Below are 501,255 nucleotides of genomic sequence, written 5' to 3' on the forward strand. Positions count from 1 at the left end.
TTGGTTATCCCCATGTTAGAAATGGGGAACAGAGGGACAAAAATTGCAACTATACTGTTAAAAGAGCATTGTAAGTGTGGCAAAGACTTCTGAAATTTGTAGAGAGATTTAGGGAGTAGAAGCATGTATTTATGAACAATTTCAATATGTATATCCTTCTTCCTGCCTGTGTTGTGAAGAAAATATTTAGAGATGTGAAAGCTGTGGCCAAATCATCATCATCATCATCATCATCATCATCATAATAATAACTGAAATAATGTTTTCATATATTAAAAATACTTTATTCTCAATAAGAAACAATCCAAAAGTGAAATGAATCTTACCTAATGGATCAATTTCTGACAACAACAGTAGCAAAACTGAATGAAGACTCAAACCCAACCAAGTCTTTTGCCTTCATGGAACATTAGATTGAGACAAATGAACAGTACTTCACAATTAACAAGTTCCTATCAAGTATTTAGTCATGACTAAAAATCCATTAGTAAATTTCACAGAATCACAGAATCATGGAATGCTTTGGACTGGAAGGGACCTTAAAGATCATCTCGTTCCAATCCCCCTGCCATGGCCAGGGACACCCTCCACTAGACCACATTGCCCAAAGCCCCATCCAACCTGGTCTTAAACACTTCCAGGGAGGGGGCATCCACAGCTTCTGTCGGCAGCCTGTTCCAGTGCCTCACCACCCTCACAGTAAAGAATTTCTTCCTTATATCTATTCTAAATTGACCCTCTTTTAGTTTAAATCCATTACCCCTTGTCCTATCACTACAGGCCCTTGTAAACAGTCCTTCTCCAGCTCTCTTGTGGGCCCCTTCAGGTACTGGAAGGCCACAATTAGATCTCCCTGGAGCCACCTTTTCTCCAGGCTGAACAACCCCAACTCTCTCTGCCTGTCCTCATAGGAGAGGTGCTCCAGCCCTCTGATCAGCTTCGTGGCCCTCCTCTGGACTCGCTCCAGATCTGTGAAAGATGTGAAGGCTATTTCAGTTAGAATTACAGAAGATACATTCATGTAGTTTAATTTGAATTCATTACTCGGTACATCTATCTGTGTTTCAGCATAGCAGTACCATTATGTACAAACCGCCAGCAAAAGCAATAAACTTTCTGCAGATAAACATACCGCAAAGGCCATTAGTGATCACGGGCTATTTACCCCTGAAAATCTGAGAACGGTTACATTTTGTTTCTTATCTTTCAAAATTAAACACTGAAGTATTTATTACCTCATTTCAAGAAAGAAATTCAGTGGAAATAGACTATTTAGGGCAATCACTAAAGGACTCGGGAGCGCAGGTAATATTCTCCTCCCTCCTTCCAGTTGAGGGCAGCAATGGTGGGTGGAACAGGCAGACGCAGTCCATAAATGCATGGCTCTGTGGCTGGTGTCAGCGCCACAACTTTGGGTTCTTCGACAGTGGGGCGGCCTACATGGCTCTGGGCCTGATGAACCCTGATAGGATTCATCTCTGTCAAAGAGGGAAGAGGATCTTTGCCCAGGAACTAGCGGGGCTCATCGACAGAGCTTTAAACTAGGCTTGAATGGGGAAGGGGATAACATCGGGCTTGCCAGCAACATGTTGTGGGATGATGTACCTAGGTTGGAGGGATGGGGTGCTGGTGAGGGCCCTCGGCCTACTGCTCAGAGATGTGCTGGATGCACTACAGCACACTCGAAGCCTAGAGGAGATGAGCCGGGGGCTCCGGGTGCAACAGGAACCAATGGGGTAACACTGGGAAGATACATCAAAAGAATTCCAGCCACCCCAGCCAATAAGTCAGCCTCATCGGGGGCACAACTGAAATGTCTCTACGTGAACGCACAGAGCATGGGGAATAAACAAGAGGAGCTGGAGACGTGTGTGTGCCTGCAAGGCTATGACCTTATTGGCATTACGTGGTGGGATAGCTCCTGTCACTGGAGTGTTGGGATGGAGGGGTACAGGCTCATTAGGAAGGACAGGCAGGGCAGGCGAGGAGGGGGCGTCGCTCTCTACGTCAATGACCAGCCAGGGTGCATGGAGCTCCACCTGGGGATGGATGAGGAGCCCACTGAGAGCCTATGGGTCAGGATTAAAGGGAGCACAGGGACAGGGGACATCATAGTGGGGGTCTGCTACAGGCCACCTGACCAGGGAGACTGAGCAGATGAAGCCCTCTATAGGCAGATAGGAGCAACCTCATGCTCACAAGCCCTGGTCCTTATGGGGGACTTCAAGCACCCCAACATCTGCTGGAGGGACGACACAGCTGAGCGTGAGCAATCCAGGAAGATCCTGGAATGTGTCGATGATAACTTTCTCCTCCAAGTGATGGAGGAGCCCACGAGGAGAGGTGCCATGCTGGACCTTATTCTCACCGATAAGGAGGGCCTGGTAGGGGACATGAAGCTCAAGGGTAGCCTCAGCTGCAGTGACCACAAAATGGTAGAATTCAATATCCTCAGGGCAGCAAGGACAGCACACAGCAAGCTCACTACCCTGGACTTCAGCAGAGCAGACTTTGGCCTCTTCAGGGACCTGCTTTGTACAATACCATGGGACAAAGCCCTGGAAGGAAGAGGGGCCCAAGACAGCTGGCTAATATTCAAGGGTCACCTCCTCCAAGCTCAGGAGCGATGCATGCCAACAAAGAGGAAGTCAAGCAAATCAACCAAGAGGCCCCCATGGATGAACAAGGAGCTCCTGGGCAAAGTCAAACACAAAAAGGAAGCCTACAGAGGGTGGAAGCAAGGGCAGGTAGCCTGGGAAGAATACAGAGAAACCGTCCGAGCAGTCAGGGATCAGATTAGGAAAGCCAAAGCCCTGATAGAAATCAGGGCCAGGGATATCAAGGACAACAAGAAAAGCTTCTATAGGTATGTTAGTGATAAAAGGAGGATGAAGGAAAATGTGGGTCCCCTCTGGAATGAAATGGGTGACCTGGTTACCCAGGATATGGAGAAGGCTGAGGTACTCAAGGACTTCTTTGCCTCAGTCTTCACTGGCAAATGCTTGAGCCACATTGCCCAGGTTGCAGAAGGCAGGGACTGGGAGAATGCAGAACCACCCACTGTAGGAGAAGATCAGGTTCGGGAACATCTAAGGAACCTGAAGGTGCACAAGTCCATGGGACCTGAGGAGTTGCATCCACGGGTCTTGAGGGAACTGGTGGATGAAGTGGCCAGGCCACTCGCCATCATATTTGAGAAGTCCTGGCAATCTGGCGAAGTTCCCGCTGACTGGAAGAGGGGGAACATAACCCCCATTTTTAAGAAGGGTAAAAAGGAAGACCCAGGGAACTACAGGATGGTCAGTCTCACCTCTGTGCCTGGCAGGATCATGGAGCAGACCCTCCTGGAGACTCTGCTCAGGCACATGGAAAATAAGGAGGTGATTGGTGACAGCCAACATGGCTTCACTAAGGGCAAATCGTGCCTGACAAACTTGGTCGCCTTCTATGATGGGGTTACAGCATTGGTGGATAAGGGAAAGGCAGCTGACATCATCTGCCTGGACTTGTGCAAAGCATTTGACACTGTCCTGCACGACATCCTTGTGTCTAAATTGGAGAGACATGGATTCGATGGATGGACCACTCGGTGGATAAGGAATTGGCTGGAGTCGCACTCAAAGAGTTGTGGTCAACGGTTCAATGTCCAAGTGGAGAACAGTGACAAGTGGTGTTCCTCTGGGGTCAGTACTGGGACGGGCACTGTTTAACATCTTTGTCAGCGACATGGACAGTGGGATCGAGTGCACCCTCAGCAAGTTTGCCGATGACACCAAGCTGTGTGGTGCGGTCGACATGCTGGAAGGAAGGGATGCCATCCAGAGGGACCTTGACAGGCTGGAGAGGTGGGCCTGTGCGAACCGCATGAAGTTCAACAAGGCCAAGTGCAAGGTCCTGCACGTGGGTCGGCACAATCCCAAGCATGACTATAGGCTGGGAGGAGAATGGATTGAGAGCAGCCCCAAGGAGAAGGACTTGGGGGTATTGATTGATGAGAAGCTCAACATGAGCCGACAGTGTGCGGTTGCAGCCCAGAAAGCCAACTGTGTCCTGGGCTGCATCAAAAGAAGCGTGACCAGCAGGTCGAGGGAGGTGATCCTGCCCCTCTGCTCTGCTCTGGTGAGACCCCACCTGGAGTAGTGCGTCCAGCTCTGGGGGCTCCAGTACAGGAGAGAGACATGGAGCTGTTGGAGTGAGTCCAGAGGAGGGCCACGAAGCTGATCAGAGGACTGGAGCACCTCTCCTATGAGGACAGGCTGAGAGGGTTGGGATTGTTGAGCCTGGAGAAGAGAAGGCTTTGGGGAGATCTAATTGCGGCCTTCCAGTACCTGAAGGGGCCTACAGGAAAGGTGGTGAGGGACTGTTTATCAGGGAGTGTAGTGGCAGGACAAGGGGTAATGGGTTTAAGTTGAAGGAGGGTCGATTTAGATTAGATGTTAGGAAGAAATTCTTTACTGTGAGGGTGGTGAGGCACTGGAACAGGTTGTCCAGAGAGGTTGTGGATGCCCCATCCCTGGAAGTGTTTAAGACTAGCTTGGATGGGGCTTTGGGCAACATGGTTTAGTGGAGGGTGTCCCTGGCCGTGGCAGGGGATTTGGAACTAGATGATCTTTGAGGTCCTTTCCAACCCTAACCGTTGTATGATTCTGTGATTCTATTTCATGTTTGTCAAGTGAATCTGATCATGACTTGCTTTTGTTAATGCTGTGTCACACCACTTTTAGTGTATTATTTGAGCAGATGCATTGAGTATAGGATTTACCCTACAGTTACAGCTAGAGAAAAGAATCAGCATTCTGCTAATCATTAATCTAATGTAATTATGTGCACATTGATACTCACTATGTACGCTTTTTTTGTTTGCACTTTTATCTGACAAAATGAGCTGAACATAAGAGACACTACAATCTCCCCAAACAAGTAAGTTCTATGATGCAACCCAAACAATCTAGGGAGGCAAAAATACTTTAATCAGTAAATGATAAAAATATTTTAATAAGTAGGTGATGCCATGCATTTAATATATACTTGATTCACTAAAAAAATCACTCAAGACAAAATTCTTTTTTTTTCAATATAAACTACATGTGAAAATTACACCCTATTAATGGGTTTGTGCTGTTTTTAAAGATTAAATTTATTTTTTATTATACATTAACAGCTAATTGGTGCTGAAAGATCTTTTAATATTTTGGCAAAAACAGACAAAATTTGATCTAATTTATATCTAAGAACAATATATATTGAAGAATATTAAATAATATTTAATAATAGTTTTTGAAGGCAAACACAATGCACAACACAGAGGTTCTTTCAACTGTTATATTTCATGAGCCCCATCGTCATTTCCCCAATTAATCAATGAAAATTTACCCATTAAAAACCATCCCCAGATGAACACTCTTTCAAAAAAAGTTAACACCACAAAAGCTTTTGCATCATTGGTTAGGATCAATGGGATTCCTCAAGAAGCTCCTCTTTTCCGATGGTGAAGTTTCTATCTATCTGAAGCAGAAAGAGGGAAAAGGGGTATCCCAAAATCTGAAATACTTAAAGGAACTTCTTCCTAGAGAAATGCTATGAATACTTGCTATAAAACAAGGTTTACATTTGTCCAGCTATCCTTGAATTGCAGAATATACTGAGTTTATGGTACTTGCTCTAAAAATCTCGAGGCTCAGGCTAAGGCAGGCAGTGAGGAGACAATTCAGAAGGCAGAGCTCGCTACGTATCTTTTAGAAGTTTAAAAAACAGTTGGGCAAGTATCCAAAGAAGGAATAGCTGCCAGCAGTTAAAAGTGTTACTTCCCTTTACATCCTGTTTGCTGAGGTTGTTACTCGCAATACTGACATGTCAGCAGAAAGGAATTTGTGTTGGTGCACAAGCTGCTTTAGTGCAAAATTTAGGGGTTTAAACCATGATAAACTGATATTCCTTAGAGCTAATAATTTTAATTTTTTAGAAGTAATCATTTAACTTTCATTAAAAATCTTTCATTAACTGGGTCTTTAAAATAGTGACATAGGAATTCTTTTAAACTTATTTTTCCATTTCAAAGGTGGCTGAAAAACAACTAGAATAGCATAGAGCTCTGGACAGGGAGAGGTGATGAGCCAGCTGAGAAGTCAGGGTTAGTGGGCAGACCCACATCAGCGATGTGATAGGGGACTGCTGCAGATGTCCTGATCAGGAAGAGGTAGTAGACGAGTAGATAAACTGGAGGAAGCCTCACATTCACAGGTCCTAGTCCTCGGGGTGGGGGTGGGGGTTAACCACCCTGATATCTGCTGGAAGAACACCACAGCCAGGCACATGCAACCTAGGAGGTTTCTGAAGCGCTTTGATGACAACTTCCTGACACAGGTGATCAAGGCACTAATGAGGAGAGGCTCTCCGCTGGACCTGATACTTAACACACTGAATGTTGGTGACAGCCTTGGTTGCAAAGACTATGAGATGGATGGAGTTCAGGATCATGAGAGGAGGGAAAAGACAAATAGCAGGATCATGGCCCTGAACTTCCAGAGAGCGCCTGTACTGATGGGATACTAATGATGGGACTAGATTCTTCTCAGGGCTGCCCAGTGACATGACAAGAAGCAATGGATACATATTAAACCACATGAAATTTCATTTGCATGCAACAAAACACTTTTTTTTTTTTTTATTGAGAAGGTCGTCAAACACTGAACCAAGTTGCCCCGAGAGGCTGCGCAGTCTACTTCTGTTGATATATCCAAAACCTGACTGGACACTCTCCTGGGCAACCTACCTGAGCTTGCTTGAACAGAGGGTCTGAACTAGATGATCTCCAGAGATCCCTTCCAAGCTCAGCGATGGGGTGATTCTATGATGTGAACCTGAGAGAGCTTGGTTCATTTGCTTTCCAGGATGTGCTGTGTCCTGGACTACTTGACTATTAGGAGAAGGGTGGGAGAAAACGTGTATCTCAAACTCTGCTTTTATGAAAATATTGAAAGAAATTTATTTCCATATGACATGAAACAGGAACATTTCTGAACCTGAACAGGTTGGCAGGGTAGAAAACCAATTTCATACTCAACTCTGATGACATGTTTTTCTTGGAAGAAAGTGCAGTTGTGCAATCTAATGTAAAGTGTCAATATGATGTCCTTGTTATGGAACTGGTTTTTACTGAGTTTTTAGCTCGAGTTATAAATGAATTAACTCAAGCAATAATATTCATCACATGGTGAAGCATGAACACAGAGATGTAGCAGCCCTATCTGTCTCCTCTGTAAGATTATAATCTTGAATGTTATGACTTGAATTTCTGTCCACACCCTGGCAGTTCAACTGACGTGAGTTTAAATCATTATTCAGCTTAGGCTGGACATTTTTATGTGTAGATGGGAGTGCCAGAATTAAACTGTATTTAAACTGTGCTATGATTGCAATGAAGACAAGCATTTATGGAGAGAAGATGGTTATAGAAATAAATTTATAGTCTGGGGGTTATCCCGCAATCCCAAGCATGACTATAGGCTGGGCGAGGAATGGATTGAAAGCAGCCCTGAGGAGAAGGACTTGGGGGTATTGATTGATGAGAAGCTCAACATGAGCCGGCAGTGTGCGCTTGCAGCCCAGAAAGCCAACTGTGTCCTGGGCTGCATCAAAAGAGGTGTGACCAGCAGGTCGAGGGAGGTGATCCTGCCCCTCTGCTCTGCTCTGGTGAGACCCCACCTGGAGTACTGTGTCCAGCTCTGGGGGCCCCAGTACAGGAGAGAGACATGGAGCTGTTGGAGCGAGTCCAGAGGAGGGCCATGAAGCTGATCAGAGGGCTGGAGCACCTCTCCTATGAGGACAGGCTGAGAGAGTTGGGGTTGTTGAGCCTGGAGAAGAGAAGGCTTTGGGGAGATCTAATTGCAGCCTTCCAGTACCTGAAGGGGCCTACAGGAAAGATGGTGAGGGACTGTTTATCAGGGAGTGTAGTGGCAGGACAAGGGGTAATGGGTTTAAGCTGAAGGAGGGTCGATTTAGATGAGATGTTAGAAAGAAATTCTGTCCCTGCCTGCAGCATAGATGATCTTTTGAGGTCCCTTCCAACCCTAACCATTCTATGATTCTATGATTCTGTGATTCATAGAGGCATGTATTTGTGTGGATGTTTGGATTTCTACTCCACAATGAGGTTGCCTTTAGACTTTCATTCCTTCTCCTTTTTTCATTTTTCATTTTCCTGTCTTCTCTTTTTTGAGAATTTAGATACGACAGTGCCTTTTGGTTATCAAATATGTCTTTAGCAGAACTCTCTACTGACACAGTAGGTTCTGTAAGACTTTTTGATGAGCTGCTAGGATTTGGTTAAGAATCCCTGGGTTCTCAATTATTTTTTTCTTTTTTTTTTAAATTAAATCGTGGCTTACTAACACTTACAGAAGGAACACCCTGAAATTCTGATTTCATTGTGTTCTGTGCACTGTTTATTTTACTTACCTTTGTGAAGCTGTTTTTACAATTCTATGCAATAAAATGTTTTTCCTCTTAATCACTTAATAGAATATAAACATGTAACTTGATCTATATGGTGTTACTAGCTAGTGTTTCAGCAAATTCCCAGCCTGTTGCTTCCTGTCAGATTGCTGATAGTTCTGTAGGAAATAAATTGCAAATTATTTCCCAGTCTGTCTTCCTACACCAACATTATTCAAAGTCTTCCCTAAATACAATTGTAGACATTTTATTTCCCTTTTGACTTGGGGATAAGAAATAGAAGAACTTCCTGACTTTGCAGTGTCTCTCCTTTAAGAAATTAGTCTGAATCCATAGTGCAAACAAAGATTTTTTGTCGAGGACTGTTCTCAAATATCTTTAACTGGCAACTTTATAGATACCTGTTTGCGAAGTAGTGTGCTAGAAAGAAAAGCTACTTCTTCATTTGCTAAAAAAAAATTACAAAAAAAATAAAATTAACTGCTTAAAGCAAATAATTCCACTGAATTGGTCTTAAGATATTTCAAAATTTTCTATGCTTTACCTAGCAGTATTGAGAAATACCAACAAATGCACATGGGAAATATAAAATAATTATACAGTCATAGTAAGGACATTTTAGTGATCTCTTTCAACTAAAAATAGAGATCTTTAACATTATTATGGATATTTCTCTGCAAAAGTCAACTCCATAATCAGCAGTGGTCAAAAAGTCAAATAGAATATTCAGGATTATCCAGAAAGGTGTGGAGAACAATGTAATTACCAGGAATCTGTTTAAAAGGAAAAGGGAGTATTTTTTCACAGAAAGTATAATTAAATTGTAGAACTGAAATTTACAAACTGTAAAAGGAAATTATATAGATAGTTTCAAAAATATGCATAAATTAATGGAATTAACAATGAATTTCTATTGATGCCTATTAAATGCAACAGTCCAATTGAAACTCCTACACAAGGAAATTTTAAAGTTGTTGATCAAAAGAAAATAAAAGCTATCAAGGTGGGAGGTGGATTGGTGTTACGCTTGACCTTTTTCTAACACAGTTTCCCTAATCATCTCCTTCAAACTGTCATCAGAGCGAATACTGGGCTAGATGTATTATTAATATGAACCTGTATGACCATCTCTCCCTGGGTCAAAGAAGATAAAGAAATTGTTGTAATATCAAATTTATTTGTTTTACTGTAGAACTTAATCTGGATATATAACACCACTCTCAAATATTTATTTATTTTGAATAGTGACTTTCTGGTGTGGATTGCTTACTATTGGTGGGTAAACAGAACACCTCAATAAAATGGATACCATTGCTAGTAAAGAAGTAATATCTCAAAGCTTTGTTCATGCAGTAGTTCAGTCTTAGTGAACTAAACAGATATGACTTCTGTAACTTGGGATGTAAAAAGGACATTATGAAGAATTCAGATGCTTCCTTAATGTACTTCTTGTTAGTGTGAAGTGCAGAAACAGCTTTGTCATGTAACTTTTCTTGATAAACTACATAATAACATGCACTTAAAGGTATAGTCATGCCTCCAAAATTGCCTACGGTAAAGTTTAGTATTGTCCTGCTTATGAAATTGCTTAGAAACAACTTGAAATGCAAGAGGTATGTCCCAGCAAGTAGGATGAACAGTTTTTCCCTTTTAGACAATAGATGGATTGCTTCAAGGCAGCTCTGGTCCCTGATCATAAAAAGATTATAATAAAATAATACCTTGGAAAACAGCACTTAAAAATTCAGTTTTGATATATAGAAGCTCGTTCAAGTTTATTTATAGTTTAGCATCTTTCAGAAAGTTAAAGTACAGCATGGAATAATGTCTAGTTGCATTATTATAGAAAATTATTTTCTTTTGTGTTATTTAGTTCAGCTACCTCTGATGATAGTTTTTTTCTCTAAGAAAATTATAAATTTCAAGAAAGCTAACACTAGATATCATCTGCTTACCTAAACTTTGTTGTTTCTTGGTTTTTTACAGTCTGCTAAAATTTATAAAATTCTAAAATTTTATAAAAAATTCTAATTTGAAAGTTCCTAGAGCAGCATAATGGCAAGGGTAGATGTAGCCAAGCTGGATTATGTCTGGATCAGAATCTCTTGTTTCTTCCTTTTACAGCAACTGGATGTCTCTCTTCAAAGTGGAAATTCATTCTGTTGCACAATTTTTCAGTATTATTCTTTTCTATAACATTTCTTTTAAATGATAGGATATTTTATTTCATTTCACTCCTATCCCTTTAAAATTTATTTTCCTTACAAGGTAGGAGGCTAATAATGTTATTCAGTTGCATTCACAGAGAGAGGATAAAAAACCAGGTTAATCCAGAAACCAGCCTATGAACAACCTGTAGTGTCACAACACTAAAAAAGAGTACTTGGGAAGTATGATACTACTTTCTACAGACTTTTGACAGTAGTGGGTTATATGCCATCTGTGTACAAAGAGAAATAACAGAATTATTTTCTTCAATGCCACAAAATTTTGCTCAGGTAAGTCCCAAAATATATTCCAGTAAAACTCACTTCCAGAAAAGAATCTGTAGCTTTTCTCTGTGAAGTGTTCCTTTTGTCCAGGGAGCTAAATTTCTAAGTTTGTGTTGTATGTAATAGATAACCGTGGAACTATCCTTTCTGGCTGGAGTGAAGATATTTTTATACATTTTTTCTTCAGCCAGACTTCCACAAAACATGCTGATTTCTTGTCCTGGTGGAAGTCTTTGCAAAGATTATTAGTTGTGGCAACAGAAAAGTTGGGTCAACAGAAAAAGCATCTTTGAGCAAATTTTGAGAAGAGATTCTTTCAGATGTGTGAACATCCTGAAAAACTCAGTCATGCAATTTTCACATGGTAGCAAGGGTGGAAGAAATCAACAAAGGTAGTGCCTGTAGTCAAAATAGACATTAACATGTTTTACTTTGCCTTTGTGAGATCCTAAGAGTACATATATAATCATTTGCTCTGTTTGATGAACAGTAATTTGTTGAATCATAGTAATGATGTTACAGTGTGCCTACCTTCCCTTCTTCCTAACTGCCACCTTATCTGCCTTTTTTATGTTTATGTCTTTATCATAAAAACAAAAAACCAAAAATGTAATATTGATATAAAATCACTAATGGAAAGAGTGTGTTGGTAATTTTTCCCTCTCTGTCCCCTGGTCCTGGTTTCAGCAGGGATAGAGTTAATTTTCTTTCTGGCAGCTGATATAGTGCTGTGGTTTGGATTTAGGATGAGAACAATGTCCATAACACACTGATGTTTTTAGTTGTTGCCAAGCAGTCAAGGACTTTTCAGCTTCTCACACTGCCCTGCCAACGAGAAGGCAGGGAGTGCACAAGAAGCTGGGAGGGGACACAGGCAGTACAGCTGGCCCAAACTGGCCAAAGGGATATTCCATACCATATGATGTCATGTTCTGTTCATAACAGGATGGCCTGAGAGCTGCGTCAGCTGGGGGTCTTGCACAGCAGCTGGGGGCTTGGCGCAGCATCAACTTCGGTGTGATAGCATTTATCTTCCCAAGTAACTGTTACATGTGACGGAGCCCTGCTTTCCTGGAGATGGCTGAATACCTGCCTGCCAAGTGGAAGTGGTGAATGATTCCTTGTCTTGTTTTGCTTGCACATGCGGGCTGGGAGAGAGGCTGGGCAGCTGAGGGTCTTGTGTAGCTTGACTTCAGGTGATAAGAAATTGTGCTGTTCATAATTTGGTTTGTATGTATTATTATTGTTATTATTGTTGTTGTCATCATTCTTATCATTCTTATTATATTCCTTTTTGCGCTTGTCCTATTAAACTGTTTTTATTGCAACCCACAAGTTCTCTCACTTTCAAGCTTCCAATTCTCTCCTCCCCATCCTCCTGGGGAGGAGGGATCGAGTGGCTGCATGGTATTTGGCAGCTGGGGCTAAACCACAACACCCGTTTGTGTCTATCATCTTCATTATCTACAGAAAGGTAAAAAAGTAGAAACTTTTCACCAGCTTGATGTAAAGTACTTCTTCAGCAGAGTCTGCGATGATCTGCAGAATGCACAGATAAGGAATTAATTGGTTGAACATGCTCATGCTTTTCCATTGCTAATTAGGTTTCTGTAGAAGTCTGTTTAGTATTCTATTCTATACTACTTCTACTTTGTACAAAAGTTCAGTATTTCTGTCTGTTATGCACAGGAGCATTGGAGATAAAATATTAGGTATGTGTGACATACACATGGAGGAATTTATTGAGTGTAGTGTTAACTTTTAGTAATAATTGCTTGACTGTTTTGTATTTATTAGCCTTGAACTGGAAATACCATCTTCTGTATTTTTTGTTTAGGTAGTAGGTCTGTAAAACATACTGTTGGTCAATGGATCTACCAGTTCTTCAATTTTATAAGAAATCTTTTTTTTGTTTGTTTTGTTCAAAACCAAAGATACGTGGAGTTAAAGGAAAATGAACCATATCAGCTATTTGAAACAAATCAACTCGGCATAGTTTTTCTATATTATAGCAATGTGATAGCTGGATAGTTGGAAGACTGTAATAAAAAATATTTATATTAAAAGTTATTTAAGTGTCAAAAACTTTTTTCTAAGATTGTCTAAGAAAGGCAAAAATCTTCATCTTCTCCAAGGTGGAAAGGAAGTCTCAGTCCTATAACTTAATAGACTTAGTAGACTAACTACCTGGAAGTGTACTAAAGATGTCTTTAAATGCTAGGATAACTGTGTAAGCACACTGTAAATGCATATTTACATTTACATATCTGTGATGTAAAGAATCTGGAGTGGAAGATTGTCTTGAGTCCTGGAGCCTGAAGTTCACTAGAGACTTAGCAGATTTTTCTCTGATATTAATCTTGCTCAGTGACTAATATCTGATACCTGCTCAGTGTTCAACTGAAATGGATTTTATTTTGCAAACTTGGTAATATTTAAGCCTGAAAAATGTCAAAACATATACTGGAAATACAGAGGCCAAATCTGTATTTTAGTGTGTGTGCCTAAGTGATCATATGAGCTGCTAAATAACTATGATTTTTGGAGTTGAAGAGTAGCAGGTAAAGACTTCTGGGAAAAGCTCTATGCTCAGAGTGGCATCTAGACTAGCATTAAAAAAGATTAATTTCCCTTTTGGGAAACAAATGTCATAGAAGGACCTCTGTCCACTATTTTGCTATGGCCTTGTCATGCAATCAAGCTCCACTATCACGAGTTCCCTCACATTTTGTAATGTGTTTGGAATGTCACAGCCTTTCTCAGGACATTTATTGGAAAAAACCTCACTAATGAATAACCTTATTTCCAGAAGTTGGACAAGATCAATAAAAGGACTTCATTTCAAGACTTACGGTAGTTAAATTACTTGTTGAAATGCCCAAACAGGGATTCAAGAGCTGAAAGAAAAATGTTGACATGAATTTTTGGTCCGCTTCCTCTTACATGTCCCAGTCAGAAAGGTGCATTTACAGCAGTAAGTAAAGTATGTGTTTCACAACTTTCATTTATCCTGAAAGATTTGTTGTGTGCGATGCCATGTAACTCTTGCTTATGAAAAGGAACAGAAAAAGCATTTGTCCATTTTAGGAGCTCTGCTTTTTGGATGTGTCCATCTCAGCTTTCTTCCCATGCAGAGGGCAGTCTGCTTGAGTACACTTACCAGGAGAACTCCAGGTAACAGGAAACAAGCTCATTTTTCTGTAACAACAGATACCAAACATTAGGGCTGGTACGGGTGAGCCTTTGTTTCTTGATTTTTTATCTGCCATTAAGAGGCTAAATCTTGCACTAGCATTTTTGAAACATTTGGACAAGTATGTCAGCAGCTGACTGACACACGTTCTTAGCTTAGTTACTGAATTCCATAGGATTTGAGGTTATTACTGAGTGAGGTCCTCCTACGCAACTGACAGTGCATCATGGAGCTGAAGTCAGTGGAGTTCTGCCTTACTGAAGCCCACAAAACCAAAGTCTGTATACCTACAGTTTTTCATTATATGTGCAGCAGAGAATGCAGTACTCTGCATAATCTCTTATTCGAACTGATCTGAAATGCAAAACTGTTTATATCAATACCATGACTTTGAATAACTTGCTTTGGTTATTTTTTTTCTTGCTCTTGGCATGTTTTTTTTTTCACATTGCTGAACATCTGCCTAACTGCAGATACCCTTTCAAAAAACTTACACTGTCAGACAAATAGTGTTTAGAGATAAAAAAGAAGAGCTTGTAGGAAAATTTCTGATTGAAGATGTGCAGGACCAGGAAAGCTGTCTAATAAATTGATACTTGGGCTGGGGATGTTGGAAATGCACAGGTAGTCCTGAGGCTGGAGCCTCATGATTTTGTACTCTGGGATAGACCCACCCTACTTTTTCCAGGTAAAAAGTGAAAGGACAATAGGAAATGTCCTCAAGCTGCACCAGGGGAAGTTTAGACTGGATATTAGGGAAAATTTCTGCACCAAAAGGGCTATCAAGCACTGCAAAAGGCTGCCCAGGGAAGTGGTTGAAGTCACGATCCCTGGAGGTATTTAAAAGATGTGAAGATGGGGTGCTGAGAGACGTGGTTCAGTGGTGGACTTGGCAGTGTTAGGTTAATGGTTGGACTCCATGATCATTAGGGTCTTTTCCAACCTAAATGAGTCTATGATTCTATGATTCTAATAATAAAGCTCAGGACGAGAGAGTGCTTACTGAGCTAGAGCTTAGTTCTCTCCTAAATTAAGAAGCCTAAAACTTCATGGAAACAGGGCTGGGAACCTGAAAGTCCTGTAGCAAGTTCCCAGGGTGTCAGCCTCAGGGACAGTCATATTCGTGTAGTGTTATTTTTGTCATCAGTTTCATGTCAGTGCCTTACAAAACTCGGTTATATGTATGACCAAAATGCTAATGATTTGTTTGAGAAGATGTTTCCTATAGAGTCAGATTCACTGGATTAATCTTACCTCTTTATAGTAATTTTTTTTTTTTTTTTTTTTGGTCATGTTGGTAGGCTCACTCTTCTCTTGGAATTTGGGTCATCTAATTTGTTCTCTTAGAACAGGTGTTCTTCACGTCCTTTAGGACCTCCCTTGCTTTCAAGGATTTGTTGTTGTTAGAAGAGCTAAAGTACTCTACCAACCATTTTAGGGTTTTTCTGTGGAAATAATTTGCTCTGCGGACTTAAAACTTTTTTTCATTGAAAACTCCCCATACTAATGGGCTGGAAAGTACTTCCTCTTCATTTGCTTTGAATAAATCATTTTCATCCTTCTAAAAACAGAAGAAAAAAACCCATGGATATTTGTTGCACCATTAACAATTCCACCATCTCCATCTAATTAACTATAGTATCACTATGAATTGTTCATTTTCTTATGTGCATTGATACTTATTAACTTGTGCTGAGCTACATAATCACATTTTAAATGGTGTAATTATTTTAAACCACTTGAAGAAAGAGATAACAAATTTATTCTGAACATGTTTAGTGGTGTTTTTCCCCTAAAAATATTTGCATCATAGACAAAAGAGGGAAAGAATTGCTTGACTGTATAGAAGCTCATTTTATTTCACTATGAGACTAAGAGTATGAATCATCATTGTTTTCTCTTTTTTCCATAGCGCAAATAATGAGCAGCAATGAATCTAGTCACACTGAAACGCAGCACTGAAATGGTCTGTGAATAATACAGGCTCATTTACTTTTTAATAAAAATTAAGGAGTCCAAGAGCAAGAACATTTGACTGGTTTGATAGTTTCCTTGGGTTATATTTTCAAAGTATTAAAATGGTTATTGGTGAGGAAGAAGTGGAGAATATGTAGAAATGGAAAGTAGAGAATTGCCTGAAAGAAGGGTATTGTGTTTAGTCTAGATCTAAAATAGCTATGCTAATAAACAGTGCTAGTGGATTGCAAACATGCTTATAGCTAGACAGGAATAATTGTATCAGTTCTTCAGGTATAGAAGTTAAGGCATGGTGATGGTGAAGGAATTGCCAGTATAACAATGAACATCCATAGTAAAACTGAGAAGAAAGTCCAGATATTAATACTTTCAAGCCAGCACCTATTTTTTGTGTCCTGTAAATGTATTACTGGCATTTAAAGCAGTCAGTACCCACCCACTGTCTGTTTAGATGAACTGTTTGAACACCTTAAGTTGTCATAAATACTACTATGTCAGCTTCCAGTAAAGCATAAAATAATAATTACTTATTCTAAGGAGAAGTATAAGACAAATATTTGGGCAGATTACTCAAAAAATTTTTGGTGCAAATGAAATAATTATTTTGTACAGAAGTAGGCAGAATTATTAGAGATTATTGTTTTCTGACTCAAACCAACCACAGAGCTGAGTCAAGAAGTTGTTCTGTAGGTGGGCTAGAAACAATGCCATCATTCATTAGGAGAAATTATTTGCCTCGTGTCAACCTCCAAAGTTAATTTTCATTGTGGCCTCTGGCTCTTTGGCCAGAGTATGCCTCTGGGCTGCAAATAAACAAACTGAGGTGAATATTTTTACTTATTTTTCAGCTACCTTCTAGTTTAATTCTACTGTTGTGTAGACATGATATATATTGTGACATGGTAATGCAAGAACACACACAGAGGTTAAGAAGCTGTGCCTTTTTTTCCCCAATTAGTATTCTTTTAAAGAGCACTATGCAAGCATGTCAAAGTTGTTAGAAGAATGACTGCAGTGTAGAGTTTTTTAAAGCACTTGGAAGTCTCCTTATTTGTTCTTGGAAGAGAATGGATAAACTTTAGGATGACAGTAATCATTTGATCCACGTCACAAGATTGAGCAGCAGATGGAAAGGATGGGAGGGTGTGTCAGGGTGGGTTGGTTATGGATGACTCAAGGACTGGCACTACATGACTACTTTGTTAGAGATGCCTACTGCTATACTTCTAAAAAATGTTCAAAGAAAATCTAAGAAGGTGAGAAATAGATAACCTTGTTAAGTCTGTCAAGAGACCTGCAGAGAAATGGCACAAAATACAGTCCATATTTCTGTCAGGACTCTTAGCTTTTTGACTTCTCTCAGGCTGCTTTTATTTTCTAGCAAGCTTGTGATATGTGGCTGACTTTTGTTCCTTAGATATTACAATAATTTATTGTTCCACAAAAATCTATACCTACTAGTGAGCAGTTTCTGATAAGAACTAAGAAACATACCTGCTAATTAGAAGGCTAGCAAATGATCTCATGAGCATTAAGTTAGCCAGCAGATGATTCATCAAATTAGCAGAGGGAATTAAGGAAGGAGTGGTATAAGGAGGCAGACACTTCAAATGACCCAGCCTGGAGTCTGCTGTATACAAAAAGAGCTGAAGTAGGTTAATTGGTATCTAAAAGGATGTCATGTTCTAGAATTCAATTAATTGGTTACAGGCAGGGATTAACAGAGAGTGTTGCAGACCTCTAACATAAAAAAGAAAGCCTAACAAGTCTTATTTGACTGATTTCATTAACAGACACCTTACAGGAACTTCCTTTCTCTTGTGTACATTCTCAGAGATCAGAAATGTCAGGAGCAGGACTATTACTTGGAGTTGCTTAGTTTTTATTAGCAATTATGATCTTGGATCACTTTATGCAGCAAGTCAGATAGCTGCTGTTTCAAAGCTTAGTTGTCATTCTTGGTGTTTTTGTGGTAATGACAGCACTGGCTGTTGCTACGCTTCCCCAGCAATTTCATGGTTGAATACTGGTATATATTGCTTACAATTGAGCCTTAATTGCAACCTTGGATAACATTATCTATATCAGTTGTCTGTCTTAGGATAATTATTTTGACAACTCTAACTCAAGATACTTCAACTGCTAACAAGAATGAGACTTTTTCATTGGTTAAAATATGATGGTAAACTTTCTGTCAAATAACTTAGCACTGTCACACTTTAGACTGCAGATGCATCTGTTGCCATCATTGTGAAAATTTGCACAGGTACAGTCAGAATTTAAACATCTGGAAAAGAAGCGGGGGGGGGGGGGGGGCGGGGGGAAGGTATTTTATTCAATCCTGTTTTGTCCTGGAAAGCAGGGCCACAGAATGTGTCGTGGTTACTTGGGAGGACAAGTGCCATAACCCTGAATGCCCTCAATCTTCCTCCTCCTTTCCCAGAGCTTTTATTGCTGGGTACAATGTCATAAAGCAATGAATACCCCTCTGTTCAATTGGGCTCAGCTCTTCTGATTGTGTCCCCTCACAACTTCTTGTGCATCCCCAGCCTACTACATGGGGGTGCAGCATGAGAAACAGATGGCTGGACACTACGTAAGCACTCTTCAGCAATAGTTAAAACATTAATGTGTTATCAAAAATGTTTTGGTCACAAATCCAAAACATAGCACTGTATGGGCTGTCATGAAGGAGGTTAACTCCATCACAGCGAGACCCAGTATAGATGCCAAAGCAAATTACGGAAATAAGTTGTGCAGTTTTCTGCCTTCTTCCTCTGCCCTCCCTGGGCTCTTGAAGGCCTTTTGGTGACCTTAAGAAAATAAAAAGAAAATAATTGTCCAATTCAAGAAATGGACAGGAGCAAAAGGCAGAGCAAGAGAAGAAAAATTAATAGGGAAGAGAATTTTGATAGATTTTGAGGAAGAAGAGGAAAAACTGAGTTTAGGTTTGAAATGTAACGTGTTTGTGTGGAAAACACATGATTCAGGAACATGTACCTTCTTTACTACTGCAGATGTGATCATCAACACTACTCCAGCAAGATGCTTCTGATCCTCTCTGACTGCTTCTCTGTGGGGAGTGGGGCAAACAGGACGTGGCATGTATACTTTCTCACCAAGAAGAAACTGCATTCTGTTTATTCCCTGCAACCTTTAGAACAGGCGTTTCTGCTATGAAAAGCTGTGATAGTCCCTTGCAAAATAGAACATTGACCGTGTACAGGAATGTGTTGCAGGGTCTGGGGGAAAAGGCGCAGTCTTGGAGTGGGGGAGAAAGAATAACCTGTATTCCATAAAATATTTAGCTTGAAGCAGAATCCAGGACTCTGACAGAAAATAAAACCAGTAATTCCTAAACTTTATGTTTTTCAGCATACTGAATATCTGGAGAATTCACTGGAAAAGTGCTTGCGTTGACTACAGGTCTAAATAGATGACTAGCTAACAACCACTTACTGCTTCTATTTAAGTATTTGTTTGTGTGTCATTGCTTTTTGTAGTCAATCTAAAGTTTCGGCTTAGCTGAGGAATGAAACGCGTGTCAATGTCACTCTCCATGATGGAAATGTGACATCTATCTTCTGAAAGAAAATTAAATGTTACATGCCCAATTTGTCATAAAAATCACTAAAGTAGAAAGTCAAGTACTCGAAAATCAGGCAGTGCCAGAATTACCTTTTTTTTGGTGTCCTTGTGCTTATACTACAATATATTATATACATAGTAGGATAAACTTTAATGGCATGTTCACATATTCTCTTATACATGACCTTGTAGGCTAAAGCTGCTTGTAGGATCAGTAAGGACAGTGTAGCAATGGTTACTGTAGTCTTCTTCCCATTTCTTGCAGAACTTGAAAGATGTTTAGCAAATGCTTTGGAAGATTTGGAGTGAAACAATCATCTAAAAGTTGAGATAATAGACTCTTACCTTAGAGTCTATTACCCTTTGGATTACAGGGGCTTCACTCTGCTCCCCATCCCTGTCTTCCAGCTCAGGGGGCTGGGTACCCGAAGAACAACTGGTCTTACTACTGAAGACTGAGGCAGAGAAGGCACCAAGTACCTCAGCCTTTTCCTCATCCTTTGTCACTATGTTTTCCTCCCTGCATCCTATAAAGGATGGAGATTCTCCTTAGCCGTCCCGTTATTCTTAATGTATTTAGAAACATTTTTTATTGCTTTTTACTCCAGTAGCCAAATTAAGTTATAGTTGGGCTCTGGCCCTTCTAATTTTCTCCCTGCATAACCTCGCAGCATCTTTGTAGTCCCCCCGAGTTGCCTGCCCCTTCTTCCAACGGTCATAAACTCTCTTTTTTTTCTGGAGTTCCAGCCAAAGCTCTCTGTTCAGCCAGGGTGGTCTTCTTCCCTACCAGCTTGTCTTTTGGTACATAGGCACAGTCTGCTCTTGTGCATTTAAGATTTCCTTCTTGAAGAGTGTCCAGCCTTCCTGGACCCCTTTGCCCTTCAGGACTGCCTCCCAAGGGACTGTGTCAACCAGGCCCCTAAATAGGCCAAAGTCTGCCCTCTAGAAGTCCAAGGTAGCAGTTCTGCTGGTAAAATTCCTTAATTCTCCCAGAACTGAAAACTCATTTCATGATCACTATGCCCACGATGGCTTCTGACCATCACATCACCGACAAGTCCTTCTCTGTTCACAAACAACAGGTCTGGAGGGTCATCTTCCATAGTTGTCTTATTCACAAACTGTATCAGGAAGTTATCTTCAGGATATCTCCAGGAACCTCCTAGACTGTTTCCTCTCCACTGTATTGTATTTCCAGCTATGTCTGGTGAGTTGAAGTCTGCCACGAAAACAAGGGTTAGCAGTTGTGAGGCTTCTCCCAGCTGCTTGTAGAATATTTCATCTGCCTCTTCATCTTGGTTGGATTGTTTATAACAGACTCCCACCATGATATCTGCCTTGTTGGCCTTCCCCCTGATTCTTACCCATAAACACTTGACCCTTTCATCACCATCATCAAGCTCTAGACAGTCAAAACACTCCCTAGCATACAGGACTATGCTAGGGTCTCTCCTTCTATGCCTGTCCCTTCTGAAGAGCTTGTAGCCGTCCACTTCAGCACTCCAGTTGTGTGAGCCACGATTTTCATGATTGCAATTACATTATAGTTTTTCCAACTGCACAATGACTTCAACGTCCTCCTGAGATCTGTTGTCTGATTCAGTTCTTTCAGTGGTGGTCTGTTGCCATAAAACTTGCTTTTCAAGGCCCAAGGTAGTATTCGAGGCATTGGCATAGGTCACAGGCTATGTTTCCAGCCATCCAGCACTCGCTTCGACCATTGTAAGTGCATGGTGCTTGCCATGGCAGGTTCATGGTAGTGTGATATAATCATTCTGGCAGGCTTCCCCATGTTGACATTTCAGCCATTGTCCTCTATACAAAAAAGGCTTTAGCTGCTTGGCTTGTTTGATTATGGTGCGCATTTTACGTTCATGGATAATCTGTGCAATGGCACCAATCGTCAAGTCACCCCTCAATCTGGCCCCCTAGCCAGTCCATGATCACTCCCAGAATTCCTGGGCAATGAGTTTCCCATTCGAGCCCACTGTGTGGTCAGTGCGACCCACTTACTGCATGTAGCATCAGTTGCATAGTGTGTGGAGGGGACCCTCCCTTTGAACATCCAGCCCAGCACCGGCAGTCGGGGTGCCAGGAGGAGCTGTGTTTCAGTACCAACCACCTCTGAAGCGGCTCAAACTCTCAAACTGCTAACATCTCTTTTTCAGCTGGAGTATAGTAGACTTCAGATCCCCTATATCCCCAGCTCCAGTACAACCTCGAGTATCTCCAGGGCCTTTCTGCTAGAGGCTCCAGGTGGGGCCATGGTCCCTCGCTGTGGTATAGACCACGTTTTTCACATCTTGTGCTGTTCAGACTGGTCCAAGTGCTACTTGAACTCCTGTTTAATTTGTTCAAAGGCTCGTCATTGGTCAGGGCCCCATTCAAAATCATTCTTCTTCCAGGTCATTCGATAGAGAGGGCTTATGATCAGACTGTAACCTGGACTGTGCATTTTCCAAAAACCTACACATCTAAGAAAGCTTATGTTTCTTTTCTTTAGTTGGTGGAGACATAGCTGTTATTTTATTGATCACATAGATTGGGATATGAAGACGCTGATGTTGCCGTTTTATTCCTAAAAATTGGACCACCTATGCAGGTTCTTTGACCTTACTTTGTTTTACAGCAAAACCAGCTTTCAAAAGAATCTGTATTGTTCTTCTCCCCTTCTCAAACACTTCCTCCACTGTGTTGCCTCACAATGAACAATGATGTGTCAATATTGTGCAGGTATTCGGGAGGTTCACCCTATTCCAGTGAAGTCTGTATCAAAAATGGTGGGGCTGTGTTTCCACCCGTGGGGCAGTCAGTTCCAGGTGTACTGGACACCCCTCCACGTGAAAGGAAACTGTGGCCTGCACTCTGCCACCAAAGGGACTGCAAAAAACACATTGGCAATATGAATTGTTGCATAGAATCATAGAATCATAGAATGGTTTGGGGTTGGAAGGGACCTTAAAGATCATCTAGTTCCAAGCCCCCCTGCTGCGGGCAGGGACACCCTCCACTAGATCACATTGCCCAAAGCCCCATCCAACCTGGTCTTAAACACTTCCAGGGATGGGGCATCCACAGCTTCTCTGGGCAACCTATTTGACGTGGTTTAGCCCCAGCCGGTAGCTAAGTGCCACGAGCCGCTCGCTCGCTCCTCCCCTGGCGGGATGTGGAGGAGAACGAAAAAACAACGGCAAAGCCTCGAGGGTTGGGATAAGGGCAGTTTACTGGGACAGCAAGGGAGAGGGAAAACAATCAACAACAGCGCTGATAACAGATAGTAACAATGGGTGATAACAGAGAGCGATTTTACCGATCCGACCGACCGACCGGACACTCGACCCGTCCCGGAGCCACGCCGACACGCCGAACCCACCCCTGCCCGACTAGCCCCCTTTTATGGCAAGCATGATGTCACATGGTATGGAATAGCCCCCGGCCAGCTTGGCTCACCTGTCCTGGCTCCTTGGGAAACTAACTCTATCCTTGCCAGAACCAGGACACTATTCCAGTGCCTCACCATTCCAACAGTAAAGAATTTCTTTCTAACATCTAATCTAAATCGATCCTCCTTCAGCTTAAACTCATTACCCCTTCTCCTGTCACTACACTCCCTGATAAACAGTCCCTCACCATCTTTCCTGTAGGCCCCTTCAGGTACTGGTAAGCTGCAATTAGATCTCCTTGGAGCCGCCTTTTCTGCAGGCAAAACAATCCCAACTCTCTCAGCCTGTCCTCATAGGAGAGGTGCTCCAGCCCTCTGATCAGCTTCATGGCCCTCCTCTGGACTCTCTCCAACAGCTCCCCAAGTCCTTCTTCTCGGGGCTGCTTTCAATCCATTCCTTGCCCAGCCTATAGTCATGCTTGGGATTGCGCCGACCCACGTGCAGGACCTTGCACTTGGCCTTGTTGAACTTCATGCGGTTCACACAGGCCCACCTCTCCAGCCTGTCAAGGTCCCTCTGGATGGCATCCCTTCCCTCCAGCATGTCGACCGCACCACACAGCTTGGTGTCATCGGCAAACTTGCTGAGGGTGCACTCGATCCCACTGTCCATGTCGCTGACAAAGATGTTAAACAGTGCCCGTCCCAGTACTGACCCCAGAGGAACACCACTTGTCACTGTTCTCCACTTGGACATTGAGCTGTTGACCACAACTCTTTGAGTGCGACTCCAGCCAATTCCTTATCCACCGAGTGGTCCATCCATCGAATCCATGTCTCTCCAATTTAGACACAAGGATGTCGTGCAGGACAGTGTCAAATGCTTTGCACAAGTCCAGGCAGATGATGTCAGCTGCCTTTCCCTTATCCACCAATGCTGTAACCCCATCATAGAAGGCGACCAAGTTTGTCAGGCACGATTTGCCCTTAGTGAAGCCATGTTGGCTGTCACCAATCACCTCCTTATTTTCCATGTGCCTGAGCAGAGTCTCCAGGAGGGTCTGCTCCATGATCCTGCCAGGCACAGAGGTGAGACTGACCATCCTGTAGTTCCCTGGGTCTTCCTTTTTACCCTTCTTAAAAATGGGGGTTATGTTCCCCCTCTTCCAGTCAGCGGGAACTTCGCCAGATTGCCAGGACTTCTCAAATATGATGGCGAGTGGCCTGGCCACTTCATCCACCAGTTCCCTCAAGACCCGTGGATGCAACTCCTCAGGTCCCATGGACTTGTGCACCTTCAGGTTCCTTAGATGTTCCCGAACCTGATCTTCTCCTACAGTGGGTGGTTCTGCATTCTCCCAGTCCCTGCCTTCTGCAACCTGGGCAATGTGGCTCAAGCATTTGCCAGTGAAGACTGAGGCAAAGAAGTCCTTGAGTACCTCAGCCTTCTCCATATCCTGGGTAACCAGGTCACCCATTTCATTCCAGAGGGGACCCACATTTTCCTTCATCCTCCTTTTATCACTAACATACCTATAGAAGCTTTTCTTGTTGTCCTTGATATCCCTGGCCCTGATTTCTATCAGGGCTTTGGCTTTCCTAATCTGATCCCTGACTGCTCGGACGGTTTCTCTGTATTCTTCCCAGGCTACCTGCCCTTGCTTCCACCCTCTGTAGGCTTCCTTTTTGTGTTTGACTTTGCCCAGGAGCTCCTTGTTCATCCATCGGGATTCATATTATTTGGCTGCCTTTGACTCCAGTTTGTATTGGAGTTCTAGCGCGTCTGGCACGGCAGCACTCAGTGGCAGTGTGACTTCATTCAGGCCATCTTTCCTCATTCAGGCCATGATATTCCAATGTTAGCCTCCAGTCTCTGTTGAGGTTTTTGCACTGGTCATAAGGGACAGTTAGAGGGTGAATCAATCTTACTGGTCACTGCTTGACTCTCGAGTTGCTGGATCAGCTTATGGGTGGAAACCAGGGAGTCTTGGCTGGTGTGATATTGTTGCCAGTGCACTGTCATGGTAGCAATTGGCACCTGCTGTTCTTTAACCTGCAGCAACCCCACAACAGAAGGATCCTCTGAGACCTGGCAAGCTAGACAGCTGTTTAATCTTCTCAGTACTCAAGGCATCTACACCAAAAGTCCACCAGTTTTGGGTCCTTGAAGTACCGTGTCCTGAGGTAGTGTATATCAAGGATACATGGAGCCTCCAGACCAGTCACAACAGGGTGCTTTTGCTGCTCATTCCCATTTAGGCTTACCTCAGCCTCCAGCAAAGACAGTTGTTGGTATCCTCCTGTCACCCCAGAAATAGACGGATTCTGCCCCTTTGTAATCTGATAGCATTAGAGTACATTGTGCACAGGTGTCTACCAGAGCTTTATACTCCTGTGGGGCTGACGTGCCACGACATCAAACTCACACACTCCAGTAAACTTGGTTGTCCATTTCCTCTACCTGGCCGAAGGCAGGGCCCCTCTAATCCTGGTCAAAGTCTTTATTACTTCATTTTTGTAACTGCAAACCAGAAGTCTCTTCATCAGGGTCAAAAGTATGATCGGCGCTTCTTCTCTGCCCAATAGACACTAGAGCAGTAATTTTCCTGGGTGGATACTTTTTGGCTGTTGTGTTTTCTTGCGGTTCCAGCACCCGAGCTTCTAGTCTCCAGGTAGGTTCAGCCATCCCACTTCCTCATGTCCTTCCCTCTGGTCAGATGGATAGAACCACAGGGTAGCACATGGTGTGTGCCACCACCTCTCCCTTGAACAGAAAAAGGCTGGCTCTTAATAGTTGAGCCATTAGTCAGTGTGGGTAAGGAAGACCTGTGCTTCCTGGGTTGCTCACGCAATGTTGGGTCAGTTTCTCCTCAGCCGAGATGCAGGCTCATAGGGAGGAAGTGAGATTCTCTTCAAATTCTTGGAGTTTGCTGGCCAATATGTCCACAGTTGGTAACTGTGTGTCTGTTCAGTTCATTATCTCCAGGATGTTGGCATGTGATGTTGTAATTCCTGACTAGTGGCCCCCATTTCCCAGCATGAGAGTAACCAGATAAGAATTTCCTCGCCTGGCTGATGGCTGAAACCTGTTCACGTACACTGCAGTTCACTTAGGCATAGGAATTGAGTGTTTTCTGTCTCATTTGTGGTGAGCCCATTCCTCCTCCTGTTCCTGGGACTGCTCTGCTGGAGAACATGCTGCCTCCTCTGATTCTTTCTCCTGCTCTCTTTTAGGAGAAGCTTCTTCATCCCTTACTAAATGAGTTGACTTCCACTTCCATTGTTTCTTTTTAATTATAATAAATGTGTGTGCAAGCCAGGACTTGTGTAGTAAATAAAGCATGTCATCACAGTCAGCAATGAGGGTAAACAAAATATTAAATAGCAACTCATTAGTTAAGAAGTGTCCATTTTGTGTGATAAATAATGCAAAGACTTTCCTGAAATATGGCCATATTGATCATGTGATTAACCACTATTTTGTAAGGTGTAAACATAATTACATTGAATTGACATAGCATGCGTGGCTGTTAACCTGCCATTTTCTAATATTTAGGTGTGACTCTGAAGCCTTCTTAGTGTTGTTTTTTTAGGTTTTGGTTTATGTTATATAAGCATGCCATATGACAGCAATTAATTTTTTCCTTTGAGTTTTTGGTCTAAACCAATGTTCAGAAGGGCTGATTTGTGCCCTTATTTAGTTTTTTACAGTTTTAAAATGAAATTTTTGACTGTAGTTTAAAGTATTTTTACAAAATAATGTAATTGTGTATTCTATTCTGAAAGGAGGAAATAGTTATTATTAGTACAGAATTTTAATTATGGTGCAGACAGATTTTTCTCTCTGTTGCTGTATGACATTCAGTTCTGTCCAAAGCTAAGTCATTCTTGTGCTCTGTTTTAATTACTTGGAAAAGCCTTACTTATGAAAAAGGCTACAGTGGTGGCAGTTGCCAACAGTTGTACCTTTGATCTGTTGATCAGTAAGTGCAGAGCTTACTGGATATTGTAGCTATCTTTACTCAGTGAAAGAAGCAATTAAAAGTGCTTTATAGACCATCTACCAACTAATAACACAAGAGACTAATTGAGGTAGTGACATTGTGGGAGAACCTATGAAAGTACTAACATGGTGAAAGTAAGATTTTTTTTTTTTTTTTGGGTAAAATCTAGGTTGCAAGATAATGGACAGTCACAAAAAGAGCCAATCAGAGGTAGCCAGGGAAGCACATTCAGTTTAAGTCTGTGAGACAGCCAAGGAAAAGGTCTTTATTATATAGAAAAGTAGGTGAAAAGAAAGATTCATAAATTAAAAGGAAGAAAAAAAAAATGGAGTTCAGAGGAAACGGATTATGCCAGTATTTGGGGTTTTTTTTTTGGGGGGTGAACTATAAGGTTACCTTATGCTCCTTTATAAAAGATATCCAGAATTTGGGCTTTGAGGACACTAGTGTTGAAGGGCAGTGGGACTTTACTTGTAAGAAAGCATAAAGCCTATCACCTCACAGAGTGAAAAAGCAGAGTCTAACCTGGTTAGTATGGACAATTTGATTTAATTCTCTAATTAGCCTATTTCAGTTCTTGTAAGTAAACATAAAAGCTGCTTTCCTGGTGTTGAAAGAGATTTATTTTCTATTCAATATACATTAAAAAACCAGTTCAATTTAAACATTTTCAAGGATATAATCTTAAACTGAGATCAACATTACAGCAGATAGATAATATGAAAAAAAAAGTGTGCAGTGCAAGTTCATGCAAACAAGTATGAGTTACCACCTGTTGGTTCTGTGAACTGGTATGCAGATAGCATCATGTATGCCATTTGAGTGAACTAAGACATTTTGCCTACAATTTAAAAAAGTTGAAACATGAAAGGTGAAGTAATTCCTTGGCAGCATCTCAAGTGGTGGATGAACTTCTGCAACTAAATAGATTTTGCCATGTTTTGTTGGAAAATTGTCATGGTTTTGTCTATCTTTTTCAATCATTGACTTGCCAAGGCCATCTTGTAGTGATTGTGAGGTGTAGATTAGAAACTGACTTTTAAATTGGGTTCTCTGAGTGACCAGCAGTCAAGGACCGTATAAAAATGTGACCTGGTTGTTTTAATTAATCTTTTATCATAACATTTTTATTTCCTGAAGTTGATGATTGGTTAGTGTCACTGTTTGACTTCATCTCTTTCATTTTTCAAAGGCAGGCTTCTTATGGGTTATTGACATCAAGAATATTTAGATCTTGCTCATTGTTATGAGTCTGTATTTTTCTTGACTAGTCATAAGATCACATACGAATAAAACAGCTTTACAAGAAAATCTTCACTGGCCTGTCCTGCATCTGTACACCCACCATCGATTTTTATATTTCTTTCTGACTTTAGATCGGAAACAACAATTTTTCAGTAGATCACAAATATATAAAATATGTAAATTTAGTGATTCCTAAGAATTTTGAAATTATTGTATTATTTCCATATCCATGTTAAAGAAAGAAGAAAACCTATAAATAAACCAAATAAAACAAGAATCTTCATTCCTACTTAACTATCCTTATGTTGACAGTTCAAAGTATATACAAAGGATATAATTTTATCAGGCATTCCATACCTTTTCTTTACCACAAAGGCGGTATTAGGACATATTACGATACACTACCTTAATATATATTTTATATATGTGTACAACCTGTCTATCTCACATTCATGTGTTAATGGTGCGAATGTTGGACTTGAAAGGTCTTTTATGTGCTGATGCTGTGTGGCTTGATTTCTATACTTCAGTAAGTGCTTTAGAGGCAGCAGGAAGATGGCCAACACCAACTCTTTTGCTTTTAGTATGCTCTTGCATTTCTGAAAATTCAGGTCTTTTATAACTGATTTTGATGTTCCATTGTTTGCTGTTAACCTTTACCCATCTGGTAATTAGGTGCTCATAAAAGTATCATTCTACCCTCATGTAACTTCATGCCGTGCATTTTTAAGTTTTCTATTTTTGTTTCTATCGAACCGGTTAGTAGTTTTCTTGTCTTTCATATATACATTAAGATATATGACCTGTTCCATCTTCTCCACAGAGCTACACAGATATGAGCTTCTTGGCCTTTATTTGACTTTCTAATAGTTCTCATAAAAAGACAGAGTTTGGGTCCAAAGAAAAACATCCTTTGTCCTCAGCATGCTGTTCCTTATCCTTGTATATATATATATGTTTATGTAGTCTCTTTTGAATGCCTCTTTGAAGCCCTTTGCATCATCAAATCTCTCTTACTCTCTGTCACTTTTCCCCCTAAAGTCTTACTTATTTGCTTGTATTCTGGATTTCTCAGTCATTCTGTCTGAGATTGCAGTTCATTTGATCCTTCTCCCTTCCTGCCCCATTTATTGTGGCAAATCTCTCTTGACAAACCACATTCTGAAAAACACTGGTTTGAATTCCAGTCAGGAAACCTGGACTGGATGACAAGTGTGCTAGGTGGACAGAAAACTACTTCTACTACTGGGATCAAAGTATAGAGAGTGATGTCTCAGCATCTGGCTGGCAGCTGGAAATGAGCACATCACCTTGCGGGGTTGGTACTAAAGCTCGTGTTGAAGTGCAGACCTTGGCACCCAGGCGGGATAACATGAAGCACTGGCATAGGCCAGCAAGTGACTGACTGGGTCACAACCCTGCTGGGGGCTTCAATGGACTGCAGGGTGGATAGCAGCCAAACAGTGCACTCTTCATCATAAATAAAGTGCGTGCCAAAGTGACTGTAGCTAGTGGATCAAGGGAAAAGCTGGGAGCCCAGGAGAGGGCCACCAGGATAGTCGAGGCCTGGAGATGATCAGTGACGAGCACTTGAAGGGACTGAGTTACTTAGTCTGCTGTGGAGGAGGCTAAAGGCAGCCTGCAGCTACTTGAAGGGTGCTTGAAAAGACAACAGATTTAAGCTCTTCTCAGCAGTGGCATGCTGTTTAAAGAGGGGCAAGGGCCCCTCATTGGGACATTCAGATTGAACGTCAGGAAAATGTTCTTCATTAGGAATGTGGTGCAGCACCGGAGTGGGTTATCCACAGAGGCTGAGGAATTTCTGTTGTTGGAGGTTTTTGAGATTCATTCAAAGCTGTGGCTGATGTGATCTAGTGTTGATGATAGTCCCATTTTGAGTGTGAGGTTGGACTGGACAACCTCACAAGGGCCCTTCCAAACAGCATTCCTGTGGTCCTGTCAGTAAACATAATACTCTTTACAACTATGTTCACAAATAAGGCAAAATTAGCAATGCATGTTTTTCTTCCATTTTGCCAAGGTCAGTAAAATCAATATGAACAACATTTCCTGATTTAGTTGCCTGAGCGTATGTACCTGAATCTGTTGCCTGTTTTTCCACAAATTGTTTTCATTTTCCATTGTCATTGAAATATACATTAGGTGCCTGTTGTTTGATTTCTCCAAAGCTTGGCTTTAATATTTAGGTTGGAATTCTTCCCTTTCCCTTGTGGTTTTCTTTATGCCACCATCTTCTACCTCTCTAATTTTTGCATATGAGTTGAGGAAGAAGTTGCCCAGTGAGTTCAGCTATTTCATTCTGATTGTCTGTGGCTGCAATTCAAGTCTTTTTAAACTTTTCAGAGCTGCCCAAAAAATGAACCGATGAAGTGGATCGAATAACCTCATGCGATAGGTTATTTTTAGCTCTGATATCAGCATTTTTCATTTCTTGCAGAGACATAATTAATCCCATTATTATTTTTTAATTTATTCAGCTGCCTTGAATATCCACTATGCACACACTGAAAATACAAGCCTGAAGTTAAACTTCTCCCTGGATAACTATAACACATTAATTCTCACAGTATTTTCACAGTGATTGATTTTGCTGTTGATTTGCTTCAGAGTACATGCATTAATGCATACCGTTTTATAATCTTTGTTTTCTTAAACTACATTACAGATAGATTAAGAAAAATAGCTAAATTATGAATTTAGATTTTGTGATTAAAAATTTAATTAGAAATAGTTTGCTCACAGCAACTGCTCAAGCTCCAAGTATAAATGGAGCTTATTAATATAACTCATCATGAAAGGTGTTTCATTAATGGCTCTCCCTGTGTGCATAGAATAAAGACATTGGTGTGCAAGTTTTTCTTGCAGGTGTGCATCAGTCCTAACGAGACACGTCAAACTGAAGGCCATGTCTGTGCTGTAACTGGAGCTGTCATCATAAATTGTGGGCATAGTCCAGCTTGCATTATTTTGTATACCATGTATACCACAATATACATGTGAACTCTAAGGTTTGGCAGAGGTGAATACTGAGTACACCAGTCTCAGGTATCAGTAACTATGAAGTTACTGATACCTGACCTAAGTGGAATAATATATAGCTATATATCCTGTATTCCTAATTTTTAGTTTAGATGCAGAAAATCTTTAGACTTGCGCAGAACTTGGGTTTCTTCAGAGAAAAGTAATCAAGGCAATAGGTGCAGGCAGTGGTATCTGTGCTAGGGAATTTATCAAGTAATGGTAAAAGACTTTGTGTAAGACATGGAGAACAAAATTCTTGTCATTATCACAACAGGCTTCTCAGAATATCAGTGCTGTCAGAAAAGTAATTCTTTGAGAATTTTCTCTCACAATAGTGCGGTTTGTTAACAGTTCTGAAAACTTCCTAAGAAATTTTCTCCCCTGTAAATTAATATCTGTGGAAGACTTCTTTCCTGGACTATCTGCCATTCTTCCATGACCCAGAGAATATTACCAGCAGTTTAGAGGATTAAATTTAAAATAATGTTTACTAATGCTTAGACTTAAGATTTCATTAGGGCCTGACCTTCAGAGGTTCTAATTATTCCCTGTTTCTAAGCACTACAGTGGTTGTTTAAAGTACTCATCACTTACTGTTAGCATGAAATTACTGTGAGCAAGAGAGAAAAATGGGAGTGGGGACAGCTGAGAGAATTTCAGGTGATTTTTTTCCTGTTTTCTGTCAGGAAGTATATAATTGCAAATCTCTGACTACTAATTTTATTATTAGTATTTGTACTCTCCCTTCTTGCAAAAGGAGGATAACTTGTAGGAAAGCAAGCATATTGTGGGAAAAAAATTTGTCTAATGCAGAGCAGTTTTGTCCCCTATACAAGAATGAATACACATTTTAGATAGCAATGTGTTAGTCTCTTCATAAAATAGCTTTCTGTTCGCTTTTAAAACCCCAAATTATCTAAACCCTAGAAACTTTTTACCACATTTTTTCATTCTTTTTCATTTTCTCAACCATGATAGTAAAGTATAAATAATATTTACAATAAACTAGCTTATGGAAAGGATAAATTAACATTATAGGTATTTTCTTACACAATGGGTATTCTTTGCCTTGATCACAGGTTTCGGAAGAAGCTCTGCATCACAGCACTGAGGATGAAGAGTCTTTGCAGGGAATGGAGCCCTATCTTGTACGAAGATTATCATCCCGTAACATCCAGCTTCCTCCCCTGGCTTTCAGGCAGTTAGAACAGGCAGACTGGGATAAAAAGAATGATACTGAGACTAACCCAAGGCCCACCACTCTTCCACTGAGGATTCCTCCTCTGATTGCCATTACATCTGCCGATTCCAGCAGGTAAGCTCCAGCAATTTCTTCTTGACTAGAAATTTTCAGTGGGAGGAGAAGTTTCTTTCTTTTCTAAATCCCCTAGATAAGTGAAAAAGAATAAAATATTAATATGTTTATGTGTTTATGACCCTTGATAATACTTCTTGTAAACCTTTTGGTCATGTCCAGATACAAACACTAGAAAACATTATCTCTGAACATTAGCAATACTTTATATTCAGAAAGAATTGAATAACCGTTTTTTTTTCTTCTTCTTATTTCTTATTATAATAAACATAGGAGCCTTCTTATTCACACAAAAATTTTTACATGATACAGTTTCAAAACAAGTTTCAAGAAATCATGAAAGGATTTTGCTTGCTCCTGTATATCTACATTATTTGTAATGTAAATAGTTGAACATATTTGGTTATAGTGATTTGTATTATATTTTATTCATACTACATCTGTGACTTCTTACATCGTGCACATTTTGTAGAGTAACCTTTCCTGTTCTTAAATGTTTCTGATGCTATCCTATCGAAAATGTGAATTGCTTAGTATGAAATTGTTGCTTACAATGGTGAAGGCAGTGCAGCCATTTTGTTATCTAAGAATATATAAGGAAAATGAAAGATGAACACACTGAGAGCTGAAATGAAGGACTTAAGAAATTTTGGACATCTCTTCAGAGAGAATACTGTATTCTGAATTATGTAGCTGTGGAAAGAATGTAGCTGTTGTAGTACATGAGAAAAAAATGTAAGTATTTGTTAGGGTGCTATGGCAAAAAATATTTAATACTAACTTTAAATTTAGTATCACCTCCCAAACCTTATTTCCATGTGGGTATCTTTATTTTTGGAATAGGTGAGACCAGTTCTTGAAACATGCTCATAGAAACACCGACTACATCCATGAAAGCTTGTAAACATTTAGATTCTTTACAAATGTAAATATTATTTGGAGAGATAAATATAATGTCTTTTAGTAAAGATTTGAAGATAGATTGATGTCTTGATTTTTTTGTTTTCTGTCCATAGAGGCTGGAGAGAAGATTGTTCTGAGATACAAAATGAAAATAAGTATAGGTGGAATGATTACAATTCACATTCCTGGCCTTTCTAAATTTCAGAGTATTTGGCTTTGAAACTAAAATTGTATTTGGAATGTCCTGTGTAAACTGTGTAATACACAGGAGGTACTCTGTGTTTCGTTAGCTTTAGTAACACTGACTGAAAAAAGTATGTGTGCTCCTGACGTGGTAGAAGGTCAGAAATCAGAATGAAAAAAAAATAATTCTGTCCTATGGAAAAGTCTAAGTGATTATAGATTTCTGGAGACTGCATCATTTTCGGGGCTGGATTCCAATATACAATAGCAAGACAGTTTGAAGAGTATTCAAATAAATAACAAACCTAAAACATACTGTTTGTTATGGATAGCTATCTGCTGTACTCAGGAAATGATCGCTTCTGTGAGAGACTTCTCTGTGGCTAAGAATCTGTCCTGTGCATTAGGAGATAACTTTGTATCCTGCTTATGCCATTCATTCCTGTGGCGGCTAGAATGTTTTTGAAACGTGACAAAACAAGATTTATCTACAAGTAGGTTTATTTCTGAGAGTGACAGGGAAACAGCAGATCTACAGATTGTTGAATGGAGCTGCCAGGCCGTTTAAACAAGCAAACCAAAACTAAACACAGCAGCAGAAGCGATTATAATTTTGATGTTTCTTTGTAATATAAAATCTTTAGCTTTTATGATTCTTTCTTAGCTAAAGAGCAATTACACTGCTACAGGAAGAATATTGTTCAGGAAATTAAATTTCTCTAGATGTTTGGGGCCATTTTTCAGTTGTTAGCTCTCTCAAGCAGCTATGCATTTCCCGTTTACGTGCTTGTAACACCAGCCAAACAGCTGGAGAAAGCTATCCTTTTATCCAGCTTCTCGTCTGCATGCAAGTACACAAACTTAGGGGACCTATTATGCGTGTGGAAATACAACTCACCTCCAATGCCTTCAATTGTATGGAAATGTGCAGCTGAGAAAAGGAAGCCAAAGTGTGGGTGGGAGACAGGAGGATTCTCTGTCTTCAGTGGGTAGTTGAAGGTAGAAGAGCATTTCAGTCATAGAAACTCATTCTGAGGGGGAAGAATTTCACTGCTGAAAACATCTTAAATATTACAAATTTATGTTTCTGGAGGAATATGCTAAAAGATACCAAAGATAACATTGTAAAGCATCTTATACTGCGATTTAAATATCTGGAAGATACAAAAATAAAAACAATGACAGTGGATATAGTTTTTAAAATAAAATATGCATTCTGTTCCTAAACACGCACATACACACGTGCACACACACACTCCCTTTTTCTCTCTCTTTTATCTTTATGAAGTCTCATGATTCTTTCTGGGTTTATGGTATCCTTGTAGAGGAATGAGCTACACTAATTTAAACAAAGCTTCTCTTTTTTAAAAAAACAGAGTAGGTGCAAAACTAGAAAGTAAATGTTCAGTAATGTTTTTCTAAATCTTTCACATTTTGTAAACTCTTGCTTTTCTAACTAGGGAGACATCACAGTGTCTTGTCATTCCTTTCACTCTTCTAATTTCTTTCTATGCATACAGGGAGCCTGATTCTAATTTTTTTCACCCCGGTTAAACTGAGGTCATAATAAAGATCATCGTTAAGATGAAGGATTTATGTTTTATATTGAAGTTTCACATGCAACATTGCTAACGTGAGCTATAAAAACAAGTGCTGGCAAATTGATAGACTGAGCTTGCAGCTGGTAGCAACAGTTAGATTTATGAAATGTAACACTTGCCAGATCTTCTACCAGAAGGATTAGAAACAGGGAGGTAATTGCTTTTGATATTTCAGTTCTTCCTTTTTTTTTTTTTTTTAAATAAACAATATGTTTAGCCTATATATATAGAATATTAAGTGTGGTATTTTACTGTAAGCTAGGATAGCTAGGATATTTGGAGTGTGCACGTGACTGCATGCTTTAAATTTTGCCAGTTTTCCTCAAATAATTATAACTAAGCTTACCAACAGTTTTGATATAGGTAACAGTTATGGTGCCATTTAAGATGGGATGCACAGATAGGAAGGCATCAACAGCAGAATATTTTTGCTTTCACCAAAGCAGCTGGTATTAAAAGGGTGGGGGACTGTTACACATGGGAACTTGTTTGTTTAAGGAGATTTAAGGTATTTGTTCTTACCTCCTTTACAATAATTATTTCAAAGAACGTTTACTTTCCTCTATATTTGTTTTGCCCAATAGCCACAGCTCCTAACCCAATTCAATACTCCAGCAAATATTTGTTGTGATAGTAAGTGTGATACTGTAAATTTGATTTCTTCCTTCTAACACTGGGATGTGATTTAGGACAGTTGGTCAAATATATATGTAATGATAGTACTGATTTGTCCAAAGCTTAATGAAATATGTTGAAAGTCTCTTCAGTCACATTTGTTATGGAAACTCTCTTTGCATTCATTAACTCAGAAGAAGAGATGGGATAGGAGAAGATAGACCAGGATATAGATATTCTTGAACTTGCTGGACCAGCATTTGTTGGACGCTATGAAGTGCAATGGCACGTATACATACTCCACTCTCAATGGTACAGATACAAGGTGACAGAGACTGATGTAGTCTTTTGAAAATTTTCCCTTTAAAGGATAGCTTTTTCCATGACAAAGGAGCGAGTTCCCCTAGTTGTTGCTGTGATTCTTCTGTCCTCTTGATACGTGTGACTGACATAATATGATGGGAAATGCCATGTTCATTGGATATGAACTCCAGAAATGTAAGAGTATATCATGTACTTTAAGACTTCATTACTAGGATTATTTGAAAGCAAAAAGTTATTTTAGAGTTGAGTTATGGTTAGAAAGGCTTTCAGTACAAAAATACATAAAATAATTTTTTTGTGTTTCATTTGGTTATCTGTAATTTGGTATATATAGTGTCTCTTCTTACTATTTACCCTATTCTTTGCTCAAACATCATTTGGGAGATATAATTGTATAACATAAGATCTATTTTAAATTGCTTTCGTATTGCTTATGTACAACTGAAAGTGTGTATATTAGTGTGTTTATGAAACTCTAGGGAGCTATAAGAATGACTTACATGATAGTTATCTTCTGAAGTATCTTTTTTGCAATGTCTCTTCTGTCCTAATTTATCGGTTTTTCCTTAAGTTATAATCTGTGTACTGCTTAAAAACTTCTGTGTTTTATTATCCATTAAAGAAGCAATCAAAACTCTCTATATTGGAGATCAGATAAAATCTTAATTTAAAATTATCCCCAGTTTTTCTTTCTGCCCTTTAAAGATGCACTTAAACTTTTTAATATCTGTTTCTGAAAGGAAATAATAGAAAATTGTTATTATCATCATCAGTGTAAGTTTGGTACTATGGCAATACAGACTGAGAGTCCTAATTTCAAACAAAATGTGTCTTAATGTCTACCACTTGCTCTCTCATTATCTTCCCCATCAGAGCAATATCTCAAAGACTAGATTTTGTCTTCTGTAGGCAGGGCAAGAAAAGCTTTTTCAAACATTAAGTGACTGAAATGTGTGAATCCTGAATCATAATTTTCCAGTTATTCACTTACTATACTAGCAAAGTATTTTTAAAACAATAGCTAGAATTCTAAACTTTCATTGTTGCTTTAAAGAACTGAGTGTTAGAGAGAGATCATGAAAGCAAGGAGACTGGACCTTAGAAGAGTGACATGTAAAAAAATAAAAATGGGAAACTTTTATTTGCAACTCAGTAGGGTAGTGTATGTAGTGAAAATATGTGGGAACTATGGTTTACCTAGTGCTGAAAGAGAAAAAAAAAATTGCTATTATTTCCTTTATTTTTTAACTCTGAATTATGGCCTTGTGCCTACCAAGCTGTAACTCTTCTCAGGAAGAGTCTCACGGGTTTAGGCTGTTTTCAGCAGGAGCCATGTTCTCTGACTTACCTCCCAGGTAAGAATAATGAAGACCAGCACAATAATTCTTAGTGCTTCTGTTGCACATTTCTTTATTTTAAAAGCATTATAAACATGAGCAAATCCTCATATTACCTTTGGGAGATCAGTGAGCAAGTAGTGTTATTTTTGATTTATGCATAGGAAAACTTGCACGCAAAGGGGTAGAGCAGCTGGCCAAGGCTACAGAACAAACCAGTAATGAAACTATGAATTTAGGAGTTTTTGGTTCCTGATTTTGTGTCTGGCCTATACTGCCTGTTAGAAAGCTGAGGGTGGAGCCTCAGAAAAAGAAAAAGTGCCTCAAGTTTATCTCAATCTTTAAAAATAAGCTCAGTATGTCAAGCTTAACTTGATCAGGTCTGAGAAGGTTTTTAGTTGTTATTAGCAGGAGTTAAACATTTAACCGTTGTTATACATCTGGGCTCTTGCTGAACCTATGTTTCTATCATACTGACTCAGTCTCATTGAACTCTCACTGCAGTATCTATTACATAGAAAAGCGTACTTAGTAAGTGTGGAAACCAAAATTGAGGCAGAATTTAAGCTCAGATCTATCAGTGGGAAAAATCGGTGGGAATTTGTGAGGTTGAGTGGACGTTAGAAGCCTTAATGTTTTGTGGCATCCAGGCCTTGGCTTTTAAGAGTCTTCTAGTGACCAGCACCAACAATTTCTATGTTGCTATGTGTGTTCTGGAATCATTTTGGAGACCAACTTAAAAATAGCTCTGTTGGTTAAGACTTGCATTGACTAGGTGCTGAAGAGAGGTAAGGAAGCCGTGAAGGTGTCAAGTCCCATACCAGAATATTTGCGTAATAGTAATTAATACCTTTGGAAAACTTCAGATCTCACACTTATCTCCAGCCCCTCATCTCCCAAAGAAAAGGGTTATTTTAAGTTATGCCTAGCATTAAATAGATTATTTAGATCTGATCCACAGGTGGACTATGCAGGACAGCGGGTACTGTGTCCGGTCCAGCATTAGCCATTTTGAAATCCTTTTTAAAAATCAGAATTTTGATCAGATGCTACAGTTTTATTCAGCAGTGGTAAAAGTTCTAATTTTTCAATAATAAAAATGACCTCTTTGCCCTTTGAAATCATTATTTATATAGCATAGACTGGAAACAGACAGATGAATAGTGCATGTGTACATATATTCTCTAGTTTAAGAAAAAATATACAACTACTATTTAAAGTAGGCATTTTGAAATAGTTATTTTTAATCAATAGATACACCTGAAAAAAATCTAAAACATGGCATAGCACTCTTTGCAGGGTTATATAATTAGCAGATAAAGCTTGAGATAAATTTTTTAAGTCAGGTAACATAAGAAGGACATGGAGCTGTTGGAGTCCAGAGGAGGGCCACGAAGCTGATCAGAGCGCTGGAGCACCTCTCCTATGAGGACAGGCGGAGAGAGTTGGGGTTGTTCAGCCGGGAGAAGAGAAGGCTCCAGGGAGACCTTACGATTCTATGAACAGCAGATAGTAGGCTGAGCTAAGGTTATTTTTTGCCTTAGCTGAACTTTGTATGATTCCTGCCATGCCATTCCTCCAGCTTGCCAAGGCCTTGTGAGAGGCAGCCCTCTAGGGTATCAGGTGCTCCCACCATTCTGGTGTCATCTGCAAACTTGCTGAGGGTACATTACATCTTGTTATGCAGATAGTTGTTGAAGGTGTTACTCAGTCTTGGCTCCAGTATTAACTCCTGGGCAACTCCATTATTACCTAGCTGCTGCTTCTAATTTGGAACCACTTGCCAGTGGTTCTGGGCCTTTTGAGCCTGATGGTCCAACCAGTTTATTGTCTGCCTTGTAGTCCATTCATCTAGTGCATATCTTTCCTGCCTGGCTACAAAGTTTCAATGAAAGTCTGTCAAAAATTGTGCTCGTGCTGCTCTTGTCTTTCACAGAGCCAGGAATTTCTTCATGAAAAGGAATCAGGTTTGTCACACATGATTTGTCCTTGGTAGATTTATGTTGAGTGTTCCCAATCTCTTCTTGTCCTTCATATGCTTAGAAATTACTTCCAAGAGAACTTGCTCAATAACTTCCCAGGATCTAAGATGAGGCTGGAGCAGCCTGTAGATACCCAGGCCCTCTTCCTCTCCCTTTAAAAGATGTTCTTATCATCAGACCTTTTCAGGCCACTGGGGACCTGTGCTGATCACCACAAGTTTTCAAAGATGATAAATAGAACATGGCCTCACAATGACATTGACCAGCTTTGTCAGCACTGTTGGATGCATCCCACGTGGTCCCAGGAACCTAAATGTGACCAAATTACTTAAGGAGAACCTAACTTGATCTTTCGCTACAGTGGTGGTACCTTCTACTACTACAAACTTTCCTTCTAGACAAGGTGACCTGGGAGATCTGAGAGCAGACCTTGCCAGTAAATAAGGAAAAGAAGTGTATGAGTACTTAATCCTTTTCCATGTCCTTCATCACTTGGTTGCCTGCTCCATTGAGCAGCAGGCCCACATTTTCCTTTTTCTTGTTTTTGCCTTTGATGTACCTCTTTGTTGCCCTTAGTCTCCATTGCCAGGTTCATCTCCAGCTGAGCTTTGTCTTTACTGATACCACTCCTGCCAGGTGATACTTCCCTGTTGCTCCTTGGAAATGTGTTTTTCTTCCACCTCCTGTACTTCTACTTTTTGCATTTCATCTCTATCCCTGTTCAGCCAATTTGGTGTCCTATATTGTTTCTAAGCCCTTAATCACAGTTTATCCAGTGTGCTACAGGAAAGTGAATCACTGGCTGATTATGTAGGATTTTTATGACAAAATATTTTAATTTTCAATTATTATTACAGTCCTGTATACATTCCATAAAAAGGAGGGATTTCTTAAGGTGACTACACTACAATTGTTCTCTGTTTTTTGCATTCACATTATTTGGTGCTGTTGTGTTAAACAAACTAGAGACTGTTTTCTTGTTTCATAGCTGATTTGATTGTAGGTATGAGACTGGTCATTTGCTAAGTGATCTCTTTAAATAATTTCTCCTGGTGATTCCTTCTAGTCTATTGCTCACTTACCTACTTAGATGATTATTGGTGGCAAGGTCTACAGCTGCAATGCCTCACCTTGCAAGGGAAAGCTCAAAAAGTAAAACACTGTTTCTAAGTATAATTGGTTAAAGTTGCAGTGAGGCAGGGGAATATTTTGTTAAAATATTTCTTTGGGCAATGAGCCAAAGCCAAACTCACACACTATTGAAAATTGTGTGAAATTGAAAATAGTGATTCACTATTGAAAATGCAGTGTGAAAAGCAATGCATAACAAATAAGCTCTTAATATATACTTTTTCACTATGTCATATTAATGTCTATTTAAAGATGACAAAAGAAATCAGAAAGCTTATCCAATTAGAGGAATACATAATGTTTTCCTTATGAGGACTTTTTCATGTTGGAAATTGGCAGTTTAGATTAGCTTCAGTCTTGGGGATGCCTTTGGCTCTTTCTTATCTGCATTTCAGTCATCCCTACAGCAGCATCTTGTAAATGCTAAGAAACCTACTGACTGTCACAGGCACATAAGGCTGAGGGAAAGATAGGAATCTCTTCAAAAGCGTGATCCGGCCAGCAGCTACGGGTGAATCCAGCCTTTCGGACAATTCCATCCAAGCTGTCTTGGCCTGGAAGGACATGGAAAGTGATTGAAGAAAAGCATAGAGCAGCTCAAAGGCACCTCATGGTTGTGTGCAGAATGGTGCCTAGCATCTGAGCAGTCAATGCATACCTGGGAGAGAGGATCAAAGTAGAAGCATATTAGTTCTGAGCATTTATGTGACCCAGTCTTTCTACAGGACTATGTGCACAATCACTGTGGTATTATCTCTATTAAGGCTGATTACAGGCTATATTTTTTTTCATGTGTTCCTTTCTCTACCTCAGTAGAAGTGACAAGGTAGTGCACAGGCAAAGGATCTGGGCTATGTAGCGAATCAAGCTGTTGTCAGCATTCGCTACCTCTCTTGCTTCAGTACAATCCTGTGTGGAGAAAAGCAGTATGTAACCTAACCTAACAATTAGTACACACAATTCACAATAACATTGGATGTTACTTTATAGCCTTATTCTATGCAGTTACAGTTTCCCCTTTCACTTCAGACGAAGGCTTGACATCAGTTCTCTGAAAAGTAAATGAGTAAGATCCTCTTGGGACTTAAATATACCATAATTTTTGCTTGCCTTAAAATGGTCTTTTTTAAAAGAGATGATGCCTATAAAATTGAGATGAAAAGAAAGGACTTCAAAATTATCTTGCAAAAATATATGGGCAGATAATTTGTAGTACTTCTTATAGCAAAGAAAATAGAAGAGCCATGCCATGAAAGGCTGTAACTCCGGTTTTACCTCTTTCCCAGCAGTGAACCAATTTTATAAGATGCTTTTCAGACGTCTGTTGCTTTAACTTCTGAGTACAGGGTAAAAATGTGGGCCTTATCAGAGGATCTACTCCATGTGATAGAATAAGATCTGGTTGACTGTTATTGCTTTCAACAAAATAAGTTTCTGTGCAATCTCAAGTAATGGCTGTGTCTCATTCTGTTCTCAGAATGGTCTCATTCTGTTCTCTCTTGCCACACGCCTTCTCAGCTATAATTTTCTTTCACTCAAAAGTAACTCCGGTCTTTTTTTCTGGTGTAGGTGACAGGGTGATTAAGTGCAACAGCTTGATGGTGAGAAACGTGTGAATAGGTGACTGCAGAATCTCACAGACTCTGCAATAAAAGGTTTCATTATGACAGTCCATGGCCTTATCAGATCTAACATGTTAGACATGTCTGCATGTCCCTAACAGAAAATAAATGTATGGTGATAAGATAATTTTTGTTAGCTATGTGTGATCTGAAATTCAGTGAACATGCAGAAATTGAGACTTTTCAAGGGAGTCAAATCAGTAGTGCTTTTATCTGCTTTTATACTCAAGCAATTGGTTTTTTATGACAACTTATAACAGTTTGAGGGAGTTGTGTTTTTCTCTGGCTGCAATCTTGCTGCAACATTTCCTTCCTTAGTTCCCTTCCGTTACTCTGTTGCTCATATCTCCTTTAGTCTCCAGATGTTTACATCTTTCTGATGCTTACAGGTGTTTGCTATAATCTCTATCAGTGTCTAAAACATCCATTAATCATACATATTCTGCTTTTCTGGGTCTGCCACGGTGTAAGATAGTTCTCTTTCATGTCCTGTATCATTTTTGTAACTATTCCTCATCTTTGGCACAAGACCTGAGTTCAATGTGTTTTGAAATTATCACCACTGGACACGTGGGTGATTGAAGGAGAACACTGAGTAGACTGTATCGAGTAACTTATACAGTGCATCAAGTAACTTACACTATCCAGCACCATGATTTCCAAGCCATTTTATGACAGTGAAATTGCAGAAACTTTTATGTAATTCTGAAAAGATAAAAGAATTGTCAGCTTTTTCTTGGGTAATGTAAATGCAGGTGTGAATAGCACAACTTTGTTGTTGTTGTTGTATATACAGAGGGAACAACACCAAGATACTCAATAATCACTAGTAAAACTTGATGTCATCCTAGAAGTTTGCCTCAGTCAGAGGTCTAATCTGATTTTATAATTGCAAAAATAAAATGTATGAAATAATCCTTAGCCCTAGATGTTTCTTTTGAGATGCTTGATTTATTATGTATGCATGAATCAGTAGTACTTGCTCCTCTTCATGATATGTGAATATGTAATTGTGCTTTTTGATTCACAGATTAATTGGTATAAATTTGGACAATAACTATGCTTTTGTCATCGTTATGTTTGACGCTAAAATTTCTTGATGTAGAATATACTTGCAGAGCCTGATTGTTCTGCACATAGAGATGGTGGCAAAATCCTGTTTAATTAAATGGCAACAGGATGCAGCCTACACAGAGGTACTAAAAGCTGTGTGGGAGATTAATGTAAAGTCATCACTAGTCTGGGGTTTCCTCTGGAGACTTCTGTAAATTTAGGCTTAATTGAAAACAGAGGGGGAAAAAAAAAGATCTTAAGATTTTATCTGTTAAGTATAAATGCCATGCTAGCTTAATAACAATTATTTTAAAACTTAGAGAATTATGATATTTTTATTGTAGTAGAGGAGGATATCACCAAAAATGGAGTTATAGAAAAAACCTTTAAAATCCCAGCATTAAGATAATAACATAAAATAAGCAGTGGTGATTTCTCTGCTAGTTTAAAAATCTTTAAGCTCTTCATTAACATGCTTGTATTTCAGATGATTGTCATTGATTTCCTGGATAAAGCAGAGGCTAGATGTACTCTGTCACAGTCTTTTAGAGAAGAGTTACACAAAATAAAGTAGAAGTTGCTCACCTGAAAAGCAGCTGCATCATTGCACATGAATATACTCTAGAGTTAGATTTCTTTCAACACTGGTTAGTACTGAATTTGTATTAGAAGCTTTTCTGTGGTTCTGATGACCTCAGCTCTCAGGATTTTTCTTCTTGCCAAATGCCTTACTGAGTAATGGAATCATGGCTGTTGCACTTTTTGGGATCTCTGTTAGAGCCATGAATAGAACCTGAGCATCCTCAGTCCCAGTTCGAATGTAAGTGGCATTTCAATTACAGGCTGAATTTAAGATCCATTATTCCTTTGATGCTCTTGGAAATCGTGCTTGCCCTTACACAATACTTGCTGACAGAAGTGAAATCTGCAGTTTCTGAGAAAGGTGAGGAATTGCTAGGAGTTGCTAGATGTAAGAGTTTTCCCTTGTTTTGAGGACAACCACTTCAATATTGGGTTATTTTGCCTATTTTTGAGACACCTTGAATTTGGAAAAAGACCCAAAAAACTGTTACAAATCTACCAAACACCAAGTAAAGGTAAACAATAGACCTTCTTCACCTGTGATAAAAAAAAATCCAGAAAAGTAAACATCAACCTTCTGAAGATGTTTGAAGATGGTTAAGTGGGAGTAGCCCAAGCTAATCAGGTTAGTAAAGTCAGAGAACATATATCTCAAAGATACTTGAAATACAATAGTAGATGTTTCAATTTTCTAAGAACATTTGAAGTTTCTGCTTGCTTGCTTGAATATGTTCCACTGGCAGCTAGGTAGCTAAGAATGATTAAAGTTAGATCCAATCCTAAAACTTTTAAATTTAATTTAAACCTTTGAAAAGCTGCAGTGCAATTGACAATACAACATTTCTTTCAGTCTCAGAGTGCCAGCATGGTCGGTAAAAAAAAATTTGTAAAGCCTCTCTAGAATGCTTTCTAATGAGCCCTGATGATAGCATGGGATAACAGAAGTTATATTCATGGTAGTCCTGTAACACAGCAGTAGCAATTGCTGCTGTCTTTTGCATCAGTTCATGAGATGCTATTAGCATTACAAAGAGAGGAGTTGTTTTAGGTGCTCTATTTTGGCTTTGAATCCTATTTAGAAATCCAGTAATAAAAAATTTTTTTGCTGAGGTAATTATCAGGGTAATTCCAGGAGGTAGAACTGGCAGCTTTAACACAGGGAACCCAGTAAGTGTTATCTAGTTTGTTTAATTATAAATTAAAATAATTTTAGAAAATGCAGATAGCTTAGGAACGTTATTAGAAAAATCTCCTACACTCCATAAAAAATGTTGAAGATATTTGAGGAAATCTTCTCACTCTGCAAAACACAGAATGTTACAAATTTATAAGCCGAGATTAATTGTGGTAAGGGTTTTGCCAAGAAGCAGTGAAGACAAACAAAGAAATCTCATGGAAAAGCTATGCTACCAGTTTTCCACTTTGTGTCAAGGCTAATAAAATGTACATAGAGTATTACTGAAGTAACACAGAAGACCAAGGAACTGTAATGAGAATAACTAAATGATATTATTGAAATTGTTTAAATTACCGTCATTCCTCTCCTGTATAGCATTTTCTATAGGAAAGATCAAGACCTGTATGATGATTAATAGCTGCATCGTTACTTAAACGTAAACATATCTAATATATGATGTGCTTAACTAAGAATTAAGAGGGCATGTCACAACCTACTGAAGAATGCGAAAAGATGTGGCAAAGGTAGCATGGGTAAAAGAAAACAAAGCAGGAATATTATTGCTACTGGCAGAGTGGTGTAAGAGTATGAACCAAGAATATGAACGTCACTTAGAGGATATAGTTGGATTTTTTTTCTCTCAGTGATTTTTAACTGAAACCACCCAACACTTTCTATTTATGGCAGCATTTACTGTCAGCAATTATTTCAGTAATTAAAGCAGTAAGTGGATTATGATATCTTACCCAGTACTGTATCTCAGTCAGAGAAATTGTAAGTATTGAGCTACTAGTGGTGGTTTTTCCTTCAGCATTAAATGAATAATAGCTATCCATCATGAATAAGATCCAAACCAGATGATTTCATTGTCTGAGTGATCAGTGGCACTCAAAGTCGTGATTCCAGAAGTATGAGCTGTTTGCTCGTTTGCAGAACCTGATGACAGAACTTAGTGCTTATTTTATGATACCTAGCAGATTGTAAGAAAATAAACCTGCGCTTAGTTTATTCTGTAGGTAGATATTACAATATTCATTGCTTCCTACAAGAATGTAGATTACAGAAATTTTTGGGAAAGTATTCACAACCAGCTTTTTATGTGTATGGAAAATGCTGTATTGTTCATGAACACCCTCATGATACTGAATATATGAACATTTTGAAGGTTCATATATGAACATTTTGAAGGTTCATATATGAACCATCTTTGAAGGTTCACTATTAAAAAACACATCAAGACTCACAACCTCCAAACTACCAGTAACAAAAACGCAAAGATAAAATCTTATAAGTATTCCCCATTAATCCCAAGATGTCAATCACATTCTAACAATAGCGGCTAGCCACTGATAGTATCTCTGACCCCACCTTAATCCCCTTTTGAGTACAAATTTAACATGTTCTGACTGCAGTGGGCTGTGTTCGTACAAGCAGCATGTAGTCACGCTGCTCTAAAAGAGGTAATAATTTCTACTGTTCTTGCCTCTGTAAGGCTCTGTTGATGAGTTAGAGGGGAAGCAGGGCAACAGTGCTGACCCGAGAGAGACACAGCTGGGAATTTTTGGAGTTTCTTTTCTTTGTGATTGCTACCTTGGATAGTCACAATCTAACATCCATATAGGGTTTATAAACCCTGCAAATATCAAGCAGAAGCTCATCTTCTGTTTTTTTTAAAGGAGTGAAAATTAGTTTTTAATCATTTAATCTTTCTCTGTTTCTCTCTGCTTGAAAATACTGGTGAGAGGAAAGAGAGAGTTGGAGAGAACTATGTGTGTGCTGGCTGAAGTGATAAGATAGGATCAAAGCATTCCACCATTTTTGTAAAATAAGTAACTTGAAAATCATGGCATTTTACTGTGCAAACAGTTGTCTATGATATCTTTCACATTTGTCTCTGGAGGGCAGTACTCTTATGCAAGTGATTCATTTGACAAATGTGAAAGAGTTTTCAGCCAATGAATTTCGTATTTTGAGAACATAACTAAAACTGATATATTATACAGGCTACAGGCAAATACTGCAATTCAAATAACGTTCACTTGTAGCTAGAATATGAGCCGAACAATCCAAGTTTCAATGATGACAGCAGAAAAACCTCCTAGTGGTTCTAGCTGGAGGCCTGTGAAACCCAAATGAGCTAAGCTTAGTAAATAAAGCCATTAATATCACCAGGATATTTTCAGCAAGTATGAGATGCACAAGTAACAAATGACAATTTTGATATATAGCTCTTTAAAACTTTTTTTAGATCTCAAGTTAATACCTTTTAATAAAGGACTTTACTTTGGAGAGTTACAGATGGGAATTAAATTGGCAATATTCACACTCACTTACTCACATTAAAGAATGCTACTTTCCCCTCTATCCTTCATTTAAATAACAGGTAATTCACTGACATGCAAAATTACATTTTACTATTCAAACTGTTAATATTTTTGATCTACCAAAAGCAAGTAATTAAGAAACTTTTTACTGGAAATACAATTTGTTAAGATAATTTACATCTATATGATTTATTTCTTTAAAAATGATTTGTTGAAAATATGAGTGATACTGATTCCTAACTTTCTAATTAAAAGTTATGTAGATTCTGCTGTGTTAGAGATTTTGACACTTTAATTAATTTCAATGCATTATATTTTTAAATTTTGATCTGTGTCTGACAAAGTTAAGATTAGGTACATGTTAATTAAGCTGTCCAGTAATTGAAATATTTATAATACATGAGAATGTAATTTTCTTTTGAATGCTGTTTCCAAGAAGGAAATAAACTATTATTCATTCTAATGATGACAGATCTACTGCTTTACTTAAAAAAAAAAAAAAAAAATTCAAAAATATTTTTAGGAAGCTTTGAGAGTAATTAACTGAAATCTATTGGCATGACCCATTCCATTCATTTGTCTTCTTACTGCCTGGGAACAATCAACTGAAATATCTGTATTGCTCTTCCTGCACAGTGACTATTGTAAAGCTTATTTTAAAAGCATTTTTACTTTTACTCTCTATCTTGCTTGATAAAGTTGGAGAAGACTGTTAAAGCTTATACGAGAGCTTGAAGGAATTAAAGGGATGTATAGAGAAAAGTACCTACTTAAAAAACTTATTTCAAGGTTAGCCCTACCAAAAATGTTGGTTCAGTTTAATTAGTGGAATACCTAGTAGCCTTTTTTGTCTCTTTAAGAGAACTTAAATAGCAGAAATATTTCAGATGTGAGAGGGGGCTCCAGTAATCCAAACCCTCATTAGAAATTATGAAACTACTTAAAGAGAATGAGTAGCAAGCTTCAAATATGTAATATAAAGGAGCCAAAGAATTATACTGCCTAGTTCTGTCTAAACATCTTATCCAGCTTTATCCAAAAGCACAATCTTTAGCTGTTAGTATTTGAATGGTCTCTAATTTTCTAGCACCTTTTTCAAGAGATTGGTTAAAACTTGAAATCATGCAAAACCTGCCCTACAGTTTGATTAAGAACTCCAGTTCTTTCTTTCTTTGTTTGTTTTGGAATTTTTTCCTGGTGTTTGTTACTCCAGCATGGTTTTATGCTTCTTCACTGAGAACTGAGTGAAACTAGGTTTGAATGAGGTTTGCTTTTAACTTGTAGACTTTCTTGTTTGTAGAATTCAGAGTAGAATTAAGAGGGTTGAATGCTGTGCAAGTCTTATGGGAGTAAAATGCTCCTAACCCACTGTAAACTGAAGTCATTATGTTTCATACAAGTGTACCCTTAATAAAATATCTTGGATGCCACCTGTGTTCCTCTGTTTGAAGTGAGCAGACCAATAATTCAACTGATAATAAACTGGAGAAGAACCTTTATCCTTCAGACCTTGATCAAAGTGGGCTAGATTCTCACTTTGTGATTTTTCCAGATCAATGGATGACGTATAGTTGTATTGTTCAGGAACTACTTTGGAAACAAAGTTTGAATCAAGGTAGCACTGTCCCCTATTGCTACAAAAGGAAGAAACTCCACAGAGCCTCTGTCAGGGCTTATGCTTCATTTAATTTGCTGCTGTGGTACAGTGGAGAAGAGGAGGTAGTGGGAAGAGCACTACTGTGCTAAATCCCTCCTCTCTTGCTCCTGTGCTGTCCAACTGGGAAAGTAATAACTGTTGCTGTTGTTTCCTCCTCCAGCTGCAAATCAAGGCAGTCAAGGGAATGTTTTTAAGGTCTGCCCCCTTTTACATTCAGTAATTACATAGCACTAGCGAAAATCTAGCTTGTGATTTTTAGTGCGCTTCTGAAATAGACTGAGCCTCTGCTCATTGCTCCAAGTGGGAGGTTACATGAAATTGTGATCTTAGTGGGTGCAAAATGCCTTTCATCTCAGTCACCGCAGCTTTTCATCAGTAGAGCTCTGCATCAGCCTGGGGGTGTCAAAGCCCAGACTTTAGCTGTGTCTGTCCATGTACCTGCAGTATCAAACACATGGTTCTTACATACTTTGACAGATTTTAAATTACCTGGGTAAGAGGAGAGGGTTGACTTTGTGTGTCAGGATATTTCTCTTCTGTGTGGCTGTGTCGTGATGAATGTATTCCACAGGACTGAATTTGGTGCTTTAATGTACAGAACAAGAATACAACCTATATAGAAAGACTATGCAATTGAAATTTTGATAAGTTCAGAGAAACAACCTTCTAGCATACATATTCTCTGTAAGAAACAGAAACTGTGCTTACAAGGAACTGTTAGCTTTGGGTTTGTTTTCAGATTTTGAAAGTCATGTAGTAATCTGTATTGTAGTAGTCTGTCTTGTAGTAAATACTTAAATGAATATGATTTCTATTTTACTTTATACTATTCTAAGAAAAGTAGATCTTTGAATCAATTGTGACTGAACACAGGGGAAGTTAACCCTCAAAAATATCATCTGTAGGATAATAAATTAAGCATTTCAATTATGCTTATGTATAGAAGGCACTAGATTAGATAGCTAATAAGATTAGTGTTGGTTGGGTGGGGTTTTTTTCAAAACTGTAAAGTGTTATTCCTCACTAAAAACTGTATGAAAAATAAGTCCCCGTGGAGCTACGTGCAGGAATATCTTTCTGCAAACTGGAAAAGCAGCCTAAAATATCGTAAGTGTCAAACCTGCATAATTGTACAGTTCTAGATTAATCCCCCTTTTATCATGTTAATAGTAATTTTAGTAGAATTAAATTATGGAGTCATTCCATAATTTACAAAAGGCATTCAACAAAAAAGACTATTGATTGTCAATTTCTCTCTGCAATAGGATTTCAGAATATATATTGAAACGGATACAGTGCTCTTACTGTAACTGTCATTTTGTTTACAATGGTAAAGAAGTTAATGATTAATATGAATACATTCTACAAGTAGATTATATGAGACTTATATGAGACAAATATTTTTGTAATATTTTCTTTTTCTGTGATTTGTAGTTCTACATCTAACAACATATTCTACATTTAATCAGACCTCTACTTTTTAAAGCACTCAATTTTTTCCTTTTTAATAATTCATGCTTTCAATTGATTTATAGGATGATAATCTGCTGAATTCCTTTTCCATTGCTAGCAGCAGGAATGTGTTTCTGCTTCATGTGTCAGACATGATAAAAAAATTCATATGAACAGCTAGTGACTGTCCACTATATCTGAAACTCAGCCTTATTGGACTTAACAGAACTCAGTGAAACTTTACGGTTATATGTAAAATACAGTAAAGTTCCTTAAATAGCATTGTGATGAACTATTACAGGATTACGATCAGTGCTGTAGTCAGTGGTGAATACTACTGAACAAAATTTATCATCATCTAATGTGCATGTTTTAGCATTGGTTCATTTCTGGTACAGACAATGCAAGTGATTTTCTCTCACTACCACTGTTTACCAAAGTATGACAACTGTTACAGTGGTATCTTCTCTGATGTGAAGTGGGTGGACATTATTAGTTTCGTAATTAAATTGCTGTGTATTTTCTTTTCTAAGCCAGTTATACTTGTTTTCTCTTTAATATATTGAGCTTCATGTTATTTTTTATTTCAATTTTGAATGGTTTCTACTGCATTCAGACAATACTTCCCTTATATTCAGGCCAAAAATAAAATACAGTGGTTTGTAAGGACTACATGTCATTATTAGTCCAGGAAATGAAGGGACAAAATAAGGTGCTCCCAGTTATTTTCTGTATGTCAGAATTACTTATCTTCACTGCAGTATTATCACAGGTATCTCTTAAGAACCGCAGTACCATTCTGAAGGGGTAAGAGATACAACAGTTTATCTAGTACACTGTTAATGCTACCACCATCAGCTGAACAGAGCCTTGAAAATACTGTCAAAACCTTGCAAAGATACGAAAGCAAACAAAATTGGATTTTTTTGAACAGTATTATTTCTATTTTTCTAAGAAAGCAAGGACATATTTTTAAAAGAGATGTGAAAGGTTAAGACTACTAGCTGACTTAAAATGGTATTTTCTGATGAGGTAAAATGTTACATTTTATTTTATGGATCTCTGTGCATTTTGGTGCGAGGTATAGAAAGAGCTCTGAGATGCTAATACAAGGCTAATAGGTGGATATGGCTGGAGGAGTGGTTCTCATATTCAAGCCTTAATTCTCTAGGGGAGTTCTTGTCTGCTGTGAGGAGGCTCAGGCAAGTTCCAGGAAATTTAAAAGAAATTTATTTTTCTAAATCATTTTCAGTTACAACTCTCAAACGTAGCATGTTCCGTTCCTATTGAGTCTTCAGCAGACTTAGTACTTCTGAGGATTCTGTGGTGAAATAAGCTGGGTGATTAAGAAAAATAAGTTTGCCTTGACTTCATATAGGAAATATTGACAAAAAGGTATCATATACTATTTATTTATTTATTTATTTGTTTGTTTGTTTGTTTATTTATTATTTTAGATGAAGCTGCCAGGTCCCATTTATAGCATATTTTACAAGGAAGGTAAATATTCTATGCTTTAGGAACAAAATGTACTGGCAGTATCTTATCATACTAGTGCAATAAGCAACTGGTCATACACATGTTGTTTTTTAAAATTTAAATACAAAGATTAGTAGGTGACTGGAATGAAAGTCAGATATTCAGCTGTAATTGAACATCTGCCTTAACAATGTGCCATGTCTTGTGCCCTGTGGTTCAGTTTCCACTTGTGTAAAATACAGGTAATAACATCCTATTTGTGTTTTTTGGATGAAGTAGATGAAAAACACTATGTAAATGCAAAATCCCATCATTCTTAATAACATAACTGTTACTAATTATAAAATAGGTACAGAAATGGAGTACACCAATGCTATAATTAACATGTAGCTATTACAAAATACGTGCATTACTCTTCCTTATTATAAAGCATTTTAAAAATGAAAACTGGATAAGCCTGTGTACTGGGTTTGCATGGCAAGGTTCGGGGGGTGGGGGTGGGGGGGCGGGGTACAGGGATGGCTTCTGTGAGAAGCTGCTGGAAGCTTCTCCCAGGTCCAACAGAGCCAATGCCAGCCGGCTCCAAGATGGACCCGCCACTGGCCAAAGCTGAGCTCATCAGCCACAGTCGTAGTGCCTCTGGGGTAACGTGTTTACAAAAGGGTAAAAACTGCTGCACAACAACAGCCGAAGGGAGGAGTGAGCAGATGTGAGAGGAAAAACCCTGCAGACACCCAGGTCAGTGCAGAAGGAGGGGCAGGAGGTGCTCCAGGCACCAGAGCACAGATTCACCTGCAGCCCATGGAGAAGACCATGGTGAAGCAGGCTGTCCCCCTGAGCCCATGGAGGTCCATGGCAGAGCAGAGATTCCATCTCCAACCTGTTGAGGACCCACATTGGAGCAGGTGGAGGCAGCCACAGGAGGCTGTGACCCCGTGGGAAGCCCACGCTGGAGCAGGCTCCTGGCAGGACCTGTGGCCCCATGGAGAGAGGAGCCCAGGCTGGAGCAGGTTTGCTGGCAGGACTTGTGACCCCATGGGGGACCCACGCTGGAGCAGTCTGTTCCTGAAAGGCTGCACCCCGTGGGAGAGACCCACGCTGGAGCAGTTGGTGAAGAACTGCAGCCCGTGGGAAGGACTCACGTTGGAGAAGTTGGTGGAGGACTGTCTCCCGTGGGAGGGACCCCAGGCTGGAGCAGGGGCAGAGTGTGAGGAGTCCTCCCCCTGAGGAGGAAGGAGCGGCAGAGACACCATGTGATGAACTGACCACAACCCCCAGTGCCCGTCCCCCTGTGGTGCTGGGGGGGAGGAGGGAGAGAAATGGGGAGTGAAGTTGAGCCTGGGAAGAAGGGAGGGGTGGGGGGAGGTGGTTTAGGATTTGGTTTTATTTCTCATTGCTCTACTCTGATTTGATTGGTAATACATTAGATGAATTTTCTCTAAGTTCAGTCTGTTTTGCCCATGACGGTATCTGGTGAGTGATCTCTCCCTGCCCTTACCTCGACCCAGGAGCCTTTCGTTCTGTTTTCTCTCCCCTGCCCAGCTGAGGAGGGCAGTGACAGAGCGGCTTTGGGGGGCACCTGGCCTCCAGCCTGGGTCAACCCACCACAGCCTGGACTGAGTAGGAATGTGGTCACAGAGACTGATCTGGCTTTGTGAGATCCAAGTCTTCTCACCTCTTTTCCACTGGAGGTTACCATCTCCGTGGGCTGTTAAACTATTGGCTTCACTGGTCTCTGACGTGGTGTGATTGTTTTGTTAGGCTGTATCATTTCACAATACTGAGTGACAGAGTGGTTGGAACTGTTTAAGCAGCAGAACAAAGGAAGAGATGATCTGCAGTTTGTGAGGAGAGAAAGAAGGTTGGGCCAGTTAATGTGGATGTACTGCGTCCAGAATAATTAATCTGATTTCTCTGTAGGAACCCTGGTTTTGTAGGTGGAGGCTCAGAGAAGTTTTTGAAGAAGAAGTAAGTGGAGATGCAGATAATACTTCTAAAAAGGTAACCTCATTCCACCAGAGGTTTTGAGCTTAGCTTAGAGAGGCACATTTTAAACAGATCTAACCTGCTTTCTCCATACTGCATGCCTTTCAGCCTCTGAGAGTAAACATGAATCTCCCAAATGTAGTTATGCAGAAATCAGGTTCTTTTTAACAGCTGACTAGAAAGTAAAACATTTGGTTGTAAGCATCTTTTTGCTATAGGCTTTTATTTGAGAGGTTTTCCAAAAGGATGGTTATTTCAGCCACTGTTCTTTCACCTTTTCTTTCTGTAACTGCGAAAATTTCAATTTTATACTGATCTTCTAAAATGGAAATTTTAGAGAGGATTAACACTTTTTTTTTAAGTTTGCTTGTATTAATGTTTTCTCTATGCTAGCTTTAAAAAAATCCGACAACAAAACGCTGAAGATTTTGCCCTAAAGAGCTTATGATGCAGGAAAAAATATGTTCATATATTGTTAGTTTCATTCTTGAACGTTGACATTCCAGTAGAATTTTAGAAAACAATTAAGGCCCATGTTCTCCAGGGAAAGCAGGTGTCAAGCTGTGAGCTTATTTCCTGCATAGATCTCAGGCTCCAGAATCAGACATGTGTCTGTCTGTGTTTCATTTTAAATCCGCTAGAAATTATTCCCCATCCTCCGAAAGCCACTGCAGTAATCAATACTCCTTGCTCAAAATATTTAATGATTTTTAACTTGCAAAAAATGGAAACACACCCCCCCCAACCTAGTTGCCTTCTATATGAAGTCATGAGTTTTCTCACTCCAATACAAATTTAAAATAACTTATGTATCCTAGATTTTAGTAGGATTGTTAAGAGTTCATGTAAAAGAAAAGGTTTGGAGCCATAGGATGCATGTGTGCAGTTTTATTCTTGTTTTTAGTGTGGTGCCATAAATGCAATGAGTTCAGTTATGTCAGTCAATAAAAAATCCTATACTAAAGAAGATAGAAACAATATATATTTTAAAAAAATGAAGCCTTCCATCATAGCTTGGTAGCAAACTGAGAACTGTTGGCTTCTTTATGTCTGGACAATTTTGAAAGTCATAGAATTGCTAGGTTAAACAAATTCTACAAAATTAATAAACGTAAAATTAAGATGATCTGCTTTTACACCTCTGTTATTTTACATGAGTATTGATGAGCTAGTGCATTTATTTAACTTACAGAAACTTGATTATTTTCTGTATTGGCAATTATAATCACTACAAATATGTATTAGCTTAGTCAGCAACTGAACCTGATCACAAATGCTACATGACAAAGTAAAACTAAGGCTTTAGTCTGACTCTTGTTTAATTGGTCAAGCAAAACTTTCTGGGTGTTTGAACACCATCACCCCACGCTAAGATCGATAACTTGGGCTAGATCAGTTCAGCTCCCTGTGAAACAACCCCCTTAGTGATCTGGTATACAGCAAGCTTCTGCATGCTGTTCTGCAACACCTGAAGAGGAATGGAATTGCTGCATGGTAAGAGGTACAGGTGGCAGAGGAAGGATCTGAGACTGTCTTGTCCACTGGTGCCAGTCGTCTCTCTCCATCAACCTTGCCTTTCTGTCTTATCTTTATTTCAAGTATATGACAGTTGTCATTCTTTCACTCAGATGTCTTTCTCTAGCATTAGTACAGAAAAAAATGTAAAATGCGTTTCAAAGTACACAAAAAGCTTATTCATTCTTAAAATAATCCACTAAATTAGTCACTGTCATCGTAAGATTTATCAGATTAAAGCTAGACTTTCTACTACTCTGTTAATTACAGTTTAAATTGCATTTTACAAGTATTATCTGTGGTTATGGATTAAGATTACAGTTTGAAACAGTGATATAGTTATGACATTGCAAAATTATTTTCTTCTTCATATCAAAATATCCTTTGATTGACAGCATACCTATTTCTTAAACTGAGGATAGATGAAAAAGTAAAAGAAATATGAGGTAGACTGAAATGAAATAAGTCAGGAAACTGATGATGAACTAGAAAGTTACTAGTATAGCTATATTTAATCAGTCTCTGTTCATCACGACTGAAAGTTGTCCCATGTGGCCTATGTGAAAGACTGGAAAACTCCATTAATTCTGATTTAAAAGGTGCTCATTTATAATTTGCCATCCCTATGTGTTTAATTGGTTCCCTTCCCAATCTCAGAGGAAAAGCCAAAAAACTAGCAAGGATGGACTATTACCATAAATGCCTGTCAGCAAATCTAGCTTCACTTACATCAGTATATAGTCTAATGCAGTTTACACTACTGACCTGAATTCAAAGGAGATAACCTAGTGAAAGTTTATCTACTTTTATGCAAGTCTGATTGGCATGAAGCTACAGTAGGGTTTCTGTACAAGAAAAAAAAGAATCACACACAATCCCCCCCCCCCCCCAAAAAAAAAAAAAAATTCTTTTGTCTGGAAAGAATTCTTGTAGTTGTCTAGATTAATTCTGATGCAGTACTTTCCATTCTACTTGCAAAAGTATTGGCAGTGGGCAAGTAGTAGCATCTAAGATGGCTGGTTTGAAATAGTCTTGTGTATCTGGATAAATAGCTGTAGAATCAGAACTTGATAAATGTATGAGTTCAAGCTCCAGTTTCCTTCAATGGAAGTACTACTTTGACTCTTTTCCAGTACTTATATTTATCACAACTTATTATCTTGTCTGAAATTGGTTGGTGAAATGAAAAGTTATTAGGACAGGAAAGAAGAAATGAAGGGATGACAGATGATTATCAGGATTATCTAGGAAAGTACTGTTGGCCTGGAAAAACACAGACTAGGAGTTTTGCCCAACAGAAGCTTGGATGCACACGGTTAGAGGGTGAATCTTGATTTTAGCAGTGCTGTGTGTCTGGGAAGGAAGGCTGACTTTTACGAAGGAGAATGGAAGAAAAATGCATCAGCATATTAAAAATTGACATAGGTGTACATTGCCATTAATAAGAAATTAAGTTTAGAAAGAAATTTATGAGGTTTAAAATGATTGCAGATCTGCGATGGAAAGGGAAAAAGGATGGATGGCAAGAGCAATTTCATGATTGAGGAAGTAGAAGCTGTGCATGAAGCTAATCAGAACAGTATAATGAATAGGTGAACACTGATTGGAAGAAAATATATGTTTTTGTAAAGATGCCGTAGGAGAGGGATTTTTGCAATGCATTCTTGATTAGTTCTGGTATGCTGGCAAACAGAAGAGACGGACCAGACAAATACATATTAATAGTTTTCAAATGAACACCTGCATGTGTCTTTTTCATATTTTGTCAGGAGAGTAGCGATTATAATTTCGTCATGAGTAAGTGTTACATTTTAAAGTACTACCACACAGGACAAATATGAATTCTACTTTAAAAAGACAAAGCAGCTTAAAAAAAATGCAACTTCAGTTCTGGATTAGGAGTTGTACATAAAAGAATTTGAAGTGTAAAACTAATTTTAAAAATGCTTATTTAGGATGAAGTTCTGTTCTGTAAATTTTCACTTTAAATTATTTTTTTTCTGTGGCAGTTACGAAGTCCTGAAAGTAGTGGTTTATAATGTAAAAGCTTCTCTATACCAGTAGGCTCAGCATCGCTATAATTAAACCTTCCTCGCATTGATTTACAGCCAGTCTTACTCGCAGGGGAGAGAGAGCTTACTCATCGGTGAAGATGGCAGACCAGGGGAAGGTTTCAAGTTGTGAAGCAGACGATTTCTGAACCTGATGTGGCAAAGTTTGAGCGCATGATATAGGGAAAGGGGAGTTTAGGGAGTAAGAACCCATTCCGACCCATTGCAAAGTTCTCGGTGAACTGGAGCGTGAGCAACTTTGCCACCTGCCGTCGCTTTGCAGTGCGGGTCGCTCTGGGAGGGGCTCACGTCCGGCCGGCAGCCACACGCCGGTGTGGTGCCGCCGGCTCCCTGGGAGCCAGGGAGAGGCCCGCCCGGGGAACCCGGGGAGGAGGCGGGCTGGCGCCGGGCCGGGAGAGCCCCTTCCCGCTCCCTCCTGGTCCCGGTCCTCCCCTGGGCCGGGCCGGGCTCCCCACCGTGCCTTCCCCGGCCTCCCGCACACCCCAGCACGCTCTCCACGCTCCGTACGGCCCGCTGCCGGCTCCGCTCTCCCGTGCGGTAGCGCCAGTCCGGCTTTAAATACTTGCGAGCGGGAAGCCAGCCCCTCTCCTCCTCCTTCTCCCCCTCTCTCCGCCTCCCCTCCCGAGTGGCCAGGAGGAGTCGGCGTCGCGGCGGCCCCGGCCGCTCCCACACCCGTGCGAGGGGCGGTGTGGCAGGAGCTGTCCAACTTTTCAGCACAGTTTCCCGGCCGCTGCCCGCAGGAAGGCGGCCACCGCCGTCCCGGCCCGTCCCGGCCGCCCGCCCTCCCGGCAGCATGGAGGCAGAGCGCGGCGGCGGCAGCGGCTTGTCCGCGTTGCCCGGCGGCAGCGACGGTGCTGGCGGCAGCGACGGCGCCGGGGGCAGCGGGAGTCTCAAAGCCCCCAAGCATCTGTGGCGGCACGAGCAGCACTACCCGCCGCAGCTGCGGCAGCACCAGTTCCTCCAGCACCAGCAGCCCCCCGGCCCACCGCCGCCGCCCGCCTCGCGGGGCCGCTGCATGGCCGGGGCTCGCGTCAGGCACCGCGGCTACTCCGACACGGAGCGATACCTCTACTGCCGAGCCATGGACCGCGCTTCCTACGCCGTGGAGACCGGCCACCGGCCCGGCTTGAAGAAATCGCGGATGTCCTGGCCCTCCTCTTTCCAGGGACTCAGACGGTAGGAGAGGGCTTGGCCCACCGCTCCGGCCGGCGGGGGGGGGGGGGGGGGGGGGGTCGCGGCGGCTGGATGCCGCTCTCCCGCCCGCCATGGCTGGCTCGCGGCCGCGGGGAGGGGAGCCGGCGGGGGTCGCTGAGGTGTGGGTACAGCGGGACCCCCGTCCGACCGACCCCGCTCCCCGCGGCGGGAAGGAGGAGAAAGGGACGCCGTGCGGCTGCGGAGGCTCTGAAAAGGAGGTGGGGCCGGGCTGGGCTGCCGTGCCGGGGAGCCTGGGGTGAGAGGCGGCGGGGAGCGGGGTAGCTCGCCTCCCTGGGGCCCCCCCGGCAGGGCTAACCTGGAGCGGGCGTGACCGGGGCACGGGCGGCGGCAGGTCGTCCCACAGACGCCTGTCCGTGGATGAAAAGCAATCGCGAAACACGTGGGTGGGAGCGGGACCGCGTCTGTACCGGCACGGAGCCGTGAGCGGGGCGGCCGGCAGCAAGGGGCCCTGCGCTCCGCCCGGGCCCCGCTTCTCGCCGCCTCCCCGCTCCGCTCCGCTGCCTCCCCGGCTGCCCCTCCTCGCTGGAGCTGCCCTTGCTGCCCGCGCTCCCCGGGAACCTACAGCGCTGGTGCCGAGTGGGAGAGACGAAATTGGTGCGCTGTTCGCACAAAGTTAAAATAATGAGAGCTCAGGGAGGTGGGCGGCAGTCTGGCAAATCCGGGGTTAGGGTCCTGGTAGTTTGAATGGGTTTAGATGGGAAAATAGGCTAATGGTTTCTTAGCCAGAGGGAGGAGTCCGTCATCTACTAGTCTATTGTTCCCTGTTAAATGAGCTGTAGATTTATTTTGCAGTGTGTAGCTCACCAGTGCCTATTTTGCCCTTGATGGCTATCACAGGGATCTGCTTTAAAATCAAATTCTCTGTCAAAATCAGTAGAATATTGTATTTAATTTATCAATTTATTATTCAGTCTTCATTTTCAGTATCTGAACCACTTCCTTTTAGTGGAAAGCCACACACTTGGGTTTGAATATTAAGCGGACATTGTGAATAAAGGATTTATGAAGAGAATGGTGCACAGAGGGACAATCCTTAATACTCAGTTACTCCGTAGATTTTTGATTTCCTGGATAATCAGATTTTTATAGTGTGGTATGCTCGATGAATAAATAATAGAATCCTTTCTGAACCAAGATTGCTTTGTGTATTTCTGTGGTACACACTGTATTCTCTATTATAGAACCTTGACCATAAATCTGAGCAAGACACACTTGAATATTCTCTGGCAGTGTTTGCTCTATTTCTACCTAATGTTGGCTTCATTTCCACTTTGTATATAACTGAGAAATTAAAAGAGGTTTAGCAATTCTAAATAAGAACTACACTTTCACATCAGTAATCTTTAAAAACTGTCATTTAATATCTTTGGTTTTTACACAGCCATTCTTTTGCTACACCTTTGTATCACTTGTGTGAACTCATGCCTGTCCAAAGTTAATGATGTTAAATTTTTCAATATATAAGATATGAAAGAACAAATCATACGCTTCAAAAATGAACAAATGTTCTATTTAATGCTCTTTTCAATACATTCCTGTTTCTTTTATAGGAAAAACACTAGGCATCTATGGTTTTTGTTAAGACTGAATGTATTTCTGTTTTCTGAATGCAAAGAAGTTTAATTTTTGTAAATTGTAGTGGTTGGTTTGAATATATTCGGTATTATTCCATAAGTGATTAGTTATTGAGGGGATGACAAGTCAAGGTGGGAAGACAAAGTACACATACACTTTTTTTATTAGGGTTTTGGGGCCATTTTAAAATTTTAAATTACAATTCCTATGGTGCCTATTTAAATAGGAATTTTAAATTCTCCATAAAGAGTATTTTGTTGTTTTAAACTTCCATTCTTTTTGTAAGCGCAATAATGTTGTTTTCACAAGAGATGCTGCTTTAAAATTAAGGGGGGGGGGGGGTGTCAGTGGATTTTGCGGGATTGGCAAAAATGCTTCAGATGATCCTCCTTTTTAGAAGTACTAAAGCAAAGTGGAGTAAAGAAGCTCAATAAAATTGACCATTCTATGACTTTTTTTAGCAAAAATAAATTCTCACAGTTCAACATTTTGAGTGAAGCAAACAGCTATAATATGGAAACACAAAATGAACTGTAACAAATTGCTCTACAAATATGTTGAAGAAATAGCAGAAAAGGCTGGTCTTTCCAGGATGGTCATTTCAAGTTCTAGTCAACTACTTTTTTCATGGAAAGCAAAACAAAATATCTTCTTATTATTCCAGTAAGTATTCCAGTAAAACCAGTAACTTGCAAAAAACATCAGTACTTTTGAAAAAGATACCAGTCCTTTTTCAAGTATTTCAGTTCCATTTTAATTTTAAGACTTTTTAATATTTTTCCCTTATTTAACTTGTTCATGAGAAGAACATTTCTTAATAGATTCCCTTGGATTTATTATGGCAAGCTAGTCATTCAGAAACCCCCAAATTACTCTGAATATGAGAGGGTGGGAAAAATTGTGTATAGGAGTGTACAGAAAACACATAACGTATTAGGGATAGTATTAAACATTAATGATCCAAATGTGCAAAAATTAATACCTATTAAAACTTATACAATTTGTTTTGGTTTGCTCTGAAGATACCCTAACTCTTAAAACCTCAATGAAAACCATAAAGGAATACTTAAGAAGCGAAATATACAACTTTGAAGTTTCTTCTACTTTAAGTTTTGTAGAAAACTTAAAAATATGTAACAGTTACATTTTTGAAAAGAAATGAGGAGAAGGAATTACATGTTAAAATCAGAGTTAGAACAGACTAGTACATCTTTATTATGCAGACTGAAGAGACTTAACATTTAAAAGGCAAAATCAACCACCAAAAATTCTAAACTGAATTAGTTGAAAAACACAATGCACTTGTAGTTCAGAAAATGAAATATTGTTTATAACCATTTAAATGCTTACACTGGCTCTGTATAATCATCAGTAACTTTGTACACAACTTATTTAATACGGCACTATATTTTCTTCAAGGAATACAATAGCTTTTCATTACACAGAAAAATGTATCAGAATCATTGACTGATGTCTTTTTCTTAAAAGCCAAGATTATTCCTGTATTTTCAAATAAGAAAATAAGTGCACTTATACACAAGAGCTATGCAAAAGCCAGAGGAGCCAAGAAGATAGCTGAGACTACCTGTGATTTTTTTTTTTTTCTCTTGGCCATTTTGCCATTGTTTACTTGTTGGGCAAGTCAATCTCTCTCTGGCACTGTTTTCTCATGCATAAAATAAAAACAGAAATAGAGTTGTTACAGGTTTATGTTAAAGTAATTTTTTAGATCATAGAATAAAGATACTATGTAATAATAAATATTACTAGTGGAATTGGGAAATAAATACTTAAACTCAAATAATTTTCCAGTCAATAGTGCAAAAACATTCAGTGTAATAAATGAAAGTGATGTTCCAGTTATCTTCAAAAATTTCGGGTACCTTTATTTGCTTCTCACATAACTATCATTATTGCATGGTCTATATTCAGTTTAGTTGTTTTAGGAAAAATCTTAGCATTTCTAAAGGCCATTAGTCATATGTCAATTAAATCATCTTGCCATATCATCTTTCTACATTCTATTTTTCACGACTGAAATTTCGTACTGGAAAAAATAGAGAAGAAATACCATCGGTCCTAATTCCGCTAGTCATGGAATTTCCCAAGATGTTGTATGATACATTTTAATCTCTTAGACTTCTTTTTATCAGGTTTCCCAGACCATAATTTTTTTACAACAGACTTTTTGTAAATGTTACCTGATTTACAGGTCTAGGCTTCTTCACAAAACCAACTTTTCATATGTATTTATACATAAACAACTGCACAACATTAGCCTTTTGCAATCAAATAATCCTGGTGCTTGTTCCCTAATACTGTCTATTTTAAAACTGTACTTTGATAAGTGGCCTTTAAAATTTGTTGCTCTCAAAAAAATCCACTACCTCTGCCTTTCCATTCCTTGTACGTGGCACCCACCACTGCATTGCTTACACGATTGCTTCAAAGTGTCAAAGTGTTTTCTTGAAGTGTCAATCTTGTCTTTATACCACTCAATAAAGGGTTAAATAACCAAAATAACATCCAAGGTTGAATGCAGTGTAATGTTTCAATGACCCAGAGGCTTTATTTTCTTATTAGGAGAAACAAGGAGTTTTATGTGTTAGTTTCTTGACTTTCTGAAGTCTGGAATACTATATGACAGTGTAATCAGTTAGCTAGAAAAGTCCTTGGTTTCTGTAGCTACAAATAGAGCTCCTGGAAAAGTCATGGCACCTTTGCAAATCTTGGCAAAAGTCTCTTGTGGGCTCCAATTAAACACACCTGTCTTTCCATCCTCAAACCCATTCTGTTCTCCTGCGTGATTTGAAAAGCTGCTCTTGATCTATTATATGCTAACTACTTCCACACAACCTAAGGAAAAGGAAGATGAGTGTTTTCCAACTTACAGGCCAATTGAAAATGCTCTCAGAATTTAGTAGCAGTCTCTAATTAAAAATTTTGTTGTTTACTTGCCTGGCAGTGTTTCACTTGTTTACTTTTACAGTGTTTTAGTTGTTTACTACCAAGTGGTACTGGCACCCAAGATGTTACAATAATTGGCATATGCTAGCCCTCCCTCAAAGATATAAATAATACTTACAACTTAGTAAACATTGTTGAATTAATGTTCTTTATGAATTGTCCATAAAGATAAATTCAGTAAGAAACCCATATTGTCAAATGTTTTAAATAAGTGACTATAAGGGCTTTATTTTCATGTTTGTTTTAAAAGGCTTACGTCTGGATGTTAGATTTGTGTGACCTGAACAATACAAATAGCATTAATTTTCATGCCGTTGGATTTTGTAAAAATACTAGCTTTTAAAATTCACATATTCAGATATGTTTATTAATGTTGATACAAATGAATGGTACCAATTTCCTAATTTAGAAACCTGGTAATTTAGCAGGACAAGCCCATCATAATCAAGTAGATATTATTCAGGACTTAAACACTTTTTGTTAAAGACATAGCCATGTAAAGTTCTACCTTAAAATTATTAATATAACTGTTTAATGTATTTCTCAATGGGAACTATGTGATGCATTTTTTTCTTTTAGTATTTTTAAAATAGGTTTAATATAACAGCATTTTTATAGCAATATTTTAATATAATGGCATTATTTAAGTATTAGTAGAGATGTCTGTCCAAGAAGTGGTTATGTAAAGGTTATGTCCTGAAAGGACCACAGTATGGAGAAAGCAGGTTAGATCTGTTTAAAATGTGCCTCTCTAAGCTAAGCTCAAAACCTCTGGTGGAATGAGGTTACCTTTTTAGAAGTATTATCTGCATCTCCACTTACTTCTTCTTCAAAAACTTCTCTGAGCCTCCACCTACAAAACCAGGGTTCCTACAGAGAAATCGGATTAATTATTCTGGACGCAGTACATCCACATTAACTGGCCCGACCTTCTTTCTCTCCTCACAAACTGCAGATCATCTCTTCCTTTGTTCTGCTGCTTAAACAGTTCCAACCACTCTGTCACTCAGTATTGTGAAATGATACAGCCTAACAAAACAATCACACCACGTCAGAGACCAGTGAAGCCAATAGTTTAACAGCCCACGGAGATGGTAACCTCCAGTGGAAAAGAGGTGAGAAGACTTGGATCTCACAAAGCCAGATCAGTCTCTGTGACCACATTCCTACTCAGTCCAGGCTGTGGTGGGTTGACCCAGGCTGGAGGCCAGGTGCCCCCCAAAGCCGCTCTGTCACTGCCCTCCTCAGCTGGGCAGGGGAGAGAAAACAGAACGAAAGGCTCCTGGGTCGAGGTAAGGGCAGGGAGAGATCACTCACCAGATACCGTCATGGGCAAAAGAGGCTCAACTTGGGAAAATTCATCTAATGTATTACCAATCAAATCAGAGTAGAGCAATGAGAAATAAAACCAAATCCTAAACCACCTCCCCCCACCCCTCCCTTCTTCCCGGGCTCAACTTCACTCCCCATTTCTCTCCCTCCTCCCCCCCCAGCACCACAGGGGGACGGGGAATGGGGGTTGTGGTCAGTTCATCACACGGTGTCTCTGCCGCTCCTTCCTCCTCAGGGGGAGGACTCCTCACACTCTGCCCCTGCTCCAGCCTGGGGTCCCTCCCACAGGAGACAGTCCTCCACCAGCTTCTCCAACGTGAGTCCTTCCCACGGGCTGCAGTTCTTCACCAACTGCTCCAGCGTGGGTCCCTTCCAATGGGGTGCAGCCCTTCAGGAACAGACTGCTCCAGCATGGGTCCCCCATGGGGTCACAAGTCCTGCCAGCAAACCTGCTCTAGCCTGGGCTCCTCTCTCCATGGGGCCACAGGTCCTGCCAGGAGCCTGCTCCAGCGTGGGCTTCCCACGGGGTCACAGCCTCCTTTGGGTGCCTCCACCTGCTCCAATGTGGGTCCTCAACAGGTTGGAGATGGAATCTCTGCTCCGCCATGGACCTCCATGGGCTGCAGGGGGACAGCCTGCCTCACCATTGTCTTCTCCATGGGCTGCAGGTGAATCTGATGCCTGGAGCACCTCCTGCCCCTCCTTCTGCACTGACCTGGGTGTCTGCAGAGTTGTTCCTCTCACATCTACTCACTCCTCTCTCTGGCTGCTGTTCCACAGGTTTTTTTCTCCTTACCTACATTACCCCAGAGGCACTACGACTGTGGCTGATGAGCTTGGCCTTGGCCAGCAGCAGGTCTATCTTGGAGCCGGCTGGCATTGGCTCTTCTTGGGACACAGCTGAGAGGTAATTTAAATGGGTATTTTGCATAAAAGACTGAAAGACCCTTAGTGAATATCTTATAAAATTTATCTTAAATGGAGTTAAATCTTTTTAACTACACAGTGCTCCTGCATTAGAGAAGACTTTGGAGCTAGCAGATGACTAGAAAACCTGTGAGATTATGTTGACTTATTAAAACTGTAAATGTGCAAGGAAGCTGGGAAAGTATAGGTCCAAAAGCAAGGCAGAACCGTTTCACTGCTAAATAGATTGTCTTGATGGAGAAGTTCCAAGACTGAATTTTTTGCTAGTAGAAGCCAAGAGTTTCTTCAAGATAGTTTGACAAACCCCACTCCATGTCACTTGATAGAATAATTTTAATGAAGGTTGGTACGTGCTGACATGAGGAATGTCAACTTTTCTTTACCAATTTAACCAGTATGATGTATATTGCAGCAGAAGAGCACTGCTAGAAGCATTTATTCTTGCAAACAAGAATGTAGTTTATTTCTGAAAACTAAAAAAAAATAAAAAAATAAAAAAAAAATTCTTTTTTGGTAATATAGTGGATCACCACCATGTCTGTGTCAAATCCAAAGCTCTTCTGGTAATCTAGAGAAACTACATGTAGTGATGCTTGTTTTTACTGCATAAAGTTGATAATAACATTTGCTAATAGGAATGAAAATGTATAGGTAAGATATTAAATTCTATTGTTTATTCTGAATGCAACAATCTTGTTACGTACATCTCTTCCTTGATGTAACATGTAGCAAGGGTTAAAGGAGGGAAGCAGTATCCATCAGTTATTAATAGCCAGGAGATTGTTCACTATTGTTCATTCCCCAAATTCTTTTCAGTTGTATCTGTCCCCTCTCCTGTGTCTTCCCAATGACTTAGCATGTCTTGCTTGAAGATTTCAAACTCACCGTTTAGCTTAATAATGTGGCTACTATTACACGTAAGTGCCTGCCTAGTTGAAGTTATTTTAAATAGGCCTGGTTTACCATATTACGCTACAGTATTTGCACCATAGTTTCTGAGTATCTTCTAGTACATTAAAGGCAAATAACTACAGACTGATGATAAGTAGGACAAGTTAACATGCTCAGTTAACTTAGTGTATGCATATAAATGTGGAAGGGCCAAAAAGAAAATGAAGACATATAACATTATAGAATCATGGAATCATAGAATGATCTAGGTTGGAAGTGGCCTCTGGAGGTCATCTGGTTCAGCCACTCCTTGAAGGAGGCCTGTTCAGAACAAGTTGCTCAGGGCTGTGTCCAGTTCAGTCCTGAACAGTCCCAAGGGTGGAGGTTCCACAGTCTTTCTGGACAAACTGTTCCAGTATTTGACCACTTCACGGTAAAACATTTTTCCAGTATCTGTTCAGAATTTCCTGTTTTGACTTGGGTCCTATGTTTCACATAATATCACTGTGCACCTCCAAGAGTCTATCCTCTCTCTGATCAGGGAGGTAGCATAGAACCAAGCATAGTTCTTCAGGTGCAGTCTCACAAGTGCTGAATTGCAATTCCACAATTGGAATGGAAAGTCTAGTGCTGGAAGTGTTTTTTCCACTGCTATTTATTAGGTACATGATTCCAGGAATGACCGGATGCTTAGGTAGATTAGTTTGCATAGACTATTCCTTCAGTCTTTCTCCTTGTGAGGGACCTGTAGTCTCTTTTCTCTCAGATTTCAGGGAGACAGTTCAACTGCAAGCATAGTCAGGGGGGAAAAAGAGGGGAAAAAAGAACTGTGCATTCATATCAATTTGTTGGGGAATTTAGTATCTCTCAGAGACAATGTGAACATTACCACTGTTGCCCTTTGTACCTTGGCCTAAGCTGATCTAAGGACATGCAGCTCCAGATAGGAAAAATAGGCATGATGGGAATGATTTACTCCAGGGACAGCCAGTCCCCACCTCCAATTCCAGAAACTAAAACACTTCAGAACAAAATTCATACATAAGTCACTAAGTGCAATACTTGAACCTATGCCTCTGACTGTTGAGCTTAACTTTCTGTTACTTCTACTATTCTAAGGTGTCGGATGGAGGACATTACATGATGCGATGCCCTGAGGACTGGAGATTGTAAAATGAGCCTTGAAAACAAATTCTTTTCTTCCTTTTTGCCCATGTCATTATAACCTCTTCCAAAAGATGTTCCCAAATTTGACTGCCTTGGAAAATTTCTTCTGGACCGTACAATGTGGAAGAGCTGCTGGGAAGCTCATCTCAAACAACAGCAGAAGGGAAAGAAAAGCAAAGATCTTTGAGGTCTTAAAAATCACTAGAAACTTCAATATATTTGGAACAATAGCTTAGCTTAGTTTTGTTATTCCTTCTGAACCAAACTCTTAGACCTTCATTCCCACAGGGAAGTAAATGTGTAAAATGAGCACTTGGTTGTACATGAAAGGGGGCTAGTGAAAACCACCACATTAAAAATCTATTTGTAAACAGAAACACACCCATGCAAAGACAACCAAAACACATTCAGTCACAGGCAAGTAAGTCCAGCTGTTGAATTTAGAGTTAGGGGAGTCAATATAAGTTTATATTAAATATAGAGAGTGGAGTTTCAGGAGAATATAAAGTGCTGCAAAGCTATGCTCAAGGGATCTGCAAGTTCATAAGGCAAAGTGCATTTTCCACCCCCATAGGATATGTTATAATAGAGGGATGAAAATTTCCTGACAAATTTTGAAACTGAGAAATCACTGGAGGGACATCACTCAGTTATCACCACAGGTTATCACACCTATGTTTTAAGATGTGGTCATGTTCACTTGGTTACAGCAGCTGACCATAAAAAGTGATGAAAGTGAGAGCAGCTGCTATTAAAATTACCTTTCAAATTTTGGACATCATTGTTTTAAATTATTAACTCATAATTTTAGGTTAAACTCATCAACTTCTTGCATTTATTTATTTATCTCTCCACTTAGAAAATCAAACCACACCAAGTATTTCAAGGCAACAGTTGGGTTCTCAAGAAACAGGGAAGGGAATTTTTATAGAAGTGAATAGAGGTGCTACTAGTAAGAAAGTATAGTAGAAAATGGAAGGAGGATAAATATTCTGGTGAACTGTTCTACCCTTTTTTATAATATCAAATAAAAAATTTCACAGGTTTGAGACTGAGACGATTTTTTGCAGATGCACTTGTGTGTGCTGTCTCTGACACTTGAGATATCATTAAATAAAACAGTAGTAACATCCCATCTAATGACAGGATTATCATATAAAGGACTACTACACTTATACATGTGCTTCAGCAACTGATGTTCATTTCGTTTCCCTCTGTCCACTTGTAAACCTTGGATTATCAGCAACTCACATTTTTCTATGCACCAATGTTCTAGGAATTTTTAGGCATAATCTGTGCTTGGCTGTGAGAATAAAAACATTTTACACTTAAGACAGGTGCTGTGATATATCTACATTGTTTATAGGCTTTCCCGTACATGAGAAGAATGCCTCCATGATATTTAACATTACAGAAATTTCATTAAAGAGTCATCTTATTTTCATCAGTTAACAAGGAGTAAATACTGAATACCATAAAAAAATCACTAAGGTGGTCACCTAAATTTCTGTTTTCCATTAGTGTGTCTTAAAAAAATACAAAAGAAGCTGGTAATTTTAACAAATAATAACACTCTGAGGGCACTAAGAAGCAAAGATATTGGATGAGAGAGATAGAAATTGGTTTGAGCCAACAAAGCCCACCACTAAAACTTCACTAAAGTTGTCTGGCAAATCTCACCATCTTTTGACCACTTTTCTGACTAGCTTCCATCAGTCTATCTCTACAGTGATTTGTTGACTTTTCTTAGGAACTGGACAAATTTACACTCAGGCTGACTGGCTGTACACCAGTAACGAGAAAGGTAGTCACCTGGGAAATGTGGCTTTTGATAGGGTTGCAAACAGAGTAGTTTAGGTGTATGGCAGGAGATTGTTCTGGGCAAAGTAGTTTTCCTCCCACCTCAGTTTTCCTCCCACCTCATCCTGCCAGCAACTCTACATGTCATCATGAAAATACAAATAAACTAGTTTCCCATATTAATCTTTTGGAGACTAGCAGGGTTCCTTGGATTAAGGACGATTTCATATTTGCAGTCTGTGTTTCTTCTGGAAAAGTTCTGCAATATTTCAAAACCTGTAAATTACTTTCTATGAAAAGGCATAGCAGATCTTTTACATATACATTTTAAAACTGTATGGCAAAAATGTCTTGTTTTCTATTTATTGGCTTAGAATCATAAAGCTGGAATTGATCTCATAGCAGAATCAGCTACACTTGTGTCAGATATTTCCTTCTTTTCTTTCTTTTTTTTGTTTTTATTTCATATTTTTAGAATTTGAATCCAGTTGCTCCTTTTGTCTACACTCTTTCCAGTTTTGATCCATACCTTTCAGTATATAACATGTCCAAAACTGATCAAAGCCTTCAGCTAAGCACATGCTAAGAGTGGATAGTGCAGAAGCATAGCTTGAGTACTCTGAAAGTTTTGCTGCTGTTTGTTTATCCTAGTTTGATGTTTAACTTCTTTACAACAGCATTGCAATTTTGTATCATAATCAGCTTCTAGTGCACAGTAACCCCAAATGCTTTTCAATAGAACTGCTAATTGTTATCTCGCAGTTGTGCAATTTCCTCCAGTTGTATGTTCCTGCTAATCCTATAATAATAAATAGAGATCAAGTACTTCCTTGAGCTCATGAAGCATGAGAAATTACTATAATCAAAACATCTTTATTTTTATAATGTAACTTGTAGTATAGGGTCAGTAGGAAGCCCTGTTAGATTGCTAAAACTTTTTATGCAACATTTAGTGTTCTATAAACAGGTAGAGGAAAACCTTGTGACTTGATAGTCCCATTGAAATAACAAGAAAACATTGATGCTGTAGTAACAGAAGTGTTAGTGTAGTATAAAGTGTAGTGTAGTATAAAAATAAAATACAGGGTGGGGGTTTTTTTAAGTGACAGATGCATACTCAAAGAAAACATGGTAAGGAAGTAACTTAAAGTGCCTCTTTTCTTGAGATGAAGTATGCAGCAAATAATGTAAATTATTCATTGTGAAATTCTTATGTCTGTTAAATAATGCAGCAGTATACCACAATCCACATGAATGGAAACAACTGACTAATCCTTACCTGGATCACACTCAGAAGCAAAACTATATCAGCAAAGTTTCTGTTGTAAACTTTTTACATATGCTTGTCCAGAATGTACTTTAAATCTTTTCTGATCTATTTAACTTTTAATGACTATAAATATAGTTGAAAAATTAATTATTAGATCCAGGAAGAATAGAAGGAGAAAATTGTCAGATCTGGCAAATATTTTTCATTGTTTTAGAAAATGTTGATGCCCAAAATATGAATTCTAATATTCAAGTCTAACTCTTATTAAAGCACCCCTCTTTTATCAAAGTATATCTGCAATTAGCAAGGGTAAGGAATCTTCAAGTGTAATTTGAAGCACAGGTCACAAAAAAAAATGGTTTGAGTTGGCAGCAAGAAAACTGGAAGAACAAAGAAATTAAACTGGCATAGAAACCTAGAGAAATAAGCAGACTGAAACCCACAGTTACATTTTCTGCCCTTCCAACCATATAATATTTTTCACTGGTGCATAAGTAGGAAATTAACTGAGAAATTACACATAAGTAGATGGCAATTAATTTCAATTCAGTTAATTTCAATTCACAGAAGCTAATCACCTTGAATCTTGCTTTAGATACATCACCTTTAGTTTAAGATTATGCATTATTACCATGCACCAAATACTGAAAGAGGAATGCTTCTGTTTCCGCCTCTGCCTCCCCTTTGAGCTATGTGTAATAATCTAACTGAAGTCTGAATTTCATTGAACTTTGCCTTCTTAAACTTTGCAATGGGAAGGTGATAAAGCAGAGAGATCCCAGAGCTTTGCTATCTTTACAAGCTTATTTATTAGGAGAAAAACTCTTCTGTTAGTACTAAAAAGATCTTTGGCTTAATACAAACCTCAACATTGCCAAATTCAACTTTATGACTAGTTTGCCCTTATCACCAAAAGAAAGGAACAAAAGAGTGGTGTGCAATATACAATTCAAATGGTCCTAGCATTTTTCAACTCTATTGTTTTTTTCTGCTAAACTGAATGCTTTTTCAAGATGCTGCTTTGTGACAGCAGTGATCAGAGTCATTAGCCATGTGATATGATGTGCTGAACATGTTTGATATGTAGGATATCAAATTCTAATACTAATTTACCCCCATTCTTGCTATATCTCAAATGTACTGAAGTCTGAATTTTTTTTTAAGTCTTCCAGATTTTTATGCTCCAGTTTTACCCTAACACGCATCTTAAAAAACCCCCCAGAGATTATTATTATTTTAGATGGAAAAACACCTACAACTTTAAATTAAAATCAGTAGTGAAAATCGGTAATGAATATCTCCAGATGAACTTCCTCATATTCCCAAAAGTTGGAAATATTCCAGACTTAGCAAGTGCTTATTTTAAAATCCCTGGATTAAATTCTCTTATTTGCCAAAACAAGCTTAAAGTGCACAGCGTCTTCAAGGGTATACCACCCTTCTGCAGTCCCATTTCCAGCCAAGGCATCTTGTGCCTTGTGTTGATATCCTAAGTGCAAATGGTTCCGTAGAATGCACCTAAGTTCCTCGGTGTCTCATCCCTACTTTCATAGTCTCTTGGCTATAGGGGAGGATATGCCCATCTATATCAAATCTTACCCCATATGTGAAAACCCAGCAGGAATATCAAATATACATGTGAATGTGTATTCCTCAGCATGAAAAAAGATGTTTAAAGCCAGACTAAGGTAGTGTTACTGTTATACTTTCAAAGTTCTTACCACGATATACATGTAAAATACAATTGGAGCAGACTTGGTAAAACAAACAAAACACAGCTGATGGATTTTGAATAGTTTGGAAGTGTTCAATTCTGCTTTTCAATCTATTATTCTAGGTAATAACGATGATTAACTTACTGTGTATTACACATACACCATTATCCTTCCTTCTAAGATATTACTTTGTTCTGAGACTTATATAGCTATTTCAGTTTGTGACATGGATCATATTAACATTAAGGATGTTAGCAGAGAGAAAAGAATGTGTTACTTTCACAGTACTTAATTTCCCAGCTGGATCTTTGAGCTTTAATTTCACTTGCGATTATATCATCCTCAACATACTTAGTATCTCTTTTTGTGATTAAATTACAATTTAATTTTTTTTGTGATTAATATTTTTTGTGATTAATATATTTTGTGATAAAATTATTATTAAATTTGATTCTTTGACATTAAACTTCCTAAATTTAACAAGGCCAAGTGCAAGGTCCTGCACATGGGTCGGTGCAATCCCAAGCATGACTATAGGCTGGGTGACGAATGTATTGAAAGCAGCCCCGAGGAGAAGGACTTGGGGGTATTGATTGATGAGAAGCTCAACATGTGCCGGCAGTGTGCGCTTGCAGCCCGGAAAGCCAACCGTGTCCTGGGCTGCATCAAAAGAGGCGTGACCAGCAGGTCGAGGGAGGTGATCCTGCCCCCCTACTCTGCTCTGGTGAGACCCCACCTGGAGTAGTGCGTCCAGCTCTGGGGGCCCCAGTACAGGAGAGACATGAACCTGTTGCAGGGAGTCCAGAGGAGGGTCATGAAGCTGATCAGAGGGCTGGAGCACCTCTGCTATGAGGACAGGCTGAGAGAGTTGGGGTTGTTCAGCCTGGAGAAAAGGTGGCTCCAGGGAGATCTAATTGTGGCCTTCCAGTACCTGAAGGGGCCTACAGGAAAGCTGGAGAGGGACTGTTTATCAGGGAGTGTAGTGACAGGACAAGGGGTAATGGGTTCAAGCTGAAGGAGGGTCGATTTAGAGTAGATGTTAGAAAGAAATTCTTTACTGTGAGGGTGGTGAGGCACTGGAACAGGTTGCCCAGAGAAGCTGTGGATGCCCCATCCCTGGCAGTGCCCAAGGCCAGGCTGGATGGGGCTTTGGGCCACGTGGTCTAGTGGAGGGTGTCCCTGCCCATGGCAGGGGGATTGGAACTAGATGATCTTTGAGGTCCCTTCCAACCCTAACCGTTGTATGATTCTATGATGAATATTATTTTATGTTATTTATTTTAAGGAAGTTAATTTATTTATAATTATATTTATAATTTTATAATGCTGTTCTAAACTTAGAAAAATTCTGAAAACTGTAGATAAAATAACTGCTTTCTGAGTAATTGCTGAAATGTACATTAATAAAATCCAATACAGTTATAAAAGTGATTTTGGTGGATTTGGAAGGAACTGGATCAAATTCAGAGAATTTATAGTGTTGTTTTTATCCTACATAAATCAAGATTTAATTATATCTATGTATTCTAATTATATAACTTATTTACTATATAGAACAACTAGTACAATAAATGCATGGCTGATGAGACCCATTTAATGTTGGTTTTGATTAATAAAAATTCTGCATAGCTGGAAATTAAAAAATATGTAACAAATTTATTTTTATCTTTTACAATATTAGATGTTAAGTTTTGAAACTAGCACAAGCTCTTCTCCTTTTTTCTGGGAAAAATTCCCAATTTCTGATATGCGTGGCAGCTTGTGGATATAAAATAGATTTCATTTTACATGAATAGTATGTAGCTGATTATTCAAAGTGATATAAAGCATTCTTTTATTGAGATACAATATTAAGTTACAAAAGCCAGAAAATATGTATTACTTTCTGACTCAGACACAAAGTGCTTATTTATATCCATTTTATATATCTGTTATTGTTATCGTGTTATCATTACCTTCATTTTGATAGTGTTGAAGCCTCAAACAGAATGATGACTCATTCCAAAGATCACACCGTGCAGTAATAATTCAAAAGATTCTAAAATTTAGGTATATGATAGGAGATTGGAGATGCAGAAATGCAAAGAAAAGACAGTAGTTATGGGCAGCCTAACCTAGATCGAAATTCCTAAGTGCCCTAAAAAGATTTCCTTCCAGATATGAAGCTTCTTGCTCACTTAAAACTGTGGAGACGAGCATCTCAACTGGAGTATCTTGGAATATTGGATCAGCACAAGAAACCAGTGTTTTAGCATTTACATAAGTCAGAGTAGTTGTAAAATACCAACAAGTGTTGATACTGAAAAAGCAGTACCTTCTGATTGTGTTCATTCTCAGAAGGGAAGCATATTTCCAAGTCATTTCATAAGCACTGTACTTGCACTGTGCTGCTTTTAAATATATGAAATTACATTTCTGCTTCCACAGATTTTGTAAATGCTTCTGAGTTTTATTTATTTCTGTATGATCTGTCAGCATTTGTCTCTCTTGGGACAAGCAGAAGGGCATCTAAGTGGGAGGAAGGTGGTGGAGTCAGATAAAATCGCTTTTTTTCCATTACTTAGAAGGAACTTAATGGGCCTTTGGGAAAATACTAAAATTTATCACCAGTGAAATTCGTGTGTGCTACAAGTGGTGCAGATGCTAATTTTATGTGGTTTTTTTGTTTTAAAAAACTTTAATATTTTTTCTGCTTCTATTATTTTCATCAGGAGATGTCAGCCCTTCCTTTTGATATTGAAGGATTATTTTATGTGAGATGCTAACTGGATATTACCTGTCATCTGAATAGGCTTCATGTATGGCAGGATGTATGGTTTGCAATTAAATCTACAGTACTTGATCACATGCTGACTGCTTGACTGGTCAGGTTTAACAACTTTAAGTCATGTTCATGTAGAATATTACCAGTATTTTTGCAAATATCATGGGAAAGCAGGTACTCCAATGGAATTTTAGAGAGAGTAGTGGGTTAGTTTTGCAAATTACTTTCTGGTGGATTTCTCCCTAGCAATAAGAAAAGATCATTTTCAGCTTGTTTGAAAATTTGACAAGTGTTAATTGAGGGTTGGCACTGTGAGATGATTTGGAAGTGGGAGTTGTCATACAGGAAATAAGACATAAATAAGATGGGGATAACTAATGAACAGCCTTGAAGGTGAAAGGAGCAGCTTGTATTTAATGCTCTAGAAAGGAGAAAAAGCAGGGGAATGCATCAAGGAAGGCAGAGATGTTGAAGAAATTGATTAGGTAATTTTCTTTGTAGCAGCGTTCTAGGTGAATAAAGGAGATATAAAATAATGAGACTGTGGATGTTAGTGCCATCTTTGCAGATGGATAGGAAAAGTTGCATCTAAAATCTGGAAAATTGGTTTTGCTTTTCAGTGCGCACTTTACCTTGCATAGAACACCCCTGAACAAGTATCAGTTACAAAATGTATTTGTACTGTTAGGCAGCTGTATTCACCGTTGTTTAGTTCCTTGCACGGTCAAACCTCAACATGTATAGAGGAGTTGGACATCATCTGACTTTGTTTTGGAAATTCCATAGTCACAAGATCATATGTATGTTACTCTAGTACTTGATGCCTTTCATTTCCTATATAGTTTTCTAAATACTTGTATTTTCAAAGATATTTCAGTAGGAATGTTATAACAAGATCTTAGATAAATATGAAATGATACTTAACCTTTTATCTATTTGTAAGTGAAATATGAAAAAAAGCCCTGAGGGATGTCTCCCAGCATGTCTGGATTGTGCCTATTAGTAACAGAAAAAGTTACCTCCAGATTTTTTCATAGCATATGCGGTATTCCAGTGAAACTCTATGTTCATTTTCTGGGAAGATCTGTTCTTTCAGCAACATGTAGGTGATTGTGCTCAACTATCTCACTCAACTCTTTGAGAATGATACTCCTACATTAATATATTATATTGCATTATGGCCAATCCTCTTATTATTTCATCAAAACAATCTCTTTTAGGCCATGGCTTCTTCTGTGCTAATGTTACTGTCCTAATAATCAGAGGAAGTTAATGAACTCAATTTATCCAAGGGATACCTTGACAGGCATTTCTGGAATTGTAATAAAAAACCTTTTTCCTTTTAAATTTTTTTGCTTTGCACTGCTGTCTGCTCTCAGTGATATTTTCCATTATTTCTTAACAGAACATAATTATAAAAATGACTGAAAAGCATAGATCACAATACTTGAAATAAGATAATTCAGTAACAGTTCACATGGATGTAACTTTATCCCACAGTATACCTAAATGTATTTTGAATTAAGAATTATTTGAATTAATGTAACAAATTGAATGTAAATTGCAATATACCTGGTTTCAAATATTTTCTGACCAGATTCCAGTGATGAATTTAGCTCTCTACATATGATTTTGGGTCAATTTTCTATTTTGTGGAAAAAAGGTATTTGCATACTTTTTTCAAAGTTACTCAATCCCATTAATTTTCTAGGCTCATGTCTGCTATATTTTTTTAAGAAGATAATAAGAAATATGATATCTCTGTTAAGAGAGAATAGATTTTGCCTGAAACTGTAGGTACCTGTAATTCAAAATCCACTTCAGGCAGTCAGAGATGAATATATATGTATTTAAATCAAAGGAGGAAAAATATAATTGACAAGTAGATATACTTTACATATAGGCTAATAAAGTTTCATCCCACTCGATAGAAGTCTACTGTAACAAGAAGATGGCAATATGATAAAATTATATGGTAGGAAGTTGATTGAAAAGATATCAGTTAGTCATGGGTGTGTTAAAAGAAGTGTGTTATTTGTGTGTCTGTATGTCTGTTTACTTACTGTTAGGACTGTGATTTTCCTATGAAAACTAAACAACAGCCAGCTTTTGAAATTACGGGCCAAATAGTTTACATGGGAATTTGTATTATTGTAGCACAGAGAGTTTAGTTAAAGAACAACAAAAATCAAGGTAAAGGTTAAGAATGAAACTCTCAGTTTCTTCGGAGGGTTGTGCCCTACCAAAGTATATGTTGCTTGCAAAATTGCTGTTGCCATGTAAATATAGGACTATGTAGTATTTTCAGAGGTACTGACCCCATCTGCTACTGAATTCTGCTACAGTTGCTTGCTCTATTTAGAGAAGAGTATAAACCCTAAAGCAGGTTATGTGGAAGTAATGGGTGTAAGCAGGCTGAATTTCAGCTATTTTGTGATAATTGCATACTCGTGTGCTGTGCCATCACAGGAAATTTTATTGAGGATGAAGCTACTTCACATTTAACTCAGTACACTTGGATAGCTGTGCAGAATAAAGGACATGCTGTAAGCACTCTAGCTTGCATCCCATAGCTTTTTTATGTGTCTGCATACCCATATGCCACTTTCCTATAGAGACAAGAATTAAGAAGGCATTCATAAACTAGTTCACAATGAACAGCAGCCATTTCTGCCCAGCACAGGTGTCAGACAAACAAACAAACAGAAAACTCCCTACCCTAGTTGACAGACATTGTCCCAAAGCCAAATTTATAGGTCTTGCCTGTAGGCATTCTTGTGTAATTGCTTGAATTCTTGATGTTTCAGTATAAATTAAGTGAATTGCAGAACTGGGATCTTTTTTCCTTAGGAAAACCTTCATAGCTCTGTTCTATAAATGTAGGAATGTTTGATAGTGTCAGCTAGGAATTGAGTATAGACCTGTGTTTAAAGGGATATGAGACAGCACCCTATCTGTCAAAGCAGGGCATTTACATCACTATTCATACAAACATTGTGGTTAGACAAAGACTGCACTAATCTAACAGCAGGAATTAAATAAATTTTACATATCAATGGACTGAATCAATGTATTTATTTTTATCCTGTGTATGGATAATGAAGGTTTTTAAGCTACTGTCAGTGCAGAAGGCCATCCTTGCCCAATGGGTTCAGGCTTAGACCTACAGGTTTCAGTTTAGAGTTTTAGTGTCGTTGTTAACGTCGTGGCATTGTTGGTATGTGTCATATATTACATTGAGAAGAGAAATCATCTCTACAATCAGTACGTTCAAGTAATTATAGATATAAGCAGTGGGGTTTTTGATCCAGTCTAATGTTGCCACCCTTTCTCTTCTAATTTCACAAAATACATCACCATAAAATTAATAATGTTTATGCAAAAAGGAAAAAGAGGTGAAAACTTGAACGTAATTCTGAATTACTTGCCATCTCTGGGTTTCAGGGAGGTACTTAAATCAAGCTGAATATATTATATGTATTAGGTCTTATTAGCTATTTAACTGATTTTGATAGAAAAATATGAAAACTTAGACTTTAGAAAGACATAAAAATAGTACAAAGCAACTACTTGCTTTAGAGCCAGGACAGTGAAGCCTGGAATTTATGCAGAGGGATGCACTCCAAAAATCTGAACATGTATGTTAAGTTGTAATGTGAAGTGAAAGGTTGGAGTGTGTTCTAGTGCTTAGCAGACTCCTTCAGTTTTCTAAAAAGAGGCAATAAATCCATCTTTTACAAGGATCGTGAATGAAAATAAGAAAACTTCTGGGAGAAAATACAAAAACATTAGGGGAAAATGAATTTTCATAATATTGATACAGTAAAAAAATGTACTCCCCACACTTGGCTGGGGAGAACTCATTTGCAGTGTTGTAGCCTGAAGTGGGATTAAAATCATGGACTTTTCTAGCATGTACTGTAGAGGCTATAGCATGCAAAGTACTTCAATTATTCATAAAGCCCTCACAAAACTCCCATTTTGAAGATATAAAAATATACTTGTGCAAGGCCAGCTAAAATGTAAGGTCACACAAAATAAGATTTTAGTCTTGTGGAGAAATTTAAAGTTCTAGAATTAAGACAGAATAATATCTTACTGAGGGGATTATAATTTTGAACTCTAATTGAGGAATAATTGCAACTGAAGAATAAGTTACTCCACATTTTCCATGAAGTTAGGGTTGAAAACAAGGAGCTACTTTGGGTTAGTTAATCCAGTATAAACCCTATATGATAGTTTAATTCCCAGCAGTTAGTTAATACGGCTTTATGCAATGACTAAATGACAGATCTTTAAGCTTTGGATAAGTAGTGGTAATTCTATATGGTACTATTCATACAGGCTTTGTTCAACACATAAATACCACTTCAGAATACTGCTTCAGAAGCACTGCATTCATTCAAATGAAAAAAACCCAAACCACAAAAATAAACCATCAGAAATTTGGGCTGTTTGGCAGTTATCTGTCTATCTTTTGAGATAATTTTCAATATAGTGAATCTTGAAATATACAATATTTTGGTAGATAAGCTTGGCAGGAAATTTTGGAATGTATTTCATCCATCTGTTATTATTATTTGATGTTTCTGTGAATATGTAATATTGATATATGTATACATATTATCTGAACATTCATGTCCATGTGTGATTCTGGTGATTTATTGAAAATAGATAAAAAGACCAGCAACAGAGAGGTTTTAAAAATAAGTTAAATCTATGTACAAACAGTTATTCTGTGTTAATATTAAGGCTCATGCACAACTTTCATTGTCTCTGTCTGTATGAAGTAGGGACATTCTACATGTAGTGACAGGACAAGGGGCAATGGTTTTAAGCTGAAAGAGGTTAGAGTTAGATTAGATGTTAGAAAGAAATTCTTTACTGTGAGGGTGGTGAGGCACTGGAACAGGTTGCCCAGAGAGGTTGTGGATGCCCCATCCCTGGAAGTGTTTAAGACCAGGTTGGATGGGGCTTTGGGCAACGTGGTCTAGTGGAGGGTGTCCCTGCCCGCAGCAGGGGGGTTGGAACTAGATGATCTTTAAGGTCCCTTCCAACCCAACCCATTCCGTGATTCTATGATTCTATGACTTTTTGATTCTATGATTCTAGTCTCTATGACAGAACTTTACGTATAAACTTTAAGTATAAACTTAAGGAGAAGTTTATACTCTGTAATAATAGATTAAATATGAAATATCTTGAGACTAAGCAAGGTACTTTAATTATAACTGTGACACCTTGATTAAAATGGGGATTAAGTAAGATAACTGAAATAAAAAGTAAATAATAAGACACTTCATAGAGCACTAGGCTTGAGAGACATAAAAGTTTTATACTTTCACAGATGGGAAGTCTAGCGAAAACAATTTTTTTCTGTAGAGCTCAAGTTTAAAACCATATATAGAATTTATTCTTGCAGTCACTTTATAAATAACGAGTTTGATAAATACTGTTGTGAAATGATTTTACGATAAATTGGAGAAATATTGGGATTTTCTCTATTCCCTGCTTTGATCATTTGGCATACAAAATGATGATCAAGAAGGAGGGAAGTCTTACTTTTTAAACCTACAGCATGAATTCCTACAAGTAATGAGAAAACTACAACATGCGTCAGTTATGTGCTTTCAGTTTCTCCTTAGAGAATATAAAAGAGATCTACTTACAGAATGGTTATCAAACACAGGTCCTGTCAAGCTAGCTGTTATTCAATTTATATATGGCTCTGTGCATATATGAAATGAAACTTTAAATCCCAGTCCTATTTGAATATACCGTTGATAATTTATTCTTAACTCCTTTAAAAATGCAGGTGAATGGCTAGTTTCACAGTCTATGAATGTGTTTTGTTTTCTGAGTCATACCTTGTTTTTTGATAGTAAGCCCTGAACTTGATCACTCTTCACTTCCTTGTTGCTTAATGTGGAATTGTCCAAAAATTTAACTGTATCTGGGTAATCTGAAGTCACCTTGATTAGTGGATAAAGTTTCTGAGATGATGAACAGTTTTAAGAGAGAGTGATGTTGCTTCTTTCCAAAATCTGAAGTATATTTTAATATTCAAATGTGTATTCTGTTTTATGGTTTTTTAATCACAGGACAGGTCTTCTATAAAATTCTGCAGAATTAGTTATGTGTTTGGACTGAAATCCACTACTTACCCTGTTTTACTGGTAGTTTTGGCAAATGATACAGTAATGCATACTGTGAGGTATTCTAAATAGTACAGGGAGAGGGTGTGCTATGCTAGTTGAAGACTAGAGAGGAAGGACCTTACTTAGAAGAACACCTTTCATTGCTTTGCTTTTTGTAAAATCAAATTACCTACCACATTATTCAAGTGAAACAAATTCTGCAAATCTCCTGTGAAAACCTTTCTAGGTTTCCAACTACAAATGAAGACAGCTATGGCAGAGGTTACTTTTGTAACTAGGTGGTTAGTTTAAGTACTGCTCTACCACCTTAGGTAATTTGAAAAGCTAATGAAAGCTCTGTATCTTACATCTTGATCTAGATATCCTATAAGCAGAGTGTAAAATTAAAATGTAAAATACTGAACTATGAAATGAGATACAGCTTTTTTGCCCAGGCCTTTTTATGGTTTTCATCAAAATGTTACTTTGTCTGGAACATGAGGCATTTGTAAAATTTAATATTAAATGTCTATGGAAGAGTGATGATATAATATACTTGTAATTACAGAAGTCTATAGAATACTGGATTCTAATATTTTTTACTATAAACTCATATGTGCAGCTCTGTAGAAGGCAACCTATTGTGTGACTCATATTTCCTTAAGCACTCAAGGCCGTATGTTTCCCTTGAGAATGGAGGGGTATTCTAAATGCAGAAATATCTCTGTTGGGAATGAGAACACAGAATTGTAATTTGTACTTCAGGTTAATTTAAAATAATGCTTTTATTGTAGTGCAATTTAGAAATCTTAGAGGTTGAGATACTTTAGAATGGATAGCTAAAGTGATGTTACACTATCTAAATGAAATATAATTTCAGTTGCAGGTAATTATTTGTCTTCATTTGAAGATTTCTATCTTGCAACCTTTTGTCTATGATTTTCCTCATTGAGGAAATTCTCATATGTGAGTTATTGGTTTATTAACTTGCTTCTATGGGATATTCAGTATATCTTGATTGGCACTTGCATATACATATTCACCATTTTTTTTCTATATTTATATATTTAATATTATTTTAAAATTATATTACAAATGTGGCCACCAAAGTGTGTTATTTTATTCTTTAAATTCCTTGAGCTGTTTGACTTTGAACTGTATGATACTCTAATTTAGTAAATTTATACTATGCAAAATCAGCGTAGCACTGAGTAAGAACCAACTGGTAATGTCAAAAAGTAATTTCCACTAGAGAATCTTCAATGCAGGTGTTTCTAGAAGGATGTCACATATGTTTATTATTGACTTAGTGTGCACAGGGTTTGGAGATAAAAAGATAAAAAAGAAAAAAACTTGGGCAGATTGTTTGTAAATGAGATTAGGAAAGCAAGGCAGTCATCAATAAAGATGAAATATCAGCAGGGGCCTACAGAGTGATCTAGAACACAGTAGAATTAAAACCAGGTCTTAAAATGGTAAAATCCAAGGTCAGACATCTAGAAATCAAGACTACAGGTAACACAGAGGGGTATGAAAATCTTTAAGCAAGATAAAAAGGCAGAATTGAGGTGAATAATATTTATTGTGAGTCTACAACTTTTTCTGTACTGGCTATAGAACATTTTAATATTTTCTTCACTTACAGCTGTAGTATTTTAACACTGTGCTAAAGGTAATCCAGGTAGCACTATGCTGTAATTATCCATTATTAAAGACACATTATGAAGAAACTTAACCAAGGACAAACCTTTTTTAGTTTAAAGTGTATGCTTGGATTCTTTGTGGTGGAATTGAGGTAAAGATGTTGAACTGATAAAACAGTGCAATTTGCTGATTTTTGCTATATTTATGTTGAAACTTTTGTGATTTTGGGACAATGCAGTTGTCCTGAAAAAAGTTGGGGGTCATTATTATTTTTCTGTGTAGGATCAAGTTCACTAAAGCTTTGATTTTAACCCCTGGTGTTCAACCTGCCATTTGTTTGACAGGAACCTTATGGAACAAATTGAAATAAGAATTTATCATTGCTATACACAAATAGAACCTTCACAGATGCGTGGTAACAAAAACACCATCAGATTCCCCCAGACTGTGTTTATTGCCATTTAAAACACTTTTATCTTACGAGATCATGTTGTGCACTACAACATTTCATTTTTCATTAACAGTAATTATTCTTTCAGCTTACTTAAAAGCAAGTTTGGAACACTTTATATGGAAATGATTACTTGCAGATACTGCCAAATTTAAAATATATTTTCTCATTATTAAAAAGTATTTGAGCTTCAGCTGCCCAGTTAAGTCATGGGAAGAGGGACAGAAGAATATTCTATTATTTTAATTTTGTTTATTCCAGTTTCTGTTTTTTATTGCCTTTATGACATTTTAGTGATCATTTTGCCACAGCAGTGCTTTACAATCTGTGGACAAACATATATGGGCAATGGGAATGCCTGCCCTCAGTATTGACACTTCAGTACTTTAAAGATTGCTGATCTATAATTTCTATGAGCAAAGTATCTCATCCCTGACCTAAAGCTCACTTTATAATAGAAATACATTTTTTTTAAATTTGTGTATGTCTGTATGTGAAGAAAATATGAACATGATCTGCTGATGTACAAACTTTTCTTGCCAGTCATTAACATAGAAAATCATGGTATTCAGACCAGTGCCTCTGCCTGATCAGTATATAACAGTCGTCTTGCCTCGCGTCATGTTTTCTTTGGGTGTAAAAATGCACGTAGCTTAGAAACAGAATCTGAAGGTAAGCATATGTAATACAGAAAAAATGTGGTTGACTCAGTTACTAGAGCTATTATATATGATCACTGTGTCTGCTGCAAGAGAGATTGGATCTGGACTGTACTTTTAAAAATCTTCTGATAAACCCCTTATTTTGGTTTACACTCAGTAGGTATCTTGGAACACCTTAGTTTAAATACTCTCGTATTCTAAAAGTAAACCAGAAGATGTCAGAGCACACTCTCTGGCAGTACCACCACTAACGAGCAGTTTGTCTATGGGACCAGAACAGAGGCAGACTGAAGTAAAGCTCCTGAAACAAATAATATAGGTGTTGGGTTTCCTGCACCAGCTATTTCACTCTTCAGGTATGCTCCTACTGTACCTAACTACTTGCTAATGTAGGCACAGCCTTAGATAACTTCATTCATTTTTGTCTGCCTCCATAAAGGCTGTTTATGATAACTATGGTTTTGGCTTTGGGTTTTTAAACAGATCTGAATTTAATTATTTACTTTAAGGAACTTACTTAGAGAGATCACCTTTTCAAAAGTTTTCAGTATTTAGAGATTCTCTAAAATAGCTAAATACTTTCTAAAATATCCTAAACTTAAAAAATATTACTTTTGCATTCATGTATACTCTTATTTTGAAGTTTGCCAGCAGACAGCTGGTGAAGATTATGGCCACAGTAGTGTGAGGCAGATGGCAGATTTCTCAAGAGAAAACTTGTCTGCTTTAGACACCCAACTGAATTATCTGTTTTCACATCTATTCAGCATTGAAGGACTCCTTTGAGAACAATGGGAACATTGGGCATAGAATTATTTTGAGTACGCAGGCTGAATACCTGTTATACTGAATACTCTGAAAATATTTTTTAAAGTTATTATTTGCCATAAAAAGCCATACTTGTGTAATCATGTCTGTAAACACCAGTTTCCTTAAGGAAACTGTTGTTTAATGTCATATACAAAACAAAGAAAATGAAAGAATAGCAGGAATTTTTAAAACTCCAGAGTTAAAAAAAAAAAAAAGACAGTGTTTTATTATGAAAAATTGAAATATCCCTATAGGTCAAATACTGTTCGATGATACAAATGTCATTTGCAGTCAAATAAATAGAAGCAGGTCCAAGCTTTGTATCAAACTGTAGCAAATTGAGCAACAACCTTCTCCTGCCAGTAAACTGTTTTTACAATATTCTGCCTTGAGTTTCTGTATTTAAAGATGTCTTAAGCTCAAGGTACATGGAGTTGTTTTCTCATTCATACAGGCTACCCAAAGAAGCACTCTGTGTGATTCCCTTTGAGGCCAGCAAGGAGTGTTATGTTTAGCAATTCTCCTCAAAAAGCAATAGTAGAGAACAGAGAACATATTTTTAAATTGCATCAGGACATATAACAGCAATGCCAGCAAAATACTATTACTTTAGAAAGTAGATAATTTGCCCCCAATGTAACTCTTTAGAAGGAATATTCAACCAATAAACTATTGCATTTAATGTAACTTCTGACGCGTCACTAAAATTACAACTAGAGAAAACACCTGGTAAAGACAAAAGAATACAGAGCATCACCTTCCTAGAATATTGGCAGCATAAATAATTTTATACTCCTCTATAAAGAGATCTGATAACATTTAAGTATTTCTTCAACATTTTGTAATACAACTGCTGTACTACACAATTTTTACACTGTGGGAATATTTCTGTTAGGAAAAGTATCTGAGTTCAAGATAACTATTCAAACTGATATAAACCTGACTTCCAAAAATCTGATCTGTGATCTCACATCTGAACTGTCTACTCCAGATACTCATGTCGGTTTAGAGTATATGCAAATTTATCAAGCAGTGTATCATTATTAAAACTTTCTTTCTAAGAAATAGAGATAAATGCTAATATAATATTAATGTGAGCCAACGGTACAAGTAGACTCTCCATAGTCCTGACTGCATACCTTATTAACACCACGGACTGCCCTTTTCTAGCCTTGAAAAGTAAGTTTAACAAACAGCAGAACTAAGAAAGCCTGCCTAACTACAAACTGGTGTCTTGTGGTTGATTGACTTCAGTGTCATAAGCAGTACATTCTCAAAATGAATCTTTTAAGTGAGTTTGGGACATTTATAAATATTCTATTCTATGTATGTTCTTTGGATAGAAGGTTCACAATAAGCTTGCTTAGTGGAGCCGCAAACATTAATTTTCTCCCTTAAATAGATATCTTGCAGAATTTATAATCAATAAATAAAAGTTGCTTTGATTTTCTTTACCTTTACAGTTTCTCCATTTTAAGTGCTCATTTTCTTCCAAAGTCATTATGAAAATAACACAGTGTAATAAAGCTTAATTTCCTTAGGAAATTAACATAACCAGACTTAACATAATCAGGAATTTTTGGTGGAGTAATATTTAATTGTTTATCCTGAGACTTTTTTTTTTTCTAGCCAAAGGTCTACATCTGATAATGTTGATTCAAAAAGTCTTTTCTAAAGGATTTGTTTGAATTTTATTAATAAGACCATTCTTCACCTCAAAATGCAAAGTTTAATTTATAGAAAATATTCCAAGAATAAAACCTAATTATACAAGTTTTTGTAATTGTCAAAAGAAGGTACAGAGCTATTTAAAAATACCTAGTTGTAGAAGTTTAAGACTACATTCCTGTTAAGAAATGTATTTTCTTTTAGACTTATGTCTGCAGACAGGGAAACCTGTTTAAATACAGCCATTGATCCTCTTGAACTTTTCTTGTTGTTTCAGAGCAGCTGTAATGAATCTACCTTCCAGCTGCCTTCTTTACTCCAGATGCTTTAGAATAAACTAACTTATGTTTTTAATGCACCTGTAAACTAATTACAATTCTGTGGAGGTTTTGGTGGGAATAATTTCAGCTGACTCAGCTTTCTCACCTTGTTTGCCATACAAGTAATAGGGCTGATTCAAAGGAAAAGATAAAAATACACGGCTTGAGGAGCAAGGACACCCAATTTCAGAGTATAATCAGATTAATCTGTAGTGGAGTAGCATTCTGAGCATCTGAGTTTTGTGTAATTGTCTTCTGTTTTACCAGTGCTTGGTTCTAGGGAAGAATTTTGTCTGGAGCTAATTACGGCACAGAAGAATCCAGGTTCCTGCAATGCGGAGACTTTGAAATATTCTGTTCTGAGTATCTATAACAGATAATATTGTGCTTAACAGTTGACTTCTCTAGCTTATTAAAAAAATTCAGTTCCCTGGTTGTTTTTTTTGTTCTGTTGTTGGGTTTTTTTTATTATTATTATTTTAATGCAGCTTTTTTGGCATTTGGCTGTTGAATATGTCCTCCTACTTCTTTTTTTTCCCAATTCATTTCTTTTAGCCCTTATGGCAAAGCCGCACCAAACAACTGTATTTTACCCTTCCAAAGCAATTAGGTTGCTTGGGTTTTTAATGTGTTGGGGTTTTTTTCTTTTTTTTCCCCCCCATTTCTGTAAAAATGTTTATTACATTCTGTAAGAAATGGCTAATAGATGCCTATATAAAAAATTAATTGCTTTCATAAGATCTTGTTGTTCTGAGAGCTTAAGGTGGTGTGAACAAATCTCTTCCAAGCCTCCTTTCAACTCCCTAACCACCTGGTGCATGCACATATATATATTTACCTATGGAGCTTTGTTTGTAAAACTAATTTTGTAGTTTGTATAGTTTTTAACTGTGTGGATAACTGATTAATTAATCTCTAGTAATGTGCCTAAATCACAAATATCTGTGTAATTTATTTGGTTTCAGTTTTGAAAATTAACTGCTGGGGCTGGTTTGGAAATGCAGCATTGTAACTGCTGTAGTGCTGTAGTGTATTCCAGTGTGAGGACTGAAGAGAAAATCATGTGTAAACTTTGTAGATTGAGCAGTTATAAATTTGAGCAGCATCCCAGAAAGAGGTTGCTGGGTATTATAAAACCAAAAAAACTAAACAGATATTCAAGAATATTTTTTGAATGCATTGTGAGGCAAAATAGTTTTTTATATGTCTTTTACATTTTAATTGTGCTCTTTCAGAAATGATAGTACTCATTAGTGTGTTATCCTTATTGATTTCCTAAGATAAAAAGTTGCTTAATATTATATTGAAGCCCTTTTTTGGTGTTTTTTTAGTATACCTCAAAACTGTTATAACCTGGTTTTGATGCTTCACTGGAGCTTTTGAGGCACTTTTCTGAAATAACTTGAACTCTGCTAAATATTATTTGCAAGAATCTTCCCCTCCCCCCCCCCCCCCCCCCAAAGCTCCAAAGATTCCATTATTATAAAATGCATGCCATTGTAATCCTTTTTAAATTTTTTGATAATAAAGGAACTTGACTAACTTAGCAAAAATAGGCAAACATTATTAAGGTGACTATATGCAATTCAAAAGATGATACAGGTTTTTTGGTTGGTTGTTTATTTTTTAATAGTAAGGTTAAAGTTTGGAAATATTAAGCCCTGAACAGAGAAACTATCAAATCATACCTTGGCCAATTTTTTTTTTTTAAATGGTAGTAGTTTGCAGGCATCTGTAGGCTTATTTTCTTGTGTTTATTTGTATAGGATTAGCCTAAATATACGGTGAATGAAACAGGTCAGCTAACAGAAAGTTATAAACTACATATTATGATAAAGAAATAAAAAGACTTATTACACATACTTAGGTAACCAAAAAAAAAAAAGTGAGAACCTACAATTTTTTATTTGTGAAATGGTAATTACTTTTTTGGTGGGAAAAAATGGAAATAAAGATTTCTGTGAATCCTTGGTGCTATTGGATGGTCAGTACAGTGCCACTGAGCTCAATTAAAGAATATGGGGTTGTGGATTTATTTACTTTCAGTGTTCATGATGCAACTCATTAAAAGCATGAATGAATTAATTAAAAGAGTTCCTATGATTTTGCTAAGTTTTGGCTGTGGTCTGTAATACAATCATCAAAACAGACTATATAAGGCAGTATTGCATATTTTTTAAATTTCGTTTGATTCCTTAAGAAACAAATAAATATTGTAATTCCCTGTTGTTCTTATCTTCAGAAAAGTTAGTGGTGAGAAGGAATTTGCGTCTGTTGCAAAGTACATTCCAAGATATATCCCAAAGCTGCAGTTGGTGCTGTGCCCTTTTGCTGTTTTAAAGTTAGCTTTAGAACGTGGAAATAAACATCATCCATCAAAACAATTTTAAAAAGTATTTCCCACCGTGCTAGCATATCCCATTGTCTCCTGAATCATGCGTTACTCTTTGTACCGCCATCCAGCACAAACACCTGTCCCGATGAAGCTCCTGTCTCCTCAGAGCACAGGTTCCACATGCAGCTTTATCAGGCTGCACCAGTAACCCCCACACAATGTCTATTTCTGCGCTCTTCACTGAGTGGGAAACTCACACTTATCTCTTGGCCTGGTAGACAGTGGTATCTGTGTGCTGTAATAGCCTTTCCTCTGACTGTCTTTCTGTACCTGTTTTTATAAAATGTAAACAATTGAGGTAAAATTAGGATGGGTTTTCACACTAAATCAGAAATCTCTCATTTTTCAAGTTAGGACTTAAAATAACTCTGTTTATTTTCAATGCACAGAAACGTTCTTCCATAATACCCCTGTGATTATTTTTTTGCCTTTTCTATTTAATTAGTAATATGAGAGGCATGACAGTCAACTTTGTCAACACATAAAACTGATCTTTTTTAAGGAAGCGGGCCCCCTCTACTGTTAAACAGGAGTAAATGCTGTTGCATGGTTTGTTTTTGTTTTGTTTTGTTTTGTTTTCCTTAAGCCAAAGCAAATACGAAGAGGATGACTTAGGAGAGTTGAGGAAAATGCAATAGCCAAGATCTCTAATTTTTTTCTTTCTTCATTAATACAGCATGGGATTTTATGTGAAGATGAGGCATGCTATTTTCATTTTATACTTGTGGTCACAATCTGTAGAGTTTCAGGAAAAATTAAAGACAGCTTAGAGGACTCTGTGACATAACTAAAAAATGCTCTCAAATTTGTTTCCATGTTCAGCACTGCTCTTCAGTTCCAAAGTTTGCAAGTTTTGGCTGCAGAACTTCAGACTACTATTGTTTTTCATCTTTACTTGCATCTGTGGGACATCACTGAGGCTTCAGAATTTTATTTATTTGTGTGAAAATATGTATTTGAATAATAGATTATTATTTATTCAAAATAAAAGTGAAACTTTTAAAAAGAAATGTAATCGTAGCACAGAATGTCAGAGAGCCTTGTTTTTACACTGATGTTAGAAAAAAGTCTCATTGTATTTCCTGGTGCTGGTAAAGAAAAGAGATGCATCAGATACAGATTACTTACCTAATTACTGATGAAGAACCTACAGAAATCACACTGTCAAAGATACAGAGAGGAGCTTCTCTGGATCAGTTTTGTAGATGTTTTAATGATAGCAAATTGTTGTTGTGTTTTTTTTTTTTTAATTAGTGAGAAGGTTAAAGGTTCTTTCATTGGTACTAATAAAAGGATTTCTTAAGATATGTTCTGACATTATAAAGGCAATTTCCTTATCTCTGAACAAATGTTCAGACCCGGTAAAGAGAACCTTGCCAGATGTATTTAGAAGTCCTTTGAATGATCTAGATTTTATTTTCAAAAAAAAAAAAGGTATTTGTGAAAGGCAGTCTTTGTGGTGTGCAAAGAAAAGGTTTATCTTACTGATCCGTTGTCTCTTTTGAGCATGAAAACCTTGGAACTTCTTGATAAAGGGTAGGGAAGAATTTTTACTGTATTATGTGCCCCATTAATAGAAGCAGGAAATGGGATTTTCTTAATTTTAGCCTCAGCCAAAACTGGCTGAATATCCTGTCCCTTTACAACAGGATAATGGGATTTGAGTTACCATACACTTAAAACAGTTGAAGATAGGAAGTACATAAGAATCTGAGGCATTGTTGTAGGAAGTGCATTCAAAAGACTTTTAAATTGTATTTCTGTATTTTTAATGCAGCCCTTTATAAATGTTTTCAAAGGTCAGACTTCTTTCCTGCTGCGCAGTGCTCTCTAGGATGGCAATTATGGGAGTGGAAAGCGGATTTTTAAAACGCTTTAACTTCCAGTGGTGTTTTGAAAACAATATAGCATTGTCATTAGAAGTCTCTAAAAGCCTCTGTGTTTCCTCAAGAATGATTATATTATTGTTATTTTCTATCCCAACAAGCATGTTTTATGCAAGCAGAGACAGTAGTGTTTTCTTCCTTGAAATAACTTAATTTCATATATATTCAGGTCCAGATTCACTTTTAAATCTACTCTCAGTCCATTCAGAATTGAAGATGACTGAAAACCAGCGTCATTGTAGGAAATGGGATTTTTAGTAACTGGTGTTGAGGGGGTCATCGCTATAAACTTCCATCAATTCATTGTAGTTTTCCAAAAATCTGCATATACTTATCTTCCTTTTATTCTCTCTTTCTCCTCTGGTACTTCGGTATATCTAGTCCGCCAGACTTGCAATATTGTGGTCAATTTTTTTGTCAAAACTTCACTCTTAAAAATCTCCACTTTCTTTAAAGCATGTTTCTAATTTTCTTACTCTTGCTTCCTGATCCCACGAGCAAAAATTATACTTATTCTGATGTCTTCAGTTATCTATTGTGATCTATTTTCTTTTGGTCTGCCCATTTTTCCCTCTGTTGTAATATGCAGAACACTATTGTTAAACAAGTCCATTCCTATTGTTCAATCAAGTTTTTTCCTTTTATTCCTAAACTTATTATTGAATGCAGTTGCTCACTCTCTTTTTTTCCACTTCACATGAAGTTAAAACTCAAATTGCTTATCTTTGAATCCATGCACAGTTTCCATTTCAGAAATTCTTTTCCACTAGCTTTCCCCTCTTGCATGTTATCATCTCCGTTAACTGTTAATTGGCTGAGCGCTGTTTTCTCTCTCTCCCTCCCTCAGAACAGTTTGGGGAGAGGCGAATGGTTCATCAAGGACAGTATTTTGGTTTTGGCTGTGGTTTTCTCCATAAACAAGTCTTTTAAGAAAAACTATAACAGCAGCACAAGCATCTATGATAAGTCTGCTTAAGACTTTTTCATCTCACAGCCATTTTCAGCTGTGGGCCTTTTTGAGCAGGATGTGGGTGCTATTGAGTTAACAACATGAAATGGATTTATTTTCCACAAATGTGCCGGTTGTCCCTTTCAGCTCTTAGGAACTTTTGTTATCTACAGCAAGTCTTCACAAGGAGTTTTACAGTTCAATTATTTATTACATGAAGATCTCAGTTGTTTATCTGTGAACTTTCATCCCCAATAGCTTCGTATTATGCCCAGTTCTCAAATCAGAAAGCAGAACAAAGTATTTAGCATAACCCCTTTCCCTATACATAATCTTGTAGATGGGTTTGCCTCTCTCTCCTGCATTTATTTGTTTGTATTCTTGTTTTCTTAGAAATCTGAATTTAGAAAAAGCATTCCCTGTTCCATAATAGTGAGTGATAGGACAGCATGAAGACTCAGAGAGTTGCCTAGGTTGGAGATCTCTGGTCGAGCTTCCTGCTAGAGCAGGTTGCTCAGGGAATGTCCAATTTGGTTTTGAATGTCTCCAGTGGTGGAGTTTATACAACCTCTCTGGGCAACCTGGTCCAATGTTTGACCATCCTTATGGGAATTCGTATTTGTGTACATCCAGCAAGAATTTAACACGTTCTAATTTGTATCTGCTGCCAGTTGCCCTATCCCCATGCGACTCTGTTAAGAGTCTCACTCCATCTTCTCTACACCTTCCTATTAGATAGCTGCAGACAGCAGCAAGATCTTGGCTTAGCATTCTTTTCTTAAGGATCAACAAAGCCACTTTTCTTAGCCTTATCTTTGTTGCCATTCTCTGGACTCACTCCAGTCTGTCAGTGTCCTTCTTGCAGTGAGAAGCTCAAAACTGAACATGATATTATCCATGTGGTCTTAAGACAAGGAAAATCACTTCCCTCAGGCTGCTGAGAACATTTTTGTTAATACAGCCCAGTATGTGGTTGGCCTTCATTGCCGCAAGGGCATACTGCTGAAACATTAATTAGCTTGTTGTCCACCTGGTCTTTTTCTGGGAAGCTGTTTTCTGGCTAGACAGAAAAATGCCTGTACCATTGCATGGCGTTATTCCATCCCAGCTCCGATACTTTGCATTTTCCTTCGTTGAATTCCCTGACATTCCTGTCCACCCACCTTCCCAGCCTGTTTATGTCCTGAATAGCAGCCTTGCCCTCCAGTGCAGCAACTGCCCCCAGTCTGCTCTTGTCACAACTGCAGTTCTCTATTGCAGATGGAGGAAACTCAGATTTAGGAGCAGCCTGGAGATACAGAACGAAAATAGACAGTTTTGTGAGTGCTGAAGACTAAATGTGTCTGAACAAATAAAGAAACTTTTTATTATTGGGAAAAAACTAAAAGTAATGTCACAAAAACCCCCCAAAAGTTCAAACTTTCTTTGGTGACAAAGTACCAAGAGAGTACCTGCTTGATAAGGTCCTTGCAAAGCAAGATGAGAAAAAGGCCAAAAAGATGTTGCTAAGGAGTGTTAGGGAGTTTTCAGGTACCATAGTTTTTCTCCAACTCTGGGATCCTATGAGCCACACATACCTGATTGTATTGCCTCTGCAGCTACCACATTTGCCATGTAGTCTTTACAGTGCACTCAGAGGAGCTCAGCTAGAAGCACATTTCTCAGTTTCAGCCTAGTACCTGCCACGTTACCCATCCCGTAGCGGATATGTCATTCCTCCCATCCTCCAACCACTTTGTCACCTGGTGTACAAGAAATTATACCCTTGATGCTTTCAGTTTCATCAACTGAAAAAAAAAAGAAGCTTTATGAACTGATTAGCCTCCTATGAGGAAAACAACTGAGGGTTAAACATATTCCATGCTTCCAGTATACCTGCTGTGACAGGGCACAACGTGTTTAACTCTGTTTTGAAATGTACAAATTTTGCCCCTTCAGATGGTAAGTACTGACCAACCATCACTGGTCATGTTCGAGATATACTTGAATTAACTATGTTTGATAAAGGCTCTGCACCTGCCTTTCATCTGGGATTATCTTGCAACTCTGTGTGCAATTTTACTCTCTTTTAGGATTTAATTTTATTCAGTAAACAGGGTTTTCTTGCCTGCTACTCTTCTTTGAGATATATTGAGCTAAACCTGCCACTTACTTACAATTTCTGCTTTGCTTCCTCCACTCCAAACCCTGGATCACATTTTTAATCAAGTCCAGCCTCTCTCTTGTTCCAGGCTGTAGGACTTGCAGCTGTGCCTTCGTTCATCTGGACTGCAGGTTATAATTTCTAGCTACGCTCAGAAGGCAAGAATTAACAGGGGAAATGGCAGCTGCAGCGTGGAAAATTGGAGTAGGGAAGGGGCTGAAATTAACCCAAAATTGTGAACAGAAGGTTGAAGAGAGAGAAAGAGAATGGGCTTTGTAATCATGTGTGTGAGTGGACAAGGGAGGAGAGAAAGAGTCTGGGACTGACCAGAAAGCACAACCATCTGGAGCTGTCAGTAACCAAAATCCAGCACTACCTTAACTGTTTGCTTTCCAGAAAATTAAATATAAAATCCTTCAAGCTGAACAAAACCTCAAAGATACAAGTTTTCCTATAATGGTGATGAAATTTTTAACTCAATCTTATCATGCTGTGTTACCCTTTGTAATTCTGGACTTGGAAATTGTAAAACCATTTTGTTTACAGACATTCAGGCAAAGCATGAGAACAAAGGAAACGCTTTATGTCCACTTGTTCTTTGCACCAGTCCTCTAACTCTCACTTCATTTATTACATAAAAGAACAGCTGCTTGACTTCCCCTCCAAAACGCACCATTTCTTCTGTCCAGCACACCAATGATGTCCATTGCAAGAAACAAACACCTGGCTTTCACCAGTGTATAGATGAGCCTATAATGCCTTCCTCTTAGATTTCTAACAAGTATTTATATTTTCTTATGTCTCTACCCCTTACTTTTGGCAGAAGCTATCTTTAGAGCATCTATAGATATATTTAATTGTTCTTGAAATCCTCCTTAAAACTTTGAACTTGAGTTCAAAATCTTGAGAAATTACTGCTACGTACAAATCACTACCTTATATATGTGAAACATTCTGTTTCCTTATACTCTTCCTTTCCCTTTGTCTTACTCCTCTCTTCATTATGATTTCTGTTAAATTTTAAGTTGTTTATGGAAGCTTTTTATTCTGTCATTGTACAGAACTGCCCCAATGGGGCTATAGTTATTGGCTATGGCTCAGAGCTACTACAGTAGGGTAAATGTTAAGTAACTAGAAAAAATAATTCATTAGTAACGAATTGTAAAAAAAAAAACAAAAAACAAAAAAACTTTTTGTTACTCTCTGTGCTTGGGCTTACTGTAACTCTGTACTTCTCCTTCGCGTCCACTAGAGGGAGAATTTCTACTTGTATTTCCCCAAATGTTTACAGGCATCCCATTCGGTACATTTTGAGCATTTTCTTACTGCAAGCTTTGTAGCTAGCCTTGACTTGACTTACAGCAGACGGTAATTGATACTAATATATCTCTTCAGCACTTATAGATCATTGCCTGTTGCTGGATATTAAGAGAACTGTAGACTTGGGTTTTCAAGCACTCTTTGTTACTGTCATTTTTTGTTTATGTTGTCCCACGTTCTAAGCAACACAAAATTAAAAAAAAGCCACAAGAATATCCCAAACCCAAAATTCCTTGCCAAAGAGATATTTAAAGCAACATATAGCAGCAGATCGATACAGAGATTCGAAAGCGAGTATATGGCTACAGTAAGTATTGTTTTCAGTAGTCTAGTTTGTCACTTTTCTAAAGTCACTGCAACGAAGAATTTGAAGGTAGATAATGAGATAAAGTTTCCAGATGTTGATAGATGGCTTGTCCTAAGTGAAATACTATGCTGAAGACAGCTTGAAGGCATTTAGTAATGACAGGGGACTGAAGGAAATGGGTATCTTAAGTGGAAGTTGACATTTCAGCAAGATGAAAGAAGAGAGGTAGAGTGGAATAGTCAGAGAAGACTTCTAGAAAAGAAAGCAGGTGCTCTATGTCAGCAAAAAAGGAAAATAAACAGATAAAATAGAGTAGACTGTCATATCAGAATGACTAGCTGGGGAAATTATTCTTGCCAGCAGTGTTCTGAATTGCTGACAAGACTATATTTGTCAATGCCAGTAGAAAGGATGGAAGATAATGATTTTCTGGATGAGAGTTCTGGCTGTGTGTATGGATGGGATCACTACATCATCATATGACTCTAAAAATTGGATGCTAGGCACAAATTCACACCGTTTTCTGTCCTGGACATATGGTTCCCCAGGTTCTCAATTTACAGTGTTGAAGTTATAAAGCTCTCTGTCAGCATAATGACATTCACAATCTATAGACAATAACACAAACATCCCACCAGAGTTTTGGTTTCCTCAGATAAAAAGTTTCCAGAGAACTGACTGTTCATTTAGCAAAATTGGCAGAACTAACTTTTCAGTACTGTTCTTTGTCTTGCACCATCACTGCTATTTCTTAGACCTCCTGGTTTTCCTTCTAGTTCCTCTGTGTACCATTCTTCATGTGCTCTTTTCTATGTACTCTTTCTCTTTTGTACCTTTATTTTTTCATTTGAGTGTTGATCTGGAAGCCCATTTATGCTATGGAGCATATTTATTGTGCTGTTAGATCATATTTCATCGTAGCATTATTTTTTAGGTGTTCATCTTCTTGTAAGAGCAGTTTATGTGATAATGGAAGGATCTTGGACACATTTGCAGGGCACGGAGGTTTTTCTCCTGTTTCTGCTCTTTCCATGTAGATTATAAGACTGTCTGACCTTTAGGTTTTCAGGAGAGCTTGTTTTGAACATAAGATATGCATTTTGGCAGTTGATCAGGGATAAAAGAAAACACTTAAAGCATTACTTAGTAAGAAGGTACACAGAGTGTACTTTCTAGTTCATTTCTTGAATTGCTTCATCTTCCTTTGGTGCCATGTGCCTTCTCAGAGCACCACACACCACCTCCAGGTCCTTTTCTAAAGATGGGAGATGTAGAGGTGTTCCTGGACCATTTTTCATGAGTCTCATATAGTTTCTGCAAAATGAGATTCATGAAGAACATTGACAACTGAGTAGGTTTAAGAGTTGCAATATTCACCTGTGCAGAGGTTCCTAGGGACTGGAGAGAGACAGCACTTCATCCCCTTGCTTTTCTTAGCCTGTATCTTCTCCATAATGCCTTCCAATCTTTCTCTGTACCCATCAAGATGTGATCAAAAGGCAGCTACCAAGAGAAAGCTCCTCAGGGAAACAAACATTTCTTCTGCAACATCTTACCCACCATGGTACATTATTCAGAGCTCTTTAGTAGGCCGCTTTTGGGACCACTTACTTGGATATTATTTTGCAATAGAATGCTGCCATTTTGGTATGATCAACATCCCAACACTGAAACCGTACCATTCCAACTCTAGGGTGGGGGCAGGGAGAGTATTTCACTTTATCTTTCCCTCAAGCAATTTATAGTTGCTCTTCTAAAAAAGCCTTCCACTGATGCCAGCAGATCCCACAGACGTGAATCCAATATGATTATGCGTTGCTTCTCCTATCAGTATCTCCCAGGTTCAAAATGAACTGAAATACATTGCTCTCTACCAAACTTTTAATCAAGTTGTGGAAATCCTTGTATTAAGAATTGTAGATGCTAAATGTTTAGATGGTTCAAGAAAACACTGGATAAACACATGGAAGAAAAATCCATTGATTTTTTCTGTCAAGTAAAAAGTCAACAGGTCTCAAATACTCCATATTATTGGAAACTGGCTATTATTATGAAGTGTGATTGCACGCTTCTTGTCTTCTACTCCTCAATTATTATTTACTCTTGGCAGCTGTCAGAGAAAGTGTAGTCAGGTAGATGAACCTTTGGTCTGACCCAGTATGGTTCTTATTTTCTTGGTATCTAGCACTCTCCTTAGGTTCATCACACTTGTTTCTGGGCATCTTTTATCACTGGTTGAAGTGACACTATTTATCAGGTCTGCCATCTTAGATTCTGCCAATCTCATTTGGCAAAAGATTACTTCTCATATGACCATATTAAAACAAAAATAATTAAAAGATCTACATTTCTCCTTCAGTAATGCAAACTGCTAGAATTAAAGGAACAGACAGTCCAGAGCCTCAGTGTTCACAAAGGAATGTAAGTGCCTTGATGCTTAGGCTGAACACTTATATTTTTTTCTGATACTCTTTATTTCTATGTCAGCATTTTTAATCAGATATAACAAAAATCTATTGACTCTGTTAATCCTCTTTTCATTCCACCAAACATCTACAGGAGTCTTGACTGCCAGAGAGGGAGCTCATTTCTATGACAATCATTCATTATGCAACCAATATCCTCAATGCAGCTCTGTGGTTACACACTTGTGTTGAGAGGCAGTCTTGATCTCTTACTTCCCTAAGGAGGTACCCACTCCCAGTCTCCTTCGGTAGGAAAGGACTTTTAAGGTTATATGTGGACAAGGTTATGCATTCCACAAATGATTCTAGAGGCACATTAAAAATCTCAGCCTTCCTAAAGAGAAAATGAGCTGTCCTCAGGCACCTTCTGCAGTATTCCACTGCTTTGATTCTGTATCCAGGCAGGCAGCAAGAATCCCTAAATGCAACTAATACACTGTCTGTAGGCACACTTCTAACCTGGATATGTCAGGCCTTCAAGAAAGACTTTTGGAAAGTGCTTTTGGCTAGTAGAAATTTTCTTTTCATAGTCCTACAGCATTGTCTGATTCTTCCTGGAATAATTTTTATAATGGAAAGATAGACTGCATAACTATGTTAAGGTAAATTAAGCATGGATTTTTTAAATTTTTTTTTTTTTTCTTTTTTACATCTCTGCATTCTGTGAACAGCACAATTTCAATTTTGTGACCTTATAAGTCACAGAAGGCATGAACTTGTAGTATTTTCATGCCTTGCTTTTTGACTGACTGGTCTGTAAAGACAGCATTTGAATATTCCCTTTTGACGATACATTACAATAATACATTTCACTGAGTTAGATACAGTTAGTGGTGTGACTGCTTCAGGAAGCAGTGTGAGCAGGGCTGCTCAGATGTGCTGGGAGCAGCGGATTCCTCCCCCAGCACAGGCAGGGTGCAGTCCCACAGCACCCGAGCAGAGCTGGTGATGGGGACACCAGCCAGCAGACCCAGACGAGGGCAGGGAACGAGTCAGGGAGTCCAGACAGGAAGAGCAGGAGACAGGGCTGGAGATGATTGTCATCACTACATCAGTAGTGATGACATGCAATATTATGTAGCAATCAACATCATACAGTTTAAATCAATGGCTATTCTCACCCAAAATCAAATTCCCTTGAGGTACACATTAGAATTTGAAATCTTTCCACATTACCCACCAAGTGCAGCCAGCTCCTTGCGCAAAAGCAATCCCATGGATGGATTTGCCTTTGCCTGAGGCAAGAGTACCCAGACTGTCTTCCCTAACATACCTCTTTTGTGCACTACAGGGACTTGATCCCCTTCTACAGTACATGGAAGTTTTGACTGGGCAGGGCCAGCTCGATTGGTTGATCCCGTAGTGTTAACTAACCAGGTGGCCTTTGCTAAATGTGTGTCCCAGTGTTTGAGGGTCCCACCACCCATTGCTCTCAGTGTAGTCCTTAACAGCCCATTGTATTGTTTGATTTTCCCAGAGGCTTGTGCATGGTGGGGGATGTGATACACCCACTCGATGCCCAGGTGGCTCTTTGCCCCAGGTGTCTATGAGGTTGTTTTGGAAATGAGTCCTGTTGTCTGACTCAGTTCTTTCTGGGGTGCCGTGTCACCATAGGACTTGTTTTTCAAGGCCCAGGACAGTGTTCTGGGTGGTGGCATGGGACACTCTATCTCAGCCAAAACCAGGACATGACCTTAGGACATTATCTAATTATCTCAAATCTAATAATAAAAACAAACATTGTGAAAATTAGCAACAAACAACAGAATTATAAAACTAAAAAAATACTAAGCTGCTTCATGGTCTGGCCTTTGGATTATCTCTTTCAGTTAATAGATTTCATGTTTTGCATTCAAATGCATAAAAATCCCTCTGAATCCTTAGTTCTTTTTCCGCTTGCTGGTAAACATTTTTAGTGAGGTCTTATATGTGTTTTTTTGTTAACATTAAAACTAGAATATCCTATCTAAGCATAGAAAGAATAGTTAAAAATTCAGCTTAGAATTTTGGATTCTGCAACTCAAATGTTTCACATAATTTTTGTCATGTTAGTGTAATTTGGTTTGGTTTCAGTCAGTAATCCTGGGCTGTTAATGTAATACAGATGCTTAACATATTCTGTAAAACTCTGACAATCTTTCTTGCCCTCAGCTTTATAAATGAAAAAAAGGGGACATTTTCATTACACTTATATCTAACAGGAATGTTTGAAATATTAACTTCTCTGAAAACAGAAGTGTCCCTTAAACCAGTGATGAAGTGTCCATAATTTTGTATTAGGTAAGAACTGCTTCTGGTTTAGGATTTTTCCTGTAGAGGGTGACAGAGGACTAATTATTTCTTCTTTCATTGTCTTACTTGTAGAGATTGTTCCTGTCCCCATTTGAAGTCAGTGGACATAAGCACAGAAACAAAACCTCTCTATAGTATTAGTTTCGGGCAGTATATAAGGTGATCTTAAAGGTCTGCTAATTATCTTTACTTTCTATCATAACTACATTATTTTTTCTTTATCTGATAGGCTATATAGAACCCTCATGTTTAAATGCTGTTGCAGTTTGGAGTATCTGAAAGCAGCCATACTTCACTTTCATAATTAGTCATATTTTTATTCCTCTGTAATTATATATACCATATGATGTACTTCAGTAAATTATTTGGGATGTCTCTAGGTAGATGCACTAAAAAAATTAGCTTTTTTACCATTTTCTTTTAAGGCATTAGTTGTATATTACCTTTTTCTAATGTGCATTGTGCTCTACTTTCTGGTTCCTAGTTTCTGCCTTGCAAAAGTTAAAGGAAAACTTCTCCAAAGCTGTGGGCAAATATTAGGATGAAGAAAATTGCTTATACAAAACCAGGTCTCTTATTATGCAAAAAGTTTATAAGCCATATGCAACCAAAAGGAATTTTGAAGTGGGTTTTTTTTTCTTTTTTTCTGTATATTCAGAAGAAAATAACAGTATTCAAGACTGCAGGGTAGAATTCTACAGGGTAGAATAAAATTTCCATTTATATCCAGAAAAGGTTGCTTAAAACCATTTAAGTTCTACTTCTTAAGATGGAGAGAGACACAATATAGAATTGGCAAATACACAAATACCTACTGTTGATTCCAGAAAGATTTCTGAAAATCATACTTTCTGGGGAAGTCTATAAAGGAAAAAGTGTGGTATGTTCATAGTACCGCAATCCTAATCTTTTCCATGCAGGGAAGGAACTTTTTTCCCCAAAATTTTTTCAGAGAGCCTTATCACCTGGCTGGGAATACACTCTGTCAATCCCTAGTAACATTGTAGAAGCAAGTCCTTTGTATTGTTTAAATTCCAGTTCTTACAAATATGTAAAGTCACCACTTTATTAACACCTAGAGAAAAGATACGGAAGTGACTAAGTGAATTGTGTGAATGGGTTTCTTAAAAGGTATATTTTCATTATGTAGTCAAAATTTTAGTAACTTGAAAGTATTAAAAAACAATTTACAACAACAAGCTTGAATTGAAGTGTTCATAAGCGCAAGAGACTAAGAAGAAATCTCCAAACTCTGAAACATCCTGTGGTTTTAAAGCTTTTTCAGTAGCTATGATTTCTCTTTTTATGCATTTATTTTTTGCCATCAAGTAGTAGCTCATCTCCCGACAATGAATTAGATATGTAACCTTATTGTAGACTTTTAGACTTTTTTTATTATTTTCTAACCTCTCTCAGATTTATAAATATTTCTTTGAATTCTTCCCAGCTTTTAATGCATGGTCAAACCAACAGATTACTTGAAATATAACAGATGGTCTAGATTCCTTATTAAGTAAACTTTCTGTGCATATGGCTGACCTCTCAGAAATGTACTTGTTTATTTGTACATTATACTCTGGCTTAATCACCATGCTTGGAGGCCCTGGGCTAAGTCTAGTCTGGTAAGAGCTATTGCTCCTGCTAGCTTCAGAAATAAACTCTGAAGTTTGGGAATCTGGAATGTCGATATGATTTTTGCCAAGTACTTGTGATACTTTATAATCCATAGATTTTTACAAAGCTATTATGCATTCACTGACATCAACAGGCACAATTATGCTCTCATCATTAAACTAACTGATTTTCCAAAAGCTCTAACAGTATTTGTCACAGGTCTAGCCCTAAGAAATCTAAGATTACAACCACAACTTGCTTAGCTGCTAAACTTTTAAATCAAGCCTATATCCATACTAAATACAGACTGGGGAGGTAGAGCTTGGCTTTGTTCATTCTGTGCCCTGTCCTCTCCACTGCCCTCTCCTTTCCCCTCTCCTCAGGATTGCTCAGCAAAGCAATTTATGCTTATAATTGTTTTCTGCCTATGTGGGCCATGTGCTTCAATTGCAATTAACTAATAGTTAACAGATATCTTTATGCGTTGCAGCGGCAGGAATGCTGCCTAATGCTCCTGTCTGTTCTTTGATGTAATTGTGTAGAAGTACATTCATTTCCCTTAATCTTACCCCAGGAAATGTTTTCTTACACAATTGCTTAGAAACTACAGTTATTGCTACTCTGTTTATTCTTATTTGTCATATGAGGTCATTCACTTCTATTTTCATGCATATGTGTGGGGAATGATACATCTGCCTATCTTTTCTAGGCAAGCCAAGCTTCTTGCCACACTAAATATAATCTAAAAGAAACGCTTTTGTATTTATGAAGTATCTGGTAGATATTCTAACATGTGTCACACTGCCTGAGGCCTTTTTTCCAAGGGTTGGTATAGTAAAGGCATTTTATTTTCAAATGTTTGTAGCTGTCTTTGTGTAGCCAAATGGGATTGTGGCAGTCCTTTCTAATGGAAGCTCTTGATTATAGAAGCAGTTTTTCTTAATCCTTTTTTTTTAAGTTAAGGAACATGTAATCTTGTTAGAAGGAAGTCTCCAGGCTATCCTATGCAGTGTTGACATAATGATTTCATTTATAACCAAATGCTAAGTAGACTGCTCTTGAGACGACCACTTCCCCTACTTCATTTGTTTTGTTTTGTTGTGTGCATGTATGGCCATGTGTGTTTTTAAGCTGGAAGTCTTTGACAGATCATTTACTCTATTATTTACGGGACAACAGTGGATGGCCCCCAACAGCGCTCAGTTTATATCGTTTTATTCCAGAAACAAACTATTCTGAAAACATCCTTATTTTATTCTTTGTAACAGCACGATTTATAGAAGGAACTGTAGAACCTTTCAAAGATTTCAGAAAATCTCTATTTTTGATTCATTCTTCAGAACACATTGTAACTGTTCTGTTTAAAGTTTGAAGCTTTTTGAGAAGTTCTGTTACGGTTCTGTATTCCATTTAGCAAATTATTTTGAAAGTATAAGACTAAGTGTTTTCTCTGAGATTTGCGTAAAATACTGCTGGAGTCCGTGTGCATGGATTGCAAAATCTTCCTCTTTTTTCTTAGAATGGACCCTGGCCATATTGTAATATGTAGCTGTTTTATCTACTTGTTTTCTTTTATTATCATATACCTAGTGTTCTCTTATCTCTGTTGTTTCTGCCATATACAGAAAAGAGAACAAAAATCTAATAGCTGATTCGGGGAAACTGGCAACTGAACAGTATTTTCATAAAATTGTGACAATATTTCCAAACACTCCAAAAATATAAGAAAAGAAATGACTGACTAAATACAACACACTTTATTGAATTGCAAGGTGAATCTGAGCTGATATTGTGCTCTAAAATTTTAAGTAACAGCAAATGTTTTGTTGATGGTGGTAAACATACCATACTTTGGGTGTACCACAAGCTGTTCTTACTTTATTCTGTTCTCCTTCTGAAAATACTTCTAAATGTATGTCTATGTGACTATTATTTGGAAAGGTGACCTGATTTGGTCTTTGAATGCTATTTTGGGTACCGTTGTTCCATTAGGATATTATTGCAAATTTACTAGGATCAAATACTCAGAGTAAACACAGCAGGGTGCAATTTCCTTGGAATATTTAGAATTGCATGTTTTCCCCATACCTTTGTCTATTAGAGAGTTTTATCTATCAGAGGATGCCTACCATTTCTATTTTAAGTGCAGCCAATCCCCTTTTGAGTCACCTGTTGCAGGTCCACGGTGCCTATGGTCTCCCCAGCAGGCCATGCATGTAACCGCTAGGAAAATGGTCTGATAAGCACTACCCTGCGCTTGGCAAATCCATAAATATCATATCAGCTCTTTGAGAATGTGGCAACTGGCAGGTATTAAAATGATACTGTGAACTTTGCTGGTACATAACATTTTATTAAGACTTCCTATCACTTAAAAATTTCTTCTTTTATTCTTGTTTTTTTCCTTGACTGCTATGCTGCTCAATTCATGCACTAAGCTCTCTTTGCAAATAAGAATCATAGTATCATCCAAGATTCTGATTTTCTACCTTATCTACAGTTAGAATTCTCCTCAGTCACACCATACCCTCAGTGTTGTGCTATTTGCTTCAGGAAATTAAACGATGGTAAAGCATCCATTCTTCACAACCACCTCTGACTTTGTCTTCTTTTCTCTCCACTTCTTCTGCACCATTCTCAGGTGCTCTAGTACCTCAGCATGGTCTGACCTTACAGCTGGTCCTGCTTTGAGCAGAAGAGTGGACTTGATCACCTGAGGTCATTACCAACCTGAATTCTTCTATGATCCTGTGATGTGCTTGCTTTCAAAGCAGCAATGTGTCAGAGGGTTGTTCTTTTGCTTGCATTCCTATGTATCTGGAGTTCTCTACTTGGTCCCAAGTAAGATATTTTAATAACTTTTCCTCTTCATATTTTATGTGAAAGAGTTCTTTTGCTCCTTGTGAGTGACTGCATTTATGCTCTAATAAGAAAAATTCTGTTAAAGGTAATTTAAAACAGCCACAGTTGCATAATATATTTTATTTGTTGATTAGTAGTTATAATATTAAAGTAACTTTATTGTACTCTGTGTTCAAAATAGTTGTAACACAGAAATGACTTTTTAATCCTTGTTTTCTCTCTTCTATGTGAGATCAAATACCTGTTTAATCTTGCACAATATTACCTATTAGCTTATTCTCTTCTGTATGCTGTAGCTCTTTTTAGTCTTCATGACTGGCAGAAATGTAAACACCTTAAGCCTGTAATATTTAAGTACATTTATCATAAACCTTCTTATGAAATATGTTACTTATGAAAAATACAAGAAATGAATGCTTGAATTTCATTTTTTAATATCTTTCAGTGATCACTGGAAGAGAATAGAAGCTACAGGCCCTTCTATATTTTTGTAATACTGAATTTCTGTTATGAGGAGATTCTATTTCTCCGCTTTTGTCCTGAGCCTTATGATGCTTTAGTTAAATGTATAGCAGGCAGAATTAAATCTAATGCTATAACTTTTACCTATGCAGCTGTGACTATGCAAAACCTGCAAATTTAGATTTAACTCTGAGTGCCTTAAATTAGAACATTTAATCGGAAAGTGAATCAAATGCCATTAGGACATACAACATGGACATGCTTAAAGCACTATCTTTTGGAAATGTGATATGTATCAGCTCTCAAATGTTCTTATTTCAAAAGAAGCAGTAAATAATTTTTTTTGGTGGAATTTCACAGACCAGTTTCAGTGATCTCATTTCACTAGTGGACTGGGGAAAAGCCCAGGAAAATAACTCATTAGAAAAAAAGAACATTTTAAACCAGGTTTTTTTGTAATCTTGATTAAAAACCCTACAGCATTTTTTTGAATTGTACTCTATGCTTTCTTAATATGTGTTGAAAACACATACTGGTTTTTTTTACCTAAAGAAGTTTTTCAAAGGAGTAGCTAACAAGGTTTTCCAGTTTTAATAGTAATCGTGGGGATCTTTGCAGGTAAATCAGATATGTCTTTATTAAAACACAGTCAAGTAGGGCTGTTCCTTAATTAATCAAAATCTTTATAGAAAAAAAAAAATGTACTTTGCTGTCTTTTTTATTTAAAGTGTAGCTAGACATATTAAACTGGAAATGATAATTTTTCCTTATGTAATAATTTTGTTTCAAGGCTTTATTCTAGTACCTGGATAGGCTACCTAATGCTACTGCCCTTTATCTGCCTTGTCTTCTCCCCAGTCCTGACTGTAAGATAAGCATTTTGTCTAACTTACATAGTGGTTATTTGATATTGCTGGAAGTTAAACTTCTACATTTTTTTATTGAAGTGAAGACTGTTCCTGTTTCTAGTCTGTAATAAAATCCATTCAAAGGTTTTCATTTAACTTCATGAGCATGCTTGAGAGTTTTGACAGTACATATACGTATTAGCCACTACGTAGATGAGCTCAACAGATTCTTAAGTCATTTATATTGTGAGACTGTTTATAGTAATTAAAATTATCGTTCAGTGGTTCTGGGCATGTGAAGATCTTATTTAGTACCCCTAGACTTTGTTTTTTTTCCCCCCACTCAATATCTGTAATGCAGGGTGTCAAGCTAATGGTCCTTGTTGACTTAGCTCTAATATTTTTAAGAACATGAGTAATAAAACTGCTCATTTGTGGACTAATACTTTCCTCTTCTGTAATTATCTTTGTAGTGTAGTGCAACTTAAAGCATGATCCTGGGCCCACTGTAATAAATGTTAATAGTCTTATTGACGTCATTGATCTCCAACGGGTCAGTTTGTCTAGTTTCATAAAGCCACTGCAGCTATCTGAAGACCATGCTTTGTAATAGACGTTAGATGGCAGTATTTCACAGCATACAAGAACGTAGCTCTCATTATACAGACTGTATTGTTTGAAAAAAATTATTGGCCTCATATGGAATTGCTAGTGGCTTTTAATAAATAAGAAAGAATAATAGAGAGATCACATGTTTGTTCTTCATAGATATAAAACAAACATTTTCATATGTTATGGTTGTATTTTCTCTGCTTGTTGAGGACCAGTGCTGTGTGTACTACTTTTCCAGTCAAAAAGGAGTGGAAGCAGTTATTGTGTTAGTTAGGATTTAATCCAATTCTTTTTCTGCTTGTGGATTAACACTTCATTTCCAGTTTAAATTTTGTTCTCAATAAAACACAGTTTTAAATTTTGTTTTGTAGTTTTAATAATATCTCAGCTGTATTCTGTATTTGGTCAATGTTAGTTTTTATATAGTGATTAAATCTATAAAATTTTAGAAAAATACAAAACCCCCCATGATGCACAGTGATTTCTGCATTCTGTGCAGTTCAATATTGAGTTAAATTTGTAAATACATTGTTATCAAATTTCACGTATGACACAGTACAGTTAAACTTGTCTACATAATGGGGCTGACACCTGATAGCAAAGTCATTCTTAATGTAAGTTGACCTTTCCGCTGCTGTTCTGCTCTACTTCTGTCAGCATCATGATGTTCTCTCTATAATCCCCATCAGAAATTGTGGCTTTGGTGCTAAGAAGAAAGGTGGTTCCTCTCCATTGTGACAGGAGGCTGCTTTTGCAGAATTTCTGATTTTGCCATAAGACAGAAAACAGTATTTGCCTTTCACACCTGGTCATGCAATTGTGGTCAAACACCCTTCACCCCATTGAAAGCCTGGACGCTGTGTGTGCTTCAAAAGGAAATTCTTATTCAAAAAGGCAAGCTGGATCGTAAAACAATATAAAAGAGGAAACATATTGCACCAACAAAAATTATATGTAACCAATGTTCTGACATTAAAAATAAATCTTTCACAAAATGGTGGTGGTTTGTTCTTGCACAACGAACAGGAAGTAGGGTCATAACTGAAAAGATTGTTGTTGTTGTTGCTGTAAAAATGAATGTACCAAGCTTAAGCAAATATTGACCTACCACCAGTTATTACAGGTCTTTGTCCGCTATCAATGAGTTATGAAGAAAATCGAATGTGTTTATAAAAATTTTGTCTTTCAGAATAGATGGAGTTATTTTAATTAAAAATAAGAAAAAAAAATCTTGGGATTGATTGACAAAGTTAGATCAGAAAACTGTACGGATATCTTCTTTGCATAATGCCATGAAAAAAGATATTCTAAAAATGAAAATTATCAGCAGTTTGTATTGACCAAATAAATGCAAATACTTTTGCCTTTTTATATTTTGGAAGTTCTCTTTTAATATCTTTCGACAGTTTATTTCCCCACCAGCTGTGAATAGAAAAAAGAGTTTGAGTAGTGGTCATGATATCATGATAGAGTAAATTAAGATGATCTCATTAAACAAGTACTAGTAGTTTTCATAGTCTGATTTCAGTTTGTGCACAAATCTTAAATGATGTTTGTTTTGTTTTTGTGGAAAATGTAAGATAGCAAGTATTAGGCTTTGCTAAATGCACTTGAAAACTGGTTGTGATCAACTGACTTGGGTGGTGACAGCTGGGGGGGGGAAGGCAGAACCTAGACCCTTTTACATTAATTAATTGTAGCATTTGATAGTTAGCTGCAGAGGTAAAAGTTTGTAATCTTGATTTGTAAATGGGGCTACAAAGATAAATACTGTAGATCCAGGAAAAAACAGAAGAGGTTATTCAGCAGTCCCCTTTACTTTAAGCCTCCCTGAAGGTTCAGGAATAAGAAAACAGAAAGAATAACCAAACAAAATGAGCACACATCTGATATTTAAGCCCTCCTCCAGCACTTTTTATGTACATAACCAGAAGTCACTCAAGCAGCTGCAGCACATTAGTTCCAATAGTTTAACAGGCAGCTTTACAGCTTTCACAAAGGCTGTGCTAAAGCAGTTTCTTCCTCTGTGCTCACTTGCTAGTAAGTGATCTTTGGCAGCAGGGCTGTGAGAGGAGTGGTAATGTTTAATAGGTTTCTGTGGAGGAGTTAGCTTGCTTTTTTCTTTGTAGATCATTATCTTTAGAGAGACGCTGAGGGCAGGCGACACCATGTTGAAAGCAGAATAGGCTGAACTGGAGTTGGAGCTCTGCACAGTTCTTGAACTGATTTAGAAAGGAAGTATTTTAAGCAGTTAAGCCAATATTCGATTGTGTTAGACCTTGGGAAACATGGCTCAGCAGACAAGTCCAGACTCTTTGGCTATTTCTGAAGTGGATAATACACATTGTCAAAATCCATGGTTAAATGAAGATCTTGTGAAGACCCTGAGGGAAAACCTGTTGCAACATGATAAGTCCAGGACATCTAGGAAATCTTCATCTGTTTCTCCCTGGCTGTCTCCAGTTATTTCTCCTCGAAACTCTCCAAGGCTTTTGCGCAGGATGCTTTTAAACAGCAACATACCAAAACAGCGGCGTTTCACTGTGGCACATACCTGGTAAGCACTGAGCGGGTTGTCATGAAATGTCAGATTAACTTTTGTTCATAAAGCATTTATCTCCTCGATGTCAGTGCTTATATTTGTCAGTTTGATCTCTGCATGATTCCCTCTGGTTGAAAGAGACAGTTCTAATTTGTGACTCAAGTTAATTTCAGACCTGAAGTTTAAAATAGTAATTTATGTAAAGTAAGAAAACATGTATTTGCTTGCACAAAAACTACTTTATTTACATGGATTCTTGGGTAATAATCCCTTTCTTCCCCTTCCCCAGAAATAAAAACTGCAGCACAAACTGTGCTGTTCAGGTCAGAGTGAGTAGGCAATTTTTTTCTTTAATATATCTTTTAAATATATTTTATTTATTTATTTATTGGCAATTTATGATCCCCCCCGCCCCTAAACCGAATAGCATGTTTGTTTATCTTTTTGACAGTGCCCACATTAAGAGCATGATAGAGAAGAATGATGGGAATAGATATTGTATATGAGACAGTGATTTTTATTAAAACAGTTGCTCGAATAAACAGAGGAAAGATGGAAAGGGAACCTCTTGTTAAATGATTCACTAGTACTACTTTTTTTGTAACTAACTCGATCATTTCTTAGACATGTGTTTGTGATCAAATCTATAAAAGACATTCATTTTGTTGCATCTAAAACAGCAGCATAATTTCATTACTTAATGTATTCTTTTTAAAAATGTTTCATATGAGATTATTGTAACTCAGTAATACATTTCTGTTTGCTTTGATGGTCCTGAGATCTTGATGTGTTCTGTTTTTTCTTGTGAGATTTTCCCCCCATTATTTTTCAAATAAAATGGTAATATAAAGAAAGGAGGGCAGTGAAATATGTTCAAAGAAAGTAACTCATGCATTCTAAGGAGCAAAATTAATATGCTATTCAAATTTGTCTTCATTTGTCTGAAATTAGATTTACACCATAGCTACGTGACTGGTATGTGCATTGCATATTGTATACAGGTGTGTAAATCTTTACTATGTATGTGCTTGTGTAGCTGAAATGCTTCTTTGATAAAATAATATTTTTACCCTTGAAAAGGATGAGGAAAAACTAGTGTGCCTTTATACTTAAAGAATAGCTGTTCTGAAACCAGTGTACCTGGTCAGAATTTGCATGTGTAACAGAGAAAACTGAATGAAATTAGAGCATTTCATGTTCCTTTAACAGTTATGCATAAATACCAACAACATTAAGGATCTCTATCTGCTGGTCTGCATTACATAATTTATAGAACATTCTATACCTAAGAACATGCAGGATGAAAAAAAAAGTAATTCCAGTAGAGCTGTTTTACATTACAAGATGAAAATAAATAAGAATTTGTGAAAGTTTATGGAGGGAAATTGTCATGTGTGATTATGTATGTATTATGACAGTTGTAGACAGTTTAAGATGACAGAGAAAGGAAAGATATTAAAAGGGACAGATATGAAGTGAACAAACAGGTTTGGGCAACATGAAAGGGCAAAGGCTTGCATAGTATTAAAAAGTGGAATTTTGTTTAAATGCATTTCCTCTAGTGAGCTTCAGAAAGTTTTGAGTTTGGGTAAAATGACTTTTTCAGCATGTCATGGAGTGTAGGAAATGCTTGGGTTTTCCCCAAATATGTAAAATACTAGGCCTGCAAAATACTGTTGTCGAACAGCTCTCAGTTATTTCTAAACTATTTGTAAGATTGGCTCATCTTAGCAGCACTTTTTTTTCAGCAAGTAGAGAAGCAGCGAGTCAAGCAGAGATACAATAAATTACCCAAGAACCTGCAAAGAAGAATAGTATTTAGTAGGAGTGAAAATGGAGGAGAAAACCCACTAATCTTAAGTAATAATACATGTGATAGACTTACAGGCATATGAAGGAGAGCAGAAGCCCTACTATGTGCTTACAAAATTTATTTGTTGCCAAATCCCATCAAGTCTGTAGTTACTGATACATCTTCACTTGGTTATCTATTTACAAAACTGAGATGCTGTGTGATAGACATGTGCTTTCTAGATGCTTTGGCTACATAGGCAGTATAGTGGTTTTAAGTCCATATCCATATAATCCATTTTAGGCAGCTCATAGAAAAAAAGTGCCTTTGAAATTGAAGTAGTTGTAAGCTTACTCAAAAATGTTGAACTATGGAGGATCCATTATGGTTTTAGTGGTCCGCTATTGTGACCTTCTCTGTAAATGCTCTAATTTTCTTGGATTTCTAATTTAATCTGGTTTATACTTTAAGAATAAACTTTGAATTCATGTATATGAACATCTTTCTTGTTTAGTCCATTATTCACACATGAAGGCAATAAGAATTTTTAATAACTTGATCTTATTCAAGCCACCAGTAAGTTGGAAAGCCATTCTGACTTTGCAAAATATGGCTAATTTTATAAATTTAGTATTGTCTTATGTTTTTCTTATGATTAGAAGTTTATATTTAGCATAATAACTAAACATATAACACTAAAGATGTTGCTGTGTGTTACAGTGATGCCAAATACAGTCACCCAGCAAAACTGATTTAGATTGTACCCAACTCCCTGATTTCCAGGCTCTGTAATGGCATTCAAAAATTGCCAAGAGGTGGGTGCCAAATTGATGAATTGTTTTGGCAACCTGGTTCTTCCCCCTTTCTATCACAAGGCCCATAGCTTTCTCCCTGTAATGGCCTGGGATGTAGAACTGTTGACACCAAAATGCATTTTCTTTATCATGTGACTATATCATTTCACACGAATAATTGAGTTGTTATTTTCAGTCATATGGCAGGAATATTCACTCTTGTAAGGACTGCATAAATGGTTTGGTTGTGAACTGTCAAAATGCCTTCATTTTTTTTGTTATGTGATGAGCTATACAATCATAGGATGCAATGTTCACAGACGTTCTTTTACACAGTGGGGTGATGGTATATTATGTAAAAGGCATGTAACTAGTTGTGGTTAAAAAAGGTGATTAAGACCTCTTTAAGAATTTCTATGGTTCTTCTTTCTAGAAAAGTTGGACCATTGTGTCTTCTGAAAACCATGTCTTGTACAAAAATCGTCATGAAAATTGTACGCAAACTGGGCTATTTACTATGGAGTACTTAAGAAACTGATGGAACCATTTATTTAAATCTGTTCTCTCTATATTGTGTTCAGGAAGGCATAACTTAATAGATTTTTTTTTAATTTGTTTTTAATAGGAGGTTTCCATGCACTGTGTTCAGAAATATGGTTATATAACTTGATTTTGCTTACAGGAGTGTAATGGAAAATTTGCCAATATGTCTTTCAACTCAGAGTTCATCACTAGCCATTAACCTCACACATTTTATGAGATCTTCTCTCCTTCCTTTTCTTCTTTATCCTTCCCCAGCTGTAACTGAATTCATTCGAACACTTGAAAGATAAACTACTAATTTCAGGATTTTAGAGAGGAAAAAATACAGCATTAAGAGTTGAAAGAGAAAGCTTTAAGTGGTAGAGATGCATGAGGTCTTCATTTTTGTTGGAGAAATTTCTGAATAATAGCTTCAGAGAGAATTACAGCTAGTCTTGCCTAAACTGTGACATTAAAACTAGTTATCTTGAACTTTTAGCCTGGATCACTCTGAGTCTATGGACGATATCAATCTACAGTCTATGGGAAACAACCATAGCAACTGAAAAGAAACAAGTGTTTCAAAGATCTGTGGCCAAGAATTCAAATATACTCTAGCCAAAACCAATTCAAGGTCCTCAGAAATCTGCGTTGTATTGTATTACTGCAAAAGTAGTCACAATGCTGTAAGACCTGGTCAATACAGTGACGTGGCAGCATGTGTTACAACCGGACACAGACAAGAAGAATTAAGTCCTCTGGTACGTGCTTGGCAAATTCAGTTTCTGAATTGTCTTGGTTAGCTCTTCATATGCCTTTTCTAAGCTGCCTATTACCCCAGTGGAGTCTGGCAGGAGAGAGCATTGGGGTGGGATCGTACGTGCTGGGATTTGTGAGACAAGAGGACCTTCAGTGACAGGGAAGGAGGCTGTTGGTTCTCCAGCTGTGTGAACAGCCAGTGTGTGTGAGATGTGTCCAAAGGTCTGTGGAAGGATGTTTAGATACTTTATATCATACAGCTTTAGTTAACTCATGTGGGAAGTCAGCTTTCCTTTATTTTCCATGAAAAATTCCTTTTGGTAGGAAAGGGAGGAGAAGCAACAAGCATAAATATTTGGAGCAGGGTAGTAAGGTCAGTGCAACATAGCAACTAAATTGTGTCTATTTAATTGGAAGTATGAAGTCATGGTATGCATGTGCTTGATTTTTTTTGGCCTTTATTATTTGCTGTCTTAGTACTTCTCAGTGAACACAAAAAGTTCAAACAGTCGTTTGTTGTATATAACTTTGGACAGAATATTTGCTGCCTTTGTGATTTATTTGTGTGTGATCAGCTACAGCAAGTAGTGATATATGATGTTTTCTTTATTATATAAAGTGGGTCTGTAATTCATAAGTCTGTTGTCAGTTTTCCCCTTTGATCTCTCTCTCTCCTCTCCAGCTCTTCTGGGGTTCATTTAATACTTTCTGATGTTAAAGATTCTTATGGTTTTGCTCTTCAGATTTTTATTTTTTTTACATGAACCCCCAAACCTAAACATGTAATGTGATTACTGACTTTAAGAATACAAGTATGTGCTCAGTTATATAGAGTACTTTCATCTGAATTCAGCCAGCCTTTGTCCCCACCCATAGTAAATAGTTTTACATTGACTTTGGCATTCAGATATGAAAACAGTAGATGCCTTGGAAATAGTTTAGATAGAGGTGTGCCATTTTAAGTTTCAGGAATGTAACTGACATAAGAGTACTGATAAACTCAGGTCTTTGTTTAATTTTATTGCACAATAAATTTGCATGCACTTTTAACACTAATTGCAAAAAAACCAATAAAACCTCAAGTGTTAGTTATAGGTAGATTGCAGAAGATATATAATATAATAATTATATATAATATAATATATTATATTTAACTTGAATGTGGTTTTACACTGGCTGATTCCATGTATTTATGCTGAAATTACTAAACTATACTAAAGCTATACCAAACTGAAACTACAGGCTCTTTCTTACTACAATTTTCTTCCCATTTTCAAGATATATTTTCTTCAAAGATTTTTAATGCCTGTCTATGTCTTCCTCTCCTTCCCTACTCAGTGCTTTTCAGGGAACTAAAGAAATTACAATTTGGTCTGTGAAAAACATTTCAAAAGGAAGATCCATCAAAACAGAGTAGGATGATAACTATGTGAACAACACTAGGGAAGGATAGGATTCATAGTCTCTATACTCTAGGTATGTATAGTCTGCACTAACAGCTGAAATGTTCTAGAGAGTTGTGCAGAGTAGTTAAAAAAAATTTGAGTATTACGGAAGAATATTTCAAAGAGAAGCCAGACTGCAGCATATTTTCCCGATTTAATTAGATGCATGTTCTCATGAGATTAAAGGCAGTGTTTAATCAGGTTACAGATGCAATAAAATTTAATTAAGAATAACATCCTTTTGGAACTATTAAAGTAAAATGTAAAGTGTAAAAAGAGAAAATTATTTGAGTGAGATGATAAGTTGCACATTTGCGTATGTGACCTTATTTGTTTCTGTTCAGTTAAGAAAATATCTGGGTTTCTTCTACTACTACCTTGCTTTTTTTCACGTAAGTTTTAGTCACACTTACCAAATATTACGTAGGGTTTTAGTCAAGGTAACAACTGGCATATTACAGAGGACTGTCTTCCATTGGTTTTCAGACTTTTTAGAATGGGTTACCTTACTCCTTTTCTGGAATAGTGTGTTGATCCTCTCCACATATAATGTAAAGATATTCATAATAGATGCATAAATCATTCCCAGGAAATAATTTAATTCGCAATATTGTCACAGAGACATACTACAAATGTCTAAGATAACCCAATCCACCTACCGACTCTTTTCTTGTAATTCTGTTACATAAAGAGAGGCATGCTTGTGTGGATGCTTGTATACAAACAGGCAACGGGCTTGCAAAGTCAGTGTGTGTATTTGGTGGGATCTGTGCACACATATGCATGGGTTAGTGGAGCAGAGGCAAGGAATGAGCTAGGGGAACATGATGCTGTCTAGTATCTACGGAGTGGCTTGCAGTAAGCTCAGGATGCTGCACAATGGTGTTAACTACTGACAAGTTATTTTAGTGTAGAGAAATAATCCTGTTTCTCCACAGCTCAAACCTGAGGAGAGACAGATGAGGACAAAATTCACCTCCCCATAAAGAAGGAGGAGGCAAAGATGCATTTTCCCAAACAAGAGTCATGTTAGAACAGAGCTCCTGGTATCAGAAAGGGCATCCAAAACCACTTCAGGAAGATCAATGAACAATCACAGAGTAAATTCTAGGTCTTTTTTGTACAGTGACAAATAACTGAGTAAGGAAGAACAATGTGAAGGAGAAAACCCAATAAATTTGGCTGGCTAGATTTGCTAGTACAAGAGTTGTCTTCTATAGCAGTACCTGTTGCATCGCTCCTTTTCTTCCAAAAGAAAATGTGTCTCAACCATTTTCATTGAGCATTTCTCTCTTGTGGATGACCTCCTTGCTTTGTAGATTTGGTATTTCTTCCAAAGTTTTAGTAGCTGAAGTGCTTTGCCTAGGCCATGCTATTGTCTGGTCTATTGTCTTTAATGGCATGTTCTGTGTTGGACAGAATTTAGGAGAAATTCTAAGTAATTTAGCAGAAGCAGAACTGAGTTCCTATAGTTATGCTTTTGTTTAGTATTTACCTCAGAAGCAACTGCTTTTGCATATTTTATTATATCTGACTATAATTGTATTACAAGTTATTATGTGTGACTGCAAAGGTTTTAACTATTACTCTTCCAACATGATAAATTCTCTGCTTTCTTTAAGATTTGGGTTGGTTTTTTTAGAATTTAAAAAAAGTCTGAGTAGTTTTTGTATACTATTTTTATTAGGTTACTGTGTAACATCTTGGGAAGCGTATTAGACTCAAGCAGTCTTCCACATTGCTTCTTGTTGGATCACTCTGATTGTATTTTGCAAATTTGCTATCTTTACTTTCATTTTGCATGTATATATTACTATTTTATTTGAGGTTTGCTAAAACAGTTTATTTGTTCTTGCTCCAGCCTGTGCAATCCTGTCTGTTTCTTCTGCATTTTGACACATTTTCAATGTTTTATGCAAGCTGAAATTGGCATGGCATGGTAGCCTTTTCCTCCATTTTGAATCTCGAGACTTCTCTGTACATTGGCCTTAAATTAAGGGTTTCATAGGTATTGTATAGTTGCATATACATAACCTCAAAGTTTCAAATGTGTTATAAAAGTTTCAGAAGTTTATTTTCCTTTTTGATTTCTCATAGTAATTCATATCTCTTATATTTATCCTATGAGAATAGATATTCTTAGAATTTCTTTAGCACCATCTAGCAACTGGCTGGCTTTTCCTTTCATGCATTCTTGAAGAGCTTCATCTTTGGGATTTGTAGGTATTACTCCTCTTTTTTTTTTTTCTTTTTTCTTCCCTTCCTCCTGTTGTGACATTTCTTCTGTATCTCATGAACTTTTTGGGGTTTTATACTTCTGTTTCATCTAGTACCAAGGATGATTTTTCCACTGGTGGTCCAGGAGAACACTGAGCTTAAAATTTGCAAGAGTTCATTCCAATAATAGGTAAGTTAACATTTAAGTGAGAAGAGTGGGAGAGAGGTCTCAGCGTCTCTGTCAAGCTACCAGTCCCATAAGGAGCAGCTGTTGACTGGAATCAACAAGTTTTACTTGTCAAAGGGCAGAGTACAGGCAGACTTCTGATTTATACAGAAGTGCAGTGAAAGGTTTGCTAGCAGAAGGTTTATTTCTGTCCTGATCTAGGAAAAATGGCCAGTCTTAGAACTAGTGTCTAGCTGGTGCAAGTTACTGGTGCTTAGACTGTGTCTGTAGTGAAGCGTGGTCGCTCTTTAAGGTGTAGTAATGAGAATGAATGATGGACAACTAAATACATCAGCTTTATTGGCCAGACTAACTTTAGCTGGAATATCCAGAAACTTTCATACTGTTCTTTAATGCATCAATTTGTCTTTGGGATTATCTTTTGATAACATTAACTTGATAATTTTTAAAAAAATATCATTCTGAATGAATTAATCGAACATGTAAGCTGTGTATATGTGTGGGTTTTTGTGGTGTGTGTTTCACTGGGCTTCTGTGATAAATCTGCATCTGCTGACATTACTGACAAGTAATCTCTAGAACAAGTAGCAGAAGTGTGCTAGAGAAGGAATCTCCACAAGGTGTTTTAAGAATATCTGTCTGTGTGTTCATTTCCCCCACAAAATAAAATAAGACAGCAAGTAAATTTTATCCAGAATAGATTTTATAAATTGTATGACTTTTCTAGCTTTATCTGAACAATATGTATTTCTATATTAAATAAGTTAAAGGAAAAGTAGGCACTTCTGATGTGCATTTTAACATTGTAACAATTTTCCAGTTATATTTGAATAAATAATTGATTTATTTGACCATTACCATAAATATAATTTTGTGTTATAGGAGACATATGCAATCACAGATAACATATGTCGGGGGTTTTTTGGGATGGGAAGGTTCACTGAATGATGAATCAGACAAGCTAGGTGTTGTATTTCCAGTTTTGCTGTGCAGCTGTAAGAACCTTTAAAATCTGCGGTAATTTCATAAGCACAGTCATAAGCAATAAAATCTTAAGTTATTTTAAAATATCATCTTGGACCTATTCATTATTATGCACATTCACATGGCAGAGATTGAATTCTTCAAAGGTGTTAATTACAATCATAGCATGTAGCACATTACATAATCAAAAAGAAAAATAATGACTTGTGTAAATGCATGCTGTCATGGGAAATAGATTAGACCACATAATTAAATGTGAAAATCCAGCAAGATCACAAAAGATATTAATTAAAAGGCCTAAGAACTAACACAATGAGCTCTATTCCCCACATTAAAAATAATTTACTGCAGAAGAAATATCTGCAACTTACAAATGACAATGCTTCACCATTATGTATCACTCATTTCCAAGGAGTGCAGCTTACGTGAGAGGGCTAAGTTAGATACTCCAGCTACAAAATGATTAATTAAGAAACAACTGTGTCCTTAAATATTTCTGTATTATCGTAATAATTGCAGTCTGGTTATATAAATATATTATTCATATATAATACATGTATTAAAATTATATTATTATGTATTATATATGATATATAACTTGATATGATATGTTGGTTGATGAAAAACTCAACATGAGCCAGCAGCATGCACTTGCAGTCCAGAAAGCCAGCTGTGTCCTGGGCTGCATCAAAAGAGCCCTGACCAGCAGGGCAGCAATTCTGCCCTTCTACGTCACTCTCATGAGACCCCACCTGGAGAACTGCGTCCAGCTCTGGAGGCTGCAACATAAGAAGGAGCCAGTTGTTGGAGCGAGTCCAGAGGAGGGCCATGAAGCTGATCAGAGGGCTGGAGCACCTCTCCCATGAGGACAGGCTGAGAGAGTTGGGGTTGTTCAGCCTGGAGAAGAGAAGGCTCCAGGGAGATCTAATTGCGGCCTTCCAGTACCTGAAGGGGCCTACAGGAAAGATGGTGAGGGACTGTTTACAAGGGCCTGGAGTGACAGAACAAGGGGAAATGGGTTTAAGGTGAAGGAGGGTTGATTTAGATTAGGTGTTAGAAAGAAATTCTTTACTGTGAGGGTGGTGAGGCACTGGAACAGGTTGCCCAGAGAGGTTGTGGATGCTCCACCCCTGGAAGTGTTTAAGGCCAGGTTGGATGGGGCTTTGGGCAACCTGGTCTAGTGGAGGGTGTCCCTGGCCATGACAGGGAGGTTGGAACTAGATGATCTTTAAGATCAAGATCTTTATGATCAAGATGATCTTCCAATCTAAACCATTCTATGATACATATCTCGTGACCAAACAAGCAGGTTCTGCCATTGCAACTGTTCTAAATAGATACTTCTTTTCCTTTAAGCCACCTCTCTTCTTTTAGCAAATTCACAGTATACTCAGTGGCCATATCTGCAAATTATTCTCCATTTTCTCCTTTTACATTGTCAACATTTCTTTCTGATCTGTTTTGTGGGGTTTTGCTCCAATCTGGAAGCCTTCCATTTTTAAAGATCTCGGTGTCATCTTGATAGACTTTGGAAACACTTCTTGAAACACTATCGTACATACTACTGTCACTTCACAATGGTGGTCTGATACCTGTTATTCCACCTAGGAGGGTCAGTGGCTTATCAACCATTCTTCTAGAACCTCCATATCCTATATTGTATTACATGGAAGTTTTTCTGTAAGAAAAAAAAGTAAAAATTACTGGTAATAATCCTGTATGTTCACCAGATTTTGTTGGGACAATGGTCTAACCTTTTCCATGACCTATGCAGGAACCTCTTAATATGGTTTGTAAACTGACAGCCACTAAAAGAATGTGCTTCCCAAGAATACAATTTGTCAGTGTTCCTATCAAGTAGATATATACCACAAAAAATTGAAAACTCACAATTATAAATATTTTCTTCAGAATCTTTGTCAAGATTGTTTTTGGATGAGTTGTTCCAACTCCCTTTTTCTCCTTAGGACAAGTGATCTGACTTCTCATTGTCCTGCTCTTCATGTAACAGTTGTGGGGGTTTCTAATTATAAGGCTTCTCAGAGGATGATTTAATCTCTGCTCCCTTCAGAGGGTATATTATGATGTAGAACTTGATCTCATTGCTGATGAATTCAAAGGACATGCCTTATGAACATTTGGGAATGTATCACTAAAAGTAAATTATTTTTTTTATCCGTTCTTTTTCAAACTGTCAAACAAAAATAGTTTAAGCTTAGTGTCTAATTAATTAAGAAATGGGATTCAATACTAAGAATTTTTAATTTGTGAATTAAACTAGATTCAGTATAGACAGCATTGAAAAGGGCTTTCATAACCCCTTTCTTCAGTCCCTTGAGCATCTGCTGCAAATGTCATTGATATGCTGAGCAGTAGTAGCTCCTTTTCTGATGTGAAGCTTATTTTAGGGGTGGGGGTGGGGGCCTGGAATAAAAATAACATCTCAGCTAAGTCAAGGAGGAAAGCCTCTATCTTTCATTCTCTGTATATTCTCAGAGCTATCTAGTTCTCCAGACTACATTCTGCACTTAAGTACAAAGTCACTCTAGACATACCTTACACAATAAAAAATGCTTTGTGTGTTGTGGCTTTGTTACAAGCTGCAACTTGCATGTCCAAAGTGCAAAGATCATCACTAATCAAAAATATATAAAATAAATTTATACATGCTTAAAAGCCTTCTAAAAAGTCATCAATTATTTGAATGCACACAGCGAAACATCACTGTTAAAATACATAGAGAAGCTAAGGGCAGGTAAAAACATGATGTGACCTTGGTCTGCAAAAGCTGTTTTGTAATTTTTTTTGGATATAGGCTTGTGCTGTGAGATGGAACTATTCAACAGTTGCTGTTTCCATCCACACCCTTTCAGTCATAGATAGGTATGTTTTAGTTGTCATAGAGAGAGTTATGCACAAGACAAAAAAGAGTGACTTTGCAATGGAAACCCGCTAATACTATCAAGGCAGTCCTCTCTTTACCAACAAATAGAGTGGCATATGGTAGCTTATGTAAGAACTTATGTTTAAAAAACTTGATGGGAAAGTTCATGAAGCCTATGTCAGAAAACACTAGGGCTCTTCTAAACTTTAGTGTATAAAAAGTGAAAGAAATAAAATATTTCAGTAGAAGCATGATGCAGTTACCAATGGATAATTTACTTTTTCTTTGATACAGTCTTCATTCGTAAAACAAAGTAGTTATATAGAACACAATTTAATTCTTTTAAGGATGTTAAGATCTTGGACTAGACTAAGCTCATTATATAGATTCTGCAAAGGTAACTAATTTTGAATCACTTTTGCATAATTAATTCCATCCATATAATAATTTTATAGTGGAAGCAGCCAATTTTACTGTGAAGGTTAGAGTATTTTTGCAAAGAAGTAGTCTGCTTACTACATTTTCCAGACAATAAGGTAAAGGCTTCATGAACAACAGTAGTCTTAGATAACTAATGTGAGATGAATGCCTGGAAGTAGCAGGTTAGCTGATTTTGGAGCATGTGCATGTAGATGAAGTTACATGGGTGAGAGTAAGGGGCAAAACTTGACAAGCTAGTAGTAATGCCTTGTCAGCAACATTAAGATTTGAGGCTTAGAAGGGCTGGAGAGAAGCAGGTATTGTACTGCTGGGGCTTATATGAAAGTCGCCTGATTTAAAGCCACTAAAACTATCTAACTCACTTTTTGTCTTCTTGAAGACGGATGATGCTGCAGTATGTTGACCAATAGGTTATAATGCAGGCCATGTACGGTATTAGAAATGACCGTCTAATTTCAGGCTACTTTAATAGGAACACCATTGGTGTTTGCCTATTATCACCCAGTCTAAAGAGTGCAAAATGACGACTGTTTCTCTAATAAAGCCCTCTTCTGTGAGCTATTTGCCAACAGTGGCAAATGAATTTCTCAGTAGTTGTCTAGCAGAATTTTTAATTGCTTTCATACTCATCCGAACATGAATAGTTAGTTACATGAGGGATTTTGATACTGAGTTGAAGTTGTTTTACCTTTTTGGGAGCTTTGTTGCCCCTAAAATAACGGTACATGAGTCTTATTGCTCTTTCATGCAATGAATAATAAAAATAATCGGTATCGTATTTAGAACAGAATGTGATGTGGTTCAAAAATACTTTTAATAGTACGAAAAATAAAATTACTACCACAAAAATAAAACTTTCTGGATGATTAATTTCCTTGTTTGTAACTGCAAAAAGAAAAGTCCAGCTTTTCTATAAAAAGACTACTTGCTTAAGCTACTAGCTTGTGACTCACTCCTCTGAGTAAAAATCTTTGCGTGAGGATCAGGAAGCACTTCTACAAAACCTGTTTTGGCTCCATTCATTTATTTGACTAGCGTACTAAATTATAACATTAATTGTAACATCTAACCATTAATTAAATGGTTTTGAGGAGGAAACAAATTCAAGTGACTTGACCAACATAACAGGACATGAACTTTGGGTACTTCTAAATTTTTCAAGGTGAATTGTAAAGTACAGTTTTAACAGTTGAAAAATATTTTCTGGATCAAATAAATAATTATTAAGAAGCACTTAGTGGAAAAAAAGATAGTATCCCTTTTAAATCAAAGTCTATGACATCACAGAGATGTCACCATGAGGTCACAATGTAAAACAAAAAGTTAAACTGCAGTTAGGCATCTATTTTGCTCTATTAAAGGCATGCCTGCTCTGTGATTGTTGTGTGAGCTTCTCTGTTCAAATTAACTCTCTGTGAATTAACAAAATATAAAAATGTAACTCCTACTTACAATAATAACAGACAAATAAGTGCTACGGTTACTGAGTCTTGTAAGCAAATTGAAGTAGAGGGATACATGGCCACGTGGACATGGTGTGAGACTGAGTCAAAATATCCTGGGATTTTAAACCTAGCTCTGCCATCAGTTTCCATTCTTTGGATTCAACAGAGTTGTTTATACTGTATTGTCCTAATTTCTAAATACTTGACATGAAACATTACAATATTAATCTCAGGAATCTTTTGTTAATATTTTCCCAATGCTTTCCAAATGTGAAGTGCTATCATTGCTTACAGATCAAGAGAATGTTCACTTTTCATCTTTTGAATATTAAATATCCATTTATAGTTTCTTGTAGTGTCAACTTTCTATGTATTGTAAGAGTTAAGAAAACATTGTCCTTGTTTTAAACTTTTTAACTGTAGCAGAAACCAAACCAACGCAAGCTTTGGAGACCTTTTCCTCATAATTTTAAGACTACCCACTGATTTGTAGCAAAAATCTGGAACATTAGTACTGAGTATGACAAGTTGTGGTGGGTTGACCCTGGCTGGAGGCCAGGTGCCCACCAAGGCCGCTGTATCACTCCTTTCTTTAAGTAGACAGGGGAGAAAAGGCATAACGAAACACCTGTGGGTCGAGATAAGGGCAGGGAGAGATCACTCACTAATTCTTGCCATGAGCAAAACAGACTGAGCTTAGAGAGGAAATTCATCTAATTTATTACCAAGCAAAACAGAGTAGAGTAATGAGAAATAAAACCAAATCTTATTTCCCCCCACCCCTCCCATCTTCCCAGGCTCAACTTCACTCCCCATTTCTCTCCCTCCTCCCCCCCCAGCACCACAGGGGGATGGGGAATGGGGGTTGTGGTCAGTTCATCACACGGTGTCTCTGCCGCTCCTTCCTCCTCAGGGGGAGGACTCCTCACACTCTGCCCCTGCTCCAGCCTGGGGTCCCTCCCACAGGAGACAGTCCTCCACCAGCTTCTCCAACGTGAGTCCTTCCCACGGGCTGCAGTTCTTCACCAGCTGCTCCAGCGTGGGTCCCTCCCACAGGTTGCAGACCTTCAGGAGCAAACTGCTCCAGCGTGGGTCCCCCACAGGGTCACAAGTCCTGCCAGCAAACCTGCTCCAGCGTGGGCTCCTCTCTCCATGGGGCCACAGGTCCTGCCAGGAGCCTGCTCCAGCGTGGGCTTCCCATGGGGTCACAGCCTCCTTTGGGTGCCTCTACCTGCTCTGGCGTGGGGTCCTCCATGGGCTGCAGGGGGAATCTCTACACCCCCTCATCCTTCCTCCATGGGCTGCAGGGGGACAGCCTGCTTCACCATGGTCTTCACCACGGGCTGCAGGGGGATCTTTGCTCTGGTGCCTGGAGCACCTCCTGCCCCTCCTTCTGCACTGACCTGGGTGTCTGCAGAGTTTCTTACATCTTCTCACTCCTCTCTCGAGCTGCAAAAGCTCTCTCTAACTGGTTTTTTTTTCCTTCTTAAATATGTTATCACAGAGGTACTGATGGGCTCAGCCTTGGCCAGTGGTGGGTCCATCTTGGAGCCGGCTGGCATTGGCTCTGTCGGACCTGGGGCAAGCTTCTGGCAGGTTCTCACAGAAGCCACCCCTGTAGCCCCCTCTGTACCAAAACCTTGCCATGCAAACCCAACACACAAGTACATCTGAATTAATTCTTCTCACTTGTCATCAGACTTACCAGTTCAGAGATATGCCCCACTAAACTTAACTATAGAGTTCAAAGCTCCATTGTGTCTGATTCACAGAAAGAACAGGCAATGCAAAAGTGTATTCACTTTTTTTTTTTTTTGCATTTGGGGGATTGTGTTTTCAAAGTGTTCAGCTTGTTATTGAGCAAACCAATTTAAATAATCCATTAAATATAATTTATCTTACTTAAAAGTAATCTAAGCACTTTGGGATAAAAAAAAAAAGGCATATCTTTTCCAGCAAAGAAGTCTTGGCTGACATCATATTTCTACAATGATTACCTATTAGTGACTTAATTGGAAGGGCTATGGTGACTAGTAGGAGTCCAAAACTGTTTTTTTTGAAGTATTGCACTTGTAAGGGACAGTGTTCTGTTTTCTCTGCTAAACTGAATATCTGAACCCAAAATTCACCTTCAGAAAATAGACATAGTAATTATATCTTAAAGAATTTAAATTTGGAAATTTAAAGTCTAAATATCTTTATATATTCTCTGGGGGTTTTAATTTTAATTTTGCATTCTGCTTCTTGTTTGTGTATTTTTCTGTACTCACAACTTGCCATTGATAGCATAGCTTTCAATGAAATGTCTATCATACGATTGGTGGGTCATTCTGTAGATAAGGGGTTTAAAACCAATGAGGCAAAGTAAACAATTTCTTTGCAGTCTGATACCTCTTGGATATTGTAAGGCTTATAACTTTCCTGAGACTTTCATGTGCGCTACTTCTGCACTTCTAGGCCTGTTAGACGCCTGATTTTTGTGCAGAGCACTCACTTGAATTGTATAAAGAAATGATTCTGTTTCTATAGCTCTAAGAACAACAGCAAGTGGGTGAAGAAGTAAAAGGTTCTTATTCTAATAGTTCTTATACTGACATTAGAAGCACAAAATACTTGTCTTCCAGTGCAAAGTAGAGGTATTTGTATGGTGGCAAAGCAATATTTCTTAATGAAAAGTTCAAGCTCGGGCGATGCAAATATTACAGTACTGTGAACTACAGAGATTCTTCAGGCGGTGAAATTAGGTATTGGAACTTGAACATGGTTCAAATTTTCTTTGCTCTTACATTCTGGGGAAAAAAAATAATATAAAATTAATGTGATGACGACCATTTCCTTAATGTGAAAAAGGTGGAAGGAGGGGTGGCTAAAATGTTATGAAAGCTTTGCTAAAAAAAAATAATAATGGATTAATTTTGCCAAGAGTATTATTTTGTAAATAAGCTTTTTTCATACCGTAAGTTCAACAGAAATGTAAATATTTTTTCCTTAAATGTAGAATACATTTCTTTACGTCTGAAACAAAAAATCCCAAATGCATGAACAGTTATTGCTGCCAGTGCAGGAAGACATGCGTGCAATGGTGAAATGAACCCATGTTGACAAAAATAATAAAAAAGTCAAATCAGGAATGAAAGACAAGGGCAAGATTTAATAAATAAATGAGAGAGAGAAAGCACAAATATACCATTTACATCTTGAAGTGTATTTAAAGGAAGTTGGCTTATTGCTGTTGTTGAAGTGAATCTTAACCTGAGACTATTTTTGTATGTATTTAAATTACATGAGAATATTGGTGTACAGCTTTGAATTTATTTTTTTCATTTATCATAATAATGCATCCATTTAGAAACTCAACAACCAGTTATAAAAATAACTTGGTTAAGAAAACAGTATCTAGATTGCTTCTGACCAAATTAGACAACCAATGGAGTAGTTCTATTTGGAGTGAGAGCAAATGTATAGAATTAACAGCAACACGGCAAACCAAACAATTTCCTTGCAAACTGATTCTTCTGAGCCATTGAACAGAGCATAAATACTGGAGCAGTGAGACTTTATTATTCTTTGAGCTGCACTGCTTTTGGTAGTTGGAGGCCACGGATGCCAAAAACACAGACCAGGTCTGAACATGTAGGATAAGGGTGTGGGTGGTATGTTGTCACAAGTCTGTTGGCTTTTGAATTTGGTCAGGTTGGAGATCACTTTGCAGTGAAGTGTTGCTGCCCGGAGGGTGTGATACCGTGTCCGTGGCTCTGAGCAGGCCTCCTCCCACAGGCTGAGCCAGAATTGCACGTGCTTGAGGAATAAATTGTCTTGATGCAATCACTGTTATCGTATAACTCTATATTCGGTTAGGGAGAGGAAGTAGGAGCTTTGCTTGTTCTCTTTTAACAGCATTTTATACATTCTTATATGCATGTAGTGTTGTGCAAAATGGATATAAATGTATGTCACTACATAAATACACATTTCACATAGGTACTGACTCAAAAACTGTTGCAATTGGGTAGAAGCAAATATTCTACTATTTTTAATAGTGACACAGTTGAATTTGCAGGAGATCTGCAACAGTAAAGATTTGTTAAAGATTTTAAAAATTCTGATTGCCAGCGATGGAGATTGTATATGATGCCTACAAGAGTGAATAGAAACACTCCAGAAAGTAACTAAAAGTTAGTAAGATTAATTTTAACTTCTCACTAACAAAATCATTAATTTTGTTTAAATTCTTATTTTGTAACTTGAATAGTTTTAATTTTTTAAAAAAATTATATATTTATTTTGGAGGTAAGTTTCACCAAATGAAGTAAGATTACTTTAACTCAGGATGAGTATCCCTGTTACTGTTCAACATAATTTAAGTAAGCCCCTTTAAATTAAATCTTCTGTGAAACAGTTGGTGCTGAAGCTGCTGGATGCCCTCTGTCAGAATCCTACGTCCTCTGCATTCTGTGATCCATCTGGATCAAAGGAGGAGCAAGTTCCAGAGCTGGAAAAGTTACATGGTTATCATTCGACTTTTATATGATTTTAGTAATAGACATTTACCAAGGGATTTTCTCCAATGAGTGGCTGCACTGATTATACAGACAGTATTTTAGAACAAAGATGTCCTCCACACATGATGACTACAAAGGAAAGAGGGGAAGGTAAGGAAAGAGAAAAAAAAAGGAAAGAGAAGAGAAGAGAAGAGAAGAGAAAAGAAAAGAAAAGAAAAGAAAAGAAAAGAAAAGAAAAGAAAAGAAAAGAAAAGAAAAGAAAAGAAAAGAAAAGAAAAGAAAAGAAAAGAAAAGAAAAGAGGAAAATAAAAAAGAAAAGAAAAGAAAAAAGAGAAAATAAAAGGAAAAGAAAAAAGAAAAGAAAAGGAAAAGAAAAGAGAAAAGGAAAGAAAGAAAAGAGAAAAGGAAAGAAAGAAAAGAAGAAAAGAGATGAATTGGAATACCTGAGATGGAAGAAACAGAAATACTTAAAATTAAAACCCACAATAATTATGAGTTGTAGCACCTTTTGGAACAATGACCAGCATGCTGTGCAGTCATTACACTTTTCTGTGTTGCCTGGAAACTAAAGTGAAATGGCCTCATTCATTTGCAGCTTGCCCCAGCTCTCCCCTGGTACATCTGAGCAGACCACAACTTAGGAGACTAACACTGGCAAACCCATTAACAGTGTATTTGTTCTGAAATGTGATTACTGCTACTACATTTCAGTACAATACAATACTGCAGAGAAAATAAGAGAGGAATTTTCAGTAATATAGGACTATTTCAGTTCTATTAATCAGCAGTGTATTTTCAATGAAAAATAGAGCTAACTCCAACATTCAAAATGGCAATTTTTAATAACCTGCCTAACTGATATGTTTCATGCCTGGCAAACTTTGGCATATTATGCCATTTGCTAAAGCAGGAAGTATTGTGTGTCAGACTGTTAAATATTTACAATATTTATAATTTAAAATATGTTTTAAAAATAATAGAATGAATAGTCTTAATGAAAGACAAGTAGTTTCTATACAATTTAATGGAAATTAGACATTTTCTGTGTCAATTATCCTAAAAAAAAGAAAGAAAAAATTAATACATTGGTAATACAAAGGATAAAACCAAAGTTTGTGTTATTGATCAGGTTATTTGTCAAAGACAAGCTCTTTCTGTTTAAACAGCTGTAGAATAGAGGCTATTGTTGTTTGATAATGCATGGTTTCCAAGTAAAATTTTATTTTTTTAATCAAAGCTTCTTTGGAATATTTTCATGTCTGGACAGAAAGAATATTTTTTCTGCAAGTGTTACTTTTCAGTCCAGCGAAGGCAGTGGAAAAGAATACACTGCTGATGTAAGGCATTCTAGATCCGTGCATGCCTCTCTAGACTGCCAAAATTTAACTGTATCATGCTTTGTACTTGATCGAGCTTAATTCCCAATGTGAAAGGCCAGTATTAGCATTTCTGTAGTTGTGTAAGTTCTATTGTACATTACTTCTTGGAATAAAGTGTACTGTGTAACACGTAAAAGCTGGTAACATATCTCCATTTCGTCAGAGCTTGTGTCAGGTTTTATGGTTTCACATAGGTAGATAATGGGCTTTTGCTAGCCCACTTTATAATTTATTTTGGAAAGACCTCTGTGTTTGTATGTGTAACATTTCGTACATAAGCTGATAAATGATTGAGAGGTGACAGGAGTATTCAAAGAAGTCAAAGCAACAGCAGAAAAACAAAATGATTGTTTCTTCTATAACAGTTCACTAAATAATAACTTAGGCTATGTCTTGCACTAGAGCTTTTGTTTACACGTTTTGAGTTCAAGGCTTGCTTCAGTTAGAGACCAATGTCTACTCTAAAAAAACCCTGAAAAATAAAAAAATAAGGTAAAAGTAGTAAGTTTCCAGGTCCAGATGTTATTCACTCAAGATTTCTAAAATAACTCAAATACAAAATTGTAAAACTATTACTTACATCTGTCTGTACGATCAACATTATTACCAAAATATCAGATGGTGGCAAACATGATGCTGGATTTTAAAAAGAACTGTTTGTGGAGAGAGAAGGAGGAGTGTCCAGAGAATTGTAAGCAAGCATGTCTGATTTCTGCACTGGACGAACTCCAGAAACTTTTAGAATGAAAGCAAACATTTTAGCACATATGATAAAATAGAGACGTGTGAAATGGGCTTTTATAGAAGAAAAGCATGCTTTAGAACTGGTTAGTGGTTGGGGAGGGATTGTTGTGATTTTTTTGGTTTTATGGTTTTGAGTTTTGTTTGTTTGTGTGTGGTTTTGGTTTTTGGGTGTGGTTTTATTTTTTTTTAAACAGTCACCAAACATGGTAAAGATAATCTAGTTCTTTTGGTATATATGGAGTCCAAAATAGCTTTTTATAATGTACTTGGTTAAGAGTTCCTAAAGAGACAAAGCTGTCATGCAATACTGATTTGATGGGAAGTAACGTGTTGAAGAAAATTGATTGTCAATAAATAAATATGAATACATAAGGAAAAAAATAACTTTAGCTATGCATAGCTATTGCTATGCATATTGAATAATGCCCCCAAGGACAAGGTTCTAGCAATTGTGGTTAGTCCTTTGAAAATATCAACTTGGTGCTAAAGAGGAGCCAAAAAGATACTCAGATTGTTAAGAACTCTTAGAGCAGAAATAGTAAGAACAGCAAGGAGTGGTCGAATAGGCTAGGATGCTGCAGTTTGGAAAAGAGCTTGGATTTATGAGAAAGTATACACAAGTGCGAACAGCAGAGGATATGTGAATAAATAAGGAAAAGTCACTTGCCGTTTCTCATGTAAGAACAAGGTTACTCAGTGAAGTGACCAGGCAGGAGGTTTCAAACAAAGTATTTTTTCACTGAATGCACAGTAAAGTTGTATATGTGGATGACAAAGTATACAAGAGTTCAAAATATGATTAGGCAAAATCCTAGGATAAAAGCCTGTTGAGAGCTGTTCAACAGAATGATGATGTGAATTCAACCATGAATTCAGCTTGCCACATTTTGACAGGAAATATTGAGATAAAGGCCACTCTATTCTTGAAGTATTACTTTCATTTTTTCTGTGAGCATCTTTTAGTGGCCTCTGTCAGAGAGTGAAAAATCTAGCTAGGTGAACTCATGGTCCAAACTAGTGAGATTGTATCCATATGTGGTTGGGGAGTTGTTTGTATGTATGCATCCATACAACCTGGCACATTCCCAACCACAAAAGAAGTCTTTTGAGACCTGTTAGTATTAATTCAGCTGTCAGTGTGAATTCTTTGACTGAAATTGTTCACCAATACTGAAGTGTGGAAATTGACTGTGTCAGAGGCAAGAAATCCTTCCCTTCCTTTAAATCTTTTTCAGTAATTAATAACAGTCCTTGTGAAGACTTCACTTGCTCATCTGAATTGGCTAAGTCATTTGTATAAATTCAGAGTATTGTTTGTCTGCCTGCTAGACAGTATTGCATCAGCCTAAATTCTGTTGAATTAACATCATTGCTCATCTCAAGAGAACACTGGCTAATTCTTCTTCTTTTGAAGGATTTTGCACTTGCTTTCAATGGAAACAACATCATGTCTTGCGATCTTTGTTACTTATAACAATACTGACTAAACTGAGATGAGGAAAAGGAAAAGAAACGATGCACATACTAACTTACACACTATCTAAGAAACCTTTACCAAGAAACTCAAACAACTTGGTAAGGTTTGCTGTAAATATTTTGCTCTTTAGTAATTTGATTGATTTGATTTATCACTTCTGTTTGGATTGACTTGTATCCTGAATGTGCATGTATAAGTTTCTTTGTGTTTAAGCTGAAGAACTTAACAGAGTTTTGGGGTGGGGATAGCGGAACTATACAATACTGCTAAGGCAACTTGTAGAAGCTTCATAATATCTTATTCTTGTTTAATTGCTAAAACTAGCCTTTTTTTTTTTTTTTTTCATAGTCCAGAAAATAAATGAAAATACCATGCTATCCCTTTAGCCTAGGTTGATTAATTTTTTTTTGTCATTAAATAATTACAGAGCAGAAAACTTTCAAGAAAATTTATAATTCCATCACTATGATTTTTAGGCTATGGAGTATTTTATTGCCTTTGTTCAATGTCTGTTTGTTATTCAATAGGGTCAGATTAAGAATGTTCAAGAAAGAATTATGTAGGGTCTGGACTGCTGCTGTCTTTTTCTTCTTAAAAATAGTTTTCTTGTAGAATAATGCAAAATCCACTGTTGTTTTCCACAGTGCTTTAGCTCAGTATGTGTGTGACATGCATCAGAAATATGTAAAGCAAAGAGGAGGCTTTTTTATTCTAAAGACCAGCAAGCAGGGAGGCAGTGGCATGCTGTCAGGTAAAAATACCATTCCCACGAATTTCAGAGAGCATTTAAGCTGATTAGAGACCAGTAGAGACTTTCTCTGATCACTTAAAAAAAAAAAAAATTCTTTTATTGAAAAGGTATTTGTCATGTTTTTTCTCTTTAAAGGACATTTTGGAGTAGTGTTAGAACACAAGGTTTAGTCTGCTCCAGAAGGCATAAAAATGAAATTAAATTATTACTTCACGACTCTTCCATGTTCTGCATAGTTTTTTAAGGATGGAAAATGAAAATTAATTCATTGACTTTCTATCTGCATTCACCTGTAAAGATTTCAGGTGGTTTTGTGCGTACATATATTTATACCTTTGTTAAAATATATCATTTTTATCAATTATGTTGCACCTTCTGTTAATGTTTTATGCATATTTGATGTTTTATCTAGCAAATTAATACTCTTCACCTGACTGTCTATAGCTGTATTAGAGTATGGGCTAAATATGTCAAGTAGAAGAAATTAGACCAGAGGTTGAAATGTATCCAGCTGAGTTATGAACTCATAGAACTGTAGCTTTGTACATATATAAAAAGCACATGTTCACTGCAAGTCAGTTTTAATGAATGGAAAGATAAAATGGCAGTAGCTGCTGCATACCCTCTTTAATTCATATTGATTATGTCAAGTAGGATATTCTGGATTGAGAGATCCTGAAAAAAGGGCTAAACATGAAAAGTTTATTAGCAGATCAGAATGTCTCAATTAACAATTGATTAAAAATTAACAACTGATGAGCTGTTATGACTTCAGCTCATGTTATAGTGAAGTAAATTACTGTGTGAATTTGCAGCATGTTCCCTGCTTTCCGTTATGTTTGTCACTGATGCCCCATGTTCCAGTATTGTAATATCCCTTTTAAGCATATTTACACAATATAAAGATATGCAGCAGTATTCGGCCACAAAACAATCATCTGTGATATCAGTGTTGTGCTGTGCTTGTGCAGCTCTTTGGAAGTTGGTCTGTGTTCAGTGTTGCTTGGTTCTACTCTGCCGATGCTTCCCTGGCTGCCTCTGAGAGTAGCTGCTTGCACGGACCCTCTACTCCAGTTTTAGGGAGAAGAATGTGATAGGGGTTAGCCTGACTCTCTCCTTCTTACTCTGCTGAGAAATACATTTGAACAGAGCAGATTTGCAGCCTTCTTGTAAGTTTACTGAGTCCTAAGTAAGACAGAAGCAAGAATGGCAAATCTGGTGAGGGCTGAAGGAAGACGAGGGTTGCAGTGATTCTTGTTCCGCTTTGCATGGCAGACCTGAAGCCTTCCTCACTGTTCTGTCTGTCACTGAGAGTGTGTTGGCATTGGAGCAGGTCAGTGGAGCTGAAGGACAGAAAGAGCTTCCTGGGGAAAAAGAGCGGTTTTTTTGTGGAGGTTTCTTTTTCTTTCCTTTTTTGTTTGTTTGTTTGTGGTTTTAAAAAAATCAAAAGTATCATAGAAATATGATCCTTGGTAAAACTGTGATTTTGTTGGGCAAGCCCAGGTATCATGGTGTGTTCAAAAAATCATCACCCACCCCAGTGCAGTGCCTTGATTGATGTGAGAACTTACTCCTCTTTCACTAAGGAAAAAAGCTACATTACATTGTTTCACATCTATTGCATGGTAAAAATGAGCATGTGAGCAAAAAACACAGAGTAATAAACTTGTAAAAACTTATTACCCCAGGGAGACTTGTCTGTGTTCCAGGAGGTTTTTAGTAACCACACTTCCTCTGCTTTGCTGGCCTGAGCCCCAGCAAAACTAGAACTTTAATTTATACATTCTGGCATGCAAATACTTTGAATTATAGCATCCTAGAACTTAGCCTAGGTTTCTGTGGTTGTGGATAGAAGCTTAGAGCAAAGCTCAATTTGTTATTTGGGCTACCAGTGCAATAAAAATGAGACCACAGTATGAAGGTTCACAAATTTATCTTGAAAGAAGTTACAACAGACAACTGAGACAGGCATTTCAAGGGGATCAAACACTGTTATGCATATAAATAAATTCTCTACAAATGACTTTGGGGATGTAAAAGACAGGATTAGTGACTTTAGATGTTTTAAAAGAGTTAATCCATAAAGGAGGACAGGTTGCGCGGTGTTTGGGTTTTCATGGTGGTAGAAGTAATATAATGCCTTAATAATAGCAATAGAATGTATTGCTACAAACAACACATGACAATGACTCAGTAAAATTGATAAAACAGAAAGTCATCAGTTGCTTTTTCATAATTACCTGAAAGAAGTAGGTAGATAAGCATGAGAAACTCCTCAGCTTTTGGGTTGACCCCAGTTGTCTGAGCTTGCCAGTGAGGTCCTACCTCCCCAAAGCTGGTTTACCTATGAAGCAGTCTCATGTGGCTTTCTATGACTGCTTGTGAAAAAGGAAAGAAAATACTATATAGAGGTAATTCCAGTTTTGCTGAGCAACAGTACTCCAAGACTGTGTTATAAAAAATGAGTCATGAAACAATGCAGATTATAATTACAGCTTTTAAAGGAAGTTTAACTGTGCCTTGGCTTTCTTTGCATAAGGTAATTAGTGCCTATTATTAGCAGAACAAAGACTTGAAAGAAATCCATTATTGTATATATATTTTAGTCCATTATTGTGATTAAAGTAATCATTCTACTATAATATTGGATGAAAGATAATATGCCTTGCTAATTTATGATATTCATTTAATTGCATATTGTCTTGAGTGCACTTAAAAGTAGTCTCATACAGAAATGCTAAAACTGAAATAAGGCAACTTCTGTTGATCTATATGATAATTTAGGGCAGAATCTGAGGCAAAACATCTATATGTAGCAAACATACCGTAAGGTGTGGAACCATACTGTAAGCTTTCTTCGTCCTACTATACCTTGTTCTTTTGATGTTACAAGAGGCATGTTTTGAGAAACATATGTATAAGTGTATGTATAAGATATGTAAGTAAAGTGCTTTTTAAAAAACTTGCAAACTTTTACCTGTGGATTCTTTTTTGATGAAAATCTCCTTGGTGGTTTTGTATTTCATAGTTGTAAAAGAAAGAGAGTGAGAAAAATAACACTTTCTGTATGTAACTGACAGATTGTATTGCTTGTTCCTGAGGACAGAAATAATACTATTACAAAGAAAGAAAAGACTTGTGAAAGTGATTGATCATGTTATCTACCCTTGTCAAATTTGAGACTGTTTTTCATCTGTTATACAAATGCCTGAAAGGTCATAGCACTATTCTAGAAATGCCAAGAGGGCCACAGCGTAATTATGTTCCAGAAAAAATGAATTTGTTGAAGAAGGAGATGTATAAAATAGACAGTTCATGTGTAGAGTAGACTGCAGGACATAAATGAGGGGAAAAAAAAGTTTCTTAAAAAAAATAATTTGAAGAACAAATATATGGTTTATAATCCTTTCATGTGCTTCCTTTTAAAATAAGCAAAGAGAGTTTATTTGAGTCACTTACTTAAAATGAATATTAAGAATGCATTCCAAAAATGAGAAGCTCTTTGAGCATAAGAAGTCTTGTGAAAAAAGCATGTAAAAGGACATAATTTATCTAGTCTATTCCCACAAGGAGGATGAATTATTCGCTATTAAATGGAAATTAGTCTTGTTCAGTCCGTTTTTATACAGAATCACAGAATTGTGGACTGGAAAGGATCTCTGGAGGTCATCTTGTCCAACCCTCCTGCTCAAGCAGGGCCTCCTAGAGCAGATTGCCCAGAACCACATCCAGAGTGCTTTTGAGTATGTCCAAACATGGAGACTCCACAACCTCTCTGGGCAACCTATGCCTGTGCTCACCCTCACAGTAAAAAAAGTGTTTCTGATGTTCAGAGGGAACATCTTGTGTTTCAGTTTATGCTCATTGCCTCTGCTCCTGTTGCTGGGCACCACTGAGAGGAGCCTGGTTCCATCTTCTTTATAACCTCCCTCCAGATAGTTGTACCAATTGATAAGATACCCTAGAGCCTTCTCTTGTCTTCTCTAGGCTAAACAGTCCCAGCTCTACCAGTCTTTTCTCGTACGAGAGGTGGTCCAGACTCTCAATCATGTTAGCGGTCCTTTGCTGGACTGTCTCCAGTAGCCCCATATCTCTCTTGTACTGAACACAGTACTCTGGATGTGGTCTCATCAGTGCTGAGCAGAGAGGAAGGATCACCTCTGTCAACCTGCTGGCAACTGTCATCCTAATGCAGCCCAGAGACCATGACCCTTCTTTGCCACAAGGGCACAGTGCTGGCGCACATTCAACTTTGTGTCCACCAGGCCTCCCAGGGCCTTCTCTGGAAATCTGTTTTCCAGTTGGGTGGCACCCAGCATGTACTGGTGCCTGGGGTTATTCCTCCCCAGGTGCAGGACTTTGCTCTTTTCCTTGTTGAACTGCATGAGGTTCCTGTTGGCCCATTTCTCCAGCCTGTTGAACTTCCTTTGGATGGCAGCATGACCTTCTGGTCCTATCAGACACTCCTTCCAGTTTTGTGTCATCAGCAAATTTGCTGAGTGTACACTCTGCCCAATCATCCAGATCATTAATGAAGCTGTTGAATAGGATTGGATCCAGTGTTGCTCCCTTGGGTACACTGTTAGTTACTGGCCTCCAACTGGACTTTGCACCACTGATCACCACCCTCTGGACCCAGCTGTTCAGCCAGTTTTCAGTCCACCTCACAGTCTATTCATCCAGCCCATGCCTCATCTGATTCTCTGTGAGGATCTTACAGGAGACAGTGTCAAAAGGCTTCCTGACGTGGAGGTAGACAATATCCCCTGCTACCTGCTCATCTACCAAGACAGTCTTTTCATTGGTAGAGAGCTATAAGGTTGGTTTACATGTTTTGAAAAGTTGAATTTCTGTGGCTGAGAAACCTTTTTTGACAATCTAATAGATAACAGACATAACGAATATATCTGCAGTTATGGAATAGCATTGAGATTAAGGAAATTTAAATTCTGTATTGTTGTTAGATTTGTTAGAAGAGAAACCTCTCCTGCTTAGGTGACTTCACAGTGCAAAGTAATTGTTGGTGGGGATGATGTTCATTTTTCATTTCATGGTGAATGTATGTCATACTTAAATAATAAGAAAAAAGTTTTAGTTCAGTTGGTGTATTTTTTCCCCCTCTTTAAGGCACAATATTTGGGCATGAAAATATCACCACCATCAGTGGCAGAGGACTTCCTGTGCACTTTCAGAAATGCCTATCAGTTCTCTCTTCTGTTCCAATTAATGTACCTTCTATGATAGTATACGATGTAGTTAATTTGTGTTGCTTTTAAGAATACACAATGATGGATACTATTGCCTGTAGTTCCAGTAGAAGAATAAAACAGCAACAGAAAGGTTTCTGTTAGAATGGTAACAACTTTGAATGCATGTCATCAGACCAAACATACAAGATTTATACTTACACAGAAAAAAACCCCAAGCATGTTTTTATATCAACAATATTCAGCAACAATTCCCTTGTAATTTGCTTCAGGTAGTTGCATACACTGAGAACTAAAGGGACAGTGAGAGACAACAGCCTCCCTGCACATGAGATTCTAATGAGGATGCATAATGCAGGTGTGACAGCAGGGTCGTGTCTGTGGACAGGTACTAGTTTCTCAGCTCCTACTTACTTTACTGCAAATTCAGTACATAGGCAGTCAGCCTCAGGCTAGTTGGAAGCCTTTTTTTTTTTAGAAATAGGGGAAAAATGAATAAATAGTATCTATAAAGTCCTTGATAAAGTAATCTGAGAGGAAATAACTCCTTGGATGTGTAATTTTCCAGCTGAGTATTTGCATTATTTTTATAGCATATTTTCCAGTTTTAATAATTCATAAGAAAGCAAACAGAATAAGTTTAATGAACGAGAATTAGTCCTTTATATAGACTAAACTACTAATTCTTTTTTTGTTGCATAATGTCTGATACATTACACAGTGAGGTTGTCATATTGTTGGCACTTTCAGGTTCATGTCTCCTGATGCTGTAAACCTCACTATGCTTTGTAAAGATATGATTTTCTTATGTTTAAGCATGAACTATAATATTTTCAAAGCTAAAATTTAAAAAATCCCAAAACTTTGCACAAGTCAATACAGTAAATGTATGCTTGAAATGAATGTGTGCGTGCCATGAAATGAACATGAATCACTTGGAGAAACATGGACCTTTTGTAGTGAGTCCAAAAGAGGACTACAAAGATGATGAGAGGGCTGGAGCACCTCTCCTATGAGGACAGGTGGAGAGAGTTGGGGTTGTTCAGCCTGGAGAAGGCTCCAGGGAGACCTAATTGCAGCCTTCCAGTACCTGAAGGGGCCTACAGGAAAGCTGGAGAGAGACTGTTTACGAGGGCATGGAGTGACAGAACAAGGGGTAATGGGTTTAAGCTGAAGGAGGGTTGATTTAGATTAGATGTTAGAAAGAAATTCTTTACTGTGAGGGTGGTGAGGCACTGGAACAGGTTGCCCAGAGAGGTTGTGGAGGCCCCCTCCCTGGAAGTGTTTAAGGCCAGGTTGGATGGGGCTTTGGGCAATGTGGTCTAGTGGAGGGTGTCCCTGGCCGTGGCAGGGAGGTTGGAACTAGATGATCTTTGAGGTCCCTTCCAACCCAAACTATTCTTTGATTCATTTGGCTAAACTAGTTTCATTTGTGATAATCCTTGTAGAGTTCTAATGTTTGAAATTAATCTTTGGTTTATTGTTAATGTTGTTTCCTAACAGGAAAAATGCAAATGTCTTTGAGTTATTGAGAAATTAGAAAAGTTAATATTCATGTTTAAGGGAAAAAAATAGGGCAGCCACAAAGAAAACCACATTCAGTTGGGTAACAACCAAGAACACAACACTTGGGCTGGTATGAAAGAATGATAATATTGTAATATTTCCTATCCTATCAGCCACAAGGAAAGTTTGCTTGCAGCTTTGAATTATAAATAATTTTAAATGCTTAGCTAACTCAATGATATATAACATACAGTGGAAAAAGCATGCTTAGGCTCAAAAATTTGTATCTAAAAATCTTTGAAAGGATTAATACTGTCTTACAAACCCATAGAATGCTTAAATGTACTGGCTGCTCTAATCTCTAGAATGATACAAAAGTGGAATGACAGAAGACCTGCAGCTTGGAAGTAAATTATCTTGGTACAGTTGTGGAGGTAGAAAGGCCATTGCTTACTGAGACACAGTCTTAAGCTATTTCAGTTGCAATAAACTGAACTCACAAATCGACTAAACCCAACAAAAAATCCTGGAACTATATAGTATTAAAAATTGCAATTGTTTTATACTTAAATTAGCAATGATAAGGTTTCAGTGCTACTAAGCATATGAGTACTGTCAGGTAGGTACATGATATTGTATTCATGTAGACTTCTATGCAGGTTAGGATATTTCAAGACTGACAAGCACCTGACTGGAGTCTCAAATTTTATTTTCATTTTTTTGAGAACTGGGATGGAGAAGAAAGTATTTTCTTTGGGTTTTTTTGAGGGGGGGTTGATTGTTTCTTGTGGTTTTTTGTTGGTTTTTTTTCTTTGGTAGAAAAAATTAGAAAAATAAGGGCATTTGTGACAATTTATAGTATGATTTATTTTTAAATTTTTTTCCCCCCAATGTTTAATACCTGGAGCAAGGATGTTTTGAAGGCAACTGCAATTCTTGCAGCTTCCATTTGTTATCTTTAAAGATTTTGTTTGGAAGGATTTTTCAATGGCTAATAGATTTTCAGTGGCTGAAGTGGAAAATTCTGAATTACAATCCCTTTTCCAAGCCTTCCTAAACTTGAATGTCTGTCACCCTTGAGGAGATATCTCCAATACCTTTCCAATTCAAGTGTATGCTATCACAGTCATTACAATAAAAAGAGACTGTGTGGACCAGGACCATGTACCATTTTGGATGGTTTAAGATACATATGTCTGCTGTTCTGAGTTTGAGTTTGGATTATATCTTTGCTTCGTCAAAAGACACCTTTGTCTGATGGTTTTCTGGCTGTTGTTCTGGCTCTATATCATGACTGTGAGAAGGACAGTCAGTAAGGCAAAGAGGTTTTTCTAAAAATATACACACATCTTTCCAGCTTTGTCATGCACATCATGCACAGACGGGCATGTTTGCTTGAACTACAAAATTCCTAGGTTGGCAAAAGTGTAGCATTTGTGTTATAGAGCCTAGATAAGGAAAAGGAAAAAGCAAAGTCAATTACTACTGTAACCAGGTTACAGCATTGCAACACCCAGTGCAGCAGCTTCACAGCTAATTCATAAGTATATAATATAGCCAGCTTGCTGTAGGCCCTGACACTGTGTTTTGCAGAAGTAGCTCACAACCAATAAAACATGATGTGAAACAAATTAAACAGTCTTACATTTGCCAGTGTCATAACAGACCTTTCGTATCAAATTTCATTCTTATCTCTGGTTTGAACAGAAACTGAAACCTTTCTCTAGCTAACAAATGCTCAGGCGTCTGTTGCTGTGGAGCACTGGAAATAACTGATTTTATTATAGCCTGCAGTCACATAGGCATGGAAACATTTGCATGCAGCAGCATAAAATAATTTAGAACTGCTATACCAGACCCTATGGACCAACCCTATGCAATAATGCCAGTCCTTGGGCATAAAGCTCGATTTTCAGTTTTGCTTGTTGGGGTTTTTTCATTATATGCACATGCACACTGTGGTTTAGAGCATATTTTACACAACTGCAGAATACAATTGCATTCTGGTGACCCCTGTGTAAGCACCGGCAAGATAATTCACAGCTTAGAAATTCCTACCAGTTAAGAAATTTGTCCTGCGGTTTTTTGTTGGTTTTGGGTTTTTTTTCCTTAACTCCCCTTTGAAAGAACTGAAAACAAGAGAATGCCTCATAATTTAATGGTATGAAATTACTCTAAAGGGCAAGATTCATCATGTTTATTCAGTCTCCATTAAATGTCACATAACTGGCTATTTCAATCTGATTATTGACTGATTTTTGTGAAGTTGGCCAAGTCAGTTATGTGGCATGTTGGGTTTTTTACTCTATCAAAGGTAGGCAACACATGTGATTGAAGAATCAGACCTATGAATAAACAATGTTATTTAGTGCTAAATTTTTATAATATTGGAACAATTTTTGGAGCTGTGATGGTAGAAATAGTTAGAATTGCAGAGTAGCGCTATATGAAACTAAAGCATAAAACCATATAAAAAAGATAAACTTTTAATCTTTTTAATTACCTGCTTAGGAATGTCCTAATTCTTCTTCTTGCACCTGTTATTATTGTATTATTTAATTTTATAGTTAAAAGCTTGCACTTTTAAAAAATACTTTTGCATTGTAACTGATTCTTAAAATTCTAATGTAGGGTAGGCAGCAAAACTTGCAAGTCTTTTTAGACCTTAAAAGTGGTGATTTTCCAAAATTAAGAAGGATAAATGCAAAATAAAGCCAATATGAGAATCCTTTTAAAGTATCAGTGACTATACATGGCCAATGGTGTGTAAGTTGTAAATTTAGGAATATGTTTTGACTGGAACCCTTTGAACCTTTTGTGATCCACTGACTTCTTGTAGGATGCTAAAATGTACTTATATGTCTGTATAGATATTTAAAGGGTTTTTTTTCTGTTTGTTTGCTTTGTAGGTAAGTACCATTTATGAAGAAGTATGTAGTTTGGTGAGTATTTGCATTGTGTGCTCCTGTGAAGTCATATGCCCAGTGAGTACACACAAAATCTTTTAATGTCATGACATTTTTAACTCATCAGGAATTGCAGTTATATGTAATGAAATCTTTCTTCTGTGTTCTCTGGATTTGGGATGAAATCCGTAGGAATACATTAAAAAGTGTACTCTTGTCCTGTGCTCTGACACGTGCTGCTTTAGATCAGTGCAAACCTAGGCAATATTCACGGTACTTCTGTGGAACATTTGGGTGTTTGGAACTCGAGTTAGAAAACCTATAGATGATTTACTTGCAGTGTTTTCAACCAGTGATGATATACATTACTGTTGCTTTACTGCAAATCTAAAGTCAGATGAATTACCTTGAATGCTGCTATTTTAAAAAATAAATTGCATACCTGCATCAAGATTTATAGCAACAAATCAATAAATATACTATGAGGTTCTGTGGTTATTCCTCCAGAGATCTTGAAGCTTTTATACAAAGAAGATTTTTAAGGAACGTACTTGTGACAGAATAGGAGCTCTTTTCCCGGTGGTCATATGGTGGTCAGTGGAAAAATATGGCATTCAGGATTGGCTGGAATTTGCAGAAATCAATATTCTGACTTCTAGTGATCTGTTCTAACAAACTATATCAAGGGCTTTCTAAAAAGAAAATAGAGTATCACCTTGTAACATTCAAGGTTACTGATGTCTGTTTTGCAAGGTTAAATTATACATTTGAATTAACAGATGCTATAAACCACTTTAATATTCTTGGATGGTTGGAAATTGTTAAATATATGTAATTTTATAATTTAGATGAGTGTTTGTGATCTAAAGCATAGATCAAATGATATCTTTAAATACATTGTGACCTAAATGATACACAGGAATCTTGTAAAATGATGAATTATCTGTGGTCTTTACTAACTGCAATACCTGCAGACCTGAGTGAAAGCTGAAACACTCAGCATACCACAAAGCAGGAGCCTTTATATTTCAGTAATTGTGATGAATTATTCTCTGGACTATATGTAGGTATATGAGCTGCTTAAACATTCATACAAAACAATACTGTATTTAAGATGTTACATTTCTGCTTCATACTAGGAAACAGAGAGAAAATTCAGAAAATTTGCTAGATGTGAGACTGAAAATCACAATTTTCATCTCTATTTACAACTGATACATGTCTGACCATGCACATCCTGCCTTAGGAAGCAGCAACACATTCAGAGACTGAGACACGTGCATTAACTGTACAGATGTGTTTGTATATGTTGAATCACTGAGGTAGGCACTACTACTCTTCTGTAGGGCAAGCTCACTTTGTTTTGTTTTGTTTTGTTTTGTTTTGTTTTGTTTTGTTTTGTTTTGTTTTGTTTTGTTTTGATACCCCCCACATTCACTCTGGGCAAGATTCCTGGACTTTTACTGCAGAGCAGGTTCCATATTAGAAATTCATATACACAGTCATCACTCAGGAACTTGTTTCTATGCCTGTGTCTTCAAAGCATGACCTGCTCTCCCTGGAAAGTGGGAGAAGGAGACTGCAGCTAGATACCTTTGGGTATTCTAGGTTCAGTATACGGGAATATTGGAAAATTCACTTCAGCCAGCATAGGTATTAGGGACTTTTCTACTAAGAAGTTGTCAAACTCCAGAATTCTGATATATGATAAAACAGACGGTAACCAGTGATTTCTACAGTGCAACTGTAGACATCCTCAGTGTTTGTTAAGGACTTTGCACAGAGGGATTGTTATCTTGAAAGACCTTTTTGGCTGTATCTTAACTGACAAATAAGGTATCACAACAGAGAGGGGTGAGGTTTGCTGCAGCATGAAGCAGTCAGTACTGAGAAACCAGTGTCCACATTGCCTGTATGTCAGGGATTTTACTTCAGATTAACTCTGGTTAGGTCCTGATGACAACAGTGCACTGTGTACGTAGTCTGGGTACATACCTTCTGCTTTCACTTCATTTGCATTTTGTTTGTGTGCCAGGACTTCTCCGCTATGCAAACCAAACTGGTAAAGGTAGACTAGCTTCAAAATGCTCTCCTGAGCCAAACTACAATACAAATGTAGGTGCATCCTACGTGGGCATATTATTAGCTTTTGTGGTTGCTGATTTTGCTAACCTGTTTTACAGAAAGAGAATATGTTTATATTATTTACAGACTGGTACCATAACATAGGTCTTAGAATCACAGAATCATACAACGGTTAGGGTTGGAAGGGACCTCAAAGATCATCTAGTTCCAACCTCCCTGCCACGGCCAGGGACACCCTCCACTAGACCACATTGCCCAAAGCCCCATCCAACCTGGTCTTAAACACTTTCAGGGAGGGGGCATCCACAGCTTCTCTGGGCAACCTGTTCCAGTGCCTCACCACCCTCACAGTAAAGAATTTCTTTCTAACATCTAATCTAAATCAACCCTCCTTCAGCTTAAACCCATTCCCCCTTGTCCTGTCACTACACTCCCTGATAAACAGTCCCTCTCCAGCTTTCCTGTAGGCCCCTTCAGATACTGTTAAGCCACAATTAGATCTCCCCGGAGCCTTCTCTTCTCCAGGCTGAACAATCCCAACTCTCTCAGCCTGTCTTTATAGGAGAGGTGCTCCAGCCCTCTGATCAGCTTCGTGGCCCTCCTCTGGACTCGCTCCAACAGCTCCATGTCTCTCTCCTGTACTGGAGCCCCCAGAGCTGGACGCAGTACTCCAGGTGGGGTCTCACCAGAGCAGAGTAGAGGGGCAGGATCACCTCCCTCGACCTGCTGGTCACGTTTCTTTTGATGCAGCCCAGGACACAGTTGGCTTTCTGGGCTGCAAGTGCACACTGCTGGCTCATGTTGAGTGTCTCATCAATCAATACCCCCAAGTCCTTCTCCTCAGGGCTGCAAGAAGAACACTGAAATGAATGAAAAATTGTGCTTATTTCAGAAATGTAAGATTTGGTCAGCTATATATAAAAATGGGTTGTGTTTCTTTTTAAGGTAGCTGTTGTCACCTTGAACAACCATATGGACTAGTTAACTAAATAAGCCATTTAATCTTTTGCAGTTCCAATTGCATGTTTCTTCATAATTCATATTTTGTTTCTTATGTAGAAAACCAGATGGGCTTTATAGTATAATTGCTTGTGAATTCTCCTACTTTAATAATTTTTTCTCTTATTAGGCAAACTGTAGTTGTTTTTACTACTGTATCATTTTATCATTATCATAAACTTCAACTAAGTTGGTGTTCAGATTTGCAATTATCAGTAGAAACAATACATTTGGTATCTAAATTATGCAATCTATTTTATTTATAATTTATTAATAATTTCATTAATAATTAAATGGTTGTTTAGGCAGGAAAAACCAAAACAGCTGGAGAAGTCTTTAAACTTGTAGCTATATTTTGACATGCATCATCTATAATAAGAGTTTACTACTGTGGTTGTTTTGTTGCTTTTTCTGAAGTTCTCTGGTGCAGCTCTTGGAGTCAGGCTGGGATTAAAAGGAAAGGAGATGTGTTTACCAATTCATTCAGTCCCTGCAGAGCTGCTCTGTTTAAAACTTGGCAAAACATCTTTTCCCACTTTGCATATAAATAAATCTCTTATTTCAAAATGCCTGTTTTTAGGAATTTTCAACATTGTTCTTTGCATATGTAACAGGACAGAGGTAACCTAATGTCAGCACAAAATTTGAGTATATTTTTCTTTGTGTTACTATTCAGAAGAGCACTTGCAAATATGTCTAAATTTCATAATTATCCAATGGAATTCAGATATATACTTGAGCCGTTGGGAGGCTCAAATATTTATCTGAAGGCTATATTGCAAAAATATGCTCCAGGATTTTTCTGAACTAAAATGGGCCAGTATATGATGTGCAATCTATCTTTAACAAGGAAATATAGGATTAAATTACTGTATCATTACTGAAACAGTCTTCTAGATGAATTTTAAAGTTTATCAGGATTTAAGGAAAGTACCATAAGATGATATATGGGACATATTAGATAATGTAGCTACTGTGAAATTAAGAATTGTGGTTTTCTGTAACAATTTTCCAGTCAAGGACAGTCCAGAATGGTACAGTAGAGCCAATTACATTACAATAATGTGTTGTAGTTCAGTGCCTTGTTTTGCATCACATAATTAATAGAACATAAAATGAACTTCTTAATAGTACAAATGTTGCTTTACACAATGTTATATTGTCAAGTTAACAAAGTAAAAGCTGGGAAAGATATATAATATAGGAAGGCATTTGTAGGCCAAGATCAATATTAAGAAGAACTATCATGTAGAAACATGAATAAAAATTTTATATCCCAGAAATTAATTCACTATGTAGGACACTCTGTGTGTGTGTGTGTGTGTGTGTGTGTGTGTGTAAATAATGCCCTCTGGGGGGAAAAAAGCAAAGACAAATAACTGTTTGGGAAAGATTACAGACTAGTATTGCCTGAACTCATATATTTTAATCTATAAGTACAGTGTTACCATGAAGCTTTTGTGTTATTCTTTATCTTGTGAGCAGCATAATACAAAACCCTGAACTTTCTTGGTGTAGCATTGATATTGGGGCAGGGGGAGTATATAAATAGTACACTCATTTTTTCCTAGTTTTTACAAAAAAGTCTATGAAGTGCATGTTATAGTTTGCTGCTTTCTGAACATGTCAGTGTATAAGATCTTAAGGTAAAGTATGAGGGACATTTCATTTGTGAAATTAAAATGCTGTGCATTTAAAATGCAGGTGGATACAGATCCAAGCAAGCCAGAAAATTTAATTCTTGTTTGGTTTATCATTTCTGCTGATTTTTTAGCACAAGAAGAAGTTAATTTTTAATCAGCTGTGAGCATATAGCTGCCACAAGTGTAGAGGTGAATGTGTGTTCTGTCTTGTGTAGGCAAGACAGAACTGTGATTTTCTGTCTTGTCACTAGATGTCATTATTCTTCTCAAGAATATAGCTGGTAGACATTTGAAAAGATGTCCAAGATTTCAGTGAGTATTTGAAACCTAGTTAGGTAACAGCAGTTGCAAAGAACAGAGAGGTCTTTTCTTTAAAGAAAATGAGGTGTCTTGGATGATTTGGTTTATTGGTTGTGATTTACTGCCTATTTGTGTTAAGATCTGCGCCCAAACAGCAGGAATGAAGGCTGCCCATTCACCTAGCTCTAGCCACTTCACACTGAGTAGGCAAAGCTCTCTGGAGAAGGGGAGGTTTCTGCCGTCACAGAGAGCAGCTGAGGATGAGTGGGACAGGGGAGAGGCCATGAAATGAAAAGCCAGGGAGCCCACAGCATCAGGAGAGTGAGACAAACAAGAAGTGGGACACATGGCCAGACCAGAGCAATAGGAGAAAGAGAGGCTTTTCCTAGGGACATGGCTGGGGATGTATTGCTGGCAGAAGCTCAGGGAATTTGTTGTTGGATTGAGGGTGAACTCTAAGGGAAGAACCCACCCTATATGGTGGGTCAGCAATATTGAGGAAAAGCCATCTTTAATGATTAAAAGTCATTCTGTGCCTATCTCAAAGATAAAGTGCAGGCAGAGCTCTCAAAACTGTGCTTAAGTTGGTCTCATCACCAAGCTATGCTATCTGACTCCATCCTCTTAAGGATGTGCAGAGGGCACCAACTTCAAGTATTCTCAAGGCACTCATTGTTAGAGCTAAGCTTTTCTGTTTTCTAATTGACTTAGTCTTTTTGTCTTGCAGTGTGTAGATAAAACTTATAAATAATTGCAGGTTAATGTTACACATTGTCTTCTTGCTTGCTGTGTGGTAAATTCATTAGGAAAGAACTTGGTTTTGAAGGATGAATATTGTTTGCCGAACATTACTATAAAAAAAGGAACTATTTCTATTTTCAAAGCCATTGTTCATGTAAACAATTTGGTATATATTTATTTTCTATTGTTTCCTGAAAAAGGACAATTCAATCATATATTAGAAAAGTAAATTCTTACACTGTTTAAAACTCTATTTTCCCTTTTGTTATGTGAGATCCAGTATTTTCATTCCTATTCCCTCATGGAGCTTTTCTGAAAATCAGATAGCTAGTGCATATGTTCATAAATTAAAGACACACAAGGGCTAATTGATATGTTAAGATCTCATATTTAAAATAACTAATGTAGAGATTTTATATGCTATAACATTAGTTTTATCTTCTAAATTCTATGGGAAATACCCATGTCTTTTAAAATGATTTTATAGTAGGCAGATGCAAATGGGATCTCAGAAAGCAATTTTGATATGAACATTAACTAAAAACAGCATAAGTGGTTCCAATGCAAAATCGGTTACTTTAAAGTTTCAGTAAGGCATCCTGTCTGAATGGACTTCAGGACAAAATGTGTGTAATAGGATGTTGTACTGATTACATAAAATTAGTTGTACAACAGCATTTCTAGCATTTTGCAGCCACATTCTCCACTTCTTTGGAGATATCCATCTTTGCAGGATGTACTGCATGTTTAAAAATCTTAATATTTTCTGTGTATTATTGCGTTTTATGTATATAAAATATAACAATAGTCTTGTACTTCTAAAACGTTTCTTGTCATGAATGTATATGTTCTCTCTCTCTTTAAATGTGTGCACAGTTATGTTAGCTAATATAGAAATACACTTTTATTTTAAAAGTTTCTGTTCTTGTTATTGGTGGCAATGTAGGCTATGAATTTTAAGGGTTTTGATGAAAGCGAAACCAAATACAGATAGAATTTTCCTTCCAAAACCAAATTTGCACAGCGAAACTGATTGACATTGTTGCAAATTAAAGATTCAGATTCATAACTCATCCTCGAGCTCTGGCAAAATTCATTAGTGTGATTATTTTAGATAACAGGTTGAACAGAAAAAAGGGTTGGGTGGAGAATGTGAGTTCTTAACGCTGGACTACATGGCCCAGGTCACGGCTTTGGTCTGACCAACAGCCTGCAGTTAATTCTGGTCTGAAGGACTCTCAGAGGTGCCCAAGAGAACTGTTTCCATCTCTATAATCAATTATTCACTGGACCAGAGAGACAGATAAGATATTCACAGTTTCTTACCTCTGTTATTTGCCTTCTGTTAATTGCTCTTTTTACTGAGCCCAAGAGTGCTTGAAACACTCCTTGGGTTTAGCGAAGCTTTTTATAGTTGTGGGATACAGGCCACCAGCACTATTATGCTCTGGTGGTTGCCATCAGCATCTTTCAAACCTATCAATAATAACAAAGTGGGTTTGGAATATAGCCATGGCTTTTATTTTCTTTTCTTAAATTGCTGCCTTGGTTTTTGAGACTTTTTTTTTTTTAGTGTCCTTGGTGAAATCTTCACCTACTGATGTCTTGAACTGAATTTTATTCCAGCACACATCATACCTCCTTATAGTGCTTGCTATAAATAAGAAATTTGGAGCTCTGCAGACTGAAGAAGTCAAAACTACCACTTTGTTGTCATATTAATGAGGAACATACCAGCATAGTTCTTATTATGTTCAGGCTGGCCTTGGAGGTTTGTCGTGTATCTGACATAGCTTAGCTAATTACAAGCTGTAGTGCTTTAAGCTATGAAAGCCTGTGGCACTGAATGAACAAAAGGGGATTTAGATTCTTAGGGATTATAAGCATGAAAATGCGTTATCGGTAGGAACCTTTTTAACTCAGCATTGTTCTTTCTGGTTAGAATCAGCAGTTAGAAACAATGTATTTTTCAAAACAATTGGATAGGAATAGTTGGAGTTGAAACAGCCATGTTTGTTCTTAATAACTATATTTATTAAACTTAAAATTAGGCACTGTGACTATATTTTTGTAAGATAGACATTTAGTTACATTTCACAGAAGAAAATTGTGAAAATTGTGAATTATGAACCCTGCATGTACATTAAAGGACAATTCCAAACCTCATGTATTTTTGTTAGCAAATCCTTCCCACAACAGTGCTATGATCTTGAGTGTCCAGTTTGCATAATAACAATCAAACATGCAAGCCTTTGAAGACAGTGAGAGGAAACTTCTGTGTTTTGGAGATGGATGGAGTACAGAGAGATGATCTTGACTTTTGCATGTCTCTGTGTATATCATTCTCAGTAATCCAATACTGGATTCAATCAGTCAGCTCACTCAAGCGAGTTACCCAGCAGTGATGTACACTTCACTGGTGAGATGAAGAAATATCAAGAATCTCTTGTATTTATTAGTTTGGGGACCATGCTGAAGCAGGTGATACTGAGAGCAAGCCCTACAGAAATAAGGTAGCAGCAGACATTATCGGGGAGATGAGATGCAGCAAAGGAGCTTCTACAGGATCTGCGCTGAACCCAGCCCACCTCTTTCAAGAACACTAAAATGTTTACAAAACAAGAAGGTGAAAAATTTGTGGAGGCACCACAGCAATGCTGATTCAGGCATTGAGTGGAGGTCTTCAAATAAATGTGATGGTGCTAAGGGATGGTGTGGGTGGGGGAAGAGGAAAGGTGCAAGTAGCCTCTTAATCTTCTGGTGATGGGAAGTAAGGAATAGGAGGAGGTGAGAGAGGCAACTTAAAATTATGTAGAAATGCAAGAAAACTCTTTATATTTTTATTACAATATTTATGTTGTTTCCAGGTGCTACCAACAGATGGTGTGCATTTATTGCTACTCAAACTAAAAAAAATTCAAATCCTCATGTCAGATGGGGACCATAGAGTGAGATCAAAGAAAGATCTAACGTTTCCTAACTTCTGAAAAAGCTTAAGCAGATGTTTCCATTTTGATATCAAAAAGAAAGGAAATACTAGCAGGAAACAGTGCATTTAAGATGTTAACAGAGTGGCAATTCACTGAACTAGGACTGAGATGGGAATTCTGTCAATACTCTGCTTTCAAAGCACCTTATTATTTTCTTCTGAATACCTTCTTATCCTAGTGATTCTGAACATTTAATAACTTGCATACTGCCTGTTTGAGAGACCCGGCACACAGATGATGTTGGCATGTGACTATGAAAATATGCCATCATATTTTCCACTAGATTTTGTGGCAAATTAACCTGGGTTTATGTTTCCATTTTAGTGTTATATGATATAAAACATTTTGGAAACAAAGCCTGAAGCTAAGCTGAAGGCTTTTCCTGGAGGACAAAATAAATCAGTCATTTTGTTCTCTCAGGAAACCTCCTTTTTGTCATTTAATTACTTAGGAGCTTACCGGAAAGGCTAAGAATGAGGGAAGTTTAAGCAAAAAAAAAAAAAAGAGAGGAAGCGTATGGCCACTCAGTAGATTGTAACCAATATTGTAGATTCCTACACTGGAGGCCTATATACTCACTTCTTTTAGAAATGAGTGTTTAATAGGGTTTTAACATTGAAGCTTGCTACTCTAGGTTATGATTATCAGGTAGATACCACAATTTTACTAGGGATGAAATAATGACAGTGCATTCATGAATAGTATACAACTGAAAAGGTCATGTAAAAGTCATATAGACCAGTCTTTTTATAGTAAAATATTAGTTTCTTTGTTCGTCTAGGTGGAACTTCATAAATATAAACCCTTCTTCTGTCAAAGTGCTACCGTAATAACCTCTATTATTTCATAAGCATTGCTGTTAGTTTCTTTGCATATAATACTGTATATGCAATGTCAAAGAGGATGGTTATCATAAATTTAACAAAATGTTATCCCTAGGGTAAGCTTTTACTCTAATTCTTCGTATTATTTTAAGTGAATGTCGATACTGAAATGTATTTTTCCAATTTTTCTGTACAGTTTTAGTCATAGATTGACCAAGAGAGGATGACAGTATTCTCTGTCTATAGATTTCTTCCTAAAGAAACAGTCATTACATCAGTGGATATTTTCCAAAAATCTTTGTATGGAAATGTAGTGTTGTACACAGAGAACTGTTGCTGGGTCTAGTTAGTATTGGACTGTTGTGCATACAGTATGCTGCAGTATTATAAGTACTGTGCATGCCTAATGATGATGTCCGATATCCTCTGCAATGAGGAGAGAACAACAAGTCTGCCTGGAAGAGGGAAATGTGAAATGTATGCATCTCTGTGGGGGTCTAAGGAGGAAGCAAAAGAAAATAATTTGTGTTTCTAATACCTCCAATATTTGTAAAAAAATCCTGAGATTTGTTAAAATTCAGCAGTATGACTGTCTGGATAGAAAAATTCCTCTTTCAGATAAATTCTGCTCAACTTTAGCTTAATTATACCATTTAAAATACCATTTTCTTTCTGCTGATTGTATTTCTCAGAAGGGTTTTGCAGCCTACCAAAACAACTGCACACACAAACTTTCTAAAAGCCAAGGTTTGCCCCATCAACAAGGCAACAGCAGCAGACTTTAGTGGGCACATCTGGAAGCTGATGAGGCAGTTGTCACAACACGTGTAGCCCAGGCAGCCTACAATCTAAGTTTTAGAAGACAGTTTTCACTAGGGGTATTAGGATTTAATGCTCACACCTAGCCCCCGGCTCCAGAGCATGGCCACAGTAGAGACTACAGCCGTTTCCCGCAGAAGGCCATCACCTCTGTATGGCGCAGGATCCGCACACTCCATATGGGCCTGCCCCCAGTGGCACCTCACACGTCTGATGGGAGATGTGACAAAGAGCCATTGGAGCTCTTTGTCAGCTCCCCCGGGGACCCAGACTCCAGAGCATCGCAGTGCTCCTGCTTCAGGCTAAAGAAATTGTTTATCAGTTTCAGGTGCTCTGTAAAAGTTAGGACCACCCAGCTCCTATTTAGTTGCTACACTGCTTATCTTGGGAAAGAGAAGTCCAGTATGCTGTACCACTCTGCAAGGTTTGTGGAGTCTTAGTCATCTGTTTCCAACTTGTGCAGCAAGTGGTTTACCTCCATTGGTGGAAATTTGTACAGTATAGTGTCTGCCTCTGTTCTGGGTTGGGGTGGGGGGTAAGGAGACAGAGAGAAGGTGCAGGCATCTTTTTGAATTTCAGGAAGAAAAGGCCTGACAATAAATGTCTTAATATGATAACTGCTCTGACAAGACAGAAAAAGAAGAGGAATATAGATAACAGGTAAATCTTGCATTCCTTCAGACACTGGGCACCCAATGTTTATGCAGCAGTGGATGGAGCACAAATGGATTTCCCCACAGCACAGTGCATAGAGCGGAACGGATACTGCCCATGGAGAGAAGCTCTCCCTCTTGGTCCTTTGAGCTATTGTATAATTTCCTTACAAGAAAACAACTCTATTCCCAAAGGATGTTCTCATGAGAAGTCCTTGCTATGCTGTTACATAGAGGCAACGCCATGTGGGTGGTGTAATTGTGGTACCAAGTGGGAGCTGCCCGCACGCTCCCCCATTGCAACCGAGCTGGCTGAGGTTATCCTGCAGCCATGGGATTCGTGTAGCACAGCACTGGCTGGCGCCTGCTCAGGGTGACTGTCACGTGGGATTGCTGCCTACGAAACCTGCAGCAGTCTTCGGTCAACATCAATACCTTCCAGTCCTTGCTTCACATACAGTTTATGTTTCCCAAAGATATATTGTAAGTTACAGGTGACATGAATGATGTATGGGTTTGTCAAGTCCTAAGTATGATGCTAGATAGAGTGGGCATGGTCTGTTAAAGATCCCAAACTCCTCAAATACAATGTCTTCTGCAAGGCTCCCATGTGCACAGTAATCACATCTGGGTATATTGCATAAATTTAAAAAAGATTTCTACCATTTCACTATTCCATGAAAGGCTATGACACTAAACATAACATAAAACTATTAATTAGCAAAGTAGGAACATTGGAAAATTAAAAATGTCAGCTTTATGCCCGGGCTTTCATTCTTGCTTCCTGTATACATGTGTTGCAGTATTTAATTAGTTCATCTTATTTAGTTTTTCTTTGGAACCTCTTTTGTTGGCATGCAGGCTAGCACAGTCAAGGTTCACTGAAGAATGGCAGAAGCTAAAACAATTTTATAGCAAAAAGCAGCAGAAAGATAAAGACAGAAGATTAGAGATATTAACGGGAGGGAGACCATTTACTCTACAAACACTGAACTGAAATTTATGTAATGTACTCGGGAACTGAAATTTATGTAATGTAATGTAACATTACATAAGTTACATTACACTGTATGTAATGTAACTTATGTAATGTTACTCAATGTAACTTGAGTTTATTTTTGCAAGTTATCATTGTAAGCTAGTACTTTAAAAGACCGTGTTGAAAATTCTTTTTGTTTATATTCCATTTCCTTAATATTTTTAAATTTTTCTCATTTTGAATAGTCTCCCTTTTATTGTCTTAACAATACAATTTTATCTCCCACTTAATTTTAGTCTATTTTCCTCTCTACTTACATTCTTAAAGATTTTGGGTATAATATTTTTTTATGTTGAAGAACAGCAAGAAATGTTCTTAGTTCTCTGCAAACAGGAAAGAAAACGTACTCCCTTCTTTGTGAATCCAGTATTAAATTTATTTACTGACAGTATCAATGATGACATTACAGAAATTAATATATTTTGACTGTTACTTCTATTATGATAGCAAATAAAAGATGAACAATTGCGTATAGACATAAGAAACATAGTATCCCTGAACCAAAAGGATTAAAATAAAGTATTTTAAATAGTATCATTTAATATCAGTCTTTCCTCTGTCACCTGATTATCAAAAAAGTACTTTGCAAAAATATGAAATTTTCTGTCTTGGGTATTAGTTGATCAAAAAAATGAAGCAGTGTCATCAAAATGAATAAAATGTGGTGAAACCTGTAACTAGAAATACATTTTCAGCCCCCAGCAACTGAAGTATCTATTAAATATATTTAGTACTACATGGCCTTCTAAATCTAAGTACTATTGGAAGCTGCATACCTTAGGAAACAAATGAGACTCTTTTAAATAGTCCAAGAACTCAACTATTTAATGCAATGAAATCTTAGCTCATTAAACAAATCTATTTCCCCCTCCTTTGTTCAATCTTAAACAATGTCTGAGAAACAGATTTACTCACAGAACTTTTATAACACATTTGCTAGGTGTAGTTTTGGATTAAAAAACGATGTCTTGGGGCTATTTGGTTCAGAAAACAGTATTACTAATGTAGCCAGATACTTCAAGTACGTTTGTCTCCTCCCCAAGTTTAGACCCCAGAACAGGCTTATGTAGGAAATAATGTTCAAAGAAATAATTTTTAAAAGAATTCCACTTTTGATGAATCTTTCATCCAATCTGATGAAACCCTAACAGTCTTGTTCAGGCTTTAATAATGTGATATTAACATCCTGGCAGACTGATACTATGCCAAGAAATACTGAAGCTGCAAGAAACACTTTATTGCAGATTACAATATTTTTTCCATGTCACAGGAAATAAAAAAGAAAATAATGACCCCCTCACCACACCTTTAAAAACAGTAGTTACATTACTATTCCATCCCCTTCTGAACTTGAAAAAGTTGAAGAAACAACTTTATTAGAAACATTTTCTTTCCACTTTTGTTCTTATTTGTCTCTTCAGGTTATCTTTCCTTTTGAAGCTATTGCAATTCCAGCTAAACAGCAAAAAAAGATGAAAAGCTTAGGAGGCCAAAACATAAATATTTTAAACAATTACATTTATTCAGGAAGAGCCTGCTCACAGTTTCTTGGAATCAGATGTGTTGTTATATATCCATTGCTAAATTATATCTTTGATTTATTTTATTTTTTTTTAAGTTTACACAATGCATAGCCTGACATGCTAAATCTCTGGAACAAATGAGCTATTTAGGATTGTATATATTAGTATTGTATGTATTACTGTTGTCAGTATGTTTAAGGATACCTTTAAGGACTATTTGTAAAATGTTGTGTAAAGTCTTACCTAAGCAGACTTGCTTGGCAGGTTTTTAATGATACAGGATTTTTCTGAATCCGTACTTGAAAGCTTGAGACAGTGATGCTGAAAATTAGAATCTAATGACTGTACAGTAAATCTCAATTCAGTGGGAACTGGGCACTTTAACTTTGCCTGAATATGGTAGAAGTATGAAACTAATAGTTACAAAAGGGCCAATAATTAATTAAAGTTTGTATCTTGACTATGAAGAGAAAAGTTTTCCTGAAACAAGGACTGGGTAAAATGTTTGTCCAAAGAATATGAATTTGTGAAGTGAGTTATTGAGCCTTGTCATTAATACTAACTTTTCCCCAAAGGAGGTTTTTATATCACTTCCTAAAATGTTGGTAAATTGAGAATGAAATCTCTCAGACTATTATTTTGAAAAATTAGTGTTAAAATCAGTTGTATCATAACTGGTTGAAGGAAGAATTCCCACACGCATTCAGCTGAGAAAGACGTTGTTGGGTCCATAAACTATCATGTAATATGTGTTATCTCATTGAATTGATCCCCTTTGGTAAAGAAATGTTTATGAAAGTAGTAAACATTATTGATGCTGATTAGGGTTTATCACTACTCTTCAGAAGTATTATGTTAACGAAGACGTTAATAAATGACCAGAAATTATATTGTAACTAAGAACTCTGAAATACAGTCATCACAGTTCTAGAATAGACACACATGCCTTATACATAATTGCACATAATATATAATTATAAATTATTATAGATATGTATTTTTATATAATAGAGAAATATATTATTTGATTTGCACGTCATTGCACAGCTTCCTTGAATCTACTAGTATAATTTTACATAGTAAAAATTTACACAGTATACTTAAGTAAATAAATACTTAAACTATTAGTTTATTTAAGTGGAGTACTGTCATATTCTGCTTTTAAGATCCACTGTGAAATCGGTGCTAAATATTGGGAATTATGCTTGTTAGTTTCTTCCTACAATAATATGGCCAGCTGAGATTCCTTAAGTTACATATATATTGCTTATATAATTATACTGCAGTTCATAGCTTCAAGACTAAAACATCATCTTGATTCTGGATAAGTATAAAGAGAGTTCATGTTAAAAGTCAGTGACATCCCTCCAAATTATAAATTTTAAAAAAGGAAACCTTTCAGACACATTAAATTATTGAATGAATGTTTTAAATTTTAACAAGTAGTGTTCTATGTATCTTTATTTGAAGATAACACTAGATTTTTTTAATTTGCTTCCAGGATCTGTCGTGCTGTGATCTAATCTCATGTAGTCTAATCTAGACTGCTAGATAAGGTTTCAAACAGTTTTTAGTTTATTTTATACCTTTTGTATTTGTGTCTAGTAGTTATTTCTGTGAATTAGACTTCTGTTTGTAAAGAGTATAATAGATGAATGGGTTTCTGCCATTCTATTTCATGAGTAGAGAATGAGTAATTACTGATTTTGATTTTTTGGAGGTTTTTTGTTGGCTTTTTTTGTTGATGTTGTTTTCTGGTTTGGTTTTCGTTTGGGGTTTTTTGTGGGGGTTTTTTGTTTTTGTTTTTGTTTTTTTTTAAATTGTGTATATACACTGTCAAAGCTTTGCAGAAGGTTAAACTGCTATCCTAATTCCTGACCAAGCACTTAAAATCAGTATGCTGAAAAGTTAAACTGGCCATAAGAAATAGTAGCTTATTCATCACAGCCCAAAGCAAAAAAACCCCAGTTGTTTGCTTCTGTAAGTAATGAAAAAAAAAAAAATCTGATTAATTTTCCTGCTTTGCCATCTACTACTTTTCTTTTCCTAATAATTTTAAGAAACAGAAAAAAAGCCCACAACAAAATCTGCCAGCCCCCCCCATGGCTGAATCTCTGAAGTCTGAAGTCTGAAAGTCTGGAAGGATACAAAGAAGTCTCTTGCTGTAGTTTCAATTATTTGCATGCCAGCTGAAATCCATGACCACCATTATTTTTCTTGTAATATCTATAACATAGTAATTCTTTTCTATAATAAGCACTCTAATAACAACAAATGCTCTAAAGTGCTGACTTTTGTATTGCAATTGAATTTTAGTTTCCAGTGAAATATAGCTTTCCAGAAGCCTTGAATAAAAGATGTCATTATCAAATTTAAAAGAGGTGACATTTAATATTTTAACATCATAAAATAGTATAAAAAGTTAAGAAACTTATTATATGTCTACTGAACTATGTGATTACTTAAAATATATGTAAGTACAGTATATCTTGATTAGTAAAAATAAGTATGAACTTTAAGGGAGAAGTAAAAACCTGAAAAATGGAAATGCAAACCAAGATTTAAATCAATAATTTAAATCATTACTTCCACTTACTAATTTAAATCATAACTAATTTTGGAAATTTAAATAATTTATTTAAATCTGTCCAACAAAATTAGAGGAGCTAGTCTTCTGTGTCTGTTTGAAGAACCTTTATCCTAAGTTATCAAGATCTTCTGCCTAGTTTCCTGAGTGTGTTTTGGATCCAGACCTTAGTCCATTTCAGAGCTTTCTTCTCATTTCCTCATGGCATGACTTTTTGTCATCCATCTATCCTGGAAAATCCATCAGTTCCTGGGTGTGATGCTTAACCCATAAATGAAATGATGCAGAGTGGCCCAGGTTGCTCAGGAGTCTAGACCAGATGGCATGTGTGGTCTTTGCACAGCACTTGGCTCTGAATTCCCTCTGGGCCCAATATGACGCTCCTGTGACAGCAAGATAATTATTATTTTTTTATATGTTTGTTCAGTTGAAAATGTTTGAAAGAATATCACAGGCTGCAACAGAGCCCACTGCACTGCATGTCTTGAGATGTGCTCTTGCATGAGGGCATTTAGTGATGTTTGGGGGTCAAAAACTCTAGGGTAGTGTTGGAGGGATGTTTAGGTCAAAGGAACTTGATGCAGTCTGGTCCATATCACCTGCTGGGAGTCATCTTTAGGCTGAACTACTTACTTCAGGACCCTATCCTGGCCTTATCTTGGAGAGAGCTAGTTGGAGCGATCTGAAGAAGGGCCAGGGAGAGATCATGGCTCCAGCGCCTGGCAGCTCCTGGGCCACCCTTTGTTTTGCAGTGTGGACACAGCCCATGCTCAAGCTGGCAGTGGCACAGGTACTTAAGGAAGTTCAGTCTTCCTCCTATATGTGTTTTGGGGCTGCATAGTCTGTGGAGCTAGACGACCTCGTGATTTGAATCTTTTCATCTGAAGTTATTTGGTTCTTTCTTGGAATTAGTGGCATTTTCAGAAACTGAATTTCAGAAATAGAAGTAATGACAGTTGCTGAAAAGGAATAGTGCTCCTTACATAACCAAGGACAAATGAAAACCATTCAGCCTCTTCCCTATATATTAGTTAAATGTCCCATATTTAAAATACTTGGATGTATATTTTTGCCATCCAAATTAAAAAAGAAAAGTTTAAAGATTGTTTTAATCAATGTTTCTTAAATGTTTCAGTCTGGACTATCTTGAACTAAGCAGATTTTGCTGGAATAAGCAGATAGATATGTTTAATTTATATTGTTCTTATCTGATAGCATAGTAAATGTTAAAAAAAAAATAATTCATCATAGATGTGATGAGTTGTTGGTTTCAATACATTGCACTCAACTTGATGTGCTCACTTTTAGAGTATATTTTAAAGCTTGAAGCAGCTATTATTTACTTTTCTTAAAGCATTTAATTATTTTTAATACAAAGGGTATAGTTCTGTAATGTGCTTTAAAATAATAAATTCATCGCTTTTGATTTGAAAGTATTTTCAGATACACTCAGTTCTTGAAAGCAAGAAACTAGTAACCATTGATGTTCCCAAACTATTTTTCTTTCGGTTTTAATTTGCAATACATTGTTATAATACCAGTAATTATAAATGCTATATTACTAGCATTTTTTTCTGAAATAAAATTGAAGAAATACTTTTGGAAATATTGGATATTTGATGTCAGTGAAGTCACAAGTGTTTCGACATATGTCTGATGGCAAGTGAAGAATTAAATTTAGATTTCATCCATTAGTAAGTATGGAAAGATATATAATAAAAGCAATCTGCTTTGTCTTATCGGACTAAAAAGTCCTGTATGCATGTTAGTGTTGATACGTGCTTAAAAATAGAATCACTGCAACTGAGTAAGTCCTACCTCAGACTTAGCTGTGCTTTGTAGCAAAATTTCATTTCATTAAATATGGAGAACTATTCCTAATACTTTGATATTATCTGCTTATTTAGGGCTAAATGAAAAGTATTTGGAGAATAATTACTGCAGATAGTTAATTACATGATGAATCTCTCATATTGTTTTTCCCACCTTTGTTAATTGACCATGTAACAAGATTTCATGGCAATGGCTTTAGTTAGATGATCCTTACAAGTATGCTATGTTTTATTGCAACTTTAGTTTCAAATAAGTACTGTTGATACTCAATTTTTATTCACAAATGTAGAAGGTTGGACTTGTCAATCTTAGTGGGCAACATAATTTACTGCACAATGTCAGCTTGATTGTGATGGAAGGAAAATTAGGAATTTCTCTGAAGGGTAAAGATTGTTCTTGTCTTAAAGTTTACTGAAGTTTGGAAAATAAAACCAAAACAACCCTATTTTATGTCTTCAGGTGAGAACTATACTGAATTAGAAAGATTATTTCATTGCTCATTTGAAATTAGCATTACTAATTTATATATACATACTCATGCCAAAATCTGATTTTTTGCTTCTTTGAATATCAGGATGCATGAATGCACAGTTAATGCATTATAAAAGGAAGAAAGTAATTATGAATGAAGATGGATTGTGAAAAAATGCGTAACAGAAATTTCTTTCTCAATACTGTAAAACCCAGAAAATGGGTGATGAAGAAATAGTATTAAAGATGAGTCACTGCTACTGGCCTTGTTTGCTTGGGATGTGAGAACTAAATCAGTGTTTAATATGGTCAAATGTAAGACCAAAACAAGCGTGTGTGTCATCTGACGTGAGAATTCATTCTGGAAAGTGGAATGGAAAGAATTGGTGGATCACAGCAGAAATACAAACGTACATTTTCTAGAGCAATGATGCAATAAGGAGAGCGAATGTTAGTCATTAGCAATGCAAAAATAGGATTATGTGTAGGGATATATTTTTGTTCAAGATGCTGGTGCAACCACAAGAAGATTGTCCAGTTCTTGATACCATTTATTTGAAAAAAAGTAAAATACCACAGATGGGTCAAAGAAGAATGACTAGGAAGTCTGGACAGTATTTGCATGGCGTCTGTAGGACAAGTCACTGACTTATGAAAGGAATAAATAGGAAGGGAAATAAATAGGAAATTAGTAAGGTATTTCTACCTGAATATTTTTATTGGTAAGCTTTTGTAACAGAGATGCATCTTGTTCTTCAGAAGTTTTGTTGTTGTTGCTGCTCAGGCTTGAATTTATTACCCAAACAGAACAGCACATACTACAAATGGCCTGCACCAAAGCTTTGAGCAGTGTTGGGCAAAATCACACCCCGCCCATAAAAGATACCATTATTATATTATTGAAGCAATTATTGGATATTAACTGTGGAAAGACTACAAGAGACTACACAGAGCTAAAATACTTAATATGTATACGCTTTCTAACCTGTCAGGGAAAACTGTGACAATGTTCCATCACTGTATAAAGTTAGCGAGATATTTAAATGCTATATTTTAAAACAAATCACTTAAATATGAAGTGTGTCCATCATTTGAAGTCGTTAGCTCTCTTAAAACAACAAACGAAACCAGGCCCCCAAGACCAAAACAAAAAATGAACAACTCAAGTGTTTAAACTACATTTTATTGGGTTAGGCGAAGGAATTCCTGAGCTAGACTTTGTTGACATCTGTTTTTTTTTTTAAAAAAAAATCTGCTGCCTACCTGGCAAAAGAAGTGTGACCAGCAGGTTGAGGGAGGGGATTCTGCCCCTCTACTCTGCTCTTGTGAGACCCCACCTGGAGAACTGCGTCCAGCTCTGGGGGCCCCAGGACAAGACAGACATGGAGCTGTTGGAGCAAGTCCAGAGGAGGGCCATGAAGCTGATCAGAGGGCTGGAGCACCTCTCCTATGAGGACAGGCTGAGAGAGTTGGGGTTTTTCAGCCTGGAGAAAACAAGGCTCCAGGGAGATCTAATTACGGCCTTCCAGTACCTAAAGGAGCCTACAGGAAAGATGGTGAGGGACTGTTTATCAGGGAGTGTAGTCATAAGACAAGGGGTAATGGGTTCAAGCTGAAGGAGGGTCGATTTAAGTTAGATGTTACAAAGAAATTCTTTACTGTTAGAGTGGTGAGGTACTGGAACAGGTTGCCCAGAGAGGTTGTGGAGGCCCCCTCCCTGGAAGTGTTCAAGGCCAGGTTGGACAGGGCTTTGGGCAACGTGGTCTAGTGGAGGGTGTCCCTGCCCATGGCAGGGAGGTTGGAACTAGATGATCTTTGAGGTCCCTTCCAACCCACACCATTCTATGATTCTATGATCTCTCCCAGTTTTAAAATCTATGAACTATACTACTTTACATATATCCTACAGAGAATTCTAGGGGACAGTCTGGGGAAAACTCAAAAATAGTAACAGTAATAAAAAATTGCTTTGCATTTGCAACCCTTCCATTCTTTTTTTAGCAATGCAAATTTTTTTTTTTTTTAATTTTTTTTTAATCATATCTAGGCTTCCTTTCCCATGAAAAGTTGTACTAGATGATCTTTCAAGGTCCCTTCCAACCGGGGGTATTCTATGCTTCTATGATTCTAAAAGACATGATTTTTTAGTTCACCAGTACCTGAGAGGCAATTATTAATTCAGATGTACGGGCTTGCAGAAATGCTGGCAGTATGACCTTCAGCTCAGTACAAATGTTGACCAGTGAAGCATTGCTTGTCTTTGTACATTAAAAACCAAACAAAGCACACACGCAAAATAAACCCTACTCAAACAACCAAAAAACCAATAAATCCCAAGAAACCAGAACTGGCTGATCTTCCCAAGAATGTATGTATTTTTCTTTCAAAAGAGATAGCCAATTTATATTTTCCATTTTTCCAAATATGCCACAAGCTGCAGCATACCCTTACAGTGCATTCTTGCATGCTTTGTCCAGTTGTCTCAGAGCCTTTTCCATATCATGGATGAGGGCTTCTACATTTGGTAGTCCAGGTGTTTATATGTTCTTATAAACATTAGCTGTTTCAGATCATTGCTTTTCTGGAAAAATGCTGTCTTTATTTAACAGCTTTCTTTTCAGTGCTTATGAGCTGATTATCAGACACTCCAGGTGTAGTATTGAACGTGATTGTGCTGTAGTATCTTCAGTTATTTCTGTGTATCTGTGTGCCTAGAAATTGCCTACAGACCCTGAAAGTTACAGAAATTGTAATGAATGTGTACAGTTGGGCTATGTATTTTGAAATAAGTAGAAAATGCTTAATTTGTGTTCTCCAGGTCTTGCCTTGAGATTTCTATAGGATTGCTATTAATGTGAAAAATAGTTATCATATGAACACACCTAAAACTCAAAAAGAGAGAGTCTGTTTTCTGGAATAGCACCTTTTGAGAGTTTATCAGTGAAAACATAGAGATTTAGTGCTGGGGAGGGGGTGTTCTTATAGGAGAAGCAAATAATTTTGTCCCCAAAATCTGTAATTATATTTTTTGCATTCAGACATGAATTAATTTGAATTCTCTGAAAATAAAAGCTTTTCATGAACAATGAAAGAATTACAGAATCCTATCTTTCCTAGAAAAATCAATGTAAATTGAGTCTTCAGCACCTGACTGAGCTCTATGTTCACCTAAACTGTATATAACCAAGTAAGGGCATATCCTTAAGCCTTGCTTAAGAACAGGCCTCAAATTTTATGAGAATTTATTGCATCTTTAGACTTTTTAAAAAATCCTATGTTTTGATATATTTTATAAAGAATATTTGCATGATGATCATAGAATCATGGAATCATGGGTTGGAAGGGACCTCAAGGATCATCTAGTTCCAGCCCCCTGCCATGGGCAGGGACACCCTCCACTAGACCACGTTGCCCAAAGCCCTGTCCAACCTGGCCTTGAACACTTCCAGGGAGGGGGCATCAACAGCCTCATTGGGCAACCTGTTCCAGTGCCTCATTGTTTCCTTATATCGAATCTAACTCTACCTTCTTTCAGTTTAAAGCCATTACCCCTTGTCTTATGACTACACTCCCTGATAAACAGTCCCTCACCATCTTTCCTGTAGGCTCCTTTAGGTACTGGAAGGCCGTAATTAGATCTCCCTGGAGCCTTGTTTTCTCCAGGCTGAAAAACCCCAACTCTCTCAGCCTGTCCTCATAGGAGAGGTGCTCCAGCCCTCTGATCAGCTTCATGGCCCTCCTCTGGACTTGCTCCAACAGCTCCGTGTCTGTCTTGTCCTGGGGCCCCCAGAGCTGGACGCAGTTCTCCAGGTGGGGTCTCACAAGAGCAGAGTAGAGGGGCAGAATCACCTCCCTCAACCTGCTGGTCACACTTCTGGACACGGTTGGCTTTCTGGGCTGCCAGCACACCTTGCCAGCTCATGTTGAGCTTCTGATCAATCAATACCCCCAAGTCCTTCTCCTCAGGGCTGCTCTCCATCCATTCTCCGCCCAGCCTGTAGTTGTGCTTGAGATTGCCCCGACCCACGTGCAGGACCTTGCACTTGGCCTTGTTGAACTTCATGTGGTTTGCACGGGCCCACCTCTCCAGCCTGTCAAGGTCCCTCTGGATGGCATCCCTTCCCTCCAGCGTATCGACCACACCACACCACACAGCTTGGTGTTGTCGGCAAACTTGCTGAGGGTGCACTCGATCCCACTGTCCATGTCGCTGACAAAGATGTTGAACAGTGCTGGTCCCAGTACTGACCCCAGAGGAACACCACTCGTCACTGTTCTCCACTTCAACATTGTGCCATTGACCACAACTCTTTGAGTGTGACCATCCAGCCAATTCCTTATCCACTGAGTGGTCCATCCATCAAATCCATGTCTCTCCAATTTAGAGACAAGGATGTTGTGCGGGACAGTGTCAAATGCTTTGCACAAGTCCAGGTAGATGATGTCATTTGCCCTTCCCTTGTCTACCAACGCTGTAACCCCATCATAGAAGGCCACCAAATTTGTTTTGGTGAATTTGTCGATTTGCCCTTAATGAAACCGTGTCACCAATCACCTCCTTATCTTCCATATGCCTGAGTATAGTTTCCACGAGGATCTGCTCCATGATCTTGCCAGGCACAGAGGTGAGACTGACCGGTCTGTAGTTCCCTGAGTCTTCCTTTTTTCCCTTCTTAAAAATGGGCGTTTGATGATGATTGTTTTTTAGATGTGTTTGGATATGATCTGATTTCAATACTGCCACCAACTTCATAGCTAAAACACCTATGTTTAAGGTACACTGTATCTTATGGCAGCTTAAAACTTTTATGTAGTATGCCCAAATGCAGTGTTTGATTGAAAACTATTTGTGATAACAGTAATTTCCTTCGCCTTTGGGATGCATAAAATTAGAATGAATCTCAGGCCTCACATTCTGATCTGAAGGCACCAAAGCCTTGTCATATTGTGCCTGTAGTTTTGATGAGACAGCTAATGGGAATTATGATTAATTCCACCCATCATGTGACTCTGAGATTATTGTCTACAGCCAGACTTTTTAGGTGCTCCCTAACATTTGTCAAAGTTTTCCGCCATTATACAACTCCTCAGTTAAAACCTTGGCAACCTGTAAAACTTGAAATCTTAACAATTAAACTGATTTAAACGAAGAAGGTGCCTAGTAACACATTGTTTAAGAAATGTGTATAGTTTTGTGCTTAAAAAACAAATCTTGAATGTAGTTGCAAAAAAAGGTTTGAACCCAAATATATGAGTTTGCAGTGCAAACTCCATTATCTCTTCTTTCAAGAAAGACTGCTGTCTAAGTACTTCATCTAGGTCAGTGTAACAGTATTCCATAAATAACATTTAAAAGATCATAATAAATTTAGAGCAGATGAAGATGCTTGCTCCCATAAAACTGTCCTCTCCAAACTTATTAAAGAAATTTTATCAAATGAGTCTTCAATCTTAAATTAATTTGAGGTGTGTAGTATTAACTGCATGAGTAATATAAAACACCACCTTTCATAGGTACTCCCTTGTATATCCAAGATCCCAGTTCCATGACTACTTTTTAAAAATAAAGAATTGCCATTCTGTTCAGTCTTCAGCTCTGTTAAGAAATACATTGATATTTTAAAACTCTTTTCTAGAATTATTTCCATTTTTTTTACATGAAAATATTTTTTGTAAAAGCCTTTATTAGTGTTTGTTATGGAATATAATATTTCTTTATGTGTAGAAGACATTTGTATACTGTTGAACCATCGTAACAGAGAAATAGATAAAGACTGAATAAAAAACACTGTAACTAAAAGATTCAGAAGATATTCATAATCCTATGAACCATCCCAGAATGCGTAAGAACAGTTCAACCTGTGGAAGCATTATGAAATGGTGCTTCAATGCACTTCAGTTTCTTCCTGTTAACTTTTAATAAATTTACATAAAATTATCTGAAACATGCTTTGGTTGTGTCAAGATGAGCTGCACTAGCGGCTGCACGTTAAAATTTGAAACATCCTAAATTCATTGCAGAAAACCTACATGCCAAGATTTTGTGTTACCTAATTTAACATCAAAAATTCCCTTTGGGTCTGCTGATGTTGAAGGAAAAATACGTTTGCATGTAATAATTTTATGTATGTCTATTACAGTGCATCTCCCCTCAGTTTAGAACTTTTCTTCTTCAACTAATGAAGATAACTTTACTTCTTGCCAGCTGTGAAGAATGTGAATTTTATGCTATATGTTTATGCTATAAATGCATGAATAGTTATTGTAAATAGTTATTGCTACAATAGTTATTGCAAAGTATGTTTGAAAATTGCCTGTGAACTTTATTGCTCATATATCTACAGATGTTTTCAGGGTTTCTTTTTCAAATTTTGTTGCATATGAAAAATAAAATAAAACTAGATTTAGTTACCAGCTCTCTATAGGATGAGCAAAAAGAGGTACTTAGTGCTCAAATAATAGAACTAGGAGTTTCATATCCATTTCTGAATATTATTTTCTAAAGCACTAGACTGAGAGGAGCAACTGGTCTTGGATTTAGACAGCATTCCCTTCCATACATATGTCATGGTTTCTGCCCGAATGGGCCATTACTCATACTTGTAACCTGCAACAGTGTTGTAATATTGAAGCCAGATATGACGGAAAAAGCAAAGTACAGAAAGAAACTTCATGTGATAGGAAAGAAAAGTCCGAAACTGCTTGATTTTTCAAGTGTTGAGCTTTCCAAATCCTATTCATTCAGTGGACCTGCTGTATGTCCAGCTCTCTAGAGGACAAATTCAGATGTTCAGATCTTAATTTAGGCAATTCTGTTATTCTCCTAATGGTTTTGAAAAATATTGGTTTGCCCTTGATTTTTTCCCTTGGAAAATCAGAGCTTACATTTTTTTAAAAAGAGACTATTGCACTATACCCTTTCAAGTGATCAAACAACCAAATAAAATCTAAAGATGTCAGTTAGTTAAAGTTTTACTTTTTAGAGCTTACACATCAATTTAAATGAGTGTTTAGAACTGTTCTTCCCAATCTTTTTGCAACCCAACATCTCTTGAGAAAATTGGAAATTTTCTGAGCCTTCTTGTAAGTAGTAAATTTGTGTTCTTCATAACAGAGATCCATAAAATAATATAGAAGATTTTGGTTGACCTGTGTCAAATGCAAGATGAATTATTTTACTACCAAGAAATTCATGCATTCTTTCCTCAACAGAATATTTTTTAGAGAGTACGAATCTTCTGGATGAAGTGGCAGTAAAGTATTACAATAAATCGTAGAAAATGGTCCAGCAGCAATTTTCTTTTTAGTCCAGTAATGGAACAAGTTTAAAGTTAATACCTGAAAAAATACCCTAATATGAGTCATTGTGAGAAGATATAAGGTAGTCAGATGCTGGCATCAGGCTTTATTTGTAATGATATATTGCATTTTGATAAAAGGTTTATTTAGTTGGCAACCTAAACCACTATTTTGTGAAGAAGTTATTCAGTAGCTTTTCAGTTTTAGCTTAGTATTGTAATAGGAAGCTATAAGTCACATTTATTATACTTCTGTCTTATACTTAAGGTGCTAAAGATAATTTCCACAATGAGTTACCTACCTAATCCACACAAAAAATACCTTGGGCACAGAGCAGCATTTCATTATTTTAAAATGCAAATCATGAGGGCAATAAGAAATAATGTGTATAGCTTTACTATCGTTCTGTAGGGAGTAATGAGATGGTTCTATACCCAGTTATCTACCTTAACTGAAGGAGAATATTTGAGAATGTAAGCATATCAAGGCTGCTATCCTCCTTTAAGGATAATCTCATTTACTAAAAAAATCAGTGTGTGGTCTATGATAACTAACATCTGTTCTGTTTCTTCACACACACAAGCTTTTAAGCTATAGAGTGAAAAAATCAGAATCTTCTCAGAAGGCTTCAGGAAATACATATTATAGGGATCACTTTCTAAGGAAAAAATATTTGGTATTTTATGCAGACTGATATTTTTGTTTCATTTACTTATAAAAAATTTTCAACACAATTTTTAAAACAGGGAACATCAGCAAAACAGACTTTGAAAGCATTGTCTCTTTCTCCTTTTTTTTAGCTAATTTATCCCACATGCAACTTTGTTGGAGAATTTCATATGAATGCAGACACAAGAACTTCCAAAAGTTATTTTTAGAGGAGCTATGGATACTTATCAGACTATAAAGAAATAATAGTACTCTAGTAACTTTAGTTAAAAGAAGAAATCTGAAAAATGAACTTGTAGAAAAATAACTTTCAAATATATCCATTTTCTTGATTAATCTTTCTAATAAGCTCTCTTAGATTTTGGTTACGTTGCTCTCAATAATTATTACTGAGGCATTGCAAATAGTCTATTTTAATATACGTAGTTTGGATAAATAGCAAGAGCAGCGCAGTCACTATGGCCCAGGCATAGCATGCCAAATAAATGTTTTCTACTTCAAATGGTGCTGCCTTGGCTTTCTGTAGCGCTAAAAAGTTTCCGTGTTTCTCATGGGTTATGTTGGCAAAACAAAGTGAGACCAAATTATGTCATGACAGCTTCCCAAATTTCCCAAGTGTTAGTAGCTGGTGATCAGAGGGCTTGACTTCAGCGACCTAATCTAACTAGACCTGTAGCTGATTGTCTTTGTACCAGTTATATGGTCCCGTTTTCAATAATCAAATAATAGCAAAAGATCTAAATTGTTTGTTTTTAATGTCACAGAAGTGACTTATTTTACAAGAATATTTTAACAGAGCTGGAAAGTAAACAATTTCTCACTTTCCTTGACTAGATGTAATATTTAGCATGTAAGTATACAATATAGTTCAATACCTTGCTATCAGTCTCCAGGGGTAATGGGGAACTAGGATAGATTCAACTGATCCTGCAGAGACATCAAATATATGTCTAACTTAAAGTGTATGAGTCCTATTGTGTCTCACCATCTTATCTTGCTTGAATAATTTGCCAAATGGAGGGCATTCTCTGACGAATATTTCAGTAGGTCGACAGGAGACCAGTCTGTAGTAGACCTCTTTAAAGCAGCTAAAGTTGTTGTCTGTGTCAGAGAGACCCAATTTAGGAGTCTTTTCTTCAAAAACACTGGGAGCATATAGGAAAAAAGGCATGTTTTTATGTTGGCATGCTTCATAAAAGCTGATTCTCCAGTTTCTAAGCATTATACTTTTCACCATCTGAGATACGTTGTGGGGGAAAACTTACATTTCTTGCATTATATATATTTGAGGAAATAATCAGTGAGGCTTTGCAGGACTTCTCACTTTGTTCACAGTCACCCTGGCAGTGATTAATATCATGGATAGCATGGGGTTGCTTGGCATTTCCAGTGATGTAAGTGCACTAGGATTTGGACTTCAGTCTTTAGAAAAAGCTGCTATGAACTCATGCAATTTTGTACTTCAATCTGCAAACCAGAGAGGTTTGCTACTTAGATTGTCACATGTTTGCTCTTTATTCTACTCCTCTAAATAATAAATTAAAAAGAAACCAAGAATGGCTTTGTATACAGGGAATATTGGCCCATATTCACTTAATAAATCTTGTTAAGTACTTTACAATCAGCTTATTATTCTGCTTCTGTTAAGAACATTTTAGTCTCCTTCTCTATGTAATGAATAATAGTTTCCCACTGTTTTCTACTTAATTTAGGACTGTAAACCATTTGTGATAAAGATCTTGTCTCTTTTATGTTTCTTAGTTACCCTAAGCGTCTGTGGTTCTATGTTGCTATAAAATACTATGTACTTATCGCTGAGTACTTGTCCATACACATTCCAACTACATATGTACAAACAACAACATTTTCATCCAACAATATATACTAAAGCAACATCTGTATACTATTCCTGAGACAGTAGGAATCTCCTAATGCTATAAAAGGTCTGGTTTTTTCCTACCATCTGCAGCTGGGAAACAGAACTGCTATCTGAATTAGCTTTCATTTGGGCACTACAATTTAAATTACGTGGTTTCCTTAAATTCTGAGAAAACAGAGAAGTTTAAGGGTTGATTCTTAACCACTTTTTACCTAAGAAGCAGACACTAGCTGCAATGTCATTTTAATGATGACTTTTAGTTCTTGCACTCTAATCCAAGTTACAAATATATGTATTTTTGCTAGAATACAAGTTTAATGCTAGAAATTGCCAGACAGGAATATACAATTATACATCCATATTTCGTGCACAACTGACAAAAAAAAAAAAAAGGTATTTGTGTACAAAAAGGTAATTACTATGATAATTCCTGTCCTACCAAATAATAAAATATTATTCATAAGAACATGTATGTAAATGTAGGAGGACAGCATTGTGCAGTTTGTGCATGTGCATCATGCACGTGCTCTGCAGACCCCTGGGGGTTGGTGGACTGGTTCTAAAGGCATCTGTGAAAGGCAATTAAAAAATAACTTCAATGTCAGTTGGCACAAATTAGCTCCATGGGATCTGCATATCCACTGCTAGGAGGGAGGGGAATTACAGTTCTATGAATTGAAAAAAAACCCAACAAACAACCTGGAAATTAAAAGGAAGGTGTTGCATAGAGGCAAAAGAATTGTTTTGGGTGAATGTTATCTGGTAGAAGAGGCTGTTCTGTGACAGTGCTTGGAATTAGATAGAAACATCCCAACTTTATTAAAGAAAATAGTACCAGGAATTATAATATTATGAGAAATTTAAACTTACCATTTTTCTGGTGAAAAATATCCCAAATCTATAAACTTTGGTAAGAATTGGATAATAAGAAAAGATAAGTCTGAGCAGTTTCTTTATCAAATACTCAATGAACCAGCAGAAAACAAAAGGTGCATAAACTGTAAAAGCAATGAAAATAAAGAGAAGAAGCAGTATAGACTAGTGCTCTAGGGTTGGTTTTGGCATTACAGGAAATGGAAGAATATCTTCCTTTGTCTTAGTTTTTACTAGGAATATTATTTTAAGTATTTGGACAAGCATGATAGATAATAGAAACAAAGGTATGTAAATTTAAATTGCTAGAATTGATACGGAAGCAAACTTCAGGTATTAATGCTCTTAAGCTATGGGGACTTGACTATCCTTGTTCAAGAACTTTGAAAGAACTGGTACAGGAAATCTCGGTCTTGGAGTAGGGATTGTTAATAAAATTATAAAATCAGGAATAGTATAATAGTAAATGTGTTATTTGTATTTATAGAGACTGGAAGTGATCTAGACAGGTACCACTGCTTTTTTCTTTATTAAAAAACAACCAACGAACCAACCAAAAAAACCCCAAAACAACAAAAACTTTGAAAAGCAGAATTGCTAGACATCAAAACAATGAGAAAATCAGATTAAAATCGTATGTGCTTACTAAATTGAGTTGCTCTCAGGAATGTTAATATTATTTTCCAAATTAGTAGGTGGACTCATGTAGATGATCTTTGTTACAATGTCACTTGGGAAATTACATGGAAAGCATGGGTATCAGTAAAAGAATTTTAAGGCAGATGAGGAGCTAGTAAAAGAAGACAACAATAGACTGTCACAAGATAAGTATTATTTCACAAGTAAAATGCTATTAGAGTTCTAGAATTTCACTTAATATTTTTATTTATGGTTTTCTTAAAAACAGTAGGCCTTAGGAGTGGACTAGTGACACTTTGATAGGTCTCAGCATTAGGAAACTCACTATAGAGAAGAATCAGATAACAGGATCTTGGAGTAGTTCCAGTAGGAGGGAATGTAATGCTTAGAAGTTTTAAGTCCCGGAATTTTTTGAAACTATGAAAGAAAATAGAAAGTCTGTTGATGCCAATGAGGATAGGCTGACCACAAGGGAAAGATAAGTTCAGTGATTCAATGCTACTTATATTACTTTCATAATTGCTAACCCTTTTTATGACATAATCTCAATATTGAAATGATTTGATTTTGCAGGCCTTGAAGGTTTTGACATAATACATTTATTGATGACAAAGTTACACACAGAAATTCTTTACTCATAAATAATATTAAAACCAACAAAATCAAGGCAAATCAGAGCAAATAAAAAAGATGTTCATTCATTAGTGTACATTACCTCTCAAATATCTGACTTCATATTCTGATTTCAGTAAGAAATTATGCTAATGTGGTTCATTATTTTTCTCAGAAAAGCTATAGCAAAGGTTCTAGTTTGACAGAAAGCTGGAAGATCTAGATTGTTTAATATGAAAACATGTTATTGCAAAAGTCTTTAATGTTTCAGGACTCCTCATATAGAAAATAGTCTAAGTTTGCTCTTATTTCAATTTCTTAAAAGCAAAAGACTTGCAGTATGTCTATTCCCATCTTAAAAGTAACAACAAATATTTACCATGAATAAGCAGTTCCAGACAAAACAGCAGTCTGTCTGTTAATGATTCTGATAGGATGATCTACAGCTCAAAGCTTTATGAAGTTTTTGAGAGATTATTAAAAAGATAATTTAAATGTTCTAAACCATATTATAAATCATAAATTGAAATTTAGTTGACTGAACTGTGTATTTGAGGACATCAGAAAAGTGTACTTGATAGAAAAATAAGGTATGTTAAGGGAAATGACATTTCAGGAAAAAATATCTCAAAGTATTGCCCCTTATTTTTCATGTGTCCCATTCTACCACTTCCCCTTCCCTATCCAAGAAAAGATGCCATCTAGACTGGAAAGTGTCAAAAAACCCAGTATATCTAAGTAAGATTCTGTAAGAATTGTCAATGAAAAGTCCTTTTTCTCCATTTTCTTTTGTAAATCATTTCCGTATTGTTCAATTCAGGTAGTTATTATCCCTTTTACAAAATACAGTTGTGTTCAGAATACATATAATGCTTGGCAGTATAGAAAGAAACCATCTTCACTTGGCTAATATGCAAATTAGTAGCAAGTGAAATGCAAACATTACTAGATGGGGCGGGGGGGGGGGGGGAAGGAAGATTTTTTTTGATGCCAGGCAAACCCCAGAACGTCTTACAGGCTATCTTTTCTCCACAACCCCGCAGAGAAGGTAAAGCTGATATGAATGGAGTATAGTTGAGTTTCCAGTGTGCATATTAAAGGCATACTTTGTGATTAAAATTTTTTTTAAAAAAGTTTACTCCTAGTGAATACGTATGCCCTTTCATTCTTCAGTTTCTGAAAAGGTTTGTGTTTTCTCATGTAAGATTCTCAGCTACTTTTCAATACTCATGTCAACATCATCTTATAAAGGAAGAGTAAAAGTCTTTGCAGAATCATCAATATATATTTTTTTTTCTTCAGTTAACCTAAGTATGGACTGCTAGCATGCACCGTTCTGTTAACTCCATCTTGCAGGCTCACATGCCATCTTCACAACATTCTTGGTGTACCCAGGTTTGGGAAAAAAAAGAATTGAAAATAAAACCAAGTTTTATCAGATAAGTTTGTAAGCAAAATAAATAATCCCTATTTTAGCATCACTTGTTAAATTGAAGACAAAGCACTTACCTAAATAGAATTATCTTAAATCATATGCTTTGTTTCACTTTAAGCTTCTTTCTCTAGAATGAATATAATACTTTATCATACTACAGTAACTAATATTTACTGGAATAAATTGAATTGCTCTGTTTTTTCAAAGTATGAACAAGTAGAATTTCATTCCCCCTTGTCATTTAAGATTCAAGTACTCTGAACTATATTCTAGTTGAAATAGAGTATGACTAAAACCAATACACAATAATCTCCATATTATAGTACACGTCATGACTGTTCACTGGAAGTGTATTTAATCTGACTTCAGTATAAATAAAAAACTGTCATCATTTTCTTAATGCTTCAGTTTTACAGTTGTGAAAAGAGGCAATTGGTTTTCTTAAACAACTTCTGCCAAAGTGTTTCTGGGAATTTCAGTCGTACCTAGTATTTTCACAGAGATAAAATTCTAGAATTTATGGTTACCGGAAGTCACTTCCTGTTTCACAACAGGTGTACAGACAAACCGCTAACATGGTGCCAGCCACATACTCTGTACCAATGACTTGAATAATGTGACTCCTTACAGAGAGCTCAAGCTCTGCTTCTGACCGTAAATAAGAGAGCAGGACACAGGAGGCAAAATGACTTGATAAATATGAGCTTAAACTAATCTCCATTTTAATATGGTAAATCTCTGTTCTGTCAGCTAACTAGACTGACAGAACTAGACTGGTTGCTTTTCTTCTTCCTGCTTTTCTTAAGAAAAAGGAGATATGTTGGTCAGTTGATGGGCAGGGAAAGGGGTCAAATGAGAAAAGAGAAAACAATGATCTGCAATTCATATTTCCATTTCTTTTGCATGCATGTAAAGTTTCTGTTTGTAAAATGATCTTTAAGGCATCTGAACTCTAATGCAATAGGGAAGAGATGAGGCTGTGAGCATAACCAGTGCTGCCTAACCTATGGAGACAGGTTGCTATGCAGGACATTCATTCTTCAGGCATCACCGATTGGTACTATCAAGGACAGCAGGACTATTTCTCTTCAAATTAAACAAAAAGGTAGTTTAATCTCCCTGAGATGTACTGGCATTCCTTTCCACACCACTCCATCTATTCCAGTTTAAAGCTATGCAACTTTAAGGATCTTTTTACATCAAATATAAATGGCACAGCAAAAATATAGTGACCACTGACACCAAGTGAGATGAGGGACAATAATTGTTTTTGATACAACTGAGCAGAACTTACATTTTAGAATGAGATTACCTGAAACCACCTCTTGCTCTAATTGAAGGGGAAAAAAAGAGAGAGAGAGACAGAACAAGCTAAAAAGTTAATAGAAGACACATAAAATAATAATTTTTCAAAGATCTTGACCTGATGATTCTTTGGACACTGAAAAGGGCTGGGGCTTGGGTGAAGAATGTTCTGCTCAAATTACATTTAGAGTTGAGCACATCATTTTCAGAATGAAAATATACTTGATAACTAAGCTTTTTTTCGTCTTAAGGGATAGCCACAAGCTCTTAGCAACATTACCTAATTCATGATTGTTGTTCAAAAGTGAACTATATCTTTTTTGAAGTTTTATCTTTTAGTATTAATTTCAGTGAGATAATTATGGCTTTAAGCTCTCAAGCCCTGAAGGCAAGTTTTGTGCAGTGGGTTATATCCACGCTATACAGCAATCACTTAGACCTTATCTGGGTACAGAGAAACATTTTTTCTCTGTCATTTTTCAGTTCAAAGTGTCTGAAATCACGTGACATTTTGCCAGACCCCACTGGAATGGTGTTTCTATAGCATGACATCAAAATGCATGTTGCTTGCCTTACAATTTGTCATGGTATCTGAGGATGGAAGGGCTGTAGAGATGCAACAAGACTGAAGGAAGAGTAGAGACAAATAAAACTGCTTTTATGTGGACTGCTTGTAGCAAAGTGTTTCTAAAGTTGCACAGGTTCTTCTGTCTGAAGGACTAGTTTACATACTCCAGAAGGGGGCCCGAATGTGAGCTAATTTCCATGCAGGGTGGATGGTAGAGGAAGCAGACAGGAGAAAAACCCGAGTTACTTGGCTTGACATACACATATGTAACACCTCTGTGAGTAAAGCAGTCTAAAATGTGGTAAGGAGCTTATCGTGCTTATCTGCTCATTCTGTTGAGGATTCTGATGAGAAGCATTTGTGCCCTTACTTTCTATGCTGTTGTTATTATTATTATTATTGTTATTGCTATTACTACTATTATTACTATTATTATTATCTCAGATAACTTCTGTGGCCCTAAAAAGTTGCACGACTAAAGATCTATCACTTGGGTGATTTTGCAGTGGGATGCATTTCTTGCCACTTCATTAATCAAGTTGATTTTTTAATCCACATGTTTTTTATGGAGAATTTATAAATAATAAAGGGATCCTAACACTCAAAATATAGAAATGAATCCCAAATATGGGGAATTGTCACATCCATACATTATATTTCCATAATATTGCAGAGGAATCTATACTGACATTTAAGTGACTGCTAATTTTTATTCAGTTCTTTCCTTCTGGTTTTGGGTAATCACTTTACTGGTTTTTAAAAAACGCATACAAAAATGCCATATTTTGCCTTTTTTATTTCTTTAAAATAATTTTTATTTCAACCTTCTTCTTGAAGGTTGAAATTACCTGTCTGCACACTATTTATGTTAGCAATATGTTTCTTGCATTAGCCTGTATCACATACCTCAGACTTGATCTCGATGAACCCTCCATGTCCACTGATAGCATATTTCAGGCTCCACAACCATTTGTTTCTTGGAGGGCATTCTGAGACTTTATACAATTATCAAGTCTGATAAGGTTTTTTTGTTGATACTTGCCCAGAATCTACAGGTTGAATCTACCAGCTCATCTTGCATTCTGTCTCACAAAAGCTACTATCGGTCATTATCACTATTTAGCAGTGACACTGATGAAATTCTGTGTACACTTCTTAAGAGCTGGCTTGACAGCATTTCTTTAAGCATTAGCTTTACCTTTCTAGATAAATGTTTTGCCCTGCATGTTATTGTATTGCCATCAATATATTTGATTCAATGGCGCTTTTTTGCCCATTTTTTTAAAAATCAAAAGATTTAGTAACTTAAAATGATCTCTTCAGAAAATTTGTACTCATTCTTAGCATACAAATGGTAGTTTTATATGCCTCTGGTGCAGTTTGTTTCTCATAACCTGTATGGTTTGTATTATATATTTTCATTGGGTTTGTTGATTTTTATGTTAAAAATCTGACACTGGTAGAACAGCAGTTCTTGCCTCTCTTAGGTCGTCATATAGCAGGGCCTGTAGCGACAGGACAAGGGGTAATGGCTTTAAACTAAAAGAAGGCAGATTCAGACTAGATATAAGGAAGAATTTTTTTCTGATGAGGGTGGAGAGACACTGGAAGAGGTTGTCCAGAGAGGCTGTAGATGTCCCATCCCTGGAAACATTCAAGTCAGGTTGGCCAGGACTCTGAGCAACCTGATCTAGTTGGAGACGTGCCTGCTCATTGCAGGGCGGACGGTTGGACTAGATGGCCTTTAAAGGTCCCTTCCAACCCAAACCATTCTATGATTCTATGATCATGACCAGAAATGTCACAAGGTAATCTTTTCCTCTGGTGTCTACTAGTGCATTTGCAGCTATACAAAGAGGCAAAGAATATACTTTATAGGTCTTCTGCTTAACAGACACAGATCATAGTCAATTCTTAAGTGAATTTTCTGACATCACTAGTAATTGAAGAGCTGAATACTGTGGGAGGAAGACTATGTAGAAATTAAGAAATGGAGTTGGAAATAATCCTGTCTTTGGTTCTCCTACCCCAAATGGAAAATGGAAAGGTGTTCACCATTTTCACTGTTTAATATGCTGATTAACAACAAGGTTTATAGGACATACTCTTCACTCCTCCCTATTTAGATATTTCATTGGGCAGTCCGAAATGCAAAATTCCCTAGATCGATGAGAGAGAGAAAGAGCATAGATCCTTACTCTACAGTCCAATGTGACTATTTATTTGGAAGTGAGAAGTGCTTCCAGATAATTTGGTTCCTTCCACAAATGTACTTTGTCCATTATCTAATTAATATTAGCAGAAAATTCTCAAGGAGACTTTGTAGAAGGAACTGGAACCTAGGATTCCTCCATCTCAGAGAAGAGCCGTCATCACTTGCAGACTCCTGTTTGTGTCTCTGTTTTATTCCCTCCAGCTTCTTAAAGCCTAGCCTAGATCCTGCACCAATGGGGACAATGCACTAGACTTTCTTATAGCCTACATTGTAATAGTCAGAGCACTGTCCTGGTGGCAGAACCAAGGAATCAAAGCAAAATCTGCTTTGCATTGCTTTTATCTGTTTTATTTTTATTTTTTTTTCTTGATCTGAAATTGTGCTTGAACTAGCTTTTCAAAGAGCTTGCTGAACTTGAATTGGAACTGACGTATTAAAATTCTTATTTGGTCAAAGAGATGATGCCACAATGTTAATGTCATTAAATGTTTTTAGGTGTTGCTTTTTTTTTTTTTTCAAGGTGAACTGATTAACAAACTATTATGGGCTTGAACTGGAATAATTTTACAAGTCAACCTAATCTGGAAATGTAACAAAAATTATTTACTGGTTAAAATCTCTGGCTTTAATTTATCCCTGCTCTGCAAAGCCCATATATTGTGTATTCCACTTTGTTGGTGAGTTCTGTAACTGGTTTGTAATATTATGCAGTAACTTTATATACGCCCACTCTCCTTTTGCAACTCTGCTTCTGAATGAAATTAGTTGAGTCAGTGGATGCTATGCTTTGTGCTGAACATAGTACTAGAGAAAACCAGATAAATTGGTATATAGATGCAGAACAGACTCATTCGTGCATTTCAAATGTGTTAGGTGCCAGGTCAGTATTGAGAAGCTCTCTCTCAAGATAGTACAAGGCATTAAGTAAGTGTAGTGTTGAAAATGTCAGTGCCCATGGATGATCAGGCAAATATGCAGTTAGGTAAGTGCAATATGAAATAATAATGATGGTGCAGAATTATGTAGCATTTGATGTAGTTAATATTTCATACTAAATGGATCTAGCCTAGAGAAGGCAACAGACAACTGGATTAGTTAGATGTAATGTTTTTTCATATTCAGATTAATCACACAACCTTGCAGTTTTCACAGTTTTGTTTGTATTCTTTTAAAATGTCTCTTGTACAAATTCCTGAAGTAATTGGTGTGTGTGGGTGTGTGCTTTTTACATAAACCATGACCATATCATAACAGTTATAACAGCTTACCAGGTCCTTTTAAAAGTTATACTGAATATTTATCTTTATTCAACATGATTATATACTTTGTTTTGTAACTTCTTAGGGAGAAAAGGCTAATTTTCATTCTTGCTATTTGTAAGTCTCATTGCCTACTTTCTATAATGGTTGTGTTTAAATGAAAAAAGAAAACCCAACCTCCTGCAGAGTAGTAGGACATAAATGATGCTAGAGCCCCTTTAAAGTTTGGAATCTGTTGTACTTTGCTACTCCAAGCCTTCAGAGTACAGTAATATACAAATGTGTGCAGCACTGCAGGCTGCCTTTTTATTACTGAATTGAAATAAATACTATTTCACTGTCAACACATTGTGACATACAAGTAGTTTAAAATTTTATTCATCCTCCAGAATGGCATCAACTGTACTAGGGCTAATTTGGGGTATTGTAGAATAGAGCTGTGACAGCAACAGAACTGAGTTTAAGGAAATAGGATCTATAAAAATGTGCAGTGCAATATCTTATCGTGTTACTCCCAAGTCCACCCACACCCTAATCAAACACACAGTCTTATCACATGTTTTAATGTCATTGAAGTTGCAGCTGGCTTCCATACTGCAGGATTTCCTGTCCAAAAGGGCAAGGGGTCGTTTGAAGTTTAAAAAGTCTTAGTGCAGCATAAACCATTTAAAAAGGAATGGCAAGAAAACAATATATGGCCTGGGCAGGCTGGAGTATAAAAACCCCATCTAGAAATCCTTCACGTCTCAGTAGAGATCAACACAGTGAACTCTGTTTCCTACATGTATCTTTTCCTAGAGATTTTTGCACTTCCATGCAAAATTTTCTTTGCTCTCAGTCACCCAAGAGAAAGAGGTTGTTTTAAAGGAAGGCTCTCCGGCTTTGATCTTCCCCAGTGCCCCCGTCCTTCCCCTCCATCCGTCGGTGGGAGAGGCAGGGCAGGATGTGCTGTGTCAGGAGAACCCACCTAGAGGGCCCCCTTGACGCCAGCACAGCCTCTGCCAGGCAGAGCCCTCACCGCAGCCGAGCCCAGTCTGCTGCAGAGTAAGTGCCACCGAGTCCGCAAGTGTCCGGGGCTGCTGCCGGGCGAGGATAACAAGGAGCCCGAGGGGTAGGCTGGAAATTCTGGTCAGGAAAAAGGATGCCAGACACTGTTGCCTGCATTGCTTCAAAATATATGCCGTCTCTTTAGCTTGGGCTTAAGAATCTTCCCGAGGATATTTACCAGAGCGTCAGGAGTGATAACTACTATCTGGGAACTGAATTGGGAAAGAAGGACAGCAGAGAAAGAATGCTTAGGTAACACGGGACTTAAAGCTTTGCTTTCATTTTGCAACGTACAAATTGATGCACGTGGTTTTATATACCGTATAACATCGAAATAGAACTAGGTTCTGCAGTGAGAGAGTCGAGAGCTTAGTCATTTTACTTAAAGGGAGCAGGCAGCCTTATTATGGGGTTAGACAGCAAAAATGAATTTGATCATGTTATGATCATATCTCATGATGGTATCTAACTGTAGTCCTGACCTATGGAGCGGAAAAAACATACTTCCTGCCTTCTTTCTTAGTTGAAGAAATAAACCCACAGTATCAAATTCAGAAAGAAGTTTGGGATTATTGTACACGGCTATTAAACATAGTCCTGTTCCCTGGGTTTGTAAGAAAGGAAAACTGCATTAAAGTGATCACTGATGAATATGTGTCTAAGAAAGAAGAAAAAGCAATATTTCTTTCTGAACATGGCAAAGCTATCTGAAGTTACACATCTCCCCCTAACCACTGATTTGGCATGGATGACAAGAAACTATCTTTTGACTAACCTTTTCCAACTGTCCAAAATGCTGCATGTGAAGATGCTTTAATTCACAGTCAAAGCACTTGGATTTTTATCAAGGCAAACTGTTGGCATTGTCATACCAATTTCTGTATACTGATTAGTTTAATGTTTTTTTAAGTAGCAAGTGATGCATAAATGGATGGACATGTACCTAGAAAACCCTATGAGAAGTCTTTCTTTGGACCCTGGGAATTTTTATTTTTGTGGATTACAGCAATTCTTGCAATAATCCCTGCTGTTAACTGCTCATGCAGTTGTTCTGGAATGCATCTATGAATACCATAACAGATAAATCTGTCTGACAAGGAAAACACTAATGTTGGAAGATCTGTGAACATGATGCATGTGAATAATTTCCCCTTTAGGAGGCATTCATGGATATGGTGAGTAATCAATACACATTACAGATTGTTAAACTCAAAATGCTTGTTTGCAAAATACTGTGGCAACTACCAGATGCTATGTTTTTCCCTACATTAATGTCAAATGAGGACTAACAGGGCTATGAGAAAAAAGAAAATCTTACAGAGATAGTAGTGATGAAGTAATATGAGTTTGGCACCCCTTTGCCTTTACAAAATAGGCAAACCATAAAAATTGTATTGTTATGGTCATGTTTTCTTACAAGATAAAAGCCTTTTCAGCAGGGAGATGTATTTTCTTCCTGTATCAAAGGAACACTTCTTCTCATTTCTCTTTTAGCCTGACCTGAAGGAAATAACGAAGACGTATTTTCCCCCTATGATACTGTGTTTTTTGTCCTGGAACTTATTTATTTATATGCATGCAAGTGACCTGAAAACAGGAAAATATGCTTATTCATATGATAATTCAGTAATCTTTAATAAATGCATTTGTATGGTAGGTTCTTAAATGTGGCTGTTTGGAAAACAATGATTATAACATTTAAATCCCTTTATCGTGATTAAAAAAATCTGTTTTCTCTTTGAACCACAGGCATCTATAGTTTTTGCTCACTAAAAATTCTTTCTCTGTAACTTTCTTTGCAACACAGTGCAGTTAACTTGCTTATAAATTCTACCAGTGGTTGTTGCGTCATGTCTTGCTCCTGATGTTGGAATTAATGTTGTGATTAGTGCTTAATGAGTATTATTAGCTAATGCAAAAATACTTCCACAGAAAACTTTTGCTCTTTTTGGTAAATATTTGGTCTTTCAAAATATTAGAAGCAAACATATAAATATATTATAGAAGCTCATTTAAAAAAAAAATCAATTTGAGGGATTGGCTTCAGGGTGCATGTTTGACAGATTTGCCCTTAATATATGTTAGCCTCTGCATGTAACTGATTTGCAGGAAAACCTAAGAAAGGATTTTCTCTGGGAAATGTATTAACAAAGTTCTAAAAGCCAGGCTCTCTGTATGGCGTTTCCAAGTTCTATTTCAGAAGGCTGGTTCAGAGCCGAGACCCCAGAGCCTGGCAGCACCCGCGCTGGCGTCAGCCGGGTGTCATTTGTCGGAGGAGCCGGCTGCTCTGCGCAGAGCCAATGGCAGGAGCGGAGAGCAGCCCGTCAGAGCGGGGGGGCAGGGGGACGAGGCGCTGTCTGCTCCTGTGCTCCTCACACTTAAATTTTAATACACAATTAGTAGGCAGGCTCTCCTTTGAACGCATCTGTTGGGTTTTTTAAATTTTTATTCCACCTTTCCATAAGACCATTTCAGTCTACAGAAAATTCTTTTAGAGACAACTTCAAACCACATCACCTAAAAAATGAATAAGGTGATCTTGAATCTATTTCATTTTTTGTTTTGGCAGTTTATTTAGCAAAGTGTGTTGGAAAGTGTGTCGTGCAGTGCACACCTAGCAGGAAGACCGTTTCCATTGTCATCTAAGAATTTGGCCCACTTCTGTTTTTAATAACTTGGATAAATTATTTTAAGCACGTTTTAACCCCCAGGGTTCATTTGCTAAGTCAGTCATTTTCAAGCATGAACCCTGAAGTCTGCTGAAAGGGTTTTGGAACAAACCAACTGTTTTTTATTTATCTTCTCTGAAAGGTAATTACCTGGTTTCTCTGTTACTCCTTGCCAGCCCCTTGCTGGCTGCCACAGTACGTGAACCCATTGCCTAGGGAGGACTGGCAGCAGTGTTTGCTGGGAAGATGTATGAAGATAATGATATGTTCTATGTTTACTATTTTAACTGAATGCAAACTATGCCATGCCTACTATCATGCTTACCGAATCATAGACCTTAATTTAGAATGGAAATGTTTTTAGCACAATGTTGTTCATCTCAACTCTCAGAGAATTGGCAAATTTGCTTATTCATGCTACAATAGGTCTGTAAGGAGCATTTATGAGTGACAGGGTTTTAAGTTGCCAGTCATAACTTTTTTTCTAATTCTGAACCTTCACAAATCCATGCATTGCCTATAAAGTATGCCAATCGTTTCTACTGTGAATAGAAATTGGCACAAAGAAAAGTTTTCTATATGTATATTACCTCCCCTCGTGCTACTTTTAGACGTCCGTTAAAGGACGATAATGAAGATAAAGGAAAGGATATCTTTCCTGGGACCCAATTAGTTTTGTGTTTGTTTAATACAAATATTAGTTGATCATCTTTAAGAATGTTTCCCCAGTGCTGATGCAACACATCAAAGGTGTTTTGTGGCCAGCATCATATACATCATAATATATGTAACTTTTATATGCATACAGAACCAAGTATTTCAGAAGTAGGACTAATAATTTTCTGCACCTTAGAGATGTTGCTTTTTTAAGGTATTTTCTGTACCTTAGAGACATGCACTATGCCTTCACGTGCTAGTTCCTGCTCATCTCACATGGAATATGGGGAGGAGCAGTCAGGGGGGATAAAAAACAAACCCTTCTGAAATAGAATTTATTGTTTGAAACGCCCAGGGTTTTAATGTTGTGTAACCAGACAGAGGGGTGGATGTTTTTTTTGTGCTTTGTCCTTTATATGGGATTAGGGAAAGAATAGCCAAAGTGACGGCTGTGAGAGTAGCGTTTGAATATGAACCCATAAGCTTTTGGAAATGTAGTGAGAATTCCAGTATCTGAACTCTCCTGGTAATTTTAGTAACAGGTAGGAACTGACTACTGGCAAAAAGCAGCTATAAAATGTATATGTTCCCAGGAAGTATGAATAGGAGTACAACTATACCAGACAGGTAACTACTGGAGAGAGTCCAGCAAAGGGCTACAGAGATGATGAGGGGACTGGAACATCTCTCGTATGAGGAAAGGCCGAGAGAGCTGGGTCTGTTTAGCCTGGAGAAGAGAAGACTGAGAGGGGATCTCATCAATGCTTATAAATATCTAAAGGGTGGATGTCTAGAGGAAGGGGCCAGACTCTCTAGAGTGGTTCCCAGTGGCAGGATGAGGGTCAACGGGCACAGACTGGAACCCAGGAAGTTCCATCTGAACATGAGGAAAAACTTCTTTACCCTGAGGGTGACCGAGCACTGGAACAGGCTGCCCAGAGAGGCTGTGGAGTCTCCTTCTCTGGAGATATTCAAAACCCACCTGGACACCATCCTGTGTGACCTGCTCTAGGTGATCCTGCTGTAGCAGGGGGTTGGACTAGATGACCTCCAGAGGTCCCTTCCAACCCCCACCATTCTGTGATTCCGTGATTCTGTGTAACTATAATCTGTATGGACTCTAAAGGGCACATAAAACTGAGACTGGAGTAGACAAAAAAAGGGTATTTTGTCTGAAGCTGTTTCAAACAGTTCGGTTTGTAGAGAAGCAAATACATATGATTAAAGGGGTGCACTGGTTGCGGCAAGTGATGTCCCAGGTGAGGATAAAGTTAGTCCTAGCAATAGTGAGAAACATTTGTGATGAGAGTAGGAGTATAATTTTATAACTACTTACCACATTACACTATATACAACTTAAATTATACATTAACAATATGCAGCTTACTGCCATTCACACTGAAAACAATTTTAGAAACATTTACTGCTGAATTATATAACCTTGCTTTCCTTTCCATTACATTTTATCTGTGTTTTTGATGCCAAACCAAATAAACATGGTATTCAATTTTGGCTTGTGAAATTGTGTAAATAAATATTGCACATGCCTTTTATCTTTACCATAGGAATAACAGGAGTGAAAAACCTGTGTTCAAGAATATCTGTCTCTAAACTGGTAAAGATTTTAAATTAATCCACAGGTGAATACACTAACTTTTCAGAATCAGATATGTAACCTATGACTGTCCATCTTTTTCTGCCAAATTTTGTCCTACTAAGATTGAATGAAATTTAATTTGCTTACCAAACCAGCGAATAAAGAAAAAAAAAAAAATCCTTTCTTGGTTCCAGTTTAATCCCACTATATTTACTTGATTTGATCATTATTGTTCTATGTACTTCATCTAATCAAAATGATGCAGATGCATGGTTATACATGTTATACTTTGCTTCAGATTAATTTGATGACTAGCTTTTTGAAAAGCACCTTAGTAAATCCCTGAATGAATGCAATTGTTAATAAGCGTCTGTCTTCTGTTTTTGCCAGTATTCTAGAATAATGATACTAAATTGTTTATTTGTACATTTTTTAGAACCCCACATGGTTTTTAGCCAGCCAAAAATGGTTTGGCTTTCCATTGTTATGCAGGTTCTTCCATTTTGTGAGAATAGAACAATATGTAACTGCAAAGAAAACTGATAGAAAATGAAGATCTGAATGCTAATGCACAAAATAAACTGTTCCTTATGTTCTTAGGAGGTGATGAGTCATCTCAATTCACTAAGGTATCATGGGGAACTGAGTCTGACCAGTGCTATGCTCTTCTCTTGGCATAACTCTTCTAACCCAAACCAGGATGAAATGTTTCATGCAGATGTTTATTCATTTGCTTGTTCTAGAATATTTTGTGTATTTCATAGTGAGGGAAGGAAAAAAGTTTCTTTCTGAGCTGCTTTTCAGCACTGTATTTAACTAGTTTTTAGATATTTTATACTTAAGACATTAAGATAAAAACTGTAGAGGAATATCTCAGTTACTCTTTTTGAAATCTGGATTTGAACTTGAATTTGGGGAAAAAAAAGTGATGATTTCTTAAACTAAGAAATCTTTTTAAGACCAAATAATTTTGTTTGATCCTCTGTGGCCAGTATATTTTCACAGTACTGCTAAGTATGAAAGGTCACCTTATTCCCTGTTTTTTTATGCTCAGTAACAGGTGTTACTTTCCATCAGGCATTGTTGAAGTTTATTGCTCAAAATAGGATGAGTGTAGTAAGATGTAGTAAGATATGGAATGAAAGAGTGAGTTTCATTTTAAGGTATCTGTTGCCTTTTCCTTTGTATTTTTAACACCTTATCTGCCTGGTAGCACCTAACCAGCATTCAGCATGCTGAATATCAGTGAAGAGATGAAAATATTTCTACTATTTGCAAATAGAGCAAGGGTCTATTTATTTATAATTTGTTTTAGCAGTGCTTTGACTTTCTGTAATGTTTCCATGTGAAAAGCCGAAAGTTATCCAGATGCTAAGCCTGACAACACCCCTGACAGGTTGGTTAGATATATATCTGTATATGTAAATTACATCCCTCACCACTGAAGTGTTCTGTAGTTTTCCACGCAATTTATGGCACTTTTGCATGCAAAATTTCTGTGCAGGCAAGATAAGTTAACCGTATGAGCTAATGAAAACTGTCATTGCTCACTTTGGGTGTTCTAGACAGATGAGTATCCTGTTGGGACTTTAATCTATTGTTCCAGAATAATGAGATCATTTAACCTGCATTTTCAGATCACTAATATACTCGTCTTTATATTACTGCAACTGATTGAAACTAAACTTTTGTATCTTTGAAATGTGAACACTTGCCAAGGCCTGCCTTTTGCTCTTCTGTCTTCAGCATATGATCCCTAAATGAAGTTGTTATTTCATACCTCTGGCCTTTGGATGCACTACCTGTTTCATTCATTCAGACTGAAAACACTTTGAAACACTGTATCTCACTAGAAGTAGAGTACATCTTTTAACCAGTCATTTTCAGGCTAAGTAAGAGTCGATATTTCTTGAAGGATCCTATAAACTTCCAGAAAGTCTTGCTTATTCTGGATATAATCCTGATTTATATCTTCTTGGAAACTCAAGTCATAATAGTAGAAACTACAGTGAAGCTTCTTTTACTCATAAAACATCTGTTGAGTGTTCATGCAGTTCCTCTACATTCTCCTCACTGTTACCTGCTTACAAAGAGCCACCTTCTCTTCTTTGGGAAGAGTTAATCCGTACCTGCACTTCGACTCAGCAAAAATTACCCTACACCTCTACCTCATAAACAATAGTTTAATAATGAAGAAAAAAACATTTAAATTATTATTACAGTAAACATGTTGATTAACTGTTACTTATTATTTATTCTGTTTAATTTATAAAGTATTTGTAAGTAGATTTGTGGGTACTCATATTGTTTCTAGACATTCTGACCTCTGTTAAGTGGGTATGGTCTTTCATTCACAGATCGGTTAACTTGAGGATGGGAATTTGTTTTCTACTGGGAAAAGAAATGACAGTGTTTAGAATATTCTAGTAAATTAGCAGTTTTATTTGAAATCCATATATTTGACATTCGGAGATAGTCAAAGAACTTCCCAGGTCTATACATGAAGGTTTACTTTATTTGATATTTTCAGCATAGTATTTGTGGGCAGGGAGAAGAGAAGCGTAGAGGGAGAGGAGAGAAGAACTGATAAAAATCTTGAAAGCTGACAATTACAAAACTGAAGAAGGTTGGTCAACAAATATAATTTATAGCTGATTGTATTTCCATCTCATTAAAATAGGAATAGTTTGGTTTCACTTGTATGCGAGCTAAATGGCAATTTTTATGCTAATATTAATTCAATATTGTCTGCTGAAACCCTAACTGAATACATGATGCTTGATATTTTTTTATGACTGGATTAACTCTTTGATAATAACAGAATGATTTAAAATAACTTTCATTTTAACCATTTAAAAATACAAGAACATTTCCAGTAAAAGCTACTGGTCAGTAGCTGTTAATAGATGGAACAATTTTCCCTATGTGACTCACTGCATGGAATTAGCAAAACAGAACACACAAAATACAAAGTTTCAAAGGAGTGGAAAGAACCAAGCACAGATTCTGAAAAAGGATTGAACAATTTTGCTTAGGAAACTTGTAACTATTTTCAAGTGTCTGATCTATTTATATTATAAAGCATGTAAAAATATTAACAGAAGTAAGGGATGTTTATTTCTCTACTTTTAAAACTGGCTAAATTGATATTCCTAGATTACCTTGAGAATTTATTACTGTTTTTAAAGATGAGTATGGGAAATTGGTATGAAAATTAGTATTTTGCCTTATTTAGGCAGTAACCCACTTTCTGTTGAGAATTGACTAAAACATTTGCCTGAATATTAAAGATACTCAACCACTGGAAACCTATAGTGAAACTGAGTATGCCTGAGTCTCAAATTCAGTTATCTGTTCCTTTTAGTTTTAGTTAGCTTAGTTAATATCTTTTTTTTTTTTAATTTTACAGAATTACTTTATTAATTTTTCACTTTATTATATATTTTACAAAAAACATGTGGAAGGTTTAATTATTTTTCTAAAGTAGCATGGTTTCATATTTTCAATTGTCTGAAGCAATTGGTTTAGATTTTATTATTTCATATTGGCTCATTTTAATTGGGTTACTTTGATATGACAGATGACAGCTTGTCCCCTTCAGGAAAACAGATAATTCTTAGTGACATGAAAAGAAATTACTTTAACTCTTTCCATCTGCAAACGTCACTCCTGATTTCATGATTTTTTGGATAGCACTTATCAAACCCGTAATTTCAGCCATAACCAAATGGGCTTTGATATTTGATCTCAAATAGAGACATATTTTTAACGCTGTTAGTAGCTACAAATTAAATAATTTACCTATGTCTATCATATGGATGTAACTCCAACAGAAAGTTTGTGTGTCCTTCACAAGTTGTTGGGCTTAACACAACAGTTATTTAGTGAAATTCTAAGGTCAGTTCTATGCCTAGTTGAACAATCGCATTATCTTTAGAACATTTTAAGAAAAAAGGTATTCCATGTTGTGTCATAACATTTTAAATTCCATTCCTTTTATGTGTCTTACTCCATGTTATTACTGGATTTATTTTTCTTTACAAATTTATTGGAATAGATTTTAAATAATGAGTTCTTCAACAATCAGTTTTTTAAGAGTGATTTATTTTCTGGTGATGTTAATATACCCTCTGTTATTCACCAGCAGAGTTTAACTTCCTTTAAACTGGCAAAAAATACAGCTCCTTTGTAACATTCCTTGCAGATTCAGAACTGGACAAGACTTTCAAGGTGAAATAGCCTTTCTGGTTACAGTAGAAGCATCAAGGACAGAGGCTCAGTGATACGTGTGTCTGGATACTAGGGAAGAAATATTTCAAGAGTTGGTTTTGTTTGCTTTTGTATCCAACCGTATTATCCGTAGGCAAGTCATGTCTTTAGGGAAGTGAATAGACTTTAGTTATCAAATTATTAATTACAGTGTTAGTTTAATTTATTGTATAACTAAATATGTGAGACATATTAAAAATAGTGGGTTAACTGTGGTTTTGACTGCTATGTTAAGGGGAAAGTTCTGTTCGGTGAATCTGGCCTTTAGTTGTTAATTATGATATTGACCAAATATTGACCAATTAAAATTAATCTTACCACATCAAAGTCTAAAATTTCTATGCATCTTAGACCATTTGTGAAATTTTGTTTTCATGGTCTGTGAATTTAAGAACGTCATCTTCCAGTATTATTTTTTTGGATAATTCATCTTTAATTGAATAAGTGTCATAACTGAAAAAGGAATGAGGCACATCATCCATGCCTACTCTCAGAACTTCAAACAGAGGAACAAGTATCCTGTCACATTCAGAATCAAGATACATTCAGCAATGTATGGAAATCAATGCTCAACTAAAATAAAATTTACATAGTAAGGACGAAAAAAGCAATTTTAATAGATTGGGTTTGGTATACTGTGAAATAACAATGTACATATCATGCCATCCTCTGACAGCAGAATTATTTACTAAAAAAATACTGGTGTGAGGACATAATATATGCAGCTTTGCATTTGATGGCATCCATTCATCAACTGACTTATATTTAGGCATCCAAATAATAACTTAGACTTCCAACTTCAGATACTTTACTTAATTCTTAAACTCAGACAGAGAGATTTTATCCAATGTTTTTCAACTCACGAAGGATCCAAAAGTTTCCAGCAACCTTCTTCAAATCTGTCACTCCAATGTTTCCAGCCCATTACAAAATATCATTTCATGCAACAGATCTCATGACATAACTGCCCTAACATGGGCTATAACTGCTATTGAGCTCTCATGTTTTGCCTTTCCTCGATATTTTAATTTGTAAATAAAGGGTCTGAACCTTTACAGACATTCCAAATTAGCCACACTATTTCATTTTCTTGCACTATATTTGGCTCCTGTGTATGTCCAACTAGATGACACTTTTTTTAATCTGGCATCCTATCATGTCATTTTTGTAGTGCCTTACCTTCTACCCGTCTCCAAATAAAACAAAGAAGCTGTGGGAATAGGCAACAAAAATGATGATAGAATAGCTAGTTTCCAAACAGGTCATGAAACAAATAGACATGTTGAAATAAAAATAAACTTTTTCCCCATCTTCTACTTAGAGGGTTGAGGTATGTAGAAATTTACACCTGGGAGAAAAGTGGGAGATAAATTCCTTGAATACTAAGGTACTGACATACAGAAAAGCATATTTTCATGTACAGGCCAAGAGATACCCAGCTCTACATCCATTTATTTTTTTATGTACTTTCAGTGCTTCCACATTACTTACTGGTTGTCTCTGATGTTGTGAGAGGGTAGTTTCCTTGACTGTACTTTTAACACAGAGATCTTGAAATGGAGATTTGGTGATGGTTACCAATCAACAAACACTTTTTCTTTCCCTGTCGCTCTTAGGGATTTTGATCTTAAGTGTCATTGGAATGCTTTTCAGGGTAAAAGTGCGATGGTAACTGTGTGGTTCCACCAGAGAATTTCCAAGCCCATTGAATAACTGCCATAGAAAGTGGACTCCTACCTGGAATATCTCTACCAGACTGACCTGTCCCATGAAAGTATAATAATCCTAGGAATTGCCCAGAGGAGGAGAGTAGTTAAAGACTGCTGGTTTTTTTTCCCTTTCTAATCCAACAGTATTTGGAATGTCCAGCCCACCAATACTGAAATCACCCCTTCCAACATTATGCAGATTTTAATCAGGGGATTAGTCTGGGATATTAGACCATCTTTATTTGCTAGGAAGTTACAGCTGGATAAAAACACAGTGAAGGTACTATGTTGGTGATCTGTATAATAAACATTTTCAAGTTTTAAATGCTGTAGTGCCTAAGTTATTGCAGCATATGTTGGTGAGCTATATGCTATACAGTGTCTTTAGCAAGAGTGGAATCTCTATATGCTGTATAATCCTGACAGCCTAATCATATTTCTTTCCATAGGATTGCATTTTGCAAGTAGATGTGGCTTGTGGTGAGGTAACTGCCACCGGGAATACCACAGTCATGAAAAGGTATGCATGCTGAGCTGCAGCTGAGCTAATATATGGCTATTTATGGCAACCAAGCAGGAATCAGAGATTAAGTCATAATAAGGTAGGGATTGTACCAGCTAGAGGCTCACTCGCTTGTTCCATGAAGTAGAAGAAGGATTTTAGAGATGATGATTTAGAGCACTGCTTATCCCCTGCAAAGTGAATATGAATAAAAGTTTTAAGACTTTTTTACATAATGAACATTTTTGAACCATCAGTTTGTGCAATTCTACAAAAGATTAGATACTCAGACCATTGTTTCATTCATTATACAATATACCAAAACCAAAAAAAATAGTCTGAGAGGCAAAATGAATCTACGTCCTGAAACAGAATACATGACAATGTGTCAGGATCTACCTTTAGAACCTGCATTTAGAAAAGATCTGATCAGATAGGTAGTGGCATCTGTATTAAAAAAAAATAAAAATCACTGAAGAAAACAAACATATGGAGTAATAACTGCAAGATTTTCAGTTTTTCTCTTTGCATCCTTTGCTGAAATGTTTCATTTCTGCCATCTCCCACCCACTCCCCAAAAGGACTGCTGATCTCCTTATGCAATACTTTTAATAAAGTTTTTGATACTCAGAAAATATAAAATACATAAGCATACTTAAGACTGTGAGTTTAAAGTTCACTGCTTTCCTGAAATGCCATTTGCTTTCCATGCATTCACAGGTATTTTACTTAATCAAGGCAACACATGCAGAATGCTGGGCAGGAAGAAGTGCACATTTGAATATTTAACTATTTATATATGTGGGGGGGTGGGTGTTCCTGTTTTCTTAAAGAAGTGAGGCCTACATGATCATACGTAAGTGGGAAGTGGCTAAACCTCGTGCTCTTCTTGCAGCAACTTACTATTGCAATTCAGGTGTATTGTGAAAACGAAGCCAGTGAAGTCTTTTACATACACGTGGATGTAGAAACAGTAGAGTCAAAGCATAAGCCATGCAGACATGATCAGGACAGAAACACGGACAGAATGCGTCTGCAGTAATGATGAACACATATCTCTGTTAGCCAGAGATTTTCATCTGTTAACAGCATGTTCTGAATATTTTCGAAAGCCCCTCCTTTTGATCTTCAGTACTTAAGCTGCCTCTGAATTCTTGAAGAAGAATTCACTTACAAAGTGACATGCTAGTCCAGTTGTGTTATTCTTTCCCATTATCAATAGCATAGGTAACAGCAAGGATTTGGAAAGCACCAGAAAACCTTTAAAACCTCATCAGAACAACCATGATATCATAATATTTTCCTTATTGAAAAATGTATTGTACTAATTATTTTAACTGTCAGTTACCGAAAAGACAGAATGAGATAATTAGAAGTGTATCTTAATTTCTGAGAAACGTACTTTTCTTTCCTAGCTATTCACCAGTGCTTGAAGTGCTCTAAAAGTGCTGAGTATTGAAGAGACAACAGTTTTTGCTTTCAGGAACCTAAGTTGAGGAGATCAATGCAGTTGGAATGGGATTTATCATAGTAACGGTGACCACTACAGGCTTTAAGAGGTATCATATTTCTGATATCAAAAGAGACTTTGGTGTCCTGTACTCTTGTCCGTGTAAGTTTTGCAATATCATTAATGTCCGTTAGGGAATACCATGAAGAAAGAGCAAATGTGCTTGCATGTATAGAAAAATAAAGAAGATATTTTGTCTAGTGTTCTGAGTCTCTTGTGGGATCCTACTTGAAAAGCACATAGAATCATAGAATGGTTTGGGTTGGAAGGGACCTTTAAAGGTCATCTAGTTTAAACATCCCTGCAATGAGCAGGGATATCTTCCGCTAGATCAGATTGCTCAGAGCCCTGTCCAACCCATCTACAGCCTCTCTGGGCAACCTCTTCTAGTGTTTCACCACTCTCATAATAAAAAATGTCTTTCTTATATCTGGTCTGAATCTACCCTCTTTTAGTTTAAAGCCATTACCCCTTGTCCTGTTGCTACAGGCCCTACTAAAAAGTCTGCCTCCACCTTTCTTGTGAGCCCCCTTTAAGTATTGAAAGGCCACAATAAGGTCTCCCCAGAGCGTTCTTTTCTCCAGGCTGAAAAACCCCAACTCTCTCAGCCTGTCCTCATAGCAGAGGTGCTCCAGCCTTCTGATCAGCTTCATGGCCCTCCTCTTGACTCGCTCCAACAGCTCCATGTCTCTCCTGTACTGAGGCCCCCAGAGCTGGACGCAGTACTCCAGGTGGGGTCTCACCAGAGCAGAGTAGAGGGGCAGGATCACCTCCCTCGACCTGCTGGTCACGCCTCTTTTGATGCAGCCCAGGACATGGTTGGCTTTCTAGGCTGCAAGCACACATTGCTGGGTCACGTTGAGCTTCTCATCAGTCAATACCCCCAAGTCCTTCTCCTCGGGGCTGGTGTCAATCCATTCAACACTCAGTCTGTATTTGTGCTTGGGATTGCCCTGACTCGTGTGCGGGACCTTGCACTTGGCCTTGTTGAACCTCATGAGGTTCACATGAGCCCACTTCTTGAGCTTCACAGGCAGGTCCCTGTGAATGCCGTCCTGTCCCTCAGGCATATTAACATCACCACACAGCTCTGTATCATCTGCAAACTTGCTGAGAGGGCACTTGATCCTGCTGTCTATGTTATTGATGAAGATTTTAAACAGTACTGGTCCCAGTATGGACCTGTGAGGGACACCACTCATCACAGATCTCCGTCTGGAGACTGAGCCATTGATCACTACTCTCTGGATGTGACCATCCAGCCAATTCCTTATCCACCATGTGGTGTGTCTATAAATCCATATCTCTCCAATTTAGAGAGAAGGATGTTGTGGGGTACCGGGTCAAAGACCTTACAGAAGTCCAGATAAATGACATTGTAGCTCTTCCTTTGTCCACTGATGTAGTCGCTCCATCATAGAAGGCCACTAAGTTGGTCAGGCAGGACTCGCCCATGGTGAAGCCATGCTGTCTGTGTCATATCATGTCCGTGTCCTCCATGTGCCATAACATAGCTTCTAGGAGGATCTGTTCCATGATCTTCCCAGGCACAGAGGTGAGGCTGGCAGTTCGGTAGTTCCCAGGGTCCTCCTTTCTATCCTTGGTATTAATTAGTGCAATTTTCCCCTTTTTCCAATCACTGGGGACTTGACCTGACTGCCATGACTTTTAGGAAGCTAGAATCAAGGATTTTTTGAGAGACTTATGAATCCATGCAGTTTCATTTTCAGGAGAAAAACATCTGATTTTGTTGAATTCTTTTTGTTTACATTAGAAGTCAGGACAGGGAAATAAATTAAACAAGTCATGTCGGGAATACAATGTGTTCGGCAATATATATTTTGTTAGTGCACAGAGGTTTTCAACTACTGAACATCCGAATTCCTTATGTACTGTGAAATTAAATGGCAAATGTCAGAGAATTTTTGTATTCTAGATACGTACTTGCAGTGACAGGAGATGGTTGGTTGCAGAGTCTAAGAGAATTCTTGTTAAAAAACCCTCAAATTTTAGAAAAGTTACTTTTTATAAAGATTTGCTTCAGATGGTAAGAGAAATGTCGTGCTTGTGGATCCTTCATAATTGCAGTGTTTTAAGGGCAAGTTAAAGCAACATCTGCTAGGCAGATTTAGCTACAGTTGTATTGGATTTTCTAATATTCTCTGTTAGAGCTGTGCTGGCAAAATAGAACAAATCAATGGGGTTTAATTGGCCACTTGGACCTTCAGGCTGGAAATTAGAGTACTCCTAAACTCTATCAGGCAAGGGAGGCTCTGGAACAGCCTTCCAATAGCATATTGCAGAAAAGCATGAAAGGAATTGACTGTTGCATGTTAAAAATAGCTGTGAAAAGGGTTGTATGATGTGGAGCCTGTGACAGCAGGGCAACTAGACTGTGTCACCCAGAATGTCCCTTCTACTTTTAAGTTTCTTTCTGGTGAATGAATTCATTTAACTACATTTTTTTTCATCACTCTAGAAGTTTAAATCATCTTTGGAGGTATTTCTGAAAGATAACACCCAATTATATTCTGTGGAGTCTGCTATATTTGTCTGTAATGACTAAGTAGTACCACCTCTCATTTCTGAGGACTAAACTTTGAGAGTAGTGGGGATTTGGTAGACTTGTTTTAGCAATGCAACTGGTATATTTCAAATAGTTCCTGTGTTGTAGCTGTAATATAATACATACAATGTGTAAATGTAATGTTTAAGTATATTTTGAATTATCTTTGATACCCATTTGGGTTCTCTTCCTATTTTCACTATTAATGTTGTCCTTTTAAAATAATGTATTCATTACTTACCTGTCTGAAAATAAATTGCTAGTGATCAGCTACTTAAAGTTACTAAAATAAGGAAGGAGAGATTGATGCAACCATCAACAAAATAGATTACTCATCTAATAATTGAGGAAGATGGTTCAAAAAAGTAATTTAAACCTTGGAAAATGGGGTTGATACCAGTGGAAAACTTTTGTACTGAGTTATCTAATCTTATTTTAGTAAAGAGTGCATTCTTTGAAAATGTGTTTTCAGTCAATACCAGTAGCAATTTTTGCTTAAATTGCATGAATAGTTTCAACGTGTGAAAAGGTGGTGCATAGGAGGAAGTATTTCTGTGCTGGAGCAGACTGCAAAGCTCAAATGAGAGTTTATGGTACTTTATGGTTTTGATGGCAACCTCATCTACCAAAAATATACCAAGGATGAGACTTATCTTTAAGTTTTCTCCCATTCTATAATCCTGTAGAATGTCCTAAATAGTAGGCCACATAGTAATCTTATGTGTCTTTATTTCTGTCCTTTTCTCTGAGCTGTTATATTTTATATAGAATACTCCCACAGTAGTTGTTCTATATCAAGGTGAATAGGGCAATCTGCAAACAGCAGAAGCAATTAAATATAGATCCTATTGTCTCATGGCAGAGCAGTTTAATAAATTATGATGCCCTTAGCAGCAGCTTCTTATCTCAATAGGTTTTTCCCCTCAGTGAGAAAAACAGATTAAAAATAATTTATGAATAATCCAAATTGATTTTTAATTTTTTTAATTAGGTAGCTGAATCAAAAATCTAGTTACTTCAGCAGTGTTATTTGCAAACTTCTTTTCTTTTTTCCTTGTTGGATTATATTATCATCTTTTGATACACAGGACTCATATCTCATTTGGATCAAAACATTAGCACACAATTGAGTACGACTGCTTTCTACAATTGAATATAACTTTGATGATAGCTTTCAAATTCACTATGTAATTCAAGTAATTCAAGTATTTTCAACCCGATCTGTTATGAAATATCTCTATAAAATAGTCTTAATAAGCTATTTAATATAAAGTATACAATGTGCTTAATATCTATGTGTCACAGATCTAATAATTATATTATTTCTGCTGAAGACTTTCTATATTGTACTGTACGTCCAGACAAAACACATCTTTTTCTGAAATTTCTGATTTCTAATGTTTTCTAATAAACTAAGTAACTGAAAGAAATACAGTAGGCTTTTTTTTGCTAATGTGCTAAACAGATACAACCAACTTGGATATCTTTCACTGACAGCCTAATTTTCTTTTACATTATTCATGGCTTATTTGGGTGAAATTTTATATCACTTTAGTTCTTTTGTGCGTAGTCTGTCAGGAGAGTAGTGTAATATCTGAAATACAGTGTCAGGCATAGTAGGTTTTTTTTCTATCATCTCATTCAATTATATAAATCGTTTCTATTTTGATTTAGCTTGTGTATTTGGAAATACCTTACAATGTTTTTGCTCAGTGCAGACAAAGGGTAAATTGATGTTTTAAAAGATGTTTGTTCAACAACTTTCAGATAACTTTCCAAGCATGTAATCTGTGTCATATTTAAGCATGCTTTCACTTTTTAAATTTCTTCAGTAATGTTTGGTAAATTTGCTCCTCGTTTGTGTTTTATTTCACTTTTCACAATTATTTTCAATACTTTTATGGTTATATTGTCAGTTATCTATATTTCCTATGAAATACTTATATCTTTTCTTCATAAGACAAAATTGGTACCTCTGCTACATTTTTTCTATATTTTTCTTGTTGCTAATACATACAAGATTGAAAACATGATGACTGTTGCTGGAATGTAATAAAGAGTTTTCTGTTTTTAATTTTTTAAGGGTAGTGGATTCTTGAGAAAAATGTTTTCCAGAAATGATAAGCCAGCAAACCTATTATCTTCTTTTCTTCTTCTTCTTTTTTTTTTCTCCTGAATCAAGATGTAATTTCTTTAGCAGAAGTTTCAGAATACTTATTTCATTATTTTTCTCTCGCATACCCTACTTCTACCTCAGACTGTGACTATAAATATCAGAAAGTTTCTATTGAATTACATTCTCATTGGTGAGGAGAAGCAGGCTTTTAGTACCCAGTAGGGTGTTTCAGCTCTACATATGATTAATAGGTCAGTTCTGAGTTCCCTTAGTACTATTTCAGTGCCTCATAATCCAGCTCTGCTGTAGCTAATTTCATTGAGACGTCAGCAGCATTATTCTCACTAACATTTCTGGTATCACTCTTAAAGAGCCACATGACTGCTCTTCTCCTCTTTAGTCCTAATGATATCTTTAACTTTGCAATACATCAGACACCTGTTTCAATGTTATCAGACTTCATTTCTACTGTGTCATGATTTTGCCCCTTGACCTTGACATTCACATCTTATGAAAAAGAGAATCAGATTTTCTGAACTAACTTTTTCATAAAGAAGGGCCTATATATTCTTATCAGTTAGGCAGAAACAAACAAAAAGTCCAGCCAAAAAGTAATTTAACATCATTGATCACATCATTAACTACAGAATAATTTTATGGATCTGCAAACAAGATGAAAGGATACATTGCTAGAAGGAATATAAGGATAATTAAAATCTTCTATTACAAATAGTCTTTTGCTTTCTAGTAGCCATGAATCTGTTTTGACAGAATATTAAATAGAATTCTTGTTTGAAGGGGTTGAAAGATAGTGGCTACATTTCAAGGTAGTTTTATGGGAAAGCTTGATTAGGTTATGAAAAGAATTAAATGGGATGATGGTGCTCCATAAGTTCTATGATTCTGTGATTCTAAGTTCTCTAAAATCTTGTTAGACTCTAACAAGTAGAAAATGTGGGTAATTGGAAAATTGTGCCAGTTTTAAAAAATCACTTTGCAGAAGCACCACAAAAATAGTTGCTGTCTCTGATAGACTTCTGTTGAGAGAAATTATTTCAAAAAGTGTATGACAGATTGCTATAATCCTAGGAGGAAAACACACCGCATACTTGATTTTTTTTTTCTTCTATATCAGAAGTATTTTTTGACAACTTAAATAGGTCTTTTATTTCAGCAATGAAAACCTATGTCAGAGTTCTTGAACAGCCTCCTTAAACATCTTTGAAAATTGTGATGTAATCAGTTCAGTGATTTTTTGACTCAGTTCACTGATTTCAAATTTTTTGAAGAGTTTTGTTTTATAATTACAAATTAAACACCATGTAGTGTTAGTGTTTTGCTTTGCCTTCCCCCTTCTTTTTCTTTAACAATTGCTTACACAGTTGATGTCAATGTTAAGGTCTCTGACGTTTAATTCTTTCTCTTTAAGGTGATATAAATACGTGTTGCCACTGAAAGGGCCAGTCATTCGTTATCTACGGCCTTGGAGACATGTGGTCATACCTTGGTCATGCCAAACATGGCACTTTGAACACAGAGGAACATACTGAGACAGATTGGGGAAAATCAGAAAGAATGACTTTGGTTTTCCTGTGTTTGCCTACAGTCTATATTTTACGGTCATTAATATCCCTTTAAGAAAACTTATTATGGAATTATTAACCTCTTCTTCCCCAGATGTATGAGGTGGGATTCTCTCACTTTTTCCTTTCATTGCAATTTCTTTCTTATCTGAAACCTAATCTAATGAAATCAACATTTTTTAATTAAAAATCTTGGTTAAAAAGTGGGAATTTAATATAATCCAGATCCTCCATCTTCTCCTACCCCACAAAATGCAACCCTACCCTTGTTTAATCAAAAATTCAGGGCTTTTGCTTCTTTGTTTTTTGTTAATAAAATACAATAAATCATCAGTTGCTGGCACAAGAAATTGATTTTTGGAACCAGTGAAACAATCAATTTCTAATTTTAGAAAATATGGACAGAAGTCAAAGAGAGCTGAGCTTGCTAAATATCTATCGAAGTCAAGCCATTTGTTAATGTGTCTGTGCCCAGCTTCAGGTTGCAAACTTGAAAATTGTGTCTGGATAGCTTTTTATTTAATGTAATATTCCAGAGTTGTTATATTTTAGCTATCCCCCAAAATTAGTAAGTTGATTGTTTGCAGACTTTTCAATGTCAAAACAAATTCCTGAGGATTCAACATTTTGCCTTTTAGGAATAAGAAACAAAAGATGCTATGCTAAACAGCTTATTTATTGTGTTAAACTGCACATTGAGTATCATTAGCATTTCTGCCTGGAAGTGACCCCCCTCCTGTATAGGAGGAATAGCAGCACATGGACACTGAGCTGCTATGTTCCTGGGGATTCTCTAAAGCCTTTAGCTGCTATGCTGCAGCAAGGAAAAGTCCCCAAACACCCCACAGCCCAACATTCAACACAGTCAGCTGTGTGTGATGCAAGACCTGAGGGTCACACTCATCAGAGCCACAGTGTGCTTATTACCGGTGATAATGTCCTCTGGTTATTGTTAGGATGGTTATTACTGGAGATCAAAACCTTGTCTGTTTAATAGCATTCTGAATAATTTTGCAACTGTGTTTTTACAAGATATTAAACATCCTAAAATTACATGTTGTTAATAATACCCATTAAAAGTGTAGGGCTGATCTCAGTAACAAAGTCTCTGATAACACTCTGAAACTATTGGATTAATTGTTCCCCTGTGAATAAGTTTCAGCAGTGTTCTTAAGGTACATTGTTTACTTGTATTCTTTTCAGAGCTGATTATTAATCTTATAGATTAAATCTTTAAAATTCTATTAGAGGTGCTTTTTGTTGAGCCTGCCTTGTGCATGAGTCATGAAAATTAAATACTTTTTTTAAAAAAATGTGTAAATTAGACACTGGCCTTTGTTTTCATACACTAATTATTCTTGACAAAGCAGTATATCCAGTGTCACTCTGTGGCTTAAATGCTTCGAGAAGATCTGTTTTACAAATCCAAGAATTTTATGCCAGTCCAAATATTTGAATTTTCACTAAATCTCATCTAAGAAGATTACTTTAAAAGTTGTCACTTTGCATTTGACCTGGACTTCTTTTTAAATGCAGGTTTTTTTAAGATGGGAGACCCCTCCAGGGTTATCTTTTAATTTAGGACACGTTTCAGGTAGTAGACAAAAGTGACTTATGGATCAGAATATAGATTGAGGCAGTAATCAAATATAAATCTATAGGTTATCAAGCATTATGCTGATAATTCTAATTGGTTAACTGTGCATATAGCTAGCATTTTTTGAGAGACCAAGACCTTTTGCTTAATTTTGAGGCACCACCTATTGCTCTCAGAAATAAGAAACAGTTAAAAGAAAAATTGAATGCAGGTATACCTGGATTGGAATATCTCACTCTTTTGCAGAACTTATAGGAAGCTGGAATTGTTCTGGAAGTGTAGGTAAAAAGATCTGGCTGGATTTTTTTTTTTCCTGATAAAGTATAGACCTTTTTCTCAAAAAAATACATGACAGGAAGACTCATGTATCCAACTCAACCAGAAAAGGTAATACATGATATTGCTAAAACTAGGAAAGAAGAAGTAATGCAGTTTTGATTTTTAATGTGATTTGTTGTATGATTTATTATTCTTGCATGACATTCCTTAAGAAAATATTTATTTCTGAATTTTTTCATAAATTGTATTTGTCAGCTTTGGTCAGACATGGGTTTCTTGCAATTTTCAGAAAAGCAGAAAAACTTCTAGAGCAAAAAAGTGCTTTGCCTTTCTGTCATTGCGGGGGCTTCAGACCTGTCACTTTGTACAGGTATGTAATGGAAACTGAGTCTTTGTTCAACCAAATTTTGATAACTACCATTAAGAGATGAGACTCATGTTTCTTCAAGCTGGTTCTTTCCACTGTGAAGTACCTTCCTGCATCATGGTTTCCTTCAACAGATACAAGCTAAGGTTATTAGCAATAAAATTGCATTCATGTAAAATTTGAGGGGGAATCAGATGGCCTATAAATCTCTGAGAGACCTTGACAGGCTGGAGAGGTGTGCCCCTGCAAATCGCATGAAGTTCAACAAGGCCAAGTGCAAGGTCCTGCACGTGGGTCAACGCAGTCCCAAGCATGAGTATAGGCTGGGCGAGGAATGGATTGAAAGCAGCCCCGAGGAGAAGGACTTGGGGGTATTGATTGATGAGAAGCTCAACATGAGCTGGCAATGTGCACTTGCAGCCCAGAAAGCCAACTGTGTCCTGCGCTGCATCAAAAGAGGCGTGACCAGCAGGTCGAGGGAGGTGATCCTGCCCCTCTACTCTGCTCTTGTGAGACCCCACCTGGAGTAGTGCGTCCAGCTCTGGGGGCCCCAGTACAGGAGAGAGACATGGAGCTGTTGGAGCGAGTCAAGAGGAGGGCCATGAAGCTGATTGGAGGGCTGGAGCACCTCTCCTATGAGGACAGGCTGAGAGAGTTGGGGTTTTTCAGCCTGGAGAAAAGGCGGCTCCAGGGAGATCTAATTGCGGCTTACAGGAAAGATGGTGAGGGACTGTTTATCAGGGAGTGTAGTGACAGGACAAGGGGGAATGGGTTTAAGCTGAAGGAGAGTCGATTTAGATGAGATATTAGGAAGAAATTCTTTACTGTGAACTGGGAACAGGTTGCCCAGAGGGGTTGTGGATGCCCCCTCCCTGGCAGTGTTCAAGGCCAGGTTGGATGAGGCTTTGGGCAACGTGGTCTAGTGGAGGGTGTCCCTGCCCACAGCAGGTGGATTGGAACTAGATGATCTTTAAGGTCCCTTCCAACCCAAACCACTCTATGATTCTATGATTCTATGAATTTATTCCCAACATGCTAAAGGGCACGATTCCATCTGCTGTGGTTTTCTCTCGCTGCTTGTTTATTGTAGCACTAACTTGGAACATGAGATAAGATACAAAGTGTGATTGTTGGAAGGATTAAAAAAATAATGTGACACAATACTTGAAAAAGAACTTTTCACTTTTCCATGCTCCATTAAGCACCTTGTTTGTTTGTCAGTCATCAGAACACTAAAGCTGTGTCTGTTTTTAAGTTTATTTTACATCTAGCTGTATCTTTATTTCATTATTGGGGAAAAAAATTCTAAAAAAAAAAAGATCTGCCAACATTTTAGAACAATATAACGTTAAAATAGAAACAACAAATTTACAAGTGTATTTTGGAAAAAACCCCAAACCACCCAAACCCAAAACCCCTTGTGGTGTTGTAACAGGTAAAACAATAAGAAAGCTGTTTCTCTGCTATAGACCCTTTGGAGGAAATAGTGAAATGTCTGTAATGTCAACCTAGTATCTTAATTTTGGTGCTTTTTTCTAGCAGAGAATACTACCACTATATGCAATATGACATTAGCAGATATGAAGCACTGAGACTTATTGGATGGCTTGCAGGAAGGAGTATGTGTCAGAGGTTAATGAATAAATAATTTTCAAATACGGAAAGACACAGCTTTGTTCAGTTCTGCCGCCTTCTTGGCATCCTGCTTGATATGTTTGACACCAGTTCTCCTTGGTTATGGTTCTGTTGCACAAGTCACGTTAGATCTAGATTTGGGAAGGACCACAAAAAGTTGTAGGCCACCAAATTGTCCTCTGTGACAGTTCATGTGGGAAGATTATAGGTAAATCTGAAGTTTGAATATCCCCCAGATCTCCCCTGAGGACACAGTGATTTTCTGACTGTCTGTCAGCGATGGAGCTAGGAAGATACAAGACAGCTTCTAACTTAAATTGAAAAAGAATTGAAAAAGTGTATTTTAGTTCTTATTTAAACTACAGGAATTTTACTTTTTTTTTTTTTTTTTTTCCCTCTCAGTCTTGAAAATGATAGAATGTATATTTATAGGAATTGGAAGTTGCTTTTGGGGGGGAAAAATAATTGTGTAACATGCAACATCCATTTCCCAGAAGCTGGAAAATTATTTTCTCTTGTCTTAAGAAATCGAGAATTTCAGTCTGCAGTTCTAAGGTTCTTGCTGTCATTTTGTTTAATAATGACTCAGTTGTATAATGGACACTATTCTAGAGAGAAATCAGGAACTGTCTTATTTTAAATACATTTTTATATTTACATGAATAGCTTAATATTCAAAATACTTCTTGAAAAAGCTGAAGGGTTTTTTTTTTTCATTTCCTTATTTATTCCTTTTATTTCTGTATTTTCCAAGATATTTTATTTTAACAGTAAATGATTGATTTAATGTTGGTTTTCCTGTGAGAATATCAAAGTACATTTTGGTAAGGTAATTAGTAACATTCCTTTCTGTTTACCCAATTTACAGAGGGATAAATGAAAGCACCAAAAGCACTTTCTCCTGTACTGTTTGTTTTTTAAGAATGTCTTACCTGTTCTTTACTACTACAGTTGAGTGTTAAGATTATAATCAAGATTAAGATTTTTGTTTTCATGGTAGACCTGGTTAAAATTCATAGTAAAAAGTAATCTCTGATTCAAATAGTTTAATCTAAATGCAGGGGCAGGAGTGGGGTGGAAATTCAAAGACAGAAGTGTATGCCAAGGGCAAAATGGTGGTGGCACTTGGAGCTTAACAACTTCTTTCTAATTCTTTAGGTTATGCTAGCTGTCATCTTTTCCAGATAAAATGGTTTTAGTTCAAGCTTATTGTGTATGCTTAAGCTATATTGTGTATAGGAGTCCATGTAATGGTTGAAACCAAGGGTACCTCTAGACTGGTATTCTGGCTGTAAGCAGATGTCCACAGGAGAAAGCACAATATGATACTTCCCACAAGTACTCTCCCAGCCTCTAATTATTTTCAGCTCAAATATTTCCTGAGTTTTTGTCCAATCTCCTCTGGAAGCTATGTAGACTTTTTCATCTACAATATCCTTTGACAGGGAATCCCAAAGTAACAACAGCCCACTGTATGGGGAACAACCTCCATTTTCACTTGGAATGCGGATCTTACCAGGTTACATCATGTCAAATCATATTTTTGTCTCAACTGGTTACTCACTGAAATGTAGATTTGTAAAACTTAGTGAGGGAATAGTGGGTGCTGTTGTTAGATATTATCAGTTTCTCACTGAAGAAGAGCTTGCTTATGATGTTGTTTTTTAACAAAGTGATTATATCATAGGTAAAAAAGACATCATCTTTGAGGCTGGTAGTAGTTTTCTGTCAGTCTGTAGCCTTGATTTACCCTCTTTTGGATAAAATCATTGAGAAAGTCTGAGATAAATAACCCTTAACAATTTCTGGATGTCATACAATTCTTTGTCTTTTATTTACCTGTGTTCAGATGTGGGTAGAATGATAGTACCTCATAACAAAGATGAATATTAGTGGTTTGGATTTTTGTTCTTACTGGTGGTTTGGATTTTTGTTTTCTGTTTCTATTTTTTGTTGTCTGTTTTAAATATTCTTGCAGTAGAAATTTTATTGTCCCAGTTAATTTTTTTCTGTCTTGTCATTTACACTATTGGGAAAACATTTTTGGTTGGTCTTATTTCCCTTCATTCTCAGGTATGGATGGTAATAGAGATATAAAGCCAAAAAACTTTTACTCCCACTTTTGAAGGCAATGTCAGGACAACCAATTGTTTGTCCTTACTTTGTGTACCTCCATATAGTGGGATGTAATGTTATTAATCCGATTCAGAGTTAAAATATTTACATATCTAATTAAAAGTGTTTAAATACTTCCCTGGCTGTACCAGGCCAACTTCTTGCCTTTTAAATCTCAGGTGTTCAAAAAGTATAACGATGTGGGATGTGGAAATAACCAGTTACATTCTCATGAGCTTGTTATGCACATGCAAATTGAGTAGTTGCAAAGAGGCTTTCTAATAGAATTCCCGTTTCCTCCCACTAAAGATTACAGAATGTACTAAGGCATAATTTGGCATGCAGCTGGTTGAATAAATTTAGCACCATATAAAATTCACTTTAGTAGCAAAAAGCGAAACTGTTGTTTATGAGCTTATGTGAAAACAAATGTAATCGTGTTAAAAACAAGAAGGTTTGAAGGATCCAAAAGTTAGGAAATGTTACAATTCTGGTGACTTGTACCGTATGGTGACTTTAGAGTTGGCATTCCTCTGTGTGTATGTGTGTTACTTGTTCCATATGCACAAAGGCATAGTATAGTTTCCACAGAACACCTTATTCCTTTGTTGCCTTGGCAGTTGCCCAGTATTTCTTGTTCAGTAGACAGCCTTGCACTTCTTTCTCAAAATAAATAATTTAAAACCTGCACCAGATTCGAAGTGGCCTATTTCTTCATGATATTTCATTAGCTCTTCCCATTGCAGAATCTAGGTGCTTTACAAAGATTAAAGGACATGCTGTAACAGCATTAACAAAATATCGTTAGATCCATTCTACAGATGGGGATTTGAGGTATGAAGAAGCGTCTGCTAATGTGGAGTAAGTAATTTGAAGTATCCAGAGACTAATTATCCAGCATTTCTAGTACTTTAATAGTACAAAATGTAATCCAAATACTGTTCAAATCAACTTATTTTGCAGTTGGGAATACTCTGCATTCCTACTAATCTATCTTCAAAATTCAGAGCTAAGTGTCCCCAAAATTGAGGGAGGTATCTATGGAGACCATCTGCAAAGGATGTGAATGGGTTTAGGTACCCCATTATTGCATGGGAGCTCAGAATCTTACTCTACAAAAGTACTATGTCAGTAATGAACTACCTTGGGATATATACCCAGCATGAAAAATTTCTGACTGGATAATTTTAGGCAAAGATATAAATAGCTGAAAAATAACATCTTAAAAGAAATATCAAGGAATGTTAACTATCAACAGTGCTGATATTTTTGTCAAAAGAACTTCCTTTGAAGTGTAAATGTAGATTAGTAATAGATTTTATCCCTCCCATATATGAGTAATTTGCACAAGACAGTAGCATTTTATGAGGGTTGTTTTTTTTTTTAATGGAATTAAATAATGACCATAAAGTTACTCCTTAAATACACCTTTGTCTCTTAAGAAAACTATTTTGCTTTTCCAAGGATTTATTTTCCTGGACCATTACCTGATAAATAGTAACTTGTTTCAGTAATGCTTAATGACGCAGGACCCATCTGGCATTATATCAGGATGTGCAGCTGGCTATTAATTACTGAAAACTCCTCTACAGCTCAGACGAAAGCATCCGCCAAAGATCTGATTCAGCAGATTCCTTTTTCTTCTTTCTTCTATAGTACCAACCAACCAAAAAAAAAAAAAAAAAAGAGTAAATAATTCATAGTTAGTAAGTTAGTCATGGATACTAAAATTGCCAACAACATGAATGCTGATTGCAGTAATGGTTTCTATTCTTCTCCTGTATTGATTTTTAGCCTTGAAACAATATAGTAGTTTCTCTTTTGAGTTTTCCTTCAAACTTTATGGGAGGAAGTAGCATTTTTTTCCCCTTAAGTGTTTACGTACACTGTAACAATGCATACAGTTTTGCACATAATCTTGGATCTTGTATTTTCATACATGCCCGATAGAAGTGAGGCTGCCACAAGCTCCAACGTTGTCAGGTCCCCTGTGTGCAGCGTGAGCGTGCCTCCCCCATCAGCACACACACGTGTACAGTACTGATAAACACATGGGCATGGTCATGGCCACACAGATCAGCACGGACAGAAGCACTCAGCATTCGGGCAGACACAAACAGCACCACTGACCGCATCCTGTTCTGCCTCTGGCCAATCAGGGTGAAGATCCATTAGTGGGACATACATACGTTGTCCGTCCCTCCAGGAGCTGGAGTAAGACACCCCAGTAGCTGGTCCCTGGTTTCTTATGTGTGTGACTGCACACACGCGCATGCACGTGCACACACACACTTTGGATCCCTTAATGAGTAGGTATAGAGATCCAGTCCACCCCATAGCTGGCTCTGCTGACTCCCACTCAGACACACACATGTGTAAACAGGCCTCTTGGTCAACGTCCAACCCCACAGCCTGGACCTGCAGTCCCTTTGGTAGCTGCCTCCTCCAGATACCTCACTGTCAGCGCGTGGCTCCCAGGGCAAGCAACCTACTCACTGGCTAGTCTGGCTTGACACTCATTAGCAACCACACATGGTCTGGCCCAGTTGCTGGCACACACACACACAGAATGGAGAGCCCCTTGAGCAGGAAGAGAGAAGTGCAGTTTAGTAAGAGAACAGGGCAGACTGTGGGGATCTGGAGCAGCACACGGCCAGACAATGGAACCAGCCAGCTCCCCTTATCCCTCTATTTTCCCATCCTTGTTCTTCTCCAACCACCTTGATCTGTCCCTTTCCCCACTTTTGCTTCCTCCCCTGTACAGCCCATGATAAGTCCCATGCAGTCCCAAGGTGCTCTTCCCCAGTGTTTCATAACGTGTCCCATGCCCCCTGGCACTACCCCCTCAGTCTGTAAGGTGCTGTGGGGAGCCTCTCCCATTGATTTCACCATGGTGGGTGTCACCCCTGGCCCGTGGGGCTGAGGGTCCCCAGGGAGGGGCCAGGCTGGGGCTCCCCTTCTCTGACTGGGCTGGTGGAGTTCCCCCTTCTGCCATGGCGGGGTTCCCCCTCCTGCCATCATGCCTCTGTGCTCGTGTGTGTGTGTGTAGAGATGAGCTTTTAAATTACATGTATAGTTTGGCTGTTACTCTGAAAATGTTGGCACTTTAAGCAAAGCTGTTGGTGGTTTTCCAAATTGTTTCATATACGCTAAGTCAGAAATATGCAACCCCACTGTGATAAATCTACTTTAAAAGCATATATTAAGAAGAAAATTACATGACAGTGTGACATTATTTAAAAAAAAAAAAAAAAGAAAAAAGCATATTCTGAAAAAATAAAAATCTTTTATGGAAAAACACAGTAATAGTTAACTGAAGAATAGCCTCATAACTGTAATGGGAGATTATTACTAAGGAAATGGCCCTATGAGCTAGGAAGTGAGAAGAGAACTGGAAAATAGTTCTTTGGGTTGAGATTTCACTGAATGGTTTTAGTAAGAGTTTTATTGAAATGTTTTGGGTGTTTTACAAGATGTTGTTGCTGTATTATTGTTAACCTCATAAAAAAGAGGTAAATGTCTTTCCAGCTTTGACAGGACCCTTGAACTGGCATTGACAGAGAGCTTGTCAAAGCAGCTAGGCTCTGCAGTCCCACTCCGGACTTGTACGTTTTGTAATATATTTTTATGCACTTCTACAGGTCAGACATCCAAGGAATGCTAGCGGCTAAATGTAGTCTGACTTTACCAATCATTTAGTTGTTGAAATGAGCTGTCCTGAATAAATAACTGAGCCTGGGAATTTGAAAAATGAGGGCATTGTGGCTGGAGTTGAAGTCTTGGCAGAAGTATTTGTGAAGGGGGTTAGCATCACAGGCAAGTAATGGGTTCACATAGCAATATTTTTTCTGACCTCAAAGAAGGGGGGAAGTCTTAGTCTATAATTTCTCCTTCAGAAGACTTTGCAATTTGCAATGCCCTGATATTCTCATTTTTAGAGGAAAATGTACACTGTGAAAAGTGTCTTGCTGATTCTAACTAGATACTGGTTTTAATGTATTTATTTAGCCACAGTAAAATTCTTATCAATCTGTTTATCAGAGCAAAATTTGTTGCAAAACTTACATGAAATTTGGTGTCCCATTTCCAAGAGAAGTTGAGAAAGTTTGTGTTAAGCCATTGATAGGTCTTCCTAGTCTGAAATACATTGAGAGGGCAAAATGGTTGTATGCTTAGTTTATACATACTGTGCAGCTATTTTGTTTTCTGTGTTCCTTTTTGAGCTCTTTTTTTTTCTTCCTTTTTGCAAGTGGTGAAAACATGAACAGTAAAGGAGATGAGGAAAGAGGAACTTCTCTAATTACACCTGTAGTTTATAGCAATACCTTCATTTTCTGTAAAAAGACTACAGGTAGAGGGATAACCTCGTGTTTTAATCGACAGTATTTCATCCTTGAGGGATCAAAAACTAAAAAAATAAAGTTTTTCTATAAAACTGCTAGATTAAAAAAAATTATATCCTTGCGTTTGCTTGATGCTTGAGGCTTCTCAGTAGGGCAGATGAGATTTGAAATTCCAGGAAAAAAAACTGTAATACGTTCCAGCTGGTGACTTGAGCTGAGTGCCTTAGAAAGACGAACTTGCTTCCCTGGCTATTGCCACCAAGGAGTTGGGAGTAGCAAAGTCGCTGTTTAAAAGGGTCACCCTCCACAGCAATAGTCACCACTCAGCCTACGCAGAGCCATCCTCCAACACACCGCTGTTGTATGCGTGGATGCAGCCTCACCAGCTCTGTGCGTGGCTGTGTGAGAAAGAGGAGAGCTGCTGTTCCAGCAGCCTCTGCTTCCCAGGCAGCTGGTCTTCTTCCTCCCCACCCTGAGCCCTGTTACCCGTGGTGGCCTGCTACAACAGGCAACTGCAGACATGAAACTGGCTCAGCATTGCCTTTTCAAGTTTTCCCTAGAAAAGCTGCAAATAGGCTGCAAAAATAAAAGTTGAGGTTCTTGCACAATTATTTTCTTAGCTGAAGATTTAGAAAGAAATCAAATTTAGAAAGAAATGAAATTCCTACAGAACTTTGTAGAAATACTGCAGCCTTGTAGAAAAATGTGCTGATTAATGTTGCACTTCATGTTGTATGAAGCTTCAAGACAGCAATAAAGATGCGTATTTGCACATTTGCATCTGTTCGTTAGAAAACTGGAAGTATTGTTGACAAGATATTTTCTGTTGAAATCTTTATAATTGTCTATCCACCATGCTTAAATTTTATTCTTAAAATTCAAGAGTGAATTTTGAAAATAAATTACATACTGTAACTCAGCACAAAGGCCGGCTTAGGTATCCAACAGATAAATGAAACAGCTGCAGGGTAACTTAAGGTAGGAGACAAGAGCTTGTTGAATAGAAATAAAAAGATTGAATGGAAACACACAAATCTCTATTGAGGTAATTACCTTTAACTGTGCCTGCAGAACTTCAATATATCCATACAAATTTTTTGGACAAATTGGCTTCCCCCCCCAAAAAAAATAATTCAGAAACAGCATTAAAGGTCATAAACTTGTAAATTATAGAGAGTGCATTGCATTAATTTTGAAAAGGCTGTCTCTAAGACAAGAAAAAGATGGAAATACAAATGCCCACATTGTGAAGTAACTTTGGTAACAGCAAAAGTAAGTTTATGAAATAAATCCTAAAATTCAGGTATCTGGAGAGAAACAAGAAGTCACGTCCATTTATAACAACAGTTAATGATAAAGTTGCCGTTATAAAAGGTTTTCAAAATAAGTTAAATAAGAGTCTGTTTTCATTCATTAAATAATAAAATCTCTGAAAGCCATCACTTCTGTTTTTAAAATAATCTGAGTAGATAACTTGTTTTGCATGGAAGTCACCTTTACACTGGAACAGAGAAGAACTGACGTGGAGGTAGTTACCTAATCACGCAAGAATGTGAGGTTTTGAAATGACAGCTGTAACCAGCCATGTAGGAAAAAGCATCTACAGTGCTGTTGCCTGAAAAGGCCCAGTTTAGTTTCTCATAGAGTTTGTGTAGAAATATTTTTCCTTACTTGGGAACAGCTGACATTTCAAGGCAGCCCTGGAAAAAAAATGAAGTTACAGTAATGGAAGAGAGGGGTTTTCTAACAGAATTGGTGAATTGTAAACCCCTGAAGTTCAGCTCTGCTGGTGTCTGCTTTCTGCTTTCGCTCAGAAGCTTCAAGATCCCTATGTTTTCAATTATAAATATGGTAGAATAGTACAAGATTAGTGAAATTTTAATGCAAAATGCCTTAGCAATTTCAAATTATGATTTTATAATAATAACTAGTATCTTCAATTGCCCTTCAGAGATCTCAGGTAAAACCTGACCGTGTTGAGGCCAATGGCAACTTTCTTATTGACATCCTAAAGGTGAGGATTTTAAGAAAGGTTTGAGAGAAAATCTTTAGGGATATGAAGATGTGTTAAAAATGTTCTGTACTGTTTACCCCTTAGTAACATGTTCAAATTGGTTGGGTCAGTGATTTTCTACACAGCCCAAGCATGCATAACATGGACATTACAATGGTTCCACAGAGAAAGTGCCATATTTTGTGATAAGTCTACTTAGCAGGACTAGATACTCCTGCTCTTTTGTCTGGCTGAAGAACAATGTGCAGGCTGCAAAGCAAGTGTCCCTTTCTTGTGCTTTTTGTGCCTTGTGTTTTGGGTTTGTGTGGCAAGGTTTTGGTAGCGGGGGGGGCTACAGGGGTGGCTTCTGTGAGAAGCTGCTAGAAGCTTCCCCTGTGTCTGATAGAGCCAATGCCAGCCAGGTGCAAGATGGACCCGCTGCTGGCCAAGGCCAAGCCAATCAGAGCCTCTGTGATAACATATTTAAGAAGGAAAAAAAAATAGAGAGCTTTTGCAGCCAGAGAGAGGAGTGAGAAGATGTAAGAAACTCTGCAGACACCAAGGTCAGTGCAGAAGGAGGGGCAGGAGGTGCTTCAGGCGCCGGAGCAGATTCCCCTGCAGCCCGTGGTGAAGACCATGGTGAAGCAGGCTGTCCCCCTGCAGCCCATGGAGGAAGGATGAGGGGGTGTAGAGATTCCCCCTGCAGCCCATGGAGGACCCCATGCCAGAGCAGGTGGAGGCACCCAAAGGAGGCTGTGACCCCGTGGGAAGCCCACGCTGGAGCAGGCTCCTGGCAGGACCTGTGGCCCCGTGGAGAGAGGAGCCCAGGCTGGAGCAGGTTTGCTGGCAGGACTTGTGACCCCATGGGGGACCCACGCTGGAGCAGTTTGTTCCTGAAGGGCTGCACCCCATGGAAGAGACCACGCTGGAGCAGTTCATGAAGGACTGTAGCCTGTGGGAGAGACTCACGTTGGAGAAGGTTGTGAAGGACTGTCTCCCATGAGAGGGACTCCATGCTGGAGCAGGGGAACGATGAGAGGAGTCCTTCCCCTGAGGATGAAGACGCGGCAGAAACAACGTGTGATGAACTGACCATAACCCCCATTCCCCGTCCCCCTGTGCCGCTGAGGGGGGAGGAGGTTGAAGCCGGGAGTGAAGTTGAGCCCGGGAAGATGGGAGGGGTGGGGGGAGGTCTTTTAAGCGTTGATTTTGTTTCTCATTCCTCTACTCTGTTTTGCTGAGTAATAAATTAGATGAATTCCCACTCTAAGTTTAGTCTGTTTTGCTCGTGATGATAACTAGTGAGTGATCTCTCCCTGTCCTTATCTCGACCCATAAGCTTTTTGTTCTACTTTTTCTCCCCTGTCTGGTGAACGAGGGCAGTGACAGAGCGGCTCTGGTGGGCACCTGGCCCCCAGCCAGGGTCAACCCACCACATGCCTTTTATAATTTTAAGAATTCCATCATAATCCTGCATCCTAAGTACCAACCGTGGTGACTGCGAGGCTTAGTGCTCTGCACAAAAACTGGCCAAGCTTTATACAGCAGGCAGGAACATACCCTGCAGTAAATGATGCTGAGGAAAACCACATGCAGGATGTATGCTTGGGTTCTCTAGTTCTTTTGTAGTTCTAGAATGAGTAAGCTGGTGCCAGGAAGGTTTCCTCATATTCTTCTATTATGTCTCTCAGACTTCTCCATTTTTAAATGAGTTTGTATTTCAGAAAAGTATTTGGAATGGAACTATTCGCTTTCTTTGAATTTGTATTTTACTAGTATAATTGTGACTTTAAAACTCCTTGTTATTGTTTTCTTCAGATTCTGCTATCTTAGGAAAAATAATGAATTTTAAATAAATATAGCCTATTCATCTAATTCATCTATACATAGTCTAGGAGTCCACTGCAATCATGAGGAATTATATGTTATTTAATCTAGGTTTGAAACCATATATTTGGGGAGAAAAAATAAGAAAAAACCCTATTTACTTCTAGGATTGGGATTTAGGAAGTCATGTAAGTACATTCCAAATTAAGCACAGTAATTCACCTGTTTTTTATGATACTTTCTACCCCAATTACTTTTTATGCCATGCCATCATCATATAGCTTCGCCAGACTGATCTTTTCTTGAACCACAGTTGCAAATGTCAGATGAATATTTTAAATCATTCTTCAGTTCTCTATTTTTACATAAAAAGAGGAAATGAAAATATGTTTTTCTCATATGTTTACTTTCTATGTCTAGTTGAATATACTACATTTTTACATACCTTCTACTAGAAGTGTACTACTTATTTTCCAGCTTTAATATATAATCATGCATTTTGAAGTGGTATACACGTAATATCAATAATAGTTCAGGTAATTCTTTGGTAAATTTAGGCCAAATCTAAAAATATTGCCTGGTCAGTTATTAAACAGTGCCAAAACACAAAAGTCAATTTATGTGTCACAAAAATATGAAATAAAGGAGTAAATGAGAGGAGGACAAGTCTTTTCTTATATAGACTGTTAACACATCTAAAAAAATTTTGGGCTTAACATCTCTAACCTTTTTCTCAGAGTAATTTATTCTGGCCAGAATGCTGTGCAGATCTGTTTAAGTGTCTAATGCCTATTGATTTTGATACAGGAAGTTATGTACCTAAACTGGAGGGGAGAATCAAAATCTCCAGTGTCTTGCTTGGCAGTCAGTATTTTAATTTTCCATGAGAACAGTCTGAAGAGAGTCCAAAAAAAGGTATTAGTTTTCAGAAGCAGTCAAATGGAAATGAAAAATTAATTTACCTATCTGCTTCTCATTTTTTTCCCCTTCTATCTTATGACTGCTGAATGTAAATGAAGCCAATTCATACTCAGTAAGTTAGCTAATCTGCTCTATTGATAAATGTTGCACAGGTTCTTAGGTAAGTCAGTATGCCACTCTCTGTGCCACAACATACTGAAAATCTAAACATGCTTGAGTATGATATGCTATGCCTACTCCCTGCCATGCTGACCAATACTATGTCATTATTTTAATGTGTTTTTCTGGCTGTGTTAATTCATCAGGGTCTGCCTATGTCAGTCTCTTAGAAGTCTAAGGTCTCTGAGATAGGGAATGAGCTTGTTGCTGTTCTGTTCAGCAGCTAGCAGAGTAGACTTATGGTCCCTAAAGTATACAGTAGTATAGAAAAATAACGGTGCTGATAACAGTGAGAGGCCCTTGGGGATGCTGTCTAAGTGTTGACAGTTGTCATTCTTAAATCTGAAAAAGCCTATATATTTCCCCTTCCATAACTTACGATTATCCACATCATTTGCTCTGCTTATCATCCAATTTACAGAAGTTCCTTTAAGATCTTAATATATCCAGGTATGAGTAATAAATTAACTTTTATATTGCTTGCCTCCAAATAATTTTGAAAGTTTAATGGAATGGGCATTATTGTTTTTACCTGAATGACAGAGATGAAGGTATATGAAGAGGTCATTATATTATGGTTTGATGCAGAATCACATACACACAGACAACTTTGTGAAGATTTTTATGTAACCTAACTGACCTGTCGTGTATAATATCCAGTGAACAGGATAATCTATTCCAGTTTTTGGCCATTATTATCTCTAAAACAGTATCTAGGCCAAATTCCCCTGGCTGAAAATTAAGCAAGCTTCTTGTCTAAGCTCAGAGGGCATGGAGAATAATCAATCAACGTATCTTTTTTACAGTATTGGAGAAGCCACCAAAATCTGTTGTAAGTTTTTTCCTGGTCTTCCCTTGTTGAGATTAGATGTGGCCTGTCTTTACGGATGTTGGCAACATCTTTGCTTATTGGGACACTTTTCATTAATGCCCAAACAAGGTTATGCTAAGTGGACCTCACAGAACACAGGTTTTGTATAGATTTTCCAGTGTAAAGTGTGGTGACAGAAGTATATTCTGATAGAGAGTTTTTGAGTGCTGGTGATGGTCCATTGGCTCAAAGTGTTTAAGGGCTACTCTTCTGCACCTTTCTTAAAATATTGTGCCCCAAATTGGTATGTTGTTTAATCTGGAGGCTTTGCCAGTTCAGATTAAAGAAAAAAATTGCTGCCCATTTCTTGCAGATAATAATTTCTGTTAATATCTCCAAAAGTGAAATTTTCCTATTCTGCAACAGCAGTGAGACTGCTGTTGGGTGAAACTGAGTTGTGATCCAATGAATCATTAGATTTATTTCTTATTTGACATTAGTAGTTCTGATTATTTTCCAAAAGTATTTTACTCAGTGCTTTTTTCTTAAATGTCGTTGCTCTCAGTGTCTGGGTTATCAAAATCACTTGCATGATAATCCATCTTTCTTAAATGTTTTCATCCATTTTCTACTTATAAAATCAACTTTTTTTCACTTCATGCTTTACTTCAAGTCACTAATGGCTTCTGCCAAGTATTAATTGAATCTAGCCCAGGTATCCCTATGTAATTTCTATGTATATCACATAAAGCAGTATATAAAGTTTTGCTAAACGCAAGGTAGATGAAACCTATAACTTCCAATTTCAACCTACATCTGACCAGTTACTTAAAGAAAGTTATAATGGTCTGGCAAGATTTTAAGCTATTTTGGCTGGTTATTATCAGCTTATCCTCTAGATTCTTACAAACTGATTAGCGATTTGGTTTTAGTATTGAAGTTAAGCTGGCTCCTTCTGCTTTTTCCATATTGGCATTGTGAGCCCTTTCCAGTAACCTGTGCTCTTACCGTCATTCTGCAGTTCATGAAAAAAAATCACTTATGATTTAAATACTATGTCAGATAGTTTCCCAGACACACTGGGGTAAATTTCATTTAGTCCTGCTGATTCTCTACCAAATATTTCCAGTATCATCATTTGGCCACTATTTTTTTTAGTGGCTGGATACCTAATAGTATGACAATGCTTCTATTGTATTTATATAAAGTGTGAAAATAGAATATTTTATCATTTTGATGAATGTCAAACCATGCTTTAAAGTTTTTAAACGGGCTTTGAAGTTGTTACAACTGGGAAGGTTATTAACAAACTTTTACAATAACTCTGAATTATATTTTTTATGTTGAGTAAAGAAATATTTTTTGTCTGCTTGTCTTTTGTGTCACAATATCTTAAAAGTACGCAGTTGTTTCTAGCTGTAAAACTTTCAGTGCCAGTAACAGAGAGATTTCATTAGATATTTTATGTAATATGTGTACCTGTGGTGCTGCAAGTGTTATGAGCAAATTTTAGCCTACATAACTTGGCTGATAGAATATTCCCAAAACTAGGCTCTTCTGTTCTTGATATTGTTCCCTAGGGAAACAAGGAGATAGGTTCACTAATTACTAGTTTCATATGCTTGTGTGAATATGCTCTTTGGCTTGGAGATAACCATGTGAGCAGTGCATTGTATATTTTCCTCAGTGCTAACTCGGTAGGTCTTTGCATACTCCCTTTGTGAGAAAAAGCAGCCAGAAAACTATTACTTAATTTGGCTAGAAAATATGTTTAGATTTTTAAAACTATGAAGACTTTTTAATTATTCAGATAGGAATTTATACTTTTTACTGTTACTGAAGCAGAATTTTAAAATATTGCTAATAATCTCTTAAACTTCTTGTGATATTAATACCTGTAAGACCGATCTGTTTATTAATCATTCATGTCTTCGACATAGACACTCCATATTCTTAAGGTATAGAGAAAATTTGGTTTACACTTTGTGATGTAGATTTACTGTGAACTGTGATCAACTTAATCCATTTCTCACACTAATTTGTAAAGATCCAACTGTCAGGTTGAATAGATTTTATGTTTTATTCTGAACAGTTCTCTGAGGTAGCTTCACCTCTGCATCAAAGATGAATAACATAGAGAAATAATAAAACAGTGTGGACTAGCTTTGGCCTTTATCTCAAAGTCATGCTGCTCTTGAAGAAGATAGCAGTAGTGTATATCTCAGGCATTTTTTTATATGCTGCATAGTGCCAGTTTCCCACTGGAAACCTGTCACCCCTGCAGCATTTTGCAGCATGTGGATCCTTTCCCTTCCCAGCAATCCTCTCTGCCTGGGGTAGCAGGTTCCAGCGTACGGTAGCATCTGACAGGCTCAAGTGTACAGTAGTGGTGATCTGGAAAGGGCAACTAGCTTCAGAATATGTGCAGTTACCTTTCTGCCGCATTTAATCACTTTTATTAGAGATACTGTTTGATTCTGGGCTAAGCGGATGAAAGTATATTCTAGGTTTCTTCATCGGAACTGAAAAAGGCTTCTCAAAATAGATAAATATTTGCATGGGCAAACAAGAAAAAAATTATTATCACTCTTGACTTCAGTAAATCTTAGAAGATTGAGACAAACCGTCATAAGAAAATCTAGGGAAATCTGAAACCAGCTCATATTGATCAGGTTCATGGTATCATATTCTAAAGTGATGTTTAAACTTACCTTAGATCACAAAGTAAACGGTATGCCTAAACATGCTCTTAACTGCTGTATCATCATTCACCAAAGCGTAAGATATACGTTGAAGTCACTGCACTCATTAGATGTTTAGAACACAGGTAAGCCAAGGACTCTGGATGTGACAAAATGAAAAAAATAGGTTTGTGTAACCTAATTATAATCACTCTGCACTATCTGTTATGACAGAACTGAACAGGTCCAAAGAATATACAATTATTTAATTTCTCACCCTCAACTTAGACTTCTAGCAACTTACCAGTCCATTTTATTTCCTTTTGATGGATTACCTAGTTCCCACTTACTGCTATTTAAGATCCCAAACACACTGGTACAATTCAACTAAATGGGATACTGCTGATGAAAAATAGCCTGAAACTTGAAAGCAAAGATAATTAGGTCAAGAAGTTATCTCAGGTGCACTCTTAAGCCTATTTAGCAGACATAACTTTCTTGAGCAACCGAGAATGTACATTGCATTAGTTGTTTATTTTCCTTTTTACCTTTACCTTTGATGTTCTGAAAAGGTGTAAATGCAATCTTTAATGTGGTAGTTTCTCTCTTGCATGTGCATACACTCTCACACACATGTGTATCATAGGCTTCTTTTCATGCTGATTTTTTTATCCTGCTTTTCCAGGATATTTTTCATCCCTATGTAAGGGAGGGAATAGAATTCACTCAGTCATCTGATATCTTTAAGTCCATGGCTCTGCAAGCACTAACATGTTTCTTTACCGGCTTTCAATTTCAGAATATCCTGATCTTCAGTACAGGAGGAAAGCATTTGAGTTTTAATGGTTCTTTGGGTTTGTTCATTCCTGTTCATATTCTAATATGAAAAACTTAAAATGAGAAGTGATTTTAGTAGCTGTAATTGTATTTTATTATTTAAATAGCAAAAAAAAAAATAAATCTTAGAACAACTGAGCTAATCAAATTTCCATTACTGATTCCCTTGTCTAGCTGGCCAGTTTTCTCTGTGTTTTCCCCCTTTACATTGTAGGGGGTTTGATACAGCAGCTGTATCCTATATTTGTACACAGTATGAAGTACAGTAACTGACTGGAGTCTGTAGGAGTTACTGGAATACAAATCTTAATTTAGAAAATTAATTCAGTTGATTCATCATGTTGGCCTTTTCAGTCTTTTTACCATATGTAATAGATCCATTAGTTTTGGGGTGTTTTTTTCTACTGTTCAAAGCCAAATTGACTTGTCTGTTCCTAATAGTGAATTTGTTCTCTTGATGCTGGGATAGGGTGGTGGGAAGGAAGACAGGAGGAAGGAAATCCAGTCTCTAATCACACTTCTGTGCCAGACTTAAGCAGGGAACTGTGTCCTTTGCTCCCGCTCACAAAGTGCTGTGCAGGTCAGCTGAAGCACAGGCAGTATCTACTTTTTGTTCATGTTATTAACAACTTTTTAATATGCTTTCTCCAAGAGGAAATACATGTGTTTTGTAAATTAGGCCCATAGTTCATGTCACGTCTCTTTTTGGCTCTGTAGACTCTATTTTAAAAGTGGTAGCTTATCTCTCAGTGGCAGAACAACTCTCTGCAGTTCAATAGAGCTATAATTTCCTGAAGTGTATAAATTATAATCTGTATATGTATGACCTAGTGTGATACCTGCCATCCTGGCTGAGTCACTGGAGGTTTAGGCAGGAGAAACCTCCAGTGATGAAGCTAAAGCTTTACAGCCTCAACTATAAAGTCATAATTTTATAGCTGGGATTTGTGCAGAAATTCTCTACAATCTCTGAAGTTGGAAAACCCATCATCACTATCATTATGGGTCCTTTCACTGCCTCTAGTTACTAGTTAAATGTAATTTTCAGACTTATTAAAGAACTATGGAGGATAAAAATCTGCCTTTTAATTACCTTGTCCTGGAGAAACAACAAAAAGGGCCACTGTATACATTCAAATGCAAGAAAATTGTAAAAGAAATTCAGGAAACAGTGTTTCACAGTTTTAATTAGTCTGTACGATTCACTGCTGTGGGAGATTTTTATAGAGTCAAATGCAGTAGTGGATTTCAAATGATGCCAGATATTTTTAGAAACCAGCGATAACATTTTACTGCTGAGCATACCAGGAGAGGCATAGCCAGATAAGCTTCCAAATGCCACCTGATTTGCTGCAGAGTCTATGCGAGGACTTCCCTCACTCACATACAAAGGGTTCACAGGGTGGTCTTTTCAGAAATATCTGGGACTTCCCAGCCTGTCCCAAAGGAAAAAAGATTAGTGGCCATGCTCCTGGTTTAACTGCTATTCAGGCCAGGAAATGGCACTTTCAGGATGGGAAAGATCAGTAAATAGATTTCTGCATGGCATTGCCCTCTTACATGCATGTTCACAATGTCTCCTATTCATAATTGTTGTTGCTGTTCATAGAGATATCTTAAGATGTTTGTCAATTTTGTACATTTTACTTATTTCCTTGAAATGTGTAAATGATTCTTTTCCTAGTTAAAGTGGGAAACAACTGTTAATTGAATTTCATTGTGTGAGACTTTATTTTGCTTTGACTCGTGAATCAGAAAGTCCTAAAGCCTTTTGTTACTACTGTTTTTAGCATTTCTTTTATCTTCATGTCTCTATTTTGGATATTTTTCTCTCTGTAGTAGAATCATGTGCTATATACATTATTTAAAAAAACTAAACCAACCAACCAATACTGATGCAGCTGAATTGTCACCAGTGAGTACTCGCTAATTTCAGAAGTTGCATTGATAACATTCTGGGCACATTATTTTTTTTTTATTTAGTTGTCTTGGCTTTGTGTATTGTTGTCTACATGGAATTTAACATTTCAAGTTTTTCTTAGAACACTATGATACATACAGTTTCTTAATAGCTCTGTGTTGCTTTTAGCTCTACAAGCAAGGATGATGGTATTGCAATGAGCCAGAGAGCTGTGACCATCTTCTGAAGATGGATTTTCCACTCTCACTTATGATTTGCATAAAATATTTGCTTTCACTAGACAGATTCTAAGAATTTGATCCCATTTCACATTTATATAACTAATTGTTCAAATTACTAGACATTTTGCTGGTCTTTTTTCTTTTTTTTTTTTTTTTTTTACTATCTGACCTCAAGGCTAAGATTAATGAGTAAGACAGTAATCATGACAAAAAAAAAAAAAAAATTGGGAAAAAAGCTACCGGAGTCCTGAAAAGAAATGTTCAATTTATCAATTTAAAAAGTGCAAAATCAGTGAGAAGACACCAACAAAATCTAGTGTAGCTTACTGAGTTATAAACGATGTGTTAAGCATGTTGGGAAAGTGAAGATACTTGTTCTTCAAATATTTTTGTAATAAGAAAGAATTTGCTGATACATTCAGAACTTGTTTATCTGAAACTCTTCTTTTAGAAGGTCTGTCAAACTGCTTTTCTTGTTTGTCATTGACTTTCCTTTCTCCTCTTCACCACATCAGGCAATAGTTGTAAGCAGAAACTCTCTGATAGTTTTTGTGCTATACTCTAGTAAGTTCTAATCCACAAAATAATATTCTGTATTTAGCATCATATTTTGAGTTACTGTCTGTGATTTCTTTTCTGTCTGTCTCTCAAATATATTTAGAAAATCTTTTTTGACTTTTGTTTCATGTTGTCATCAAGTCCCTTTCCTCCCTGCATTCCTTTCTCCTAGTACTTTGTAATTTATTTCTAACTTTGGCACTATGTTAGATCTTACCGCTTGTCTTAGAGCTCCCCCTGCTGTAGGATGCCCCTATGGCTTGTTCTGCTTGGTTATTTACAAGTAATACAGCCTTGCCATAAAGCTTTTTCTATGAAATTTTACACTTGCTGGACAGATGTGCAAGCTGAGTCAGATCAAGGAATGTGGTCCTATCCACCCAGAAAATAATTGGTAGGAATGGTTGTTTAAAGGATGTAGGTGGAACTCTTGCACTTGTAGTCAATGCAAATTTGAAGTGAAAAGTTTTCAGGAAATTTTATTAGTTTGAATTAATTAAGATTTATATTTCTTTATTTTTTAAATAACATCTTGACATTATATGCTTATAATTTAAAACCCAGTATGGTTAAAAGATAAGATACCAATACAGTTTCTACTTGACTGACTGCAGGCTTGAGTCATTTCATAATAACATGGATTCCTATTTAATCTTTTAATGATACCTACACTGGTCTGTACTTTAAACCAGTGGAAGGAAAGCTTCCCTTTGAGAAATAATTTTTGAGACATTCAACTACCCTTGGTACCTAACCTAAGGATCTGGTAACAGACATGATCTGTGAGAAAAAATATTTTAGTTCTGAAAATTTATGTGAAAGAAAATTTAAATTATTGTCTGCTTCAAAATCATGCTGATGTATATTCTAAATATTTACCTTCTTCTCTTTCCGTGATTTTCTGTAAATATTGGTATTTGAATTGATGCTATGTACACCTACATAATGCATTTGTAAGAGGCAATCAAGATGCAAAGAAATGTAATTCTTGCTCCTCTTTCAGCAGTCTTATGCTAATAATGTTGCTTGAACATATTGCAGGAAGAATGTTGATTGCAAAATCAATTCTTTGTTAGGGGGGTGGACGTTTTCTAGTATTGTTATAATAATAGTTACTTCTAAATTCCCTGATGATCTGTCTTTGCTTCAGGGTTTGCCAGAATTGCTAGACTTGCTGTTTTGTAAAAACATCTTTACCATCTTTTCAACCCACCAGACTGAGAAATCTGGAACTTTACCAAGGAAAAAAGCTAAGCAGAAAAGGTTTATTTCTGCAGGGAAGGGGGGAAAAAAAAAGAAAAAAAGAAAAGAAAAAGTGTTGTATTTGTTTAGTTTATATCCTTGGTAATGCACTGAGAGTTGAAAGACTAAGACTGTGATCCTGATGGTGTTTCAGAAAGAACTTTTGCTGCCCTAAGTCCTGCAGAGTTTCTTAAGTTTAACTGATGCAGCAGAGCAAAGACTTACAAGAATCTGCTCTAACAAAAGAGGAAAGAGGATTAAACTTTGAAATAAAACACACCCAATTTAATTTATCAAATAATAATTTGTCCTTTATCAATTGTCTATCATATTTTCCTATATTTTCAGGACTATGTAACATCAGGAACAGGGAGACACCAGTGCTTTGAAATGTCTCAAGACATTCTGGAATGTCTTGAGATAAGGGGAAAATGCAGGCTACCTCTGATCCTAAAATGTATTAACACAGGGACAGCCTATGCAAAAATATTTTACCTTTGAGATGCACTGAGAACACTTAGCAACCTTTATTACAGAGCTTATATTCAGAGCTTCCTTGTGCGTCATTGATTTTCAACATGGACAACTGTCTGCAATATTGTTTTTGCTTTCAGAAACATGAGATTCAGTTAAGGGAAACAAAAATATCTTGATCAGAAAAGACAAATATTTATTTGAAACAACTGCACATGAATTGTGACAAAAACAGAGGATGTGAGTAGCAAAGTACATAAATTAGAAACTAATCAGTGTAGAAAACTGATGAAGTGAAAGGATGCAAGGAGGAATCTAAAACCAAAAAAAGTAAGTGTTTTTCAAGACTGTTAGACATATCATCTTAGCAATCCATTTTATACAGTATGAGTTGAAAGCTCTCAGCCTACCAATCTTAAGAAGGCAAAAAGATTTAATTAATATTTTTGTTCTTTACTTGGAGAAGCAAGCAGAACACAAGTGCATTTGTGAAAAAGTAAAAAGTTAAAACATTGTAAAAAGTAATCTGTCCTGATAAAATGAGTGCATTCAATCCATTTTACTTCTCCCACAATGAATTGAAAGGTAATCCAATGACAGCACAGACATACTGACAAATAAACAACAGTTCAATAAGGGAAAACCAGTTTACCTAGGAGATAAGTATTTAAAAAAAGTAAATTTAATGACTGGAAGATGAAGCCAGGAAATTGACAGTAGAAACAATATTTACATTTTAAATAGAATAGGTAATTACTAAGTGAATTTACCAAGGTTTGCTGTGGATTCTTCAATAGTATGTTTTAGAGATATGTTATGTTTCAAACAGGATGTAATTAGGGCAGTTTAATGATCTGCATTATACAAGTTGGTTTAGGTGATCACAGTAGTCCCTTCCAGCTTCATGATTTCTAATGCAATTTCTGTTAATGTACAGATAATATATCTTTCTATATGCCATGATATATATGGCTGCTGCCAAGGTGACTGCGAGATCTCATGTAATAGTTATCTAAAATTAAAAAAAAAAAAAAAAAAAAAAAAAGTGATGCTCTGATTATGCCTTCAGTATGAGGAATGAAAACTATTATCAAGGCAATAGACTGTATAGGGAAACACAACTCAGCATATCTTATATTAAATATATATGACATTATTTAAATGCTGATTTTTTTGTGTGTTGATAGTCCTCAATAAATGAACAGACTTCAAAGATTCTACTTTGGAAAACAACAAGAACAAAAAAGGTATACTAGTAGCACACTTCTGTTGATATATCTAAGAAAATATTACCTCAACACATTCATAAAGTTGCTAATACACTGGTAAGGTAGACTTGCTCCAGTAACTACATGTATTCAGTTTTTGTGCTAAGGAAATGCCTACTTTGTGCACTACTTCCCAAAAAATAAAAAGGAAGAAAATGTTAGAATGCCCTTGAATCATCCCCATGGCCCTTTGAGTCATACTAAGTGTTAGGACCCTATCTACAGATGCCTCTGTGCTGTAGCAATCCATCAGCTCAAGTGTTGTAAAATATGTTATAAAATATGTTTCAATGTTAATGGACACTAATGGTATGAACGTAGAGTACAGAAGAACAGGACTTCCTTAATGCAGCAAGAGTTGGAGCGCTGAATATTTTTGAAGTACTGCATACAAAATGAAGAATTGTTTTAAATTGTAAGAACAAACTCTGTTGTCCTAAAAGACTGAATCATCTATTGAGATATTTTCAGTGGGAGTTCTTTTCACCTAGAAGCAGATAATTTGGCTCGGTATCACAGTCCACATTATACTCAGATTTATGCCTATTCTTCTCAGCTTCTCAGCACCACCTCCTGTTAAGATTGGAATATATAAAACAAAAAAATTCTTGGTTACTTGGATATGATTGTAATATTTCCTGCTGTGACATTCTATGGTTTATGATGAAAGGCTGTTAACATTGTTAATTTTAAGGAGAAAAAAATAAATCTTCTTTTAATTAGAGGGAAAAACTGCTTGGGCAGTTTTTTCATGAGCATGTTATTGTCATCATCTATGACTGTGAAAAATATTGCGAGAAAAGAGCAAAATGGCTTTTACAGAAGTGTAAAAGCTGTATGAAAATGTTACTTTAGTCATATCTGTCAAAACTTGATAGAAAAGGTAGAAATATTTAATAGGAATACTCTGGTATTGTACTTATTCTTTTCTAATTCAGCTGACTGTTAATTGTACTCACATATGTTGATCTCACATTATTTTAGACAAGCTAAAATATGAGCACAACAACAATTCATGAATATAGTGTTCTTTAAAACATTAGTGTGTGCTTATTTTTTATATGGAAATATTACTTACTGAAATACTAGTTTCTTTGGCCTTATGTTAAGGATTTAAAGAATTGTTTTAAGCTGGATAATGGCTTGCTTATTCTGGCTATAACTTGATTTGGTTAAAAAGTAAGAGGGATTGAAATGCCTTTTTAATTGTATATATATAGGGCTTTGAATGATGGAAGGGTATACAAAACTTTAGATAAGTATAGTTAAGTTACCTAGGGCATTTTAGAATTGAATGTGATAAACTCAAAATATAATAAACATACAGAATATTCAGTTTGTATAATCAGATTTCAAAACATATTCAGGGAGTGTCCAAAGTGATTCATTATCAGGTTTATTAGTCTGTTAAAATAAATATACCCCTCATGTGAAAAGGGATTTGTTTTGTAAAGCACTGTTGCACACCAATGGTGTATTACCACTTTCGTTTGAGAAGATCACAGATGCCAGGAGACCCAGTAGAGAAAATGTGGTTAAGAAGCTCATGTCCATTAAATTCTGCTTGAGAAGTTAATTTTATTCCAAACTTCTAGAACAAAATCTGGCATAATTCTTCCAAACTTGCAATTATCTGAATAGATAATATTCTTGTTAGAGCATAAAGTATAGGTAAGGTGACTCTCTTGCAACAGAAAATACTTAAAAATATGACAAAAATTGGACTCATTATAAAGACTACTGAGTTGATGAGATTGAACAGATTATTTCAATCTTTATGAAATGAAGGACACTCCTTTTATTAATTCAGACTCAGGCCACTCTACTGTGTGTTAAGATTTCTGTCCACTTTAGTTATATGACCTCAGAGGTCATATAAGAAAAAAGAAAGCCAGCTTCCACAGGTTGCTGTGCTGCCTAAGCACTAAATCTCTCCACCACCTTTCTTCCACATCTCACAGTCTGAACTGGGGTTCCCTCATTAAGCATGTTTTACAGCCATACCATGATGCGTTTAGTGTCTCTGCCTGGTGCTGAAAAGGGAAAAAAGAGGAAGAAAATTAGTTTCTTGCTCTAGTGTACTGCTAACACTATAATAAGGCATTTGTGATCTCTTGGGACTTCTTATGTATTATTATTAAAATGTCAGTCACCTTTTAAGAGAGTCTTTTTAGAAGCACTTATATTTAAATTGTGAGTTGGTGAGATCAGTGTGAAATTTTTTGCTGAAAAGCATGTGGCTATTGGAGATTTCATTCTATAAATGTATTTGTGCACTACCCCATTAGAATTTGAGGATAAAAAGTATTCGTTTTAATTTGAACTGTTGAAATCACATTTTGCAGAGCTGGTACCAGAAGAGGTTTCAATTTCATGCTCTTCCTGATAGTCAAAATTCATTTCAGTACTAATTACAATAAAAATAATCATTCTATCATTTTTTATGACTAGCAGAGCACATTGAAAGTACATTTTTGGATCAAAATGATAGTTTTGTCCTCCCTATTATTTCAATAAATACAAGTACCTGGTATGTTTTAACATCATTCTGAACCTCAGAATCTTTCTTTTTGAAAATACAGTTAATGTGAAATGTGTTGACTTCAAAACAACGTGTTTTAACTCAAATGCATTCTCTTGAAAACAGCAAGCCCTGTAGCTTACTTTTGGCTTTAGTATGTTTCCTGCAAATACAGTGACAAATGTAGCTGTTACGTGGTGCAGGATGATAGGATTATTTCCATTAAAATTTTAGGAAAGTCAGTAGAACAGTCTTTTTTCAAACATAGAGTTGTTTATATTTTACAATATTAAGTGCTTCACTTACAGTTGAAAATTTGACAACGGGCTTAGAGGTGTCTGTCAATATAAATGTCACTTCTTTCAGTGACACAGGATCATGATCAAAGATACAAGCTGAAATTATGTACTGTGAGATCTTTCAATATATGAAATACATACTTAGCTAGCTATTGTGAATGTTCCACTGATAACTGCGAATATAATTGTAATATTATATGCAAGAGTAATATTTTTTAAATTTTCAGTGAAATTATGGGCACAGAGAATATCACTCACAAGGCATCACTAATCTTGTGTGAGACAAAGCAGCAAAGCCCAGGTTTCCTGAACCTGCCTGGTCTTTACTCATTCATATAGTACATGTGCCTTTGCTTAGCAGCCCAGTTTGATTATTATGTATTTAAGAAGTCCCTTAAAAATGAAAGCTATTTGCATTAAATGTTTGTTTTAAAGGACTTATGTTCTTACAGTGTGATCTAGGACCCTCTATAACTGCAGCATTTCGTTATTTGGGATGTTGTATTTTGTTAGTGAAAGTATCCTCACCTGCAGGTACAAAATACCTGACCATAATATCACAGAATCACAGAATGGTTTGGGTTGGAAGGGACCTCAAAGATCATCTAGTTCCAACCCCCCTGCCACAGGCAGGGACACCCTCCACTAGAGCACGTTGCCCAAAGCCCCATCCAACCTGGCCTTGAACACTTCCAGGGATGGGGCATCCACAGCTTCTCTGGGCAACTTTGGCCACTCCATGCCCTTACAAACAGTCTTTCTCCAGATTCCTTGTAGGCCTCCTTCAGGTATTGGAAGGCTGAATATGCAGCACAGCAATAAGTTATGCCTGTTTTCTACAAAATGATTAATAGTAACTGCACAGTTGTTTGGGGTTTTTTGATGTTGTGGTTTGGGTTTTTGTGGGGTTTGTGTGGGTTTTTTGGTTTGGTTTTGTTGTTGTTGTTTTGTTTGTTTGTTTGATTCTTGTTAAAAGAAAACTAAAAGCATTTGCAGCAGAATTTTGTGAAAGCTTCACCTTTCCTCATAGTAAAAGACTGTTCTCTTCTGTCTCTTCTTTCTGTCTGATCAGTGGTGGGGAGCAACAGATTGTTGTCCTGGGTTGCACGTTTAGCCATTAAGGCAAGCTGGTAGTGAGGTTTCACATATGGGAAGCACCATGGGGGACAGCGGGGACCGGGGCTGAGGGTGCCCTGGGAGCAGGTGAGCTGGGGCACGGCAGGCATGGCTGCTTGGTGCACCTGGGGCCCTGGCAGCACCTCTCTCTCCTTCTGTTTCTTAATGGCATTGAAAGGTTTGAAAACATAACATTTACTGCCTGGTTGTAATTCCTGCTCTGTCTGCTGAAGCCAGAAATGGATGTGGTTATTTTTGCAATGAGGAATAGTTAAGTCATGATTTCTCTAGAGGCTGAGTAATGCTATCCATTTCTGAGTCCATTTCTGTGTTTAGTTTTTATTCTGTGGCTTTATGTTAATGACTAAATGGAACCTGGCTCCTCTTTTCTTCTGTTTTTATATTTTACAATATTTGGGAACCGGTTTTGTTTCCCAAGAAAAGGCTGTGAAATAATGGTGTGCAGGTGTGCTCCTCTAGCTCCAGGAAATGGAACATCATCTCCAGATCAGGTTGCTTCACCTCTAGTTTAGGTATTCAGAAAACTGTAAGTGAGCTGTTGGGAAGCAAGGGCTTATGATAAGAATGCTAGTTTTCTCTGATCCACCTTTACTGTTTAGATTGGGGGTTGTTTTTTGTTGCAAGTAATTGGCTACTAAATCTTGGCTGTTTTGTTGAGGAAAATCTTTGTACCTGTGCTTACATCTAATGAGTTGTTCCACTGGGCTGCAGGGAATTCTGATAGACATTTTTTCATCAAAGTGAACAAGGTGGTTCTGTGTATATGGCTGAGCAGGATCAATAGTGTGCGTACTACAGCTCTTAGTAGGAGTGTAATGCTTATAAATACTCTGTTATCTATTATTATTCTTTTGATTTGCCATATTAATCTCAAAATAAAGTTTTAATGAAAAGACACAATTTATGATTTGCAGTCTTGCTAACAAGTCTTCCAAATTGTGATATTACTGGAATATAATGCTAGTATTTGAAGGCATTATTTTTTCATATATGTCAGCAATCATGGGAACCTTTTTGTATTTGCCCTTGATGCAAAGGATGCTGAGACACTGGAATAAGGAGAGGGGGAGGGAAGAAAAAAGGATGCAAGAGAAGAATGTTGTTTCCTTGGCAACAGGCACTGTGCTGCTCAGGACACAGGTGGCATCTGTCTTAAAGACTGTTAAACAAAATGTATGCAGGAAAATAAGAAACAAGGCTTAGCATTTCTGTGGGAAGAGAAGACTTCCCTCAACCAGTCCCCAATAAATCCAAACACTTCAAAAAAAATTTCAAGCTTTTTGGTTGAGAATTTAAATTAAAATTAATAGGAAATAAACATTTATTACCTAACAAAAAAAAAAAAAAAAAAAAAGGCCAGGGAAAATATATTAGAAATGAGTGAATTTCAGGAATCACTGCGGCCAATATAGCAAAGTTATGATGGTCAGCTTTAAGTTGGGAATAATTTTGGAGAGAATGGACTCTCGCAGAGGTCAAGAGCTGCCTATGCAGGTTACAGCTTTTGATGAAACCTGACATCACTGACACTGGGAATGCTGAAAGTAGTTTGGAAGGTGGCTTCTGTGGGCACACATCTGGCAAGGAGGATGTCTGTGCTTTTAATTTTCTGCAATGTAAAGGCAACCTGAGACTCACTATAAAATGAAGAATGTATAATATATGTACAATTTTGAATTTATTCTGTTCTGAATTTTCTCAATTATTGATTCACAAAGCTCTGTTAAGGCTTTGTTCTGGCTTTGCTATTCTTCCATTAGACATTTATTCACAGGAATGAAATTTGTGTTCAACTTGGTGTGAATTAAGGGCATTTTTTACCCTTGTCTCTGAGACTATACATTTAGACAAAATTCTCTTCAATTAGTTGTCTGGATACAACACTTTTGCAATGAAACTTGAATTTTGCATATGTGTTCTCAGTTATGGCTGGAATAGCAGCAGTTATGTCAGAAAGATACACAGCAAAGATGGTAGTGCCTGTGCACTGCAATAATAGCCAATGAAAAGAAAATAATCAATGGCCTTGTAGACTTTATATCTACATGAGTGTACCATACTGTTTGTAGTAAGTCTGCCCCTCTTTTATGCAAACTGTTGTCTTTTTTGGTTGTGGCTTTCTGGGATTTCATTTGCATCCTTCTTAGATCAGGATTATCCCCCATTTTGACAGGTACAAACAAGTACTGGAATTATGTGTATGGATTAAGTGAAGCAAATTTATAATGTTATTTATTGCAAAGTAGAAAAAGAATATATTAAGAATTGCAGTGATCTGTTAAGAATCTAGTGAAACTCCATTTCTCACTTCTGATGTTTAACAATATATCAGGTGAGGTGAGTATAAAAGAGCAGCAAACCAGAACCATAGCAGTTTAAACCTGACTGCCATTTCTTGAAGGATGAGTTAATGTTTACACAAAGTTAATGGCAGTGGACAAAGAGAACCTAGGAATCCCCCTCATTCTTCTGGAATCATGCTGGCCTTTTATGTTTAAAAACTACTGAAGCAAGAAATAACTTAGAGTTACTCCCAATAGAGTCTTTTTTTTTTTTTTCCTGCTCAAAGAAAATTGTTGTTAGCACTTATAGATGAGATTGCTCCAAATCATAAGCAACATTTAATGTCAGTGTTCACAGAAAAAAGTAGCATCTCTCCAAGGGTAGAAAAGGATCAATGAGATTAGTTTAATATTTCTTAAAGGTTGGGGAATTATTTAATAAAAATAATATTATATGTGAGAATACTACAAATAAGGTTATGTTCTTCTATTTTAGATACTAATCTATCTAAGATGGGATCAGGAAGTAATTCTTCCCTCCATTGAAAGGAAAAAAAATACTGCCTAGCTCAGTGCTCGAAGGAAATACTTTTTTACGTTTCTTTGAAGTATCCTGTCATTAGTGCCCTTTCTTACATCATCATGATGCAATTTGGAAATGCAGTTTGGAAATTCATTTGTCTTTATAACTTTGAATTGCAAATATTCCCAAATGCTGTGTTCTAAAAGAAAAAGTAGCTTTTGTTTGTATAAATCAGTGTTTATATCTGTAAATGTATATATAAGTATATATTTATAAAATTTTCTCTCTATATTTATATATGCTTATAAATATCTAAAGGGTGGCTGTCTAGAGGATGGGGCCAGACTCTTTTCAGTGGTGCCCAGTGACAGGACGAGGGGCAACAGGCACAAACTGGAACCCAGGAAGTTCCATCTGAACATGAGGAAAAAATTCTTTACCCTGAGGGTGACCAAGCACTGGAACAGGCGGCCCAGAGAGGCTGTGGAGTCTCCTTCTCTGGAGATATTCAAAACCTACCTGGACGCAATCCTGTGCAACCTGCTCTAGGTGATCCTGCTTTAGCCAGGGGTGTTGGACTAGATGATCTCCAGAGGTCCCTTCCAAGCTCTACCATTCTGTGAATCTGTGAATTTAGATAATTTATATTTATAGATATTTATTTATAAACTTTAAAGTTATATAACTGTATATGTATAAGTGTACTTGTTAAACTTATAAGTATAAACTTACAGGTATATAATTTATAATGCAAAGAATAGAAATTACTTAATAAATAAAAATTAATTTTATTTGGTTTTCATAAAATTATCTTATGCTGGGACTTTCAGCGGAGTCTAAATCCCTTACACTTCTCAATGAAAATCAGCCTTAACTGTTCCAGTAAGCTTTAGCAGTTTACATTATATCTTATTCTGCTAACATTGCAGAGACGAGTCCTGTAGATTGTTAAACATGCATAGCTCTACTCACGTATGCCAGTCTCTTGTTTGCTTATGAGGGTAAAATAAGTACTGTGTTTGTCACACTGAAAAAAAGGCTACCAAAATCAGGAGACTTCTTGTTTGATTTGCACTACCTCAGGCAAATATGCAAAAGAATGGTTAGAAAAAAAAAGGATCCAATCACAAGGTGTTTCAAGGGTCTAGATTTGTTTTTCATTTATTTGTAAAAGCTTCACCTTTTAAAATTTTTAAGAAAAAAGATAATTAAGCCTTTTCAAGGACAGCCATTTAAAACAAAGACATACAGAGCTTTCAAACAGTTTTCTTTGGAGTGGCAAGGTTTTCTAACCACTGGGATGCTTGTAGATAACACTGCCCTAGGGAGATCTTGACTCCTTTCCTGTGTGAAAGGACTGGAAATTCAATTTTGGACCTCTGGAATCTTTCTTGATCAAACTTTCAATATTCAAAATGAACACATTTCTATGAAAAAGTGTTTCCGTTGATTTTTGTCATTTTTTAGAAATGCAGAAAATTTGGTAATGCAGATCTTTGGGTGGTAGTCTTAAACAGTTGTTTAACCCTAAACAAGACCTGAATCACCTTCAGGAGACCTAGCAATAGAAGTGTGCTGGTCTGAACATCCCAAGGACATTCATCATTCTGAAGAGCTATTGTAATTAGCCTGGAGAATAAGGGGAAGGTGAAGAAAGGTGTTTCTCCCACATATTGGATCTCCAAGGAGAAAAAGTAAAAAGTGTAATTATTAATAGCTTCTGACAGATGGCTCCCGAAATATGGATATGAAGCCATTGCTGTTGCTTCGCTGCCGCTGAATACAGATTCAGCTGCTGCTCAATACAACAACAAAACTGGTTAGACTATCAATGATTTTATCATACCATAAGCCAGTAGTACACCCTGCAGCAGAGCGATAACCTTAATCCAATGCCCAGAGGTGGCAAACCACACGTAAACACTGATAACCAGCATATACAGCAAGTTAGGTGTTAGATGACACATCTCTGAGAACAAATAAAACAACATTGTGATCAGTGGACCAGTGATGATTAAACTAATATAATAAATGCCTATAACAAATTTGTTTTAAAACGCCCAGGTCAGATCTGTCTTGATCTCAACCCTTCATGCCCCATGTTGGGCACCAAAAAGGACTATTGTGGTTTAGCCCCAGCTGGTAACTGAGAACCACACAGCCACTAGATCAAATCTCCCCCACAAGGGGTTGGGGAGGAGAATGGAAAAAACCCTCATAGGTTGTGATAAAGACAGTTTAATAGTAATAACAATAATAACAATAATACAAGTAATTCAGAAATGCAAATGCTGACCACATGCAGAAGGAACAAGGAAATCAGCCCCATGCCCAGCCTGTTTCCGAGCCATGATCCCACCTCCCAGCTAGCTTACCCAGTTCTATCTGGAGCATGACGCTATAGTCATCTACCTGGACTTGTGCAAGGCATTTGACACTGTCCCGCATGACACCCTTGTCTCTAAATTGGAGAGACATGGATTCAATGGATGGACCACTCGATGGATAAGGAATTGGCTGGATGGTCGCACTCAAAGACTTGTGGTCAATGGCTCAATGTCCAAGTGGAGAACAGTGACGAGTGGTGTTCCTCAGGTGTCGGTACTGGGACCGGCACTGTTCAACCTCTTTGTCAGTGACATGGACAGTGGGATCGAGTGCACCCTCAGCAAGTTTGCCGACGTCACTAAGCTGTGTGGTGTGGTGTGGTCGACATGCTGGAGGGAAGGGATGCCATCCAGAGGGACCTTGACAGGCTGGAGAGGTGGGCCCGTGCAAACCACGTGAAGTTTAACAAGGCCAAGTGCAAGGTCCTGCATGTGGGTCAGCGCAATCCCAAGCATAAGTATAGGCTGGGCGAGGAATGAATTGAGAGCAGCCCCAAGGAGAAGGACTTGGGGGTATTGATTGATGAGAAGCTCAACATGAGCCGGCAGTGTGCGCTTGCAGCCCAGAAAGCGGACCGTGTCCTGGGCTGCATCAAAAGAGGCGTGACCAGCAGGTCGAGGGAGGTGATCCTGCCCCTCTGCTCTGGTGAGACCCCACCTGGAGTAGTGCGTCCAGCTCTGGGGGCCCCAGTACAGGAGAGAGTTGGGGTTGTTCAGCCTGGAGAAAAGGCGGCTCCAGGGAGAGCTAATTGCAGCTTACCAGTACCTGAAGGGGGCCTACAGGAAAGCTGGTGAGGGACTGTTTATCAGGGAGTGTAGTGACAGGACAAGGGGGAATGGGTTTAAGCTGAAGGAGGGTGGATTTAGATTAGATGTTAGAAAGAAATTCTTTACTGTGAGGGTGGTGAGGCAGTGGAACAAGTTGCCCAGAGATGTTGTGGAGGCCCCATCCCTGGAAGTGTTTAAGATCAGTTGGATGAGGCTTTGGGCAACATGGTCTAGTGGAGGGTGTCCCTGTTCCTAGGTTGGAACTAGATGATCTTTAAGGTCCGTTCCAACCCAACCCATTCTATGATTCTATGACAGGGAATATCCCTTTGGCCAGTCTGGGCCAGCTGTCTTGGCTGTGCTCTCCCAGCTTCTTGTGCACCTGGCAGGGCTTGAGAAGCTGAAATGTCCTTGACTTAGTGTAGGCACTAAAATTAACTAGCAACAACTAAAAACTTCAGTGTGTTATCAACATTATTCTCATTTTAAAGCTAAAACACAGCACTATACTGGCTACTAGAAAGAAAATTAACTTTGTCTCAGCCAAAACCAGGACACATGGTCACCCACAAAATCCTTCTCTTTGTATTGGAGAGATGGATTTGAGGATGGACCATTTGGTGGATAAAGAATTGGCTGGATGGTCGCATCCAGAGAGTAGTAATCAACAGCTTAATGTCCAGATGGAGATCCATGATGAGTGGTGTCCCTCCGGGGTCCGTCTTGGGACGAGTACTGTTTAATATCTTATCAATGATATAGACAATGGAATTGAGTGCATCCTCAGCAAGTTTGCAGATGACACCAAGCTGAATGGTGAGGTTGAAATGCCTGATGTCATCCAGAGGGAGGTGGCCAAGCTCAAGAAGTGGGCCCATGTGAACCTCATGAGGTTCAACAAGGCCAAGTTCAAGGTTCTGCACATAGGTCAGGGCAATTCCCGGTATCAATACAGGCTGGGGTATGAATGGATTGAGAGCAGCCCTGCAGAGAAGGACTTGGGGGTACTAGTGGATGATAAACTGGACACTGGCAATGTGTGCTTGCATCCCAGAAAGCCAAATGTATCCTGGGCTGCATCAAAAGAAGCATGACCAGCAGGTCGAGGGAGGTGATTCTGCCCCTCTACTCTGATCTCATGAGACCCCACCTGGAGTACTGCATCCAGCTCTGGGGTCACCAGCACAGGAAAGACATGGAACTATTGGACTGGGTCCAGAGGAGCGCCACAAAAACAATCAGAGGGCTGGAGCACCTCTCCTATGAGTACAGGCTGAGAGAGTTGGGGTTGTTCAGCATGCAGAAGAGAAGGCTCCAGGGAGACCTTATTGCGGCCTTTCAGTACCTTATAAGAAAGATGGGGACAGACTTTTTAGTAGGGCCTGTAGCGATAGGACAAAGGCTAATGGTTTTAAACTAAAAGAGGGTAGATTCAGACTAGATATAAAGAAGAAATTCTTTACTGTGAGGGTGGTGAAACGCTGGAACCTGTTGCCCAGAGAGGTTGTGGATGCCCCATCCCTGGAAACATTTAAGGTCAGGTTGGACAAGTTTCTGAGGAATGAGAACTAGTTCATAGAATCATTGAATATCCTGAGTTGGAAGGGATCCATAAGGATCATTGAGTCCAACTCCTGGCTCCACACAGGACCAGCCGAATCAGAGCATATGACTGAGAGTGTGATCTAGACGCTTCTTGAGCTCAGTCAAGTTCACTGCTGTGACCACTTCCCTGGGGAGCCTATTCCAGTGACCACCCTCTCAGTGAAGAACCTTTTCCTGATACCCAACCTAAACCTCCCCTGTCGCGGCTTCATTCCATTCCCTCGGGTTCTATCACTGGTCACCAGAGGGAGGAGATCAGCGCCTGCCCCTTAGCTCCCCTTCGTGAGGAAGCTGTAGGCCACCATGAGGTCTCCCCTCAGCCTCCTCTTCTCTAGGCTGAACAAACCAAGGGACTTCAGACTCTCTTCATATGTCTTCCGCTCTAGACCCTCCACCACCTTTGTTGCCTTCCTTTGGACACTCTCCAATAGTTTTATGTCCTTTTTGTACTGTGGCATCCAAAACTGCACATAGTACTCAAGGTGAGACCACACCAGCACAGTGTAGAGTGGGACAATCACTTCCCTAGACAGGCTAGCAATGCTGTGCTTGATGCACCCCAGGATGCAGTTGGCCTTCCCGGCAGCCTGGGCACACTGTTGTTCAACTTGCTGTTGACCAAGACCCCCAGGTCCCTTTCAGCATGGCTGGTCTCCAGCGTCTCATCACCCAGTATGTATGTATAGCCAGGGTTGCCCCTTCCCAGGTGCAGAATCTGGCACTTGCCCTTGTTGATGATGTCCTTGCTCATTGCAGAAAGTTTGGACTAGATGAACTTTAAAGGTCCCTTCCTACCCAAACCACTCTATGATTCTATGATGCTATGATACGAGTATGTATCCAGATACATGTATTCCAGTCTAAACATGTAGGTCCAGTTGCAGGATCATGGCTTTTCCAAGAACTAACTACAGTTTTCAGACTAAAACTGGAGTTTTGCTTCTTTGCACTTGCTCTGGTGGGTGCAGGCAAAAGCTAATGACAGTTGGTATGTGTACAGAAGACAAAGGCAGCAGCAGCACAGCAGCATTGTGTTTCAGTGGGCTTTTGAAAGTTTCTTTTTAAGCAGTGAGGAAGAAAAAGATTAATTTGCTATTTGTGATAAGCAATCCATAGAAATTTAATGTGAATGACAACAGAGTGAAAAAATTACTACGAATTTTGCTTACTTTTTCTTCTGATGACTTGCCACGTTTCTTTCTTAAAAGAATCACAACATTTGCCCTACTTTGAGCAGGGAGGTTGGACTAGGCGATCTCCAGAGTTCCCTTTCAACCCAACTGAGTTCTGTGTACATGTACTAAAAGAAGCAATACAGTACTTGAAGTATTAAATAAAATTTCTGTTAATGACAGATGATTCCTACTTCCTGAGGTTTTTCTTGAGAAAATTAGAACAGAGAAAATGAGTGATCATCTGTTACATTTTTTACACACATTATAGATTATAATTCATATATATGTCATTTGAGACTGAATTTGCACAAAGATTAAAGCATTTATCAAAATGTAGTGAATAATGTTTCAGATTGTAAATCTTAAATGTAAATGCAATTGTCTTCTAGATGCTTTAGTGTCAAGAGACATGAGAAATTGCAGATGGATTCTTTTTGTTACCCTAGGTATTGACACTTGATAGAAAAAAGCTCTGTATGACTTTCTATACTGCATTTTATTTTAATGGGCAGTATTCCTGTTTTTGTATAATGAAGTGCCAGCTACTAGAAATGTACTTTTCTCAGGCTCCTGTGGACAAATTAAACCACAAGAAAGTGAAGCAATTTGCCCCAAGTTATGGAATCCTGCTGGGTGGAAACAAGAATTGAGCCTGGATTTCCTGGCTTATAGATACAGACTTTCATAGGAAAGTCATATGTTAGAGGAGAAAATAGGTATCTAATTACTTTCAAAACAATGTTTCAAGTGAAGTGTTGAGGAATCAGAAAATCACAGAATCATTTAGATTGGAAAAGACCTTTCAGATCATTGAGTCCAATGGTAAACCTAACACTACCAAGTCCACCACTAAACCATGTCCCTAAGCGCCATGTATACACATATTTTAAATATCACCAGGGGTGGTGACTCAACCACTTCCCTGGGCAGCCTGTACCAATGCTTGACAAACATTTTGGTGAAGGAATTTTTCCTAATATCCAATCTAAACCTCCCCTGGCACAAACCTGAGGTCATTTCCTCTTGTCCTATCACTTGTTACTTGGGAGAAGAGACCAACACCCATCTGGCTACAACCTCCTGTCAGGTAGTTGTAGAGAGCGATAAGGTCTCCCCTCAGCCTCCTTTTCTCCAGGCTAAACAACCCCAGTTCCCTCAGCCGCTCCCCGTAAGACTTGTGCTCTAGACCCTTCACCAGCTTCGTTGCTCTTCTCTGGACACTCTCCAGCACCCCAATGTCTTTCTTGTAGTGAGGGGCCCAACACTGAACACAGGACTCGAGGTGCAGCCTCACCAGTGCTGAGTACAGGGGGACGATCACTTCCCTGGTCCTGCTGGCCACGCTAGTTCTGTTACGAGCCAGGATGCTGATGGCCTTCTTGGCCACCTGGGCACACTGCTGGCTCATACTCAGCCAGTTGTCGACCAACACTCCCAGGTCCTTTTCCACCAGGCAGCTTTCCAGCCACTCTTGCCCAAGCCTGTAGCGTTGCCTGGGGTTGTTGTGACCCAAGTGCAGCCTTGTCAATATAAAGGCACTCAGCCTTGTCAATATAAAAGTAGTTTCTGCTAATTCAATTCTTCCTGTCTGGGTGTTATTTTGAAGTATTTAACTACATGAACACTATGTTTTACATGATTCCCTCTATGATCAAATATAGAGAAGACATTTTATTTATGTTTATTTAAAAAGTATGGAGTCCAACTGTGGCCTAAGGCAAGCTTTATTCATCATGATAATATAATACAATGTAATATTCTGTTACTACTAGGTAAGATGCGTTATTATATTCTGTTATTAGCTTGTCAGATTTCTGCATAAAAAATATCTAAGTATACCTGTCAAGAGGCACAATAACAGTTATTAGTAACTTTAATCATATTGATAATAGACATTTTCTTGTCCAAAGACATTTCTTGCTTCTTATCTTACCCCATTCTAAGAAAATTTAGTACTTCATATTAAAGTGTGCATATTGAAGAATCAAGAAGAAAGTAGAATGAAAATGAGTTTACTGTAGACCAGATAATCTCAAGAGTTTAATTTTTTTATGTTTTGCTACTCAGAAGTCAGTTTACAGATTTTTTTTTATAACACTATCTGCATCTTGTTGATGCAGAATACAGGTTGCTCATTGAATTCAGTGTATCTAGATATAAATGTGCATCTGTTTATATTTAATATGTATACATTAATTGCAGTATGCAGATGCAACATTCACCAATGATTATGTCAACATATAGATCAGAAATTGTAATAGAACTCTTATCTTAGAAATCTAAGCAATGAGTTTACAAGATATTTATTATGAAAAATCTAATATTCATAGAAAATATGCTGTTAAATTATTTATAACTGTATGTTGCTAGTAATTAACACTACTCCGGGTACCCAAAGAGATAGTGATGAATGTCACTGTTGAATTAATTAGGCAGAGGTACATCTGTAAATGTTTTCTTGCCAATCAGTATTGTTATGTTACTCACTTCTGCTCTGAGAAACACTACATCATGTAAAGCTGTATGAGTTTTGAATTTTATGCGAAAGTTAATGCATCTTAGCAGAACATTTTGTTATTTTGCTATTGAGAATAAATTTGATGCATTAATAAGTCCTGAAAATATAACAATTTAAAGTCTGTACTTAAGGTGTAAAAATTCATAGCAAATTAAACAAAAAAAAGTATGTGGTAAGCCCCAGGAATTGAGGATCTTTTCTGCTTATGTTTTTGCATAGTTACCCACAAAATAATTACCGCAAGTGGTGCTATAAAGATATTAAGAATAATTTGTTGTGTTTAATTTTATATTCACAATTATCCTAAAGAATGCTTATCAGTTCTTATATGAATGAGGCTCGATAGTACAGTGCCCTTCAAAGTGCAAATGTTTCTGGAGTTGCTAACAGCTTGAAATCAGGTTGGGCATAAAGAAAAATTGACTGGCCACAGATGGGAATATTGATTGCAGAACTAGTCTCTTAGCTGTATATCATGACCTAAATTTTGAACTGTCTGTCTACATAACTTGTTAAACAGTGAGCTGTTTTGTCTCTTGTAAGGAAATTTTAGGTTATCAGTTGCTATGGTTGGTCTGTTGTGCTAGGTAGCATGGTTCATAGACTTGTTGGTTCAACTAGAAATTATGGGAAGCAGTTCTTCTGTACATGTCTCTCATTTCTTGCTGAGTGTTTCCAGAGTTGCATGCAGCTGCTCCCTCCTCCTTAGACATGTTCCTGAGAAGTGCCATCTCACCCATTACAAGCAACATAGTGGCAGTTTCTCATATAAAAGTTCTTGATCTTGGCAGTGTAAATATTATTGAGTGAAAGGATACATACATTAGCAATAAATAAGTAATAATAAGAAAAGATGGTGTCTGTGGAAGGGGACGATACCTAACGTTACGTGATTAGCCATACCTTTCTATGTGTGTTCTTTGCCTTTAACAAATGTAAGGCCATTTGTGTTATCTTGATCATCTTTCCCTGATGTCATTAACCTTTTTTTCATAACTTCTGTGAATAATAAGCATTTTCAATGCCATGGTAACTTTTGAAATCCTTAAAATAGAACTAATCACATGTTGTTTTGCTTTGAAATGCAATCCTGTTCAACTGCAAAGTATATCAGAAATGTCATATTGGTCTCGTCTTGTTGCTAGAATAGTCAGACAGTTATGCACAAAGTATTACATAATCTTAAAAGAAGAGCTATCAGATCAGCCTATCAGCTACTTGTATTTATTTTCCAGAGGTATGTTTTTCATTGAAGTGTTTAAAGACTATTGGAATTATAACTACCAGACTTTCTCTTTAAACATCAGGGAGATTGTTAGGAGAGGAATTGCAGTGGTGAAGAGGACAGAGCAGCAGTAGGTAGAAGGCAATTCAATACTACAGCTTCTCAAGATCCTTTAAATAATCTCTTTGAAACACATTTTCTACTCTAGCCATCTTGGTCCCAGATTGTGTGATTTAGAAGCCTTCATAAATTTCAAGTGGGAGCACATTAAGGTATGCTCATAGTTGAGGCTCAGAGACACAGGTATGGACATGATATGTTCAGGAGTTGAAAACTCATTGCTGGTTTATCTTTCTTGGTAGTCATGGGCTTTCTGAAAGGGCCTGATCTCCCTGGCATAAGAGCTGTTGCAGCAAGCAGGATAAGCAGATGCAGCCAGGACTGAAACTCTCAGTCCCTCCACCTGGTAACACAAGGTCCCTGCAGGACCTGCTGCAGGTGCAGTACTGACAAAGCAACCTGCTGCTGAAGCCTTCTTACCTAGCTGTCTAGGGGGTTGTTACCGAGGGTGCTGTTCTGATGAGAGGGCTAGTAACTGCCCTGCTGCTCTTGCTTCTGGTGATGGAAAATCTCTTCTGAGCCCTCACCTTTCTTGGTGATGCAGCTTCAGGATCTTCACTGGTTTCTTTCTCAGGACGGGGTGAAGATCATTTTGCAAATAGTTACAGGCATCTCTCTCCCCCCCCATGCCTTTATTACCGTCCTCTCACAGTGTTTGCATTCCCCAGAGCTTAGCCAGAAGAGGCAGCATGAGAGCATTCCTTGGCCACATCAGCCCAAAGTCTAGTAACTTAGTGCAGTTCACTTCCAACAGCCACTGGAGTGAGTCTTTGTGCTGAGGTGGCTCAGCAGCACTCGTGTATTCCATTTCACCAGCTTCTCCCTGGAAACTGCAACCACTCCTGGGAGGACAGGGATACCTTGCTGACTAAGGGTATCAAAATGGGCTGCTGAACAAAAGCAAAAGTCACAGTCATTTGCTAAGCAGTGTCTGAGTCCTAAATGTTTAAGTAGCATTCCCAAATGGACAAATATGAAAGCAGTGAATTTATGCAAAAGCAAGGAAAGAAAAGTGTATGGAAGAGAGAAAGTGTGGGGGAGGAAGAAAGAGGAAAGCAAACAGTTTTGGGTGGTAGAAATATTATGGTAGACAGCAGCTGACATTTTTTTCTCATTATGACAACACATATGACATTATACTATAAATGTCTCTCATGTTGACAGTTCCTCTAGCTGTCAGTATTGCACTGTTCCAAACTGGGAGCAGAAGCATGCAGAGATGACTTAATTTGCCCGATGTGTATCATCAACATTTGAGAGTCATTATTTTCAGAGTGGGCATCTTTGATCTCTTTCCCTAAGAACAAACAAAAGAAAGAGTAGAAGGAGAGCTAATGCTCTGTGTGTGGTGTCAATGCCATATAGCAATCAGTTTTCAAATATTCATTATGCGAGTATTTTTATTCTGCAGTCTAGTGAGAAGCAAATTATGCTTCTTCATCTGGTATTGAGTATTTCTACAAAAAGGCTGAGAGGATTTGAGTGTATTTCAGGGGGAGGAAACTAAAATTGCTCCAGATTTCTCCTTGTCCTTATAATTTTTCCCCCAGCTGTGGTTTTAATTAGTTCTGCAACAGCACCACCAAGAGTCTATTCATCAATGCCAAGATTCAAACATTATAAATGTACACTCATCTTGCATGTAAAGAAAATAGGTTTATAAAGGTGGAACTTGGTTTTAAAGTTGTGTATAATTTTGGACTTCGTGAAGATGTCCTTTGTAGTATTTAAACTATCAGAGAAGCTTTTCCTTTCCATCCTCCCTCTGTGGACTGGAAAACATACAAATACAGCCTTACCTAATGCTTCCAGGATATCTCTCCCTCTCCTATGGCATTAGGAAGCATGGGTGGCTGACAAAATAGGTAACAGTAGAGAGACATTAGGAAATAACATATTAATCTCTTATAATACTAATTCAATGTAGCAGAAAATGTTAAAGTTGTTAATATATTTAATATTATACCCTGGGTTTGTTTCTGTGCTTAATTTCCATAACATTCCTTTTCACCAGGCCTTATAACGAAAGAACATAGTCCAGCCCATATTCTACGTATACAAGCTACTGTCCAGGTTCTCGGTTGGGATACAGTTAATTTTCACAAGAAGTTTGGGGGGACACAGCCAGGACAGCTGACCCAAACTAGTCAAAGGGATGTTCCATACCATATGATGTCATGTTCAGTGTATTGGGGGAGGAGGGGAGAGGGTTGGCTGGGGAGGAGGAGTCACCGCTGGAGAAAGGCTGGGCATCGGGTTCTGGGTGGTGAGCAATTGCATTGTGTATCACCAACTTTGTATATTCTTTTATTAGTGGTGGTGTTATTTCCCTCTTCCTTTACTGTCCCAGTAAACTGTCCTTATCCCCACCGATGAGTTTTACCTTTTTTTTTCCACTTCTCCTCCCCATCCCACTGTGGGGGAAGAAGAGAAGAAGCGGCTGTGTGATGCTTAGCTGCTGACTGGGGCTAAACCATGACAGCCACAATAAAAAAAGTTTACAGACCTTTCAAAATTTTGGAATTAAAAAAGTAAATCTCAAATTAATTAGATTAGAAAAGATCAACAGCAAGTATCAATTTACACATCTAAGGGGTACAACTAATACACTGATAACACTGCCTGCTCCTTAGGAAGTGTTTATTCCCTTTCCTGAATTGCAAAACTGTTTTATAACATAGTACATAATGAAACAGGAAATGTTTAACAATACTTATGTGTTTAGAGCATGCATTTGTAAATTAATTTCTTAGTTTGGAGACAACTGTTCACAGACTATCTGGGCTGCACAAAAAATGATGGCAATAAGGAAGCTGTTAGTTTTAAGCACAGAAAAAAATTCAGTCCTGTTGTGGGGAGGGAACAGAGTGATGGCTACAGCTGATGAATGCATGGTGGCACATCAAGGAAAGGGAAAGATATAAAGAATGCTCTGGCCTTCTCATTTTTGTTCTCTTTCTATACAACTATATTATTATTAGTTGTAACTACAGACTTAGAATCACTGAAACATAAAATAATTTTGCTTGGAAGCGTTCTCTGGAAGCTATCTTATCCAATCCTCTGCTGAAAGCAGAGTTAACAACATTTGATCAAGTTTCCCAGGGCCTTCACCAGTGAAGCCTTGAGTACCTCCAAGAGTGGAGATTCCACAACAGTTTTGTGGAAGCTAGTTTCTGTTCTTAACCATCATCATTGTGAAGATTATTTGTTTCCTTCTGTCCATGCAAAATATTCCTGTGTGCAAACTGTGACTGTTGTTTCTTGTCCTTTGTCCATGAATCACTGAGCAGATTCTGGCTCTACCTCCCTATATCATCCCTATATGTAGTTGAATACAATAATTATATTTCCCTCTCCTTATCCATGCTATCCAGACTCAGTTCCCTCAACATTTCTCACCATGTGTCTCAGTAAGACAGTCCTCCATTCGACTTTCACCAGTTTCCTACTGTCAATGAAAAGTCCTGTGCCTGCTCCATTAATGCTCTCAAGTGCCTGAGATACAAACTAATCTGGCAGACAAGCTAATAAGCCCCACTGAGAAAGAGAATACATTAACCTGGGCTTGACTCTGACCAATACAATTACACAGCACAATTTCCCAGCTTCTTCCTGGTCCTGTGGCAGCTTGCAGAAGCTGTGACGCTGCACGATGCTCAGGAGTATATGAATTGTTGCTGTTACGGTGGGAGAGGTGGAGGTCCATGAGCTGCAGTTCAACAAGCAAACCTACATCTGTCTGTTTGGCGCTGGTATCCTTTGAAGGTCTGGCTATTTGAAAATCACAAATGTTGTGGCTTTATACATAATAGCTGTAGCCTCTTTAGCTAAAGAGGGAAGGAAGACATAAATAAAGTTAAACCAGTTACCCTAATCCCCTTTCTTGTTATATGACATATGGAATCTTCTTCCTTTTCTAAGAACTGTTTTGCAGCTCTTTTATCACTGAAGCAAGTTTGAGGGGAGAGGGAGATAGATGATGCTATTTTGAGGTAGCATACAGGGATGTGTGTCTTGTTTTGATCCTCCGGGTCTGAAGAAGCATCTAAAGCCATTTACGCGCTGCTTGGCAGAGTTAGCTATACTACACCAGTAAAACATGCGTTCCTATGCTGTCTTAATGTGTTGAGACAGAAAAAACTTTAAAATGAACATTTTTTTTGGCTAACTGCTGAATTTTCTTTTTCCTTAATATGAAAATATTTCTCATGGCATTTGTCACAGGTATTTTCTTATAATCTTCTTATTTCTGCTATCCCCTGAAGGCCACAGAATAGCTATCATAAAAGCAAAGCAGTGTCTTAGAAACCTGTTTTGAAAGAGTGAAAAGGTAACTCAATGTACAGATGTAAAACATGAAAGTGTCAGTAGTCAGCATCTCCTGGTTATAAATATTATTAGCCTTCATGTACTGAGGTCTATTAGTAATGTTAATTTCTTCAGCCAGTTAAGATCTTCTTCAGCCTGTTTCTGCTGAACACTGTACCTACCTCCAGAAAATATTTCCACTCTTTTTTTTCCCTAAGAGTTATGTCCAATATAGAATTCAGTTTTGTAACTGCTCTAATTTAAGTCTAATAAAAGGCTTTTTATTATACTTTTCTGTTAGACTTGTATTATTAATTTCCATTTCTAAATCATTAGGCAAAAATATTAAGAATAAAAAAGATATGGCATTTTTAATACAAGATAGTTACAGCATTTGTAGGAATGCATCATACGCACACAATTGCTATCATGAAGATTTATAGGACCTCTAAAAAACAAATATGGTGATTTAACAGTAATACAAAATAATGATTCATCTACAGTGAGGCTATGATGAAAAAACCCAACCAGTGGATGCACATAATGAATTGTTTTCTTGTCCTCTCACCTTTTCATAAATCTTGTGATTGGGTGTTTATTTATTTAGAGTAGCAAATGCCACAGTTCTTGACAGGCATCTGATAGCCAGGATTCTGAACAATTTGTTACAGGTTTAGAATTATTTTTCCCTTGAGTAGAACTGGCTTTAGGAAACAAAGTTTAGATCCTATCACAGCAGTCCGATCAGTTCAAAGGCAAGCAAGTAATTTTTCCACTTTGGTATTCTCCAATTTTGCACCTGTCATTGATTAACAACCTGATTGGATTCTCATTGTGTGTAGTTGACAGTTCCAAGAGGAAGCAGGTAGCGAAGCCCAGAAAGTCCAGATGTTAGGCTAGTCAACACCACCAGAGGGGGATTTCGGTTTTTGCTGAGGAATAGATCATCAAAAGCAAGCCAGAAAAATGATTAATGGAAAAGCATGGAAAGAAGTGGTTTACAGTAGCAATGACTTCTAACGTTTGTCAGATACATTCGTATAGCCTTGTATTCCTCTTTGGGCTCTTCACTCTGGCTTCTGGACTGAGCATTCAGCCATTCATTAATCATGGTTTTATCGTGTTTCTGCTGAAAGAATAATAGACTGGAAATGAAGTAACCCTGAAAAAGAGGGCTTTATTCTTTGGGTTTACTTTTAGGTTGTGGGGGATTTTTTTGGCCAGGAACCTACCTGCGTATGTAACTAAGGTGACAGAAGATATGTTTTTAGACTACTGAGGATGACATTTTTTAAAACACTAATTCTTGACTGTTTATGTTAGCATGATTTGGATAAATTATTGGAGAGAAACACTGTCCTGACCACTGGTAAAAGTCTGGTCTAGCTGCATTTTAAATTCAGGTCATTCTTTTTTCCTCTTACAGAGTTCTTGACATTATTCAAGTAATTTTCATAATGTTTTTCTGTTGTCACAATTTATGTCACAGATTTTTTTTATGGAACTAAATAGCAAAAGAATTTTAGAGATCATAAAATGCCTGCAATACTTCATTTTTAATCTATATAAAATTTGATCTATCCATATATATAATGGCTACAAAACATCATTTTCTATGAAGATCTGAGAATTCACACTTTACTTATATGTTTTGATATTAGTAAACATAGTGATATTCAATAATACTGAATGAAAACCTGATTTTAAACTCAAGTGCACAAAAATATATGTTGGCAGCTAATTTTGTAGTTGATAATTGAAACAAAAATTTCTAAGAGATTGTCCACAGAAGAAGATATATATATGTTGTACAGAAGCTGTCAAATATAAGTGCTGTATCAAATATTAAATATTCTAAGACTTGTCAATGAACAGTGCCTGTAAGAAAGAAGATTCATAACAAAATTTGGAAATAATTTTTAATATAAAAGAAATAAGGTGTCCTTTTATATATATATATATATATATATATATTTATGTGCTAAGTTCACATTCCTGATGCAGTGACATTAAAAAATTAGCATTGATACCTAAATAGAAACAATCCGTTTTCCTAGTCCTTCTGTAAATACTTGTTTGTGCTAATGATGTAAGTAAAAATTGTAAGCTTCCGTGTTCTAATAATTCCTTTCTTAATGTTCTGTTTTCTAGGTAAGTACTCTCCTAGCATTCCTCACTGCCTTCTCAAAGTACCACAAAAGAGGTAAAAATCACAACAAAAATGAAGGCTCATCTGGTAAGAATTCATTTTGAGTTACATGCTCGTCTACTTTATTTTTGGAGGAATGTGGCCATTACAGAGGATTAGTTTGTGTGGAACTGATGAGAGGAGAGAAGCTGATTACAGCAGCTGTCCACGAAATGCTCATTGCACATGCAGGCTGCCCAGATGAACTTCAGGCAGCACTCCCTCCTCTCCATGGTCCAGGTTCATGTTATAAATGTAAAGGCTTTTTATTTCCTAAAAGGTTGAAATAGAGCATAGCCAGAGAGTTTTGATGGCAGAACAGTTGCTTCCTTGAAGGGGAACAAGGCAAGAACAAACAAAAGTAAAAAGTGAAAAAGATGGAAAAATGCGGAATGTTCACATTGGTGAAGCAATCTCAGGTAAAACAGCTGTCCTTCTGAGCTTCTCCAAAGTCTGGCTGCCCTGTGCAGAATTGAAGGTATTTATGACATTACTGATAGCTTCCATTGTAGTTATAGTCACAGAAATGCAGGATGCACCCTTAGTCAGCTAGGACTGATTGCTTTTAGTTAGAAGGTCAAGGAGAGGAAAAAGAGGAAGAGAGGAGGAGGAGACTGCAAAGAAGATAATTACAAAGAAAATTACACAACTGAAGGTTTTTGCAGCCGAAACATGAATCTCGCACTCTGGTGCTTTTCAGGACCTAACCAAAGATGTTGGAAGCGGTGGTGTCACATGGTGAGGTCCTCTGGACTCTCCAAACATGAGCTTTGAAAGCTTTGTAGTGCTGTAAGGGATTCCGGGGATCCTGGACATGACATTGAAGGCTGCCATACTGGCAGAGATTAATCTAATCTGTCTACCTGGCCTTTCTAGTACCAGTGGCAAACTGTGGATCCCTCAAGACTGGTACTGGCTTAGGAATCTATATGTGTTTTATTGCAAAACTCAAGATCTTGGGCATGGTAGCCATTAAAGCTTTTCTGGCATATGACTGAAAAAAATTATTAACTTTGATCTTGCATGAACTTTAGTTTGCCTAATTGCACTCTGCGTACATTAAATTTTCCTATGCTTGTATTCATGCACATACAGAAACACAGGCACACACACACATACCTAAACCAATGACAAAAACAAATCAAGTATTTTGAGCTAGACAGAGTTTGGAAAATGGAAATGAAAATAGCTCCATAGCAAAGATTTCACCTGAGGAAAGATTCAAAGACTAAAAGGGAGAAGACTAGACAGTATTTACTGCAATTATAGGAATGATGCATAAGGAACTCTGTCTTGCCTAAAAATAAAAAGAACACGGGCAACATTTACAGTATTTCCTTAATTTGAAAGAATGGCTTATTCAACTTTTCAATAACTAAAGATATTCAGACATAGAGGAATATTCCCTTAACCTGAAAATAGGAGATCGTCATGTCTATTTTTAATGCAAACTTCTTTTTGCCTATGATAACATAGTTAAATTATTCAATCCAGCTATTAAAGTATTCTTCCAAATAAAAAAACCCCAAACATTTAAAAGAACAACAGTAACAACAAATCAAAAGCCATATGTGCTGTTTCTTTTCCTATTGAATGTGTTCTTTTTGTGGCACAATGTAATTTTCTTTCATGATGAATCTACATAAGTTACTCTATATTGAGATCTTTAAAACCTGGATTGGTTCTGAGAATATTAAGGAGACTAATACTGGGTAATATTATAGTAATGGCGTAATTTTAAAGCTTTTAATAATAGATATCATGGTACGGGTATATAGGAGGTAACATGCTTCAGGCAAACAGAATGGTTTGGTACAGAGTACATTACTAAATCAACCTGTAGAGGGCGATATGGTGGTTTTGGCATAGCAAGATTTATGTGGCTGTAATAACGAAATGAGAAAGCTCATTAAGACTTCATTATAACTAGTTTAAAAGTTCATACAAAACACCTACTGTTACTATATTTTGCTGTTCATAATACTAAAATAATATATCTTGTTCTGAGTTGGAAACTGTCTTGTTCAGTGATTGAAAAAACCCCCATCTTTTTGCTCTGTAGTTCTAGAGAGGGGGAAAAAAAAATCAATACAGTCCTGTAAAGCTTTTGATAAATCAATAAATATACTGTCCCATGATATTTTCCTTTAAAATAATGCATTGCATGTAAAGGAAGAGGATTAATGTGTGTTCAAATATATATATTAAAAACCTCTGTGATTATGTGTCCATTCCCTACCACTTTAAACTTCTTTCTTCTCATTTAAAATTCCTTTTGGAGGAGAGGAGTGAATCCCACGATATGATCAAAATCAACTGTGAGACTTAGGTCTGGCAAACCTTGCACTTTTTGTACAAGCACATTTCATAGTGCTGAATGCTTTCTGGCAGAAAATAAAGTTGAATCTGACTTGTGTGGGTCCTTTGACAAGAAGCCTGTTGAGAACTGGCTGCTTCAATCCCTGTATTACCATCCTCAGAGCACAAATAATAAGAACCATTCAGAAGGGTGTCTCTAAGAGAAAAAGAATTGGGGCTTGGAAGGTAAAATGAATTGCTTTTGTACCATGCAAAATAAAGAAACAGATGTATTTCAGGTAAGGTCTTCTATTTATTTGTGCAGGGACCATTCAACTATGCAAATTATATTATTCAGGTAATAACTTGTGTAAGCGCACAATATCTTACAGTATCTCATGCATGCACAAGTGACAGTGCTGAGAAATGGTACAAACCTAATTGTGTGTTCACAAGCACAGACGAAGCTGAACTAAAATGCAGCCTGGTTTTGGAGTTTGTTTATTGTTTGGGTTTTTTTTAACCTACTCTTTTTTGGTTTTAAAGATTGACATTGTACCTGGAGTACTTCCAGCCATTTCTACTAATGTTTTTCTAACATGTTTTGTCAAACTAATTTAATATACAGGTGTTCTTTGTGTTAGAGGAAGACTGGATGCAAACCATGTAGTTAGTAGCAGAGTCTTACTGACTTAATAGCTTGAATATTATATGGGGTTTTTTTAAGGAATCTTTTGTTGTCTAGCATACAGTGGGCTTTTATTGGGTTTTGAATACATTTTCCTTGTCATTTCCGTACTTGCTGCATTATGATGCAGACACAGAACCAAGCACTGAAAATGTGTTCTTCAAAAGAGCGAATAATTCCCACAGGCTCTTACAAGAACTAAAGCTGTGTACTCATAGGGACAGGACTGTAGTAGATTGTAATACTGGAACAAATCGGCTAATAAAAGAGAAACAGTCATGGATACTGTGTGCTGCAGCTGATCACAGCAGAAATGGAAATATACCTGGTTTGTCTTGTTGCAGCTGAGATAAGCTCAAGATCTTTGTTCATATTGTTTGAGACAAATACTCTCACGTGTTTAAGGTAACATCAGGTAATTATAAGGTAACATACTACATACTTTCCATATTTGGAATGTATGTAAAATGCCTAATAACATGTATTTTGTTCAGAGAAACTGCTGAAAAAAAAAAAAAACCAGTAAAAATAAGTCTGGACTACAGGGCTAGCTGGCTTTGGTAGAGTGTCTCTCTTGCAGATAGAAAATACAAGGCATCTAGAGCAAATTATGGGAGCTGGGTTTTTCTATTTGATTTTGGGTTTGTGACTGATCTGAAGGTAGCAATCCTTTAATAGATCTTTCTAAATCACCCCACTAAGTAATTACTAAGAAGACAGGGTTTTCTTTCCCTACAACACAAACAAGATTGTGGCAGTTCATATCTTCTATGCTCTCTGTAGCAAATGTCCATGTTGGATGCCAGTCACAAAAACGTTTCAATATCGCCCTGTTGAGTCCAGAAGAGCAGTTTCCTGCCTCTTTCCCAAGTTGGCTGGTTTTCCCCTCTTCCAATTTGGACCTGGAACTAACATGCACAGTCTGCACCCTGTCAACAGAGATCCACAGGAAACTTTCAGCATTGGTGGGTAACCATGGACTTCCTTCCTCATGCTCTCTATCCTGTCTCTCATCCCTTCCTGCCCTGTTTTCTCAGCATGACTCTATTCCCCATCTTCTCCCCTGTTCCAGCCATCCTTCAGGCATATGCTCTATCTGTCCTCCCCAACCTTGTGAACTACAAGACTAGCAAAGGACAAGAATACAATTCTTAGTACAGCTTTATTTGTTTGTTTGTTTGTTTATTTATTTATTTATTTTAAGGGAGAAAGAAATACAAAGCTAGTTTGCGAAATCTGTTTATTATTGTTGAGTAGCTGGACGTTTTATTGGACTTTAGTATGGTTAATATGTTTGGGTGGATAATTTTACGACGTTTTTGTTGTTAGGCCACAAAGTGGCAGAGTGACAACAGTGATATCTATTGGATCTTTTTTTTATTCCTGTTATAGAGATTTATTCTAGAATAGTTTGTATATTTTTAAGCTGAAGGGTAATATTCAAGACAGTACTTGCTTTTCAGTGGAGGTTTCCAGAAAACAAAAACTTGTCCTGTGTCTTCAAATATTTTAGTCTTTTAAAAGATGAAAAATCATATTTTGAGGTCTTGCTTATGTAGTGGTATCATGATACTATCCTACAAAATTTAACTCTTGCTAATTCTCCATCTTAGCATTTTTTGCCTCGAGAGTTTGACGCTAAAATGGAACTGACTTTCCAGATGAAAGCCATAGTGGCTCTGATGATTTTTAGTTGCTAGGCTTCTCAACAGATAATTTGCCCATATTCTGAAACTGTATTTGGATGAGGCCTATCTTCTGTACTCAGTTTTTTTATGTAGATGGATGTACTTGGTGTGGAAAGGAACTATGATGTACAGTAACTAAGTCCAGGATAGAAATTTGATGTGCCTATCTAGCTCCAAGGCCTGATTTCCTGTTATAACAGTCAGATACTTCATCCAAATGCAAAGTCACTGCAACTGAATCTGTTATGTACTTTGTACCAAATGATGCATTCCTGCCTCAGACTTATGATCACCTCCCTGTAACTCATGAACAGTCTCATTTTGGCCTTTTTCAAGCTGTTCTGCTTACACCACTGCTTTCTGCAGATTTTTTTTTCTCATGGCTACCTCCTCAACTGGAAGAGTACACAGGCTTTGAGCACAATAATGGCCAAATGTCCCTAAAGGACTCTTCACAGCACAACTTAAATCAGTTACTAAAGTGGTTTCAAAATTCCACTGAAATCAAGATATTCATTCATGGGTATCATTTTCAAAATTTTACTTTGAGCCTTGCTTTATTATATCAAAAGAACAACACTATGCAGAGTTTTCTCTGTGATTTCTGAAAAAGAGCTGGATTTTTCAAAGGTGACAATGTCTGTCTGAATAGATAAAAAGACTGTAAATTCCACATGATCTTTTTAAGTTCTATCCTGCTATGATAACAGAGAGTATCTTTGAGTATCTCTCCCATCAAAGATGAAGGCTTGCTCCATCCACATTCAAGCAAGACTGACAACTTGGAGATAAAGCAGTTCTCAAAATCTTCAAACAAGCAACATGATGTTTAGCTGTGTGAACCATGTAAGGTTAACAGGATGACATGACAAGTCTAAGAGTGCCATTGCAGTCTTTTCTGACCAATTATACTGGCACTTCTCATTTCCACCATCCCAAGGGGGTAAAATGTGTCAGTTGTCCACCAACACTTACAGAAAACAAAAGGGATGATGACCTTTATAATTCACCCAAATTCAGCTTCAGAAATAACTTCCTTACCTGTGTCTCAGGGCTTGCAGTGCAATTTTCCTGAAATTTCCCTTTGGCTTTTTACCTGCTTCAGTTACACCTAAGATGGCATCATGTGTGATCTGACGACTGTTCACAGTTTTAACCTCAAGTAATAGAAGTTCAAATGTTGGCAAGGGTCACTTCTAGAATTTTTAATTTTAAGATCCTGATTAGTGTCAACACTACAGAGCAGAATTAATTTTCTTCACTAGTTTAAGGCTCTGATAACAAGGAGTAGGTAGCCTTTACTGGTAGTCTTTAGCAAAGCCATATGTTTAACAAGTTTGAATGGACTTCAAATTTAAGGTGATGAAGGGAAATCCAACCTTTGCTACAAAGCTTCAAAAGCTTTGTGATAATGTTTACTTATATATTAATGTAAATGATAATGTGTGAATGATTGTTTACAATAAAAAATAAGCTAATGGCTTGATTTTTATTTTTCTCCTCACTTTTATAGTTATCTTCAGCACATGCTCATCAAATTTGAGGGGTGTGAAGTAAGTACTTTTGCAAGTACTTAGTAAATTGTTTTCCCTAACTCTTGCTCTGCAGCTTACCCTGGGAAGCAGTGACTCATTTCATACAATGAAGCCATTTTGTAGAGAATGATTTCCTATGAGATGGTGGTGTGTTGTGTTTTATCTTGATAGAAATCAAAACTTATCCATAATAGACATAGAACAGAAACAGGTATATCCATTACATAGGAAGACAGGACGACTAACTACTAATTATTTTCAACGGTTTGAAAAGGGAAAGGAAACCCTACCCAACACTTCCTGCAAGAGAAATAAACCCATTCTTTTCTTTCAAAAGAAAATCATAATAGCATACCTGTCACAATGCCATATGGAGTAATGCAGAAGCTGTGCCCCTGTGTGTGAAAGCAGATTCTCTACTGATTTCAGTTGCAAATCAACATGCAATTTTCTCTGCAATGACTGAAGTTCATTTCCAGCAGACATCAGGAATTGGGGTGATGATAGGAAGGAAAAGAATTCAATTCTCTGATTCAATTTGATGCAATATGGCTAGTGCAGCACAAAGATAAGTGTTACAGCTGTCACAGTGGAAATGTTCAAGTGCAGTAAGTGCAAGATCTCTGTGGAAAGAAGGGATTTTGTTTCTTGCATACAGACAATAATTTCTGCACTATTTTCATAGCTGTGAATATTTTCACCATTTTTCAATTTGCTTTATCTGCTGCAACATACTTAAAACTCCATAGCAAAAAAAAATGCATTAAGAAAAATCTATGTTGCAAACTTTGACATTCCAGCTTTTGAAAGAATTAAATTATCCTTGCTTTATACACTTAATCTTGACCTTGCATACATGGACTGATACTCTTCGGTTGTATAACTGTCAGCTTTTATAAAGGACCTTAGCCTCATGTATGCAATGAGATAGACAGGACTGACTGTTCTTTATTTTATCTTCACTGTTCTTTGTGGAGAGTCCCTATCTTTAAAAAAACCCCAAACAACTCATTTCCAAAGTCTATACAACATTCGTGAGTCCTTCCCAGGAAAACACATTGTTACTTCCTTCGTTCGCTTTTCTGAAATGTTCAGCAGTATAATATCTAAGGCCTTGACAAATGGTTTATATATTGTTGTGATTTAACCTGGCAGGCAGCTAAAACAACCACACAGCCTTTTGCTCACCCCCCCTCCCACCCTGTGGGATGGGGGCAGAGAATTGAAAATGAAAAAAAAAAGTGAAACTCGTGAGTTAAGATAAAGACAGTTTAATAGGACAGAAAAGGAAGATAATAATAATAACAACAATGATGATAATGAAAATAATAATAATAATGATATAATAATAATAACAGCAACAACAACACCACATAACAAATGATGAACAGCACAATTTCTCACCACCTGAAGCTGATGCTCAGCAAGTTCCCGAGCTCCCCTGCCTCCTGGCCAACTCCCCAGTTACATACAGAGCATGACATCATATGGTATGGAATACCCCTTTGGCCAGTTTGGGTCAGCTGTCCTGCCTGTGTCCCCTCTGAGCTTCTTGGGTGCCCCACACCTTCTCATTGGCAGGGCAGTGTGAGAAGCTGAAAAGTCCCTGACTGCTTGGCAACAACCAAAACATCAGTGTGTTATCGATGTTATTCTCATCCTAAATCAAAACCACAGCACTATACCAGCTGCTAAGAAGAAAATTAACTTTATCCCTGCTGAAACCAGGATTAGCCAGTTAATCTTTACAGTAACTTCAACAGATAAAATGGTAGCAGTGCTTCTATTATCAGACACTGGAAGATCAATAGCAGAAATATAGATTGATGATTTTTGGTGCTGAATTTAAATACCAAGGTCCTAAGTTTTCTTTTTTTTTTAATAGCACCTTTTTTTTTCAAATGTTTCATCAACATCACTTACAAATGGAAATGTTCAACATTTTTACAAATTAGGCAATAATGATCAACCTGGCTAAAGGCAGACACCTCTGTTGTAGACAGTATGTTCCAGGATGTCACACTAGGCACTCTTAAGGGAAACGTATTGGTATTCTTAGGGAATAACGCATCTCATTGTAGAAGTCTGAATGCTTAGCTTAGATTCTTGTTCTTGCTTTTTCAGTTAACAAGTTGAATCAGTTCATCAAGGGCTCAGATGCGCACCCTAGCCAACACAAAAAAGCAGTAGGAGTGTATGACCAAGAGCAAAAGGGAGGCCAGCATGCAGCTCAGTCGCATGTATGCATACGTACCCTCGCCTTTATCCACACTCTGAGAGGCTGCTGTAACTTCAAGACTACTGTGAGACACTCAGGAGCTTAAGAGTGATTCTAACTGAACCATAAGGAAAAGATACTTACGGTTTGATTCCTAAGAAAACTCTTAAGTCTTTAGAGTGGTAGATCAGCATTGTAAACAAAGTGCTGTGAAAATTCCTCAGAACAAGAAGAACTTTGCTTGGTAGGACCAGCATCAAGCTATATATCATAATTATGCTACATCAGCTTTTTTTACAACAAAAGTTCCTCCTTTTTCCTATACAGTGTACAACTTAAGACTCCTTTGCCTTCAGGAAAGGATATCACCTTACCTTTTTTTTTTAATCAGTTATACTAAGCTGGAGACATGTCCTTCTCTTTCTCTCATGAGTGATTTGTGTGGAGCATGAGAGCCATGTGGACACTGTTTTTTGGGGTTTGTTTTGTGTTGGTTTTAAAGGAAGGTTTTAAGACCTCCTAATTACATGTTGTTGTGAAGACATCATGAATACTACTAGATCAATACTATACATTTTCAAAGGTCATAGAATGTGGAGGTCAACTTATTCAGAAGAGAACTTTCTACTCTTTGCAGTGTTTCTATGGGAATCATAAAGTCTTGATAAGAGCAGTCTTAAAGAGGAGAGCGTAGTTCTTTTACTTTGATTTATTTGTGGAGTTATTAATTAAACAACCAATAAAAGTTGAAAATTAACCAGAAATTATAACCTTCATAAACTGACAATTTCTAATGGAAAATATCTTTCTTGAAAATTAGTTGTCAGTGGAAACTGTAATGGGACATATAGTCTTTCAACTGTACATTGTAAATTTTAATTTAGCCCTGATGAATAGTGTGCAAACACATGATACACATTTGGTTTTGGGAAAAAAAGAAATAACTCCATGGAAGGTGATATCATGTTAAAAGAACATAGGCATATATACCTAAGAAATTGATTCAGAAATTAGTTGATTATTAACCTGTACAGAATATACAAATTTAATCCAAAATGGTCAAATTGCTAGTCAGAATGTTACAGAAGTAATGCATAGTAACAGCACCTAACATTTCTAGAATGTCTTTATTTTGCTTATTCAATAAACAACATTGATATTTCTACCTTGCTATTCTAAATATAGTAGTAGCAGCTGATGTTCAAGGAAGATGTTCGTATGGAGAGATGAATAAACAGAATTGTACTGCTGTGTAGCTACAGCAGTATGCCATTAATGTTTTTTAATGAGTAACATCATATACAGTGATACTGACTATCTATGGTTGGTGACAGTATTTAATAAGAAGTCTTGATTTTTTGATTCCATTTATCAGCTACTCTATGCCCTTAAAAATTTTTTCTGTCAGAACAATATGATTTTTTTTTCAATGTGATTATTGAGATTCAATCTATAGAACCTTTCTGACTTTGTCATTAGTTTGTATGCCAAATAAATGGCAGGTTTCTTGGCCAGTGTTGCAAATGGGGTGCTGAGCTGAATCGACTCAGTGTGGCTGTTCTAATAATTTTATGATACATAAGGGAGAGAATCGAAGGTTCTTTGGGATATTTAATGAAATAAAGGGAATGAAAATCTGTAGGAGTCAATTAAAAAAAAGAGTCTTCAAGGATAGCAGTATGAAATCTCATGTTTCAATAGCAAAAGTGTATATTGGCAGAGTTAAAAGAGCGTATGATAAAAACACATTCATCTTTATATGGCAAATTTAAGGATGGAGTATGATAAAACATTACAAAGTGGAGCCAAGCATATGCCCTTAGTGAATATTTGTCTCACTCCTTTGAACTTCGGGTCTTTTCCAGCATGTGTTTGATGTGCACTAGATAAAACCATTTTTGTAACATATGTAACAGATGAATTCATAATATGTCTATGCAAACTGTGCAATGGTACAAGTAAGAGCTTGCTCTTATTCACAACTTCACTATATGACCCTTACATTAGGGATTTTTGTCTGTGTGTTTGTTTTGGCTGACACTTCTTGAGACACATGGCACATTTTCTCAGATCACTGTCAGTCAGAGTACATTCAGCTCTGCATAAAAATATACGAGCAAATTTTTGGACGATTCCTGCAATAATCTTCTTTATAAGTAAATCAGCAGTACATTTTTGTGAGCGATTCATTCTCTAAAAGATAGGAAGGACAATCAAATTTTCATCAGTCAAGGAGAGAAGAATTGAAATAACACTTATATTCCTAGATTTCTTTTGCTCATCTCCTGAGAGGTAAATAGTTGCCAGTATTCAGCAGTCAGGGAATGTTCAACAGCAAGATTTAGAAGAGTTAGTTAAACAAATAAATAAATACAAAGGGAAAATATTCAGAACAATTAAGGGGGGGGGAGTAGGAGGGAGATTTGTCCAATGTATGAATATAAAAAAGAAGATGCTTAACTACTTCTGTATTCTGGACAGACCATATCTTCATCAGAAAAAATTGCCACATGTCGCAAAACAATTTTCATATCATGTGTCTATTTTCTGTCATTCAGGATATTTCTAGGTAGAAACTCTAGTCACAAGAAAAAAGGCCTAGTTAGTAGATGAACCAACAGTATATAGATCAAGAAAAATCTTTTCATATGCTTGGGATGTGAATGTGAGGAACAACTACCTTTTCCTTAAAAGGTTCTGTAGTCTAATGAAGCCCATGACATTGGCTGAGGCCGTCCAGACTAAATAGCAATGCATTGTAATAGTAGTAATAAAATCTTACATAAAATATCTCATACAACAAGAGGAGATTTTCATAATTATTCTTTAATATCTGGTTATTTCCTGGTGACAAACACAAATTAAACTAACTTTTGAAAGCATTGCAGACATTGTCAAAATTTGATACAGATGACGTTCATACATATATACCAAGTGGCACAATGAATGAAATTCCTTAAAAGACACAATGGTAGTATTCTTCTTTCACTGGGGTTTGGGTAAATGAATAAAGGATAATAAAGATATAGCTGTTTGTAAAGTTCAAAATTTAAAAAAGTTATGTTGAAAAGCTATTTATAAGACAAATAAATGGGAAGATGTTTAACTAACACTTGAATCTTAAAATATGTCATGGACATAAACTATGATTAGTTTCATTTTTACCAAGAGTTTTGATATACGTAAATTAAGCTGTGTGGCAATCCAAAATATCAAAATCCCTTCACAAAGGGAAATCTCAGATGGATTAATTTTATACCAACTTAAATATTTCATCTTGAGAAATGCAAGATATTTATTTCACTTACATTTTGACTTTAGAGTGTTTTTGTTTATTGTAAATACTTTAAAGTAAACCACATCTTAGTGAAAAATTCAGATTGCACTTAAAATATCAAAATTAAGCATTTTTAATTTTTCTGCCAAAATTCAAAAAAATTCAATCCAATCTCAAAATGCTTTTGATATATCCTGATGCTATACTGTTCCATTGAAATTTTTCTTGTTGACAGTGATTTGGATATGGTCTAATTACCTGCACACACATTATTTCTGGAAACATTATGACAAAATAAGTTCACTGCATACTTTACAAAGGTATTAAAGCTGAAGATGTGTTTAGTGTATAGTTTTCAAAGATTCATACGTTACTGAGGAGAAAAGAGCTCTCACATAAAAGCTGAGTTCCACTGAACATAACTGATATTGGTGAGACTTCAAAATCAGAATAGCTCCACACCTAAAATCTGCCCCAAAAAGATAAAAATAGTCACGCCGCCCAATGGGCTCTTCAGACCTGCAGGAAGTGCTTTGCAGTTGGTATGATACTGTATCTGGTGTGGGACCACAGACCATGAGATGGGAAGACATTGTTTGCCATACATTTCCCAGTACATTAGCGTTGCCTCTAAAGAGGGGAAGGTTGCTGGGAAGGAGACTGGAGCTCCCAGCTCTTCCAGCCCAACACCTCTGAGGGCCGCCCAGTGAATGCACTGGTTGGGGCACAGGCACCAGCAGTGCAACGGCATGGCTCCTGAAGTGCTGCTGTGCACACTTTAATTCCTTCCTCAGAGAAGAATCTTCAATGTATCAATCAAGTCAATTTTTTTTATCTAGAACAGTTGTGTGTATGTACCCATTATGAAATTGAAAGAACCCATTCCATGTCATTAGCAAGGAAGAATCTGTTCCATATATAGAAAAACTGGTTTACAGCTGTCTTTAGTTGCACTTTAAAGAAAGCCCAAAAAAAGCCCCCCAAAACCTAACCTACAAACCACAACCAAGAAAAAAACCTTCTTAGTTTGAATTTAATCTGATTATTCTTAAATGATTGTTAAATTTCCCTGCTTTTCTTACCTGGTTTTCTTTCTTTTTCTTTCTTAACTAAAGTAAAAAAGCTAGGAGGTTGAGGGTTATTTGCTTTTTAGTTTTTGTTCTTCATAATCACTGTATTTACAAGCTGGAGATTTGCTACTAGAGACTTAGATTAGACTAATTTACTCATTTTAGCTTTCTGTTGTTCAAAGTGGAATTAATTTCTGAAGGATTTTTAGCTGCTGATATACACTAAATAGAATCAGATGTAGCCATATACATATAAATATATTTTTCAAGAGTATGCACTCCTCTTTCCTTAGAGTGGCTGTTAACACAGTATAAAATTTACCTAACTTGAACTCAATCTTACAATAGTTATGCATGCAAAATTATACTTCAGTTATACAGATGGAAAGGTTTTAGGACACAAATAGAATTAAGAACAACCTAAAAAGGGCTTATCTGTTACACTGGCAGTTTGTATTAGATGCAAGGAAAGGGTACAGGATAGATGACTGTCCACCTTTTGCCTGGCTTTTTTGTCACTTAACAAAGTCCTGTGAGGACTTTAGCACCTGCCAAAAGTACAGGACAAATTGCTTCTGTTTCCAGCAAGACACTAGGGGTGACAGCCCACAGAGCAGCTGCCTTCTGGTTGCAGCCTGGAGCACCCGTCCACTGCAAAGTCAGTTACTTTGGTTACTTCAGACCTGAAAATTAGTTAAATTAATTCCCCAGATCAGTCTTTTCAAAGAAAGAACTATTTTTTTTTAATTTATTTTTTTTAATGTATGAAGCACATAGAGCAAAAAGTAAACAAACATATGCGCCCAGAGTTTAGCTTCTGAACTATTTTTGGCACATCGTGCAAGAATGCCTCCTTCCACTTCGTTTTAGCACTGGCAAGGGGAGGCAAGCCTGCTTCCCGTTCTGTTGGGTATCCCTGCTACTTGTCTGCTTTTGCTGAGACATCATGGGCAACATGTTGCCACTCGCTTCTTTTTCCTTCTGTAGTGCTCTGCAGCCTGGGAAAGGTAAATGGTGCCACTCACACTGGAGCCAGGCAGAGGGTATTCCCTTTTTGTGAACACTCCCCCGTCCATTGTTTTTACAAGGAGCCTTATCTTTCTTTTGTCTTGTTTCCTGTTGGGGTTCCACCTTTGCAGCCTCCTTTGATTTAATTCCAGCAATTCAAGAAGATTAGTGTTAGCCAGACAGATTTAGGTGCATATAATATTTATGTATGATATACACAAAATTTCCCCAGTTTTCCAGTTCTCCATGATAGAATTTTTTCTGTACTGAACGTAAATCTCCTTTGTATCCTTCAAATTCTCATGCTAGAGTGTAAAATCCACTTCATAATTTGATTGTGCGTGAAAGTACCACTGAAGTGGTAGTACCACTACTTTTCTGCCTTTTCGTAGTTGGGACCTCTAAGAGCATTGCACAGAAGCTGCAAATAGTGGACACCAAGTAGATGCACTTTCATAAATAAAGGCGATCTCATGGATAATTTTGAGTAGTTGAATGTATAAAAATGCCACAGTGTCTTTTATAATATGGGAAAACAATTTAATATATTCCTGTTGATCAAAGACAGAATAAGTTCTTATATAAGATTATGCATGTTTTATTACTTTGCATTAGTGGAGAATGCACTGCTATGCAATAAGAAACGTACCACAGAATATAAAACTTCATAAAATATATCATAAATTACATGACCATCTTTTTGTCTGTACACATATCAAATCCTGAAATAATTTGTACAACAAATCTAATCTAATCAGTCTGCGTTCATACTGTGAACCTGAAAAGTTATTTGACCTTTTCAAACGTACCACTGGGCAGATCCTCCTCCCACAGTGATCTTTTGATATATGCAAAAGTATCTCTCCTGGGCCACCTGCTGCTTCAAAGTAAATTCAGTCTGTGGCTTTTTTAGACCTTGGTCTTAACTGATTAAGCTGTGCTTATAGTCTGTCTCTGCCAGAAAAAGATTAGAGAAAAGATTAGTGCCCAGGGGTGGGGGAAACTGTTCCTGAGAGGCTTTCTGCTTTATCTGCTTAATCAGTAATTGGTTGGAGTATGACTGGGTGGAAAAAAGCAGCCAACTTCCTGCATCCATGAGGGTGGCAGCTGCAGTTGAGACAAGGAGTGTTTGCTTTCCAGGCACACAGTGTTGGGCTCCTTTGGAGCAGCGTACATCACTGAAGTTGATTGTGTAGCATTTTGTTCTCAGTTTTCCCAGGGATGCATCTTTTTGGCTGTTAGTCTTATGCTGCTTCTGTTGGGATAAAATGAGTTTACCATCGAGGTGTGAGCACTTGACTCTGGAGAAAGTGGCTAGATTCCGGTGTGCTTACGTTCACGGCTCGCCTTATGCTATTAACAAGCCAATTGATATTAAACAGCAAAGGAGACGGTATGAGACTTTATTATTCTTCAGCAAAGTGTGTGCATCATCTACAGCTTGCTGCCTTTAAACCTTCTGTGCTTGTGTGTAGGGAAAGGGGGAGAAGGGGCATGCTATGAAAAAAAATCTCACTGTGTTTGTATTCAGTATTGAATTGTGGAAGAGGAGTGTAGTGAAAAAAGGAAAAAAGACAATACCAGGTAACAGCAATAAATATAGCAGCACAAAGCCGTATTTGTATTACGCAGATTTGAACAATGTATTCAGCATATTTAGCATTTGGACAGGACAGTATTGTATGTATGTGCAGTTACAAATAATTAAGACACTTTTTCAGGGAAGAAATGTTACTTAATTTTTTTAATACAAGTAAACTGAGGGTGTTGTCTAAATTTCAAGCAAAAAATATATTAGGAGTTTGATTAGTCACAAATTATTTCTTAATCCTATTTGTCAGATACATGTATCTGAAAGATACATGTATCTGCATTACATGTAATATTTTCTGTCTTTTTATCTGGAATATATTTGTTTCATATTTTAGCAAAATAGCTGAAACAGCCTTTTTAATATTGTTCATCAAACTGTACCATGAAGAAAAGCTTCCTTTATGAATGGAATTGAGAGACTTACGGAAACTTTTTGTATTAAAAAATCCCTTGATTTTGTCCTAGTAGAAAAAACAGATGTAATTTCCACGTGGGATCAGAGAACTGCTGATATCTGGTTAGTGTTTTAGCAGAGGTTCTTTTGAGTAAAAGGTAAACTAGTGAGATTCTAAAAAAAAAAGTTACCTTAAGAAAAATTATCTTTTATTCCAGCTGCCTTCCCAAAAGTAGTTTCAGGTTAAATAAATATTTTTAATCTGAAGTCCTTCATGTTCATATATGGTACATAATACCTTTATTGAAATGTCAAGGTTATATGTAGATTTTAAATAGAATAAGCCAAACTTTAACATGGAGAATGAAAAATCTAATTTGAAAACTTCCATGAAAACCTTTCTCCAGTTTCCAAAAAAAATTATGCCTTTCCACAATATTTCTGATAATGTAAATTAACAATAATACTCTGTTAAAAAAAGTAATCAAAGTAGTAAGAAAATTTTGAGTACTATTTCAAGAAAACTTTGTATTTTTAAAATGCTAGGGGTTGGTTTAATGTAAGATACTGAAGAGCTCCATGATTTTTCTACAAATTCTACTTTCCTCTTGCATATGCTGTTAATTGTTAATAGTTTGAAAAATCAGTATAATACATAACTTTCCCCAAGGTATTTCCCTGGCCTAAGATAGTATAAGGCTATATGAAAAACTGAATTTTTTTTTTTTTTTTGTATTAGAAAGGCATATTACTCTGTCCTGTAAATGATTTGCCACCAAGTGGACTCCAGTTTTTGATGAGTACACATCAATATAACTTCAACAGACCTGGTGGATATATTGGGGAGAAGAAATAAATAAAAAGTGAAATTCAAATGCTGCTGTACAAATTCATAACTTGATTTTACCACCAGTGATTCATTTGTGTGTGTAAGCCAGAGAAATTTCCTCCTTTATACTGCCTTAACAATGGGGAATGTTTTCCATTCTGTGTTACCTTTGAAGACCATGGATGCTGGTGCTCGCATCTACTGAATATGATGCTATACATGTGTCAGTCTCCATCTCCAAGGCCTTTCTAAGGCATCACACTGATCTGAGGCTGCAAAATATAATTAGTTTTGTTATGACAAGTATTATTTAGGAGCTTTTAAGAGAGTAGAACTCATAATTAAAATATTTTAAAGGAGTAAGGCTAATGGGAGTATTCATATAGTGGAAATGAAAGAAATTATTGAAACTTCAGAGCCAGAACCTCAATTAGACTATGCAATCTTTAAGATGACTGAGTCTCTAAGAAAACTCCTACCTCCTAATACATCAAGTTAGTCTTTCTGAGTATTTGCAACAAGACTTTTTGTGGCTAATAGAAAAAAACACAGATTTAACTGTCTGGGAGGAGTGTGGATGGAAGGAATTTTAGGGGAATTGTTTGCCATTGGGTAGCTTTTGTTTATTTTTGGGTTTGGTGGGTGTATGAGATGCAAGAGTTTCTCTCAAAGATCACACTATTTGTTACTTAATGTGCAAGAAGTGTCTTAATGGAGTTGGTTTCTGTCATCAACGCAAAATGATATCAAAATTTGGGGAAGTAATTGCATTTTTCATAACCAGATACTAACAAGAGGTGCCAGGTAGATATATGTAGGTTGTGGAGTTAGGACAATGAATTGTTTTGATAACTGCTGATCTCTTTTTAGAGAAAAAAACAATAATTCCTGTGTGTGCATGTAAACGTACTACACACACACACACATATATATATACATTTTAAAATGTTGTCTTGCTTGTTTTCATGGCTGTTACCAAAACAGAGACAAGTAGTCTTGTGCCAGTTGAGTATTTCCTAGTGTTTCTTGAAAGTGACCGAATTACATGACACCTAATTGTTTGCAGATTTTGAAACTGATAATTCCATTTTTGTCTTTAGGAAGAAATGTTTCAAAGGAGATTTTGGGTTTAGATTTTTATATCATGAAGTTTCCAAAGGCTAATAGAAGAAACTTAAAAAAAGAAACATTTCAGGTATTTAATACATTTCAAATAACCTGAAGTGTAAGCCTTTTAAAATTTTGAGTGACTTGAAATTTCCATTCTGCATTAGGATTCTATTTTGGAATAGGATGGAATTTCAGAATTGCAATACTACCGGTCAAAGCAAGACGACTGTTTCTCATGTAGGCCTGTGTCTGAGTACAAATCGCCAAGCTAGTCATCATTTTGTTTATCATCATTTTATAATGGTATCCATGGAAATGTTTTGATTGCAATGACACAGTGGTGGGAGTTAGGACTTGGACTAATATTCATGTATTAGTTGTATCTTCATGTGCATAATAACAGAATGAAACAATCAGTGTGCCCCAATACATGGTGAAACATGCCACAGAGCACATCGTGTTCCAAGAAGGAATTGATTTGATTGGAAACTATTGGTGGGGAAATAAGTTATTTGTTCTAATAGAGATATAGAGGAAGTCTTGCTTTTTCTTCTATTGAAAAAAGAATACTGAGGGAAATTATATCTAATACACATGAGAAAGTTGTTGGTTTTTTTTAAATACAGTATCTAGAATGCACTGCTTATGCAGTGCTTAGGTGAACTGGTAGAGCTGTAAGTGACAACATAATGAGCACTTTGCTAGCCTGTTATTGATATAAAACTTGCTTATTAAAACTCATCATTAATGTTTCTTCATCCATGGCACAAGAAGACCTGTAACAGGGAGCTGACTAGCTATTTAATTTATTTCTCTTCTTTTCTCTGGTTGATGTGAACAACTTCATTTCACAAGCAGGTCCTGCATTGTAACATTTTAGTACTTATGCTCTATTTTGTCTGAAATGCTCTCTAAAACCTGCTTTTTGTTTTGGTGTAATTTTAAGTTATGTTGTTTCATTATACAAAAAACATATCATATACCTTCAGTTTGCCTTTTTGTAAATCTCCATCAGGTAGATTATTTTGGAAGTGATAACGTTCAACACTTCCAGGGTACTTGAAATAAATGTTGTTTTAGTAGGTGATGGTGTTTTCATATCAGCTTGTATCATACTGTAGTGGCACACTGGGAAAGATCCTCAACTGATTTACAAAACTGTTCCTTGGCATAAAGTTCCCATGCCCTTTCCTACCTCATCCTCCATCATTATGGACGGTGCTTAGCTGGTTCGAAAGCTTGCTTCTTATCTCCTGACCTTCCAATATGGGGAAGACGCCTAACCACATTATACTTACAGCACTGGCACAATCCTCACTCGCACTGCCTTGCAATTTCTGTCCCTTTTGTCCTTTCCCTAATATGTGATCTTCTTGTGGGCAAAGTACCTGAAATAATTTGCTTATTGCCCATGCTCTTCTTTATCATTTCTATGAAACACACATTCTTTCCCACTGTGAATGTCAGGTGATATCAACTGTCCTCCCCCAATCCCCCTGCCCCAGCCCCACGCGTCCCTGCAATATAAATTACTGTGTGGAGGCCAATAAATTGCTTTGTGCGTATGTCCTTTATTTGCTTCTTGTTTGTGAGCAGTACTGGCATAGATTTAGAATAATAATTTATTAAGGACATTTATTTTATAGCCAATTTCTGATAGTAGAATTATTTTTATCTTTTTTAACATTAAGCCATCCATTTTATTCCTTCTGGCTTTCCTCATAGGCATGAATAAAATGTTACGACATATCTGCTATGTAACTTGTTTCACTTAAAAATGCTCTTATATTAATTTATTTAAAAATACAAAACCATGGATGATTGCTGCTGCATAGAGCTCACTGAGACTCTTAATTACTGTTTTTCTGTTTGTTTCTTCTTTAGAAACATTTGTGCATCTGAACTGAGGTTTAAGATAACTGTGACTAAAAGAATATTTACAGCATAGTCTTTTTTTATTAGCTGTCATGCTTTTTGTGCATGACTTTCAACTCTAATTCCCTGAGACAAATTGTAAGGTGAGAATCTTAGGTTTATTTTTAAGTCTTTAAGCCTGTTGACCTGGAAAAAAAATGCATGAAAATATTATGAAAGTATATATATATATTGAAAAAAAAAAAAGTAAAAAGCAAAAAAAAATTCCTTTACTTTTGTTTTTCCCTTAAATTGTAGGCATTTCAGTTCCATTTTAATCATTACATCTATGTTTTGCTTCTTTCTTTCATTGCATTCACTTTGTAATTGAGAGAAATTCTTCCAAAGAACGTGTAGCTGGAGGACTCTTGCAACAGTAAATTTCAGGGAAACACACCAATGAATGATGGTAGATTTATGCACTAGGGGATGTCCCAACAAAAGTACTGAAACTTGAAGTCTGTCATTTCTACCAGTGAGAATGTAAAATACTGTTTTATTTGAGGCAATTCTGTCATAAATGAAAAGCAGCTCCTATCATTAATGTACAGTTTCGTACTGTTGTCAATCATGCTTCTTAATGTCTTTAAATGAAAATATCTAAGAAATTAGCTAAATAATTAATGAGTATCTTCTCAAGATCAAGAGAAATAGTGAGTTCAAACAAGGCTCCATCCTTAAAGAGTTGGTGAAAAACCTGGCAAAAGAAATTGTACATCAGTCATTTTGATGGCTGAGGCACAGAGCTGAGTTACCACATTTCAGCTGATCGTTGGTAACAACCCTTTAGCCTTTTGCAGTGTGAAGAAAAAATACCTTAGCTTCGGTCTCCACTAGAGAGATTTGAGAGCTTGGACAGATGTGTGGTCACAAAATAAAACCAGACAACTCAAGCTCTCAGTGCTCTTAGTGAGCTCCTCTGTTCCTAATATATTCTCAGCATCTCCTTCAGAGCAATGACAAAGCACCAGTCAGGACAGGGGAGCAGTTCTGTAACAGGCCAAGGGAGGCACCTCTTCATGAAATGCATAGTTAAGCTATAGAAATCCTCATCAAAGGATGTTGTAAATGTTGACAGTTTCCATGGGTCAAAAAAGCAATTGCACATATAAATGTAATAAATACCCAAACTTTAACTCAAGAAGTCTTCAGTCATTAAAACAGTTATTCAAATTATATGGAATATATATGTGTATATTTGCAATTAAAGGATATTAGCATAAATTATTTGGAAATTGTAATGGTCATAATTCATTTAATATTTCAGTCAATTCTATTTCTTTAGTATGAAAAAAATATTTTAGAATATTAAAACTTGGTTAAAAACCAGTGACACTCTAGAAGTTCAACTTTTTTATTTACAATCTATAAAAAATAATGCAAAACAATAATGCAACAGGCAGCAGTGGAAGGATACCTGTTGATGAACACACCTGTAGCTAGGTCTCCTAACAGCAATGTGGTAAATAGCCAGCTTGCATTATTGTTGCAATTATTGTGGTAAATTGTCCAGCTTGCACTTCCACTCTTAACAGCCACAGCATGCGATTAACACCCCAAACCCCTCATCCCTCTTTTTATTTTTAAATGTCTGGGGCAGAGCATGGCTGATTGTGACCTCCCTACCCCTTGGGCTGATAAGGTGTTCAAGTTGGACTGAGTTGCTGACTGAGCTCTGCTTATTGTGATAATTCCAATGGGCTATAGGAATGTGCAAAGGGAAGTTGAAATATGGGTTCAATGGGCAACACTTGGCATATTGAGTGACAGCAGTTATCACTCAATATGAAGCTGCACGTCATGTTTACTATCAGCCTTTGTGCAAGCCGTGTGGGTTCTGGAAGTGCTCTGTAAAGATTACTGTGAAACAAAGCAAAATATGAAGAAACAAAATGCATTCTGTTGGTTTGTACATTTGGAAAAGCCAATGGCTATCTTTTTCTACAGCTGGCATTTGCTTTTCTATTTTTGTTGGTGTTACAAATCAACCCACTTGAGTCACATAGCTGGACATTATTGTATAGTTAAAAAATTCCTGATGCTCTAATTAACATGTCTCTTCTAGCACAAAAGAAAAACATTTTTAAAATTAACTAATGTTAACATATAGTTCAAGTAGATGAGTTAATGTGATAAAAAATTTTCAGAGCTTCCTGTACTGAAGGCTATTTTAGACAATTAGAATGAGATAATCTGATTCTCCTTTCTAGCATATGTCAATGAATTTCACCTCAGTCTTGTCAAAATGATAGCTAACTTTTTTTTTCCCAGCTGCTAACATTCCTGTTGGCTTATGAGTCCTTTAAAGGAGTAGTGTAGAGGCATTAAGTTACTTAAATCTAGCTGCAAAATTTTCGAAGAAATTCCAAAGGAAGTTCATTTATACATCTTTCTATTAATGAAATGAGATTGCAGAAGTTTGCACAGTATATAATATATTTAAATTTTCAGACTAGAGACTTGGCCAAAGCTAATGCAAGCTTTCAAAAACTGGTTAAGAGCTTAGTAGTGGGTTTGAATTTGTCTCTTTATATCCCCTTGTATTATACAAAAGTCAGCTAAGGTTTTCTACATGATACAGTAATAAATTGTATAGCTTTGCAGCTTCCTTCACATGGGAAAGGTCTTTGTATGATATGCCCCTACTTTTTTTTCTTTCTGCGTTTAGCAATCCTAGTCTGTTCTGTAACTCATCTGGCAAATATCCATCGTAACATTGTTCTGAAATCATGCACTTAGGATTTTAATGAAATCACTAGTAGAAGTAAAAATGTTAGGAAGCTCTTCACTGAGATCTTTAATTGACGAGAGTCCTGATAAATTAGAAGATGTATGGTTTGTGTAAACATGTAGCACAATTGTATATTGTGCTCATTACTTTTCAATAAAAGCAAAGTCAAATAGCTATTAGAAAAGCTTATTGGATGTCTATTAACAAATGTCATCCAAAAAGTAAATAATAAGAACCAGCCACAAAGCAACAGATGTTGGCAAACAGATAAGCACAGCAACTGCATCGTTATTTTTTTTATTATTATTTAGTAAAGGAAATGTACATTTAAATAGCTTTATGACTGAGACAAATCAACAAAAGCCAGGAAATTTGAAGCAGATGCTCACATTTTGGGGCATGTTCATGACTTGATAAGGGTGAATATCACCCATTAACATTGCAGGAGTTACATGCATGCAAAACGGAAGATGGGACGGTATACCCATTTGTTATTCACATATGCTCCTCTGAGTTTGCAACTGCCTGAATCCAGAACTGTATGTGCTTGGTGTCTTAAGTAGAAACATTAAGACAACGTGAAGACTCTTTCAGTTTTTTACTTGCACTTCTATGCTTTAGGAAAAAAGTTAGTTTTGCTGAGATGACTGCGTGTAGAGGCTTCATTTTACAAACTAATAGCTACTAAGGACTAGTAGTACTGGGCCACAAATCTAACTTCAGTAGTTGCTATTTTACTCCTATATTTTCAGGGAGTGATACTGATGTGCATCTTATGCCATACAACTACTTTCAGTCTTGCTCATTCTGTCATGGCTTTCTCTGTTGGTAGAGTATGACGTAAAGTTACTTTCTCCAGTGTGGTTTTTTTAGATCTTTTTTTTCACTTTTCTGAACTTTGTGCCTCTATTTCTTGCTTGCATTCTTCATTGCAATCTGCCTTGTATTGCTTTGACCATCTAAAGTTGCACTAAAATGGAAATGAATTAATGATTAATGCCTTTCAAAGTAAAAAAAAAAAAAAGGACAACAATGTTGTGGGTTTTTTGAAAGCTGATTGTTATTTTCAAGTGGATTTTCAATATTATCCTTTTCAATTTTGAAGTCATATGATTTGTTGTAATTACAATCGCTTCTATATTAGGCTGTTCTTCCTTTTACTGTTATATTTTTTTCTCTCTCTTTCATTGGTAAACTACCACAGTTGGTTTTTTGGTGATACAATAATTTGAAGAAAGAGTTCTGTGTGTTTTGCTGGTTCACTAAACAACTCAGATTTTGTCCAGGATTTAGAACCTCACATAACAAATATAGTCCTCTGTATTATAGCATTTGCATCTGCTGAAGTGCTGTAGTTATTAAACCCTACAATGATCTCTAAGTGGAATATAGGATGATGATTCAATCCTCTCTTCAAACTTTGTTTTTTAATGAAATACTTACCTTTTCCTTATCACTCAGATATATTGTTCTGATACTTGTTAGCAGTGGTTCCTAAAATGTTGCTGATATTAGAGTGGATCATTAATGTATCTTTATGGGCTGGTAAACTAATCGTATCAGTGTATTTTATGCCTATGTGATATTGCAGAAATTGATAATTCTGAACTATGTTAAGGTAAATCTTGAAAGTTCAGAAACCCAAAGATTTTCTGTTTAATTTCAAGGTGTACATAAAAGTACTTCATAAAAGGCCATATTCTCCTGAAAAAAAAAAAGGAAGAGTGAAGACAAAAATATGAACCTTATTAAATTTAGATAATTTTTTGCTCTCAGTATTGATTGACTTGCTCAAAGGAATTATTTGAATTAATATTAAAGACTGTCTGTGATTTTGATATGTTTGTTTCATAGCTAAAATCCTGGAGCCCTAGTTCACTTTGAAGACTCCTAGGTACTATAGCAATTTAGATAATAAGCAGCAATAATAGCAAATACAATTGTTAAACTTTGAAATAAGTTATTGTCTTACTGATGAGAAAGTAAATGCACAGGAGGAGATATGCCTAGTACTGATGACTGCTGAAACGTGGTCTCTGAAATAAAACATCTATTGAAGAAATGTTACTTGTCAAAGGCAAGCTAGATGCGAATTGCTGTAAAGTGCATTTTGAAGGTTTTATGGAAATAACATTCAGCTTTTCAAAATAAAATTATTTGAACTGTGGATTCTATATCACAAAATAGCATCTCCCAAATGAAATACCATAAAACACAAGGAAATACCAGGATTGTCACTAAACATGCCATCCTCAAGCTGCCAACTGTAATGCGATCTATTCTGCTGATTTATCACAGCAACCAGAATATGCTGTCTCAATGAGAAAGAGCAAACTTTGTGATAATTAGCCTGGGATAGGTCCATCGTAGGTCTCTAGTGTTGTATTAGCCCCTCGCATCGTGCTGTGGCATTTCGGAGATAGAACAGCCAGGGAGTTCCTAGGCCAATTTCCCTCTCCTCCCCACTGCAAAAAAAAAAACAAACCCAAACCAAAAAAAACCCCCATCCCCAATCCCTCATTTACAAGGCATTACTGAGAGCCAGATGTACTGAGAATTTGAAAAAGGGTGATAAACTGGCCAACAAGATTATTATTTGAAAAATGGGAAATGTAGTCCTCCAACCATTGCATAACAAGTTGCATAAAAAAAACGCTTATAGGAAGAGAAGTAACAGTGTGCATTGGGTTTTCTAATTATGTAGTAAGAGATGTGTAGAATAAATATTCTGCAATCCAATATTCCACAACCAAGAAAAAAAATTGAAAATATTGGTTAAAATTGAAAAAAATACATTGATATTCATAATTCTGAATTAACTATCCTTTTTGTGTGTCTCTTGTTTTCTTTGACAAAAAAATGGGGTTTTAAGCTCAGAAAGTTGAAGAAAAGAGGCTGAGCTATCAGAAGAAATTGAATTAATATACCTACATACGAGTAATTAAGAAGCTGGGTTGAGATTCAACTCCGTAGTCATTTAAAAACCAAGTACCTTTGTTGATAGTCATACAAGTTGCTTTTGTGAGTATTGAAAAGAAAGGCATGTTCAGAGTTTTGTCCAAAATTAAGGCAGGTGGAATGAATCACCTTTTCAAGGTGCCTGTCTTTGACCACTACCGTACATAAACTTGTAAAACTATATTGAACTAAACCCCTAACTTTTAAATGACTGAAAGTGAAGTAAATTCTATTCCTAATGAAACAATAGATTTCTTTCATCCTCCAACCTTTGCAATAGGAACAAGTAAAGCTATTATAGAACAGTTGCTCAAGTTACTAGAAACAATGTAGACCATTGGAAGAGAAGTCAAAATTAATTTTCATATTATGTTAAAAATTATTAAGTGAAGAAAAATTATCATAAAAGCAGTTGTAACAGATTAGACTAGGAGTCCATCAAAAATGGTATCTTGCCTCCAGGGGTGGCTACTAGGAGATGTCTATGTTCAAGTATAGAATCATAGAATGATTGGAAGGGACCTCAAAGATCATCTAGTTCCAACCCCCCGCTACTGGCAGGGACACCCTCCACTAGACCACGTTGCCCAAAGCCCCATCCAACCTGGCCTTGAACACTGCCAGGGATGGGGCCTCCACAACGTCTCTGGGCAACCTGTTCAAGTGCCTCACCACCCTCATAGTGAAGAATTTCTTCCTTCAGAATCTGAATCTGCTCTCTTTTAGTTTACAGCCATTATCCCTTGTTCTATCACTACAGGCCCTACTAAAAATTCTGTTCTTATCTTTCTTATTTGAAGTATTGAAAGGCCACAATAAGGTCTCCCTGAAGCCTTCTCTTCTCCAGGCTGAACAACTCCAGCTCTCTCAGCCTGTCTTCATAGGAGAGGTCCTCCAGCCCTCTCATCATCTTTGTGGCCCTCCTCTGGGTCTTCTCCAACAGGACCATATCTTTCCTGTGCAGGGGATCCCAGAGCTGGACACAGTACTCCAGAATCACCTGCCTGAACCTGCTGGCCACCAAATCCTTCTCCTCGGGTCTGCTCTCAATCCATTCTCCTCCCAGCCTGTGGTTGTGCTTGGGATTGTGCCCACCCACGTGCAGTACCTTGCACTTGGCCTTGTTGAACTTCATGCGGTTCACACGGGCCCACCTCTCCAGCCTGTCAAGGTCCCTCTGGATGGCATCCCTTCCCTTCAGCGTGTCAACCACACCACACCACACAGCTTCATGTCGTCGGCAAACTTGCTGAGGGTGCACTCAATCCCACTGTCCATGTCGCCAACAAAGATGTTAAATAGTGCCAGTCCCAGTACTGACCCCAGAGGAACGCCACTCATCACTGTTCTCCACTTGGACATTGAGCCGTTGACCACAACTCTTTGAGTGCGACCATCCAGCCAATTCCTTATCCACTGAGTGGTCCATCCATTGAATCCATGTCTCTCCGATTTAGAGACAAGGATGTTGTGTAGGACAGTGTCAAATGCTTTGCACAAGTCCAGGTAGATGGCGTCTGACACTCTTCCCTTGTCCACCAATGCTGCAACCCCATTGTAGAAAGCCACCAAATTTGTCAGGTTCTTGATTATGTTGCTAACAACAATGCCAGAGAGTGTGTTGAAAAAGCCTTATACATAGGAGCAATAGATTTTTTTATTAAATGGGTGTGTAGCACCTGCTGCAAAAAAGGTCTGTTTTGAGAATGAAACTCTGCTGTGAGGATATTCCAGTCTCTGTGATCCTCTTTTCTAAAAGAGGAAAAATGGGAGATCTCAGAATTAAGTTTTATTTTTAAGAATTAATAAACTTTAATTATTACTGACACAAAATGGCACATCGATAGTAAAAGTTTTAAATGCACATGTGAACTATAGGTTGTTGCCAATGCATGTGTAAGTTTTTGAAGAATTAAACAGCTTTTTATCTGAATTTAACATTGCAGGAAAACTGATTCACTAGTTGGTTATTAGTGTGAAGTTCACTTGACCTTTTTCATTCAGTCTTTTAAATTCAAAATAGTCTCAAAATAGCATAAAATACAGTACTTTTAAAATTAATTCACTGATTCATAACTTTTAAATATTCAACATTTCAATTCAGACTGAATTTGCTTGATAAATAAATACCCTTTGAGAATTAAAAACTGAGGTAAAATTAAGACTCTATGCGTTCCAAAAGAAGCCAAGCACATGCCGGACACCTTTTTGGGGGGGTGGTAAAAGGGAAGTGGCTAACATAACAAATTGCGTTAACATCATGAACTTCGGTAAAGATAAATTCAGAGTGCTAGGTCAGAATGACCCAAGCAGGAAGTGACTGGCTAGGTAGCAATTCTACTGAAAAGCACCTGGAAATTTTGATGGACACCTGGTTGAATATGAGCTAATAGCACACGTTCATCATGAACAAAGCAAGCTACAGACTGAGCTACATTAGGAGGACTGGGGCCAGCAGTCATTATCTCACTCAGAACTAGTGAGTTACTGAAATACATCCTGTAGTTTGGAGTTCTGGTTAAAGAAGGATTTGGAGAAGCCATCAGAGATCCAGTGGAGGGCTACCAAGGTGGACTGAGGAGAGGTTGAAGGAGTTGGGCTTGTTTGCTCAAGTAAACAGAAGACTAAGAACAGATCTAATAATCTGCAGCTAGTAACAGTCTAATAACAGCTACTGAAGGATAATTGCAAACAGTGACATAGCAAGCTCTTCCTCATAGGGGACAATGATCTAAAAAGGGGCAGTGGTCACAAATTGTGGCATTGGGACCGGTGGGTGTCTGTTTTTGAGATATTTTTTCTTTTTTTCTACTAGGAGGGTACTACAGTGCTTTAATATGTTGTCTGGAGATGCTGTTAGATCTTTACCCTTGGAGGTTTATCAGAGTCAACTAGACAAAGTCTAGTTCTGTGTTGGTGATAGCCCATTTTCCAGCAGCAGGTTGGGTGACTTCTGGAGACCCTTTCTAACCACTCTGATTCTGTGGCTCATTGCTGCAATACTTGAGTACTTCACAGCAGAAGATATTTTTCTTCACAATAAGAACTGATTAATGAGGAACTAATATTCCTCTCTCTTTGTAAAAGAGTACTGAATATAGCAAAATTAAGGTCAAAGTTTCACTCTTAATTTTATGTACTTAGTTGAATGCCTCAAGGACCTGTGATAAAATTCTTTGCGTGTTCAGAAAAAACTTCCTTTAACTTCATCTGTGTTTATAAACTCAGCACTTAAGCAAAGCAAGCTCAGATAGCCAGAATATGAGGAAAATATGCTATCCATTACTTTCTTCAGTTCTGCATTGTTTCTTTAATAATATCATCCTTTCTTTTTCTTTAATTTCCCATCTTATTTACTATATACCTTCTGATTTGGGCCAAAAGGATGGCTATGAGGCATATCTCTCTTCTCCTCTTATCTATCCATACTTCCTCTCCCCTCTGCAGCTCCATCTTAGTGGATGAGGTAGACTCCAGTGGATAAAAAGTGTATATGGTCCTTTCATTAAAGATTGTAGTGAAATGAGACAACTGGGCCTCTTCAGGACCCACAGAAATTGCTTTCAGAAGAAATACCATTTACTGAGACATTTACAGTCAGAAGAGAAAGGGAAAAGGTACAGCGAGATCTGGAAATCTAGTTCCCTGAGGAAGTTACAAATACTTTTTTTCATGTTTTGAGTTCTTTTAACTGGGAAGAGAAATGGGTTAGCCAGGGAAAAGTCATAGAATCATAGAATCATAGAGTGGTTTGGGTTGGAAGGGACCTTAAAGATCATCTAGTTCCAATCCCACTGCTGCAGGCAGGGACACCCTCCACTAGACCACGTTGCCCAAAGCCCCATCCAACCTGGTCTTAAACACTTCCAGGGAGGGGGCCTCCACAAGCTCTCTGGGCAACCTGTTCCACTACCTCACCACCCTCACAGTAAACAATTTCTTTCTGACATCTAATCTAAATCTACCCTGGTTTAGTTTAAACCCTTTCCTCCTTGTTCTATCACTACATACCCTTGTAAACAGTCCCTCTCCAGCTTTCCTGTAGGCCCCTTCAGGTACTGGTAAGCCTCAATTAGAACTCCCCAGAGCCTTCTCTTCTCCAGGCTGAACAACCCCAACTCTCTCAGCCTGTCCTCACAGGAGAGGTGCTCCATCCCTCCAATCAGCTTTTTGGCCCTCCTCTGGAGTCACTCCAACAGCTCCATGTCTCTCCTGTACTGGGACCCCCAGAGCTAGACGCAGTACTCCAGGTGGGGTCTCACCAGAGTAGAGGGGCAGGATCACCTCCCTCGACCTGCTGGTCACGCCTCTTTTGATGCAGCCCAGGACACGGTTGGCTTTCTGGGCTGCAACCGCACACTGTCGGCTCATGTTGAGCTCCTCATCAATCAATACCCCCAAGTCCTTCTCCTCGGGGCTGCTTTCAATCCATTCTCCTCCCAGCCTATAGTCATGCTTGGGATTGCACCGACCCACATGCAGGACCTTGCACTTGGCCTTGTTGAACTTCATGCGGTTCACACAGGCCCACCTCTCCAGCCTGTCAAGGTCCCTCTGGATGGCATGCCTTCCCTCCAGCATATCTGCCGCACCACACAGCTTGGTGTCGTCGGCAAACTTGCTGCGGGTGCACTCGATCCCACTGTCCATGTCACCGACAAAGATGTTAAATAGTGCCGGTCCCAGTACTGACCCCAGAGGAAAGCCACTCATCACTGTTCTCCACTTGGACATTGAGCCGTTGACCACAACTCTTTGAGTGCGACCATCCAGCCAATTCCTTATCCACTGAGTGGTCCATCCATCGAATCCATGTCTCTCCAATTTAGAGACAAGGATGTTGTGCGGGACAGTGTCAAATGCCTTGCACATGTCCAGGTAGATGATGTCAGCTGCCTTTCCCTTATCCACCAATGCTGTAACCCCATCACAGAAGGCAACCAAGTTTGTCAGGCACGATTTGCCCCTAGTGAAGCCGTGTTGGCTGTCACCAATCACCTCCTTATCCTCCATGTGCCTGAGCATGGTCTCCAGGGGGGTCTGCTCCATGGTCTTGCCAGGAACGGAGATGAGACTGACTGGCCTGTAGTTCCCTGGGTCTTCATTTTTTCCCTTCTTAAAAGAGGGAGTTATGTTTCCCTTCTTCCAGTTGGTCGCAACTTTGCCAGATTGCCAGGACTTCTCAAATATGATGGCGAGTGGCCTGGCCACTTCATCTGCTAGTTCCCTCGAGACCTGCGGATGCATCTCCTCAGGTCCCATGGACTTGTACACCTTCAGGTTCCTTAGATATTCTCAAACCTGATCTTCTCCTACAGTGGGTGGTTCTGCATTCTCCCAGTCCCTGCCTTCTGCGACCTGGGCAGTGTGGCTCAAGCATTTGCCAGTGAAGACTGAGGCAAAGAAGTTGTTGAGTACCTTCAGCCTTCTCCATATCCTGGGTAACCAGGTCACCCGTTTCATTCCGGAGGGGACCCACATTTTCCTTCATCTTCCTTTTATCACTAACATGCCTATAGAAGCTTTTCTTGTTGTCCTTGACATCCCTGGCCCTGATTTCTGTCAGGGCTTTGGCTTTCCTAACCTGCTCCCTGGCTGCTCAGACAGTTTCTCTGTATTCCTCCCAGGCTATCTATCCTTGCTTCCACCCTCTGTAGGCTTCCTTTTTGTGTTTGACTTTGCCCAGGAGCTCCTTGTTCATCCATGGGGGCCTCTTGGTGTTTTTGCTTGGTTTTCCTACTGAACTAACTTACTTTTGCTTTTCCCCTCTGATGTTGATTCTTGTATTTTCTTTGTAAGTGGTGGTACAAGGCCAGACTTCATGGATCCTGTGAGTTTTTGGATGTCTTCCTGCACAGACACCTTCTGTACAGGTTCGCTGTGAGCCAGAGGGACTCTGTACCTGTCCTCTTCTAAGTCTCTGGGGGAGGCAGGAACATAAGGGTGACACCTCTGGAAATCTGGAAAAGGATTTTCCAGCACAGTCACCAGAACAGTACAGACTTCCCATTTTCTTCAGTCTTTTATGTGCTAGGCAGTTTCACAAAGTAACTACACAAAACTAAGTGGCTGACACTATTATTTGTTTTGCCCGAATACTTTGAGTGTTACGTAGTTGTTCTTATTGGGCAAAAAGTGGTTTATTACAAAGCAAACTACATAATGCCAAGGCTCTAAAATAAAGCCGTGCAAGACATAGTGAATTAAAAAGGGCAGATATGAGACTTTAAGCATAAAATGGTTGTAATGTGCTGTTCCCCGCCCAGAAGTGAATTGCCTGATACTGCTAATGCTTCTGAGATGCTGTATTAATCTTGACTCTTAAGTATTCATCTAAGTATAATCTTGGAAAACAAAGTAATTATTTTTTCTTGTCCTGGTTTGATGATTTTTAATTAAATGTTTTGCAGTGTGGGTCTTCAGGAACATTTAATTAAATTGTTCAAAGTAAATTATTCATCAGTGGAGGCAATTATGTTAAAAATAATGTGTATTACTGGATCTAAATAAGAAGCCTTTGAAGACAGGGACTGTAATATCATTGTTAAAATAGAAGGCTTAATATCAGTCATATAGCTACCAGACTATAGCACATACAAAAGTGCAGGTATGCTTTGAGTTTCAAATGCCAGGACACTGTTACTACTCTTCTAATGGCTGCTCTTGAAAGCAATTTCAGTAAATTACAAATTAACTTTTAAATAAGATTATCTATTTCTGTATACAATACTGTAAGTGTTATCTACTTCAAAACTCAGCGTAGCCCTCAAATCAAGATGAACCTCCCTGTACAGAACATGTTGCTTTTTGCAGGATGCTGTAAGAGAAACTAGTAAGATTTTGCAGCATTACTACTCCATTGTAATTTCTTATTTAGCTTTGAAGTTCGTTGAAAAGCGTTATTCTTGTTAAACAATGGCTGTACCAATATTGCTGTGCAATAATTTTGAGACCAGTCTTGAAGTGAGATTTTCTGTTTTTTTCAAATATTTATCTGCATAGATTCCACCTATCAGAGGTGTGGTATAAGAGGACCTGTACTGAATCAAAATCTGATCAGAAAGGGTAAAATGTCTTGAAACTTTCTTAACAGTGTAATAAACATGAAATCAATACACTCTAGAGCTGCACTTTCTGATTTCAGCCATGATTGACTGATAACTCAGCTTCATCTGTTACAGTCAACTGTCAATTTACAGAAATATCATTGAAGCAGTTTCCAAAATATCTTTATTCACTCAACTTAAGATTGCCTATTCTCCAGAATTGTGAAGGTAATAAAAATGATTTAGTGTACAGGCAACTAATGTTGCAAATTGGCATAGTACTCAACATTTTATTCAAATGGAACCTTGCACTACAATATGTAATCAGAACTTAACTCCTACATAATTTAAGAATATTGAGGAAGTGGTGACTTACACCTTGCAGATAGGGCAAAAAGAAATCCTATTATGAAACCAAGTTCAAGATCACTGCTGGGAACTTTCAGATCTCTATTTTCCTTTTACTTGTATTTTTAAAAGTGCTATTAGTTTTGTCCAAAATTATATTTTTAGTATGTAAAAGTACTTCTGTATGAAGCTCAGGATTTTTTACTAGTTAATGCAGCTGTAAAAGCCTAGCACAAATTCCCAAGGTAATACAGCCAAAGTCACATAAAACATTCCCGGTAAATCTAGGGGAAGAGCTCAGACTTTTGTTTGGGTTTTCAAGGCTGTGCTTCTTATGAGGGAAAAGGAATTTTTGGCCCAAAATGTGTGACATACAGGACACATTGTCTCTCTCTGAACAAAATATGTACATGGTAATAAAGCAGTTTCTTCTATGAATTGGAAAGGAAAAAAGGGGAGAAATTTTAGACTAGAAATCACCCCTCTCCCTTCCCCAGAAATCTTTTTCTGTATTAAAACTGGAGTTCTCTTCAATCATATTTCCTTTTTCATCTCTGTGTGTCTTTTAACATCTCTTACTCCCTCCTTATCCCCTAACTCCTACCTGATTTTACAGTTCTTCTGGTAGATTTACTCCTTTCCTTATTTTCTGAGATATTCTGTGTGAAGCCCTTTTCTTGGCCTTTCCCATGGCTTTAGTTAAAACTTCTGCATGCTTCAAAAGTTCACCTAGCTGCACCTGGCTCCAGGGCTGATACGCTGCTTTTCTCTAAGGCCTTGACTTCTCATGAAAGAGCATTGCTATATCACTTCTGAACAAAGGGACTTAATTTATCTGCTTCAACAAACAAATGTGCTATAGTCTATATAATTTCCGTGAAACTGAGGAACAAATATGTTTATTATAAAGTCACATTGTGCTGTACCAATAAATAAAAGACAGAATAATGCAAGACAATATAATCTGGTTTTATAATGTGAAATATAACATGAAAAAGGCACTAAGTTAACAGCTTCTTTACAAAGGTTACCCTGTACATCAACTATATTTGTCTGCTCAGGAAAGGTGCACTACTCATCTGTTTCCCCATGTGTTCTCATTCATGATTTCTCATATTTTCTTTCTGAAAAAAAGAAAAAAGTCTGGTTGGATCCTTCTCCTACTTGTACTCCAACTTTTTGGGGTAGAAAAGTTGTTCATAGGAACCTGTTGTTCATATGTTCACGTGAAAGCAAACCTCCATCATGAATGCATAGTTGTATCTGACTTCTCTACAGGCAGTCTCTGTCTTGCAGTCTTATGACATGGTGAATGGTGGTAGTTCTTGTTCCTATTTTCGTTATTAAAAGAACTTTGCTGAAAATTTGTTGGATATACAAAAAGCAGCATGATGGCATTTTCCTTATTTTCTATGAGGACATGAAGTTTTCACTGACTCCATTTCAGGACTTCTTTCTAAAACTGATTTTTGTTTCAAAATAATCTTCATTTTCCACTCATTTTTTAGAAACAGACTGGCTGAAAGGTTATTGCCTTCCATGAACCACCATTTCTATATTATTTTTGTTTGGGTTTTTTAAGAATTTAGTAGTGAGCAGGTTTGAGGTTTTTGCATTTTAATTTGTTTTCATGGTAAATGAAATTTTCAGTCATTTATTTGAAGTGTATATAAAGACTCAGTGCTGGCTGGTGGAATAATGGACTGCCTCAGTGTAGCTGGAAGGTGGCAGCGTGCCCCTTGCTGATGGAACGGGGATACTGTATGCATGGGGGCATCAAGCAGCCAGCAACAAAGGGCTACCCTTGTGCAAGACACCGCCAAACTGTGTGCTATGAGGTAACTTGGAAATGTACATTTTTGCTTTTAATGCACCCAGGATTTGATTCTTAATGGGCACAAGCTGTTACCTGTGGACTGATTCCCAAGCTGCTGAGTTAATTTCTAAATTATGACTCATGCTGAAGATACATGTCAGTGGTTGGTATGGCAGTTGTGCATTGGAGATGGTCCCAAAATCTTTCTTTGCAATTTGGAGTATTAAAGAGGTGTGCATATGTAAAGTTCAGATGGTTCCCGTTTTTTTAAAAAAAAAAGTAATAAAGGCATAAGTCAGCTTTGCTGCTGGAATCACTTTTACTTTGAATTGGCATATTTGTACTGCTTCTACCTTACAATCACGTGTTTTTGAGATTGAATATTATATTAAGCACTTTGAGCTGTACACAGCTCATGTTTTTAAAAGCTCTCTAGGCATTTTGCTCCCTTCAAAAATCTTGTCTAAGCTCCGTTTTCTGAGGGATTTAAGCCCTTAAGAATCCAGGGATGGGACTTGCTTCAGGTTAGAACAGCCATCTATATAAGAGGCAATCTATGCACGTATGGCAAGTGTCAGAGTCAACAGACAGCTAGTCAATACTGTCAGAGTACCTTACAGATCAGTTGAGTTCACCATACAGACACCTGGTGACAGCTACCCGAACAAACCATTATCAAAGGAAGAATAAAGGAATGTATTACTGTCATCTAATCTGCATTGCTGGTCTGTGTGCTTTTAGTGCACAGTTTATAATTGTTTTCTTTACATTTAGCAAATTAAGTATTTGTTGTAGTTCATCACTGAACTATAGCTTCAATTCGTTGCGCATTGCGAATCACCTGAACAATAGGCAACTGCATTTTGCTCACTGCCACTGTACTAGAATCATTGAACCAGTGATCGTTGAACTTACTACATTATTTTTCCTTACTAAGAGATCAGCTAGCCTAACAAGAAATTCCCATTGTCCCTGTTTTGATCATAATCTGAACTATTTCTCTTGGTCAGAGGAACAAAGTAGTTGAGGCTGTGTTGCTATCATTTTAGATGTAATTGATCTCAGTGAGAGAAACAGTTTTTATTGTTTTGAACACTAGAGGGCATGAAAGCGTGTTTCTAGAGAGAGAAATGCTTTGCGAGTAAGTCAGAGCACTTCTGAAATCCATAGCTTTCGTGATCTCAAACCCTATGGGAAGCTGGGTTGGTTTACAGCATCACAGAATCTCTCAGGCAGGAAGGCACCTCTGGAAATCCTCTAGTCCAACCCCCGCTGCTCAAGCAGGGTCACCTGGAGCGTGTGGTGCAAGACCATGTCGCTTGATAGCTTTACGGCTTATTTGTAGTTGTCATGTGCTCTGAGCATGAAGTGACCAAAACTATTACATTATAGTATAGTGTCATTTTTTTTTATTTCAGTCGAGAAATCTTCAGTAAATTCATTACAATGAATTTTCTTCAATCACCCGCAAAAAGACAAAGTCTAATACTACTTTTGGATCTGTTCAGCTTTTAGGGTAACTTGCAATGCCAAGCATTGGCTCTTTATTTCATCCTCTTCAATAAGTTAATTCTCATTATTTATGTTAGCCACTTTATGATAGTACTTTCTATATGAAATCTCTATAAAACTGTTCTCATCATCTTATATAGCAATTCTTGTGTTAGGATTGTGCAATTAAATAAGTCATTAAAGCTAAAGGAATTAATTACAAATATAATTCTTTTAATTTTCAAAGACTTAAGGACAAAATTAATGGGGATAAATATACTGAAAAAATAATAAAACCATAATATTTTTTCCTACTTGCAATATAATTTCTCGTTTAAAGATGCAGTTTATATTATTGCAGGTTTTGATTACATTAGAGTCATGTGTTAAGCAAGATTCCAGTCCTAGTTCAGTTACTGATTTCATTTTTGGTTTAGGTTAAATCGGCTAAGTTCCCTACTTCAGCTTCCATTTTTGTTAAATGAGAAAATATGTTTTACTTCCAGATGGATAATTTGTTTTTTAATAAGCTGGTAAAAAAAAAAAAAAGATATTTAAGGTGATACTTAATAAGTAGTTTCACAAATGAGGTTCTCTTTGATTACAAAGTAAGTGTTGGTTCAGACAATTTATTCAGGAAAACCTTAGCACTTCCTGGGAAGCTTGCATTTTAAATCAACATTTATGTATTTTAGACAAGAGAGTTGATCTCCGCTCTTTTCTTGGAGGCAGTTCTGAGTTTTTCCAGTGTTTTTGTCTGCCATGATGGCTACCATTCCACTCTACTCATTTGCACAGGGTATAGTTTTCATGGAGGCTGAAATGAAACTGTAGTTTGCTAATTCTCTTGCAAATGGGTCCTGGGCAGCCCTAATGCCTTTCCTCAAATTGTTCCTTTCTTTTGAGTAAGACTTTGATACATAATACTTATGTCCCCATTTAAGAACATACCTATAAATATTATCTGTCATCTTTGAAAGATTAACTTGCCTATCTGAGCATCAAGAGCATCAGGAACGTTGCTTTTTAACAGTCACACAGACAAGCAAGGCTGAGTTGCAAAGACTTTAAGACTCAGATTTCCCAAGTCTTGCTGGCAATGTTAATTCTATCTTGTACTCAGGTATTAAAGTAGGATCTTTATTTCCATCTTTACAAAAGATCATTTAATGCCATACATGATGCAAATGGGATTTCTTATATATGTTAACAGTAAATTCAGTAAATTAAAATGCAGACTATAAACTTAGCTTGTTTCTTTTACATTTCATCACTGTCCAAAGCTGTCTCATTTTTTCCCTTGTCCTAAGGCAGGACTTCTCAAATTAGCTCTGATCTAAGTGGCTGTGATGCCACTTCTGTTGCAGTCAGCTAGACGTAGAATGGGTTCCTGCCAAATAGTTCTTGAAATCCCACTAAAAACACAGGATTGGAAGTGTTCAGGGCAAGGAATGACTCTAATTCATGATTCTCTGGCAGGTCTTTGTGGAATCAGGGGATTGTTTAATGTCCCTAGGAACAACTGAAAGCTTTCCTAGGTAATCTGCTGACTACAGATTTTGCTTATTTGTGAAATACCCTTTCAATGAGCCAGCTCCAAACATGAGTCAAAGGTGCCTGGTAGTCGTTTGCACTAGCTCTTCAATTTCATTTGTACTAAAATTAGGTTCCTCAGTAATTCTTGAGACACCATTTGTCCTTGAAGTATATCAGCATCCTTTGAAAGAATAGATAAATAGAAGAGCTCTGATTTAAGCAATGATTTAAAAATTAATGACCACAACATATATTGGGATAGTATCTCTTTGTTTTGTAATTTTTTTATTTTTTTTTTAAATACAGGTCATACAATTTATTGGAAAATTATCAGGAATAAGAGCAGTTCTATACCATGTTGTTTAATCTGGCTACCTTTTTAAAAATAATACATTTAATTGTGTCTTTTACAGAATTTTGTAGTTTATAACTCTAAGCTGCAGATCAGTGTGCAGTGCTTGTGTAATGGCCACAGATGAGCATATAGTTCTGTACCAAAGATAATATCTGCCCTGCACAGGCTGCATGAGTTGCCAGTGAATTCAGAAAAAAACCTTGCGCAGGAGTTCTTTGTGCAAACTCCATAGAAAACTTGAGTAGACATATTTCAATAGACTTAACATTCCTGCCTGGTCTAGCAGCTTCCTTTCCTTCATGATTAAACCAACCTTCTCCTGAGCTCATGTGTCTCCTGGCTTTCACTCTGATATTCTTTTCTTGCTGTTCTCTGTCACTTATGGTAGGTAGTTTCTGTGTGCGTGTTTGATGAAAAAGCTATCTGTTTAGGCCGGTACTCTTTGGACATCTCTCTTCTCGCTCTCTGGTATTAATACTTTAATCTCTAGGAAAGAATTTCACACTTTTTTTATCTTACATACATTTAGCTCTCCATGTGATTTGCTTCCAGCACAGATACATTTGTTTTACTTTCTGGGCAAGACCTTGCTGCTTCATTGCATGGCTTTAGTAGCAATGATCAGAGCACCAAACTTTCTCTCATTTTAAATTAGTTACCACTATTTGACAATAATTTCCACACAACAGATATAGGAGAGGCCACAAATAGTTCGTGACTGATGAGACAAAACCCTTCATACGTGCATTTCAAGTTAGGTTATATTATAATCTGTAAAACTAATACTAGCAAAAAATTACATTACTATAAAGTTACAGAAAGAGCAAAGCTCGGATATTTTGTGATGTTTTCAGGAGTTTTTATATTTCCTATTTACACAATCAGTTTGTGAGTGTGCTTGTGCGTGCATGTTTGTATGTCTTCTTCTAGATAATTTTAATTAATTAATTTTAATTTAAGCTTGTACGATTTCCACAAAATTTAATGGTTTGATGAGAATCTGGGAGATAGTTAAACTGTTGGAAGTTCACAATTATAGTAGAATAGATATGTAAAACACCCTAGAGCTGCTCTTTTGACAGAAGTGCTGCAGGCTCTGCTGGCTCTTTATTAATCACCAAAAAATTCTTCCAGGAGAGCATTCGTGTGAATGCGCCAACCTCAGGAATAGTATAAAACCACTACAAACCACTTCAGAAGCTGTTGTTCAAGTGAAAAGGTCTTACAGAAATATTCCCATTTAGCCACCTATAAGGCAGCCAGATCTTTTTACAGAAACAAGGGCTGCAAAATTAAGCATTAAAGCCAACTAGGGACGATAAGTCATAATAATCAGAAAGAATTTGCAGTGGAAAGAGATAATAGACCTGGGTAGAATCTCATTTAAGCTTAACAAAATATAGTCAGCACATGCATTTTTCTTGATACTTAGTCCTAAACGAAATAATTTGTGATTTTTTTTCATTGAACATATTAATAGGCCCAAGCTGTTATCATAAATAATATATTCAGACTTTCTAGCCTGTTAAAATAGATCAGAGTGATGGAAAAATGAAAGACTGAAGAAGGGATTTGAAAGGGATTTTGAGGGTTTGAAAGTTCAGACTTTCAGTTTATTACTCCAAATCAGAATTAGGCAGGGTGTTTTCTGCTGGGGTGATTCTTTTTTCAGGTGGAAAGGGAATACTTCAAAGTCAGGATGCTTCTTTCAGGAGAAAATACCTTTGTCATGGTAGTATAATGTTCTGAACGGCGATAATATAAAAAATGCAAATTAGAAGAAATTAAAAGAAAAACAACTTCAAGTTATCTAACAACTAAATAAAATGTGGAAAATAATTCTTTTTAATTCAAGGTCTTATGTATTCTTAGCCTTCCAGCGTAAACTTTTACTGAGGCAGCTCTATATGAAACTCTAGATACTATCACATTACTGGGGAAAATTAATATGCAAGTTTATTCTATATTCAAATGGTTTGCTCCTAATTCTTGTTTTTTTCAGTTGTCTTTCATTCCTGTCTCAATAATGGCAAGAAGGGGAAAAAATCTGGGAAAATATTTCGTATGTAATAAAATCAGCATAAATATTATTAAACTGTTTAGAATTCAGATTGTGCAAACCATCTCTTCAAAATAGTGAGTAAATATTTTATTTCAGCTACCTAATATTTAGTGGCATTTTGTTTGGAGATGTTCAATTAAACCATCAGACAGTGTATGAAAACAGAAGGAATAACTCTGAGAGAAGCATTTCTAAAATACTGTATACTAATGTAAACTGTTCTGTCCACTGCAACGACCCCAGTTTCAACTCTTTCAGAGTTTCCAGCTGTTGATAAATAAGCATTTTTTTAAAAACAATGTTTATATATTGGTGTTATTGCAGAAGTGACATCCTTTTTCTCAAAGTACAACACTGCAGGGCAGAGGCTTTGGGACGGCTGCCCGGGGAAGGAGTGCGACTGCACTAGCAGAAGCCGTGAAGGGAGCATGCAGGAAAGCCCCATCTCTTTCCACAACTTACAAAGTAATAACCTGAGTTGTTTTTTCTGTACTACTTTCTGTAGTAGTACATCTACTGCTACTTCATCTGTCAAAACAGGAAGCAGTGGTCCAGTCCACTTTCCCATGTCGGCTGAGGCGCAGCCCCTGTGCCCCCAGTGTGAAGCGCTGCCTGTGTAACATCCTTCCCGCCGCCCGCTTGGGATGGCACATGTCAAATGCAGCTGATGAAGCTGACTTAGGCGTTTGTCACAGGTTGCACCTGACCAATGACATCAAGGAGTGGGGGATGAGCTACTTAAAGAAACTATGTTAGGAGTCATAGTGTCTGGGTCCAGGCTATACTCTGTCATGTGCTCTGTTGAACAGCATGATCTGTCACACGTCTCAGTGCAGTAGTGGGTTCCCATCATGTAACCCAAAGTGTGGAGCTGGGTTAGAGTAAAGATCTCTGTGAAACACCATCGCCACCACTGGCGAGCCTCCTGGTCGCAGTCTCCTTAAAGCTGTAATTGTTTGAGCTTTGTATACACTGAGAGGAATTTAGCGATAAAATTTGGTCCTTTGAGTTCTAAAATGTGTCAGGACACAGTTGGGAAAGTGAACTGAGTCTGTAAAGATATTTATGCTTATCACCAGACCAGCTTACTACCAAGAGTAAGTCACTTACATGACTTCAATTGAACAAAAAAAAGAGTCTAATTTCACATGGATTTGTGTGTTTATTGTGTCACATTTTTAATTATGAAAAATATTATTTTGCTATTCATTTGTATTAACCATTAAAAAAATAGGAGTAGTTTACATATTTGGGAGAACAGTAAAAGAAATATTTCCTTAATAATTCATTCTTTGTAGATCTTGTAAACCTGAAGTCATCAACAATGACATACTATGGTGGTGCCATTGACAGCTAGGAGTATGAAGCTGATACCCCAGTATCTGTCAAAAATGTAGAGGAAAGGTTGCAATCACAAAACTGCATAGAATGTCAAAGATATTGCACCATATATTACAGTATGCGTGTCTGGAAGAGGTCCAGATTATCACTGAGTGCAATGATTGAGTTTACCTCTTTTATGTAAAACTAGGCATTTATTTACTCACAATATTGAGCTATTGTTCCCACAAAACACTGTCTACTAGTAACAACATAATGTCAAATCATTTTATGTTCTCTGAGTGCTTCTAGATGCGTTGTTTTCGTCTAAAAGAAAAGAAAAAAGGCAGGAAGAGCCTAGTGACTTCTCTGTAAAAGTCAAGGTATATTACAGAGTTATTTGCTCCTTAATTTCCTTTAATTTCCATAAACGCTGTGATTTGGTTTGATACAGTGAACTAATGAATGCCACTCAATAGTGACAATAAGTGTTTTTGATATTAATGTATAAATTTAGTCTTTAGTAATCTTATAAGAAGCTTATTTCTATGACCTTATTGTGGTTGACTGTATTAGCAGGTTTAGTGCAATAGTGAAGGAAGGGCACTAAGAAGGAGGAAAGAGAGCTCATCATAAGCATGTTTGGTTCCATTTTCTTTATCAAAAAAAGAAAAAACAAATGTTGCTGCTGTATGAATGTGTTGTAAAAATCCTTTTTAGAAACAGAATGTGAAAAGGAAACATACGTGGAAATATTAAGTTATTTAGGATGTAATTATAGAAATGAAACCTATCCTGGTTTTATTTGCCAGAAGAGGAATATTGATTTTTGGCAATGCTCACATCCAGTATTATCATCCAGGTATGTTTACGGGGATCTATTAATCACTGAATTTTTTAGGTTATCATGATTATGAAGAAGACTGTGGCTTATGAGACCCAGAGGGCACCTTACTAACCATTGTTGGAATGATCACCGTTCTATTCCTATGGAAATTAGATGCTATATTATGATAATTTAGTTACATAGTATATTCTTTAAACTGCTCAAAAATAATGTGACTTTTGGCCTAGGAGACGCCTATGAATCCCATATATCCAAAACTTTTTTCACGGTGTGAAAAGATTTATTGTCAGTTGGCCCTGTAGTGCATTTGTCAGTGTAACAGAAGAAAAATTGTTCCTCCAAAGAGCAAAATATACTCACTTAAGGTATATTTATAATTTTTCTGAAGACTGTAGTTTCTCATAGTACCCTTTACCATGATAATAGTCTTTCATCAGATAATTGATGGATAGACATAATTTATCCCTGGGAATTTATTTTTCTAATTCTCTGACCTTTTCCAGTAGAGCCATGACTAATCCTAAACCTTGCTCTGGGTGAATACTCAATTTCTCCTCAATCACCTTTCTTAGCAATAAAAATACCTAAGTTAGCTTTTTTGCAAAGATCACCCAAAATCCTCTACTTAGCAGTGCTGGGAGATCATAGCCACATTTAGAGCTGGTAGAGGAAATACTGATGGCATTGCTGGCATGACCTCAGTTGGTGTCAGAATTTAATTGTAGGCTGTTGTTTGCCGTCAACACTACTAGCACTAGGTTGAAACAATTGCCTGCAAGAGTTGGGGCTTGAATTAAAAATTGAATTAAAAATAAAAACCAAACCAAAACAAAAACAACAGAAACCCAAACCAGCAAAACAAACCAGAATGACACCCAGGTAGCAGGGATCTGAGTTCAGTTCTCAAAGTCACTGGCGGTAATTCAGTGCGGGGAGTGATGTCTTTGAGAAAAGCTGCCAAGAGGCCTGAAAATTATCCACCAGTCTGAGACGTACTTTCTTAGAGTGGCTGATCTCTCGTAGATGATTAAGCCCTTTCAGAAAAGCTACTTAATGTTATAAATTGGTTCTCTTTAGAAACAGTGAGGAAGGAAGACACACTTGAAGAGAGCTAAGAATTAAACAAAGAGGCAATTGAGGGGTTTGTGGGCATGTTTTCAATAGCAGTTTTACTCCCGGGATACTATCTCCTTACACTGGGGGACGGAGTAGATTTTGGTTTGGGGTTCTTTTCAGGGGTTTGGGTTTTTCTTCTGCATACTCCGTAGCTGCCTGATGCCAGCTGAAACACATTGTTCAAATATAATCCATATTAAAAATACTTTAAACAGACTGTTCAGATTTTTAAGGCCTTTATCTGAGCACCAGTGAATAATCAGACCATTGGCTATTTCTGGTCTGCCGTATTTCTACAGTTCTGTGCTCTTCAGTGACTGCTATAACTATCCAAGGGTTTACCATAAGAGTTCTCATTTGAATAATGAGATAAGAGCCCTGAATATAGGAAACGTTCGTGCAAAGGGCAAGTCTCATGCAGCAGGAAATCCCAGTTATCCCTTCTAGCCTGTGCTCTCAGCCAGCCCCATCTCTGCCAAAGCATACCATAGGAAAAGGACGTTCCCTTACGCAGTTACAAGTGCTTCATGATTAGTGCAGGGCACCTCCAGCACAACTGTCCTGCTTCTTCTCAGGGATATATTTTTTAGACAATTTTAGAATTAACTGTGTCAATGGCCTTTCTGTGGGATCCTTTTGGAGCCTATATCCCTCGTCCATCTCCAAGAAATAAGATGAGATTTCGCTTTTTGAAGTCCTACAGGTATCTCTTCTAATGGCTTATGGTGATAATAGTTGCAACTGTGGCTTTCTTTTATTCTTCTATAGTATTACAGTATATAAAAATTTGGAAATGTCTTGTATTAATTGTGACTCTTGTGCTCATAAAGGCTTTGCTGAACATGTGTATCAGCAAAATAATAAGTGTTTCTGTGTGATTGGAAAGTATAATGAAAAAGTGACCATGGAAGTTTATGAAACTGCACTTTTCAAACAAATAATAATTTTGAATCTTTTTTGCACTTGGGGAAAAAGTAGATTAACATTTATGTCAGTGTTCTTATAAAAATATTAATTCTAAATGTTATCAGTACTTAATTATAAGTAAACATATTATTTAATTATAATTATGATACACTGATGCAGCATACCAAATCTGAATTAATAGTCATAGTTGAGGGGCTTTTGCATAACCAGAAAACCATGTTTGTTAAATATTTTTGTGTTCAACATTTTAAAAGTAAGTATAAGCAATTAGGAAAACACGCAAATTCTATTTTTTCCTTAGCTGCTATTTAAAAATAACAATAGCAAAGTACGCTTTCCATCATTTATTGTACTGCTTTTTGCAATTGTACCAATACTTGCTTTCCAGCTACCTTACTTTTATCTATAATTAATGCAATATAATTTTTCAAGTATAAAATTAAGATCTTCCCATTTGTATATAATGCATTGAAGAACATACTACCTATCATCTTGATGATAATTTTTAATACTAATTGATGCAACAGTCATCAACATTTATTTGCACATGTGTACCGTATCAAATGCCCAAGAAGCTAAATGCTTTATGTAGGATTATCGATAGCAAACACTGTCTATGTGAATACTGTAAAAAAAAATGGCTAGGTGTAGTCCGACTTCTCTCAGTGTTTTCTTTTGCAAAAGCTAGGTTGTTCATACAGAGGGAGCTGCTTTTATGATAAAAAATAATAATAATAACAGATAAAGGGATTTGAATAGAGAATAAAAAGATGATATCTATAATAGTTTCTAAAAGTTCAAAACTAGATCATAAAATGTACTTGAGATTCTCTTAAAGCAATCTTATAATGAATTTTTTTGCTTAAAGAAATCTCCTCATGTTTCTTTTGCAAACTTACATCAACATTTCAGGAGCAAAAAGAAAAATATTTCAAATAGCATGTTAATATAAGATCTGATTATTTTGATGATTAACTTATGTAAATATTACACATTGTCTAATTTTTCAGTCTAACAAAGTGAAAATAGTCTTAAAAGTTGTTAATAAAAATAAGTGAGGAACTTTTTTTTTGTCTTACCATACAGAAAGTGTTTTATGGTTTTTTTTCAGGAGCTTTAAAGAATTAGCATGAGGTTGAAGGTAATTTTATAAATACTGAGTCATTGTTGTATTATTGAATGTGAGACATTTTTATTGTTATTATTTAATTTAACTATATGTTTTGACTGAGAAGAGGATTAAAAATCCTTAATATACATATTGCCATGTCACTGCCATGGCTCCATTCACACTGTAGGTTATATTTAGAAATCTACTACAAAATTTTACAGTACCCAGTCCCTATGTAATTTAATAACCTTGTTTATGTCAACTGACAGTTCTGCTCACGTCACTCAACTATCTGATGTCAAGGGTCTTTGGTTTCTAAAACTAAATACCAGATAGTACCATCTAGGCTTTCCATGATGAATATTGTTTAACAAACCATGCTGTTCTACTTCACAGTCTTAATTTAAATTATGAAGTTGACCATGATTTTAAAATTTCTTTTGCTACATTTTGGACAAAAAACATAGTGTTACTTCTGTGGGATACTCAGAATCTATTGATTAAATGGACTATTATGTTTTAATTTACATATTTCATTTTTGGTAGATTCTGTGATACATTGATGCACCCTTATAGCCAAATAGTGATTTGAGTTTCTTTGCTGATCAGCAAGTGCTGGGGTTCCCAGAGTGGGGAAAAAATATGCCTTCAGACAATGCAATTTTTCTAGGAAGAGCTGGGATGCAGTGCAGTCACTTAGAGCTCCTCCTCCTCTGCCCTTCCCATCAAATATACCATAGCTTAAAGCCTCAGTAAATTGTACTGAGCAAAAACAGGAAAGCAGACCAAAAAACTGGTAGAGATTCACTTACGATACACCAGACGTGCAAGTATTCACAGCACTAGATGTAGAGCCAAGGCCAGGAGTGGGTGCTTCACAGATAAGGAAACTCATGAGACCGCCAAATCATTTCACAATTTCAGTATATTTTTGCAGGCTGGAAAAAGAGAAGGGTCGTTTCGTTTTGTAAGGAGGTCTGCCCGTCCTGCTTTCTGGCAGATGAACATTCTTCTAGAATGATACAAACAAAATATTTGTAAATATTTATTATGTATCAGAATTCACATACAAGCTTACCTCTTCCCTTCCCTTCCCTTCCCTTCCCTTCCCTTCCCTTCCCTTCCCTTCCCTTCCCTTCCCTTCCCTTCCCTTCCCTTCCCTTCCCTTCCCTTCCCTTCCCTTCCCTTCCCTTCCCTTCCCTTCCCTTCCCTTCCCTCTTTTCTTTTCCTTTCTTTTTAAAGCCCTGAGTCTCTCTAAACTGAAGCACACCTCATTTCCTGAAATGCAGGCAGGAATTGTGTTTCCTGCTGCATTTAGCTTTGTGTAGGAAAATACCACTAGATGTGACTATAAAAACTGAGTCCCAATAGTAGCACAGTTGCTCTTTAGAGCCTCCCAAGACCTCTGAAGAATGGATAGAGACAGAAGCTTTCTTCATGACCTCTGAATCCTCTCACGCATGGATGACAAAGAACTAAAGGACCTATCAAAATTTCCTGCACATAACTGAGATCTATGAATAAGATCATGTTATATGACACTCAGTCCAGCTAGAAGCTAAGCACTGACATCTCCCACTGACTTAATGACAGGTCCTCAGACCACTTAGAAGATTCTCTAGAGGCAACAGGATTGTCTGTCTGGTCATTAAAGCCTTTTTTCACAATGAAGGATTTGTGAATAACTTAGAGTGAAAATCTGCTAGGACCTGTTTATGGAGACAATTTTGTACAGATTGTAAAGTAAAATAGGTGTTACGGAGAAATGACACTGGCAATTAATTAATTAATAAGTTCATTAAATTATTGCAGTGTTAGAACTACATCTTCGTTTGATGAGCTATGAAGATACACTTCTTCAAACAGTAATCATGAAACATATCTTCATATGGAAAAGTAAGAAAGGTTCTTTGTTGGTTTATGTGAGCTTCTTTTGTTCCTTCCTCTGCTTCCTTTCTTTTTTTCTGCTTTGGCTGCCATCTGGCATATTTCCCTGGACTAGAGGAATAGTCATGTGGCTGAAGCTACTGCCAACACCACTTCTGCAGCCAGCTGCTTGTGGCATTTGTACATAAGGAGGCAGATTCCCTCCTGCCAGATAATTGTACTCCATGCCACTAAACTCTTGGGAGCTGGGCTGTAAAGTGGAATCTCTCTCTCAAACAGCAATTTTCAGGAATCCCTTCTCTAAGGGGATTTCTTAATGAGGTCAAACCTTTCTCAGTGAGCAGAGTGTAATATTCTAATTTTTTTATTATAAGCCTTGTAATGAAATGGGAGTAGAACCCAGATTAAAGTTGATTATTTTATTTATTAGGAATTAGAAGTCCCAGCACACTGGAATTAGTTTGGTTCTTTTTGACTAATCATTCAGCATTGTTTGGGAAATAAAATATTCAGATGCGTAAGTGTGGACTTTTCTAGTGAACATGAGTCACACAGCCATGTCACCATTAAAGTGATGTTTTGACTCTCACTCAGACTTACTTTAGACAAATCTGCATGCCAAAATGTCATCATACCCAATTCAGACATTTGGTTATGTTAATTTGAAATCTTAGGAAAAGTGGCAAAATAGGAAGGCATATTGCTAGTCAGGTTAAGTAGCAGTAGGAAAGCAGGTGCAAGTGAATGATACTTGACTGTTGGTGTTGCTGCAGACTTACATCCTTGACAAAACTGCCTAGAGAGTCCTTGACAGTGACTAAATATAAAGAGTCTCTAGACCATTTCCTAAAACCTCAGAAAGTCAAGTCCCAGTCCAGAGTTCCCCAACTGCAGGAAAAAAAGTAGAAGACAAGTAATGTGTTCAGAAGTTTGAGCTTTTGCTTAAATTTCTCAGACATAGTAGATCCTCAGACAGATAGGTTGAGTGAGTCTACCACAGCGGGACAGGTTGAGTCTGTCAATGTTTCTTATTGCTGCTTTGGACTAGCGTTACCTGAATGCTTATTCTGTGGGATTTTGTTGTTCTTGCTACTGCCTTGGAAGTGATTTAGTTTGTGTGAAATAAACAGAAAACTGAAGTATATCTATAGGTATTTTATCAACAAGTTTTTTCCAGTTTATGCTTAAGTAAGTTCTAACAGCCTAGACTGATGCCAAGCCAGAACCTGTATGAATAACCGTCAAGAAATGTTCTTTTATACACAGTGAAGTAAATTATGATCACTAGTGTTCCTATGGTTTACAATAAATAAATGAGTGGGCTTTGCTCTTTGTGGCCAAAACAATCCCCATACAAAGCTGGACTTCTAGATTAGGCTGGGAGCATTAGAATCCCTTGAGATGCAGAAAAAGATTACACCAACCATAAACACCAGGAAATGCTCAGTTTGATTTACAAATTTTAGATTTCCGTGAATATTTATGTTAATGCCAGGACTATCTGACTTGCAATTCCCTGATGTATAACAAATTCTAGGAGCACTATAAATAGATCTATCATTCAATCTGATACCGAATACATCAGGAACAAGCTGACGCTAGTTCAGCATGTACTGTGTCAAAAGGTAGTAATTAATTTGTAGATACTGCATTAAACAAGAAGTGGTATGGGGGTAACCTAAAAATGTTTATTTTATGCCACTGTAGACTATGTTTATGTCCATTGAGGATCTGAAGAGGTTTGGTTTGGTTTTTTTTTTGACTGCAAAGGAAATTGAAAAACTGGAATTTCTTATTGGAACTAGTAAATACAATTTATTTCTGAGCCCCAGAAACCACTAAGATTTACAGGTCATTTCATGTTTCATTTGCCTCTATGAAAGCCATATGTGAGTGTTAATTGAGAACTTCTGCAATATGCTAAAAGGTAATTTAAAACTCTAATGTGCCTTTCTTCATGATGCAAAAAGAAAAAAGGGTCTGGCACACACACCAGTCTGGTGTCCTTAGCTGTAGGAGTGTTGTTATATTTCATCACAAGGGTGGTCCATGCCAATTAATCTGGCTCCTGGTCTGTGACAGCAGCCAGCAGCAAATGTGTGAGAGAGAACAGTAAGAAACTTCGTGGTTACAGTATAATTTTCCTTGCATGAGAGTCTCCTCAACATCTTCAGTAGTTCCCTGTGTATGAGTACTCCAGAACTCTCCTTACTGTGTGTATTGCTTACTATTACAAGTCTGGGTATTTCATTTATTCACACCAAATTTTGATCATTTTTTAATTAAAAAGTTGCTTGCCTCGAAACACTTTAAGTAGTATTGCGACCTTAGATTGCTAAAGCGTTAGTTGTTGTTTTATGTATTTGTATACCACTCTTGCTCATCAGCTTTCTAAGTAGTCTGTATTTTCGCTACCTCTTTTCACATGGAAGAATTTTGTATCCATGTCATTCATGCTGCAGATCTCTTAACTCCTCCTATTGCAATGTTCCTTCTAATGCAGAGTGACTAGAAGTAAACCCAGAGCTTCTGATGAGGACACATGGTCTAGATAAATTATAATATTCCTATTCTCATGGAAATATGATTTTTAATAACATTTCTATTATAACATTTCCATTATTACCCTCTATCTCATTTCTGATGTAGTTTAACAGATTAACAGATTAACTAATTTTGAGTGATGAGCATTGTTCCATGTATGCCCATTCTCTTTCCTCTGAGAGACGTTTACAAGGACGCAGTATTGAGTGACAGCAACAGGGATCATTGCAGGAGGCAGAATTTCAATCTTACTGGAAATTTTGCATTTCTAAAAGAAAAAAAATCCCTCATGGTGAATAGCCAGTTTTACACAATTTTCCATGGGAAGAACATTTATTTTTGTTAAGATAATGAAACATAAAATGTGATTTAGATTTGTTTATAGCCTCTCTTCTTCAGGATTCCTGAGTTGTTAGGAGGTTAGAAAGTCCTTCAGGCAAGCTGCCAGAATCCAGGCAACTGCAGAAATGAGGGGTCTCAGCAGTAGAAGACAGATGCTTCCCATCAACATAGTCATACAGTTGGTCATTATATAAATGTATATTATATATACAGTATGTACACAAACATGCATATGTGTTTGTATATATATCCTACATTAAAATGAGCAAACTATCAGAAGTTTGCCAGGAAGAAGCTGAATACACAGTACTTTATTGTTTGTCCACATGAACTTGGCTTTCCTTTATTTATTTTACCTTTGCAACATTTCCAGTCAATACTTGCTCTTTAGTGGCTTAGCTTTCACAGGCTTTGGTACAAATTTCTGTTGAAGTTGTAAAAGCAAAATGCCACAGCAGAACAAACAACAGCAAAGCCTAAGAATATCTATTGTCTCTCTCAAGTAGGATCAGATAAACTCCTATTAACACTAGCTGAAGACATTTAGCTAGTGAAGAAACCTAAAATGCACGAAAGAAAAACTACTTAAATAGGATATAATTACCTCCAGAGGGAGAATGAGAGGCCTCATATTTTCTTGGTTATAACAGATGTAGGTGAAGGAAAAAGCCAAATATAGAAAATTAAAATGCAAAATGACTCCAGCTAGAGCTACATATGTATTGCTCTAATATACCCTATGAGTTACCCTGTCAATCCAATTTAATCTGCAGTTGCTGTGAAGTTATTTCAGTGTACTCATGACATTTCATCTAGAGGCACGTTTTCCTTCCCCAAGCTCTTTCCAGACACGATTACACACCTGAAGCCCTTGTTACAAGCCGCTACAGAAGTACTAGCACCAAACAAAAGCACTTGGGAAGGCTGACACTCCTCAATGACTTTCTTTCCACGTGCTTTGTCAGGAATTATATTTGAGTCTCATTAGGTCTGCTGTGAGAAGCTTCTCACTTGCAGAGAATACGTAAGGAGTTCAGGCTCCAAGGGAAAGTTTACCGATTTCTTAAATGGTGAATTCTTTGCTTCTGAATATGGCCATTTTAGGTGTACAGAGCACAAGGAGGATGGATGGATGGATGGATGGATGGATGGATGGATGGATGGATGGATGGATAGATGGATGGATGTCTAAAGGTTTCATCCCTTCATGCCTTCCAAAGGGGAATGCATGTCTAGGGTACAGTACGTCAGGGTTGGTTGTTTTGTTTTGTGTTTGTTTTTTGGTTTTGTTGTTGTTGTTGGTTTTTTTTGGGGGGGTGGTGGTGGTGTTTGTTTGTTGTTTTTTTCCCCAATTAGAAACACTCTAATCACTTCAATTCAAAGTTCTCTTTTCCTTCTGATAAACTGAATTGTGGCAATACATGGAACTCATAATTGCCAATTAAAATATTGCAGATGGAGCAGGATCTGCTGTTCAGACAGCTCTGATGTAAGGCAGAAGCCTCATGTAGCACTACGCAAATGATGCAGGTTTTTACCTTAATTCATATGACACTAATAAGTGCGGATATTTTCTTATGTTTACTTGGTTTTCCTAAGTGTGAAATCTGCTTCAACTTCTAGGTAACCATGCAATTACATAATTTTTCCTTGCTTTTTGCTCCTCTTACTTGTAAAATAAAAAGAAAATGGAAAAGAATGAGGTCATGCCAACATTAAATGGGAAAAGCAGAGAAGTCAGCTGTTTTAAGCAACAAAGTTCATCTGTTTTATATCATGCTTTAAAAGCCAAGCCAAATGTTTCAACATCATTTGCAATCCATTGAACCAGGGTCTGAACAGTCAGAAAATTGATAATTTGAAACCTGGGGTATATCTGTAAACCAATAGAAATAAAATCCACTGAGTTAGGCTTTTACTGGTGGCAGAGGAGAAAATTTTCTTCTAAACATTTTATGAGGAAAACACTTCCATGAACTTCCTGTGAGATGTCTAGAAGTGATGGGTTCCTGACCAAAAGTGTCATTCGCACCTGAGAATCAGGAAGAAGTTTACATTGTACTAGCATGTGTGGTTAATCATGTCAGCCTTCTGAAACAAAATACTAAGTTTTGCACATATTTTTCTATTTCAAATAGAAAGAAAAAAACCCCAGATATTAATGCAATTTCTTAACACTAATCCCAGCATTTAGATTCTTCCCTTAATGAGGGAATCATGCAATCTTAATGAGCATGTGAGTTGCAAACCGTATTTGTTCCATGTTTCGTCTTGGACACAGTCTCTGCTAAGGTCTTTCCCGCATGACACAGTACAGTGTATATTGGAACATAGCATATTTTGAGTCCTATCCAAATTTGGCATAAAAATACATGTAGTTCTGTTTTCTGATAAACTGCTCGGGATCATAGAAAACAGAAGGAATTTTAGCCAGAGTGGTTTTGAAGTGCAAACATGAGCACATTTTAATGCCAAAACAATACTTATTGTGTATAGGTAAGAATATTAATGATATAACACAGATGGTATCCTTGGGGCCAATTTATACTTAGGACCAATAGCAAAATGTAGTGTGATCTCATTAAAAATCTGTTTCAATATACAGACATAATTTCATCCTCATATGCAGAGAAACAGATACCAAGGGCTTAAGTTTTGGTGTCACAGTTCTTCCTGCTTGGCTGACCCTGTGAGGATATCATAAAAAAATAAAACATTTTAGTTATGCTGTGCATACTTTTCAGTCTGGACTCCTAAATACACCAAATATTAGCCTGTAAATCCATCTAAAATTTAAATAGAAATAGGTAGTAATCCAGGTAGTGTCTGTTAAACACATAATCATACCATGATATGATTGTCTTATCCCCACTGAATGTCAAGTCCTGTATGTTTCTGTAAGATTTTGATGTGAAAGCTCTTTTTGAGATAGCTTGATGCTATCAGAAAGTACTAGCTGGACTGGTTTTAGTGAGTGCCATGTGAGAACCTTGTTTTTCCCATGTTTGTATCTACACAGTGAATAAAACAGCCCAGGAATCCTTCTAGCTGGTGAACTGGGACTAACTGGCATGACAAGGCTAATGTCCATAAAGCTATTCCCCAGAACAGAATGTGAGGGGACAAAATACTCATCTGGAGATGTCCTTGGTTCAGGGCTTAGGTGGTCCATGGTTGCCTCCAAACCAAGAAGGGTCTACTGCCTTTCTGCTCCATTAAAATAAACTGATTACAGTTTTGTACTGGACTATGTTATATTCTGCTTGATTATATTACCATCAACTCCAACTGTTTTTAATTATGCCTTGGAGAACCACAAGAGTTTGTTTAAAAAGCCTTTTTTTTGGGGGGGAGGTTTTTTCCTCAAGTGGTTATATCTAAAAGGGTTTCCCAAAACTGGAAAATCCAGGAGCTTTCTTAGATGCAGTTCGAGATTTTCATCTAATAGCTGGACTGCAGGAGCTTTGAGGAAAATATCTTAATTTGTGAGACTGGAAATAACATTTCAGAGGTTGGCAGGGCAGGATAATGTGACTTCAACAGTCACACCCTGAAAACTTTATTTATTTAAAATTCTACTTTTCACAACACAGAGGGTGGAAGTGTGGCCCAGACTGCTCCTCACAATGCCCTATTCGTTCTTCTGGAGTTTGAAGTAGAAAGTTGTTATGCAGAAAGTTATTATATGTTAGTAGTATAAGAGATTCACCCAGGCTGCTATTAGCACACAAAACTCACCAGCCTCTTGTTCCCTGATATTCTTTCAAGATGTAGATTTCCCAGCAGTATAATGGGACTGTTTTAAGATGGAAAGAAAGGAGCAGACAATCCTGGAAAAACTATGCTCTCTCCGAGAGAGAGATTTGCTAAATCTGCACTCTCTTCATGCTTTCAAAGGAACAGTTAGTCTTCGACCAAGAAGATATTTCATAATTTGGACCATTGATTTTGTCATTTTGATTATAGTTTATAATAGCTAATATAAGTTTAAATGAAGGAGGGTAAAAAGCAGTCAGAGAATGTCAGTGAAAATTATTTATTACAGTGCAAAACTGTCTAACGGAGCTGCGGTTTGCCAGCTTCTTAACTTTGATAAAGAGAAATAAATGGATGTTATTAACAATTTCTTGTAAATATTATCTCATATGATACTTCTAAATGGTTTAGATAACATTTCTTTTTGGTACAACTTATTTTTTTGATCCTGGAACATTTAATTCACAATTAAATGTCATACACTCTGTTACTATAAAAGGATAAGAGTAAAACTGCTTCCAAGTACACACTGTTTCAGTAAGACATGAGTTTGTTCATGCCAGCTCTTCAGGTTTACCGACAAAGTCACTTCCCTCAAAATAGCTGCTTTAGGAGTTATGATAATAATGTAAAAGCAATGTAAAGCAGTTTGTGGTAACAATTTAAAGAATTCCTCTGCGTTTGAAGTCCTACAGCTCTTATCCCAACTTTGATGCAGCAGCATCATTTTTGCATTTATGCTGGATAGGTTAGGGAAGTCAAATATGAGTATACTGTTAGAAAGACATTATGGCTCTATATACTCAAGAAAATTGATTTTTTTCTTCAATAAATTTTACGTCTATAGTTTAGGAACATTTTAATATTCAGTATTTATGTATAACCTAAATAATTGTTTTTCATTATAGTTGTATTCTATTCCTATTCCTTAATTAAGTCATTGTAGAATTTGTGCCATGTTTTTGGAATTTATTTCAGGATAACACATTGCCTGCTTTAGTTACCTTCTTTCTGTTTGTTGTGTCACTAAGTATACGTTATAGCACTACAATTTGATTTACCATTACTGGAACTGAGTAACGCTTAGTTCATAGCACATTTATGGAAAAACCTTTTATTTTCATACTTGGCAGTATGATAAAGAAAATGTTGTCTTTTTTAAAAAAATAACAATCTAGTGATGTGCTTAGGCTTTGTCAATATCTTTTTAAGTTAAAATTCAAAATAGTCTGATATTATTTTTCATCTACAAATGTTGGGTTGCATGGTAACATCTTAATACCTGCAAATTAAGAGCTGCAGGAGCTGCAAATTAAGAAATGGATAATTGCAGAAAATTCAGAGGAGTGACAGAATTAACTTTTACAGCTTTAATACCCAACTTTGATTTGGCTACATGATAGAAAAATATAGGGAAAAGAGTGGAAAGGAGAGAAGAAAGCATTGTTATGGGGAGAAAAGCATGCAGATGAAAGAGCTGGTGTACTACAGTGACGTATGAACGGTGTCTAAGCAATCATTAGCAAAAGCTGCGTCATACTGCTGCAGCTCAATTCTTTTGTTTCTTCCTTTTGCAGGGCTGAAATTGTTTTCCAGCTGCCTAGAGCCTTTTGATCTGTAATACCTGCCTGTAGCAAAACAAGATTTGCAGCTCCTTAGGAACAGGAGTTCCTGGAGGTGACAGTCTGCTCCACTGAGCTACCTTCATGGATACACCTTACTGAGTTCAAGAGATCAAGATATACATTCCCCTTCCCTGAATATAAATTAACCTGTTAGAATTATTTACATAACAAATAACCGATAATTTATGTAATGGCCAGGCATAGGTCAGAACCATCCCAAGCTGCCAGTAACAACAGCACCTCGATTAGAATCATTTAACAGCTTCATTACAATTTTCAATGCAAACTTTTATGGAAAATCCCTACCTGTTTCATAGACAAATGTAGCAGGCCAGTGGTTCAGAAAGTTCCTCTTCAGGCCTCAGACTGTATTAATAAAACTTTTACATTGTTGTTTAACAGCTCTACATCTCTCACAGCCACTGTAATTGCGGAAGTATTTGTTTCATTTCTTTTTCAAAGCAACACTACCATGGTGTGTTTAGTATTTAGTATCAAGACAAAAGATTTTGTTTGTGGTTCTTCTTGACAGATTTTCAGAATGTATAAACTACCTGTTAATGCCTCTGTCAATTAATTTTAATTAAAAATATGGCAAAAACTTAAAGGCTTTCTAAAGAAGACCTTTTTAATGAAAGAAATAGCATTTAAGTAATGCTACTGGAAACTTAATTTGCAAATATAGCTGCATTACTGTCCAGGTCATCAAAGTGGCCTGCAAGTGCTGACATTTCCTGGAATTCCTGCTCCACATGTGCCCTTAGGTCTATACACTTTAAAGCAGTAGGCACTTTAAAAAGTACTGTTTGAGCTCCTCCCTCTTTGAACTGCTGCAAAGTGATCTAGTGAACACTGTAAAATTTAGGTCGTGTAAAATATCACCTTGAAACCTTACATTTAATCTTCAATCCTTCTGAGATGCCATGCTAAGTTAGTTTTTGCTGGTGAGGAAGTGAAGAGTTTTTGTTGTTACTGCTTTATATTTTTAGTTCACATAGAAAATGTGTACTTAATTTTCCTCTCCAAAGAAGAAAAATTCTGGAGGCCTAGTTAAACTTGACAATGCAGTGCAACTGTAGGACACTGTTTGATGTTAATATTCCTGATCCTACTATGCAAAAGCCAAGTATGGTATAAAACCCCACATATTTTACTTGTAATTTGGTATGCATTGAACAGTCTTCTGTAGCACACAGCTGTTACTGTCCAGTGGGTTAGAGAGATCAAAGTACAGGGAAACTTTTTCAGGAATTGGGTCTTTGACATCTATTTAGAGTAACTTTCAAATTGTAATAAAAATGAAAGATGTAATTTCAAGTTAAACTTTAATGCCATTTTTGTTATGTATGAGCAATTGGCTCTGTACAATTACTGATATCTGGTCTGTTACAACAGAATCAATTTACCACAGGTTTTTGCACATTTCAGAGGTAAAGCTCTCAAGAAAAATGTACTCTAAAATAGCATGTGCTCTGCTGAGGCCAGCTAATATAGGTAAGAGCATTGCAGAAGTGGGAGGATGCCTTTCTGAGCCTCCTGAGTGCTTTGAGGTGCCAGCTCTTTCCCTTTGTCCCTCTCCCCTCTTCCAGCAATGTGGCTTACAAGGTGTCTCTGAGGTTGCTCGTTTCCCCAAAATCCTCTTTGTTGTCAACAAACGACTTTGTTGTTTCGTTTAGTTCAGCGTGGACATTTGCATGTTTTGTGAGAAAGTAGTAAAAAATTATAAAATAGTGCTCAGAAAAAGCTGACATAGTTCAGCTTCTTCTTAATTATACCAGCAAATTTACAGGGAAGAATGTTTTCCAAGATGCATGTGAAACCATGTTAACTGAACTGAACCTATCTTGCTGAGATGACTGTCAGGAAAGTGGCATACCGTAGTAAATAATTCAGATAGATTGATTAAAACAAAGGAAAATACCTGTATTGTGAGAATCATTTAGCATGAAATTCAAATGGATAACATGGGAGTATGGATGTCTTCATATTTCTAACTTTTATATATTGGGAGAGAAAAGTCAAAGCAGCGCACATATGAACAAACAGATGTGAGGAGGGTTTCCAGTTGTTCATCTAAATAGAAACTTGGTTAATTAAGCTGCAAATGCTTTGCCTCATTCTTCATTATTTATTTTAATTTTTGTTAGTGATAGTTATCATATGTTTAAATAAAAACATAGGGCCATATTTGTTAGGTAATATCTTACTCTTCCTGCAAACTGACTTTTAAGAAAGTGTCATAATATATTATTAGTGGTGCTTTTTTCTCTAACAATGCAGATAACCACTCAGTTTACTGGGTTTTTTTCTGTGCTTTATTTTTTCCTATAACATAGAGATGGTGTCTGCTGAAGTTGTAATGCAAAATGAGGCAGGAAAGAGATATTAGCGATCATCAACTTCAGTTTACAAATCAATTGCAACAGAGTGAAAATGAGTGTGTGTGTCTAAAATCTGTCATTTAAACTAAATGTATTGAGCAGTTAAACCATCACTTTGTGTACTTAATAGTCACATCTGCTGTAGTGTGGCTTAGTCCTTCAGCAATAATGGCCCATCGGCTGAGCCTGAAAGAGATCCCAGATTGTTTTCAGATATGGATAAGAAAATAAACAATAGGGGCAGAACTGAGTTCTGAAGTCTATATTGAAGAAAAGCAAGTAAAGTATTATTGAAGCATGTTCTGTAAGGTCTTATTTTAAAATGCCTTTTTTTTTTTTAAATTGTAGTAGCAGTATTTGTTTATAATATGTGTCATGTTTTCCACTTCAGGGAAAACAGGTTACTTTTTTAAGTGTTATGCCTACCAAGGGAAGAGCAACGTCATCTGTTGCTCCAGTGTAGCTGCTCCAGTTTATCAAGAGAGTTTATGTTAAAAAAGCTGAAGTGGGATAACTGAATGTGGTGTTCTCATACATACTTAGATTTAAACCACAAATTCATGTCTACACCACAGATTAGAATTACTGAAGTTCTATCAGTTCCATGTATCTGTGGAAAAATCTCTGCAGGAGAGAGACTCAAGTTATTAATTTTGTTTTATTTACTATGTATTGCAGGAGATAAAAGATCAAATAAGTTTCATATTCAAACTAAAATTAGAGCAAAACCAGGATATGTAAAGGATAAAAGGATGACTATATAGTAGGAGAGGCCTTAAGGTTGTTTAGAAAATTGATTTAACTATTGTGATGTTCAATGGCTTTTTTGCATTAAGATTTTGGTTGCTGATAAGAGTTGAAGAGAACTTTGTGTCAGGGAAAAGACTCATGCTTTTCCAAAGCTTCAATGCACTTTTTTTCTTATTCTTTTGACTAATGCTCTACTAACCCATTTTCCATCTTAACGTACTAAGCTGAAGGAGGCCTATTTTAAATGGCACTCTCACAAAACCAAACTAAACCAAACCAAACCAGAAGGAATTTGACTGAGCTATAAAGGCAAAAATCTTAGGCCCACAAGTAGAGTTTTAATGTTTTCATACATTAAGAAGGCCAACACATATCCAAGGCCTCCACAATCAATATCTTTCACAACAAAGATATCAAAATCCATAGATTCTACATCTGCTTCTCATCAATGTAATATACTTTATCCATGCACAGGATGTTGTTGTAGAAACTGTATGAGTCAAAATGCACAGGTTCTGCAATCTAGCATCATCTTTCTGAAGCAATGGAGGAAGGTGAGAAACAACAGCAGCCGTGTTATACCTCATACTTCAGTGTGACACTTAGCAATATCTTCACAAGGCAAGCCTGGTCATTAAAAGTTGTCACTTTACCAAACCCTAAAATTAATAGAATTCACAGAGACATTGTTTTCTTCAATCTTATCTTTTCCCCATCTTCCCACTGTCCACCTTCTTCTGTTCTATAGATACTGTTTCTCTCTTTTTGCTCTCTACTGATCAGCTATTTGTTCCCTTTCTTCTTCACAGGAACTGGTTTTGTTCATTTGTTTGTTTTTCTTTGTCTTTTCTCTAATCGATGCACAGAAATAGATTAAACTACAAACACATTTGTTTCTTTAATATGAGTCTTCTGTTTACTGCTCCACAGATCTACATGAAAGGATTGTGTACACAAACTTTGTTCCCTTTTTCTAGTACTATCAACTCACTTTTTGAAAGACATCTTCTGCAAATCTGACTTCTGTAGAAATGTCTTGCATTAATTATGAACTTACAAAATTAACATGTTTAAACTCTGGGTTTTTTGGTACTGCAAATTTCATTATCCCCATCCAAATTTTTGAAAATTTGGATCTAGATCCTAGAAGAATAGTCGCAGAACTTGCCCTGTTTTATTTCAAAACCCATTATTCTCTGACATTCTTGTTCTTTTAGAAGTTAAGAGCAGGCATTATTTTGATATAAATAGCTGCTGGCCCACATTTTGGAAATACATAGTCATCCCTAACAAGGTTGTGAATGAGCAGACCTGAAGGTACTCTGTAGGTTCCTAAGAGCACAGCCTCCTTCCTGAGACCTCTGAGCCTCCAGTGGTGTGCAGCCTGGCACACGTCTGTGTCAGGAAAGGCAGCCACAGATGTTACTGCTTCATTCACTGGGATTGTGCATGCAGGGGGTCCTGGATTAAAAAAATATGCATATCCTCGGACAAGAGGACATGAGTCCTTTATGAACTTCAAAGATGAGAACTGCAATCATAATTTGAGTACCTGTGGCTTTTAAATGGTTTTCTAATTTGCTTGAGTTAAAATGGTGTTTTTCTGTTTCTAGGTTATTCACTTTCTCTAGATAGTTGAAAATTTATTAAAGATTAGAAAGATTCTTGAGTCTTTGTTTTCCTTAGGTGCCTTTCTGAGAAAGAATATTTGCAGAATTATGGTCGTTATAATCTCATTCTGTGTAAGCGTTTTCAGAAGAAAGTTTTCTTCCTAGACCTTTCTCTAAAATGATGACTTTTTGAACCATCTGGCCAAGGGCCGTAAAGCAAGTACCCAGCAGAGGGCTTCAGTGGGGAAACTTATGCTAGAAGGGAAAACGGTACAGATACAAACCATGTGTTAGGAGAACTTCCAATGCACTGTGTGGAGGACTTTCTTTGGACAAGATTGGGATAACTGAGCTTTAAGTATCCATAACATTATTAAATTCATTAACACTGTTAAATACAATTTAAAATAAACATTGAAGAAGTTAGAGTTTTTCAACTGCAATCAGCACAATATGTATTAGATGATTGAGAACTTTTTAGGCAAAAAGTCCTATATGCCAACACCTTTTTTTTCAGTTCTAAAAGGCAAAAGTGAATCATTTATTTGTGTTCTTGTCCAAAATAACAGAATGTGATGAAGAGAAATAAAAAGGCAAAAAAATCTCAGGCAGTTTTTCTTAAATGTCACCTTATCTGGGTGTTGATCAGCTGGACTGAGTTTATTTACATATATAGAAGTTGCTTAAACACCAAAAATAAATTTCAACATTTTATAACTTCATATTCCAGAGACAGAAATGTGCCTCTTGCTGTGATTTGTAAAACTGCCAGAGAATTTTGAACACTAGCTCACGTTAGATAATAGTTATGAAATATGTGCCTATGAGCATGGAACATTTTAAAAGGCATTATTATAGCCAACATTTAATGTCAGTAGTAGTCTTTAACAATGTTTGCAGTATCAAATACAACACAGTTTCCTGAATTGTTAAAATTGTGTATGAATATCAAATAAAAAACTTTACTATTGAAATATTTGTAGATCTAAATCTTTCTGAAATTTTCTATAAATAAATCAACTATTTTCATGTAAACTTTCACATATTCTTAGAGAAGTTTCTTTTCTGTAGTATTTTCATAGGTAATTAAAGATGAGAAAAGATAAAAGGAATTCAGAATAGTATTTGCAAGGCAGTATGTTTTATTTTTTAACCTTCCCTTGGACATGTAACAGAAACCAAACAAACCACCTTTCAAAGTTACATGTAAAATGCTGACAGTGGAATGAAAAGGCTGACTCTAGTTTTTCTAGGTTTCATGCAAACACACTGAAATACAGCCCAGATAGTCTCTAAAGCAACCATTATATATAATGCATTGTTATACATGCTGTTTAAATTCAGTATTTAAATTCAAATTTAAATTTAAATTCAGTGTTTAAATTCAGTATTTAAATTCAGTATTTAAATTCAAATAATAACTGCTGCAGTTTAGATTTATTTTTACTGTAAATTTCTAAAAAATCATTAAATTTACTTTTCCAGTACAGCATACTATAAATCTCTATTGGCATAAGGACATTATTTATTTAAAAACCCTGCCAAACGCAACTTAATAATATGCCTACTCTGATCTTACACTGTATCTGTGACCAGCTTCAACACAGACTTAAAATAATTTAAAATTAATTTAGTCCTTGCATAACTGTTTCTTAATGTCATGAATATTCTCAAGATTCAGGCATGTGCAAAACAGATTCAAGGTGTGGCATAGGCATACTCTTCCAAGGGGGTAATGATTTTTGTGAGAAATATGTAAAAGTAAAATAGTAAATATTTTTATATTTAATAATATAAATAGTAAAAAGACAACTTGAACAAACGTATTTGGAGAAGAGGTACTCACCATAAAATGTAGACAATATGACTCTGGATTTATCAAAGTAGCAAAATTTCTGTGACCACAGCACGCCTAGGATTTTACTCAAGGTTATAAAAAAACGGAAGTCCAAGTTGTTGTTCTCTAACCATTGTCAGATATGGCCATTCTCTAGCCATTCTAGAAAGAGCATGTTTTGAGGAGTAATTTAAAAGAGAAGATTTAGGGGATATGAAATTTGATGATGTCTTTTCCCTGCACACAGGGTCTGCATGAAAAGCACAAAATGCTTGAGAAAGTAGCAAAAAATTGGTGACTGAAGCGGTCTTTATTATCAAACTAAAGTCAACTTTTTGACAAACTACTAGATACAGTAGAGATGAAAATGTCTCACAGGAAAGAGAATGGAATTTATGTAGAATATATAATTTTCATACAAGAAAGGGACATACATAGGGACATACAAATGGAATTATACTGTTGAAGTAGTGAGTCAGAAAGATGTGGCAGTCTTTTTGCCTAGAAGTGGTAATACCAGCCAAGTCCAGTGGGGAATGGGTAGTAAAGGTCTGATCATGTTTTAGGACTCTGGATAGAATCATTCTTAGAAATATTTTCCAAGTGGAAGCAATGATACTCAGTTTTAGCAAGGATGGCTTGGCCAAAATGAAGGATCAAGATTGAAAACATTTTAGAATAACATGAATAAGTGAGAGTGCTGTCCATGTGACAGAATAACCTATGAGATAATGCTCATTTAAAGCTCAGTTTTAACATTTACCTTGTACAGGAGTATCAGAAAATCATATGAGAAGCATGGCTAGTTAAAATGAGGTAAGAATTTAATACAGAAGGATAAATAATTGCTTTTCAACATAAATCTGCTGTTTAAAACTATTCAAGAATAGATTTAAGTTAGTGTATAAGAAAGATGTCAAAAATAGAGGGCTATAGAATTAGCTTCAGAGAAGATGTGGGGTAAAACCGAGAGGAAAACAAGATTTCAGTTGGGCAGCAGAGTTGAAATCTGAGAAGAGAGTATGCTGAGTGTGAAAGAATTTTTAGAGTCAGGGAGTAGTTTCTGGCTTCAAAATCTGTTAGAGCTCAAGGAGAATGAAAATAGCATTTAGCCAGGAGGAGGTCATTGGAAGCATTGGCTGATAGAGGAGAGAAATAAATACTGAAAATCTGTGAGGTCTAGACCAACCTAATTATACCTATTAAGAGGACAAAACCCATAATTGAAATAACATTTTTTACCTTTTGTACTTTACAGCAGATATAATTTATGTTATAGCAGGTAACAATCATGACCATATAGCTCTTCTTATGAAGAATGTGTGAATCTAACCTTTCTAAAAAACTGCAATCATAAAGGTTATGTTATTTGAAAAAGCATATTCCTCTCAAGGAACAGTTATTTTCATGAAAGGTTACTTTCAAGGTGTTGTTTGATTTATAAAAGACTGGAGAGAAAAGTTTCATATTTCCTCAAAGAAGTGACAATTTAATATTTAGTTTTATTGTGTTTGAGAAAGTGAAACTTTAAAAAGATATCAGATTGAGAGGTACCTGGTTATCTGTATTCTTTTAGAGGTACTCTTTTGTAAGAAAAGGAATGAGTTAAGTCCAGACCCCTTAATCAATTTGAACTGCTCTTCGTCATCACTGAAAATTACCTGTAATAATACATCAGTAATGGACTTACAAACATGTCGGTCACAGAAGGGAAATGAACAGGTAGGACTTCACATTACAATTGTACATTGATGATGGTTTTTTAGGAAATGTGGTGTTGTAAGGTTGATGAACACCCTTTAAAAAAAAAATCTACAAAACCTGAAGTCAAGAAAGAGAAAGACTTGGAGCCTTTCCTCTTTTTTTTTTTTTTTTTTTTTTTTAAATTAAAGATTCTTTCTTCTGCATTTAACACAGCAGCAAATGTCTAGAAGGAATTTAGCTGGATTAGATTCAATGGTTAAAAATAAAGATAGCTTTGCTAATCAACTGCTGAAGGAGAGCATCAAGAAAAGAGAAAAGACTGATTTGCTGTATTAGAAGGCAGTCATTACAGTATGTGAAAGGAAAACACTATCAAGAAAAACTTTGCTAGTTTCAGAATTGCTGTCCTACTTAGAAATATGCCTCTATGGAAACCTATACAACATGCTGAGCTATGACATATTTTCAGAAATTTGATGACACACAAAATATCTGTTTTATTCATAGAATGGCAAAGAGGAAACACATTGTCCATGTCCAGTGTGGCACTACATTGGCAATACTGAAATACTTGCATCCAATTTATGCAATTTATACATCCACAACAACATGAAGTTTCTGGCTGTTGTAATCTCTGGTGGTATTTAACAGTCAGTGTAGCTGTCAGTTTCTTTGGGATTTATTCTATGACATGCTTTTCTTATGCCTGTTACATTGTCCAATAAGGGAAAATTCAAACAGACAAAAATTAAATTAGCCCTAAATTGGGGAGAAATTTAGAATCAGTGAACATGAGAACACACTCTATCTCCCCTTCCAGATATCTGGGTATTCAGAAGTCAGGCTTACATAAATTTTAAGTAGGTAGGCATAGCTGATCACACAATCACAAATTGGTAGGGGTTGGAAGGGACCTCTGGAGATCATCTTGTCCAACCCCCCTGCCAAAGCAGGATCACCTTGAGCAGGTTGCACAGGATTGCATCCAGGCAGGTTTTGAATATCTCCAGAGAAGGAGACTCCACAGCCTCTCTGGGCAGCCTGTTCCAGTGCTCGGTCACCCTCAGAGTAAAGAATTTTTTCCTCATGTTCAGATGGAACTTCCTGGGTTCCAGTTTGTGCCCATTGCCCCTCGTCCTGTCACTGGGCACCATTGAGAAGAGTCTGGCCCCTTCCTCTAGACATCCACCCTTTAGATATTTATAAGCGTTGATGAGATCCCCTCTCAGTCTTCTCTTCTCCAGACTAAACAGACCCAGCTCTCTCAGCCTTTCCTCATATGAGAGATGCTCCAGTCCCCTCATCATCTCCGTAGCCCTTCACTGGACTCTCTCCAGTAGTTTCCTGTCTTTCTTGAACTGGAGAGTGCAGAGCTGGACACACTACTCCATATATGGGGTTTTTTTATATATATATATATATTTATTCCTTTTCATCTTTTTATTTTTTCCCTGCTCTGATGAGGACAGAATGAGAGTTCAGAGGTGTAGCTTTTTTGAACCATGATAGTTACTACATTAATTATGGACTGGGGAGATGATGTCTTGACATTTTTAATCTCTCATGCAATCCAAATATGATAAGATGTGAGGCCAAATATGAAAATATTTTGAAATTTACATTTCTATAAAAGCAAAATTTTTAATCTCATCTACTTTCAGTTCAATTGCTACAAGTATGAGAGTGAAGAGGAAAAAAAAATCGTATTATAGAAGCTTATAGTTTTTAGGCTGGTACCATTGGATTTATCAAGTATATCTTGAATTGCCCAAAATCTAGATTTCTAATGTAAAATAGGCAGGCAACCATAGTCCACAGAGAGACAGATAGACAGCTGTGAGAGGCAGTTCTCTCTATCTTAAAATAGATGTTTGAATCACAGAAATAGACTACCCCAGCGAGTACCTATCAGAGTTGTCTATAGTGGGAGTCTATCTGACCAGTTTAAATCAGAAACCAAACCTTCTGACAGCTCAAGGCTACTGAGAAAACTCCTTTCTTAGTGTGCCTTGTTTAGCTCTCAATGAATAATTCATGGCAAGTAATGTACTCTCAATTTAACCTTCATTTGTGCTCATAGAATGCTCTCCAGTAAGTTGCCACATTTTTAAACACATAGCTTTTTTCTTTTAATTACAGTTTTGCATTTGACAATTTTGTGTTAAAAATCAAGCAAACATCTGGGTGTTCATATAAAAGGCTTGTTATTTTCTTTCTTCTCCCTGTACCAGCTAGATTAGGTCTTTGGAGTTTTCCATACCTCAAAATCAAACCTAGGAGACAAACAAGATTAGAGAATTTTATACAAATTCAAGTGGACTTTTTTAAAACGCATATGCCCTGGAGGTGTAGTTCCTCTTCAAGAAAGGTTCAGTAGCATAATGGATAACTTAGATTTAATTTTACTTCCTCACATTTTTCTGAAGGACTTAGAAGTATGTATGATGTCATTCTACCAAACAAGAGTCTTATCCGTGTCTGACTCATTCAGGTCATGGTCCCATACCTGTGGATGCCAAGTTTCTAGTGAAGAACATGGGGAATCCACTCTCCTGTTTTGTAGAGAACTGTACTGTTACACTGATGTAAATACCCCACCTCAGGTTTGTTTTCAGGGAGACTTTCTGATAGTAAAAGTTGATTGCTTCACTCCTTCCAAAAAGGCAAAAGCATTACTGAAACATACTCATTTTAGAATATGTGTGGTTGGAGAATACAACTTCGCTGTTAATGGTAGATTTTTGTTCTACACAAGATAAAGCTGAAAAAAAGTGCTTTAAGATATAAGATTAGCTATCATAATTAAAATTTAAGTGTATGTGTAAGTTTTCAGGTTGTATATATAAGTTTTGTCTTCTTGATATATATACGTAGTCTCCTTGAAATGATGGTATTCCTAAGTGTCTCCCAGACCTCTCTCCTTAATCTCCCACTTTTGCATTTGAGTGATATTCAGCAGAACTATCCCATTCTTCTGAGCAGGATTATCATGAAGGAGGATATATATATTCAATAAAATATCATTGTTCTCAGAGTAGTAAGCCTGACACTTACTGTATGTTTGCCCAGGATCAGTCCTAATACAGTTCTCTCTTGCTTCTCCTAGCAGGCACTGCTTGATTAACAAAAGAGAAAAAAATATTAGCCTTTACCTTTTTTTAGCAAAAAATTATGAGCCACCAATGTTTATTTTTTTAAGCAAATGTTTAGCTAAGAAATTGTAGTCCAAATTTGTGTGGAACAAATAGTTGCTAATGAACTGTGAACCCCTGAAAAACAGAAGGCCTGATGGAAACATCGATAGATTTTCCTTTCAACAGTGTAATCACTGCTGTAATTTTTGCAGTATGTCCATTTAGACCTGACAAAAAGAATGTTTGTATAATACAAACCATATTTTTATAGTTTATATAAACTTTATATTCAAATATATATATATACACACACACATGTTTGAATATCTGGGGGGATTTTTTATGTCTTATTTTTTAAAAAAGAAAAACAGCTTGACACACTAGGCAGCCTTAGCTTAGCTCAAGTCCAAAGTGTTCCAGAGGGCTAGTGTTTAATTTTAGGCTATTCGCTGTTATCCAGTATTAGTTCAACATTAGCAGGTATCTTTTATTCCAACCTTAATGCTAGACGTAACCACATAGACCACAGCCATAGCTGATACCATGAGCTTACACTGTTTTCCTTGAATATAATGTTTGTCAGAAAAAAAAATATTGTCCTGCTCCAAAAATGTATTTTTTTTTTCTTTTTGAATCTCTATCAATGAAGCTTTACACAGGTACTAGATCTACTGTGATAAAGCTTTATTTTTGCAACTAAGTCTATGTGGAGCAGCAATGGTCAGTTAGTACTGAGTTTGCTAATCTCTAATTGCATAACTTACCGAATCAAATGAAAATTTGGCCAGAATAGAGGGACACAGTTTAACATCACCCTATATCAAGAATATGGTTTCTGCTATGTGAGAGAGTGAGGCACTGTGATGCCTTTCTCGGAGACATGCCTTGTTTGCTGCTCAGGCAGCAGCACCTGGCAGTTTAAGAAGAGTACCAAGACTGAATATCCTCAGGCAAGGCACCATAGCAGAACAGGGTATCCTCACATAAGGCCCACTTTGCCATCCTACCTACGAGGAGTTTTGCGTGCTTAAGTCTGAGTAAAGCCTTTGTAGACCACATAACTTTATTTACACTGTAATCACTGAGCAAATAAACTATATTTATTCATAAGTCAGGTAGTCTGATCCAGGCAGCTAAATGTAAATGAATATAGAAACAAAACACTAATGGCATATGTTGTATTTCTTCTGTGCCCTTCGGTTTGCCTTTTTCCATTCTTAAGAATTCTAAGCAGTGATTATTCTTACATTTTTCAGTTATTTTACTTATGCAGTTATATATACCTTTCTTCTCTTTGATAAAGTAGCTGCAGTCAAAAGGGAATATGCTGCTACCTGGAAATGAATGGCAGAGTTTAATTCCCCAGCATTCTGTCAATAGTCTATAAAAGAGCATTTTTTAAATCATTTGCTTTTTTCTCTTTGATAAAGTAGCTGCAGTCAAAAGGGAATATGCTGCTACCTGGAAATGAATGGCAGAGTTTAATTCCCCAGCATTCTGTCAATAGTCTATAAAAGAGCATTTTTTAAATCATTTGCTATGGTGAGCAGTGGCAAAATCTTCTGGTGGGTCAAAAATTTCCTTCTCTAATTCTCTGCTTTAATGCTTGTTATTGGATGATGTCTCTTCCGAATGTACACCTGTGTTACTAGTTCTCAAACCCACCCATGCAGGTAATATAAGAACATCTTATTAATCTTTTCTGTCCTTCAGTCTTGTTCTGCAGCACAGGACGTAAAAGGATAAACTAGTGCACTGGATGAACTAGGATGAACTGTGTAGCAAAACTAACTGGTATGGTGCGTAGCTTGTGAGAAAATGTTTCCTTTTGTGGAGTACATGCTCTTAGAGATTAGAAAGGGTCCGGATCTCAGTACATATTCTTTGTGTATTGAAAACTATATTTCATACAATCGGGTAAGCTGGCAAGCACACATGAAGAAAGATACAAAGCGAGCACTAGACCAGATGCAATAGTAGCCTAACAATGCCAGGGATAGTTCTAGTTCTGAGTGAATGAGCCCAGCTCCAGGTTTTTAGAGATACTTTAATAAACCTATCTGAAATAAATTTATGATGAAACTAAGATTGCACATCAAGAAGACATTTGACACTGTCCTGCACAATATCCTTGTCTCTAAATTGGAGAGACATGGATTCGATGGATAGACCACTCAGTGGATAAGGAATTGGCTGGATGGTCGCACTCAAAGAGTTGTGGTCAACGGCTCAATGTCCAAGTGGAGAACAGTGATGAGTGGCGTTCCTCAGGTGTCGGTACTGGGACCGGCACTGTTCAACATCTTTGTCAGCGACATGGACAGTGGGATCAAGTGCACCCTCAGCAAGTTTGCCGACGACACTAAGCTGTGTGGTGTGGTGTGGTCAATACGCTGGAGGGAAGGGATGTCGCCCAGAGGGACCTTGACAGGCTGGAGAGGTGGGCCTGTGTGAACCACATGAAGTTCAACAAAGCCAAGTGCAAGGTCCTGCATGTGGGTCGGCGCAATCCCAAGCATGACTATAGACTGGGTGAGGAATGGATTGAGAGCAGCCCTGAGGAGAAGGACTTGGGGGTATTGATTGATGAGGAGCTCAACATGAGCCGGCAGTGTGCGCTTGCAGCCCAGAAAGCCAACCATGTCCTGGGCTGCATCAAAAGAAGCGTGACCAGCAGGTGGAGGGAGGTGATCCTGCCCCTCTACTCTGCTCTGGTGAGACCCCACCTGGAGTAGTGCGTCCAGCTCTGGGGGCCCCAGTACAGGAGAGACATGGAGCTGTTGGAGCAAGTCCAGAGGAGGGCCATGAAGCTGATCAGAGGGCTGGAGCACCTGTCCTATGAGGACAGGCTGAGAGAGTTGGGATTGTTCAGCCTGGAGAAGACAAGGCTCTGGGGAGTTCTAATTGCGGTCTTCCAGTACCTGAAGGGGCCTACAGGAAAGGTGGTGAGGGACTGTTTATCAGGGAGTGTAGTGACAGGACAAGGGGGAATGGGTTTAAGCTGAAGGAGGGTCGATTTAGATTAGATGTTAGAAAGAAATTCTTTACTGTGAGAGTGGTGAGGCAGTGGAACAAGTTGCCCAGAGAGGTTGTGGAGGCCCCATCCCTGGAAGTGTTCAAGGCCAGTTTGGATGGGTCTTTGGGCCACGTGGTGTAGTGGAGGGTGTCCCTGCCCACAGCAGGGGGATTGGATCTAAATGATCTTTAAGGTCCCTTCCAACCCAAACCACTCTATGATTCTATGATTCTATGAAGCAGCAGCTTGTTGTATACCTTTCATTTGCTAATGTGCATTCCAAACAACATACTCAAAGGCCCAGTCATTCTTGACGTGTTAAGGCTTGATGTTAGGCTTCCAGGATTCTGTTTCTCTTGATACATTGCCAGTGTCCCTACATGTCCTAAAGCAATGCATGTTTGCTAGAAATTCCTGAATTTTTCACCCTGTAAACCAGAGAAGTGGTATCAGCTGTTGCAGGTTTAACTTACAATGTTAAACTTGAGTCTTATCAGACTACAGGGGCTTATCACTTAGTCTTAAAAAGGAAGATTGTGAATCTATTTCTTCAGCTTAATGACCTGGCACCTATTGCATGTTTTCAAGCCTTTGATGTCCAAGTGCTTTTCAAGCAGCATGATATGCATTAGCCCTGGTTTACAAATGAGAAAGCCAAAAATCAGAATGTTTAAGCAAAATTTCCATACTCTCAAAACAAAGATGTTCCCAAGCATGGAACAGAACAGTCAGTCCTGCGCCTCGTTCCCTAAGCCATGCTTTTTCAAATCCATTTTAATTTTCAATTTTGTGCAATGTAACACTGGTTTAATTCAATTAGTTACTAATTTGAAGATGAGTAACTAAGATGCAAGCACCCTCAAAGTGGGTTGAATCTGCACTCATTTTATTATTGGTGTTTTAATTACGTCTGTATCTTTATTTTCTTAGACAGCTTGACTATACAGCCAAAACCTCAGTCGACAGATACATGCAGTTAAAAAATATTGTTGCTTTTCTTGCTGCTTTTATTATTAGTGTGTTTGGCAGTACTGAACAGCTACATCTTTTAGCATTTTTGTTAATTTAAAATCTTTTCTTCCCTATTTTCATTATGCAATCAACACCTGCCTTAACTGTGAAGGCATACAAACAAAAGCTCAGAGAGTCTTTATTCCTGTCACCCTAAAAAAGGATTCCAAAAAGGAAAAGAAATATGGTATTTTTGAAGTTACAGAATTACATGTACAAATCAGATGCTACAAATGCCTGTTGCATTTGTCTCAAATAAATGCTTATATCTATGCACTGTGTTATACATACATCTATTAAGGCATGCACATCTTTTTATAAACAACAATGAATATACTTATATTTATCTTCTTTATAGTACTTTGAATATATATCTGTACATAATTTGCATCCTGGCATTTTGGATTTAATAACATAAAAATGCAGTAGCTCTTACTCAAAAAATATTGTTCTGGGAAAAAAGAACCATTTCCATCTTCCAATATGTTCTATACTGAAGTTGGATCCGATAATGTGATTTCTTATGTCTTCGAGAAGTTCCATTTACTTCTCTGGCTGCTGGCTTCTTACTGGCTATTTTAACAATTAATTAATTGATATCACAATTTTCCATTGGTATCAGAGTGGAATGGCCATTTCTCTCTTTATTCTCTTATTTTCTCTTGATTTCCCTCTCAATTCCTCAAATTATGAGAAACTGAGAGTTTATATTATATGACCCCATACCAAGACCTGGGGTCTAAAATAAATGCTGTGTCATCTTCTATGAGCACAGTGGACTGGTATGCTCTTATCTTTATTTAAATCTTAGATAAAACTACCATTGATATTAAAAAATGGTAGCACAACAGGTTTTATGTACAAATTAGAAGTTATTGCTAACTGCCAAAGTTGGTCTAATAGTTTCACTAGAAACTTCTTTAGAAAAGATTTGTCTTTCTCATACTGACTATCAAATCCCTGGGTTCTCTGCAGAAATCTTCTCCCACTAATGGAGCTGAGACATAACAGACAATTGGGTGTTGCTTTACACGTGGCTTGCAAGACACCAATTCAGATGAAAAATTGAGGGGTTTTTTTGATTGCTTATTGTTGCTGGTTTTTATTCCTCATTATCTCAATCTCTCCTTTTTTTTTTTTTTTGCTTCACCAAAGTAAATTTTTGAATTTCACATAAAACTAATATTCCTTGGAGAACTGTGAGCTCGCCTTCCTACTTCATGCATTCCTTTTGGCAGGAAGCCTATGCTTCTAAGGTTACTGCCTGAGGACAGGCTCTGAGTTGACTGCTTGGAATATGGCTGCAATACCATAGTCTTGTTGCTAATTAGTATATGTTTCATAATAGCACCTGGTCTGAAGTTGGCAGGCACTTGAAGGGCAGGGTTTTATTTCTAAGGTGCCGATGGAGACCAAAACAGAAAGCATGTTAGCAATGGGTGTTAGTATTTATCTCCATTGGTGACCTGCATCTCCGTCAGACCTTTTTTTCCCTGAATCTGCATTGAAAAACACTACCACAGCTATATAAGTACGTGTAACCGCAGTGTATTTATATTGTATAGTAATAGTTAGTACGTAAATATACTACGGGATATTTGTAGTTATATTTCTATTAACTACAAGTAAGAGGCAACACCTTGCCTGATATGCTTTTGAGAACAAACCATCCTGAGATATCAGGTGTGGCACAGTAGAAGTAGTCCTTGAATATTCCATTCCAGTGTAGTATAGTGAAACCACTTAGTCAAAAGCTTTATTTTCTTTCATTTTGTGTTCCTTCATTGCTATGGGAATAATGTTGATATTTATCAATAATAAATAATCAGGCACACTTAAAAAAAACCAACCCTTTTAAAATGGCCAGCTTTTGTAATAGCACCTCTGTTTCAGAAGATTTTGGTTTTCTTCATGACCTATCCCATCTTTTTAAGGTATAAAAAAGTTTCACAACCTAGTGCCTGATTTATGTCCACTTCTGTAGAGGTATGACCTGCACAGTGACAGACCCAAGTGTTACTGAAAGTCCCATGACTGTATGACCCTTTGAGTTAAATTTACCACAGATGCTTTTTCCGCTCTGAGGTTAACTTTTGTGATTCCACAGGACTCTTACAAAAGGTCCTGCATTAACCACTAGGTGATATTTTAAAGGTAGGTGCCACAAAACATGAAGAACAGAATGCTTAGTAAGAAACCTTATTAACATTCCTTCTGTTTTATATGCAGATGACTGGCACAAGCCTCCAGGGCAGTTAGGATCTTTCCTGTTGATGCACAATGTAGTTGGTAATGCATTTTATTATGCTGTTATAAAATAAAGTGCAAAAGTTCTAGAGAGCTTTACACACTTTATGGACATTCCTATGTGATGAATGTTTTTGTATTTTAATGCATAGCCTGTTTATCATGTTTTCCTTCTATTTGCCAAGTCTATATAAATTTTATAATTACAATTTTTAGTGCTCACTTTCATTATTAATCTAGCTGCACTACCAGCAAAAGTAATATACTGTAACACTTGCAAAGACTGTACGAAGGAATGGCTATTATGCATGTAACCACTTGTTGAGCAATAACTTTGCTCTTTCAGTTTAAAAAAAAATTCTAACACAGTTCAGAGCAAATTCAAAATGTATAATTTAAATGTTATATTCACTATCCAGTTCTCTGCATTTTTTTCCTCTTCTAACTTTGAAATTGACAAATGTGCTTACACTAATATTTCATAAAAGGAATTAACTCTCAAAGCTTTGATGATAAGTTTTTTGCTAGAAATAACAAATGCAACTTTGTTTGTAATGCATTAACTATTAATGTACTTATTGTAACAGGAAAAGATCTCTTTCTGCAGTACAGTAGAGAGGACGTCATGTTAGAGTTCTTTAACTGAGGTATTTTGTCCTTCAGTGATTTATAACAATAGCTGTCTGTATGTCTGTTTGACTTTAACAGTCAGCAAGGAATTTTATTTTTACTTAACTTCCCCACAGTGTTTTTGAATGTCTTTCAGATAGGGAATACTTTATGTTTTGTGAAGTTAGACAGTGTTTATTCACAGTATCTAGAAAGGGTTAGGAGAAAAAGAAAGGCAAGAATTATGTTTCTAGGTAAGACTTCCAGTTAACTTGGACTGAACGATCTTTGTTCCTTTCTTTACTCCACAGGGACTAATTTATACAGCACGTCTCAAAGTGGAAATTCCCTGCAAACTCACTAATGTTACTGTAACTTACATTCATCTTTTCCTTTCATTTATTATCCATCAGTATTGTTCTTTTCTTTTTTTTCTTTTATGTGATTGACCTTTAAACCTGTTGTTATCAAACTGCAAGAAAGAGATAGACACTCTTTTCAGCTGCCTTCGTTCCCATGTGACCTGCAGGGAGAATAGATTCAAAATAGACTAGTTCCTCCCAGGGCAATACAAGACAGAAGAGAAAAGCACTGTCATTTCCGAACGGCACAGTGCTAGAGTAAATTCAGCATGAAAAAGGAAGGAGTTGCAGTGTGTTAGAATTCTTCCTCTGCAGTCTGGATTATTACAGGAGATGGATTTCAAGGGGTTTAAAAAGCAGAGGATTTAAAAAAAAATACTTTGAAATGGAGTACTTTGAGAATGAGCTTTGTGAGGACAACTGATGTTTGACTGCTAGAAATACTGAAAGAATTTTTCGAAATGAGCATTGTTATGAAGCCAAGATCCCGATCTACCAGCTCCTTAAGGACTGCCGACGCAATGTGGTAATGTGTTTGGTTTGTTTCTTTCAAGCTCCGCTTCCTATTGTGGCACACAAACATGTCCCAAGAAAGTCACAGGGTTTAATTTTGACTTGATAGATTTTGCATGGTTATTGAAGATGTTCAGCTGCTGAGTTTCACAATTTATAGGAAGAAACAAAATTATTTAGCTTTTTCTTGTACAATACTTTGTGTGGCATTTTTTAAATGAGAACTCATTACATACTTTTTTTAACCCATTAAATACATTTTACCCATTCAGTAGTCAGGTTCAGTCCTTGCGCTTACAGGTACTTTCTAAAAATCTTTAGTAGATATATTTCAGGAACAAAGTTTAATATAAAGCTTGCAGTTCTGGAGGCTGGAGGGTAAAATGAAGCTATAGTTTGTGTGAGCTATTTTGGGATACTTACATGTAGTTTTGCTGCACAGACTGGCTGGTAGAGATAAGTGTCCTGGGAGGAGACAGACTTTATAGTATCATGTGCGAGACTGTGCTGTGTTATGCCCCCTCTTCTCTTTTAATGTCTTCCACATTTTTTTCCTCTCTCTGTGTTTTTAATAAAAGCACCATCATTTTAATAAACTCATAGTAGGCTAATTGTTCAGGGCTATATCTAACTGGTATAAAATTATTTATTTTAAAATATAGCCTTTGTTTAGAAATAAATGGCTGATATGTTACTGCGGGGTAGACCAGTAACTAGATACATTTCTTTGTGTGGAAATATATCAAGTTAATTGAACGTTAGGCTATTGAAAACCTTATGTTTCAAATAGTCTGGGTTCTGAGTTAAAGCCATGTCAGTACTACCATTAAAGCAGTAAGTAATTTTTTCCAGTTATCCTTTTCTAAAACTGTTTTGTATTAAACGAAAGTTAAATAACTACACTACTCAAGCTAAAGAGTAGTCCCAATCAGAAAGTGCTAAGAAAGAGTTTTGCTGAAATACTTGCAGTAAGTTGTGGCTCTATATCTTTATTAAAATGTTATAAAGTAATAAAATGTCCGTGAACTACATATTTATTGTGTTACACTGTGTGTGGTGTCTCCAAGGTAGCGAGCTAAAACATACATACCTTAATTATTACGTACAACTGTGCAAATAAGTCAGTATCTTTCTGATTAATCCTTCTGTCTTTCAGTTATTTCTTTTTTGACTAGTTCCATTGATTCTTGCATGAAAGAAAGAAATAATTTCAAAGAAAAAAATCCTTGTAGCTGATACGTGCAGGCTAATTTGACCACCAAGTATTCTGTCTAAAATACCTGCTCACCTCCCTTTTGTTGCCGATGCCTTTAGTTATAATGTTGATCTGGTAGGTGAGAATAGCTGTTCTGCTAATTGTGACTTGAGAGTCCTCTGCTGCCCTGCCACTTGGAAACACTACCTGAGCTCGGAGGTGGCTCTCGGGGAGAACTTGGAGGCTGACTAGACAAGGTACATGCCGTTCTCCAGCAGCGTGGAGTGAAGCCAGGCAAGCCTTTGCCCCAGCCAGAGACCGGAGGGAAGCTGGAGTGCCAAGCAAGGAGAGAAGGGGAGGGAGCTGCTGGCCGCTCCACACTGAGCTCAGCTCCTGGGCTATCCCACCCTACCCACACCACCTGACCAAGCAACCTTCATGGTGGGCCTGAGGAGGACTGGTTTCCAAATCACCCACATGCCTTTGGTTGGTCTTCTTAATCACCAGACTCAGGAGTGTGTGGGTTTGTCCCTGTGGGTCAGCACCACTCCCTGCAGTTCTGTGGGGTAGAATAGCAACGCTACAGTCTCACCACAGTATTAAATAGCACCAAAATGCTTAGGGACAAGTAATGTGATGAAGTCAGGAGCAGTGATGGATATTCAGGCCAGGAGTCAGGGAGACCTATGGCATGTAATTCTCTTTTCTTTATCTGTTAATTTAGCAATCCTGCTGTGTGTTGGAGGAGCAGAGGTAATGGGGGGGGGGGGAAGGGGGGGGGGAGGTGGGGAGAGGAGAAGATGGGAGAATGTAAGAAGAAAAGCCACAGAAGGGTTTATGGGTCCTGGGAGCACAGGGACTGAGTGATAGGGTTGTACTGAGGTATGGATATCCCTCTTGCAAGGGTTTCAGATAAATAGTCCCAGTATGTCCTTGCCCCATAGTTTCCCATGTGAACAAAGTTCCCATGAAGAACAGAAACCAGGCTCCCAACACGTGGAGACCAGGGACAGGATGGAAGAGAGAGACAAGGCAGAGAAACCTCTGCTCTCAGTTCCCTGAAATCACACTCACCCTCTGTCCAAAACGTGCAATAACTTCAGGAGATGTGGTATCACTATTATGAAGCATCCAAAGGGTATCACCTGCTGGTAGCATGCAGAGGTGCACCAGCTGGCTTTGAGGAGGTTTAGGTGAGCCCAGGTGGTGCTGACACTTCTTGCAAATTTGCCCAGTCAGTGCTGCCTGCTCCTTAGCACAGGGTCTGTAGGCAAACCTTCTTTTTCTGAGGCACCTTGGAAAATTTCTTCTGACCTTATAGTGACTGAAGTAAAAGCAGACAGTTAGTATTTATGCCAAATAAGAAGGTGATTTAGTTAAAGATTATTACCTGTTACATTAGTGCTGCTCAATTCTGCCACTCATTCCTACTCATTCCTAATTCAGCATGTGATTGTGAAGTGTGGTTGTGAATCAGAACATTTCTGGGGAATAGTCTAGAAGGGATAAATGATGGTACAGACTTCTTGGCGAAGATGAATGATTTGTCTTGTTATGCCTGAGCAGAAATAACAAGGTAGTAAGGAAACTCACTGTAAGGTAAAACCTTGGCTGAGACAGGATGACATGCATTTAAAGGAGAATATGACTCCATTTTCTTGACTATTTGCCACTGAACAGTAGTGTAGCAGTGTTCCACAGAAAATGTCATATTTCTCTTGTTTGTTTTTTTTTTTTTCTTTTGTAATGAACAAAAAGTTTGAACTTACAAAAAAAATACTAGTTGGGAGGAACTGAATTAAAATTTCGGAATTTTAAGAGAGGCACTGATGGCAAGTCAAGCAGACAGCCAGGGTTGTTGGACAACAGCTAACTGGCAGGAAAAGGTACAGCTGGTCAGATTGTAGAACTTCTTTATTTTGTCATGATACAGATAATTAGCCCAAAGGGCTGATAAGCCTCAGGAATAGCATCAGCTTTTTGCCACAATCCTTTCTGCATGGTGTGTCTAGAGCTGATAGTTATCTGTTTATTTTGTGGGTCGGTCTTCCTCTGTCTTTATTTATTTTTTGTAACATATGCCAATTCAGGCTTTCCTGTTTTTTGGAACTTGGAGTTGGCTGATCTGCAAAGTGCACATCCCGGCCTCCACAGTCCCCCCCGAGAGTAGAGGCCTTCGATGATTCAGTCTGTTGTATTCTGTAGAACAATGCATCTGTTCTTATTTAACTCCAGAAGTGGACCATATTGCTTGTCTGTGATATCATGAAGTTCAGTAGATCAGAAATTGCTGAAGGATTTTGTCAAGTATGACTTTCTCAGTCTATAACATGATGATAGATAAGGGGAACAAAACTGATGTATTGGATGAGCTTTTCCTGACCGTACCCTTAATATGCAGATCACAATAGGCATGCTAATTAAAAGTTTTATTGAATGGAGACAAGAAAAAGCTTCTGGTCTGACAACTGTGACTAGTGTTGTTTCTGGGGCAGAAGAGCTAGGACAGAAGAATAGGAAGAGATCCAGCTGTGCTGACCTGAGGTAGCTGCTGTGGCTTCCTGACTTGAAGGCACCACAAAGTAGAACTCTGCCATGAGCACGGCCCAGTCTTTTGGTACCCACGCCTGGCAGGAAGAAGCTGTGGCTACATCATGCTGCCTAGAGACTGGCCATCCCAAACCAGTTCAGTTCCTTGGTTAATCTCTGGGTGCTAGCAAGCCTATTGCCAGTATAAAAATGAAGAATATATATAATAAATGCTACTGAATGAGTCATATACCTGTAGGTTATTGGCATCAGGCCTGTATTTGAAGTAACTGCTGACTTTCAGACTGGGAATACCAATGCTGGGGAGATCAAGAGCAAAACCAGAATATTCCTTGAAGGAGTCTTTGTCTACAGAGCAGAGAGCAGTATGTAAATGTGACTGTGAATAACATCAACAGCATGCACACCACTTGGCTGTTGAAGAGTTAAGGGTTTTTATTCCTGTATGGGATTAATCTTTTTTCCGCTCTGGTATTATGATTGATTGAGGGAGGCAAGTGCCTGTTGTCACTGTTGGCAATATTACCTGTCCCAGGGTGCCATAGCTTGTGAAATTACTCTTGAACAAAAGATGATTGGGACCTCACAGAATTTTCAATTACATTTTTAGTGGTTGAAGATGTTGAATACAGTCCACTGGGAAAGTTCAATGCAAGCTGCAGTGTCCAAACTCATGGGGACACTGAAGTACCAAATACCATGCACAGAATTGGGGGATTTCTGAATGCTGAACAAAGCCTGCAAGCTAGAGATGACTTTTCCTGCATGAAGTCTGACTTTGATGGAATTCATAGGTGACTTCATTTAGCAAAATAAGCTTTCATAAGCAGTATGGGCCTCAAATCATAGAAATTTGAGGTGGTATATGTGCTTTTATTTATTCTGCCAGTGTCAGTGCTAATGAGGAAGCCTGCATAGTATTTTACAGAGTGTGATATGTTAAACAGTGTTATTTTTACAAAATGAAACAGGAACAAATGTTATTTTCTCTAGTGAATTAAGAGTGGAGTTTGAGGTGATCAAGTATTCTATTTTCTAACTATATAAGACATCTCCTATTGGGCCAGACCAGTGTTCTACCTAACGCACTATTCTGTCTTCACCTGCAACAGCAGGAGAACATAGAAGCCTGTCCGATTTCTGCAGTGCATGTACATCATATTGCCCAGCATATACTAGTGTTGTATTAGGGATGTCATAGGGTTCATCCTTGCATATTCCCTTTAAAGTCCATCTAAGGACCTGTTGCCTGTGGATTAGTCTAATCTCTTTTTTGAATTTGCTGATACTGTCTTTCTCCACAGCCTTCTGACAACCTTACTGACTATGTAGGAGAGCGCTTTCTTTACTGTGCTTTAAAGTGGTGTCCTACTCCCCTAGTTCTGTCATTGTGGCATTTGGTGAAAGATTCTTCATTCACTTTATCTACCAACTTTATGATTTTTTAAAGCTCAGTCATAATCTCCTCAGCCTTTTTCTGCAGAAGCTGAGGAGTTGTAGTCGTCTTAGATATTCCCCAAAAGGCTGCTGCTCCATCCCTTGATTGTTTTAGCTGCCATTCTTTGTATTTCCTCAAACACCACCGTGTCCTTGAAATACAGAAACCAGACTGCACGCATTATTCAAGAGATGAGCACACTGAGGTTTTTATACAGTGGTAAAAATATGCCTGCTTTTTTTCTCAGTACCTTTGCTGATGATGCCCAGTATGCTGTTAGCTTTTTTGACTGCCATTTCAAGTTGATTCCATGATTTTAGAGATTTTTTTACTGTTTTTTCTTGCCAATGCAGTCTTTTGGCATGGTCACATCTTTGCATTTTTTTAGACCAGAAATATTAGACTTGCCAACATAAAATCCAATTACTTTAACATGAATGTGATAAAAACTGCTGTCTTGAAATAATATTTTTTTAAAAAAATAAACAAAAATATTGCAAGCCATGCCAAACAGAGCAAAGGGCAAAGTTTGACTCCAGCAAAGAAAGGACACTTCCACAGAGACATTCTCTTTCAAGCTACATCCAGAAAAAAACATACATAATATTCTTTCCCCACCACATGCCAGCACATGTTGTAGTAGTTCTCTGCCACTCACTTTAGTGTACAAATAATCCACTCTCAATTTTCCTGGATACATATTCTTGTCTTTACAGCACAGTTCCTTCTCATACCTTGTCCCTGTACACATCTATAGATTTTCAGATCATAGACAAAGCTCCATTCAAGTGTAACTGAACCATGAGGCCATACGTTCACAATTTCCTGAGAAGCACAATTATGGTGTAAGGCATAACACACAGGATTCAGCAAACCTAAAGATAGATGTCTGCTATACCTGAACTAGTAACCTCACTCTCAGTGGAGAGAAGCACTTACTTTCAGGTTATGACTTGCATCACCTATTTTAGATGTCTGCTTCAGGAGATGTGCTCTTGATGTCACTGATTTTATCAACAAAAGCTCCACTGAATATAAATAATACTTCTAAATGGAATCTAGCTTGTATATGGGCATGTGCAGTGTGCAGATTTAACTAGATTAATTCTTTCTAGTGCTGAATACGTACTTAAACATTTAGTAATTGTAGCATTATTTTATAATATAAGGAGTGTATTCATATAAAACAAGGGAAGTCCAGTACAGAATATAATGTTTTGGAACACAGCAGCAAAATTAAACCAAGTATTTAGGCTGAGTGTAGTATTGAAATAACCTTGTACTCTAAGTGTGTGCAATTCACATACATGAAGTCACTAAGCAGTGATGTTATTATTCTAATGGTGGCACAAATGAGTCAACCTCATTACTGTGATTCCCATCAGATTTCAGCTAGGGTGGGTTTTAATTCAGACTAATCTGCACTAGAGAATGTGTCTTAAGTCACATTACAAAACACATAAGTAGATTTCTGCACTCCTTTAGTTGTTGACATTGGTGATACTATGAAGGTATGTGCATGTATGACTTAAATAGGTGCATGACATGACTATAGTATGATACGATATCATCTTTTAAATATTTTTTCTTTCAAAAAATTTATGAAACATTTTCAAGCCTGTTATGTATAGAAAGACAGAACAGTACACAGCTTTAGAAGCTAAATGACAGAAACTGATTTTGTTCATCTGACCTCTGTTTCAAGGATTCAAGAAACACATAGAGGAACTCATTACTTAAATTTGTTTCTTCTCCATTTCATTTGCTGGTTTTGTAACAATACCTGAAGGTGCTATTTAACACTAATACACTCAAAACCTCAAGCACTAAGTCAAAAATACTTTATAGATGTTTAAGAAAGACTTTCCCCCTTTCTGGAAATGTTAAGCATTAAAAAAGGAAGAAGATTGCTTCAGATGTGTGAATAACTGTCTTTTTTTTGTCAGAGACTTCAAAATAAATTCAGCACAGATCAGCTGAAAAATTTTGTTTCAGTAGTTTCATTATGCTTTATTTCAATTTAATAATTTAGAATTATTATTCAAATCAATTATTTGAATAAAAATCATGTCAGACTAGAAAAAAATGGTTTTATTTGATGGAAAAAAGTTTTCATAATTCTGAAATTTACCCTTAACATTCTTTTATTGCTACTACTAATTTTATTTTTTTTCTGAAAAGTTTCAGTGTTGGTGAAATTATATTGTTTAGTTATCAACATTTTGAAGAAATTCCTATGTCTAATTATATAAGACCCTACAAACAAATAGCTCTGTAACGTGTACCCATAACATGTTTCAAAGACAGAAGGACATAGATGCTACATACATACAGTGCAAGACAACACGTGGTAAAGACCTGGACGTTGGTGCCAGCTGTGCTGCCCTGGGAGCTAGTGGGATGATGCTGGATTGAACCCTCTGCCATGGTGACATGGCTACGCTGCTTTCTGAACCCCAATAACTAACTCCACGGTGTGTCATACTACATCTCATAGTTGCTGCCAGCATCCACCCGCACAAACATCAGGGCAGATTCCAGCAAGGACTTTTAGGAAATTCCTTCCAAGAGATATATATAGAGAAAAACCAGCCAATTGCTACAAAAGCTTCTTGGTTGCTGCTGCCCTGAGGCGTCTCTTCCACGAGATCAGTTACATAACATTATCTTCCTTCTTAGAGCTTTATATTCATAATAATCTTTATTGTCTCAGAAATTTCCATGTGTAGTGATTTGAAGCTTGTGAGCAGTGCTGTCATTTGACATGTGATGTTTCCTTGACTCAGCCAACATCTATTTTGCTCTTGTCATACCCTCATACATTTGCTTTATTATCTGGTGTGTAACTCCATAGCTAGTTTACTTTTGCTCCCCCCCCCCCCTTTTTTCTTTTGTGCTTTTTGCTGTCCTCCTTAGTTGCATTTAAACCTTCTTTTCCAACTGAGTTTGAAATAGCCTTCCTCATTTGAATGTCATTAAAATTTACCTTTGTGAGACTGCAACAAAACAGTTATTTTCATAATGTTAACTTCACTTCATGAAAAAAGCCCCACTTCTTTTCAGTTTTTGCCTTCAAAACTTCCAGACATAAAATAGGTATTTATATGCTTACAACTGAGCAATTGTATAACTGTATTTCTGCTGCTTTCATCCTTCTTTGTTCAACCTCTCCGACACTGTTTGACACCCTTATTGCTGTATCACAAATCCAGTTACGTTGTAAACAGCTGAATCCTTTTAGTTTATTTGCCCTTTAGATGCATGATTCCTGTAAACTTGGACAGGTGTGCTTATGTGGACATGCATATTTATCTACATATAACATATTGTATATGTTATATACTGTAACTTGCAGTTCCTTCCTGCCTATCTCTCTATTTTCCAAGTGCTCTCAGTGTGCTAAAAATGTGATTTAGCCCTCACAAGTTATGTTTCTTCATATTTAGTGTGAGAAGCCACAGTGTGATAAAGCCTGTACTCCTTACGGTGTGTATGACCAAATTAAATGCATCACACTCCCATAAGTGACCTCTTTTTTCTTAACAGTTTGTAGTCTTACTGCTATCATCTCATGCCATCCTAAAGTGTGTCTGAATTAAATTGCATGTGTAAATAGTATTTTCTTTTCCCCATCCAAACTATTGTTCCAGTTGAGTTTTTTTCATTCATAAAAATGTATCTGCTTCTATTATTTTCCACTGGGCATAATTCCAGTAATTTTTATATAAACCCAAGTCTTATATTCCTGTGAAATTCTCAGCTCTCACATTTAAAAATAAAAAATTTAATGGTGACAGAAAAGGTCATAAATTTGAATTCAAAGTTTCAAAAATTAAAAGATGAGAAAAAGCTCTGTGATTTGTTTTTAAAATCTCACCATTTTAAAGACAATCCCATCACCAATGCTTGTGTAGTCGATAGAATGAAATGGCGTAGGTCTAGAGGACTGTTCAGAAAATCAGGAATGACATCCTAACACAGGCAGGTGCTCCCAGCTTTTCTCTGTGCTCTCTCCCCAGGGACTGCCGGGGAGCCTGGCCCCCAACGTTCAGACATCTGTGCAAATCTGTGCTGTAAATCCTCCCTGCATGATCTATAAACAAAAGTTTTTTCAAGTTTTGCCAAGTGATGTTTGCAACTTTTTAGAAAACAAAAAACATCTTTTTTGTTTTGTGTATTTCCTTCTTATCCTTGATGCATGTGTATATTTACTTTTCATGCTTTGCATAAAGATGGTATGATAACGCCTTTATCTGCTGGCCTTGTAACATACATAGGAAAAAGGAAATACGGAGGAAGGACATCTGATGATAGACTGAAATGCCACTTCACAAATGCTAGATAGATCTCGTCCAATTCCTGTGTACAGTTTTTTATCAGTTTTAGTCTGTTAAGTCTGAAACTGCATAAAAAAATTGTTGGCAGGTATAGCCCCATTTTGTAGACAGAAATATGGAGTAAAGATGAACATTTAAAAGTTAGCGGACCTGCACTTGCAATAAGAACTTGAGACCGCTGTTTAAGCTAACTCTGACAGACTCAATGGTAAAATGGAGCATGTTCACTCATGACAAATGACGATTTGCGAGGAATGAAAATGTCAAGTCGCAAAAGAACAACAGTAACATTGGTACATCTGCTGGTAGATGTTCTGGTTATACTCATCTGCAGACATTTTTCAGTAGTAGAGGCCGTATTAGTCCTGTGTTGCTGTTCTTGCATACTTTTTTGGCTACCGAAAAGAAACACACACAGACTTACCCTAAGAAGGGCAGTAATGGAAAAGGAAAAAAAAGCACCATACATTCTTGCAGAGTGGAAATGGAACTAAGGCCCCAAAGGGATCCCTTGCTGATGCTGGAGAACCAAATCCCCTTTTCCAGCCACTTCCATTGTACCACAAGTTTCTTCCTAAGCATGTTCAGTGATATGAAAACAATTAAAAATGTACAAAGGACTGTTCCACTTCAGCATGCTTCTGTAAAGTACAGCTTGAATGCAGTTTGTAGCTAGGCAGCTAGGCTGACATTTAGGGAGATGTTGCTACTGCTTTCACATAAGTTTCTGGTTTTCTTCATGTCTCCTTCAATTTTACATTACTTTAGTCTTAAAACAGTATCTGCAGTTGAAATATCCTATAATTCTATAATAATTTAATTTCCTACTGTTCTTATTATCTCTTGTCAATCATTGAACCACCTGGATGTTTCAAATAGATTCTGCTCAGGCCATTCCTGGCATTTTGTTTACTTGGGAACAAACCTTCTTTTGTTTAAATGGAAGAAACTTTATACCATAAATTAAGCAAATGCTTCTTTATAGCAGCAGACAATTGGGTTTGGACAGCTTTTCCTTGCTGGCTCATACTTTGACTCTTGTTCTTTTCTTCTCTAAGTAACTTTGGATTTATTTATCCTTTAATACACATTTTTTCAGAGATTTTGTAAAAGTCAAACAGGCCTGATGATTGTGTTCTTTCTACGAAATAGGGCTGAAAAGAGGAATTCGCGTATGTTAGGAACTATTGTGATTTGTTTCTCACCAGACTGGAAAACAATGATGTTTCCCTGACTTCTTTTCTGACCTTATTCTATAGTGTAAACCTCTGTAGGGATCAGATAATGAGATAATAGATGTGTGCCTTTTCTGTGACAAGAAAAACAGCATTCTGTTTAAGTCACTCTGCCTGATCTTTGGTTTACATTTGCATAGTAAGCATTTTAGCTGTTTTGTTCACAAAGTGTTCAGTACTGTAGACCACTTTTACATCACCTTTCATAATTTTCAGTTCTTTTCTTGTGCTTTAGAAATAGACTTTTAAAATTTGAAATTTAAAAATTTCCCTTCTCAGCAGCTCATGATATACCAAAGCCTGCACTGTAAGTATCCCAGAAAGCAAAGTTTCAGTATAACTGCTCATTGTGCAGTGCCCACTTCAATAGCTACTCTGCTAGCTCTGGAAGATGTTCACAGTCCAAAGAGCTGACTAGATTCTTACCTTCTTCCCCCTCTTTATTATGTTTAAGTCCTGATTTGATACTTTTGTCTGCCTTAAGTTCCTAGCAGTTCAAAGGTACCAATAAGCTTCACAAGAGAAAGAAATCAGTGATTTAGAACCCAAGGACAGTAAAGCTGTTTGCCAGGCCATTGTTACTGTTATCACAGGTAATCCCTCTGATATTAATCTTTCATTTATACCCACATATAGAGGAAATTTGACAAGAATCAGGGAGTAATAGACACAGGAAAAAAAATATTGCGACTTTGAAGTGGAAATATACACAGTATAAGGGATCTTTTAAAAGTTAGAATATTTTTGGAAGGAATGGTAAGAGAACACATGGATCAAAGCCATGATTCAAACCTTGCTGATTATCAGTGGTAGATGCTACAATTGCGTAATTAATTACTTTTGAAAAGTTCAACTTATTCTGTGTCAGTTCTCTAAGTGAACTGTTCAGATGCCCTTCTTTTAATGAGCCTGAAAATGGTGCTGGCTGGCTTAGTAATATTGAAGCTATGCCCTTTACAGCCTAGTCTGCAGAAGTTTATTTTTTGATTTATCCTCTTGGAAACACTGGGCAAGCCAATGTCTGATTTGATCTTTATTTTAATGTCCCTCTCGTCCCATGACAGTCACCTCAGTGCCATCTGTTCTGAATTCCATACTATTGAGGAAAGGCCCATGCTTGCCTGGGTTTCAGTATAACCGAAATGACCATTTAGGTTCAATGCCATGTAGGGTCCAGGACATTTGAGACTCAGTCGATATTAGCACAGACACCGCTTTTATGCTTGGTAACACTATGATTAGTGACATATGTTTTCCACTCTTTAAGGGCCAGAGATTCGAGCTGGAAAAATGTTAGGAAGCATTCTTTGAACCTCTGGTGCTAGTGGTGGTGGCAGCTTTCATAAAGTCTTAGCATTTGTGGCAACGCAAATGCCACAATTGCCTATTAAAAGGATTTTATCTCTTATGACTATGTTCGTCTTGGTACCAGCCGGTTTATAACTGATGTTCTTGCTGTCACGCACATGCACAGATAGCCCTTCCAAATGAATCTGACTTTCAGCTCTAGAGGTCTACGTTTCCATGAAGTCCTTACTCATATTCATCAGCAGTGCCACCATTTGTCTTTGATTCAGACACAGTGATTACATTTACATTTCTGGCAAGCAAGGCATTCACAGCTGTGAAGCAATGTATTTTTCTTCTTGGAATTTCCATTTTTGGAAAAGGCTGGAAATGAATAACTAGGAAATGACATTTTGTAAAGCCATCACTGCTTTTAATCTTGTCCAAACAGCTTTTCCACCTCAGGAATGCATTCCCCTCTATGTAAGATGACCTTATGACTTTGTTACTGATACTGTGCATTTGCAACTTTCTCACAATTATTTATTACGGCAGTAAAATATAACTTTCTATTTATGCTATCAGTATCATTACATGGGTTTAGAAGGGTAGGAAGCATGTATTTTTCAGTTTCTAGTAGCTCTTTAGAACATTTTTTTTTTTAATTACCAAAACCTGATTGATTTCCTAACCAGTAGTTACCTGCTTTCTCTGCCTTCTCCAATTTTTCTGTTGTTTCAGATACTGATCATGGTAATATTTTTGCTTTTGCTTCACAATAAGAACTTATTTTAATTTAAATAGTCATTGGCAATTAGAAATCCAGAATGACAAAACAAAGAAAAAGTTACTTTCCAGTTACTTTCAAAACTCCTTGGAAGACACTATTGAAATACAGTAATAACAAAGTGATAATATTAATTAAAAATACACTGCAGTTGTTTTAACCAGAGAAGGAAATCTAAGGGCTAGCAGCTCTTGGAATGTACTTTTGCTCATGAGCACATCCCTTTTCTTCAATATTTCATGCAAAGAATTGATAAATAGAATTTTGTTTACTAAAGGTATTTATGTGCTAAAAAGGATGAGTTTACAGGGTAAGGATCCTTTGTTGTGTTTCTTCCCCCTTTTCCGCACACATGTCCAGTCCATTCCATCTTTGCCTGCTGCTCTTCTTCGCTAAGTATGTGAATATTCTCTATCATGTTGTGGATTTTTTTGTAACAAGCCTGGTGAACAATCTGGTGAGCAGTTTTCTGAACCTTGTTGACATTGCTGTACTATTTCTGTGCAACTCAGGACCAGCATCTGGTTTCAGAGTTACCTCCTAGTTCTTTTAATGTTAAATTAGCCTCAGACTTTGTATTCACTGAAGCAAAAGAAAAGGCCCCATTTCCTGATATTTAGCTTTGCAGAGTCAGCTCTTGTGCAATATTCTTTATTGCGGCTGCTTAGAAAATGAATTAAATCCAGGTTTCCATAAAGGATGGAACAGAGAGAGAATCACAAACATTACTGTGTAACATAATAGTTCATTAAAATTAAAAATACACAGATCCCCCCCCAGTATTGGCTATTTCACTTTCTCCAGTATCAGGGAATTGTATGAGCTTTAATATTTGAAGAATAAGCTGAGATTGCCCCTCCTGTTTTCTCTACTTCAAATACTCCTTGAGGATTTTGTTTTGTTTAATCAAACGCTTCATGTCTCAAGCATTCTTGTACAAATTTCTGAAATTGTACAAATCCATGAATATTCTATAAATTTATGCTTACTGTTTCTAAGTTGCACTCATATGCCAACACAAGTTACTTAGCAAAAACTGTATTGATATTTCATTCATGCTATCCTTTTTAATAGCATGTCTTTCTCATGGATGGGCAGGTTCTTGTCTGTTGGCAAAGAGCCAAGGCTGGAGGGGGTAAAAAAAAGAATAGTACAAGCAAATATGTACTGTCAAAGCTTCCTTAAGTCATAACTACCAGATTCCCACGAAGAGATGCTTGCCCATGTGCTTTCCTGAGAGGGCTGTATAGTAGGGTATACCAAGCACTGTCAGATTTTTGGTTTTTTTTTTAGACCTCAGTAGTGTTTCATCTGCTGTAATAATTACTCTTGTTTAACTTTTTTTTTTTTTTAATATTCTATAGTCCTTTTTTTTGTTGTTCTGGAAAAAAAAAAATCTCATTTTTCCTGAAAGGGGAATTCATAATGATTTTCTGTGTCTTGTAGAAGTACAGCATAGAGTGAACAGAAAAAAAAAAGTCACACTTTAAAAAAAAATTGACTTCTTGCCTGAAGTGAAAAATAGTTTCTTTTTTCTTTTCTAAACCTTTTTCATAAAATTTCTTATAATAAATTTTAGTGAATTTTTTTTCTTGGGTTTGGGGTTTTGGGGGGATTTTTTCATTATTGTTGTTTTGTTTTGTTTTGTTTTTTTACCATTAGTCCCTCCATTTCTTTCCAAATGTTACAGAAATGCCTAATGTTTTCTTCCACTCCATTTTTAATGATAAGAAGATCTTGAAAAGTAAATGTTCCAAAACAAGTAAACAAGCAAGTTTTTCTTTCCTTCTATTCTTCCTATTCCTTCACGTTTCCTATGAAGAAAAGCAGTAAATTTGCAGGTAGGGAAATGGAAGCACGGAAGGGGATAAAATGATTCACTCAGGATGACTCATCCAGCGAAAGAACAGGTTTTTTGTATCCTCTTATCCTACTTCATTGCTGCAAAAGAAAAGAGTGAAACAAAGGATTTCCTGATAGCTTATACAGTAAAATAGCAGTGTCCCTCCCTCGACGGCCTGGAGGAGGGCACGTCTGCTTAAGGTTTCTCCTTGCTAACCAAAGGCTTTGATCATGAGTTCTGCTCCAGGATGGTAGGCTAGACAGGATGATGGATGGTGCATCTGCAGTGGTGCCAGCTGAGGAGGGCACATCACCACACGCCCATGTGTGTGATCAGCCTAGCAGAACTTCAGACATGTAGGTTGAGTTTTGCTGAAAAGAACTGCTTAAAAAGTACTTTTTATTTGGCAAAATTGTTGATTCTCCTGGGGACACTTCACAGGATGAAACAACCAGATACCAGGGGAAAATAGTTGGAGACAAAGCTTATTCTAAAAGCAGCGATATTACAGTGACATTTTTTTCAGCTGTAGGGACTGGTGCTGGATGCTGGCATTTCTCCTTCTCATTCTCTTGGATTGCACATTTTGTAATGTTTCCAGAGTGATATAATCACCTCCTTGGCGCCAGCAATTATGGCATGTCCTGTCCCAATTTTAGTAATGGCATTGGTATCAAGAAAATAGACTTTTGGAATCAAGTTGCCAAACAGCTTTTTTGCAGAAAGTAAAATAAATCGTACACAATTTTTCCTAAAAATGGGAAATGACTTAATTCAAAAGATGCCCTTATGTGTTTGATATTTTTTTCTCTCTCTTTGTAAACAGATAGCATTTTGATCATTCTATCCTAAGAAACTCTGTAGTTCAGTTGTTATGATTTGACCAAACTTTGCAATGCTTTTGGTAGTTTAAACATGTAATCCTTTGGTGTTAGAGGGAGTGCTTGCAGAAAGGATGAGGAAAGGCAGCACATTTTGCCTGTTGGAGAATGGCAGCAGAGAAGTGGTTCTAGCAGGGAGGGTGGTTGACTGACAAGCACAGCAGTTATTGGTCTGCTCCCCTCCCAAATTCTTAATGCAAACTGGAGCACAAGGTTTATTGTCTGGAATTGGCTTGTGCTTACAGATAACTCAGTAATTGATGAGAAAAACCTGAGCTGTCCTTGAATGTACTGATAGTTCTGTAGATACATATTTCTGTATGGGGCAGGCTGAGTTGTAAATTTTAGTAAAACACTTTGGTATTGCTTTGTGAGGAGAATGTTTGATTTTGTTTTGCAATACACAGTGATTTTTAACAGCTTTGGCTTGTCAGATCACTCACATTTATAAAAAAGTGTAATTTTTTTTTCAGTTCACATTTCAACCCACTACATCAAATCTGCTTCCAAGGTTGTTTAATACTGGAAAAAATGCCATGTAAAGAGTGTAAACTGATATTTCTGTTACCGCATTCCTCCACAGAGAAAGACTCATTTCTTTGGTGAGACGTGCTTAGCTTAGCTGTGTGTGTGGCATTTGAAGACTGCAGCAGATAGCGTTTTGTTTTTTCTTCTTTCTATTTAATTTGTGAATAGTTCTTGAGAACTCGTAGACATCTGCTCATTTAGGTATTTTACCAAATAAGAGTTGCATAATATGTATAGTAATTCCCCACCTTATAATATGATCTTTTTTTTTTTAATAGTTAAAGCACTGTATTTATAGCTTTATAGCTTTTGTTTTATAATTTTTTCTTTCAGACTCCAACAGTCATGTGCACAATAGGGATTTTACAGTGACTAACAGAAACTTCATAGACAATATAGGACCACAAGAGACTGTAGTGAAAACTTGCTCATGTTACGATGGTAGTTAACCATAATGAGACTATGAATGAGATATTCCAATGATCTTGAAGTCTGCAGATGATGATGTTAATAAAACATGCATTATAACCAAAATGGCATGCACTTGTTGATCTGTATACTAACCATTAGAATGTAAATCTGCAAGATTGCATTTGAAGCCTGAAATCTCTGATGGTCTATCAGTAATGATTGTTGGTAGTGCCACAGTAGGCTGAAAAAATTTGTGAAAAAAACCAGCAAATGCAAGAGTTTAGCGAAGCTAGGCCATCTCTCCAATATGTGCACAAACATATACATGATAACCTCATAACCACATTACTGTTATTCAGAAGTCAAGCACAGAAGAAGGAAATGTCAACATTACGATTGACTTAGGAACCTTGGTTTCATCCTGTGCGTAATAATTTGGTAAAGACCTTACCTATATGATTCCATACTGCTTTCACTGAGTGCACAGAGTGAATGCAACTCAATTCATGAGATATTTGATATTCTATTGTTTTCTTCCTGTGCGTTATATAGTTGTTCTTTATTGACAACCTGCTGTTCAGACCTATTGGAAAAGCAGTTACAGTGCTTTCATTGGCTTTTCTATGGTGTTTGTCACTATGATACCTTAGTACTTCTCAGAGATGATTAAATTAATTTTCATATGACCCATGTGATATGAGGAAGTATTCTCATTTTTACTTAACATAAGGAGAATTAAAACACAGAGATTAAAGTGAAAGTATTCCTTAAATTGAATATCCAAAATGAGTCTAGGACTTTGTGGTGTTTTATCTGCTTGTCATAGAATGACTCATATTCAGAGCATAGTTTTCATGAAAGGATGACAGAATGCTGACGGGGTGGGATAGACGGAGGTTGTATCACTTCTACTTGCTTGTTTTCACCCTCCTCCATTGGCATTCACTTTTGGTCATTACTAGAGACTGAATAGTGGATCTGATGGACCTTTGATCCATCCAGTAGCTGCTCAGATGTTCTGCATTAATCTGTATTTGTAAGTGCTGATGCCTACATTGCTCAAGCAACAGCCTTTCTGAGTGAATACCTCAAGAATGAGAAACATGTAATTAGTGACCTATGATAAAGTTATTGTAAGTGACGAGTTCAGTATCAAGGGTTTTGCAGCTTGGGCAAATATTATTTCCAGTTCCTGATCATAAAAGCACTTTCACCTTTCTATAGTCCTTGCCTGATTCAGTTCCTACCTTCTCCAGTGAATGTGACAAATATTCCACTGACAGGGGCTTGTTCCTCAGAGACCTCTTGAACCCTGAGCAAGGCAGGAGATTTTTAAAAATTAATATAGTATCACTTAATATTTTTTCAATAATGCAGATACATGAGGTGACTGACTTAAGATTGGCCTAAGCCTGTAACTATTTGAAATTTATGAACATATTCACAGAATCAGCAAAAAACCCCATTTTGCAGACACTTGGCTAAATTCCACTTCTCTGCTGCAAAATACAAGTCACTAAAATATCTCACAAAACAGATTCCAGTTTTGTTTTTTTTTTAAATATGAAATAATATACATGTCTCTGCCACTTTCTCATCAAAAGTTGACCCATTTTCCATTAAAAAAAAAAAAAAAAATTGGAAGGAAAATTTCAGCACCACTGGACAGAATTTAGTAATGGTGAAAAGAAAACACAGTCTTATAATGTGGAACATCAGGCAGCCCTCTTGGGTAACATTATTAAGCATTCTAATAATATAATATAACCTTAAAATACTGTAAAAAAAATTAAGAAAAATAAGCCCCAAATGATCCATTAATGTATATTATAATTTGTTTTGGACTAGTGACGAGAATTATCTTTCTTGACATACCAGGTACTCAGTGAGTGTATTCAGGGTCTACAATTGATACAAAATAAAATACAGTATGAGCATGTACACTCAAGGTATTCCGGCACCCTTCCAAGGCAAGGTCCTGACCTATTTGTTTCCCTTTAAAGGTTGTTGCTTGTACGTGACAAAGCTGTAGCAAGGATTTCCAGAACCCAAATCATGAAGTGGACTTTGATACATTTAATAGAAGCCTAGGGAAATGGAAGCAACTAAAAATGTAGCAAATTTGATAAACTAAATACAAAAATACAATACAAAATAATGCCACACAAAAAAATACCAAAAAAAAAAAAAAAATCCAAACAGCCAGTATTTTAAAAAATTGAAATGGATAGAACTGAAGTGGAAAGGATTTCAATGAAACAATTTCAAAAAAGCAAAGTACAAAGATTTTAGAGCTCTCAAGCTCTTAATATCTTGAGTTTTTAAGCTTTACACAATACATGCCATCATTTAAGTTATAATTGCGGCTAACATATCCCAACACAAATTGTTGTGGAAGTAGAATTCATATGTGATTTATTGCCAGCAATTGCTTACTGCAATTAGAAGAATTTTGCAACAGTGTGAGAAAAAAATGTTGCTTGTCAAATATAATTATGTCTCCTTTTCACGGAGCTTTCATTGGCATAGGGAGTCTAGAGCAATACTGGAAGACACTTTCTTTGCCTAAAGAGACAACTGCAATTTCTTATCCAGCTGGCCTCCTGTTCACTCCCCTCTGAAGCTGGCCTTGATTTCTTGTGGATACGTATTCATCAGTGCATCGTACTGGTGAAACAAACCATCTCGTCTTCTGTGTGTAGTGTTCTTGTAGTTTGGGCTATAGACCTTCTCCTCTTTGGACTTTTCTGTCCACAGCCCTTATCCATTTTCTGAAAGACTTGCTTTTTGAAGACAGGTTGGCTTAAGTTCAGTTGCGCAAAAGGCTTAATATTTATGAGCTGTGTGATGCTGAGGGATGCGACCTCCTCTTGTCATGACAATCGTACCTCCTCTGGCTCTTTGGACCTCCTTCTGTGCCACGTTCTCTGGGATGGGAGAGCAGCCAGGAGTAACCACGATTGCTTTTTCCTGTCAGCTTCTGGCTGGGAGCACTCTTTGCCAAGATCTCTGCCACTAAGCACAGGGTACATGTAACCATATCTTCTGTGACCATGCCAAGTGTTTATCGTCATTGTGGCTACATATGATGATTCTTCAGAAGGATGTGTTTGCTGGAAAGCTTCCCAGTGCATACTAGAGTTAGCCCTGGGGACATTTATACATGTTTTCTGGATTTTGTATGCTCTCATCAGTACTGCAACATATTGATTTAAACATTACAGGTCTGAGGAACTACCTCTTTTCCTACATACTTGCTTTATCACGCCACTAATCCGTTTTCTTGAGAAAGAATATATAAGCAATTTGACCACTTCAGATAATGGCACCTGACTAAATTCACAGAAAGAAGAGGCTGAGCTTTTTCAGTGTAATGGATTTTCCTTCTCTGGCAGCAGTCTGCTTCTCAACCATGACCTAACATTCATTTTTATATTTTAGTTTTTCCTGAAAGAAAGGTGTTCTGCTAATATCTTAGGGGAGCTGCATTTTAATAAAGATTAGTCAGTATGCTTGATGGATGGTTTGCATATTTTTATAAATTGCTAGATAAACATTTTGAAATGCTTTGAGGTTTGATTCCAATGCATTTTAAATAAGACAAAATTAATAGTAATGTGCATTACAGTAAATACATGCTATATAGTCACACAGTGCAGGTTGGTTTTGTATCCTAGTGTCCACATACTGCTCAGAAAGTAGTGCTGCAGAAAAAGAAGTGGGGATAATTGGATCAAAACTCACTCTGGAAAGGAGAACAGTGTTTTTCTAGAATTTCTTGAAGAAATTAGGTAAAGTGATTTTTTAAATAGAGTTTGAAAGTACTTTAGAGCCTAGAGAAAAGGTACCTTTTGGAGAGTAAGTGCAGACATCATTATGGAAAGATTTAAATGAATGGTGACAGACAGACTGTAATTAAATAATGACAATAATAAAGTGGAGGACCATCAGTCCTGCTGAGACTGCACTCCTAGAAATGCCGTGGTGCTGACAGGCGCCCGCAGCAGTGGGAGCAGGCGGGTGGCTGGGCCCAGCAGGCAGGCAGGCTGCTTGAGAGCACCCCCGGATTTGCTGCGTACTCTTCCTCATGGCTGGATTAAGTGGTTCTATTTTTCAGCCTTCTTTACATAAGGATACCAAAAATAGTTCTGATTTTTCAATATTTTCTGCATATTTCCTCATTCAGGTCTCAACCTGCCACAGATTTTATCAGAAGCCTTGGGGGAAACAGTTCATTCTCCATGGCCTTTTTTATTATCTAAAAATGGGGATACTAGTCCCAGGAGGATTATTAGATCAGAAGAACCATACCAAGTGACTTAAACCTAGTAGAAACCTGAACAGTTATCACATTTCTTGGAAATTATTTTGCATTTTGTTTCTCTTGCATTTTTTGTTTGCATTTTTATTATACTGCAATAAGACAACTATTTAAGCTTCAAAGAAACATCAAAACATCAAATCCATGTAACAGCTCTGGAGTCTGACATTCTTATCTGAGCATCACATTAGTAGGAAGATGTTCACTTGCAGGAGTCAAGTTCAGAGAATAAAAATTGCCAGATGAGGGACAATCCTCTCTCCAAGGAAAGAATAAAAGGAATCACAAAAAAAATCCCAATATGGCTGAACACAACAAGCAAATTGATTTAATAGGTGCAGCAAAGGCTTGTGTGCCAAATGCATAGACCACAGAGGTATAATTAAGAACGAGGTGACGTTATAAAAAGTACACCTTAAATTGAGTATAAGGAGACTGTTCAAAGCAAAACACCCAAAGATAGGGAATAGCCATCACAGGAAACTCCGTGCTTGGAAACTTCATAAGAAAATGCAGAAAAGTTTGTTTACAGGGATCAGCTACATTTCCTAACATTCTTGATAGAAAATCATGACACAGAAGTTCAAATAGGTGAAATTTCTTTGCTAACATGTTTGAGTAGACTAATTCCTGCAAACCTTTTTGCTTTGGTGTATTTTTTGTCCTACACATGTTCTATTCGCCTGTTATCTGGGCTTCTAATATTAGTATTAAGCCTTGTTACACTCTAAATGTTTCCAAAAACAATAGTGCCAAGAGCAAAAGCCAAGTTCTGCTGCTAAAAGCAAATTTCATGAAATGTCACATTTTCTTCTTTTATTTGTAGTTTTGATACTGGAAAATCTATCCACACCATTTCTAAAAATGGAGTTAATCATAGGGCTTGCTTGCTGAATCACTTAACTGGAAACCCAAAGCCACAAGTAGATACTTGGCTTGAATTCTCCAATGGCACAAGAAAATTCAGATTTAGATCATATGTTCCTTTTAATATCATTTGCTTACAATTCTCTGGACATATTTTTAAGCAATGGAAGGCAAAAGTTTTTGTTAATTTTGCTACAGAGAAAATAAAAATATCAGGTCACATATAAATGATTTTTTTCTTCAAATGTAGAGAGTTGATATGATATTACTTCTAAAATGTCGGTATAAATATTTCTCTTTTTTCCCCCTCATTTTCCTGAGGTCTTTAGTTTTTACTAGGCATGGGGGGGGGAGAGACAGTAAGAAAAGTAGAAGGAGAAAATCAGATGTGGTCTCTCCTACATCACTGGGTAGACATTGTCACAAAGGAACCATTCTGAAAGGTCTTGAGCAGAGAATTAATGTAAGAGATAAATTTTAGGTCTGCTATTCAGTTATATAAATCCACTGATTTATTTTTACAGGGCTTTGTTGTTGGTTTTTTGGGGTTTTGTTTGTTTGTTTTCTGATGCTGTATCTCTTTAACATCTGAAGTCCAGTGGGAGCCTATGGCAGGGGCTAATTACTGACAACTTGTTTCTTTCTGATAAAGAAAATTCTACAGTTTCGTCTTTATTAAACTCTGGACATAACTATGTCTGGCAAAAAAGGGTACACCCCAGTCAGCTGTTGGCTCAATTTAATGCTTAGTTTATTAATAAGCAATAAAAAGGCCCAAGAGAAGTCATAAAGACATAACTAAGGTGCTTGTCTAGTTTAGTTAATGAATGTAAAGTGTGTCTAAAATCAGTACTTCACAAAGAAATGATGATAATTATTTGGTGTATTAGCAAATCTTTGGGCAGATTTACAGCTTAATTTAGTGAATTTATGCATTTAGTGTATAAAGTAAAACAGAATTTAACTACCTAAAATGCATCAATGAAAATTGAGTTCTTATTAGCAGCTAATGCCTGTTCCAGAGGAATAACGTCGTGCTTGGGATTGCGCTGACCCACACGCAGGACCTTGCACTTGGCTTTGTTGAACTTCATGTGGTTCACACAGGCCCACCTCTCCAGCCTGTCAAGGTCCCTCTGCATGGCATCCCTTCCCTCCAGCGTATCGACCACACCACACCACACAGCTTGCTGTTGTTGGCAAACTTGCTGAGGGTGCACTCGATCCCACTGTCCAGGTCGCTGACAAAGATGTTGAACAGTGCCGGTCCCAGTACTGACCCCTGAGGAACACCACTTGTCACTGTTCTCCACTTGGACATTGAGCCGTTGACCACAAGTCTTTGAGTGCGACCATCCATCCAATTCCTTATCCATCGAGTGGTCCATCCATCGAATCCATGTCTCTCCAATTTAGAGACAAGGATGTTGTGCGGGACAGTGTCAAATGCTTTGCACAAGTCCAGGTAGATGATGTCAGTTGCCCTTCCCTCATCCACCAATGCTTAACCCCATCAATGAAGGCCACCAAGTTTGTCAGGCACGATTTGCCCTTAGTGAAGCCATGTTGGCTGTCAACAATCATGTCCTTATTTTCTGTGTGCCTGAGCATAGTCTCCAGGGGGGTCTGCTCCATGATCGTGCCAGGCACAGAGGTGAGACTGACCAGCCTGTAGTTCCCTGGGTCTTCCTTTTTTCCCTTTCTAAAAATGGGGGTTATGTTTCCCCTCTTCCAGTTGGCAAGAACTTCGCCAGACTGCTAGTACTTCCAAATATGATGGAAAGTGGCCTGGCCACTTCATCTGCCAGTTCCCTCAAGACCCGTGGATGCATCTCCTCAGGTCCCATGGACTTCTGCACCTTCAGGTTCCTTAGATATTCTTGAACCTGATCTTCTCCTACAGTGGGTGGTTCTGCATTCTCCCAGTCCCTGCCTTCTGCGACCTGGGCAGTGTGGCTCAAGCATTTGCCAGTGAAGACTGAGGCAAAGAAGTTGTTGAGTACCTTCAGCCTTCTCCATATCCTGGGTAGCCAGGTCACCCGTTTCATTCCGGAGGGGACCCACATTTTCCCTCGTCCTCCTTTTATCACTAACATACCTGTAGAAGCTTTTCTTGTTGTCCTTGATATCCCTGGCCCTGATTTCTATTAGGGCTTTGGCTTTCCTAACCTGCTCCCTGGCTGCTCAGACAGTTTCTCTGTATTCCTCCAAGGCTACCTATCCTTGCTTCCACCCTTTGTAGGCTTTCTTTTTGTGTTTGACTTTGCCCAGGAGCTCCTTGTTCATCCATGAGGGCCTCTTGGTGTTTTTGCTTGACTTCTTCTTTGTTGGGATGCATCACTCCTGAGCTTGGAGGAGGTGACCCTTGAATATTAGCCAGCTGTCTTGGGCCCCTCTTCCTTCCAGGGCTTTGTCCCATGATATTGTACAAAGCAGATCCATGAAGAGGCCAAAGTCTGCTCTGCTGAAGTCCAGGGTAGTGAGCTTGCTGTGTGCCCTCCTCGCTGCCCTGAGGATCTTGAATTCCACCATTTCATGGTTGCTGCAGCCAAGGCTGCCCTTGAGCTTGACATCACCTACCAGGCCCTCCTTGTTGGTGAGAATAAGGTCCAGCATGGCACCTCTCCTCATGGGCTCCTCCATCACTTGGAGGAGAAAGTTGCCATCAACACATTCCAGGAACTTCCTGGATTGCTTACGCTCAGCTGCGTTATCCCTCCAGCAGATGTTGGGGTGGTTGAAGTCCCACATAAGGACCAGGGCTTGTGAGCATGAGGCTGCTCCTGTCTGTCTATAGAGGGCTTCATCTGCACAGTCCCCCTGGTCAGGTGGCCTGTAGCAGACCCCCACTATGATGTCCCCTGTCCCTGTGCTCCTTTTAATCCTGACCCATAGGCTCTCAGTCAGCTCCTCATCCATCCCCAGGTGGAGCTCCATGCACTCCAGCTGGTCACTGACATAGAGGGCAACACCCCGTCCTCATCTGCCCTGCCTGTTCTTCCTAAATAAAGTTTTATACCTTGCTTTTGCTCCAGATAAGACCCCGCCCAAAGGCAGTTGCTACAGCACAGCTCTTCTCTGTTAATTTCAGTGAATTACAGCTGCTATGCCAAATGCACCCATTCGGTGTGATGATGGGAGTATGCTTCCAGGTGAAAATGCAGGATGAGAATTCTGGGAAGTAAGGACATCGAGATGCATAGGTAGGTCATAGCAGTCAGATGGCTGGAGAGATTGCTTGACACTAGGACAATGGACTCCTTTGATGGGTGACATACTTTGCTCCTCTAGAACTTACTTGTCCCTCTGTAATGTTCAAAGATGGCCTTAAAAGATAAAGAGTCCATAGAGGATCAGTTAATTTGGTTTACCAAGATAGGATAGGCTAAAGGGGGAGAGAGACTTAAAGGGGAATTTGTATTCTTAAAAAGTCTAGTTAATTCTTATTTCAGGGTGGAATTTATTTCCTTCCCTCTTCTACTATTGCTTACTTCTCCAAACAAAACAAAACAACCCCAAACCAAAACAAAACAAAAATCCCGAACAAAAAGCTATAGAATTAAATTGCTAAACTCTCAGTAATAAGGAACACCAACATCAAGATTTTCTATGCAGCCATAATTACAAGCTCTTGTGCATATTCATTATGATGCCATTACTCCTTATGTAAAAGCTATATTTTGTACACAGATCTTCCCCATTTTTCTTTTAGCAGCCTTGCAGAAAGTAGGAGAGTGTTATTTAAGGACTCAAAAGGAAGTCCACAGAGGGTTTCTTTCACTGAGTAAAGAAGCTGTGCAGTCATTAACAATGCAGAGCTGCGGAGATCCAGGATCCAGAACCTCTCCTGTCCTTGCCACAGAGTCTTAGTATTGCCTGAAGCAAGTAATTAGTAATCCTCTCAGAGGCTGCTTGTGATGTTATTACTTCTTGTCCTATTAGGAGCACAGGGAAGATCAGCCATGACTGTTTACAAGTTGCTCAAGAGAGTTCACTACCTTTATCCCCATCTGAGTACAGAGTCTGGATGATACACGGTGGGCAAGACATGCAAACATGATGAACAACCAAAAAAGGAGAAAAAGCTGAACTTTCATCTCATGTCATGTTTGTCATCCCTGAACACTGAAGAAGCCAGGCGCTGAGGATAAACAGTATCCGCTAATGTCATAAAACATTTTGTCAAGATGCAGACACAAAGCTTGCTGAATTAGCACTGTTTTTTTCATTGCTTTGGCATCTCTGGAGTTGCAGCAAAGCTCTTTGAAGACAGAAAATTCTGTGATGTGTGCTGTGCCAAACGGTCCAGTCACTAAAAGCAGCTTCAGTTTGTGTGCATTGTGCAAAGTGCCCGAAGCTGGCTACAGAACAACAGTGGAAAATTCTGTCTTTAAATGGCCCCTTTCTGTGAAACCGTAGCAAAACAGTTCCCATGCCCTCAGTAACAGCTTCCACGCTCCTTCCTTTCCAAAGACCACCCTCCACCAAAAATGCAAGGAGGCTGAGCAACATGCTAGGGAGATAATAACTTTTGGGTTGTCACTGAACATGAACTGTTTAATTCACAGCATATTCTTGCTGTGGCTTAAAACTTAACAGGAGTGGAAAGATAAATAGGAAGCAACCACAGCTGACTTGCCACAATTTCTGTCCAGGCAAAATAAAGAGTCTATCCTATTTTGTAACTTAAACTTTTAAATTTTTTCAGTGTAGGTAGCAAGAAAGAGCAAACAACTTGTGTGAAAGTCTTCAATTCCCCATTCTGATTCTGAGTTCATTTGATACAGTGTGATCAGCAGTGCCATTTCTTGCTAATAAGACTTGTGATTCAGCCAAAGAAACAAATAATTTGATTTTCAGTGTAATATACACATTTTTCATTTACATTTCTACAAGCTTTTCTATCTGAAAGTGTTAGCAAATAGTAAGTAAGAGCTAAACAAGACACAACTGCTGTAGCATTTTAGAAACTTTTTAATATAAACCTATGTTGCTGGCAAACCAGTGCTGTATTCACACTCCCCATTTGACTGTAGAACTGAACATTTTTTTTTTTATGCATATTTACATAAAAGACATTTTCGTTCAGCAGTACAAGCCAAATCCTAGCTGATATATTTGGATCCTTTAATTACTTATGACACCCACCTAGTGGAAACAACGCGGTATCACAGGATAAAATTCCCGTCGCAACAGCTGTGTGCAAGTCTTGTACATACTTGTAGTTATCAGGTGGTGCAAACCACGGGGCCTCTCCCAGGCGATGAAACTGCAATTTTATCTAATAGACTTCTAAATTTTAAAAAACACACTATTTTATAATCTGACAGTGAAATCATTCATAGAAGCCTGCCTTAGTTTCTGACTGGGAGAAATAAGACTGGAAATAAAGTATTCATATCATGTCCACAAAAGGTGGGTGAAGAAAATAAAACATATCTGCAAACAAAACCATACATTCCTTTAATCCAATAATATGCCTTTTAATCAGTTGGATAATTAAGTCCACTGTTAAAGAAATCAATTTAATGGCCACTCCTTGTCAAAAATTTTCCTGCCGTGAGACAGACTTGCATTTACCGTCTGTGCATACCCCACATTTAACTTTTGCTTTAGAGCTTTCAGAAAAAAGTATATATATTTGAAATGATACTACCATTGCAGAAGTTAGTCTTATTAAGCTATTTTACCTAAAATTGCATGAAAGATCTTCCCTCCTGCCCTCAATAGAAAAACAAAACGTACAGACTGTTTATTGTTTAGGAGTCTGTGTGTTCTTGCAGCTGTTTAAAAAAATAAAAATATTTTATTTAGGCAACGAAATAGAAGGTTAGGAAATTTGGATACAATGAGCTCACAGATGTTCCAAGCCCTTCATTGACATTGTGAGTATTTTGTGCTTCTGGAATACTCAGGAATTCAAACTCAAATGGTATTGATTGCTACTGAGTAGTAGTAGTCGTGCTGGTAGTAATGGCAATATGGTTATTTAACTTATGGCACTACAAGCTGCAAAGGATGTTTTACTGTAGTATTCATCCTATCTTGCCCTTTTCAATATTTTTTAAAATATTTTTTGTGAATAGATCTCACAATGATCACAAAGATGCAATGAATAGGGAAAATGAAATGCAAAGAGGAGCTTTGCATTGTCGAAGATCACCCAGCAGGCTGGTGGCAGAACTCTCATTTGATGTCTTACGGATTAAGCTTTGTTATCTTGGGATCGATAATGTCATGTAGTAGTAGTAGCACATTTGAGGACACAGAAACAGTATTCAGGCATAATCAAAAGAAATCAAACTTGGAAAGAAGTGTATGTGTTACAATTTACTGACTGTGAATTGTTCTCAAAACTACAGTGAAAAGAGGATTAAATTTCTAAGCTCTCTTAAAGTTTGTTTAATACCAAAAATTTTTGCTTTTCTACATCAAAACTGTGAAAGGTGAATGCAAAATAAATAATATAGTCTGAGAGCAGCGGAAAGCTTGCAGTTCCAGGAATATGTGCAAAGGAACAATGAAACAATGAAACAAAACATGAAACCAAGGTCCATTCTTTGCCAGGCAATGTGCATCTCTGTCAAAACAGGCAATATATGTTTCTTTGATTAATTCATTTAACAAAGAAAAAAAAAGCCATGGGAATGCTGCCACTTCAGTAAAACATTAAAGTGGCAACCTCACTGCAACCTCAGGTCCATGGTAGATAACAGCAAGAAACAAGCTAGTGCAGAGAGAAGCATCTACCTGCTGTGACACCTGTGCCAGGCTGAAGTCTAATCAACAGCTGACATGTACTGAATATTTTCTCTTCTGCTGTCATTAGATGTAATTGAAAACCTGTGGGTGTCCTTCACATCAACACTTTTTTCAAAATGAGTACTTTAGATGGGTTCGTTACAAATACATATTATGATGCTAACACTTATCCATGTTTAAAAAATCATGTGAAATATCTTCTATTCATCCCTCATTCCTAAATGCTTTAGCAGTATAATTTAAGTTCCCATTAGTATGGCAAATGAGCTCAAGTAGTTATAAGCCAAGGTCTCATTTCCTTTCCTACCATGCTCTAAAACTGAAATTGATCTTTGTTTTTAGAGATACAACCAACCAGGGAAACAAAAGTCATCTTCCACTTCTGGCTGAATAGAATAATAGAATCATAGAACAGTTTGGGTTGGAAGGGACCTCAAAGATCATCTAGTTCCAACCCCCCCTGCCATGGGCAGGGACACCCTCCACCAGACCACGTTGCACAAAGCCCCATCCAACCTGGCCTTGAACACTGCCAGGGATGGGGCATCCACAGCTTCTCTGGGCAACCTGTTCCAGTGCCTCACCACCCTCACAGTAAAGAATTTCTTCCTACTATCTAATCTAAATTTACCCTTCTTCAGCTTAAGGCCACTACCCCTTGTCCTATCGCTACATGCCCTTGTAAGAAGTCCTCTCTCCAGCTTTCAAAATGTGCTCCATCCCATCAGAGGGAGACATAATTTTGCTAATCCACACATTTGTAACCTCTGAGATTGCATACGACGACACATTAAGTCTAAAAACAGAGCCACATGCTCCGAAAAGATTCCGTATGGTACCAAACACAGCTGTTGGGCTGCTAAGCAGCATGGGTTGCCATGAGCATGTCCTTCCAGCCCTGCCCACCCTGTGCTGGTTTGTAATTGATAGCAGACTCCCATTCAAGGTCTTTGCACTGATTTTCTCCTTCTCTTTCTTTCTCTCCCCTCACCCTTCGGCCTTTCATGAAGGCAATGTTCCATAGGAATGATAAGCCTGTTTATCAGTTTCAATAACAAATACAAAATACAATAGCTAGAAGTTCTGGATCTGAACTGTGTAGTTCAAAGACACGGATGGCCACAGAAGTCATGCTGCTTGGCAGTGAGCAAAGAACTCAATTGTTCTATCTGGTTGTAAAATAGCAGCTCTAATGCATGCAAATGTGCTCAAGCACACACATAGACTTTAATCCCACCTCAGCGCTTGGTTTGTTGAGATAAGACAAAACATGTTCTTGAAGTAATTGTGTAGTAATGAAATATTAGAGTTGGGTACTTGATAACAAAAGAACTCACTACTGCCTTAACAGTGGGAGACAGGGTAATGAGGGTCCAGCTCAGGAGAGATGGGGCCTGAGGAAGAAAACAATGAAACATATTTCCTCAGGTATAGAGCTCATGGATACTCTACATGCAGAGAAGCATGAGGCTTCCTGTATTCCTAGTAGTGTGGGGTTTTTTTCTCTACCAAATTTATTAAAGAACAGACTTGTTCTTTCTGGTTATCAGCAATTTTAAAGTATATTTCTTGTGTGCCTTGGTTTTTGGCTTAGCAGTGGACTTGGCCAGGTCTTTATTTCCCCATTATTGTCAAGAAGCGATTACCTAGTGATAAATTTGTCAGAAGAGTATTTATTATTTTCAAAATTCTTATGTCAATGGCGTAAATCTTTTTCTCCTTTCTTTTTGCAGTTTCGATGTAGACAATGGTACATCATCGGGACGAAGTCCCTTGGATCCCATGACGAGCCCTGGATCAGGGCTAATTCTTCAGGCGAATTTTGTCCACAGTCAACGTAGGGAGTCTTTCCTTTACCGGTCAGACAGTGACTATGACCTTTCTCCAAAGTCTATGTCCAGGAACTCCTCCATTGCCAGTGATATGTAAGTACATTATAAAATACTTTTAGCCTATGTTTTGTCCTCTGTCTTAAGATTTTTCCAGCCACAAGAAATTTCTTTTGGATCTCAAAGACAGTAATCACTTATGCTACTGAAGTAACGGATAATTGTTTGTTTATTTCTTTAATGAAGCTTGTACTTGTTTCTGCATTTTTCTGAAAGTAAGGATATCATGAGGGTGTACTTGATGTGTTTATGCGCTTTATTAGCTTTGACGGAATAATGAAGACAGTCAGTACTGGTGTATCAAAACACTAAGGAGAACTCTGATTTCCTGGCTATTAAGTTCTTTTCAAGAGAAGTGATACAAAACTCAATTTCTGCTTCTTAATGTTCTTAAGAAGATTCCATTTATTTGCACCAGGTGTTTTTAGGTTTTTAGAGAAAAGATTTACCAGCTGGCAGAAATTAATAAATTCAAGAGAGGCAAAAATTATTTCAAATACCCTTTTAACTAAAAGGCAAAATTTTAACAAAATGCCTTTGGAAAGTTATTCTGTCCTCTCTCACTATTCTTCTGTGATGTGTGTATTTTCTGCTAGGGGATGATACTTTTCAAGTATCTGCAGACCCTAGGTTGCATGGGTGGTGGAAGTCAGATGCAAATCTCTGTTTATTTGTAAGACAGTAAAAACATGTTAAATATCGTAGCTTCTAGTCACTTGAAAGCAGTAGAAATCAAGAATAACTTTTGTTTGTTTGTTTGTTTGCCTTATCTGCTCCAAATTTCACTGTCAAATAGGTGTTTATGCTTCAAGTATAAACCACTAAAATAAAGGATTAGGCTTGTAGGAGTCCCCTAGTGAATGAGGAAGTCCAACGCATTAAAAATCCAACATTAATATAAACGCTGTTTTTTAATAAGGCAAAATCCAATCAATATTCTCTTTAAAAAATAACAGAGTATGCACAAAAAAGGAAAAAGGTTTTCATATAATAAGTGAAATTTCACCTAATATTTAACTTGTAGTCATTATAATTGAACACTGCTATTTTTAGCTTACATATCACTTTTAGAAATGTTGATTAGTCCATCTAATTATAGCTCTCTGTGTAAGTGTCAAGATGAGAAAAATTCATGCCTTTACAGAGGATTTGTGTAAGGTCCATACCTCCATTAAGCCCTGTAGATTTGAAATACTTAGTAAGCTTTGTGCCTAGTGTGACCAATTTTTGTTGAGACAAAATGGATAAGGAAAAAAACCCAATCCATCTTGCCTTTTCATAAGGAAAAATGCATTTCATTTGCAAATAGTGACCCCCTTCCAGCAAATCTTCCCCTGACAGATAACCTTTTAGATGGACAAGAGTCAAGATTTTCATGTAGCACCTGTGCGAGCATACCATTTGGAAAGACTTTTACATTCAGGGGGGCCATCCAGGTCACTGTGTTGCTTAGATGAGTCATTGCAATTAAGAATTCAATTACTGCTTCACCCTTGAACTCATAATCCACTTCTGCATTTCCTAGAATTCTGGGTAATATTTCAGCACACGGCAGTAAATTGGATAAACAGTGGAATTACTGAAACACTTGGGACATGTTTTCCTTTGAATATTTGTATCTATTCTTCCTTTCAAAATTTTCTTAAAACATATCTGCGTATAAAATTTATTTGACCTCACATCTGGATAGATTTTCACAGTCTCTTGTCACAGAGGAGCTGTTGTACAAAGGAGGTAAATATTCCTGCCACTGTTTAAGATGGGAGCACATTAGGAAATGTAAAAGGCAAGTTGTTTTAACCATGGAATATTAATCATATATCAGTTAGCCTAATTATAATAAGCTTAATTATATTGCAGAAATGAAGTAAAAGAAAACCAAGGAATGAACAAGGGGAAAGTTTAAAAAGATAAAATATCAAGGAAAAAAATAAAGAAAACATACCACAAAGCATTTTCAGCTGAGATGGAGTTTTATTTTCTTCATAGTAGCTGGTATGGGGCTGTTTTGGATTTGTGCTGAAAACAGTGTTGATAATATAGAGATGTTTTTGTTATATAGAGGTGTTTTAGTTACTGCTGAGCAGTGCTTACACAGAGCCAAGGCCTTTTCTGCTCCTCACACCACCCCACCAGCAAGTGGGCTGGGGGTGCACAAGGAGTTGGGAGGGGACACAGCCGGGACAGCTGACCCCAACGAACCAAAGGGATATTCTATACCATATGATGTCATGCTCAGCATTTAAGGGGCTGGGGGAAAAGGAAAGAACAGGGGGCAGCAGCATTTGGAGTGGTGGTGTTTGCCTTCCCAAGTAACTGCTACGCTTGACGGAGCCCTGCATTCGTGGAGATGGCTGAACACCTGCCTGCCGACGGGAAGTAGTGTTAATTCCTTGTTTTGCTTTGCTTATGTGCATGGCTTTTGCTTTACCTATTAAACTTTCTTTATCTCAACTCACAAGTTTTTTCACTTTCACTCTTCCGATTCTCTCCTCCATCCTGCCGGGGGTGGGGGGGAGCGAGCAAGCAGCTGTGCGGGGCTGAGCTGCTGGCCAGGGTTAAACCATGACAATATGGGTTCAAGAAAAAACTAATGTGCTCATGGAATGGAAACCCACCGAAGATTATTAAAATAGAGGAATCACTCTGGTTCACAACATTCCTAAATGAGGTGGATGCTGGAATAGTTTTCAGGGGAAGTATCACACAAAATTTAGACTACTCCCAATTTATCCTATTTCCCTTTTGCATCTATCTATGTGCTTAATTTTAGGTATTGCATGTTTCTAAAGCATAGCCACAATGCATTACAAAATATACACATCATTCAGGTAATGCAGATGAATTAATTGTACATAACAGTTTAACCTAGAATCCCCTGATTCTTCAGTACTTGGGTTACCAACCTCAAAACTTCACTTTGTAAAGCCAAATAGAAACAAAAGGTATGCATCTTTTATTTGGAAGGAATGTAACATAAAGACTTCTGCCATTTCCATTACTCTCAAATAGTGTGCTTACAGTAATATATTCAACTTCAGTAGCAGCTGATGAGACAGAAACAAAACTTGAAGATCAAATATAAAGTGTCGTGATCAAAGACAGCCAGTGGATGGCAGTGATAAAGCACTGAATGCATCATTCTGTCATTATTTATTAGTTGCGCTGCTGCAGCAGCTCTGAGCTCTAGCCAGGGAAGGGAACACAGTCATGCTCAGTTCTTTGCAAACCCAGGATGAAAAGATGGGGTCTGCCCCAAACAATTTAAAGTCAAAGCATAAGATGATAACCAAGAGACTAATACAGTCAGATACTATACCCAAGAGAAGGTACAACGTGAGTCCCTCTGCCCAAAGCATTAAACCTCACAAAGCAAGCAAAGGGAGTTTCGTTGAGTGAGTTGAGATGAAAAATAACAGAAACAAGGGCAGAGAAGAGGGAGGTGGAAAGTTTGTTTGTTTGTTTTTTAAATCAGAGAGACTAAAGTATATTTTAAAGTGAGGAGCCAGATTAAGTAAGGAAAAGAATAAAAGGCAGGGTGAGACAGGATGAGTGCAAGGCTGCTCAGGGGAGAGAAGGTTAGTGGGACAAATGTGGGTGCAGTTACGGCACTGAAAGAGGTGGGAAAAGCAGTTGTATGGTAAGAAAGGAAAAACAAATGAATAGGAGTGGGAGTGAGTAACATTTTTTCAATTATCTCTTGGAAGAAATAGCATGGTCCTAGGGAGGAAAAAAAGCAGAACACGGAGATGATATGAGGAGATGAGAAAAAGCCATTCAAGGCTGTGAACTGGAGAGGCAGGTGGTTTAGACAGGAAGATGCAAGGTCTAAGGCAGAAGAGCACAGATGCGTTGTGCAGCCTGGCTATGGGATTTCCAGCAGAGAGATGAGGATGTGCAAGAGAAAAAGAAGTGAATAAGCAAGCCAGTGAGGATCAGTGAACCAATATGAGGAACTGCAGGGCACGATCTGCAATGACAGACAGGAAAACAATTTTAAAGAGAAGGAGAATAAAGAATAGAAAGTCAGGGGGAAAAAGTCCCCAACAGCATAGTTGCAACACTGAAGCCAGCTGAAAGATGAGAGAAATCATCAGTGTTGTACTGGAAGAGTTGTCAGGTTTACATTTGAAGGCATCAGTGAAGCAGGGAGCTTTGAATGTAGGTCTCTTGCAGAGGTGGCCTGATTACTTAATACTCACCTGTTTGAACTGCTGCTGCTGCTCAGAGCTTGCAAATGCAGACAGGGAGGTGGCAGTGCTGACACGTTTATGTCTTTCTTGCTAAGGGATTAAGGGATTGCTGCTCTGATTAACTGAGCATGAAATCTAATTTGTAGAGAATCTCTGTTTTAGCAAAAAACAGGTCTCTATCTAAGTTGAAAAATGGAGTCTTCAGTGAAATCATTAGCACTCTCATGAAGACTAGAAAGAAGCCAATAAGCAGTCCATTAGCTAGGGCAGAGCCCATGTTTTAACTGCAACTGTAAAGGGAGAAAAGCATGTGTAGTCCCCCTGGGATCCTGAAGAAGCACAGCAGACTGTGGTAGACCAGGCTAGAGGACCAAGACACTCTCGGTACAGAAGTCTGTCTGAGCTCCAGTATGTCTTCTTAATGTATCTAGGGCAAAAAAGTATGTAAGAGTAAGTCCTTAAGTCTACCATTTTCTCATGTCCACAAGGTCACGGAACACAGCTCAGAGCCAGCATCCTGGTCTTTCCAGGACTTGGCCAACTGAACCTCACTCAGTAAAAAACATAACTGGTGTGGAGAGTTTTATGGGCTCCTTTAGAAAGGCTCAGCACTGTTTCCTCAATCAGGTGAAATATCAATATAAGCTCTAATCAGTATGGTTACTCAAAATTTGTTAATTTCTGTTAAATCTTGCTTCCATCCTTTAAGCACCAGAACCCAGCCAGGGAACACTGACTGTAGGAAACTGCAGGGTCATTGGCCTGGTGATCTGCTAAATGGCCAAATGGTCACCACCAGTACACCCGTTCCCCAAACTGGCCAACCTACTGCATTCTGCCAATACCTTCTGTAGGCAATAACATCTGTCTGCTGCTGTCCCTGGTAAAACAAATGTCAAAAGGATGCAATTTCCTCCAGGATTTTTTTCCCTAACACTACAGTATTATCCTGCCTCCTTCTAGAGGACGTGCTGTTTTGTACAGTGTACTTGAACATATCTGTAAACCTTGGCTCCATGTTTACAAAAAAAAATAATTAAAAAAAATCCTCTCATTGAATAATAAAACCCAGATGTAGAATATTTTGGAACAAAGAGAGCCTCTGTAATCTGATAAACATAGATACTGACATACAGAGATTTGGGTTGTTTTGTCAGGATGAATTATCCCCTTCTTCAATAGCTATAAAAATAGTTGTGGGATTTTTAACTTGTACGGGTACTTTTTTTCCAAAATAATCTGTAATTTTGAAAAGAATAAAGAATAACAGATTTATTCTGGCTGCAAAAATTACCTTAAATAAAGGGAAATTCCAAGGTAGGGAGTTCCCTTATTTGTCAGTGACTGGCAGGTTTGGTCCTGACCTGAAGCTGCAAAGGGGCTGAAATACCCCTTTAACTGCTGTGTGGAACAACTGCCAGAGAAGAGAATTTTTGAGGTAAGCTCTCACACATGTTTCCCAGTTCATGACAGCCTGTTCAGCTTTTAAAAAAATAACACTGTATTTAATCTATATCAGATTAATAAAGGGAATGTACTTTAAAATAATGGCAGACAAAGAGGGCAAACCTGGACAGTTAATAAGGTTCACCCGAGCCTTTAGTATGCCAATAAAATCATGAAATGAGGATATATTTTCTCATCCAGAACAGGAAGCCAAATTACTAGTGATATAGCTTATTCTTCTGTTTCTGAGCCAGGAAGGCCTGAATTTATTAATAAAGTTCTGTGAGTAGACATCTGAAGTTAGGGAGAAAAAAAAAACCCTCTTCTCTGAAAGGTTCTGGCCAAGACTCTAAGAGAGCAGAAAAGACACACAGTTACTGACCAGAGTAATTGCACTTCAGTTTAACACATTGGAAATATTGTCTTTCCAAATAAACTGCTGTTGAACTTCCTTATGATTTATCAGGTTCTTTTCTCAGAATCTCTGATATTACTATATGGAAAAGCTGAAAAGAGCCAGTCCAGCCTGCTTTAAAATGATCCATTTTCTATGTGTGTTTCAGCTTACAAACAATGCAAAATGTATTAATGAAAAAATGTATTAAATTGCTTGAGACACTTATTTGTCCATGGAAAGAAATGTACTTCTGTGGGTTTAGAAAAAATAGGCCAATATTTTGCTACATTAGGTTTTGCTTTTTTGTTCTTAAGATCTTTTGAATTGAATAAATCTCCTGGTTGCAGCTTAAACTAAACTAAGTAATTAGAAAGTCACAATCTTTTCTTGCATTATAAACAAAAACATTTTGAAAAAAGACCACTGTGTCCTTTCCAGTTGCTTGGGACATTTTACAAATGGAATCCAAAACAAAGAACTCAGTAATACCTAGTTTGCTGAAATCTAAATCACAAGTTATGTTGTAAACAAAAAGAGAATATTTTGCATTGAAAAGGCTTCTTTTGATCTGATTTTTAATTCAGGAGATTCTAAGGTGTTCTAGCATGTCTTTATATGGTTGTTGAATCAGGATTTTTTTTTTTATGAAATGCAAATAGATTTTATCTTACGTTCAGACAATACAGAACCATTATTGGTTTTATGTCCAAATGCTAAAGCCTAATCATTTTCCAAATATAACTCTCAGTTGTTAAACAGGTAACTTCCCCTTCAAGCACATTTAACGTTAGGCTCTTATTTTTCCCCTCTTGTGGAAATAATGGGTATTTGAAACAAAATGGCAAGTTACTGCTCCTGTGCTAAACAAAGCAGGCTGAATTCCTAAGCCTCTTCAGACAAAGGTGGCATGTTATTAAAAACATGGTTCCAAAACCAATTCTTAGCTGGGATTTCAGCTAAATCACACCACCATTCGTCTCTGGGCTTGTAGATCTACCTATTGGAGGGGACAGAAGATGTGTGTGTTTTCTCTGTGAGCACGTGTGCACACAATGCTGAAGGATGGGAGCAGTGTGGATAAAGGGAACTTTGTAAAGAGAGATGCAAATGTTTTTTGGGAAGCCTTTTAGACTGTTTTTTCCAGCTCAGTGATGCACAGGCTGAATTTATTTCACAACCCAGAAGAACATTAGTTCTTGTTTCACCCCTCAGGGCACAAACAACGCTCTGTACGCTTGCAATGGCAATAATGCTGTTCGCTGTACAGTTCGTTCCCCGATAATAGACAATCTGAAATTCTGATGATTTTGCCTTGTTTTTCTTGAAGTCTTCTTGTTTCTTCTTACATACATACATTTGGGGGCCTTTGAATTTGCTTAGGGGACCCTTTTTTCTAGACCTTGAAGCTGACACAATCTTCCTGGGGCTGGCTGAGAACCAGGTTGCTCAGGCTGGGAGGTAACCTTGAATGGGGGTTGTCCTCAGCAGCTCTGCTCCCATTTCTTTTAGAGAGGAAATCTTTCAGCCTGCATCAGTAGGACGCTCACATGGAAAGTCACGTGTTCCTATTCTCCAGAAGAAACACAATCATATCAGTTCTCAACACTTAAGCATACGGGGCAGGGAAAAGCAAGCATCCAATTGCCTGCTGCTTAAAAGCAGTTCAAGGTAATACATTTTATTTTCATTTGCAACACACTAAGAGTTTATGTGTGTCAGCTAATGCAATCAAAACTGATTAATAGTAACTCATTAAGCTGCACTAACTTGATTGCTTCTAGTCATGTGTGCACACCCACTCATTAATTTTCTCTAACCTGAGCAGAAAACAAACCTATCCTTTGGTCATTGATGCTTGTTTGTTTTACAGCCTTGCTTAAGCTAAATGATGATTTCTGCTGTATGAACAGTCCAACAATGACACTGCAGAATTGGCCTGGACTCTTCAGGTTGAGTTCAGCTCTTTTCTGGTTCAAAGTTGTACATCCTCTGGCTTAATCCAGCCCCTCCTTCAACACACAAACCAAACACCCACATTGCAGTAGCTTCTTTTCCCTTGCCATTGCCTCAGTGACCCCTGGGCAGATTGCCTTCTGATTTTGGAATGAAAACCACCTAAGTCAGTGAAACAAGTCCCTGGCAAGTCCCTGCTCTGTTTCTCTTTAGGACTGAATAATTCTGCCAGACTTAATGCAGGCCAGTTGCTCAGAGTTGTCCACCATTCTTCTATCATCTAAATGGCCTGCTATATTATGATAGGATTAAAGCGTTGAAGTTTGGTAGCTGTTTGGGGTGATATGATACAGGTGATTTTCTGACTTGTCCTTTGTTTTCATATCTTGCACATCATGCTGGCATCCTTCTGTGGTGGCCTGCTACATCGGTATCTACCCAATTTCCTCAGGCAGGTTACCCAAGTCAGATGTGCGAATGCAGTCTCTTTGGAAAAAGTTTAAGCTTCCTGAGCAAGGAAGTAGGTAGGCCTTAATCTTTCTTGAACTCTTCCAAAAGTGCTATGATATTCTTGTGGGAGGTGGAAGAAGCCTGATAGTGTTCCTATAGCATATTACCAGGAATGGCGAAAAACAGTAATACTTCCTGTTCTTTGGGTTAGTCAGCTGATTCTCATTCCAGTCCCTACAGCATTCCTGAATGAAGCTTCTGGATTCAACAGGACTTGGTTCAGATCACCATCACTGAGATGCAGTTAGCTGCCCTTGTAACCCGGCAAAGTCTCTTGTTTCTAGTCTGCTCAAAAGCACAGGTGTTGTGATATGATGCTGGTGATGCGCAGTAAGGTACACAGGTAACCAGATAATACTTCCTGATACTGCCTGGATTAAATCTCAAAATACTTATTTAAGAACAATGTGGTGTTCACTGTTCCTTTCCAGTCCTTTAGTCTGTAAAGGATATGATCATTCTGTCTTTCCAAGTCTTGAGAGAGCTCCTCACCTGTGTGCTAATGCAGTTCAATTGGAAGTAAGATTGTAATTTGGGTAACCTAACACTAATGACTTCAACAGAGCAGACTCCAAGTATTTAAAGGCTTCTTTCAAGCCTAATAAAGTGTATCTTTGGGAGCTGAGGTGCTAAAAAGGTAGCATGAAAAATTAAAGTACTTTCTTATACAAAATACTCATTATACCTGGAAAGGTATGAAGGTACGTTAGTACATGACATATTACACATGTGTATTAGCCATGTGTAATAATCCACACTTGTTTTGAGCTGCCTTTTGGATCTCTAATCGTAGGGCAGTCAAGTATAGTTTTCTTCACCAACATGCCATAGTGGAGTAACTTGCTACGTGCTCCATATGAAGTTAATCAAAAGAGGTGTGACCAGCAGGTTGAGGAAGGCGATTCTGCGCCTCTACTCCGCTCTGGTGAGACCCCACCTGGAGTACTGCGTCCAGCTCTGGGGGCCCCAGTACAGGAGAGACATGGAGCTGTTGGAGCGAGTCCAGAGGAGGGCCACGAAGCTGATCAGAGGGATGGAGCACCTCTCCCATGAGGACAGGCTGAGAGAGGTGGGGTTGTTCAGCCTGGAGAAGAGAAGGCTCCGGGGAGATCTAATTGTGGCTTACCAGTACCTGAAGGGGTCTACAGGAAAGCTGGTGAGGGACTGTTTATCAGGGAGTGTAGTGACAGGACAAGGGGTCATGGGTTTAAACTAAAAGAGGGTTGATTTGGATTAGATATAAGGAATAAATTCTTTACTGTTAGAGTGGTGAGGCAGTGGAACATGTTACCCAGAGAGTTTGTGGATGCCCCATCCCTGGAAGTGTTTAAGGCCAGGTTGGATGGGGCTTTGGGCAACCTGGTCTAGTGGAGGGTGTCCCTGCCCATGGCAGGGGGGTTGGAAACTAGATGATCTTTGAGGTCCCTTCCAACTCAAACCATTCTGTGATTCTATGATTCTATGATTAATCAGTGTTTGGAAACACATCTTCAGTATTTGCTAGCAAGATTTATACTGGAGAAATGTTTTTTCCCTTTGGTGTGTCTTCCTAAGTCTAGCTTGTTCAGTTAGATAGTCCAAAGAGAACTACTATAACCAGCCTTTCTTTTGGCTGGGATAATGGACTTCTGAGGGACTGTGGCTTTTCTGAGCCAATCCTCTTCCACCTGGTTAAGCCTAATTGAAATTAAGTAAATTGAATTCTCTAGAACTCTAGAACTCCCGATATTACAACAATACTTTTGACTAATTAGGGCAAGCTCTGTTGCTGTATTAGAAAGAAGTATCAGGAGGACATAACTGCATGGCGTTGCAGAAAAATGTGGTGGCCAGAAACACATAGACAACAGCTGACATGATTCTGCTTCATTCAAGGTCTAATTTCTGTCTACTGTGTGATGGAACAAGTGGTTTCAAGTAGCTCTGTAAAAATCCTTTAGGGTACATGTTCCTAGAAATAAAGAAATGCTCTGGAAAAAAAACAATGCCCTCCTCTGTATCTCATGACTCCATCAACAATTTCAATTGCTTGCTCTCTCAATGCTAAATCCCAGCCTGCCCACAGTGTCGCAGTCTCTACCCCCTGCCTTAGATGCATCCTCCAAATGACGCTCACCCTTTCAATGAGATGCAAATCACTGACAATTCACTGACTATATGAGAAAAGCTGTAAACCATTTTCACCCCATAATGCGGGCACAACATTGAGAAGTGCCTCCACTCAGCCTTAGCTTTTGGAGCCAGGCCTGGACTATCTCACGTTAGGATTAGAAAATTGTTTTTGAAGTCTTTAGAAATTGAGATTACATGATTTAAACACTATTCCTGCAGAATAAACTAACTTGGAGCACTGTGATTTCTGACTCCACAAAATCAATATTGCAAACCAGCCCATTTGGATTCTTCAAATGCAGGTGATAATAAAGTGCAAGCTGCATGGAGCAACCAACCACCCCTCCTCCTTGCTGTCCTTAGAGCACAGCTTCTGCTGGCTAGTATCATTGCAAGATGTTTCCATGACTGTATCAGAGTGCAATCTAGAATCAGATTTCATTGCTGCTAAAATCTGAATCTGAGCAACATGCATATTTTCAGCATACCTAATTCATATGTTTCTTGTGTGTTTATTTGGCTTCATCTATAAAATGTTATTGGGGCAGAAAAAAAAAATCCTAGCAATTAGGGTAAATGATCACCTTACTCTCTGTTCTCTATTTGTGGTTTTGCATGTGGTATATTTGTGTTCCAGTGTATGTGCAAGCAAAACACTAATGTCTCATCTAAGTTGTATTTATAGCATGTTATTAGACAGTAAGTCTGAATCAGCCTGGTATACAGAAATGAGTGGATGTCATGTTTAATCCAAATTTAGATTTTTACACTGAAAATGGAGGCTGCGATAGAGTTTCTGGCTCAAATAGAAGACTACTTTCCTGTTCATCTTCTTTCCCATTTTGTACATTGTGTGTAGACAGTATGGATTTTGCCTTGCTTTTATGTTTGCTATATTTCTATATTAAAAATAAAAAAATAAAAAAATGCCCAAATATGACTCTGTAAAAATGGAGTCAATTCTTGTGACAATGTGACAAAAGCCTTAGGTTTTGCTGTGGAGCACGGTGCAGGGATTCCAGACAGCCGCTCTCCCCTGGGGCTTTTCAAAGTCTGTTGGCAGCTTTATTCTTTCAAACAGGGTATGTCCCAAGTTTGTAGCCAGAGAATCCAACACAGTCTATGCCAGTTGGATTTAAAGCCTGACCATCACCCTCAGCCAGTACTTATCCTGGGGAGATAAGTGAGTTTTTCATTCAAATGGAGGAGTGTGGCAAACCAGTGTGATCATGTTTTAAACTGATGCAAACCATCAAGATTCTTTCACTAGTTTTATAATTTATGCTGTAAAAAATTCTGTCGAGATTAATGAGGAATTTTATTTTGACCATATCTTGTCCATGAAAAGGCATGTGTCAAATTGGTGTAAATAGGTTTTGTACATTTTCTCCCCTCTATTTAGACAGAGTTATTATTTATCCTGTTTGTGTCTCCCATCTGCAATATGTGTCCTCAAGATCACTCACTGATACTCTTCATGTGTGTCTAGAAAGTCTTACTCTGAGTTTACTATGGCTATTACAAAGACAAACCTTACTCAGGACCTTCCCTCTGAAGCTCCACACTGGCAAGGGCAGACTCACATTTCTAGAGGCCTCTAAAGTCTGGGACTCACTTCTTCTTAATGGATATCTTGAATTTTTTTTGACCACATCATTAAAAAAACACCCTCTCTTTTTTAACTGTATCCTAGCAGATCTGCAGACTGTCTCTCTAGCTACTCCTTTTATTAGCTGATTATATTAAATTATCCCAACTTAATTAAGAAATAAAGGTTATGCAGTCACTGTGTCTATCTTTGTGTTAATCTTCCTGCCTGCTTCTCTGGCTGTCCATCTCTAAGTTCCTTTTTAGTGGAGGCAAAGTTAATTACTGTCCTGTAATTGGGATAGAAGAGTCAAATTGATGCCTAGCTTGAGGAAAGGAAGCAGAATTTTTGTTCTTTTTATTTGGCAACAGTCAGCTGTACATGTTCATCTAACTTCTGATTTAGCATAGCACTTTTATTTCATCTTCAGGGTGCGGACCATCATAGGTTATATGGAGTGAGTTCAAGTATGTCCCTTAGGAAAAGTTAGGAAGGAAAACCCAGAAAATTTGCAGAAGGCCAGGCTTCATCACTTCAATGTGATAAATAACTTGTAATGCATTGCATAATTTTTGGTCTGCTAATGGAAATTTAGCCTGTGTTTTATGTAACAGCAATTCATCTCACGTGGACTGTTGTGTGCTTTAGCAATCTTTTTTGGCGGTAGTGGATTTGATAATTTTAAATTTTGGGGCTATGTGAAAATTATTCTGCTTTCACATCTGTCTTTCCTTTGAAAAATGAAGATGTGAACAAGTATGCCAGGCATTCTAGTTAGCGAAGTCTAACACTGATGTGAACAATTTCTTGTAACCTTAAAGGTTAGCAACTCTGCCTATATTTAGAAGCTTGTGATATATTCCACAGGGTTTACACTCCCTCTTGCAGCTTCTGTATATAGATGTGTGGCACTATCCTGTCCAGAATCCAGACAGGATCATCTATCAGCTTCCGTATCACCTGAAAAGAAAACAGTGGGACAGTCATAAATTGTAGTGTTTACTACACCACAGTGCACTGTGGATCAATGGCACTTTGATTGAATCATACATTCTTGCTCTTCTGTACAAAAAATAACACAGCCGCTTTAGATGTGCCTACTCCCTTTTTGAGCACTCTCGCCTTTTCCAGATTTCCTGACCCCATGTTGATTAAAGATCACTCGCCACACTATGCAATGGCTTTTCTGTTCAAGTGGGTCTAGTGAGCGCTGAACTGCTTTGCGAAAGCTGTGGGTATCTGTACTTTCAGTATCATGCTTTCATCAAAATAATGATAATTTCTGTAATTGTTGCTCTTGACACAAGGGGCATTTGAAAAGTGAAAATTAAATCCTGAGTTGATTTCACTGTATTGAATTAATATTTAATATTGCTTCCTCTAAAAAATAACAAGCTCCAGTGTTTTATCAGTGTTCTCCAATGAAATGCAGTCCAGCAAGTGTTCAAGCAGAATGAAGTTCGAAAATTAGAGGAGTGAGGTCATGCTATTTTATAGAACAGAAAGAAAACCTCCAGGGCAGAAAGCCCAGAAACATGCACTTGTTGCCTCTTAGAAGTGCCTCAGTATTCAAGGGGTGGCAAACTAGGCCACTTGAATGGGAGGAAGAGCAAAAAAGTACCACCTCCAGTAAGGAAGTTCACAAGAGATAGTGAGAAGAAGGATCATCCTATTTTCATAGTTCTGCCAATCCACACTTTGACAGTTAATAGCTATGTTGCAGAAGTTGCCTGGGAATTTGAAGTACTGAGGAATATTTTCTGCATTTGTGTCATATGTTGGGCATTCAGAGTGTTTGCCACTGACAGATGCTCATGACACTAGAAAGAAGAGGTACTAAACTCAGCTGGTCTACCTCCCCTGTTAATGCCCTGGGCTGGTCATGGTGTCTATAATAACCGATTGGATTTGGCTTCCTTGGGCAATTAAAGCATCTGAGTTCCTCCCATGGTGCCATGTTTCTTCTAGTTTGGTGTGAGGATCAGGCTTACACACTTTCCAGCCAGGCTGGGACTGTGATTTCAACACCTTATTCCAACCACTCTTGCAAAGACCTTGTTAAAAGTGCAGACTTCTTCCACAGGGTCTGTAAAAATACATTTATCTATTTCACGTAACAGAAATAAAAGATATGGTAATAAAAACAGCTACATAGATATTAAACATTATGATAATTTTGAATATCGGGGAGTTTCGTTTCATTCTCACAGGCTTTTACTGCTTTTTTATTAGGTTCTTGCAATACCTGCAACATTACTGTCTTGTAGAGAGTATATAAATTATAAGAATGAAGCTGTAGCAACTCAAACACAAATCATATTCCTCCATTTATCAGAAAGCCTTTTTCTGATTAGATTTTCACAGACTTGAAAACCATTGTTAAATACTCATATTTTATGCTTAAACTTAAGTAACAAAATAGCACCAAAGCAATGGTAATTTCTGCTGAAAGCTGCAACTTGTAACTCATCACAATAAATTCACTGCTGGAAAATAAAGAAGGATTTAAAATTGAGTCATATTGGATTTTTGTCTTTGGAAAATTTCTTTTCATCTCGATTGCTGCTAAATACTAGATATGATAACTGAAAAGTCCAAGTTTTCCCTGTCACCGTGGTCCTCTGGAGAGGTCTGACTCTATATCTTCAGTGCTACAGATGTTACTCTTAAGCTCAATAGCCCTTCACCCTACTTGTATTTACGAGGCTATGTTTTTCGGATACCGTTTCAAGTGGCAGCTTTTGGTGCTGAAGCAAAGGAACCCCTCTTTCCTTTCCTCCCTTCTCCCCTATAGTGCGTCATCCCGACACCTTGCCCATACGTCACCTGGTAGTGTGGGTGAGGTTGCCACAGCAACAACACACACTCAGTCACACCCCCTATAGCTACAGAAGTGTGAGTCAGTTTGAAAGTTCTACTAGGTTTTTATTTGTCTGTGATGCGCTGCCCAGCCATCTGCAGTTACTCGCCAGTCCAGTGCTCACAAACGTGCTGGTAACCCTCAATGGCATTACTTCCAGTATTGTCACCTCCATCATTTGGGATGAAATCTCTGCAGATCGGTCCTGGGTGGTCAGTCACCTGCCCAACCCACAGTGCAGAAAATGTCCGGTTCATCAGCTATCCTATAGACGTGCTAGGCAGTTGGGCAATAACTAAGTTGATGATACTTATTTTTCAAAGGATATGTAAAGCAATGGTAGTGAGTAACTGCTGAAGAATAAAACTGGAGTTACCTACAGCGCATTGCAAAACCTGCTTTTCTTTCTGTTAAAGCAATGAGATAAGTTTTCAGCAATACCTAACTGACAACTCTGCTCATTTTTTCAGACATGGAGATGACTTGATTGTGACACCGTTTGCTCAGGTAGGCACAATTTTGCCATATTTCTCATGATCTTGCAATTAAAGGCCAAATGGCCAAACCAGTTTTTGGTTGTTAATATTATATAAGGGATGTTTGCTTGAAACAGAAAAATACTGTCTAAACAGAAAGTCATAAGCCTCCCACTCTGTTATCTCTACCTCTCTTTTTTAATGCTTTTTGATTATCGGGAAAGTGGAAGTGCAACAACACAATAAACACCTTCAACTGATCTCTTTTCAAATACTGTAGCAGACAGTCATGATGAAGACAAATCTGTGCTCTCTGTTACTCTCCTGCTTTTTATAATTACAATTTCTCCTTTTGAACATCTTTTATGCTTTCAATAAAAGGTAATTTTTAGATGCAAGATAAGTTTTATCCAGAATACTTATGTTCTGTTACAAAACCATCTCTATTTGTTTAATTTTTCCATTCAGATTCAGTTTTATAAAATAGCAGCTCAAAATTCTACATAATTTAGATTAAAACTCCACAATTTTTAACAATAGAACTGTCTTATCATGTATGAAAAGCTAACATTGATATTTCTTGAACTCATGATGATAGGTTTTACCCTGTAATAGATAGGAATGAAAGTTAATTTGGTGAAACGATGAGGGGAGAAATAAATCTGGAACTCATATGTGATTGAAGGTGAATGGAAAGAGAAAGGTTGAGTCACAGGGCAGTCTCAAATAAGAATAAGGTGTCCAACTTCCATCTGAATATGCAGGTTGCTTTGGTCTAATGATCAGCTGTTAAAACAATTAATATTCATTTCCTAGGTTATTATATATTTAATTATATTGCAAACAGATACAGTGTTTATAAGACGTTGGCTGATCAAATCCTTAATATGAAGAATACCTTCATCTTTTATTAGCAGAGAAAAGGTTTGGGTTTTAGTTCCTCGGGAAACATAAAACCCCTAACTCTTGGGCACAGAAAACCCACAAATTGTATGGTGGTCAAGCAATCCAATAATACTTGCATAGTGTTGGGCACAGTAGAGAGACTCCCTCGCAGCTCTGCAGGGACCCGAGCGTGGGTCCAGCAAGGCTCATTAGCCTCCACTTGTAACTGGCCCTGAGCAGCCTGGCAGCTCTGCACTCATCTTTCCCCAGCACCCCAGGTGCTAAATGTCCTGTTATTTCAGATCTAACACGTACCTCAGCTGGCTTCTTGTTTTCACGTGGTATCATGCCTAGCCTGCTAACCTTTCTGAAACTCAGCCCTGCGCAGCAGGTACAGAGTCATTCATTGCAGTCCAGCAGAGGCAGAGCTAATAAGCATGACTGTACCTGAGATCACTCACCGAGGAGTCACTTCACTACCTTTGAGCATACTCCCCGTTCTCAGTGCACCTGAATATACAGGCGATTTGAGTTCAACAGGGCTTACAGAGTAGGAACTTGCAGCCAGGAAAACCAGCTACATTTTTTCATGGCCTGAGACAGCTCTGGGAGCCACACAGGTATGTTTCTCTGATAATCCTAGCACTTACAAGCTGTCTCAGCATCCTGGCACACATAGACTGAACCCAGGGAGATTGACTGAAGAGAACTGAGAATGGACTGCAGTCACTCAAACATTTGCCTTACCTTAATATGCCCAATTTTTTCTCCTTTTATGCTTTCCTTCTCGTTCCACCTTCAACTCATCCTTTCCTTTTCAATATTTTCATACTCCAGCAGGTTTTATTTGTATTTTATGTCATCCTTTTTTAACTTTTGAACTCCAAGATCCTTTTTCCCCTTCTGCTCAGTTCATGTCTGATTTCATCTGTTTATATCCAACACCTAAATACAACTTTTGTTAGTGTTACTGTACCCTGGGCATGAAATTTGATGGGATATATAATTATTTTTATTCCATGCTGAATTTCAAATATGTGAGATATTGCCTCTTGATATTCGGAAAAGATAAGTAAATGAATACTGTCTAATTAGGAAACAAACGTATTTTTATTTTTATTATCTTAACACATTTGCGAATTACCTACAATAGCTTGAACACTGCCAGTTTTTATTACCTCCTGAATATATTCTGTCTGTTACAAGCTTTCGCTGAAGTCTTCTCTCTTCAGCCTCCTACCCCCTTCCTACCTCATGTATAAATTTAAGGACCTATGAAAAGAGGGTTGTATCCTCTTTGACTCAGACCTCTGGAACCCAAATTCTCATTCCCACCTTTGTTATTCCAAGGTCAGGTTCACCAGAAAACCAGCCCAGTCTGGGCTGAGAAACAGCAATGGGCAACTACTGCAAAGAGATTCCAGTGATTAGTTCTGGGGCCTCTTCCTGTTCCCAGTCTGGTTCCAAACAACTCCTGGTTCCTCTCTGACATCAACTGAATTGCCTTTCCCTAGTTGGAGAGGTGCTTCTTATTGTCCTTACATGGTACAAAATTTGTTGCATTTATCCAACCATTTTCAGAAGAGCGCCTACGCCACATGTAATAAGACACTCCTCTACTGTCTCCTCTAGCTGCTGTCTTGCGTGAAGTTAAGTTCAGAAGGGAAGTAGTTAATTTATGTCATCTTTCCCAATATGCAAAGCTTGTAAGACCCTGCAGACATTTCCCACCTGCGCAGGTGATACCTTCCTCTTACTCTGGCCTCCTTCACTAAGTCCCCAAATCAACTGTACCACTTAAAGGAGCCACCCTCATTTTTCCTAGCAGTCTAGACATTCCCTTTGTCCTTTGAGGCCTGTGGGGGCTGAATTGCAAATGGAAAATTCTGTAATCATTTCTTATGCATGAACTATTAGGCTTGAATAGGCTATTATCTTCCAGACACGAATGCTTTTATGGTCATTTTAGAGAACTAAGTAGTATTCTATGAAAAACTTTCCTTTTCTTCAAGTAAGTCTGTCTTTAAACAAATAATGAGTTGTTTATGAGGAAAAAAAAGAAATAAACTATTGCCCTTGTATTACAGACATGTTATTGTTAAATAATGGTCAAAGGCTTCAGACAAACCAGCCCTGGAAACCTTTTGCAGTTGTTTTCCAATATCCTTTCCTTTTTCTTTCAGCATAGCTGAGCAGAGATAAATCAGTCTCACCTGTGCAGAAATTTAGACTGAAAACATTTTGTCTGTTCCAGGTTCTGGCCAGCCTGCGTACTGTACGGAATAACTTTGCTGCATTAACCAATTTACAAGATCGAGCACCCAGCAAGTGAGTGTCAATTTTTGGCCACGGAACTTTTTGCAGTGTTACTTTTTAAATGTTAACTAAGAATAAAAATTAGACGATACAGATTTCAGTCTGTGTCACCAAACCTGCATAAAACACGTGGGTGAATAATGAGTTTATTAATCCTTTGAAGGTGCTGTATTTGATAGCTGAGACGACAGCCTCTTGCCTGCTAATTGCTCTTGCATTGCTGTCCTTGCAGAAACTCGGAGAGTTTTTGTGCAATTTATATGTTTTTCCATAAATTAGTCATATGTCAAAGATCATTCAAAGATGATCATTCAGGCAGGGTCTGAGTCTTGCAAATGAACCAAAATGAGCAGACAGCTGTGCTCATTGTAAGCTACTTGCATGATCTGAACCTAGAACTCTCCCTAACTCATCCCAGATAATGACATCCCACTTACCCACAGTAGTTCATGATTGTAAATGAGACATTATAAATATGATCTTTCTCCAGTTGTGTTACAGCGTCACAGTTAACCTTAATGTTAGTTACAATGGCAAATTTTGTAATGGAGTCATTTCCCTCACCCAAAATATGTGTCTCTAGAACTTAGAAGTAATTAGCATTCCACAGATAGTTACCTACCATTGCATATGCAGTGCCACAGAAAGATATTTCCAGCCCTCTTGATTGGAATATGCAGACTCTGTGTGGTGCCTGCTTGCAGTCATCCACACATCCCTGAGCAGCTGTGCCAGTCCAGCAAATTCAGTGGAATTTGCCCACTTTTCTTCAGTGGGCAAAGCAGTCCACTGAGCTGTTTGCCCCAAATATTACTGTGTAAGGTATATGCAAAATAATGTGTGAAATGTATATGCAAAATAATAGAGTGGAAAATAATAATTAAAAAAAAAAGTATTTCAGGTCAAAGAAGCACAAGCCATGTTAAAATAACAATAACTATGTATATAAATCAAATGTCAGGCTAAGTGTAAGCTCGAGGTATGATTAGACAGGTTTTTAATGAACTTGTAAATTCATGAAAAATTCCTCTCTTGGAGTTCCCAATCTGCAGCAAGGTTTCACGGTTAGTTGTGAATTCCTTTCTTCACTAGAAAGAAATATCTGTTCTAAATTAACTTTTTCTTTGACAATGCCAGGCTATTCCAGTCCCAAATAATTTCCCAAGGAAATGTATTTTCTATTATATTGTTCAAGGATTCAGTCATCTGTGAGCTTATCAGGCTTATACCTTTTTTTTCCTCTTGTTTTAAACAGACGATCACCAATGTGTAACCAACCATCTATTAATAAAGCAACTATAACAGGTAAGAATTAATATGACTAAATTCCTCTGTGAAACCACCATGAGTTTCTAAGTTTAATATTTATTTATAAAAAAGTCTCACTGAAAACCACATTTTATAACAACAACCTTAGATTGCTTCATATCATTATATCTGTTTTATTAAAGAGGATTTGAGTCATGTGATGACTCAGATTGATGAGTTTTGGTTTTGTATCATGTTAGCTTTCTGATTTCTATCTTATTATCCTGGTTTTCATTTTAAGTTCTTTCCCACATTTTTTTTCTTATATACCAGTGTGTGACTGTGTCATGATTACCTTCATTAGTAACTTTTTGCAATGAAATGCAATAGGAAGAACTGGTATGAGGAATACATTGATGTTTCATTTGGGACATGGAGTTTTGTAGCTATACTGAGGCAAAGTTTTAGCATTACAAGCCCTTAGGCAATGAGGAGAAATTTTCAAAACTTGCTTTTCTGATTTAGGACAGTAAATTCTATTTCTATAACATTCATAGATGTATAAAAGAAAAATAACTCCTTTGTAAAAGACACTGTTATTTCTAAAGAAACATTAATTTGCAACAGGAGTGGCATTGTAAATTATGTGAACACTTTTGAAAATTTTACCCTGCGGCACTTTTGGTTATTATTATAGCAACTTGATCTTGTGTATCTTTATGGGAACACACTTTATTCGACCTCATATTTTTTACATCATGTTAATCCACGTGTTCTTACACTCTGCAATTTTCCAGGGAGTTACATTCTCTATGGTGTGTTGGTATTTGCTTTGCTTCTTGATGAAAGTATACAGACACTTACTAAACAGGCATTTATCATTTAAACCAAAACCTTAATGTTTCCAGAATTTTCAAAATAGCTCATCTTTTTAATTGTATAATAGATTTGCAACTCAAGAAAGAAACGGTACTTCAGCTCTTTTGAGGAGAAGCGTGGCTTTCTCATGCTCAATAGTTTCTGTCTTTAGGCTCTAGAATATGTTAACAATGTTAGTTTTTTTAATCTAGCCTCACACAATATTCATATTTACCCCTAAAAGACCCTATTTTAGCAATTCTCTACAATTTTATTCTCCTCGGAACTCATCATGTAATCTGAGCCTTTGTGTGTAGGGAACAGAGGGTTAAATCTTTGTTTTACGAACAGAGAAGTATCCTTCGTTAAGAAAGTTATGCAATCATACTTAATTTCATGGTAATTAAATAAATGGGATAGGGAGACAGATAAATGCTTAGATCAATTATAATCATAATCCTTTGTTAATGTATTCCTTTAAGAGGTAATTTTGGGCATTGGTTTCATATTATTCTCCATGACACCTTTCAGTTATTGATAGATGTTACGCCTATTTTTAATTGTGGGATTTGTCTTATACAACAGTCATCCAGAAGTCTGTTACCTTAACTGGAGACAGAAATATTGGAAAGTAGGGCTCTTTCTTTGCTTCTAGGGGACTAACATTAGAAAGCCTATAACACAGTAAAATCCATGACAGTAAAGAAAATGTGATATCCAGAAGAGAAGATACGCATCCATGTGAACACACAGCGAGCCTACCTTACGTGGTCTCCCATAGTTGTTTGCATGAGGTCAGCTTCTTTCCTCCAGCAGAAGCAGCTGCCCAGACCGTAGGACCCCAGACACACTCTGCTGGAAGATGCTGTTGCTCTTTTTAAATTCCCCTCAATCTGAAGATTTCCATTCAGTTAATCTTCAGAGTGCACGCTACATGTCAGGAGTAATAAATACTCTGAAGTTTTAATGTTTAGAAGGAAGGTGGTGCAGCCAGTGCTGCAACTAATCTAGAAAATGCTTCTGTGCCAAGAAATTTCAAGGAACCAAGAGAAGGCAAAGAATAGTAAGGATAATTTAATCTAATTTAGTTAAATCTGATTTCTCAGAGATGCTGCTGCTGGAATTTTTATGCCCAAATTGTGCATTGAACTGGATGAACTGGGGCTTGTGTGCATTGGATATAAGTGGCTAAAAGACTTTAATGATACAGGAAAGATATTAAGCACCTATAAAGCATGAAAATGGCTACAATTCATTTTGACTGTTGAATGGAGATTGAGGCTGGATACTCTTTTGCCCGAACGAGTTTGCCCATTCTTAGTCATAGACTGTTTTTGATATTTCCATAGCAACAAATTTCATGGCATAAGCACAGAAGTATGCATAGGTGCTTTCTTGGGGCATATAAAATCCTGGTAAAACATGTTGCACTACGCACTCTTCCAAGAAGGAAGATATATTACAAACATTTTTCCTGCTCTTCACAGAATGATTTAAAACCCTTTCAGATGCTACTAGGCTTTTTGAATTCTTCTGAGGAATGTTTGAAATGTAGCTTGTGCACATCCTTCCTGCATGTTATGGAGTACCCAGAACACTACACCAGACAGGTAGAGCCCCATCACATCATCCAGATGGCTCAGCTGGCAATCTCAGTGAGAAATGATCACCAGCATAACAAACTAGGTGACTAGAAGGCTAACTGTTACTAAACTATGTCAATGCTAAACCAGAAACGGACACTTAAGATGGAGAGCTTATGTTGCTAAGCTTCATGGAAGAAGTGTCTTCGGGAAGACTCTAACTGAGTTTTCTAACGGAGAAAAGGGAAGATCACAGAAAGCAAAAATGTAGCAAAAGGGAACTACTGCAGAAGATGCAGGGAAAACAATATGGGAAAGATAAAAGGGATTTGGTAAAACCAAGCGACTAAAATAGCAAGAGCAAAATTTTCCCATGTAGTATTTTAAGAATTCACCCTGAGGGATAAATGAGGGTGAAAATGCATTAGCAGAAAAGTAAGAAACTGTGGAACTGAGGAGTGAAGCAGCACGTGAATCAAATGTTCAAATTCTTAGAAGCAACAGCAACCATGGAGGCCTTAAATTTTTTCAGTGTAAATATGTAGGAGTCGATGATCAAAATATGGCCTGTTCTATTCAAAATATCCACACGAATCCCTTTTGGAAAATGCATCAAAAGAAGATAACAAATATCAGTGACATACTTGATCTTCAGTATCAGCCAAGTATGCTATAGCATGCTGAGTATTCCTTTTGCAGACATATTAGGGGGTAGGAGGTGGGAGCTTTTCATGTAACAGAATTCTTAGATGGCACTTTTCTTACTTGCTTTAGACATCTAGGATGTAGATATCTATTTTGTCAAGGCTCTTTAGAGTCCCATTATAGTCTGTGTGAACAGCAGATGTGCAAACTGACTTATGTTAGATGTCTTCTTTAAAGGAAGATGAGTTGCTCCCTAAAAGTGCCATCTGTCTCCCATGACTGAGACCAGCGTGGGATAAATCTCTTTTTGCTGTACAGTGCTTCCATGCATGGTGTTGTGTGCTTCAACCAGAAGAGGGGTTCCTCTCACTATGAGTCACATTTTCGAGGGAGTGATATGGTGTTTGAAGTTGATAGTAATTTTCTTAAGACAACCAGTGAATTATAAATAACGTTTCATTTAAAAAAAAAAAAAAAGTAGCTGTGACTCAAGAATTGAGCTTGCAAGTTTTAATTTTTAACTGATAAATAACTGAGTAAGCATTAGATATCTTTCATTTACTACAGTTCTAATATCTGCCTTTCTAAATCAGAATAATTTGAATTAGCAAGGAATCATATAAGATCTTTCTTGATATGTGTCAGATTTAAAACAGATAGGAGATCTCACAATTTCTCTGTCCATTAATGACAATTTGCAAAGCTTTTATGTGCAAAGATTCTGCATGTAGAAGGAGGTAAGTTTGCCCCAAAAAAAGAGTTTCTGAGCCTCTGAATACTACTATCACAGCTACTGATTAACTGGCAAGTCTTAGTTAACCTGAAATGACAGACACAGGGTCTGATTCATCTATATACATATATTAGATAGACGTAATATCTAATTCATAGTAATAACTTTAAAGTGTATTTAAATGTAGACTACAGAAGCCCTTTATATTACAAATGCAGTGCCAAAGGACCGTAAGTGAAGACTTGTATATGTAACAAAAAAGTAATTTAATTTAATCATAAAATAAGTCATAATTGCAAAATTTCGCTTTTTAGAAGTAATTTACATTTTACAATTTTGCATCAAAACCTAACCCAAACCTATTTCATCAGATAGAGGAAAGTATATGGAATATATTATTCAATAACAAGCTATATTTCATTTATTAAAACATAGGAAACATGTGGCTTAGTTTCAGGAAAACCACTTCACATTTTGTCATGTATACAAAAAAACCCCAAAAAAACCCAAACCCAAAACAAAAAACCCCCAACCAACGAACCAAAAAAACCCCCAATGATAGAGAAATAAACTATTTACAAAGATTATGAGGCTATAAATCTAACTGAATTAATTTGCTAGTCCATGCTTTCATTGCTTATTGAATTTGAGTTACATTCTTAACATGCATAGCTTTGCATAATAAATCCAGCAGGAATCAAAATCCTGCTAATTGAATGCAATTTCTTACATGTTTTTCATGGGCTTTGTCCAACACTTTTCATGATTTATATTGATTAGCTTCAGGTTTCCCAATTAAGTTAATGGCTGTGAAATGGGATCTACCAGGTTTTTGCTAGAGATTTTATTACACTGAAAGTGTAATCAATTATTATATCATAATTAAATATTAATTAATTAAAAATTAGCCTTCTGTCTTTCACTATGATACACTTAAATATCCTTAAGCTAAACATCCATATTCATACAGACTAAACTCCTTCAAATACAAGCAGCTGTAACAAGAAAACTTTATTTTTCTAATAACAAGAAAAATAAAAAGGTTACAGATGAAAACCAGTAGATCATATCTTATGGTATTGGAAATAATAGATTATTTTGAGTGTGCATATCTATATATAAGCATATGTCTCACTCATACCAGTTCTATAACTGAAAGATTTTATTGAATAACAGGATGGAATTTAAATAGAATAAATTCTGTTCAACAAGAAGTAACATTCTTGATATGCTTTAAACTGTTCAAAAGTACAGAAGGCAAAAAGTGTTACATACCCTGCTGACTCTTGCAGGGCCTGACTGGGCTGGAGATGTTCTCAATAATCCAAATGTCTTTTATTCTTTCCTGCATCTGGGATTCTGCTAAAGCACAGCAGGGGATACAGTATATGTACAGTATATACAGAGACCATGAGTGGACCAAAAAAAAAAAAAAAAAAAGGAAAAATGCCTGCCTTACAGAGGTTAATTCATGCAATACTGGGGTAATTGTCACTAGCTTGGGAGTGGGTATATGGAATTGAGTGGATCCTAATGTATATGTAAACAGAGGCTTAAAAATAAAGATTATTTCAGTTCTTTAACAAAAGAAATCTCATAATACAATATCAATGTCACATTTTAAAATACTAAAGACCTTAGATTTCATACCCAGATTTAGGCAGATATACAAAACATGCCCTGTTCAGGATGTAATCGCAGTATACATATCACTCCTCTACATTTAGCCAGCAGGATTACAGTTATAATGAGAATTTCCCACTGCTACTTAATTTGCCCATTACTTATATTTTTATCTTATTGCAGAGAAATATTCCTATGGTAAACTGCACTGCCAAACTTTTGGCAGAGGCGAGGTAAAATGTTCTGAAATCCTCACTCAAGGTAATTCAGTAAAGAGTTCTTTCCTGAAGCACTGGAGAAATCTGATTTTAAAGGGGGATGTTTTTGATAAAATGGCCTTTGTTCTTTGTGCAGTAGGTTGAACAATATATAAACGTTTTGTTCTTTGTACTTTCACTTACACCCACATACCTGTGGATATTTTGAATGAATTTAACTCACATCAGACAATTATTTTAATTTCAAGGTAAATACCACAGGCACTTATATTTTCAAGTGTGAATGTGATTTGTAGCATTTTAACTTCTTTCAGTCTGTGGTAAATGCCATCTATTATTTGAGAATGTGCATCAGCAGACTCACGGCAGGTTAACAGAATACATCACCAGTGGTTGAATTCAAGCATTACAAGTGCTTTACACACACAAAAGTCACCAGCATACACATGCCGGTCCACCTGAATTTACTTAATAGGGGTTATGTTCAGTACTCGTATTTAGGACCGGAATTCTTACTAAGAGTCAGTTAAATGTGTCCTTTCAACTTCTGGGAATGTTTTTGAAATTCCTCTTTATTTGAACTATGTGAAGATAGTCATATTCATTACAACTGTCTCAGATACCACTGCCACTTTCCATCATACTTGCAAAGTCATGGCAGTCCATGAAGTTCCCACTGACTGGGAAAGGGAAAAACAATTCCTGTTTTCAAAAAGATAAAAAAAGGAAGACCCAGGGAACTACAGGCCAGTCAGTCTCACCTCTGTGCCCAGCAAGATCATGGAGCAGATCCTCCTGGAAACAACACTCAGGCACATTGTTTTGTGATTGGTGACAGCCAACACTGCTTCACTAAGGGCAAATTGTGCCTAACAAATTTGGTGGCCTTCTGTGATGGGGTTACAGCATTGATGGATAAGGGAAGAGTGACAGATGTCATCTACCTGGATTTGTGCAAAGCATTTGACACTGCTCCACACAACATCCTTGTCTCTAAATTGGAGAGACATGGATTTGACAGGTGGACCATTCAGTGGGTAAGGAACTAGCTGGATGGTCACACTCAGAGAGTTGCGGTCAACAGCTTGATGTCTGGGTGGAGCCCAGTGATGAGTAGCATTCCTCAGGGGTTCATATTAGGACCAATATTATTGAACATCCTTGTCAGGGACATGGAGACCGTAGGATTGAGTGCACCCTCAGCAAGTTTGGGGATGACACAAAGCTGAGTGGTGCAGTCAACACACTGGAGGAAAGGGATGCCATCCAGAGGGACCTTGACAGGCTTGAGAGGTGGATCTGTGCGAACCTCGTGAAGTTCAACAAGGCCAAGTGCAAGGTCCTGTACGTGGGTCGAGGCAATCCCAAGTACCACTACAGGCTGGGTGGAGAATGGGTTGAGAGCAGCCCTGAGGAGAAGGACTTGGGGGTACTGGTGGATGAAAAACTGGGCATGAGGCACCAATATGCAGTCGCAGCCCAGACAGCCAACCATATCAAAAAAGTGTGGCTAGCAGGTCAAGGGAGGTGATTCTGCCCTTCTACTCTGCTTTCGTGAGACCCCACCTAGAATACTGTATCCAGCTCTGGAGTTCTCAGCACATGAAAGACATGGACCTTTGGAGTGGATCCAGAGGAGGGCCACATAAATTATCAGAGGAATGGAACACCTCTCCTGTGAAGACAGGCTGAGAGAGTTGGGGTTGTTCAGCCTGGAGAAGAGAAGGCTCCAGGGAGACCTTATTGTGTCCTTTCAATACTTAAAAGGGGCTTATAAGAAAGGTAAGAACAGAATTTTTAGTAGGGCCTATAGTGATAGGACAAGGGATAATGGCTTTAAACTAAAAGAGAGTAGATTCAGACTAGGTATAAGGAAGAAATTCTTCACTATGAGGGTGGTGAGGCACTGGATCAGGTTGCCCAGAGAAGCTGTGGATGTCCCATCCCCGGAAGTGTTCGTGGCCAGGTTGGATGGGGCTTTGTGCAACCTGGTCTAGTGGAGGGTGTCCCTGTCCATGGCAGGGGGGTTGGAACTAGATGATCTTTTCGGTCCCTTCCAACCCAGGCCATCCCATGATTCTATGAACTCACATAACAGATAAAAAGAAACACAAATGTATTGTGCAAGCCAGAGCAAATATAGATTTAACTTCCAGCGAAATCCCTCCAGCTGGTCCATGTAGTTCACTAACCAATTAGCAATGCACACGTCCTTTGTTTTAGCTAGTTTTGGCTATTCTGTTTGCAAAACAAGTGCACAATTTTCCAATAAATGTTCTAAATAAAGGATTGACAATCAATCATCACCTTCAATGGAGTTGAACCAGACCTCCATCACCACCATACAAAGTACTTTAAAGAGACCTGCATATTGTTTTTTTAAATGATCAATAATATTTTGCATAAATCAAACAGATTTGGGAAACCGATATTTACATGATCTACTCTTCAGTTAATCATTACAGGCCTTATCTATGTCATGATGGCTAAAAGGAGAGTTGTCTCATCTACATCCTTCGTATCCACAATAAAAACAAAATCATATTGCTTTGTGAGATACAGGGCAGAAATTACATTCAGACTGAAATTCATTCATACGTTTCCTGCCCATAGTAAACAACATATGCAGTGAACAGACAGGGTATTGGAGACAGGAGTCTGCTCCCCACCCAGTCCTGCACAGTCACTTTGTTGCCACCTTTGGGGATGAACTAGCAGCTTCTTTCCTTGCACATCCAGCACTTGTGGGCATTTGTTATTAATAAATTGATGCCATATTTGTTTATATTCTATGAAAACTAGCTCTCAGTTTTACAGTTTGCGCAGCACTGTCATGTGCTATAATGAAAAATATCTGCTTAAAGAAAGACTATTAAATTGTATTTTCTTTTTAAAGGGAATAGTATTTGTGCCCTCAGTTCAGCCCCCTTCCTTGGTTTAGGGAAAAGGCTGTTACTGCCAGGATGCATCTGTGAAGGCTTACTGAATGCTTTCTCCATCTTGATTTATAGACTTTTAATTAATGTTGCAAAACTTTTCTAACTGAATGAGATATTCCAAATGAAATCTTTATCTAGTGGTGCTTTAAATTTGGTCAGTTTGTTAAACAGCGATTAACTTTCTTGAGGCAGAACAACACGAAGAGGATTGATGCGGTTTTGGACAACATAAGCTGTTCTTGTATTATCTCACATTCAAGGAAGTGAATAAACCAGGGTACAAAATAGAATACTCTCTACATCTGATAACTGCACAGTACCATAGAAAAATCTGAAGAATTCAGGCTTTCTATACAGTGAAACTATGAGAAACCTAAGAGTCTTCAGGATCACCTAGGATTTTTAAACGACTTGTTCTGACTATACTAATTGCAAAATGATGGTTTACACTATGTCATTTTAAAATGCTAATTAACATGTATTATAAATTTTCCCCAGTATTATGTGCACCTTTTGTTTTGCACTTCAACAGGGATACCTGACAGTCAAATGTGTAAGCTTTCATAAAACAAGTTACTTAAACAGAGAAGTACAATCATAGTTTAAAACATTCCTGGCAAGAATGCCCATGTAATTGAAACTATCCATCCAAATCAACAATTAGAAAATAACTGTAATTGTTTTGCAGTGTGTAGACTACAAAACTTGGCCCTTATGTATGATTTTTAATTTCTTAACAGTCTGTTTTGGTGGAAATGTTGTTACATTATCAAAGTGCCTAGAGACTAGAAGGCAGCATAGGGCTGACCTCTGCTTGTAAGCTTTATACAGCACTTCAGGTTACTTTTTCTTAGGACTGCAGTTTAGCATAACCTTGATTTCGAAACAGGCTGTTGGAATTGGAATAGTGAAAAAAGAAAACATGAGAGGCATTATCAATTTCCCCATCGATAATCTGATACACAGCCCAACATAGATCTTTGCTTCTTACCTTTAAATTGGTCTCATATGTTGCTGCATCAGTAAAAGTTAGCATACCACCATTTCACCCAAACTATCCATTTTATTGGAAAGACAGACAGGATGACAATCTTTGTGTGCTTCCTCTTCTCCTTTCAGCCTAGCTGTGTCACTTACGGTCACTAATGGTTGAGAACTGTACATGACCCCAGGCTACATTTACCGTATTGATAACAACAGCAGAACAACTGAAAAGAGTGAAAAGGTGGTTTGGTTTGTAGGACTGAGGTGAGAAGAATCAGAAAGAAAAATAGGACTCTTTTCTATGTCATGTATTTCACTCCTGTTATGAATGCAACCCCTTGGCTGATGAATACAGAAAATAAAACTATGCAGATGTGGCTTCTGGTATGACCGTTGGATGCAGTCTGAGTGCACCTTTGTTTCACACTTCATCCAGCTTGTGACATCTCTGATCAGTGATACATTAGTTTCTTTCCAATTGAAAAGATAGATATGAAAGTAGATCTCTTTTCCATTAACACGTTACTGAGAAACTGGTCCATTAAAGCCTATTCACTTTCCTGAATATCCATTTAAAAATTAAGGGCTTCATTGAGATCACCCATTAAAGTGCCTAAGTTCTGCTTTTATTATATGCAGGTTCCTGAATATGGAGCCTGAACAAAGCAATGAATTAGAGCAGCCAGCAGCTGGGGTCAGACAATCCTGGAGACAAGCAAGAATAACAGCTCTTCTGTTGTGGACTAGGAAGTTCTGCAGGTGCCTCCATATAGTCTTTTGTCCATGCTCAAATAAAACAAATAAATTACTGTAGGGGTAGTGCTGACAGGTTTGGACCTGGCTCTGCACAACATCTTCTCCAGGAGTGACCTCATCACCAGACAACAGGGACAGCCTCCCTTTTGCTCATTCTCTCTGACCTCATGCATTCTGCTTTACATTCTGCAAAGTGACTCATCTTCAGCTGGAAGGAGTAACTCCAGGTCTGGCAGTAGGGAAATCGACTTGTTCCTACTGCACTTTCTCAGGTACCAAGATGAAAAAAAATCAAGAATCAGAAATGCGTAAAACACAGGCTTCTGCTCTCAAGCCAGGAGTTCTAACAACTTCGTGCAAAAAGACCTTTTTTTCCCTATGTTAAGCAACTCACCTCAGAAGACCTTTGGTGGTGGGAACTGAGAAGTATGGAAAAAACTGGTTCAGCATGGAAGTAACCGGTGGGCACATCTTAGTCACGTATTCAGACGTGCCCCTGTGTTTCACACTTCCAAATGGCATTACATCCCTCTGAACAGCCACAGAATTTCTTTACAGTCAGGGGAGACAGGCAGTTTTCTCAGGCAATCTGAATGCTCTGCAGAAGTCCTAACCCCCCAAATGCCTAGGCAAGACCTTGAGAGTCACCCAACAGACATTACTTTGATGTCAGTATTTGTAAAAGAGGCACCAGCAGCGGGCAGCCTAACATAGTCCCAGATGTAAGGTACTGTGTTATTTAAGGTATGTAAGGTACTTCCTAGCAGAACCCTGCCAAAGAAGATTTGCAACAGGGAATTTAGCAGACTTCCTTCTCCGACTTCGGGGGAAATGGCAGGACACACTGAAAGAGCCAGTAGTTCTCACTGGAGAGCTTTCACTTGAAATGTTAAAAGTGCCAGCGTATGAAATTCTTTAAAATTTCCTAATCAAATCCAAGCCATAGTACTCTGGCAGGTTTGCACAGTTCTATGACTCTTGCTTTTTGTTAACAGAGCTGGAAAAGTTTGGGGTTTTTATCATAGTCCTTAATCAGCTCACAGTTAAGAAGATTCAGCTCCATCTTGCGTAGAGGTAGTCTTTTTTGAATGAGGAATGTCTTGATTTTATCCCCATTATGATCATATTCTGAATTAATGAAGCAGTTGTGGCCACATGCATAAAGTTTTAGTTGATACTAAATATGAAAAATTATTTCCAAATATTTACATTAAAATGCTAGTAGCAAATTGGCAATCTAATTCATTATACTTTCCCCGTGCAGTATTTTAAATTAATTTCTGCAACTGATATTTAACTTTGAAAGTGCAAATTAGATCTGAAGTAATTCTAAGCCAGATAAAAAATGGAGATGACAGACAATAAATTAAGGTAGTCTTTCTCAAATCATAGGATAATTTGATAAAAATAAAAAGTTTCTGACCTTAATAATAATAAAAAAGGTAGGATTACATCTGAGTGAGTGAATTTTGCTCTAGATAACTTATTACTATGCTGAAGAAACAGGAAATAACTCAGGAATATATTACAGAAGTGACTACTACTGGATTAGGAAGCATTTTAAAATTCCCCTTGTGTTAAGTAAACCATATGCTAGTGGCTTGCTTTCTTAGTGGACATACTGTAGGAACCACTGACTAATTAATCTTTAATTGAAGGAGTGCAAAGATGACTAGAAGAAAAAGCCCAGGAAGAAGTTGGTGCCAAGAAATGAAGGACAAAATTGGAAAACAATTTGACATAGTCTGACTACCTGTGCTAACTAAATGTTATCAATGGGATGCAAAAGGTCTGACAGATGATGGGAGGCAGCTAGTGGGAAAGAAACCAATATCTGTTTGGGGAAGACTCTTTAATACCATTATGGTTATTATTATTGACATGGTTGTTGTTGGTATTATTAATATTACTGGTTTTGAATCCCACTTCTTAAATGGAAAAAGCAAAATCAGAATTCTGGAAAGGTTTGTTTCTTTTTAATTGAACTTGGGCAACTGGAAGCAGCAGCAATGACCCACCCCCCAACTGCTTTTTGTATTCTGCCTTTTCTGTGTCCTAAACAAAAAGGGATCTGTATGATCTATTTCAGCATGTCAGCTGCAGAAATACTTTTCTTCTCCAGTGTGTAATCTTTTTTTTTTTTTTTTTTTTTTTTTTTTAATCTCAAAACTTTTTTGGTGTATCGGATAAAAAGGCTGTTTGAAACTTGTCATTCCCCATTCAGTCTTCAACTCTGAAAAGCTATCGGACAAAGGAGGCGAGCAGAGAAGGATTAGTCGTAAAGCAATTTATGTCTTTGCAGTTCAAGACACTGTTTTCAGAGAAAGAGCAAGCAGCTGACATACATACTACTCTGCATATGCCTTTCACACAGGAAAGCAATAGTCAGGTGGTGAAACCACTTGGTTCTCACATGCTTCTGCTGCTTGGAAATGTATGTAAGCCTGTTACTTATCAGCCATAGATTTTCACTGCATGATATTGTGAAACCAAAATGTGAGTTCCTTGCTCCTACTAACTCACACGATGAAGTCTGCAAGCCTTTGTTTTGCTGAGTAAAACCTGAAGCAGCAGCACCAATGAGTCTATTACAACACTGTTCTCTGGTCTAATGCAGTTCTACCCTCCTCTCAAATTTATACACCCTTGAGTTCCATGTCTCACCACCTTCCCTGTTTGGCTTATTTGTTCTTTAGGAGGTAGAGGTGGCAGTATGATACGATGCGATGATAAGCCATAGTGGGAGAAGACACTAGGAAGACAAAGGATCTTTGTAGCCTCAGTTACACATTCCAAAGCAGAAAGGCACAATTCTGTTCCACAAATGCTATTGTCTGAACATACCCACTGGAACACAGAGTTAATGCTCAAAGGAGTAAATGTTGCTTCAACAAATAATATGTGTTTGTGGTAAGACCTGGTGTGTTGCAATACTTGCCAGTTCTACCTTGAAAACACTTTTCTCCAAAGATGGCATTAGTATTTTCTGTAAAATACAGGCTATAAACATAGCACAGATTTTCCAAGAATCTCTTTGAAGATTGGTTGTTAAAATAAATAGGCATTTCTACTTCGTAGTATACGTAGGTTTACTGATAGACATTGATTTTTGAAAACTGTATATTTTAGTGGTTTTGTGAGAGGCTAGCTCTATAGGCATTCCTTCCAAGCACAGTTCAGTCCTGCTGAGCTGGATTATAAAGCACCTACTAGAGCCATATTTCCTTTTGCAAAATAAACAAGGTTGACATCAGTATTCTAAAGAATAAAATGTCATGGAATAAAATCAAAATATAATAAAAGTTTTCACATTAGCTATAGTTTTTTGACTAAAAGTAACAACTCCATCCAGCCAAAAAATTAAAATACACCATAAAATATCCATCTGTCTCCCGAGATGTTATATGCCACCTTCCATAGGCAATATTTCAAGATGTTGACTACCACTTCAATAGTCTGGAATAAATTTCTCAATTTTAAAAAGGCAGATGAAAAGTGATCACACAAAGGCATATTAATCTCATTTTAAAGCAAACTTTTGTGATTATGTCTGAAAAAGTGTTCTTGACTTTCTCATGTTCTGCATGGTTTCTCCAGGTCTGCCTTCTACACTGGTACACAGACTCATTCTGCTTAATTTTAAACTGTTTAATTGAGAGACACTCCCAAATTTCAGCTCAATTGGTTTAAAAATTAATCATTCTTCTTTTTAATTGCCTATGATTTAACCACTTTAAGCCTTGTTTCAGAAAACCTGAGGTGCTTATTTAGGTCCCATAGATTTAAATGGGACATAGGCTATTGTTCAACATGCATTTTTGAGCAAAGGATCCGTTTATGTAATTCCTGAACTCCATCACTCATTTCTTTCCTCTCACTACTCTCTGTAAGATGCTATCAAGTTGTCTGTGCAGACACAGGGTGAAATAATCAACAGACTGGAAAATTACCTGTATTACTTTTCCATTTCTTTTTTTTTAATTTATTTTTTTTCCCAGTCCTTAAGTTTTCCAGTTGATTCACTACACAGCTATTAAATACTTGTCTGAAAACAAATGAATGGGCCGCTGCAAGGATAGATTTAAGCAGTGAATGGTGGGATAGCCTGATAACTTGAAATTAGCTTAAGCAGTACTACCACAAGAGAGTAGTGCTGGTTTTATGCAGGTTTCTGAAGATATGGATGTGTTAAGTGTGGCCTTAGATTATTAGCTGCCATTGAAACCCTTAGCAGGCATACAGCACTCCACATTCCAGAGCTGGAAAGTTTCCACAAAAATAAACCTGTTATTTGACTGGCAGAAAGGTGGCCCAGATCACAGGCAAACATTTCCATATTCTGCTGAAATAATTTAATCCCATTGAAAAAGTTATGCAGATTAAGAGATTTGGCAATAGCCACATCTGTAAAATAAATTAAGGAACTGTCTAGAAGTACATGAACCCATAAGCTTGCCTTTCAGCATGCTGTCTTCATTTAATCCCCACAAAGCATTAACCCAAATTGCTGAAAATGAAACTATAGATTGAAATATCTAAAATCTATAATCAAATATTTGCTATAGTTCATATAGCAAAAATAATTTTATAGGAATCTCAGTTAAACAGATAAGTTGAGCTTGCATTTTAGAGACTTTCAAAAATATTTAGAAAGAAATCAAAATTACACAAAATATCACATAGATACCCATTTCCCTCATCTACCTGAGTTACATTTAAAATGCAACAGCACACATTCAGCTTTCGTCCCTCCAAAATGTCTTTTTACTTTCTTTTAACCTCTTTGTCCCACGTGGATTTCTTTCTGAAACAACAGTGATTAATTTTAAAGATTTAGCTGCCCTCTTCTCATATATGGGAAAAAGTCTTGCACATCAAAGTGCAGAAGATCACTATCCAGATGTGACATTCAGACATGAAACTTGTATGCACAGCACAGCAAGTTTGTGTCTCTGAGAAAAGAAAACAAAACAATCCCCCATGAACTCTGACAGAGATTGTAACTGAGAAGACATGTAATTCTTAGACAGAAAATGGTCCAATGTAACATTTAACTGTACAGGCTCCGCTGTTCAGTGAATATAAGCAAAGTGTGTTAAAAACTGAAATGAACAATCATGTTATTGTCCAAAATGCTTAACTTGGAGAGCAGTTTGCTGAGGTAAATTGTTTTATCTTCCTTTTGTTGAGAAAATGGCTGTATGTTGTAAGTATCCACAGCTTGTTAAAAATGAATTTAGTGAAGATTAACAGTGTTTATTGCATGGATTTCAAAATGTAATAAATACAATCAGTTGTTAATATACTCAGAAACAGTAACTAGATGTTATCATGCAGGTTACTTTTCACTTGAGACATAGTGTTTTAAAACTGTCTTGGAAAGTTTTCAGTCTTCTCATTAGGAAAAAAGTGCAAGATGCAGAATGACCTTTCCAGACAAAACAGTCAAGGGACTTGAAAGGCATTTTCATATGTTGCAGCTTTTAGGCTAAGTTGTTTCTGTCCACATGCATAAGACTGACCACAGAGGAAAGCTTAGACAATTTAGTCAAAACAGCAGCAAACTGAGCATGGAGCTCAGTGCACAGCTGGGAGTTCTGCAGCCTGAGCAGGACTCCATGGTCCTGAAACTGCGCTGCCATGATTGCACGATAGAGCAGTTGCCAGCAGCACTAAAGCCTTTGCGTGCAACATAGGCTGTCTTCAGAAGCTGTCTTCAGAAGCTGGCTGTACGGACACAGCGTTGCACTGACACTCATGCCTGGAATTAGTTCTAAGCTTTCCTGTATGATCACCACATGCTTGTGGCTTCCTCTCTCATGCTGCCTACCTCATTGTGAGGACAAATCCATTAATGTCTGCGAGATACTCTTGACAATCTGGTGGTCAGCCATTTAAAAATCCAGTTGCAGAGAGAGACAGAGGGAGTAACTCTATATGGTGTGAACATACTAGTCTGGAATTACATGAGGAAGGCAAGAAGACTAAAAATGTCTTGAAACAGTCCGCTGGATATATTAGATTTAATGTCATTTTTTACATTTGTTCAGCAAGTTGCAGAGGGCGGAAAAGGCTTCCGTTAAAGCAGAGAATCTTGCTGAAAATTGAATGCTTGCTCTTTCTTAATTTCAAATTACTTTTTCCTTCAATTTATTCCCTTAAAACAAAGAAAATCCCTATTTTACTCTCTTCTCCTTATGCCTCTTTTTCTTTCATTCAGTTTTTTCTTCCACACCTCTTATGACTTGACTTATAATCTGTCCTGGTTTCTCCTATTTAAATTTCTTCAAGTTTTTCTTTAAATGCAATCCTGCAATGTGTGATCATATCTTTACCATCTATTATCATCTTTATTTTCATTCACATCCTCTTTACAACAGCAGCAGCAGGAAAAAAAATAAAATCTCAGCTGCAGAGAGAGTAGGATAATTCTAGACCTACATGGAAAAACTTGAAAAAATAGATCATGATGTATAATTATTTATAAAAGCAGGACTGGACCCAAGCACCTTTACTTACAAGACTGGATTCAGTAATGTTTCAATGCTTTTTAAATCTATTAAACAGCAATAGTTCTTAAATCAACATTTATCACTACAAGCTTTTTAATTCTTTGAGAACTGTTGTTTATCAAGGACTATTTCTACCCATTGGGTAATAAACTCACTTAAAACATTATCTTTTATGCCAATGCTATAATTTCATTATTCCTAAATAGAAAATGATTAATATTAAATGCCTTATAAACTTTATTCTATGAAAAATAATGAATTTGTTAACACTAGCTCAAATATTCACCATGACAAAGCCCACTATTACAGCATTTCAGCAGATTACCATTTTATTGTCTGAGTTACTGATTATCTCATCATCAGGCGATGCTTAGACAAAGTTATTTGGAAGCTAGCATTAATATTTCACTACAGGGAAAGAGCTTCCCCAGCACGTTCTAAGGCAGCCTTGCAAATGAGGAGGACTGCAAGATGTATAGATATGTCTGAGCTCACTATATTTAGTTAGAGGGTACCAAGAGGAACAAAGGAGGAAAGTGTGCCTTTCATCCACTTCAGTAAGAGCCCACTATTAGTAAAGTCCCAGGCTAAAGCCCACAATCTCACAGCTTCATGGCTATCACATTAAAGCTGGTTTAGCTCTATCTGCTCATGCTATGATGACATCTGTGGCTGCAGTGACAACATAGCATTAAGCAAAACATACTGCATGTGTAAAGTCCAAATTAGCCACTTTCCTGTTACACAAGATTGCCTCCAGCAATTCTCAAACCTGGCTATGTGTTGTGTTTGTAAAGGGTAGACTGTTGCAGTCAGGTTCATTAAAAAAGGCTTTAATCTCTGTAATTGGCATAGTAAACTGAAGCATGAACTGCTTCATAGAAAAGATAGCTCCTCATGTCTAGTCAGTCATTTAATGTGTGAAGCTCTTTAGCAGAGGAAGAGGATTCAGGATATAGTGTTCTTAAATTCATTCTCTCCATACAGTCTGTTCTGTTATAGCTGAGGCTGGAAACAGGAATTGCTCTTTAAGTGGCACGGGGAGGTTCTGCTTACTGTATTTTTCTGTGAAGGCTTTCTCCATGAAGAGGATGTTATTCATGATACTTACTCGGCCACTATGTCTATCTGGTCATATTTTAAGACTGTGATTTCCACTTCTTGCCATTACAGAAACTCCTGTAATGCAAAAAGATGGCTTCAGTGTTACTAATATTTTGGAAATGTGTAGCTGAGAAAAAATGTCAGGCTCTCCTGTGAAGTGGAAATGTTAACAGATTGTAGTCCATTACAACTGTACATGGGAATGGAATTTCTAGGCTACTACTCAGGCAAAGAGCAGGGATAAGTGTTGTAATTGTGCATGTGTCTCGCTAGTTGGATGTGTCAAAAATACGAAGCCAAAAAATTACACTTGAGGCAATATATATCCTCTGGCTCCTAATCTTGGGGGGGGGGAAGAAAAAAGAAAAAAAAAAAGAAAGAAAAAAGAAAAAAAAAAAGAAAAAACCCCGACATAACTTTTAAATTGCTTGACTTTTACTTTTTAATATATTGATATCTCATCCTGATAAAGTGTATATAGTAACTTTGTATATGTAGGTATCTGCCAGGTCAGTAATGCTCTACTATCTTCATATGAGACTCAGAAAAGCATTACAAGTCTATTTTTTTAAATACACAAATAAGAAGGGTCAATTTTATAATCTTTTCAGATGGTCTCAGAATACCTTTATAAATGGCATAAAATCATTGGGATTTTATTTACTCTTCAAGTGCAAAAACAAAGCACTTTATATGGTGTAGAAATTCTTTTCTGGCTTTGCTGTTACACTGATGATCTTAACTGGAATCTACATCCTAGACATATAGAATTCTTATCCTATTTAAAAGAGTTATACAATAAGAATTGTTTTTATAAGCTTAGAATCAGAGATCTCACAATAAGTTTGGAATTTCATTCAAAATCTATACACAAAGAGCAAATTATTATTTTCCTGGTGCCAGCAACTCTGAGTTCATCATAGGCTGTAGCAATGCACTTTTGGCATTCAAAGCTGCCAGTTCTACTGGATCTTAAAACTATTGCACTCAATATAAACAGAATTCAGGCAAAATTGTTTTCTAAGATTCTGTTGCTGGGCAGTATGCATGAAGCATAACCATTTTTTTAAAAATGTGTTTTAATGAGGAGAAAGCTGGGTTCCATTCCACTCACATCTCATTTGCTGTTCTTGGCTTGACTGTCCAGTCTGGGATTGCAACAACCACCTCAGCAAGAAGGATTTGATTAAGCCTTTTCAGGCCTAGCCTAGATTTGACTTAGTTTCTCAGCTTTGCTTTCACAGGATTTTCACCTTACTACATAGGTGACGTGTATGACAGGAGTCCTGTCTGTCACAACATGCCACTTGGTGTTGCAGCAGTTGTTTTAACTGACAAATCTGATGGCTGGTCTGTATTTGCACCTCTATTGCTGCATCTGGAAGAGTGACAACAACAGGCCAATTTAAAAAAATAAGGAATTTAGTCCTGGCTTTAGGGAGTTGTCTGTGAACAGGTTAAGCCCGATTGCAGCATGCAGCAAACCATTTCTGACACATTTTTTTCACTCATTTTTCAGCAAAGGCCAGCTGACGCTTAGCCCTGTTGATGTGGCAGGACATGTTCGTAACACATCTGACCTTCTAAAGAAGAATCCCCGATTTTGAATAATGTAGATATGGGACAGACTCTGTTTTTCTATTTTGTCCTTTACATTTTCTTCCATTCTTGCAAAAGACAGCTGCCGCCATGACCAGGAATAGTACATGCTTATCAGATTAAGAAAATTATGCTAGATTTCCTCTTATTTCTCTTATAGATCAACCTGTTTGAGTCCTATTGGCTTCTGTGGAAATTACTCATTTCCTGCAGTTCAGCAAAGGGCATCTGAAATGAGTGATGCGCTTACTGAGCAGGAAAGGAACAAGTATAGTCTCCATATCATTTTTCTATTCCGTTATCTGTGCATAGCCATCCATTTGAAGAAAAGCTTTTCAAAACAAAAGTAACAACAGCATTTGTGAAGTATAGGTATTACGATGAAACAGCGCAAAAAACCTCATTAGCAGCAGCTGCCTCTGCAGCTCTCCCATGCTTTGCCTCTGCAAACTCATCGAGTTGCCACTTCCCACTTTGTAGGCCAAATTCATGTAGGGCCAACAGCTGTAGTTCTTTTGAAAAGTAGTGGAGTTTTAAGTGGTTTTTCTATGGCTATTTGGCACGCACTTCATGGGTGGGTGGGAGTGTTACAGCTTCATGTCGTGCACAGTAACACTGCGTCAGCATGTATCTGACTGTAAAACAAACCCCACAATCTGGGATATGTAGAAAAACTGAGGCTTAAATAATGCTGATGTATCTGATTCACATGGGAATTTTGCTTTGGAGACAAGGACATAAACTACGATAATTTTGTAAAATTCAGTTTGTTGGATTTTGTACATGTGATATGTATAGAATAGATCGGGGGGGGTGTGTGTGGATATACAGACAATGCATAAAGGCATGGATATATGGTAGGGGTGCAGACAGGAGAGGAAGGCTTGTGAGAACATGCATTTGGGGCCATTTGCAGTAACAGCTGATGAGGATAAATAGCAATTGGATGAGTCAGTTGTGAGGTGCAAACCAGACTGATACGCTACACCTTGTGAGCATTTAAATACATGGATGCCGAAGGTTTTGGTGTAAATCTAGTTAGACTTGACATTAGTAAACCAGCCTGACAAACTAATCGCTGTCCCCCTCTGCCACAGTTTTCCCACCAGCTCAGGCTTGCAATGGACTTAATCCCATAAAGTCTCAGAAGGTCTTTGTTCAAATGCACCATCTGCAGTTTGATGTCATATCCTTTCTGCGTATCAGCAGCCTCTGTATCTATCCTCTTTTAGTTTAAAACCATTACCCCTTGTCCTATCACTACGAGCCCTACTAAAAATTCTGTTCTTACCTTTCTTATAAGCCCCCTTTAAGTATTGAAAGGCCACAAGAAGGTCTCCCCAGAGCCTTCTCTTCTCCAGGCTGAACAACCCCAACTCTCTCAGCCTGTCCTCACAGGAGAGGTGCGCCAGCCCTCTGATCAGCTTCGTGGCCCTCCTCTGGACTCGCTCCAACAGCTCCATGTCTCTCCTGTACTGGGGCCCCCAGAGCTGGACGCAGTACTCCAGGTGGGGTCTCACCAGAGCAGAGTAGAGGGGCAGGATCACCTCCCTCGACCTGCTGGTCACGCTTCTTTTGATGCAGCCCAGGACACAGTTGGCTTTCTGGGCTGCAAGCACACACTGCCAGCTCATGTTGAGCTTTTCATCAATCAATACCCCCAAGTCCTTCTCCTCAAGGCTGTTCTCAATCTCCTTGTCCCCCAGCCTGTATTTCTGTTTGGGATTGCCCCGACCCATGTGCAGGACCTTGCACTTGGCCTTGTTGAACTTCATGAGGTTCACACAGGCCCACGCATGACCTTGCACGTGGCCTTGTTGAACTTCATGATGTCCACACAAGGTTCCTCTGGACGGCATTCCTTCCCACCAGCATGTTGATCACACCACACTGATTGGTGTTGTCTGCAAACTTGCTGAGGGTGCACTTGATCCCACTGTCCATGTTGTCGACAAAGATGTTAAACAGCACCAGTCCCAATACGGACCCCTGAGGAATGCCACTCATCACCAGTCTCCATTTGGACATTGAGCTGTTGACCACAACTCTTTCAGTGTGACCATCCAGCCAATTTCTTATCCACTGAGTGGTCCATCTGTCAATGGACCCGTCTATGTTTCCGCTTTTCCAGTCAGTGGGAAATCACTGCCATGATTTCTTAAATATCATGGAAAGTGGCTTAGCCACTTCATCCACCAGTTGCCTCAGGACCCATGGATGCATCTCATCAGGTCCCATGGACTTGTGCACCTTCAGATTCCTTAGATGGTCTTGAACCTGATCTCCTACAGTGGGCGGTTCTGCATTCTGCCAGTCCCTGCCTTTGCCTTCTGTGACCTGGGTAGTGAGGCTAGAGCCCTTGCTGGTGAAGACTGAGGCAAAAAATGTCATCAAGTACCTCAGCCTTCTCCATATCCCAGTTAACCAGGTGACCTGTTTCCTTCCAGAGGGGGCCCACATTTTCCCTCATCTTCATTTTATCACTGACGTACCTATAGAAGCTTTCCTTGTTGCCCTTGACTAGATTTAACTCCATGAGGGCTTTATCTTTCCTAACCTGATTCCTGGCTGCTTGGACAGTTTCTCTGTTTTAGGTGTAATACCATAGAAAACAGAGATGCTGAGAGTCACACGAAACAGGCATGAATGGGAAACGACCCGAACCCTCGGGGTTAATGTTTTAGATTAGATGCTTCAGCTGGAAGCCGCATTTTTAAAATCCTCTTGCGTCTTTAGGAAAACCGCTTTTCCCTGGCTCTCGGCTGAGCTCCCCGCTGCCACCTTCCAGAAGGTTCCCCGCCCCGCCGCCGCCTCAGCGCCCTTGCTCCACCGGCACAAGCTCGGCCAAGAGCGGGGTACCACAGCAAGCGGCGGAGGGGGCGCTCCGCGGGGCCACGCTTACCTCGGCTCGCCTCGGCCCGGCGGGGCTGCGGGTGTGTGCGTGTGTGAGGGGAAGCGGGTTGTCCTGCGTGACTGGCAGCGCTCCTGCCCGGCCTGGCGCTGCCGGGAGGCCGGGAGAAGGCCGGATGGGATAAAGGCTGGGACGTCGCGTCCGCCGCCGGCCGACTGCTAAAAGGAGCCCCCCGCGCGTCAGGAGAAACCCGGTTCAGCGCGCCGAGAGCCGGGCGGCCGCCCCGTCTGCCGCCGGCTCCGCTCCGCAGCTTGGCGGCGGCCGGGAAGCGCAGAGCGAGCGGCCTCTGAGGGCTGCGCTGCTGTCGCAGGCGGCGCGATAAGAATGTCATTGACGTCAGTGAGGCGGCAGCGGCGGGGGGAAGGGGGTGCACCCGGGCCGGGCCCGCCCGCAGCGCCGCTGCCCGCCCGGTTCGGGGGGGCTCGGCCCGGCGGCCCCCGCACCTCCGGACGGAGCAGAAATCCAGCCCCGCTGCGGGGCTGCGATAGGGGAAACTACAACTCACCAGAGTAACGCCGTTTAGGATGATATTCTCCCTCCTTAGCGAAGTGAACCGTACCGCCCAGGGGCTGCACAGGCACGCCGGGCCACCGAGCAGAAATAAGTTAGATCTTTTATTTGTGTGCTGAATCACTTGAAATAATTGCACGTGGATAGTTAAACCAGGCTTAATATAAAAAAGGTGCGACGAGTAGATTTTCAGAAAGAAAAATCTGAAATCGTTACCTGTTAGTACTGATCTCCAGGACAAATCTCTCCCTTGTTGCTGCAGGGAGTCAAGCTCCCCGCGCTTTCTGCAGGGGAATGACAGCACGGCTGTGAAAAGGGTAACCATGGCACAGACCAGGGTGAGGCAGGGCCGAGGTGGTGGGCTCCTGAAATGACACCTCCTGCTCGGAAAGCCGGCGCAGGTTGTGAAACATGTGCTGCCGCAGGCAGGTTGGACAGCAGCTTTTCCTTCTAAAGTTAAAGATGGGGAACAAATTGTCTAAGCTGTATCACCTGTGTGGCCCACTGTATCCTGCAGCCTAGTTCTACAGCATTTGAAATCTATGTGATCATGTTGATGGACTGCCTCTCGTAGCTACTTAGATTGCTAAGCAAAAGAGTAATTTTAGACAGTCCTATAAATTTGTGTTTCTGCTGGAGAAGAAAACAAAGTCTGTTAACTGGAGTCACTTGGTTGCCAAGGTAGAGATTGATCCACTTTCACACATGGTAGAAATACTTTTGTATTTACTCTATCTGAATTTTTAGCTAACTCTTCAGTATCCCCATAAAGTTATCAGAGTCATCAATTATTTCTGTGTAAAGTAAGTATAAAATCAAGATCAGATGTGCTTTTCTATTTGCAAGCAAATCGCAACATCTCTGACTTAACTTCATCAGATTTATAGCTGTTCCATTTAATCTTATTTATGACTTTATGCCTTTTTTGATCTTAGGTAAGTGTAATGCCCACCTCCCCCCTGCTTAAAAATAGGCTTCAAATGAGATAGCATGAATAGGATGACGTGTTTCTCTGGTTTAGGCTGGAATTATGTTACTGTACTGCACATGAAGACATATAGGGGTGTTCCACATTTCTAAAGATTTGGGGGGGCTGTGTAATGAGTGAGAATTCTGTCCATTGAGATGGTGTTATACAGCAGTAGTCTCAGGGAAGAGGCAAACTTCCCTTTTCTAGAACATTAACACATGATCAAAAAAACCTTCTTTTCCTCCTAAGCCTCAGGATCAGCAATCTGCTTAGAAGATCTTTTAACTCCACATGCTTCTCCCCGTCCCTCTGTCGACTTTGGATGTGTCAGTGTGACCTCTGTTAGCGGCGTGAAACAGTTCCCATTTCAGAATGAAAAGTGGACACATTGTGAGAGGTAGCTGAAAGAAACAATCTGTGCCCAACTGTGGCAATCTAAAACTGCATTATAACTGAATGCTGTTCAAGATTACTAAGTTTCCATAACCTTATGGATGTGGGGTTGAACCACTTAAATGAAACATTTTTTAACTAATTTCTCAGAAAACAGTGGTTGCCCTGAAATCACAATGCCCGTTTGCTGAGAACACATGACCCCGTTGCAAAACATTCTGAGCTTGCTTAGCTCCTATTTTGTTTCCCTAGTTACTTTTATAGCTTTCTTCAGCTTAACCCTATACATCATGTATCTGGTACTGGATGAATATCATACCTGTTTGCTCACTAATCCATAAAATCTCTTGGAAACAAGACATATATGTATGGGGAAAAAAAAAATCAGGTACAGTGATATTTTCTCTGAAGGGATACTTCTCTGAAGGGATTTGCCTAAAACTCTTTAATGATAAATTTCCTGCACATATATGTTCTGTTCCATGAAATAACAGCTAAGGACAAGACAAGCAATACTATCCATATTTCTTATTTGGTGCATGACCTCATTTCATTTACCATCTAAAATCCTTAGACTGTATCAGAACTATTGCAATGTAAATTAATTGTTACAGTAGTTTTATCGTAATTGAGCTGTCCTTGAAATAAGTCTAGAGTGACTCTGCCTTGGTCTGTAATATTTACCATGGGTTGTTTATGCTTTATTGAATCAGATAGCAAAGCATTAATTCATTTTTGGCTTTTATCTTTCATATTTCTGATGTATTTGCTCAAAGCATCACAATGCAGGCATATATTTTTATGAATATCATAAAGGTATAAGAACCACCAGGAATAGGAGTGGTTGTGTTTACATCACTTCATGTAATAAAATGTACCCGAGTGGTAAAGTTGCAGATTAAGTGTACATTATTAATACACAAAGTAGTATGTATGGTGCAGCCTAATCAATTAACCAGGAAATATACACTATAAGAAAGGCGTCAGTCACAGAAGCAGAGGCCTGACTGCATTCCCCAGGACTAGTCAGCCAACATTGATAAAGGCTACAAAAGATTAGTCCTTTCATGTGGCCTCTGGTGTACAACTGGCTCCAGCCTGAGCTGCTGCATGGAGAGGTTGCCATTCTGCGCAGCTCATGAACACAACGCAACTTCCACCTTCAAGGAAGTTTGCAGAGCAACTCTTTTGAAACTAGTGACTCTTGCAAGTATTCTGGATTTTTTCTTGATGCAACATCTCTGGTATCAATGCTGTTTTGAAAGACAGCAGCATGATGCTGCTATGTGACCTTTCAGAATCAGGCCTTCAGAAAAAACACTCTTAGATTTTCTTAAAGGATTAACATTTATAGTGAAAGATCTGCATATTATTTAAAAATATCCTGTAAAAAAAGATTATTAATATAGTCAACTTTGGCAAATAATGAGCACATATATCATGTCTGTACATTGTTTCCTCTACCAATGCCATCCTGTGCAGTTTCTTAAATCTAGAACATTGTTAACACTTAATAAACTGTCCTCGAAGGTTTATTTTTAAATCTGGATGTTGAATATTTATCCTCTGTTACACAATTAGGCAGTAATAGAGGCAATGTGGTCAGGCTGACCTTCTGTGTGAACATGTCAAAATACTAAAGATGCTATGTTGTCATATTTTTGTCATCTGATTAAAGTTTGCAGGGTCAGGACTCACTGATACTGGCTGAAGTCTGAAGCACAGTAAATATTGTAGTATCAGAAGAATTTACAAGTTGCAACTTATGATATGCTTTTTTAAATGTTTTTTTTTTTTTTTTTTCAGTATTTCTGACGATGATCGAGTCTACACTCTGATTTTCTTGAGTGTTGCCAGGTCTCATTTAACGAAAGAAAGAGAAGCTTCATTTACTGGGTTAGAGACAATGCATACATCCAAACATTCCCAAACTTACGGAAAGAAGTTTTTATTTATAATAGAGATGGCTAGAGATGGGTAGATTCAGAAGAAGGGAATAAGGTGATGGATTATTAGGGGGAAAAAAAAATTGACAGTATTATTTGGCATGAGAAACAATGGACCCAATATAGCAGCAGTCTCATTCTTAGCAAGGTTTTGGGTGCATCACAGCAACGGAGAATTTAGGGGCACAATTTAAATTAAAATAAGGCAGCTTTGCTAACAGATTCACAGACTCACAGACTGGTAGGGGCTGGAAGGGATCTCTGAAGATCATCTAGACCAACCCCCCTGCTAAAGCAGGATCACCTAGAGCAGGTCACACAGGATGGCGTCCAGGCGGCTTTTGAATATCTCCAGAGAAGGAGACTCCACAGCCTCTCTGGGCAGCCTGCTCCAGTGCTTGGTCACCCTCAAAGTGAAGAAGTTTTTCCTCATGTTCAGATGGAACTTCCTGGGTTCCAGTTTGTGCCCGTTGCCCCTTGTCCTGTCACTGGGCACCACCAAAAAGAGTCTGGCCCCATCCTCTAGACAGCCACCCTTTAGATATTTATAAGCGTTGATGAGATCCCCTCTCAGTCTTCTCTTCTCCAGACTAAACAGACCCAGCTCTCTCAGCCTTTCCTCATATGAGAGATGCTCCAGTCCCCTCATCATCTCTGTAGCCCTTCACTGGACTCTCTCCAGTAGTTCCCTGTCTTTCTTGAACTGGGGAGCCCAGCACTGGACACAGGACTCCAGACATGGCCTCACCAGGGCAGAGTAGAGGGGGAGGATAACCTCCCTCGACCTGCTGGCCACACTCTTCTTAATGCACCCCAGGATACCTTTGGCCTTCTTGGCCACAGTGGCACACTGCTGGCTCATGGAGAGCTTGTTGTCCAGCAGGACTCCCAGGTCCTTCCCCACAGAGCTGCTTCCCAGCAGGTCAACCTCTAACCTCTACTGGTGCCTGGGATTGTTCTTCCCTAGGTGCAGGACCCTACACTTGCCCTTGTTGAATTTCATTTGATTCTTCTATGCCCAACTCTCCGGCCTGTCCAGATCTCGCTGAATGGCAGCGCAGCCTTCTGGTGTGTTGGCCACTCCTCCCAGTCTGGTATCATCAGCAAACTTGCTGAGGGTACTCTCTATGCCCTCATCCAGGTCGTTGATGAATACATTCAATGAGACTGGACCAAGCACTGACCCTTGGGGCACACCACTAGCTACAGGCCTCCAACTAGATTCTGTGCTGCTTGTCAGAACCCTCTGGGCTCTGCCTTTCAGCCAGTTCCCAACCCACCTCACTGTCCGCTCATCCAACCCACACTTCCTAAGCTTGCTAACGAGGATGTTAGGGGAGACCATGTCAAAAGCCTTGCTGAAGTCAAGGTAGACAACATCCACTGCTCTCCCTTCATCCACCCAGCTGGTCATGCCATCATCAAAGGCTAACATATAGACAAGATCCTGCTTGTGTGAAAGTAAGATAGGAGAACTGCAAATGTGTTAGTTTAAAAGTATAGTGACCTGATCAGTGAGGGAAGATAATGTCTCAGGGCTGAATGAGGAAGGACATCAGGAAGAGACAGTTTGCAAAGTACTTAAAACCTAATATAAGTAGCTTATTTTTGGCACACTGGAAAAGAAGTGGCCAGAAGAGGGATGTCAGGAATAATGTGAACATAAAGAGAGTGAATGAATTACAGAATTCAGATTTATATACATAAAGTTTTACATCTATTGTGTTATCTGCTGTCTTGATGGAAGTCATCATTTGGGTCATGTCAGCTCGTACCTCCATTTGCCAGTTCCTGCTGCCATATAGCACCTGCTGGGTATCTTCTTTTTCAAGCCCTGAAATTATTTCTAAGCAGCATCTATTAAGCATCTTTCTTGGTACCTTAACAATGCTCTTTTACCGCAATTGCATTGATTTTTACAGCTCTCCTACTGACAAAAGGAAGGCAAAATAGGCAAGTTAGATGCTGTAGATGTTTTCTGAACAGGTTAACACATGTTCATTACAGGAGCTATTTATTTTCCAGATTTGCCTGTGCAACCCTCAACTATTAGGTTCTGCAAATCAATGCTAGCAACATGAAAAGCAAAAGAAATAGGCTTTAAAGCCTGAAGTGAGTTTTACTTAATTAATATAAACAGTAGTATATAGGGTCTTTTCAGAATATCTTGAGGAAAATTAGAAAACTCATGCCCCATCTTTAGCCAGTTGTATAATTTAAGATTTTTTGGTGACTTCATTTAAAGACTAGTAATGAATAGGGCTGTGCTGTCATTAAACAGTACTCACCCTGAATTTAAAAAAAAAAAAACAAAAACAAACAAACAAACAAACAAACAAAAAACCCCAAAACCAAACCCAGCACAAAATCCAAAAAACAATGTAAGAATAAAAACTGCATGTTTAATTTTTATTTGTGGCTTCTGATAGTCATAGAATACTAGAATACCTAATAAATTGTTCTGGGTTTTTGCATAATTTCCAATAAAAGAAATAATAGCAAAACAGGGTATGAAATAAAAGCATAATATACAGGTTTTGTAAGTATTTTCACTGAGATAAGCTCTTTCTCATAGCTCAGAAAATGTTAAACAATGAAAAATTGTTAAGTATCCACCAAAGTTGTTACAGAGAGTTTTTTAAAGGTCACGTTTCTGTTTAACTTGGTAATAAAATAATAAAACAATCTTTTTTATTATTTTCTAGGTACTTTATCTGAACATTAAAAACCCAACTGAAAGAAAATATAAAATCAATAATATATCTTTGTTCCATTAATGTTATATGCATGGGACAACATTAATTGTAACAAAAATGTCCCTTTGTGTCAGTGAGTTCCAATAGACAAAGCAGAAAAAAAAGGAAATATTTGAATACACTGCCACTTACAGAGGAATAGCTTTTAAAAAATTAATAAACATCCTGCCCTGGGTACTGGTTTTATTTATTTGGGCTTTTAAAAATTGCTTTAATTGTTTGGGGAAAACACAGTCCTTTCTTGTGGACTTCAGACAAATATGGTTCACTCCACTGCCAGTATCTTGTTTTCTTCAGGCCTGACATCAGACTGCTAGATGACATCACTGCAAACCACTAATTTAAATTTTATTGCTAGTGCTTTACATTCGTTTACATTTGAACTTGGCATTCTCTTTGAAGTCTATTGGCATTATATATATCCTCTCCCTTACTCTTTCAACTTTCTTACCAGAGGATGTTGGCTGACATTATTCTTTACCTCATTAGTATCATAATAGTTGTTGTGGGATTTTTCATTTTAATTATACTGCAGCATGCAATGGTTTGTTAGGAATCTTTCACAGAGTGAAGGAGGCACCATGTGGAATCAGAAAAATGTATTTGTGCTATAGTTTCTCTCTGTTCAATTATAGTCTGCTTAACAAATAAATAAGTAGAAATAGCCTTCTGTGAAAGCCTTGGTTTGTGCATGTTGTATCTGGAGTGCAGGAACTTGAAGAATAGTTTGTACTTCTTTTGTGAGAATTTTTATTTCAGTCTTTCATAAAAATAAAGGTTAAATAATGGAAATTAAAATAATTTTTAAAGGATATTTTGTAATTGAGGAGGAGGATGTCCATCGAGATTTGTAATTAGGTGTTTGTGTAAAGGAGGTTTATACACTGAGTTAGACAGGAGACATGACTGGGCAGACTCTGAATTTTTGTGTGCAGGTGCACCGTGATAAACCACTTTCTGCTGTCAGATCTTTAAATGACAGCGTGTGGCAAGGGTTTAATTCTTTTTCAACATCCCACCACTGACTGGCTTCACACACTGTGTTGCTGCAGATGGGGTGAATTTGGGTGAGTGGTTCTGAATGTTTATGCATATTAGAGACTTTAAATGAGTGTCATTACACTGGTGTATTTATAGTGATAAAAAATGCTAATCTGGGCAGATTGTGCAGTGCTTCTCAATGAGGATTTGTAAAGTAGAGTAGTGCAGGGAAATCCTTTGTACTTTGTGTGCACGGAGTATAAACCAATGGTCTGTGTAGAAACCAGGTGTTAGCAAATGTTAGGAATTTTGCTGAAATAAGTTTAATCTTTTTCTCATGAAATGATAATTTAGAACTTAAAAAATACTACAAAACTGAGAAAATTGACTGTTTTCTTGCACTTCAAATTTTCCATGGAAGAGTAGACAACAAGCTTCCTTTAGGAATGCTTTTCTTTCAGCATCTACCTTCTCTGTCACATTTGGCTGCATAGCCCCACCATCTGAGGGCTTTTGTTGTGTTGGTTGTATTGATTAAAAGGTTATAATCTTGATGTCCTTGCTTTCCTATAAAACTATTAAGTTTTATTTTCTGGTAGAGCTAATTTCACAGTCCACTTTAAAATTATCTATGTGGCAGCAGTGTGTATCTTTTCTTTGCCCAAACTTTGCTTTTCTTCAGACCTGATGCAGGACTGCTGGCTGATGACTCTATTGTAAGTCACTAATTGTATTTATATCACTAAGTTGTGGCCTTTGTTAGCACACAGGCAGCCCAACAATTATATCATCTTCCTTCTGAATGCTATAGAGATTGCATTTCTTCTCACATTCTCTTCCTTCAGGAATTCTCTCTTCCACTTAACTCTTTTTGCTAACAGCAAAGTTTTTCTTATGATAAGCAAGCAGATCTTAATTCTTTAATTTGATTCCCTAGCTGCCTCAATAGGAAAGTTCCTATACTCTTATTTATTGCAGCAGATATAAATGGAACACTTGCTTCCTTCCCAAGCATAACATTTTGCTCTTTTGGGTACACTGAAGACTGTCATTCAAGTATCACAGCGCTTGGTGGTGCAGTGTTCTGGAACACTTGAGTTAGACAGGTCTTTTATTTTCTCTGAGAGCTTGTCATCACTGCCATATTAACTGGAGCTGCAAGTCAAATTCTGTCCCAAAATTATTCTTATTTTATGAAGGAAAATAGAAGATTTTGAAAGTAACTGTGTACCTGTGAACCATTTTTAATCACTTCTGGGGCAGTGTGATTCCTAGGTGGAATCCTGGACAGTGTTTCAGAGACCTGCCTTCTGGTCACAGTTTTGGGATGAACGAGGTATGTAGTATAAACTTGGGCAACTCATTTAGCCCCTCTGTGTTTCTCTGTCTGTTGGAATATGGATATTTTAGGTCATGGATTGACTCTTAATGCAGTGTTCTGCAGTAAGTAGCACTAGAGACTTGAAGTTCTGTTGTAAATTTCTTGTGAATTTTTATAGTATGTGTAATTAATCCAGCTGACACCAACTAGTGATGAAGCTTCTATAGAAATGTACAAGGAAAGTCTGTAAAAAGTTAGATATTCAATTTTGTCATTTAATGTAATTCATATTTCCCATTGCCTCACTTTATTGCTCTATAATATAACAAAAAGTCATTATTAGACTGATAAGCATCATAAGTTTATCTAAACTGAATTTTTAGCTATTCTTCTTTCTTGCAAAGACCTATACTGATAACATCTCTGAGCAGATGAATGCTACTCTATTTGAAATCTTTCTTGCTCCAAAAGGTTGAGTATTTTTTCCATTTGATCTTCATCTGTAAGGATTTATAGAATTTATGGCTGGGTTCTTTTGATGTGGCACTACTCCACATGTGAATGTTGGGGAGCTGGAAGTCACGATGAGGATGCTTGCCAGGGATAATTGGCTTCTGCATTGTGGAGCAGCTCAAATATTGTGAATATCGCAGTATGTAATTTGGGTGTGCATATTGCATGTAGTTCAAAGCATTTCATTAGACCGCAGTGGCAAGCTGAGCTTCCTGTTGGCTGGCTCCTTATATGTTTATTAAACAAGTTACATGCAGCACTTGAGAAAGGGATCATCATTTCCAGCTATAGTCTTGGGTTTCTTTGGAATAGATGGAAATTATCTGAGTCATTTTTCTTTCCTTTTGCTTTTCTAATGATTGTCATATTCTGCCAATCATTCCTGTGACTTTCTGTTAAATCTAAAAACCTGTTTACTGGCACACAGAGGTTGATGGCAAGAGTAGTTGTGGTGCACTGTGTTGATTGCTAAAAGAAGTGTTAGATCCTGCTATACACGCTACTTATTAAACTTTAGCAATGGCCTCAAAAGCAGGCTTCTGCCAGTTCAGATTTGTGATCTGTAACATTAGAGTTCTTTAGTCAGTTGAATCTGTCTTGATTTCTTGTCTTCAAACACTTTTTATGTGCTTCTCCCACTCTCGATCCATATATATTCTTTTAGACTGTGCTGCGATATTTTTCTCCTTCAATATGAAGGAATGGGAGAGAGACTCTATTTCTCCTAGTCCTCAAGGAAGAGCTCAAAGACTGTAAACTACTTAGGTCTTTACCTATCCAGAGCCAAAGCTGCTCATTGTCTAAGCTATATCACCTTCAAAGTACCAATATCAAGATTTATTGGCTTCCATCTTAAAGAGTTAGCATTTAAAGAATCAGTCTGGGTACAGCTAATTTTGTGACACAATGATTGAGCAGTTTCATTCATTAGAAAACTATTCCTATGGCAACCTAGAGCCTAGTGTTCAGCAAATGTTCCCCCCATGTTGTACATTTCACTGAAAGTGCAGAGTTGTACTTTGACATTAACCTTTTTTTTTGCAAGCCTGCAAACAAAATGATTGTTGCTAGTATGTTACCAGTCAACATATGCATTCTTAAATTCTAATGAAACTGTGTTTTGCTGGTGAATGGTCGTTTTACTGAGACCACATTTCTACATGTCTTGGCCACAGTGCTAGCATAAAGAGATCTATACTCTGTCCCAAGCCATTCTTTCCTACACTGGGGCCATGTCCTCCTCTGTGTCAGTGCTATTGTTTATGAAGGCACAGAATAAACTGGTAAGAACTTAGGTTAAAAATAACTGATTTTTGCAGAGTTATTTTTAACAAGTCTGGTCCTCTGGTCTACATCACCATGTGTCCCCAAAGGAAGGGTAGTACACAGATGGCTAACAAAGACTGCAGTTGTCAGAGTAAGGGTAGAACAACTATGCCAGCGTCACCACCAGGAGCCAACAGTGTGGAACCATCCCTTCAGTCCTGCACTTTTAATTTCCCTGATGTTCAAGTGTTATTTTGTTTATTTGCAATGATATAGTAACAAAGTTGATTCAGCATAAGGTAGCTGATACGCTTTGCTTTTCCATTCAAAACAAAACTTCAATCAAAACCAGTTTATTTGTTTTAAATTATTGTTTTGCCATGTTATGAGTTCAACCAAGTTCTGAACAAGGCAAATGATGGTGGTTCCACTGCAGTTTTCGCACATCAGTTTTGTTTTGTCAGGAGACACCTGATCCCAAAAGAAGCTAAGAGTTGTGCCCAGAGTTTTACAGGACAGAAATTCTGTAGAAGAAATGTATCTAGCAGAAGGGGAGAAATGCACAACACTGATAACGGAAAGATACATGTGATCTGGCTTCACTCAACCTTACCAGAGGATGAAATCAGATTGTCTGATTTTGTATACTGGACATACCTTCCTACCATGAGTTCCCCAGCACACAGCACACCACCTCTCCCATCCTGTGACTCCATGTGCCAGATGCACTGGGGCAGCCTGCGCTGCAGTTTACTGCCCACCTGCACCCAGCAAGTGGGGCCACCAGCGCTGAACCGAAGTTAGGGATTCTGCCAAGTTGGTACCAGAAATCCTGTCTGTCCTTCCCCATTGCACACCCTGACATGCAAAAAACAAGATGCAAGGATATGGGTTATGTGTGCCCCAGCATGCTGGATGTACTCTTCTCACAGAGAGAGAGAGAGAGAGACTACATGATCCAGTGCATGGCTTTTCACATGCAACGAGGTCAAATCTTTACAATACCTAATGTCTTAGGGCTTGTTGTACACAAAATTTAACTTTTTTTTAAAATTCAAAATTGTATCCCTGTTTAAGCTGGGACAAGCTGGTGCAGCCAACACTCAGCCATGGAGTGATCTGCTCTGGGGAACTGATTCTCTTGTTCTGATTTGGTTGGTTGGTTCTATTAAAAATAAATAAATAAAAAAAATTGTTGAAGTAAATTATTTCCTAAGGAAATAATCATACAATTTGAAAAAGATATTATGATTTCTCTTAAAAAAATACCAGTATTCTGTTTTTTCTCTTTGTGAAACCCATTCTGTGTTGACAATGAACCATTTTAAGGTTTGTGTTATTATGAGATAACTTTGCAGGTTATGCGAAACACTCAGTTTTGCCTTGCACATTTCATTACTTTGCCCACTTGTCTAATCTTACAGGAACACATGGCTTGTCATGCTTGCCCGACTAATTTTACGTATTTGTTTAGCTTCTTACTCATGAGTATGAATTCAGTTGTCTTTGTATATTTTACTATGCTTGTGTAAACAAATGCAAGCTGTGGGTCACATCGTCAGCTGCAGTAAATCAGTGTGCCACTATTAAAATCCCTGATACCTACCTATTGGCTAAGCTGTAGCCCTTTACTTTCCATTGCAGAGATTTACTATGTTTTAGAGGATAAGGTGTTAAAACTATACCCATGAGTATAAAACACTCTTCTTGCCTTAAAAAACAATGTCCTTTACACTAGACCAAATGGAATTTAAAGCAGGACACTGTTCTGTGTAGAAGGTTAGAACAGGTTACGAAATCCATTAAGATAAAGATGCGATTTAGAGTGCTACATTGGTTATGTCACAGAGGTTAAGAGAGTTTACCTAATAATCAAAGCCTGATTTAGTATTTCTTATGGCAGAAGGTTCAGCTACTTTACTTGTACTAGCTTGCTCCAAGTTTGTTTTTACTAAGTAAACATTCCTTTTGAAATAATCAATTTTGAATGTTGAAAGTCTGAAACTCCCCACAAAGGTATGATGTGCAATTTTCCAGATGGTACAAGAAGCAGCTCTGCACACTAATGTGCACTGTACACTGTATTTCTCATGGAAAGTTTTCCAAAAGTAACCTTTAAAATAGTAATTTTTCAATGCCTTTTAGGAAAAAAAAAATTATATCCAACTATAGCTAACATTAGTTGCACGTTGGACGGCAATTGTTGGAAACCCTTAGTAAAAAAAGCTCATTTGAGGTGTAAACAAATTGTCATGTAGTAGCAACTATTTTTCAAGTCCTAAAAAACACAACCAGTACTGTCATTTTGCCATCTTTTTTGATCACTCCTGCTATCGCTCCTGACAACTCTATGGAGTGGCTCTTCAGTGAAATTCTGGTCTGTTGCAATCAGTGGGACTTTTGCACAAGAATACACTGAAGCTGGGGCTTTAACTGCTGATTTTTTACTGTTGAAAAGTTTTATGATCTAATGACTGTTTTTCAGTTTATAACTTCTTCCCTTTTTCTTCTTGTTCCCTTTTGGAATATTCGTTGTCTCATTCTGGAGCCTGGCCAAGTTGTGTATCTCTTCTCGTTTTATGGCTAATTTATTCTTTTTCAATTGGCTCATACATACTCCATTGAATTTCATTATCTACAACAATGAATTTGAAAACAATCAAACAAAATGTTCATCATAAACTATATTTGGTATTTTTTAACCCCTCCCCTGGGAGGCTTGCCTTTAGTACAGGAAGCTTGGTGCGTATGCTGCCATCAAAACCAACAGATACTTCTTTTATAGAATCATAGAATCACAGAAAGGTTTGGGTTCGAAGGAACCTCAAATACCATCTAGTTCCAACCCCCCTGCCATAGGCAGGGACACCCTCCACTAGACCAGGTTGCCCAAAGCCCCATCCAACCTGGTCTTAAATACTTCCAGGGATGGGGCCTCCACAACCTCTCTGGGCAACCTGTTCCAGTGCCTCACCACTCTAACAGTAAAGAATTTCTGCCTTATATCTAATCAAAATCTACCTTCTTTTAGTTTAAACCCATTACCCCTTGTCCTATCACTACATTCCCTGATAAACCCCCCATCTCAATCTTTTCTGTAGGCCCTCTTTAGGTACTGGAATGCTGCAATTAGGTCTCCCCTCTGCCACAGTTTTCCCACCAGCTCAGGCTTGCAATGGACTTAATCCCATAAAGTCTCAGAAGGTCTTTGTTCAAATGCACCATCTGCAGTTTGATGTCATATCCTTTCTGCGTATCAGCAGCCTCTGTATCTATCCTCTTTTAGTTTAAAACCATTACCCCTTGTCCTATCACTACGAGCCCTACTAAAAATTCTGTTCTTACCTTTCTTATAAGCCCCCTTTAAGTATTGAAAGGCCACAAGAAGGTCTCCCCAGAGCCTTCTCTTCTCCAGGCTGAACAACCCCAACTCTCTCAGCCTGTCCTCATAGGAGAGGTGCGCCAGCCCTCTGATCAGCTTCGTGGCCCTCCTCTGGACTCGCTCCAACAGCTCCATGTCTCTCCTGTACTGGGGCCCCCAGAGCTGGACGCAGTACTCCAGGTGGGGTCTCACCAGAGCAGAGTAGAGGGGCAGGATCACCTCCCTCGACCTGCTGGTCACGCTTCTTTTGATGCAGCCCAGGACATGGTTGGCTTTCTGGGCTACAAGCACACACTGCCAGCTCATGTTGAGCTTTTCATCAATCAATACCCCCAAGTCCTTCTCCTCAGGGCTGCTCTCAATGAACCTGAGTTTTCCTTGGTGCTTCCACTTCTTACTTTTGGAGATATAGTGACTGCTGGTTTCTCTTTCCTTCACGTATTTCATGAGCTTCCTTTGCAGTTAAAAGGATACCATGAGTTTGGGTTGCCCTCACTGGAAGTTACGTGTACCTGCCTCTTTCTGGAAGAATATCGCTCACCCATCCTGTTGTGCTTCTTCTTAATCTGTTCGTTCACCATCTTCATAGCTCCTATTAAAAGGTATCTGCTAGTTCACACAATAGCTGATTTGAAACTATTGCTTTCCTCTTCCACATTATTCAGTCTCTCTTCCCTCAAAAAACAATTGGCAGTAGCGCATTTTTGCCCAAGTTTAAAGATGAACTGAAGTCCCTAAAATATGACACATAATATAGTTTAAAAATTGCATTTATCTTAATTTACAATACCTGCATTTTAGCTGAAAATATTTTAAAATGTCTGTCCTTCCCTGGCAAAATTATCCTCTGCAAACTATTTTTGATCCATTCTCGGAAACATGATATATACAAACTTTGTTGCATTACTTTGTTTTATACTTTTGGGATTGAAGCAAGGGCTGCCACAGGCAAGAGTGACGTCCCACCAACAGCCTCTCAGTAATTGCTGGGAGAGGCACACAGGGGCCAGCATTTCCTCTCTGCCTTTTACAACTCTTTTAAAAACTTACAAGTACTTTCTTTCAATTTATTCCACTTTTTTATCAGATGAGAATATTCTTTAGAAGCTCCATTCACTCATACCTTAAATTAAGATTTGAGTTAGGTATTTGGATTTATTTTTTAAAGTAAAGGCTATATTTCATACAATGGCTATACCATCTGTTCTTTACCACTGGTTCTTGGCTTCTCGGCACCAACACTACAAAAATGGCTTAGGCAGTCAGTTTTGTACAGAAAGTACAGCCAGCTCCTGCATTTTCTTGTATCTGTTACTTGAAAGAATTGTATCGTAACTGCACATCTTAGACAGTAAATGCATTAGTATGTGGAGAAAATAGTTTGTCTGCTCAGGAATTACTTTCCTCATGGAAATAAAAATTCTTGTGCTGTGTCCCATATTTTCTCATGTTTGCCTTTACCATATTTGATTAGCTTGTAAATAGAAAGATCACTTTCCCTCCTAATTGCCTTCCTTCTCTTGCGAGGGAAGTCTCTGTGAGAGTTCAGAGTAAAGCTGGGCACCTTCTGTGTGTGTATCACCACAGGCACATCCATGTAGGGTACTGAAATTGGATTCTATAAGGGGAAGAAAGAAAAAGAAAGGTTATTCAGGACTTATATTTATTTCATTTGGCAAAAATGAAAAAAAAAAAAAAAAACCAAACCAAAACCAACTATCCAGCATTCTTATGATGACATTAAAATAACTCCAATGACTGCATGAAATGATTGGATTAAAAAAACCCCCAACTTTAATCAGGTTTTTTTAAAGAAAACAGATAGTTCTGCTAGCAGCAGGCTTAGCTAAGTTTGGTTTCCTATGGATTTATTTCTGACTGTTAGATTCCTTTGTTTCTAACAAATACAACTTCCAGTGGAAGTTTTCCCTACCAATGCATAACCCTCTCTCCTTTGCAGCTTCTGTATGCTCTACAGGTACAGTGAGCCCATTATGCATCTCTTCACTGAGGCATTTATAAAGGTTTTGTCTTTAGTTGGTGACTTATTTTCAAGAAACTTGCCAGAATGTAGTATGTTTGAAATCTCCACACATCTGCTAGGTTTGGTTGAGGTTGACCAAAAGATTTAAACATAGGTAGACATCCGGAAAAAAAAAGTATTTTGCAAATTGTTTCTGCTCATTTATACTAACACAGTATGTGTCTTTACATGTTGCCAAAGGTCTGGTATAGAGATGAGTTCTCAGGAAGTTTCATTTCCTGGTTTTTATACTTTTTTTTTCTGGTTCATGGAGATGGTTTGTGAAACAAAAAAATATTTTGAATTTTGAAAGTAATTCTGGTAAAAAATAAAAGATGTTCACTCTTTACATGTAGTCTCAGATGTAACCAAGAATTGATCTAATAATATAGATGCATTATGCAAAAGAGAAAATCTTTTTAATAGTTCCTGAATAAATAGCTGTAAAATGAAGTGTATATACCAGATATTTTATGGGGTTGCAGGAACAACTTTGTAGTAAAGCTACCAATGTTCATTGTGTCAGCTTGTGAGAAGCAACTACTTTTCTGTAGAATAATTAGAGCAACAAGCATAATTGTTCTCATGCTGAAGTCTTGAGACTTGAGAACTGAGGAGCACCACAGGTCTTACTTTGTTTTCTTTTTGAGCTTTTAGGGATATATCACGATTTAAAGCCATAGGCAGATGTCCTCTTTCAGGTTCTTATCACAGAGGTTACTACAGGCTGCCCAAATTTGTTTCACAGTGAAGTAATTTTTGTGTGTGCTTCCTAATATAGTCCAGACAAAATCAGCTTATTTAGCTCAGATCAGCAATTTAAACAGCTTGAGCTGTCTTAGCTCTTCTTGTTTCAAGCATATTAGCTCTCTTAAACCTTTTCCACCAGCAATGTGGTGACATTAGTAATTTATAACAAGGAGCTATTACTGAGCAGATTTGGGCTGAGATGGAAGATGACATTTCTCTATGGTCCATGTTTCATCACCAGGTAATTTGATACAAGTTTTGGAAGGACAAATGTACTCAGGTGCAGAAAAATGTTTATCACACGTGATAGAGATCTATGTAAGTATGGCTAGCATGGAAAAAAACCTATACATAAATATATATATTAAAAAAATACAAAAATTCTAGTGAATTAAAACTAATGAACAAATATTACAAAATAGAAAAATACCAATTAAGGTATAATAAATGCAGGTTTCTGAGAACCTGTTTAGCAATAACTGAGATTGCTTACTCTTGAGACCTGTCTGCTGTGCTGCCTCTTTTTTGAGGCTTTTTCCTGTTGTTTTATAAACTTCTTTTGTTCCTAAGCCAGAATTAAAGAATCTGAGCTGTAGTAAAACTTCCTGTGACCTGAGCACTATATCATAGCGAACTTCCCGTAACATGGAAAGTTGCTAAATAGATTAAGGGGGGGAAAAAAAAAAAAAAAAAAAAAAAGCCAGTGCTGATTTGCCTGGGCACAGCATCACTTGCTCTATCAAACTACACACATAAATCTAGTTAACTTAAAATGAGCTGAAATTTTATGAAGAAACAACCAGCACTTTTGAAACTGGTTCTAACAGATGACTAAGCAAGCTTTGCCAAGCAGAATAAAACCATTTTACGAGAAGTTTTGAACTCTTCGGGTCTCAAAGGAAATGTAGAGTCATGTTGGGTCACACTGACACAGTGCGTTCAGGAACATGCAGTGGGATAAGGTGCTCCTAAATCAGAAGTTGGTGTCCTTTCCTCTAAATCAACACTAAGCTACAGTAGTTAGTAGGCAGTCACATGGCTGGCAGTTTAAAATATTATGATATATTTGTCAAAAATGAAGTTAGTGTTTGTAGACATGGCTGGCTTATCTGGAAAAACGTTCATGGCTAAACTGCTCTTGTAGTTTCAGGTAGGTCCTATAATCTATATAGCTTTTTGTTGTCAGTTGTGCAGCGCACTGTACCAATCTGTAACTGCCATGCCGCTGCTTTTGTGTGTTAGTGTTGAGTAATATGAATGTAATGTAAATGGATATAATTTAGATATGGTTTGTTAATCCACTCTTACACTATTTAAGGAAGGTACTGCATTAAAGTTGTTATTAGATTCCACACTATTGTTATTTATTTTAAAAGAAGTGCAATTTGATCCTCTCTCAAAATGTAATAATAGCCCCTTTCAAGTTGCTTTAAAAATTGAGAGCGCTGCACAGCACTGCTGTCAGGGACCTGCTGGCAACTGCAACATTTCAGACTGTTGTGGCCCATGCAATGAGCAGCCATCCTGAATGATTCTTTTTTTACTTTTAACATGAAATAGTCTTTATTAAGGTCAAGCTTGCTGTAGTAAATGTGAATAAATGTACACAATTAGAAATTAGAGAGGTTTTTAGTAGAAGATGGAGCAGAATAAAACAATGTAGACTACATCTGAATTAGGAAAAAGCTGGTTTTTCCTGACAACATGTAACAGAGGAGATTTCCTTTGATTATATCCTCCGTGCTGGCAGAAAACCCACGGATTACTTTTACCAGATCTCCCAGACCTGGACAACTGATTACTCTCTTACTGTAATGTCTCTATATTCCTGCTGTTTCATATTCATACCTTGAGCTGCAGAACTTTAATGATTCTGCACTTGGGTCTGTGGATTTCTGCTTGGTTTTATATCCTACAACAGACAGTGCAGTTCTTGTGTAGGATACTGGCGCAGAGCTATAGGGTCCAGTTACAGGTTTGTGCACAGAGGAAAGAAATTATCCATAGTGAAAAATACCATTATTTGTGTTTCTTTGGGTGTGTTCCAGTATTTCCTTTGAAACTCATGGAGATGAGAAAGTCTTATAGAAATGATGCTTTGAAATTTGGACAGCTGTAGATCACCTGGTAAAGATAGTCTTAAAATATGATTAACAAACCTCATCTTTCAGGAGAAAAAGGGGGGAAAAAAACCTGCTGATATGTTGAAATCATCTCTTTGCATGATGGTGTCCTAGGATTAAGGACAAGGTACTTTGAATGATGAATTGAGTCACAAAGCACAGATGTTTATTCCACAGTGCTCTTTCTTGGTGTTAGGATATCAAACATTTTGAGAAACAAGTTTTTGATTCTTTACTGTGCCAAGTTTCCTTTTGCAACACTGATGAGGAATCATTAGTGAGCTTGTTAAGGCTCCTTCATTCTTAGGGCAAATTTGCACATGAGCCGCAGGTAGAACTATTAAACCTACAACAATTCCCTCTGCTCAGATCCCAGACTGATTGCCAAATGTATGTGATTATTTTCAGAGTTTCAGAAATCTTAGTTTTATTTTTTACTAGAAAATAATAATTTTCAAAACCCAAAAACTTTTGTGGAAGTGTACCACTATCACTGAAGTGTACTTTGGAAAAAAAGTTCTGAGCTCCCTTAGAGAGTGTTAAGAGAATAGCAATACAAGGGCATTCCCAGGCTGAAGTATCTCCCCATCCTCATGATAATGAGGAAGGGGAGGTATCTCAAACAATGCAGTTGTAGTGTCCATCTCAACATCTTCTCTGGGAGCTGCTCCACTTTGTATAAATAAGTGAAGAGTTGAGCCACAGAAATACTGATGATTTGCAGGGCTAGGAAGGGAGAAACTTCCTTTTTATTATTTATCCATACCAGAAGAACTTGAGCAGAAAAAGGTCAACAGATCCACCTCAAAAATAGTCAACAACTCTGCATTCAGGATGCTCACATAGGACGTGGGAAACTAGTAGAAAATTTTGAACCCTCTCTGTTCCAGGACAGTTGCATAATAATCAGGCTATTTTAGGGTAAGATTTTCTTTTATTGCATTTCAGGAAAAAAAAAACCCACCAACTTTGAAGCAATTTGGTGTTACCATTCTATAGAGTAGGATTTGTATATGGTTTGGGTTTTTTTTTTAAATCTCAAAAATTTTCTGGGATGGAAAAAGTTTCCCATCAGTTCAAATTTGGACCTATGTCCATGGGAGGAGAAAAGACCATGTTGAGCAATCTTTCTCAAAAAAAAAAAAAAAAAAAAAGTTCAGAATGAGGTGGGTTAATCATTATTGTAATGTATCTCACCTGAACCTTTTCATTCTTACCCTACTTTTGGTCTGTTATTTCATCCACCTAAAAGTTAGGGGCAGGTCATCAGTTAATAACAAGAGTGTGGCACCACGTAAATCAATGCCAAGCATTTGGTGCGGGGCTTCTAAAAGAAAACACAAGGGAAAAAAGTCCTCCTGTGGGTTTCAGGGAAATTAACTGTTAATGAATATTGTGAAAGAGCTGAAATTTGCTGTAAGGGAAAGACTGACACAGTGTTTGTCGTGTTTTCAACTCAGCACATGGAGGATCAGGTTGAGCTGTCTTGTGGTTTTGCTGGATGACGTTTGTCCATTGCCTACCTGTCATCCAAAACAAACCGTCTCCCAGCCTGGCCTTTTCACAGCCACAGAAACAGTGACTGATACATACAGTGTCAGTGCAAGGGTTAGTAGCCTGTGGAATAATTTCCCGAGGCAGTATGACACAGAAGTGTAGCAGAAATAATGATTGACTCAGTGTCCAGTGTAAAGAAAGCGTATGACTAACACAGTTCATTCAGTTTAAACTGTAGGTTTCTTATCTATGACATAAATCTAATAATAGTGAGGTGTATCTGATTTTCAAAGTAGTGTTTGTGTTCCTCTTCAAAAGCCAAAGATCAAACCAGTGGAAACAGTATTATCTTAAAACCAGCAGAAATAGGAAGTGAGATTGTGCTTAAAAAACTGAGAAGACCCACAGTTTTGATGTATTTGCACCGTCTATTATTTAAGGAGATCTAATCCTGAATGGGGCTCTTGGTCCTTACTGAAATAATATTCTGAACGTAATAAGCAATGACACTAAACCAAAAGATACTATAAAAATTTTTATGATAACAGTAAAGTTTCTATTAGAATTAGTTTATTAAAACTAAACTAAGTTTATCCACCTACTTCGTCTTATAATTTATGGGCAAAAGGTTTATTCATTTCTTCAGCAGTGTCAGAGATAAATGTGGAATTTTACAGGAGATGCAGTAGATGATCTGTAGATTTTATAGAGTGAGGGTCTGATTCACCACATACTAGGAATAATCCATCAAGAGTATCCATTCAGGTAGGAATTTCACATTTTTTCTGTTATCTTTAGTAGGGCACAAGAGTCCAGTGATACAGAGTGTGCTGCTAGCCCAAAGACTGATTCAGACATCACTTGACCTGAGAAGGAAGCATGAAAAAATAAATAAACATTGAAGCTAAAAGCGATGTTTATTGATTGCTTGTGTTCTTAGTTTAGGGAAGAGTGCAGAAGTGTAGCCGTGTAATACACCCCAGCTAACTGAGTGTGAAGGGAACAACAGTTTCATAAAAGGGAAGGAGGAAAATGCATTCCTGCTACTACCCTTTCTGCTGCTTTCAGGAAGGAAGATGAATGAAGTTGTGTGATCTTGTATTTCTCCTTTTGCTTTGTTGGAAAGAGAGCAGGCTTCCTGCTACCCAGCTGGGGCAAGGTTTCCTCTGACAGGTTTCCTCTCTCCTGCAGCATCCAGGGCCCTGAGATAAAGCCTGTCTCCAGCTGCTCTCTCTTGCCTGATATCAGTTCATTTAGTCTATCTTATCAATATCATGCAAATCTGGTTCAAATTAGAATTACCACCAGAAACACTCTGGACATTTTTAGAGTGCTTTCCTTTGGAAATAGGTATGTAGTACTAGCAGCAACCTATTAGCTTTCGAAATAATTGACCGCTGTTAGCTAAATCTGATAGTGAGGTAGTGATTTATGGAATTTATTCAATATAAACTATGTAAAAATGGGCAACTTTGTAGAGGAGGCTATTAACACTGTCATTTAAGGAAAAAACCTTCAGTTTGACCGCTTTTCTTGTAAGACACCAGAGGATCTAGATGGAGAAGAGCCAATATGAATGCCTCAACTCTTGGAAAGCTTTCATTTGGCTTTCCCATTTTATCAGACACTGGAAATTCTGTTGAGGTTTCTTTGGCAAAGACCAGTTGAAGCTTTTTCTAAACTTTGGCATTTACAATTTTTTAATATAGTGTGAGCTCAGGCTGCACCATTGTGTGTTGTGAAGTTCAGAAGTCAAATCAACCAGGAGATAGAAATGCTTAAGGAAACAGACTTTGTTAGTTCTGGTACTTGCATATGTCTTTATTTTTATTTTATTCTGCAGTAATTTCTGAATATGCATTTGTAAAGTTTTGAGGAACTCTCAAAATGAAACAGGGATCCTGAAATTCTTTCCCAGATGGGACCCCCAATTTTCACATTTCAGCTTTATCTAAAGAAGTTCCAGCTGATAATAAAGATTTTGTGGCAGAACAGGGTTTCTGGGTCTTGGAGCTATTAATGACTCAGATGAAACCAGCTGTCATCTGCTTAAAAGTGAAGTTGATGGTTTCTAATGGGCTTGTATTTTTTTTGACAAAAACTTGAGCTATTCCTTTGTGTTCTGATCATATGTTCTAAGAAAGTAGGAAAACAAAATTGTTAGTAGGTCTTTTTAACAGTAAAGTTTTTACACATGCAAATTTCATGATTTGTATTTCTTGTGTTCCTCATAATGGCCAGAATAATATCTACAAGTTGAGTTCTTCAGCAAAATCCTGATGGGGACAATGTAATATCATTTTATCCCTTCTACTAGGGTCCGAGACTATTACAGAACAGCAAACATGACAGCATGTCTATTTGAACCACTTTTTTCCAAAATTGCTTTTATTTTTTTAAACTGCTAATTTAATCACAGAATCACAGAATGGTTGAGGCTGGAAGGGACCTCTGAAGGTCATGTAGCCCAATATCCGTCCTCAAGCAGGGCCACCTAGAGCCAGTTGCCCAGGACCATGACCAGAAGGCTTTGGAAGATCTCCAAGGATGGAGTCTCTGCAACGTCTCAGGACAACCTGTGCCAGTGCTTGGTCACCCTTGCAGTAGAAAGTGTTTTCTTATGTTCAGAGGGAACCTCCTGTGTTTCAGTATGTGCCTATTGCCTCTGATCTTGTTCCACTTTGACTATTTCTCACTTCTCTCATTGTGTTGAATCAACAGCAGTATCCTCCTGAGAAACAAACTGTTTTACAGCTGCAAGGGGAACTGATCTTGAGGATACATCCTCTCACCTAGAAAAAACATTCTTTGTGTGATACAAGAAATAAGATAAGAAAGCAGCTTGAGCAATGAATCCATTCTTGAACTCCTTGCCCACAAGCCTCAGAGTACAGAATCAACAGAATTACAACTGTTGGGAAAAAAGGAGATTTAAAAAAGAGACTTTTTCTCAAAATGCAGTTTGTTAATGAAAAGAAAGCGATAAAAATGCCTGCAAATAATATTTTGCTACTTGAAAATCAAGAGCTTTCCTCTTTTTCTTTATTTTGAGCAAGGTTGATTGCTTGATGGAAGAGCTTACTTCTTTTCCCCAGTGAGTGACAGTGGTCCTTCTGGCAGATTCTTACACGCAGTGGAGTAAGGAATGTGTTAGTCTTTTGCCAAAGTGTTCAGAGGGGAAGGGAGCACTGGGTAGGGATGTGTGGTAACAGAAGAACATTCATTTGGCCCTGATGGATATTTGATAAGAGCAAAGAGTGGATTTAAACATTCACACCACAAACATTTGCTGTCATTAAAGCAGTAAAATATTTAAATACGATGTATGTGCTGAATGTGTCTTTTTCTGCTTGGCTTCAATGAAAGTTACTTTCTGATATTCTGCTGTATTGCTCTGGCATTGCAAGACTGTTTCTGAGGATGAATTCGCAAATACTTAATACAGAAATACTTCTAGACTTGACAACAAATTATATCAGTATGAGTAACTTTGTTCCAAAGTTTTTTTCCAAGAAGTGGACCAAATATTTAACAGAAAAAAAGAGAGGAAGCCAGCACAAGTTAACATCCCCATCCCCATGCAGTGAAACTGAACTACATAGTGAGAGCCTAATGCAACAGTTCTTCTATATTTATGAGTCAAAAGTGCCTTATTTACTCTGAACTAACTATAATAGACCTTTTCCAAGAGCCCAATAACTACTTTGTAGATACCTGCAGCTAACACATGCTGTTCATACCTTTACCCTTGAAATACAGTCTTAGGGTATAGAGAGATTGTTATATGGCGTATGATGTGGATTTCTCTGAGACATACAAAATGCTAGGGGGAAAACCCACATTTTTTCCTAGATCCTCACGTCATATGTACTTCTTTATATGGTCCTTTTTTTTATAAGTATAGTCAAGTATTTTGACAAGTTGTGCATAACTGGACTTCATAATTTTGCTCCTATTATTTCCTGGAGGATACTGCCTTCTCTGTTCGAGGAGATAAGGCAGTTTCTGTAGCCTATGGCTAGTGCTAATGGCATTACATAAAGCAGTATGTTGAGGGACTCCTGCAGGTCATCACCCTGCTCGTTTGGACACAGTTTGTCTATGCATAAGGCTACTAACTGGTACAAAGGATTTTTCCTCACTAGAGTGGAAACTTGGAGAGATTCTTGGCATGGAAGAAAGTGAGTGTTCAGAGTGGGAGCATCAAAACAGTTTCTGAGAAATCTGCTGCAGCTGAGTTGTCTTCCCAGATGCTCGTTGCAAAGTCTGATCAAGAGTATTTAGTTTTACATGTGATTGTGGAGGGATGTCTGCAAATTTCTACATGTTAAACAAAAATATCTTTCATAATTACATTTGGGCAACAGTAAGACATATGAACACTCCACAAAGATAGCATTTTAAGTCACAATATTTACAATTTTCTCAGTAAAACCTAAAAATAAAATGATTTTTTTTCAGTTGTAAAATGGGTGACTAAGAAAATGGATGCTATATTTATGTTGAATCAGTATTAATATGGCTACATTTAACAGAAGGTGCCAAGATTGCCTAAAATGTCAGTCACTTCAATATATAGGCCATCAGTTAAGGTTGTAAGTACGAAAATCCTCATTTACAGAAAAAAATCTTAGTTTGAACCACAGAGGATTTTTTTGAAATGCTGTAATAGTAAGAGAAACTGAAACTCTTGGTCCAGCAATTCTGTTGCTCCAAACTTCAACCTTACACTAGGTAGAAGGGCAAAAAGTCAGATAATTCATGGAAGATGTCCAGAGTCTGAGTCTCACGGTAGATCTTCAGCTCGTCTTCATTTAGAGTAGCCTGGAGGTTTCCAGAGTTTTGTCCAGCTACTGGCACCTCCAAAAGACAATACACAAGCCAAGCCTACCTGGATCACACCACTGTTTGGCAGTGACCTTGTCTTACCTTCAAGACGCTCCCATTTTAAGGCAAAACAGTGGTCAAAGCCCTTTGCTGTGCATTTGCTAAGTCAACTCCTTTCCAGCCTCTTTGCATCACTTGGATAATCTCAACCAACCAGACAACAATGAAGAATCTGTACTTACCTTTTCCTTCTGCTGTACCAAAATTCCTTAAAGTACTGTGAAGGTTAGTGCAAATACACTTGAGTGCTAGTAGAAGTCTAGTATTGCTTTTTGTTCTCTGGGAATAGTAGGACACTGTTTATGAAAATCATGATGAACGGTTAAGTAAAGTGGACACTATTCCTAATTATTGCCATATACTAATTTTCCCCTTTGAAAATTTTGAACAGAAGTTGTTCCCAAATTAAGGGTGTGAATACAAATGCAGCTATCTGTGGTGTTGTGTAAGGGGCTGTGTTGAGAATCAAAACTTTTATAAAAACAGACAGTAGAACATCCTTTTTAAAATAATAGGTGTGCAGTGCCAAATGATTGTGGCTGAGCTTTTTCTTTCTGCTAGCCTTTCATTCGTTTTTTTCTGTGTACCGTACTGAAAGCTACATGTGGTGGAATTGTTTGTAGTAATCTGTGAACTGTAAAGAGAACATTTGCTGTCACTTCCTTTTTTCTAAAAGCATATATGAAATAACATGCAAATTGTTGAAACAACTGGTGTTCAACTGTATTTCTCTCCCTCGTATTAAATCGTAATGAGATATAAAAAGAACCTTTGACATTTCAAACCCGTCTCATTTACAGAAGTTCATCTGTTTTAGCACTTCATCACTGGGGGAGGGCCGAGAAGGAGGGAAGCTTAATCATGTGATCACGCACCTATACCAAAAAACCTGATTAGTAGATCGGTCCTGGCTGGACTGATTACAGGGTGCTACCTTAGAGGTAACACAGAGGTCAGAAACAGTGTTGTGAGGCTGTCAAAGCTGTGTGGCTGATGATACTTATTTTTTTTATTCTTCACTTAGTGACAGGGTGTTATGCTAGAAATGCTGCTAACCTCGACAACATTTCCCACCATGTTGTGTAACAACAGAAGTGTGGGCCAAATTTAGAGCTTCGGTACTGTTTAGAAAAATGCTTTCCTATGGTTGTTCTGAGCTTCAGAGCTGTGGGAACAAAGCAAACACGCTTGTTTGAGGGGTACTTTGTCACCAGTTAGAAACTCTTTTACTTCCACATAAGCTATCAGGGCTGGCCTGATGGTTCTGAGATCTGAGAAGTGGCAGGAGGTGCTAAGTCCAGCAAGTCTTTAGCCTAGCATTGGCCATCAGTTTACTTAGTCTGAGTGGTCATTCAGGTTCCCACGGCAGCCACAGACTCTTGAAGTGTGGGAGTCAGAAATGACAGATGGTGAGAAACATCCTAAGGGTGATGGAACTTCCTTGTGAGTGATGGATTCTGTTTTCTGATGTGCTTTGAGATATGCTGGGAAGGTGCATAGTAGATAAAGATTCCTGAATGTGAGGTGCTGTTGGTAATATATATTTGTTGCTACATGGATAACAAGAAAAAAAAAAGTTCTAAAATAAATAATGAACTGAGTGTTTTATTACTTTTACCTAAGTATGGTATCCCTCAAATTTATGTTGTTGCTTTCATACTTGGAAAAGCCTTACCCTCTTACTCTCTTAGGTATTAGAAGGGATGATGTTTACTTGTGAAGAAAAACACAAGTTTCCCAATATCTGATTTTCAAGAACTACGAAAGGGCAGGCTGCAGGCTAGCAACAAAATAACGTCATACAGATTAATTTTACCTCACTGCATTATGCATTTTATCCTCAATGAAAGATTGTATAAGGCCATCAGATAACCACGCATATGTTAACCACATCTCTGCTTCATTGAAAGCGTTTAACACAGTAGACTTGCAAACATGTTAGAAACAAAGCTGTTTCTATTTCCACTGCTGCTGCTGCTGAAATCTACACTGAGGTCAGTAAACCAGTCATGTTCAAGAACTAGTGATCTGTGATGTCTGCTGTGTTGCAGAACGTCACAGATTCTCTTTTGATGAATAAACATGCTGGAAAATCCTGACTTTATTTGCCAGGGAATTTTTTGGATCAGATAGCATTTATAGTAAGTGTGACACATCTGAAAGACAGTGTTTACAATTCAATGGGGATGTTTTTTGTTAGTGTTGTGTTTGCTGAAGTGGCACATTAATCATGATACAGGCAGGCACTGCAAAAGTTTCTTTAAATGGTTCTGGCAATTAATCTCAATCCAAATTTCTTCTCATATATTGCCTTTTTCCAAAGATGGATGGACGTTTTTCAAAATTGTGGAGTGTTTTTGCACTAGCCACAAGTATGCAAAGTTTAACAGCTGTGAAGGAACCCAAAGTTTTTGAGCATGTGCTCTGAAATGTAGAAAGATACGAATCTATTATCCTTGATATTGAACAGTAATGCACTGAGCTACTTGGCAGTAGTCCATGCTGGTGTGTTTTATTTGAAAAGGAGTTTTAATTTGTTTGCTTGATTTTTTGCTTGTCTGACATTTTGAAAATAAGGTTAATTTGATGTGAAACAAGTTAAGAGAGATGTTTTAGATCGGAACAACAAACCCTCTGAACAAACATTTCTTTACCTTGGAGTTACATTTGCACATAGCTGATACAGAAGCATGCAGTCCAGGAGTTTCAAAACTTGATGTTTCAGTTACATAGCTTATAAGACAGCGTGCCTGGGCTAAAACTCATTCAGTTCTGAATTTAGTGTGGAGAAGCATTCTCCCATGCTGATGTACATTAAAAAAAACCCAAAAACAAAACCAAAAAAAGCCAGCCTTTGTAGGTGATACTGTCACCCTAGACATGGGATTATTTTTCTGAAATCATTTGCATAGTAACAACCAATCTCCTGCTCTTGGAGAGTTACTGAAGAAGGGAATAGATTCCTCTGTGTAAGTTCTGTAGAACAGTTAGGTCCAATGTCATATACAGCAGTTTTGGTTAAACTATGTCTTTCCATACCATTACTAGGCCCATGTCCCATATTGTGTTGCTGGTCCAGTTCCAAAACTTTCATCAGGATTTTTTTTTTTTTTTCCTTTTTCTTTTCCCCTGACAGCCAACATGTGATACTTTGTGTGCGACGGATCATCTTTATCCCGAGCACTTACACAGGTTTTTACATCTTGCCCAGACTTTATAAACATTAACCAATTAATTCTCACGGTAGGGTAGTTAAGATAATATGGGGAGGGCCGCTCAGCGGCGGCCGGTGGGTGCCCGCGGTGGGGCCGGCTCCGCGCCGGGTTTTGCGGGGCTCCCCACCCGCAGCGGCTCCCGGCGGGGTGTGTGTGAGCGGAACCACGGGGGGGGCGGGCAGCGGGTGCCCGCCAGCAGCCCTGCGGCCGGCGGAGCTGCGAAAACAGGAAGCGGGGTGATTCACGGCTGCCTGCGCCGCTCCGCCGCCGCGGGACCGCTGCGCGCCCGCGGAGCCCAGCGCTACCCTCGAGGGGGCGGCGCTGCGGCCGGCTGTGGGGCGGGCAGGCGAGGCGAGGCCAGGCCGGACGGCGGAAAGTTTCTGCCAGCGGTGCCGCTCGCCGTCCCGGTGGCTCCGAAGAGGTCCGGACTGGCAATATGAGGGAGCAGCACTCATGTGTGGGCACCGGGCAGCGGAGGATGGACCCGCTGGAGCTCGCCGTTAGCCCTGTGAAACGCTTGCGAACTCAGTACGCCTTTCCCTGTCTCTTCGCAGAGGAGGCCTACCAAAAACTGGCCAGCGAGACCCTGGAAGAGCTGGACTGGTGCCTGGACCAGCTGGAGACCCTGCAGACCAGGCACTCCGTCAGCGAAATGGCATCGAACAAGGTAGGATCCCGCGGCTGCGGCTCTTCCCACGGCGGGGGCGGGGGCGCGGGTCGCGTCAGCCCGGTGCGGGAGCGGGGCGGCGTAGCCGGAGCTGCAGCCTCGGGGGAGGTCGCGCTTGCAGCCCCGGGGTGTCCTCTGGCTGAAACAGCCCCGGGCTGAGAAACTTGTCGCGGGCTGTTAACAGTCGTCTTATGCGCGCTTGTGTGCAGGGAAAGCTTTTGTTGCGATTTATGCAGAGTTTTCTTAAACTTCAGGACAAGTTGTGAAAGGGATGCAGGGCTTGGAAAGCTACGCTGTTTCGCTGTGTGTCTCAATTTAAAAACAAAAAGAAATTGGTTTTGGCTGTTGGCGATAGTCCGTTCAGTTGCTCTTTCTTTTCACACCATCCCATTCTGAACTAGGGATATTTCGTAGGAAATGGTGTAGAATGTGGCATGAAAAGGTGATGAAAGTAGTTCTTGATCCCAGGGGAGCTGCAGACTGAATTTTATTTGTTAATAGTAATGCTAACGGCTCTCATAGCATGATTTGTTTTGAAAGAACACGCTCAGAACCGAGGTGCCGTCACAATAGTCACGACAGACATTTAGATCCAGAGGTGTGCTTCTGAGACAGTGTGCCCTTCCTTCCCATCCTGGAAGCAGAGGATGCCCGTTAACCGGGGACTATGTGCTGGTATCTGTTCCGTGTGCGTGTCTGTTTTGCAGTTTGAAATAGAGTTTCCACGTGCTCCATTCATAAGTACACTTTCTTTTGTGATTTTAGTTTGCAAACAATATGTAGCAACATTTCTGGAGTTAACTTTTAAAGCAGAGTTAGTAAGTCTGCTGTTTTGCTTCAGAATTTTTTTTTTTTAGATTTGTCATCAACTGATACTTTGAGTATTTGGGGAGCTACATATACAATGAGAGAGAATAAGAAAGTTTTAATTAATAGGCTGGTTTTGCCTTTTATGTTTGTGAAAGCAGCTGATGATCTGTATTTTAGCATCTATAAACCATGTTAGTTGCAATTAGGACTTTTTTTTTTTAAAGTCAGAAAATAAGTGGTTTTGACTTGGCTTATGCAATTTTAGAATTCTGCTAGCTTGCTTTGACTGCCCTTACTAAATATCTGCTGTTTCTTAGTAAGCATTTTTAAGTCCATGTTCAACTCACCCCACGTGTAAGATGCGAGGTGTTCACACTCTTGTGTAGTTTAGTCCCATAATATAATATCCCTTGTGCTTTAGAGACTCTTAGCAGTAATTAAATCTCTATTTTAAGAGTCATCTGCCTGGCATTGCCCTATTGCGAGAACTGTGTTTTCAGTTTTTACTGCCAGTTGAAGGATCTCATTATTCAGGACATACTGTATACATACTGGCAAGTTAAAAAGTCAAGGGTTTCAGAGTCTTCGTTTTAGCACTATTTGAATCTAGTGACATTGGTTTCAACGAAAGTAAGATCAGACCAACACGTAGGGCCTGATGTTTCTTTGCTAACAAGTTGGAACACCTGTCAGTTCTCTGGCTTGTGTTGTCACTATAGCCGCTGTCACAAGATCCTGGACTTTCCTCAAGTATTTATTTATTACCTCCCTAAAGCATATTTTATGAACAATGAGGACAAGCTGGTTTTAGAATAAGGTAAAACTAATTGCAAATCAATGTGTCTTAAGTTTTGCCAAATACATTCAGATTTTTAGTTAAAGAGGTTTTTAAAATAAGATGTGACAACTGCTTTGCATCTTTAAGTAAACACCAAGGTGTTACATCTGATACCGTGTTTTATTTGTATTTGATCCGGTTTAAGAATTGTTTGCTGTAGATTACAGGATAAATGTTCTTCACATATTTTTATTCCAATGAAAAGGAAAATTGATTCAGAAAGTTTTTCATCTTGTTGCTTCCAACATAAGATTATGCAGACAGGGGATTGATGCAGGGTGCGTGGTAAGCCTCGTTGTCATAGTTAATCTGAAGGTCAGTAAGAATGATGCCAAGCTTTACATCAAAGCTACAGTCTTTACATTGCAGTAATGTATTGCTTCAGTCTGCTTGATCTATCAAATATGGATGTACATGTCTAAAATACTTTATGGCTACTTAGTGTTTCATGTTGCAGTATTTGGGAAAGCCTGGTATTATTAAATTGGGAAGGGATAGCTGCTGTTTGGTTTTGCAGGTCATACTTAATTCTCAAGGTAAACTTTTTTCCCCTTTTTTGGGAAATTTGCCCCCCTTGTGTGGAAATCTGTGACATCTTTCAGTGTTTGGTGGTTGGGCTTTTTCTGTTTTTTTTTTTAAAGAAATAATAAAGTTAATCAGTGTCATTAACTGTAATGTGAATAATCTTGAATATAAACTGGCAAGCCCATATAATAATGTGAGGAAAATTTAATTTTAAGTGAGGATTTTAAGTGTGTTGACAGGTAGTTCTAAAGAATCATTTTATTCCTGATTATTAAAATGTATACATTTGTACACTACCTCCTACTGTAATATAACCACAAACTGCGACATAACTGAGGCATATAGGTAAATTATACTGTTTTAGTTTATAGAGAATCTGAAGTAGAGAAACTTTGCTCAAGGCTAAGGACATAGACTTGAGTACAGCAATGAATATTCAAGAGTACCCAGCTCTCTATCCCAAGAATAAGTCCTGTAACATCAGATGTGAAAATCAGGAAAAGGAATGTAGTTGGTACAGAACATGGTTTCTCCCTGTGTTTTATCTTTCACTTTCTCTGGATTTCTTTAAGAACTAGCCTGCAAGATTAATTGATTGGGTTTTTCTTCTAGACTCGCAGCTACTTCCCTTATTAATTTCCCCCTTTTTCTTTCCATATAACAGCATTTTCACCAGTGTTAGTTTTCCTTATTTATGTGAACATGTGCGAGACATAAGGGGTGGTATAAGAATCGAGTTCTGCACCAGATAAGAACTTTTGCCCATCATGCAAAAACTGCCATACTAGAGGAAAAAAGACCCAGGGAGGAAACAGTATTGTGTGTCCTGAATGCCTGAAGCAGGCCAGGGGTGAGTCCAATCCCTCTCTGTGCAGCGAGTTGGCATTCTGAACGGTTGATTGCGTCTGTGTGGAATCCCCTTACCATCAGTAATGCCTGCGTAGGACTTGTATTAGCATATCCCAATCCAAGGGTATTTATTTTGTTTAGATGCCCCTCGTGCTCAATTAGCCGTAGTCTATGACGTGCCAGCTCACAGCTTTGGATGACTGAAAGCAGGATGACGCAGATAGATGAAAAGATCCTTCTTCTCCCTGCTTAAAATTGCACGTAGCACTAGGCACGGGGTGCTCCCCGCAATCTCCGGATGAGCCCAGGCCTGTTGTGACAATAAGCGTAACCCCAAAAACTTTGAAAACATGCTCTAGGTTGGATCTGTAGGAAGCCAGGCACGATGCTTGGCTGCTGAAGTTACACCAGGATGACTGTAATATCCAGTTGATGTCTGATTTCCCAGCCATCTCTGTGATAAGCAGATTTCCAAGTGCCTGGAGGCATTGCACATGAAGTAACTGATGGGTAGATTTGTGATGCACCCATAGGCGTAGTTCTTTTGAAATCAGATTTATTTTATTTATGGACATAGTATTTAAAAGTATTTTCAGTGGTCATTATGTTGTTATGAATCTTACAGTACTTGGTGTTTTCTTAAATTACCAGCTTCTGGAATTGGGTACTAACAAGAGAAACCCAGCTTCTTTTTAAAAGCACAGGAAGTTTCTCGTCCTCATATTACTGCAGAAACCTTGTAAAGTCTTGAAAGGCTCTGAAACTAGAAAACAAATGAACAGCACCTAAAATTTGGAAAATCAACTGAAATGTCTTTCATTTTTGGAGACCTATTTCTGAGTTTTCTATACCATGTTCTGTTAATACTGAGTAACATCAGCGGACTCTGGCTCTATTGTTGTGTTCTGTTGCATGATGCTTACTTGAACAGAAATAAATTTTGAAGAAATAGTTTACCAATTTGGGTGACTAAAGATAGGATCCCAAAGCAAAATTATATACCTGTATTTAACTATTCTGATTTCCAGAGATGCTAGTCCATATCAGTTTCTGCTAAACTGAATTGTGGGTAATATCTTTGTTGAAAAATGTAGTTATTAGGTGGGTACTAGCTTGCTGATTGTGATTTCTAACTTTAGACACAGGTACACTTTGATGCACTTGCACAAGCAAATGATCTTTTTTAAAATTTCCAGGTTGCAGAGTGAATTTTTAAATAATTTGCTTTTTCTTTTTAATGAATAACCCCCTTTTTTTTCCTGCCAAACAAGATTAAAGCAAAACCTGATAGATTTTAAGTTCTCTGGGATAAGAACTGTCTTCTTCCAGCATGTTGTATCTAGCTTAAGTCTCTGGTTCTGGATCTGAGATTTATTCTGTGACGATAAATAGATAAAGAATGCCAATAATAAAGATGTAGCAACCACTTTCTGCTTGAAGTATTAATTGTAGATTAGTCAAATGTGGAGGAATACTTATAATTAAACTGATATGCAAAAGTGTATTTTCACTTCTGTAATCATGATTTTGCAAACATATCTAGTGTGTTGCTTTTGTGTGTCTGAGTATCTGAATTTAGACATTGAAAAAGTTTCAATTCATGTTGCTTCTGTTTCAGTTTTACATTTACTGCAGATGACTGTTTTTGCAGAATTTGCTGATAAATGGTAATGAACAAGAGTTTGGAAAAGGTCATTCATTGGATATTTCTTTCCCACTATAAACTTCTGTGAATGCCATTTCTCCAGGAACCTTTTTTAGGTATCAAAGCTAAGAAGAACTAAATTTCATTTAGTTTCACCATGTTAACTATGAAACTACTTTTTAAGTATAAACTATCTTACAGCTGTCCAAGTTACATACCAGCATGTGCAAATGCTCAAAGATTAAAGAAGTCTATTTACAGACAGTTACTAGTGCTACTGACTATTAAAACAAACCTTTCTGAGATTTTGAGTGCTTTGAAGATACCCAAAGCATCAATGTTAGCAACCAACCAGCTTCCAAAGACTGCACTAATGTTATGCTTGGTGCAATGTTAGTGGAATTTTGGTTTATCATTCTGTATTGGTCATCCATTACCTATGGTCAAACAAGAATCTGAATGATACTTTATTTTAAAAAACTACCTAGCTGTAAACATTTAATGTAAACTAATGTAATGTAAATTACACTTGAAGGAAACAAAGACAACTTGAAATCTGTTCAGTTAGTGGTTTGGCTTTTGTGTTTTGGGGTTTTTTTGTTTGGGGTTTTTTTTTTGTTACATTCCCTCCTGAAGTCCCCTGCCAATTTGATCTGGTTTATAATCATATTTTCCTGCTGCTAAAAAGTATTTTTCCTTTCCTCCTTTGCAGTGTTAAAAGGCTCACACAGGCAACAGGGAGCTGACTAACATAATACCTGGGGAAAGAGAGAGGCTAAACTAATTACTTAGTTCAAGTAATGGACCATATATAAATTCCCTAACATGCTTCAAACAGAAGTGTTGTTTTGCCTCCTCTGGGTTTTCCCAGGGGCAGGGGAGAGCCCTGCTGCCCGCATTCCTGCGTGGCCCTCGCTGGGGCGAGAGGAGCGGGGCCAGAAAGCACCTCCTGCCTCTTGGCAGCTCTTCATAGGCACCGGCCGCTGGATGGAGAAGCAGCATCGTGTTGCTGCAGGCTGACAGCAGCTCTCTGGGTTTCCCCGTGCCCAGATTTTATGGAGCTGATGACAGCCTCCAACTCCTGATTTAGTCCATTCATCAGTTTTATCTTTGTATTATTCTGTTGAAAAGCTTAAGTGCCGTGCTAGTTAGTAATTTTGTAGGAGCTTAGATGGGCTGAGTCTAGAACTAGTAAATATGGCTCATGCCACTGGCTCAGTCTTTTATTAACAGACTAGTTTTTATCATTGTCTTTTTTGAATTCTTGCTGTGAACTTTGGGGACAGATTCATGGCATAGATAGGAGCTTGTCTTCAGAAATTAGGTTTTGTATGTAGGAGAATAATCTTTTTGCAGTACTTTTCCCAAACGTGGATGCTCAGCCAGAGTAAAATTGTATCCTCTTCTCTCATAGCCACTGAATGGAGTGACCTGTTTCCGATTAACGGATAGGATAATGTTGTCGTACCCATTTAAGAGGATTTAAACATCAGTTGTTCTCTTGAGTTTCAGCTATCGCACATGAAAAATATGTGCTGGAAGCATAAATAGAAAAGAAATTTGTTGCGGTCATGACTAAATTGTTGCGGAGCAGGCAGCATCTCTGTTTTGCTTCTCAGATTTTAAGAGCTTGGATATCCAGATGAAAAACTTGATGGGGTTTGTAGTGTGACAGTCCTCTTTATATAATGTCTGGCAATGCCATTGCACTTGGCTGGCTGACATGATAATTTAATTGGTTCTTATGTTCCCAGATCTTTCTATGAAAAACTGAGAATTTGGTTAGCTCTTTAGAGTGCTGCTTCTGGTGAAGATTACAATTAAGGGGCAGCTGTTGGCAAGAAAAAGCTTGTTGAGTGCAATATCAGGAAACGCTTTATTCATTAAGGATTTCAGTTTGTACAGTGACACAGTAAAGGGATACTGATTAAAGTGATGACCCTGAATTTGAATTAATACATATTTGTGCAGGTTCCCTGATTTTGTTGTACTTCATAACAAGAGAAAAGAAAAGAGGACTGTGGAGGTAAGGAAGAACTGCCTTCACAGGCACATTCATCCCTTTCCATGTGCCGAAGCCACCCCAAAAGGATTTTAATACCTGTGGGCTAAAGTGCAGTTCCCTGTGCACAGCCTTACTTGCTCCCATGTGAGACTACTCGGCACTTCTGGAGAACATCTGACTTGCCCTGGAGTGACCACAGTGATGAGTGAGCTGTGTGTATACATATAAAACAAGGAGTTAGATAGCACTTTGCTGGCTGTATTCAGCAAGGATGTGCTGCAGCCAGGTAAGTGATGAAACTTGCTCTCCTGCAGATGGCTTTCACCACCTCCTCCTTATCATTTGTGAGCACTTCCATCTTCTCAGAAACAAGCGGATGGAGTCATAGCATCAGTTCGGCAGTCACCGAACCTCTTCCGTGCAAATGCGTGCTGCTTCCATAAGAGCTGTTGGGTAGGTGACAAATGAGGAAAATCATGAAATGCCCCGTTCTTCTGTGAGGATAGTAAGTGGGGGCTTTGGTGGTATGATAGAGCTGTAGGTCTGTTGCTGAGAAAGAAGCAAGCGTGGTGGGTGAGGCTTAAGCTGTCCTAGTTGTGAGCAGCCCCTTCTCCTTGTGTGGGTACACAATGGCAAACGTTCACCTCCATGGGCCATGATGAGCAGGCATTTGTGATTTGGAAACATCTTAAGTGGTGGGGGGAACCCTTTCCACTGTTTGCTGGGGCTCTTCTGAAACAGAAGTACACCACACAGGCTATCCCATTCTGTACCAGCAGGAAGGAGCCTAGGGTTGACCTATAATGGTTGATACAAAGAACACTGGCATTGCAAAGTTATAAAACAAGTTGGGAACCCTTAACCTCACAGATTCAGTCTGTATTTTAAATTTTAGAAAAAACACTCTCTCATCTGAGAACTGCATAAGAGGAATGATGCTTCTCTGAGGGTTGCTGTGATTTAACACTTCTAAGATTTTAGCTGCTTCTAGGATTGCATAGCTTTCCAGTCACTAATAACTTTATAATTTTTTCCATAAATATAAGTAAATGGTCCATACCAGCACACAAACAGCCCTTTTTGTAACCCCTTTAATTATAGGAAATGCCACAGTATGAAAGATTCTTTCCTTTTAATGTAGTGGCACTGAATAAGATAAAGAAAATATTATGGATTAAATAACTAGCACTCGATGTGGGAAAATAACTTTACTTTCAACCACCATAATAAAGGATTTTAAAATTATGAAGTTTTTCCAGAAGTTGAATTATTTAAAGTTAAAATGCAAACATTGATGTACCTTTTCATGGAATTAACAAAAAAGTACTGATTTTTTAAAAGGTTTTACTTGGAAAAGGCTTCATGGACATGAGTTCTTCGGAACTTCTTGCTTAATAATAAAGGTGGAATTCACGACTACTGAAAGGCATGATAAGTATCTAAATACTTGTGGCTCTTTGTGACAGTACTGAGAGCCAATAACTGCATTATATTCATAGTATCGTGCTGCTGTAGTCGAGGTTAGACTGTAAGATATGAAGCATTTCAGAGAGCAGTGGCCATTGTTTTTCTTCTTTTTAATAAATTTTGTGTTTCCTGTAAGAGGCAGCTTCTGCTGCTATATAAAATTTTGGTACAGTGAATGTGGTGTTTGCTGAAATGTCAATTCAGCCTCTGCCTCATAAAGAAACTGCAGTAAGAAACTGTTCTGTCTCAGTTTTGTTAGTAGGGGTTTTGGTGTCATCTGCCAAAACTTTCTATGTTTAGGAGACTTACCATAGAATTGTGGTATGGATGGATATGTCCTGATTTTTTTTTTCTTTTATTAGAGCGTATCTCATTAGAAATTGATCCCAGTTGTATTTAACTTGCAGTCAGTCCCCGTGTAGCTGCAAAACTGAATGTAGGCAAGCTAAGGCGTGACGGAAGGTGATCCTACTCATCCTGCCTTGAAACCTAGCGAGCAGGGCAGTGGCAAGCACCTGTCCCTTGAGCTGGGGTTCACCTCTGAGCCGTTCAGCTGCGGCTTCCTGGTGGCTGCCCTGTTACCGTGCCTGGTGACGGGGACTGCTCCTTCACCTGAGTCTCCTGCCGAGGGAGACACTGCTGGGCTAGCGCAACTTCTGCCTGTTGTTGGCTCTGCTTGCCTGCTCCCAGTGTGGAAATGGAGCTGCACAGGCAATAATAGCATCTGCCGTAAATCACAAGCATCAGAGCGACACTGAATCAAGCTGATGTGGAGGGCTTGTTTACAAGATTACCTACAAATGAAATTTAAACAGCTTGATACTTCTATTAATTAAGTTGTAACCCACTAATATATTATCAGCTAATGTAACTGAGCTGACTGAATAATTCTGTAAGATCCCTTAGCAAGACAATGTTTAACTAAACCCTCTGCTCATAATTGCTATGGGGAAGGCTGCTGGTTTATGCTTTTTTGCTATTTGTTTTATTTGAGGAGGGAAAGCAAGAGGACAAAGGAAAGTTAAGCTGGAAGCAGACCTTCCAGTTAAATTTGATTTTGATCTTTTAATATAGACAAGAAATATCAGAGTTGCAATTACTACATATATGAAGTTCTGCATAGAAATAGTTCGTCTTTCCCGGTCAAGGATAGTTTCTGATTTGTACAGAAAGTATGGAAGTAGCTTATGGATATATTTTAAACAGCCCAGAATATAAAACACATAACATCAATATCTGAGTGAGCTTTTCACCTGTGAAACAACACAGATCTTTAATGTCCTTTTTTTTTTCCATCTACTTGTACTGCGAGTTATGGTTAAAAAAAATTGCCTGCTCTATGCTACAGTGCTACACCATGACATTCACGTCACTCGACTGACGTATAAGTAGCTGTGTTTCGCAGGTTGGGGAACTGAGGTGTAGCGGTTGAGGTGCGTTTGTGGCAGTCTGAGTCTGGAAACGTACTTTAGAGCATCTTGCTGCTGCTTTCGCGTGTTTGGCTGTGCTGCCCAGGTAGCGTCTGTGTGGCACAGCTCAGTGACGGGACTTTGCGTCCCCCACTGCATACGTTCACATGTAAGTTAGGCTTTCAGATAGAAAGATCACTCATTAGCAGGTTTCCTGAACATCAGAGTGCCATCTTCTCTCATCGACACTACATGTTGGCAAAATGTTAATGAGGCAGCAATTACTTTAATGTGCACTAGTCAGGGCTGGTTTACAAGCCCCTCCATCATCCTCCCTCAGTAATTTATTGTGTGTTAATGGTAGCTTAGGCTTGCCTGTGTTCATAAGCACCAGATACTAACCAGTGGCATTTTCTTTTTGCCTGAAGTTTGTCTTTTTGAGTAAATTTCCAGTCAGGTTTCTTGAAGTCATGTAAAGCAATCAAAGCAAAGTCAGTGTTCATTTTATTCTGGAATAAACAGCTAGACCTTACAGGAAGTGTATATGGTTAACTGCAACCTTGTAACCATTCCGCTACATCAGTAATATTCTGCAGATACATAAGGCCAGGGATATTGTTTGATGGATATAATGATGTGTGGTTTTTAATTGAATTAGTTTACATGATTGAAAGGAACTGTTCAAGCAAGCGTTAATGTATTTAAATCAAGTTATCTGATCTTCTTGTGGCTGAGGTTGACTGTACAGCCTTAATGCAATAATTTTACCCAGAATTACAGACAACCTCACACTGCCAGCTGAGATACTAATGTTTTCATAAACTTGATTTTTGCGATTCAGAATGAACAGTTGTAACAGAGATGTCTTTTCCAATGGCCAAGAGTGAAATGGCTGACAATACTGACATTTTAATACCATAAATCAAACTTTAAGAGGAGGACTACCAAGTGGATAGGTAGAATTTTATTATTAAACACCCTTCTCTTGTCGTATACTGATAATAGTCAGTAGATTCAGGAAGGCAGCATTGCACCAGTCGGTACTGAAAAAGTTATTTTAATTGCAGGGACTAGAAATGATGGGCCAAATATTTTTTTTCTTACTCTTTCTCAAGATACCAGTGGATATTACATAAAGGTTTCTTATATGTAGAAACAATGATTTTCACAATCACCCATTGAGGCTTTAAAAGGTGATCTGAATGAAGAGTAATTTTTGCAAAGTGAGGATGTGATTCATGTGTACTTGCTGACACAAGGAAGCAGTTGTTAGTTTTCAGAGATGCTCTGAACAAAGAAAGGATAAACACCCAAGGTGACATTTTGGCTGTGCTCTTTAGGAGTGTTTCTACAAACTTCCTCCTTGGGACACTGGAAAAGTAGTGCAACTCCAGCAGGAGAGAATGGTGGGCAGAAGGCACAATAGGGGTTAGTGTAAGAGCAAAAGAAATAGCAAGATAGTGCAGTTTCATTAGTAGAGCAAGGAAGTTTGGAGAGCAGAAACAACTGAAAGGTAGGCTGCCAAGTAGGTGTTGTGGACTTGAGAATCTTTGAGCATGTTTTAGTGAAAAATGAACAAGATGGACTAGAAAATAGATTTTATATGCACACAATCTTTTAAACAGTTAACGTATTTTCTTGCTGGAAATTTACCAAACTTTGTTTGGGCTGTGATAAGTAAAGACAAATACAAGAGACATTTGAATTTTAATTTTTTAAAGATTTGATAATTTTTTTTGAGGAAAAAAGTTTTGCTGTCTGCTTCTGTAAGTGACTTTCAAGGATAACGACTGGGGTCTGAGCTTTGCTATTGCTGAGTTTGCATGTGATTTGAGTTCTTGAGTATGTCAGCAGTATCATGAATCTTTGGCTATTGTAGATAAGCTTTATTGCCACAAAGGTGGCATTGGTGACCTTGTTTCCTGATACATTAGAAGTGATGTGTGGGTAGCATGAGAGTTACCGTACCTTTGGTTTTGGCCATGTTTTCCCTGTGCACAAAGGGACCTCCCCCACAAGTAGACGTGAAACAAAGACAATGTTTTCAGTTTAGAGCTGAAATGAATGAACAAGCTATAAAATACTAGAATTATATTTGTAAGTTAATGATGACCAGGTTTGTAAACATGGTTTTTACTGTGCTCCTGTTATGTGAATTAAGGTGCTTGCCTCTTTGATGCTCAGTAGCAGCATCTCAGAAACAGGGTGACAGCCAGGTGCTTGAGACCTTCCAAAATGCAGCATTTAATTTGCTTTCTAAAAATGTGGTTTCCAGGGATTCTCCCTTCTTAGTCTTAGCTCACTCATGTTCAGCTTTTGCTGCCACAGAAAACTAGAGTGAGAAGGACTTCTTCAGCCAAATCGGATGCCTTATTTGTGTGTCTCGAAGCAGCCCTTGTGTGCAGTGTTGCAGGGAGCATGCTCGAATTCCTCAGCATCTCTGTCCTCTGCTGCATGCTGATCACCTCGGTGGCGGCTGCCGGCTCCTGCCACTGCTGCTGCAAATGCACGCTGTGCTTATGCAGGCACCATAATAGGAAGCACCTAGGCCTGTCATAAACAAACAGGTTCAGAAAAAAGTGCAAGCCTGACGTATGGTGTGGCCATAGCAACAAGCAGAGATGGGGGTGCCATTTTGGAGTAAATGCAGGCTAGTGTGGCTCAACAAGAAGCCAGAAAGTATCTTTGCTGGATTTACAAAGCTGTTCTGTATGTGCACGTCAGAGGTTTTCTGAAACACACTACTTGCAAGAAGACAGCTTACCAAAAAAAAAAAAAAAATCTGAAATTAAGTATGTAAGGGTGTCTTTAAATGAAATTATTTTTCACTTGCAGTGGAAACTTTAGCTGGAAAATTTATAAGCACGCTTACTCCTGAGAAATATTACTGTGATGAATTACTTGACAAATCATAGAATATCTCTTTGGATGCATAAACTCTAAAGCCCAGAGCTTACTGAAATTTCTCAGTAAAATGACTGTGTTTTTCTTGTACTATGAAGCATGGCCAAAGTTTTATATGTCTGAATACTGGACCCAGGTAAGATTGCATTTCATAATTTGGTAATTAGTTGCTTTTTCCTCTTTTCTTAGTGTCAGTAAAAACAAATATGTACATTTTCTAGCTGGGAAGGATTTTCTGCAGCTCTTTTCGGTTGCTGCTGAAGAGGTTTCAGAGGCTTTATTATAGGAGAGCTCTTAAAGCTCATCACTGTGAAGATGATGCTGTTGGTTGATACATAGTCAGAGCTTAGCATTTCTAGCACAGCTTTCAGTACATCCCTGCTTACAGAACTTGATTTTTTAAAATGGAATTACTAAATTTTAAATGCAAGAAGATAAAGTGCTCTAGAAAACTTCTGCAGAAACAAATCTTGGCATTTGGAGGCTAAAACTTAAGTAATGATTTTTCTTTGGTGGTCAGGAATATACATCTGTAATCTGATCTTTGTTTCACAGAGCTGTGAGAGATAGATTGGTTATAGGAATGATAGGAGTCTATAAAATAAAACTGTGCTGTTGGAATAAAGTAGAACTGCAGGAAGAAAAAAGAATTTGCTATGTTGTGGTGAATTTTTTGTGTTTCCAGGTAGATACTATTCCTCTGCTCATGTGTCTTTTAGATTTTATAGATGTGGTATAAATAAAAACATGCTGATGTGCATAGGGGTTTTGGGTTTGGTCGTGCAGAGCTAGAAAAATGTTCTGGTCACTAACACTGCCTGACTGAGCTGAGTGGAGAATGAGAGGACAGGTATTGGTCTTACATCTTGTTACACCCCATCATTTGAATACTGTGCCGAAGTATAAAACTGTGCCTTAATTGCTCTTGAGGGAGGAGTCATCTGGGGTTTATTTCTCCTATCTGTTCCCCACTCTGTCTTTTCACCCTGCATCCTGTCCGGTGATGGTCTCTTGCCTTTGCTGATGCACGTAGCTTTGAACGGAGAGACACGCCGACCCACGCTGCATCTACCGGGTGGGTTGCTCATGGGCTCGTAGGTGGCAGCACTAGGAGTGATAAGATCCTTTTTGACTTGTACCTTTTGACTACCAAGGGACTTCAGGGAGTCTGTTTGCAGACTCAGATGAATAGCTCAGCTTTGCTTCGTAGTTCTTTTGCTCTTGGAAGATTTTCTAATCAAGACCTGGGACTTTATGTATTTATACTGTTATTTTAATATGAGGTGATTAATACAGCAGTACACTGAACAATAGACAAGGCAAATGTTTGTTCTAGTCAGGAAAAGTATGTGGTGAGTTCACAGTGGACTGGGCAATATTGCAAATAATTGCTGAGAAAACAGTCTACAAATTAGCAGCATGTTTGTTTTTTTTAAAAAGCTAGGAATATGCTTTTTACATATGTTGCACTAAATTAAGCAGTAATTAATAGGATGGGCATATCAATCTCATGAGGTGGGTATGAAAGTTAACTTTAATATTTGCTGAAGTTATCAAATGTTACATCCTAACTCATTTTTAATGGAGTTTGCCTTAGACAAGACACAAACTCCCTAGGTAACTATACAGTCCAATACAGATGAACTAGTTACACTCTTTCAGTTTTGTTCTCTGGTTTGAAGATTGAGCAAAAGTATGGCACTGGGGGGCTGGAAGGTGATACTAGAGCGTTGTTCCCATTGCCTGGGGCATTTGGACAGTTTGTTAGGATTCAGTTAGAACTTGATCTAATGTCTGCTGGAGCTAATAAGAGTCTTTAAATTTACTTCATCAGGCTGTGGTTGGAGCCTATAGCTGATTTTATTTAGCATTGTTATCTCTTTTGATAAAGCGTTAGTAGAATCGGCTGTTAAGCAGGGGCTTTGGAGTACTGGAGGAAGTTTAATTTGTTGCACACTGTGAGCCTTTTTAATGTTTCTGTCGTTCTCATGGCAAAAACAGGCTCGTGCGTGTGTGTAAGCCCCCACATAAATGGATAGACTCGTGTTTGTTTGCATCCGCTGAGGTCTCTCCAGTGTTTCATGTGCTGCTCAGAGCTTTTCCAGCTGCTTTAAATATTGTGTGTAAATGTATAAATGGGCAAAAAGCAGCCAAATTTTCCCAGCTTTTGGTTTTTTACTCATAAAAATGCAAGCCAAAGATGAAGATGATGCCATGTCTATGTAGAGCATGTTGGTTTTGTTTGATTTTAAGATGTTTTTCAAACTAAGGATTGGTTTTTATAGACACTTAAAAGTATCTGTTTACGAGGATTAGAATGTGAAAATGCCTTGTTTCTTGATAAGATACCTAGTAATAATGAAAGGTTAACAATCTTTTATTGAATAATGTCTGTGCATTTTGTATTCTAATTGTATTGTATTCTACAATCTAATGATGTACTTTTCTTTTGTTAGTGGAACCTCATCAATTTTCAGTATGTGATGTTATTTTAATGATTTTTAGTCTACCTTTGGTTTCTGATTTTGCATGAATGGCAGGATTTTTTACAGTTTAGTGTTCAGATTAGTGTTGATTAAACAGAGGTCTTACATTTCAAATGAAATTATCTTTAATGCTTTGCTATGCTATAGAAGTTCCTAAGTGTCCTAAATTATCAGAGCTAAAGCATATTAATTAATTCATTACTAAAGTACATTTAATCATTATTAAATATAAAATATTCACTGGTTGTAAACCATTAATAAAAGCAGTGTTTACAAAAGACTATTACTGTATGGTGTTACAGTACATACTGGAAATTGCGAAATAGAAGCTGCATTTGAGCATTTTCAAAGGAAATATTGATTTAGCAGTAAAATTGTTTCCTTGTAAATATCAATTTATTGGTGCTCTGTCAAACCAGGATTGCTGGGGAGCAACCTGTAACATTGCTGAGATGTGAGTACATTGATGTGGCAAGTAAACCTTGATACCTATTTGCATATTCCATACTATTTATTCTTCTAGAAAAGTTAGCATAAAAATGTTTTCATTGTTTGAATAATCAGTTGTGAATAATGCAAAAATAGTGTAAAAAAAGGTGGAAGATTACTGAAAGGGTGCCTCTCACCTGGAATCCAGTTCTAAAAAGTTAATGAGAAATGCATGTGTTTATACTCCTGTGTTTTATGTGACTTGAAATAATCTTGGTGCTTGCTTTGGTCTTAGTTTCCTTTCCTAACAAGAAGCGAAATTGACCCAGGTGAGAGGGCTCCCACAAAATCCTTTCAGCTGTTGTGATAAGACTGTATTGGAGACTAATAGGTGTAGGAGTTGTGCCTCAGCAACTCCCTGTAGCTACCTTAAATAAAAATCAGTGCAAAACCAGCCGTGTTTGGGAGGGCTCCTGGCTGTAGCCTGTGAGCTCTGAGATGGTGAGACGAAAACCAGTTCCAGCCTGGAGGGTTCATGAGCCATGTAGCATGAGAGTGGTTCTGGGTTAATGTCCCCGTCTCATGACAGTCCACGATGTGGGGTGTGAAAGAATAAAATGTTCACAGGATAGACTGACAGTGCAGGTCTACACTCCTGGAAGACTCAGGCATCCAGTTGCATCTCCTGACCCTCAGTTGTTCCTGATGCTTTCAGTTTCCAAGACCGTGCTCTCCTAAACAAGTCCAATCCTTTATATGTTCCTTCCTGTCTATATGATGAATGATGAGGTACATGGAAACTCCAGTAGCTAGAGATGAAGGATGCTAGCACTCCATTTCTTCAACTGCCTCTCAGCTGCTAGCTGCCGCCCTGCTGAGACTTGGCTGTGACAATTCTGAGCACTCACCCACTCTGCTCCAGCAGAAGGATAAATAGGGTTGTCAAATCCAAAGGAACCCATCCACATTGGCATGGATGGTGAGGAGTGTTCTGTCAGGTGTGGGTACGTCACTGGTCTGAACCTGCCAAACCCCGGCCAGGTATGCAGACATCCACGGCTGGTGAAGCGAGTGCCAGGTGACAGAGCCGAGTAATGCCTCTGTGCGATCCCAACGCAGCAGCACCCCACTGTGTGCTGTCACCATAACACAAGAAGTCAGCACCCAGAAAGACACTAAGACCCTACGTGTAGGATAAGAGGCAAATCACTGATATCAGTAGACACAGAGTAAGGAAACATGAATATACAGCAAGCTTCCTTGTGCAAATACTGAGACTTCTTGCAAGAGGGGTTTAAATCACACAGGTAAATAAGTATGCAATTCAGGAAACTACAGAGCTGCATTCAGCCTATTTTTGTTGTCTTGTCTCCATCTGTCTCATGTACTGGTAAACCCAGCCTCACAGTACACCTGACTGCAGGACTGGAAACCACTTGGGTTTTGTACTTGCCTGCTTATTCAGATCTACAGTCATATGGTTGAAGCACTTGGACAAAAAAAGAAGCATTACATTTTTGTGTGTTTCCCTGTATACATGAGACAAGGGTGTAATGGATGAGACTGCTTGTTTCTCCTGTTCTGGATGGGTAGATCTTCATTTTTTGTGAAGCTGCATTGATTTAGAACATGTTTACAGCATCTAAATAAATAATCAAATGAAAGGTATGAAGGACACATTGGAATGAATACTAGTTGGTGAATAACCCTTGCTGAGTTTTTTCCTTGAAAGAGCAATGATACTATCACATGCACTTTAGTTAAAGTACAACAGCCATGGTTTAATAAGAACCGGAGCCTGAACAAACAAAATTGCATGAAACAACTTGCAGTCTGCTTTTAAAATGTTGGTATCAACTGTGGATGATTTGCAGGCACTTCCTAAGGCATGTTTTTATCAGAGCTGTTCTGAGGTCATTGTGATGTTGGTAGTCACTTTGCAGTCCACAATTCTCTGCTTTTGTAATATCGTTGGTTGTTTTGGTTTGTTTTTTTTGTAGGATGGCTTTTACCTTATCTTTTTTTTTGTAAACTGAACAATAATATTTAGAAAGATAGGAAATAGTTTGTATTTGGTTGTCTTATATATTACAGTTGGAAAAAAGTAATATTTAATTTTTGCCTTTTCACAAGAACAGTATGTATGTTAAGCATGACTGTAGCTTTAAAAAAGATGATTAAAAGACTCATTTGTTTTCGTTTGAAATGGCAACCATTCAACAAGATTTCTGATGAACTGTTAAAGCATGTGCTTGGCCAGGTCTACGGTAGGAACACCTCATTAAAATAAGAATGTCACGTTACAGAAGTAAGATTAATCCAGCAATACCAGTGAAGCTGGTTTTTGTCCTTACATAGCAAGCCAGTTTTCTGTGTTAAATAGGCAATACCCATAGTTTTTGCGGGTGTAGCTGTATCAGTCTTAGGGTGAGTGTGCCATCACAGCAAACTGCAGAAGTTTTTCTTTCTAGATACCTTTAAGTTGTTTGTGAGCAACAGCCTGAGAATTGCATGAGACCTGTGGGGTGATCAAGGAATAAGTGCAGTATTCCTTGTTGTAGCTGGTGGCAAACTGGAAATTTTTACTTGATTTTTTTACCTACTGTGTCTGTCAGAAGTAGCTGCCAGTGTTAAGTAGGCAAGTATTAACTAGATGTGAATTAGGAAAGGGAGAAGAAACCCTGTCAGATAGGTTTAAAGCCAAATCTCTTCCATTCAGTAACAAAAGACCTGTTAGAATTTCCTAAAAATACATTTTAGAAAAAAAAAAATCCTGGTTTTCTTTTCACGATACTTAAATGACAAAGTACTTGTTTGCAGAGAAGTGTTTTGATATTAGAAGAAATCACCTTTGTTGTTTCTCTAGTGTGAATACTTTCATGGATTTAGCACAAGTTGTCTTAGGAAAGGCTTAAACTTCACTGTGTTTTTATCCCATAATACAAGTATCTTTGAGGCATTACGCTGATGTAGCTTGTAAATCTTACTTATGCAAATAGGCTGTGGAAAGGCATCTGCAGTTGCAATAGCTGGGGCAATACCTACAAGTTGTAGGAATTCTGGTGCTGCAGGGCATGAGTGGTTAGCTGGAGCTAGGAACGTGTATGTCTCCATGGCACAATATTGTTTATTAACAGCAGCATTCTTTCAGCATTGGTATTGCATAATTTTAGGTGCATTATTGAAGTGATATGTCCTTGCAATACCTCTGACATGTTTTCTTAAATACCTTTGGACTGAAAGTCTGCATAGCTGCACTGAAGTAGGCATAGCCATGTAAAGGAGATGCGTATACTAGATCACACTGGTCTTTCAAGTCAGATTATTTTTTCTTCTTTGCTTTTTGTAAAGTGTGTTAAAGTGTCTATAAAGCATAAAAGCTTACTGCTGAGGACCATAGGAGCAGCCCTGAGACTCCACTTACAGTAAAACTTGCCAGTTTTAAGTGTTAGTTGCCCTGACAAAGCATCCTTGGCTGGAGCTGCACTTTGGGAATCGGGGAGTGGGTACCAAATGTTTGGAAAATGTCCAGATTCAAAGCCAAAGCATGACAAAGAAGCGGCAGCTCAATGAAACACAAAATAGGGTATAAGCTAAATTGTGCAGCTGAATCTGAGGCTGAGATTTCCACCTGGCTTTCTCACTGCACTTTGCCTGGAGGAGGTGGAGAGGCAGGATGCGGCTTTGTTTGCAGATAAAGGGAAGGAGTGAAGGTGATAACAGTGCTCTGGCTGTTTGGTCGTCATATTGCTCAAAAGCCAGGAATGGATATGTGTAGTGGAAAGAATTGAGGAGAAAGACCAGAAAAGGTAGCAGCAGATCCTCCCCAAGAGCAGTCTCTAAGAAAAAAGGGACGAAAAGATGTAACTGAGTCGCTATGCCATACATGGATGAAATTTTGAGGAAGTCTTTCTCTTTTGTCCTATATCTGATTTATTTTTCACTTTTTTTCATTTCTTTTTTTATGTTTGGAATTGTTATGGCTATCTCACTGTTCTGTACAAGTCACCATATATATACAGTTTACATAATACAGGCATTAAGTGAAGAAGAATAAATGTTTTTTCCCTTCCATAAGTGACAGATCTTGGTTCTTCTCTTCCAAGAGAGGACTCTTCCTAAAAGGAGGTTGGAAGGCTGGTGGTGAGTCTTCTGATGGAGTATAGAACTGATTGGCTCTGGGATTTGCTCACAGTAAAGCCTGAGCAGCTCATGTAAGAGGTGTGTTGGGGTGAGTCCTGGAAGTGAAGTGGTAATTAAATAACTTCTGTTTTATTTTCCACTTCTCCATCCAAATTGTTGTTTCTATGAAATACGAGAATTATTGTAAAGCAAACAAATTGCTGCCAAGGTATTGTAAGGGAACCAATCATTTTAAAAGAGTCCAGGTTATGGCCCTCTTGTGGTGGTATTTTGTGGCTTCTTCCAGAGCTGTTTTGAAAGATTCTTTTTAGATTGTTCCCTGCAAAGTTGGTTGGAGGAGTAATAGCAAGAAAAGCATGCCATTAAAACAGATATGAAAAATATGGAATGTCACAGTTCGCTCCAGGCTTCCTGAGCTCATGTCCAGTGCAAGCTGAGCACACATTTGGTTTGTGTGCCAGCATCTTTTACAGATAGAGAGAGAAACTTTGAGCAAAACACTTTGCTGTCTGTTGAGAAATATACTGCTGTGATGAATTAGCTGAGTGGAGTATGTATTTCCACTAACATTGCAATAATCTAAGCATGATTTTAAAAAATATTACCTTAACCCAGGAAATTTGTTTGAAGCATTTCCAGACCAGAGGTATAAATAACTCTGGTCTGTTGTTTCACAACTTTGCCTGTTGTGATGCAGACCTATTATATGTGCGCATCAATATGCTGTGGATACATACTGACACATGCATAAAACCATGTGTTTTTATGATGTGAGATATCTCTCTCTCTCTCTCTCTCCAGGTAAAGTTAAAACATTGGTTTTAGGGCAAAACTTGAAAAACCTTCTGTTCACATCAGGTACTGTTCACAATAGTAATTTCATGGACGAAACCATGGGATTGTGAATGTGCATTTGATTCTGTCAGTTGCCAAGCAGGATAGAGAGATAACCACCTGAGGTATTCATCATTGCTTTCTGCTAGGGCAACCACCTCCTCAAATCTGTCGTCATAACTGCAGCTGTCATCACACCCTGATCCACTTTTCTCTGATATGAATTAGCTTTTAGCAATAGCTTTTTTGTAATTTGCATCATTTTGCCAGCATTGAATTAGGGGAAAATAAATATATAGTAGAATATTTTAAACAGCAAAATATTTGTTGAAATTAAACTCCATTTACTGCAGGGTTTTGGGTTTTTTTTAAGAAACTATTGGGGTTTTTTAGAAACCATTACATGCATACTCTATCATTACATAGAATTCCTGCAAGAAAACTGTAGGTGAACATCGCATGTTCAACTGTAGGTGAATATTGCAATCTTGCCAGTGTTCCCCAACACATGAGTTGAAATAGAGTGTAATTTTTGTTGCTTGTCCAATTGCTCAGGAGTGTCTATTGAAAATGCTGCAGTTGTAGAGAATACCTGTAAAGATCCTGCTGTGGTATGGTTGAAAATTAGAGGACCGCATTGTGCAATTTCTGGTCTGAAAAAAGTTTAATGTGTTCCTATATGTTCATAGCTAATGCTTATATTATCGCTAGAGGGCAGTAAATACAAACACTGATTTATGTATTTTACTAGAAAGTCCTTTCTTCTTCTTCTTTTTTTTTTTTTTAAATTAATAAATGAGCCTACCTCTTTGTTAAACAACTCAGCTCCTGGGTTTTACTACGTATTTTCCCTAAAATAGTTCAGACCAAGATTGTCATCTCAGTTAGTTCAGCAACAAAAAATTCTCATATTTGATGCATGAGAATTACATATTCCCAAATAAAAAGATCTGTAAAATGATATAGCTTAGGCTATTCCATCATGTTTAATGAATCTAATTCAGACAAGTGGGAAGCTGCCAAGAAAGCCTTTTTAAAGCAATGTAATTATCCTACAGTTAGAATCTTTAAAGCCGAGAGTCCTTCAGAACAGTTAGGGAGTTCTTCCAGTTACAGCCATTGGTTCTCAGCCACCAGTGGAGTTCATTTATTCTTGATACCAGTGTAAAACCCAACTTTGTCTTCACCCCTGCCGCTCACTTGGTGTGTGGCAGCTGATTGCTGCAACTGGAACAACTTGTGTTCATAAAATTCCTCTTTCCTCCCCCCACCCTTTTTCCCCCCTTTTTCTTCTTCTTTTTTAAGAAGTTCTACATTTTCTCTCCTTCCAGTTAGGGATTCTTAGGTGGAACCCAGAGAAGTTTGGTGAGGTTGGTTGATTGAGCGTAGTTTCCTTGTCCCTAGCTGTCCTGCTTCTTTCTCCAGACCAGTTCTGGTTTTTGGCTCAGCTGAGTCCATCCACATGCCCTTGCTTGTTGGATGAAACAACCATTCTTTGCTGCTGTGGTCTCCCAGCAGTGAGCAGACTTTCCTTTCTGTGGGGAGGCTTTCTGCTAGGGTGCATGCCAGCATAAATGCTATACGGAGTTGGCTAATGCTGTGTAAACAGTCTTGTGTTTGTGACCAGTAGGAATTGGATTTGACATGGGTGATTATTGCTGTTCTCTGGAGTGTGGAGGTCAAAAATATTTTTTGATATTTTCAGACAGGCTTCTCATTTGGCTCATGAGATACATTCAGGCTATCTGTTCCTGTTTGTAATGCATACCACCTTGAAAACTAAAATCTGTGATGTGTTCAACTGTCCTCCTCTCTGTGTTATTTTTTGCTGCTTACTAGACAATATGCACTACACCCACCACACTTGTATTCAGGATTGATGCCCAGACATCTCTTTGAAGGATCCTAGTGCAGCTTCATAGTCAATCCAGGGGTTGCAGTTGAGAGTTAAAAATCATTGTTCTCCTGCCCTCATAGCTAAACACATTTCTACTGGAGCTCCCTTATTACTGACTGTGGAAGGAAAGATCTCTTGTCTTTCTATGGGACAGGTCAAAAGTACTGCAACTGAATCAACAGAGTGGCCCTTTAGCCTTCTTCCTATCCTCTTCCTCAAACCTGAGATACTGCCATTTTACTTTCATGTTGACTGAACCTTCCAGAATCTTTGCTTACTGACAAGAGCCAGAAAGGAACACAGATGCTTTATATCAGAGGATCAAGGTTTCTCCTAGGCTGCTGAGGATGTAATTCTGTTCTTTGTTGGTGTGGTGGGTTGACCCTGGCTGAGGGCCAGGTGCCCACCAGAGCCGCTCTATCACTCCCCTCTTTCATTAGACAGGGGAGAAAAGGTACAATGAAAAAAAAACTTACGGGTCGAGATAAGGACAGGGAGAGATCATTTTCTAATTATCATCACAAGCAAAACAGACCGAACTTAGAGAGGGAATTCATCTTATTTATTACTAAGCAAAACAGAGTAGAGGAATGAGAAATAAAACCAAATCTTAAAACACCTCCCCCCACCCCTCCCATCTTCCCGGGCTCAACTTCACTCCCGGCTTCAACCTCCGCCCCCCTCAGCGGCACAGGGGGACGGGGAGTGGGGGTTACGGTCAGTTCCTCACGCGGTGTTTCTGCCGCTTCTTCATCCTCAGGGGGAGGACTCCTCTCATCATTCCCCTGCTCTAGTGTGGGGTTCCTCTCACGGGAGACAGTCCTTCAAGACCTTCTCCAACATGAGTCTCCTCCACGGGGTGCAGACCTTCAGGAGCAAACTGCTCCAGCATGGGTCCCCCACGGGGTCACAAGTCCTGTCAGCAAACCTGCTCTGGCGTGGGCTCCTCTCTCCACGGATCCACAGGTCCTGCCAGGAGCTTGCTCCAGTGTGGGCTTCCCACAAGCCACAGCCTCCTTCAGGTGTCTCCACCTGCTCTGGTGTGGGGTCCTCCATGGGCTGCAGGTGGAATCGCTACACCCCCTCATCCTCCCTCCATGGGCTGCAGGGGCACAACCTGCTTCACCATGGTCTTCACCATGGGCTGCAGGGGAATCTTCCTCCAGTGCCTGGAGCACCTCCTCCCCCTCCTTCTGCACTGACCTTGGTGTCTGCAGAGTTTCTTACATCTTCTCACTCCTCTCTCTGGCTGCAAAAGCTCTCTCTAACTGTTTTTTCTCTTTCTTAAATATGTTATCACAGAGGCAGTGGTTGGCTTGGCCTTGGCCAGCGGTGGGTCCGTCTTGGCGCCGGCTGGCATTGGCTCTGTCAGACACAGGGGAAGCTTCTGGCAGGTTCTCACAGAAGCCACCCCTGTAGCCCCCGCCTCCGCGACCAAAACCTTGCCACGCAAAACCAACACAGTTGGTAATGTGTTTCTGTATCTGAAGCCATATCCTGGATCTTCGGAAAAATGAGCTTTCCTTGAATGTCTTGTATTCCATAGGTCCAGTCTGTATGCTTTACAGTGGTTTACAGGCTATAGGTCCTTCTAGCAAGTTGTGATCGTCAATGTGACAGGTAAATAGAAGGATGAACACCTCCCTAATATTCGTGAAATCTGCGTGCCTTTGGCCACACTTGGAATGATTAAAAAACCCAAATCTAATAATGAAATTCTTAACAGGCTTGTTGAACAACAATAAAATTTAGGTTAATAGCAATTTTTTTCTGACTATGGCAATGGTACAGAGCTTTATAGAGAAGCAAGAAATAGTTTGAGTGCTGACGGCTCCAGAAGTTTGCACAGAGGTAGGGATTACTGCTTCCATTATAAGAACAACATTTGAGGTAATTCACTGCATTCCTGATTTCATCACAGATGCACGGCTTTTTAATTCTTAAAGTTGCTTTCAAGAAGAGCATGTTCATAGAAGATGTATAAACAGCCTTTGTGATACAAGTTATTTAGAAGGCAAAATTTCTAGAATGAGCATCTGCAATAGATAGGTTAAGTTGTCGTATACTCATTGGGCCAAATGGATTACTGAATCCCCTGTGTCTCTCAGATGGCTAATTTGCACATAACTGTAGAAGTATTGAACTCACTGACTTGTGCTTGACTAATACATGACTTGTATTTGGCTAAAACGTATCTTCCAAAAAGACTGCTTTTCTTGATTTGAAGATACCAAGCAGCAGAGAATCTACCACTTCATTGCTACACTGGTGTATGCTGACTTCATAATTCTCATTGGTGATCCATGTGTCTTGTTAGTAGTTTGATCTGATTTCAGCTGAGTTGGTTTGAGGCGGCTTCAGCTGCCTTCCATTGCTTCTCCTTGTTTCCTTGGTGCTAGTGAACCAGGTTTGGTAGACTGTCTTTCCTTTGTCTCAGTTCTACACAGTAGCTGTATTCTCTTTTTAAGTTAAACAGCTTGAGGGTTTTTTCTTTTATTATAAAACTTTTTCTCTATCCTCTGAATAGTATTTGTAATTTTTTTCCTACACGCTATACATGACTGCCTTTAGGAAAACAGAGACATAAGAGTTGTATGCACTATTCCATCTCCGGAGTCACCAGAATGATGTGTTTAGAGTGTCTCTCATTTTATTTAGCATTACAGAAGATGCAGATTTCTTGGGGATCACAGTATTGCTAGAAGATGTCCTTTTGTGACTCTCTAAAGTCTTCAGGGTTTCTACTTTCTTCAGTGTAGTCTACCATTTTGTACTCATGGACTGTGCTCCTTATTGCTGGGTATGTTTGCAGTCAGGTTCCTTGAACTGTAGTTTACATAAATGGTGCCAACATACTGAACAAGTGAGGCTGCTGTCAGTGACTTCCACATCCTTGTAGTTTATCTCCCCCCCCAATTTTTCTGTTCTCTTGGAAGTTTTCACACTGGAAGCTTTCATAGTAGTGACTTAGTTCCAGATCACCAATGAAGAAATTGAATACCATAACATAGGCTCTGCAAGACCTGAGACTAAGTTAAAACTGTCCCATTAGATGAAGACAACCTGTTGATGGTTGTTAGAAGAAATGGGTCAGTAATCAGGTTCTTAACACATTTCATGTGCCCTATTTCAACAGTGGGAGTGCTGTTACAGAATATTATACAGTACTAAATCAAATGCCCTACAACAATCCAAGAATATTATATGTTCAAAGACAGAAAACTATATGGACTGGCATTAATTACGTTCATATGTCTTAGTTCTTTATCAAGCAGATGCCTAGAATATGTGTATTTCAGCTTTTCCATTATTTTACCCAGGACTGATGTTTTGTTAAGTGGCCTGAAGTTACCCAGCCATCCTGCTTGCAAATTCTAATTGGCACAATGTTAACATTTTTGCAGTCTTTCAGAATTTACTAAAGCTGAACATCACAGCTCCTGGGATCTCTGCCACCTCTTTTTATGACTCCTGTGGAGAAAGTTGTCCAGGCTTGTTGATTAAATAATGGCTAACATTTCCTGTGGGTATTAAGAGGCTTCATCATCTTTCTGTCTTTCAAGGTCATGGTTTTGATTCTTTCAGAACACACAACAGTGCTCATTAAAAACTTCCTTTTTTTCTGAATTATTTTAATACTCAGTTACTGTCATTTCAAATTATACCTTTCTCATTTCCATATGATTTGCTTGATTGGAACCATTGGAGAATCACAGACTCACAGCTTCGTAGGGGTTGGAAGGGACCTCTGGAGATCATCTAGTCCAACTCCCCTGCTAAAGCAGGATCACCTAGAGCAGGTTGCACAGGATTGCATCCAGGCAGGTTTTGAATATCTCCAGAGAAGGAGACTCCACAGCCTCTCTGGGCAGCCTGCTCCAGTGCTCGGTCACCTTCAGGGTAAAGAAGTTTTTCCTCATGTTCAGATGGAACTTCCTGGGTTCCAGTTTGTGCCCGTTGCCCCTTATCCTGTCGCTGGGAAGCACTGTAGAGAGCCTGGCCCCATCCTCTAGACATCCATCCTTTAGATATTTATAAGCGTTGATGAGATCCCCTCTCAGTCTTCTCTTCTCCAGGCTAAACAGACCCAGCTCTCTCCGCATTTCCTCATATGAGAGACGCTCGAGTCACCTCATTATCTTATTATGAAAGTGATAAGAAAAATGTCATTATTCCCTTTTCCCCCCATGTTTTATCTTCATGGGTGCGTGTGTGTATGAAAACAAGAATTTCCCTTTCATATTGCTGGATTTCCACTTATCTCTAACTTCTGCTTTTCTTATCTTGAATTACTCAAAGTATTTAGTTGTGTGTAGCAGCTATTTGCTGTGCGCTCATCTATCCACCATGACCTCCTCTAAAGCTAATTATTCACTCATTCCAACCTGAGAATTGAGGATGAGAATCGACCAAAATGATTAGTGTAAATCGGTGCTGGTGTGAATTTCCCAACTATAAATTTCTAAGGTCATACTTTTACATGTAGCCAGAGGGCAGGCTTTCTGAGTCAGTGAAGTTTTACTAGTAAATGATATCACAGCAATTGGTAGTTTTATGAGGTTGAGGATGTGTATCTTGGAAAAATCATACAAATTAGTATCAGATGTAATATCCTATTATCAGTATAGTTAATATGCAGCTAAAATAAATTCTTTGAACATATGTGTACATTGGAGGAAAATGGTTTTTCATGGTTTTATATCAAAATTATCTAGGTAATAGCTCTATAAATACCATCCTTCAATAAATTCAATAAAATATAATTCATTAACTCTTATAGATGGGTTTTTGTGTCATGCATTGGTGGGGAATAAAAAAAATTCAAGAAAGGGTTGTTTTTAATACATGCTAAATAACTAGTGTAATTTACATAGTGACCATTGTAAGTATTCCTTATCTGAAACAAGTTCTGTGCTTTTGGGGACAGTTCTTAATAAGAGTTAAGGAGAAACCAGCATTTAAAGTAACAATGTAAGAGAAGTGATTTAAAAAATTAGCTTTCCAATGGCTGTTCATACTGCGTGTTCCAACTGAGCTTTCATACCCACATGTTTCACTTGTTAAGTATCCAGAAGTATAATGGCTGTTATTTTACCATTTTCTAAGTCATGGTTGAAATTGCCTTCTGAAGGGAGGCAGCATATTTTCGATTATCAGTGTTGATGCTGAGTAGGTGGCAGTAGTGCTCTCTCGCGGGTGATCAGAAAACAATGCAACGCAGATGTAGATAAGGTTTATCTTCAGTGTTACAAAGCTGAGCTGGAAGAATTGGGAGAAATATTTTCCAGAAATACTCTTTAGGCTATTTTGATGTCTTGCTGAGTCTCTAATAACCTAGGTCTGTTTTCAAGACTTAATCTACCTGTATAGATCCAGGACAAGTATAACTGTGCGTATTATACAGAAAATGCATCAGTAATGTGTTCATTCACGTGTTTTTTCTATTACCTATTTTAAGGAAGACAACATGCTTTCCATATGAAAATACGTATGTGCTGGATGAGCTGTTGACTGTGTGCAGTTGTCACATTGCTATACATTCCTCTCCTGTAAGGAAGAAATTTGTTACCATCATATTTTGCCCTATTGATTTTTGCCGGTTCAATTCCTTCTCAAGCACTTGGTATTGCTGACATTGCTGTGTAACATCGCTTAGAGAAGTAGATACAACTTCAGCCAAAACTCCTCTTATGAATGTTGTCCGTCAGCATCTTCCAGTAAATCAGCAGTGTGGGCTTAGGCTGAACACTGCACCTCACCCAGCTTGTCCTTAGACATTTGCCCGTTGTCATATTGGGAAACTCTCCCTTCTTTTGCTACAACAAAGACTCAGATTTGCCGCAGTAGTGCATATGCCTTGCACAGAGTGGCGCAAGATAATGCATTCCTCCTTTTAAGTTTTGGTCTCTGAATGGCAGATGGTGGGATATTTTATTTAATGCTCTGAATCAGCTCACTGACACATGACACACTCCACCTTCAATTAATCCCTTTTTCCCCCTATGATTTATAGCTGTAATTGATAATACTAATCTGCCAAGGGAGAAAGGACAAGAGTTGAATAAATACAGTGAGAATTTGAGCACTTTTATTATTTCAATTCTGAATTTTCCATGGAAACTTAACATTTACTGGGAATTGTAAGACACTTGACTTGTTTTATCTTAATAATAAGTGCTTTTATATCTTAAAATAAAAAAAGCAGTAGAAACTGGCAGACTGGCCCAGTGGTCTAAGATCAGTTTTTCAATCTAGATGGCGTAAAAGCTGAAAACGTTTTCGTTGTTACTGTATGTCACAGACTGCTCAAGAAACCTGATAGCTCTATTTCTGTTGTTTTCCCTTCACAAAACCCTCAAAATATACTTCCTTTCCATATGAAAAATTAAAACAGCTAGACAATCCACATAAATACACACAATACTAATTTTAACTGCTTGGATGGCACATCCATTGAAGAGAGCTGGCAAATGCTGCTGAAATGAGGAGACCTTAACCCAATTATTTTTGAAAGGCATTTGAATGCTGTAGGCGGGGATGCCATTATTAAATGGCATTTGCCTTAAAAAAAACCACAAACAAACAAAAAAAACAAACCATGGCCAGGAGAGTGTCCGGTGCTGGCCAATGGGAAATTGCCGTACATTATATCACCAGCCCCTGGGATTTATATCTTTTAGGGTGACATACTATTGGCTGCTAGTTAGGCTCTATGGGAGGGATTACTGGCACTGTTTGTGGCTTCCCCTTCAGGTCCTTATTTGGTAGCTGTTGATAGAGCAAGTCTTTCCAGCAGCTGAGCATCTTGACATACATTATTCATTAAGTCCTGGTGTTCAGGAAATATGCATATCCCTAGCTCTTCAGATATTTCTTCAGCTCGTACAATATGTCTCTTCAACGTTGCCTCTGAGTGCTTGGAGTTTTACAAATGGCATTTATACAATCGGAAGACCATGCGGTTGGATTTCATTTCAGTATGCCTCCTGTGCACACAGTTGCTGAGAACCTGAAGATCAGCAAAAAGAATTAGGAGAGAAAAGAAGGAATCTTTCTTCTTGGAAGTCTTGCAGTATCAGATAGCAAAGAACTGATTAGCTTAGTATAGTAGTATAGAAAAAAAAATCAAAAATGCCTGAGGCAAACTATTTACTCTCAGTTTCTTGGGGCTACATAAAGGTAGGATTTTGTTTTACGTTTTAAGAACCTTCATTTGTGATGCATGATTGCATGATCACTGGATAGCACGAGTATTTGTGGGTGATATGACTATGAGTAATATGAATACAAAGTAAAAAATCAAAAATCAAGCCTTGCTCAGCAGTGAGAATGAACTGTACGGTATACAGTCTTTCGAGACACTGTGCTAGGACTTTTAAAATAATGTTGCTTCAGTGGATAATCAAACTAAGTCTAAAGCCAAAGAAATCAGAGGTTTGTGTTGTTTTAAAAAAATATTGCTACAAAACTGTATTTCTAGACATTAAAAGATTTCAAAAAAAACCCCTCAAAACTGAGATACCATACAATAGGAGAGAGCATGAGTAAAGAGGTTGATGATAATGGGTGAATGCATGACTCATACTGGGTTTAATAGCTGAAGAAATGTGAAATTATCAACAGTATTTTTTGGTAGCCTCTGTGTGTGTGACAGCTTATTGAATAAAACAGTGGAAATTATCATCTTCTAATACCGATCTACATTATTATGTAGAACAGCTTTGAAATATCTTGAAACTGTGCAATACTGCTAGAAAATGGAATTAAATAAGATTTTTATTTCTTTTATGGAAAAGTTTTACACCAAGGAATTAAATCAATATGCCTGTCAACACACAGAACTGCAATTCACTTAATACAAAACCATGTTTAGGCTTTGTTTTAGCCCTGCTTACATGTTTGTGCTCAAAAAAAAAATACTGTTGCCTTTATAATTGTTATCAAGTGTGCAAAAAGGGAAGAAGAAACATGATCCTATGCTTGAAATACAATTACTGTTCCAAATAATCCCATTTTAAAGAAAATTCTGTTTTTTCCTGAACTAAATAATGAAAGTGTTGAATTAAATGACTAAAAATAATACAGGCATTATATTCACACATGACTGAATCTCTTATGCTTACATGTATTAATATCTACTTTTATAATAGAATATTTTTTTAAATAGAGATGGAAAACCCTTATTAGGTCATTGTGTCTGATTAGGTCATTGTGGCTATTCTCTGCTAATGCAGAATTGTTACAGTACATTCTCAAGAATTTTGATCAGTTATCTGTGAAGAAATTGGATCCCATTATGCTAGCTAGGTAGATTTCTTTCTCATTTACCAAAAAATAAGATGAAATTACTTTTCATTCAGCTAAAAGTGAGGTATTTATTGTAATTTGCTTGGAAGTATTTCCTGCATTTCCAGGCAGCTGGTGTCAAGTTCCTACTTCCTAAATTAGAAAAATTCAATCACCAATCTTCAAACAATTGTTCACTCTTACTGTTAGCCTTTAAAATTGATAGATTTTTTGCTAATTGAAGTTCAGCAGAGAGCATGGTAGCTGTAATTGATTACACATGGGAGAAAAAAAAGTCTTCCATATAGACAGTGCCCTATACTGTCTACAGACAAGGATTTTCATTAAGAAGCTAAATAGTACTTGAACACAACTATAGTACAGTGCTTTTTGAGTTCACACTATACACATTATAGGAAGAATGTGAAGAGAGGCAAAGAAGATCTGCTTTTTATGACATTTAGAACAGAATTATTTAGGGTATTTATGAAATTCTAAGGAAGAATGAAACATGTTAGTCTCAGAGATCATTATATATTTTTACATGCCTTACTACACAGGTATTTGCAGGCTGCACTTTATTATCTTCTTTTAATTAAATTTTGGAGTATGGTTGTCATGCGGAGTATTTACCCTTGGCTTTCATTGAGTATCTTTCCTTGAAACAATGAGCACCACTATCACAATGCCAGGCTTTGAGATTTGTACCTCACTATAGCTTATGTATAAAAACCAGTGTGTGACCTTGATATATATTAAACGTGTGGGCTTCCAACCCAAATTTCAGTTTTTAAGAATGCTGTTTATGTATTAAGAATGCTGCTAAAATCAAAGATAGTTTTGCATTGATAAGCAATATAAACAGAAACCTTATATTTATTTGTAAGGCTGGCCTATTTTAAGTTCCTTGTCTTGTTTTTGTAGAATGCAAGACTTTACAAATCCAGTAAAATAATGATTTTATTCTTTTATGAGTTGCAAATGTCTTATTTTAAAATCATATTGATAGATGAGAAACAAAATATAGTCTATGCAAGTTTAATGTTCCAAGTATTGAATGCATGTTCCATGGATGTATTCTATTCATGTAAGCTTTTAGAAATGTTGTCTAGAAAACAGGCAGCCAGAAAGGTTGAAACTGGCATCTGTTGCCATGTGGGTTTAGGAGCCAGTGCAATGAGAGGCTCTGGATGCTATTTTGCCCCCAGACCCCATGTATATTTATCCTAGGTTGACAGCAGTAATATATATGCAGAGAGATGTACACATTGGGCTTCAGCACAGAAGGACCTGAATTACTAAGCTTGATCCCTCATTCGCAACCTGTTCTTTGGAGATGACCACTATTTAGAAAACTGTTCTTGTCTCATCATTGTATGCATGTTTATTCTCATGTATTAGAGTTCTCTTTTTATCAGACTTCCTAGGTTTTTAAAGGGAGGTGAAAATGCACATGTACTTTTGTCACTTTGGGAGATTTTTAATGTTACTTGATTACTGTATCTGTGTTTGCATTTTGGGTTCCCCCCTCCCCCATACTGAGAGTAAAATAAAAACGTTAAAATCAACAGGAACAAATTAAATGAAAAAAACCCTTGCTTATGGAATTATTTTTAGGATTTTTTTTTCAGGTAATAGTTTACTGCTCTGTTGCAGTGACATCAGTATTCAGCAGTGAAGAACTGTATAATTGGCTTAATGGACATTTTATAGCCTATCCATTTCCAGGGGGGATTTCCTAGGTTATAGTCAAGGGCTGTGATATTCCAAAGGCATAGATATGTGTCATTTTTCCAATCTAACAATGCCTAGCATTAACATGGGAAAATCTTTCTTTCTAAGTAAGAATATAATACACGCATAGATCAGCCAAAACCCCTCTGCTTCCTCCCCATGCTGAGCTGACAATATCATAATTAAAGTGCATGGTGTAAATGTTTATTAGTAACAAGAGTTTTGATGTGTTATGATTAATTTTCTTCAACCAGAAAAGTATATGGCATAAAATTTCAAAATTCTTCTTTAAAATACTATCTTTAACATTTACTATTAGTGACGAGGTGGTTTCACATCTTGTTTGACTTGCTATGAGTAGAGTTCTAAATGTTATTTGTGAGAGGACAAATGATGAGAATATAGACAGTCTAGCCGAGTTTCAGGCACTTAAGAGGCATCCACTGGATGCCTGAAACAGTGTTGACCCACAGATGTAAAAAACTTTGCTGATTTGCAGTAAGATCTTGTGGGAGCCATGTGAGAGGTAGAGTTTCATTATAAAGTAATAATGTGGGGGTGTATAAACATGTGGAAAGTTGACGCTCTTTGAAGCAGCAACTATGTGTGGGTACACTTGGACCCGAATGCAATCCTTGACAAATAGGTAAAATCAGGAAAAAGTAGGGGCTTTGGGTTTGGTTTGGTTGTTTTTTCCTTAGATTCCCTCTCCCTGCCCCCCCACCCTCCAAAGGGTAAGTTAGTAAACAACAGAGGATTAAGTAACATACTGATATACTGAACCAGGCTATAATCAACAAAAATGTCTGAACATCTCAATCACTGTTCATCTCTCTTGCTTTTTTTTTAATGCACTCAAAGAGCGTTATTGTTCTGCATCAGAAACTGCTGCCTGCATATATTCTTCAGCTTACCTGTTTTGATGTGGATGATGGTCGTAAGGCGTTGTCATATAATTATAAAATCAGAACAGTTCTTTAAACTCCTTAGTACAGATGCTTTGAAAATAAATGTCAATTAAAGTCTTGTTGGTGTCATGTCAGCAACATGTGAAAGAGTATGAGGAAATCAAACTGCTACAGTTCTTCAAAGCCAAAGGCTTCTCCCATGGAATTCACTGTTAGCAGGAGGGCCTCGCAGAAGCTGAGGAATCATATAATCGTAGAATCATAGAATGGTTTGGGTTGGAAGGGACCTCAAAGATCATCTAGTTCCAACCCCCCTGCCATGGGCAGGGACACCCTCCACTAGACCACGTTGCCCAAAGCCCCATCCAACCTGGCCTTGAACACTTCCAGGGATGGGGCCTCCACAACCTCACCACCCTCACAGTAAGGAATTTCTTTCTAACATCTAATCTAAATCGACCCTCCTTCAGCTTAAGGAACTTGTTTTACTGTCCACCCATGTTCAGCAGCAACACAGACTGTTCTGTAGGTTCCATGCTGTTGGTTGAACTTTTACGTTCTGGTGACTTACGGGGTAATGGGAGGTGGGAAGACAAGATTTTCCATCAGACTAGAGGGGAACATAGCATTAGAAAAGACTGCCATGCACCTTCCATTTGTTGTGGACATCTGTACAATAAATATTTAGTTGGAAATTGTTGAAGAACATACACTCCATAAGTTTCACAAGATGATTCCTAGTATGCAATAACAAACCTCCCTACCTACTCCCCACAATCAAATTTATGATTTGGAGGGAAAAAAAAAAAAAGTCCTTCCTATTTGTTGTGTCAGCTGCAGAAAAAACATAGTGCAAACAAACATGAATTTGTTCTCCTTTCAAAGCTGGGAAATTTTTAAGGAGAGTTCCTGAAGAGTATGTACCAGTGGGAACTAGGTGGTCTTTTTCCAAAGTGCAAAACATGACCCAGTAGTGTTGCTCTGGAGCAAAAACAACATTGCAAAGTTGGGCATCCTCTAAAACGGTTTACTAGGAAACAACCAGACAGACAAGGACCTATTTAGTTGGTGTCCATAGTTCTAGCTAGATTGAATTAAGGAAGAGCAAATATTGGAGTGGTAATGGAAATTAATGCAATTTTGTCAATTTCTGACATTTTATAAAGATTCCTATATATTTAATTTAAAGCTACAGTTTCTGGATACCATCTGGAGACAAGCAATTCTATGAGATCTTAATTTTTTGCCTTAAATAATTCAGTTTCTCACCTTTGTGGGTACAAAAGAAAAAGCATGCAAGCATGACTGAAGTGTGTGTTAAAAGTTTAAAGAAAGGCTTTTAAAAATACTTCTAGATTTTTGGACCAGTCACTTTACTGCTTGGCAAGCTTGGCTTGTTTTTTTAACATTTCACACTGGTGGCAAACATCAGACCTCACTGTAGAAGTTGATACTGGTTTAATGCAGAATGTATAGCCCTGTACTTCATAGTATGTATAACTGTATTTGCAGTATGGTTCTAGTTTTCAGAAATGTGTTGAACACTTGCTAGCACATAGCTATATCTGAGATCAAAGCTGAGCCCCTGGCTTGCGACTAAAGTAGGAGTCAGTCTTTGTAGCAGGAACTTCCTGAGCTGATGGCATGTCAAGATGGCAGGAAAATGCAGTGGCTAATGGTTAGAGTGTTATATTAAAGGTAGTTTTTATTTGGCACACTGTGAGCAATACAGTAATTGATGACTTACAAAGACATTGTGAAGAAAATAACACCTTTCACTATGCAAGGCCTCTTTGACGAAAGGGCTTTGATGATTCCAGTGGGATGGAAAGGAGGTGGTTAATGTTTAGTCTAGTGCTTTATCTCGTATAGAATAATAAATTACCAGTTTTCAACGCAGATGAATGTTTACAGGGATATGTATACTAGGGTAGCTATTGCTTGATGTCATAAATAGTCATAACTGGGTGAACAAGGTGAAAGGTGATTCTGAAAATGGCACAAATCATTTGGCTTTAAGAGAAAGGATGACTGAGAAATCTAACAACAAAATGAAAGGATGGCACAATGGGAAGCAAAATTCAGTAGTGACAGATGGATGCTAATTTACATTGGCAAGAGTTGTTTGACTTGCTAATAAATATTGCTGAGTTCTATTTGTTGATAATATCAGGGCAGAGCTATAGTCAATGAAAATGCATGTAAGACAGCTAGAGCTGTATTATGCAATTAACCTGTCAAACACAATGCCACAAGATAATGTTTAACCCTGGAGTCTAGAAGGAATCAAGAAAGGCTCAATGATGAGTGCCTAATCAATTACACATTTCATGGAATGTTAATATCCATTTCTATCCTAAAGAGTGCCTAGAGTGAATTGCTAACTTAGAGGGAAACGGAAGGTATGGGCATTTTCTATGCCTATGTTTCATACAGATACTGGCAATTTTCTGAGACTGTGGAATGGTCAAGTCATTGGGCTGATTCAGTATAATAACTTTAACTTAAAGACAGGAAAACCTACCTCTAAGCATATTGGTGTGTAGGAAATCAGTAAGATATTTTGATTGTTTTCAGCAGTGCTGTCAAATATATTTGAGTGAATTTGTGGTGGGAGGTAAGACAAACTTGAAATATTACAAAATGAATTGCCAAAAATGGACAAATAGATTAATTTACAAATATGATTTGAAAACCCTAGTAGAGAAGGGGTCTTATGTAAATACATTTGTATTTTTTCTCCAAATTAAAAAATTGAAAAGACAGTAATATTGACTATTTATGGGTATACTTATGTCTTACAGTTTTCAGTTACTAGTGCCTTAGTAATTGAATCACTGTGGAGTATTTTAGGAGGTTAAGAATTATGTTGTCCAATCCATGAATAAGTTAGTAGAGTAGAGCAATGTTACATATGACTTTTACTTTCATAGTTATCTTAGTGCAGTATATATTGTCTTGCCCTTTCCCCAATTATAAATTGAGTGCATTTTCTCGTCCTAATTAAAATACATCTTGATTGCTAACTTCACACTTCTGTTTTGTTTTCCAGTTTAAAAGAATGCTCAACCGGGAGCTAACCCACCTATCTGAAATGAGCAGGTCAGGCAATCAGGTCTCAGAATATATATCAAACACGTTCTTAGGTAAGACTATGATGGGAGTTAACTTTTTTGCCTTTTGTTTTTTCTATTTCTCTCTGGGCTGCGATAGAACTTAAAAGCAAGTAGCTTTCCATATTAATTTCTCTTTTCAGAAACTGTACATTTAGTATCTCATTGTTCAGTGTTGGGGCAGAGGGATCACGTTAGATCCATTTCCTCACAGCTCAGTTTGTGTATGTGGTTTCCCTGTGTGCGTAGATAAATATTCATATACATATTTTCATGTAACATTACAACTACTATATTGCTACCATATTAAGAATATAATATATAATGAATTAATTATATATTAAAAAGAATACTTCCACTCTGTTTCCCTTATGAAAGTTACTGTGAAGTGGTTTCAGTGTGCTGGAAGCACACAAGCACAAGTAACCTCATAAAATCTCGTAACACACAGTTCTGGTGCTTTGGTATTCCCTGCCTGCACATGGGCAGGTGGCTGAGTATGACTAAGTTAACATCTGAACAGACTGCTGCCAGGAGAATTTGTGCGTTTCAAGAGCTTGCATGGTGGAATGTGAGCAGTAAAAAAGGCCTGACACAAAAGAGTATGGTTCCTCCTCTATGGCTTTGCAGAACTATGTATGTTTTGGGGTTTTTTTTGCTAAAACTGGTGAAAATGCATAAAACTTGGTTCCATACTGTTGTTTTTGAACATGAAGATAAAGAAAATATACCAATCTCAAGCATGTTTTGAGCAAAACACCATTAGTTCATAAAGACTGTGTGTATAAGGGGAGGCATGGCTGAATACATCTAAATTAGGATAAGAAGCACTTTAAAAGGTGCCAGTCACATGTATTAATGTTGGATTTATTTGTGTGAGACACTGTAGCTGGTGCTTTTTGTGTTTTTTGAAAGAAGCAGGTATTTTAAAGTACATTTTATCCTGCTTGTCACCATATCCTAAACAGATTGCTTAATGTGTCCATTCAGTTTACCCATGACTGCAGTAGCATGCCCGAGCACTGCGGCACAGCAGGGTTTCAGACAAGAAGGCAGGGATGAGCTTGGTCATGGAGAAGCAATATTGCACAGCTTCAGGAGCCCTGAAAGTCACAATGTAGAGTTATCTGAGAAGATGACCCACTTAGGCTGAAAAGACTGAGATACTGGTTTCTGCTTGCTTTTACTTGAAAACTTCAGGCTCGTTTTGACAGGGTAAGGAAATGTGCCTGGCAGCCTTTCACATGAGACCTCAGTCTTGAGCAGAAAGAGGGCTGGAAGGGCAATTGTTTTTAACTTACTGAGCCATCGGTATTGTTTTGTGGCTGCATGAAAACCTAGGATACTTAAAATTGTAGGTGCAAGAGGAATACAATGGGGAAAATACCTCATGTACAAAATTATTGCTTAAATACGGTATTTTCAAAATATGCAGTCTAAGTATATAGATTCTGAGCAACAATGTGAAGAGGGAAAATATTCTCTCCATAGAAAATTTGGATGAATTTATTTAGTTGACTTTTTATTTTTAATAATAAATGATCTATCTCCTGAATATCTACAGACTTTCTCACATTTGAAAGTGAGGAACATGTCATGAGAAAACAGGTTTTTCTATTCTTCTTATTCTTAAAAAAAAAAAGAAAGATATTTTCCCAAGGAGGGCTATGTGACGTGTGGGAAGTTATTCATAACAACAACAAATGTATTCCTTGTGTAAGAATTAAGGCTTCTACATTGAGTATAATAGTATGCAGGGTTTTTATTTTTCAGTGTCATTAACCTGTTTTCCTATGAATGTAAAATGTAAGAGGACCTGCCAATGCGCATAGCACAACTAGGGTCAAAATGGCAAGCTGTCTTTTCTGGATGCTCAGATGGGTGCAGGATCCTTTGCCCTGTGTGCTTGTAGTTACAAAAGCAGAGGCAGTCCCGTGGAATTCTTCCGGAGATCTAAAGTCATTCAGACAGACACTTCCTTTCGCTTGAGTTAGCCTGACAGCTCAGCTTACGAACCTCCCTTTGATGGGTCTAAACTTTGTGCATATGACCGAAACCATAAACATCAAAGCACGAACACGAGTCACTGTTCTCATCTGTTGTCGGTTTGCGCCAGTCAAGAGTTGCTGCACTCCGCCTCCCCCTTTTCTTGATTGTCTGTATGAGGAGAGTGGTGAGGTATGGCGGGGGCAATTGGGGAACTCAGTGCCGCAGGCTAAACCTTGGTGACATTTCCACAGTCTCTTCTTCGCTGTGAGTGGTTTGGAATTCGAGGTGTCCAGTAAATGTGGCTGCTAAAGGGTAATTAAAAAAAGGAAATGCAAAAAAGAAAGTGAAGAAGCAAACACAATAACAATCTGGGAATTAGAAATGGATTTGCTACCCCTCATCTGGTTTAAATGTCTTTATTGAAAATGACCATTGCAGGAAGAGAAAAATAGACATGGGTTTTTAAAGAGCCCAAATATTTGAAGGTGTTTTGTGGGGGGTTTTGTGGTTTTGTGTTTGTTTGCTTTTTGTTTTTTTTTTTTTTAATTTTTGTTCTAAAGTGGTTTTTAAATCATAGTTTTTGCTAGGCTCCTGTATTAAAAACATCTGTTCTGGATTTTCCTGGTTTTGCTGGAATATTCTTTGAAGACTAGAAAGTATGCAGGTACATTTCAAGAAAGAACAGATAATTTGGAGGGAGTCATTAAAACTCTATGTTGAAATATAGTATGAATAAAAATAACAAAAATTAATGTAAATTCTTTTGCAGCAGGAATCTCCTTTTGGCAGGAGAGTCCTTTGTTGTGCTAACCTGGGTTTCTTTGGGGCCTGCAGATGTCTGCAGTGCTCTACACCCCCATACTATTACTGCAGAGATCAGCTGTAAACAGCCCAAATATACTTTTACTCTCAGTTTAATCCTTGTCTAAAGTTTTGCTGGCACACATGTTGATGAGGTATATGAAGTGATGCCGCTGATACTGCTACGGAGGCAAAAGCCCACAGTGAAATGTTGGGTTTTAGCAAAACAGTCCTTTTGTTGATATGACTTACTCTGGTTGGGAGGTACAGAAATGCACTGCATTGCTGGCGTGAGCTGCATCTACCTCCAAAGAGCTTGTAGGTGTGGCTGGCAAAAGGCTTTCTGAGTTGTACAGAGTCTTAACACCAATTAGGTCCTTCGAGTCCTGAAAATGTTTTGTAAAGGTTTACATGAGATACCGTTTTGATTGGGTTTGAAATACAATTTCAGAGGGTGTTCTTCCTGGAAAAGAAGAAATTTTAAATTTCCTAGCAAAATGAAAGTTTAGATTTTTGTTCAATCATAGTAACATTTTTATAATGAAAGGATCGATCCTCTCTACAGCACTAAGGATGCAGGAGAAGTGAAAATCAGTCAGTCACAAGTAACATTTAAAGCTAGTTCAGAAATAACGAGGCAATTTGTGAAACAGCGATTTGCTTATACTGAGGTATAAGCCTATGCGTATCTTATTATGGTTTGACATAGCTCTTGCTATGAAATCTCTGGAAAATCTCAAAACATAGAAATAAAAAAAGTTTTATTAATTATTACAATATCCATAACGTGCAACTCAGCAGTGAAATGGGCAAAAATATTCATAATTCCTTTAAAAATTCTCCTCTTTTTCTTCATTCTTTTGAAGACAAACAACATGAAGTTGAAATCCCATCTCCGACACAGAAGGAGAAAGAGAAAAAGAAGAGGCCAATGTCCCAGATCAGTGGAGTCAAAAAACTGATGCACAGCTCCAGCCTAACTAATTCCAGTATTCCCAGATTTGGAGTTAAAACAGACCAAGAAGATGTTCTTGCTAAGGTAGAGAATATATAAATCCTTGAATTTAAACCACTGCATTAAAATAGAGGGTGGACTTGTCAGTATTATTCCATCCTCTGCTTATAACCATTGATTTGAAGCTGTAGCACCAAAGGCTGGTTTCACTTGAAGTAGTATAAATTTGATGAAGTGGAAGAATAACAGGTAAAATCAGAATCAGGCCATAGGGTTAATTTCCGTGTGAACGGGTTTTCATCTGGAGATGGAATGTAAATTAGCATTTATGTATGGATTAGTAAAGCTGCTTATTCATAAATAGTATCTGAGGAATGAAGAGTGAATATACTATCTACTGTCATAGGAATTTATATAGCTGCCTTATGTTTTTTGAAAATGCACAACTGGTGTCTAGCATTAGAGCTACCCTTCAAGGTCCTGTCTTTCACTGTAGCATTTTACGTACATCATCCGTGGTTTTGTTTTTAGTGACATTTCCTAGGATTTTTTGCACCAGCAGCTAACTAGTTGGCAATCAGCTAAAACTGGCATAAAGTGATTATTGATTTAATTTTAGAGTTTTGCATTTTGAAACATGCTTATCCTTATGTTTTCAGGAATCACCTCCTCTATTTGAAGAGTGTTTCTGAGAACCAGGGAGACAGCAGCAGAACCACAGCATCTCTGGAGGTTTCCTCCTCGCTGAACCCTGCTGTCACTGGGCAGTGAGATAGCAAAGTGTGTCAGTTCAGCTCATTCAAGATACTGTAGCAGTTTCCCCTCTGGAGCAATCCACTTAAGAGGCACTTTTTCTTGCTTAGTGAATTACAATCTGAAAAGTTGGTAGCTGCAGATTCATATATTACAGATTAGTAGCAGCAGCTTTCCACCTTTCAGAGTTTAGCATATAATTTCCACAGTGGCAAGGTTTGAATCTTCATGAGTCTGCTGTTTGTAGCTCTTCCAATCCAAAATTGTGCCTTAGGTTTCAATGTGTCTGTTGCTTGATTCTGCTTTAGGAACTAGAAGACGTGAACAAATGGGGCCTTCAGGTTTTCAGAGTAGCAGAGTTATCTGGAAACAGACCTTTGACAGTCATCATGCACACCATTTTTCAGGCAAGTAGCAGCGGTTTTGCTTATCTTAGAGATTTTTCTGTTCTTTGCAATCTTAATTGTTTCTCTTTTCCTTTTCTAGGAACGGGACTTGTTAAAAACTTTTAAGATTCCAGTGGACACTTTAATAACTTACTTGATGACCCTGGAAGACCACTACCATGCAGATGTGGCATATCACAACAACATACATGCTGCAGATGTTGTTCAGTCAACCCATGTCCTGCTATCAACCCCGGCATTAGAGGTAAACTACACTGAGTTGGGAAAGAGACAGGCATGAGCGAAAGGGACATACTAAGACTCTTCTAAATGAAATATTAAAGAACTTAGTTTCTGCAGTATTTTTAAAAGAAATTTTGACATTTCTTTCATGAATTGTGCTCTCTTAAAGATATTTTTTTGAGGATCAGATCTTATTTACATTTAAATAGTGTGCAGAAAGTGTTACGTTTTTCTTTTAAATCATGGTTTTATACTTGCAGATTTGTGCTGTCATAACTTTTTTCACTGTAACACAATAGATAACTTGCTTCCACATCTCATTACTAACACTATGTCCTATTCTGTCATTATTTCCTATGTGGGATTCACACTGGACACAGTTAGTGGAATTGCTTAGGAAAGATAGTGATAAAATGGGATTCCCTCAATAGGGACATTTGGGTTTTGTTTGTTTTTTCTCCTGTGCATATTAATTCTGATCCTGAAAGGCTACTTTTGTGTTTGTTTCTCAGGCAGAGTGGAACATGTACTAAATTTTCACTGTAGTATCTCTTTTTTTTTCATAAATATTTCAAACTTGTTTGAAAAACTCCTACATTTCATATGTTCTTGTCTGAAGAACTCTGAAGAGTTCTGAAGAACTCTTGTTGAAGGTGCTTAAATCTCTGAAGTAGAAAGAAGTGGAAGAAAGATGGAGACTACTTTCCCTTTTTTTAAGCACAGTTCAGGTCTTAGCATAGCAAAGGTTGATATATCCCAGCAAATTGTTGGAAAAAGGCAGATAAAGCAAGCAGTTGAAATTTTAGTAGTTCAAAAGGATTAGCCCACATTTTCAAGGAAGGCTGCATTTTGACTTTTTCATAATGACAAATCTTTCATGTTACTGAATGCTTCTGCTTTACCTGCATCTTAACAAGAGGGTTATAAATGAACCTTAAGACTGTTGGCAGGTCTTGATCCTCAAAGACTCAAGAGTTCTCTTGGGAAAGATTTTCTTTATCTCAAGAAGGAAGATAAGATTATGTTCTTAAATCACCACTGGCTTCACCAAACCGCTGAACTGCTTGTCAGTAGCATTTTCAGGATTTTTTCCTGATAAACTGTTTTTAATGCCTTGTTCTCCGCAGAGCTTTAGCCAGTGAAATACCAACATCCGCCCAATGCCACTGCTGACCTATGCACTTCTGAGCTGTTCTTGATCAATTAAGAAATCAATCATATAATGTGGGTGCTTGTGACAACAGTGGACTGGGCTCAGTGACATGCCAGGTCCACTGCAGGTCCGCTCTTCCTATCTTTCTAATAATCTCATATGGAAGAAAAATCAGTAAATGTTAAGTAAGATGCCTTGTAGTCTGTCACCATTTCCTTTAGCCTCATTTAGGAGATGTGCATCTTTCAAGTACAGGACAATACATAGGAGTAGTAAGGCTGAAATTTCTAACTTCAGTTTGTGCTGTAGGCTAGAAACCTGGTCTTAATGATCTAATATGTACATAATGATCTAATAAAAGTGGGTTTATTTACAGACTGAAGGTGAAAAAACTTCAGTTGTTATGAAATTTAGTGATGCTGTCCCTGTGAAATAAGGATTGTTTTACTTTGGCCAAACTTGAAATATTTATGAAATTCCACGTAACTGATGATTTTACAAAAGCTTGTGATAGCATGTGTGTAAAATCTCTTGAGATCCCTGATACATTTCAAATGTTTTTTGCTTGTTCAGCTCTAGATTGAAAGTTGAGTCCTTTTTATTGAAAACACTTTTTCATTGATTAGTGATTGTCATTTCTGTTTCATGATTTTCTAGGCAGTGTTCACTGATTTGGAGATTCTTGCAGCAATTTTTGCCAGTGCAATACATGATGTAGATCATCCTGGGGTTTCAAACCAGTTTCTTATCAACACAAGTAAGTTTGATGTTCAGTGGTTTTCTCAAAAATTTGCTGCAAGATCTGCACGTAGCACCAGAAAAATACACAGTTCATTCCTGTTGCCCCAATGTAACCTGCTTTGATTTCAGTGGCATATGTTACTATTATAAGTGGGTAGCACATTGTAGGTCAGTGCAAGTTCCATCATACGTTGTTATTTCTTTTGCTGTCTGACAACTTCTCTATTTACGATAACTGACCCAGAAGTATAAAACTTGAAATAATACTAATAATCCAAGCACATAAGGAGAAAAAGCTAAAGAAATGGAAACATACCTAGGGTTGTGTATTTGATCAGTCTGGGGGCACATGAATAGATACTGTCATTCCTGCACTTCAGTGAATCTGTTGTATGGGTGCTAAAATAGTATGACCCCAAATCACTGATGTAGTTTGAAGAAGGGAGCTCCTCTTCTGACTCATTGCTGCTGTATGTTCAAGTAAGACCTCTACTCCAGTTTAGCCTGCATCTTATTTTATTTGCCTTAATGGCCCAAGGGCTGCCCTGTAGTGAACTTCAATTTCATGACTCATCTGCAAGGAGGAGGACTGGGATTTACTCTAGATTTCTGGTGTTTTATTGGTAACTAGTACAGAGAGAAAGACCATCTAATTTAGGTGTCGCAAATCCTAGGTTTTCCTAAACTCTAGAAGATCTTTTTCTTCCACCTAATTTTGTTTTCTGGTGAACCCTACAACGTATTAACATTTCACTAAGAAGTATAAGAATACATTTTTTAAAAGCATAATAGACTTAGATTTACTTAAAGTATGTACATATTTGCTATATTTCAGCTTATTCTTTCAGAAATATCACATGAGTAATTATAATTTCCCTATTTGATTTAAAGTCTATTTACACAATTGTCTAAAAATCTGATCCACCTTGAATGCTATTAAAGAAGAAACAAATACAGATTGTATTAGTGTCAAAGGAGATGCTTATTTGATCACTGTAACTCTGTCCTTCCAGACAAATACGCTTGAAGTTTATAATGTGTTACAAAGATTACCAAGGGGGAACTTCCTTCCATTCCACCTCCGTTGCAAAGTGGAGCGCTGTCTGTAACTCCAGTCCTTCCAAAGTGTTTTGGCAATGTTGAGTGTTTTGCATTTGGGGCTCATCAGAAGGCTGTTTGAAAGGAAAATAAACTAGTACCTGTCATCTTTGTAGGAAAAATAACAAATAGGCGAGCTTTGTAAATGTTCTGTGAAAGATGAAAGAGATCATTTGACAAACACACTTTCTTTTTCCTTTTGCTATTATGGTTTTGCTGCCATCAGGATAAGGAAAGGTAGAGGAAAGGTTTCCTGGTTCAAAAGATGGATTTATTCAAGACAGGAGGAGAATGGATAGTGAGACTAATGAAATCTGAAGAGCAGAGCTTTTATAGGGACTCCATTGAGCCAGAGGGATTTTAAAACAAAGCTGCTGTAAAAGAAGATAAAGAGGACAAAGAGCAGAATAGACTGACGTATGGTTAGATTTAGGGTAGAACAGCTGTAATAAATAGAAGTGAATATCTCACATGACAAGTGTGATTGCATAAGAAGTATTCGGTCTTTTATGACAGATTCATTTGCAAGCTGTGTCTTAAAACATACGCAAGCTGACTGCGTGGTATCCCTGGGTCGAATCTAAAGCTGTGCAGAAAATTGTCGTAACTGCTATTATTTGTCAGAGCTGGCTGTTCAGCAGGTCTAAGTAAAGAAATGCAGACCTTGAGGGTGTGCCTTAGCACAGGCATTGCTAAGAAGGTGTATGTCATTGTCACAGCTGCACGGAGTGACCAAGTTAAGAATACTTCTGCTGGAGAAGGCAACGTTGCGGCATCAGGTGTTGACCATGCTCAAGTAGGAGGCAGTAGGCAAGGCCACTGCTTGTGTTGTCAAGGCACGTGACCTTCCAAGAAAAAGAGCAGAAGCGTAACTGTTACCATTCTGCCAGCCTCCTCTCAAAATATCTAATTGTCATGGACTAATGACCCATAGGCCTAAATGGCTAGGCATCTGAGTGCGTTAGCTAACTGCAGGAGGACATGGTTTGAAAACCAAGATTAATGCTCTCTGCCTGACCTGCAGCAAAGCCTCAGCTGTGTATTCCCATTCTGAGTGCTGGATAGCTGCAACTTGACTTGAACGATGGAATTTTAGTAGTTGTGATGGGAGGGAGGCATGAGAAGAGAAAACACCAGAGTGCATTTTAGTATAGGTGTGTTTATACATATAATATTTTCCATGTTGACCTCATGCATATGTAAATGTATTCTGAAAAATGCCTTCCTTCTATTTTTTCTAACTTGCCACTCCAGGCACGTGTACATGCTTCACTGCAAAGCGTTTTCTTTATTTTCTTCAACGTACTTTGCCTTGACTTGTTAAGATGTTCAGTCATTAATTCTGTAACTTTTGATACTGTGTGAACTACAGGAACTCTGTTTGTAAAAGTTCATCTGTAAATCTTGTTATGAATGTAATGAATTGGAAAAACCTTAAGGGATTTGGTAGAAGCACAGGCTTTAGTAACGTTCTGCCCTGCGATTGTTATTGCAGATTCTGAACTCGCCTTGATGTACAATGACTCATCAGTACTGGAGAATCATCACTTAGCTGTGGGCTTCAAGCTGCTGCAGGAAGAAAATTGTGACATTTTCCAGAATTTGACAAAAAAACAAAGGCAATCATTGAGGAAAATGGTCATTGACATTGTGAGTGCTGCTTGAGAGTCCCTCTTCCATAGTGCTAGCAATTGAATAATAAAGCACAGAAGCATTTTATGTTAAAAGACATGTCATTAGAACCATAAACAATGAAGTAAAAGTTTGAAGTTTTGTCGTGTCTTATCCAAACATGAATAGTGAGTTCTTTTCAGTTTTAATAACCATCTATACCTTTTTAGAATGTATACAATCCTGCTTCAAGCTGTTTTCATACTGACATGTATGTCATTTCTAATCACAGTTAGAAATTTGCTATGAATTGATGATGAATTTAGGCTGATCAGGTCATTCTGAACAATTCTGAACAATCATTTTGTTGTATTCTTAAAATAACCAAAATAAAAACTTAATATTTTGGACACTAATGACATACAGGACTCAGACTTTTATAGTGTATTCAGGCACAAGAGTTATGGGTTCCCCCCAGAATTGTTTATTTATAGGTTCAAAGATAATTTTTTAAAAAAACAGTAGAATAATTTACATAATATTAATTAATTTGTTTGTTTCTTTCAAGGTACTTGCAACAGACATGTCTAAGCATATGAATCTATTGGCTGATTTAAAGACCATGGTTGAAACCAAGAAAGTGACCAGTTCTGGTGTCCTGCTTCTTGATAACTATTCAGACAGGATTCAGGTAAGAAAATGCATCTGTAAACAGTGACTTGTATTAACTTACATCCTTCCTAACATTAGCCTGTCCATTCTCCAGCATGTGTTAGATCAGTTGTCCATTCTCACACCATGATTCACTACCTTCCCTCTACTCCTTCTTATGTTTCCTACCTGTGACATGCTCTGTTAGGTACTGAGTGACTCTCTGAGAGTAACAAGGTGCTAGAGTACTTCTGGACAAAGGCTTTGGCCTTCTTTTCAAATTATCAGCACCTGACTGGTCTTTCTCTTAAAGATTTTCTCTCCCTTATACAGGCAGAAGCAGCAGAAGCGAGGTAATTCATGGCTGTTACTGCAAGTGTGAAAAACACCCGAGCACATAAGTTTTTGCTGTTTAGAATAAATCTTGCACTACATGTATTTTCAGGATTCTGTTTCACAGCCACTGAAAGTGTAAATGGAAAAGGAGCTGGTTTTCTCCAGTGTCATAACACTGCAGGTTTTCAATCTATTTTAGGTTCTTCAGAATATGGTGCACTGTGCAGATCTAAGCAATCCAACCAAGCCACTCCATCTCTACCGCCAGTGGACAGACAGAATAATGGAGGAATTTTTCCATCAGGGAGATCGGGAAAGAGAGAGAGGAATGGAGATAAGTCCCATGTGTGATAAGCACAATGCATCTGTAGAAAAATCACAGGTAATCGATTTGAGTAGGCAGTTAAATAACACAGTATGACATTTGAACAGAAAAGGATGGTCCATAGCCATGTTTTGATTAATTTCTGAACACATTATTTCCATTTTAACCTCCTAGTTAATTAATTCAGCTCCTGAGTAGTTAGTGAGGAGAGCTGAGATTTTTTGCTGTGAAAACATAGTGCATGGCAGTGTGTTTGCTGAAGGGATTCCGTCGTCGTGATCTGCAATGAAGCAAATACATCAAAAGAGAGTATTGTACAGTTGCTCATTAGGGTGTCCTTCAAAAGCAGAATTAAATAGAAAGCAGCTGTCTGGCTCACTAGATGCAGTGGAGTTGTTTGGAATGAACAGTTCATTTGAAAACAATCCTTTCGAAATCTTTATCCAATATCCTGAATCAGACTTTTGAAATTTAAAAGACCCTATTTACTACATGAAACAGCATGTTTTCCTTTCAGCCACCATTAAGGGCAGTGCATCTAGTGTTTCTCACTAGCGTTATATTTCTCACACTTTGCATGACTTACAGGCATAGTTGTTTGTGTCTTTGTGAATAAGAGCTCATCCTAATTTTGTATTATTTGAAACAGGTGGGTTTTATAGACTACATTGTTCATCCTCTTTGGGAGACGTGGGCAGATCTTGTTCATCCGGATGCCCAGGATATCTTAGATACACTGGAGGACAATCGAGAATGGTACCAGAGCACAATCCCTCAAAGTCCCTCTCCTGCACCTGATGACCAGGAAGAGGGTAGGCAGGGCCAAACTGAGAAATTCCAGTTTGAACTAACACTGGAGGAAGATGGTGAGTCAGACACGGAAAAGGACAGTGGAAGCCAAGTAGAAGAAGACACCAGCTGCAGTGACTCCAAGACTCTTTGCACCCAGGATTCAGAATCCACTGAAATTCCTCTTGATGAGCAGGTCGGGGAAGAAGTAGAAGAAGAGGTGAACCAGACGGAACCAAGTATGGTAGAAGACCATTCTCTTGACACGTAACAATGAAGACGCATTCTCTTTCTCTCTTGCCCTCCCCTTTCTTTTTCTCTTTCTCTCTTTTTTGTTTGTTTGTTGTTGTGTGTTTTTTCTTGTTGTTTTTATTAGGTAATGGTTTCCAAAATATATGTCATATGCTACAACCATAGTCACAACTCGCTGTCATCTGCCAGGACGTTTGTTGATCAAAACTGACCTTGATGATTCAGTTTGGCACTCAGGAATATTGTAACCAGAATTGTCACCTCCATGGCATCAGAAAGCAAGGGGGATAACATCCATAAACTACACTTTAATAAGCTCTCCATTTGGCAGATTTGATTAAATAAAGCAAATGTTTTCAGAGGAGTACCACCTGCCAACTGAATGCTGGTATGCTTTGATAGTTTTTGAATTCATTGTATTTCGCAAGCAAAGCATTGGATAATGTTCATCATGAGGGGAAACAGACAGAAAATAGACTGAGGTTCCTACTGGAAGACAGATGCACATAAAAGATGGGACACAACATGATTCTGTTACGAATAGGAAGATGCGCTATGGAAATTGCATAATTTTCTAATTTCGAGTCTTCCTGATACACGACTGAAAAAAAATGTGACTCGGTGGGTTGCACTAACCTCTGCGTTTTGTATAGTATGTAAAAGAGAGATCTTTTGTAGAGCTTACTTTTATTATTAAATGTACTGAGGTATTATATTTAAAGAAAAACACTTTCAGACTTCATCTGCCACTGGTTATTTTTTTTTCCAAAGAGTAACTTGCAAGTTTTCAGTACAAATCTGTGCTACACTGGATAATACTTCTAGGTATTCATTTTTTTATTTTATTTTTTTTGCACCTTAGAATCTCATGGAAATATTGAGCTGTAAAAGTCTATTGTTTTATATATTAGTGAGTTTCATTAATATCCTTTATGTTACATAAAACTCTTTCAGTATGACGGCTTGCTTGTTTGTTTCAGCACAATTTTCCAAAACATATTAGAGGTACTTAATGTTATGCTTTTGCCCTGATAGTGGCCTGATCTTCCCAAGTCTGTTTTACTACAAGAAATAGTCCCAGTGAAACCAACTGGGACCACTAAGATTAGAATTTGCAGGACTAGAGCCTGTAAGAAAGGTAATGAATTGTGGTCTTAATACAAAAGCATCTCTTCTGCTATTCTAATGAAATTCACCCCTCTGAAACATAGTTTCCAGACCATTTTTGGCTGGCAGCTATAGACTGCTAAATCAGAACAGGCCAATACAATGTATGGAATATTTGTTCTGGCAAAAAAAGCATTAGTCTAGTATTTCCAATTTTGACTCTCTTAATATCTTTTTATCTGTGTCAGCTATCTAGTTAAACCATTTGCTAACCTGAGATGTGTACAACATAAAAATAATGGTTAGCATTATTTTTTTATGTCTTTGTTGCAAGAAGAGCCAGGCCAGTGTTTTCTTTTCATGTTTTTAAGCAAATGAGCAATGCACCATGAGCGTTGTAGTTTATTCCACATTATTTCCATCTCAGATCTCTTCATCCTTTATCCAGCATGTGCCAAGGGAATCCTGCTTCTCGGTTTGATTGGTACTGAAAACTTCTGTAACTTGGAAGGTTAAAGGGAGGTAGGAGTTCATATTTGTCATTTGCCAGTACTGTTGTTTGATCACATGAAAGAAGAAAGAATTTTATTTCCTCTGTTTTATTCTTCATTAAAATTGTAGTTTGGAGCATGGAAGATGGGAAATAGTTGCCTAGGGAAGCTAGCGGACTCCCACTCTGTAAAATTCTGGTAAAATGACAATCCCAAGATGATTTCTTAACAAAAGAAGATAGCAACAGTCATTATTTTCCCTTTGGATTCATTTTGGTAGTAAATTTGCAGATAGGGCTTTCTTTAAGTGTCTGCGATCTAGAATAAAAACCTGTTTAAAAACAATTGGCTAACAATTCAGCTTTTAAATGCATTTTGCATTCTTTTATATCCAGTGCATAGTTTTCTCTACCTTTAGCCCTCACAGGGCCTTAGCACAAGAGATGCTGAAGGAGGCAAGAGAATGAAGAGAACTCATGGTTTTTTTCAGTTTTTGACTTTTATTTTTTCCATCATTTCTTCCTGAACTTGATGCATCTAAAAATCCTTTCAGTCCCCAAGAGTGCCTGGAACCTGAATAATGGAAAAGCAATATAAATTCCAAAATAATCAATAGGGACCTTGAAAGGTTTTGTATCTGCAGTAATTGAAAGTAAATGAGAAGAATAACACCATTTTGTGAGATATACATTCATACATGTGGACAATCAACTAATAGAAAACTATATCATTTCTTAGAGCTGGGGATATAATGCACTGTACAATCTTTTTTTCCTCTTTTGCCAAAGTGTGTTTTAGTATTGCACACTGCTTTAAAACAATACAATTTACAAGTGGCTTTATGTGTTTTGAATATTTTTGCCATAAAAAAATGCAGTGAGTGTGTATTAAGTGGGGGAAAAAATGAAATTCACCTTGCTTATAACAGTACACTTTAGCTTGTAAGTTGCTGTACTCAATAATGCTGTATTTGAATTCTTAAATTGTTTTGTGTCATTATTAAAAAATGATAATGAAAGAATATAGATAGAACAATTAGCATTAAGAAGTTTAAAAAACTTGAATGAAATGGATTTTACATAAAGCTTTGACAGTTCTTTTCAAATGCATTATTTATTTTATTTGTGCCATGCATTTTTCTCACCAAATGACCTTACCTGTAATACAGTCTTGTTTGTCTCTGTTTACAACTGTGTATTTATTGTAATGTACATACTGTAATGTTAACTGTAAATTATCTGTTCTTACTATAACATCATCCTTGTCAGGGTGGTGTTGCTATATTTGGAAACTCTTGGTGAGAGAATGACTATTGTGTATACATATTCCTTGTACATTTTTTCTCCTGTAATATATTCTGTGTCACCTTAGAGCTTGTTTATGGAAGATTCAAGAAAAGTCTAAAATACATGAAGATCTGTCAATAAAAAAAAGCTGCAGGTCTTTTGGTCCCAGGGCTGTGCCTTAACTTTAAACAATATTTTATTTTTTGCTGCATTTGAAAGTAAGGTAGCTGTGGGGCTAGGGCTGGGCATTTCTACCGTACTTTCAGTTTCTAACTGATGGGGTTACATGTACGAGCTAATATGCATGATACTACAATGAGCTTTCATTCATGAGCCTACTGGAAGTTCAAGCTTTTCCAGACTTCTGACAATATAATTGTATTGCCTCTCTGATTATCTTTTTACAGGCTACCATTGGGGATTATTGCAGCTGTTTTTTGCTCCTAAAAAAAAAAATAAAATAATTGGTGCTGTATTTCAGTACTGAATTGCATTGAAACAGCTTTAGAAAGCATGTCTAATAAGCATTTGGTTTTAATGCATATTGGGAAATGGAATATTTGGAATTAAAAGGGTATAACTCATACACTTTTACAATTGTCTGTTATAGCTCTTCTTTATTTAGTAGCACAAACTATCACTGTGTAAGCAGAATCCATGAAGTAGGACAAAAGACTTTAATCTTGGAAATGCTTTGTAACACCAATATTAGTGTTATAAGCAGCCAAAGTTCTATTTGATATAGTTGTATCTAAGGCTTTGTACAGGTGTGTATAGCATAGTGCGCTATGTAGATCTACAGGAGAGTGGTAAACCTTTAGATCTTTTAAAAACACTAGTATTAGGTTTGCAGGTTGGACTGAGCATCTGTTGCTATTTGACTTGTCATCTTGCTCCAAACTACTTAGAGCTGGTATCAATGAATTTGCCAGAGCGAGGTAAATATCTCTCCTCCATTCCAGTGATGCCCAGCCCTTGTAGTATGCAACTTCTTTGTGAAAGGAGAGATTCTTTTTCAACGAAAAACAGAGCCTCCTTTTTGACACAAACTGTAGATATTAGCAGCCCTGGTCCAAAGGAAATCTAGTTCTTTTGTTTTAAATGGTATAAAAGGGACACTATAACAACAGAAATGCATAACAATTTTTTGTTAGTGTTTTAATTTCATTTTTTCCTTTGGGGATGTCTTGAGAGTGGCAACTTGTGTGAACATTGCACATGACTATTGTTTCACTGGTTTCTTAGCCTCTCTTATAGCCTATGGGATAGTACTGTACATCAATACCTTCTTCTGAAATTTTATATGCAATGAAAATAAAAGCATGGGTTGATTCTGCCTAGTTACTGTATTTGATTTTCTTTTGCAAGTTAGGGGTTTTTTTTACATAAATCCCACAGCTGTGACATTTTAAGAGAAAGCATATTTCCAGAATAATTTGCTTACCGTATTTTTGTGATCATACTGTTTTGCATAGGTAATACAAAATGAATGTGGGGCATATCAGAAAAGTCAGTCAAATGTGGTGTTTCATAAAGAAGTCTAATCCACAACGGTGCTATACAGTTACGTAGAAAAGCGTTCAATCTTAGTTTTCAGGAAATTTACCATTGGCCTCAGGGCAAAAGCAGCCTATCCTGACAAAATAAAACTTCAGCTTTAAGGAAACTAGAAGACTACAGATTGCCTAGAGGAGCAATATGCTGGGAGACAGCAAAGAAAAAAGAGAGTACCATAGTTAAATATTGACCAGACAATCTTAGCTCTAAATGGATGATAAAAAGAAAATTCATAAATGATAGTTGTTGTCTTGAGCAAACATGGTCTTAATGCAGGTACAGCTCTTGAAGTGGCTTTCATGCACTTCTTGATCATAGTGAGGGTTTTGTTGTTTGGGGGGTTGTTTGCTTAACTGAAAATAGTTTCTGATTGAATAAAAAAAAATTCTATGTCCACTTTTTCCTTAAGTCTCTTAGATCCATCTTTAGGATTTAGTCCAATCTGTAGGACTAGTTTTTAATCACAGCTTGGTGGCAGAAAAGGATGGTTAAGTGCTGTGCTGGGAAGGTGAAGGATGCTGCACTGAGCACAGAGGGGTGGATAAACCAAGCAGTGCCTGTTGCTCTTGGCAGGCTCATCCTTGCAACAGCCCTAATGGCAAAATGGTTTGCATACATCAGGGTGATTAGGAAGGGAAGCAGGAATCCCAAGTTATTGTTGGCATTACTAAAACCTTTTCAGTAAGGAGCTTGGGTACTACAGCTGTGCACGTGGTGAGTCTGAAGCTGGCAGGATTAGCCCACTGCTTCCTACATCCTTTGGCAGCACTTTGTCAACTCTGTGCATGGCAATAATGCATCAGAATAGGGAGTTTCAGAGCAAAACCAAAATGGATCCTGTTTCGCTGCTGCTACAGGAGTTTAATGCATTTTTGAACGAACGACTCCTCTTATTTCCTAATGAGACAACTAGTCTGAATAGCTGCAGCTTTGTTTCCTTGATCTCTCTGCTGCATTGAAAACAAAAGTCACAGCTGCCAGCACACGTAGTGTTTACTGGGATGACCAGCCCAATTTCTCTACCAGCTGTGAATAATTTTGCTTAGTTTTTCCAGGAAAAAAACTCCAACAAAATGCAAAAGTTAAAAGATGTTATAAAAGCCTTTACTTAGTTCAGTTTAGTTTAGCCTACAGGGTAAAGAAAATCTCTAGCTTCCTCCTGTCAAACTGGTTGAGAAATCTAAAAATATAATAAAGGGGCATAGGAAGTCCAAACAGAAATCAGAGTGACAAATTGGGAGCAAAACCTGGGCAGGGAGCAATACCCTTCAACTAAAATAATCTCAACTTGTCAAAGGCAATCTTGTGCCTTGGATATGGACGCTAGGAGAACTGAGTTTGGGTTTGATTCTGTCTCAGTTCCTTAGGTACAAAGCTGGTTTTTTTTTTTTCCTTCTCACAAAGCAAGTATTCTGATGTCCTTAGAGCTGCTGTGGTAGTAAGAACTGTGTATGTGTGGACATTTAGAAAGTAAAAAATTGTTTGATACAATGCAGAGTTTAGTACAACTTTAAAGACTAAATACGTGGGATGAGCATCACTGCTAAACAAGGCCTTAGCATGGAAGAAGGAGGAGAATGACGGCATCATACCTGGGTAAATGGCCCTTGGAGTGAGAGAGAGAAGATTCAGGACTTGTGGCCCCAGATAGCATTAACTGTCTAGTGCTGATGAGCTGTGCAGACAGCAAATGCAGATCAGAAACTCAGCAGTCACATTGCACCGTTACCTCCAAGTGTGGAACTTCTCACTCCCACCAGCCCTCACTCTGTCCTCCTCCAGCATCCATGCAGTTCAGATGCCTATGCTATCAGCGTCTCTGATATGTAGCATAGACCATTGTTTATCTGAAGAAGGCTGGAAAGGAAAATACAGGTTATGCAGCACATAGTAATCAAAGTACAGTTGGTGTGCGTGTTTTTCATGTGTAGGACTTGGCCTATGGTAAATGCCTATAAGGCATCATTATGCGGGGCTAGACAGACAGTTAAAGGTGGCTTAAAAACTTCAGTGCATTCTGATAGTTGAAACTGTCCAGAAAACTAATACTCCAAATCTGTTACTAAGTTTTCAAAACCTTGACTGACTGCAGCGTTGACCAGACTAAGAGCTGTGCATAACCTGTTGCATTCTCAGACTGGTTAGCAGCTTACATTGGCTGTCCTGACCACAGCCAGGGGTAGACCTCCGAAACTGGTGTTGGATGAAGCCTGATGCCAAGCCTACTTGATACAAGGGATCGCTTGCGTGCAGAGACACTGAGTGGTGCCCCCTGATGAAAAAGCAGGGCCAGCTGATGTAGAGCTGCCTTTATAACCCAGCTGGCCATGGGCCTCCACCACCACCTGGGTTTTTTATAGGGCCCCACATAAAGCAATTCGTGGTTTTAGGATCTTTGCTGTGATGTGAAAAGAGAACAGAAGAACTCTGTGGAGTTTTAAAGTTGTATGTGTTTTATTTATTGCATGTACCACAAAGACAAAGCTTGTAGTGAACAAAGAAGCAGCCCTAGCCCTGCTTCAAAGCAATCTTGCTTGCTCTCTTGCTTTCTGTCTCATTCCCTCCCATAAGCTGGGGGAGCATGTCTGTAATAACCACGTGCATCTAGGGATAAAGAATGTGGGATACATTTATCAGGTGAGAGACTCTAAAGGAATCAGTGATATAGCATGTATGCAATGATCCTATGTTGATGGCAGCTGCAGAGAAAAGTCCCTTACAAAGCTGTGCCTCTAGAAGGGCTGAAAAAATGCTTGACAAGCAGTAAATGGGAGGCTATTAGTATTGCTAAGGATGTTACTGGAATCACGGTGTTCAGGTTTGGTAGTGATGCTTGGCGATGCAGTTTGAGGGGGGGAAAATGCAATAGAAAAATAAGTTAACAACCTGGAATCTTGCTGTCTGGTGGTATTCAAGGAATATGACGTATTTGTGCTACACAGAGAAGGTTAAGATATGGTGATATAGTTTGATGAAGTGGGGATGGAAATGTGATAGTCCTTTAGTCCATCTTTTTGTCTAGCAGGCAAAGCCAGCTGCCGGCAAGGGAGCCAAATCACTGGAAGTTGACATGCTTCAAATTCAGGCTGTGGCAAATTCAGGCTACAGGACGGAGCAGCTGTGTCAGCTGGTTTCATTCACTCTTTGTGCTTGCAGGCACTTTGCTGGGGACCAGGACCTGAGGAAACATCACCGTTACAAGTAAGCAATGTGCTGTGTGTGCTGGGAGTCACACATGCTGCTTAGTGCCACATGTCTTCCCCTTAAAGATACGTAATGATATGTGCAATTCACTTTGGTTTATCTTTGCCTGAGAACAGACTGGTCCTTCGTGCAAATGATGTGGTGGGTGTGTGGGGTGAAGGAGAAGGAAGTGTTCTTTGGAAAGGCTTTTTCTATTACAGTAATTTTCAAACCATAAAGCAGTAGGGCTATTTATTGCAAAATAGCAAAGTATTTTTTTTGCAGGCAAAAAGCTTTTTGTCTCTATTTCTAATAACAGCCTCCAGTCTGAACTGATATTCCCATTTAACCTTCTGCATTGTTCAGCTGCTTCTCCACATGCTTGTAGGAAGGCAAGGACACCGCTGGATTCAGGGGTGCTGGCAGTCATGTCCCCCCTAATGCTAGTGTGGGGTCCTGGGCTGGGGAGCTGCACAGGGAGAGGAGATGGGGCTGCAGCGCTCCAATCATTGCGTTGTGCTGCTCACGGCAGCAGTTGTGTGTCACCCTGCATTAGCAGCATGGCGTTGGCACTGAGAAAGCTCAGCTGAACTGAGACAGAGGGGTGTAATTGCACATGACCCTCCCCTCATTTTTTTAATGTGCTCATCAGCCTTCATCAGCCACGCTGCCAGTGGGGTGAGTGTGTCCAAAAGGACTGGGTTGATCTGCTGCTTTCTCTTACCCACAGAGGTTTGGGTTTGGGTTGCCTTGTCCTCCCGTCTCAGGTAGCTAAGTTTGATGGGGTTGGTTCATGGTGTTGGTCAATGTGGCTGTGTCCAGCCAGGGGAGAAGATGTCTCTGTCACACAAAGGGATGGGTGCAGTTCATGGAGGCAGGCTCTTGCTTTCTGCTCTTGTGGTAAAACTAAGCTGTGCGCACAGATGTAAGTGTGCATTTTCAAACGTGTGTCTTTCACTTCCACGTACATCAAATAACTTTGCACTCGGATGGCCTCACCAGCTACCTGGAGCTTGTGCTTCATGTACCACTCTTCCCCCGTTCCTAAGGCAGGCAGTTACCTCTGTTCAGGAGCTGCGAATCCTCCCTCGTACACTTCGTGCTTAGACACTCCCCACAACAGCAACTGGAGGACAGCCTGGCCCCTTCCCCGGGTTTCTCGCTCTCCAGGTGACACTGTGCCAAAATCCCTGCAGGAGGGAGCACTGCGTTGCCAGCGCTGGAAGAAACTCTCCATGGCCAATGCGAGAGGAAAGTTTTGCAGTTTGTCCGGGGACATGCCAGAGCGCTGGGCTGGGCTGCGTGACGATGCGTGGCATGACGGCATCCCACCTCGCACGCTCCCAGGGGCTCCTTCTCATGGGAGATGAAAACTCACCATGAGACAACCACTCATTTCTGCGAGTCACAGAGCTTACGAGGCTGTTTCTTTTCTTCTGCTCTGGTGTTTTTTCTGAAGTGGTAAGCTCCCGGCTGAGCCTACCCCTGCATGGGTAGATACACACGTGGGGTTATTCTCTTCCAGCTGGCTGTTTATTTTCATGAAACTATTAAAAATTTAAGCCCTTAAATGTGGCAAAATTTGGCTATGGGTTCAAAAGTTAAAGGACAGCCACGTAGGCAGCTGGTGGTGGTGTGCGGACAGAGTTTCCTGGCAGCGGTGGGGACGGGGACTCCACTCCTTACAATTAGCAGTTGCCTCCTGGACCCCAAAGGAAAGAGCTGCTTTGCTGGAGGCATAACTTCCCTGGCAAGTACTGTCTGTTAGAGAAGTATGATGGTTCCCGGTGCAACCCAAATACAAAAGGAGTGGCAGATGCCCTCCTGGGGGACTCTGCCTCCCCCCGCCCCCCCCAGCACCAGGCAGCTGCGGGAAAGGGCAAGGTGCTGCGTGGAGTGGGGAGAGGCACAGGGCAGTGAGTGCCCCCCTCTGGTACGCTTCCATATAATTAAACAAGTTAGTGTCTGTATGTAGAAGGAGCATGCTTTGGACACAGTAGGTGTCAGTGTGTTTTTTCAGGAGAAGAGTATCTCTGTAACACCTCCAGCTTTGCTGAAGCTTACTCATACAAGCTACCCTCAGGTGCAATTAGCTAATGAGATCTCATTGAAACCTATCAAAAATGGTCTGTCTGGGATTGCCTTGAAGTCAGGTATGAAACCTTCAGGGAAACACTAGTGAGGAAAGAGGAAGGGGAAATATTTCAAGGAAATTTAGAGAAAAACGAGGGAAAAGTATGAAAATGAGATTATTGCCATCTGGCACAGGGGTTTGGCAATTCTTAGCAGAGAAACAATCTCCTGCTGTGTTGTCTGATCTGAGCAGACCTCAGTGCTGTAGGCACCTGGACCTTTGTGCTGAAAAGCTGTGGAGGGGCTGGGGGGACTGAGGTCAGAGAGGTAGAAACGGGTAGAAACCAAGGAACAAAGCCTCACTAAAGGAATGGCTCAACTACAGACACTCTGCTGCTCTGGAAAGGATTAAAGAGCTACAAATCTCAACCAAAAACCCTCACTGTGATCTGAGGCTATTATATACCAGTGTTTTGGCCTGCACAGTTGCTCTCTTCCTCACGCAGTGCTGCAGCAGACTTGCCCAGGCTCAGGCAGAGTAGCTGCTCATTGCACATAGGTTGGGGTGCCAGCTGCTCTGAAGTCATCAGGAGGATGGGTGCTCTGGAAAACCACCAGTGCCCTCAGGCTGAAATGCACCCCCAAAAGTCTCCCAGGTGATGCCGGCAGCAGGAGGGAAAACTGCTGTGCTCCTGTGGGTTGCCCTGCAGCACTGCTGCCCCCACTGCCCCCTCGCATGGAGCCAGCCAGGACCGGATGGAGCGGTCTGTAAATTTAAAGGGTCTTTACATCCTGCTTCCCAAAATGGGAATGGGGTGCTGTGCTGTTTGCAGCCTTTGATTTGCAAAGCTCAACAGCACTGCGAGGCCAGGGCAGATGTGGTGCCAGGCAGTGTCCCCAGCAGGGCCACAGAAGCTGTCCTATGGGAGCCATAAGACCCAGGCTGTCTCCTAGTGCACTCCTCCACAGTCAGTAATTAGTATTAATGAACACCATCAGTATTCAAACAATTTATCCATTAGATTGTCCAAGCTGAAAAAGACTTCAGCAGCATGACTTTTAACTGAACTGGTCATGATTTTGGTTGTTTAACTCTGCAGGTAGGCAAAGCAATTCCCAAATTCATGCTTCATTGGAAGTATTTGATGCCATTGCCCCTTTTTTCCCCACCAAAATTCCCTGTGCAAGCCCCATCTGCACAAATATTAATAGCTGCCGGTGCTTCTCACTGGCCCACAGCTGTCTGGGGAGACTAATGCACTTTTAAAATGTGTTGTGGCAGATCCCATTCAAGCCTCATGTCTGGCTCAGGTGGCCTTCTCCTCTGCTGAGTTTGCCAGTCTCAGTGCTGTTTCCCCGTGGGATGGCTACAATGGCAGTGCTGGAGCTCGTCTGCTCCAGATGGGATGTTTGCACAAGCTGCCAGGGGGGAGGAAGCGTGGGTGGCGACGCAGGATGTTTCTCTGGCAGGTTGATGGGCTGGCAAAATCCTCAGGGTTTCCTGCTTGGTAAACGGGGAAAATCACAACTGAGTGCAATGGCAATGTTGTGCAGGGATGAGTGGGAGGTGGCAGGTGAGTGGGGTGAGGTTTTGGGCTACCTGAACTCTTGCTTACCCCCAGACAACCTTAAAAGCCTGGAGATTTTTTTTTTAGATACTTAGGCAATTTTCTGCTGCCTCTCTGCAGAGTCCTGCAGCTCTCCTCGTAGTCACAGCCCTCCCCGGCAGCCCTAACACCGGCTTTTTTCCCAGGGAACTGATGTCAAGGTTTGGCCTCTTTTAGCAAAAGGTATCTTCACGGTGGTACCCAAGCTTTCCTCTCCTGTTCTGAATTCAGGGAGAATTGAGGTGAAATCCTAGTGCCTCCCCTTCCCCGTGCCTCACAGTAGCTACTCAGTATCAGGCAGTGGGTTCCCACCGCTTTCTGGGGACAGGTGATAGAGCCGTGGGGACCCTCGCTGCAGGGGTGCTGCTAGCTGTGCCGCGACCCTGGGCTGCACAACCTGCTGCCGTGCTGCTGGTGCTGCGGAGGAGCGGCTGGGCCGGTCACCGGCTGCTGTGATGGTGTTTTGTGTGTTCATGGCGGATAGGAAAGATCCTCTGGGCACATGCTAATCTCTAGAGATTCATTTCAGTATAGAGCAGCATGTCATTTTGAAAAATAGATCAACAGGTGAAAAAAACCTTTTGAAACAGGCAAAACCCCATAGGGCATTTCAGGTATCGCTGTGGGACTGGTTTGTACATGGCCTGATGGAGTCATATACATACTGCTTTGCCTCTGATAAATTGAAATTTCCTCTAACAGGGTAGAGTTTTGTGCCTGATCTAAAACCGGGGGGGGGGGAGGGGGGATGGGCAGGGATTTAATTGTGGGTCACTGGAAATCCAGTGAATTCCTCTGAAAGCATTAGCGAGAGTGGGTATGAATCAGTCCTTTCTCCTTTGTGCTGCTTCAGCTGAACTGCTCCAGTGTTCAGCTTCATTAATAATTAATATGGCAGGAAGCAGGGCTCGGCCATATTGTCTTCTGTCACAGCCAAAGGGGAGAGCACATCTGCAGATCTGCACAGCCGCTCTTACACAAAGCTCTGGAAAGGACGGCTGGGTGTGTAAGGGAAGTAAACAAAATCTGTGCCTCTTGTTGCAGCTAACAGTGGTAGGTGAGATGAGTGTACCATCCAAGGTGAAGTGAAGGTTCCCCAGGAGAAGGAGGAAACAAGCACACAATGGAAAACATAGCATTGACATCTGCAGCAAGGCTTGCACAGCAACATAACTGTGCTCGTTAGAAGAGAGGCAAGCACAGGGCCTCTGAGGATCCCTTAATTAACAGCTACAAAAGCCTGAGTTTGTTCATGAGGCAGGTTACAGCAAGACGAAGGACTACCTAGCTCCTGGCACCCCACGACTTCCCAGACCCACTCTGCGAAGGTGCCTCGCTCCACTGCTTGCCTGGTCCCCACCTCCGACCGGGGCATCTGTCTGGGAGGGCTGATGGATGGAGCAGGGTGGTGCAAGGGGGCATAATCCTGGCTGAGGAATTATTTCCCAGTGAGCATCTGAACACAGAGGGGGGCAGGTGGATGGAGGGATGCTGGGAGCACCCGCAGGGCACAGGTAAATCTCCACGTCTGGCAAATGTTGAGAGAGACAGGCCACAGCTTGTTCACAAAGCAATGGAGGGGCCTCCTGCTGTCACGGTCCTGGGATGTGGAGGGGAAAAAGTCCTTGGAGGAATGGCTGTGGGACAGCTTGTGTAAAGTAAGTCAGGCCCTGGCAAAACAGCAGTGGTGAACAGCTTAACTGTGGCAGATTGGGATCCTGTTTTAGTCTATCTACAACTTATTTTATCATTTCTTCTCACCAAGAATAAAGTAGCAACCTCCTCTGATACAGAGGGAAGTTAATGTCGGCTTACTTTGCGCAATTGTCCGTGAAAAGGTGGTGGGTTGGTGTTTGACATCACCTAACAAGCTTTGGTTCAACATGGAGTTCTTTGTACACGTCTGTGAATTAAGGCTTTCCAAAAAGCTTTTACAGTACAAAAATCACTATTGCTTAGTAAGCTTTTCAAACTGGTACCTTAGGAAAGCTTTTTATGTTTCTATCAGTGAAAGACATATGAAATAATCTATGCTTGTTGTGAAAAAGCACATATATATACATACATACACTTCCCTTTTTCACTTGTCAATAAGGGCAAGCTCAATGTGTGTGCACTAAGCGGAAAGCAGCTGCCCCTCACAGCTCATTAGTACACAGGCTAGAGAGCCTAACTGGAGCAATTCAAGCAATTATCAAGTGTGAACATCTGGTCAGGTTGTCTATAAGACAGTACTTTCCTTGCAAAAGTGTCAATGAGAAGGAAGATATGAATGTTTACTGAAGGCTTCAATGCAAGGTCTGCAGCCTTTGACTAAACTCACCCCCAGCTACAGTGGGGGACGTTGCACTGCTGTGGCTGGTCTCAGTCCTCCTGCTCTGCTGCAAAGGTGCAGAGAGCTGGAGGATGGGTGCAGTCCCGAGCCACCATCCCCCTTGCTCCAGACACAAGCAGCAAAATTCACGCACCTTAGAAGCAAGACTTAAGACAATTAAGTAGCTAAACACAAATAAACACACACAGACATGCACATAAAAAATGGAGTAAGCTCACAGCCCTGTCACTTGTGTGTTTACCTTAGCTGCTGGAGAAGCGAGCCGGCCAGGGAGTTACAGAGGCTGGCTGTGCGGGCTAGAGTGAGTGGTAAAGTACTGCCTGATCTTTTTTTTTTTTTTTTCCCAATTTAAATGAAGAGAGAAAGCAAAGCAGGCACTCTGATAAAGAAAGAACAAAATTGTAGAAATCTATCATTGTTTATGTCTGGTTTTTGTTCATGACAAACTCATTGGCAGTAGGTTTTGACAGGGCCATCTTAAAAACTACTGAATGAGTCAAAGGATGAAAGTTGGTTAATCCTATATTCATCTGCAATGGTCACTAAGTTTCTTGGATGTCAGTGGGCACCCCGTGCAAGCCTGGAGCTTGCTGCAGCAGCTGTGGTAAAGGGACTGACACCCCTCTACCATCCCCTCTCCTGGGACTCTCTGCCAGTATTGCTGCTCAAAGCCTTGTTTACTCCAACCCCCTTTGGCTCAAATAATGCACATTAGCCAGAACACTTTTAATAACAGAGTGCTTTTCTTTTGTACCACCAAGCCTACCCTATGGGCAGCGTGCAAAGGGCTGTCACTGCGACTGTGTTAGCAACATATTAATTTTCCTAATTTCCACGCCCTCACCCCCAAACATGTTACCTCCAATCTCCACTCCTTTTCCTGTCGGGCATTGAGAAAGGGATTAAATATCACTTCCCCTTCCAGTAGCTAGGCTGTAACAAAACTCCTTCCTGGAAGCAGCACTCAGCTTCTTGGAGGAGGGAAGGGGATGGAAGAGATTGCAGAGCTGGAGGGGCTGCAGCCTCAGTCTGCCTCCCCCTCCAATCCCATTTATCTTGCAGCTCTGCAGAACTAACCCACTTGTCAACTGTATTTTAACTACAGTCCATCATATTCATCACACTTCATTATCACTTCTCACACCTTTCCTCTGAATAACTCCCCCCACTCTCACAATTTTGCTGCGTGCATGGGTCCTTTTCTTTCAGTCCGGAGCATTCAGTCACTGTCATTTTCCCCGGTCTCACAAGGTTTCTTTCTTTGTATTTTGTATGTCATCACCTCAATACTCTCACACCTTCCACTTCCTTAGTTCAGCACTGCAAAGGATGTCATTCTGCTCTTTTTGCTGTTGCTAGGATGGGGTAACTCACCTCTACCGTACTATGTTGTTTAGAATGGATACCTATGGTGAGTGATACGGGTAAATAGATATATAACAGACAATCTTATTCTCCTCATGGTGCTGAGTGTCCCAGAAATATCTTCCTCAGATGTTCCTCCCTGGTAAACATCATTCAACAGCAAGTATTTTCAACCATAAAAGCTATGTTTGATGCTGCCTTATGAAGAAAACTTTGCAGCATTTATGCAAAATGATTTTGACCCCATTCTCTCATCAAAGCATAAGTTGGCTCCCTCCAGGTACCCTCTGATGACTCTGGATGAAGTAGATGATTGAGCATGTGGGATCCTGACTTGCCTGCTGTACCCCTGGGGGAGATACCTCTCCCACAGCACAGTCACCCACAGGCAACATTGCCCATGACTCAACCACTGCATCGCAAAGCCCGGCATCACCAGTGACACTGCCACAGAAGGTGGATTTGTGCAAAGACGTGGAATTGTGCACTGAAACGACTAATGTTTGGGTGGCTGTTCCCTTCCACTGAGGAAAGGGGCAGGCAGCTTCTCAAACAACAGAGATGATGCTCATCAGACAGTATAGAAGCCAGCCCAGCGTAAATGACGTGCTGTCATCACGTACTCCTACCCACGGAGATGGGTGTAGCTGTGTTCACGTTGACGCTATCCACATCTCTGTACAGGATAGAGCGGGACGATTCACTGTGCATGCCCACGGACCCTGTGCAGTTCACTGAGCATGGAGCTGTGGTCCGTCAGTACAAGGTTGAGACCTGCCATTGAAGCACCCAGCAGCCTTCTCTGCTGTCTGGAAAACTCAACCAGCACAAAAAAATATGGAGGTAAAAAGCTGAACTGGTCTCGGCATATGTCAACGTGGAAGAAAGGTAAAGAAAAAAAAAGAAAAAGAAAAAAAGATAAATACAGCCCAAGTGCCCAAATATGACTGTGGGGTGGCTCAAGGAGGTCCAGCAGCATCAAAACTTGTCAAGGCTGGTTCTCAGTGCAGAAAAAGCTGGTGATCCACTTGGAAAGGGATGAAACGTGGGCTCAAGACCATATTCTGAGTGGCATCTGTTTGGTGGGGGCAAGAGCATCTTTTGCCTGCATTAAAGCTATTTGCACGTGCCTGGAGGAGGGACAGGGCAGAGCAGTGCCTGGGCCAGGCAGAGGTTTACCACTAACTGCAAAGGTACTGATTAAATCTAAGGTTAAATGACTTGGACCATGCTCCAAAGCCCTGCTTGATCCTACCTCTCTTCACATTGTATTTGGAGAGCCACAACTAGAAGGGATTCCTCTCTTCACATTGTATTTGGAGAGCCACAACTAGAAGGGATTTGAGTGGCATGTATTGGGAAAAGAAGAGGTGTTCATGCCGACACTGAGCCTTACTGTGGGCTGTCTGGGTGGGAGCACTGTGCCTGGCCCCACTGGCGCCAGCTATGTGGTTGCTAAGGTAGGTCACTTGGTCTTCCTAGAAGTGCTATGGGAGAAGGTGTCTACAGGCAGTCGGATCCAGGTGTACTCTCTGGCCTGGCAAAACGGTTTATAAACTGGGTCTGAGAAGTAATTTCACATGGACACCAAGATAAAGTGTAGATGGGGCCAATTGAGTAACTGCAGAAAACACTTCACAGGAGTCCTTCAAGCAGAAAATGGAGGCCCAGGACACTGGCTGACCTGAAAGCACGGCAATAAGCTCTGACAGGAGTCTCTGTCTACGTTGCAAGGGGAGAGGCCCTACAAGGCGCCAGAGAAATGAGAGAGAAGAGCACTGCTGTGCAAACTGGCTTCCTCTGACTCCTAGAGACAGCCCAGGGCTTTGCCCTATCTCATGGAGGGATCTCCCAACCAAAGGAATTTCCTCTGCACCCTGGGTTGCCCCTGGAGCATGGGAAAACATGTGCTAGTAGCCAAATTATGGCTAGATGCCTTACTGCTAGTCCTGGATATCCTCCCAGTATTAAATTAGAGACAGTAATGAAAATAGCATGCTGTTCTCTGCTGCTGAAATGAGCAGGGAGCTGCTGAGACGGCAGAGATCATGCCACCCGGGCTCCAGGACACCCATGACTCACTCTGCAGCAAAACACCTGACACAGAGCAAGACACTCCTTGGGAAATCCTGTGTCTTGAAAGGATTCCTTCTCCTGCACTGGAAAAAAAGCAAAAGGGGAGGAGGGAGAAAAGATGTTCATGAGACCTATTTGCCTTTAGGAATGTAGAAAAGCAATGACTGCAAGGCAGTACTCCCTGCAGCCTGTGCCTCCTACCACCCTAATAAGCAAGTTTACTGACCTAGATCAGAGTCTATGTATTAGGATGTGATTTGGGCAGCATGGACCACTGAACAAGCTGTTTGAGGCATGTGTGTGCAGCGAGCCATAGCTATGCCAATGTGGTGCTCCTCCCAGGACGATGCACATTGTGACATCTGCCCTTCTGTGTCAGAGGCGCAGCCGTACAGACCTGCAAGTAGGATGAATGTCTTAGAGCCCCAGCATTTCAGGGAGCTGCCCCATGCAGAGTCTCTCTGCTCTGCACCCAGCCTTGGCAGCAAGCACACCTCTCTAGGTACTGAATGTCTTGTGGAAAATTCATCTCAACAAGCGAGGGAAGCAGACTGTGATCCAAGCAGTGGGGATCCCACGCTGACAGGCAGCCCCAGGTGGATTCAGCCTCGACAAATCCCCCATCTCACTTGCATGAGACATAAATCTGATGAGCGAATATGCTACCTGAACCAGGGATGTTCAAAAGCACAGACACACTGCCTGTGAGTCACCTGCTATTCCTGCCTCTGATGAGTCTCCTGATACGCTGGTGACATGCTAATGCCAAACCATGTGAAGGAATGACTGATACCTCCCACCCTCTTTTCTCACCTATATCTTCTGGGAAGGTATATGTAGCCTGACAAGAATTGGGGGGATGAAGGGAGGCTTATGAAGTGATGAATTTTTATGGGGAGGAGAAATAAGGTAGTGTTCAGTTTTCTGCTTTCTCGCTGCGACATCTGATGATACGAGTACCTGTGAATAGAAGGAGCAGTGGGAGGGCAAGGTGAGCATGGATAGCTTTGTTAGCCTGCACTGGGTCCTGCTGGGCTCTCAGGTGAGTGTGTGCAATGCCCGCTAAAGCAGCACGCGCTGTGCCAGCCTGTCCAAGGCAGGATTACAGCACCCCCTTGCCTCATTGTTCTGCAACATAGGGTCATCGGTCTGACCATGGCGGAGCTTAACCCTGAGCTGCTCATGTCTCAGCCACTTGGTGCTGGCCAGGCCCAGCTCCCTCGTGCTGTGGGGAAAAGCTTATTCCCGGGGTGTTAGCCTTCTGGCTTGACATCCATTGCCTTTCACAAATCCTTTTTCCTCAACAGCCTCAGACTTCACTTTCCATAGCAGAGTTGTATCTTGACCCAGGCTCATTCAGCCACACAGAGGACATCCTGGTATGAAAGCAAAAATTGTGCCAGAGGCTGTTTTGTTTACAACTTACTCTTACAGCAGTTGAACATTTTGGGGGGAGGGGGAAGATGCAAAGGGACGAGGATAACACATAGCTGCAAGTCCCTGCTCTCTGCATGGCTCAATGCTGTGAACAAGCGTAAGCAAGCAGATGTTTTGGCTTAATACGTTCATTTTCCGCAATACCCTGCAAAAGCTTGAGCCTTCTAGCTTGGCCTGCACCCTGTCCTGCACCCAGCACACTTAGGATGTTTGGAACAGAATGGGGAGCTGAAGCTGGTGTCTTTACCATGTTCCCGAGGAGGCCATGGTTAGGGCTGAATCCGTGCTGTGACCTGGCAGGATCGCTGTAAACCACCATGTGTGCAGTGGCTTCATTTCTGATTAATATCAAAGATGTGTGTGATTCTTCCCAAAATCAATATAAACTACTAAGGTGTTCAAAACACTACTTAAAGCAGGACGTAAGTAGAGTGCTGGTCTTCCTGGATCCCCCATGCAGGTGCAAATTTAATTTAGCTGTCTTATAACTAGAATCATAAATGTGCCTTGGAAATTTGGGCTCCTAATGAAAACAACAGGAACTAGAGAGTGAGTATTATAATGTTAGCTCATTGCCTCTATTGAATCACCTCCAACACAACCAGCATCACATTGTGTTAAGGCATGGCAGTGCCACCTGATCCTTACCTAATTCAATCAATTTAAAGTAAAAATCTTGCTATGTAGACCTCAAGGAGTGCGTGTAGAAACAGTTATATACCTAAAGGATGTTTTTTCTTTCATCTGAAGCTATGCAGACCTTATTAGAAACATGGAGAGTTTTAAATGCCTGCCATGGAAAACTGATTAAGACTTGCTTTCGGGAAGCTGACAGCAATAAATTAATTCACGGAATTTTTTTCTCTAAGTACAAAAAACATGTGCTCTAACATGTCACCACATGAAAACAATTGGAAAGCTAAAAGAATTTCTCAGAATGGTGGAACAACATTGCACGTTTGCAGGCATGTGAGGGTGTTTTTTTTTCCTCCCCCCCCCCCCCCCCCCCCCCAATATCTCCAGCTTTTAGCAGATCCTGCAGTAGAAAAACATGTGAAGCTTTCCAGCCTGGTAGCTAGCAGTGGGAAGCTGGGCACGTTGCCCTGAGTTCTGACTCGTGCTTCCAGAGGTACTGGTCAAAGTTGTCATCCTGAAGGAAAATAAAATAACCCTGAGCCACAGTCAAGTGTGCTCACTCTGTTTAAACCAGGCTGTGCTGCTCCAGGAGCGTGCAACATTTTCAGATTGCTTGAGAATGATAGCATCAGAGAAATGATTCAGGGGTTTTAAGAGTGTTTCTTCATGACCTTGTCTTATGTCTTCAAATTGTGTTTTTTTGAGAGCACGGCTGAATGGCAGGTGACTCATAAATGCCTTTTTTAAGGACGGACTCTAGTTTGCAAGTCACGTACTAACCAGACAGTGTGTGAATCCACTGGTGTAAGCCAGTGACATGATCTGGTGGGGAAGAAACTGTCTGTCCTGGTGATGGAAACGCTATAGATACCGAAAGTGGAGGCAGGAATTCTTTGCGGTTTCGACTTTGGAGTCATTCAGCTGAGAAGAGCCAAAATCCCCAGATGCCTCCCCATTTACTTATCCACACACAGACTTTGAGGATTGCAGAGTCATTAGATCATGTAACTCGACCTCTTGAGCTCTTGGAATCACACATAGTTACTCCAAGTGGCGTTTGACTAAAAAAAATAATCTTCCAGTGTGATATTCAAGTAGTTGGAAGACTTTTCTTTTACCCTCTTATGCCAAAGTGCTTTATCCTTCTTTTGGAGAAACTGCCTCTTCTGAAGAAACTTTTTCTAGAGAGTAACTTTTTGTTCAGAGCTGGACTGACAGGCTTCCTGGCTGCATTATGATTCATACTCTTACTGATCATCTTCAAAAGTGAAATTTGCTTATATGCACAAGTCCTGTCTGAGCTGGTAAGATAGAAAAGTCCCTGGTGTCTAAGCAAGGGCACAAGGATGCTACTGAGGACTAGAAAACCCCACCTGAAGTCTCTACATTGCACAAATGCCCAGGTTTTCATGCAGAGTGAGGCATCAGTCAGTGCAGGTGTCATGGTGCTGCACAGTGGTGTGTGATTAGACGTGGGTTTATTGTATATAAGCATGATCAACAGCCTTCCTACATATGACAGAGCATTCCTGTGGGGGAAAGAAAGGAATCTTTGAGGACCCTAAAGTAGTTAATAGCATGGTGACAATGTGGGTTCCTAGAAAGTCTTGTTGGAGCTCAGGAAGGATACAGCGAAGTGTATGCAGGTAATGTTTTAGTGCAAGTGAGCTTGGGGAAAGAAGTAGATGGTGCAGGTATCTCACCCTGTGCTGTATGACAGAGGAGAGCTGATATACCAAGGTAGCCTTCAAAAATTAGTACCCATGTGGTTGCTTCTGGTTGACCAGAGAGACTATATCAGACCACCAATAGCTTCAGCCTTTTATGAAACTATGGTGCATGGACACCTGTCTGGACAGCTGCTGACCTGATACCAATGTCTTTGGCAAGGCAGGAGCAGCTGCCAAATAAGCACAGGAGAAGCACACAGATTCCTTCCTACAGTGATTGCTGACTATTTCTCAAGTCCTCCTTCCCCTCCAAACCAAGGAAAACCGAACTGGAACACATCAAATCCACCTGCACTGGTCTTTCTCTCTGTCCCCCTTTGTTTTTGCAGCACTTCTTCCTCAGAGCTCAGCTTTTGATCCTCTTTCCTCTCTCCTGTGCACACCACGTTTCCTAAATATTAAACAAAGATGTACCTGAGGCACACCCACAGATTTCAGTGCATGTAAGTACAGAAGTGAGAGTAATCTTCAGCATTTAAATGAATAAGGATTTTGTGGTTAACCATTGTATCACTACCCTATCCTAAAGCAAGTAACGCACCTACTGGCCAGCACACTCTAACCTTCATTCTACATGCAGCAGGACTAAAATGACCTTTTTGGAAATAAACCACCATGAACTGGTAACCTTACAGTAAATAATTTTGGAGTTTTATTGACAAATTCTTGTTTAACGTGAGCATGAAAGGTGAATTAGACTTCACACATTTAATATTCGCTCATCATTGCAGTATGCTGTGTTAGATAATTACTGTTGTGTTGAAAACCTTTATACATGCTGGTGCTTTTCTCTTCTTGTGTAGATTCTGACCTTTTTGCAGAGTCAAGGCAACCTTTGTTAGCACATAATGACAGTAGACTTTAATTTGTGTTGTTCTCCTGCTCAAAACTAATTTTTAAAAAAACAACTGAACTAAAAAGTCATGTAGCAATGTACAAAAATTGGGAAGCACTTGGCATTTAACAAATGGTTCATTGGATTATGTTAAAAATTGCCTTTTCTGGAGACTTCTGTTTCCACCGTGACCATATGAAAAGTGTTTGATGAGCCAGAGGAGCGTAGCAGAGAGGAGGCTGACTCTCTTGGGAGACTCTTTTGCTTTGCTGAAAGGTGAAAATGTTACACAATATGAGCTTGCTCCAGAGACAGTCATCACGACAACTGATAACGAAAACACAGCTATTTTCACTGAAGAGTTCCTCCTGTTTTAAACCTGAAAACAGTGGCATTTACTGATGAGCACTAAGTGGCTATAATACAGGTAAACCTTAACCTCCAAGAGTCTAAAATATAAAATAAAAAAGAGGCTTCAGCCTAGGTACTGGAGAATTAAAAAGACTGTAGGTTATTTATAAGATTGCAAACAGATATTTGAAATTGTTTTTATTTGGAGAGTTATAGCCTAATTGTCACCAGACAATGCTCACTTGAAACTCTGTGAGAAGCCCACTATCTGCTGGAAGTGGTGTGTTGTGGCGGAATCTGTTTGGGCATCAAGACTTGGAAGGCTCCAGCACAGCAATCAGCATTATCTCATGGCAAGTCCAAGACATTTGTTTTTACTTCTCGATGTCAGTGTGTGATCTAGCTTTAAAGGAATTTGGGAGAGCTAACAGTGAGAATCCATGAGTCCAAGGAAGACATTTTCCACTAAAATCATACGAAATGTCTCTCTCATCCTGTAAGGTTCTTCACTCAAGGTTTCCCTGGGAGGGACCACTGCCTGAAGACTTTACATCGCTTTCTCCATGCCTTCTATCTATCAGCAGAGGCATTCTGGGAGAAGCAGACTACGCTCCCATTGCAGATGTGCCTACCATCTCCAGCAGTTTTTCATGGCCCTTCAGCTCCTTGGGATTGCTGGATCCTGCAGCAGAGTTTTGTGCAAAGTCACTCCTGGACCATCACAATTCCTGAACCCGAGTTCAAGTGGCCTTCACCCAGCATTAGGGCAGGCAGCAGGGGAGTGACTGACCTCATGACAGGATTGGTGCTGTCCTTGGGGGCTCTTCTGTTGTAGGGACTATGGAGTCAGCCACAAACCAGCAGGTTTCCTCATCAAATACAGGTGCAGGACATGACTGTGGATCACCAGAGGTTGCGCAATGTACAACACCTACCACCCTGCCTTCCCTGGCTTGCAAAAGCTCTGCTTCCCTTTGCAGAGGGCAGCAGAGCAGCATCTTCTCTCGCTCAAAAAGGAGCAACTACAGAGGTGACTAGTATGAAAAACAGAATCATGGAATCATAGAATCTTTAAGGTTGGAAAAGATCTCTACGATCATCAAGTCCAACCGTCAACCCAACACCACCATGTCTACTAGACCATGTCCTAAAGTGCCATGTCTACATGCTTTTTGAACGCCGCCAGGGATGGTGACTCCACCACCTGTCTGGGGAGCCTGTTCCAATGTCTGACCACCCTTTCAGTGAAGAAATTTCTCCTAATATCCAACCCAAACCTCCCCTGGAGCAATTTGAGGCTGTTTCCTCTTGTCCTATCGCTTGTTGCTTGGAAGAAGAGATCAACACCCACCTCACCACAACCTCCTGTTGGGTAGTTGTAGAGAGTGATAAGGTCTCCCCTCAGCCTCCTCTTCTCCAGGCTACACAATCCCAGCCACTCCTCGTAAGACTTGTGCTCCAGACCCTTCATGAGCTTCGTTGCCCTTCTCTGGACACGCTCCAGCACCTCAGTGTCTTTCTTGTAGTGAGGGGCCCAACACTGAACACAGTACTTGAGGTGAATAAGATGCTTTCATAGTTTGAAGGAGCTCCCATGTTTTCTGTTTCAACTTTTCTTATTGTTTACACTTTTGACTCAATATCTGCAAACTTTCACAACCTGCTCCATACCTGATACTTCCTAATTCTCACATGCCATTTCCTTCACCCAGATACTTCATAAATGGCTCTGTTCACTGCCACATCTCTCAGTAAGGTCTAAGTTTGCAGCCTCTGCCATGCTGCCCCTTACACTTGCAAGCACCTCTCTCTGTCTGACACCTGGGACCTCCTCTGCTCTGGTCTGCAGTGAGACTCCACTCGTCTTCTTCGGGCCTCGCCAGTCTGTCTTAGTTTAAGCTGACAAACTGAGAGCAGGTGGAAACTGCAGGGGAGGCAGAACCAGGATGGTGCTGGGAGCAGGGATGAGCTCTCCCAGGCCACTCTTGGACCGCCAGGGAAGCAGGCTTTTTACAATACAGCTCTCTCTCCCAGAGACACCATTCAGAGAGAAAGCCTTGACTGGTACTACAATCAACTGGTGGCCAAGATAAAGCAGGAACATAAAAGGGTGAAAGTGGGTATGGCAAGTCTCTTGGCTGGTCACAGAAGTCCTCCCCAGGAAAAGCTGCTGCACGGTGGACTCATGCCTGAAATGAGTTGCTGTGTCTTGCCACCGTTTCTGGGTTTTGCTTTTCCTGTTTTTAATGCTTCATGCTCTTGCGGGCAATGATCGCTGCCATTGCTACATAAATTAGAGCTGGACTATTTCTCCTAATCACTTGCTGGAGGCATATTAAGGCAGGATGCTGAGATCTGGGAGCACAGCCCTGGCAGAGCCTGACATCATCAGAGCTGTCTGTGGCTGTGGGCTGGGTCAGGCTGTCTCCCTTGGGGAAAAAAAGACTACAAAGGAAGTCACATCTTTAAATGAGAAGTGATGGGGAATACTGGGAGGGAGAAACCCATAGCTTTAGTAGATTTTATATGGAATATAAATCCTCCCTTTTCTTCCCGCTCTGTGAGCACATTTTTGGGTAGCAACGTTGGCAATGCCTTTCCCTTGGCCCTCCCTCCTGGCCACTTTGGCACACAAAGGGCAAGAGCACATGTTCCTCCCCCAAAACCCTTCAGAAATTAGGTTGGTACCCTTTTCAGAGTCATAAGGCAGCACTGGGACTCACACCCTCTGTGTGTCTCTGCTGAGAAATATTTCTGTGTTAAGAGGGGATAACACCAGGGATTGCACGAAGGGAGCCTTTGTACTCCTTGCTGCGCACTCCACAGACACCATGAGTCCAGGGCCAGGGAACCAGCATGGCTCCCTGGTCACGGCAGGAGCATCGAGCATTGTCTGTCTGAGCGTCTTCTCTCCCTGCCCTCTGGCTGGACAGGGGCAGTTTGGTAGGTTGTGGTATTTTAGATGTGAGGGATGCAAGGAGATAAGCAGCCTCTTCTCCCCATACAGGAATGGGGCAGGATCCCCTGATATTTTAGGAGGAGGTCAGCTGAGCATTTGCAGCCAGCTCTGCACTCTCTCTCAAAGCTTTAAACCTCCAGTTAATGTAAATGGCAGCCCAAAGCCTCCAAACGTTGTGGCCATCTTTGGGGCAGATGGAAGGATGGGCAGGACTGAGATATCCACAGCCAACACTGGGTGCAGAGTGGGCCTGTCTGTCCCTGACCACTCCACATCCCCATGCGCTGTACTGCCCAGGCAGAGGACCACAGGTCAGGAGAACCCCACTTCTCCTAGGCAGTGAGTTAATAAGAAATATACTTCATGCTCCTCCTATTTCTCTAGTCGGTCTGGCAGCCTTTAGCATTCAGGTTTTCACGCTTACTTCTACAATAAATGTTTTGGAAAATGTAAACATTTTTTTGAGCATTCTGACAAGTCAGTCTTAGGGCTAGGGTTTTAAGTGGAATCCTAGAAAGTGTGAGAACTGCAATAATATCATGTGAATTAGCAGCGGGATACAACATTTTTGCAGACTGTAGCCTCATGCACCACATGCCTGCCATGTGGCAAAGCAAAGGTAGCAAAGGATTATTTGTAGCATGCTAAAGGGTATAAACTGTGTAAAGTTTTCTTGCTTTGCTATCTTGGCAAATCCCCTTCCCGTGGCATTTCAGGATACTTTCTCCACTGTAGAGTGGAATGCAGGCTACTAGGCTACTAGGAAGGGGGGAAAGGTGTTTCCTATCTCCCTACTGGAACCAGCTCTGCCCCACTCCTATCCCTAGGGTCACAGAGGGGACAAGAAAGGGGAGAAACAGACATGAAACCTCTGCTCACACAAATAGCACACCCTGCATCGTGGGCCCCCATTAAAGCTATGTGTTTCCCCCTCTCTGCAGCTGCTGTGGGTGGGGAGCTCTCTCTGCCTGCCGGCCCCCTGCCCAGGCCACCACAGGCTGCGGGTCCTGTGCAGCAGCACATCCTGCTTCTGGCTAGGTTGCAGGACCTGAACAGGAAAGCCTGTTTGGGTGGCCCTGGGAGCCCACCTGGAAGTGTTGGCAAATGCACAACTAACCTTGCTGTCTGAAAAAAATACATTAGTTTGGGTAAACCTCCAAGCTTGTGAATACTGAGGTGTTTCTGGCTATGGAACCATAATGTCTTGTCTTAAAGCTGGTAGGAAAATTAAAAAGTCTCTCTGCACTAATTCTCCAGACAGTTTCTAGCCCTCGGTGCTTGGAGCAAGGCGTACAACATGGGATGTGTCAGGGACAGATGGACCACTGTGGTGCTGAGCTCGAATGGAGAGGCAGAGACCAGGGTGCCCATGAAGGGTGGTGGGAGAGCATCTTTGATTACTTTTCTTTATATATACAGGAGACCTGACAGCATGAAGTAGTTCTTCTTGCTTTTTCTCCCTCCACCTAAGCAGCAGCTCTTAACACACTGAACACACATCTCAGATGTACTTGGAGTACGGACAAAAAACCCTACGCACAGACAATAGAAGGGATGAAACCAATATATTATATAGCTTTTAGGCGCCCATCTCACAGCTTTCCTGGAGTCAGACTCATGGTTTGGGAAATTAGAAGAATGACAATATTGAAATCTATAATTAAAGACAGAGTTGAAAAACGTCAGCAGCTGCCGTCAAAATGTGTGCTGCGGGCAAAGCAGGATGGGGTCCGCGTGGGAAAAGGGGAAAGGGCCGGAGTGGAGCAGAAATTTTTCCCATGCCTGGATCCAGATAGGTAAAAGGTTACAGATACGGATATATGCAAGGGATTCAGCAGACGGCACCGAGCTGAATAAAAAGCCTTGTCGCCACATCGTGGCCAAGAGAGGCCACTCATTTCTGCGCGGAGAAAACAGCCCTTCTCCCTCTTCTTCTGAAAAGACAAACAGAGAAAGAGCTGTACACAGACGTAAAGCCAAGCTGCAGGGAATTATAAATGAAAACGTTAGCAAAGCATAAAAGGGGCACAGCAAGCCCGGCCGCGTCCCGAGAGGGGCGGCGGGGCAGCTGTGCCCCCGGGCTGCGCTGCGCTCGACGGCTCCGGCGCTCCCTCTGCTGCCCGCCTCTGCTGCCAGCGCAGCCCCGAGCAAGCTCAAAGCGTGAGATAGCCCCCGTCCTGCTGCACCCGAGACACAAAACGCTGGGCAAGCGATGGGTCAAAATGCGCGTTCATCAGATATAGACCCTGCTAGATTCAGAGCTGGGCTGTTCCTGGGATATAGTAATGCTCGTCTGTACAGCCTGTTGTCTAACAGTACCTCTTTGGCACACAGGTGTGGGGTAACGAGAGGAAGATGGTCAAAGTGACTGTACCTGGTCACTGGCGCAGCAGTCTGCATTGCAAGCTCACTGAGCCCCCACTTCAGCTCCTGCCCTGATCAGGAGAGCAGCTCTTAGGCATCACACCCTCCTGTACGGAGGGACTGCGCTGCACACCTGCTTGCCTTGTGGCTCTCAGTGAACGATGGGGCAATGCTGCAGCCAGAAAATGCAGCCTGGCTTGGTGCTCAGGACTGACACTCAACTACAGAGATCAAACTGATGGGAAAAGTGAATTTCACATGATGGGGCATCTCAATCTATTGACCAGGCTGAGCAGAAGCCTGGTGTTGAGTGAGTAAGTTAAAAATGGAAACTTCCTTCCATGAAAGCTGAAATGACAAATCTGCTCCCAAGGCAAAATGCTCTGAAAAAAAATTTTGCTGTTTGAAGAAAGGGATTTCTTCACTGAACAAAAGAAGTTCAGATTGTTTATTCCCCAGAGCTGGCCTCTGTAAAGGATTACAGTATTTTGACTTGTTTTGTCCTCATTTTTAAGTCAAACAAAAATTTGTCATGTCTTAAAGTATTTTAGACATATTTGCTGAACCAAACTGGGCAGCCCTTCCATCCCCTATGAACATCTCAATGTGACACTCAGCTTCAGAGCCATTTGCTGCTGCACAGGTGTCCTCAGCATCTCTGAGGTGAGACCCCACTTTTGCTTCCCATCAGCAGGGTGCTCTGCCAGATCTTCCATCTCTTTCCTCCTCTTCATATTCTGCAGATTGCTTAACTCCACCCCCCCACCCCCCCCCACCCCCATCATGTATTGCCTGAAATCCACGTGCTTCTGTCCTGGTGTTTACCACCTTTCTCCAGAGCTTTACATAGATCCCTGCCACCTCCACCACCACGTCCCCTGCTGCTGCCCAGCTCTAGATGCATACCCCAAAGCTGCCCCTTTTCATCCTGCCTCTTGGCTGTGCCTAGGGTCAGGTCTGGTTCCCACCTTGCCCTGTGCATGCATCAGCCTCTGCTCTCTCCCCTGATTTCTCCCAGTAAGGATCCCTGTGGCATTTCTAAAAACCCCAGCTTTGATGGTTGAAGTCACTGCTCAATGGGGGCAGTTTCTGAGCCAGCCCTTCTCCAAACAGCTTCCAAACAGGTAGGTGACAAATAGTCTGGGGAGGTGGGTGGATGCTCTGGTGATCACAGTAATACCAATAATGAATACAAAAGCAATAAATAACAACCACCCCTTTGACAAGCAGATCTCCCCAGCCCGAAGAAAAAGGCCAGCGACAACCCCTCAGCTTGCACGCACAATCAGGAAAGCCACTTTGGATACAGATTCCTCTCAACTGCTTTCTTTTAGGCAATTTAACACAAAAAGGTTAAGTTTCCCTCTTGTGTGCCTGTGTCTCCCCTTGCTGCCTGGATGGGGCCCTGTCAGGTGGCTCCGAGCAGCCGCAATGTGCAGAGAGGTGTGTTTGCAGCACACACACATTAGA

General features: G+C 38.2%; 1 protein-coding gene across 7 annotated transcripts; it reads left to right on the plus strand.

The window, feature by feature from the left end:
• Positions 1 to 58,480: 58,480 nt before the first annotated feature.
• PDE4D (phosphodiesterase 4D) lies at positions 58,481 to 476,597 on the plus strand. 7 transcript variants are annotated; one of them, XM_075739986.1, is made up of 15 exons: positions 58,481 to 58,863; positions 352,224 to 352,415; positions 367,909 to 367,945; positions 371,054 to 371,127; positions 372,371 to 372,420; positions 423,916 to 424,028; positions 460,250 to 460,343; positions 463,967 to 464,139; positions 465,117 to 465,215; positions 465,295 to 465,459; positions 467,248 to 467,347; positions 469,925 to 470,079; positions 470,609 to 470,731; positions 471,227 to 471,409; positions 472,002 to 476,597. In XM_075739986.1, exons 1-15 carry the CDS (start codon positions 58,481 to 58,483, stop codon positions 472,410 to 472,412), a joined length of 2,352 nt encoding a protein of 783 aa, XP_075596101.1. In that variant the 3' UTR covers positions 472,413 to 476,597. The 7 variants fall into 7 exon arrangements, with proteins under 7 accessions (XP_075596101.1, XP_075596102.1, XP_075596105.1 ...); XM_075739987.1 differs by lacking the exon at positions 58,481 to 58,863 and adding an exon at positions 109,345 to 109,714; XM_075739990.1 differs by lacking the exon at positions 58,481 to 58,863 and adding an exon at positions 179,841 to 181,123.
• The last annotated feature ends 24,658 nt before the right edge of the window (positions 476,598 to 501,255 follow it).

The sequence above is a fragment of the Balearica regulorum genome, chromosome Z (genome assembly GCF_011004875.1).
Source record: "Balearica regulorum gibbericeps isolate bBalReg1 chromosome Z, bBalReg1.pri, whole genome shotgun sequence".
In the NCBI taxonomy this organism is placed as follows: Eukaryota; Metazoa; Chordata; class Aves; order Gruiformes; family Gruidae; genus Balearica; species Balearica regulorum.

Bases quoted from the DNA above. Each gene is read 5' to 3' on its own strand.
- PDE4D (XM_075739986.1), top strand. From the start codon at position 58,481: ATGGAGGCAGAGCGCGGCGGCGGCAGCGGCTTGTCCGCGTTGCCCGGC. The intron at 372,421-423,915 runs GTAAGAATTAAT...GTCTCTTCGCAG, and splicing joins TAATAAAGCAACTATAACAG to AGGAGGCCTACCAAAAACTG. The intron at 470,080-470,608 runs GTGAGTGCTGCT...GTTTCTTTCAAG, and splicing joins GGAAAATGGTCATTGACATT to GTACTTGCAACAGACATGTC.